At 40.7% G+C, this 576,716-nt stretch overlaps 4 protein-coding genes, 1 long non-coding RNA gene and 3 pseudogenes across 11 annotated transcripts; 4 read left to right on the top strand and 4 right to left on the bottom strand.

Annotated features, from left to right (window-relative positions):
• Positions 1-23,205: 23,205 nt before the first annotated feature.
• LOC309802920 (NADH dehydrogenase [ubiquinone] 1 beta subcomplex subunit 8, mitochondrial-like) lies at positions 23,206-30,664 on the top strand (annotated as a pseudogene). The gene is made up of 3 exons: positions 23,206-23,386; positions 28,988-29,127; positions 30,145-30,664. The product of its transcript is annotated as an NADH dehydrogenase [ubiquinone] 1 beta subcomplex subunit 8, mitochondrial-like (transcript).
• A 3,398-nt stretch (positions 30,665-34,062) lies between these two features.
• LOC309802918 (TLE family member 5-like) lies at positions 34,063-50,662 on the bottom strand (annotated as a pseudogene). The gene is made up of 4 exons: positions 50,458-50,662; positions 35,408-35,556; positions 35,146-35,324; positions 34,063-34,446 (listed from the first exon to the last, which is right to left on the bottom strand). The product of its transcript is annotated as a TLE family member 5-like (transcript).
• Positions 50,663-66,476: 15,814 nt separating this feature from the next.
• LOC309802917 (FUN14 domain-containing protein 1-like) lies at positions 66,477-66,955 on the top strand (annotated as a pseudogene). Its single transcript has one exon. The product of its transcript is annotated as an FUN14 domain-containing protein 1-like (transcript).
• Positions 66,956-159,324: 92,369 nt separating this feature from the next.
• Positions 159,325-237,020, top strand: NID2 (nidogen 2). Of its 2 annotated transcripts, XM_082617407.1 has the most exons (21): positions 159,326-159,649; positions 160,317-160,625; positions 169,884-170,116; positions 176,347-177,059; positions 187,548-187,697; positions 188,128-188,373; positions 189,849-190,049; positions 191,581-191,811; positions 215,419-215,562; positions 216,268-216,396; positions 217,366-217,509; positions 224,452-224,571; positions 225,405-225,635; positions 229,312-229,533; positions 230,142-230,311; positions 232,512-232,641; positions 233,049-233,220; positions 234,041-234,198; positions 235,371-235,494; positions 235,959-236,071; positions 236,344-237,020. In XM_082617407.1, exons 1-21 carry the CDS (start codon positions 159,419-159,421, stop codon positions 236,352-236,354), a joined length of 4,182 nt encoding a protein of 1,393 aa, XP_082473533.1. In that variant the 5' UTR covers positions 159,326-159,418; the 3' UTR covers positions 236,355-237,020. The 2 variants fall into 2 exon arrangements, with proteins under 2 accessions (XP_082473534.1, XP_082473533.1); XM_082617408.1 differs by lacking the exons at positions 215,419-215,562; positions 216,268-216,396 and having other exon boundaries at positions 159,325-159,649.
• A 125-nt stretch (positions 237,021-237,145) lies between these two features.
• RTRAF (RNA transcription, translation and transport factor) lies at positions 237,146-252,945 on the bottom strand. The gene is made up of 8 exons (XM_082617420.1): positions 252,773-252,945; positions 251,037-251,161; positions 247,712-247,811; positions 243,281-243,367; positions 242,294-242,382; positions 239,808-239,876; positions 237,597-237,645; positions 237,146-237,483 (listed from the first exon to the last, which is right to left on the bottom strand). The coding sequence occupies exons 1-8, from the start codon at positions 252,831-252,833 to the stop codon at positions 237,329-237,331; spliced, it is 735 nt and encodes a 244-aa protein (XP_082473546.1). The 5' UTR covers positions 252,834-252,945; the 3' UTR covers positions 237,146-237,328.
• Positions 252,946-255,084: 2,139 nt separating this feature from the next.
• LOC309802138 lies at positions 255,085-269,792 on the top strand. Its single transcript, XR_014293722.1, has 3 exons — positions 255,085-256,444; positions 256,884-256,943; positions 269,655-269,792. It is a non-coding gene; the product is annotated as an uncharacterized lncRNA (long non-coding RNA).
• A 7,987-nt stretch (positions 269,793-277,779) lies between these two features.
• Positions 277,780-408,543, bottom strand: GNG2 (G protein subunit gamma 2). Of its 2 annotated transcripts, XM_082617422.1 has the most exons (4): positions 408,362-408,490; positions 387,512-387,552; positions 303,502-303,617; positions 277,780-281,017 (listed from the first exon to the last, which is right to left on the bottom strand). In XM_082617422.1, exons 3-4 carry the CDS (start codon positions 303,586-303,588, stop codon positions 280,889-280,891), a joined length of 216 nt encoding a protein of 71 aa, XP_082473548.1. In that variant the 5' UTR covers positions 303,589-303,617; positions 387,512-387,552; positions 408,362-408,490; the 3' UTR covers positions 277,780-280,888. The 2 variants fall into 2 exon arrangements, with proteins under 2 accessions (XP_082473548.1, XP_082473549.1); XM_082617423.1 differs by lacking the exon at positions 387,512-387,552 and having other exon boundaries at positions 408,362-408,543.
• Positions 408,544-495,096: 86,553 nt separating this feature from the next.
• FRMD6 (FERM domain containing 6) lies at positions 495,097-576,387 on the bottom strand. Of its 2 annotated transcripts, none has more exons than XM_082617416.1 (14): positions 576,273-576,387; positions 530,935-531,179; positions 525,146-525,236; positions 522,138-522,241; positions 521,085-521,161; positions 518,681-518,867; positions 515,355-515,510; positions 511,840-511,905; positions 510,880-510,948; positions 507,929-508,103; positions 502,837-503,172; positions 501,948-502,079; positions 500,038-500,129; positions 495,097-498,046 (listed from the first exon to the last, which is right to left on the bottom strand). In XM_082617416.1, exons 2-14 carry the CDS (start codon positions 531,031-531,033, stop codon positions 497,762-497,764), a joined length of 1,869 nt encoding a protein of 622 aa, XP_082473542.1. In that variant the 5' UTR covers positions 531,034-531,179; positions 576,273-576,387; the 3' UTR covers positions 495,097-497,761. The 2 variants fall into 2 exon arrangements, with proteins under 2 accessions (XP_082473542.1, XP_082473543.1); XM_082617417.1 differs by having other exon boundaries at positions 522,162-522,241.
• Positions 576,388-576,716: the final 329 nt, after the last annotated feature.

Genomic DNA, 576,716 nt, shown 5'->3' with positions numbered 1-576,716 from the left:
ATTTTGAGTATTATGTGAGCAAGAAAGTACTATTGTCTAAGCTGATGAGAATTTAGAATTTATCTTTTACAGCAGCTGACATTAGCCTAATGAATTCAAGCATGTAAGCTTATGTTTCCTAAGGCCATGTCTACTACAAGAAAGGCTGGGAAATTTTGTCCTTTAGTTGGACATGTTACCACTTCAAATAAAATTGGAGTTGTGCTGGTAAGGAAAAGGGGAGAATGAGATATTTGGTGGTCAACCAACAGTCTCTGCCATGGTATGTAATAGTTCACATATTACAGAGTGAACGAGGAAAATGAAGACTAAGAAAAAATCATTGAGGGGCTTCCCTGGTGGCGCAGTGGTTGAGGGTCCGCTTGCCGATGCAAGGGACGCGGGTTCGTGCCCCAGTCCGGGAGGATCCCACATGCCGCGGAGCGGCTGGGTCCATGAGCCATGGCCACTGAGCCTGCGCGTCCGGAGCCTGTGCTTCGCAACGGGAGAGGCCACAACAGTGAGAGGCCCGCGAACCACACACAAAAAAAAAAAAAAAAAAAGAAAAGATCACTGAATTTGGCAAGTAGGAAGTCACTGATGACCTTCAAGAGCCCAGAGTAGAGCAATTATCAGATTGTAGAAGAGGAAGGAGTGCATCGGTCATGAGTCATTGGAGCCAGCAATTCGTTTTGGCTGTGAAAGCAAAGAAAGAAATTAAAAGAGCAGAGGGGAAAACAAAGCCTTTTTCAAGCTGGGGGGAAATTGTTCCTATTTTGAGAGCTGACAAAGGAGAGGGTAAAGCTGCTGGAGAAGAGATGATGATTGAGGGAGCAAGACTCAAAGATATTGGGATGGGAAATAGTGGTGAAGAAGTGAGCCCTAGAAAGATAAGATCTTCTCCCATGATGGGAGTTAAGAATCTGAAGGTGGTGTATACGGAGATAGAGATATTTTGAGATGAAAAGTAGGGTACAAGATAGAGCTGACCCCAGAGAGCCTCATTCATTCATTCACTAAATATCACTGGAAATAAAGCTGTGAACATGAAAGATATGGTCCCTGCCTATGTGGAATGAGGATAGATGACCATTGAACAAAAACTTACAATTAAATAAGAAGAGTGAGGTGAGGAGTTTGTCTGGAAAGTAAGGAATGTCAGGGGTATGAGGAATTTGGAGAAGGATGGAGGAGCCAATGTGGGGAAGGCCCTAAAGCACCACTAGGAAGTGATGGGGTGGTGGTCATGGTGATGGTGGTTGACAGACAAGAGTGAGAGCACAGCTGAAATTAGCATGAATTCGGAGTGCGTCCTTTAGCACAGTTCTTTACTTTCTCAGCATTCACATTCTGTGACGCCAAGGCAGGAAAGCAGAGGAAACACATGGGTCAGTCCAGGGAGTATTCTGTCTCCAATGTTAAGTGTAGTAAATTTTGGAATAATGGTCCAAATAAGTGAAAATTCTATACAAAAACCTAGTTAAAAGCCATTAGTTTTATTATTATTGTATAAGTTAGTTAAAGAGAAAAAATACACTAGTAAGGATAAATTACACTTTAGAATTTAGTGAACATTAATTTTTATCATATATGAGTTAATCTGAGCACAACTTAAAAGTCCATTAAAGAATTCTTAGCTCCTTGAGTTTGGTTTGGAAAAAGTTAATGATTTTAAAATGAATTCCCACTCATTACTGTAGTAGAGATGAACTGCTCACTATATCAGTTTCCTCTTTTCCCCAGGCACATAGCTAAACGACATTTCCCAGCCTCCCTTAAATTTGGATGTGGCTGGTGGCTGAGTTTGGGCCCATGAAGTGGAGGTGGAAGTGATGTATGCTACTTGCAGATTCAGCCTATGAAATCTTAGCCATCCATGATCCTCCAGTTACTTTCTTCTTTTGCCTACTGGCTGAATGCAGAACATCCAGTGGAGGACTCTGAGGCCCAGGGATTAAAGGAGCCAGGGTTCCTGAATTCCACATGGAAGGCTGCCCGCTGAAAACCCAACTGAACTGTAAATGTGCAAAGTAAACCACTGTGTCAGGCCTGTGAGATTCTGAGGCTTGTTTGTGATAGAACCTAGCTTCATCTAACTAATAAAATTATCAATCAGATGGGAAGTTGGATTACTTAATAATAATGCAGTTTCGTAGTCTGAAATAAAGTCATCCCTAGGTATCCATGGGGGATTGTTTCCAGGACCCCTGCAGATACCAAAATTTGAGGATGCTCAAGTCCCTCATATAAAATGGCACATTACTTGCATATAACCTATGTACACCCTCCTTCATATTTTAAATCATCTCTAGATATCTTATAATACTTGATACAAATGTAAATGCTATTAAATCATTGTAAATACAGTGTAAATGTTATCTAAATAGTTGTTTGTACATGACAAATTCAAGTTTTGCTTTTTGGAACTTTCTGGGAAAACATTTGTTTTTTCCAAATACTTTCTATCATGGTTGATTGAATTCACAGATGGGGAACCTGCAGATACAAAGGGCCAACTGTATAGCAAGCCCTTCCCAACCTCAAATTTCTTTACACGAAATTTTAGTACAATTTACTTAATATCTGTCCTAAAATTATGAAAATGTTGGATAATGTATATGTGGATTTCAAATCACTAATATTGAAGATGAATGGGAAAATTGCTAAGAATAAAGGGAGGTGAAGTATCTGGCAAAGGCTGGGAAGAGGCCTTTGCAATGCAGCCATGGAAAAGTAAAAGAATCTCAAGCAAAGCCCTCCTGGGTCTTGCACCTGCATTCCTGACACCACAGTGGATAGACAGCTGAGCTGCCTGAACAGCAGTGTGCTGATGCATGCTGGAAGGAAGTTTTCAGGGGAGTGCCATGTTTTTAAAATCCTAGGAACAGGGAAAGGAGTTTGAGAAATACTCCTGGGGGCCAACCTGGAATTCTATACCCAGTGAAAATATTCCTGAAATCAGAGACAAAACAAAGACATTTCTCAACAAAGAAAATCTAAGAGAATTCATTGCCAGAGGACTCACTCTAAAAGAAGTAATAAAGAGAATTCTTCAGGCATAAGGAAAGTGATCACAGACAGAAAAAACAGAAATGCAGGAAAGAAAGAGTAAACACTTGGGTAAATCTAAATAAATACACACTATACAAACAACAATCGTAATGCCTTGTGTAGTTTAAATATATATAGAACTGAATGCATGACAACAATAGCACAAAAGGCATGGGGATAAATGGAGTTAAAATGTTGTAAGGTTTTAGCATCGTCTGGGAAGTGGTGAAAATATTAATATACACTATACAATAATAAGTCAATAATGCATGTCATACTCTAGAGTAACAGCTAAATAATAGTAAAAGAATATATAATTAATAAAGAAGAAAATGCAATAACAAAATATTCATCTATTTCAAAATAAGGGAAAAAAGAAGAAAAAATATAAAATATGAAAACAACTAGTGAGATGGTGGATACAAATTCAAATATACCATCAATAATATTAAATGTAAGTGAACCAAAGTCATTACAGACTTTTAATTTTGAAAAAAATTAAGCTGCTTCTCACTGGATAGAAGCACACAGCACATAGTAGGTACAGTAGAACTAAGCAAATTAGGAATTTATTTGTGCATCATTTACAATGAATTTAAAAGTAAAAATTTTTTTGGAAACTACAGATAAATCAATCTTCTCTTCTGCCTCTTGTTTTTCCAAATTAGGTCTTTCATGTTTTGAAACATCAACTGGCAGTGAAGAGATAGAATGAATGAAAGGACACTACACCAAAAAAGGGAAAGGACTTACATACAGCTCTTTAAAAAATTGACTTCTATAGCTTTTGTGAAAGGCTGGTGCTTAAATATTGAATAAAAACCAGGTAACTAATATTTTCAAGATATTGAAAAAAAAGAAATTAGAAGTTAGCACATCAATTCACATCAGTTAAATGAACATTAGTAAGGCTTCTGAATGTAGGTTCTGGGACTCATAGCTAGACAGAGGCCATTTGGGAGCAATCTTCACTGCAAATTTCTCAAACTTGGACTCCTATTCATAAGCCCAAAGATTAACAAGCTTGTAAGAACTTTTAATTTTACATTTTTATTTAAATAATTTAAAACATTTATATAAATCTATTCTGGCTAGTCAGTGTGACCTAGTACTGTTCCCATATGTTTCTGTCCATAATCACATGGTCCCAAGGCCTTATGATGTCATGGCATAGCATAAAAGAAATGTTTCACACTTGTTCCAATAAAGAAAAGCTGTGGAAGCATCCCTCTACCACATGGCACATAGTGATATAGGCCCACAGAATCCAATAGAACCTTCAAGGCAATAGTCAATTCCATATTCATATTTTGAATAGATATTTTTTGTACAATAGATCTTGCATACCAACTTTGCAAATTCAATCAGCAGTAAATGCAGTAGTAAAAACCCAATGAAGACGTCTCTGTTAAATTTGTATTTTAGAGTACACAAAAAAATGAGCCATCAAAATAATAGATCTGTGGCTTAAAATGAGTTCACTGTAAAAGGGAAAAACAACAACAACAAAAAGTACTGAAATAAAAGGTAATTACCTTTAATTAAAAAACAAAACAAAACATAATGATGATAATGGTTCATCACCTTGAAAACAAAGTTGTAGGGAGCTATAGCTGGGCTCCCTTCTCTATGGTCCAAATGAGAGCTTGGCAACAACCGTAGGGACGTCTCAAGCAAACAACCACAAGCATTCATGCCTAGGGTATCTTTTATTTTTTTATTTTTTTAATTTTAATTTAATTTTATTTTATTTTTACATCTTTATTGGAGTATAATTGCTTAACAATGGTGTGTTAGTTTCTGCTTTATAACAAAATTAATCAGTTATACATATACATATGTTCCCATATCCCCTCCCTCTTGCGTCTCCCTCCCTCCCACCCTCCCTATCCCGCCCCTCCAGGCGGTCACAAAGCACCGAGCTGATCTATCTGTGCTATGCGGCTGCTTCCCACTAGCTATCTACCTTACGTTTGGTAGTGTATATATGTCCATGCCTCTCTTTCGCTTTGTCACAGCTTACGCTTCCCCCTTCCCATATCCTCAAGTCCATTCTCTAGTAAGTCTGTGTCTTTATTCCTGTCTTACCCCTATGTTCTTCAGGACATTTTTTTCTTACATTCCATATATATGTGTCAGCACACAGTATTTGTCTTTCTCCTTCTGACTTACTTCACTCTGTATGAAAGACTCTAGGTCCATCCACCTCATTACAAATAGCTCAATTTCATTTCTTTTTATGGCTGAGTAATATTCCATTGCATATATGTGCCACATCTTCTTTATCCATTCATCTGATGATGGACACTTAGGTTGTTTCCATCTCCAGGCTATTGTAAATAGGGCTGCTATGAACATTTTGGTACATGACTCTTTTTGAATTATGGTTTTCTCAGTGTATATGCCCAGTAGTGGGATTGCTGGGTCATATGGTAGTTCTATTTGTAGTTTTTTAAGGAACCTCCATACCGTTCTCCATAGTGGCTGTACCAGTTCACATTCCCACCAGCAGTGCAAGAGTGTTCCCTTTTTTCCACACCCTCTCCAGCATTTATTGTTTCTAGATTTTTTGATGATGGCCATTCTGACTGGTGTGAGATGATATCTCATTGTAGTTTTGATTTGCATTTCTCTAATGAGTAAAGATGTTGAGCATCCTTTCATGTGTTTGTTGGCAGTCTGTATATCTTCTGTGGAGAAATGTCTATTTAGGTCTTCTGCCCATTTTTGGATTGGGTTGTTTGTTATTTTGTTATTGAGCAGCATGAGCTGCTTATAAATTTTGGAGATTAATCCTTTGTCAGTTGCTTCATTTGCAACTATTTTCTCCCGTTCTAAGGGTTGTCTTTTGGTCTTGTTTATGGTTTCCTTTGCTGTGCAAAAGCTTTTAAGTTTCATTAGGTCCCATGTGTTTATTTTTGCCTTTATTTCCATTTCTCTAGGAGGTGGGTCAAAAAGGATCTTCCTATGATTTATGTCATAGAGTGTTCTGCCTATGTTTTCCTCTAAGAGTTTGATAGTGTCTGGCCTTACATTTAGGTCTTTAATCCATTTTGAGCTTATTTTTGTGTATGGTGTTAGGGAGTGATCTAATCTCATACTTTTACATGTCCCTGTCCAGTTTTCCCAGCACCATTTAGTGAAGAGACTGTCCTTTCTCCACTGTACATTCCTGCCTCCTTTATCAAAGATAAGGTGACCATATGTGCATGGGTTTACCTCTGGGCTTTCTATCCTGTTCCATTGATCTATCTTTCTGTTTTTGTGCCAGTACCATACTGTCTTGATTACTGTAGCTTTGTAGTATAGTCTGAAGTCAGGGAGCCTGATTCCTCCAGCTCCATTTTTCGTTCTCAAGATTGCTTTGGCTATTCGGGGTCTTTTGTGTTTCCATACAAATTGTGAAATTTTTTGTTCTAGTTCTGTGAAAAATGCCAGTGGTAGTTTGATAGGGATTGCATTGAATCTGTAGATGGCTTTGGGTAGTAGAGTCATTTTCACAATGTTGATTCTTCCAATCCAAGAACATGGTATATCTCTCCATCTATTTGTATCATGATTAATTTCTTTCAACAATGTCTTATAGTTTTCTGCATACAGGTCTTTTGTCTCCTTAGGTAGGTTTATTCCTAGATATTTTATTCTTTTTGTTGCAGTGGTAAATGGGAGTGTCTTCTTGATTTCACTTTCAGATTTTTCATCATTAGTATATAGGAATGTCAGTGATTGCTGTGCATTAATTTTGTATCCTGCTACTTTACCAAATTCATTGATTAGCTCTAGTAGTTTTCTGGTAGCATCTTTAGGATTCTCTATGTATAGTATCATGTCATCTGCAAACAGTGACAGCTTTACTTTTCTTTTCCGATTTGGATTCCTTTTATTTCCTTTTCTTCTGTGATTGCTGTGGTTAAAACTTCCAAAAGTATGTTGAATAAGAGTGGTGAGAGTGGGCAACCTTGTCTTGTTCCTGATCTTAGTGGAAATGGTTTCAGTTTTTCACCATTGAGGACGATGTTGGCTGTGGGTTTGTCATATATGGCCTTTATTATGTTGAGGAAAGTTCCCTCTATGCCTACTTTCTGCAGGGTTTTTATCATAAATGGGTGTTGAATTTTGTTGAAAGCTTTCTCTGCATCTATTGAGATTATCATATGGTTTTTCTCCTTCAATTTGTTAATATGGTGTATCACGTTGATTGATTTGCCTATATTGAAGAATCCTTGCATTCCTGGAATAAACCCAACTTGATCATGGTGTATGATCCTTTTAATGTGCTGTTGGATTCTGTTTGCTAGTATTTTGTTGAGGATTTTTGCATCTTTGTTCATCAGTGATATTGGCCTGTAGTTTTCTTTCTTTGTGACATCCTTGTCTGTTTTTGGTATCAAGGTGATGGTGGCCTCGTAGAATGAGTTTGGGAGTGTTCCTCCCTCTGCTATATTTTAGAAGAGTTTGAGAAGGATAGGTGTTAGCTCTTCTCTAAATGTTTGATAGAATTCGCCTGTGAAGCCATCTGGTCCTGGGCTTTTGTTTGTTGGAAGATTTTTTTATCCCAGTTTCAATTTCAGTGCTTGTGATTGGTCTGTTCATATTTTCTGTTTCTTCCTTATTCAGTCTTGGCAGGTTGTGCATTTCTAAGAATTTGTCCATTTCTTCCAGGTTGTCCATTTTATTGGAATAGAGTTGCTTGTAGTAATCTCTCATGATCTTTTGTATTTCTGCAGTGTCAGTTGTTACTTCTCCTTTTTCATTTCTAATTCTATTGATTTGAGTCTTCTCCCTTTTTTTCTTGATGAGTCTGGCTAATGGTTTATCAATTTTGTTTATCTTCTCAAAGAACAAGCTTTTAGTTTTATTGATCTTTGCTATCGTTTCCTTCATTTCTTTTTCATTTATTTCTGATCTGATTTTTATGATTTCTTTCCTTCTGCTAACTTTGGGATGTTTTTGTTCTTCTTTCTCTAATTGCTTTAGGTGCAAGGTTAGGTTGTTTATTCAAGATGTTTCCTGTTTCTTAAGGTAGGATTGTATTGCTATAAACTTCCCTCTTAGAACTGCTTTTGCTGCATCCCATAGATTTTGGGTCATCGTGTCTCCATTGTCATCTGTTTCTAGGTATTTTTTAATTTCCTCTTTGATTACTTCAGTGATCACTTCGTTATTAAGTAGTGTATTGTTTAGCCTCCATGTGTTTGTATTTTTTACAGATCTTTTCCTGTAATTGATATCTAGTCTCATGGCATTGTGGTCGGAAAAGATACTTGATACAATTTCAATTTTCTTAAATTTATCAAGGCTTGATTTGTGACCCAAGATACGATCTATCCTGGAGAATGTTCCATGAGCACTTGAGAAAAATGTGTATTCTGTTGTTTTTGGATGGAATGTCCTATAAATATCTATTAAGTCCATCTTGTTTAATGTATCATTTAAAGCTTGTGTTTCCTTATTTATTTTCATTTTGGATGATCTGTCCATTGGTGAAAGTGGGGTGTTAAAGTCCCCTACTATGAATGTGTTAGTGTCGATTTCCCCTTTTATGGCTGTTAGTATTTGCCTTATGTATTGAGGTGCTCCTATGTTGGGTGCATAAATATTTACAATTGTTATATCTTCTTCTTGGATCGATCCCTTGATCATTATGTAGTGTCCCTTTTTGTCTCTTCTAGTAGTCTTTATTTTAAAGTCTATTTTGTCTGATATGAGAATTGCTACTCCAGCTTTCTTTTGGTTTCCATTTGCATGGAATATCTTTTTCCATCCCCTTACTTTCAGTCTGTATGTGTCTCTAGGTATGAAGTGGGTCTTTTGTAGACAGCATGTATATGGGTCTTGTTTTTGTATCCATTCAGCCAATCTGTGTCTTTTGGTGGGAGCATTTAGTCCATTTACATTTAAGTTAATTATCGATATGTATGTTCCTATTCCCATTTTCTTAATTGTTTTGGGTTCGTTATTGTAGGTCTTTTCCTTCTGTTGTGTTTCTTGCCTAGAGAAGTTCCTTTAGCACTTGTTGTAAAGCTGGTTTGGTGGTGCTGAACTCTTTCAGCTTTTGCTTGTGTGTAAACGTTTTAATTTCTCCATCAAATCTGAATGAGATCCTTGCTGGGTAGAGTAATCTTGGTTGCAGGTTTTTTCCTTCATCACTTTAAATATGTCCTGCCACTCCCTTCTGGCTTGCAGAGTTTCTGCTGAAAGATCAGCTGTTAACCTGATGGGGATTCCCTTGTGTGTTATTTGTTGTTTTTCCCTTGCTGCTTTTAATATGTTTTCTTTGTGTTTAATTTTTGACAGTTTGATTAATATGTGTCTTGGCGTATTTCTCCTTGGATTTATCCTGTATGGGACTCTCTGTGCCTCCTGGACTTGATTAACTGTTTCCTTTCCCATATTAGGGAAGTTTTCAACTATAATCTCTTCAAATATTTTCTCAGTCCCTTTCTTTTTCTCTTCTTCTTCTGGAACCCCTATAATTCGAATGTTGGTGTGTTTATTGTTGTCCCAGAGGTCTCTGAGACTGTCCTCAGTTCTTTTCATTCTTTTTTCTTTCTTCTGGTCTGCAGTAGTTATTTTCACTGTTTTATCTTCCACCTCACTTATCCGTTCTTCTGCCTCAGTTATTCTGCTATTGATCCCATCTAGAGTATTTTTTATTTCATTTATTGTGTTTTGAATCGTTGCTTGATTCATCTTTATTTCTTCTAGGTCCTTGTTAACTATTTCTTGCATTTTGTCTATTCTATTTCCAAGATTTTGGATCATCTTTACTATCATTATTCTGAATTCTTTTTCAGGTAGACTGCCTATTACCTCTTCATTTGTTAGGTCTGGTGGGTTTTTATCTTGCTCCTTCTCCTGCTGTGTGTTTTTCTGTCTTCTCATTTTGCTTATGTTACTGTGTTTGGGGTCTCCTTTTTGCAGGCTGCAGGTTCGTAGTTCCCGTTGTTTTTGGTGTCTTTCCCCAGTGGCTAAGGTTGGTTCAGTGGTTTGTCTAGGCTTCCTGGTGGAGGGGACTAGTGCCTGTGTTCTGGTGGATGAGGCTGGATCTTGTCTTTCTGGTGGGCAGGTCCACGTCTGGTGGTGTGTTTTGGGGTGTCTGTGGACGTTTTATGATTTTAGGCAGCCTCTCTGCTAATGGGTGGCATTGTGTTCCTGTCTTGCTAGTTGTTTGGCATAGGATGTCCAGCACTGTAGCTTTCTGGTCGTTGAGTGGAGCTGGGTGCTGGTGTTGAGATGGAGATCTCTGGAAGATTTTCGCTGTTTGATATTATGTGGAGCTGGGAGGTCTCTTGTGGACCAGTGTCCTGAAGTTGGCTGTCCCACCTCAGAGGCACAGCACTGACTCCTGGCTGCAGTGCCAAGAACCTTTCATCCACACGGCTCCTCAATTTGGGATGATTTATTGTCTATTCATGTATTCCACAGATGCAGGGTACATCAAGTTGATTGTGGAGCTTTAACCTGCTGCTTCTGAGGCTGCTGGGAGAGATTTCCCTTTCTCTTCTTTGTTCTCACAGCTCCCGGGTCTCAGCTTTGGATTTGGCCCCGCCTCTCCATGTAGGTCGCCGGAGGGCATCTGTTCTTCGCTCAGACAGGACGGGTTTAAAGGAGCAGCCACTTCGGGGACTCTGGCTCACTCAGGCCAGGGGGGAGGGAGGGGCACGGAGTGCGGGGTGAGCCTGCAGCGGCAGAGGCCGGCGTGACGTTGCACCAGCCCGAGGTGCGCCGTGCGTTCTCCCAGGGAAGCCATTCCTGGATCCCGGGACCCCGGCAGTTACGGGCTGCACAGGCTCCCCGGAAGCGGGGCGTGGACAGTGACCTGCGCTCACACACAGTCCTTGTGGTGGCGGCAGCAGCCCCAGCGTCCCACGCCCATCTCGGGTCCGCGCTTTCAGCCGCGGCTCGTGCCCGTCTGTGGAGCTCCTTTAAGCAGCGCTCTTAATCCCCTCTCCTCGCTCACCAGGAAGAAAAGGGGGAAGAAAAAGTCTCTTGCCTCTTCGGCAGGTCCAGACTTTTTCCCGGACTCCCGGCTAGCTGTGGCTCATTAGCCCCTTCAGGCTGAGTTCTCGCCGCCAGCCCCAGTCGTCTCCCTGCGCTCCGACTGAAGCCCGAGCCTCAGCTCCCAGCACCGCCCGCCCTGGCGGGTAAGCAGACAAGCCTCTCGGGTTGGTGAGTGCCGGTTGGCACCGATCCTCTGTGTGGGAATCTCTCCGCTTTGCCCTACCCAGGTACGTGGGGAGTTTCTTGCCTTTTGGGAGGTCTGAGGTCTTCTGCCAGCGTTCAATAGGTGTTCCGTAGGAGTTGTTCCACGTGTAGCTGTATTTCTGGTGTATCTGTGGGGAGGAAGGTTATCTCTGCGTCTTAGTCTTCCGCCATCTTCCCCGGAAGTCCATGCCTAGGGTATCTTGATTCAAGGGAATCCTTGATGTTCTAGGGAAGATCAAGATCAGCTGACGGGAGCATGCCCAGACTCTTTGGGTCCTTAGGAGATTGAAGAAGGGTGAAACCTTGTTAACCCTGAGAGGTCAAGGAAACCAAGATACAAAAATGTTTCCTCTTGGGAGCTGCTTTCTATAGAACAGCAGCAAACTATTTAAGGCATGTAGGTAAACTGAGTCTCTGACCAACTCCAAGAAAAAGAACAATAAACCTAAAGAGCCAAGCTTTCATGGAGAGGAAGAGCAAGTAAAACAGGCTCTAACACACCAGAGGCACAGACGGGGAATGGTGATAACAACAAGGATAATAACAGCACTTAAGGAGATTTGGGTATAGCTCAGAAAAGATTTTCTGACATTAAAAACATGAGTGTCAAACAAACACAACTTAGTAGGTGAAATGAAAGAGAAGTTGCTTGCTTTTGAGACAGAGATGCTTTCTTTGCCTGTCTGGTTGTTTATTCAAAAGTTCAGATCCTTTTGTGTGTTATGGTTGGAATTGATCACAGCCTCTTTCTGGACCCCATCATGGCCTGAGAGATTTGGTTTTGGACTCTAACAGTTCTCTGTGTCGACTCAGGTATATGTTTCAAACTTCTTTTGCTGTTCCTAGGATTTAAAAAAAACTTGGCACTTCCCTGAAAACTTCCTTCCAGCATGCATCAGCACACTGCTGCTCAGGCAGCTCAGTTGTCTCTCCAATGTGGTGTCAGAAATGCAGGTGCAAGACCCAGGAGGCTTTGCTTGAGGTTCTTTTACTTTCCCGTGGCTGCATCCCAAAGGCCTCTTCCTATGCTCTGCCAGATACTTTACCTCCCTTTTCTCTTCACAACTTTTCCACTAATATTAATAGTCCTTAATATTGGTAATTTGCAATCTACATGTATTGACCTAAAATTTTAGAGTTCTAGAACTTATGTTTGTCGTTTTTCTACATTCCAGTCCTTTTGTGAAGTTCTCTATCCTATCATGTATTTTACTGAACATTTTAATCACAGTTACTTTAACGTCCATGGCAGATCATTCTAATACCTGAGTCATCTGTAAGTACATTTCTATGGTCCTCTTTTTCTCTTGGTCCTGACAATTTTTGATTAAATGCTGAGCATTGTGTAAAAATACTGTAGAAGCTTTAATGAAGTTATCTTTCTCCAGGGAGGGTTCACATATCGTTTAGAGGATAATTAGAATGAGGGCAAATTACCTTAATCCATCAGGGACTGAGCTGATTTGAGGCTGGGTTGCAGTCTTTTTGAAGCAACCTTGGCTGAGGGAGTGAATGGGGGCCGAAATCTAGCCTGTAACTCTTCTCCCTAAGCCATGATTCCTATTGTGCTCTACATCTGCCCCCCAAAAGCGTGATCTTTTCAATTCATACAAAAGTATGCATATGGGCTAAGTAGTTGCCCATTTTCAGCTCTTCTCATTACTGTCGCTTTTAGGGAAAATGGAAATGTAAACGAGTAGGTCTCTTAGGGCAACCTCAGTTATGGTTACGGTCTTCCAAAACTTGTAGTTCTGAAATTCCAAGAAACTTATAAGGCAAATTAACTGAAAAGAGCAGCACCAGTCCATTAAAAAAACATGAAAGTGGCATTGTGATGCATCAAGTCTGCACTTTTATAATAATTTTGTAAAACAAAACAAAAACATGGTCCCGAGATGTTTAGAGGTCTAATTAATTCAGAGCAGTACTGAGTGGCAAATATCAAGACAAAGGGCCAGGATACAGAATAGATGCTTTCTGAAGAGCGATAGGCAAATTTTCTCTAAAATCCCACAGGTATGTTCAGTGGACATTTATAAACCTTCTTGGTTTCAAGATGACGGGAGCAAAGAGAGTAGCAGACCTAGTAAATAGTTAGAACTTCTGCCAAAGCTAGACACCAGGTTGCCTCATCTAATATGGTGCTTTCAGCCTGGCCCACAATAGACATACGCTTGTTCAAATTACTTCTTTCCTTATTTAAATCACTTTATTTATGGACATTTGGGCCCCCAAATCAAAGATATTATTTAGAAGTAACTCTTGCAGTATGTTTTGACTAAAGGAAGCACCACGTGATTTCATCACAAACAACTTTGCAATTACATAATATTTTCCATGAGTTAGTAAATTAGGGTAAGTGACATGAAGCAGAAACAGAAAGGTGCTGTAGCCTCTATTGCGTTTTTCAATTGTTTATTTTTAGGAGATATTTATTGGTAGCTTCTAGCATGTATACTTGCACATTTATGAAAATTCATGCCAGTAATTTATGAATTTCCAATTAGACATACCTAAATATGAAAGAAAGAAGTCTGCAAAAAAAGTCTCTTTCATGATTTTTCCTTCTTCCTTAATGTGTGTGGCTGTACCCTATCCAGAGGTCTTGCCCTGTGCCCTGCTTCATTTCATCTGGATATTCCCCTGATAACTAAGTCACTGTAAGCGGGAATACTCCTTCGCATTAGGCCTCTTCTGTTCTTCTATTCTTTCCTGTTCCCAACTGTGACCTGTAGGTCTGGCATCTGAAATGGGAAAGGAAAAGCCCTAAGGGCAGCCAACATGACTCTCCAACTGTTCTATCTAAAGTATACTTTATGGTAAAAGCTACACCCTTAATCCTTTAGGGCCCAAGATTTTAGAAATTCAGAAGACATTTTTGCTCAGAACTATAAGCTCTAACATAATTTCAAAATGCTCAGTAGAAACCAAAAGCCAGGCCTTACTTTCTTTGTTTCCTGGCTGTTATTGTTACATCTCTTCCCTAAGGCAAAGATAGAAAGCCCTGACTGTTTGTTCTGGGGGACTGGCCAGAAGTACAAGACTTCAGAAGAGCTTTGATACCACATTGGTGTCATAACAATTACAGATATTTTTACAACTAATACCCTTCATAATCTGACCAGGCCTACTCTTTTTTTTAAACCTTATCACTTATTCCCTGCCTTCCCTTACCCTGCCATCCCCACCCCAGCCTGCCTGCTCACTCACCATGTACCCTCTGGTCCAGCTGTATAGGACAGCTTTTCATTTCCTGAGCATGCTATGCACCTTCATACCTGTATTCTTTGCTCATGCTGACTCTGCCTAGAGTGTTCTTTCACCCTGTTACTCTCTCCACTGCTGAAAGCTTACTTATTCTTTTTTTTTTTTTTTTTTTTTTGCTGTACGCGGGCCTCTCACCGCTGTGGCCTCTCCCGTTGCGGAGCACAGGCTCCGGACACACAGGCTCCGCGGCCATGGCTCGCGGGCCCAGCCGCCCCGCGGCACGTGGGATCTTCCGGGATCGGGGCACGAACCCGTGTCCCCCGCATCGGCAGGCGGACTCTCAACCACTGCGCCACCAGGGAAGCCCCTACTTATTCTTTAATGTTCAGCTGATATATGACTTCCTTGGAGAAGTCTTCTGGCCTGTGCCTCATCCTGGATTCTTCCTCTATACTTTGCCAGCAGGTAGTTCCTACTGTTAAAAAAAAAGGCATGTATCAGATTATTTATGGGCAGCCCAACAACTGTGGGATGAGTCTCCCCCATAGAAGTGAGCCCCTAGAGAGATGGAACATTGTTCTGGGCCTCTTTGAACCCCTAGTGCATGGCACAGTGCCCAGCACATGGAGAGCATTCTATAAACAGAGAATACTTAAATAAATTAAAGAATGAATGGGAAAAAAGGAACAAATTTAGATAAGGGGATGGTAACAATGGATTTGATTTTAGATACATTAAATTTGAGGATACCAAGTGGGACATCCAGGTAAAGATTCTCCATCATCTAAGTTATCGCTGATATCCCTCCAGGATTCATAGTGGCTGCTACATGTGTCTTAAAATGATGCTAATTGGACCCATTCAGGTTTGGAACTGTATCAGTTAGGCTGTGGCAAGAAAAAGACACCATCCTGACATGGACATACATACACTACCCAGTGGAAACTAGATAGCTAGTGGGAAGCAACTGCATAGCACAGGGAGTTTTGCTTGGTGATTTGTGACCACCTAGAGGGGGATAGGGAGGGTGGGAGGGAGGGAGATGCAAGAGGGAAGAGATATGGGAACATATGTATATGTATAACTGATTCACTTTGTTACACAGCAGAAACTAACACACCATTGTAAAGCAATTATACTCCAATAAAGATGTTAAAAAAAAAAAAAGAAAAAGACAGCATCCTTAAGTGGGAAAATTGAAGAGGGGTTAATGGACTGCTTTCAAAGACATTAGGGGAAAATAACAGGGACGTTGAAGCACATCCTACCAATACATTTCTTAGTCCTGAAAAGGCAAGCAGTGGTTACTGGAATTTACAAGAGTGGAGCTGGAGCTGTTGTTAGAGCTGTAGGAGAAGCTGCTGGAGAGAAGCTGTGGTCTTTGGTGGAAGGATGCAGCTGCTGCCAGCCTGCAAGCACACAGGAGGGAGCCGAAGGAATAAATATCTTGCCCTCTCTTTTCTACTTATTGCCAAACTGCTGCCAGTCCTTTCCATTGGCCTAACCCTACTGGAAATCAGTGGGCAAGGGCTCCTGTTTATTATCCATAGAGTGACTTCTGGATAGTAAACAGGATCACTTCTGGGGGCTGGGACAGGTAGAAAAGTGTGGAGAGGGGATCTGGAAGGCAACCTGAGATCATCTAGCACAGAGGCTCTCTAAATCAGGCCATCGTAGCTGTTTGCAGCCCTCCTACATGCTAGCCTTTATTGGAGCTTGCCTCTTGAGCATATGCTATTCAAGGTTCCAGGGCTCGGGCTGGACAGACAAGGTGATGAGCTACAAAGCAGGGATCTCAAAGGGAGGAGCTGTAATTGAGTATGGAAGCTGGAAGTCAGAGCTGGCTAGAGAAGCAATACCAAGCCAAATCTATGGAATGAGACCATTTGAGGACTGAGTGAAGGAGTTAGAAAGAGAGCCGGAATAAGCAGGATGTAGAGGGCTGGAGTGGTGGGAGTGTCTCATTCAGGAAGGGAGAACAAAGGAGGTGGGTGGTTATAGGTGAGCTCTTACCTGAGCAAGCATCACAGCAGGGTGAAGAGAGGTGCCAGCCTCCTCAGTGAATTATGCCAGGCCAGCCACAACACAACTTTTGTTGACATTCCACTGACTGTTTCCAATCACGACCACAATTCTTAAGTCTCTGTCTCCAGCCCAACCTACCTCTTTCAGCGCTGGACCTGGCTCCTACTTCACCAGGGTGATTGGGGTCATCAGAAGTAGGCTTGCTCAACCTCTCCTCACTACCTCCCTTCCTGTCTTCCCTTCCTCTTGCCTCAGAGAAAAAGTTTTCTTTCTTCATCTCTATGGCTCTCCGAGACTTCCCCTGCATCCTTGATCTCTTTATCCCCCCATTCCCCAAAAGGACTTTGGCATTTCAGTTGTCTTCTCTCTCTAACACTTTCCACTAATGTTCCTTCACATACATTATCCCGAAAAACAAAATCACAGACTGACCACTCTTTTCCAGATGCTGTCTCTTGCTCCTTGCCTCGGGCATCAAAACCCTAGAAAAAAATGGCTCATGGGGGCTTCCCTGGTGGCGCAGTGGTTGAGAGTCCGCCTGCTCAATGCAGGGGACACGGGTTCGTGCCCCGGTCCGGGAAGATCCCACATGCCACGGAGCGGCTGGGCCCGTGAGCCACGGCCGCTGAGCCTGCGCGTCCGGAGCCTGTGCTCCGCATCGGGAGAGGCCACAGCGGTGAGAGGCCCGCGTACCGCAAAAAAAAAAAAAAAAAAAAAAGGCTCATGGTCGCTGCCTCGCAATCCTACCACCTACTCCCTCTTTACTCCTCTGTGTTTTGGCTCCTTTGACATTGCTCCCGAAGTCTCCTGGGGCCAACTAATCAGCCCTTCAAAACCTTTTTCTCAGTCTGGGGTTATGAATTATCTGAGAGATTTATAATTATGAACAACCCTTGCCGCCTTCTTTTTTTTTTTTTTTTTTGTGGTACGCGGGCCTCTCACTGTTGTGGCCTCTCCCGTTGCGGAGCACAGGTTCCGGACGCGCAGGCTCAGCAGCCACGGCTCACGGGCCCAGCCACTCTGCGTCATGTGGGATCTTCCCGGACCGGGGCACGAACCCGTATCCCCTGCATCGGCAGGCGGACTCTCAACCACTGCGTCACCAGGGAAACCCAACCCTTGCGTTCTTGAAACTCCTCCCTTCACATCCATGACCCAGTGTTCTCCTGGACCTCTGCCCACTTCTCCTATAGTCCCTCTCCCTTCTCCAGCAATGTTGGGCCCAGGGTGCAGCTCTGGAATTAGACTTCCTGGGTTCAAATCCTGGCTCAGGCACTTCCTATTTGTCATTGGATCCTGCTGTACCTTGGTTTCCTTGTCTGATAAACAGAAGTGGGAATGGTAGCTCCCCTTTTGAGTTGTATGAGTATTCAATGGTATGATGAATGTAAAGCACTTTGCAGGCTGCCTGGCTTTAATAAGTACTGAGTTAGCTGTCAGCATTTATATCTCTCCTCTCTTGTCTCTGATATATTTTCTTCCACCAGGTGTACGTACATATCATTTCTTGGACTTTCTTTGTGCTTTGCTGATTTTGCTTACACCATTGCCCCTCCCAACTTCAACTATTGAAATCCCTCTGCTTCTTTAAGACCCACTTAAATGCCACCTTCTCTGTGAAACTCTTCCAGGTCACTCAAGCCAAAGCTAATTTTTCCTCCAATGAAATCTCATAGTCTCTTGCTCATTCTCCTGGCATTTTCTGCCTTGTATTATAATTCTATAATTTAGCTTCCTTACAATATTTTAAGTTCTTTGATTGCAAAAGGATACCTAGTATGTGTTGAGTAGTAGGTGGTCACAAAAATGTTAATATGGGGCCATGTATCCTAATCCAGTGAGGAAGGCATTATATTAGATTCAGTGGAAATATCTTTATAAACAATATAGATGATCTCAAGGGAATACTGAACAGAGTTTGCTTACGTGATTCTGAAATAAGACTGCATGGGAAAAGCAAAAGAATGAGCACATGGATTCTTCATATGTTTTTAATGAATATAAAACACTGGGGAAATATATAGAAAACTGGAGGTTGTAACCTCAGAAAAGCTATTTGATTTTAACACACATAAGAATGAAGTGCTGAGCTGAAGTTGTTTAGGAATTAATCAAGTAAAAAAGGAAAATTTATATATTGAGTCCATGCCTATTCTCAGAATCTCAGGAAACTACTGAGAGAGTTTGAATTTGGCTCAATATGAGAGAAGGAAAGAGAGATAATGGTACAAATCTTGCACACAGTGGGTCTTTGTTAAATATGAGTGAACAAATGAGTTAGGAAATGAATCTGTCAGCGTTAAATCTTATTACTTTAAGATCACCATATTCAACAAGAGTAGATTGAATTTAATTTATTTGCCTATGTGGCTTTGACAGTGAGCTCTTTTCACTCTGCAAATATTTGTCACTGATGCACATTTTCTCCTCCATGTTCCCTCTTCTCCTGGATCCTTTCAAGATACTGCCGTAATGAACCTAGAGATGATCATACTAAGTGAAGTAAGTCAGACAAAGACATATATGATATGATATCACTTATATATTGAATCTTAAAAAAAGATACAAATGAACTTACTTATAAAACAGAAATAGACTCACAGACATAGAAAACAAACTGATGGTTACCAAAGGGGAAAAGGCAGGGGGAGTTTGGGATTAACAGATACATGCTATTATATATATAAAAAAAACAAGGACCTACTGTATAGCAGGGAACTATATACAATATCCTTTAGTAACATATAATGGAAAAACATCTGGGAAAGAATATATATATTTATAAATATATATAGCTGAATCACTTTGCTGCACATCTGAAGCTAACACAACGTTGCAAATCAAATGTACTTCAATTAAAAAAAAAAGATACTGCCATAGTTTTCTTCCTACTTTTCTGGCTACATATTCTTAGTTTCTCTTCCTCAGCATTCCATTCTTGGAGTGTGGCTCTTCTCATTTTGCTCTCTATATCCTTTCTACATGATCCATCCATCCATGCCCATGGTTTCAACTCTCTTTCATATGCTGATAACTCTCAAATATGATAACTCTCAGATATGCATTTCCAGGCTCCAGACACACTTATCCAACCAACTATGTGAAGTTGTCACATTTCACTTGTCACATACTGAGCTGAACTCATCCACTTCCACCACCCAGCATGAGACTGAGATACATGAGCCTCTTAGGTAGTTATGAATTTGTCCCTCCATGTCACCCTTTCAATATTGATTGATTGATTGTATAATTTATAACATATAACATATTAGTTTTAGGTGCAACCTAATGATTCGTGTATATTGCAAAATGACCACCACAATAAGTCTAGCTAATATTCTCAACCTTTATTTAGAATAGAGGCTGAGAACTTTTGAGAAGGGCAGAGAAAGAATTGTCAGTGTTCCAAAGCCCCAGCTTCTCTTCTATTTTCCTGACCAAATCAGCTTGGTCCCAAACTTGTATATCCCTTTAAGAAAAGCAAAACCCATGGGGCTAATCAGAACCGCCCTCCTTAGGAGTCAGTCCAGTGAGTTGCCACTTTTACTAGAATGTTCCATTGCAGGGAGTGGAGTCTTACCCGCATCTCAAGTGGCTTATCAGAGTATTCTGTACAACTACATGCAGTAATCTCTTCAGTAGAGGTTCTGACGACACTTTCCTCCATCTTCTTGTATTTCCAGTGATCTTTAGGGCTATAGATAAGTTCTCCAGGAAGCTACCCACCTAGAATAACTCTGCCCTGACTCAAGGCTCACTTTCCTGTAGAATTAGCAATCTAAATAAATGGTACCACATGACGTATTTTCCCAAGCTGGAACACCAGATATCATCCTTATTTCTTCTTTCTCTTACTCAACCACCAAATCAGATCTGCTTCTTAATTTCTAAAATTAGCCCGCTTTCTTATTTCAAATAATGTATCCATTCAGTCTCTTGAATTCTTGTGCAGAGAGTGACCATCTGTGCGTAATGACAGTTCTGTTTCTTTCCTTCCAATAAATATGCCTTGTTATCTTTTCCTCAGACTGCCAATAAAATATTGTGACATAGTGATAGCCAGCATCTTGGTCTTATTTCCTTTTTCAAAGGAAATATTTCTAATGATTCATCATTAAGTATAATGTTTGCTCTAGGTTTTTGGTGGATACTCTTTATTAAGTTAAGGAAGTTCCCATGTATTTCTAGCCTGCTAAGAGATTTTTTAAAAGACTGTGCATCTTTTATCAAATGTTTTTCCTTATATCTTGAGGTGATCATATTTTTGGACCCACATAAATCAGAAAGAATCATTCTTCTCTATTCACTAGGAGGTCGGTCTAGATTTTTCTTTCCTCCTGTTGCTCTTGTCTAGGTTTAGTATCAAGCATTTACTTGCCTCATAACATGAGATGGGCAAGTTGACCCCCTTTTTGACTCATTGGAACAGTTTGAAATGTTGAGATTATGTATGTGTTTCCTAAAGTTTTACTAGAACTCACCTATAAAACTGACTAGATCTAAAGTTTGTTTGTTTGTTTCTTTTTTTTTTTTTGGAGGTAGATTTTAATTCTTGAAAAGCTCTAGGCTATTCAGGGTTTCTTCTTGAGTTTGCTTTGACTAGTTTTTATAGGAATTGCTCCCAAACCCAAGCTTTCAAATTTATAAACATAAAAGTTTTCTTAGTGGCTTTCTCTCTCTGAATGTGACATAATTTACTTCTTTAACTGCTCAGTACTCTTCAAGAGTGTCAAGATCATAAAAGACATGTAAAGGTTAAGGAAATGTCACAGACTGGAGCAGACTGAGGAAAAAAAACAACTAAATGTAATTTGGGGTCCTGGATAGTACCCTGGAACAGAAAAAGATCACTAGTGGAAGAATAGGTGAAATTTGAATAAGGTCTTCAGTTTAGTTAATAGTATTTTACCTATGTTAATTTCTTAGTTTTGGTAATTTTACTATGGTTATGTAACATGGGGAGAAGCTCGGTGGAGGAACTCTTCTATTTTCAGCAACTTTTCTGTAAGTCTAAAATTAGTTTAAAGTAAAAAGTTGAAAAAAGAGATGATTCTGGTAGCTATGTAGAAAGTAGACCAGGGGTGGGGACAGACTGGACACAGTGAAAATAAGTAGCAGTTCAAGAACGGTGGTTTGGAAGAGTAAAGATGGTGGCAGTAAAAATGAGACGCGGTTGATTAATTTTTTCAGCTACCATATCTGTACCTCTGTCTCATTGTTTGTTTCCTAACATTGTTTATTTTACTGTCTCCCTTTTTAAATTAATAAATGTTACTAAAGTTTTATTGACTTAGTAGTCTTTTCAAGGAACTAACTTTTGAAAAAAATCCTTTTAACTCTTTGTTCACTATTACATTCATTTCTGTTCTTTATTTCCTGAATAAATATTTGTTGAACTCTTACTATATCCCAGGCATTTTCTAGGTGCTATAAATAAATCAGTGAATAAAAGTGACCAAGATTCCTGTCATCAAACCCATCAAGTCTTAAATTCAGAGGAGCCCAGCAGCAGTGCATAGTGAGAGGACAATGGTACATCTGGGATCAAGTCCAGGTAGGACCAGAGGGCATGAATAAGCTGTATGAGCAGATAGTCCAGAGCCCCATGTCACCCCACAGTTGCACCAATGCTTCTGCCTCAGCTCATACTTGTGGCCATATGGAGAGATCCTTGTGAGCAGCTAAAGGTGGAGGCATAATCCCAAGCTTGTTTCACAAATGAGTTGGCTTGGAATATTGTGTAAGCTGAAAATTATAGCCACATCAAGAGTCACCTTGAAAGACATTAGAGAGTGAAAATCTTCCCAAGGATGGAATGTGAGAGGTGCACCTGGTCATCTACTTTGTGCTAGAATGGCCTGAGGTGAGGATGCACATAGATTCCTGTTCAGTGGCCAATGTGCTGGCTCTCTGGACAGGAAAGGTACCGGAAAATCTGGTGTAAGATGTATGGATGGACTGATGGGCATAGGCACAAAGTGTGATGATCTTTGTGTCACATGTAATGCCCACCAGAAAGCATCCCCCATGGAAGAGACTCTGAACAATCAAGTAGACAAATTGGCTCAGCCAGATGGCATTAGGCAGACTTCATAATCGGCCACCCCAGAACTGGCTGATGGGCACACGAATGGAGTGGCCACAGTAATCGAGATGAGGGCTACTGACCCGATTTAGCTACTGTGGCCTCTGAAAATCTGACCGGTTAGCAATAGAGACCAGTGCTGAGCACCTGGATATGGTATTCCCTGAGAAGACCAATCAGCCACCTGGTGGCAAGTTAATTACATTAGGCTCCTTTCATCCTGAAAGGATCAGTGATTGGTTTTCACAGGGTTAGATGCTTATTCTAGGCATGCTTTGCCTCGCCTGCCCATAGAGCAAGCCTCAGCCAGCATCCCTATTTGGGGCCTTATAGAATGTCCGATCCACAGGCATAGGATCCCACTCAGCATAGGGGAATCATTTCATAATAAAGAACATATGGGAGTGAACCCATGCCCATGGAATCCGTTGGTTGTATCACAAACCACATTTCCCAGAAGAAGCAGGCCTCAGAGAATTCTGAAACTGTCTTCCAAAGGCACAGCTGAAGAATCAGCTTAGACAGAATACTCTGAGAGGATGGGGCATTATCCTTTAGGATGCAGCATATGTGTTAAATCAGAGACCTCTGTATGGCACTGTGTCCCCATTTGAAATAATATATGGGTTGGGGAACCAAAGGGTGGAAGCATGAGTGAACCCCCCCACCCCATCACTCCCAATGATCCACTGGGAGGTATTGTCCTTCCTGATGCTGGAACTCTGGGATTTGCAGGGTTAGAGATCCTGGTCTCCCAAAGAGGCTCCCCCTTGCCAGGGACTATGGCCACCGTCAAAGCCCTTTGGATTTCTTGTATCCAGGGCCAAGCAGGCAAGGAGAGGTGTTGCTATCTTGGCAGGAAGTGGAGCTGCTGTTACACAGGGGGGCAGGAGGAATACATGTGGAGCTAGATGATCCACTGAGGAGCCTCTGGGTTCTCCCTGGCTCCTTGTTACTTGTGAATGGACACGTGCAGTTACCCCAACCTGAGAAGATGCCTCAGGAATGAAGGTTTGGGTCACACCACCAGGGAAGTCACCAAGACCTGCTAAGGTGATAGCTGAGGGCAAGGGAAATTTTGACTGGATAATGGAGGAAGGAGATGATGAGTACCAGTTATGCCCTGGAAACTACTCCAATAATTTCCTCTCCTCTAAGTTTTCCCTTAAGACTGGAGGCCATGGGAACCATGGAAGAGCTGCTCCCCAAACCTACCTGGAAAAGTAGACCTATGTAGGTTAAAGGGTGGACTGTGGCTGCCATGAGAACAGACCACTCAGATCTCCTGCTGTGGGGAATGTTCCTGACTGACAATTCCTCCGTATCCACCACCACGTTCACACAGAGGCTGTTCCAGCTGTGATGGAGCACAGCTGGGAACTAGTGCAGACCCATTCCTGTAGGGCATGGACTAACTCTAATGGGAAAGTCAAGGACTCCCTATCAGCCTGGTCAGATTTTCTTGGAACTGAGCTGCAGTTTGAGACTCTTCCTACCCAAACCGCCCTCCTTCCTCCTCTGTTTTCATAGGGGTGTCATCATGATCTGAAGCCTCTCTCAGCCTACTCCTGCTTCCTTTATGCTTCACAGCATACAAATCTCTTGCACATCTAATCCCATCTTGGTGTCTGCTTCTTGGTATTTAAGGCCATAAGACTCGGTGAGATGCTCAAGGTTGTGAGTGCAGATAGAAATGGGAAGGGAACTGAACTCTGGGGCTCTCCAGCACTGAGTGAAAGAGAGGGAACATGAACAACAGAGACCAAAAAGAGGTGGCTAGCAAAGTAGAAGAAAAACCAAGAGAATACGGTGTTCTGGAAACCAGGTAAAGAAAGTGTACCCGAGAAAAGGAATGATTGACTATGTCAAGGATGCTGCCAGATTGTGTAAACTAAGGATCAGGGGTTTAGCAAGATGAAGCTGTTGGTGACTTTGACAAGAGCAATTTTAGTGAAGGGTGTGGATGACGCCTGATTGGCCTGGGTTTAAGAGAGAATTGTTCCTGTTGCACAGAAAAACAGAAATGGGGCAGTGGCTGGCAGGAGAACTGAGGTCAAAGAAAGGATTCTTAAGATGTTCAAGATAACAGCATATTAGTGTGCTGATAGGAATGACCCAGTAAGGATAAAACATTGATGACATAAGCAGAAAGTGAAGCACTGCTGGAGTGCTGTTGAGTAGGTGAGAAAGGATGAGGTCACTGAAGGGGGAAGCTCTTCAAAGAGTCTTCGCTCCAACTCCCTGCTTCTCCCAGGCCCACGTCTCGCCTGGGGTCAGTTAAGCTCAAGTCCCTGAAATAGGCCAAAATTTCCCACCCTTTTAACTGAGTGTTGCAGCAGCTGAGGCACTCACCACTTGAATTTTCAGTTCCCTCTTTGTGTTTGTTTTCTAGCGATTTCACTTAGTCTTTTGTGACTTTTGACTATACTTTTAAACTAATTTTAAAACTTTAACCCATCTTATGTTTTTGTACCTGAAATTTTTTCTGGTTATCTCAGTCTGCTATCTTACTGGAAATGGGAATCTCCTGGAGTGAGTTTTTTCTCAAGTGCAGATCTTATTAGGGTACTACTTTGATGGTTTACAGTTACCATAGGAATAAGATCCTGGCTTTTTATGATGACATTTAAAACCTGTTTTTTTCCTCTCTGGTTCCTAGCTGTCCATGTCTTGCAGCCTCAGGAAACACTAAGAGGTCCTAAGACTCACCGTGCTCTCCAGTGTCCCCTTGTCTTTGCATATGTTGCTCTCTTCCCTGGAGAGGCATCCCCCATTCATATGTTTAAAGCTTGCTTACCCTTTAAGATCCATTTTGGGAGCTGATGCCTATGAGGAATGTTTCCAACTCCCCTTATCCCTGAGGCTAGTTTAAATGCCTGTCTCATGTGCTCCCATACCCATAGCTCTGGGAAAGCTTTTCACCCTGAGAATCCTTTTCTATTTATTTCTTGGTTTCCTCTGTCCACCCAGCTCCTGGCTGCCTCTAGTATTCCCAGTGCTTCCACATCCTTGGCATACAATACCTTGGTAAATGTTTGTGTTGGGTGCAATTAGGTTTTCTGTATGGGTCACATTAAGTCTCAAAATAGATTCAAATTGCTGGAGAGGGAAATATATCTTAATAATTTATTTGTATAAAATATATTTTATTGATTGCTAAAGCCTTTATACAGCATTGACATAACTCAGAGAAATAAAGACTGTTAGAATTTCAGATCTGGAAAGAATCTAGAGATTCTTAGAGATTACTTAACTCACCTCCTTTATTCTCTGGATAAAGAAATGTTTCTTTGTACCAGTTTCTGTGTCTATCCACGGTGTATGAGGATGCCTCTGTCTGCTCACACTTTCTCCCTAGAAGGGGTATTTTCAGTGTCTTATATCTTTGATAGTAAATTGAGTACATTTGTATATGTTTGTTGGCAATTTAGCTTTCTTCATTTTTGAAATGTCTGTTCATATCCTTCTCCCAGTTTTAATTGGGATGTTGATATTTTTCATATTTATTTGTAAGTGCATTTTATAACTAAAGATATTAACCCTTTGTTTCTCACATACATTGCAAGAGTTTTTCTAGATTTGTTTAACTTTCTTTAGAGTGTCTTCTTCTGTACCAGTGGTCAAATACATCAGTTATCCTTTTGGGTTTCCAACCTTGGTGCCATTCTATTAAGGACCTTCTTCACTCTAAGATTATAAGACTGTTCTACATTTAACATAGTACATTTTATTATTATTTTTTTTTACATTTCAGATTTTAATCCACCTATTGTTTTTAATGTGACAAAGTAATCTAACTTTACTTTTTCTCACATTGTTTAGTGAATTGGTCCAATGCCCTTCTTCCAATTTTAAATATTACTGATTCAAAATGAAGGCACTGGCAAAGCTTCATTAAGAGCACAGGGCTGGGGGGCAGAGAGGTCTGGATTTGCTTGCTGAGTGCTAGCCCTGCCTCTTTCCTGATGTTGTGAGGTTTTAATGGAGACAGTTTATGTGGGGCACTGGCACCCAAGGGGAGTTTACTAATGTCATCATGTTGGGCACCTTTATGGCTTAGTAGTAGTAGCAATAATGGATTTTTTTTCTTTTTTGGACTCTATTTTATTCTGTTGATCTGTTTGCCAGGATTGTACTGCTTTAATCGTTTGCAGTTTGATAGAGTATTTTATTATCTAATAGGCAAAATCCCTTGTGTGGACTTTAACTTTTTGTAAATAATTTTAAACATCTTTTTTATTGCACATATAACAGTGCTTTTCATTGCTCCCTTTTCTTGTCATTAGTTATTATAAAAGCATCTTAATGTGTTTTAGTATTTTGAGATTTACTACTTAGGATTTTAGTATTCAGAATGTAATTCTAATTCAGAATTTTAAGAAAATATTGCAGACAATGGATTTCAAAGAAAAAGTTGAATGGTTTAGGGTTATTTGGATTGGCTTGATGTATCATGAAGAAGACATTAACTTGTTATTTTCCATTGCTTCTGAGAACCAAATGAGGAAACAGGTTTAAATTGGAACATGGGTTTCAGTTAAACAAAAACAAAGAATTAAAAAAAAAAAAAGTAAGTCTGGCTAGGGAGTGAAGCATACTTCCAAAGAAAATGATGAACACTCTTCCTGGATTTTGGAACATCTGGTTCTCTCTTATTTCTCTCTAGAATCTCGTCCTGTGGAGAGGAAGGGAATGAATTCCTGCTGATTGCTTAAGGGGTTTTCTAACTTTAGGATTACATGAATGTTAACCTTTAATGCAAGCTATCCTGCATTTTGGGGACTTTCCATGCATGTCAGGAACCAAAATGCCACCATTCTCAGCAGAGAGTCTAGTTCAATCATAGTTTTGCACAATAATATACATATCTTAAAACACTTATTTTTCTTTGTTTTAATCAATTTCTCTTGACTTGTCATTAGTATTTCAAGCATACTACTGAATCATTATCTCTCTCTCTTTTTTTTTTTTTTTTTTTTTTTTTTTTTTTACGGTACGCGGGCCTCTCACTGTTGTGGTCTCTCCCGTTGTGGAGCACAGGCTCCGGACACACAGGCTCAGTGGCCATGGCTCACAGGCCCAGCCGCTCTGCGGCATGTGGGATCTTCCCGGACCGGGGCATGAACCCATGTTCCCTGCATCGGCAGGCAGACTTTCAACCACTGTGCCACCAGGGAAGCCCTCTCTCTCTCTCTCTTTTTTTTTTAAAGTCTTTATTGAATTTGTTACAATATTTCTTCTTCTTCTTTTTTTTTTTTTATGTTTTGGTTTTTTGGCCACAAGGCATGTGAGATCTTAGCTCCCCGAACAGGGATCGAACCCGCACTGCCTACATTGGAAGGTGAAGTCTTAACCACTGGACCTCCAGGGAAGTCCCCTGAGTCATTATCTCTTAAAACACGTCTCTTCCCTTGTTTATTTTCTGCACATGCGCTGTGGGACAGGAAGCAGCAGGGAACGATCCCTCAGTGACTACTGTCATTTAGTGCTCTGCAGCTTCTTCTGCTGCGTGGTTTCTTATTTTTTTAATTCACACACACACTCACTTTATTAATGCTCTGCCCAGTCTAAAGCACATTACTGATGCTGCTTTACATTTGAGGAAATAGCAAAATATCACCAGGGAGCTGGAAACAGAGAAATAATGGAGACTTAGGGCATTGCAGTTTCCAGAAATGTCTTAGTTTTCCAGTAACTTCATTGCTTTGGATTAACATCAATCAACCAAATATTTCTAGAGTTAGTCTTATAGTGGGTGCTGTGTGAGATTCAAAAGAAGTTTTTTTTTTTTTTTTGCGGTACGTGGGCCTCTCACTGTTGTCGCCTCTCCCGTTGTGGAGCACAGGCTCCGGATGCACAGACTCAGCGGCCACGGCTCACGGGCCCAGCCGCTCCGCGGTACGCGGGATCCTCCCAGACCGGGGCACGAACCCGTGTCCCCTGCATCAGCAGGCAGACCCTCAACCACTGTGCCACCAGGGAAGCCCCAGAAGTATTTATTTAGTTAGTTATTCATTCATCATTTAGCAAATGTTTATTGAGAGCCACCTGACAGGTGCTGGGGATCTACTGGAAAGAAATTACACATAAAGGTTTTAGTCTAGCCAGGTTGACAGATGTAAGTGTTATGAGTGCTATGAAAAAAAGAAGAGCAGTCAAATTTATTTATTCAGCATACGTTTCTTGACCCACCTCTGCTTCGAGCAAAGCATTAGTGTTACATAAATTGGGAAGTGGATCAGCAGAGGCTTCCTGTGAGAGGAGTTGAGTGCCAGCTGAAATGTAGGGACTTTCTGAAGTCGTAGGTGAATGAGCTGCCTTTGTAGTGTGTGAGCCAGATGTCACCAGGGAGGCACTGGCAGAAATTTCCCTCCTGTCTTCCTACTGCCTGCCACCCTGAGAGCCGCACTTCACATGGACTGCCATTTCAAGCGAAGCAGCAGGAGCAACTATGGAAGCCACCTGAAGCTGGCAGGTGGAGAGGTCATCAGAAGGACCTGCAGTGGCAGTGGAGGGAAAAGGAGGCAGAGAGAGAAATCCTCCCAGCCATGGAAGGTTCTGAACAGGCCCAGGTGAGGGGTAAATGTAGGTCTCTATAGCCATGTTCTTGCTCTGTGCTCTGAAAATGGGAATTTCGATATCTTTTCCAACTTAGGTCTAAACCCTAAATCACATCACGAACCATGCCTTCCATCCCCTCAACCAACCATTCATTCAATCAGCCATCAAACCAATCAGCCAAAACCTCACGTTTCTCACATTGGCTGGCCTTTCTCGTCGAGGTCTTCCTCCATTTCTTTCCCCTTCTGGATGGTTTCCAACCTTGGATGCACATTGGAATTATCTGGGGGGTACTTGAAAATACTGATGCTTGACTTCCATCCCAGAGATTCTGACTTAAATGGTCTGAAATATGGCCTGGGCATCATGATTTTTAAAAGCTCCTGAAGTAACTATAATGTACTAACAAAGTTGAGACTCGTTAGTCTAAAAAAGAATGTGATCAGTGCACCATCTAATTCACTAAAAGAAAGAGAGCACTGCTAATCATGTTCATGTGTTTGTTGGGGAAAAAAAATCACAAGCTTAAATTAGAACCATAGGTTTTTTTTTGTTTTTCTAAATTAATTAATTAATTAATTAATTAATTGAGTTTTGGCTACGTTGGGTCTTTGTTGCTGCACTCAGGCTTTCTCTAGTTGCGGCGAGTAGGGGCTACTGTTCATTGTGGTGTGCGGGCTTCTCGTTGTGGTGGCTTCTCTTGTTGCGAAGCACGGGTTCTAGGCATGCGGGCTTTAGTAGTTGTGTGGCTCACAGGCTCTAGAGTGCAGGCTCAGTAGTTGTGACACATGGGCTTAGTTGCTCTGCGGCATGTGGGATCTTCCTGGACCAGGGCTGGAACCTGTGTCCCCGGCATTGGTAGGCGGATTCTTAACCACTACACCACCAGGGAAGCCCCTGAACCATAGGGTCTTAAATAGACATTTGGTTTAGGACTGTTGTCTATAAAGAGTTTCCAGGGAAGAAGATGAAGATGGCACGGCTGGGGGTTGGTCCTGGGAGACTGAGGGCTGCAGAGGGCAGGCTGAAATGTGGTGTCGTTGGGAGCACAGATAGCCTCCATATTATAAAGGACATGCTCCCAGGGCCCTATCCCAAGACCTCAGAAGAACGGGCAGCTGCAGCCAAGAAGTATAATATGTGGGTGGAAGATTATGAGCCCTGGCTGATGATGGCATGGGGTATGGTGACTACCCAAAGCTCCCTGACAGTTCATGGCAGGAGAGGGATCCATGGTGTGTCTGGGACCACCCAGACTTGAGGTTGAACCAAGTCACTGGGACCTGGACGTGTGCATCAGGAACTGTGTGCACACGTCCCCCATGTCTGCTTCTTGGAATCTCGTGTGTAAGCAGCTCTTCAGCTTCGTGGCCTTCATGTGGTTCATGTTTTGGGTGGGGGAGAATTACCCCACCCACCAACCCGTGCGTGGAACCAAAGCAGCATCCTTATACTAATCTGCACCTGGAAGGGGTCCATGATCCCACCAAAGAGCCTGAGCTGGTGGTTTACTATGAGATCTGGGGAGGCTTTGTGCACCCTAAGTAACTCCCTCATCCTTAGAGACTGAACCTTAATGAAATCCCTAATGAAACAGTGGTGTGGAAAGAAAAAAGAAAAGAAAAAGAATAAAAGAGGTTCTAATCCAACTGTGGAGTTGTCTTGTAGAAACAAATCAAGAAGGAGGCAGTACAGTGTTAAGTCTGTGGTGGTGTCATCGACTGAGTGTTTTTGTCCCCCTTGAATTCATATGTTGAAATCCTAACTCCCAATGTAATGGTAAAAGGAGGTGGGGCCTTTGGGAGGTAACTAGGTCATGAGGGTGGGGGCCTCACGAATGGGATTAGTGCCATTATGAAAGAGACCCCAAAGAGCTCTCTCTCCCTCTTTCTGCTATATGAGGATACAATGAGAAGATGGCAGCCTGAAACCCAGAAGAGGACTCTCACCAGTATCCATTTGGTTTCAGTATCTGCTTATTGTTTAAGCCACCCGGTCTGTAACACTTTTATTTTAGCAGCCCAAGCTGACTAGGACATGTTGTGACAATTAATCAAGGAAGTTGGCATAAGGTAAGGCAAAGAGTTGTAAACAAGCATTATCATGTTGGATTTATCAGGAGAGGGCTTGCCCAGGGTTTTATGAGAAATTTTATGATTTAATCATTTCCTTCATTTGGGCATGTGAACAAAAGATAGCTTAATGCATTGAACAGTGACAGATAGTTCTATGAGGAGTTGATTGCCTTCTTCAGATAGCTGAAGCGTTGTGTGGTAGAATGAAAATTAAATTTATTGTTTGGAGCCAGAGGGAAGAATGAGGATCAAAAAGGAAATGCTACATGGAAGCATATTTACATTCAATATGAGGGGAGAGATGTTATCTTTTCAAAATGCTGCCAAGTAGTGAAATGGGCAGCCCCAAGAGGTAGAGACACTTTTGACTCACGAAATATTCAAAGATTGCAAAATCTTTTATTGGTTATTCTGTTTGTGAGAGATGTGTATATGTTAGAGAGATGGTAGGAAGAGTCATGACATCCACAAGTCAATGTGATGTGAATGCTCCTGTTTAAACATGTACATATGTGTAACACATATTTAACAGTGTAGAACTTAGATTTTTCTTTATTAAAAAAATAAAACCTGAAATGAGAAAAGAGAATGCAGCCAAGGTTGAGGCTTGGATCCTATGAAAGTCAGGACATGGGTAAGGGTCTTTCTTCACATCTCTATTCCTTACACTGCTCAGTGTCACTTGGGAAAAGTGGCCTAGGATAGGGTTGGCAATCTACCATGTACATACAGAGGAGGGGCTTGGGTCAGCCATCAAAAGACTGAGATAAAATGCAGTGTGAACTTGATGTTCTCTAATCTTTCTGTAGCTTTCTCCTGCCTTGCATGAAACCTATTCCTTGGCCCTCGAATCTCCAAACTATCATGCTGCCTTTCTACTGTCCAAACCTGACCCCTACCTTCAGGGTGTCTGCTGCAGAATGCCATCTGCCTCATGTCTGTTACTCAGTCCCTCTCCCTCCAACCTCCTCTCCAAACTTTCCTGTCTGTTGAATCTCCAAAGATAATGATCTGAGAAATTTATATCAATATTAGTGTTTTGAATGGCCACTGGCTCACCTATCCTTCAGAAGCAAGAATGTAAGTGGAGGTAATGTAAGTGGAGGGATATGTGTGGTGGATTTGGAGGGTAGAGGTTGTGCGTGGACCTGGGGAGAACCTTTTTCTTGTCCTCAGTCCTAGGACCAGGCAACCTGGAAGCCCATTTGCAAGACTGCCAAATTTTGATTTGATTTATGGATATAGAGATAAAAAAGTGCTACCCTTCTTAGACAAGGATTTCTTTCTTTTACAAAACCGGGCGAGTTATAGACATTGTTCCTGTGTTATATCAGGAATAATTTCTATGAATAATAACTATGAAAAAATTCCCATAAAAAGTTGTTTTAGCTTGGAAGAGAAAGTAAAAATGGCACATCTTCAGAGTAGCAGAAGAAATATTTGCATTCATAGGAAGGACATCATCTGTTTCCTATTATGAACACTACTCTTGCAACACCCATGGGGCTTAGGGCTTCTCTTAAGAATTTTATTTCAGTGGAATGCCATAAAAGGATGAAACTGGGAGCTTTTTAAAATTTTTTTTTAATTTTAAAATTTTATTTTGGCTGCATTGGGTCTTTGTTGCTGCGTGTGGGCTTTCTCTAGTTGCAGCGAGCGGGGCTACTCTTCATTGCGGTGCGCGGGCTTCTCATTGTGGTGGCTTCTCTTGTTGTGAAGCACAGGTTCTAGGCGTGCGGGCTTCAGTAGTCGTGACTCGTGGGCTCTAGAGCGCAGGCTCAGTAGTTGTGGCGCACGGGCTTAGTTGCTCTGCGGCATGCGGGATCTTCCCGGACCAGGGCTTGAAGCTGTGTCCCCTGCATTGGCAGGTGGATTCTTAACCACTGCACCACCAGGGAAGTCCCCGGGAGCTTTTTTCTTAAGAAAAAAATAGCAATAGATTTTCTTCTGTCTGGGAAGATTTTTTTTTTTTTTTTTTTTTTGCTGTACGCGGGCCTCTCACTGTTGTGGCCTCTCCCGCTGCGGAGCACAGGCTCCGGACGCACAGGCTCAGCGGCCATGGCTCACGGGCCCAGCCGCTCCGCGGCATATGGGATCCTCCCAGACCGGGGCACGAACCCGTATCCCCCGCATCGGCAGGCGGACTCTCAACCACTGCGCCACCAGGGAGGCCCTGGGAAGATTTTTTGAATCATTTTCCCCCTGGTTTTTATTTTTATTTTATTTACTTATTTATTTATTTAGAGTACCCTCATCTTTATTTGGGAGGGAATTCTGGGTTGTCATCCACCCCACCCTGCTCTTGGGGCTCAGCTTGCTGTCCCCAGCCCCTCTTTCTTTTGTGGGGGAGTGGAGAGGACCAGGTGGGCGTGGGCATCGGGAACTAGTGGAGGGTGAGTGGGCGGGAGGGGGAGATGTGGGATGCCCAGGGCGGGGAGGGGCAGCTAGCATTGTGTTTGCATGCAGTGCCAGCGTGGGAGGCCAGGTGTGCCCAGAGGGGGACGGCAGGAGGACTGTCAGATACACGTGTGTGAATCGGGGAAGTGCACGTGGTGTTGGACCTCTTGAGGTTCTGCTCCCTTCTGAACTGGCCTCCCACCTGCACCTCCAGGCCTCAGCTTGCCTAATCTGTGGTATGAGCAGGTATTCACCCTTTGAGGCTGCAGGGGAGGAAGAGGGAGGCCGGGAGTCGGGGGTAGGAGCAAAGCCAGCGGGTGGCACACAAGCAGGGTGAGGGCCCCAGCAGGCGGCTACCATAAATACTAGCAGAGTTTAGCCAATCCCGAGCTATAATGTGTCTTGAGCTGAACCTTCCTCTTTCTCTATGTCTGACTCCCCTTTGTACTCCACCCTCCACATCCCAGCCACCCACTAATCCAACTTCTCGCCATCATCCTCCTGGTGGGTGTCACCATCATGCCCGTTCTTGTCTTCCTTGGAGAGGTGGGCCGAGGAGCCCAGCACAGAGAGCGAGAGGAGGCCGGTGCCTGCGCTAGCTGCCAGCAGTGAAGGGGGCTGCAGCCTTCCAAGCAGTGGGGTCAGGGGCAGGGCCAGAGCCTGCAGCTGGGATAGCTGGTGGGCTTGGAGCTGCTGTCGGCTGATGGGGTTCAGCTCAGGAGCAGCGCCCTGCTTGGCCCTCTGCTCTTGGGGAATGTAGGGCCGGACCTAGGCACATATCCCATTCAGCCTCTTGAAGATTTCAGCCTGCTTGTGCGTCTTCGTGTTCAAGCCGTAGGACATTTCGTAGTATGTCACTGTCGACTTAAAAAAAAGGGGGGGGGCTTCCCTGGTGGCGCAGTGGTTGAGAGTCTGCCTGCCGATGCAGTGGACACAGGTTCGTGCCCCAGTCCGGGAAGATCCCACATGCCGCGGAGCGGCTAGGCCTGTGAGCCATGGCTGCTGAGCCTGCACGTCCGGAGCCTGTGCTCCGCAACGGGAGAGGCCACAACGGTGAGAGGCCTGCTGCACAGCGTGAGAGTTGCGAGTTAAGTTTTATCTGGAGCAAAATGAGGACTGCTGCCCGGAAGACAGCATCCCAGATAGCTCTGAGAAACTGCTTCAAAGAGGCAGGCGGAAAGGTCAGTATATATGTGATTTTGGTGAAGGGGGAATACAGGCAATCAAGCACATATTTTTGCAGAAGGTTGCTGCTAGTCTCGTGAAGGTTACTGCTATTCACAAGGAGCAGTTGTCACCGTGAAGTATTTTAGTGCTTTTCTAGATATGAGGAGATACAGGATCTGGGCCCATAAAATTGTCTCCTGAAAATATCTAACTATCTGAAGGACTGTTCTGCCAGTTTTTCCCAGAGCACCCAGTGCCTCATTTCTGCTCTCCACCTGAACTCCTTTCAGGAGGTGTTGAAAGTCAACAGTTGCAGCAGCGCATGATTTAATCCTTGTAGAGGTAGATGGCAAGTGCCAATGGAAAATGCCAATTTGTAGTTGACATCACATAATGACTCTGCATCTCCAGCTTCTCGCTGGCCTGCTTGTCACATTTGAATTTCAGACTGTGGTACTGAGCTTGCAGCAGCTGAAACTCGTCTTTGATATGGTGGCGGGACTCTGAGGTGGTGAATTTGAGTTGCTGGGTTAGGTGCGATGAGTCGGATGCCTGCTTTGTGGAAACACCTTGTTAGTCGTGGTGGGGGGTGCGGAATGCTTCCCAGCTGTGCGCCCAGGCTAGGACTGCTCATGGCGCCAGGTGGCTGGGCCTTTGTCAAGGCGGCGCCGATCCGCAGCTCCTGGGGCCGCCACCGCAGCCTCTGACACCCGGCCTCACCTGCTTCCTGCTTCCTGGTTTTTAAATTCTGTCTTTTACATGTCTTATCCAAATTTTGTAAATCAGACTTCTCTCCCTCCCCTAAGAGCAGAAATAGGTCTTTTCTGTGTGGAGGTGTTTTTTTTTCTTCCATTGGGGATCAACTCTCAAGACAGGATGTGGGTAAGAATAACAAACGTCTGAGAAAGTGAACTGCAATATATTTTATTTCCTCCTGCCATAATCAAAAGGACTAGCAAGCAGTCAAACACAAGTTAAAATTTCCTTCTCAACACTGTCAACCTCACTTCTAGAAATTTTTCTGGGAAATTTTATCTGGCTGGCTGACAACTGGAAGAAAAATGCAACACATGTTCACACACACACATATGTTCACACACACACACACAGCCTAGCTCTCCCTTTGGCCTCACTTTTTTTTTTTTTTTCGGTACGTGGGCCTCTCACTGTTGTGGCCTCTCCCATTGTGGAGCACAGGCTCCAGACGCACAGACTCAGCGGCCATGGCTCACGGGTCCAGCCGCTCCGTGGCATGCGGGATCTTCCCGGACCGGGGCACGAACTCGTGTCCCCTGCATTGGCAGGTGGACTCTCAACCGCTGTGCCACCAGGGAAGCCCTGGCCTCACTTTTGCTTTCACAGCCATTTATGACCAGTTTGAAAGGGAACTTATAGTGAGGTGGCAATGTCCTAAAATCTCATTCTTTGAGGAGCATGGCCCCCAGTAAGAGTTACCACCTGAAGTCGCATGTTTCCCTCGTGTTGTGTTCCTGGGTTGGCCAAGCCACAGAGACTGGGCAGGAAAATGACCCATTGGAATATAGGTAGGCAGGTTCACTGCTGATTATGTAGAATGGAGCAGGGCTATCTTTCATGTATTTATGAATTTATGAATCACTGGGAATCTTGTTAACGTATAGATTAGAATTCAGTGAACTTCTGGAATAGGGCCCAAGAGCCTGCATTTTGAAGTGTTTGCAGGGGGAGAGGTGAGCTCCTCTCCTTCTACTCCAGCCATCTTGAGCTCCTCCCCCTGGAGCCTGCATTTCTAACAAGCTCCCAGGTAATGCAGATGCTGCTGCTCTGTGGCACAGAAGAGCACCTCTCCCTGACCTTCTCTTCTCTGCCTTCCCATCAGAGAATTTTAGAACTGGAAGGGATCTTGAACATCTTGTTTAGTTACTCCTAAAATACTGGCCTATGGAGTGGTCTCATCTGAACCACTGGGGGAGCTTTAAAAACCTAGACTCCCAGAAGTTCTGATTCAGTCCCAGGCATCTGTATTCTTTCAAAGCTTCCCAGATCAACTGGAGGTGAAAAAAGGCTTTGAACTATTAACTGTCTCCTTTTATAAATAAGGAAACAGGTTGTGAGTGATTACGTGACTTGCCCAATAAGACCTAGTTAGTGACAGCAACAGGACCAGAACTTAGAGACCCTTTCCAGCTCACCGCCCTTCTACTTCCTCTTTGGCTGCCCAGGGCAGTAGCTTATGCTAAGAAAGGAAAGCAACTTCCCATCCCAATTCTTTAGGATGAATAAAATCCAAGTCCAGTGCTGTTTACTGGCATGCCATTTCACCCAGAACATTTTCCTCTGCTGGAAGCAAGCCCAAAGAGGTCTAATGGGCATGTGTTTCTGTCCTACTCTGCGAGAAAGTTGCATGGACAAGTGCACTATGGAACCGGAAATGGAAGTGTTTCACATTATATTCCCCTGGGAGATAATTTCATACTTTAAAATGTTTTTGTTCCTAGGTGTTTTGGACACCGAATGAAAATATCAGTGCTTTCCATGTAATCAACAATCCTAAAATTGACATGTTGTAATCCTTTCTTCCTAGAACCTGAAGCTTTCTTGTTTATTTTCATCTCAGCTGCCATAGCTCCTGGATTGGGTTGCCTTTATTTGGTCTCTTTAATTTTTGGTGAAACACTGAAACTTTGCACGAAGTCAACTTCTCCCTCCTTACTGAGCTGTGCTAATTCGGAGAATGGAACTGTGGTTTGGGTTATTCCTTCTGTCTGGGTAATTCCTGCTTTACCATTGTTGGTTCTTTGTCTTTGAGAAGAAGAAAATCTCTATTAATGTTGAAGAAAAGTATATGCTGGTCTTGTTCCACCTAAACAGCCCTGTTGTCCAGTTGAGGAAGTTTCCATGCTTTACAAGGGTTTTCTCTGCAGTATCTGCATCTCCAAGCTGGACCATCTCCTCTCCACTTACAGTGAGATGTCTCAGCCAGAGAACCTCTCCTCCCCATCCTGAAGCCACTCTGGGCTGCTCTGACAATTAGAGACTCCAGCCTCTGGTCACCCCCTGAAGGAGTTTCCTGGTAAACAGGACATCTTGTGACCCATCCTTTGGTTTCTCTGCTAGAGACAAATCTATTTTTGTCGTATGAATGCTGCCTCTAGAGAAAGAATCAACATAGAAAGAGCTTTCTTTGAGTGAATTTTCTTTCTAGAGCAGCTTTTAAGCAAGTGGCCTAAGATTAATTCTTGCTTAGGGACACTGCAGACATTTTCAGGGCACTGACTTTCAGCAGGTGCTTTCATTATACAGTGGGCTTAGCTTGGACTAAGAATGAGATGGCTGAGTGCCAGGCTCAGCTCCCCTCTGCATGGTCAGGTGTCCTAGAGAGCTTCAGGCTTCCCACTCTTATAATGGGGATAATGTCACCTGGACTATTTAAAATGAGAGCATGAAATGGAAGTCCATGGGACATCCAGATATTTGAGGATGTCCTCCAAATTCTAAGACAGAAAGCAAAATAATCAAGGAGAAACCTCCTAGAGGAAGCAGAGGCAATGCAGCAGCAGAATACTTTGGAATAAGAAGATATGCTATCCATAATAAAATTATTTAGATGCTATATCAAGATGGAATATTCAGAAACAGCAAAAAACGCTCTTTAGAAATTAAAAATAAGATAGCAAATAAAAATTTAAAGGGTTGGAATTTAAAATTGAAGATACCATCAACTTTAAATTGTAAGTGGAGCAAAAAAACTAGGAGATAGACAATAGGAGAGAAAACAAAACAAAATAAGAGATCAACCCAGGAGGTCCAACATCAGTCTAATAGGTGCCACAGCAAGCGAGAACAAGAGAAAATGGAGGGGAAGAAACTATCAGAGAAAGAATACAAGACAATTGTCCAGCACTGAAGGATGAAAGTTTTCAAATTTAAAGAGTTCACTGAGAACGCAGCAAAATGGTTGAAAAAAAGATTACATCAAGGCACATACTTGTGGCATTTTAGATCACTAAGGATAAAGCTAAAGCTTTTGACTTCTTGACTTCAACATTGGACATTAGATGAAAATGGAGTAATGTCTTCAACCTACAGAGGAGAAATGAATTTCATCCCCAAACTATCAATCAAGTATGAGTATAGAATAAAAACAGTTTTAGACATGCAATTTTTCAAAAACTTTACCTGTCACACACCTGAGGAGGCTCAAGCACAAAGGGAGTTCAAGGAAGATGCACAGAACTCAAAGCAGGAAGCACCCAGGCCTCATGGGAACTGGAAAGTCTTAAGGCCACAACCTTCTCCATCTTTTTCTGTTCCTTTCTGGAGTTGTGGTCTCTTACCTCTGCACATCTTCTTTCTCCTTTCAATGTAGACCATTTCTGTGGGTCTTTCAGTTTTTGTTCAGACTCTGGCTTGATTGGGATTCTGATTTTGCTGATGCTCATAGGGAGAAAATGAAGAGAGGGAGGTTCTTGAATACCTCTGACTAATAAGCAAAGACAATCACAGATTTAAGTTCCAGAATGATTCAGAGAAGCTATAAATCATTAAAGACCACAGTGCTAGCTGTGTATTACAACTTGAGGTGAGTGGCAGAGCCTAATAATTGTTCCCCAATATCCACTCTCTTCTTTCTTTTGATAATCAACCCCCCACTTTTTACTTAGGTACATGACTGCCCAGGTAGAGACATTCACAGGCCTCAGTTGGAACTAGATGGATGTGGCCATGTGACTAAGTTTTGGTCAATAGAATGTTAGCAGAAATGATGTGTCCACTTGTAAGTAACATCTTGCCTTTCACTGCTTCTTTATCCCTTCCCACAAACCAGAGCATGAATGGGGCTTCAAACACGAAGATCACACTCTGGGACAAGAGTCATCAAACTTTAACCCATGGGCCAGATGTGGCCTGCCATCTGTTTTTGTAAATAAAGGTTTATTGGAATAATGCCATACCCACTCATTTATATGTCTATGGCTGCTTTCATGCTACAATGCAAGACTTGAGAAGTTATGATGGAGAATGTATGGCCCACAAAGCCTAAAATAATTACCATCCAGCCCTTTGCAGAAAAAGTTTACTGATTCCTGTTCTACATGATTATGGAGCAACAAGAGAGAAGGAGCCTAGATACCCAAATGACCCCATGGAATGGAGTCTATTATTTGCCTAGATTATCTGCCTACCTCTGGACTATTACCAGAGAACAAAAATTTCTCTCATTTGAGTCACTACATATCTGGGTCACTTTCTTATAGCAGCTTATTTAAACTTAGTATGGTACAAAACAATATTTTAACAAATTTAGTTTCCTATAATGAACATATAATGAGTAAATTTAATGTTTCCATAACAAATAATTAAAGGTAGCTTAGCCACAAGATCAGGGTTATGTAAGACAACACTAATTACTTAAGACAGGATTTAAAGGGAACTCTTACAATCATAACTTGATAGAAAAAATGTGAAAACAACTTACAGAATATGTATATATCTGACAATATGGTGTCACTACTCTAATGTAGTTTAATATTTACATTCACAAGTTTTTCAAAGTAAAAGTCTTCTAAATATTCTCCAGTTTTTACTCTTATTGAATAAGACAAAATGACTGGTTCAGTCTTGTCTCTTCAGAGCAGCTATCTACAGGGTCTACTTTCTTGAAGTTCTCCAATAAACTGCAGATTGAGACATGTTCTTTGCCTTCAACTACAATTTCTAGCCAAGGCTGAATTTAAAAATATGTGTCTCAAAGTCGTGCAATCGTTATTACTATCTACTTCCAGAACATTTGCATCACCCCCCAAAGGAATTCCATATTCATTAGCAGACACTTCCCTTTCCCCCCTTCCTCCGGGTCCTGGCAACCACTAATATGCTTTCTGGCTCTATGAATTTGTCTTTTCTGGGTATTTCATATAAATGGAACATGTGGCCTTTTGTGACTAGCTCCTTTCACTTAACAATCTCTTCAAAGTTCATCCATGATGTAGCACATATCAGTACTTCATTCCTTTTAATGGCCAAATAACATTTTGTTATATGGATATGACACATCAGTTGATGGACATTTGGGTGTTTCCATTTTTTTGGCTATTAGGAATAAAGCTGCTGAGTACAAAAAAAAATATGTCTTATAGTTTTCTATTTCTAAAAGAGACAGGGGTGTTAAGCCTAAAGGAAATCAGAGGTCAATTATGGAGAGCTTTAAAAGGTTGCCACAGGACAGAGTGAAGGGGAAAATTAACAAATTTAATTAACTATCCTCACAGCTGTCCTCTTTATGTCTGAGCTTTCTGCATTTCACCTGATAAACTACAGGATAAAAATTTTAAAACAATGCAATTTTTTGAAAAATTACTAAAATTTACTCCAGAAATGAAAAAAATATATTCATATGAAAGCCTATATGTGAATATTTAGTGTAGCAAACTTGGAAACAAACCAGTCTTTCAACTGACGAATGGATAAACACTTTACTCAAGCAATAAAAGCAGGATAAACTACTCCTCTGCAATGAAGAGGAGTGATTATTGATACATACAAAACATGGATGCATCTCAAGTGCATTATACTAGGGAAGAAAGCCAGATTTAAAGGCTATCCACTGGCTTGTTCCATTTATATTACATTCTGGAACAGGCAATACTGCCAGAATAGAAAGATCAATCTTTGCCAGGGACTGAGAGGGAAGGGTTGACTAAAAAGTCCAACACAAGGGAATTTGGGGGGTAATGGAAGGGTTTGACTTGATTCAGTCTATGGTTACACAACTCTAGGCATTTGTCAAAGCTCAAAGAACTCAAAACTGAAAAAAATAAATTTAACTATATGTAAATTAAAACGTAAATTAAGAAAAAGTAAAAGGACACTAGAGGTGATAGAATTAAAATAGCAATGTTTGAATATTCTTAACCATGACATTATGCACATATAATAACAGGGGAAGAGTGAAATACACACAATCTTGTGAAATCTACTCTTTGATTTAGAGACACAACAGATGAAATTAAATTATTTATGTGGAACTAAGTTATCCCTCGCACTGTTTTTGTTTTTGGTTTTTCGTTTTCTTTTTTTTTGAATTTCATGTAACTTAATTTATTTTTATTTTTAATTTTTTTAACATCTTTATTGGAGTATATTTGCTTCACAATGTTGTGTTAGTTTCTGCTATATAACAAAGTGAATCAGCTATATGTATACATATATCCCATATCCCCTCCCTCTTGCGTCTCCCTCCCACCCTCCCTAGCCCAACCCTCTAGGTGGTCACAAAGCACTGAACTGATCTTGTGCTATGCGGCTGCTTCCCACTAGCTATTTTACATTTGGTAGTGTATATATGTCAATGCCATTCTCTCACTTTGTCCCATCTTACCCATCCCCCTCCCCATCTCCTCAAGTCCATTCTGTACATCTGCATCTTTAGTCCTGTCTTGCCCCTAGGTTCATCAGAACTTTTTTTTTTTTTTTTAGATTCCGTATATATGTGTTAGCATATGGTATTTGTTTTTCTCCTTCTGACTTACTTCACTGTGGATGACAGACTCTACGTCCATCCACCTCACTGCAAATAACTCAATTTAATTTCTTTTTATGGCTAATATTCCATGGTATATATGTGTCACATCTTCTCTATCCATTCATCTGTCAGTGGACACTTAGGTTGCTTCCATGTCCTAGCTATTGTAAATAGTGCTGCAATGAATATTGTGGTACGTGACTCTTTTTGAATTATGGTTTTCTCAGGGTATATGCCCAATAGTGGGATTGCTGGGTCATATGGTAGTTCTATTTGTAGTTTTTTAAGGAATCTCCATACTGTTCTCCATAGTGGCTGTATCAATTTACATTCCCACCAACAGTGCAAGAAGGTTCCGTTTTCTCCACACCCTCTCAAGCATTTATTGTTTGTAGATTTTTTAATGAGGGCCTTTCTGACTGGTGTGAGGTGATACCTCATTGCAGTTTTGATTTGCATTTCCCTAATGATTTGTGATGCTGAGCATCTTTTCATGTTTGTGGGCAATCTGTATATGTTCTTTGGAGAAATGTCTATTTAGGTCCTCTGCCCATTTTTGGATTGGGTTTTTTGGTTTTTTGATATTGAGCTGCATGAGCTGCTTGTATATTTTGGAGATTAATCCTTTGTCAATTGCTTCATTTGCAAATATTTTCTCCCATTCTGAGGGTTGTCTTTTTCTTTTGTTTATGGTTTCCTTTGTTTTGCAAAAGCTTTTAAGTTTCATTAGGTCCCATTTGTTTATTCTTGTTTTTATTTCCATTTCTGTAAGAGGTAGGTCAAAAAGGATCTTGCTGTGATTTATGTCATAGAGTGTTCTGCCTATGTTTTCCTCTAAGAGTTTGATAGTGTCTGGCCTTACATTTAGGTCTTTAATCCATTTTGAGTTTATTTTTGTATATGGCATTAGGGATTGTTGTAATTTCATTCTTTTACATGTAGCTGTCCAGTTTTCCCAGCACCACTTATTGAAGAGGTTGTTTTTTCTCCATTGTATATTCTTGCCTCCTTTATCAAAAATAAGGTGACCATATGTGCATGGGTTTATCTCTGGGCATTCTATCCTGTACCATTGATCTATATTTCGGTTTTTGTGCAAGTACCATATTGTTTTGATTACTGTAGCTTTGTAATATAGTCTGAAATCAGGGAGCCTGATTCCTCCAGCTCCGTTTTATTTTCTCAAGATTGCTTTGGCTATTTGGGGTCCTTTGTGTTTTGATACAAATTGTGAAACTTTTTGTTCTAATTGTGTGAAAAATGCCATTGGTAGTTTGATAGAGATTACATTGAATTTGTAGATTGCTTTGAGTAGTATAGTGATTTTCATAATGTTGACTCTGCCAATCCAAGAACATGGTATATCTCTCCATCTGTTTATATTGTGTTAATTTCTGTCATCAGTGTCTTATAGTTTTCTGCATACAGGTCTTTTGTCTCCTTAGGTAGGTTTATTCCTAAGTATTTTATTCTTTTTGTTGCAGTGGTAAATGGGAGTGTTTCCTTAATTTCTCTTTCAGGTATTTCATCTTTAGTATATAGGAATACAAGAGATTTCTGTACATTAATATTGTATCCTGCTACATTACCAAATTCATTGATTAGCTCTACAAATTTTCTGACAGCATCTTTAGGATTCTCTGTGTATAGTACCAGGTCATCTGAAAACAGAGACAGTTTTACCTCCTCTTTTCCAATTTGGATTCCTTGTTTTTCTTTTTCTTCTCTGATTTCAGTGCCTAAAACTTCCAAAACTATGTTGGATAATAGTGGTGAGAGTGGGCAACCTGGTCTTGTTCCTGATCTTAGAGAAATTGTTTCAGTTTTTTACCATTGAGAACAATGTTTGCTGTGGGTTTGTCATATATGGCCTTTATTATGTTGAGGTAGGTTCCCTCTATGCCTACTTTCTGGAGGGTTTTTTCTCATAAATAGGTGTTGAATTTTGTCAAAAGCTTTTTCTGCATCTATTGAGATTATCATACGGTTTTTATTCTTCAGTTTGTTAATATGGTGTATCACATTGATTGATTTGCCTATATTGAAGAATCCTTGAATTCCTGGGATAAACCCCACTTGGTCATGGTGTATGATCCTTTTAATGTGCTGTTGGATTCTGTTCGCTAGTATTTTATTGAGGATTTTTGCATCTATATTTATCAGATATTGGCCTGTAGTTTTCTTTCTTTGTGACATCCTTGTCTGTTTTTGGTATCAAGGTGATGGTGGCCTCGTAGAATGAGTTTGGGAGTGTTCCTCCCTCTGCTACATTTTAGAAGAGTTTGAGAAGGATAGGTGTTAGCTCTTCTCTAAATGTTTGATAGAATTCGCCAGTGAGGCCATCTGGTCCTGGGCTTTTGTTTGATGGACAAACAAATCACAAGCTCAATTTCAGTGCTTGTGATTGGTCTGTTAATATTTTCTATTTCTTCCTGGTTCAGTGTTGGAAGGTTGTGCTTTCCTAAGAATTTGTCTATTTCTTCCACGTTGTCCATTTTATTGTCATATAGTTGGTTGTACTAGTCTCTCATGATCCTTTGTATTTCTTCAGTGTCAGCTCTTACTTCTCCTTTTTCATTTCTAATTCTGTTGATTTGAGTCTTTTCCCTTTTTTCCTTGATGAGTGTGGCTAATGGTTTATCAATTTTGTTTATCTTCTCAAACAACCAGCTTTTAGTTTTATTGATCTTTGCTATTGTTTCCTTCATTTCTTTTTCATTTCTTTCTGATCTAAGTTTTATGACTTCTTTCCTTTGGCTAACTTTGGCTTTTTTTGTTGTTCTTCTTTCTCTAATTGCTTTAGGTGTAAGGTTAGGTTGTTTGTTTGAGATTTTTTTGTTTCTTGAGGTAGGATTGTATTGCTAAAAATGTGTTTCTTAGAACTGCTTTTGCTGCATCCCATAGGTTTGGGTTGTGATGTTTTCATTGTCATTTTTTTCTAGGTATTTTTTTATTTCCTCTGTGATTTCTTCAGTGAGCTCATGGTTATTTAGTAGTGTATTGTTTAGCCTCCATGTGTTTGTATTTTTTCCAGTTTTTTTTCCCCTGTAATTGGTATCTATTCTCAAAGCGTTGTGGTCAGAAAAAATGCTTGATACGATTTCAGTGTTCTTAAATTTACCAAGGCTTAATTTGTGACCCAAGATATGCTGTATCCTGGAGAGTGTTCCATGAGCACTTGAGAAGAAAGTGTATTCTGTTGTTTTTGGATGGAATGTCCTATAAATATCAATTAAGTACATCTTGTTTAATGTGTCATTTAAAGCTTGTGTTTCCTTATTTATTTTTATTTTGGATGATGTGTCCATTGGTGAAAGTGGGGTGTTAAAGTCTTCTACTATTATTGTGTTACTGTCGATTTCCCATTTTGGCTGTTAACATTTGCCTTATGTATTGAGGTGCTCCTATGTTGGGTGCATAAATATTTACAATTGTTATGTCTTCTTCTTGGATTGATCCCATGATCATTATGTAGAGTCCTTCTTTGTCTCTTGTAATAGTCTTTATTTTAAAGTTTATTTTGTCTGATATGAGAATTGCTACTCCAGGTTTCTTTTCATTTCCATTTTCATGGAGTATCTTTCTCCATCCTGTCACTTTCAGTCTGTATGTGTCCCTAGGTCTGAAGTGGGTCTCTTGTAGACAGCATATATATGGGTCTTGTTTTTGTATCCATTCAGCCAGTCTATGTCTTTTGGTTGGAGCATTTAATTCATTTACATTTAAAGTAATTATTGATATGTGTGTTCCTATCACCATTTTTAAAATTGTTTTGGGTTTGTTTTTGTAGGTCTTTTTCTTCTCTTGTGTTTCCTGCCTAGAGAAGTTCCTTTAGCATTTGTTGTAAAGCTGGTTTGGTGGTGCTGAATTCTCTTAGTTTTGCTTGTCTGTAAAAGTTTTAATTTCTCTGTCAAATCTGAATGAGAATCTTGCTGGGTAGAGTAATCTTGGTTGTAGGTTTTTCCCTTTCATCACTTTAAATATGTCCTGCCAGTCCCTTCTGGCTTGCAGAGTTTCTGCTGAAAGTGCAGGTGTTAACCTTATGGGGATTCCCTTGTATGTTTTTTGTTGCTTTTCCCTTGCTGCTTTTAATATTTTTTGTTTGTATTTAATTCTTGATAGTTTAATTAATACGTGTTGTGGCGTGTTTCTCCTTTGATTTATCCTGTATGGGACTCTCCGCACTTCCTGGACTTGATTGACTATTTTCTTTCCCATATTATGGAAGTTTTCACCTATAACCTCTTCAAATATTTTCTCAGACCCTTTCTTTTCCTCTTCTTCTCCTGGGAAGAAGAATTTAATATAATTTGAATTTTGCTTCATTTAATGTTGTCCCAGAGGTCCCTGAGACTGTCTTCAGTTCTTTTCATTCTTTTATCTTTATTCTGCTCTGTGGTAGTTATTTCCACTATTTTATCTTCCAGGTTACTTATCCGTTCTTCTGCCTCAGTTATTCTGCTATTGATTCTGTCTAGAGAATTTTTAATTTCATTTATTGTGTTGTTCATTGTTGTTTGTTTGCTCTTTATTTCTTCTAGTTCCCTGTTAAACATTTCTTGTATGGTCTTCATTCTATTTCCAAGATTTTGGATCATCTTTACTATCATTACTCTGAGTTCTTTTTCAGGTAGACTGCCTATTTCCTATTCATTTGTTAGCTCTGATGGGTTTTTACTTTGCTCCTTCATCTGTTGCATATTTCTCTGTCTTCTCATTTTGCTTAACTTACTGTGTTGGGGCCTCCTTTTCACAGGCTGAAGGTTTGTAGTTCCCTTTGTTTTTGGTGTCTGCCCCCAGTGGGTGAGGTTGGTTCAGTGGGTTGTGTAGGCTTTCTGGTGGAGGGGAGTGGTGCCTGTTTTCTTGTGGATGAGGCTCGATCTTGTCTTTCCGGTAGGCAGGACCATGTCCGGTGGTGTGTTTTGGGGTGTCTGTGAACTTATTATGATTTTAGGTAGCCTGTCTACTAATGGGTGGTGTTGTTTTCCTGTCTTGCTAGTTGTTTGGCATGGGGTGTCCAGCACTGCAGTTTTCTGGTCGTTGAGTGGAGCTGGGTCTTAGCGTTGAGACGGAGCTCTTGCTGATTGATATTACTGGGGCCGGGAAGTCTCTGGCAGTCCAATGTCCTGAACTTGGCTCTCCCACCTCAGAGGCTCAGGCCTGACACCCAGCCGGAGCACCAAGACCCTGTCAGCCATATGGCTCAGAAGAAAAGGGAGAAAAAAAGAAAGATAAATAAAGTTATTAAAATAAAAAATTAAAACGAATATTATTAAAACAAAAAAATTAAAGTGTAACAAAAAAAGAAGAGTACAACCAAACCAATAAACTAATCCATCAATGATAACAAGCTCTAAAAACAATTTTAAGATACACATAAAAATCAGAAACTAGTGAGTCTCATACAGCAAAACCCCAAGTCTACAGTTGCTCCCGAAGTCCACCGCCTCAATTTTTGGATGATTTGTTGTCTATTCCAGTATTTCACAGATGCAGGGTACATCACCCTGACTGTGGAGATTTAATCCGCTGCTTCTGGGAGAGATTTCCCTTTCTCTTCCTTGTTCGCACAGCTCCTGGGGTTCAGCTTTGGATTTGGCCCCGTCTCTCCGTGTAGATCGCCGGAGGGAGGGCGTCTGTTCTTCGCTCAGACAGGACGGGGTTAAAGGAGCAGCTGATTCGGGGGCTCTGGGTCACTCAGGCCGTGGGGAAGGAGGGGTACAGATGTAGGGCGAGTCTGTGGCAGCAGAGGCTGGTGTGACGTTGCACCAGCCTGAGGCGCGCCGTGTGTTCTCCCGGGGAAGTTGTCCCTGGATCACGGGACCCTGGCAGTGGCGGGCTGCACAGGCTCCCAGGAGGGGAGGCATGGATAGTGAACTGTGCTTGCACACAGGCTTCTTGGTGGCTGCAGCAGCAGCCTTAGAGTCTCATGCCCGTCTCTGGGGTCTGCGCTGATAGCCTTAGCTCGCACCCATCTCTGGAGCCCGTTTAGGCGGTTCTCTGAATCCCCTCTCCTCGGGCACCCTGAAACAGTGGTCTCTTGCTTCTTCAGCAGGTCCAGAGTTTTTTCCAGACTCCCTCCTGGCTAGCTGTGGCGCACTAGCCGCCTTCAGCCGCCTCCCAGTCCTCTCCCTGGGATCTGACCTCCGAAGCTGGAGCCTCAGCTCCCAGCCCCTGCCCGCCCTGACGGGTGAGCAGACAAGCCTCTCGGGCTGGTGAGTGCTGGTTGCCACCGATCCTCTGTGCGGGAATCTCTCTGATTTGCCCTCTGTACCCCTGTTGCTGCGATCTCCTCTGCGGCTCTGAAGCTTCCCCCCTCCGCCACCCGCAGTCTCCGCCCATGAAGGGGCTTCCTAGTGTGTGGAAACCTTTCCTCCTTCACAGCTCCCTCCCAGAGGTGCATGTCCCGTCCCTATACTTTTTTTTTTTTTTTTTTTTCAGTACGCGGGCCTCTCACTGTTGTGGAGCACAGGCTCTGGATGTGCAGGCTCAGCAGCCATGGCTCACGGGCCCAGCCGCTCCATGGCATGTGGGATCTTTCCAGACCGGGGCACAAACCCGTGTCTCCTGCATCGGCAGGTGGACTCTCAACCACTGCGCCACCAGGGCAGTCTCCGTCCCTATTCTTTTGTCTCTGCTTTTTCTTTTTTCTTTTGCCCTACCCCGGTACGTGGGGAGTTTCTTGCTTTTGGGGAGGTCTGAGGTCTTCTGCCAGTGTTCAGTAGGTGTTCTGTAGGAGGTGTTCCACATGTAGATGTATTTGTGGGGAGGAAGGTGATCTCCACGTCTTACTCCTCTGCTGTCTTGAAGGTCCTCCCCCTCACTGTTTTTGATTCAGCCTTAATATAAAGTTAAACTCAGGTCAAATATTTTTGAAGCAGGAACTTGTAGGAAAACTTTAAGATACCATTGATATGAATGCTTTTGTAAGTTGAAACCATTGAAAGCACTGGATTAACAATTAGCCTTTATTTAGATAGACAAGGTAGATGGTGAGTAAATATTTATAGTATGATTTGCCGTGAAATGTAGGTTAAATCTATAATTACTCTGCTTCTTATCATGAATTTGCAGTTTCATCTAAATCTGTTTACTAAGAGGGCAAAGAGCTTCCTTTAATATTGAAAGTTTGTGATGATAATTTCAAAGACTGTTGAGAGATGAATGTTTGATAACACACCTGTTGGAAGGCAGGCTCTAGCAAACTGGGTTTGTTCACATAAAGTTGTCAGCTATGTTTGCCATAGGAGGCTGTCCTCGCTCACCAACTTATTGTGACTAACTAACCAGTTGACTGTCACCTCACTGATCTGGTATTTTGCAAAGTAAAAAAAAAAAAAGACTCTAATATATAAATTTTAAATCATAACAAATTCTCTCTTTTCCAAAAAATGCTTTATATACCAATATATATAAATTAACTTTCAGATATCAAGTGCTGCCGTTCTAATTTAAATTTTATATTGGATATTTAAGTTTGGCTATAAAAATATAAAGGGTCAAACTATGTTATTGGCTAGTTAAGCTTATACAGATCTATCTTAAATTGCCTGGCTTGTCTTCCATTTTAAATAATTTTACACTATTTAATTTTTAAAAGTGTTAAATTGGTGGGTTGAAGATATTACCTTATAGATGTATATAGTATTTTCTACTCATTGCAAATATATGTAGCTCTAAAAACATAAGAAAGTGAGATTTTAATAAATAATAAATGGGAAAATAAAGATGAATCAATAATAAAATAGAAGACATGGAGGAAAAGCAGAAAAGCTTAAAAAGGAAATAATATTTAGTGAGTAATAAACTGAGCAAAACATATAGAATGAGAAGGTTTAAATGGTAAAAAAAAAAAAAAAGAAAGTTTAAACTAATAAGATAAAAAAGTGAGGGTTGTCTCAGGTATGATATTCATTTTTTCAGTTTGGGTGTGCAAAAAAAATAAAGTGGGGGTAGCTTTCCTTATATCTCCATAAGTAGGCTCAATTCAGTTTTTGCTAATGGTAGAAAACTTAAACTTGCCAATTCAGTTTAATTCAGTCCTTCCAGTTTAAAACAATCAGTTTTGTCTAATTGCTCTGTTCATTTAACATTCTCTATCTTCCTTCTTCCTGGGGGTAGCCTGAGACTCCAGGGGCTGCACAGTGTCCTGACCATGAGGGAGGGATGCCTGTGAGTGGGCCAGCCTCTGCCCTCACTGGTGTCCTCTCTCTGGGCTTGACCTTGTCCTGTGTCCACCCGGCTCCCTTGCTGATGTCTGCAACTCCTTCTTGGCTTGTAGTCAGCAAGTTCCACGTACATTGCTTCCTCTTTGTCACAGTTATGAGCCCTCCTCCTTCTCAGCTCTGTGTTCTTCAGGGCAAATGCCAATTCCAGAGGCTCTTCTGTGCCACCGGTGTGCATGGGCCTCTTTGGGGCTGCTGTCAGGGCTACTTACATGGACACCACACTCAACATTGCTAAGTCATTGCCTTGAGTCAGGCTGGACTTAGGGCTCCTCTAGGGCCCTTCTCTCAGTTTACCCAGGGAAGGGAAGTACAAAACTCTATTCTTGAGGCCCCCCAAACTCATCAGAAAGTTCTAATCAACCCTACAACATTGGGGCTCAGCCTGCAGGAGAAGCAGCCTGGATCCAGGCTCTTCTGAGAAACTGTGTATCTCAGGTTTTACATCTCCCTTTGTAGCCACTGGTTGAATTCTCATTTCCTTTTGGGATGGGAAACATCTTTGATAACATCATGTACCTCTTTCCACAGAGGGACATAAATAACTTCCTCTGAGGCCTCCAGGCCCCCCAAATTAGAACACAAACAAGGCACTTCTGGTTCTTGACAAGTAGGAGACTAGCTCAGGCTGCTGGCCTCCTCCAGACCTATCCCTGGAGGGGCCTCAGAGGGAGAGAGAGGTGTATGGAGCTGAAAAAAGTAAAAAAAATAAAGGGAAAATTTGAGTGAAACCCTCATGGGAAGCCATAAGGGGAATATAGCCTGGTAAGTGGGAGGTAAGGACGGAATGCTGGTCATATGCAGGCAGACATACAACTCCCTGAATGTCCCTCCTCTCCCTCCATTCCCAGAGGCCCAGGAGAGTATAACAAGGGGGAACTTTAAAATAGAACAGCCTCAGGGTAGGAGAGATAAGTAGGGATTCCTGAGGGGTCCAGTTGCCTGATGAAGAGAAAAAGCAGGAGCAGTAATTTCAGTCCGGGCACCACAGGCACTGAGGTCTGCCCTCATTCTTGCCCCTTAGACCTGCCGGGAAAGCACAAGCTAAGGTCCTGGCATCAGCCAGGAGCATGTTGCTAATCAAGGCAGCTGTGGAAATGACTGCAAATTGTCTACTAATATTTGTTTTTTCATAAGATGAAAAAAGAATACACAGTTTTTAGCTGGACACATGATTACCCAGAATAAAAACTGAATTTCCCAGCCTCCTTTGTAGCATTCATATGACAAAGAATATTTTTTAACAACTATATGCTAATAAATCTGAAATTTATAAAAGTGAATTTCTGAGAAAAATAGAAAGCTAATATTGTCACAAAAAATAACTTGAACAGGCCAATAATCATTAAAGTAACTACAATTATAGTCATCAGAGATCTCCCCCAGTCACCCTAAAAGCTCCAGGCTTAAACAGTTGCATAGGTATAGATATAGATAGAGGTATAGATAAACAGCAAGATAATGCTCTTTAGTGCAAGTTGTTTCAAAAAACATGCCCCAGCTCTTTTCATGAGGCTGGTTTACACTTGTTTTCAAAAATTGCATAAGGAAATGAAAAGCAAAGAAATTTACAGGCCCATTTTCACTTATTAACATAGAAATCATAAGTAAACTATTAGTTAATCAAACCCAACCGTATATTGAAATATATTAGGTTAAAGTAGTTTCTCCCAAGAATGCAGGAATGGTCTAACATCTGAGAAATCTATTAATGTAATTCATTACTTCAATGCAGTAAAAGAGAAAAAAATCACATGTTTATTTCAATAGTTATAGAAAAAACACTTGATAAAATTCAACACCTAAAATAAATAAAATAAATAAACTCTAAGGGAAGAAGGAGTAAATGAGAGCTTCCCTAATTTCATGAAGTCTATATACCATAAACTAATGGTAATCTTGTTTCTAAATGGAGAAAAGTTAGACACATTTTTTTAGCTCAATAAACAAAAAAACAGGGATTATCACATTACCATTATTTTGTTGTCATAGTAGCAGATATTCTGGCCACTGCAATAAGTCAATCAATCAGGGCCTCCCCGGTGGCGCAGTGGTTGAGAGTCCGCCTGCCAATGCAGGGGACACGGGTTCGTGCCCTGGTCCGGGAAGATTCCACATACCACGGAGCGGCTGGGCCCATGAGCTGTGGCTGCTGAGCCTGCGCGTCCGGAGCCTGTGCTCCGCAACGGGAGAGGCCACAACAGTGAGAGGCCTACGTACTGCAAAAAAAATAAAAATAAAAATAAAAATAAATTAAAAAAATAAGTCAATCAATCAATCAATTGATCAATTGATCAAATAAAATACATAAGAAATAAAAAGATAGAAAAAAAGCTGCGATTAATGGCAGATTAAACAATTCTGTACAAAGAGAATCCAGGAGAATTGACAGACACATTATTGGAATTCATCAAGATTACTTGATAAATGATACTTATACAAAAGTCAGTTACAGGGACTTCCCTAGTGGCGCAGTGGTTAAGAATCTGCCTGCCAATGCAGGGTACATGTGTTCAAGTCCTGGTCCAGGAAGATCTCGCATGCCACCGAGCAACTAAGCCTGTGTGCCACAACTACAGAGCCAGCGCTCTAGAACCCTCGAGCCACAACTACCGAGCCTGCATGCTACAGCTACTGAAGCCCACGCACCTAGACCCCATGCTCCACAACAAGAAAAGCCACTGCAATGAGAAGCCCTCACACGGCAACGAAGAGTAGCCCCCACTCAGCACAACTAGAGAAAGCCCGTGCACAGCAATGAAGACACAACGACCCGACACGGCCAAAAATAAATGAATAAATTTATTTTAAAAAAATCAGTTACATTACTTTACACCAATAAGTTAGGTCAATGTAATTTTTTAAAATAAAAATATCATTTTTAAGACCCGATAAGAAACAGAAAGCACTGAGAAGCAAATATCACAAAATATGTACCAGATCTTTGAGGTGAAGATGTTAAAGGAGTCCTAAATAAATGGAAAGGTTTATTATTATTTTGTAAATAGGTAGATTAAATAGAAAAAGTTTATTTTTACCAAGTTAATAATGTTAATACAACAAATCTTGAATTAATAAATGTTAATACAATAAAAATTCCATTTTTGTGGAATTTAATAAGCTGACTCTAAATTTTATACAAAAGAACAAACAGCCAAGAGAACTTAAGACAAATAAGCAGGGAGACATGCCTTATCAGATATCAAAATTATAATGACGTTAAGTAATTAAAACAGTGTGGTGTAAGTACAGAGATAGACAAATGGAATATGGAACAAATTAGAGAGTCCAGGAACAGACCCATGCAAATAATAAAACTTGCTAAATAAATAAAAGAGATGTCCATACAGATCAGCAGGAGAAAGATGGACTATGTGAGAAATGGTTCTGGGGAAAATAGTTAACCACAAGAGGAAAAATAGAACTAGAGCTCCACATCTCACCACATACAAGAGGTGACTCAAGCTGAATTAGACCTTGACATCCAAAGCAAAACTTTAACTCTTTTGGAGGAAAACTGAAGAAAATTTCTGTAAGGGCCTGAAAATATTTTTTAAAAAAGATAAAATAAGTTCAAACCATAAATGAAAGATTGGAATATTTGACTAGATTTTTTCAAAATTCCGTATTACAAAAGATAGCATGGAGGAAATGTTAAACTACAGACTGGGATAAGGTATTTACAGTGCAGACGATGGACAAAGAGTTGGTTCTTAATATGTAAATGATTCCTAAAAAGAAAAAAAAAGGTCACACAATATAGAAATGGCAAAGAATATAGATAGACAATTCATGGAGGAACGGGGGTTTAACCTTAAGAGTAATCAAGGAAATGCAAATGAAACCACAGTGAGGTACCATTTCACACTTGTCATATTGGTAAAAATTAAAAAGTCTGACCATCCCAGTGGGTGGAGACAATATGGATCAACACTGCTGGGGTGGGAGAGGAGAGAGTAAGTTAGAATGATCACTTGGAGCAATTTGGCAGAATTTAGTAAAGTTGAGAATGTGTATTCACTCTAATGCTGCAATTTCACTTCAAGGTGTCTACCCTAGAAACTCTTTAACAGGTACACAAGGAGGCGCATAGAGGATGCTCGCTGCAGCATCATTTGTAATGGCAAACAGGTGAAAATCACATTGATGTCCATCAGCAGGAGAATGAATAAATAAATGATGATGTCTTCATACTAATTTATTGGCCATGTGATCTAGAAGTAAAATCCATTAATAGCAACAACAGCAATAGAAGAAGTACTAGCAGTGACAGTAGGAATGTATAGCAGTACCGTAAATGCCTCCACATGGCTTAATTGCACAAATAAGGGAATGGGAGAAAGAAAGTCGCAGAGGACTGTATATGGTATAACACCATTTGTGTCAAATTTAAAACCGTTAAAGCCATACCATATAATGCCTACGGATACACACATATGTTACGGGATTGTAGAAACATGCCTGGGAATGATGAATACCAAATTCTGGATGGTGATTACTTTTGAAGGTGGAGAGAGGGAAATGGGATCAAAGAGCTGCAGTAGTATCTATTTTATTTTTGTATGCCTGAAAACAACAACTTTTTAAAAGGGTTACTTGGGTTGAGATCATACTTAACATTTCTCATCTACCCGTTGTTCATGCCCCTGTTCGTACACACTGGCTGCTTAGAAACATGATTAATATAAATCCAGGAAGACTTCATTTAAAATGCCCAAGGCAAGCAAGCAACCTCATTTCAAAAACACTTTTAAAAATTCTATTTTGTCCTTTTTTGACACAGAAATAAGTTTCCTGAGAATTGGGGCTGTGCTGTATGTTTTCCTGGTCATCTAGCGTAAGATAAAAGTTAAAAGTACATTATACAAATTAGTTGGTGATTCACATCTCTAGAAGTTGAAAATAAATTTTCCATGGAATACTTTAAACAGAGTGATTAACTCCCCACCCTAACCCACAAAATCCTATTTAATCCATGTAGTTGCTTAAATTGAAGACAATTATGACAAACATAAGAAACCATATGTATTTTTTTCTCAGTACTACAAAATAACATCAGCCTCAGTAGAGGTCTACTTTCATTGAAACAGGAAAATACTAAATTCGCTGGTGTTCTAAATTTCCCTTTCTCTCAGAGTATTTAATAACCTCATCTCTTTGCAAATATACAACTCAATCCAATTCCAAATATGCCATAATTATGTTCTTCTGAAATGGATTTTCCTCAATGATGAAAATTCTTAATTCAAAGCCAGCACCTCCCAACTGATTTGTGGGGACTTCAAAGGGGAGTGTCGGGAAAACCCTGCCCCAAGTCAGTCCCTCTTCCTGGGTGACTGCCTGGATCCCACTCCCTCTCAGAGCCAAAACAAGCCTGGTGGGAGAAGAGTGGATGCCCCACCTGGGTAGACAGAAGCTGCGGAAGGGGGACTGGGCAGAAGTAGCAGAGACAGCACTGCTGGGGAGGATAACAGGGCATCATCAGGAAGATCTAGGTTGAAACCAGGAAGATGACAAGCTCTAAGGGCAAAGCATCACAGAACAAGAATGAACAGGGTTGAAAAGCAGAGAGAAATTAAGTTGTTCAAATCCAAGTCTGTTGACCATGAGTTTGGGCTGGAGTTCCCGTAAGGTGGGAGCTGTGCACCTGAGCTGGGTGCAAGGGCTTGATGGAGTTTATAGACAGGACATCTGGGAGGAATTTCTTCTTGTCTTCTATCTGGAAATTGAGATCCATCTTTTCTCCCCCTTTTCATCCTTCTCCTTTTTCTCCTCTCTTCTTTCTTTCCTCCATCTTCTTTTCTTTGGAAAAAAAAACTTTATATACATTTCACAACTCCACAACTCCAACTTAATATTTTATCATATTTGCTTCAAATATTTTTAATCAAAATATAAAGCGTTACAAATAAAATTGTCCCTCTCTTCAGTCCTATTCATCTCTGCCCAAGTAGACGGTCCTAGATAAGATCGCTTATTTGACAGAATTCTCTAGTATGCAAGAATACAGGCTTGAGAACCAAATTGCCTGGGTTCAAATCTTGTCTCTGTCTCCAATTAACTGAGGCTCTAGTGTCAGCTGTGGAGTTGACTAGTGTCAGTCTTTGTTGGCCCTCAGTATCTTTGAATATTCCTCCAATGTTTGGGCAAAGGACACCTGCCAGCACCTGGTCAGATGACACCACAGAGAGGAATAGCACAGATGTGCTTGCCCCAGCATGGAGCTGGCAGAGGCCACAGCAGCTGTAGAGATGAGTGGGGCAGGGGGAGATAAGTAGATTTCCTACCATGTGGGAACAGACCCTGGCATAGGACTCCAGCCAAGAGGAGAAAGGAGTTGAAAGAGAGCCATAATCTTATGGCTTTTAAACCCTGTGAATGTACCCATTAGAAAACTTAGTCAAAACAGTGCCCTGACAACTGACTAAACCAGATCCATATTCATTCTCCCTGGAGTGCAAGAAAAAAGGGAGAGGAACTAGGAGAAGAGAGGAGGTTTGTGAGCTTCCCCCCGCCCAGGCCAGGTGCACAGAGAGGTGTTCCCAATCCCTGGGTCCTGGGAGTCTGGGTCCAAGCTTCTTGTCAAGCTAAGACACCTATTACAATGGTAGAGTTAAATCTTTTGCCCAGAAGTCTGCCCAGAAAAACTAGCTCAGAAATCTACAGATAGAGAAGATAGAATATGCTTATAGGGACATCAAGAGAAGAGGTAAAGAATGCCAGGAGTTTGGGTGTTAGTTAAAGTCTATTTATTTAAGAGGTGTGGGAAGTTGTTGAGCAATTCTTCTATTCTCTTATCCAAATGTTAGTGAAATGAATTAGCTGTAACATGTTAAACATGCTTACGTGTATAAAATACTCATCATAAAATCACATCAAGATAGCTAAAATCGGTCTTAAAATATTAAATAATTCCCCCTTCATGTCATCCCAGGATCATATTTTAAAGATGGAATAGTTCTGCTAGCTAATCTCTCAAGTCACCCAGGATTTAGACCACAAGATTCAAAATTCTAACTGATGACCTGGTATTAACTTATAATCCTGTCACTAGGATAATTAAGTTGTCATGAGGTAGATAAATGATATAAAATAGTATAAATGGTATAAATGAAATGATATAAATTCTTGGTTATTATAGAAATCTTAAAATGATTTAAAAGTAATCCATAAAGAAAATCTTTTTTTATCTGACATTTACTAGCACCAGCGGTCCTTTCTCACAATGTCAGAATGCTCCTTATGTTTGTTTTTATGTTTTTTCAGTTTTTTTTTAAATAGACTATTTTTAGAGCAATTCTAGGTTCACAGCAAAATTGAGTGGAAGGCATGGATTTCCCATGCACCCTTTTACCCCCACTTATCCAGAGTCTCATTAGCAACATCTGTCACAAGAATGGTACATTTATCCTTGTGTTTTTCTACTGCCAAGACTATGAGTCAACAAAGTTTGACCTTTTAAAACTTTTGTCATTTAGATAAACCTTCTTCATCCCAGCCTTGTTAATGATCATTGACAGGACTTCTTGTACTAAATGAACATCTTTTTAACTCAGCCAATTATGGCCCAGTTGACAATTGCAAGAGGGCAGTTGGAGAGAGAAACTCCAGACTAGGATTTCCCAAAAAGTAGGGAGTGAGGCAAAAAAAGGATGTGGTAACCGTTAAGAAAGTTTGAGCCATTGTCTCCCACTGCCAAAAAGTGTTTTGGGGTAATACTAGCATCATATGATTCTTCAGGAAAAAGAGTCATAATGTCAATTAAGTGTGTGAAAAACCACAGGCACTCTCTTGGAGACTTATGATGCACATGAGTGTATTAAAGACTGAGAAATTCTTTACTAAAAGAACCTTGATAATTTTTTTCTAACCTAGTATTACCTAGATTTATTTGACCACAGGGAAGTAATCCTATTCTATTAACATTTATGGAATTTGGGCTCCATGAAAATCATTTGGGAAAGTGCTGATCAGCATTTGGCATCAAGTTATCCAAGATGGAGGACAATAAAACAAAGAGAAGCATGAGACTAAAAAAATGTCTGAGGAAAGGAACCTAAACAGATAACGAGATTGAAGTCACAGGAAAGGGATCATTAGTAGAGTCCAGTAAGAACTCTTTAGAGACTTCCTTGGCGGTCCAGTGGTTAAGACTCCACGCTTCCACTACAGGGGGCACAGGTTTGATCCTGTGCATGCGGCGTGGCCAAAAAAGAGAAAACTCTTTAACATTCCTGGCAGCCAAATGACATAGGTATTATAAATGTACACATTTTGCAGATGAGAAAATAGAGTCTCCAAGAGGTTAAGTTGCCTAGGGTCATTATTAGCTGGTCTTCAAGATCAGGTGTGATTCCATAGACTGTGTTCTCTCCACTGTGCCATATTTTTCTCTAAGTTCTGGCAATTTAGTTTTCTAAATATTTCCCCCACTTTTCTCTTCTTTTCATCTTTCCACTGAAGTAGTAGTGGATGATGAATCAAGTTTTTGGACATTTTGAATTGAGGTTCACAGATTATGCTTCATTTCTTCCCTCCATTTCATCATACATATTTCCTTTTCTGCCCTGAATACTCTGAGATCTCTTTCCCAACTCCCTATCTGCCTCCATGCTTTTGCCAAATCTCCAGAGCAAATATTGTATTGAAAAAATTATAAATTGATGAAAATATTTTACTATGAAGACAATATTGGCTTAAAAATAAGCTCCAGTAGTGGATGGACACTTTTAGTACAGATAAATATAAAAATTTTAATAACATCTGTTTCCTGAGTCACATGCATGTTTTAAAGTACACTGAATAATGAAAACAGCGTTATTGTCAGAATATGCCTTCAAGGTTTAATTGAAAATGAGGCTACTTCCAGTGCATGAGAAATCTGGGGACTGACCTTTCCTCCAAAATCTCATTCTGTTCAAAGCAAAATGTTTTAGTATGGTTACAATTGTCAATAGTGAGCAAATCCACAAACAACCTCGATCCATTACTACCAGACATTAGGATCATGCCCTCCCTTTGCTTTCTTCACCTGTACTACTTTCTCTTCCACCAGACTCCTGTTTATTTATTTTTCCCTATTTATGTGTTGAGTTTTTAAAAATCTTTTAAAATATTTGAAAAAATTTAAAAATAAATCTGTTTACTGTAAAATAATAGAAAATATATATATTGGTCTCTGCTCCTGGTTCCTGGACCAGGGCTCCTAAAACCCTTGTAAGTTCCTAAGTGATAAGACCACTAGGAGCTTCTTTCGTTCTAATGATGTGACTCTGAGTGGGCTCCTAAATGGCTCCTGGATGAGGGCTTGCCATCAGAAAGGCAAAGCCATGATTAGAAGCCTGGAATTTTCAGCCCCACCCTCCAATATCTTGAGAAGAAAGAAGGGCTGAAAATAGAGTTAATGATCTATCATGCCTAAGTAATACAGTCTCCATACAATCCCCAAAGTATGGGGTGTGGAGAACTTCCAGGTTGGTGAACACATCTATAAGGGAGGCTGATGCACCCCAACTCCATGGGGACAGAAACTCCTGTACTTGGGACCCTCCCAGACCTCACCTTCTGTATCTCTTCCTCTGGCTGTTCATCTGTCCTTTATTATATCCTTTAAGAAATTGGTGAATGTCAGTAAGTGTTTCCCTGAGTTCTGTGAGCTCTAGCAAATTAATCAAACCTGACGAGGGGGTCACTGGAACCTCTGATTTGTAGGCAAACTCAGACAGAAGTTGTGGGTAACCTGGGGACCTACTAGTGATTGGCATCTGAAGTGTGGTAGGAGGGACAATCTTGTGGGACTGAGCCCTTAACCTGAGGGATCTGATGCTAAGTCCAGGTAGGCAGTGTCAGAACTGAGTTAGATTGTAGAACACCCAGCTGATATCGTGGAGAATTGCTTGATGTGGGGAAAAACCTCCACACAGTTGGTGACCAGAGTGAAGTGTTCTGTGGGACCTAGTAAGGGAGACACATAGGAAAGAAACACAGTAGGAAGAACTGGGTTATTCCCTACATAGGCAGATGGAAGACTAAGGTTTTTTCATTATACATACCATAAGAGAATTAAGGGGTAAACTTAAAGATTTCCATTCCTCTTTGTTAGCATCAGTTTATATATTGTCATTAACAAAGTTGTGTTGGTTTCTTTTTGTGATATTCACATATTCATAAATAAGCATGAGAGTGCAGTCAGTGGGATGTCTAGTTAGCAGAGTGGTCTTAAGTAAAGAATAGCATCTTTTATATACTAATAAGATTCTGATTCATATTAACTCTTAAGACTGGAAAAATAAAAGGATAATTTTATTTTCTGGTTAGAGTCCAAAACAGAAATATCTTTCTGATGGGTGTATGCTTAGATGAAACAAAGTACAATCAGTAAACACCAACCAGAGATTTGCAGCTCAAGTGCTTTGCCAGCTCTATGGGAGAAGATTACACCACATTTCCCTTTGCAAAATGTATGATCTGGTTGGGAAGACAGAACTAGCACACAAGGAATATGAGGGAATCATGCAAGGGAGTATGTAATTCAGTGTTAACTCTGTGGAATATACAGAACTGTCCTGACACGACATTTTGACATTTGCTTTTGGCATCTTACAATTCCTCATTTCTGTGCTCCTCTCCTTTTCCCTGGGTCCTGCTCTCTAACCTCCCAGGTAGCCAGAATATATACTCTCCTTGCCACCATATCTGACCTCAAGTGTGTATTTATTGAATTCAAGTTGCTATAGATTACAAAATATACGATTATTTTTGTACCACTATGAAAAAATCATGTCAATTAAATTATATTACACTGCTTTCATTTAATTTAAAATTTAAATAATTTAGAATTGGGCTTAGATAGAATTTTTACATATAATACTCTTTTGCATACACAAAAAGGAAAATAAACTTAATGGTTAAATAATTACAGTTTTCTCAAACCTTCACAACTTCCAATAAAATAATGTTATTAAACTAATTTTTATTGAGTTATAAATGACTAGCCCCAATTCAATTTCATTTTAAGTCAAGATGTATTTATTGAATATCACTATATATCCTACAGAGGATCCAAGAAGAAGTTCAAATAAAGTTCAGCAAAGAGGTTAAGATCTGAACTGGACCCTGTGGGATGGATGAGATTATACTTTTGGGAGATGAGATGCAAGAAAAGGGAGAAAGTTGAAAAAATAAACCTCTGTGATGTGAATGATTGTTCAGTTGCAAAGAGATATTGCAAGTACCAGTCTGATATCAGAAACAGACAATTCACACAAAAATAAATAAAACCAAAAACATATGAACACAGAGTTATCCATTAAAAGTATCCACTCTTCAACCAAAATGTCCGAACTAAAATAAAGTACTTAAAAAATGAATAAAAGAATAAAAGCTAAAGCATGGAATATTACACAGATATATAAAAATGGAAACTATTTACAGTATAGTATCAAGTAAAAAAGTGAGGTACAAAGTTATAGCATAATTACATCAATTAAAAAAATATATGCCTGTAACCCAAATTGCAGAAAGAGCTTAGGTAGAAATACATATGATTCTTCCTTCTAGATTTTTTTTTTGATGTACTATCTTGTATTAGTTTCTTTCTTAGAGGGTGTATTAGTTTCTTTCTTAGAGGATGTATTAGTTTCCTAGGGCTGCCATGACAAAGTACACAAACTGGATGGCTTAACAGACATTTGTTTTCTCACAATCCTGGAGACTACAAGCCCAAGATCAAGGTGTCAGCAGGGCTGATTTCTTCTGAGGCCTCTCTCCTTGGCCTGTAGATAGCACTCTTCTCCCAGTGTCTCACATGATTTTTTTCTCTGTGTGTCTCTATGTCCTAATTTTTTCTTTCAAGGACACCAGTCTTATTGCATTAAGCCCATCTATATGATCTTATTTTACCTTAATTAACTTTTTAAAAAATTTTTTATTGGAGTATAGTTGATTTACAGTGTTGTATTAGTTTCAGGTATACAGCAAAGTGAATCAGCTATACATATACATATAACCACTTTTTTATTTTTTTACATTCTTTTCCCATATAGGCCATCACAGAGTATTGGGTAGAGTTCCCTTTGCTATACAGCAGGTTCTTATTAGTTATCTATTTTATATACAGTAGTGTGTATATCAGTCCCAGTCTCCCAATTTATCTCTCCCCCACCCATCTCCCGGTAACCATAAGTTTGTTTTCTACATCTGTGACTCTACTTCTGTTTTGTAAATAAGTTCAATTGTACCTTTTTTGAGATTCCACATATAAGCAATATCACATGATATTTGTCTTTCTGTGTCTGACTTACTTCACTCAGTATGATAACTCTAGGTCCATCCATGTTGCTGCAAATGACATTACTTTGTTCTTTTTTTTTTTTTTTTTTTTTTTTTTTTGCGGTACGCGGGCCTCTCACTGCTGTGGCCTCTCCCGTTGAGGAGCACAGGCTCCGGACACACAGGCTCCGCGGCCATGGCTCGCGGGCCCAGCCGCTCCGCGGCATGTGGGATCTTCCGGGATCGGGGCACGAACCCGTGTCCCCTGCATCGGCAGGCGGACTCTCAACCACTGCGCCACCAGGGAAGCCCCTACTTTGTTCTTTTTTATGGCTGAGTAATATTCCATTGTATATGTGTACCACATCTTCTTTACCCATTCCTCTGTGATAGACATTTAGGTTGCTTCCATGTACTGGCCATTGTAAATAGTGCCGCACTTAACATTGGGGTGCATGTATCTTTTTGAATTATGGTTTTCTCTGGGTATATGCCCAGTAGTGGGATTGCTGGGTCATATGGTAGTTCTATTTTTAGTTTTTTAAGGCACCTCCATACTGTTCTCCATAGTGGCTGTACCAATTTACATTCCAACCAACAGTGCAAGAGGGTTCCCTTTTCTCCACACCCTCTCCAGCATATATTGTTTGTAGATTTTTTGGTGATGGCCATTCTGACTGGTGTGAGGTGATACCTCATTGTACTTTTGATTTGCATTTCTCTAATAATTAGTGATGTTGAGCATTTTTTCATGTGCTTTTTGGCCATCTGTATGTCTTCTCTGAAAAATACGGAATGCCTCACGAATTTTCATGTCATCCTTGGGCAGGGGCCATGCTAATCTTCTCTGTATCATTCCAGTTTTCATATATGTGCTGCCAAAGTGAGAACCTTCTAGATTTTTTTTGACACTGTTTTTATACCCTCTTTTTAATTATCAGTTTGAAAGTACATATGAGGAAAAGTGAACTCAGCAGGTTGGCTGGGGGTGGGGAAGAATGATATAGTAGGTAAATCAATAGATTATAAAAAGAGAAGAAATTATTATCAAAATATTATTTAAATGCTAACATAAACCTATTATACTTCTGCTTCATTTTAATATAATATTCTTTTTTTTTTTTTTTTTTTTTTTTGCGATACGCGGGCCTCTCACTGCTGTGGCCTCTCCCATTGAGGAGCACAGGCTTTGGGCCATGGCTCACAGGCCCAGCCGCTCTGTGGCATGTGGGATCTTCCCGGACCAGGGCACGAACGTGTGTCCCCTGCATCAGCAGGCGGACTCTCAACCACTGTGCCACCAGGGAAGCCCTCATTTTAATATAATATTCTAATAAGTTATCCAAAGGAATCAGAAAAAGAGAAGCATGGTATAACAGATATTGCACTAGTTAAATGCCATGTATTAATATTTCATGACCAGTTTTTTTCATACACAGTCTAATGAAAGCTGTAAATTTTTTTTTATTATAAACAACAGAAATTTATTTCTTACAGTTCTGCAGGCTGGACATACAAGATCAAAGTGATGGTCAATTCAGTGTCTAGTGAGAACCTGCTCCCTCAGAGACCACAATCTTCTCACTGTAATCTCACTTGGCAGAAGGACAATGCTGTAATTTTTTTTAAAGCACAAAATTGGAAAGCCACGGTGGCCATTGACATACTAACAGCCTAAAATATCTACATTTAGGTTTTTCAGATATGTGTTATGTTTTCAGACTCAAAAATAGATTTTTCTGTTTTATATATTACCATTTCATGTATTCTTTATTCCTTTGTATAAATCCAAGTTTCCTTCCTGATGCCATTTTCCTTCATCCTAAACTTCCTTCAACACTTCTTTTAGTGCAGTTTTCCTGGTAAGAAACTGTCTTTATTTCACCTTCATTTTTTAAAGGATATATTTGCTGGATATGCAATTACAGGTTAATAAATGTTGATGGGTCCCCTTTTCCTCCCCCTCTAGTAATATTTTAAAATGTCATTCCATTGTCTCCTGATTTGCATTGGTTTTGATGACAAGTCAGTCATAATTCTTATCATAGATCCCTGTATGTAATGCGTCTTGGGCTGTTTTAAATATTTTCTCTTATCATTAGTTTTCAACAATGTAATTACAATGAGTCTTGGTGTTATTTTCTTTGTGATTATCTTTCTTGTTGTTTGTTGTATTTCTTAGAGCTGTGCGCTGATATTTTCCAACAAATTTGAAGAAGAAAATCGGCATTATTCCTCCAAATAATAGAGCTATTAGGATAGTGTTGATAGTTAATAGGATAGAGTTCTTTCTCACTCTATCCTATAAACCCAATTACACATATGCTATATCACTTGATATTGATGGTATCCCAATATCAAATGGTTTTTTTTTTAGAACAGCTTACAGAAAAATTGAATGAAAAATACAGAGAGATCTTTTTCTACCTGATAATTTTAAATTTTATGCTGGATTGTGTATAGTATATTGTTAAGTGCCTAGATTTTATTGTCTTCTCTTAGATGGTGTTGAGTTTTGTTCTGATGGCAGTTAATTTACTTGTGAATTGACACAGTACTTTTGAATCTTGTTTTTAACTTGGTTAGGGCAGATCTAGTCTTTAGTTTAGAGCTAGAATATCCATTGTACTAAGGTGTGGCCTTTTCTGGCTATCAACTGAATACCAGGGGTCTCTCCTCTTGACTGGTTGGCACTCCATGTATCCCAGCCCTGTGTAAGCTGAAGGACCCCTGTGATGGTTTCCTGCTTGGCCTTCAGGAGTCTTGGACTGTGCAAGATCAGCTAAGAATTCAGTAGAAGTTATAAGGGGAACTTCATGCAGATTTCTAGAGTATCTTTGTGAAGCTCCCTCCTTTCTGAGAAAATTCCATTCATCTCAACACCTTTGAACTTTAAACTATGTTTCCTCAGCTCAGTGAGACTACCAGCTCTGTTTGGGTTCCCCATCCTTGCATCATGGTAATGAAAATTATCTCCGGTCAGAAAACAAGGGTGATGTGCAACTTACATCATTTGTTTCCCTTCCATCAGGGATCACAATCCTGCACTGCCTCTTGTCCAACATTTGAAATGATTGTTTCATATATTTTTCTAGTTTTATGCTTGTTTACCACAGGTACTATTTAGTCTATCATAGACAAAACCAAAATCCACTATAGAGATTTTTATTTTAAAAATTGTTTAATGATTGAAAATTTCAAACACATATAAAAGAAGATGGAGGAGTAAGATGAAATCGTAGACACATATCACTCAACTTCAGTAATTAGCAGCTCATGGTCAATCTTGTTTCATCTATACCTATTCATTCATTCACCTCACTTCTATCTTATTTTGAAGCATATATTAGCCATCATATCATTTCATCCACAAATATTTCAGTATTTATCTCCAATAAATAAGATTTTTTACTATAGCCACAATACCATTTTCATATTTTAATGAGTTAATAATTCCTTAATATAATCACATAAAGAGTAATTGTTCATAAAAGGTAAGAGGCAAATACTATTTATATGTTCTTGGGTAATTCAGTTAACTTCCTGGTGCCTCCATTTCCTAATCTATAAAATGGATCTGATGGAAGGGAGTAGTTGGTCTAGGTGTTGTCTCAGGCCCCTTATCCCCACCTTTGTTCTATAACTGGAAATCTTGTACTCTCATATTAAAGGTCATTATCTTGGGTTTGAGCAGCTTGCATTATTTAAAAAAAAAGTAGATCATGGAGACCCAGAACGCCCCTCCCCAAGAATATGAAAGTGATATGACTCTTACGAAGTGTTGGATTTAACTGAATATGCAAGAAGACACCACTGGTGGAATCGAGTGTTTGGCCACAGTTCCGGACCTATGGTAGAAAAATACTCAGTAGCCACCCAGATTGTAATGGGTGGAGTGAGTGGCTGGTGTGCGGGATTTTTGTTCCAGAAAGTTGGAAAACTTGCAGCAACTGCAGTAGGTGGTGGCTTTCTTCTCCTTCAGATTGCCAGTCACAGTGTCTATGTGCCAATTGGCTGGAAGAGAGTTGAAAAAGATGTAAACAAAGCAAAAAGACAGATTAAGAAACGAGCAAATAAGGCAGCACCTGAAATCAACAATATAATAGAAGAAGCAACAGAATTTGTTAAACAGAACATTGTGATATCCAGTGGATTTGTGGGAGGCTTTTTGCATCTTAAGGATATGAATGTTCTATCATAGTGGAGTCACCTCTGAGAAGAGAAATGGTGGTGACAAGATGGTCTCAACATTACCCGTTGACAGATTCTCCAGGATGACAAGTAACAACTAGCTGGATGGTACCAAACTCACTGCTTAGCATTTTGCCATCTGAAATTTGGCAGACTAGTATCTGCTATAAAACAATCTATATGATCTGTGTATAATAGTATTCCTGAGCAAAACATGGCTTTCATTATTTTTTAAAAACTTGCATTTGCTTAAAATTTGCCTATAAAACACCACCATCGGATGTAGATATGGAGAGAGAAAAAAAATCTGTTGGCTATATTCCCCAGTGAAGTATCATCCTCATTTTATTTAAATAAGATGTTCTCAATTGTGCTTTTTAGTATAGTGCCAATAATTTAAAAATTTGTATTATAGCCTCAACAGTAGGGCTGACTTTTTTTTAAAGATATGTTTGCAATAAACTGAAGAACTGTAATGCCCTTTTATGGAAGGATTTACAAATAATAGAATTATTAAAGATATTAAACAAATTTAATACCAATTTTTAGGTTGTTTTTTCCTGCAATTCTTACTTTGCTTGCTATGTAATAACTATAGTAAATGCTCTTCTAGGGAAATGCTCTTCTAGGGAAATACTACATGTCTAAAGATTTTTTTCTTTTTTTGATGTCTATAGTTGTAAAAATATCTTCTTGTATATAAGCTTCTAATTTTTTTATTCATTTGTTTATCTTGGCAGCCTGGGTAGAATTAATTATTTTGAGGGTACATATAGTTGGGTCACGGTTTCATTTTATTAACTTTGAGTGAACCTTGTTTTTCATTTTAAAAAGTCCTAATTATTATTTTGACCCTTTCTTTACAAAGAGGTAAAAATCACCTTAAAATACTTAGTAGTATAGTATGAATTTATTGTCTGAAGAACAGTGATTTTCTATATAATCATGAAATTGTAGTTTAAAGAGAATCATCTCTTTGATCTAGTCTGAGATGTAAATACTGAGGCTTTCAGCTTTTTAGGTAGCATTTTATGTTGGTCCCAACACTAGGCCAGTTGACTTGTTCCTCAGGGCCGATATCACACTCCCTCAGAGCGTCCTTGGCCTAGAAAAGCTTTTTGTATTGTTTGTTTTGTCCAGAGTTCTACGTTGGAATTGGGAAAAACAGCAGAACAACATGTGTTGGAATCTTCAGATTGGAAGGACTTTGCAGATACTCAAGACTATCTCCTTTTGATAGGAAGTCCCTATAGTATTTTTTGTGTAGTGTAAACATAAGGCATTTCGTACTTTCAAGATTGTTACAGTGTGTGTGCTTTCATTTTTGCAGGACTCCTTAAAATTGAATGTGGGATTGATCTTCATTTTCTTCCTTTACTCTCAGTGCCTCAGATAAAATGCTAAATAAAACTAAGACTTTCTTAATATGAAGAGATTTTGCTTATAAATACTTAATTTTTCTTCTTTGAGCTTTTCTCTGTTTCTGCTTTGCCTAGCTTTTCATGACTGTGGAATTAAAAGGGAAAAATATTCTACGTTAGGCAGAACCTGGGCTGCGCTTCTGTGTGCCGTATCTGCGTGATACCTTTTATCCGATATTGTGTGGTAGGCTACTGCGAGGGGCTGTAGGAGCCGGCTCAGTTTGTTCATTTTGGAAATATTTATAGTGCCTGTTCTGTGTCTGATACATTGGGAAAGTGGGGGGCACAAAAATGTCTGCCCCCAAATAAAGACAAAATATTCCTATATGAAAAGTTACATACTAATATAGGAGAACCTGGCATACGAGTTAGTGGCAAATGAGTTGTAGAGATAACTACTTTCAGAGTCCAAACATGAATGAAAAGTGAAAAAGAGCACTTCATCTTTTACCTATACATTTCCCAGTATTTGTTGATTTGTTTGAAAATATTTGTATACCAGTGTAAAATATTATCAGCTCTCTCCATAGGCTCTCCTCTCTGTTATGCTCCTTGTTCTGCCTCGTGTCCGTGCCGTTTCCCCACGAGGTTGTACGCTACTTGAGGCAGTTGTGTGTGGTGTTAATTAATCTATAACTTGTGACACACCCTGTGTAACGCTTTGCTCACCATAGGTATTCAGCTGATGTTGTGAATGAGTATGTGAAAAGCATATGACTGTGCTAGAGCTGGTGTCAACCTATAGGAAATCTTCTCCGTATGGCAGTCCTGTGAATCAGAAGCTCCATCAGAAATGACTTGGTGGGGCTTGGCCTGAATGAAAAGCCTATAGCTTGCCTTTGCCTAAAATGGGGACTTTTATGTTTGAGGGCATAAAGGTTGTTTGCAAGATTTGTTAAAACTTGAGTGTGTGGAATATAGCTATTTTGTGGCTTAGGCTTTGGAAGATTTGTAAGGACATTTTGACTGATTTTTATTTTTTATTCTTAGAGCCCTCCCCAATCTCCCTCACAAAAAAAGATGATTTTTAACATTTTCTTATTTCAAATGCAATATGAATGAAATATGTTTATTATAGAAAATACATCAGCATAAAGAATATATAGAATGTCGATAATGTGATGTACCTAGAGATAATCATTGTCCATATTTTGATACATAGCCTTTGGAATTTTTTCTACATATATATAAATACATAGTATGTGTATTTTGTATATATAAAAAAAGTAGTGTTCAGATTTTCAGTTGTCTCATGAATGTTGTAATTTTTTTCACAGTTGTTTTGAATCAGGACCCATGTATTTAATAAGCACAATAAAGATAGGAAAGAAATCAGGAGGAAGTTGAATCATGCAAGGCCCTGGAGGATGGAGTTTTAAAAAGGAGGTATTATTTAACAACGACAAATGCTGCAGGGAGGTCAAATAAGAAAAAGGCTACAAACAACAAGACTATTGGATTCAACAAGAAGAGTCTCAGTAAACTGCTTTGCTAGAGCAGCTTTGGTGGTAGTGGCTGGGGGCAGGAGGGAATGACTCGGTCCAGATCACAGGAGATTGAAGAGTAAATGAGACTTGAGGAAGTGAAAACAGGCATAAATAAAGAGGCTTGATATGAAGGGAAAGAGATGATGCTAAGTAGAGTGGAATGTAGGTCAAATTTGTTTTTTTCTTAAATATGAGAAGGTCAAAGCACATATTTAATGCTGACAGAAACACCAGCAGAAAAGACACATTAAAGACACAAAAGCAAGGTGCTGATGTCTAAAGGAAGGCTCCTGAGGAGACGGGAGGGAATGGAAATCAGAGCAGAGGTGAAAAAGCCAGGCTCGTAAAGGCAAATGCTTCCTCCATGCTGATGGGGTGGTGAAACCAGATACAATTGTGTAAACTTGATTGTTGGGGCTCAGAAATCTGGGATGCACCCCATTGGATGGTATACAGTGGAAGCTGAGTTCATCTGCTCTGAGTAACATGAGGGTGTTAGAAGACCAATGAGGTTAAAGAAAGGTTTCAAGGAGAGTAGCAGAGAGAGAGGGAAGAGGCTATAAGAAGGCTGGTCATGTAGTATTGAGGGCCCAGCAAGGGTTAGAGACAGATGTTTTGATGGGGCACCAATCTGTGCAGTGGGGTGATTTTCCTCAGCCACACTCAGGATACTGGATGTTTGTTACTGATGTATCTACAAAATAAATTTTTAAAAAAGCTCAAAGGACATGAGGAGAACTTTTTGCTTATTCCTTGTGCTCTATTGGTTTTGTGGTCTTCAGATTAGATAGCCACCTTTGGGGAATATGGAAGAGGAGCCTCCTGATTCAATGAGTGGTCTAATTAGGGAACTCTCCACTGTCCTCTGATTCAAAGATACTCTATGTTTTAGCCTTGATTAATACCAAATGCCTTACTTAATCGTATTTTCCCCATCCTTCTCTACAACATCTTGATCTATAATTACTGGTCTTGTACACTAATATTCTCAGCACTGCCAGGTTGGCTTTCAACCAGATTTGATGGCTGGGTCTTCCTTGCACCAACCCTGCTATTGAGTTCATGAGCTGCTTGTATATTTTGGAGATAAATCCTTTGTCAGTTGCTTCATTTGCAACTATTTTCTCCCATTCTGAGGGTTGCCTTTTTGTCTTGTTTATGGTTTCCTTTGCTGTGTAGAGCTTTTAAGTTTCATTAGGTCCCATTTGTTTATTTTTGTTTTTATTTCCATTTCTCTAGGAGGTGGTCAAAAAGGATCTTGCAGTGATTTATGTCATAGAGTGTTCTGCCTATGTTTTCCTCTAAGAGTTTTATAGTGTCTGGCCTTACATTTAGGTCTTTAATCCATTTTGAGTTTATTTTTATGTATGGTGTTAGGGAGTGTTCTAATTTCATTCCTTTACATGTAGCTGTCCAGTTTTCCCAGCACCAATTATTGAAGAGGCTGTCTTTTCTCCATTGTATATTCTTGCCCTCTTTATCAAAGATAAGGTGACCATATGTGCGTGGGTTTATCTCTGGGCTTTCTATCCTGTTCCGTTGATCTATATTTCTGTTTTTGTGCTAGTACCATGCTGTCTTGCTTACTGTAGCTGTAGTATAGTCTGAAGTCAGGGAGTCTGATTCCTCCAGCTTCATTTTTCTTTCTCAAGATTGCTTTGGCTTTTAGGGGTCTTTTGTGTTTCCACACAAATTGTGAAATTCTTTGTTCTAGTTCTGTGAAAAATGCCATTGGTAGTTTGATAGGGATTGCATTGAGTCTGTAGATTGCTTTCTGTAGTATAGTCATTTTCACAATGTTGATTCTTCCAATCCAAGAACATGGTGTATCTCTCCATCTGTTTGTATGGCATTTAATTTCTCTCATTAGTGTCATACATTTCTGCCTAGAAGTCTTTCATCGCCATAGGTAGGTTTATTCCTAGGTATTTTATTCTTTTTGTTGCAGTGGTAAATGGGAGTGTTTCCTTAATTTCTCTTTCACATTTTTCGTCATTAGTGTATAGGAATGAAAGAGATTACTGTGCATTAACTTTGCATCCTGCTAGTTTACGAAATTCATTGATTAGCTCTAGTACTTTTCTGGTAGCACAGGATTCTCTATGTATAGTATCTTGTCATCTGCAAACAATGACAGTTTTACTTCTTCTTTTTTGATGTGGATTCATTTTATTTCTTTTTTGTCTCTGATTGCAGTGGCTAAAACTTCCAAAACTATGTTGAATAATAGTGGTGAGAGTGGACAACCTTGTCTTGTTCCTGACCTTAGAGGAAATGGTTTTAGTTTTTCACCATTGAAAACGACGTTGGGGCTTCCCTGGTGGCGCAGTGGTTGAGAGTCTGCCTGCCGATGCAGGGGACACGGGTTCGTGCCCCGGTTCGGGAAAATCCCACATGCCGTGGAAAGGCTGGGCCCGTGAGCCATGGCCACTGAGGCTGTGCGTCCGGAGCCTGTGCTCCGCAACGGGAGAGGCCACAGCAGTGAGAGGCCCATGTACTGCAAAAAAAAAAAAAAAAGAAAAAGAAAAGAAAAGAAAACGATGTTGGCTGTGGGGTTGTCATATATAGCCTTTATTATGTTGAGGTAACTTCCCTCTATGCCTACTTTCTGGAGGGTTTTTATCATAAATCGGTGTTGAATTTTGTCAAAAGCTTTTTCTGCATCTATTGCAGATGATCATATGATTTTTCTCCTTCCGTTTGTTAATATGGTGTATCACATTGATTGATTGATTTGCGTTTATTGAAGAATCCTTGCATTCCTGGGTTAATCTCCACATGATCATGGTGTATGATCCTTTTAATATGCTGTTGCATTCTGTTTGCTAGTATTTTGTTGAGGACTTTTGCATGTATGTTCATTAGAGATATTGGCCTGTTGTTTTCTTTCTTTGTGACATCTTTGTCTGGTTTTGGTATCAGGGTGATTGTGGTCTTATAGAATGAGTTTGGGAGTGTTCCTCCCTCTGCTATATTTTGGAAGAGTTTGAGAAGGATAGGTGTTAGCTCATCTCTAAATGTTTGATAGAATTTGGCTGTGAAGCCATCTGGTCCTGGGCTTTTGTTTGTTGGAAGATTTTTAATCACAGTCTCAATTTCAGTGTTTGTGATTGGTCTATTTATATTTTCTATTTCTTCCTGGTTCTGTCTTGGAAGGTTGTGCTTTCCTAAGAATTTGTCCATTTCTTCCAGGTTTTCCATTTTATTGGCATAGAGTTGCTTGTACTAATCTCCCATGATTCTTTGTATTTCTGCAGGGTCAGATGTTACTTCTCCTTTTTCATTTCTAATTGTATTGATTTGAGTCTTTCCCTCTTTTTCTTGATGAGTCTGGCTAATGGTTTATCAATTTCGTTTATCTTCTCAAAGAACCAGCTTTTAGTTTCATTGATCTTTGCTGTTGTTTCCTTCATTTCTTTTTCATTTATTTCTGATCTGATTTTTATGATTTCTTTCCTTCGGTTAACTTTGGGGTTTTTTTGTTCTTCTTTCTCTAATTGCTTTAGGTGTAAGGTTAGGTTGTTTATTTGAGATGTTTCTTGAGGTAGGATTGTATTGCTATAAACTTCCCTCTTAGAACTGCTTCTGCTGCATCCCATAGGTTTTGGGTCATAGTGTATTCATTGTCATTTGTGTCTAGGTATTTTTTGATTTCCTCTTTGATTTCTTCAGTGATCTCTTGGTTATTTAGTAGCATATTGTTTAGCCTCCAAGTGTTTGTATTTTTTACAGTTTTTTTTTCCTCTAATTGATATCTAGTCTCACAGCATTGTGGTCAGAAAAGATACTTGCTTTGATTTCAATTTTCTTAAATTTACCAAGGCTTGATTTGTGACTCAAGATATGATCTATCCTGGAGGATGTTCCAAGAGCACTTGAGAAGAAAATGTATTCTGTTGTTTTTGGATGGAATGTCCTATAAATATGAATTAAGCCCATCTTGTGTAATATGTCATTTAAAGCTTGTGTTTCCTTATTTATTTTCATTTTGGATGGTCTGTCCATTGGTGAAAGTGGGGTGTAAAAGTCCCCTAGTATGATTGTGTTACTGTCGATTTCCCCTTTTATGGCTGTTAGCACTTGCCTTATGTATTGAGGCGCTCCTATGTTGGGTGCATAAATATTTACAATTGTTATATCTTCTTCTTGGATTGATCCCTTGATCATTATGTAGTGTCTTTCCTTTTCTCTTGGAACATTCCTTTTTTAAGGTCTATTTTATCTGATATGAGTATTGCTACTCCAGCTTTCTTTTGATTTCCATTTGCATGGAATATCTTTTTCCATCCCCTCACTTTCAGTCTGTATGTGTCCCTAGGTGTAAAGTAGGTCTCTTGTAGACAGCATATATATGGGTCTTGTTTTTGTATCCATTCAGCCAGTCTATGTATTTTGATTGGAGCATTTAATCCATTTACATTTAAGGTAATTATCTATATATATGTTCCTATTACCATTTTCTTAATTGTTTTGGGTTTGTTTTGTAGGTCTTTTCCTTCTCTTGTGTTTTCTGCCTAGAGAAGTTCCTTTAGCATTTCTTGTAAAGCTGGTTTGGTGGTGTTTTTAATTTCTCTGTCGAATCTGAATGAGATCCTTGCTGGGTAGAGTAATCTTGGTTGTAGGTTTTTCCCTTTCATCATTTTAAATATGTCCTGTCACTCCCTTCTGGCTTGCAGAGTTTCTACTGAAAGATCTGCTGTTAACCTTATGGGGATTCCCTTGTATGTTATTTGTTGCTTTTCCTTTGCTGCTTTCAATATTTTTTCTTTGTATTAATTTTTGATAGTTTGATAAATATGTATCTTGGCATATTTCTCCTTGGATTTATCCTGTATGGGACTCTCTGCACTTCCTGGACTTGATTGACTATTTCCTTTCCCATATTAGGGGAGTTTTCAACTATAATCTCTTCAAATATTTTCTCAGTCCCTTTCCTTTGCTCTTCTTCTTCTGGGACCCCTTCGTGCATTTAATGTTGTCCCAGTGGTCTCTGAGACTGTCCTCAATTCTTTTCTTTCTTTTTCTTTATTTTGCTCTGCAGTAGTTATTTCCACTATTTTATCTTCCAGGTCACTTATCCGTTCTTCTGCCACAGTTATTCTGCTCTTGATTCCTTCTAGAGAATTTTTAATTTCATTTATTGTGTTGTTCATTATTGTTTGTTTGCTCTTTAGTACTTCTAGGTCCTTGTTTCTTGTATTTTCTCCATTCTATTTCCAAGGTTTTAGATCATCTTAACTATCATTACTCTGAATTCTTTTTCAGGTAGACTGCCTATTTCCTCTTCATTTGTTAGGTCTGATGGGTTTTTACTTTGCTCCTTCATCTGTTGCATATTTCTCTGTCTTCTCATTTTGCTTAACTTACTGTGTTTGGGGTCTCCTTTTCACAGGCCGCAGGTTCGTAATTCCCATTGATTTTGGTGTCTTCCCCCAGTGGGTGAGGTTGGCTCAGTGGGTTGTGTAGGCTTCCTGGTGGAGGGGACTAGTGCCTGTGTTCTGGTGGATGAGGCTGGATCTTGTCTTTCTGGTGGGTAGGACCGCATCCGGTGGTGTGTTTTGGGGTTTCTGTGAGCTTAGTATGATTTTAGGCAGCCTCTCTGCTAATGGGTGGGGTTGTTTATTATTTGGCATGCTAGTTATTTGGCATGGGCCTTCCAGCACTTTGGCTTGCTGGCCATTGGTTGGAGCTGGGTCTTAGTGTTGAGATGGAGATCTCTGGGAGAGCTCTCACTGATTGATATTGCATGGGGCCGGGAGGTCTCTGGTGGTGCAGTTTCCTGAATTTGGCTCTCCCAACTTGGAGGCTCAGGCCTGACAGCAGCCTGGAGCACCAAGACCCTGTCAGCCACACGGCTCAGAAGAAAAGGGAGAAAAAAGAAAGAAAATAAAAAGTAAAAATTTTTTAAAACTTAAAAAAAATTATTAAAATAAACAAATCCACCAATGATAGCAAGTGCTATAAACTAAACTAAGCTAAACTTTAAAATCAGAAACAACTCAGTCACAGACCGCAGACCCCAAGTCTACAGCTGCTCCCAAAGTATACTACCTCAATTTTGGGACGACTTATTGTCTATTCAGGTATTCCACAGATGCAGGGTACATGACATTGATTTAATCCACAACTCCTGAGGCTGCATGGAGAAATTTCCCTTTCTCTTCTTTGTTCACACAGCTCCTGGAGTTCAGCTTTGGTTTTGGCCCTGCCTCTGTGTGTAGGTTGCCCTCAGGTGTCTGTTCCCCACCCAGACAGGACGAGGTTAAAGCAGCGGCTAATTAGGGCGCCCTTGCTCACTCAGGCCGGGGCGGGGAGGGAGGGGTATGGTAGTCATAATTGAAAGGTGGGGGGAGCCTGCGGCGGCAGAGGCCGACATGATGTTGCAACAGCCTGAGGGCATCGTGTTCTCCCAGAGAAGTTGTCCTGGATCACAGGACCCTGGTGGTGGCGGGCTGCACAGGCTCCCGGGGGCAGGGGTGTGGGTAGTGACCTGTGCTTGCACACAGACTTCTTGGTGGCAGCGACAGCAGCATTAGCGTTTCATGCCCGTCTCTGGGGTCGGAGCTGATAGCCGTGACTCGCGCCTGTCTCTGGAGCTCGCTTAAGTGGTGCTCTGCCTTCTGTGGGCACACAGGGAAGGAATCCCCTCTCCTCAGGCACCCCAAAACAATGGTCTCTTACTTCTTCAGCTGGTCCAGGCTTTTTTCCAGACTCCGTCCCGGCTAGCTGTGGCACACTAGCCCCCTCTGGCTGTCTTCCACCTTTGTTTTTTAAAACAAATGAGATGAACAAAATGTAACCATTGATTTCTCTCTCTCTTTTTTTTTTTTAAAGTAAGTCACACACAGACCTGTGTGCATCTTTCCTGGAAGACAAATTACACATATTTTAATGAGATGAGAAACCCAAATGCTTGGGAAATGCCCATGAGATGTGCTCATTTTTCCTGATATAAGGTACTTTAGAGAGAAGCTGACCATTGAGCCAGCCTCAAATGAGTTGATGGAGTTATGATTGGATGTGGCCATGGAAGGAAACAGGTGTCAGAAGTCCTCCCCACTTGGTATCACTCTTGGAGTTTGTGTTGCAGCAGAGTCATCTGTGCCTATCCCTTCTTTCCAGACAGTCAAAATATTCTCACCTTGCTAACAGAGGGCTTAAGATAGCTTTCTCTTGGGTAGAGTTAAAAGGCATAGTAAGGAAACCCTTTGATTTCTCTCTTGGTGTCTTGAAACTCTTACCTCCTTACTTAATCTAAAGCAGCCTTTCCCTGAGTGTAGTCCCTGACCAGCAGCATCAACATCACCTGTCAACTTGTTAAAGATGCATATTCTCAGCCCCACCCCAGACCTGGGTGGTGGGGCCCAGTAATGTTTCAACAAGTTCTCCAGGTGATTCTGGTGTATGCAAAAGTCTGAGAATCACCGATACAAAGACCAAAACGGCCTATCACAGAGGGAGTGGGCCATAGTAAAGGAGCTGGCAGAGAGCAGAGAGACTGACAGGAAGAAAAAGAGAAGTTAATATTGAGATCCCTAGAGATGGGAGCTGGGAAGGGCACAGGCCTTGGGAAGGAGAGATGTTGCCCTCTGTGAAAAAGATTTGGGGACCAAAAGAAAATTGTTTTTAAAGTTTGGAAGTATAAGGGAGGAAAGTTGTAGACTTCGTTCTTTACCACCTGTTCTATGTTCTTGGAGAATTAGGTGACTAGATGGGGAATGGAGCAGAGTTGGAGGCTTGTGAAATAGCTAGTGTAGATTTTTTGAAACTAGCGAGAGAAAAGTGATTATAGTAACAGTCTGCTTGGCTCAACAGCATTAATCCTTAGGGAAATGCAAATTAAAACCACGAAGAGATATCACTACCCACCTATCAGAATGGCAAAACCAAACAAAACTGCTATACCAAGAGCTGGCAAGGATGCAGAGCAACTCTCATACATAGATATTTAAGATGCACAGCCACTGTGGAAAACAGTTTGGCAGTTCCTTTTAAAGTTAAACATATACTTGCAATACAACCTAGCAATTTCACTTCTAGATATTTACCCAAGTAAAATGGAAACCTATATTCAAATAAAAACCTGTAAATGAATGTTTATAGCACTTTATTCACAATGGCCAAAAACTGGAAACAATCCAAATGCCCATCAATTGGAGAATGGACAAACCGTAGCACATCCATATAATATAATATTATTCAGCAATAAAAAGGAATGAATCATTGATATTCTCAACAATATCAAATGAATCTCAGTGCTAAGTGAAAGCAGCCAGACCCAAAAGGCTACACACTGGATGATTCCATTTGTATGACATTAAGAAAAAGACAAAACTATTGTGATATGAAGAGATCAGTGCTACTCAGTGATTAAATGTGGAGATGACTACAAAGGTGTAGCATGGAGGATTTTTTTTTTTTGAGGTGATAAAGCTATTCTGTATCTTGATTGTCATGGTGGTTGCATAATTTTATATATTTGTCAAATTCATAGAACTGACAGTAAAAAATGAATTTTATTATATGTAATTAAAAAAAACAGAAAGATAAAGAGAAACTCCCTGGAATGTCCCCTCGACTGTCTCAAGACAGGATTTAACTTTTCAAGTACTACTGCTCTTTCATGGCCCGGTTCAAATGTTATCTCTCGTATGAAACTTTTTCGAACCCACATAAGCCATTACTCATCATAATACTACTTACATGGTCTGTGTCCCTGTAGCACTTTATTTTTGTCTCTGTTTTTATCACCTTATTTAGTGATATTCTTCTCCCCCTACCAAAAATAAATGTGAGATACATAAGGGAAGGGAATATGCCCAGAGTCTTTATCTTGTTGGTATGCCCAGCACCAGCTTTGGAACCTTACACATGGGTCACGCTTAAGTATGTGTCAAAAGAAGAAGTGAATGGGATCAGTATTCTGTCTGTATTTTTTTTGGGCCGCATCGTTTGCGGGATCTTAGTTCCCTGACCAGGGATTGAACCTGGGCACTCGGCTGTGGAAGCACCGAGTCCTAACCAGTAGATCGCCGGGGAATTCTCTTGTCTGTCTTTAAAAGCTTTTATTATGGAAAATATCAAACATATTCAAAACAGAGAGAAAGCAGTATAATAAACCCACATGTTATGCAAAAACTGCCTTCACATTCTCTATACCCCGCTAGATTATTTTAAGCAAATCTCAGATATATCATTTCTTCTATTAATACATCAGTGTGTATCTCTGTGAAGACAAGGGCTCCCTTTTGTTTAATATAAGCACAATATTCATAGGCGGTGCTATATGTACTTCCTGTTGCATCACATCAGGAAGCAATTATGCCTGGTTGTCTTTCTCCTTGTGATGTTAAGATTGATCTGTGGGTTAGACTAATTCATCTATTATAATGTTCCTCATTGGCTTTCCACCTTATAACTTTAGCAGTGAGGATCCATTATTTCATTAGGGATTATTAGTGAGTGATAATTTAATTATATCACTCCTTCTACCTGTATTAGCTGGAATACCATTCATATAGGAAAGGCAGAATAAACGCTTCTATCCTTTTATTTACCTTTTTTTGTATTAATGAATTAGTGTTCTAGTAATCTCCAAAGGTGACCGTTGATTTTAAAAAATATGTATCATTATGGACACGTGGGATCTAACATGATGTATTTCAAACCTTGAATTATTTTTAATGCTTTAGTTGGTCCATCTTCAACCAGTAGGAAACTTTTCAATTTGTCTCTAACATTCTTTGATTGTTTCCTTTCTTCTGAAGTGACAGGATGTTCCAGATTTATCTTGTGTATTTCCTGCTTCAGAACTGGAATCCACCATTTAAGAGCCCAGGTTCCTTTTAGTGAGAAATGATACTGATAGTTCAGTTGTTCTCATTTCCATAGGTTGACCATTGCTTCTAGGCCTTTGCAGTGGACAGTGATGGGAAAAACATCATGACTTCATTTCCCATTTTTAAGTGAGGAAAAAAAAAAAGCTTGATTCAGCAAGCTTATTGTTCTGAGATGCTGCTGGATGGAATCAATGGTTAAAATGAAGTGCTTTGTGACCACCTAGAGGGGTGGGGTAGGGAGGGTGGGAGGGAGACGCAAAAGGGAGGAGATATGGGGATATATGTATACATATAGCTGATTCACTTTGTCATAAAGCAGAAACAAACACACCATTGTAAAGCAATTATACTCCAATAAAGATGTTAAAAATAATAATAATAAATAAGTAAATAAATAAAATGAAGTGCTCGCTAAAGTAAACATTTGGGACATTTGGAACAAAATCAGAGATCAGCAAAAATCACAGAATAAGTGGAGTGAGAGCTCATAAAATAAAGTATAGAAAACTTATTAGTACTGAATAAGCCATTGTTGAAACAAGAAGTAGAAAATTAGAAAAATTAAACAGACACTTAGCACAGGGCTCAGCCCATGATCTTTGCCCCCAGTAAATGTTATCTTTGTGAGCTGTTGTGGATTCCTTCCCTGTTTTTCTTGTTAACAAGATCTGAGTTGGAACTCTTTAACATCTTGATTCCCTATAAAGTTTTCAAGTGAAAAGTGAACTCTGCTTCATACAGGTGTTTGGTGTCTGAGTGTGCATAATGTGAGATGGAAAATCTTCTTAATACCCTAAGAAATGATAACTCTGGATAGTTTCAACCAAAATATCATACACATTTAATGAACGCATGCATGTATACAAATCTTATCTTTGATGATCTATATCATGTCTCATATTTTACATTAGACTTTTTCATTTAAAAATGCTATTTTTTCCCTTCCAAATGAGTAAAAGCTATAGTATCAAAACTAAAATTTACTGCTTAGTGGCTCAACATTCAATCTACTGTTTCATCAATCTAGAGATTACTCATGACATTAAAGGTTTGATCTCTTCTGACATTTGACACAAGAATTGAAACAGGATATTGAACCAATTTTAACAATTTTGAAACCATAATGTCTCTGCTAAAAAATTATTTTCCTTATATGGAGGTTGCCTGAAGAAAGATGAAACTCATGTTCAAGTTAGAAACTTTCCCCTTTTATGGCTGTTAGCATTTGCCTTATGTATTGAGGTGCTCCTATGTTGCGTGCATAAATATTTACAATTGTTATATCTTCTTCTTGGATTGATCCCTTGATCATTATGTAGTGTCCTTCTTTGTCTCTTGTAATAGTCTTTATTTGAAAGTCTATTTTGTCTGATATGAGAATTGCTACCCCAGCTTTATTTTGATTTCCATTTGCATGGAATATCTTTTTCCATCACCTCACTTTCAGCCTGTATGTGTCCCTAGGTCTGAAGGGGTCTCTTGTAGACAGCATATATATGGGTCTTATTTTTGTATCCATTCAGCCAGTCTATGTCTTTTGGTTGGAGCATTTAATCCATTTACATTTAAGGTAATTATCAATATATATGTTCCTATTACCATTTTCTTAATTGTTTTGGGTTTGTTTTTCTAGATCTTTTCCTTCTCTTGTGTTTCCTGCCTAGAGAAGTTCCTTTAGCATTTGTTGTAAAACTGGTTTGGTGGTGCTGAATCATCTTAGCTTTTGCTTGTCTATAAAGGTTTTAATTTCTCCGTGGAATCTGAGTGAGATCCTTGCTGTGTAGAGTAATCTTGGTTTTAGGTTTTTCCCTTTCATCACTTTAAATATGTCCTGCCACTCCCTTCTGGCTTGCAGAATTTCTGCTGAAAGATCAACTGTTAACCTTATGGGGATTCCCTGTATGTTATTTGTTGTTTTGCCCTTGCTACTTTTAATATGCTTTCTTTGTATTTAATTTTTGATAGTTTGATTAATATGTCTCTTGGCGTGTTTCTCCTTGGATTTATCCTGTATGGGACTCTCTGTGCCTCCTGGACTTGATTAACAATTTCCTTTCCCATATTTGGGAAGTTTTCAACTATAATCCCTTCAAATATTTTCTCAGTCCCTTTCTTTTTCTCTTTTTCTTCTGGGACCCATATAATTCGAATGTTGGTGTGTTTAACGTTGCCCCAGAGGTCTCTGAGACTGTCCTCAATGCTTTTCATTCTTTTTTCTTTATTCTGCTCTGTGGTAGTTAATTCCACTATTTTATCTTCCAGGTCACTTATCCGTTCTTCTGCGTCAGTTATTCTGCTATTGATTCCTTCTAGAGAATTTTTAATTTCATTTATTGTGTTGTTCATAATTGTTTGGTTGCTTTTTAGTTTTTCTAGGTCCTTGTTAAACGTTTCTTGTATTTTTTCCATCCTATTTCCAAGATTTTGGATCATCTTTACTATCGTTACTCTGAATTCTTTTTCAGGTAGACTCTTCATTTGTTTGGTCTGGTGGGTTTTTAACTTGCTCCTTCATCTGCTGTGTGTTTCTCTGTCTTCTCATTTGCTTAACTTACTGTTTTTGGGGTCTCCTTTTTGCAGGCTGCAGCTTCGTAGATCCCGTTGTTTTTGGTGTCTGTCCCCAGTGCCTAAGGTTGGTTCAATACATTGTGTAGGCTTCCTGGTGGAGGGGACTAGTGCTTGTGTTCTGGTGGATAAGGCTGGATCTTGTCTTTCTGGTGGGCAGGACTGCATCCTGTGGTGTGTTTTGGGGTGTCTGTGACCCTATTATGATTTTAGGCAGCCTCTCTGCTAATGGGTGGTGTTGTGTTCCTGTCTTGCTAGTTGTTTGGCATGGGGTGTCCAGCACTGTAGCTTGCTGGTCATTGAGTGGAGCTGGGTCTTAGTGTTGAGATGGAGATCTCTGGGAGAGCTTTCACCATTTGATATTATGTAGAACCGGGAGGTCTCTGGTGGACCAATGTCCTGAACGCGGCTCTCCCTCCTCAGAGGCACTGGCCTGACACCTGGCCAGAGCACCAAGACACTGTCAGCCACACAGCTCAGAGGAAAAGGGAGAAAAAAAGAAAGAAAGAAAAATAAATTTAAAAATAAAATAAAGTTATTAAAATAAAAAATACAAAATAGTTATTAAAGATAAAAAGATTAAAAAGAAATAAAAAAAGAAAAAAAAAAGAATGAAGAGCACAACCAAACCAAAAAACAAATCCACCAATGATAACAAGTGCTAAAAACTATACTTTAAAAAAAAAAAAAAGGACAGATAGAACCCTAGGACAAATGGTAAAAGCAAAGCTATACAGACAAAATCACACAAAGAAGCAGACATATACACACTCACAAAAAGAGAAAAAGGAAAAAAATATATATATATATTGTTGCTCCCCAAGTCCACTGCCTCAATTTTGGGATGATACGTTGTCTATTCAGGTATTCCACAGATGCAGGGTACATCAAATTGATTGTGGAGATTTAATCTGCTGCTCTTGAGGCTGCTGGGAGAGGTTTCCCTTTCTCTTCTTTGTTCACACAGCTCCCGGGTTCAGCTTTGGATCTGGCCCAGCCTCTGCGTGTAGGTCACCCGAGGGCGTCTGTTCTTGGCTCAGACAGGACGGGGTTAAAGGAGCAGCTGATTCGGGGGCTCTGGCTCACTCAGGCCAGGGGGAGGGAGGGGTACGGAATGCGGGGCGAGTCTGTGGCGGCAGAGGATGGCGGGATGTTGTACCAGCCTGAGGCGCGCCGTGTGTGTGTGTGTTCTCCTGGGGAAGTTGTTCCTGGATCCCGGGACCCTGGCAGTGGCGGGCTGCACAGGCTCCTGGGAGGGGAGGTGTGGATAGTGACCTGTGCTTGCACACAGGCTTCTTGGTGGTGGCAGCAGCAGCCTTAGCGTCTCATGCCCGTCTCTGGGGTCAACGCTGATAGCCGTGGGTCGCACCCGTGTCTGGAGCTCCTTTAAGTGGTGCTTTTAATCCCCTCTCCTCGCGCACCAGGAAACAAAGAGGGAAGAAAAAGTCTCTTGCCTCTTCGGCAGCTCCAGACTTTTTCCCGGACTCCCTCCCGGCTAGCTGTGGCGCATTAGCCCCCTTCAGGCTGTGTTCACGCCACCAACCCCAGTCCTCTCCCTGCGGTCTGACCGAAGCCCGAGCCTCAGCTCCCAGCCCCCGCCCACCCCGGTGGGTGAGCAGACAAGCCTCTCGGGCTGGTGAGTGCCGGTCGGCACCGATCCTCTGTGCGGGAATCTCTCCGCTTTGCCCTCCACATCCCTGTTGCTGTGCTCTCCTCCGTGGCTCCGAAGCTTCCCCCCTCTGCCACCGCAGTCTCCGCCTGTGAAGGGGCTTCCTAGTGTGTGGAAACCTTTCCGCCCTCACAGCTCCCTCCCACTGGTGCAGGTCCTGTCCCTATTCTTTCATCTCTGTTTTTTCTTTTTTCTTTTGCCCTACCCAGGTACCTGGGGAGTTTCTTGCCTTTTGGGACATCTGAGGTCTTCTGCCAGCATTCTATAGGTGATCTGTGGGAGGTATTCCACATATAGATGTATTTTTGATGTATTTTGTGGGGAGGAAGTTGATCTCCACGTCTTACTCTTCCACCATCTGGAAGGTCTCTGCTATAATATTTGTCTTTCTCTGTCTGACTTCACTTAGTATGATAATCTCTAGGTCCATCCATGTTGCTGAAAATTGCATTATTTCATTCTTTTATGGCTGAGTAATACTCCATTGTGTGTGTGTGTATGTGTGTGTGTGTGTGTGTGTGTGTATATATATACACCACATTTTCTTATCTTTTCATCTGTTGATGGACATTTAGTTTGCTTCCATATCTTCGCTATTGTAAATAGTGTTGCTGTGACCATTGGGGTGCGTGTATCTTTTCGAATTAGAGTTTTCATCTTTTCCAGATGTATTCCCAGGAGTGGGATTACTGGATCATATGGTAGCTCTATTTTTAGTTTTTTAAGGAAGCTCCTTCCTGTTTTCCTTAGTGGTTGCACCAAATTACATTCCCACCAACAGTTCAGGAGGGTTTCCTTTTTCGCACACCCTTCCAAAATTTATTATTTGTAGAATTTTTGGTGATAGCCATTCTGACAGGTGTGAGGTCATATCTCATTGTGGTTTTGATGTGCATTTCTCTAATAATTAGTGGTGTTGAGCTTTTCATATGCTGGTTGGCCCTCTCTATGTCTTCTTTGGAGAAGTGTCTATTTAGGTCTTCTGCCCATTTAATGATTGGGTTGTTTGGTTTTTTGATATTGAGTTGTATGTGCTGTTTGTATATGTTGGAAATTAATCTCTTATTAGTCACATCATTTGCAAATATTTTCTTCCAATCTGTCAGTTGTCTTTTCATTTTATTGATGGTTTCCTTTGCTGTGCAAAAGCATTTAAGTTTGAATAGGTCCCATTTGTTTATTTTTGCTTTTATTTCTTTTGCTTTGGGAGACTGATCTAAAAACTATTGGTATGATTTATGTTAGAGAATGTTTTGCCTATGTTCTCTTGTAGGAGTTTTATGGGGTCATGTCATATTTATATCTTTAGACCATTTTGAGTTTATTTTTATATATGATTTGAGGGAGTGTTCTAATTTCATTGATTCATATGAGGCTGTCCAGCTTTCCAACACTACTTGCTGAAGAGACTATCTTTTCTCCATTGTATATTCTGCCTCCTTTGTTGAAGAATAATTGACTGTAGGTGTATGGGTTTATTTCTGTGCTCTCTATTCTGTTCCTTTGATCTGTATGTCTGCTTTTGTGCCAATACCACACTGCTTTGATTACTGGCATGCTTTATTTTTTAAAGAAACTACTACACTGTTTTCCAGAGTAGTTGTACATTTTGCCTTCCTACCAGTAATGCAAAAATGATTTGGTTTCTCCACATTCTCTCCAGAATTTGGTGGTGTTACTATTTTTCATTTTAGCCTTTTGATAGGTGCTTAATGATAGCTCATTGTGGTTTTAATTTGCATTTCCCTCATGGCTAATGATGTTTAACATCTTTTCAAGTACTTACTTTCTATCTGTATATCTTCTTTTGTGAAATATCTTTTCATGTCTTTTGCCCATAGGTTGTTTGCTTTTTTCCTGTTGAGTTTTGAATTCTTTATGTATTCTTTATATATTCTTTGTTTGTAAATATTTTTTCCCACTATGTGGTTTGCCTTTTAATTCTCTTAACAGAGCTTTCTTAGAGTATGTTTTTAATTTTGATGAGGTTCAATTTATCAATTTTTCATTTTATGGATCTTGCTTTTGGTGTCAAATTAAGAAATCTTTGCCTACACCTAGATTTCAAGGATTTTCTCCTACTTTTTTTTTTCCTAAAAGTTTTATAGTTTCATGTTAACATTTAAGCCTATGACCCATTTTGAGTTAATTTTTGAATAAGGTGTGAAGTTTAGGTCATTGTTCTCTTTTTGCCTATCAATGTGCAATTTCTTCAAGCACTATTTGTTGAAAAGGCCATCTTTTCTCCATTGAATTGCTTTTTCATTTTTGTCAGAAATCATTTGGGCATTTTTTGTGGGTCTATTTCTGGGTTTTCTACTCTTTTTTTAAATTAGGGTATAGGTGTTTTACAATGTTGTGTTAGTTTCTACTGTACAGCAAAGTGGAGTTCCCTGTGCTATACAGCAGATTCTCATTAGTTATCTATTTTATACATATTCGTGTTTATATGTCAATCCCAATCTCCCAATTCATCCCACCCCCTCTTCCCTTCCCCGAGTGTCCATATGTTTGTTCTCTACATCTGTGTCTCTATTTCTGCCTTGTAAACAGGTTCATCTGTACCATTTCTCTAGATTCCACATATATGCATTAATATACGATATTTGTTTTCTCTTTCTGACTTACTTCACTTTGTATAACAGTCTCTAGGTCCATCCACGTCTCTACAAATGACCCAAAAAAATTCATTCCTTTTTATGGCTGAGTAATATCCCATTGTATATATGTATCACATCTTCTTGATCCATTTGTCTATCAATGGGCATTTAGGTTGTTTCCATGACCTGTTGTAAACAGAGCTGCAATGAACATTGGGGTGCATGTGTCTTTTTGAATTATGGTTTTCTCTGGGTATATGCTTAGTAGTGGGATTGCTGGGTCGTATGGTAATTCTATTTTTAGGTTTTAAGGAACATCCATACTGTTCTCCATAGTGGCTGTATCAATTTACATTCCCACCAACAGTGCAAGAGGGTTCCCTTTTCTCCACACCTTCTCCAGCACTTATTGTTTGTAGATTTTTTGATGATGGCCATTCTGACTGGTGTGAGATGATACCTCATTGTAGTTGATTTGCATTGCTCTAATAATTAGTGATGTTGAGCAGCTTTTAATGTGTTTGTTGGCCATCTGTATGTCTTCTTTGGAGAAATGTCTATTTAGGTCTTCTGCCCATTTTTGTATTGGGTTGTTTGTTTTTTTGATGTTGAGCTGCATGAGCTGTTTGTATATTTTGGAGATAAATCCTTTGTCAGTTGCTTCATTTGCAACTATTTTCTCCCATTCTGAGGGTTGTCTTTTCGTCTTGTTTATGGTTTCCTTTGCTGTGCAAAAGCTTTTAAGTTTCATTAGGTACCATTTGTTAATTTTTGTGTTTATTTTCATTTCTCTAGGAGGTGGGTCAAAAAAGATCTTGCTGTGATTTAAGGCAAAGAGTGTTCTGCCTATGTTTTCCTCTAAGAGTTTTACAGTGTCCAGTCTTACATTTAGGTCTTTAATCCATTTTGAGTTTATTTTAGTGTATGGTGTTAGGGAGTGTTCTAATTTCATTCTTTTACATGTAGTGGTCGAGTTTTCCCAGCACCACTTATTGAAGATACTGTGTTTTCTCCATTGTATATTCTTGCCTCCTTTTCATAGATTAGTTGACCATAGGTGCCTGGGTTTATCTCTGGGCTTTCTACCCTGTTCCATTGATCTATATTTCTGTTTTTGTGCCAGTATCATTCTATCTTGATTACTGTGGCTTTGCAGTATTGTCTGAAGCTGGAGAGCCTGATTCTTCCAGCTCTGTTTTTCTTTCTCAAGATTTCTTTGGCTATTCAGAGTCTTTTGTGTCTCCATACAGATTTTAAGATTTTTTGTTCTAGTTCTGTGAAAAATGCAATTGGTAATTTGATAGGGATTGTATTGAATCTGTAGATTACTTTGCATGGTATAGTCATTTTCACAATATTGATTCTTCCACTCCAAGAACATGGTATATCTCTCCATCTGTTTATATCATCTTTGATTTCTTTCATCAGTGTCTTACAGTTTTCTGAGTATAGGTCTTTTGCCTTCTTAGGTAGGTTTATTCCTAGGTATTTTATTCTTTTTGTTGCAATGGTAAATGGGAGTGTTTCCTTAATTATAAAATGGATAACTAATAAGAAAAATAATTAAATTTAAAAAAAGAACATTGTTTGCTGTGGATTTGTCATATAGGGCCTTTATTATTTTGGAGTAAGTTCCCTCTATGCCTACTTTCTGGAGGGTTTTTATCATAAATGGGTGTTGAATTTTGTCAAAAGCTTTTTCTGCATCTATTGAGATGATCATATGGTTTTTCTCCTTCAGTTTGTTAATATGGTGTATCACATTGATTGATTTGTGTATATTGAAGAATCCTTACATTCCTGGGATAAACCCCACTTGATCATGTTGTGTGATCCTTTTAATATGCTGTTGCATTCTGTTTGCTAGTATTTTGTTGAGGATTTTTGCATCTATGTTCATCAGTGATATTGGTCTGTAGTTTTCTTTCTTTGTGACATCTTTGTCTGGTTTTGGTATCAGGGTGATGGTGACCTCATAGAATGAGTATGTGAGTGTTCCTCCCTCTGCTATATTTTGGAAGACTTTGAGAAGGATATGTGTAGCTGTTCTCTAAATGTTTGATAGAATTCGCCTGTGAAGCCATCTGGTCCTGGGCTTTTGTTTGTTGGAATATTTTTCATCACAGTCTCAATTTCAGTGCTTGTGAGTTGTGTGTTCATATTTTCCATTTCTTCCTGGTTCAGTCTCAGAAGGTTGTGCTTTTCTAAGACTTTGTCCATTTCTTCCAGGTTTTCCATTTTATTGGCATACAGTTGCTTGTACTAATCTCTCATGATTCTTTGTATTTCTTCAGTGTCAGCTGTTACTGCTCCTTTTTCACTGCTAATCCTATTGATTTGAGTCTTCTCCCTTTTTTTCTTGATGAGTCTGGCTAGTGGTTTATCAATTTTGTTTATCTTCTCAAAGAACCAGCTTTTAGTTTTATTGATCTTTGCTATTGTTTTCTTTGTTTCTATTTCATTTATTTCTGCTCTGATCTTTATGATTTCTTTCCTTCTACTAACTTTGGGTTTTGTTTGTTCTTCTTTCTCTAGTTCCTTTAGGTGTAAGGTTAGAATGTTTAAGATGTTTGTTGTTTCTTGAGGTAGGATTGTATTGTTATAAACTTCCCTTTTAGAACCGCTTCTGCTGCATCCCATAGGTTTTGGGTCATAGTGTTTTCATTGTCACTTGTCTCTAGGTATTTTTTGTTTTCCTCTTTGATTTCTTCAGTGGTCTCTTGGTTATTTAGTAGCATATTGTCTAGCCACCATGTGTTTGTGTTTTTTACAGTTTTTTAACCTATAATTTATTTCTAATCTCATAGCATTGTGGTTGGAAAAGATGCTCGATACAATTTCAATTTTCGTCAATTTACCAAAGCTTGATTTGTGATCCAAGATGTGATTTATCCTGGAGAATATTCCCCGTGCACTTGAGAAGAAAGTGCATTCTGCTGTTTTCAGATGGAATGTCCTATAAATGTCAAATCTATCTGGTCTATTGTGTCATTTAAAACTTGTGTTTCCTTATTAATTTTCTGTCTGGATGATCTGTCCATTGGTGTAAGTGAGGTGTTAAAGTCCCCCACTATTATTGTGTTACTGTTGATTTCCCCTTTTATAGCTGTTAGCATTTGCCTTATGTATTGAAGTGCTCCTATGTTGGGTGCATATATATTTACAATGTTATATCTTCTTCTTGGATTGATCCCATGTTCATTATGTAGTGTCCTTCCTTGTCTCTTGTAGCAGTCTTTTTTTAAAAGTCTATTTTATCTGATACAAGTATTGTTACTCCAGCTTTCTTTTGTTTTCCATTTGCATGGAATATCTTTTTCCATCCCCTCACTTTCAGTCTGTATGTGTCCTTAGGTCTGAAGTGGGTCTCTTGTAGACAGCATATATACGGGTCTTGTTTTTGTATCCATTCAGCCAGTCTATGTCTTTTGGTTGGAGCATTTAATCCATTTACATTTAAGGTAATTATTGATATTTGTGTTCCTATTACCATTTTCTTAATTGTTTTGGGGTTGTTATTGTAGATCTTTTCCTTCTCTTGTGTTTCCTGCTTAGAGAAGTTCCTTTAGCATTTGTTGTAAAGCTGATTTGGTGATGCTGAATTCTCTTAACATTTGCTTGTCTATAAAGGTTTTTATTTCTCTGTCGAATCTGAATGAGATCCTTGCTGGATAGAGTAATCTTAGTTGTAGGTTTTTCCCTTTCATAATGTTAAATATGTCCTGCCACTCCCTTCTGTCCTGCAGAGTTTAGGCTGAAAAATCAGCTGATAACCTTATGAGGATTCTCTTGTATGTAGGATATTTGTTGTTTTGCCCTTGCTGCTTTTAATATGTTTTCTTTGTATTTAATTTTTGATAGTTTGATTAATACGTGTCTTCCCTGGTGGTGCAGTGGTTGAGAGTCCGCCTGCCGATGCAGGGGACACGGGTTCGTGCCCCGGTCTGGGAAGATCCCACATGCCATGGAGCGGCTGGGCCCGTGAGCCATGGCCACTGAACCTGCGCGTCCAGAGCCTGTGCTCCGCAACGGGAAAGGCCACAACAGTGAGAGGCCCGCGTACTGCAAAAAAAAAAAAAAAAAAGAATGACACATGCAAAAAATGCACAAAACAAAGAAGAATTATTACATAGAAAGCTTCCATATGCCCACCACCCTGGTCAAGTAACAGAACTTTAAAGCACCCTAGAGTTTTCTTCCCCTGCCAGTCCCCACCTCTCATTAGAGGCAGAGTTTGCTCTTCCTGTTGTTCTCTGCTGCATCAAAGATCTTGCATCTGACTGGAGGAAACTGGGTCACATTCATGTATTTTAGTCTCCCAGGGTTTTAAAAGACAGAAGTTTCCCCCAATATAGGAAGCGTTTACACAGGTTTCGGACAGCTTCCCAGCATGACAAATGGTTGCCATGTTCTCCAAAGGGTAAATAAACATCTCAGCCATGTTAGGTGGAACCAGGTGAAATTTCCATTTTTGTAGGTCAAGTGGTTGAATAATGGCAGACCCTTGTAGTTCAACCTAAGAAAAAGGACAGTGTCTGTCTAAGGGCAGGTAATGGAAAGTCATCTGAAGGAGATAAAACTAGAAGTGCCAGGAAAGCTGAGAAATGCTTCAAGCCAGCATCAGTTAGTGATATGAACCTGTAATTTACCTAGTTTGTTACCCGCACCTTCCCCCACTGCTATATTAGAAGTCTGTTGGCCTGAGACCCAGAGCTGTATGTGTGTATGCGTGCGCTGTTTAGTTGTGAGCCCCAAAGCGTGGAGCACCGTGGGTGATTTAAGGGGATGTGATATGAAACCTCAAGACAGGAAATTTAACACCTTGGTAGGTGTCAGCGCAGAAATGTCAAAGCAAGATGGAACTGCGGCCTTCTTTGAGGCCTGCCCTAAAGGTAGGAGGGTGAGTAGTGCTACATGTTCTAACAGTTCTAAGTGGCCATGGTGAAAATGCACATCCTTAATTCAAGGAAATCATCAGATGGCACAAAGATAGCCTATAAATAGATTCATCTCAACATTGCTTAATAGAGGAAAAATAGAAATAGTCTAGATGTCCACTTACAGGAGATATAGTAAATACATTTTTATTTATCCATGCAACAGAATGCTTAATAGTACCTAAAAATGGTGTTGCAGAAGAATGTGATAAGGAAAGTTGGTCAGGAAGCAGTATAGCCTAAAGCTTCAAAGCATAGGCTGCAGAGCCAAAATGTTTTGTCTGAGTCCTGGCTCTGCCACTTACTAGTTGAGTGAGAGTGGGCAAGTTCCTCATCTGAGAGTTTAAAAGAGTTACTACATGCAAAGCATGTGGAAGTGTTTCTGGGACATGTATGTGTTAACTGTTATTACGATCTTATTCTTAAGGAAATTGATGAGGCTTAAAAACAGGATGTATCCTAACAATAATGTATATTTATTTTTGCTCCCTTCAAAATCCCACTAAAATGACAGTAAAGGAATTTTAAAAAGTAAAAGTCCAGGGCTTCCCTGGGGGCACAGTGGTTGGGAGTCCACCTGCCAATGCAGGGGACACGGGTTCGTGCTCCGGTCCAGGAAGATCCCACATGCCGCGGAGCGGCTGGGCCCGTGAGCCATGGCCGCTGAGCCTGCGCGTCCGCAGCCTGTGCTCCGCAACGGGAGAGGCCACAGCGGTGAGAGGCCTGCATACCGCAAAAAAAAAAAAAAAAAGTAGAAGTCCATAAGGACAAAAGGAAAATGGATATGCAGCACATATAGAAGCCAAATGGCTGAATGTTAAAATCAGCATTCACCCAAAGCCAAGGCCAACACCAAATATTATCATCATTTATTGGATTTCTGAGATTAAAAAAAATGTGCAGCTTTATCAAATTTTCATTTTCATTTCAACTGTACTATAAAAATGTCAGCTGTCAAATATTAGAAGTTGGACACTATTTTGCAGAAACACATTTCTCAGCATTGTAGGCTGTAGATGGCCCCTGGGGGCACTATACTGCACACTGGCAATACTGAAGAGATTGATGTGGGGGAGGAGCATGACTAGTAGTAGTGGTAGCAGCAGCAGCAGCAGCAGTAGTAGAAGTAACAGAAGTAGTGGCAGTAGCAATAGTACTGGTAATAGTACTAGTACTCGTGGTAGTTTGACTAGTCTACCAGTGTACGCTATTGCTGACTGTGATGTTTTCACTAAGTCATCAAGTCCTTCTCACTTTCTGATAGTAACTGCCTAACGTAAAGAGTTATCTCCTCTTTGATTCCTGCGCATTAAAACTTGATTGATGGTGATGGTGCACTTTCATTGAAGCAAACCACTTCCTGAAAAGATGCAAGAACATTTTCAGAAACAGACTTAATATCACTGACTTTTAATTTGTTTTCTCCTTTCTTCCTTCCTCCCTCCCTCCCTCCCTCCCCCCTTCTTTCTTTCTTTCTGAGAGGCAGTCATTTAATGGTTTATCGCCAAAAAAAAAAATGTTCTTAAATCCTCATCTAGAAATGTGATGAGAGCAATGTAATTGCCTCTGAAAGTTAAAAAAAAATTCTTTGAATTGTCATCTGTATCTCAGCTTTCATTGCATGCCCTCTAATTTCAGCATCTTTCCTGGATTCAAGGGATAGAAAGCTCTTTATTACGGGTATCATATAAAGGATACCCTCTCAAGGCGTATCAGTTTGGTGTCCTCTTCAACATACTCCAGGAAGCTTGACTACTTTCTCTGCAAAAAACTAATGAATTTTGGTCCTGCTAGGCTACCAAAAAGAAGAAAAGTTCTTGAATTATATTCTGCTCTGTGTTATTTTACAGCGTGCTAATTCTGAGTTTTGTATCAGATACTCAGACATGTACTGCATGATCACTTGGTGGGTGAGTGCTAATTATTGTTGAACTCTGCTTTTACTTTACTTGACTGCCAGGAAAGCTCTGGGTCTCACATAACTAAAACCAGAGTGAATCTAAGAAGAAACATTTATACAATGGACAATTCGTGAATTAAAATGTCAGACAATTGTCATTGACAACGTGACAACCACGATGGAGGCTATTGATGATTTAGGAAGCACAAGCATGTGACGTTCAGTTCACAGCCTTCAGAAAGTAATTATAGCACAGAGTAAGGCATCAGACATCTTAGCTGTGAATAGGAAGAGAGTGGAATACTTCCGTCAGCCTTCTTCATCCAATCTACCATGCTATGTACTCATTCATCTTGTTGATTTAAGATGGAAATAGAAACCTGTTCACTGTTAAAGGAGCTATTTAAACAAATGCAAGTCTTCACACTACCTTTGCATGTAACATTTCCAGCCTAGCAGAGCCAAAATTCACCAAACTGATAGTTTTTCTAGAAGGAACTTTGTACCTAGCATTCATAGCTTAGGCAAGTCAAAAAAAACATCTTTTGTGTTCAACTATTGAAAATGTTGTCAGTACATAGCAATCATTTTGACAGGTTTCTATTAACATTTTTAGCCTCTATAGGCTCAAAATGACAATATAAAGTATTGCCTTCTTAAGGAAATCTTGAAAATTCTACCCTTATCTTGCCCTTCTCTCCTTCCCTCTCTCCACTGGTAACCTCTACTTTATTTTCTGTGTCTGTGAGCCTGTTTCTATTTTGCTATATACATTTGTATGCAGTGATGCTGAAAACAGAAAACTTAGAAAACCCCACCAATCTATAATTCATACCTTCAGAAAGATAAAATGTCCATGAAATAAGAAATAACTGCTATAAGAAGGAACAATTAGAGAATGGGAATATGCTGAATATTAAACATTCAATAGATTGGTTGGAAGATAAAGCTGAGGAATTTTTTTCAGAATAGAAAATAAACTGTTAAAGAAATGGACAATAGGGGGCTTCCCTGGTGGCGCAGTGGTTGAGGGTCTGCCTGCCAATGCAGGGGACACGGGTTCGTGCCCCGGTCCGGGAAGATCCCACATGCCGCGGAGCGGCTGGGCCCGTGAGCCATGGCCGCTGAGCCTGCGCGTCCGGAGCCTGTGCTCCGCAACGGGAGAGGCCACAACAGTGAGAGGCCCGCGTGCCGCAAAAAAAAAAAAAAAAAAAAAAAAAGAAATGGACAATAGGAAACAAAAATGCAAAAATAGAAGCTCAATCAAGGAATTTCAACATCCAAAGGAAAAAAAGGACAGAGAAGATGAAGGGGAGGAAATTATCCAGCAAAGAATATGAGAATGAAGGACATAAGCTTCCAGGTTCAGATGGCCTGTAAAATGTCCAACACACACACACAAACACACACAAAAGGCCTGCACCAAACTCCAATACCATGATACTGATAAAAAGAAGAGCCTCAAACAGATGTGGAAGACATCCACAAAAAACAACACATCACACACCAAGAGTTGGGAATCAAAATAGTAGCGACCTTCAAAATACCAGTGTTGACACATAAATGACAATGCAGTAATGCTTTCAAAATTCTGAGTGAAAAAGGATATTTAACTATCTAACATTAATCAAACATGAGGGCAAAATAAAGGTACTTCTTGTTTGCAAAAAGTCAAAAATATCACCTGTCATGTGCTTTTCCTCTGGAAGCTGTTAGAGGAAGTGGTCAGGGCAGAGGGTGTGGGGTTACAGGCTCTAGAATCCCCTCTGCACTTTGCCATGGAAGGGGCTGTGGTCTGGTAGGCACTGTTACTAGTCCATCCAGTCCACTATCCATTCATCTAGATTACTGCTTTCCAGTAGAAATATAAAGTGAGCAACACACATAATTTAAATTTTCTAGTAGCTCCATTTAAAAAGGTAAAAATAAATGGGTGAAATTAATTTCAATAATATACTTTATTTAAACCAACATACTCCCGGCATTATCATTTCAGCATTAGTCAATATATTCATAATGTGATATTGTACACTTTTTTTCATACAAAATTTCACAATTTGGTGTGCATTTTACACTTAGGACACACCTCAATTCAGACTAGCTACATTTCAAGTGCTCAAGAGCCACCTGCAGCCAGTAGCTACCATATTGCACAGCATGTACCAGGATACTTTATTTTTAGCTGCTTGACAGCATGTGGAGTATAGCAAATAAAGTCTTTGGGAGACTGGGACATGAGACAGGCGTTTTCACTAAGGAGTGGGGAGGAGGAGATAGTAACAGAAAAGTCTGAAAAATGGAGTGCCCAGATAGGGTGCCCTGTGTGGCAGCCTGGAAATGGGGATGGATTCAGATTGGTAGTGCCAATTGCTGAGGTGAATACTGGCTTTTTTTTTTTTTTTTTTTTTTTGCTGTACGCGGGCCTCTCACTGTTGTGGCCTCTCCCGTTGCGGAGCACAGGCTGCGGACGCGCAGGCTCAGCGGCCATGGCTCATGGGCCCAGCTGCTCTGTGGTATGTGGGATCTTCCCAGACCGGAGCACGAACCCATGTCCCCTGCATCGGCAGGCGGACTCACAACCACTGCGCCACCAGGGAAGCCCGTGAATACTTCCTTTAACACCACAGTTTCTAATGTCTGCATCTCCTCAGGAAACTTTTATACCAGTTTTTCTATCTCTTCTGTATCTTCAACCTCACCCTCCTTTTAATTCCTAAGTCTCAACTATTTCTTATTCATAACCATCCCTTCTCCAGCAGCTGCCTTTTCTTGCAGTGCCCTATTGCACATTGGGAACCACCCTTCTTTCTTCACATCCTGCAAAGTCCCAATCACAAGAGATTGTTGCCTGTTATAACCATTTTCAAAAATAATGAGGTAATGCAGGTTAATTGCAGCTCAAGGAAGGAAACAATTGAACATCAGACATTAGTATTGCAAGACATTTTTTACTGATTTACCTTCCCAGCTCCAGAAAATATCTCTTTGACGCAATCTACTCTCTTCTGCATGTCATTTGAATTGCTCCCTCCGTCTTTCTACCCAGTTATTTTAAGAACTACTTCCAAATGCATGTACAGCATTGTAGTTCTCTCCCACCATTCCAAATGCGGTTTTGTCCTGACTTTGCAAGCATAAGAATTCATTTTGGGGACTTCCCTGGTGGCGCAGTTGTTAAGAATCCGCCTGCCAGTGCAGGGGACATGGGTTCGAGCCCTTGTCTGGGAAGATCCCACATGCCACGGAGCGGCTAGGCCCGTGAGCCGTGGCCACTGAGCCTGCGCATCCGGAGCCTGCGCATCCGGAGCCTGCGTGTCCGGAGCCTGTGCTCCGCTACGGGAGAGGCCACAGCAGTGAGAGGCCCGTGTACCACAAAAAAAAAAAAAGAATTCATTTTGGGGTCAGCTAAATAAGGAATTATTTGCTCTATGACTTTATCATGAAAAAAATACAAAGAACTGGCAGAAGCTTTGAAACTACAGTTGTTCTTTTTAATATAATCCAGGGTCAAATTCTTAGGCTTAGATTCTACCCACAGAGACCCAAGGGGTGTGAGCTGTTTCCTTCTTATACATGATTATCGTACAAACTTTGGAAACGATTGTCATTATGTTTGCTCAGCTGTTCCCACTGCTTCCACCAGTGCACCACTGTTGGCAAAGCTGAGGGTAAGCTTTTCTTTGGGTCCCACAGCTCTTTTGGTGAACTGTAGACTCTTGTTTTCTAAGTGCTTATGGAGCTTCTATGCCCTCCAATAAAAGTGCTCTTCCAGCTTTACAGTCTCCTCCATTGGGAGACCTTCAGCCACAAAATCCCATCGTCCTTTAGCCAACGTCTGCCGGAGATCTGCCCGAATAGCTCCTGATTCCCAAGGTGGGTAAGGTGATGAGGCCTCCTGACCACGAGTTAAAGGGGTCTTAGAAATGACATAGGCCCACCTCTCATATCACTAATGAGAAACTGAGGCCTATGGAAACAGTTCATTGGTGGTAGATCCAGAGCTAGACCTCAGATGTCTGGCCTCTGTTTCATTATTCTTTCCACTCCATAAAATGACTGGGTGGGAGGAGAGTCAGGGAGGACGGAGACATGTCTAAAGGCTGCAGGTAGCACGGTTCTGGGTGGGAAGAGCAGCAAATCCAGAAGGACCCCTGAAGGGCTTTAAGGGTTTAAGGGTTGCCAGGCAGATTCCTGCTGTGAAAATAACAGAGATGCCACCAGGAGCCTGATAAATTGTCTGGGAACTGTCCCACGAGTCATAGTCTTTCCTGACCAGTCCTTTAAGGGTTTAAGGGTTGCCAGGCAGATTCCTGCTGTGAAAATAAGAGATGCCACCAGGAGCCTGATAACTTGTCTGGGGACTGTCCCACGAGCCATAGTCTTTCCTGACCGGTCCAGGCCACTGTCATTTCCCCAGGGCCAGACATAACTCCTGGGCAAGCAGGGTGATTCTGGAAGGGAGGCTACCTCCCTAGGGCCTATGAGCTTGTCCTTGGAGCTTTCTCTTTATCACTGTGGTTCCCTGCCAGGTGTCCCCTGAACAGAGCTATGGCTTCAGAGACACAGAGATCAAGAAAGAGAAGAAGTCAGGACTGAAATGGGCCATTCTGGCAGGTGGGCAGGAGAGGCAGGAGAAGCCTGCAGAGGGGATGTAGCAGATGTAAGGAAGGATTAGAAACCAGGACAGGGCCGAGTGTGGGAACCTAGGAGCCTCAAGAAATAGAGAGTCAAACATGCCAAATGCTGCAGAAATCAGAGGTGATGACTGTGGAAGATCGGAAAAGATTGTTCTTCAGGGAAGCAGTTTGTTGTGATGGAAGTAGAGGCGGATTGTGAGGAAAGAAGTAAGGGGGTTGTGAGGAGATGGAGGAAGCAGGAATTCACTATGTTAAGAACCTGATGTTAAGGAAGTAGAGAGAACTCTGAAAAGGGTTAACAGATAATCTTGGTGTTCACCAATACTAGTCCCATATATGATGTTTGAAACTTATATGATTGAAGAACTGGGAAAGCTTGTCCCTTCAAGGAAATGGCTTGGAGAAATACCTTTAAGATTAAAAGAGAAAGTCTCTGTTGGTCTAATTAGAAAAGGTGGGACAAAGAATGCATTCTTTTAAGTAGAAATCCTCCAGCAATATCCACATCTAAGGCTTAACACAAGGACCAAGGTATGAGCAGGACAGCTGGGTACTTCATCCTGGGTCCTGGAAACGCTGCCCAGTTCTCCCTCCCTTCCTTCTGGCCATATACTTTCAAGACCCAGAGGTTTAAAAGGCTCATTTCCTAGACTGCAGAGGACCTTGGAGAAAGTGGGGAATTTTCAGTGGCCCTGGTTATTATTTCAGGCTTATCTGCCCTTAGCAGGGGATTGGCACCCCCTTTCATTTCCACAAGGGGATAAATAAATTAAAACTTGGAACGACATTGCTAAAAGATTAACAACTCAAATAAATCATACAAGGAACAGTCAGCGATTGAATGCCCAGGGTATGAAGCAGAAGAGGTGAGGGGAGAACTCAGGGTTGGTCTGTCAGCTCTCATAAGGTCTTAGAAATGAAAGGAGACAGGAGATGACTGATGGGACCCATCGAACTCCCCACTGGCAGTGGCCACTGAATTCCCTGCCTTGGGAATCCCATGAAGAATGTGCTTTAGTTTCCATCACAGCCTACTAATAGCGTCTCAAAATGTGCCCAGCAAGGCATAGGAATGTTCCCTATGAAAACACTCTGCTGAGATTTGAGCTTTTATTTCAGCAGATGGAAACTAAAAGGCTCTGCCAGCAAAAGGCTCTGTGTTTTGCTAGCCATTCTGACAGAGGCCAGCAATGAGTACAGGCAGAACTGTAGTCTTCTGGGTGAAGACTCAGGCCTGTTTTTCTCTGAGGCAGGGCAAATGGGGTCAGGAATAGCTGGGCTACTTGCCTGATGATAGAAGGACAACTGTGGCCTGTGGGGGAGGTAGTGGTAGGAGACAGGGCCAGGTCAGCCGTAGAATAGGCTGTAAAACTGTCAGTCGATTTGGGGCTCCGTTTTATGACCCTCTGGTGGTACAGCACTGGGCTTAGGAATCAGGAGTCCTGGATGCAAAGCCTGGCTTTCACATTAGCTGTGTCTTGCACAATTTTCTCAATGTCCTGGAACACTGGTTTCCTTGGTAGTATCCTGGCCCTGATCCTGTCTCTGGTTAGTAGGGGAATGTGTGTGTGTGTCTGTGTGTGTATTTTTTTTATTGAGGTATAGTTGATGTATAATATTATATAAGTTTCAGGTGTACAACATAATGATTCACAACTTTTAAAGGTTCAACTACACTCCAATAAAAATTTTAAAAAATAAAAATTTTTTAAAGGTTATACTTGATTTATAGTTATTATAAAATATTGGCTATATTCCCTGTGCTGTACAATATATCCTTGTAGCTTATTTATTTTATACATAGTAGTTTTTACCTCTTAATCCTCTACCTCTGTCTTGCCCCTCCCCCCTTCCCTCTCCCCACTGGTAACCACTTGTTTGTTCTCTATATCTGTGAGTCTGTTTCTTTTTTGTCATATTCACTAGTTTGTTTTATTTTTTAGATTCCACATATAAGTGATACCGTATCTTTGCTATTGTAAATAATAAGTTGTTTTCATATCTTTGCTATTATAAATAATGCTGCTATGAACATAGGGGCGCATGGCTGTTTTCATATCTTTGCTATTATAAATAACACTGCTATGAACATTGGGATGCATGTATCTTTTTAAATTAGTGTTTTCATTTTTTCAGATATATAACGAGGGGAGGAATTGCTGGGCTAGTTTTTTTGAGAAACCTCCATACTGTTTCCACAGTGGCTACACCAATTTACATTCCCACCAACTGTGTATGAGGGTTCCCTTTTCTCTACATCTTTGCCAACACTTGTTATTTGTGGTCTTTTAGTTGATAGCCATTCTGACAGGTGTGAGGTGATATCTCATTGTAGTTTTGATTTGCATTTCTCTGATGATTAACAGTGTTGAGCATCTTTTCATGTGCCTGTTGGCCATCTGTGTATCTTCTTTGGAAAAATGTCTATTCAGGTCTTCTGCCCATTTTTAAATTAGGTTGTTTGTTTTTTTGATGTTGAATTGTATGAGCTGTTTATATATTTTTGATATTAACCTTGTGTTGATCATGTCATTTGCAAATATTTTCTCCCATTCAGTAGGTTGTCTTTTCATTTTGTCAATAATTTCCTTTGCTGTGCAAAAGCTTTTAAGCTTAATTAGGTCCCATTTGTTTATTTCTGCTTTTGTTTCCTTTGCTTTAGGAGACAGATCCAAAATGGTTTTGCTCTAATTTATGTCAAAGAATGTTCCACCTGTTTTCTTTTAGGAGTTTTATGATTTCTGGTCTTACATTTAGGTCCTTAATCCATTTTGAGTTTATTTTTATATATGGTGTTAGCAAACTTCTAATTTCATTTTTTACATGTAGCTGTCCAGTTTTTCCAGCACCACTTATTGAAGAAACTGTCTTTTCTCCATTGTATGTTCTTGCCTCCTTTGTCGTATATTAATTGACCATAAGTGCATGGGTTTGTTTCTAGGCTTTCTATTCTCTTCCATTGACCTAAGTGTCATTTTTTGTGCCAGTTCCATATTGTTTTGATGACTGCAGCTTTGCAGTATAGTCTGAAGTCAGGGAGAATGATTCCTCCAGCTCTGTTCTTCTTTCTCAAGTTTGTTATGGCTATTCAGGTCTTTGGTGTTTCTATATACATTTTAGAATTATTTGCTCTTGTTCTGTGAAAAATGCCATTTGGTATTTTGATAGGGATTGCACTGAATCTGTAGATTTCCTCGGGTAATATGGTCATTTTAACAATATTAATTCTTCCAATCCATGAACACGATATAACTTTCCATCTGTTTATGTTGTCTTCAATTTCTTTCATCAGTGTCTTATAGTTTTCCTTATAGAGTACAGGTCATTTATGTCCTTAGATAGGTTTATTCCTAAGTATTTTACTCTTTCTGATGCAATTGTAAATGTGATTATTTCCTTAATTTCTCTTCCTTAGAGTTCATTGTTAGTGTATAGAAGTGCAACAGATTTCTGTATATTAATTTTGTATCCTGCAACTTTAATGAATTCACTGATGAGCTCTAGTAGGTTTTTGGTGGCATCTTTAGGATTTTCTGTGTCTAGTATCATGTCATCTGCAAACAGTGACAGTTTTACTTCTTCCTTTCCAATTTGTATTCCTTTTATTTCTTTTTCTTGTCTGATTGTTGGGGCTAGAACTTCCAATACTATGTTGAATAAAAGTGGCAAGAGTGGGCATCCTTGTCTTGTTCCAGTAGGGGAGCATATTAATTAGAATCCCATGCTCTGGGGCCAGATAAACCTGGGTTTGATGCTAGTGGAACCATTTCCTAGCTAAGGGGCCCTGGGAGGAATCCCAGACGCCACCCTCAGGCCTGCTGAATCAGTCTCTGGAGGGAGAACCTGAATCATCAATAAGCTTTCCAGGTTTCTTTGACTTTCTAAAATGTAAGAACCACTGCCTGAGGGTTCTCCCTTTCTCTGTCGCTTTCCATCCAAGGTCCCATTTTCTTAACATCAGGCCCTTGAGGTAAATTCTTAATTTGAGATCTTAAAGCAAGGATCTTTTTGTTTGTTTGTTTTTAATCTAGGGAGCTGGACTCTTTGGAGAGAAAAATCTAAGAGTTCTTTGAACTTGGATAAGAAAATATTTACTTCTTTTCATTAACCTCAAACTGAAATCAAGCATTTCCTTCCATTTCGAGCATAGGCAACACACTCCAGTAGTCATAGCAGGACCTGTGATTCTTTACCCTAGAAAGCACAGATATTTTCATAGCACATTACAGTTGTTTCAGACATCTTGAAAGATCATAAACCCTTATCACTAATTTGAAATGATGGTAGCTATGAGCTAATAAAGAAGCACATATATTATATCAAAACTTACAAAATTATTTTTAACTATATTTCAATGTCATTGCTTTCTTTTGTAATCTCTGTTTTTAAAAAATGCATTTAAAAATAGTATTCTAAAAAAAAATAAATAAATAGTATTCTAAGAAAATTTCACCAGGCTGTCAGAGTTGCTAGGGCACAAAAAGCTTAAGGATCCTTGTATTAAGTAGATTGTCTAACTTAATGATGCCACTCCAAGATGTAACTAACTCCTGCTTCTCTAGAAGTCCTCCTCACTAACTCACATAAGCCACTAATGGACGGAATTTCAAACAGTGTGAGGGAGACAGAGGTGCGAGGGGCTGTGCTGGTAGAATTTTCCCCTCAAATCTCACCTGTGGCTTACTGCACTGACCAGGTATAGGAGAAAAAAATATTGCTCACCTGTTTCCTCGGGCAAGCCCTGATTCCCCAACCCTTGGGTTTGGCACTTCTGGAACACCCATCCAGCATCTCCTGGAGCACCCAGGCTGTGGTGAACCTTCTCTTGGAAAACAAAAAAGGAAAACCAGATGTTTGGGTGTCTCTCTTGTCATAGATCCAAGAGAGACTTGTTCTACACAGACACCCCTGCTTATCCAGGTCTCCCATCCCCAGGCTTCAGCATAACTGATTAGCTTGGTGATGATGATGATACTGCCACTAACAATAACAATAACTTCCTGTGTGTCAGGCCCTATCCCAACTACTTTACAAATATTGCCTTGTTTAATCCTTCCACAACACAACGTGATACCTGGCTTTATTATTGCCATTTTGCAGTCATAAAAGGGGAAGTGATAAAGTACTTCACCATCACTTACATTAAGTCTGTCTTAACTTATAATACCATCACAGCTGCCTTGCTCAGTGACTCTGCTACATGCTGGAGACTAGTGTGTAAAGAAGTACGTGCAATAAGTTCTAAATGGTATAATGTGCCTGGGGTTACATGAAGGCTTGGTAGTGGTTGAGAGGGCGAGCTCTTGCATGGGAAGCCCTGGTTAGAATCCTGACCCCACCCCCTTGGGCAATTGACTTCACCTTTCTGTGCTTCTCTGTCTTCATCTGAATCCAGGAGATAATAGTGACTTCCTCATAGGAGAGTGGGGAGGATGAAAGGAGATAATCTATGTAAAGCATTTAGGACAGCACTTGCACATAGTAAATTCAATACGTGTTTGTCATTATGACCATAATTCAAATGAACGGTGTATTTGTTAGGAAAGGCATCAAGGGGCTGGTGAGCTCCAAGATCTTGGGAGATAAAAAGGTAGAACATTCTGGGCATGCTTTATTCACTGACTTTCATCATAATGTCAAATAGAGTTTTTGAGCAAGGCAGATGCTATGATAGTATAAGTTAATATATAGTTACTGTGGGATAAATTGGAAGATTGGGATTAACCCATACACACTACTATATATAAAATAGATAACTAATAAGGACCTACTGTATAGCACAGGGAACTCTACTCAATACTCTGTAATGGCCTATATAGGAAAAGAATCCAAAAAATAGTAGATATATGTGTTTGTATAACAGATTCACTTTCGGGTGTATTTGTACACCTGAAACTAACACAACATTGTAAATCAATTATACCCCAATAAAATTTTTAAAATATATATATATGTAGTTAATATGAGTGATGGTGAACTACTTTTATCAATTCCCCTTATATGACTGTAAGATGGGAATAACACCACATACGTCATTGTGCTGTGGAAGGATTAAATGAGGCAATATTTATAAAGTAGTTGGGAACAACTGAAACCCAGTTAATTCAGACTGGTTGTAGTGTGCATCTCTTGCCTTTGCCTAGACAGCATTTGCTCTCTTCCTCTGGTAAAACCACCCAGCTTTGCTTTGGGAAATGGCCCTTCCCCATACCATGGGGTTCTGACCTGGTCCCTCCTCATCCCAGGCCACAGAGACTCATTTCTGTTTCCTTCTGGATTTGCTCAGCTAATAAGATGAGCAGCCGGGTTCCTGACAGTATTGTCACCCATGCTATGGAGAAAGCCTGCCCAAGGTGTGGAGAGCCAGTCAGAGCTCTGAGGAGGTCACTTGAACCTCTGGTCGGATGCGCCTGAAACTGGACACACACCTGGATGCCCCTGACTTGTGATTTAATAGTTCTCCCCTTTGCTTAACCTATTTGAATTCAGTTTTCATCTTTGTAATTGAAAGAGTACTCCAGGTATACTAGTTATAAATGCTATTTGAATATATCCCTAAGTTTGGGGTATACTCCAATTTTGTGTTTTATTACTTACAGAACATTTTTTGTCTGTTCACTGTTTACAAAAAATAATACTAACAATAATTCCACCTATGCCTGATCTCTCTGCCAGCCTGACAACAATTATTAGGTTAAGTGATTTGTTCAAGGAATAAGGAGCAGAGGTGGGATTCAAACTCAAGTTTGTCTGATTGTAAAATCTGTGAGTTTTCTACTACACCAAGCCTCCTCTTCAGCTTGAGGAAACAGTGTTTTCCATCTGAATGCGTCTTTGACATTATGATGAAAGTCAGTGAATAAATAGATTAATTTAGCAAAATCCACTTTAAACATCTTTTGTGGGTCAACTCCTTTTTGAAAATTACAACCCGAAGTGGTGCTTTATATGATATCGCTCAAGTTCAACCTGCCTAACGTCACACCAGTGTTCTTGTTTCTGAGAGAAAAACTTGGTTTTCTTTCCTGGGAAACATGGAATTAATGCATAATTTACAGTGACTTCTATGTGAGGTAGACGATGAAGGAATAGGTCTGGGAGTGGCATTGGCCTTCAAGGAGCTTGAACCCCAGTGGGGAAGATACACATACAGTGATCTAAATCTCTTCCAAGCCAGTTGGATATATGCTCCTATCAGCACCAACAATGGGGCTACAGCCACAGAGGAAGGGCCAAGTATTAGTAGGGATGGCACGTCAGGGAAGGAAGACTTCAAGGAGGGTGAAATGTTGAGCTACATCTTGAAGCAGGAGAAGAATTCCTCAGAAGAATGTATCCTCAGGTGATCTAAGAGTTCACGGTCAAAGCTGGAGCCTAGGTTTCACGGTTTGCCTGCTAGCTGCAGACACTGCTGGGAACCGGGAATACAACAGGGATGTAGACAGAGTCCTCGCCCACACAGTGCTTACAGTTTGGCATAGACAGACCAACAAGGGTATGCAAGGTAGAGTGAGTGACGCGCGTAAAACTCCAGTAAGTGCAGGGTGCCTGGGGAACGTAGGCGTGGCCCAGTCTTAGGTGGTCGGGAACCTCTCAGACGGGATCTGATGGGTGAGAGGCGGGAGCGCCACCAGGGGGCACTCTTGAGAGGCTGCGGAGCAGTGGAGGCCGGTCCTGGAGACTAGCGAGAAGATGACTGGTTGAGGGAGGGGCAGGTTGTCTGCTAGAGCATTTCCAGGCGGGCTGGAGCCAGGAGAGGCAGTAGGAGTTTACGTCGGGACCACCTGGAGACCGCACGGAAGAGCGCAGTAAGGAACTGGGGTGGCCCCTGACCCCACCCTCTGCCTTAGACGTTGGCGTATAATCCGGCAGAGATGAATTCAAGGCTCGCGACAAAAGACTCCGGGTGTCTCTCTCTTCTAGCTCGTTATTTAATCCCTCCTCCCTCAACTCAGCCTCACAGAGAGTTCTGGGTTTCCACGTCCTTCTACGTTCCTTGCCAATGGATAACCTCGCAGAAACGGCCTCCTGGAGACCGCCGAGCGAATCGCCCCACACCCAACCCCCGGGCTGTTCTTCCCTTGTCTCTCTTCGCTTTCTCGAAGCTGCATAGGCTGCAGCTCGCCTCTGCCCAGGAGGCTTGGTTGGCAGTAGCTCTCACCTCGCCACGGGGGAACTGGGCAAGAGGGGAAGGGAGAGGGGAGGGGAAGGGGGAGTAAAAACCTCTGGCTCTGCTTCTCTCTCTGCCGCCCGGGCCGCCAGCCCCGGGTCCTGTCCCCTGCCCTGTCCGTCAGCTCCGCTCAGGTCTCCACGTGCGCACCAGCTCTTGTGATACATGGACGCCTCTGGTAACCCTGGCCTTCGGGTTTCTCTCACGTATCCAGATCTGCCACTCCATCCCGAAGTTTGAAGAGGGCGGTGTTAGAACCTCTTTGTGGGGATTTTGTCCGTCTCTATGAGAGCCCAATGGAAACAGAATGAGGCACAGAGCACAGCCTTTGTAATCCCTGGCCCACCTCCCGATTCTTAGTATACAGGAAGACCCTTAGAACTCATTTTTTTTTTTAAGCTTGCTTTGGGGATAGAAGAGAGAAGAACTCTAGGATAATAATTTGTTCTTCAATGGTGGGTAGCAAAGATTTTCATTGACACAGGGAGCCAAGCCTTGGGGCCACTGGGAGGAAAGGGGTGGCAGGAGGACCCCTGAGAATTAAGTGGGTACCAGTTATTTTCACCAGAGAGCCTATCCTCAGCCTTTATCACGATAACAATTTATTCTCCTGGGTTTTAGTCACTAAAAGATTAAATACATTTAGATCTTTTTTTGATAAGTTTTTTAAAAAAATTATTTTATTGAAGTATAGTTGATTTACAATGTTGTGTTAATTTCTACTGTACAGCAAAGTGATTCAGTTATACATATATACGTTCTTTTTCATATTCTTTTCCATTTATCTGTGGTTTATCACAGAATATTGAACGTAGTTCCCTGTGCTATAGCGTAGGACTGTGTTGTCTATCCATCCTATATATAATAGTTTGCATCTACTAACCCCAAACTCCCAGTCATTCCCTCCCCTCCCTCCACCCCCTTGGCAACCACAAGTCTGTTCTCTAGTTTGTGAGTCTGTCTCTGTTTTGTAGATAAGTTCATTTGTGTCATATTTTAGAGTCCACATATGTGACATCATATGGTATTTGTCTTTCTCTTTCTGACTTACTTCACTCAGTATGATAATCTCTAGGTCCATCCATGTTGCTGCAAATGGCATTATTTCATTCTTTTTATGGCAGGGTAATCTTCCATTGTATATATGTACCACATCTTCTTTATCCATTCATCTGTCGATGGACATTTAGATTGTTTCCACATCTTGGCTATTCTAAATAGTGCTGCTATGAACATAGGGGTGCATGTATCTCTTCGAACTATAGTTTTGTCTGGGTATATGCCCAGGAGTTGGATTGCTGGATCATATGGCAACTCTATTTTTCGTTTTCTGAGGGACCTCCATACTGTTTTCCATAGTGGCTGCACCAATTTACATTCCCACCAACAGTGCAAGAGGGTTCCCTTTTCTCCACACCCTCTCCAACATTTGTTATTTGTAGAATTTTTTTTTTTTTTTTTTTTGCTATACGCGAGCCTCTCACTGTTGTGGCCTCTCCCGTTGCGGAGCACGGGCTCCGGATGTGCAGGCTCAGCGGCCATGGCTTACGGGCCTAGCCACTCCCCGGCATGTGGGATCCCCCCAGACCGGGGCACGAACCCGTGTCCCCTGCATCAGCAGCGGACTCTCAACCACTGCGCCACCAGGGAAGCCCTATTTGTTGACTTTTTAATGATAGCCATTCTGACTGGTGTGAGGTGGTATGTCATTGTAGTTTTGATTTGCATTTCTCTAATAATTAGCAATGTTGAGCATCTTTTCATGTCCATTGGGTTTTGTGCCAATACCATGCTATTTTGATTACTGTAGCTTTGTAATATTGTCTAAAGTCTGGGAGGGTTATGCCTCCTGCTTTGTTCTTTTTCCTCAGGATGGCTTTGGCTATTCTGGGTCTTTTATGGTTCCATATAGATTTTGGGATTATTCTAGTTCTGTGAAAAATGTCTTGGGTAATTTGATGGGAATCACATTAAATCTGTAGATTGCTTTGAGTAGTTTGGCCACTTTAACAATATTGATTCTTCCAATCCAAGAGCATGGGATATCTTTCCATTTCTTTGAATCATCTTCAGTTTCCTTTATTAATGTTTTATGGTTCTCAGCATGTAAGTCTTTCACCTCCTTGGTCAGGTTTATTCCGAAGTATTTTTTGATACGATTTTAAAAGGGATATTTTTTTCTTTTACATTCCCTTTCAAACACACTTAGATCTTGAATGTGAATGTAGGGAGTGTGGCTGTAAAATAATGCCACTGACACATCAACAAGGAAACCATGCTCCTCCTTTGTGTAATCTGTTGCATTATTGATGGTTTACCATGAGGGGGCAGAAGAGGATAAGCTTTCCTCAGAAGCCCCTTGGTCTACTGAAGTTATCAATACTACTAGGTCTCTGGTTCTTCTCTAGCTTTCTCTCTATATCTACTTCAGGCTAATTCTCTCAAGAGAAGTTTTAGAGGAAATTACAGTGCAATCTTTGAGGCAGGAAGGTTGTCTACCTCACTGATTCTCAAAGTGTGGTTCCCAGTTTCATGAGTGTCATTGAGACTCTTTCAGGCAGCCCATGAAGTAAACTGTTTTCAGATAAATACCAAGGCATTATTTGCCTTTTCCCCTGGGTTGATGTCAGAACCAACGGTGCAAAAATGATGGTTGTTAAAACTGCTGGCACCCTAGCAAGAATCAAGATAATGGCACCAAACTATTAGTAGTCAATGTATTCTTCACCATCACACATTTGCAATAATTTTTTTTTAAATTGCCAGTTTCACCTAAGAATGTCCTTGATCAAGCAGTAAAGTTCTTAATTTTATTAAATTTTGACCCTTGGATTCATGTCCTTTTACTATTCAGTGTGACAAAACGGGAATACCCATTAAGCAGTTCTACTGAATGCCAAAGTAGGAAGGTCACCTTGAAGGAAGGCACTTGCGTAACCTGAACGAGAGTCCCTTTTCTGTGGAACACCATTTTTACTTCAAAAAAAAAAAAAATCTGGCAAACAAATTATGGTTTTTCAGACTTCAGTATCTGGCAGATCCTTTCTCAAAAATAAGATGAACTTATCCCTTTAAGGAAATCAGTTATCAGTATTTGTGCCAAAGATAAAATTTGAGCATTCAAGTGAAAATTAGAAATCTGGAAAACTTGTATCTACCACAGTTAACTTCACAAATTCTCTATATTTGAAAACTTTTCTGATGAATTTGGTGGTGATGTTAATGAATTTTGGTATTACATAATGAAATGTGTGAAAATTTTGAAGTTCTGTGTAACTCAGTGAACCACCATTACCCTATGCGTGAGTAAAAGATTTATTCAAACCACAAGATTGATTAGTGGATTTTAGTGTAACAGAGTACAAAAAAGGTCATTGATATGGTTTCAGATTCCATATTGTTACTACTCTTTAAGAAACCATTGGGCTTCCCTGGTGGCGCAGTGGTTGAGAGTCCGCCTGCCGATGCGGAGGAGACGGGTTTGTACCCCGGTCCGGGAAGATCCCACGTGCCGCGGAGCGGCGGGGCCCGTGAGCCATGGCCCCGGAGCCTGCGCGTCCGGAGCCTGTGCTCCGCAACGGGAGAGGCCACAGCAGTGAGAGGCCTGCGTACCGCAAAAAAAAAAAAAAAAGAAACGATCATTTTGGCAGTTTGGTATAGTACAAAAATCAATAGCCACCAGCATATCTGAAAAGCTGCTGAAATACCTCTCTCATTTTCAGCTTCTTCTCTCTGTGAGGCTGGATTTTCTTCACATACTTCAGCCAAAACTATCTCACAACAGACTGAATGCAGAAGCAGATACGAGAAGACATGCAAGGAAATGGGTGTCTTGATTTTTTCCCTTGTCATTTAATTTCTGCAGATAAACATGGATTCCTTCTCTGTCTACAAACTGTCTTCTTTAGAAAACAACAGATCTTGACGAAGATGATTTTCCTTGGCTACTATGCTTTGCTAACAGCAGTGCGATAATATCACCTTCTGTTGTAAATCTTTTGTAGTTAACAAATACCAGACAGTCCACTCAAATACCCTGAGGAAAATGAGGTCAAGAGATGGAATTTACCCACAGCCATATAGTAAATAGCAGAGGCCTAACTAAAACTCTGGCTTTATGATTCAAGGTCATTAGCTGCCCTATTATACAGCTCCCTCTGGAAAGTAATTCCCACAGGTGGTTTGTTAGAGGAAGGAGGGGGAAAATTCAAGAAGGCAAGCAATTCTGCATTTGGAAAAGATCCAGTCTGTCTCGCTTAGGCAAAAATGAAGAGGGAGTCTTGTCTGTGCTAGGTGATGGAACAGAACTACGTGCAAACAATTCAGATTCTTTACTCGCGTGACAGGCAGTTGTGGAAATAGGGGGAAAACAGTATTTGCTCCACAATCAAATGCCATGCTCCTTCCAGTTGAACCCTCAAGAGGGCGCTAGAGGTTTTAATCTCTCTTTGCAGAAGCAAGTGAAGTAGCCAGATACTGGTCATGGGGTATTGGGCTCCCTTTTACATTGCTGTGTCTTCACTCTACCCATTTGGTATGCCTGTATTTCAAGTATAAACAGACAAGCAGGATAAAAATCAAGGGAGGAAAGCTATGTATACAATCAAAAGGATGATTTCTTCAGTAGCTGAGTAGTTTATATAATCTGTCATCCATGTCTCTCCCATTTATTCTGTTTTCCTCCTTCATACAACTCCCCCAGAGACTTGGCAGCTTTAGCAATATTTACATTTGTATGGTCCCTCTCAATTTTCAAGTTATTTTCACAATCATGTCCTCTGAGCCTCAGACAGAGCTTTACCTCTGTGAAGAAAGTTAGGATAAATGTTATTTTCCCATGGTGCCTTTGGTAAGCAGAATTGTTTAAACATGATGCACAAGATCATTCTAGACTGCCTGGACTATGAGCTGGTAGGATAGGGAGGAACTACCCCAAAGCAGCCTCCTATAAGGCCAGAACCACCTTCCACTTGGAGGAGAGGAATCATCAGAACCCAACGTTCCCTAGACCAAGGAACCATTTAGGGTGGGGCCCGAGAACGTGAATTGCTATGAAATTCCCAGTAGATGCTATGGTCTGGGGACTACAGTTTGAGAACCAGTGCTTTAACTCATACTCTGTGTTTGCAAAATTGGTCTACAACCTTGTTGCTAGATGGGTGGCGTCCATGTCCACGAAAGAACCCACCTTTTATAAGCAGCCCTTATACCGATGGGAAAGATGGGAAAGATGAATAGAGATTAACTGATTTGTCGAAGGTCACATTGATAGAAATTTGGTATAGTCTGAAGTAGACCCAGGGTCTTCTGATTCCTAATCAAAGGTAATTCCTTAAACTATTAGTCTATTGTAACTTTCTTTAATAGCAGACAGGGACAATTGGCAATTGTTACATGTTCAACAAATATATATTTAGTTGAACTTTTTTGCTGAGCATGATCTAAGTAAATAGCAAAGGAAAAATAATCCTCCCTATTTTTATCCAAGACACATTATAGGAGATAAAAATGCCCTTCAGGGCCTCCCTGGTGGCGCAGTGGTTGAGAGTCCGCCTGCCGATGCAGGGGATACGGGTTCGTGCCCCGGTCTGGGAGGATCCCATATACCGCGGAGCGGCTGGGCCCGTGAGCCATGGCCGCTGGGCCTGCGCATCCGGAGCCTGTGCTCCGCAACGGGAGAGGCCACAACAGTGAGAGGCCCGCATACCGCAAAAAAAAAAAAAAAAAAAAAAAAAATGCCCTTCAGCGTACCTAAGAACATCAAGAATAGAAATATATAAAATACTTAAATTCTGCTCTTTAGTATTGCATGTCTAAATGCTGTTTTGTTTCTAAAAATAATGGATTTCAATCCAATTTAATTTTTAAAAAATTTTAAATTTTTATTGAATTAGAGTTAATTTACAATATTAGTTTCAGGTGTACAACATAGTGATTCAATATTTTTAAAGATTATACTCCATTTTTTTTTTTTTTTTTTTTTTTTTTGCCGTACGCGGGCCTCTCACCGCTGTGGCCTCTCTCTTTGCGGAGCACAGGCTCCAGACGTGCAGGCTCAGCGGCCATGGCTCACGGGCCCAGCCGCTCCGCGGCATGTGGGATCCTCCTGGACCGGGGCATGAACCTGTGTTCCCTGCATCGGCAGGCAGACTCTCAACCACTGCGCCACCAGGGAAACCCTAGGTAATACTCCATTTGAAGTTGTTATAAAGTATTGGCTATATTTCCTGTGCTATACATGGTAGTTTGTACCTCTTAATCCCCTACCCCTATCTTGCCCCTTTCTCCTTTCCTTTCCCCACTGGTAACCACTAGCTTGTCTCTTTATCTGTGATTTTGTTTCTCTTTTGTTATATTCATTTTAATAAAAATGTTTTGATGTTTACTCTGAGCAAATAACTCTGCTGGGGCTGTAAATGAGATCTGGTCCTTGACTTACAGGAATTTATAAACTAGTGGTAGGAAGCCGAATGTTCATAACTAACTACAGAATTACATCAGATGCAATGTGATATCTACGAAAATCTCAAGGTCCACAGTAAACAGTGCAGGGAGACAAAGAGGGGAGAAATCGGTTTCATTTAGGAGAGTTAATGAAGGAGTTGTGGAGGAAGTAGCATCTGAACTGATCATCTGAAAGGGAGGAAGATTTTGCCTGGTAAAGATAGGAAGAATCTTCTGGGCAGAGAAAACTGCATTGGAAAAGATACAGGCAAGCACAGAGCTTGCTTGGGGAAGAGCTACTTTTACATGTGGTCTGGGAAGGGCACAGGAGTGCAATGTGATACAACTGCAAGTCACTGGGGACGGCCAAGAATAACAGTTCTGAGCCAGGAAAGACATGAGCGGAGGGGTGCTGTAGAAGGGAGGAGAAGAGACTAGTGAGGACGTGGAGCCCAGTAAGGAGGACCCTTCAGAAGTTGGCATGAGGGAGAGAGTGGGTTTGGGGTCTTTTGTAGTAAACCTGGTTTTGAACCCGTTTTCACTTACTACTTCTGTGACCTTAGGCAAAATATGACTCTTTTTGGACTTTAGTTTTCTCACCTGTAAAAGGAGAGGGTAGATGCTGGCTAACATCTGTCTACCCCTAACATTCTTTGATTCCAAGAACATTATTTACCTTCTGCTATAAATCTAATTCTGGATGGCTTGAGTCAATTTTGTATCCTTCACCTTTCTAAAATGGGTATGGCTCCTTTTGGGATCACAACGTGAAATAAAAGACAATTGAAAGTCCCATTGATCTGGCCACAGTTTGGGGTAGAAGTGAGAAAATGAAATTCTTGAATTAGAACTTATTCAAACCTGTCTTACTTATAACTTATTTCAACTGTACCAACTTTTCAAGCATGGTTGATTTGCAACAGAGAAAATTTTATCTTGCTGAGTTTACAACCTCATGGGATGGAAGCATGATTCCAGCTCTGAAAATGTGTGGGTTACTTGGGTTACTTCTTATATAAACACAAGGGTTTGCTTTAGGGGTAGAGGCCAGATTTCATGACTATAACTGGAAATCTTGAGGAGCAGATGAATCATATAATACATCACTTCAACCGGAAAGTGAATGTATCCTCTTGTTAGAGTTTATCTCAAAATGCTTTGTGAAATCTAAGAGCTGGAGGGACCCACAGCCCAAGCTATGTATGGGATGTGATGATCTAGCATAGTCTCCAGCCAGAAGACCAAATATTGCCCTTTGTTCTTTCCTGGGGGTGGGAAGGATATGGAAAACAATGCTCTGGCCACGGAGAAGATTCAAGGGAATAAAAATGAATCATCACCAGCCGCCAGGAAACACCAGGAGTTCTCTAAATGGAATGAAGTCCTCCTGTACCTTGGGTGGGAGCAGAGGGAGTGAGGGGAAATGACAGCTGGTGGGGGAGATGGAAGCTGGAGAAAGGGACACTGCAGCATGACTGAAGCTGACAACCATGGCAGAGGAACAAACCAAAAGGGATGTGAGTTTATGCAGGTTTCCTGTGATGTCCCTTAGGGAGATTGTTTTCCAGAGCTGCCCTCCATGATTTCCTAATCAGCTGCCTCAGTCTCTAGTCTCCACCCTGTGCAATGTCATCTGCATAAAAATGTGGAGAATGTAACCAACTATTCACTCAGTGTCCATAAGGCCTCTGCAAATTATGAGGCTGCACGTGCAGCCCACTATATAAAGGGCCTCCCACCAGCAGGCTGGGAAGGGGAACTGCTGCCCTAGGCCTGGGAGGCCCAAGGGTCAAGGGACATCTGGAGCCAAGTCCAGGCCATAAACTGAAGCTTTGGGGGAATTTCAGGCACATCCTGCTGCTTGCTAGACCCCGAGGCATGGGATTTGGGCTGGTTTCTCTCTTGCTTCCTGTGCTCCTTTAATTAACTTAATTAGTTTATTACTTTTTAAGCATCCTAATATCTCTCCATTTATTTGGGTCTTCTTCAGTGTTTCTAAATAAAGTCTTTTTTTTTTTAGTCTTTTTTTATTGTGGTCATTTTCAAACATACAAAAAATAGAAAGGAAAGTATGTCGAATCCACACAATCCAGCTTCATTATTTATCAGTATTTTGCCAAATTTCTTTCACTTATGTCTCCTCCACTTTTTTTTCCTACGGTGTATTAGAGCAAATCCCAAATACATCATTTCAACTGTAAAATCTTGAGAATATATTGCTAGCAGTAAGGTCTCTTTTTTTCCACATAATAATATTACTATCATATGTAATAAAATTAGTAATTTTTTAATATTATGTAACAATGGACAAAGACCATATATTTCTTACACCATAGGATTCAAACAAGATCCACACACAACACACATTATTTCCTCTCTCTCTTTTTTTTTTCATGCCATTTATTTGTAGGAGAATTTTGATCAAATGTTTCTATAGAGTTTTCCTAACCTAGATTTGGCTATTGCATCCTTGTGGTATTTTTCCAAGGATTCCTAGTTCCTTTTCATTGGGAAATGGTATTTAGAGACCACCATCTGGGCATGAGGGATATTCTTTGCTACTGAATTGTCATTGTTTTGTGGACTTTTCAGAGTAAACAATGAGAAAATATATACATTTGAAAATGAGAAAAGCTGAGTTCTTACTGATATTTACAATTTAAATTTAAGATTACAGGGTTTTTTCTTAACTTACGTGTTTTGTGTTTGCATCTCACTTCTCCCTTGCTGAACAGTTTGGTTTCTATGATATTAATATCATTACTAATTAGCTTTAGTTTACAACACATTTAGTGCAGGTTAAGATTTCTTTGTAATAATTCCATGGGGGCAATATTACCTCTTATGTCTCTGAGGATATTAATTAAAGGGTTTTTTTTGCATTGATATATTTTTAATTCCTTTTATTGTTTCTGTTTTCACTGTTCAGATTTTCTTAAAGATCTGGTGAACCATGGCCGTTGATTCAAAAATAAGAGATACTAAAACATCAGTATTACTAATAACAGTAAGATTACTGACATGAGTATAATATCAAAGAAGTTAAGTAAAAATCCCATAATCTTGTATTTGAATAGGAAATATCAGTATGAATTCATTTTTTGTCTCTTAAATTAAAAAGAACATATTTCATTGCTTTTTCTCTTAAAAAGGCCTAGAAGCAATGAATTTAGTAGTAATAAGCCCAACAAGCATTCAGATCATGGTCTCTAAATACCATTCCCACTAAGAGGAACCAGAACTCTTTGGGAAAATGCCTGATTCCAAGTCTAGGGCAGGAATTAAAAGGTGAGTCCGGGACATAGTTTTATGTCAAAGAAGAAACAAGGAAGTGTTTCAAAACAAACAGAGTCACATCAAAAGGATGCAAAAGCCATCCTTAAGAGGCTCTCACTGGCCAAAGAAGGGGCAGTTTGAACATGAAAAATAATTAGAACACATTAGATAACTAAAAATTCATGAGGTTATAGTGATTTTAAAAATATGTCATTGGTCATCTTTGGAGGTTGCTAGAGCACCAAATCATTACTAAAAAATGTATTAAAAAGGGAAATAGCAAGGATTTTATTCTGCCTTTCCTGTATGTACTGTATTTCACGGTAACCAAATTGTTGATGTGGAAAAGTTCTTTATAGAATAATTCAACCAGTGAATGCAGAAGGAATGATGGAATTATAAAATCATCAGTTTGCAACCCCTAATAAAATAATGGATCTAGGCAACAATTATCAATGTTTGCTAAAACAATTAGGTTAAACTCAGTGAAGAACTTCATAATGGAAATATTAGACTGCTATCACTTGAAGCCACTGATCAATCTTGGTATCATTAAAGGTAAAAACAACTGGACTGTATAATGATGTCCTACAATAAGAAAAACACACCACCCCCTAAGAAGTATTCTTGCCTAAAAAAATCACCTGAATCTTATCAAGCCAGTAGATTAGCTATCAGTTTACAGAAAACAAGACAAAAAAAAGAACATTTTAAACAAAACCACTAAGATGCAATAAATCAAATCCTGAATGAGATATTCTATAAGCCAAATGATCTAGTTTCTCCAAAAAATAATGGCATAAAAAATAGAGGGATTGATTTTTAGAGAATAAAAGATATTTAAAAGATAGAATAGCTAAATCCAATGTATGGACCTTGTTTGGATCCTGATTTACACAAACTTACTGTAAAATATATCTGAGATAATCAGGGAAATTTGAAGATGGACTTAGTATTCAGTTTTATAAAGGAATTATTTTAAGTTGTATTATTATCAAAATGGCATGGTTGCCATTTTTTAAACTTCTTTATAGTAAAAGTTAGTTGCATATCGACGTATTTCCAGGCGAGTAAGTATGAAGTTTGAGATTTGCTTTAAAATACTCCAGGAGAAAAAAAAAAAAAAAAAAAGATGGGGTGATAAAAAAAAGGAGAATAGGTTTTTAGAAACTGCTGATAAATTGGTGAAACTGGATAATAGGTACATGTGAGTTCATTATACTATTCTTTGTACTTCTAAGTTTGAAATTTTCTATCATTAAAGGTTTTAAAAATTAAGAAAAAGATGAATTGTTGGTGAATAAAATCTAAGATATCTCTAATAAGCATAGTCTGAAACTGGACATTTCTAAAAGAATATTTAAATGAACAAAATAACCTGATGAATTAACAATCTCCTCTATATAGTTCCATTCCTCCCTATATTGGCACCAACAAGTTTTCTAGAACCCAATCACCTCTCTTCCATATGATTCTAGTAATACACAGACAAATCCCAATTCCTCTCTTTTCTTAGAGCTATGTCCCTTCTGTTTATATTCGTAATGCCACCTAATCCAGGCCATGACAAAATTTCCCATGACTGATATGATTTACAGGACTTCAGTTTGTCTTACAAGGTTATGTCTTAGCTTTATTTTTCCAGAAGTCACTAAAGGAGGCACCTAAGTTACATAAGTAAGCCCTGTTTGAGTCACAGTACAAATCACAATACAACTCATTCCTCCTAAGCTAGGTTGGTTCTTCTCCACTGGTGAGTCCAGGCTTTGCCACTTCATCCCTGACACAAAAATAGGGGCCCATTTTTCTCCCAAGCCTGTTACCCATTGTCTACGTACTACAGTGACCATAAGCAGAAATGAATATTTCACTTTCTGAAAACTAGCTTTTTCACAACACAGCTAACAACTAGCCTGATTCAAAATTAAAACCCTCCCAGTACAGAATTCTCCTTCTCTTCAGAGGCAAGGGCTGGGGGGACAAATGCTCCTTGTGCTCTGACCTCGAGGTCAGCAGATTGAATGTGGCCTTGTGTGTGCTGTGAATGTACACTGAATGACATCATGCATATTCAGTGGACTTTCCAGCCACCAGAGTCTCACTAATGACCAAAATTTTTCTTTTTAGAAAGGCGCTCTTCTTTGACTTCTGAGATCGTTTTACTATCCTGGTACTTTTACCTTTTTTTCCTGTCTTAGCCATGATTCCTCCTCCTGACTTGCTCCTTTTCCTCTCCTTTTCTCTCCTTCCCTCACTTTTCCTCTCCCCTACCTTCCCCTGTTCTTTCCTCCCCTCCCTTTTCCTTCCTCTCCCTTCCCATCCTCTCTCCCTCTTTCTCTTTCCATTCTCCATACATAAAACTAATATCAACTATCAATTTTAAATGAATAAATGGAAACCTTCTGTATCACTTTCACCAGGTTCCAATCTTGCATCTCCAACAGACTACCAGATATTTATAATTGGGCATCCCATTATTAAATCCAAAATAAAACTCATAATCTCCCAAAGAGATTCTTCTTCCCATTTTCTTTAACTTTGTAAATGACACTTCCAGTCTCCAAGCTGCCCAGACTTGGAGCCTCGTAGCCATCTCTAGTTCTTTCCTTAACCACTATGGTGAGCCAGGCACTGAATTCTGCACTTTCAATCTTTGAAATGTATCCTAGCTCATCCCTCCTCTCCATTTCTACCATCACCAGGTGGTCTAGGCCCTTGTTGGGCTGAATTATAATACGGGGCCCTCTATGCTCCTCCACCCTCTATTCATTTTGTTTTCCTTGGGTCCACTGGGCCCACGCTCACCCCGGAGGATTTTCATTAAAACACTGCTTGACTCATACCACCCCTAAAACCTTGTATGATTATCTAATTAAAACTTCCCTGTAGAAACCCACATCCTCAGACCGGCATTTGAAACTTTTCATAATTATTTCCCCCCGATGTGTCCAACCTTCCATCCATCCAAAATCATTTCCTCCTGCCTCTGTACATACAATTTTCATCTCCTGTCCAAACCTTTCCTTGTACTTTCATTTCATTCCACACTCCTTCCTCTCTGCCTGTCTATGGGCTGTCCATTCTCCAAGTCCACATGAAAACCTCTTCCTTCAGAAGGGGTTTATGGATGAAATGACCAATAGATACCTGGCTTTGCTTTAAAATAATGGGCAGAGGAAATGAAGCAGGTATCCATAAATGCGGACCTTTCCTCACTCAAATGCAAGTTAGTTCCCCCAAATAGCTTTTATATGGGAAAATAAAGAAATATTTTTAAAATGCTCCTACTGAGGCTTCTTTGGTGGTGCAGTGGTTAAGAATCTGCCTGCCAGTGCAGGGGACACGGGTTCGAGCCCTGGTCCAGGAAGATCCCACATGCTGCGGAGCAACTGAGCCCATGCACCACAACTACTGAGCCCGTGTGCCACAACTACTGAAGCCCGTGCGGCTAGAGCTGGTACTCCACGACAAGAGAAGCCACCGCAATGAGAAGCCCGCTCACCGCAATGAACAGTAACCCCCGCTCGCCGCAACTAGAGAAAAGCCTGCGTGCAGCAGCAAAGATGCAACACAGCCAAAAATAAATTTAAAAAAATAATAAATTTATTTTTAAAAAATGCTCCTACTATATAGGGAGTGCCCTATTTTGGAATGGATTGCAGTTTGAAGAGGGAAAATATTGGTGGCCTGAGAATGAGGAAATAGGGTTCTAGTTTTTAAGTGCTGATTGTTAATAAGTTTTGTTTATTCCATTAACCTTGTTTCATCATATGTAAGTTCTTCCATTGCTTTAGTTCATTGTCTCACTCATGGAGGTTGATTTTCTTGAATACTTCATGTTTCTTGATTGTGAATTTAGCTTTGTGATTGAGATTCCCTGTTAAATTCTCTGCTGCATCTGTTTGCATGGTCTGCCTGGGAAAGAGGCAAGAGTTGCCCTTGTAGCTTGCATCCTGGCCTGCTTTCAGGAAGAGGAAGGACAGGGTGTGCCACCTGTCAGGGCACCTTCGTGGTTGGTCTGTTAGATGTTGGTACTCACCACTCCTTCCTGAGGTCATCAGTGGCTGCTGCGCTGTCTCTGACCTGATAGAGCCTGGGGACAGACACCCCATCATTGCTTCCTGGCCGCTCTTTCTATGGTATCTATGCCTTGTCTATTGCCCTGGAGCCCTTTCTGCTGCAAGTCTGTGTAGCCTCCAGGTATACCCTCCACCCCCAGTAGTCTGTGCCTGCCTTTCTCAGCAGTTTCAGATGAGTCTAGTCTACAGATTTCCTTTTCAATCCAACCGCCTCAACATTTATTCTTTAAATTCTTAATCTAGTTTTTAAGCAAAATTATTTCTAGGCACTCAGAGGAAACTTCAACTTGTACTTAGTACAACATTTTGAAATTAAAGTCTCAGTTTGGGCTAAACTAGCCAGGTATCCCAGAAGCCAACCCTTCAATGGCCATTGGGATTAGTGCTTATTCACCCACCTTTGCCAAAAGTGAGATAAGAAGAGGACATGAACTTTTGGTTGGGAAGCAGGGACAATTTATTTTTCTTAAAACTGATTTCCTGTTAATATCTGAGTGGGAAGTTAGAAGTTTGCATCCAAAGAATTTTTTTTGTCCTTTAGGAAATAGGCCGCTCAAAGTCAGAAACACAGAAAAATATCTCCACGTATTTGCCTGTTGGAGTTTGAAATTACATAATCCCCACATGAGTGGATGTCAAGCCCCTGCATCTGGCAGGGCTCCTCCTCTAGGCTGAGAAGCAGTTTGGGTCCACGCAGCTGGAGAATTTATGGACACCTGAGTCCAATCCAGCTGAGTAGGGGAGAGACTTGAGCGGGAGACAGCCAGGTGCAGGCCATGCTTAGGGCTACATCTGGGGAGAGGGGATTCCACGTGGGTGAGGGTCAGCCTGAGGGCTGAGTCAGAAGAGCAGAGAGGATTCGGAGGGCTCTGGAAGTCTCATTAGACCTTGGTGGTGAGATGAAATTTGGGTGTTGATCCTCTGAGCAGGGTCAGACCCTGTTGAGAGAGATTCTAATCAGAGGCTACTCTCTTATTTCATGGAAGGGGGAAAATTGCAAAGTCCTGAACAAGGAAAGAAACCTTTTAAAGCTCTCTCTCCTTTTTTTTTTTTTTAAAGGGGAAGTGTGTCGGTTTATTCAGGTATTAATACAGTGTAAATAGGATTTAATAATTTAGTTAAGAAAGCATTGCTTTGATTGCCTTCAGGAAGCTGTATAAAAAGATCCAGGACCCCTTGACCGTTTTCTAAAACTTAAATGTGTGTGACCTACACAGGGGTGGGGTTAGGGAAGTAGGGTGGTGACTGGGTGGGAAAGGATAGTTTTAGGCCCTGATGATGTGTTCACCTGGTAAAATTTGCAAGAGTAAAACCAGAGTCTCTTTCTATGCTGACTTCCCTCCAACACCATCCCTTCATATCACATGGCAGCCATGTGATATTTTGGGGTATTTTGGGGTCTGGCTAAAGGAGTGTTAAAGACACACATTGAGTTTGGGTTCAGTGTGATGCATAGTTTGCAGGTACTCTGGGTACAGTTATTTCTGGTGGCTTGAATATACGAGTAGCTCTCAGGAATTCTCTTCTTAAATGGTTTAAATTGAGCTATAACTCATATATCATAAACTTGACCCTTTTAAAGCATACAATTCAGTGATTTTAGTATATTCATAAGGTGGTGCAGCCATCACAACTAATTCTAGAACATTTTCATCACTTCCCGAAAGAAGCCACATCAGTTCACTACCTGTTCTCTCCCTTCCCCCCACCAGCTGACTTCTAATCTCTAAATCCCCTCCTAATCTACTTTCTGTCTCTGAATTTGCTTATTCGGCACATTTCATATAAATGGAATCATACAATATGTGTGCCTTTTGTGTCTGGCATTTTTCACTTAGTACAGTGTTTTCAAGGCTCATCCATGTTGTAGCATGAATCAGTATGTTATTCCTTTTCATGCCTGAATAATACTCCATTTTGTTCATTCATTCATCAGTTGATAGATATTTGGGTTGTTCCCAGGAATGCTCTTCCTAACCAGTGTGTTAACTTGTTCAGCATGAAGGTCCAGGGCCAGTGGTGGTATTATTCTTTGAACATGGCTCAGGGTCCCTGAGGCCAGAAGTGTGAGAGCTGTAGAGGAAAAACAGGTTTGGAATAGAGTCAGAAGCTTTCATGCTAGAGGAATGACTAAATCTATCTATTCTTTCCACAGAAGTGATATTACAAAATTGTTGTCAGAGACTATCGAAATATTTACAGCCAAAAAATCTAGGAAAACCTATTATAGTGGTATGTCAGGTAGTCAGTCAATTAAAAATCATTTTTCTGAATTTGGGGATTTTTTGGTAATTATCAATTTTTTTCAAAATGTGTGATTTGTGGTTTATTTTCTCATTTTAAATAAAAACTTTAAAATATAATTTTTTTTGTGTGTGTGCGGTACGCGGGCCTCTCACTGTTGTGGCCTCTCCCGTTGCAGAGCACAGGCTCCGGACACGCAGGCTCAGCGGCCATGGCTCACGGGCCTAGCCGCTCCGCGGCATGTGGGATCTTCCCGGACCGGGGCACGCACCCGTGTCCCAGGCATCAGCAGGCGGACTCTCAACCACTGCGCCACCAGGGAAGCCCTAAAATATAATTTTATATTTGTAATTTTGTATTTTTTTCTTAAAGGAAGTCCCCCAAGTTATATGTATAAGTTGCAACCCCTCAAAACCAGGATCCACCCTGCCCTAGGGCCACACTTTCAACCTACTTTCCTTGTCCTATACTTAGAGGTGGTCAGGAGCTTGTTGAGGGACTTCCTCCAGGGAATTATACAGCAAGCTGTTCATTTTGTGGTTTTCCCTCTCTTTTATTGTCCACTTTTTTCTTCTTGGGAGCACTTCCAGGGGAAGCTAGTTCATGCAACACCTTCATTAATGTACAGTACCTTCAAGAGTTGCTGTAATTGATTGTATTCCTCTCTATGCTCCCCTTCCCTGTTGCGCAGAGTCTACTTGCCCATAATTCAGACATGGGTTTGGCCATGTGACTTGCTTTGGCCAATGGGATGTGGACAGAGAAGTCCACGTGATATTTCCGAGCACCAACTTCAGGGGCTTCGCAAGTTAGATCCAGCTCTAGAAGCCCGTGGTCCTTCAGTGTGCATCCTGGAAGAAGGTGTGCAGGACAGACCTGCATCCTGAAACCTGTATTCAGTCTGAAGAGGAGCAGCTGCCGCTGACCTGCAGACCATGAGTGAGAAATAAATATCTGTTATTCTAAGCTACTGAGATGGGGGCTGTCAGAAACATAGTAGAATTGCAGCAGGAACTGACTTATTAGTTGCATATTCCCAATCTGAATAGCAGAGCTGATATCATTTATCTCTCAGGAAGAAGCTAAACTTAGTCCCAAAGCTCAAATTTCCAAGATCCCTGACAGTAGATCCCGATACCTCACCTTTCCAGGTTCCCATTTTAGCATGCTTCCACCTTTTAAGGAAATCCATTTCTGAGTTAAGGTCATGTCTCCTTTTCCTCTCCTCCCCTCGGGTATAATTTTAAGTACAAATTATTTCACTGTTTACACTTTCTGTAATAGTATTTTTGCCACTTCAATTAAACTCCAGATGCAGCCCACTACACTTCCCCTCTCAACAGTGGCTGCACCAATTTACATTCCCACCAACAGTGTATAAGGGTTCCCTTTTCTCCACATCCTTGCCAACATTTTTTATTTGTGTACTTTTTCATGATAGCCATTCTGATATGTGTGAGGTGATATCTCATTGTGGTTTGATTTGCATTTCCCTGTTGATTAGTGATGCTGAGCATCTTTTCATGTACCTGTTGGCCATCTGCATTTCCTCTTTGGGGAAATGTCTATTCAGTTCTTTTTGCCCATTTTTCAATCAGGTTGTTGTTGTTGTTGTTGTTTTGATGTTGAGTTGTAGGAGCTGTTTATATATGTTGGGTATTAATCCCTTATTGGTCATATCATTTGCAAATATGTTCTACCATTCAGTAGGTTGTATTTTCATTCTGTTGATGGTTTCCTCTGCTGTGCAAAAGCCTTTAAGTTTAATTAGGTCCCATTTGTTTATTTTTGCTTTTATCTCCTTTGCCTTAGGAGACAGATTTAAAAAGTTATTGCTGTAATTTATGTCAAACAGTGTTGTGCCTATGTTTTCCTCTAGGAGTTTTATAGTATCTGGTCTTACATTTATGTCTTTAATCCATTTTGAGATTACATTTGTATATGGTATTAGGGAATGTTCTAATTTCATTCTTTTACATGTAGCTGTCCAGTTTTCCCAGCACTACTTGTTGAAGAGACTGTCTTTTCTCTATATTATTGCCCCTTTGTTGTAGATTAATTGACCATAAGTGCATGGGTTTATTTCTGGGCTGTCTATCCTGTTCCATTGATCTACATGTCTGTTTTTGTGCCAGTACCATACTGTTTTGATGAATGTAGCTTTGTAGTATAGACTTAAGTCAAGGAACATGATTCCTCTAGCTGTGTTCTTCTTTCTCAAGATTGTTTTGGCTGTTCGGTATCTTTTGTGTTTCCATACAAATTTTACAATTATTTGTTCTAATTCTGTGAAAAAAGTCATCAGTATTTTGATAGGGACTGCAGTGTATCTGTAGATTGCCTTGGGTAGTATGGTCATTTTAACAGTATTGATTCTTCCAATCCAAGAACAAAATTTTGCCATTTGCAGCGACCTGGAAGGACTTGGAGGGCATTATGCTAAGTGAAATAAGTCAGACAGAGAAAGACAAATACTGTATGATATCATTTGTATGTGGAATCTAAAAAATACAATAAACTAGTGACTATAACAAAAAAGAAGCAGACTCACAGATAAAGAAAACAAACTAATGATTACTAGTGGGGAAGGAAATGGGGAGGGGCAGTATAGGGGGAGTGAATTCAGAAGTACAAACTATTAGGTATAAAATAAGTAAGCTACAAGGACATATACAAAATGGGGAATATGGCCAATATTTTATAATAGCCATAAATGGAATATAACCTTTAAATATTGTGAATCATACACCTGTAACTTATATAATATTGTACAGCAACTATACTTCAATTAAAAAATTAAAAATAACAAAAAAATTTAATAAATAAAAACAAAAAAGAAACAACTTAAGTACCAACTATAGGGGATTGGTTAAATAAGGTATATCAATAGAATGAAATACACTGTAATCATTAAAAGTGATGCAATAAAAATCTACTTAGTGACAGAAAGGAGAGGGTTAACAAACAGAATGAACAGTATAAACTCATTTTGTAAACACAAAATACATGTATATGTCTAGAAAGATATATGCCAGTTATTTACAGTGGTTATATCTGGTTGTTAGAATTATGGGTGATTTTTATTTATTTCATTTTGCTTATATTTTTTGTCTTCCTTTACTAACCATATTTCCTAATGTTTTAATTTTGCAGTAAAAATTAAGCAAATGTATTGTTATTTTGACCCTTACAACTGTTTTAGATGGATTGAGAGGACTTCTTTTCCTCTTTTTTTTCTCTTTAATTTTTTATTTCATTTTGTAGACACTCAGGGGTTGGGAATAAATGATGGGCTTTAACACAAAGGTGACAAGGATGATGATGGAGGTGGTTCCATTCATAAAGAAGACAGTAAAGGTCCAGGCATGCATATATAAAGGGCATGAAATGCAAGGTTACCAAAGTGATATAGGCAGCATAGGTAAGATGGATTTCCTCCTGTGCCCTTCCTATAAAAAGTTAAGCAGAGGACTTCCCTGGTGGCGCAGTGGTTGAGAGTCCGCCTGCCAATGCAGGGGACACGGGTTCGAGCCCCGGTCCGTGAAGATCCCACATGCTGCGGAGCGGCTGGGCCCGCGAGCCATGGCCGCTGAGCCTGTGCGTCCGGAGCCTGTGCTCTGCAACGGGAGAGGCCACAACAGTGAGAGGCCCGCGTACCGCAAAAAAAAAAAAAAAAAAAAAGTTAAGCAGATACCGATGAGCTTGGGATTTGCATTTCCTGATGGAGTCCAAATCAACACGATGCGATACCTTCCCATCCCCAAAGGCCTGTAGGTTATTTTACTATAGAGCCTTGGCTGGGGAGGAGGGGACAGATCCAACTGAGAGAATTTTCAATTCATTGTATTTTCCCCATGAGTCAGAATTGAGCAACCTTTTATTGCTTGAGGATCAGTGTAGGAAAAATAAAATTCCCAACAGGCTTAAGTGACATGCAGCAGGTCACACAGGAAGCTAGAGGTGAAGTCAGACTGATTTTCAGCACCATACATATTCCACCCATGTCATCTCAGTAATTTCTGAGGAGACTTATGATGGTGGCAGCGCTGACAAAGTTAACTCAAAACGGAGAAACAAGACATCCTCAGCCTAAGCATCTGTCTGAATCATTTGGCGCCATCATATAGATAGGTGGTTCCTAGAAAAAAAATATGGAATACGTCATGATTTTGTGTGTCATCCCTGGGCAAGGGCCATGCTAATCTCTGCATCGTTCCAATCTTAGTACCTGCTCTGCCAAAGTGAGTACAAGAGGACCTCTTATTGTCGACCCTGACATGAGCTCTCTGCCTTTTTCAGAGAAGGGGCAATTCCAGATTTCAGTGTTTCCCTTCTTAAATAGACGATGGCAAAGAAATAAAATCAATAAAGTGGAAAAGCTGAACTATAGGGAGAGAGAAATAACAGAAACATAAAATTGTTCAGCAATGTGATCAGCTAAAAAAGATCAGAGTAAGACTGTGTCTAAACAAAGGTGGTTAAAGCAGAGGCTAGAGCTGGGTTTCTTCATAACAGGCACTTCTTACAGGCTGAGCGTCCTCTCTGGCTTCATGATGATGCAGAAGGCAGACTTGTGGTGAGCTGGAGGAGCCCGTCGTGCATCTCTCTTCCTGGCTCTGCATTTAGTGAAATCAGCTATGGTGGGAGCATTTACACCACAAAATGAGCAAATGCTATAGATCAGGGCTCTTTTCCTCGGAGAACTAGTTGTTAAAGGTTTACCAGCGCATCACTGTGACAAACCACAGTAACCTTTCAAAGGAAAATCCAGAGAATATGAAGCAGTCCTGGCAGAAGTTCAAAAGTATACAAACCCTTCCCCAGCCACTTTGTCTCACTACCCCCTGCCCACTGCAGTCTCTGAAAACCCACCTCCCCAAACACTTTCTTGTTATGCCAAGCAGGAAGCTTCCCCGGGGCTCTTAGAGCAGGCCTGAAAACAGGGTACATTCTCAAGGAGAGGCAAAAGAATGAATGAAAATATGACTCCTGCCATGCACAGGGCATGCCACCTCTGAGCACAAAGTGAAACTTGAACTATCCCTTTGATCTTATAAGGAACATATAAAGGAAATTAAAAGGCCCTTAATGGCACTTGAATTTGTAGAAGAGCAAATCTCACTTCCTTTATACTTTTTCTCCAACATCTGCAGCTCTGTCTTGAATACAATTGCAGATGGTTTTTCATTACCTTTTTTTTAAATGTCTGGAGAAACAGCTCAACTTTCCAAGTAGAATTATTGAAAGAATTCAGGGCAGGATGTAAAATCTTTCACTTTTTCTAAGTCGTCAACTCTCCCTGCATTATCATAAGTTCTCTTAAGTGCAGTTACTTTCCTCCCATTTCCTCCCCTCCTGGGCTGTACTTTTGTAATAAAGTAGGCTCAAGGGACATGAGTCCTTCCTCTGATTGGGTTAGAGTAGGATGAAGGCAAGGGGGTGGGGAGAGAGAGTGACTAGGCAGCCACGTGGAAATGACATCGTCTCTTACTGGCAACTTTACATAGTTGTCATTTTTCATGCTGGTGTCTTTAAGTCTTGTATGTATGACTGGCGGTGCTATCTGTAACATCCTTATAAGAACAATTAAAAGCTTAATTTAATGGCTATAAAATGTAGAGAGAAATAAGAAAAAGAATCTCCAGATCCTGAGAAATCTTCAAAAACGATAAACTCTGTACTTTAGTGAAAAATAATGCTTTAATGTTTTCATGATAAAAGCATCCATGCATATTAAAGAAAATTTAGACTATATGGAAGCATATAGCTAAAGCCCAAAATAGCTAAATCCACAGGATACAGATTTTTTTGTTTTCTAACATGTCGTGTTTTCAGGTCCATTTTGGTTGGATTGTCTCTAACATCTATTGATGTGTGATGTTATTTATTTAGATATTTATTTATTCAGATATAGAGCAGAAGATGTAAATGGGCAGCTTTGGGGCCAAAAAAATATCTGGCATGTTTTATTTGGCCTGTGCAATATATTTATGATTTAAATTCAATTTTAACATGCAAAAATGAAGAGATTTCACATTAAATCCATATTTAGAATTTTTCTTGAAAAATTGAAATTCATTCCCAAATGTCAGGAGCTGAGAAGCAGCAGTCCCCCTCAGAAGGAGCAGGTGCTTGCCAATTTGAAAATTGTCCCAGTGCAGTTTCTTTTATTTCTTTATGCTGCCTGTTTGGCTCCTGTTGGTATTTAAATTTGATGCTCTTGATGTAGAAGTTTTTGATTTTTTAATCATCGCACTCATTTTTTCCACACAACTTTATGTTCAGTTCTTTTCTCTAAGCAGTATCTCACTAGCCTTTCCATATGTTTTCTGTCTGATTGTACTAGTGCACATGAAATAGTACATATCAAGTGCATAACAGTATAAAGAGCAAGGTAACTATTATTTGTAATATTTTCTTCCCATGTTTTCTATGCAAATATCCTTTTTAATAGTGGGAATCATACTGCACTTACAGTTTCATATCCAGCTTTTTTATGTGCAGCTAAGCTAACTTAGTCTTCCGCACATGGTTACCTATTTAGGTTTTTCTTTTTCTGTCATAATTATGTTATAATAAATATCTTTGTTGCTTGAAAGCTTTTTTCTCTATTGAGGATTCTTCTGCTAGGATATATTCCTAGAAATGGGCTATGCAAAAAAAAAAGGAAGTTTAGGCAACAGTCTATGATCCAGACCTCATAGCCAAAGCCCAAAATAGCTATATCTACAGAATACAGATTTTTCATTTTCTAGCGTGTAGTGTTTTCAGGTCCAAAGTCCTAATGAGGCTGGTAGTCTTGGAGGCCACTTTACATTTTCCGTCACAGGTAATTTCACCATTTCTTTTTCCTTCTCTCCAGTTCATCCTACCACCTTGAAATTCCTCTTGAAAAAGATTTGTCCAGAGCCTACTGTCTGGAATCTGAATCATTTTTTTAACTCACAGAGCCGGGTAACCAAACTAGAAAACAGGTACCACGAAACCTGGACTGTGAGGCTGAATTAAAATCACCTAAGACAGGGGAAGGAGAGGCCAAGGTGGCCGCTCAGACTTCCAAGCCAAGGGCACCATGGGGAGTGGCTGGCACTCACTGCCTGGAGCTGTTTACTGGGAACGTGAAGTCAAACAGCTTTTCATGTATTTCTTTCTCTGAACACTTCATGAAGCCAAAGTTTGGAGGGAAAGGGGAAATATGAAAATCTGAAACCTCATTTGAATAAATGAATATACTTAGCTAGAGCAATCTGTAATCACACTTGACAGGACCAGTTGTTTCTAGATTGAATTTGAAACTTATTTCATTTAAAGATATTTTTCTTAATTTCTACCTCTGGACCTTAGGATTTGATTCTAGTGATTTTACTGCCCAGGAAACTGAGAGGGGGGAGCATGAAAGTTATAGTTAGTTGTCCCTTGCTCACAGTATGTTAATATAAGTATTGATTTTTGCATCAGGGCTAGCAAAACTTGCCAAATCCTAGCCTTTTGTTCAATCTATGAGCTAAGAAGATTTATTTGTTTGTGTGTTTAATATTAGCTTCTTCCACCAAAATGTTAAGGATAGTGAGTGCATCTTTCTTTTTCATGTGTCCTTCATCTAAGTTCATAGCAAGCAGTTAATAAACTTTTCTTTCATAAGTGATTATCTATTTATGTAATATTTATCAATGTATATGTGATACTGTTTAGAGTAGGCTCAATTACCATGGGCATCTAAAATTTATGAAATATTTTTATTTACTTATATTTTAATGGCTTTTCATAAGAATATATCAAGTAGGCTATATACCTTTGTATAAAATTAATATAATATATGAGGAAGATAATGGACTTTTTTTTTCTTTTCACAGTTTTATTGAAATATGACTGGCATATAAATTGTATTAGTTTTAGATGTACCACATAATGATTTGATATGTGTGTATATTGTGAAATCATCACCACAATAAGTTTAGTTAACATCCAACACCTCACATAGTTACGAATTTTGTTTTCTTGTGATGAGAACTTCTAAGACCTACTCTCTTAGCACCTTTCATGTATGATACAGTATTGTTAACTTTAGTCACCATGCTGTACTTTACATCTCAGAATTTATTCATCTTATACCTGGAATTTTATATCTTTTGATCACCTTCACTCATTTCCCCCATCCTCAACCCACCACCAGCCCCTGGCAACCACCAGTTTATTCTCTGTTTCTATGAGTTTTGTTCTTTTAGATTCCATGTACAAGTAAGATCATACAGTATTTGTCTTTCTCTGAGTTGTTTCACTTAGCATAATGGCCTCAAGTTCCTCCATGTTGTTGCAAATGGCAGAATTTCCTTCTTTTTTATGGCTGAGTGATATTCTATTGTATATATACCATATTTTCTTTATCCGTTCATCTGTCAATGGACACTTACATTGTTCCCATGTCTTGGCTATTGTGAATGATGCTGCAGTGACCAACGGGGTGCAGATATCTCTTGGATATGGTGGTTTCATTTCCTTCAGATAAATACCCAAAAGTGGAATTGCTAGATCGTATGTAGCTCTATTTTTAATTTTTTTGAGGAACTTCCATACTGCTTTTCACAGTGGCTGCACAAATTTACATTCCCACCAACAGCGTACAAGGGTTCCCTTTTCTCCACATCCTTGACAATGCTTATTATCACTCGTGTTTTTGATGATAGCCATTCTAACAGGTGTAAGGTGATATCTCATCGTGGTTTTGGTTTGCATTTCCCTGATATTTAGTGATGTTGAGCACCTTTTCATATACCTGTTGGCCATCTGTTTGTCTTCTTTAGAAAAGTGTCTATTCACTTCCTTGGCCTATTTTTTAATTGGATTTTGTTGTTGTTGTTGTTACTGAATTGTATGAGTTCTTTATATATTTTGGGTATTAAACCTTTATCAGATATATATTTAGCTAACTCACAATATGTTAATATAAGTTTTGATCTCTATATTAGGGCTAGCAAACCTTGACAAATCCTAGCCTGCTTTTGTACAGTCTGTGAGCTAAGAAGAGTTTTTAGATGTTTACATGGTCAGGAAAAAAATCAAAATAAAATTTTGTGACATGTGAAAATTATATGAAATTCAGACTTTAGTGTCCATAAATCTAGCTGTATTGGAACACAGCCATGCCTATTTACTTATGTATTGTCAATGACTGCTTTTGTGCTATGAGGGCAGAGTTGAATAGTTGTGACAGAGATTATATGGCCTGCAAGACCTAAAATATTTCCTCTCTGGCCCTTTACAGAAAAAGTTTGCTGACTTGTGCTCTAGTGCATTTAGAGACATAGCCTGACACAATTTAACACCCTTACCGAGGGGTTCTGTCAACAGTAGAAGATCTAAGAGAGATGGCCCACATGACTTGAAATCAAGTGTTGGATCTATATTGGCTAAATTTGTAGGTGCCTCTAAATCAGGCAGGATGAAGAAAAAGTTGTTCATTGAATGTCAGAAAAAGAATTAAAAATGAATATGATAAAGGATTATGTTGAAGTGGGCATTTAGGATCTAAAATGAAATACCACAGGTACAAATTGAGGAAGGCCTGAGGGAAAGTATGGCATTAACATTCTGATGAATGTTGGCAAGTGGTAGTGTTAAACAGTAACTCACATTCTCAAGAGAAGCAAACACGGGCAAGCTTTAGTAACAGTGACATTCCTATCAGCTTGAAAACAATGCTTCCCTCAAGCCCAGGAGCTGAGCTTTCTGGTTCTTTGGATCCCCTCACCATGCACTCCATAAAGGCTGTTGACTCATGAGCTGATATATATGCTGGTATCTGGATTTTGGAGCTCCAAACTCTACAAAGACATGGGACTGAGGGTTCTACAAAGATAATTGTAAGTGGGGAGAAATAGATGGATGAAAAATGGCCCCCAAAGCTGGTGTGTTTAAACTGTAGAATGAAGAAGGAATAGCTTTGATGCTGTAGAGCACAGACTGGATGTGAAACAGAAGGCTTGGTCTTCAATGCCTGGCCGTGCCACTTATTAGCCAAGTACTTTAACCTATCTAAGCTTCTTTATCTAGGTTTCCTTATCTATGAAGTAGAACTATCTCCTTAAGTGATTCTTGAAGGAATTAAATGAGATAATGTTAAAAGAACTTTGTAAATTCTAAAGCACAAACAGATGTGGGACACTGTTATTGATAGAAAGCGGGGCTGTGACAGTGATTATCCTCAAGTCCTGAAGAATTATTCCATAAGGTGTTGGATTTGTGCACTGCACAAAGGGTTGCAGCTAAGAAGGCTAAGGGAGCTTGCCAAGCTGCTCTGGCTCAGGAGGACAAGAATGCTTTTCTCACAGTAAGCCATCTTCTGCTTGCCAGGACACACATCCACCCAGAAAAGGTATCTTTCCCCTTTCATTCTCATGAAGGTGCTGTGTAGATTTTGGACATTTATATGTAAATATATGACGGCATTGTATATGAAACAGTAGTCAAGGGGATAATGCTAGATAGATGTTTTCCATTTCCTCAGTGAAGATGCAATATTTGCTGAACTTGAAGCAAAGGAGAGCTCAGGCAAAGAGAAGCTCTCTGTTGATCTAAGAGAGCTCAAACATTATTAGACCACTTGAGGTGAGAATAGAATATTCATCTTTGCAAAATCTTTTAAGACAAGATAGAAAATCTTCTAAGTGTCTGCCATCTAAATATCTCCCTGACACTCTTTCTGGTTCTCTGATTCTCACATTATCCTGAGATTAAAAGACTTGAAGACTCCCACGTGGCTTCTCTCTGCTTCACTCACCAGGAAAAAGTATTGTTTCTTTTTCTTAGTTAGATTTGTATTTGTCAAACACCAAACTGTATTGCATGGTACTAATAAATTTTTAAAAACCAGACAGGAAGTATTTGAAACTTTTGGGAGTCTTTTTAAATGTTTTATGTCCCATGCATAGAACTTCTTTTTTCTAACATTTATTGCTTAATCCATTCAACTTTTTAACTTAGTCTGTAAGAAATGCTTCCCATGTAGTGATGCTTCCTCTGCATTAGCAAGAAGCTGAGGTTAGCAGTGCACAATATAGTCTGTAGGCATCAGCAGAGATAATACTGCCTGCTCTGAGCCAGGAGCAGCCCATTTCTGGGCTGAAATAATGGCTTCACCCTCAGGACCACTTTATGCAGAGGACTCTGCTTTCAATATATTTTTGCAAAGCAGTGACCTTTTTATCTTCATAAATTTGCCCCATGAGGACTATCTGTTTTTCTCAGTGATAGCAAACGGCCTACAGCATGAATACTGCTTAAAATGCATTCATTGACTGAAGAGTGCTCAAACACTTCTAATATAGAATAGTTTACATTATAAATGCTTTTATATGTTATACAAGCTTTTATAACAGCTCTGAGAGACACAGACAAATATGATCCTTGTTTAACAAGGATGAGGAAATACTGTTGGAAGAAAGTTAAATGTCAGAATCAGAATCACACAAGTCAGTAGCTAAATCAAGTTCACCCCATTAGTCTTGGTCAGGTTCTTTTGGGCTACTCTCTCTGAATAACAAGCAGAAAAAAAGAAGTTTATTTTTGGCTATTCTGAAAGATAATTAAGGAGACACCACCACCAGATCATACTGGATGTTAAATTATATTTATTCAGCTAACCTCCTTATTGCTGCATTTTATAATGTCACATGGTTTAAAAATTATTTTCAGGGACCTTCTGAGTAGAGCATAGTATAAGATAGGAAGGTCTTGACCTACTTTTTTTTTTTAACATCTTTATTGGAGTATAATTGCTTTACAATGGTGTGTTAGTTTCTGCTTTATAACAAAGTGAATCAGCTATACTTATACATATATCCCCATATCTCTTCCCTCTTGTGTCTCCCTCCCACCCTCCCTATCCCACCCTTCTAGGTGGTCACAAAGCACTGAGCTGATCCCCCTGTGCTATGCAGCTGCTTCCCACTAGCTATCTATTTTACATTTGGTAGTATATGTAAGTCCATGCCACTCTCTCACTTCGTCCCAGCTTACCCTTCCCCAAAACCTCTAGGGGTTATTCTCATTCCATCATCAACCAATAAAACTCCCCATTCATACTGAATACTTGCCCTTGAGAAATTTACAGTTGAGTCAGGGAGGCCGATTATACATATTCAAAATGGAAAATATAAGTGTAATCCCAGTGTCTAAAGCTGGTAAACACAAATGTGATTCCATGAACACACATATCCAAGTCTTCATGGCAATTGACTACAAATCCTATTTCTCCCAGTCTTTCTTCCCAAATAAATCTTGGGGTTCCCAGAGATGCACATTTGGGTCTAAGATCCAGTCTTGGTTATTGAAGCAACAGTGGGTGACAAAGCCAAGGTTCTGCGCTCCTGGTTTTGACAGCCCCTCAGAGGTCTCTCTCTGATAGTGGAACGTGGCTCACCCAGCATGGCAACCGTCAGAGCCATACATGTGGCCACCACCAAGAGGACAGCTGGATTGTCCCTTCCCAGGGTTGAGAATACTTCTATATTGTTCTCCATCTTTGCAGGGGAGGGAAACCTCTTTGCTCAACAAATTCTTGTTGAGCATCTATTACATGCCAGGCACTATTAAATCTAGGAACTTAGGGGGTAGTCCTCTTCTCATGAAACTTATGTTTCTAGTGGGGGAGAGAGACAATAAACAAGCACACAATTTTGTAAGAACAAACTCCTAGAGAAGCAGTTTACCATGAGGGCTTTAGTTGCCTTTTGATGCAGTGTCATCAGTAAAGGGCAGAGAAAGACAAACATGTATGAGAATAATAACAAATATTTTTAAAAATTAGAACTGATTTTGTATTCAATTTTTAGTCAGTCTAGATCCAATCTGGAGAATAAGTCTCAAAGGATTGGTTTGATCAGTTCTAATTAACCAAGTGACTTTTATCTCCTTTCTTGATTAATTGTTTTGTCCTTTTTGATGTATTTACCCAAGCACAGTAAAATACATTAAGTATTATCAGACTCCATCTTGGATGGCCAGGAAATAGTCTAGGGCAATTTTATTTTTTAGAACTATTTTAGGCAACAAATTTATACTAGTTTCTTGAGCAACTCAAGTTTGCATTTTTTTACTTGATAATAAGTCCATTGTCAAGATAAATTATGGAGCTTTTTATTATAGCTCAGGAATCCTTGTGTAAACTAATGAAATCCACTATATTGGACAATTTTTGGTAAGTTGTCATATAAAACTCTTGATAAAATATGAGCAAATGAAGGAATGGCTTTGAATACTTGGAAAGACTAGATTGTCCAAAGAATAGATCACATTTTGGTATGGTAAGGACAAAAAGGCTGTTTCATTAGTCAAGAGGAAGAGATTCAAGAATAGCCCTTGTGTTCTGTTTAATGGGATAGGTACTAATAACAGTTTGATCTTAATTGGTCTAATTGTGGAGGACAAAATCCCTGGGAGAGTTTTAAAAAATCATGCAATGATTCTGCATAGCTTTTTGGGAAAATAATTGGACCAGTTTGCATAATTAGTCATGTGTTTCCTTGTTTTCTGATGTCCTTGGATCCCTTTGAGTTTCTGAGAAATATCAGTAACAGCAGCTAATTGGTAGGTACCTAGAATCCTATTAAAAATATAGATGTGTCAGAGTTTATATATATATCATATATATATATGTATAAAATATATATTTTAGTGAGTTTTGAGGCTGTATATCAAAAGTAATATTTAGAAAGTTTGATGGTCACTCCAATTCTTTGAGAAAGGCAAGTTTAGTTCAGAGACATTCATGGGAAAGGAAGAAGTTAAGAGAGCAAAGGAGATTAACACAAAAGAATTGAAGTAAAGAAGAAAGAGACAAACAATAAATTTCAAGTTCAATGATAAGACCTTTGACCCAACCATAAATGTTCATCCAAATGTATTAAAAGGAAACTGTCTATACTTGATGTCACCTTTTTCATCCATCGAGGGTTGGGAAGGAAGCTGATAACTTGCAGAAATTGTCAGCTTCTGCAGGCCTTTTAGTGAGCCTAGGGTCAGATATACAGTGGTCTAGATTGGAAGATTCAGATGGAGATCCTAAGTATGTTTATGGGCAAACATGTCTATGATGTATGTGTTGGAACTTAAGAACACTATTTGTGGTTAAGAACACTTGAAATGGGCCTATTCTGTGTAGTTTGAAGGCTGGCTTTCATTGTAGTCTGTTTGAGTATATTTGGTCTCCTAAATCTGTAGCATGTGGTGGTGAATTCAGCCAAGTACCTTTTAGAATTGCAGCTCACATCTGTTAGACCTATGACTACATATCAACCTGATCATGTCTGACAAGACCAGAATGTTCCAAATGGAATCTTTTAGAGGGAGGGTCAAGTTGAGTCTCACAGGGCTTTATATAACAATTTTATACAATGAGAATTTATAGGCATTTTGACAGATACCATTAAAATGGAAAATTGGGATAGTTTTTATTATAAAATAACTCATTTTATGTTTCAGGAATGACATGTCAGTGACATGCTTCTTTAACTATTTCTTTAAATATTTTAACTGTAAAGTGACATTAAAAAAAAAATCATCCAGGGCTTCCCTGGTGGCGCAGTGGTTGAGGGTCCGCCTGACGATGCAGGGGACGCGGGTTTGTGCCCCGGTCCGCGGGGATCCCGCGTGCCGCGGAGCGGCCGGGCCCGTGGGCCGTGGCCGCTGAGCCTGCGCGTCCGGAGCCTGTGCTCCGCAGCGGGAGAGGCCGCAGCGGTGAGAGGCCCGCGTACCGCAAAAAAAAAAAAAAAAAAAAAAAAAAAAAAAATCATCCAGTTCTCCCTGGATTATGATAGTTATAGATAGGGCAAAATTTGATGACCTGTTGAGTCTCTCAGGTAAATTTTTTACCACCCATAATTTTGTAAAGTCTGAGCCAATTTGACCCTCCACTCCCACTTGGGTTTTTTTGTTTGTTTGGTTGGTTTTTTTTGGTGCATAAGTATAAAGGCCTGGAGATGTAGCTTGGAAAGGCATGAAAGGATGTGAGAAAATTTTGAAATAGTATCTTTTTTTTTCTAGTGGAGTAAATTGTTATATTTGAGTAAGTCCATTTTATTCAGAAATCAGATTGAACAACTGTCTTTTAATGGTAGTAACACCAATAAGGGCTATTTGTTTTGTAGAATAGTAGGCCAGTGTGTTTTCTTTTAGATGTGCTTCAGTCTGAGTTACTGATTTCCTTTAGATGTTAGATTGTTTACAATAAGTAGATAATTTATTTTTTTAATTTAATTTATTTTTAAAATTTAATTTATTTTTTAAATTTTTTGTTGGAGTGTCCAAAGAAGCTAGAAAAGCCCTTTTAAAAAAATGATATGTCAAAATCATGAGCAATGTAAACTTCACCCTGTCTTAATTGTGGCATACTCATGTCAGAGCTCTCTGGGGAGAATAAGCTACTGGTAACCAAATATTTAGAATCTATTATTCATACAGCACTAAATATGCATTGGTTATTCTTAAGATGTAGTGGTCACCAAATAATATCATGTTAGGGTTGTCATCAGGGTCAAACATGAGCCAGTCAGAACAGGGTATGCTTAGAGCAGATTTGCTTATATTAGGAAGGAAAGGTAGGGTTACTGGGTTTAGATCAGAGCAGCATTTAGCCGCGTGTAGGAAGCAGACAACACAAGAATTTTATAGGTGGTAATCAAATGGCCCAAAGTGTTGCTTATTGTTTGGCTGCCTCTAGCAGATAAACAAGGTGGATAAGCCTTAGATGAGGGGTTGAGAAAAACATAAGTAATGAGCTTATGATAAGCTCCTAGTTTTGAATAAGTACCCTTAAAATGTAACCTTGTCCTGAATGCACAATGCGTGAGAAGAGGTTGGCATAGGTTGAAAGGTTCAAAGTAGGGGTTTAGTCTAGTTTTTGCTTAAGAAAGGAAGAGGTTCATTTGGCATCTGGATTCAGAAAGTGAGCATTGACACAATGGTTTCAGTCACTTGTATAGTTGACAGAGCTAATTAAAATATGAAGAGCATGAACCATGCTTATTATTTTAGTGTTGCTCCTTTCATAAGGTGAAGGGGTAGATCTTTTTGGTTACCCAGGGACTATCTGGAAAACCTCAAAGATAATTTAGATGTAAAAAAATATTAACAGTTTTTTAGTAAAATTTGATTTGGGGGTTTAAATTTGGGAAAGACAAGAAAAGGAGTGTATATGTATCAGGTGGTGTGATAGGAATAATGATGCAGCATTTGTAGGATGATATGGAGTGGAGAGGGTCTGCGGCAGACATATGTTATGAACATATCGCGGTGGTCCAGTCATGAGGTGATGAGGGCACAAACAAGAATCTGTCATTGAGACTGGAAAGGAAGGAACAGACGTGCAGCGGCAAATGCAGTGAGAACTGGCAGAACTTAGTGACTGTCTGTGAGGGGAGGCACAAGAGCAGGTGAAGATGATGTCTAGCTTTTGATCCTGGGTCACTGGGAGAGAGAAGGGAACCCAGGACAGAAATGCATTTGTAGTATGGTGGAGCTGAGATTTAAAAGACAAGGAATTTTTTTTTCTGTTTCTTTAATTTTGTATCTATATGAGATGATGGATGTTCACTAAACGTACTGCGATAATCATTTCATGATGTATGTAAATCAAATCGTTATGCTGTATACTTTAAACTTATACAGTGCTGTCTGTCAATTATATCTCAATAAACCTGGAAGAATAAAAACCTTAGAATTTCCTAAGTGGAAAAAAATAAATTTAAATAAATAAATAAATAAATATAGCAGATTTCCTAATTTTAAAAAACCAGTCCAGGGAAAAGGCAACTGTAACCTTGTAAAGGAAGCAATAGAAGGAAAGATATGTGCTTTCTCATTCATTCATTCATTCTGTCACTTCATGCCACAGTGGATCTGAAACCGTTTGTAAAATTACATAGAATATGAGTAGATGAGGGAACTGGTAGATGAGAGAAACAAGCATAGGAACTATCAAACCCAGACGTGATATTAGCACATAAGTTTACATACTGTAGACACTACCCTGCATGTTACTAGGTTTATAATGTAAATTTGGCTCTAGACTTCTTAATAACCTGTGCAGGGACAGAAGCACTACAGTAGAAGATTCCCAGTATCCATGAAAATGAATCTACTGTTTAGTAGGAGCACAGCTTTTCATGATACTGACCTGTGACTGTTTTCCTGTTGTTCACAGAAAGAGGACACAGCAATGTAACAGATGATGTAGTCTCCTGCCTGATCCCTACAGGGATTTGTGATGGAGCAAATGCATTAATATATGAATGCTGCTGGCCTTTCCCTCTGCCCTGGTTTAGGGAGTATTTTGGCTTTGTTCGTTCAGTTTCTTTTCCTCATCCACCATGTAAAGACAGTTCTGCCTTTGCAGACTTCTTTTTTTTTTTCTGGATTTTGTGGATGACTAATTGAGAGGAAAGGGAGAGGGATGGGAAGCCAAGGCGTATATGTGAACTAAGGTTGGGAGAGGGACTCTTTAAGGAGTTTCTGGAGGAGAGGTCGGCTTGGAGGAGCCATGAGGCATGAAAGAAGCACAAGGAGAACAAAATGGTTTTAAGAAACATTACTGTTGATTATATATCTCCTTCAAAAGGTTTGAGAAATATTAATCAGGGATTGTTTCATTTTGAAATCACAGCTGGTTGTTGGCATTTCTTCCATGGATGCTGGCACTACTTGGAGACTGGAGGATGTGGATCCTTGTTTCATTATGGAGATATGAGGAGGCTACCAGGTGGGCTGGTGGACCTAAAGTGCTGCACTCCTGCCCTGGGCTAGACTGACCTCACTGCAGATCTGAGCTTAGAGCACAGTGTCTCTCTGACAGTTAGACCAACAGCACAGGTGGCCTTGAAACACTGAAACAGGGGCCAAACTTAAGACTTGATCCACTAAGAGTTGCAAACTAAGGGATAAGGTACTGGTGTGTGTTCACTAAATAAAGGTAGCCTCATCAGTAACAAAACAAGAAGGCTCAAGAAATGGCAACTTGTTGGTTTCCAGGTCAATACAGATGAATGCCTTTCTTAAGACAACTCCAAGAAGAGGTATAGGCCAGATCCACACTCTGCATGGTTAGGATTGTCCCAGTGGCACATATGATTATAGAACATTTCTTTGTGAGGACTGCAAAAAATTAGTATTCCTAGCCTCTCCTTCCTATACCTCCATCCCACCCCATAGAAAATTAGGGCTTTGGCTGATTAGTTTTTCCTCCTTCCCTGTTTTGTAAGCAGGGTCCTGCCTTTGGGAGACCACTTCCTCTGAGGTTTCATAATGAGAATTGATAGGGAAGGGAGTAGGATGGAGAAGGGCTAGGGGTAGGCTGGTCAGGACAAGTCAGGAGTTTTCTACGGATTTGGGAGTTGAGAGACTCTGTAGGAACTGTAGACATGACTGTCGAACATAGGTGGCATTTTTTTCTGGAAGCTTTATTTATTACTTTTTACAACTTTATTCAGGTAGAGTTGACATACAATAAACTGCACATATTTAAAGTGTACTATTTGATGTTTTGATATATGTAGACACCCATGAAATTATCACCACAATCAAGATAGTGAACTTACAGATGAAATTTTAAGAAATATCCTGTGAATTTTGTCTTGCCTTTGCTCTATTTAAGAAACAAATGTTAAGCGTTTTCATTATTTCAGAGTTACTGTTTAGTTGCCAAACTATGTTTCTGTGACCAGGACTCCACTCAGATTCTGGGCCATTGCTTCAGTAGGGTTATGTATAATACAGAATTTACATGGCTGTTTCTTTAACATTCTTCGATTGAAAATATAACTTCAAAAAGTAATTTTATGGCTGATGGGTGACTTGGGAGAGGGAAAGAGGCATAACAGTACAGCCATGGTTGCTGGACAGTCTGTTTGAGCCAAGGGCAAAGTTTCTAATCTCTAGTAGAATGATGGATTATGTGTCTTTTGGCAAGCTCCATTCTTGTAGCTGAGCTTTGGATAAGTCCTGGACCACAGAGAGTTGAAACTTACAATATTTAGCCAAAACTTGGAGTTGCGATATTCTGGGTTGCTCTTTAAAACCAAATCCAAATGCCTTGGCAATCAGTAGAGCCAAGGGTAAAATTATGATCTTCTTATTGAAATTAGGGAGACTGACCAGGAGAGTTGTCCGGACAGAACCACAGCAGAATCAAAATCATCCCCAGGAAACAAGTTTGAAGCTACTCTGACTTATAGATGAGCAAGAAAGACTCAGGACTCTGAATTTCTGTGGCATGGAACAGATCATTTTAGATTAGAACATTTTAAAAGAAGATAATATTCATTTCCCACCAAAGTCATAGAAAAATTTAAATAAAATTCTTGTACAACTTCTGATTCTAAGCATGTACCTTTCTGGTTTGCTCTCCGGTAAATTAATTGTACATTGAATTCCCAGCTAAACCACTTAATTTGACTTCTTGCATCAGGATACTTTCAACGGCGAGTAGCAGAGACCCTGACTCAACTGGCCCAAATAATAAAGTTATTATCTCATTTAACAAACCCACAGGTTGAGCAGCTCCAGAGTTGGTTAGTTTAGTGACTAAAAGACATCATCAAGAATCCAGGGTCTGGTAGGCGGCCATGTTGTACGGAAGGCACTGCCGTGGGCGACGCCTTCAGGGGCTGCCATGCTGTACGGAAGATCAGAATCGAGGCACGGGCGCGAGCTTCCTGGCGATGGATGTGGAAGCACCCAGGTCTGGGCGGGGGAGGGGAGTGGTGCGCTTTGCCGGCCTAAATGGAGCTATGAGTCTTTGGCGTCTTATTCCGGCCTTGGGACGCAAACGCGTCACGTTTAGAGTCCATGTCAAAATCTTTCTCTTTATTTGGTCTGTGATTGTTAGGGATGGTGCATGATACCGGATAGCCAGGAACACAGAGAGGGATGGGCAGAAAACTACACGAAAAAAAAAAAAAAAAAAAAAAGGAATCCAGGGTCTGCTGGGGGAGAGTTGGCTATTAAAACAAAATCAGGGTTCTGCTAACAAGGAAGAAGGGGGAACAACCACATCTGTCATTCAGAATTGTGGATAGACTCTGATTAAAATTGGAAACATACACCAACGTTGATCATTTTTATTAAAATTCATTCTTAAGCCATTATTTCTGGCAAAAATCTATTAGCAAGACTAATAGTCTATAAAGACCACTCCTAGTACATTGCACTAAAGCCATATCCTTTGTATAGAGAACATGTGTTTTAATTCTCAATAGCAGGCATTTAATCATTAAAATTAAAGTTAAAAAGAAGGAGACGTAGAACAGCTCTCTTTTGCAGTGTTACGATGTTTATCTGATCAATTAGAAGATGAGTCTTATCAACCCTGACCCTCAGGATCTATTAAGGTATGAGTTTTGTGTGAGTATGATTACCTGGACGCTTCGTACTGAGCTCATTCAACCTAGCCCTTTCAGGCTCGTGGCCATAGAACCATGGGCTAAAGAACAATCAAAAGCAACTGCAAGCAACTTTTGTCATTCCTGTTTTTATAAGGAAACAGAGAGCAGGATCAATGTCAATAGCCGTCATATCAGACACCTGCATCAGGCCTTACCTGGTCTTGTTCAAGCCCCCCTGTGGGGACCAGCACTGCTGTGGGCTCAGGCAAACTGCATGCAGGTGCCCCCTGCCAGGACTCCCCGTTCGGTATATGTTGTACCCCTCTTGTCTCCAGCCCCTTAGCTTCCCTACTGATGCTGAGGTGTGGGACAGGCCCTGTTGGGTACTCACACATGCAGACCTGAAAGTGCAGAAGGCAGTAATGCTCCATGGGGCAAACTTTTTTTTTTTTTTTTTTTGCGGTACGTGGGCCTCTCACTGTTGTGGCCTCTCCCATTGCGAAGCACAATGTGTCCGAGGCTCCGGACACGCAGGCTCAGCAGCCATGGCTCACGGGCCCAGCCGCTCCGCGACATGTGGGATCTTCCCAAACCGGGGCACGAACCCGCGTCCCCTGCATTGGCAGGTGGACTCTCAACCACTGCGCCACCAAGAAAGCCCGACATAATCTTTAATGGATCTACTCATTCTTAGTATGCTGTGATTCACTTCTCTAGGCTTTTCAGAGAGGGGGTCATGGAGAGGCAGGAGCACTGGACAGTGGGAAAAGCCTAGGTCAGTCTCAGTGGTGAATGTTGGAATAAGCAACCAAAGAAAGGGTTCTGAGTAGCAATTAGGACCCAGCTAATGTTGTATGAACACAGCCAGGCCCGGCAACCTGAGATTGTGAATGGAAAAGTCAAGGGCTGGAGAGATCCAGAGAAGGCTGATGATGCTGGGAGGCCTACAGAATCAGACCCTGGGGTCCAGCCTCTGCACGGGACGAAGTGAATCCAGAAGGAGGTCAGTGTTCCTAAAAAATGGAAGAGGAGGGGTATTGCCATGTGGGAATTTGGTTCAAGGTTAGCTTGAAGAAGCAGAATTCCAACAGTCAATTCAGAGGAGGAGACACGAAGTTTAAGGTCTTGGACTTGAAAAGTTGCAGACTGGGAAAATCGCACTTGGACGGAAGTGAAAAAAATCTGAGCTCTAGACACAGTCAGTTAATAAGCTATGCAACCGTAGAAAAAGGATTTCACCCCTTGGAGTCCTGTCCGTAGAACAAAGTGCAATTTTAAGGTTCTCTTTGTCTTTCATCTTCCATGGTAATGGGACAGTGGTGGTACAGCTCGTAGTACTGTTGTGCCGGGGAAATTCTATATAGGAATAAAGAGGCAGCTGTCCACAGAAAATCTTGATTTTACCCTGCTAGAGGGGACATGTGTGGGCGTCTGGGCTCTTCCTTCAGCATGGCAAGGAGGACCTCAGGCCCAGGCCCTTCATCCACATGCCCTTGAACCTCAGATTTTTATATTTTGAATATTCCTTTCTCTGGACTCTCTGCATTTGAATATTTGGAAGCCTGCTGCATCTCAAGTTTTTAGCTTTTTTTTTTTTTTTTTAAACAAGAAGGATGAAAGACTTACGATAGTCTAAGGAGGAAGATCCTCTTGCTGGTGTTGCATCAGATTCTTTTCTCTGGGGGAGGCCTGCTGTTGAGGCAGCCTGGGGTGGGTTGAAAAGGTTGTAAAGTGTTCTGGCTTGGGGCCTAACGTTGTTGAAAAATGCTCAGAGGAGACTCAGAGTGCTTAGATTTTTGGCTTTAAAACTGCCTTTGTTTAGATGTTCAAATTTGTTTAAACATTTTCTCAAACAGAGACAACAAAAGAACTTGAATAGAAATTTTTTCCATGAAACAAAGCCTTTCCTAACCTAGGCCGACAGACTCTTTACAACAATAATAACAACCAGTCTCATCTATTTTTTGATGTATAATGTTTGCTAGGTCTTAGGTCCTGTTCTAAGTGTTTCACATACTTTATCTCATTTAATTTTTTCAACAGTCTCCAAACTTAGTACTATTATCCCCATCTCAAAGGTGAGGAAGCAGAGACTCAGATGGCTTGAGTCTACTATATACTAGGGTGAACTAGTAAACTTCAGAGTTTAGGTTTGGCTACAAAGTCAATTTGTTTGACTTAAAGGCCTGGTCTCTATCTGTGGTAGGCTGGCGAATGTCCAACAGCCGGCTCCCTGGGAGGGGAGGAGAGGTCTGCTTTCTAGTGCTTGCCAGTGTCCTGGAGTGTAAATACCCCCAACCATGGCTGATTTCAAGCTACCTACTTGACCTCATCAAACATGGAGTTGGGAAGAAATACATAAAATCGACTCTTGCTGGTATCAGCCGCCTCCAGCACACCACAGCTTACTTTGTATGTTATATTGTCATCAAACACATTTTGGAGCCTGGAGCAAACTTGTATCACCCACGAATTAGTGACAAGGTCCCCAGTCTCTCTACTCTTCATGTACCCCTACATTTATTCTTGGAGGGGGCCTTCTTGGGACATTGAGACAGAGTACTTACCCTGGCCAGACACTGCCCGAAAGACTTTTCTCACCTAATTTTCCCTACAGCTATTTTGAGGAGACTGCTGTTGCCTTCCTTATTTCACAAAATGAGGAAACAGATGCTCAGAGTGCTCAAGGAATTTAGTGAAGGTCACACAGCTCACAAGTGAGTGAGGTGTGGCTAGACTAAGGCTAGACCTGAGTCTATGAATCCTGATGAACTTTTAGGGAGGAACGGGGAAATAAATAAGAGGCTGGAGAGAGTAATGTTTGCCAAACAAGGTTGGACATAGATGAAGTTTTATCTATATGATGGAAAAAAAAAAAAGCTGTCATTCACTGGTATCTGGGTGATAGCAAACATCAGAATGATTGGCTGTATTTTCATTTTTATGATCTGGATAATCTGGGAAAAAGCAATTGTGGTACAGTAAACATATGGAGGAATTGAAGGGTGTTGACTGAGTCCACCTTCAGCCACATCAGCTACATGATCTTGGATGTGTCCCTTGACCCTTCTTAGCTTTGACTGTCTCATTTCTAAAACAGTTGAACGGGCATCAACAGAGACAATGTAAGTGAATGGCATTTATTATCCAAATGTTTACATAATATTAAGTATGGGGGTTGAACAGACACAGCTGGACAGAAGGAACTTCCTTTTATTCACAGCCTTTGAGCTTTTAGGAAAAATGTTAAAAGTTGAGAATTAGCTAAATTATTGTATAATTTGGGGTTCAGTGATAAAAAGATGATATATAATTTCCTTAATCTTTAAGGGCTTTAAAAAATAGGTCCAAGATAAGTGTATTTTTCATGGAATTAAAAAGTTGTGAACTTATGAATGAATATCCAGAACCAGTCTTCTCCAGGAGAACTGGGTCTAGTTGTGTTATTCTGTTTCTTAGACTGTTTGGTTCTTGCTGATTTTAAGTTTAGGTTAGAAAACCACCTGAATCCAAATGGACTAAACGGTTATTCCTGGTCCCTTCTTAGAGCTGTCACCCTAAATTCAAATTGCATGGTAATAGTAGGTATATCTAGCGAAAGGCTTATGAGAATTTTCTCATACATTGATACGTGCAAGTCACAAGCAGTCTTAGGTTAAGACTGATGCTTAAGGAATTGAATCCTGTACATTCTCCTTTGACCAGAAGGAATGTTGAGAAAGAAAAGTATGGCTCTGTTTCCCCACGTATGCGATAAAGTCTGAGACTTGCAAAAGAGCTTAAGTAGTACAACTTGTGTAAGAAGAATTCTTTGGGTGTAGTTAGTATAAACAGAGGGTCCTTGGCACGAACAGAGCCTAGGCAGCTGCAAAAGATTTGCTTAGAAAACCAAAAGATTAAATACTCTTAGAAGAGAGAGAGGAAATACCCACTAAGGTCTCTGATATTTCCTTTTTCTTTCCTACTTCTCAATAGCTTTCTAAGATTAAATATGCCTATCTATGGCTATTAAAAAAAAAACCCAAAAAACCAAAACAAGAAAACCTCTTCTACTTAAGAATAATCATATTGTCAGCATTTCCCCCTAATTTCCTTAAATTTAAACAAGCATGGGGGTCTAAGTTTTAGTCACAAGAAATAAGTCATTTACATTCCCTTGCCTTCATATCTATTCTTTATGAAATCATTCATAAAAGGACACTGATAGTAATTTAACCCCCGTGAAAATATTATGAGTTAATAGGAGTGATTGATGCAGAAAGGAAGTGCCTTTAAGTGAAATAATTAGAAGTACATACCAAAATCTGTTTGTTTAATATGGAAAACCGTGGTAAGCAATAATACAGTATAATAAATTTCTTTGTAGTCTTGCTATTCCCTATGATAGAGCAGCTACCCATATGCCAAGTTTCTTAAAACACAAACATGAAATTAACTGGACCTTGTTTTATATTTCCACATAATTTTTTTCAACTGGTTATATCTTCCTAAAATAGTCCTTATTGCTGCAACAAAGTTCTCAGTTCAAAGCTGGGAAAAGTGTATAATTTCATCAGGAAGTTGGTACAACTTTAAAATTTTACTACAATATAGTAGAAACACTAATTGCTATTATGTTTAAAAATATGGGATTGTCAAAATGTGACTTTTTGGACTTAAAATCAGAAAAAATTTCTATTTTATTAGAAAATATAACACAAGACAATTGAACACCACAATGTGGAAAGCTATCCAGGATTATTATTAAGTTATTAAAAGCAAGTTTTCAAACAGTACATATAAAATGCCACCATTTTTGCACTTCTATAAATACTGTACATGTTAGTATATACATGGAGGAATATACACTAAGGTGTTAACAGTAGCTATGACTAGAAAGTAAAATTATTAAAGGAAACTTTTGTATTCAATATAACATATTTCTGTAACATTTAAATTTTTTATAACAAGCATGTATCACATTTGAAACCAGGTAAAGACTGTTTTTAAAATCTGTATATACAGATGGCAAATAAGCATATGAAAAGATGTTCAACATTGTTAATAATTAGAGAAATACAAATTAAAACCACAGTGAGCTACCACAGCACATCTATCACAGTGGCTAAAGTAAACAATAGTGGCAACATCAAATGCTGGGAAGGATGAGGAAAACCTGTATCATTTAGACATTGCTGATGGGAATGTAAAATGGTACCACAACTCTGGAAAACAGTTTTGACAGTTTGGTATGAAGTTAAATAGACACTTAGCATATGACCCAGAAATGGCACTCCTAGGACAAAAGAATGAAACTTATTTTCACACAAACACCTGTACATGAATGTTTATAGCTGCTTTATTCATAATCAGCAACATCTGGGAACAGCTCAGTGTCCTTCAGCTAGTGAGTGGATAAAGAAACTGCAGTACACCCATAAAATGGACTACTCAGCAGTAAAAACGAATAATGTACAGGTACATGTACCAACATAAATGAATCTGAAATGCATTATGCTAAGGGAAAGAAGTCCAGCTCAAATAGCTCTGTGATTTCATTTATATGACATTTGGAGAACAGATTAGTGGTGTCTAGGGCTGAGAGGTGGGGGGAGGGAAGTGGATGCACTGGGCAATGTTTTAGTGTGATGGAACTTTCTGTCTCTTGATTGTGGTAGTGATCATACAGCTCTAAGCTTTTGTCGAAACTCGTAGAACTGTACACCAAAAAAGCGAAATTTACTGTACGTCCGTTTTAAATTTATTTATTTATTTATTTATTTATTTATTTATTTTTGGTTGTGTTGGGTCTTCATTTCTGTGCGAGGGCTTTCTCCACTTGCGGCGAGCGGGGGCCACTCTTCATCGCGGTGCGCGGGCCTCTCACTGTTGCGGCCTCTCCCGTTGCGGAGCACAGCCTCCAGACGCCCAGGCTCATTGTGGCTCACGGGCCTAGTTGCTCCGCGGCACGTGGGATCTTCCCGGACTGGGTCACAAACCCGTGTCCCCTGCATCGGCAGGCGGATTCTTAACCATTGCGCCACCAGGGAGGCCCCTGTATGTACGTTTTTTGTTTGTTTGTTTGTTTTGCGGTACGCGGGCCTCTCACTGTTGTGGCCTCTCCCATTGCAGAGCACAGGCTCCGGACGCGCAGGCTCAGCGGCCATGGCTCACAGGCCCAGCTGCTCCACGGCATGTGGGATCCTCCCGGACCAGGGCACGAACCCGTGTCCCCTGCATCGGCAGGCAGACTCTCAACCACTGAGCCACCAGGGAAGCCCTGTATGTACGTTTTAAAATAACTTTTAAAACAGAAAAATGTTATTGAAAGAAAAGATCTAATTAGTGTTTTATGAGAAAAATATATATTTCTTTACAAGTCTCTATTCATCCTGTAAATTTTCTGGGTAGAGTTAAGAGAGACTGCTTTTAAATTGACAAAGGCAGTTGCCAAATGTGAATGAACTGCGATTCTCTTGCTACTTGAGGAGAGATTGGGAGTTCAGAGCCATCACTTGCAAACTCTCTTTATAAATGAAAACTGTGTGAAGTGTAGGTCAGTGCTCAGTTCTTCAGGAGTGAATGATACAGATGTGGAAGACGTACGTCCTTTAAGGCTTTAACCCCCTTCACGCCTGAGGGTTGCCTTTCCCCCACCCACCAATTAGATGCAAAATGTTGTTTCATCCTACTTGTCTTAAATTCCTATGCTCCTTCTTCCTTTTATTAAAACCATGAGTATAGAAGTCCCTTAAGGGACACAGTAAGCAAGGTTCTCTCTCCTGTGACAGTTTCATGGACCCTAACTGTGTATATCTGCCTGGGCTCCAAAACGTACAATGGAATGCTTTGGTGGGCGGCGCGAGAATAATCTCTTTAGCAGTTAGCATGGTATTTGCCAAATATAAAGCAATGTTTTCAATTATATTTTTCCTTTAAGTTTGTGTGTATTATGGAAGGGCAATTTTTTAAAAAATAGGAAAAGAAGGAGGAGGAGAAGGAGAAAACAACACGAGAAAATCTGCTGGCCTGAGGCCGGAAGGCTGAATTTTTCTTGGTTGCGTTCATTTCCCAGCTCAGCGTAGAGATGAAGCCTGTCCTATTCACATGGCTTATTAATGAGTCAGGCTTTGGGTTGTAAACAGAAGGGCCAAAACAGATCATTCTATGTAAGTAAGTCTTTAAAATGGCACCGTAAGTAATGGTTAGGATGCACCAGATGTTTTTAGTGAAGTCACCACTTCACAGAACAGCTTACCCAGGAGTCTCAACTGAAGGAAGCACCCTCCCCCAAATGCCTATCATTTTATTTCCCTTCTTGGAATAGAACACCTTTCCCCCCCCACCCCACCCCACCCCCCCGCCCCACGGTGGAAAATAACATTGGGAAGCTACCATTCTGCTTATGTGATTCTGTTATTCTGTTTACTGTGGCTGCCAGATGCTTCAATTAAGGGCTAAAAGGTGGTCTTTTCAGCCGAAACTACCAAATGAATGCTTCCACATTGAAGTCAAGGGAACAGGGGTCTATTAAGTCCTTCCCGTATACCTTGTCTTTGAAGAGATCATAGCCAGAGAGTTCAGCAGAGTACATCACCAGCGCTTTGGACTGATCTGAGAGAGGGTGCTTCTTCCCATCATCTCTGTTTATTGCCGGCATTGCATGGGGCAGAAAGGGCTGGAGCTTTGGCTCCATGGTTGCTAGCCTGGGAACTTGAAACTTGATTCTCTTCCTGCTACGATGTGTGAACAAGAGACTGAAATTTTCCGAGTCAGAGTTTTGTCACACTAAAGCAAGGGGATTCGAGTACAGGATTTCTTGGGCCTCTTCCAGTTCTAAAAGGCTATGAGTCTATGAAATAAGAGGGGAAAAACATATGAAACCCAATGAGATCAAATCAGTAATGGAGTTCAAGGATACATAATGCTCAGGACTGTTCCTGAATCATGAACTCACCTGTTTATCAGGATACTGCTCATTGAATATATAGAATAAAAATTAAAGAAGTGGTAAAGGGGTGATGAAGGACCCTATTAAAGGACAATTTAGAAGGATGGAGATGTTTAAAATTCTAGGACACATGGTATACTGATGTTAAATACTCAAGCTTTTGAGGTAGCCTGCCCAGGTTTGAATTTTAGCCTCGGTACCTGGTAGCTGTGTATCCTTAGCTGAATTGCCTTTCTGGGCCTCATCAGAATGTAAACAATTCATCAGATGTAAAAAGAAAGAATAATATTTTCCTCAAAGAGTTGCCATGAGGATTAAATGAAGTAACGCATGCTTGCCTGGATCGTGAAACATTTGCAGTAGATTGCCGGTACCACTGCTGCTACTACAGCAGAGAGCACAGAGTGAATGATAACACTCCAGAACTACGCAGAGCAGTGGAGGGTGGTAGCGGGATGGCACTGGTGGAGGGGCTGAGGTACCAGCCTTGGCATACAAAGTCTAGGGTTTCAGTTCAAGATAACACAGAAGCAAAGAACGCGCCCACAAACCAATTCCACAGTGTCAGTGACATTGGGCATGTACTACCATTTACTAGCTAGGCAACTTTTGGCCATGTCTCCCGACCTCTCCAAGCCTCGGTCTCCCCTGAAGATACTAATGCTTGCCTCTCAGGATGTTGGAATGAACTGCATGAGATAATGCATGTGAAATCGTGCCCTGTAAACCACAAACTCCTCTGCTAATGTAAGGATTGTTATGACCTAGTAAGATAATGAATGAAAACCTATGACAGAAGTCTTTCTAAAATGATACATCCATTTCTCTGCCATGTCTTTGCTTTTTTTTTTTTTGATGACATCTACAGGAACATGTATTACTGATAGATAAAACATTAACTGTCTGTGGCGCTTTATCATTTTTCCCTGCTTTGCATAACCTCCTTTCATTCCCACAACCTGAAAGGTGCGTAAGCTATCTGTCTTCATCCTGACCCTGTGCTTAGTTCTACTCAGCCTCTTCCTCCCCAGCTGCCGTGGTCTGGCCTCTGCTCCCCCCACCTTTTCACTCATGCCATGTAGTTATTATTGCAAGCAGATGTAAGAATAATATCCAACGCTCCTCTTGAATGGTAGGTCAAGGGAAGCCTTTGAACAAAGAAGGCACATATTCAGGTATTTTAGGAAGCTTACTTAACAGCAGCTGAACTCTGATAGACTGGAACTTGTGGGCTAAGACTGGGTGGATTAGAGTGTTGTTTAACGACAAGGAGAGGTGGTAAGTGCCTGGACTTGAGTGACGGCAGGGAGGATTGGAAGGGGGTAAAAGACTGGAGAACAGCAGGCAGGAAATAAATCTACAGAATTTTATTTGTTCAGTAAATATTTACGAAACATTTACCGTGTGTCAGGTATTACATTAGAGGCAGGGAATATACCAGTGAGCAAAAAAGACAAAATCTTGATCTCTGTGAATCTGTGGTCTGTGGCATTTGTCAAGTAATTGGATGTACATGGAAAGGGAAAGCGAGAAGTCAAATAGAGGTGGCTGAGGTTTCGGCTTGAGTGTCTGGGGACATGGCGTCACAGTTGACAGCAATGGGAGGCAGGAGAAGGACTGGGTTGGTGTGAAAGGTGACACATTCGTTTTCAGCACAATGAACTTGGAGAATTGCTATAGAATTAAAATGCTTTCCTGAAAGGAAATGAGCTCAGGATTAACTCTTGGGTTCTGTGACTGGCACCATGTGATCTATGTGGAGTTGTACAGTTTAATCAATGTTTGATTCCCAGAGACACCCAGATTAGACTGGAGATACTTACTTATTCCTGGTCCTGAATTTTAGGAGGCATTTTTCTTGTAAACCTTATTTGAGAAAATTCATTAAAATAGTATCATTAAATGTAGCTTTATAAAAAGATACTGAAATGTTTATCAAGTTGATTTTTCTCATAAAGACCTTCCATAAAAGTTGAAAGCATAAAATTAAATCTTAACTCAGTCAAGGTATTTTTTGGAAGCAGTAAGATAACATAACCCTACTGCATTGTTTTCTGATGACATAACTTAGTATAGGGAAGGAATGTAGAGAATATATGTCTTGTAGGCTGTGTTTCAAATATCAGATGTATCTGGGAAACTACTGCTGAGGGTGGATTTTGGTTAATTTCGGATCAGATTCTCTGCCTGGTACCTGACACAGCAATGTTCAGTGTGGCAAATCAAAAAAAGCTCTGGAGGCCACAGATATACACTAACAGAGTTGGACTGCCTGGGTTTGAATGCTGGTTTCAACCCTTGCTGGCTAAGTTTTTGGTCAAGTTGCTTAATCCCTCTCGCCTCAGTTTCTTTATCTGCAAAATGGACGTGTACAATGGATTAATGAAATCATTCTTATTCAGTCCTTAACTAGAACCTGGTACATTATCAAGGTTCAATTAAGGCTTGCCATGATTATCTTTGGCTTTATTAGCATTGTTCTGACTCATGCACTAACTTCTAGAGGAAGTGACAATGGCCAGCAGGTCACATGCGGCAGAAACAAGGTGATTCAATTCGGTAAGAAGCACAGGGTGTCTAGGAAAGCAGCACAGATGAAGCCAAGGACAACAGCCTCTGGAAACACGGCCACAGCCACTACCCAATGAGACAGCGCACACTGAGATCACTCCCGGGCAGTCACTCAACTCATTAGAGGTTGACTAGCCCTTATTTATTCAGCATTGTGTTAGACAGCTGTGGGAGTCTTAAAGGAAGTGAAAAGCAGGACCTTTGAGGAACTTACCGTCTGGGTAGGGAGAGAAGTCTTTGTGAAGGAGCTGCATGTTGATGTTATAGTAATTAAATGCTATTGTACTTGGGGTAGTCACAGGAGGAAAGGGAGCAGTACTGGCTTTTCTGCACTATTCTTTCTATAGGCATCTAATGCCATCAACCGGAATACCTTCAAATATAATCAGCAGTGGGAATCTTGTCTACCAACATAAAAGCCATACCTTTTAATTTCTACTTTCCCCGCAACAATCCAGAATATAATTATATGTGAAGAAGCAGGGAGTGAGTTGTTCGGGAAAAAGTACAGGAGTTAAGAAAGATTTATTTACAACAATTTTTCCCCCTTCAAATCAACAGCCCAGAGGGTTGTAGCAGGTACTGTGCTAGACCCATGAGATTTAGAATATGGGAAGATCCGATCCTGCCCTCGAGCGCTGGTTCACATTCTAGTGGCCAGGTGGGACTGTCAAGGCCTATCTTTCTTTCCGTGCTCAGGCTTGTGGTATAAACAGTCTGAAATAAACATTCGAGTGCATAAGAAAAAAGAACACTGAAGAGTGCCATTACAGGAAAACTACAACGGAGGCCCTTTCAACCAGATGAAGGGACGGACATAAAAAGGCCATTTCAGTATTTTCGGTGAGGAGCTAAGACAGGAGTGTGCCCAGGTGTCACAGCCACGCAGAGGAGAGGTTCTCTGCCAGAATTTGGGGAGGCTGCCCATGTGATGTGATGTCTGCACTGAATCTTGAAGGGAAGGAGAGACCATAGGAGATGGGCAGGGTGTTCCAGTCCAGGAACAGCATGACCAGAGGAACACCAGAAGCAAAATACTTGTCTGCACGGGGAACTAGAAACAGTTGGGTGTTGCTAAAGGTGTCAGCAGGAGGGGGCAGGAGATGACAGATGAGGCCAAGCTGCGAGGGCCCTTCCAGATTAAGATTCACCCTAAAGGTGAGGGAGAGCCACCAGAGGGTCTTAGACAGGAACATGTGATGGTCAGATTTGTGTTTTAGATACACATAGAGGAAAGATTTAGCAAAGCATCTGTTAGGATTAGGTACTGCTGTGTGGAACAGTGCTTAAGCCAACAGGGTTTGTTTTCTAAGTCTGGAGGTAGGCAGTTCCTCACTGGCTAAGACACTCACATCCGTGTTGTCTTTTTGCTTTGCTATCCTTTTGTCCTCACAGTTGTCACCTCATGGCCAGAAGATGGCCGTCTGAGCTCAAAACAACACATCTGTGTTTAAGGAAGCAAGAATAGGGAAAGATGCTACTCTTCCCTTTAATCACCAGTGTAGAAGCCCTCCCAGGGACCACCACTTTGAGGAAACTACTGATGGTCAGGTCAGGACTACACTAGCTGGCCACCTCTAGCTGTAAGAGAAGCTGGGAAATCAGTGACCTTCTTATTTATGTAGTAGATTTGGGCAAGGGAGGAGGTTGGGAATAAGTGGTTAGTTATTAGGTATGGTATGTAGCTAACCTGTAGTTTTCGCCACAAAAGCTAGCCGGTGGGAAATAATGAGGACCCAAAACAGGGCAATGGTAATAGAGAGGGAGTGGATACTGTTGCCATTAATTGAAACTGAAAACTCAGAAATTCTGAGTAGTGGATCTCATTCTCTTAGGTGTCGGTCTGAAGTATCATCCCAAGAGGATATTCAGCAGGGAGTTGGATATAAATGAAAGACTCAAGTGAAGACTTAGGGCTTGGGATATATTTGGAGGTCATTCAAATGTAGGGCATCCCACCTACATTGTAATGACTTTCAAATATATCCCAAGCACTAGGAATTTTTAAGTAGTGAATGGTTTTTCATAGGCCTAACATAATTTTCAATCAATCCTGAGTCTGTGGAGATGTTCGAATTTGCACAACTCTATTTTCTCTACCTGCTAGAACACCCAGGCTGGAATTTAATGGAGAGTAAAGTCATGTAGAGAATCACTGTGTGCAACAAGAACCAGAACATTTTCTGCCAAGGCCACCTCCAATACAAACATGTACACACACCAGTCCGTGCTATACATAGAACTTGGCCTTGAATACTAAAATCTATTTGCCATACCGTGGAGCAAATGTGTTTTCATTCTCTTGATTAAAATCACAGGAAATGTCATCATTCTTGAAGTCATGGTATTTATAACAGAAATATAACCACAAGTGTATATAAATATAAAACTTTTCCGAAGTCTATTGGCAAGGCATCTGGTACCATCCCTGGCTTGGGATAAAAACTCCTGCACTTGAGAATCTTACCTCTCAAGCAATTACTCTGAAGATCCAATCCAAGAGGACTAAAAATGTCTAGAGAAGTCCTCTATAACTTCCAGCCTGGAAGGGCCTCTGCCTCTTTAGCTAGTCTGGCAGGTCATGGAAATTCTACTCTGGAGCTGGGGATACAAGAGAAATATTTTTTTCAGTATTTACTTTGACCAGTGAAATAGCTATGACAGATTTTTTTCTTTTCACCAAGACCCAAAGTGACATTTTAAAGGAGAAACCACTCTTTGGGTACCATAGAGTCTTTTAAAAACAATATTAGAATAAGAGTTCAAAGGAGTGTCTGCTCAAGCACAGCTGTCCAAAGCTTCATATTTCAAAAAGAATTCGGCCTCTTTAATGCAGACAGGACTCAGGACTGCTCATTTCAGCCTCTTCCCTGTTGGATCTACTTTTTCCTATTCAGATAACATCAGATCCAAACCTAGTGACAGCCTCTCAGTTCAAGGGCATTTTTTGCCCGTTTTGCTGTTAAATGCATGCTAAATTGCAGGATTGCTCCTTTTTCCCCCATATTTATGCTTTGTTTTTGCAACTGCTTATGAGATCCATAAGGTCAAGGGTCACATCTTGTGCTCTGTTATTTCTTACAGAGTTGTGTTTGTCGTGGTAAACTCCCAGGAAATAGTTGCTGAATGGACAAATGAATGAAAGAATGACAAAAACTGGAGAGCAGTGGTAGGTGAGTCGCTAGGCAGCCTGGTAAAGAGGATTACAAAACTCAGGTCAGATTAGCAGGAAAGGTGGTGTAGGGACAAGAATGTTTCTTGTGAGCTGTAGACATGGATCCTAGGCCTAGGTTGCCTTGCTTGGCTTCACTCATTCAACAAATATTTCTTTAAGGGTCTTCCAACAAGCCAGGCTGGAGTTGTAGCAGGCCCTGAATGAGATCAAGTCCCCTTCCTCCAAGTGTTGTAGTGGTAGGGAGGGGGCTATGAGGAGACTAGGGATGGCAGGAGATATGATAATGACAAGCGCTGGGCACATGGAGCAGAGAAGGGGCTTCTATGTTAGACTGGTTTCCAGGAAAGCTTCCTGAAGAGAAGGGTTTTGATTCAAATCTTGAATAAGTTTTTGGCTAGATGAGATTGATTGGAAAAAACATTATAGGTAGAGGGACTAGCATGTGGGGATGTTCCAAACCATATAATAGGAGGTTGCATTTGAGAACTAAAGTCTCAGCTGAAAGGCCAGTGGTGGCCAGAGCTGAAGTTAGAGAGGTAGTCTTGAGGTGCCTTGCAGAGGGCCTTGTGGCAGTGTGGTTTAGAACTAAAGAGCAGAGGTTTAGAAATCAGACGGATCTGAGTTCAAGTCACAGCTCTTGTACTTACTAGCCATGTAGCAGTAACTGTTCTTTTTTTTTTACCCAGAAATCGTCTTGATTTCGTTTTTTTTTTTTTTTGCGGTACGCTGGCCTCTCACTGCTGTGGCCTCTCCCGCTGCAGAGCACAGGCTCCGGATGCGCAGGCTCAGTGGCCATGGCTCACGGGCCCAGCCGCTCCGCGGCACATGGGATCCTTCCGGAACGGGGCACGAACCCGTGTACCCTGAATCGGCAGGCGGACTCTCAACCACTGCGCCACCAGGGAAGCCCAGGTCTTGATTTCTTTAGCACAGTGTCTGTCTAGCTCTATCACTTATCTGTTGCTGCATAACAAATCATTCCAAACCATAACAGCTTAAAACAAAATGGCTTTATTAAATTCTCAAGTATCTGTGGGTCCGGAATCTGAGCCCTGCTTAGTGAGGGTCCTCTGCTTCAGGGTCTCTCACAAGGCTGCAGTCAGAGTGTCAGCCAGAGCTAATGTGCCATCTCAAGACATGATTGGGGAAGGATCCACTTCCAAGCTCACTTACATGATTGTTGGCAGTGCCTTGTGGATGTTGGCCAGAGCCTGCCCTCAGTTCCTTGCTATGTGGGCCTTCCCAGCATAATGGCTTGCTTCATCAAAGCCAGGGAGAGAGAGTCTGCTAGCTAGCAAGACAGATTTAGCCTAATCATTGAAATGATTTCTTATCCCTATTGCCACATTCTTTGGTTTAGAAGTTACTAGGCCAGCCTACTACTCCAGGGGAAGAGATTATGCAAGGGAGTGAACATCAGGAACTGGGGATCATTGGGGGCCATCTTAGGGTCTGCCTGACCCACTAACTTATGGCTTATCACCACTAAATAAATGTTAACTATTATTATTCTCACTTGAGAGATTTGCAAAAGCTACAGAAAGCCAGTGAAGGATTTCATATCAAGGAGTAACTTTAGGTGACCTTGGGCAAGTCAAGTCACCTCATGTCTTTGAGCTTCTAATTCCTCCTCAGTACAATGAAAGTATCTGTCTCCAAAAGAAAGAACATGTATGCAAACACAAATACATTTTTGTAACACCAAATATACAAAATCTCCACAGTCTGAGGAAGCAAACTGCTTTGGGGCAATTTTCCATTTTGTGTTGATTCTGTGAGTCTCACAGTCTGATCTTTTCAAAGTTTTCAGGGCTTGTCCCTGTGGGCCAGTAAGGATTTGTATAACTGGAATAAACACCCACAAAAAGAAATCTGTTTTTTGAGCATCCCTTAAGGCATTTCCAAAGGTTTGCTTTTCCCTTCTTTTTAAATACCTTTGCTTCCAAGGACCCCATGGGGGTCCCGAGAGAGAAAACAGTGTATCTGGGAAATATCAAGCTCTTGATAATAAAATTGGTAATAAAATCTCGTCCGGCTCCTGGAGCTTCGCAGCGGGGATGTTTATGGTAGATGGGGTTCCCGAACACCCTCGCAGCTGGTTTGGAGGTTGTGCGATTTCCAGTCCCGCGGAGAGCTCGGGTTACCACCTCCGTGGACGCTGTCAAGGGCAGCTTCCATGCCCGCGGGGAGCGGGCGAGAGACCCGGGGTCCCTCCACCGTGGCCCCTGACCCATTTCTGCTTGGTGTCCAAACCGAATGCCTCATTCCATGCCCCAAACAGAGCCGATCACACACTGTCGCGTTTCATGGTGCGGTTTTCCCCGGGGAAGGTAAACAACGCTCTTGACCCGAACTGGCAGGCATTTCGGCCCGGTGGCCCAGTCCTCCCCGGGCGGTCCAGCTCTCCCGGGAGGCGGCCTTCGGGAGGGGGACGGAATTTAGGAGTCAGTCCCCCGGCTTCATACAAAGGCGCGCTTCTCCGCAGCGTCTCTGGGTGGAGCGATGAGGCCGAGGAAGCTGTGGCTGCGACAGTGCCTTTTGCTTCTCGTCCCGAGAGCCTGACCTCGAGGGCGAGGGGCGCCCGGCACCCCAGGGCAGGGCACCATCCTCGCCTTGCCAGCCTGGCGGGGCACTTCGCGCTAGCCAGCAGCTGCACAAAGCTGCCGCGAGGTCCCCCTTGGCGCTGAGGTCATCTCCTGCAGCGCTGCTCCTTCGGACCGTGCGGGCCATTTGGTCCCGGAGGCGGGAGTCGCCGGCACCCCTGGGCAGCCCCGAGAGGAGGGTGAGGGTGACCCCGAGAGGAGGGTGAGGGTGACCCCGCGAGCTCTCGGGGAGCGGAGGCGGAGGCGGAGGAGAAGTGGTTCAGACCACCCCTGGCCGGGATGTTTCACCCCGCCAGCCCCGCCGGTCCGGTGACCACTGCCTTAGAAAACTTAAACGAGAACCAGATGTGGTGGCCGCTGTCGAACTTTCTCAGAACCGGCGATTGGTCCCGGGACCAGGGCCGCAGCCAATCAGCGCTCTGGGAGGGCCCGGAGTCCCGCCCCGCCCGGGACCCCGCCGGGATCCAGGTTGGAGGCCAGCGCGGCTGGGCTAGTGGGCTGGCTGGCGGGGCCGCGACGCGCTCTGCCGCGGGGCAGTCCAGGGCCGAGAGAGCATGCGGGGGGACCGGGCGGACGGGCGGCCCGCGCTGCCGCCGCCGCCGCCGCTGCTGCTGCTGCTGCTGCTGCTGCTGTCCCGGGCCACGGCGCTGCACCCGGGCGAGCTCTTCCCCTACGGGCAGTCGCTAGGGGACCAGCTCCTGCAGGAAGGCGACGACGAAAGCTCGGCTGCCGTGAAGCTGGCGCTTCCCCTGCGCTTCTATGAAGCCCAATTCAGCGAACTCTACGTAAGTTTAGCTTCTTCCTGGTGCGGGATTCTGCAGGTTTCTTGCAGCTTCTGAACAGGCGCCAGTGTAGTGCGGCTCTCAGCGAACCCCTGCCTTCCGAAGGGAGGAAATAGTCCGCACAGTCGGCTGTCCCCGAGCGCCCTCGGGGTGGGACCTGGCTTTGCAGCGATGCTGTTGCGGGACCCGCTGCTTTTCCCTGCTTCAGGGGGGCGGGGGGAAGGGGTAAGAATTGTTCGCAGCCGCATAAGAGTCCCAGGCAGAAAAGAAGGTGGGATTGCTAAGCCGGCCAGTGGGGTTTCCAGTTAGGACAGCGAGGAGGCTGTGCACGTCTGCAAAGCTGGGTGTTCCCTCCTCCGACCCGTAGCTTTTTCCAGGGTTGTGCGAGAAGTGAGAAGATAACGTGAACGAGTTTTAGGGCTCCTGGACCTATTGCACCGCCCTTGTGGGGTAGGGGTGACGGGTGGGACGCCGGCTGAAGTTGCGCTGGTCGCCCTGAACCAGGAATCGGGCTCCCAGCCGATGGGGAAGGGAGAGCTTCATGCCCGGGGCGGTTCCCTTCCCTCTTCACGGAGCCAGGGTGGGCGCTCGCGTCCGGACCTGTGGTGGCCCTCCTTGGGCTTCCTGCAACGTACGCGACCGTCACACTTTTGTCCCCCTCGTCCCCCAGGTGGTCACCAACGGCATCATCTCCACCCAGGACTTCCCCAGGGAAACCCAGTATGTGGACGATGATTTCCCCACAGACTTCCCGGCCATCGCCCCTTTCCTGGCCGACATCGACACGAGTCACGGCAGGGGCCGGGTCCTTTACCGCGAGGACACCTCCCCGGCGGTGCTTGGCCTGGCCGCCCGCTACGTGCGCGCAGGCTTCCCGCGCTCCGGCGCGCACTTCACCCCCACCCACGCCTTCCTGGCTACCTGGGAGCAGGTGGGCGCCTACGAGGAGGCCACGCGCTGGGCCCCGCCCTCGGGAGAGGTAAGCGACCAGGGATGCTTGCTTGGCCTCTGTGCCAACCGAGGGATGGGCTTGGATTCTGGGCTGGAACCCAGGGACTGGCTTGAAATTTTTCCGGAGTCTGCTCTCCCGCTAACTCTGATGTATAGTTTGGCGGCACCAGGGCTGAAGTGGCTCGGAAGTGAAGAAGGCTGTTTTCTCCAAGCTTTCTCTGAGGGTCTGAGAGGTCACTCTTGCAAGAACTGCTTAAGGGATGTGAGTGCCCCACTGCACATGCAGAAGGGGTTTATGGTTTGATTGTTTTTAGAATCACCTCATATATAGAAGAATGATTTCTAATTATATGTTCATTGAAGGAAAAACATCAGAAAATGCTGGCAATTTTAAAAAGAACAACCACTCATTTTCCTGCCACTCAAAGATAACCACTGTTAAACAGTTTCGTGTGCATCTGCCAGAGCTTTTTCCTATCCATATCTGTATCTATCACTGTCTATTAATGATGAGTTCACATTGCACATACGGTTTTGTAATTTTTTTCACTAATTAGTAAATTGTGAATATGTTTAGCTGTCAGTAAATACACTTCTACAACATCACTGTTAATGTTTGCATATATTCCATCCAGTGGATTTCTCATTGTGCCCAGTGGTCAGCAAGGTTATTTCCAATTTTTCATCATTATAAATTTGTGAAGCACTTTTTCTTTCTTAAGCTAAATCTTTGTACCATGTCACTAGTTGACATTCCAGGAAGCGGAATTGGTAGGCCAGAGTGATGCATTTTTTAATAAGGTTTTAATAGCCTTTGCCATATTGCCCTCCAGGTACCAGTTCACATGCTCCGTACTTTACAGGAGACTGCCCTTGATTCCTTGTATAGTCCCTACCTGAGAAAGTGAAACAGCGTAAGCGCCCAGTCATTAGGCTTGGCAGCAACATTTAAGGTACTCCAAATGGACATCAGGTGGCGCCAGGGTGGCTTGGCAAAAGGTGAGCTGCCTCACTCCTGGGGTAGGTAAGGGCTTCCTCTTATGAAATTAGACCTGAATCTAAAATGTCAACTCTAAAGGCTGAAACTCTTTGAGTTTATCTCTATTTTAACTCATCAAAGTGATTCTTAGCTATAGAAAGATGACACATATCCTCCGTAGGTTCAGAGAGATTAACTAGCTTGCCCACTCTCAATGAGTGATTCAAGATGGTGGCCATTCTTATTCTGTGCTCCCTGAGTAAGAGGAATATTTCCTACAGGCTTTACTAAGCAAAGAAGATCTAGAAATAAAAATCATTTGAATTGATTTTTGCCATTCATTTTATTTTGGGTCAGGCAACATCTAGTTTTGTTTATTGCATAATTTTTTAATGCATAGGTTTGACATTTCAGTTATTCAATTCAACAGAGTACATTCAATTCAAACAAATACACTGAGCACCTTTTTTAAAAAATTTTAAATTTTATATTGGAGTATAGCCGATTAACAATGTTGTGATAGTTTCAGGTGCACAGCAAAGCAACTCAGCCATACATATAGATGTGCCCATTCTCCCCCAAACTCTCCTCCCATCCAGGCTGCCACATAACATTGAGCAGAGTTCCCTGTGCTGTCCTAGTTGGTTATCCATTTTAAATATAGCAGTGTGTACATGTCAGACTCAAACTCCCTAACTATCCCTTCCCCCCTGGTAACCATAAGCTTGTTCTCTAAGTCATTTATACAATGGAGTATTACTCAGCCATTAAAAAGAATGAAATAATGCCATTTGCGGCAACATGGATGGACCTAGAGATTGTCATACTGAGTGAAGTAAGTCAGAAAGAGAAAGAGAAATATCGTATGCTATCGCTTATATGTGGAATCTAAAAAAAAAAGATACAAATGAACTTATTTACAAAACAGGAACAGACTACAGACTTTGAGCACCTTCTTTGTTCAGGGCATTGGTCTAGGTGGAGGGTTGGAGAAATGAATAAGGTATGTTGCATTCATTAATTCACTTTTGTCCATAAGTTTAAAAAGCATTTAAAGTTTAACATACTTATAATACAAAGTTTAGAAAATAATGTTTATAATTATACTAACCAGAGGTCACCACTGCTAGTATTTTATTGTTTTCTTCCAGTCTTCTTTTCTAAACATATATCTTATATGTGACATATTCATATATGTATATGTATGTAAGTAATTTATATTTAAACATAGTTGAGATTTATTCATCCAGCAAACGTTTTTGCACTTACTGTATGTCAGGACATGTAGAGACTGTGAAAGGACACATTCTTTACTCCTAAGGATGTCATAGTTTAATAGGGATATTGATTATTATTCAGTATGATAAGTGAAATAGCATCTTGACTTAAGGAGACTAACTCTATCCCTCCCTTGTTAGGGGACCTGATCTGGGAAAGTTTCGGTGAGCAATTGTCTTTGCATCTGAGTTGAGTAGAGTAGAACATTCCCAATAGAAGAGGTAGCATATGACATATCACCCATAGACTATATTGTATAATGTGTTTGGGGCATTCCATGTGGTATCTTAGTACTGAAGAGGAAGGGTGGTGGGACATGAGGCTGGGAAGGCCATGGAGCAGGGGCAGATCATGCTATGCTAGGAGTTTGGACTTGGTTCTTTGGCATTGGGCAGCTTTTGAAGGATTTTAAGCAGAAGTTTTTTGTTATTTTATTTTATTTATTTATTTATTTATTTATTTATTTATTTTTGCGGTACGCGGGCCTCTCACTGTTGTGGCCTCTCCCGTTGCGGAGCACAGGCTCCGGACGCGCAGGTTCAGCGGCCATGGCTCACGGGCCCAGCTGCTCCGTGGCATATGGGATCTTCTTGGACTGGGGCACGAACCCGTGTTCCCTGCATCGACAGGCAGACTCTCAACCACTGCGCCACCAGGGAAGCCCTGTTATTTTATTTTTTAAAGAGAGCTCTTTTTGACTGTATTGAGAAGGTAAAGGTTCAATGGAAAGACTGACTACTTAGACAATTATTATATATGTTGTTTATTCAGGATATCTTGTTAATTCTTATAACAACATTTTATCATGCTGTCTTCCCACAACAATGCTGCATGTTTAAGATAAGTACAGCAAGACTTATTGTTTGCCATTACCTAGTAAGTTAAGGCAATTGTCTAGAATTCTGTACGTAGTGAGGCAAAGGCAGGTTTAGAATACAGATTTCTTTTTTTTTTTTTTTTTGAATACAGATTTCTTGATTCTTAGGTTTTTGTTATTGTTGCTTTTACCCAGACTTTTCATGCAGGACCCATTTCCTTGGCACAAATGATGTAGGTAGACACAACAATAGTTGTACCTTTTCCAAAGACTTCCAATAAATGAGGTTTTTTTTATTGTCTCGATGTGATCTTTGTACCAGAAGAGTCCTTGGAACCATATTTCATTCAAAGGAAGAATTAATTTGGAATGAACTTTTCCAAGGACACTACCGACTCCTTATTACTTCCAAATTACTATTCCAGTGCTCTTAAGTGAATTCAGCTGCATCTATCTTATTTTTTCAACAGAGAAAGACAATGTTGAGCTGAGTGAGAGGAATCGGAGAGATGAGCAGTTGCACAGAATCTCTGGGGTGATGAGGTCACACTAGAGCTTTAGGATTCCAATTTTATCAGGGCTTATTTGAAACTGAAAATTATAATACAGACAAGGTGACTTTAATTACTTTTCTCAGTTTCATCTGCAGCATGGGAATAATGCTTCTGATGTGAAGATAATGACAATAAAAAACATTTTGAAAGAAGTGGTTTATGAAAGGTTATCCAGTAACTTTGGAAGCAATGATCCAGCCTCAGTCTTAGTTTCCTAATCTGTAAAATGAAGTAGCAATGCCTACCTTACAGGACTGTTGTGAGAATTCACTAAAGTGACATTTTAAAGTAGCAATTCCTACCTTACAGTACTGTTGTGAGAATTCACTAAGGTGACATTTTAAAGTAGCCATTATGGTCCCTTAGACTTAGCAAGTGCATATGCTCAGCCAATCTGTGTTCCTGTACATTGGGTTGATGGGACCAGATTCTGGTTCTTTTATTTCTCTATTTCTCTGTCTTGTAAGGATGCTGTGATGTAAGTCCTCTACTTAAGGACTCTTTAAATACAAGCTTTTCTAAATTGCAACTTCTGTCTAGGCCTTTTTATGGTGGGGGCAGAGTGGGGGAAGATTTGTAGAATCCATCATCTCTTACTTTTCTAATTAAAATCAATCTTCAGACATTGCCATATGCTGAGTTGGCTTCAGAATTTGTTTCATTTAGAAAGGAGATATTCTGTTTGGAGAGAGGATGTTTCTTTAATTACCCACATTGAAGTTTCTTCTGAATACTTTGAAGAGCTCTGTGACATGAGTTCTCGTTTTAATAGTTCTTTGGAGATAGATTTTGGCAAGTAATAATCTACTTTGCTTGAAGGACTGTGTGAATTCTACATGGCCTTCTTAAACCTTGGCGTACTAACTTCATGTTGCAGAGTTACTGGAAACTTGAAGATATCAGAGGAATGGCATCTTTACCATTTAAAACTATTTCAGATGTTGCCCTTTCTCGCCATGGATGTTTGTGGTGGGTGTGACAGGATGTGGTACCTGATATTGCAGGAATGTCAAGGTGTTACTGCATCTAAAAACATATCACCAAATGGTGTTTATCAACTCACTCAATCTGAGACTCCTTGAACTGTCATAGGTACTTCACAGAGCAAAGTCACAGTATTGACCTTCAAAGAACTTACGGGCAGGAGACATACTGCCCATATGTTTCCTTTAGCTGTGTTTTTTTTGGGGGGGGCGGGGTAGGTGAGACTGTTGTTTTGTTGTTGTTTGAAGGATGAAGGGGGATAGGGAACTGGGCTACATAGATCTGCGTGGTACAGGGAATGCATTGTTGACCTGTATTAAGTTGGGCTGAAAGAATGGATATTGAGAATGGGGCAGCAGGAGATTGTTCTGGCCTAGGGTGTGTCCTGGGAGAAGGCCAAGACAGCTGAGGCTGGAGAAATGGGTGAAGGCAGGTGTGGGGCAGTAACATAAGATGAGCAGAAGACTTCCCAATGGAGGCTTCACCATGGGGAGTGAGGCATGCTGACTTGTTTCAAGGAATGATAGTCATTGACAGAGAGGGGTGGATCCAGGGAGAAAATGAGAGGTAAAAGCAGGACATTGTTGTAGCTCTTTGAGCTCTGAAGCGGAGGTCCAGAAGAGGGGAGGTCTACAGTCTACCTGAAAGAGTTTAGCCTCTGTCTGAGATATAGCTATGCAGACATAGAGAACAGAGACATATATGGAAATTGGTTAAAGAAATGCTGAAGTTTTGCTAAAGACTAAGTGTCAGGAAGGTTATAATATTAGTGACGTGCTAGTACTGAGCATTTATTTTTGACTTTTTGGCAGGATCTGTAGGATTTAGGGAAGAAAAAAATGAACGCGGGAAAATCTTGCATATGACAGTGACCTATAGGTAACGGGAGATGGAGAAATATACTAAGGAATGGAGATTACTGTTCACACCAAACACTGGAGGCCAGAAGTCAACGATGCTATGACTGTAGACAGCATGTGACCCTAGAGAAGACAGGGAAGAGAACTTTGTGACATGTGTAGGAGACACCCTACTTCTTAATTTTCATTGTAGTTTTTGTAAACCACCCTAGGCAAGCCCCTTTGGGACATGGATGGCACTGTTGTGATTTTTTGGCCAGATGGCTGAAATTAATTAAATCAGTTGCAAAAAATCAGGAGCTCCTTGAGGGGCATGTTTCCTATTTATCAGCCTGCCTCTGCCAAGCATCACGTCAACACTGATTAGCAATGTCCCACACCTGGGAGGGAGAGCCCAGCACTGCCTGATTTCTGCCGAGGGCTCTGGCTTTTCTCTCTTTCTGATAACAGGATGGCAGATCTTGAAGCTCTGCAGCACTGGCCCTGTTCCCCTTCCCATGGTGCCCCCTCTCTCCTCCCTGGGATACTGAGGGAGTTGGGAACTGGTGACCCTTTTGTGGGGTTTGGCAGCCCATCTGAGGCTTTCCCTTCAGGGACAGAGCATGTGGGGTTCTTGCGAAGACTTTTCTCCAGGAATGTGAAGACCTTTCCGGTCTGGAAGCCTGTCAAGCAAGGCATGCTCCTGGGGGAGGAGCCCTGCAGGACATCACGAAGAGGGCACTTTAGCGATTAGATGTAGAATTTTGTGGAACGGAGAGAACTTTAAAAGTGATCATTTGGTATGCGGGTGGTTTTTAAACAGCCAAACTTTTTTGGCCGGTCTCTGGGATCCTATATTCTATTTAAAATGCCTGTATTTGCCTATTTCGGTGGAGACAAGTAGATTAAATAAATGCTTGCCACCTGTAATAAGTGCTTGTCTCAGGATGGCATATAAAAGACATTGAATAAATTTTCATTGAAATGAACTTGTTGACTGGCTGAAAGAATGAATAAAATCAAGTGCTATATACCCAGACCCCACAGTAAAAAGCCAGACTCTCCCCTGCACAGCTCTGTTTACTTTTTCCCTCCCCTCCCATCCCCTTCAATTCCTTCGCAATCTATGGGACCTCCTTATCTTATAGAATTTCTCTTGACTTAGACCCAGGATTCCTCCTATCTGACGTTTATTGTGGGCAATCAATGCCAGGAACTTTGAAAGCTTTGCTTTTTAAAACAGAATCTGCCTTCTTCCTTAAGTACCTTTCTTTCTCTAGTTGAACTTTATTTGGACTAAAGTAAAATTGAAGTTATTGAATCTCCATTCATCGATGATGTAGTGAATAGCATATACTCTGTATAGACATGATACAGGACAGCCTTTGTTTACATTTGGCAGAAGTTATGGCTTCCGAGCTTTGGGAAATTCTAGAAAACATCCCTTGCCATTTGTTTTTGGAAAAGTCAGGCTTTCCGGATGAAGCGATCAACAACGACAACAGTAACAAATATATGAACACTGCCCCTGCCCCCCATCATTAAGTTTCTGAACTTAAAGAAAGAAAGAAAAGCAAAAACCCAAGCCAAGCAAGGTGACCTTTTCTGTGTTGGAGATCTAAAAGAAAGTTTGGATAGTATTTTGGTTTTTTTCTGGAAAAGCATTTTAACACCTGAATTTCTTTGTCTTGTAAGCAAACCCTCAAAACTGTACTTTGAAATTAAACATAGGAAAGAAGAATCAACACTAGGAAAGAGCTTGACCACCGTATGGGGAAGGACCCAGGACAGAACAAAATGCAGACCCATGCCTCTTGTTTGCTATTTCATTTAGTAAAATGTGATGTGCTTCTCTCTGCCTAATTTTGTCTGTCTAGCAAAATGGGGAAACCGTGCTACTTATCAGTAAATAACGTTTCTAGGAGCCCCATTATTTAGGAAGTGATGGTATTTATAAATACCTCCCCTGCTGCCTGCTAAATTGTAAAAGGAGTGGGATTTAGTGAGAGGTGTTCTCAGAGACCTTAATACAACATCTTTTTTAAGATACTCAAGCACCATTAACTGATCATTTGGGTGGGGGGAGATAGCTGGATGTAGGTAAAGGCAAAAATGTGTCTTGTTGAAAATACGAGAGTATGTCAAACCTTAAGGAGTGGTTCTATAAGGACCTGGGTGCTGAGTCTGTGGCTAACTCACGCTCCTGGCCTCTCTTTCTGGTCTGCTTTGGCTTCTGCAGTGTTTATTAATGTTCACAGGCAGCCCCTGCAACGCCTCCCCACCCCAGCCCTTAAGGTGTTGGGCCCACGCCCTCCTTTCTGGCCTCCACTACCTCCTCCAGCAATTCTCCTAGAATTCCAGCCGTGGCTGCTTCTCTGTCCTAAGCTCTGAGACTGTCCTGGGCAGCGGCTGTGTCCTTTGTTCCTTGGCCTCTTTGCGCCAAGCATACTGTCGAGTGCTTAATAGGCACCTGGCTGTTTGAAGTAATGTACAAATGAATTAACGAACTGAGTTTACAAACATGTAAGCAGCTAACCAGGCAAAATGAGGTGAGTGCTAACTTGAAACACTAAGATACTGCAGAGGGTCAGAGAACAGCAATAAATCTACAGGGAATCGCCAAACTCCTCAGAGGGGCAGCATTAGAAGGTCAGGAGTGTTCCCATGCACGGGAAAACGTGAGCAAATGTGCAGAAGCATCAAAGTACATGGGACAAATGGGCAATATTAAATAATCTGGTGGAGATGCAGGGGATCTGAGCCTGAGAAGAGAGTTTGCAGCTTATAAATCACCTGAGATGGCCGGCCAAGGAGTGGTTGGCACAGCCTGGTGGTGCAGGGCAGGGACCCTGGCTGGCCTGCCACTGCATACTAGTAGCCTGACCTTAGGCAGATCTCTTAGCCCCTATGTCTTTGTTTCCTCATCTGAGAAATAAGGGAAGGGTAACTCTGGTGCTGGTGTCAAAAGGTAGATCGGGGCTTCCCTGGTGGTGCAGTGGTTAAGAATCTGCCTACCAATGCAGGGGACATGGGTTCGAGCCCTGGTCCAGGAAGATCCCACATGCCACGGAGCAACTAAGCCCGTGCACCACAACTACTGAGCCCACGTGCCACAACTACTGAAGCCCATGTGCCTACAGTCCATGCTCTGCATGCAACAAGAGGAGCCACTGCAATGAGAAGCCCGCACACTCCAACAAAGAGTAGCCCCCGCTCGCCGCAACTAGAGAAAGCCTGTGTGCAGCAACGAAGACCCAACACAGCCAAAAATAAATAAATAAAATAAATTTATATATTAAAAAAAAAGGTGGATGGAAGAGAATAGAGAGTAAGGCTTTGGGAACAGTAAGGAGACCTTTTGATCAGCCAGTGCCTCATACCACCCCTGCCCATAGTGGGCATTCAGTAAATAAGTGAATGATTGAATGAATGAGTGAATGAATGATCCAGATGAGTGCCCAGGGCAGAAAACTAGGGCAGTGGCTGTGGGAATGTACAAGTTAATTTTGCTACTTGCTCTCAGCTCTGAAAGAAGTTTGGATGAAAGAAGTTTGAAACCTTAAAAAATAGTTTGATTTTTTTAACCAGTGTTTTTTTTACCTATGCATATTTCAACTATTAATCTAAATTGATAAAAGATGATTATAACAATAATATAGCTGATGTAATTATGTTTATAACTTGGAGAGGAAATTTAAAAGAATATTATGTGTAAAAACAATTTAGAGAACTCCTGAGAAGGGGGACAACCCTTTGCATTTTATAATGCTTTGGGTTTTTGTTTTTTGTTTTTTGTTTGTTTTATTAAGAATATTTTCTTTTTTTTTTTTCACAGCTGAATACTTTCCAAGCAGTTTTGGCATCTGATAAGTCTGACACCTACGCCCTCTTTCTTTATCCTGCCAATGGCCTTCAGTTCTTTGGAACCCGCCCCAAAGAATCTTACAATGTCCAGCTCGAGCTTCCAGCCAGGGTGGGCTTCTGCAGAGGGGAGGTCGATGACCTGAAGAGAGAGGGACCATATTTCAGCTTGACTAGCACTGAACAGTCTGTGAAAAATCTCTACCAGTAAGTAACATAGGGCTTATGCCCTTTCCTGTTGGAATGTAAAGACCCTTAGGAGCTACCTAAACTTGAGTGGCCCTACCCATTAAATATCATCTCCATGGTTTCTAAGCAAGGGATCAGATCAAAACCAGGAACTAGGCTAGACCCTGGGAGGAGCACATTGACCAAAATATAAACGGTCCTTTATTTTTCCCGCCCTATTGGCTATAGATACCAGAAACAGAACTCTGTGTGTGTGTGTGTGTCTGTGTGTGTGTGTGTGTGTGTGTGTGTGTGTGTGTGTGTGTGAGCACAGCCACTGAGGCTTGCCATGGAAAACATTGCCCTTGGAACCACATAAAACTACCCAGTAATACAACTGCCCAGGTTGAGGTTTTTCCAGGTTAATCCTTTCACAGCTGGAGACATTGTGAGTTAGTCTTTTGGACAGATAGGAAGGGGAAGGGTAAGCTGTGACAAAGCGAGAGAGTGGCATGGACATATATACAGTACCAAACGTAAAATAGATAGCTAGTGGGAAGCAGCCGCATGGCACAGGGAGATCAGCTCGGTGCTTTGTGACCACCTAGAGGGGTGGAACAGGGAGGGTGGGAGGGAGGGAGACGCCAGAGGGAAGAGATATGGGAACATATGTATATGTATAACTGATTCACTTTGTTATAAAGCAGAAACTAACACACCATTGTAAAGCAATTATACTCCAATAAAGATGTAAAAAAAAAAAAAGTCAAGAGTAGTGTAATTTGGGGAAAAAAAAGGAAAACCAAACAAACAGATTGGTAGATTTTTGGAAGCCTTAGGATTTCTCAGTAGCTTCATTATCTGAAATCGTCCTGAGGGTTTTCCATGCAATGCCTGGGACCAAGCACATTCCTTAGTCCCATCACATAAGCTCACTCTGCTCATCCACATCGTGCCCAGTAGCTGGGTTGGCACCTGTTGATATTTAATAATTTCCAGGCTCTAAAAAAAAATCTCTGCTTTTATCCCTTCCCTGAATACTGGTCTAGAAGGCAGACAGAATACATTGGTTACCTGGCCTCCTTTGACGCCTCTAAGTTTCGTTACATGAGTCCTGGGTACTGGAACATCTTACACTTTTGCATGCCATCTGCTTTACTGAGAGACCAGAGAGCAGGCCCTACAACCAAATAGGGTTACTCAGAGCTGACATCTATTGAGAGCTTACTGTATGCCAACATTGTGCTATACACTTTCCAGAAGTTCTCTTAATTAAAACTCAACAAGAATCTCAGGGGGTAAGTTCTTCTCTTTTCTCAATGTGACACATGAGCTTAGGGAAGTTAAATTGCCTATAATCTCAAAGTTATGAAGTGGCAAAGCCAAAATTCAACCACAAGTCTGGAGCTCTGAACTACTTATTTTATGCTGAATCCTGGCCTGCTTTCCCCTTCTCATGACTCATGTCGGACATCTTCTGAGCTCCAGCAAGGTTGCCTTTTAGTCTTGACTCTGGAGAAAACTTAGCTCCTTGTTCCCTCTCCCCTGGTTCCACCCTCCTCTTCTACTCTGGAGCCCACAGGTTCTCTGCCTCTCAGACATTATCGAGAGCTCACCATGGGCCAAGAGCTGGAAAGAGAAAGATGTCTAAGGCCCAGGCCCTGCACGCAAGCAACCTGCACTCTCCTAGAGTAGATGGACAAACAACAGTTCCAGAGCATGGGAGTAAGTGCTAACACCTCCTCAGGGTACAGGAGGCAGCGAGGGCCGAAAAGCCGGAGGGAAAAAGCAGACGTGTTCCCCCCACCATAGCCATAACGGCCTCTAAGAACTCATACAGACACACGCACGCACACACAGACACACACGTACACACAAACACCACTTCCATTTACCTCCCTCCATGCCTACCTCATCTTTATCTTTCATGCTTCATAGAAACCTCTGAGTTGCTTGATTGAAAGTGGAAGATATGGGGCCAAAATGACCGTCAGAGGAATTTTTCTTTAGTAGAATCTGTACTTAGTATAAAAACTAAAATAAAGTACAAACAATGCCGAGAAACGTGAAATAAAAGTAAAAATTACCCATTCTCACTACTTCAAGTGATAACCATTATTAACAGTCATTCCAGAATTTTAGGTTTATGCAAAACCTTTTTCAAAACCAAAATGGTTCTTTTGTTATACATATGGCATCTTCCCATTTACTGTCTATGGGTGTCTTTCAGTAAGATATCTGTTATATTATTACTTGAATGCTATCAAACATGGCATCATATATAGCCTGTATTATTAAGACAATAACTTATTGATGAACATTTAACTTATATTTCTCGTTTTTCCTTTTATAATTATTGTTTCAGTAAACAAAATAATACACATTGCTCAGATGCTCATTTGTCTTAAAGATAAATTCTTGAAAGTAGAATTGCTGAGAAGGGATATATGCAGTGTAACATTTTAATGTATGCTAACCAACTGCCTTTCAGAAACCCTGCACCAACTTACATTCTCACCAGTAAGGAGGGCTGTGATCAACAGTGTCTGTTTCCTACAAGCTTCTAGTCTTTCTAGTATTTGTGAATCTGATAGGTGTAAAATGTTCATATTTTCACTCTAATTTCTTTAGAAGATTACTAGTAAAACTGCACACCTTTTCCTATGGTTAATAGCCATTTCTGTGCTATTTTCTATTGAGGTGTTTACAAAGACCTTTAACAAATAAGAAAAAACCTAGTAAAGATATTTCCTCTCAAATGCTGTGAATATTTTTATCTAGTTGTTCATCTTTAAAGTTAGTTATGATCTAGAAGGTATAAGTTTAGGGTTGTCAAAATTATTGTCCTTTTCCTTTATGATTTCAGGTCTTGGTATTATTCTTAGAAAGGCCTTCTCTACCTCCAAATTATAGAAATGTTCCTCAATTTAATCTTCTATTTTACATTTATTTATATATTTATTTATTTATTTATCTGGTGAGTGTGTGTGTGTTTTATTGAAGTATAGTTGATTTACAGTGTTGTATTAGTTTCAGGTGTACAGCAAAGTGATTCAGATATTTTTTTTTCCAAATTCTTTGCCATTATAGGGTATTACAAGATACTGAATATAGTTCCCTGTGCCATTCCGTAGGTCCTTATTGGTTATCTATTTTATATATAGTAGTGTGTATATGTTAATCTCAAACTCCTAATTTATCCCTCCCCGCCTTTCCCCTTTGGTAACCATAAGTTTGTTTTCTATGTCTGTGGGTCTGTTTCTGTTTTGTAAATAAGTTTAGTTGTATCTTTTTTTTAAAAAGATTCCATATATAAGCGATACCATGTGATATTTGTCTTTCTCTGCCTGGCTTACTTCACTTAGTATGATAATCTCTAGGTCCATCCATGTTGCTGCAAATGGCATTATTTCATTCTTTTTTATGGTTGAGTAGTATTCCATTGTATATATGTACCACATCTTCTTTATCCATTCATCTGTCAGTGGACATTTATGTTGGTTCAATGTCTTGGCTATTGTAAACAGTGCTGCAATGAACATTGGGGTGCATGTATCTTTTTGAATTATAGTTTTCTCCGAATATATGCCCAGGAGTGAGTGGGATTGCAGGATCATATGGTAACTCTATTTTTAGTTTTTTAAGGAACCTCTATGCTGTTTTCCATAGTGGCTGTTATCAATTTACATTCCCACCAACAGTATAGGAGGGTTCCTTTTTCTCCACACCCTCTCCAGCATTCATTAGTTAAAATTTCAAAAATATGCAGAAAAGTGGAGGGAATCATCTAGATTTACAAGCTGTTGACATTTTGCCATCTTCATCATTTTTTTTCTTTTTTGCATAAGTAATTTAAAGTAAGTGACACACAGCATGCCATTCACTCCTCAATGCTTCAGTATGCATCTCTAAAAAATGAAGTTATTCTCCTAGTCAGTGGAATTGTTGTCTTCCTCAAATTTGTCTCATAATTTTAAGCTCAGAGGTCATAAATTATATAATTCATAGTGTGTTTGTCATAACTCTTCTTCTGCACATTTAAACATGAATGTACACATTTGTATTTTTTGAGATTATACTTTTCTATCTCCTGGAAGACAGTAGTTACTAAGTACTTATTACATGCAGGGCCCCATGCTGAACATTTTATGTGATTTTCTAACTTAATCCTCCTAACAACCCAGGGAGGAAGGCACCGTCATCTCATTTTGTAGCCTTGTTTTCCTTTCTAGGAAATAAAGTTCTTTCTGTCACTAAGCTTTCCAAATGACCTTGGATTTTAGGATAAACTCAAACTGGCTACTTTCTCATCATGCACAATGACAAAAGCCAGGGTAGTGATTTATATTTAATTAGAAGATTATTTTATTTAGCTTTTATCTGTCATAATTTGTATTTTCCTACTGTTTTAAGCTTTTATAGTTTTCTGTTTCTGACTTCAAGAGGAAATTTCACAGCTGCAACACCTTTGATGCGATAATAAACTCAACATCCTCAGATGTTCAGAGTTCTCTCTTACCTCCTTTAGCGCTCCTTGCTTGCTTGCCAAAAAGCACCGGCATTAATTCTTAGAACCTACCAAGTCTACATAGCATACTGCACAAAGGGTCACAGTTTTGCTTTCTATGCTCCTGTTTCCCTGAACTAACTACAACAGCAGCAGTGGCAACAACAGCAATATGCAAGGGGGTGGGGATTGACTGACTGATTCTTGGAATTGTGTTAAACACATTAGTGCTGTAGAAATCCGCATGAATATGATGAGTACCAACCCAAATGAGCAAAAGTCTCTCGTCCTTACATGACTCAATGAATTTCCTGTTGTTTTATTAGTCATTAACTGACTTCTCATGGACTGACTTTTGGGGAAATCCCACAGCATGAGAGACTTAGAGCCTGGTGTTTGGGCCATATGCCAGAGAGTACAGAAATGGGTGTATTCAAGCCAGCCAGACCCTTTGCTCCTTCAGGTGTTTTCTTATTTTTTTGAAATTGTGTATGGGGTTATCCTCTTTGGAATGTATCACTGACTAAAATAATGGATCGCTGGGATATTTGGAAGGCTGAATGGAGCCCGTGTTCTTTTCTAGTGGGGGAAACGCGTGAGCTCCCTGGCTCCAGATTTCTGGATACCTCTCACCTGTGACCTGTTGGCAGTTTGATTAACTTGCTTTCTTATTTTCCCCTTAACTTTGTTCTACATTTGCTCAACAGTTTTGAGACTTAGGCATTTCTGTTTCTTTGAATTTTTTGACATGGGTTCACCAGTCTCTGTGAATTAGTTGATTGATTAATCCATGTGACTAAACCGCAAATTGTCTCTAACATTCTGTAATGTGGAGTAAGATAATTAGGATGTGGACTGACTAGTGTATTAGTTTTCTGACGTAATGTGGATGTTCAGAACATGGGCTTTGGTGCTACGTAGTGCTAAGTTCAAGTCCAAGCTCTGTCAGTTATTAATTGTGCAACCTTAAGACGATTAATCTCTCTAAACCTGTTTTCTCCTCTGAAAAATTGGTCATGATCACTGCCCCTACCTTGCAAGTTGTGTTGAAGAATGTTAAACACTGGGCATGTAACTAACTCTCAAATAAAAAATGTTGTTTAAGGGTTTGGCAAAAATGTTTAAGCATATGTGTTCTTGAGTTTGTTAAAAGTAGAGGAAGGGGACTTCCCTGGTGGCGCAGTGGTTGAGAGTCCACCTGCTGATGCAGGGGACACGGGTTCGTGCCCCGGTCTGGGAAGATCCCACATGCCGCGGAGCGGCTGGGCCCGTGAGCCATGGCCGCTGAGCCTGCGCGTCCAGAGCCTGTGCTCCGCAACGAGAGAGACCACAACAGTGAGAGGCCCACGTACCGCAAAAAAAAAAAAAAAAAGTAGAGGAAGGATAAAATACTCCCACATTCCCTATTTGTTTTCAAATAGCCATTTAGATAAAACGTAGAGCAGAATTCTGATTTGAGGGTCTGGCAATTCTGATTTGAGGGTCTGGCATAAAACATGTAGAGCAGAATTCTGATTTGAGGGTCTGGCATTCGGTAGACACATGGCCTTTGAAACCCATTGTTGAATAAGAGGTAGTTTACATCAAAATTCCAGTATAATCTTTAGTTACCGTGTAAGTTTGGTTTTATTTGGGTTTCCTGCCAGTGAAAACTCTGAATCTGATCTTAATAGTCTTTCAGTTTTAAAATAAATCGCTCGCCTTTGTGGGAAGGTGGTGGATGGACACTTCTGTGACAAAGTCCTGTTTCCTTTTTGTTTAGACACAGCAACCTGGGGATTCCTGGAGTGTGGGCTTTTCATATTGGCAGCACCTCCCCATTGGACAATGTCAGGCCAGCAACAGTTGGAGGAGACCTTTCCAAAGCCAACCCTTCAGCTCCCCTGGGACATTCCTTTAGCCGTGCTGCGGCCCTGGAGGGTGACTACACTGAGGACAACTTGGATTATTATGATGAGAACGAGGAGGACGTCGAATACCCCCACGCTGCTGAGCCAGAGGAAGCATCGAATGGCCACAGCACAGTCGATGTCTCCTTCCACTCAAAAGCTGATTCGAGGCCGTTAGGAGGTGCGATCTCTCCGCCAGATTCTGACCTGGCTTCCCCTTTGCCACGTCCAACATCTAGGGATGGGCCTGAAACAGACTCTGCCACCTTGAACCCTCAAACCAAAGAGGGGAGACCTCAGGGGGAGATAGATGCCCCAGATTTTAAAGGCCGAGTTGAGTCTTCTGAACAGCCAGGGACCACAGTCCCTGCCCCACCAGAGACTGGAGATTCACTGGATCCTTCCCAGCAAGCCCCGCCTCCCTACCCAGATGGACGGGCACAGCCTGCAGACAGGGATGTTCCTCCAGCCCATCCAGGAGGAGAGGCCGTTCTTGCAAATTACCCCGGGCCGGATCACGCTCCACCCCTGGGTCGCAGGAGGCAAGTGGTCGGAGTGGAGGACGACATCAGTTCCAACACTGAGGGTAAGTGGGTTTGAACCCTGGGTACTAAGAATTCATTGAAAAAAATGCTGATCTTCCAGAGAGTCGTGAATTTTCTCTCAAGCGAGTTGAGGAAGCGTTTCGCAAAAAGAAGCTTGGGACTGATTTCTAAAACCCATTGTTTCAGGAGATAGAGTATCTTTCCTTTGCCAAAGAAATCTTGGCAGGCAAATTCTGTTTGGAATCTCTTGACCATTACTAATGTTTTATTTATTTATTTATTTATTTTTAAAATGGGCCCCATGAATCCCGTGGGGAAGAACCGGGGTTGCTCGTGCCAGCTGTGCTCTCACGTGGAATGAAGTTATTTCAGTTTGAAAGTTCAGCAAAGGTAAAGCGTTTTGAGGCTTCGCACACATTACGATAATGGAGGGCTTCAGGCTTTAGTTTCAAGCAGCGAGTTGTGCTGGCTCGGATGAACATTCCAGATTCTTCCTCTGTGATGGGATGACCCCGGTGCTCCCCTCGCTTAGAGACACGGCGGTGGGCTGTGGGAGAGGGGAGCCCTGGGGAGAGAAAACTGCAAACCACCTGTGTCTTGTCATTTCTGGTTCACGGCTGTGCAGCTGTGCTAGTCAGCTCCCCCGAGCCTTGCCCTCATTTCATGACTCACTGACCAGAGCGAGGGGCCAGCAGAGAAATGCCCAGGGGAGGTGACGGTTAATTAATACAGACACGGAGCCCATGTCACCTTCTATTGAAGGTGAGACTTGTCATGTCAGCTCTTTCTTCCCAGTCAGAGATGTAAACACCTGAATGGGAAACTGGCCACGGATTCATCCCATTTGTTCCAGGGACTGCTCATCTGACCTCTGACAGGAGGAGAGAGGTCAGAGGTGAAAGCGTTCTTTAGGACCTTTGTTTTTTTCCTTCACCTTTTCTGTTTCCCATACTTTTTATGGTAAAACAGGTTGACCTAGCAGAGGGTCTTCCAGGTGGTTCTGCTGTGGTCCTGATCTGCAAGAATTTGCTTGAAGAAGCCCTTCTTTCAGGAGAGGTGAAACTGTTTTGTGACTGAGGCAGCACTGTGTAATGATTACAGGGAGAACGTTGGTGTAGGTTGAATCCTGGCTGTCACGCTGTCTGGGTGACACTTTATGTAGCGCCCAAGCCTCCAGTTTCTCCTAAATTTGTCGAGAGGATTAAAAGAGATCACGAAGTTCTTAGGCTAACGTCTGTACTAGTTGGATCTTAATAAATGCTGGCTGCTGTTACTAATTATAGAGGCTTTAAAGCAGTGGGAATGGGGGTGGGGTAGTAGAGAATGAAGAGCGGGCTTGTTAAATACTTGTGCCTTAATTTGGGCCTAAGGACCACGTTTCTCTCATGTTGAAGATGTGAAGTTTATTGGAAGGCTTCAGAACCTTCACACCCTTCTGATAGTCTCCTGAATTTTCAGCATAAGTGCCATATATCTAAACAAAATGTAAAGCCAAGTATCAAAGACACTTTGATCACAGAGATTTTGAGGTAAAGATGTGCTCCTATGTGGTCTTTTCATTTGTGGGTTGTGATTCCCTGCTCCGGGAAGAGCTTGGAATATTAGAAAGCAGATCCCTGGAGTGAGTTGTTAAAGGGTTAAGAAGAAGGGGCTGCACATCCTGCTTTGAACTGTGAGGGGCTGGATAAGCTCGAATAGCTGTAGGGGTCTAGGGAACTGGCCATAGAGAAAAACAGGCAGCAGCCAGAACCCTCACGGGGCACGAACTATGATATTTATCAGCTTCTGGATGACGTCTACCACTGACATCTTAGAAATGGCAAAATGCCTTCGAAACAGCTGATTAATACAATGAAACATTTAGGAAAATAAATCTAACTAGAAGTTTTTGAAACTCGAAGAAAAAAAATCAACCACCATATTAGCAGACAGGGAAAGCTTTAAAACTTGAAAGCAGAAAGGGAAAAATAGGTGAACCTTTGGTTTCACCTCAGGCTTTAGGAAGACTCGGTATCCATGGGGAATTTGTTCCAGGATCCCCCCACAGATACCAAAATCTTTGGATGCTCAAGCCCCTTAGTCAGCCCTCCGTATCCATGGTTCTGCATCCTCAGGCCCCTCAACTGCAGGTTCCCCTAACTGCAGATCCTTAACATTGCACAGGATCTGCCGTTCCTTGAATCTGCGGAGATACCGGGGAGCTGACTGTATAGAACCATGCAATTGTTAATTACTTGGTATTTCTTGGCAGTGAACTTTGTTTTTTCAAGCAAAACATTGGCATCCCAGAGGTCCATTAGGCAAAAGTGGACTCCCTCTGGGAAAGCCAGTGGGCAGGGTGGCAGAGACTCACACCAAAGAGAGCCTGCTAACTGTCCAGCCTCAAGCCATCTTGCTCAGCTTTTCCTACTGATGCAGTGAAGGAGTGTGGATTTTGGTGTTTGATGGACTTGAGCTTGATTCCCAGCTCTGCCATGTGGTTTGGGATAAGACAATTTCTCTGTTTGACTCTCATTTTCTTCAGCTATAAAATGGAGATAACGTAGACCTCATCAAAGAGTTGTGAGAATTAAAATTGGGCATGGAAGCACCGTGCCCAATAAATTTTAGTTTCCCCTTGAAGCTTCATAGTAGTCAGTAAACCAGGAAATTAAAATTTAAAGCCCTCCCCCAAATATCTCTCCCTTCTCTTTAAAAAAAAATTTTTCCCTCTTAGGGACTCTTTTTATAGACTTTTTATTGAGAAATCTAGACTCTTTTTAGATCATGTCCACACCAGGCAAGAATGTCCCAGTTTCACTCTAGTTCTAGCCTCGAGCATATTATTTGCTTTGTTCTGTTTTCATAGACCACAGAACTGGCAGTAAATTGGATGCACAAGCTTTCTCTGTCTCAGGGGTCTTACTTCTCCAAGCAGCTCTGGAAGATTGTCGTCAAACCAAAAGTTACCTGAGCACCTGCCATGTGCCCTTCTCTGACCGGGGCACTAGTGGAAGTTTTCACTGGTATTTATCAAATGTCCACTCAGACTCTGAGAGGAAACTTTGCTTGGATTGCACTAGAACGGTTAATCCTCAGAATTGCCCTGTGGGGTAGGTACTATTATCCTTCTCACAGTACAAAGAAGGAAATTGAAGGCTGAAAATACTGAGTGATTTGTCTGCATAAGAGGCAGACCAGTACTGCAGCGAAGCCACGGAAGACTAGAGCAAGCTGTCAGGTAGCACAGCGCAGGGCAGATTCACCTGTGGTGCCATCAGGGAAGTCTTCGTGGAGGAGGGGGGCTTGAGCCAGGCCGTGGGGTCAGAGTCTCAGTTTAGAGAGGGAGAAAGTGGGGCACATTCTGGACAGAGGAGTGACAGGAGTGGAGGTGGTGAGGTGGAAATGGAGAGGGAGTGAGTGAGTGAGTTGGGGGCAGGGGATGTGAGAGGCAGCTGCCATTGAGGCTCCAGACGCCTAGGACCAGAGACTGCCAGTGTTGTGGGCAGCAGGACAAGCTTGATTCACAGGGGTCGTAGAGATTTTTAAACCTGCCCAGGTGATGTAATGGGAAGCTTAATGTGACCTCAGTCTGCATGATGAATTAGAAAGGGGGAGGGACACCTGCCTTTCAGAGACCTCAGATGTTCTCACTCCACCGTGGGATCCTGTTGATTCTACTTAGACAGCATTCACGCAGGGCAGGCCCAGGGTGTGAACAGGGATTTCCCTGTAGCTTCTGGTCCAACTCTACTTCTGGCCTTGGGAGAGGCTTCAGGAATGTGTTGCTCAAGCAGCTTCTACCCTGGGATGAATTCGAACAGGCTCTGCTGCCCAGCCCAGCCTTCCAGGCACAAAAGCCCCTCTCCTAGGTGCACCCCCAGGTTGCTGAGGGACTGTGAACAAGAGGACCCCCATACCTGTGAAGACACCTGCACGGGAGAGCCTGCTAGTCTCACGATGGTGGATGTAACCCTCCCCCCACAGAAAAACAGGGTCCTAATAACTGTTTGCCCAACGAGCTTCACTATGTACCACACACCCCCAAAACAGACGAAAACTGGAGGGAAAAGCATACCACTGTTTTTCATTATAAAGTTGGATGTGGTTTTTCTTATTCGCCTATCATTCTGTGAGGTGGGAAACCTAAGAAAAATCTGTCCTGCGGTGAAAATGTAGGTCCTTTTTCTTGAGGTAACAGGAAGAGCTGTTAAAAGTAAAAGACAGCTCAGCTGCCAGGGGCAGCCCTGCGCAGGAAGCCCTCCGTCCCTGTTTGCATGATGAACCCGGTTTGCTCCGTGGAGCCTGCTGGCCTTCCACATGGCCGGGCCAGGGCAGAAGACGAGTGCTTAAGTGTTTCTGGAGAAATGAAGACTGAAGGGTGGGTCAGAACAAGTGCACAGGAGTTCTCCATTTGTGTGAAAAACTCCCAATTAGGACAAGTCTCAAGTACCCTGGCAGCACCTTTGCTTCTTTTCCCTTACATAGCCCCCTAACCCTACCCCATTTTTCTTTCTGTTAAGGATAGGAGAAGAGTGAAAAGCATTAACTGGAAAAAAGAAATGAGATTTTTAAAATCCTCATGTGAAGTTTCCTTTAGCAACAGTCTAACCTCAGTTAACAAAGCTGCTGCAAACTGAGCTTATTCAAACCTGGCTGGCCTCCCCCCTCCTGCTGGGCCCGAGCTGCCAGCAGACTTGTCCCTATCGTTTTTGACTCTCTGTGACAGGAGGTGCCAGGCAGAGCATGGGTCCCCGGAGGGTCTGGAAGACAGCCTGCCCCAGTGGGTAAAATTCAGGAGAGAGGAATCTGTGGAATGAAAACTATATTTCTCAAAGTTTGGCTCTAGTCCACTTGTGGCTATTTCTCCCGTGGCCGTGGTTTAAAATGCTGATTCCACACCCTTCCTCCACCTTCTGACCCAGAATCTGCCTTTTTATTTATTTTTTTAACATTTATTTATTTAGGCTGCGCCGGGTCTTAGTTGGGGCACACGGGATCTTCAGTTGCGGCATGTAAACTCTTAGCTGCGGCATGCATGCGGGATCTAGTTCCCTGAGTGGGGATGGAGCCCAAGCTCCCTGCATTGGGAGGGCGGAGTCCTACCCACTGAGCCGCCAGGGAAGTCCCCAGAACCTGCCTTTTTAAACCAGGTCCCTGGTGATTCTGAAGCCCATCACACTTGAGTACTGCTGGTGTAATGGAAGGAACGTGGGATTTAGAGCCAGAAGATCATACAATCTTTGTGGGCCTCATTGGTGTCATCTGTAAAGAGGGGATACCACCTCCTCACCAGAATAGGAAGAAGTGTGTGAAAACACATTCAAAACTGTGAGGTACAGAGGCATAGAAATGACCACAGAAAAAGAAAAAGTGCCACTTTGTTTTTTGCATCTGCTCACTGCACATCTCATCCAGCTGGGATTTAGACACGGATTCCCCACCTTCACGGAATTCAGCATCTTTGAATCTACCTGCAGTTCCCATAGAAATTTGAGAGGTCACGTTGGCCAGAAGTCTGGCTTTTCTTCCCTGCTTAGAGAGCCACACGTGGGGTCCCATTTTTAGGTCCTGTTCTCCCCCTTCATCAGGGAAGGGAAATGGCTCCTGGGCTCCCAGCTGCCTCCACTAAGGATCTTCACGTGCCCCGCTTGGGGGTTTGGCCTAAGTGGGCCATAAGCACAGCGTTCCGCTTCTCAGCCAGGCCAGGAATGAATGCTAGAGCATTCCCCGAAATCCCAGCCACCCCAGGAGCTAATTGGTCAGGTGAAATTCATTCACTACATTAATCAGCATTCTCTGGCTCAGAAATGGAAAGTTTGCAAATATCCTGAACACTGTCTCCTCTGGACGTAAGAGTCACCCCAGGAGTGGCTAAGATACAGACTCTGGGATCCGCCCATCGAGAGTCTGCATTGGTAGGTCTAAGGTGTGCCCTGGGAATTTGCATTTTTAACTGGCATCCCAGGTGATTCTGATGCAGTGGTTCCCAGAATCCATAGGAAGGAACGCAGCTGTCCCTCTGAATGGTTGAGTAGTGCCGTGCTGAGGGTATAAGTCCCTGTCAGGGGGCGGGGTGAGGCTTCCCAGATGCCTCAAAGGCGTTGCCAGAACTCCTCTGCCACAAACCTGCTCCGGTAACTGGCGCCTCCAGCCTTCCATTCCCACTCCAGGAAACGAACATCCCTGTGGACCCCTCTCTTTCTCCTCTCGTCCTCCCCACCCTGCTCTCCTTCCCTCTCTCTACCCTCCCCCGACTCCTTCTCCGCTTCTCTCCCTCCATCCGATTCATCAGCAAACCCTGGCAGCTCCACCGTCAAAGTACGCCAAATTTGGTCCCTTCTCATCCTCTCCACCAGGACCTCCTCCTCTCAAGGCACCGGCTCATTCCTGAGGTTCCCGTAAGTCAGACCGTGTCACTCTTCTGCTCCCCAGCAGCGTCCCCCCCTCCCTCAGACTAAAGCCCAAATCCTTCCCTTGACCTGTGAGGCCCGACGGGTGAGAATGGGCCAGGAGTACCTCTCCCGCCTTCTCCTGTCTCCCTGCTCCGGTCCTTCCCACGTACCCCGCCAGCCTGACGGGAGCTCTTGCCCCCACTTATCCTCTCCTCCTCCAGGCCTCTGCCCAAAGCTCATCTTCTCCCCAGGCTCTCCGTGGCTGTGTCATTTAGAAGAAGCAAAGTCACCTTCCGTCTCCAGGCCTCTTGTTCCACCCCGATTTAAGCTTCTGCATGGTTCTTGACACCATCTGCCGTACTGAATAATTGACCTGTCTGTTGACTGCTGCCTAAAGGGGGGAATGTAAGCTCCAGGACAGGAGTTTTTGTCTCTTCTCAGCTGTATCCCTAATTCCTAGTCCAGTGCCGGGCCCACAGGGAGTGCTTGATAAGTATTTGTTTGAATTACTGAAAGAATGAAAGAAAATTGTAGCAGGCATTTATTTACCTTTCATCTAAGCTGACATTGTCAGTGTTACATGTGCGTGCACGTCTGCATGTGAAGGCAGGCACGGAAAAGGGATCCCTCTGTGTGTTCCTCTGTCTAGGAGTGCACCCATCTTTCCCCAGTGTGACTGGTGTGGGCTGGAAGGCTGAGCTTGTGTTCTTGGCTCAGTAAGTCCCATCCTGGGCATGCAGCTTTCCACACACACACACACACACACAGCTGAAAAAGATCCCCAAGCCAGCTTACCAATAGTTAATTTAACCCATCGTAATTATAGTTTGTCTCATAATAGCCTTTCATGGGGCCCTGTTATTTTTTGTTAGAAATGTGCGGTCTGTGTGTCCATGAACTTATAAACTTTGTCACAGTTGCATTTGTAAGTTGCTGGCTGCACTGCTGAGCCTCTTTCTACCCATAGAAAAGCTATGCCTCCTCCTAGTATTTTAGTTCAATTAACCCAACTCAACACATCTGTAGTCCTCCAGCTCACCTCTCCCTGTTTCATAATCCTCTCTTAGAAGAGGGATCGGGCGGAAGAACAAGCCTTCACAAAACAACAAATAGAGGGAACACAATACAAACCCATCATTTCTTTAATCTGAGGACAGAACAGTGTTAATGTGGTTTTATTTTTACCTGAATTTCCTGAAAATGACTACCTTTTAGTCCTGCATCAGATTGCCTTTTTACCTTGGTGCTCAGAAGTACACTAAGAAATAACGTGATTTCTGGCAATGAGGTGTGAGGAGGGGTGTCATCCTGATTTTGGAGAGGAGGAAACAGACATGGTGCAATTCTGTGGTTTCTGCAGAGACACCTGAGTCAGGCTGCTGTCGGACGTCAGAGCTTGGGACCCTCTGCTGCCCCTGCTTGTGTTTCTCGAGGGAGAGTCCTGATGGCAGCCGATGCCATGAACACACTCACAACTGTGCCAGTCCCTCCAGGGGCCACTTCTTTTTTTTTTTTTTTTTTTTTCTTTTTTGCGGTATGCGGGCCTCTCACTGTTGTGGCCTCTCCTGTTGCGGAGCACAGGCTCCGGACGCACAGGCTCAGCGGCCATGGCTCACGGGCCCAGCCGTTCCGCGGCATGTGGGATCTTCCCGGACCGGGGCACGACCCCATGTCCCCTGCGTCGGCAGGCAGACTCTCAACCACTGCGCCACCAGGGAAGCCCCAGGGGCCACTTCTTAATACGTGTGACTTTTCAGAGCTGGAGAAACCCAAGATTTTGACAAGTTACATTCATTTATTTTTACTCAGACTGGAATTTTTCCCCCCTTATCAAACCAATGGTATAGATAATGATACATCGTTTTCTCACAGCAACCTCTTATAATCTTCTTTATTATCCATTCTGTTTTTGTGCCTTGAGTTTTGTGTCACTTTCCTGTTTTAAAAAGTGTTCATGGGGGCTTCCCTGGTGGCGCAGTGGTTGAGAGTCCGCCTGCCAATGCAGGGGACACGGGTTCGTGCCCCCGTCCGGGAAGATCCCACATGCCGTGGAGCAGCTGGGCCCGTGAGCCATGGCCGCTGAGCCTGTGCGTCCGGAGCCTGTGCTCCGCAACGGGAGAGGCCACAACAGTGAGAGGCACGCGTACCGAAAAAAAAAAAAAAAAAAAAGGGAAAAAAGTGTTCATGGTGATGCCTAATTTTCTATTTTTATCAAGCTGGAATTTCTCAGCCGTGTAGGCCTGGTACCAAATCTTGAGTCACCGACTTCGCTCTCACTCTGTTCCCAGTCAGATATTCCACTTGAGTCAAGATCGTCTGTCCTGCCAACCCTCAGCTCACTTCTTTCTCAAGAATCTGTAAGCAGCAGTCAAATACTGTCCAGAAGTTAATGCTACTGCTGCTACTCAATTCTCCTACCTGTGCTTTTCTGTCAGCTGTGACAGCCATCTGGACAATCTCTGCTATCTTCTCCCACTAAGCCTGATTTATAAAGTAGGACTCAAACCTGACTGTCCGAAGCCTGTGTTGATTAACCGCAGTCAGCTGAGCAGATCCTTTGCCTGGCTCTCATGATCGATGTCCTTGGGCTCTGCTGGAGGGTGGTTGAGTGCAGCTGTTAAGAATCTGGAGCCAGACTTCGTAGGTTCAGATCCCAACTCCACCACCTACTGCCTGTGTGACTTCAGGAGAGTCACCTTAATCTGTGCCCAGCTTGTTTACCTGCAAAACAGGGATTAAAAAAGTCCCTGCTCTTGTGCAAATTAAAAGAGTTAATAAAGTTCGTAGAATAGTACCTGGCATATGTTAGGCACTCTTTCAAGGTTCACTTTGTTATAGTCTCACTTGCTGATACAAGTCGACGCTGGCTCCGTTGTTACTTCTATGGTGCTACATTCCCATCCTGCCCCAACGTTGGTTTGTTTTCTGTTCTCCCCGGAGTACTGGGTAAGTACTGATCTTCCCATTTCTTCTTTCCCTTCCCATTTCCTCCTTTTCAGACCTAGATGTGGAACACAACTGCCACCCAGGTTTTCCCAAGGGCAGTTTATCTGTCTCCCTCGGGAGCCGGCACCTCACAACAGCACTGGAGTCTAGCACTAGAGTTTTGTGCCATCTTTGCTCAGTCAGCTCCTGGAGTCTCCACCCAACTCCTGCTCCGGGGGATGCAGAGGTGTGCACAGCCACTTTGCCTCCTGGTGGCCGTGCTTGGGATTGGGATCATCCCCCGTGTCCCGGACAAAGCTTTCTCTTATCTGTCAGCAAGCCCCAATTCCTTGTCCATTCCGTTCAAGGACAATAGCATCTGCTCCAGTTCCTTTGTTTCTTGGTAGCACAAATGATTCTCTTTCTTTTTTTAATGGGCAGAATAAGCGAGAGCTGGAAGGAACAGCTACTGGAGCACTGAGCTTACCCAGGTCCACGTGGCTTCCTAGAGAATGGTGACTATGGCCAGGCTCTCCGCTGCTGCCCTGACATCTGGCTCGGGCCACACCCACCACGAGAAACCCTGCAAAGGCACAGAGCCTTTCGCAGCTGGGCTCCCTGTTTCCTTCCCCTCCATCTCCACCTGCCTCCTATACACTTTCTTTAGGGTGTGTGTGTGTATGTGTGTTCTTTCTTCAATGCCCTTCTTCTCTTTCAGAAAAAAATTTTTTTTTCTGGGAAGTAAGACAAGCTATAGGTTATATTCTCTTCAAGTTCAGGGTTACCAAAAGTAAAAGAATGGTTGGACATAAGACCGTGTTCGTTAGTTTCTCTCTTTGGTATTCCTCTCGGGAGCTCATTAATATTAGTTTGAACCGTATAAAATTGCTGACCTTTGGCCATTTTTGACCCAGAAAATGGCAGTTCAACCTAACACGTACTTCCTGGTTGGCTTTCCTGTCACTGCACCGAGGGGCGCAGTCTCAGCCTCGCTCACCAGCTCTGCAGAGAGACCAGATGGGAGCAGTCGGCAGTACTTCTTGCCAGAAGACAAAGCAAGTTAATTCCCCTGAGTTGAATGTCATTTCCGTCTCTTAATCATCAAACCCCCATTTGTTTATTACAATCTAAGTGGATTTTATGGAGCAGATGCTGTGTCCGTGATGAGCCTTGGCAACCATGATACTGGAATCACTTAGTCCTTTACATGCAAGTTTGTTTTACTTTCAGTCTTCATGTACAACGCTGCCAACAAGGAGACCTGCGAACACAACCACGAGCGCTGTTCCCGGCACGCCTTCTGCACTGACTATGCCACGGGCTTCTGCTGCCACTGCCAGTCCAGCTTTTACGGGAACGGGAAGCACTGTCTGCCCAAAGGTGAGGAGTGCTGGCTTGATTGGGGCGGGGGCTGCTCTGGGTCTGTGTCTGTCGCTTGCTGTTTCCAGCTGCCACCGTGAGCTCTGTTTATGGACCTGTCTCTCTACTGCTTGAATCAAAGCCCAAGCAACTTGCAGGTGCTCCGTAAACGTTTGAGGAATGAACACGTTTGGGCTGATTTCCCAACTTGAGGATGAAACAGAAATGTTTCCTCCCTTTTGGCTAGCTCCTTAGGGTGCAAGTGGACAGGAGAGAGGGAGGATGGGAGAAGTGAGATCAAAGGCAGGTCTGTTTCGTACCTCGATGGGTAGCGGGTGGGTTAGGGAGTCGTGAAAAGGGCTGAAAGTGGAGTGTGGGGAGTTGTCAGTGGGATAGTTTTATCTGTGCATGTGGATGACGGTCAAGGCTGACAGGGTTTGCTGTCTCTCAGGGACACCTCATCGAGTCAATGGGAAGGTGAGTGGGCACCTCCGCGTGGGCCACACGCCCGTGCACTTCACCGACGCGGACCTGCACGCTTATGTGGTGGGCGACGACGGCAGAGCCTACCTGGCCATCGGCCACATCCCGCAGCCCGCCGCCCAGGCCCTTCTCCCACTCACGCCGATCGGAGGCCTGTTTGGCTGGCTCTTTGCTTTAGAAAAACCAGGCTGGGAGAACGGCTTCAGCCTCACAGGTGAGGAGGGCCACAGGTCACCGTGGCTTTGGCGGCGTGGAGCCTTGGGTTTTCATTCAGTAGTCAGTTGTCCAATGTTTCGGATCCAGACAGGTGTAGTTTTTCTGCCCCGAGGTAGTTGGGGATGGTTTGGCCTTGCAGGACTGTTTTTAAAAGACAGTGATTTCTTCTAAAGGTTCTCCAGGTGGTTCTGAGAAATAGGATGATCCCATTTGGAGCATTTGTGCCCTCTTACCCCAGTTTGTTGAAGCTTCTTTGTCAGACTCCATGTAATTCAGTTGTCACTCACAGATGTGCCAAAGAGGGATGCAGGTGGTAGTTCCAGGGCATCTGGAGATGATTTTACTTCATGGGGGAGGGGTGCCTTTCCTCTTTGTCCCCTGATGACTCTGAGCTATAATAGTTTAGACAGTGCTTCTCAGACTTTAACCCACCTGCACGTCACCTGGGGCCTCGGGAAAGTGCAGGTTCTGATTCAGTAGGTCGGGGGTGGCAGGCCTGGGGTGTCTGTGATCCTGTTTTCCTAGCAAGCTTCCAGGAGATGATAATGCTGGTCTAAGGACCACCCTTTGATAGCAAGGGTGTAGAGAATACTTCCTGGCTTCTCACCTCACTACCCCTTGTTTCCTAGTGGATTTATGTTTATTGCACATAAAGTGTGAGAGAAAAGTTCTTGGCCCACCTCCAGCCGTAGAACTCAATAGGCATTTGTAGGATCTTGCTCTTAATCAAGTTTTGATAAAACCTTGAGTCAAAAGTAGATAAATAAAATACAGTATACCTAGTTACATTTGAATTTCAGATAAACAATTAATAATTGAATAATTTAGGGCTTCCCTGGTGGCGCAGTGGTTGACAGTCCGCCTGCCGATGCAAGGGACACAGGTTCGTGCCCCGGTCCGGGAGGATCCCACATGCCGCGGAGTGGCTGGGCCCGTGAGCCATGGCCGCTGAGCCTGTGCGTCCAGAGCCTGTGCTCCGCAACGGGAGAGGCCACAACAGTGAGAGTCCTGCGTAATGCAAAAAAAAAAAAAAAAAAAAAAAAAATTGAATAATTTAGTATAAGTATGCCCCAAATATTGTATGGGACATACTTATACTAAAAGTGTTTTTTATTCATCTGATATTCAAATGTAAATGGGTGTCCTGGGGATTTTTTATTGTTTTTGTTAAGTCTGACAGCCATAGAAAGAGAAAGGTCAAGGATGTTCCTAGGGGGTTATTTTTCACAGAAAACAAGTTCCTACAAAGAGAAGCAGTGTGAGATGGGATAGAATGGAACCATGCTCTTTAACAGAAAGTTCGGGGAACTGGTGAGATCAACAGCTGAGAGTACTTAACCTTCGTTATCAGAGCTCCTTAGGCACCATGCCCAGCAGTAGGAGAAACTGGGAAGTGGAAGTATGCACTGGTGATAATTGCTGGAAGATGCAAGGCCTCCTTTCATCCCTGTGCTGGATTGTTTTCCTCTCCAGGTGCTACCTTTATCCATGACATGGAAGTTACTTTCTACCCAGGAGAGGAAAGGGTTCGAATCACTCAAACTGCTGAGGGGCTGGACCCAGAGAACTATCTGAGCATTCAAACCAACATTCAAGGCCAGGTGCCTTACATCCCAGCAAACTTCACAGCCCACATCGCTCCCTACAAGGAGCTCTACCACTACTCGGACTCAGGTACGTGCAACCAGTTCTCACTCCGTAAAATGGGGATGGTGCGCATCTCACAAGATAGTTGTGGGGATTATGTGAGTGACTACGTGGCATGTCCTTATAGAACAGTGTGTGACACATGAAATGAGCTCAGTGTTGTTTTTATTATTCATTATTTTATTAGTGTGAGGAAAGTGATGGCTGTTGTACACAAGAATATCAACATCCCTACCCAATACTTGCAGATAATAATAACATAATAACAACCTTGTCTGTGGGGTGGGGAGGGATGGTATAATTTTGTACAGTTTTTAACCATCCTGTTCTCTGGGCTGTGGAAAAATATTGATTATTGGAATTTATACTTGTTCTGTAACCTTGTTTCAGCCTGCTTTGAAATCAGAGATGCCGTACAGTGTTGTAAAACTACCACTAGATTTGGAGTCAGAAGACAGGAATTCTTATCATGGATGTGTTTAAAATATGTGGGGAATAAGATCACTTACTGAGAGCTTATTTCTCATCTTTAGAATGAGAATAATCACCCCTTTTCTGTCTCTCTTACATGGTTGATATGTGTAAGGTGTGATGTGTTCTGTAAGACACCCCCTGATTTTGAGATGCTGCCCCAATCTCAGTTGCTGTCCTGCAGCACAGGGGTTTGTTTTGAGTTGTGCCTTTGCTTCTCGTGCGGTGTGAGAGCTGGAAGCCAGGCAAGAGGCACAGGGAAGAGGATGGGCAGCAGAGATCTGGCCTGGGCACAGGGTAGCTGATGGCTAGAAAACTGCCTGGCCTCCCAACTCTGCACTCAGGTGGAGATAAAAGACCCCCGCCCCTTTCCCCAGAAGCCTCCAGACTTAAGTGCAAGGTGTTGGAAGTCTTCTGTGCACTGATGGATGGATTGGTTGAAAACTTGGGAGGAGTGGGGTAGAGTCAGGCCAACTTGAGTTCCAGTTCCGGCTCTGCATACCAGCTTTGCTTCTTATTTTAGTTTTTTGCGGTACGTGGGCCTCTCACTGTTGTGGCCTCTCCCGTTGCGGAGCACAGGCTCCGGACGTGCAGGCTCAGCAGCCATGTGTGACATGTGGGATCTTCCCGGACCAGGACACGAACCCGTGTCCCCTGCATCAGCAGGCGGACTCTCAACCACTGTGCCACCAGGGAAGCCCCCAGTTTTGCTTCTTAGACTACTTAATTAACTCTCTAACCTCTGTGAGACTCTCCACACAAGATGGCAGGGCCCACCTCACTGGCTGTTGTGAGGAATAAATGAGGCACTGCTTATAGAGTGCTGGGTATGGCTGGTATATAGTAAAGTTTATTCTTTGAGAATATTGACAGCAGTGATTATACCTCTTCCCTCTCAGTGCTTTGGTTTTACATCTACGTGGGTTCTTGGGACTGCCTTGCAGGTTTCCCATATAAACTCAAACTTCCCAAGGGGACATGCTCCAGCAACTACATGAAAAACTGCAGAGAAACTCACCTCACATAAAAAACCTCTGTATTTAATATTTGTACATTTCCTCATTTGACTGAATAATGTCTATTGCAGCTGTGACCTCCACAAGTTCCAGAGCCTACTCTCTCACGTTGGGTGCCATCAACCAAACACGGTCCTACCGCATCCACCAGAACATCACTTACCAGGCATGCAGACATGGCCCCAGACACTGGACCATCCCCACCACCCAGCAGCTGAATGTGGACCGGGTCTTTGCCTTGTACACGGATGAAGAAAAAGTGCTCAGATTCGCTGTGACCAATCAAATTGGCCCTGTTGAAGGTATGGTTTCCCTTTTTTGTTATTGCTGGGCAAAAATTCCATCCAACCTTCTTTCTTTCATGCCTTTTGAGTGGCCTCAGAAAGATTCACATAGGTTACTAAGGGTAACTGAGTGCCAGGCTCTGTTAGGTGCTGGGTGTGAGGATGAATAAAGCAGGGTCCTGTCCTTGAGAGGTAGAAATGGAACTTTTAGAGTAGTGTTCCTGCCAAGATCAGGAATAGAGCATATACATTAGGCTGGTTTGCTGCAACACCCAATTGTGTGTGTTGTCTGTGTTGGGGATACACCTGTGAACAAGGTGTGGCCAAGTTAGGGGGGAGATTGATGTATAAGTATTTGTTATGATTGTGATAAGTGCAGGGTGCTGTGAGCCTAGTTTTCACCATCCATTAACCTAAATTTAATACTATCTTTATCCATACTATCTATTATAACTGGAGAGTTATGACATTCTAAAAATCTATTCATTAATTGACGGGCATTTGGGTTGTTTCCACCTTTTGGCTATTATGAAGTTTTCATAAGCTTTTCTTTCTCTTGGTATATAACTAGGAGTAGAGTTACTCAGTCAAATAGTAACTTCGTGTTTAACTTTTTTGAGAAACTGCTGTTTTCCACAGTTACACCATTTTACACACATACCAGCAACATGTGAGGGTTTCAGTTTCTCCACATGCCCATCAACATGTGCTATTATCCATTTTTTGACTACAGCCACCCACATGCATATAAAGTAGTATTTCATTATGGTTTTGATTTTTGCATTTTCCTGATGATTAATGATGTTGAACATTTTTTCGTGGGCTCATTGGATGTCTTCTTTAGAGAAATACCTATCCAATTTTTTTGCCTATCTTTTAATTAGATTATTTGTCTCATTGAGTTGTAAAAGTTCTTCATCTATTCTAGATACAAGTCTCTTATTAAATATATGATCTGCAAATATCTTCTCCCATTCTGTAGGTTGTATTTCACTTTGTTGATAATGCCCTCTGAAGCACAAAAGTTTTTAATTTTTTTTTTGGCCATGCTGCTTGGCTTGCAGGATCTTAGTTCCCCAACCAGGGACTGAACCTGGGCCACAGCAGCACTGAATCCTAACAACTGGACCACCAGGGAATTCCCAAAAGTTTTTAATTTTGATGACACCCCATTTATCTATTTTTTTCTTTTGTTGCTTGTACTTTTAGCATAATATCGAAGAAACCATTGCCTAATTCAGGGTCACAAAAGTTCACCCCTAAGTTTATTCTAAAATTTTAATTTAAGTACATTAAGGCCTTTGACCCATTTTCAGTTAATTTTTGTATATGGTGTGAAGTAGAGGTCCATCTTCATTCTTTTTCTAATGAGTATTATTCAATTTTACTGCAATTCTTATTTGTCTAGAAATAGATTTAACAATACTTCAATATTTTATAATGCTTTACAATTAGGCAAAATGCTTTCAGGTTTGCACATGCAACATCTACATATGCAATTTCATTTTTTAATTGAAGTATAGTTGATTTACATTATATAAGTTTCAGCTGTATAACATAGTGATTCAATATTTTTATAAATCCTACTCCATTTAAAGTTATTATAAACTATTGGCTATATTCCCTGTGCTGTATGGTATATCCTTGTAGGTTATTTTATATATAGTAGTTTGTACCTCTTAATCCCCTACCCTATCTTGTCCCTCCCTCCGTCCCTCTTCCCACTGGTAACCACTAATTTGTTCTCCATATCTGTCTATTTGTTTTGTTATATTCATTTCATTCATGTTTGTTTTTTGGAGTCCACATATAAGTTACAGTATACCGTATTTGTCTTTCCCTGTCTGACTTATCTTACTAAGCATAAAACCCTCCAAGTCCATCGTGTTGTTGCAAATGGAATTTTTCATGGCCAAATAGTATTCCTGTGTGTGTGTGTGTGTGTGTGTGTGTGTGTGTGTGTGTACCAAGTGTTCTTTATCCATTCATCTGTTGATTGGCACTTGGGTTCTCTTACATGTCTTAGCCATTGTAAATAATTGTGCTATTAACATTGGGGTGCATGTATCTTCTCGAATTTTTTTTCATTTTCAGATACATACCCAGGAATGGAACTGCTGGATCATATGGTAGTTCTATTTTTAGTTTTTTGAGGAACCTCCAAACTGTTTTCCACAGTGGCTGCACAGATTTACATTCCCACCAACAGTGTACAAGGGTTCCCTTTTCTCCACATCCTTGCCAACACATTTATTTGCGTTCTTTTTGATGACAGCACCTCACATCTGTCAGAATAGCTATCTCATTGTGGTTTTTTTTTTAATATTTTTTTTCTGCTTTATAACAAATTTAATCAGTTATACATATACATATGTTCCCATATCCCCTCCCTTTTGCATCTCCCTCCCACCCTCCCTATCCTACCCCTCCAGGTGGTCACAAAGCACCGAGCTGATCTCCCTGTGCTATGCGGCTGCTTCCCACTATCTACCTTACGTTTGGTAGTGTATATATGTCCATGCCGCTCTTTTGCTTTGTCACAGCTTACCCTTCCCCCTCCCCATATCCTCAAGTCCATTCTCTAGTAGGTCTGTGTCTTTATTCCTGTCTTACCCCTATGTTCTTCATGACATTTTTTTCTTAAATTCCATATATATGTGTCAGCATACAGTATTTGTCTTTCTCTTTCTGACTTACTTCACTCTGTATGACAGACTCTAGGTCCATCCACCTCATTACAAATAGCTCAATTTCGTTTCTTTTTATGGCTGAGTAATATTCCATTGTATATATGTGCCACATCTTCTTTATCCATTCATCCGATAATGGACACTTAGGTTGTTTCCATCTCCGGGCTATTGTAAATAGGGCTGCTATCATTGTGGTTTTGATTTGCATTTCCCTGATGATTAGCGAGGTTGAGCATCTTTTCATGTACCTATTGGCCATCTGCATTTCCTCTTTGGAAAAATTTCTATTCAGTTCTTCTGCCTATTTTGCAATGAGTTGTTTGGGGTTTTTTTTTTATGTTGAATTGTATGAGCTATTTTTATATGTTGGATATATATGTTGGATATGTTAGCATCTTTTCACGTGCCTGTTGGCCATCTGTATGTCTATTTTGGAAAAATGTCTATTCAGGTCTTCTGTCCAATTTTTAATTGGGTTAGTTTTTGATATTGAGTTTTATAGCTCTTTATAAATGTGTAGGTTTATTACTGGGATCTCTATTCTGTTCCATTGATTTATTGGTATGTTTTTATAAGAGTACCATACTGTTTTGATTACTGTAGTTTTGTAGTATAGTCTGAAGTCCTGGCACATGATACTTCCAGCTTTCTTCTTTCTTCTCAAGAGTGCTGTGGCTATTTGGGGTCTTCTGTGGTTCCATATAAATTTTCAGATTATTTGTTCTAATTCAGATTATCTGTTTTCATTCCTGTGAAAAAAAATGTCCTGGGTATTTTGATAGGGATTGCATTAAATTTGTAGTTTGTTTTTGCTACTATGGACATTTTAACAATATTAATTCTTCCAGTCCGTGAACATGCATATCTTTCCATTTCTTTGTATCATCTTCAATTTTCTTCATAAAGGTCTTATACTTTTCAGAGTATGGGTCTTTCACCTCCTTGGCTAAGTTTACCTTGAGGGTAGGATGCTCAAAATCATAGGGAAGAAATTGTTAATAATAGTGTTTTTATAATAAAGTTGGTTGTATATAGTTCTAGTATGGGGGGGTTGTGGAATGCTCCTAGAAAGAGGATTGTTGTGAAAATATTTATTATAATGGCATATTCTAAGAAAAATATAATGAATGGGCCTGCTGCATATTCTACGTTGAATCCCGATATGAGTTCAGATTCTCCTTCTCTTGTTAGGTCAAAGGGGGCTCGGTTAGTTTCTGCTAGAGAGGAGATAAATCACAGCTAGGGGTCATGATGGGAAGATTATTCATAAATGTTCTTGTGATGAGGGTTGAGAAAGTAAAAGTTCCATTTACTTAAAGGGCTGCTAGAAGAATAATTGCTAGTATTACTTCATATGAAATTGTTTGTGCTACTGCTCGTGGGGCTGCAATTAATACATATTTTGAGTTGGAGGCCCATCTGGATCAGAAGATGGAATATACGGTGAGGCTTGACATAGCTATTGTAAATAACACCCTTAGATTTATACTAATTAGGGGATAAGGTATAGGTAGAGGAATTGATATGATTAGGGCTAGGGTTAGGGCTAGGATTGGTGCAATAATAAATATGGAAATGGAGGATGTAGCTGGTCGTAATGGTGCTTTAATGAATAATTTGTGTCAGCAATAGGTTGTAATAGGCCATATGGTCCAACGATATTTGGTCCTTTTCAAAGTTGCATATAACCTGGGATTTTTCATTCAATTAATGTGAGGAATGCAATGGCTAGGAGAATGGGGATAATGAGTATTAAGATGTTAATTATAAACATTTTGTTAGGGAGAGGATTTGAACCTCCAGTTACAAAGGTTTAAGTTTTACGCAATTAGTGGGCTCTGCCACCTTAACAAACACTGTTCTTGGGTAATATTTTGTATATATTAATTAAATTAAGATTATATCATTAACTGGTTTATCAGGTGCTTTTTTAAAGTGGGCCTGATTTCTCTTGTCCTTTTGAACTGAGGGAAATATATAATAGATAGGAACCGACCTGTATTACTCCGGTCTGAACTTAGATCACGTAGGACTTTAATCATTGAACAAATGAACCTTTAATAGAGGTTACACCATTGGGGTGTCTGGATCCAACATTGAGATCGTAAACCCTATTGTTGATATGAACTCTAGAAGACGATTGAGCTGTTACCCCTAGGCTAACTTGTTCCACTGATAAATTTTTGGATCAAGAAATGATAATATGTTTTGACTAGTAAGTCTAGACTTCAGTCATTCAGAGCCTTTTTTGTTCTCTGAGCTCACTCCAACCAAAATTGTCAACCCATATAAAAATTTGTTATCCCTTAGTGGTTTAGTTTTTTGGGGGGTTAACTAAAGCTGCATAGTGTCTTCTCGTCTTATTTTAATATTCCCGCCTCCTCATGGGAAGGTCAGTTTCACTGATTGAAAGTAAGAGACAGTAAAACCCTCATGAGGCCATTCATACGAGTCCTTATTTAGAGAACAAATGATTATGCTACCTTTGCATGGCCAGGTTACCATGGCCGTTTAACAGTTGTCACTGGGCCAGCAGTGCCTCTACTGCTAGTTATGCAAGAGGTGATGTTTTTGGTAAACAGGCAGGGTTTATGTTTGCCGAGTTCCTTTTACTTTTTAAAATCTTTTCACGAGTGCATGCCTGTGTTGGATTAACAGCTTACTAAATAAATAATTTAATGTTGCATTGTGCTCATTTGCTGTTAATTATCAGTATAGTATTAGTTACTGATGTAAGCTTATGCAAGGAGAAATATTTCTTGTTACTCATTATTGTTAACATTATTGCCTCTGTTGGTCAATAGATTAGTCCAGTATAAAGCTAGGAGTTGATTTGCTTATTATTGGTATTAAGATAAAGTTATTGTTGGACTTGAACTCTTCATTAATTGGTGGCTGCTTTTAAGCCAACTATGGTATTGTTTTTACTCTCTAGATAAGGTTGTATCATTTCTGAAAAGCTGTACCTTTTAAGATTAACATTTAAAAATACATTAAAATTTATAATTTTTTTGGTAATTTTTAAAGTCGAACTAAGATTCTTTTCCTGGACAACCAGCTATCACTAGGCACGTTAGGCTTGTCAACTCTACTTATAAATCTTCTTATAAATCTTCTTATAATAAATCTACTTATTTTACTACATAGATGAGTTTGTTCTAATAAACTGTTCATAAGTAGCTCATCTGGTTTCAGGATGTTTAAGTTCTCTTTGTTAAGTGTTTACTAGTTAAATCATTATGCAAAATGTACAAGGGGTTAACTGCTTTTTGTTACTTTTAATGTTTCATCATTCCCTTAGGGTAGGTTCTCTGTAGTGCCAGAGGATATTTTAAATTTCTATCCCCTATACTTTAAATGTTGAGTAAATGTTTTACTTAATTTGCTTATATTAGTAAAACTTGTGGGGGGTTGGCTAGATTTAGTTCAAAGTGTTCATAAATTATGAAATCTCCTAGGGGTGAACTAGGTGCTTTTATGTAAGCTATGCTTTGATTTATCCAAGCACACTTTCCAGTGTGCTTACCTTGTTACGATTTGTCTCCTCTCATATAATTAGTGTTTAGTAATAGATTGTAGGAAGCGATTGTAATACTTGAAGAAGGTGATGGGCAGTGTGTGCTTACTTCATGGCCTTATTCAGTTAAGCACTCTATTCTTAATTTGCTACTAAATCCTCCTTTGGTTTTTAGTTTTCATAAAAACCTGCGTGTAGTGAGAAATACATTCTTGAGATAGAAAATGTAGCCCGTTTCTTCCCACTCCATAGGTTACCCCTTGACCTAATGTTTTTATGTATAAGTATGCTTACTTTTATTCCTTTTTAGGGCTTGCTGAAGACAGCATATAGACTGAATTAGCCAGGGTTGGTGAGGTTTATCGGGGTTTATCGATTATAGAACAGGCTCCTGTAGAAGGGTGTGAAGCACTGCCAAGACCTTTGAGTTTTAAGCTTCTGCTGGTAGTACTCTGGCAAATAATTTTGTTATAATAATTATTTGCGTTTAGGACTAAGCATAGTGGGGTGTCTAATCCCAGTTTGGGTCTTAGCTGTCGTGTAATTAGGAAATACTAAAGTCACTTTCGTAGTCTATTTTTATTTTAGCCATGGCTTTTTACAGCTTAATTAAAATTTAACTTTATGTTACTCTTTAACACGCCTTCCACTGAACTTCTATTAATTTGGGTTAATCGTTTGATCGTGGTGGCTGGCTCGAAATTTACCAGCCCTAGTTAATATAACTTAGTTGAACTTCTGTTTATGGCTTCATTTTAATCACTGCTGTTTCCTGTGGATGTGTGGTTAAGCAAGGTGTTCTGAGCTACTACTATTAGTATACTTGATTGCCAGGTCCTTTGAATGATTTAGAGGGCGTTCCCACTGGGGCTCCGATGCTTGCATGTGTAATTTGATTGAAAACGAATGGAAAGCCTGGGACCAAACCTCTGTGTTTATCAACTCCATAAACTCATCTAGGCACTTTCAGGGTCTTGCTTTAGGTTTTAAGCTACATTAACAAGTTGTGTTTATATTGTGAAGTAACATGTATATAGTTGTTTTGTGTGATTTATGCTAGATTTAGTATTAAAATTTTGATAAAAATGATCCATAGATCTAGGGAGATGCCTGTCTATATAAATGGTAAATATCTAAGTAATTCATTGGTGCGATTAGGGTTTATTTTCTAGGTATATCCTATTTTGAGCATTGTTTATGTTTGTTGGATAGATTAACTAAATTCTATGTATTCATATGTTTTTGCCTTGTTTGGGGGGTTTGGCAGGGCATTATAGGCATGTAGAATATGGGATTTAGTGCGGCGTAAGGAGGGCTTGTTAAACAGGTTATTTACCTGTTCAATATGTACGTGTGTGTAATTTCCTTATGTCCTGTAGCCATTGACTGAATAACACCTTATGGTTGATGTTGGTAAATAATATTCAATTAAAGTCCAGCTACAGTTTATTTGACTGTGTTAAGACCTCACATGGCCATAGCTGAGTCCCAGCATCCCTATAAAAATTAAAAAATACCAAATGCATAAAACCACAGTTATGTGTGAGCATGGGCTGATTAGTCATTAGTCCATCGAGATGTCTTATTTAAGAGGAAAGAGTGGGTGATTTTAGGTGAGATGGTCCTGAAGTAAGAACCAGATGTCTGATAAAGTTCACTAATAGAAACCCTCACAAGTTATGGGCCCAGAGCAAGAAGAGGGACACCTGCTAAGTGGGGTTGATAGTTTCACACAGCTTGCTGATTGAGCTTGTGATCTAGTGGATATGATATGTATGTTGACTAGAATTGGTTTGACTTAATGTACTGTGTACAATCAATAATATGTACTATGTAATGTACATGCTTATAAGCATGGGGTAATAATTACGATTATACACAGCATGTATGATGTATATGTACTTATTAATGTAATACACATTATGCATGAAGTACATGGTAATTTATGGTAAAAAGAGGTTATTTTAATACTAAGATTGTACTTAGTAATCTTGTAAATGTCCCATAACAAATCTTCAGGGAATAGTTTAAATAGAATTTCAGCTTTGGGTGCTGATGGTGGAGCTGGAGCTTCTACCTTGAGTCTTAGGGAGATGTGTTATTCTCCTTTTCTGGTTTACGAGACCAGGGTAATAGATATATTGATACTACAAAGACTCTTCATTTTAGGAGATTATTTTCAATGATGCTAGTTACTGGCATTAGTACTAGAATTAAAAAGAAATATAGGGCTTCCCTGGTGGCGCCGTGGTTGAGAGTCCGCCTGCCGATGCAGGGGACGCCGGTTCGTGCCCCGGTCCGGGAGGGTCCCATATGCCGCGGAGCGGCTGGGCCTGTGAGCCATGGCCGCTGGGCCTGCGCGTCCGGAGCCTGTGCTCCACAACGGGAAGGCCACAACAGTGAGAGGCCAGCGTACAGCAAAAAAAAAAAAAAAAAAAAAAAAAAGATAATTAACTTCTTTAAAAAAAAAAAAAAGAAAGAAATATAGAATAGATGCTAGTTGTCAGATAATAACGAAGGGGTGCTGTATGGGTTGTCCTCCAATTCACGTTAGTGTTAATAGGTCTGCTACTAGTACTCAAAATACGCATTGACTGAGAGGTTGAAATGTTATGCTTCGTCGTTTGGATGTGTGAAGCATTGGGATAAATGCTAGAATTAAGATTGAAAAGAATAAGGCCATCACTCCTCCTAATTTATTAGGAATTGATCGTAGAATTGCATATGCAAATAGAAAATTATCACTCTGGCTTGATATGAGGTGGTGTGTTGAGAAGGTTTGCTGGGGTGTAGTTGTCTGGGTTCCTGGTAAGTCGGATGAAAATAGCACTAATATTATTGGTATTAGAATTAGCAGTAAGGCATCTAGGATATCTTTGATTGTACAGTAGGGGTGAAATGGGATTTTGTCTATATCAGTTGAGGTTCCAGCGGGGTTATTAGATCCTGTTTTGTGAAGGAATAGTAAGTGGACAGCTGCTAGTGCTGCAGTGATAAATGGGAGAATAAAATGGAAGGCGAAGAATCGTGTAAGAGTTGCTTTATCTACTGAAAATCCACCCCAGATTCATTCGACAGGACTTGTGCCAATATATGGAATTGCTGAAAGGAGATTAGTAATAACTGTTGCCCCTCAGAACGATATTTGTCCTCAGGGTAAGACATAGCCTATGAATGCTGTAGCTATGACTGTAAATAATGATTCCAATGTTTCATGTTTCTAAAAAGGTATAGGATCCATAATATAAGCCTTGTCCTGCATGAATAGATAAGCAAATAAAAAATATGGAGGCTGCATTTGCATGTAGATATCAGATAATTCATCCATAGTTCACATCTCGGCAGAGATGTGTTACTTACGAAAAAGTAGTTATTGTGTCTGATGTATAATGTATTGCTAGGAATAAACCTGTCAAGATTTGTAGAACTGAACAAAGGCCCAGAAGAGAACCAAAATTTCAACATGATGAAATGTTTGATGGAGCTGGGAGGTCAATAATTGTGTTGTTACTAATTTTTATTAATGGTTGTGATTTTCGGTTGGTCATTAGTGTTCTTATAGTTGAATTAAATGATGATTTTTCATTTCATTGGCCATGGTTAGATTCCATGTAAGAATAATGATAATATACATTGTATCTATTTTAAGTACTATTTTTGTAATTAGTTTTGTGGGCTTTTCTTCAAAACCTTCACCTATTTATGGTGGACTTGAATTGATTGTAGGTGTTGGTGTTGGTTGTGGGATTGTGTTGAATTTTGGTGGTTCACTTGGGGGTTTAATAGTATTTTTTATTTATTTAGGGGGAATATTAGTAGTATTTGGTTATATGACAGCTATGGCTACTGAGAAGTATCCTGAAGTTTAAGTCTCTAATAAGACTGTTCTAGGTATATTTCTTTCAGGGTTGATGATAGAATTTTCAATAGTATTCTTTGTTTTAAAGGATGAGGAAGTGGAGATTGTATTTAAATTTAATGGACTAGGGGACTGGGTAATTTATGATACAGGTGATTTTGGGTTTTTTGTGAAGAGCCTATAGGAATTGCAGTGTTGTATAGCTATGGTTCTTAATTGGTAATTGTTACTGGTTGATCATTACTTATTGGTGTTGTGGTTATTATAGAAGTTACTCATGGTAATTAAATAGAATTATGCTTAGGGCAAGGGTAATGAGGAATGAAAGAAAATATAGTTTGATTAGGCCTTTTTGGTCTGACACTAGTATAGAAAATTTTATTTGAATAAGGGAAGTAGTTTTTGGTAAGATACTTTCTAGTCAGATTAAATCTAGGAGACATGATGCTGATTTTTGACTTGTTGATAAATTTAAGTATGGTGGGAAGCGGTGTATAATAATGGGGAAATACCTAAGAGGTTGGAAAATTTGAAGAAATTTGAGGGATATTTAAATTTTAAGTTTTGTGTAGTGAGGTTGATTTCAAATGCCAGAATAAAACCTAGGATGGTCACAGCAAAGGCAGTTAGTTTCAAGTAATCAGGTATTGTTATTTGTGGGATTGTCATTGGGGGAATTTTGCTGGAGGTAATGAATCCAGCAAAGATACTTACAGCTAATAAACGTTTAACAGAATTGATTAGCAGTGGGTTGTTTTCATTAAAGTAGAAAAGCGAGGTTGTCCTAATGGTGCGAAGAAAATAATGCGAGTGCCATAGACAGCTGTGAGGGATGTGGTGATGAGAGTTATTTGCTGGGCTCAGGCGTTGGTGTACAACGTGTTAGCAGTGTCGATAATTAGTTCTTTAGAGTAGAAACCTGTGAGGAAAGGTATTCCTGTCAGTGAGAGACTTCCAATAATGAGGGCCGCTGTGGTAAAAGGTATTGCTTTAAATAAACCTCCTATCTTTTGAATGTCTTGTTCATCATCTAGGCTATGAATAATGGAGCCAGAGCATATAAACAGGATGGCCTTGAAAAAGGCATGTGTGCAAACATGGAGAAATGCTAGATAAGGTTGGTTAATACCGATTGTTACTATTATAAGGCCTAATTGGCTTGAAGTAAGAGAAGGCAACAATTTTTTTGATGTCATTTTGGGTGAGAGCACATATTGCTGTAAATAATGTAGTTATGTTTATCCAGATATAATGTTATTGTTTGGGTAAATTTATTCTCTGTTAAAGGGTAAAAGCACATAAGTAGGAAAATACCTGCTATAACTCTTGTGCTTGAGTGAATAGAGCTGAAACGGGAGGAGGGCCTTCTATTGCTGAGGGAATGGCTGGAGGCCAAATTGGATGGATTTTCCAGCTGCAGGCAACACAAGTCCTATTAGATGTAGGTTTGAGTGATTTTGGTTAAGTATAAAGATTTGTTGTGTGTCTCATGGGTTTAAATTAAATAGAAATCATGCTGTTGATATAATAAGTCCAATGTCTCCAATGCGATTGTATAAAATTGCTTGGAGAGCGGCTGTATTTGCATCTGCTTGTCCATATCATCACCTGATAAGTAGAAAAGATATAATTCCGACTCCTTCTCATCCAATGAAAAGTTGTAAAAGATTGTTAACAGTGATAAGAATTAGTATTGTGATAAGAAAAAGGAGTAAGTATTTAAAGAATTGATTAATGTTAGGATCTGAGTGCATGTATCACATTGAAAATTCTATAATAGATCATGTGACAAATAATGCTACTGGCACAAATATTGAGAAATAGTCTGTTTTGAAGCTAAGTGATAATTTAAGGGTTTGGATAGTAATTCAATGTCAGTTTAAGATAATTATCTCTTGACCTGTATGAATGAATATTATTGTTGGAATTAAGCTGGTGATAAAAGCATATGAGATAGTGTTTTTTTTTTTTTTTTTTTACAAAGGATGGATATGTGTTACTTTTGTAAATGTTGGTGTTTGTTATTATAATTGGTATCATTAGTATAAATAGTGTAACTAGTGTGAAAGAGGTAAATAAGTTTACTACTTTTATTTGGAGTTGCACCAATTTTTTTGTTCCTAAGACCAATGGATAGCTATCCTTTAAAAGTTTGAAAAAGTCATACTGTTAGATATGGAAGCATGAATTAGCAATTCTTGCATACTTTCTCAGTAAATAAAAATATTTAGTCTTCTGTTACTAGATTCACAATCTAGTGTTTTTTTGAAGCTACATTTACAGTACAAGGGCCCTAAAATGATTTTGGGGTTTAATGATAGGAGTAAGAGATGTAAAATGTGAAGGGGTTATGAGGGCATTTTCTCATGTGAATGATGGTGGGTATATGTGCCTCATTGTGTTATGATTAATATGTATAGTGAGGGCTTCCCTGGTGGCGCAGTGGTTGAGAGTCCGCCTGCCGATGCAGGGGACACGGGTTTGTGCCCCGGTCCGGGAAGATCCCACATGCCGCGGAGCGGCTGGGCCCGTGAGCCATGGCCGCTGAGCCTGCACGTCCGGAGCCTGTGCTCCGCGATGGGAGAGGCCACAACAGTGAGAGGCCCGCGTACCCACCCCCCAAAAAATGTATAGTGAGTATAAGGTGGTAATTACTATGTTAATTCCTATGAGGATAATGGTGATATTTGATCATGAAAAGGATGTTACTACTACAAAGAGTCCTCCAATTAGATTGATAGTTAGGGGATAGAGCTAGGTTTGTTAGGCTTGGTAGTAGTCATCATGTTGGTATTAATGGGAGGAATGTTTGTAGACCTCGGGCTACAATTATTGTTCTGCTGTAAATTCGTTTGTAATTTGAATTTGCTAGGCAGAATAATATGGATGATGTGAGGCACTGGGCAATTATTAGAGCAGTGGCTCCAATATAACTTCAAGGTGTTTGGATAAGAATGACTGGAATAACAAGTGCTATGTGACGGAAGAATACGCGATAGGTGATCTTAGATCTGTTTGGCATAAACAAATTGAACTAGTTATGATTATTCCTCATAAGGAGAGTACGAGAAAAGGGTATGTTATGAAATATATTAGTGGGTTTAGTATTGTTGTAATTCGCAATATACCACAGCCTCTGAGTTTTAGTAGTACGGCTGCAAGGACTATGGATCCTGCAGTGGGGGCTTCTACATGTGCTTCAGGTAATCAATGGTGAAGGCCGTTGAGGAGTATTTTTACTATAAAGACTATCATACATGCTAGTCATATGAAAATGTTGGATCAGGAGTTGGCTATTGCTTGTGTTCGATATCGAAGTATTAGAAATTTAGTGAGCCTGTGACATTTTGAATATGTATTAGTGCTACTAAGAGTGGAAGTGATCCTACTAGTGTATAAAATAAGAAATAAAGTCCTGTGTTAAGACATTCTGTTTGCTTACCCCATCGGGCAATGATAATAAGTGTTGGAACTCGTATTGCTTCAAATAAAATATAAAGTAAGATTAATTCTGTGGCAGTGAATTTTATAATTAGGAATATTTGTAATGTAATTAGCATGGTAATATATCATTTTTTTCGAGTTAATGAGTCTTTGAGTAGGTGAAATTGGCTGGCTATTAATTATGGTAAGAGTCATGTTGTTAACATTAATAATGGTGCTAATGAGCTGGGGAAAAGAATTAGTGAAAAGTTGAGGCTATTGTCATTAAATTGATTAAGAAGAAAAAGGCTATGAGACTAATAAGCCATGGACTGTGGTATTAATTCAGATTATGTTCTTTGATAATTATGTTAGTAGTATTAGTATAATTGTAGGACTAATAACTTTTAACATTGGAGGAGATTAAGACTTTGTACATAATCAGTGCCATATGTGTTCGATACTATTACTCGTAGAGATAGTCCGAGTGTGGTTTCTCACGCTGAGAATACTAGCAGGACCATTGGTATTACGCTGGTTAGGGCAAAATGTGCGTTTAGGACTATTAGCGTTGCCATAATGAATAGTGATAATATTATGCCTTCAAGTCATGATAGTGAAGATACGAGGCGAGATCAACATATTAATAGTTCTATAAGAGATACTGTAAATGTTATAATAATTATATACACTAAAAGCACTTGGTAATTATGAGCTTAATCATAATCTAATGAGTTGAAATCATTTAGTTTAATGACCATATTCAGTTCATTCTAGTCCTTTTTGGGTTCATTCATTAGGCTAGACTTATTGCTAGTAATAAAATTAGGAATAAAGCGATAATGAGTATTGTTTTTAGATTATTTGTCTGAGATGCTCAGGGTAGGGGGTAAAAGAGCAATTTCTAAATCAAAAAGGAGGAATATAATGGCTACCAGGAAGAATTTTATGGAAAAAGGTAGATGTGCTGATCCTATAAGGTCAAATCCGCACTCATAAGGATTTGTTTCTTCTGTGTGAATATTTCATTGGGGAAGTCAGAATGTGATAAATACGAGTAGTGAGGCTAGTGCTATGTTTGTAATTAATGGCAATATTAGAGTTATTCTTTTTCGGATTCTACTGAAGCCAATTGATTGTAAGTCAATTGTACTTTTTAATACTAAAATAATAAGATCCTCATCAATAAATGGGTACGTAAAGGAATAGTCATACTCCATTTACAGAATGTCAGTATCAGGCAGTGGCTTTGAAGCCGAAATGGTGGTTAGATGTGAAGTGATTTTTTTTTTCTTTTTTTTGCGGTACGCGGGCCTCTCACTGTTGTGGCCTCTCCCGTTGCGGAGCACAGGCTCCGGACGCGCAGGCTCAGCGACCATGGCTCATGGGCCCAGCCGCTCTGCGGCATGTGGGATCTTCCCGGACCAGGGCACGAACCCGTGTCCCCTGCATCGGCAGGCGGACTCTCAACCACTGCGCCACCAGGGAAGCCCCGTGAAGTGATATTTTAATTGATGTAAGAAGCAGACGATAGGGAAGAGCTAATAGTTACACGCAGTCTGTGGAATCCTGTAGCTATGAAGAAAGTTGACCTGTATACCCAATCTGAAATTGTAAAGGATGTTTCATAATATTCTGAGGCCTGTAGAAATGTAAAATAAACGCCTGGGGCGACTTTGATGAAAAAGACCTTGGAGTGGGCTTCCCTGGTGGCGCAGTGGTTGAGAGTCCGCCTGCCGATGCAGGGGACACGGGTTCGTGCCCTGGTCCAGGAAGATCCCACACGCCGCGGAGTGGCTGGGCCCGTGAGCCATGGCCGCTGAGCCTGCGCGTCCGGAGCCTGTGCTCCGCAACGGGAGAGGCCACAACAGTGAGAGGCCTGTGTACCACACACACAAAAAAAAGACCTTGGAGTATGTTTTTTCAGTTTCCTTCTATGAGGCTGTGGTGAGGTCAGATAGTGGATACCACAGAGGCTAATAATACGGAGGTATTAAGAAGTAGTATTTCTAATGGATTTAGAGGACGGATGCCTATTGGTGGTCAGCATCCCCCTAGTTCAGGTGTAGGGGCAAGGCTTGAGTGGTAGAAGGCTCAAAAAGAAACTGGTAAAAAAAAAAAAAAGAGGACTTCTGAAATAATAAATAGGATTATTCCATATCAAAGTCCTTTTTGAACACTTGGTGTATGATGGCCTTGAAAAGTGCTTTCTCAGATGATGTCATGTCATCACTGATCTATTGATAAGGTATTAGTAGACCTAGTGCTAATAATAATGTTGAAGTGAATCATATAATTAGGTCTGCTGTTATTAGAAGGGGTGAGAGAGCTCCTGTAAGGGGTCAGGGACTGGGATTTACTATGTGATGTGCATGAGTTTGGTGGGACGTTATGTATTGTCACGTAGGTAAAGATTTGCTAGTAAGGTAAATGCATAAACTAGAATGATTACAATGGTGAATTTGAGGATAGTAAGACAAGGATAGGAAATGTAATGAGAGCTGTGGTGGTGCTAATACTCAGCAATGCTAGAGTCACTCTTCCAACTAAATGAATCAATAGGGGTCCTGCTGTGATGTTAGCTGTTAATAGTATGGCTAAAGCTGTTGGTTGAATGAATAAGCTAATAGTTTTGATGACTGCTAGCATAGGAATAAGAGGAGCCAGTGTTCCTTGTGGTAGAAAGTGAGCTAAGCATGCTTTTGTTTTGTGATGAAAGCCTGTAACTACAGTTCCTGCCCATAGAGAAACTGCTGTTCCTAATATTATTATTATAATATTCCTAATATTATAAATTGCTATTAATATTATTGAGAGTTGTGTAGTAGGTATAAATGAATGTGGTAATAGTCCTAATAGATTTGTTGATCGAATAAATAAGTGATGTTAAGTATTAGCGCTCAGGTCTATCCTTTGTGACTGTGAATAGCTATTATTTGTTTCAATGTGAGTTGAACTAATCATTGTTGAATAGAAATTATACAATAGTTAATTAGTTGATTAGGTGTTGGGAATAAAATACCTGGGAATATAATGATTAAGATAACAATAGGAAGTCCTATTATTGTTGGGGCAATGAAAGAGGCAAATAGATTTTCGTTCATTTTGTTTCTCAAGGGGTAGATTGTTTTTGTATTTTGGTAGACATCAACTCTGGATTTGAATAATAAGTATATTTTGAAATTTTTAGTTGGAATATAATAAATAGGACTAGAATTATTATAGAATAGTAATAAATCATGTTGATGTGTTAAATTGTGGCATATCATGAAAGGGAGTTTTAACTCCCAGTCTTTAACTTAAAAAGGTGAATGCTATTTAGCTTCTTAAGGAATTTATAATATTGATGAGGATCATTTTTCAAAGTATTTTAGTGGTACTAGTTCAAGGACAATGGGTATAAAGCTGTGATTTGATCCACGAATTTCTGAGCATTGTCTGTAATATAGACGTGGTCGTGGTGATATGAGAGTTGTTTGGTTTAGGCATCCTGGAATGGCCTCTGTTTTTATGCCTAGTAAAGGCACAGCTCATGAGTGTAAAATGTCTTCTGAGGAGGTTAGTATTCAGATTGTTATTTCTGTAGGTAAAACTACTCCATTGTCTACTTCTACTAGTTGTAATTCTCCTGTTTTTAGGTCTGATGTTGGAATTATATAGGAGTCAAGATTTAATTCTTCATAGTCTGTATATCATAGCTTCAGTATCATTGGTGTCCTATAGTCTTTACGGTAAGGGAAGGGTTATTTAGTCCAGCATGTAAAGCATTTGTAATGATGGCAGGGCAATTAGAATTAGGATAATGGCTGGTAAGATTGTCCAGACAGTTTCTACTTCTTGTGCATCTATTGTACTTGTATGTGTTAGTTTAGTTGCTAATATGAGTAAAATAATATAGAGGACCAAGGAGCTGATTAAAAATATGATTATTAACATATGATCATGAAAGTGTAGTAGTTCTTCTATAATGGGTGATGCTGCATCTTGAAAACCTAGGTGGAGAGGATACACCATGGAGACATAAACATAAAACATAAGAAGGAATGAAGCACTGTTACATGGTACAATATGGATGAGCTTTGAAAGCATTATGCTAAGTGAAGGTAATGAGTCATGAAGGATAACATATTACAAGGTTCTATTTATGCGAAATATCCAGATAGGCAAATCTACGGAGGCAGAAAGTAGATTAGTGGTTGCCTAGGTTGGAGGCATAATAGTGGGATAGGGAGTTGATTGCTAAAAGGTACAAGGTTGCTTTGGGGGGGGGATTAAAATTAAAATATTCTAAAATTAATTGTGGTTGATGGTTACACAACTCTATGAATATATTAAAAGCTAATTGCGCAGTTGATGTTTTTTCATTTTTTTTCATTTCCATTTGCATGGAATGTGTACTTTAGATGGGTGAATTACATGGTATGTGAACTATATCTCAACTTGAAAAAACAGTTGTGGGGAAAAAACCAAAACTCTAAAGCAGTGGTTCTTATACTTCAATCATCATTAGCCTCACCTGTGAAGCTTGATTAAAAATCTGGATATGGGCTTCCCTGGTGGCGCAGTGGTTGAGAGTCCACCTGCCGATGCAGGGGACACGGGTTCGTGCCCCGGTCCGGGAAGATCCCACATGCCGCGGGGCAGCTAGGCCCGTGAGCCATGGCCGCTGAGCCTGCGCGTCCGGAGCCTGTGCTCCGCAACGGGAGAGGCCACACAGTGAGAGGCCCACGTACCGCAAAAAAAAAAAAAAAAAAATCTGGATACAAATGTTCTAGATCTATCAAGGAACTACAGGACATGAGGAACTTTAAGTGCATATTATTAAGTGAAAGAAGCCAGTCTGAAAAGGCTTTGTACTGTGTGATTCTAGACTTTCTAGAAAAGGTAAAACTGTAGAGACAGTAAGTAGATCAGTGGTTGCCAGGGGCTCGGGGGGAGGGAGAGAGGGATGAATAGGTGGAGCACAGGGGATTTTTAGGGCAGTGAAGCTATTCTGTATGATACTATAATGGTGGATACACAGCATTATACATTTGTCAAAACCTGTAGAACTGGACCACACAAGGAGTGTATGCCAATGTAAACTATGGATTTTAGTTAATAACAATATATCAATATTGGTTTATCAGTTATAACAAATGTACCACACTAATACACGATATTAATAACAGGGGAAACTGTGCAAATTGGTAGGAGGTAGCTATGGAAACTGTACTTTCTGCTCAATTTTTTGGTAAACGTAAACCTGTTTAAAAAAAATTAAGTATGTTAATTTTTAAAAAATGTTCTAGGCAAGCCAGAGGATGAGCCTGGGAAGTCAGGGAACTCTACAGATGTGAAATGACCTTGTCAGATCAAGGGAGCATTTTAATTCTGAAAACCAGTAGGCAGTCTTCCCCTAGAAGAGGCACATGAGGAGAAAGAATGTTTCCCTTGTTCAGTTCCGTATTGATACTGCTGAGCCCAGAATCCATACCTCAGAGAGGTGAGTCTGTAACTGGAGAGTCTGCTTCACCACTGGAGCTGAGGGCCCCCTAAGCCTCCTTGGGCTCGATGTGCAGCGGTCACTTCAGCAGTATGATAACAGGAGATTAAGGTAAGAGGACAGGGCTCCTCCCTAGGATGTAGACGTGATTTGAAACGGGAATCCTGAGCTTGTTGGTGTGGTTGGTTGGCTTGGTTTTAAGAAACTGGGTTGGGGGGCGCAGCCATTGAGTGTCTGAAGAAGGAATTATACGGTAGTGAATTAATAGTATAAAAATGTCAGCTGACTTTACAGGAACACGTACCTCAGAAGGAAGGAAAAGATCTCAAGGAGAGATTTCAACAGAAACACCAGGGGAAAAGGACCTTCACCTTTGATGTCCAGTTCAGCCCTTCGCTGGGTGTAGGCGTCTCATCTGTAAGAAGAGTAGTTTATAAGGAGAGCCTCCCAGCCCTCAAGGTCTCATTCAGACTCTGGAATCAAGTAAGGAAAAGACAGATCTCTGGGTGTATCTTTCCTAGAGACATGCCCGAAGGGAGAAGTAGTAAAGGGTCAGAACGCCAGCAAACTGGCAGGTACCAAGTTGCTAATTTGCCTTTAGAATTGCGTGATTTCCCTTCTACCCACGTCAAATAATAAGAAGCGGTAGCAGTAGTGCTAGGGTAGTAGCAAAGGACAGTCTTCCTGACGCCAAGCACTGTTCTAAGTACCTTGCATGAATGAACTCATTTAATCCCCGCCACAGCCCTACCCAGTGATGGAATTGTTACTCATTTGACAGAGACTGCGGTGTAGACATGAAGTAATCTGCCTGGTCACAGCTAGAAGTGTTGAGCTGGGACTTGAACCCAACGCCAGCTCCAGAGCCCACTGTTTCCCCCTCACGGCACTGCGGCTCCACGTCGACTCCGCAGACCCCGGGACTGCCTCGTAATATAGACCGAACTTTAAAAGAAGGAACGTGGGGATTTACCCTTTGGGTTTCAACCCTGCTCATCCACCCCTACAGAAAATAGCAATACTGTTCATTCTACCCGAATAGGAGAAAAATGGGGAAGAAAGAAGAAAATTTATTTATTTATTTATTTAGTTTTGCGGTACGTGGGCCTCTCACTGTTGTGGCCTCTCCCGTTGCGGAGCACAGGCTCTGGACGCGCAGCCTCAGCGGCCACGGCTCACGGGCCCAGCCGCTCCGCGGCATGTGGGATCTTCCCAGACCGGGGCACGAACCCGCGTCCCTTGCATCGGCAGGCGGACTCTCAACCACTGTGCCACCAGGGAAGCCCAAGAAAATTTATTAAAAGGAAAACAAAACACAACCTTTTTTTTTCTTTCCCCTCGCAGTGCATGGCAGTATCGTCTCAAGAGCCTTTGCCTTTTCCTGGAGGGAGCGGTTATCTGGCTGGCATGTGCGCGAAACAGCACAGCTGCCCCACCTGACGTGGGAGCTCCGGGTTCAGCGTCCCGGGTTCTAGAAGCAGTGTCCAGAACCTCCACAACCCTCCAGTCAGCCCCCTGCCCTCCCCGAGGGTTTGAGCTTCCCATGCGGCTTGGCTGGTACTGGTGGGTTCGCAGGGCAGGATCCAGGAATGCTTCCTGCCTTTGCTCTCCCGCTCAGCTCTCCAGCTGAGGAGGCTTTGGGCTCCTTTGCGTTGAAGCTGAACGGACTGTTCCTTTAAGGAAAACCACTCTTCCCCTCTTGATTAAATGGGTAAATTAGTTCCAGATCCTCTGTCAGAGAGTCAAGCTGTTCAAGAGGGTAAGGGTGAGATAGAAAATGTCTTAAGAAGGATACAGCTCTTCTTTATTTACTATAATAGGAGAAAAGCTAACTAGCCATAGAGAACGGATAACCAAACAGTTTTAGAAATGGGTTTTTAATATAGTGTGTTTGGAAACCAAATTCTGAGCACAGGGCCTCAGGCTCAGAGAGGGTTGACACTTGGCTTAAAGCTGTGCTGTCACCACCTTGAAACTTAATAATTTTTGAACAAAGAGTCCCACATTTTCGTTTTGCGCTGGGCTCAGCAAATGACGTGGCCGTGCTGTCAGTGAAGTCTATTTTAAGTCAGCATGATGTTTAATTATGCACACTTTCTCCTCAATTTCAGGTACGCTAGTGTGTCCTGTCCAAGTTTGCCAATCAACTTCTGTGCTGCATGTTTTTTCTTTTAATGCCTCACCGGGTGGTAAACTCCTGACATTACGTATACTCACTAATCTCTGCTGGAGTGTGCCACGGTGACGTTTTGATACTGGAAAGTACTGAACATGAGGGCTAAGCCACTAGTGTTTGTAAACGAAAACATTTCAAAGCTCACTTCTTCCTTTGACTGGGTACGTCAGGAATTGGTACAAAACCCTCTCCTAAAATGGAGAGAGAATAATGGGGGGCAATCAGGTTCTTGTCTCACGTGGGGCCTTCAGTGAGGATGCAACCCTGTCTTTCTCAACTGCAACACACAGGGGACTGACTCAGTACGTTGGGCAATACAATCAAGTCAACCCAAGTCAACCCCGCAACTACAACCCCAGTGCTGTGCTCCCGGGCCCGTCTGGCAAGAGAACCAGAGGGGAGGGATGAGGGACGTCCATGGATGTCCGCGTGATCTGGGGAGCGAGGCCTCTGCTGGCGTACTTCAGCGCCTCAGGTTTAAACATGCTAGAGCCACTGTTGGTCCTGTTTTCTTGCAGAGATTCCGTTACTCCAGCCAATGTCACTGAGGTGAACTGAGGGTAAACCCATGGCCCTCCTTATTTTCAGGCCATAATGTGGGAATCCATGATAGGAGAATATTCCGCCGCGAGACCACACATGGTATTTCTTATAAAGCGATGATGGGAGTTTACCAGAGAGTGAAGGTGTCCCATCAGGGACTCGGCCAAGGCATCCCCATTCACAGCAGACCCATAGAGGAAACTGGAAGAGTCGTAACGTGGGCGGTGGGCTAGCACTGGGGAAGTGGCCAGGCATCCTAAGGACTGGAGGGAAGTCCATCTGTGAGGCAGGCGACAGCAGCAAGCACTTGGATCTGGACTGGGAATTATGTGGGTGAGGCCCACCCACATGAGGTCAGGGGGTGGGGAGAGGTGTGTGAGCTAGAGTGAAAGCAAAGGGAGTCCAGGAGGAAGTGGTACTGCCAAAGTCTAGGGATGCCAAGCTGCTGGTTTCTAGGGCAGTGAGACAGCTGTGGAGGGCAAGGTAGGCTTGTGCGCCAAGCTGGCTGTCGAGACAGACAGAAACCCGGGGACAGAAGTCTAGTTATCGTGACTTAGATGGAGCCCCATTAGGAGCAGGGATGGCTTGAGGTAGAGCCCGGGAGGTTTGGGTGGGGCTCGTGCAATCTTTTGAATCTAAGGTCAGAATTAATTCTCAGGACTGAGACGAAGCTAAAACTTCAAGCGAGAATGAACTCTGTCAGGCTGATGAGGAAGAAGGAACGCAGTCACTGGGGGCTGTGTGCGCTGGCCTGTGGCGGAGTTTCCTTTCACATACATTGAGTTGGGTTTTCTTTATTTTCTTCAGCAGTTCTAGCAGATATAAGCATTATTTTTATTCTCATTTTACACCTGAGGAATCGGAGAAGTAAATGGAAGTGCCCAAAGTTAATGGATTCATCCAGTCTGGGCAACTGGGGCTGTCTCCAGCGCCACCATCTCTGTGCTCTTGGCCTCGATTAGATGATTTCATGAAGTTCCTTTGGTGGTAGTTGTAGCAAAATGATGGAAAGCATGGGTGGGCTCTGCAGCAAGACTGCCCAGCTTTTTGATGCATCCACCTCTTCTGGCTGTGTGACCTTGGGCAGGTTACTTGATCTCTCTGTGCTGCGGTAAAATGAAGATGATGACGATACCTTCCTCACGTTATAGACATGAGTATTTAATGGAATGGTATATGTATGGGTTTAGAACAGCGCTAGGCACATAAGTGCTTAATACACATTTCTGTTACACTCGATCTAGAAGTAAAGGTCTTTAGGGAAGATTTCAGATGTTAACAGTCATCACTACCCAGTGGATGGATGGAGTCATGGCAAGGTTAATCCTAAAGAGTAAATACTGTGAAAGCCATTCCTATTTATTTGGTCTTATAAATCTTTTTTTTTTTAAAGCAAGATTTTCTCATTAATTGAATTTTGACCCATGGAATAGTGCACTTAGTGAGAGACTGCTCAATTAGGAGGCAGAAATTTGGGGTATAAGTCCTTGATGTACCACTTCCTGGCTTTGTGAGCTTGGGCAATTTTTCTAATGTGTCTCGCTTATTTTCCTTATCGGTGAAAATTACCAATAAAAGGAATGACAGCCTGCCTCACAGAATTATCCTGAGAAGATAGAATGAAAGCACTTTTAAATAAAAGGATGCCATGTGTTGGATATTTTTATTCCCTGACACAAACCTGCTGTAAACAAGAAAAGGTTAGTTGTCTGTAGAGTAGGCAAGGGGAAGCCATTCTGGAATCGAAAACTGCGACGCAGATGATCCGCCCTCGCTTTGGATATTAATAATTTAGTAAGGTCGCCAGGCGGGCCCCAGACAGACAGGTCCACAGCCAGTTCCAAGGACTTGCCGATATTCTTCCTTCTGTGCCATTCTCTTTATGACAGCCAGATTGTGCTTTTGTTTTTTATTTTCTCTCTACCCATGCAGGGGACTCAGATCCCACCCCAGTGAATCCTTGCTATGACGGGAGTCACACATGTGCCACCACGGCTCGGTGCCATCCGACGACAGGTGTAGACTACACCTGCGAGTGTGCATCTGGGTACCAGGGAGATGGACGGAGTTGCGTGGGTAAGAGCCGTACGCTCTGTGTTCCCTCATGGAGTCCTCCAACATTATGTCCATAGAAGACAAGTGTCTGCTTTGTCATCTCCATGGATCAATGAGTTTAGCAGCTGTTCATCTAAATACAGCTATTTAAAAACTAAGCATATTCTGGTTAGGTTTAAGAGGGTAGTTTGGAGGTGGGTATTTTTGGCTTGGACTCTGAAAATGGCTATTGTAACTCCTGGATATTTTACATTCTCAAATGTTGTCATTTTAAGACAGAATCAAGTATTTTTTACATTCATTAAAGAGTACATTTTCTGGTTACCTTCAGATTTCAGACATTCACCTATTTCTTTCACTTACTGTATCTCAAAAGCAGTAGTGGAAATTTCTTTACATTTTAAAAGAAAAATCGTTACTTTGTGTGTTTCTCTTCTAAATGTTCAGAATTGTTTAAATGTTTAAAGAATTTGCAGAATATTTGTTCAAAACATATCCCCCTGGGGCTCATACTTGAATGACTTGAAATAAATGTTTATTTTTATGACGATCTGCAACATGCAACGACATCTAGTGCTCAGACAGCGTACATTTCAACCCCTGTTGAGTCTACCAACCATTAGTCCCATTGAAACCTCTTAGGGGTGAGAGAACATTGAGCTTGCAGACCTTCCACTTGTGGGGACTTTGGTTTAAGCAGCCTTTTCTGTTCTTATTCCTTCTTAGATGTAAATGAATGTGCAACTGGCTTCCATCGCTGTGGCCCCAACTCTGTGTGTGTCAACTTGCTGGGAAGCTACAGGTGTGAGTGCCGGAGTGGTTATGAGTTTGCAGACGACCGGCACACCTGCGTCTGTGAGTGCCAAAACTGTGCCTCTTTTTGGCCAAAATCATGCCGAACCTTGCTCTTGGACTCATTACTGTTTCCACTTCCGTTATACAGAAGTTTTGTTGGATGGTTTTCTAGAAAACAGACAATTTACATGGAAATAACCCAAAGCTATGGCTCAGTTCCGCCCTGTTTGTTGGGGTTTTGTTTTTGTTTGGGTGTTTTTGTGTTGTTGTGTTGTTGTTTTTCTCTAAATAGATATTTTTGGTGTAAGTTATGGAAGGATGCTCACCTCTGTCGGGACTGCTGTGTATCTTGGTGTTTGGCCCAATCGTGTAACAAGACTATGAACTTCTCTAATACCAACAGGTCTAGATAGAGGTCAAATGTTTCTCAAATTAGAATGAAATGGATTTGTAATTCAAAGAGGCGTGTCCCACTTGACTGGTCAAAGAGCTCCATCTGTAATAAATATAGCCTTTCTAGAATTCCAGAAAAATACTTGACCAAAGAGTGGATCCAAAAGAACTAGAATTGCAAATTCATCCCACTGTTAGAGCAAGATGATATTAGAGACAACCCACTTTTTAATCCAGTGAGATGAAAAAGTAGCGATCACAGAGACTCTGTGTGTGTGTGTGTGTGTATGTGTGTGTGTGAGAGAGAGAGAGTGTGTACGTACGTACGTATGCAGGCATGCAAAGCAGCAGTGCTCTGGGGAGTTATAAACTTTAATCAAGGACAGTTTTTGATGACTGATCTTCATGCCTAGTGTTATAGCCACAAACCATGATCAGCACTTCTCAAATTTTAATATGCATACAAACCATCTAGGGATCTTGTTAAAATTCCTATTCTGATTCACTGGCTCTGCTCTGGGGCCTGAGAACCTGCATTCCTTATAAGCCCCTAGATGTCCTGATGCTGTTGGTGTGCAGGGTTCACCCATTCGCAGGCCTGGGCTCTTGGACATCCTTGCCTTCTTCTCTTTTCAGTGATCGCCCCACCTCCCAACCCCTGTGAGGATGGCCGTCACAACTGTGCTCCCGCCAGCCAGGCCCAGTGCATTCACCACGGAGGCAGCTCGTTCAGCTGCGCCTGCCTGCCTGGTTATGCCGGCGACGGGCACCAGTGCACCGGTGAGTAACTGTGGGCGGCCTCAGCGACCCTGAACATTGCTTTGGATGCACATCCCCAGGCCCTCTCAGAAGCCTCTCCCTTCCTTTGACTCACACCGCTGTGGAACTGCCGAAAGAGAAAGAAAAGGTGTCCTTTGAGTCAGAAAGAGAGGCCGAGGGTGTTTGCCCTGGGACCAGATTGTTGAGCATGTATGGTTGTCCTTGGAAGAGCCATGCCTGGAGCAGCGGGGAGACCCTGCCAGCTTGTAACCTTCTGTTCCCTGGAGCTAGTGTAGCCAGGAGAGATGTGGGGAAAGGCATATATCCTCCTGGGAGGAAGTCTCCATCCTTCAGTCTCTCTGGCTAATGGCTTAATTCAGCACTTCCAGTCCTGCCTAATTTTTAGTTGCTATTCCCTTGCGTGAAGTGGTAATTTAAGCAATCTCTAAACATACATACAGTTCTGTGTAATTTATTCCTTCTTCTCTCTCTCTGGAAGGGGAGAGGGAGAGAGAGAGAGAAGAAATAAATCCACAGATATAAAAGGATATTAATGCATACCTAAGTACTCAAAGCTTTTCTCCCAGAAATCTAACTATCTTTAAGACTTCATACTGAACTTTATAAAATCACTAAACCAGAAAGCAGGACTAACTGTTGAAATTTAACTTAGAAATGTATGAGGTTGTTACTGAAAAACTAGGCATAATACTGATTATAAATGTTCATGAAACTGGGATTAGTAGTACCTTAATATAGAGATCATTCAGTAAATCTACATAATCACTAAAGATCTTCAAAACATCTGGCAGTAATGCACACAAATAATGGTTAAATGAGACACTGGGAATGAGAGGATGGTGGGAAAAGGGTTGGTTTTAGGAATATAAACCTAAAATGCAGGCTTTCCCTGTCTCATCAAATTGCTTCTTGCCTCTGCCCCCGTATACCTGGGCCCACTGAGCTGATTTGCTAAGAACAGCCTTGTAACTCCTGGGAGCTTCTTAACTGATCGAATAGCTTGGCCCTGACCTCCTCGCTAGATGTTTGATTCTCCTCCTCCTTCCTTTTCCCTTTGGTTTCAGCAGGACAGGCTGAGTGGACCAGCAGCCTGAAGTCATATGTTATTGACAGAACAGACATGTCAGGGCAGCACAGCCCCTCTACTGCTTTCCAGATGTGGGGTTTTTAGGGATTGTCTGAACCTGGCTCTTTAATGTTTCCACTTCTGCTGTACAGAAGCTCAGCTGTATGGTTTACTTCTGAAAACATAGTTTATATTGAAATGACCCAAAGCTGTGGCTCAGTTCAACCCTGAGGTTTTTTTTTCTCCCTAAAAACACCCCCAGGTTTGTTTGTTTGTTTATTTATTTATTATTATTATTTTTTAAAGAATCAATTTTATTTATTTATTTTTGGTTGCGTTGGGTCTTCGTTGCTGCACATGGGCTTTCTGTAGTTGTGGCGAGCGGGGGCTACTCTTCGTCACAGTGCACGGGCTTCTCATTGTGGTGGCTTCTCTTGTTGCGGAGCACGGGCTCTAGGCACACAGGCTTCAGTAGTTGTGGCACACAAGCTCAGTAGTTGTGGCTCACGGGCTCTAGAGTGCAGGCTCAGTAGTTGTGGCACACGGGCTTAGTTGCTTCATGGCATGTGGGATCTTCCCGGACCAGGGATCGAACCTGTGTCCCTTGCATTGGCAGGCGGATTCTTAACCACTAAGCCACCAGGGAAGTCCCACCCCCAGGTTTAGACAGAGCTCATATGCTTTTCAAGTTAGGATGAGGCAGATTTGTAAGTCACAGATGCTTGTCCCAGTTGACCGGCCAGAGAGCTCCATGTGTAATAGATACTCTGTACAGACAGAGGTACCCTCTAGGTCTGGAGGGAGGGGTGTCAGGTGACGCACATAAACTTCTCATGTTTCTGCTAAGCCCCACAGTGGAAATACTGCTCTTTCTACCTCGTGGGACTCATCATTCAGTTCGATTTCACACACTACTGGCTCTCAGAAACGAGAATGCACAAAGGAAAAAATCTTGTCAGTAGAATTTCATATTTAAACATCTGGCTGCTCAGGTCAGCAGAGATGGTGTTTTGAAAGTATTTCATTCCTTAGGGCTTTGGTTTAAAACAAAGAAGTTGAAATTATTGCAGCTTAGATGTGATGAGTGTTAAAATCAGAATGTTAATGTAGGTGAGCTGCTTCTTGTCCTAACCCCTTCTAGAATCACTCTCTTTCCCTTCTTTTAACTTCTGCTTGTCCTGTAGGACTTGGGTTACATTTGGGGGTCATATTAGGATCCTGAAATTAGCTACTTTTCCATGCTGGGAGTTTTTATAGGGTTGTCATTCTTTGTTATTGTTGTCTTCTTGCTGATTTCTGCCATTTTCAGTTGTCCCTGTTTCATCTCTGGTTCTCTATTTTTGAGATTCTATCTGGAACCCACAAACTTAAAAATAGGCCAATCCCATCCATTGCTTCCCCAGTGTATTAGTGATCTACTGCAGCATAACCAATTCCCCCGAAACATAGCAGCTTAAAACAATACACATTATTATTCTCTATATGGTCTAGTCAGGGGGTCTCTGTCAGACCTGGGGCCTCATCTGAAGGCCCAGGTGGGGAAAGAGCCTCACATGGTTATTGGCAGGATTCAGTTCCCCAAGGACTATCAGACTGAGAGCCACGGGTCCCCGCTGGCTGTTGCCTGGAGGTGACCTTCAGCTTCTTGCCACGCGGACCTCTCCTACAAAGTAGCTTCCTTCATCAAAGCCTTCAGCAGGGGGTCTGCCAGCAGGTTGGCAGTGATCACAAAAATGACATCCCCTCAATACTGCTTTAGTGTCTTGGTTGGAAGCAAGTTACTCAAAGGAAGGGGATTACATAAGACACTGACTATCAGGAGGAAGGGATCTTTGGGGACCACCTGAGAGGCTGCCTGCCATAGTTACCCTATGGTTGCCGTCCAAGCTTCCAGACTGTGGGGTAGTAGAGAATGAATAGTCATTTTCCTAAATACCTGTGCTGTGCCTAAATCAGGCTGGGCTAATCATGAAGGAGGCTTGCAGGATAAGTATATAAATGTGTGTGTGTGTGTGTGCATTTTTAAAGGCATGTCCCAGTGTGCATGTGTCCCAGTGACCATAGGGATAGAGAAAAAAGAGAAAAATAGAGATGAAGGCTCTATTTTGTGGAAGGTGTGCACACTTGAAACACACATTTGTTTTCACTCCATCAAACTAGCATTAAAAGGGTGTGTGGGTTTTTCTCCAGCCAGTTTGTTAAAAACCAGGTTCCCCGGGGAGGCTGCACTTGGCTTTGGGTTCTTGACCTAGTCTGAGTCACGAAGAGGAATTACTTTTGTGCAACTAGAATGAAATCTTTCCAGCTCCCCTCAGTGGGGATTGATTTCAGCCCTGCATTGGTGTGAGCTGGATATTTCTCAGGCATGTTTGTCCCTGCAGATCTTGATGATGCTGCCGGGTGGAAAAGCAGAATGTTTTGAGCTGGGACCTTTCCTCACGTGTGAGTCGAGGTACTGGGTTACAGATGGCCCATTACCCAGAGAAGGGCTGTGAGGAGAGGTACTTACACTGTCTTCTCTCGTGGTTTCTATTGGAAGCATGTAGATGCTGGGTAAGGTATAGTAAAGTTGGCGTGGCCACAGCAGAAGCAGAGAAGAAGCTGATTATACTCATAGGTCCCAGAGAGCGGGTCACTGCATGCCACGCAGGATCCAAAGGGCACAGCCAGCAGCAGGGTTCTTGCCGAGTAGGTGGGGAGCAAGAACTCATGGGCCGAAGCCTTTGTTGGGGTCTGGAGGAGGGTCGATTTGAGTTGACGCCAGGAAATTTCACTGGGTGGTTCAAAAGCAAAGCAGGGGAGGTAGAGAGGGGGACGCTCGAGTCCAGGGGTTGGGTTTGTTTTGAAGGGATTTCAGCTGGTTTTGGGTGTGGGCTCAGAAGTAAGGCAGGGAGAAGAATGTTGAAGCACCAAAGTATGAACTCAAAAGAGAGAATTTTTAATACAGTTTCCAGACAGGTTTTCTTAGCAGCTTGGCAGAGGACAGAATGGAGAATTACCCTGAGAATCAGCCACCTTGCGTCATCTGACGGGTAAGGGGCTCCACTCTGCCTTGGACCTCGCTGCCTTGACCTCAGTGCTCTACCAGTCCTTGAAGAGCCCAACAGCGATGGTTAAGCAGCCCCCGTCCCCAGTGGTGTAACAGGAAGCTCCTCCCTTGCCAAGGGGTTGAAAATCTCTCTGCACTTTCTCTTGACACCTGACCACCTGTGAAATTGGGAAGACTTCTCCTTTACACAAAAGCTCTGGTTTCCCCCGCCTAAGGAGGGGTGTAGCCTGCTCTGTACCCAGGCCCTGGAGTAGCTGGCGAGGCTCCAGTGTCCTGTCACGGTGCAAGGTTCTCCAAAGAGGTGTTGGACACTGTGCTTCAGGGGGTCTTAAACTTCTCCAGCTTTGGGGGACAGGTGTTGCTCACTTGTGATGCTTTCAGTCTCTTCAGAGACTTTCTCCCTGTTGGTCGTTCATCAGTTATTGTCTCCCCATGACTTTGGTATCTGTGGGAGGATGGCTGCTCTTTCGGGTCTGATCAGAATTCCTAGGCCATAGGCTTTAAGAACATGACTCGGGGGGCTTCCCTGGCAGCGCAGTGGTTGAGAGTCCGCCTGCCGATGCAGGGGACACGGGTTCGTGCCCCGGTCTGGGAAGATCCCACATGCCGCGGAGCGGCTGGGCCCCTGAGCCATGGCCGCTGAGTCTGCGCATCCGGAGCCTGTGCTCCGCAACGGGAGAGGCCCCAACAGTGGGAGGCCCATGTACCGCAAAAAAAAAAAAAAAAAAAAAAAAAAAAAAAAAAAAGATCATGACTCGGTACCTCTGGGGAGTCCTCTTTCTCTTAGTTCAAAAATAATCACAAGCAACTGATCCGTGGTTTCTAGAAATAGGCCCTGTATCTCAGGAATTCCTGCTTCCTGCCATTGCCTGGGGTTCCTGTTACCATGAGAAGTACTTTTAGCATATGCATTATGAATAGCTTTAATTTCCTGCATTTGGCTGGACGTTAATTTTTACAGCTTTGGTTTTATAGCATCTTCCAGTCCCAAGGATCTGGATGGGCACCAGCTTCATCCAGCTGGGCATGTGAGTTGTCCTTATGAAGAGACAGTGGGCCAACCTCAAAGATAATTAAATATGACAATATAGAAGCCATGATGATTGGATTGGAGATAAGCTTTTTGTTGTTGTAATTATTTTTATTTGGTTTATTTTTGGTTAACTGAGGAGCTAACCAGCAAACCTTGTTTGATTCTAACCTTGCAAATGAATTTATAACCACTTTGCAGCCTTTGTCAGTGAAAGGAAGGTGACTAGACAGGCCCACTGCTCATCTAGGCAGAGCCTCTCTGGGTGGCATTAAACTTGGTTGTGTCGGGCATTCAAGGGTTTTGGACTTCAGAGTAAACTGATTTACGTGCAGTAAACTCCCTGAGCCTGAGGATAAGCAGTATAAGTAATCACATTGCTAATTACGATGTTAGAGACTCATCTCCCCTGAACAGAAGGCCTGTGTTGTGTATCCAGCACATCCACTTACTGGTACCTGGGAAAGGCCCTTAGTCATGGGAAGGTGGCTCAGTGAAAGCATGGTCACAGCAAGGGTGGCACTGATCGCCCTAGAAGAGATTTCACCTGGGTCCCGGAGGCTGGGCAAGGAGCCACATCTGATTGCATTACATTCAGGGCTGTAAGTCTCTGGCTTCCAGGGTGCGATGTGTCTCTGCACGAGCTGTACGGAATTGATGCAGTTCTCTCCTTCTGGGCCTCCTCTTCTCTAGGTTTTACACCGATCACCCCGTCCCACATTTTTCCCTGTTCACACATTTTAAAAACATTTCTTGGATGTTACCTCAGATGTGACTACTCTGTTTTATTTTCAGTTGAGCCTTGATCAGATCTACACCCTTTATCCTTCTTTTACTCAGGAAGACTTCCTGTCCCTGAAGATGGCTTATCTCAACCACTGGCCATTGGTTTCAACAGTTATATTTTCAGACTTTTATTTATTTATTTTTTGGCAGCAGGGTGGAGCGGGGGTGGTGTCTTGCTATCGTCAGCCTGTGCTGATTTCAGTAAATAAAAGGAATGTAAGTCAGCCTTTGTTTGAAGTTCCAGGATGTTGCAGTTTTGAGAAATGTGATAATTAATCCTCATGGTACCATATGGAGAATGTTGGGACCTGAATTGTTTGTACTGATAAGTCAGACAAATTTAGATTTTCTTTTCTATGTGTTGTTTCAAAATCTCTGATAATATTTTTCTCTATTTACTTCTATTTCTTTACTTCTCTATTTCTTCTAAAGGTGGAAAATAAAGAAAATTTCTGATTAATTGGGCATTCTAGGTAGTATGACTCTCTGACTATGTAAGACTGAATGTGCTTCTAACTTAGTTGAAGAAGTATTTGGAGCCTCAATGGGTTCTTTGCATCTGTAAATCAGTGCTACAGGGAGATGGTGCCAATAAGGAAAGGAAAAAAAAAAAAACTATTGTTACATATATTTATTATATGGAATACAACGGAAGGGAATGAATGGTTTATGGACTAAAGGCTAGTTCAAAGGTAAAAACTTCCTGGAATTCACTGTAGATGAAAGGTGCCAGGATATATTTCTCTGTGAAGTATATGTTTGATTTCTACACTGAACGTGTCGCTCGACTTTGGACTGTTGAGCTTGCCTTTAAGGTGCCGACGTGTTTCTGCTCATGCCCAGGGTCTTCTGAAGTGGAGCCCTCATGGTTGATCCACGTGCACGAAAGCCACGTGGTGGCATAGATTGTGTGCAGTGAAGTCATGCTCCTTCCTTCCTTCCTTCCTTCCCTCCCTCCCTCCCTCCCTCCCTCCCTCTCCCTCCCTCCCTCTCCCTCCCTGACCACTGCAGATGTTGATGAATGCTCGGAAAACAGATGTCACCCCTCAGCCACCTGCTCCAATACTCCTGGCTCCTTCTCCTGCCGTTGCCAACCTGGATATCATGGGGATGGATTTCAGTGCACACCTGGTAAGGTCTGGGGGGCCAGATCAGGCACAGAAAACTCCCTGATCCTTCAATGCTGTTTTTCTACAGCACCTCAGCCCACTCTTGACTTATCCGGGTCTGAGGCCTGAGTTGGTGGATTTTCCAGGCTCTGAATTTTTTCCTGCATTATTTCTGGCTGCCTAGTTTATTGATAGTTCACTCACTGGTTATTAGCATCCTGGGAGGCCTGATGTATGACCCATCCATGGTCCTACCTAGTAGCAGTTCTGGTTAACTCTCTTGGTGATCTGCTTTGCCTTGATAAGTGCAATTTAGATGAAGCCTTGAGATCAAGCTGACCGACCAGGAGGCACATGCTGTAGCGAGCGGGGAGTTAGCCCCCATGGTGACTGTTCTAGTAGAACGTGGCCAACATGGTGCAGTCTAGCAACTGCCCTTGACCTGGAGTTTCTCAGACTTCAGCTCTGGACCTCAGGGGATGGACACACTTTTAATTGTTTTCTCTGGAGTCTCTTAGGATGTTTGGACAGAAGTCATGGGTTGCTCTTCATTTTACCCAAATAGCAATAGGACCCTGAGTGCTGAGGGGAGAGGCCTGTTTCACTGTATAATCAGCCAGGACTTACAGGGTAAACTGTGGGAATTAGGGAGAAATTAGGGAGATAGTGGCAGAGCTAAAATAAGAACCCAGGACTCCAAAATTCCGGCGCCTTGCTATTTTTCCCATGTTATCCTGTCTTCCAGTTATAGAAAAAAAGAAACCCTCAGGAGACTTTGAGGCTGGCTGGTAAAAGTGGATGGGTTGCAATGCCTTTTACTCCTCCTTTGTATCTCCTCTGCTCTGGTCCTGGAAGACCCCACCTCTGGACTGAGACCCTGTGAGCACCAGCAGCGTGATGCCCAGGCCCAGCGCACTCATCCTGTTGCCCAGCTCCACATCCCGCAGTGCGATGAGCAGGGCCACTTCCTGCCACTGCAGTGTCACAGCAGCACTGGCTTCTGCTGGTGCGTGGACCCCGATGGTCAGGAAGTCCCTGGCACCCGGACCCCACCCGGCTCCGTCCCGCCTCGCTGCGGACCACAAGGTAAGCCAGTCAGGACAGACACCCGGTCCCAGCACAGGCCTGGGGCAGAGCAGCAGAATGGTGCTTACTGGGGGGTAGATTGTAACCCCTGCCCAGGCCACGCAGACTCAGGGCTGATCATCATCCTTGCATGTAGCCTCCTTCCTCCTAGGAACACTTGAATGGTGGGCACACACCTATGTGCACGTTCATCTTACAGGGACACAGAGACCTGTGCGTGACATGCATGTTGGACTCCAGCCTCTTAGACAAGTACAAGATTAGAAGTTGAGACTGAGTGTGGAGGTCAGGCTGAGGTCACTGCCCATATCTGTTACTGCAGCTTAGGGAGATCTTAGAGCTTGATGACCTTGCCAGACCAGCCTCTTGTCCAAAAGGAAAACGGCCTTCCCATGTAACTTTGTATCACTTAACTCTGACTTCTGGAGTGCAGGAAACAGTCTGAAGGCTGTTTTAGCATCAGTGGGAAAAATAAGTATGACACGGGTAGGTGGATGCAGCTAGTTTGCTCTAAGCAAGTAACCCCAGCCCTCTCTAGCCAGGCTCGCATGTCGATGGGGAATCGCTCTTGCTCCTGTCACCTTTAGAAGAGATGCAGGAACCTGTTTTGTTAGCCTGCGTGATCTGAGATGCAGCACATGAACCTGTCTGTTACCGTCTGAGCACTCCCCACCTGTGTGAGGCGTGGTTCCCAAGCGCTCACAGTTCATGCCAACTGCAGGTTGCCAAGGCAGGTTTCTACGCCTCGCTGAGTTGTTCAAAGATGGGAAGACCTTTTTCTTTTAATACAGAAGAACTTTATTATGAAGAACATAGAATTGGTTTGATATTGTTTTAGCCAAAATAATTCCTGTACATATCCATGAGCTTGCTATTCAAAGATCCTTTTTTTTTTTTTTTTGCGGTACCTGGGCCTCTCACTGTTGTAGCCTCTCCCGTTGCGGAACACAGGCTCTGGACACGCAGGCTCAGCGGCCATGGCTCACAGGCCCAGCCGCTCCGCGGCATGTGGGATCTTCCCAGACTGGGGCACAAACCCGTGTCCCCTGCATCGGCAGGCGGACTCTCAACCACTGCGCCACCAGGGAAGCCCCTGAAGATCCATTTTTACTATTGAAAAGGGTTCCATAAGTACTAGTCTTGGCTTTTAATGTATGAGAGTAAGAACTGGAGAATTACTACCAGTTTTGATCCTTTCAATAATATGAATTGTGATGGCCAGGACATTAGTGGTTCTAAGATTCATATAAGTAAAAAGTGTTAATGCTTGATCTAGATGTATATATACCCTTGCTTCCTCAGTGACACTCCTAGTTCCTCTCTGTCCCTATTTTTAGGAAAATATTTTGCAGGTCCAAAAAAAAAAAAAAAAAAGGAATACAGAGAAATTCTGTTTCACTCATGCCTAGTCCTTAAAAAGTCTTGGTTCTAACTCCAGCTGTGGTTTGAAGAAATCAGATGGTTGGGAGGCATCTTAAGGGAATGGTTCAGAATTCTATGAAATTTATTAAGACAGGCATGTGTTAAGAACAGTAATCCAGAAGGGAGCCAAGAGAATGAAAAGTTAATTACTAAAAGAAGAACATGTTCCTTTGTGCAGACTCTTTCCCATGGCCAAGCTTCTCTCTTGGTGCTGGTTTGGCTTCGGTTGCCATTCCTGACCAGTCTCATCTGCATAATGGGGTTAGCTTTGAAGGGAGAGAGAACACTCTGTGCCCAAAATTTAAAAATATTTAAAACCCTGCCAACCAGAAATAGAAATAAATCCATGGTTGGATCAAGAAGTAGCTTGAAATAGTAAGGAATGATTGGGATGCCCACGTGTAGGTGACGTGAGGTGCTGCTTTCCCAGAAGCTGACTGTGCTGTGTGTCGCATTCCAAACAAAGAGATGGGCCTCGTTGGGTGGTCCCCTGAGAATCGATCCTCTGAGTTTGTTATGTGGATCTGGGGCAGTGCTGGGAACTTCTCCAGGGAATCCCACCTTGTGATGGATGGTGAGTGGCTGAGGAAGTGGCATTTCCTTCTCTGGTTCCTTTGAGACACATCTGGGTGAGGAAGTCAGTCTCTCCTTCTCCAAGATGTTTTAAAAAGAGCTTTGCTTCTTGTGGGTCATAAGCTATAGAGACAGCCTGAAGGGCATCCGTTTCCCCCAAATGTCGTGAGTCTTGGAGTTGTGCTCATTGGGTTTGAGCTCTGAAGATTTTATTCACCATCCTTTCCTAGGGGAAGTGTAGGTGCTGGAACCCAAATGTAATGTTTCCAACTGTTCTTTGAAGCCATTGGAGGTTTTGACCAAAGGAGTGACATGAAATGAGTTTTTTTAAAGGGACTCTTTCTGGCTGCTAGTTGAGTTTACAGTGGGGTGGTGGAAAGGGTGGGCAGGAAAGATGATGGAAGCAGGGAAACCAGTAAGAAGGCTGTCGTAGTAATCCTGGCATAAGGTGACAGGGGTGGGTGTGGTGAGATGTGAAGATATACAGCTGACATTTTTTTGACATATCAGACGTGGACAGTGAGAGAAGGGAGTCAGGGATGACTGGACCTGAGCAATGGAAAGAATGGAGGTGCTGTCTACTGACATGGAAAAGTCTAGGGAAGAGCAGCTTTGATGGGGGAAAGCCCAGTTTTTGTTCTCCTCCGAGATCTCTGTTACACATCCACATGGTGGTATAAGTAGGTACTTGGCTGTATGATTCTACAAACCATAGGCATGAATTGCAGGAATTAATGAAGAAATACCTTCTACTTAAGTTCCTTTAGGTAATCCTATCTTAGGAGGCTGTACAAGTTAAACTGCCTGGAGCAGTCCTCTCAGAGAACCGCCGTGTTTGGGACAGAGCCTTGGCAGCCCTGTGGAAGCAGTCTGGGAAAAAATTGCAGGCAGAGAAACTGCTCTGCAAGGGCAGCTAACAGGAGTTTAAGCATGGTGGTGAGGAAGCGGGGTATGGGCATGGGGGGCAGGGGGAAGGATGAGGAAGGAAGCTGGAGAAAGGAGGAGATAGAGCAACATGGTGGGAAGCTGGAGCCTCTAGAAGGTTCAGCTTTGAGATAAGCCCAGAGCAGGGCGGCCAAAGGACTTCACGGAGCTGGAGTGTCTCACAGTCAGTATCAAGTTGTTTGCCACCAACTTTCCTACGCTCACACATACTAATTACAGTAGGTTTTACTTTTACTCAATATAGTTTTCCAATGGACAGATACTCAGGGCCACGTAAGTAGGGCATTCAGTAATACTTTCTAAGACACGCTGGCCAGTGTCAGCCCTCTCAGACACAAGTCCTGGAGTTTGAAACAAGAAAGAATAAATATTGGCTTTAAGCATCATGTAGGCCCTGAGTCCCCAAGGACTGTTAGACGCCCCTTCCCAGGCTGAGCGAGCCTTGCACCCCAGGAGCCTTACCTCCTCTTGTTCTTTCCTGATGTGGCTGGGCCTTGATGACAATCCTTCTGGCCTAGGGAGACAGGAGCATCAGGACGACCCCTCCTCCTGATTCCTGTGGAGAACTTCTTAGAGCACTTCGCTACTCAGGGCCAGCATCCAGGGGCTTGGCTGAGGCATCGTTAATGGACACGAGGAGGAAGGCGGCCAGGAGGCCAGGAGCGGGGATCTTGAGCCACATGCTACATTCCGTCCTTGGTTCACAATCAAAGGCTTTTTGTCCCCACCTGCTCAGAGCCCACCCAGAGGCCCCGGACCGTCTGTGAGCGCTGGAGGGAAAGCCTGCTGGAGCACTACGGTGGCACACCAAGGGACGACCAGTACGTGCCCCAGTGCGATGACCTGGGCTACTTCGTGCCCATGCAGTGCCACGGGAAGAGTGACTTCTGCTGGTGTGTGGACCAGGACGGCAGAGAGGTGCCGGGCACCCGCTCCCAGCCAGGCATCACCCCTGCATGTAAGCACCCAGGGGCAGCATCTGAGGTGTCCCTGAAGGAAAGCTGCCAGCTGCGGGTGCAGGTGGGGGAATGAGGGGTGAACAGGTCCAAGAGAAGAAGTCGCTGATAAGCCGTGTTGATTTATAACCTGGTCTGCCCCAGATCCCGATTCAGATTTAACATTTGGTTTTGTCATTAACAGTTTCTGTAATTAGAACATCTGGAACTAAATTCGATATGCAGTTTCTCCTCCCTTCCCCTACTCTGAGCCCAGGGTGAAAGGGGACACGTGTCACCCTGGGGCCCCAGAGAGAAGCTGACACAACACTGGCTCTGGAGTTTTTCCCTTAAAAAAAGAAAAAGAAAACTTTCTCCTTTGTTCTGAGGGGAATGTTTTGTTGTCTTCCTCCCCAGTAATTGGCAGTGATTTACATAATTGATCTTTGGGAAAAAAACCTAGAAATTAGAATTTCTTTTAAGGAACATCTGGAGCACATCTGCCCAGGGTGAAAACTTTTGATGTTTCTGGAGGCTCTGGTATGCGGGAAAGTAACTTCTCTTCCCCTCCCCCCACCCACCCCGTTTCCTTCCCTCTCTGCTACTCATACCCTCCTCTTCCCCACGGCAGGTATACCCACGCTTGCTCCGCCCACAGCCCGGCCCACGCCCCGACCCGACGTGACCCCTCCACCTGTGGGCACCTTCCTGCTCTATGCCCAGGGCCAGCAGATCGGCCACTTGCCCCTCAATGGTACCAGGCTTCAGAAGGACACAGCCAAGACCCTGCTGTCGCTGCATGTAAAGTGGATTTCTCCCCAGGGGGGCGGGTCTGCATCGGGTTTCCAGATCTGGGCAAGGCCTGAGGTGGAGGGGGATTCTGGAAGGTTTCTGGGCTTCTGTCTTCGGGAGCCTGACACACAGAAGAGGAGGGGGCTCTCTGTGGCTGGGAGTCACGTCTGACTCACCAAGGCCGCTTTCTCCAGTTGGCTCATGGGGTTTCGGATGTGGTAAGGGAATTTCAGAGTTGTCAGCATATTGAGGGGGCATGTGGGGATCCAAGGGAAAATGACAGAAGGTAAACCCAAGTCCCCAGCATTCTCTTTAAGCCATAGACATCTCTGCAGAGATCCTGGAAGCCAACTAATGACGGCCTCATCGCTGCAGCCCTCTGCCCTCCCATTCGGTTCTGTCGACCAGCCTCTTATCTTCTCTGACTCCGCCATAGATGAAACTTTGGGGAGCGTGTGATCATGGAAAGGAACGGACAGGGCTTTCCCCAGGGGATGCTGGCTGCTTCCTGAGACAGCAGCCTCCCTATGGTCAAGGCACTCCATTTTGGAGAAGGGATTTCTTCTCTAAAATGTTGAAAAGAGAAGGGAGTTCACCAGAAAGGCACTGACACTTACAATGGAAAATCGCCTAATTCCATTTCTAAACTTCAACGCTCTAGGTATTTGCTCATCTATGAGAAAGAATAATACAGCGTCCACGTTTACATTTACTTCTGTTAATGAATAACCTCTTATCTGGTCCAAAAAAGTTTAGAAGTAGCCGGTGTTCAGAAAACAATGTGGGTTTTTTTTTTTCAAGATGTGAGTTGTGTATGCGTTTCCAAACACTCGCTGCTGTTTTGTAAAGTTTCTCTAAAAGGGAAAATTGTCATCACCTCAAGCTAACTGTCCATTTATTCTAGCAAAGTCAGGTGGCTTCACTGCATTTCTGAACTTGCCTCTGATGAGGGCAGGGTTGTTGATGGTAATGGTGGTGGAACTGAAAGAGCAATGGAATATGGGTTCTAAGCACATCTTGTGGAAACTTAAACTGGGACTTTTTCCTCCAAGAAACCTTGAAATCATTTACATGAGTTAATGGATCCCATGATTCCCTGGGTTAATGGAGGCCCGTGCACCCGTGCCTGAGACAGATGACTTTAAATTTTAAAATTGTACTTGACCTTCAGATCCTCCCATATAAACTGCCCACTCTTAATCCTGCCTTGTAGTTTCCTGTACTGACTCCTCTCCCAGAGGCATAAGTTCAGGACAGCCCCAGGAGGCTGTGAGGCAAGCAGGGAGCTTGCATGACCTCAGGGACAGCTGGGTGGCCCCTGCATGTTGCCTCTGCACATCTGCCAGGCTTCTCAGAGCAGGACTCTGGGTTGGAAATTGAATGAAGCAACTTCTGTGCAGAGTTTTGGAAAGGAATATCACAGACTCGGCATTTAAAAGAAGACTGCATCATTTATTTAGTAATAAAGAAGGAGGGGAGAGCTCCCTAGCCAGAGGTCAGGTGACCACTATTCCCCAGTTCCTTAACCCATCAAGTTGTATATCTTCTTTTACACAAGAGTACAACTAAATGATTGCCTTGGAGTAAGAGGCAGAGATGGGGGTAAGGGTGACTGCACCTCAGATAGCAGAAAGATCTCACAGGGGAGGGGAGGGGAGGGTAGATTTTGTTATATATTGGCAAATTTTAGAAAGGCTTTTTGAAAAAGTGCTGATAACGTTTGAAAGAGTCACAGTTTTTGTCCAGTGAAATATTAAAAGACTGACTTCGCTGAGACTAGCATTTGTCCTCTAATCACTGAAGGGGCTAATCTTTTCATGAAGTCCCTTCTGTTTTTACCACTAATAGTGCTTATTGAGAGCTTACAGTATATTAATTACTGATTGGGATATTTTATAAGCAATTATGGTATTAATGTTTATAGCAGCCACGTGAAGTACGTATTGTTATCTTCATTTGGCAAATGAGGAGACAAAGGCATATAGAAGTTCAGTACCAAAGTCACACAGCTAGCAAGTGGCTAAGCCTGGCTCTGCCCCGGGAAGTTGGCCTCCATCACCAACACATCTAACCACTGTGCTTGGCTGCCATAAAACCATGTGATGCAGGGTTGTTCGCTGCAGCCATGCATGAGTGAGGCAGCCGAGCATGAAGTCGGGGGAAATGCAAGGAATCCTAATTCTTCCAATTCTGTGTCTTGGTCACAAAGGGCTCCATAGTCGTGGGAATTGATTACGACTGCCAGGAGAGGATGGTGTACTGGACAGACGTTGCTGGACGGACAATTAGCCGTGCCCGTCTGGAATCGGGAGCAGAGCCCGAGACCATCATTAACTCAGGTCAGCAGCTTCACCCAGAAGACAATTCCCATTCCATTTCGTTCTACCAAGTCCAAGTTATTTGTCTCTTTTATGCCAAAGTCTCCCCTCTACCTTCTTGATAGGACTCTGAATAGAAAGGGCTTGCAGTAAGAATTCAAGGTGTGGCTACAGCTGATGCTGCCTGGCCCCAGCCCTGGGGACGCCTGGTGCCATCAGGCTGGGAGGTCTTGTTAGGCTAGAGGGTACTAGAGGTGGCAGAAAAACTAACGCAGGATCTGTTCCTCTATTGACTCTGTGTGTTTTGACTTAGAAACTCTCAAGACTTTTTTTTCTCCAACTATTCAAACACGGTAAGCAGAGCTCTCTGCTTCAGGTTCACCTTTCATAGCTGCAGTTGCTCCAGCGCTGCCTTTGTTTTATTCCAGGTCTGATAAGCCCCGAAGGACTTGCCATCGACCACTTTCGTAGAACGATGTACTGGACAGACAGCGGCCTGGATAAGATAGAGAGGGCCAGGCTGGACGGCTCTGAGCGCAGGGCCCTCTTCCACACGGACCTGGTGAACCCCCGTGCCATCGCTGTGGATCCAATCCGAGGGTCAGCCGGGCTTCCCTATTTCTCCTCTGTTACCTGTAGATCCTCATTTGAAGCCCTTGGGCTCTAAGTATAGTTGTAGGGGAGGGTCTAGAACATGGGCATAAAAGTTCAAAATATATTAAGTTAATAGTACTCACTGAGGATCTACTAGGTGTCAGGTACTGTTTAGGCAAAGACAAGGTCTGTCCTTTCATGGAGTTTATGTTCTACTAGGAGGAAGTAAGACAGTAAACTAATGGATAACAAGGAAATTATTAGGCCTGTGATGTGATACATAGAGAATTCAGAGTATGTGAGTGAGACTGGGGGCTACTTTGGATCAGACGATCAGGCCAAGCCTGAGACAGCACTTCAACTGGAATGAAGTCGGTCTCCTCCAGCAACACATTAGGAAATCCCAGTGTTAAACCTGCAGTGAGGTTACCTGCATTAGTTGGTGAGTAAGCAAAACTCAGACACCAGGCATGTTATTTCTCTGGCCTCATTTTCACAGTGGCAACAGTCAAAAGAACAATGTTTCCTGTCTATGATAATTGCTAAGGTCATCAACTGGGACGTATAACTTGGTCCGTGTTTCAGTAGGACTTGTTACAATCAGGGAGGATTTCTATAGCTTGAGAAACTCTTGCCATATTTAATGGGGCTTCTACCAAATGAAATTCCAGAGAAACCTTCAAATCAGTAAAGAACCTTCAGCTTTTATTTTCAGCGAAGTGTTTTTGACTCAGAAATGCTTAGTGAAAAGCCTCAAAGATGGTTCTGAAATTTGGGTTCTATACACTGGGGAAGGTTTATCTTTCTCCATTTAATTTATCCACAGCAACCTGTACTGGACAGATTGGAATCGAGAAGCTCCGAAAATTGAATCGTCATCTTTAGATGGAGAAAATAGAAGAATTCTAGTGAATAAAGACATCGGACTACCCAATGGTTTAACCTTTGACCCCTTCTCCAAATTGCTCTGCTGGGCAGATGCAGGTACTACTACTCATGGAATGCAAATACAGAACACTACAATGTTCAGTAAGCGTGAGCACTCTAACAGGTTTTACAGTAAAACCAAATCCCACCATTTAGGACTTCGGGCTTACATTTATAAGAGTACAGCAAACGATCTACTCCTTTTAGAGGACACTTTGTGATGCCTCCTGTGATGCATTTCCTGAGGTCCTGGATGTATGTGTTTGAATCAGGTGGTAAGTCTGAGGGCTAGTACTATGTCCAACCTACTTTTGTACTGCTTGCCCTTCCTCCACATGGGCACTTGGCACACTTTTTAGGTTAAAAATAAATATTACCTACTGTTGGAATCGACAGGCTTAGATAAATGAACAGGAGTTATTTTCCTTTTTTGCCAGTATTATAACATTTATAAACATCTGTTACTTTAACAGTCAGTATGCTATCGTGCTGAGGACATTCTGTGAAAAGCGATGTGGCAGGATGGCTTCCTTCAGTAATAAATCTGGGTTGCCTATTCCCAGGTTCTCTCTTTCTGTTGTGTGATTTCATTATTAGCACAACTGAAAAGATGCTGTTTCATTATACTGCATTTATATTTTTAATAAGTATTTGAAATTTAAATCAGGGTTCCATGAGAAATGTGAAACTTGGAGATTCTTGCCTCATTTAGCTATTTAAAAATTTACATTGAAAAATGGCACTTTTTATTCCTAACTAGAAAATAATACAGTCTTTAAAAAAAAAAAATTAAGGGTTTTAGTTAAAAGGCAGCCTTGGCTATTATTGTACATTGCTTACAAAGGGCAAGTATTAATAGTTGTCCAAATGTTATGTTTGTAACAATTTAAGAGCTAATACAAACTTTAACACTGATATAATTTCATCTCCAATGTCCTACTTTGGGAGAAACTTAGCCAGATTTCTGTCAATGCAATCCTTTCTTCCAAAAAAGGATTAAGAGTTTAAATTCCACTAAAAACTAGAATGCTCTTAAACAAACTGAGGACTGGTAATAGAATAGGAAAATTTTACAGTTTTTAATTTGTATTATTGCAATGGGGATAGAATACTCTAGTTCTACCTTTGTTTCCTTTGAGAATGAATTTACCTGCCGCTATTTTTGGTAAAGGATTTTTTTTTCCCATCGCATGAAAGGATCTCTTTTCCCCTCTTTGATGTTTTAAAAGGAACTAAAAAACTAGAGTGTACACTACCTGATGGAACTGGACGGCGTGTTATTCAAAACAACCTCAACTACCCCTTCAGCATTGTGAGCTATGCAGATCACTTCTACCACACCGACTGGAGAAGGTGAGCCTGACACACTCTGGACAAGCCTGAAAAGGCAAACTGTTTTGGAGGACACACCACTTGTACCAAATGTTAGTAAGCAACTTTAGTTATTAAGCCCTCCTGCTGAAGTTTTCATTTCATTCTCTCTCCATTAGCAGACATCACTCAAGTGTTACTGCTTTTAAAAGCATACTTTTACATCACCCAGAAATTTAATGGTATTGCTCACATGTAGCTTAAAAATGGCAGAGCTATTTGGTAAAAAACTATCCAAAAAGGAAGCACATTACTCTGAAACTGATCTTCAGAGAATAAAAGACTACCTTTAAATGGTACCATGAGGTATCTTACTTAGTTATGTGATTTAAATTGACTTTTAAAAATGTATTCTAGAAGTCTGGCAGAGATTTCTCTTCCTGATAAACTGGCTTTTTCTATCCAACCTTAAATCCTCTGAATTCACTCTTCCTTTCTGTTACCAGGGATGGTGTTATATCAGTAAATAGAGACAGTGGCCAGTTTACTGATGAGTATCTCCCAGAGCAGCGATCTCATCTCTACGGGATAACTGCAGTCTACCCCTACTGCCCAACAGGTAAACGGACATGCTCAGGTGGCTCCTTTGGATCGGCCAGGTAGAGAAAGATCTGGTAACTGACCACACTGGGCCTGCTGCTGCCACCGGTGAGAGCCACTCTGACCTAGAAACGCTAATGGCCAACACATAGGGGTGACCATTCTACTACCTTAAGTCTACCTAGCTTAACTATACACAAAGAAAAGGTCTATTAGGATATTTCCTCTTTAAAAGGCTTGCTGTGGCAAACTGGATATAAAATACTCACATGCTGTCCCCTCCCTCCACAGGAAGAAAGTAAATATGGTATTATAAAGGACTTGAGAGTTTACAATCGGAATCAGGACCCTGAAGAACATTTACTGCAAACAAAGGTGAAGAAAGTGAAAAAGCAATTGGCCATTAGAAGTTCTGGATATATAAGATGAACATTTTCAGTACAAAAAGACTAAGTATATTTTGTGAAAAGTTTATACCTCAATCTTTACTACTGTATTTTTAAAAACAAAAGTTATTTCAAGTTTAAAAAGGTAACAATTTTGTTGGTTATTAAAGCAACTTTTAATGAACACTTATGTCATATTTAAAAGATCAAATTAATTGAACTAAGAACCAATTAGAGCACGTTAAGACCCTAAACATGACTATTGCTACAGATTCTTCCTGGCCAAGATATTAAAGTACATGTGATCAGTATGAAAATACGATCCTAAAGATCATAAACCTTGACGTAGAGAAGGCTATGCAGAACTGATGGGAAAGAGCCAACTTTTTTTTTTTTTTTACCTCTGCATAAGTGCATTTCTATTTATATTAAAAGGTGCTACAATGTTTCAGTTTGTATTTTCTGATCCTGTAAGTCCCTCTATAGAATTACCCACAGAAATTACTACATTTATATATAAATATCAAAGATGTAACAGTTCTCAAATTTTCTAGATTACTCCAATAAAATATTTTAAGTTTTCTTATGACTTACTTAAGGATCTGTATTGTCTATATGTATAATGAAGTCGGGGGGTGGCATGTACCTAAACCACCAGGGAGGAAGCAGATTAATTAATTATACAAATACATAAACATAACTCATGGTCAAAAAACAAAAAATCACCTTCCCAACTTTATTAAAGAAAATGCAGTGATGGTAAATATCTCTAGAACATAGTCAATTTTCTGGAATTCTTCCCTTGAAGACATGACATTTCCAAACACATGCCAAAGCGTACATGGTTCCCAACTGTACTAAGTAGGTGAGAAGCTGAAATCCTAAAATGTTCATCTTCCAACTTTCCCCAGTCTGTGGTCTGTCTTTGGATCAGCAATAATCGCCTGAACAGCTACTATGGCTTCATTAATCTTTGTCTGTAGCTCTCTGAGCTCCTCTATATGCAGCAGTCGCAGAATTTGAGCAGCTTCATTAAGAACTGCATCTGTTTCATGAGAAACACTGCATTGATCAATAACGTTTGCATATATTCACTCATTTCCCCCAAATATTCACTACTGCTCTAAAAACAGTTTGAATTAAAACAAAATCACTTACCTCCTGTGTCAAAACCAAGAATATGCTTGTCTAAAGCAACAGGCAAGCCCTTTAGGAAAAAAAAGGACAAAAATCAGACTGTATAGTTACACGTTCACATTTTCTCACCTCAAATTGAAAAGCAGCTAGCCATTGTTATTTTAACCCTTTCAGCTGCAGTGGCAAGGTGCCTGAGAATTTTCTCTTTAAATTTGCCTTGTTATGAGTGAGTTTTTTCCTACTACAACTAGTTAGGAAAGAATGGCCTTTACACGTAGTGGGCAGCTAGTCCCGCAACACGTCCAACCCTTAAGGCCAGGCATATACAAGGACGGCTCTTTTCTGCAGAAGTGCTGCCACTACTGCTATGGAAGCAAGGTTGAGCAGGGCTGCTACCGTCACCGTTTTAGTTGCAGTGAGCAGCAGTGTACCGGGCAAACAGGACTACTTTTAAGATGATTTTCCTCAAGCAAGTTTACTTTGGAGCACATTAATTTGTCTTTAGGAATTGCACAAATCTAAAATATATATAACTTTTTTCTGCAAGCACGATGTTTACCAGATTATATATTAATTTTCAACAGTTCATTTAAAAGTTACTTTGAAGTCATCTAGGAAAATGAACAGAATCTAAACCATTTAGCTAACCAGTCAGCACCTGCATACAGATATACCAGAGATGGTGACTATGGTGGCGCCAACCTGTATAAAGTTCACAATAACTATCAAATAAAAACGAGGACAGGCAGTCTAGACTTTCTGATTATATTGTATAAAATCATTACCAGTTTTTAAAAAAAGTCACTATACTTGCAACGTTACAAATGCTAAGCTGTCACTACTCACTTCTTGCCTAATTATTAATGCAAATCTACCCAGGCTCAAAATGCTTTAAAATCACTAGTAATACATTATACACATGAAGAAACAAATGGGTATGAAAATTCTGTGAGCAAAAAACTAGAGTAGAATTGTACTTGAGTAGCTTTCTATGTCAGTCTGGTACCAGAGTTTCTGTTCTCCCTTCATCTGCCAACAGACCACCTAGGAACAGGCACCCCTGAAGATGACCACACACCCCAAATGCTAGTTATGAACGACTGCAAACAAGAACACACAACTATAGAACTCTTCCACTGTATTATTATAGCATAGTATCTTTTGAGATGACATTAAAGTTCAGATTTATTTGGAGCATTGAAAATAAACTGAATTTAACTTTGCAAACAAGAGCAAAGAGATTTGGCTATGGCTTTATTTGCACTGCCTTCCAAACCAAAGGCATAATTTTGCTGAATGATGAATGATTTTATTATGCCAGAACAATTTACTGTCTGTTCTATAGTGTGGGTGAAATAAGCTGATCTTTAATCCAATTTCCAGTGGCCTGATTCATACATAATTAATAAGCCAATAAGAACCTTTAAAAGAAACTGAGTGTCTTTCAGAGGAGACTACACTGCCCCGGCATTAATAACCTTAATACTGTTGGGCTTCGATAAAGATGGGATCAGAGGACAAAAGACATTGGGGAATTGGAGGGTGAGGGAGGCACAATAGAAGGACCAGGGTCCAGAATGTGGACTGTACCCAAGGCATTCATCTGTGTAGCAGGAAGGGGCATTATCAGACACCTGCAGCTGCTAACCCCTGAGGACATTCTCTGTACTGACTCATAGTCGAGGACTTCAGGGGCATTTGGGTTTCTTGGAGAGTTCATCTAAAAATATCCTAGATTTATTAACAAGTTACTTTTTTATGATTTATGCTAGGAAATAGAATAAACTGAGATTTCTCTGAAGAAACAAAAGGGTGAAGATAAAGACTTAGATAGAAAAGAAAATGAATTACTAAAAAAGAGAAGGTGTGTCCTGTTTTCTAGCAGTTAGTCAAAATAACCCAGTAAATTTCACAAGTGTAAGTTCTTTTAAATAAACTTTAACTGGGCACATGTGGTGGTTTTGAACTGATAGACTGTGGATATGCTATTGGAGGCTTCTTAAAAGTAATGAAGTGAGATAAACATGAAGTTCACTTTTCACTCAAAAATGACTAGATACAGTTTGCTTCAGAATCAAATTCAATCCCACTGAAGTAAGCTATTCTTTCTCTGGGCAGTTCTAACACAGAATATCTTAAGCATTCTCAGGCAAAGTTCAAACTCATGACAACCAAAAGAAACTTTCAGTAATAATTAATTTAGAAGTTATTTAAATTAAAAAAACAGCATACCTCTTTTGTTTGATTTGCTTTAGCAACTGCATCCTGTGTCAGGCGCTCCTGGACCAAAATGCGAATTGCCTAAGAAATCCCAAAATAGTATTTTTACTTTTTATCGGCTGTTTGTTATCTTTTCTTCTCTGAGACTACAGAATAAGGATGCCCAATTTGATGAAATTAGAAATATCTAAATTCATTAACAAATTCCCCAGCAAATTAAAAATAAAAAAATAGCTACTGTAATCAAAGTTTTCACTTCTAATATTTAATAATGTGGAATGATGTTCATAACAATTACATTTTTTGAATAGGTAATTTGTGTGTGCTAAAAAATTTTTTTAAATAAAGAAGGATACATGGCGAAAAAGTATGTCTCCTTTCTACCCAAGCTTCAGCCATACTTTCAGAAAACAATTATTGCTACCAGATCCTTGTGTATACTCACAAGGCCTCTATCAAATTACAAGCACGCTCAGGGATATATGCAAGTGCATGCGCGCCCGCGCGCGCGCACACACACACACACACAAACATGCACCTTTGATACAAAGGGTAGCATATCATGCACACTGTCCCTGCTTTCTTCACTTTATTACAGTAAAATGTTTTCAGATCTTTCAAAGGACACATTGTTTTTTTCATTAGCAAGGCATTTTACCACTGCAGACACATGCATGCACGCACCTGCACACACTTAAAAAGTAAGATTTTTTAATGGAATTTTAATTAGTGGATGACAGTTGCAACCCCAAGATAAGTGTGAAAATTTGAAAAATTATTTTTAATAAAAACCAAATGCTACATTTGAAAAAGAATTAAACCAATCTAACAGTGGTTGCAAATATATTTACACAGTCCAGTTGCCAAACAGTTAATGTATTGATTCTCGCAGCTGCAATATGGATGTTTTCCATATTGTCATGTATTGTTTGAATGCTTCTTAAAATAACTCAAAAGGACAAACATGCTAGGATTAGAATTTTATAAAGCTTTTGATTATAACTGACTTATATTGTACTTTAGCACCCCAAATATGCTAGCATTGTCTGTTCTCCTCTCACTCAGTTTACGATTAAAGCTGACATAACCACTGTAGAACTGTTCCAAAGCAATTTCTATAATTGCCTGAGTAAGGAACAAGCCTTTGAAAGAGCTAAATTTCACTAAAAACAACTTTTGTCTCTTGGCGTCCAATCTGAGTTGAGAAAATCTGAGTTAACCCTCAGATTCAGAATTATAATCTAGGAATAGAACAGTATTCCCATATTACAACTGTCATTTAATAAATACAATTCTAAAAAGGAGAATAAATTATGATCTCTTGTGGGTAGAGTGAAATTATTCAATTTTCTGCAAAGCAGTTTAAAGTAATTTAAAGCTCTTTAATTTCTCATAAAATCAATAATAATTTCTAAAATAACTTCCAAGTCTGGTATCTTAAGTACCACTCCCCTGCCCCTCCCCTTCCCCCCACTAGACTATCATAATTACTTGACATAAATCTTCTGAAGCATGAGTATATTTTCCCACTCAGAAATAAGAGGCCTCTTTTAGGCCATCAGATTCCCTGCTGTAAGGTATGAACTGAGTGGCCTATCTAGGATGGGGGCTTGGAGGACAGAAACATTCATTCCTCAAAGAGATTTGGGGGTATGTTTTTGACCAAATTCACCATTACAAGTTTGGCATTTTCCACAATCTTAATGAATACAGACCATAAATATTTAAAAGGACTGATTAAACAGAAGTGGGGTGATATAGGAAAAAAAATGGACCAGGACGTCCTTGGTAGTCCAGTGGTTAGGACTCTGTGCTTCCAATGCAGGGGGTGTGGGTTCGATCTCTGGTCTGGGAACTAAGATCCCAGATGCCATGCGGCCAAAAAAAAAAAAAAGGAAGAAAAGAATGGACCATAAGGTCGAGTGCCTAGATTAAAATCCTGACTATCGTTTTCTATGTCAGCTTGAACATTATTTATCTATTATCTTTAAGTTTCAGTTTCTTCATATACATATTTTAAAAAGACACTAGCATCCACCTCTAGGATTGTTGGGAGGACTGAATGAGTCATCTGTGCACAGGATTTAGCACAGTGGCAGGCACACAGTAAACACTTTTTTTTTTTTTCCCTGTATGCGGGCCTCTCACTGTTGTGGCCTCTCCGGTTGCGGAGCACAGGCTCTGGACGCGCAGGCTCAGCGGCCATGGCTCACGGGCCCAGTGGGATCTTCCCGGAACGGGGCACAAACCCGTGTCCCCTGCATCGGCAGGCGGACTCTCAACCACTGCGCCACCAGGGAAGCCCAGTAAACACTCTTGATATTAGTTAGGTAAGCTAAAACCAATGAATTCAAGAAATCTGCTTTATGTCCCACATTCCTCCAACATTTTCCTCATTCTACCATAGATTTAAATATCAAACACAGTTACTTTTAGAAAACGAAGTTTTTAAAATTATATACAGAGTTTTTGTCAAGAATCAAGAATATGAAGCTGACCTTAAGCATTACCAGGTAATCATCATGACGCTGAATCTGAAGAAGGTTAGCCAAAGCCATTACACCAGCCTTAAAATCAGGATTATTTACTATAAAAGATTAAAAATGGAAACTTACAGCTCTGCAAGCATGTAATTACAAACGTATATGTAAACATATAAACTTAAAAAAATATTTTTATTTTCTAGTAACAACAAATCTCTTTAATTTCTAAAATTGCTGACAAAAGCAGTATGGGGTAAATTAGGTAAATTGATGAGATCAATAGTTTTCCTACTAATCAACCAAAGTGAACAATCCAATAAATGACTAAATTAACTCACATGAGGTTTGTTCTGTAACTTTCTCTGCAAGGCCCATTTATGTAACACTATTAATTAACCTTTCTTCCCAAAGCTATTAATTTTAATACACAGATTCCCTTCAATGGACAGTTTTCCCAAAACCTTTTCTCCAAGCAGCAGCTCTAGAGCATCCAAGAAGCTTATTAATTCATAAGGGTAAATCATAAATTACAGGTCACAATCAGTCAGTGAAAGAATATTTAACATTTTATAATCTAAGTAATTAGAATCTTAATACTTTTAAAAGGAGAAAGAATTACTTAAAGACATCTGGGACTTAAAACAATGAAAAATTTTAACACTTGTCTCATACTGCCATTAGATCAGAAAAAATATTTTCTGCACCCAGGAAGGCAAACAATCACCACCATGATTAAATAAAATCAAAACCCCCAAGTTACTATGAGCAGATGAAAGAAGAGCATTTTCAGTTTCAGATATTCAGCTACAAGAGGAGGGAGAAAGCACACTATAACTGACAGTAAAAAACAGCATAGAGAATAAAATATCAACACAAATGTTGTCTGCATGAAACATTCTTAATCTACTAAAACCAAATAAACCCAGACTTCATTCTAGGAAGTAAAAACCATTTAAGAAACCAAAAATGTTGATGATCATTTTTATGCATTTATAAACTTACCATCCAAATTGATCAAGGGCTCTGCATTTTTACCTGCATTGTCAGCATTTTTTATATTATCAGGTACCAAGTCCTTGTATTTTTCAGCTGTAAAAATAGGCAAAAATACAATTTGTAGAGCTTCAACTTAAGGTAAAACAAACGTTGCTTATTTACTGAATTTAACTGAGCCAAACTGGTTATAAGCATAAGACAACTCAAGCATTCAAAAAAAAAATGCTATAATAAAAAATCTACTAGAAGACAATGTGACTAGCTTTTTAATTAAGCTGAAATGATTATCAGACACAAATATCTTTTCATTAACATTTCTTAGAGTAAAACATTTCAAACACTATCTAAATTTTAGAGGAGAAAGCCTGCTTTTCAGCTTCCTGTCAAACTTGGTAGAATGGGAGAAGGGTAAGTATAGGTCACATGAGGTTAAATACAAACACACTAAGAAGTTTCTTCGCAAATCTTGTGAATGCTGTATACAAAACCAAAAACCTTGCTTTCTAAAAAAAATCACTTCAGGGCTTCCCTGGTGGCGCAGTGGTTGAGAGTCCGCCTGCCGATGCGGGTGACGCAGGTTTGTACCCCAGTCCGGGAAGATCCCACATGCCACGGAGCGGCTGGGCCCGTGAGCCGTGGCCGCTGAGCCTGCGCGTCCGGAGCCTGTGCTCCACAACGGGAGAGGCCACAACAGTGAGAGGCCCGCGTACCGCAAAAAAAAAAAAAAAAAAAAAAAAAAATCACTTCAAATACACCATCATATACAAACTTAAACTTATTTTATGGAGACTTAAAATGTAGAATTCCAAAAGGAGATTTTATTACTCTTATCTGAAAAAATACTAAATAATAATATCTTAAAAGACTTTACAAATAAAAATATTTAATAGTAATTCACCAAACTTAATGCCCAAAATGCCATCTTTGGTTATAGTGCTTATATGATTTGCTACTAAAAAAGAAAAGGGAAAATAAAAGGATTAAAATTTAAATCAGACAGGAGTTAGCTTAAAGGAGCTACTGGCCAAACCTGGAACAATGTAAACATCAAAATACAAGATGACAAAAAAGGATTAAGACCCACTGAGTAAAATAAGAATCCACATATCTACACTGATCTCAATAAACAAACAAACATAAACTGGTGAGAAGGGAAAGCTCTTCCTTATAGTAGAAAATGTAAAGGAATGATGGAATTAGAAAAACACCTTCTAGTCATCATAATCAACATAATAATTGACTCAGGCAAAAATCATCAAATGTGTACTACAGCTAAGGTTTGAAGAGGAGAAGCATATAGAAATCATCTCGTATCTCTCCACAAGATACATAATTTTTACACTGAAGAAAGCTTAACCAAGTGATCAGAATAACATGACCAGTATTCAGGCATATCACCAACACATGCCTCCTGATATCATGCACTTAAAAGAACACAACATCACTTCTGTGTTACTCTTAACAAAACTACAAACCCTGAATCTAATCATGAGGAAACATCAAACTCACTCAAACTGAAGGACATTCTACAAAATAAATGTCAGTGTCCTGAAGCATGACGACTGAGTAACTATTCCAGACTGTAGGACACTAAAGAGACTAAGGAGAATGAATGTAACACATGATCCAGGACTGCTTTGGAGGTTTTTGTTTGCTTGTTTTTGCCATAAGGAACATTGAGACAAATGGTGAAATGTGAATCTCATCTACAGATAACAGTAAAGAATCAAAGTTAATTTCCTGATTTTGATAAATGTACTGTAGCTATGTAAGACAATGACTTTTTTTAGGAAATGCACATAAGGGTAAAAGAGAAATCATTTACAACTTAGTGTCAAATGGTTTAGAAAAAATTAGGAGTATGTATATATATATAGAGAGAGAGAAGGATAAGGCAAATGAAGTAAAATGTTAATAATATCTGCAGAATCTGAGTATGGAAAAATTCTTTTTACTATTCTTGCAATCTTTCTGTAAATCTAAAATTATGTCAAAAGAGTTAAAAGAATTTAAGTCAGATTTTAATCACCTTAATTGACAAGCTAGCAAAAGGCTTTAAAAAACATTAAGGCACAAACAATAAAAATTCACAATGGTTTTATCAAATAAGAATAAAAATTTTAAATAACTTAAAAGTCAAGAAGAATACAACTTATTAACGTAAAACCATAAAAGCACAGCAGTGCCTCCTACCGATAAGGGGCAGTGTTTCTCATGCAAACCCAGTTTTTTAATACATTAAAAAAGACCATGCTATCACTGAGAAGTAACTGTACTTAACAGTTACAGTCAACTACAAGGATACACAATCATATGGCATCTACTGTTCTTGGTACAACCTAGGCAACCTAAGTTCAAGTATTATAAAAAATGGGAAAAATGGACTAAATAAGGGTAAAATAGAAATAAATTGAGACGCAACTATAATTTTATGTGGGAATAGCTGAAAAACACTTGAAAAGCTGGAGAATACTTTGTTGCAAACTAACTAACAGAGTTCCTACCAACTCAGACCAGAACAGGGAGATTTTGCTAAAGGCTCCATAGTAAAGAAAAAGTCTTTGAGCTTTCCTTAAGATTTCTGCCATAAGGCATCTGCAACTTAAGTTTGAAGAACCAGCAAAAAAAACAGCTGGCTGGTGCTCCACACCAGTATGTATAAACATTCATATACTGAATTTACCAAGCATTTATAGTTGATAAGCACATCTACTGTACACAAGAAACTATGTCAGGTACTGTGGCAGAAAGAATCATGACTGCTCCTTCCCCCGCAAAAAAAATGTCCGTATTCCAATCCCTGGAACTTATGAATATGGTATCTTACATGGCAAAAGGGACTTTGTGGATGTGATTAAATTAAGGACCTTGAAATTGGGGGTATGGGGGTTATCCTGGATTACCTAGGTGGGCCCAATGTAATCAAAGCATCCTTATAAGAGGGAGGCAGGAAGGTCAGAGTCAGAGAAGGTGTGACAATGAAAGCAGAATCACAGAGAGCTTAGAAGATGATATGCTGCTAGATTTGAAGATAAAGGGGCCAGAGTCACAGAATGCAGGCAGCCTCTAGAAGATGGAAAAGACAAAGAAATGGATCTTCCCCTAGAACCTCCAAAAGGAACCAACCCAGTCGACAAATTGACTTCAGTCCTAATACAGATGTTGGACTTCTGACCTCCAAAACTGTAAGATAATAAACAGTCTTTTAAGTCACTGAGTTTGTGGTAATTTGTTACAGCAGCAACAGGAAACTAACAGAGGTACCATGTAGGAAACAAAGCTGAGTATCAGCTTACAATTTAGTGGTGCAAGTAAGGCATAAGCAAAATGGAAAGTGGCGAATGACTTAAAAAGCTATAGGGTTAAATAGGAAAGCAATGGTTTCTGAATATATAAAAGGAACTATCGTTTGGAAACAAAGTACAGCATTCTAAAACATTTATGTTTCAAAAATTTAGCTTAGTGGGCCATGTGGATGAGACTAGAGGGTGACATAGATGGGAGACTAGTATGAAAGACATTCCAATAATCTCAGGAAAAAGTGGCAAGAGCTTGAATTAGGGCGACAGCAGTGAGGACGGAGAAGGAAAGGTATGACAAGGGAAAAACGGATGGAACAGAATGAGAGGAAAAGGGAGAGGCCAAAGACATTAAAAAGGCTTCAAACGTAAATGATTAAGAGGACTGGAACTGACAGTCCCATGAAAGAGAACAACATAAATGCAGAGGATGGAGGTAAAGTAAGATAATCAGATATTACATTCAGATGTTAGCAGGCCTTTCAAAATGAAATGGCCTGAGAGAAAACAGTTTATTGGAAAACTATTTTTACTATAGGTACTAACATTCAAAACCTTCCAATGATACAAGTAACTGTAATAAAATAACATTAAACATTAATAATAAATATATTTTGGCCTATAGTGCACATTTGCATTAGATGTATATTTCAGTCTCTTGTGAAATTACCTGCTGCAACCAACACGTGAAATCCTATCAATTCTGGGACAGCAGCAACAAGTGAACTTGAAAGGCTAAGGTACAGACTGAAAGATGGCAAATTCACCAAAGTAATGTGACATTGTGAGAAGACATTCAATTAACCTTCTTCTTCAGAAGACATCACCTTCAAACTCTAAAAGAAAAATCTAAATACCAATGGAAACCAGTACTTTTAATATCTTATGATAGTAAGGAGACTCTAATTTTAGAAAAGAAAATTCTTTCTTAGACAATTTGGGAGCTGGATACAGAAGAATAATTACAAAAAGTAAATTTTTAAACAGATGCTGTAAAGTGAGATGAGGATGTACAAAACTTAAAATGAACCAAAGGTAAAACAATGTAAGACAAACTGGCAAGTTCCCTACATTTTTACACTCCTTTCCCACCTTTCCTCTCTCTCTCTTTAAAACACACATTCCCCACAAAACATACCATTATCTCCATATTCAAGTCTAACAGCTAAACCAAGAAGCCAGTCGATTGCTTCTGGTCGATCTTGAATCTTGAAAGGACAGTTAACATCTCTGAGATACTGTGAGGGGAATAAAAAGTCTGGTTTCATTATTACTATAAAGTTACAAAATAAAAAAATGGTAGAGTTGAAAGAGACCTTAGTTTGGATCTCTGAATTTCTTATAACATTTACATTACTAAACCTTTGATGCAATTATATAACCCAAAGGAAGGAAACACTTAAGTGTACCACTCAGGGAAAAAAAATGAAGTAGGCCCATCATGCTTTTTGAAATTTTTACTTTTGCAGATTCCAGATAGGGCACCACTGATGTAGAATAACTTCATTTTGTAGATGAGAAAACTGAAGCCTAGAGGTCAACACTTGCTGACAGTTATATGACTTAAATTGGGAAGCTGAATCTAAACTTTCTGATTCCAGGTCTCAATACACATAGAGCAGGTAAATAAAAAGGACTTTAAAAAGGAGGATATACCAAAAACCCCAAACAAAACAAAACAAAACCAATTATTATCTAAACCTTAGCTTTCATATCGTGGAAATGCTTCTGAATAGAGTAAGCCATGTGACAAACAAGCGTTTGAATAAATGTCAGAAGCTGCATATTCAAATGAGTATGTCCTTAAAATAAGTCTCTCAGGAACTTAAAATCTAATTCCACCAACAATGACGTTACTCAAAACTTCTGGAACTCCTTTTTGGAAATCCTTTGGGGGATAATTAATTAATCAGCACTTTTTAGCCGTAACATATTTTCTAACCAAAAATTTTATCCCCCTGCTTTAAAAAAAAGCACCTCATTCACAAGATTTAGTCATGATGCAAAAAGCAAATCCATGTTCAAAGTATAAAAAAACTGTCAATATTAAGGATATTCAAAAGATGTCTCCTGATTCAAAAGTAATTCCAAAAGAAGTTCCAAATATGCTTTAGGCAATGACATCATCATTCCAAAGAAACCACCTTGAAAGATAATATCAGTGTAAGTTCCAATATATTTATCTTTAGGTTATACTACTTTACTGTCATTTCTGGGCGTTTTTCATCAGAAAGTTTTTTATATTCTTCAATACCCTTCCACATGTGGAACTCTGTATTGTCTTGTACACGTGAGCGGGCCATCATAAGATGTAATATAAGAAATATAAAATCCTAATAATATATTTCAAAGTCTTAAGAAGCCTATCAAAGTTTTCAAAAATACTCTTGAAGGGCAAAGGAAAATAATCCAGTAGTAGCAATAATAGTAGTAGAGGCAGGGAAATTAATAAACATATAACACTTGCTACGGGCCAGGCACCTCTGTGAAAAGGTACATAGGTATACTTCAATAACAACACATACCACTGTTATCCCCATTTATTGATAACAATATTGAGCCACAGAATGGTTAATAAACTTGCCCATTGTCAGAGGCAGTATGTAACTTACACAATCCTCTAATTCATAAAACTAGAAACTTAGGTACCTAAACACCAGTAAATGAAAATTTAGTCACTTTTCATATTCTTTTTTTATTTAACATTTTTATTGGACTAAATACAATGCTTTACAATGTTGTGTTAGTTTCTGCTATACAACAAAGTGAATCAGCTCTACGTATACATATACCCCCATATCCCCTCCCTCTTGCATCTCCCTCCCACCCTCCCTATCCCACCCCTCTAGGTGGTCAGAGCACTGAGCTGATCTCCCTGTGCTATGTGGCTGCTTCCCACTAGCTATCTATTTTACATGTGGTAGTGTATATATGTCCATGCCACTCTCTCACTTCGTCCCAGCTTCCCCTTCCCCCTCCCCGTGTCCTCAAGTCCATTCTCTACGTCTGTGTCTTTATTCCTGTCCTGCCCCTAGGTTCATCAGAACCTCTTTTTTTTTTTTTAGATTCCATATATATGTGTTAGCATATGGTATTTGTTTTTCCCTTTCTGACCTACCGCACTCTGTATGACAGTCTCTAGGTCCATCCACCTCACTACAAATAACTCAATTAAAAATATGGAACACTTCACGAATTTGCGTGTCATCCTTGCACAGTGGTCATGCTAATCCTCTCTATATCGTTGTTCCAATTTTAGTATATGTGCTGCCGAAGTGACCATTACTTTTCATATTCTTAAAGGAAGAGATCTCATCAAAGTAATAGAGCCAACAAAAATGTTTAATGTAAATAATGATACTGTAAAATGTAATTTTTATTCTAATTTGAAAACAACTCTGTTTTCTGCAAAAACATTACTAAAATTAAACTAGGTCAACAGGAAAGTTATTCCAGCCACAAAAATAAGATAATACACACAGATTTTTTTAGGATTATTTCTATTGTACATAACTACGGACAACTGTGTATGTTAAAAATAAGCAAAAACAAGACATAATCTTAGTTTTCAAGCGTGTCAATAATGTCTTATTTTAATATAACACTCTGTTTCTCTGCTATATTTTTAATGTAATGTAAAAATTCTGATTTTTGCCATTTTTAGTATTTAGAGAATATGTGTCATTGTTTATTTAAGAAGTCTCAGTGTTTCTGGACAAAACTATTTCTTCCTTTTTTTTGAGTGTCTACTTGTGCCATTACCTTTATTAGTTAATAGTCTATAAAGTTAGTTTTCAATGGGCAGCGGGCTAGTCAGGTATAGGGCCCTAAAGGATGTGAATACAGAGTAAGTTTTGCTATAGAGAAAATGCAGAAATGAATATTCATGTATCATTCATTTACATACATACACATATATGTATACAAATAAACACACACAAATATATAAATTCATGAAACAAACAGGTCTCTCTATTGTATGTCAGGCACACATCTAAGTACTGGGGATAAGCGCCTCCTCTCCAGCTACATAAGCTTAAAGCTGACAGTTTCGAGAACCCAGGGATTGGTTGGGAAAGGTGAGGAGTGGGAAGACTAGTCCAGTCATATCACCTAAAACTGTGATACCTCCCCAGTTGGGTCAAGTTCAAACTCTTTATGGCACATGAGCTTTCCTCTCTCCTCAGCCTACCCTATACTCCCCTCCACCCTCATGCCTAATGATTCACCATACTATTTCTATCTAATACTGAATGCTTGGTAGGAAGAGATAATATAATCTGCTTTAAAAACAAAAAAGTATGGTAAGAAAAAAGTAAAATCCCTGAAGTCTAGCTTTTCTAACACTGATCATTATTAGTTTTATTTATTTTAAAAGAACACAGTAATTTTAAACCTGCCTGTCTTTATATAATTTTTAGACAAGTTCTCTGTACGTTTTATTTTACTTTCTAATTCATTACCTTTTCAAAGAACTTGGGCCAGTCACTGCTGTGGATGTTTCTTAAATTACCTCTGTCTTCAATCTTGTAGTGTCTGATTTTCTGGTCTTCGAGCCAAACAATAAAGTTTCTAAATTCTGTTTCATCTGCAATAAAAACACCATATAAATCACGAGAAGCACTAGGTAACAGGTAAAACACTTCCTTCACAAACAGTCTTGTGGAATTTTCTTTTTTAACTCCAAAATTATAAGTTACTTGAGCTGCTTGAAGTAGGAGTTGAAAGTGCAGACTTCGGATTAACTTATGTTCATATCCTGGCCTGAATTCAAATTGATTCCAGACATTTAGTGGTTGTGTGAACTTGGGCTAATTACCTAAATTTTCCAGGCCTCAGATTCTTGAGTTACAAAATGGGGAGTAATAGTAAGACTTACCTCATAGGGTTGTTATGAAGATTAAATAAAATATTTAAGGATCAAAATAGTGTCTAGCACATAGTTTTGCTATTTAAGTGTCAGTTATTATTCCAGTTCCTATGGGGAAGAGGAGGAGGAAGGACTGGGCCAGGTTAAATTTACAGCAATCATAATGTACAAGAAACTAAATGGCAAACAGAAAGAAGATACTGACTACCACTGTCATTTACTGTTATGGCACATTAAAGGCATTCATGAAAAAGAACAGATGTTGTTTCATTTAATCCTCCCACACCGTTTCGAGGTAGGTAATATCCCGATTTTACCAGTGAAAAAACCTGAGGCTCAAAGATTCAAATTCAGATCTAAGCTCTACTACCACTGAACCTTTTTTGTTACATAAAAGGCAAAGCAGAAAAACAAGATTCTATAAATTGACATGCTTCTACAGGAGATCAACAAAACACTGCTATCCTGCTTGGAAATTATTTTCAATTACAAAATTCAAGCTTGAATTCAAATTCAGGCCTCCCTTATGAAGTCTTGAGACTTATACAATGGTCTGAACATCCCAGGCTGTGCTTCATCACTTTCAAACTTATTAGTCTACCACAGGCCAAGAACTCTGGAAGAAAATGAATAGTGGGTAGTAGGTGAGTAGCAGTGGGTAGCAATGTTAATACTTTTTACAATTTTAATGCTGTGAAATCCCAAATACCTTTGTATTTACAATTCAACCGCCCCGCTCATCTGCTATTAACTTTTTTTGCACGACTCGCACACTGTCATTAGTTCGTTCCTATACGCGCTTGCCCCGACACTGTCAGTCCTGGACTTCGTTCTATCTCGAGCTCAAACTGCCGGATGGGCTCCCACTGCCCCCTCCCCGCCCCTTAGTTCCCAAGAGGCAGTGAACGAGTCTTCAAGTTACTCAGCATCTTCCTCGGATTCCAGCACTGTGCTGGCCCACAGCAGGTGCTCACGGTATCGCCCAATCACCCGGGAACCACGGGGCTGAAGGGCTACGTCAAAAAGCGAAGACTTTCCCTCTAGAGCGCTGAGGGTGCGGGCGAGGGGGGTGGGCGTGGGGTCTGGAGTTCAGCAAGTGCAGAAAGTGCTGATGCCGAGGCAAGAGCGGGTGACGGGGCTCCGAAGCCGGGGAAGGAAGGCAGAAAGCAGAGGTGCTTGGCGGCCGGGAGGAGAGGAGTCCGGGGGAGACAAGGCCGCGGACGGTCCGGGTGGGGAGCCCAGGTGCCGGCGCTGAGAGAACGGCGGCCGGGCGGCGGGGAAGGGGGGGGGGGTCACTGACGCGCGGCGGGCCCGGGACCGCCTCCTCACCTTTGCAGTTGAAGCCGGCAGGGTTGTGGTAGTCGAGGGCCGTCAGCTTGCGTCGGAACATGGTGCCCGCTGCTCGCTCCGGTCCCCCGGGCTGCGGCCGGGAGAGGAGAGGCGAAGACGAGCGGGCGGCCCAGACACCGGCGACGCGGCGAGAGGGCGGGCGGGCGCCGGGCGCTCCGAAATGACGGCGGCCTTAGCCAATCGTGGCTTAGGAACGGCCGCCGCTGGCCAATGCCCACCAATCGCGGCTCCGGCTGGGAAGGCGGGGCCACGTCGGGGCACGTTGACGCTCAAATAAACTTTATTGTCAGCCTCCTAGTTGTACAATAGGCAAAAAGCAACTGAGAAGCCAGTTACCTCTTGCTTTCCTCGCCGTCTTGATCATACAAACTGTTTAGTATTTTCAGTGTATTCATTCATTCATTTAATTATTATACGCCTCCTACATAATAGGTGCTCTTCTAACACTGCTAATGCAAAGACTTTTAGCAAGGTTCCTTTACGACTCTGGGAGTGATCCACAGGTAAACATACAACGGTAATACTGTGTGATAGTTCCAGACCTCACCAGCAGCCACGGAATCTTGAAGCCAGAAACCTGGACTTATCCTTTACTCCCTCTCACTGAAGTTACAACATCCAGTAGTTCATTGATTCCTGCTGTTCTCTCTCATGTCTCTCTCAAATCCCTCATCTTCTCCCAACCCCGCTGACGCTGCCTCCAATCAGGCCCTCATCATTTTTGCTTACTCTAATTGTCTGATTTCTTAGGTCCAGTCTTGCCTTCTCCAATCCATTCCCCCACACAGCAATAATACTGATTTTCTAAAACAAAAACCTGTCCATAACAGTTCAATGCTTAGAATCTTTTAGTGGGTCCTCGTTGCCTTCTAGTAATAATCAAAACTTTTATTTTAACACCCTCTCGGATCCAGTCCCATCTGCTTTCAGACACTGGAGAGACAACAGTGAGCAAGACAGACTAAGCTTCTACTTCATGAAGTTTAAAAGGCCCTTGAGGGAAAACAAGCAATAAACAGACACACAGACACACCCTTTTGAAGTCAAAAAGGTAACTTGTTTTGAGGGAAGAGGATGTACAAAGGCAAGGAGTGAGCAGCAGCACGGCCCAGAGGGGCTAGAGCTTATGGGAGCTGGAGGGTAGGAGAGAATGACAGCTGATGAGACTTGGACAGAGGCAAGGACCTGATCAAGAAAGACCTTTCATGCCACACTAAGGTAAAAAGTGGGGGAAAGCAGCTTTTCAATTTTCTTTTCTGGAATTGACTCTTTAGTGCAAAAAACTAAGTTGTTTGCTCCTAACCATGTCTCTCTGTTTCAGGCCCAAAGTTATCAGCCACTTGAAACTCTGGTCATCACCGCCAGGTGTGAGAAGATTGGAAGAGGATTCAGACACAGAGAAGGCTGCAGGGACCCCCAGACTCGAGCAGGGGTTAAAGCTAATTTTGGAAAAGACGTATAGCAGATTATAAGCATTCAACTTCTTTTTTATTTATAAACCATTTTGTCTTTTTTTTTCCTGCATTTGAAGGAGTCCTTTGGCTTATCTTGAATGAAGTGTCCAACAAGAAGTGAATCTTAGACAATTCCATTTCTGAAGACTGAGCCCTCTATGTATTTACATCAAGAAGGGGAAGTCGACTTTTATTATCAGATGACCTGAACTCCAATCTAATAGTTGACCAGGGGGTTGATAGGTCATTAATCCATCTGTTTAATTATTCAACAAAGTTATTCAATATTGTCTGTGTGCCAGGCAGTCTTCTAGGCATTTTGGATGCACCTGTGACTTTTACACAGAAACCTCTGCCCTTGGAGAGCTTGCCATCTGGCAAGGGAAGATGAGCAATATAATTATAAGTAAGTAAATTATTTCATATTTTAGAAGGCAGTAAGTCCTATGGGAAAGTCATAAGATAAGAGGAATAGGAGGGGAAGTAGGGACAGTGGAGGCAGTGGGCAACAATGCAGCTTGCAGTTTTCAACAGGATGGTCAGGTTAGGCCTCACTGAGAAGGTAAATGTAGAGATGTAAGGAGGTAAGGGAGTTAGCCGCATGAATAAAAGGGGGAAGACGGTTCTAGTAGAGTACTCAGTGCAAACGAGAGATGGGGAAGGTTTATATATTTTTACATAATTGAAAAATCAAAAGAATATTTCAGGACACATGACAATTATATGAAAATCAAATTTTGTGTCCCTAAATAAAGTGGTATTGGAACACAGCCACACCCATTTGCTTACTGGCTGCTCTGGTGCTATAAACGTAGAGCTGAATGGTTATGACAGAGACACATGGCTCACAGAGCCTAGAATATTTGCAAGAGTTCATAGGGTTTCAGAAATGTAGAAGTGGCAATGTCAACATTATAACCAGGCCAATGCATTATCAAGTCAGACAACAAATCAGAGATACAGGTTGCTCTTTGAGGTTATTTTCACAACTTGCAACATTTTTTTAAAGTCTTAGCAGTTTTTACTAGACCCCTTTGTTCAAATTATTCTTCCAAAGACAACAGAACAAGTTGGTAACACATAGGTATATCTACAGAAGTCTCTATCGCATAGAAAGACAAGCTTGATATTCTAATGAATGCTATCAATTTAATGCCATTAAATCAGATCTTTTTTAACAAGTTGTAAGTGCAGAGAGGTCATTATTCTTCCTTGGGAGAGAACACCTCCTTCATCTCTTTCTGAGACTCTTCTGTTAATTATGAAGACTTGCGCCTTTTTTTTTTTTTTTTTTTTTAGGTCAGGCTCTGGAATTTCATGATTTCACATTAAAAGCATATGTGAGCCCATAAATTCCTTTGGGTGCTTGATCCAGGTTGGGTTAGGGTTTTGTCACTTATGCTTGAAATAGTCTTAACATGAGGACAGAGGCCAGAGAGAGTTAAAAGAAACAATCCAGAGCTGGTGGGACTCAGCATGGGATAAGCCGGGGATGGCTTAAAGGTGACCTCGGGAATGTCACATGTCAGAGAATTGAAGAATGGTGGATGCAGGCATAGAAACAGGAGCACTGGTACAAATGACCCAGCGGGGGAACATGAGAAATCAGGTTCTGGACCTACTGAGTTTGAGGTGATGGTTGATGTAAATGTGAAGGAAACCAGAATATGTCACCGCAAAATAAGTGTACCTCTTTGACATAAAAATTATTTTGAGCTGAAGGCAATTGAGAAGCAGCAAACCCAGAAAAAGCTCCCCTTTTTTGCCTAATGGCAGGTTATAAACTCTCCTTTTACTAGAGGTAGACTCTCATCAGCCCAGAGATGCAACAGAGAAATCTGCAAACAAACCTTACTCCATTAGTTTCCTCCCATGTATTTATCTTCCCTCCTTAGTTGGCCACCCTTGGAAGACTAAAACTGTCCTGTTATTTCTCTACAAATGTACTGTTCTCTGTCAAAAATGCTCTGTAAGCTGGAATTCTAAGCCGCCATTTTGAGTTACTTTTGGTTTAGGTTCTCCTCCATGATGCATGCTGCATGTGTTAATAACTGGATTGGTTTTCTCTGGTTAATCTGTTTTTTTTTGTTGTTGTTGTTACAGGGGTTTCAGCCAAGAACTCAGAGGGTAGAGGGAGAATTATGATGTTTCTTCGCTTACACCTGTGAACGCTCCTGAGATTCAGGAGTGAGCTTGAGTGAGTGGTCCAGGCTAGAGATGTCAGCTGAGGAGCCGTCAGTATAAAGCTGTAGTTGAACCGTGAGGATGGGCTCCCTGAGAAACCATGGAAAGAAAAGAGGGTGCTGGTGACTGCATCCTAGGAAAACCCGGTATTCATAGTTAAGTGGGAGTAAGAGGAAAAGTCATGGAAAAGTGACTTTCATGAGAAAAATGGTTGGAAGGAGAAAGAAAACCAGGAATATGTCACATCCCAAAAGGCAGCGAGGAAAGGGTTTGGAGAGGCAACGTTGGGAGCAGGGCAATGGATATCAACATTTGTGTTGACAGAATTTTGACGAAGCTTCCCCTAAACATTATAGAAGAGCCAATTCTGAATGCTTGAAAGCAGGTAATGAATAAGGCAGAGCTTATGATCTCATATATTAACATATAAATTTAAATAATTTGCTTTCCAGATCTCCTGTGGATACTGTTATTCCCTCTTTCCTCTCCTCGACACCCCAGTGAACCGTCAGGTAAATTTGCTAACTCTCTGAATCACCCACAAAGTCTTAGTCATTTCCCTTTTTTCTAATTTTTTTTTTTTTTTTTTTTTTTTTTTTTTTGTGGTATGCGGGCCTCTCACTGCTGTGGCCTCTCCCGTTGCGGAGCACAGGTTTCGGATGCACAGGCTCAGAGACCATGGTTAACGGGCCCAGCCACTCCGCGGCATGTGGGATCCTCCCGGACCGGGGCACAAACCCGTGTCCCCTGCATCAGCAGGCGGACTCTCAACCACTGCGTCACCAGGGAAGCCTCCTCTAATATTTTTAATTATTATTATTTTATTGAGGTGTAGTTGAACTACAATATTATATGTTTCAGATGTACAACATAGTAATTCACAATTTTGAAAGATTATACTCCATTTATAGCTATTATTTAATATAGGCTATATTCTCTGTGATGTACACTATATCCTTGTAGCTTATTTATTTTATACATAGTAGTTTGTACCTTTTAGTCCCCTACCCCTATCTTGCCTTTCCCTTCTTCCCTCTCCCCACTGGTAACCACTGGTTTATTCTCTATGAGTCTGTTTCTGTTTTGTTATATTCACTAGTTTGTTTTATTTTTTTAGATTCCACACCTAAGTGATATCATACAATATTTGTCTGTCTCTGTCTGACTTATTTCACTAAGCATAGTACTGGCTAAATCGTCCTTTTTTCAAATTTCTGAGAACTGGTCTTTCTCCAGGATACTAGGAGTTGGGCAGGGGCTGCCACTACAGGGCTCCCTATAGTGTTGGGAAGTCAGGTTTCTCAAAGGCCCTTTGATCATCTTGTAAAGGGCATTGTCCTGACAAGTGGGCTCCAAATGCAGGCTTCACGTTGGAGCCAGACTTCCCAGGGTTCCTCTCTGCAAACCACAGCACTGGAGCTCAGCCTGCAGGCTGTAAAGAAGGGAGGAGATGGGGAACTCCTCCAGACTTGCCCTAATCCTACACTGGCTCTCAGATATGAGGACATTTTATGTAAAATTTCATTTTGATGCGGGAACACAAGATTCTCTACCTTGTACTTCAAAGTCTCACAGAACTATTCTGTGCTCAAATGACATGTAAAAACCCCAAGTAACTCACAGTGGGTCAATCTAGGAGGAAGTCAGTCCTGGGTGAGGGTGGAGAGCATTCATTCATTCATTCATTCAGCAGATATTTATTGAGCATCTGTTCTGTACCATGCTAGATACTTGAGATATACTGATGATAAAGACAGATCTGATCTTTATCTTCACGGAACTTATAGCCCAACAGGGAGACAGAAAACAGCAACAAGGCAAAGGAGATAGAGACAAACAGAAAGGGTAGTCAGAAGAGGCCTCTTGAAGGTGGTGACCTTCGGGCTGAGTCACAAAGTATGAGCTATTACTGAATGTCCAAATGAGAAAAAAGGCAGAGAAAATAGCATGAGCCAAAAATCTCTTTGGCAGGAAGGACATGATAACTGTGGAACCGAAGACAGAGCAGGGCGGAGGAGGGCATGAGCAAGGTGGGTGGTGGTATGTTTGTGTTAAGTGGGAAGGGAGTGATGGTAGGGAAAGGGCAGGTGATAAAGATTCTCTTCTCAGCCTACCTTGAGCCAGGCTCCTCGGAGCCCTCTCCTCGACTAGGTCTTAAGCTTGATCTATAAAGACTTGAACAAACACTAACATATTTTCTAACAGCTCAAGGCCACATCCCTAAGATAACCCTAGCCCCCCCCCGTTAAAGTACCTACCTAAGAAAACTCAAGGCTGTCAAAAAATTTGCTGTCTGTTCTGGCCATGACCTGAGGATAAGCCCTCTGTCTCTCAGTCTCTATTGGAAGATAGTATCCTAACTTCCATAGTGGCCAGCCAGCAGACACAGCTAGTCTAATTGCACTTATACTGACTAGCGCTTTGTAATCTTGCACTTCCTTGGCAAATCCAGGTTGAGTTCTGTTCATGGTGGACTCTTTCTTGCTGCAAAATGTATTGCTGATTAATATCTGTCCTTACCACTTTAACTAGCGTCTGGCTGTGTTTATCTTTGACACAGGTCAGCAGGGCCTTGGAAGCCAAGAAATCTGGATTTTCTTCTAAGTGCAAAAGAAAGCCATTGATGGTATTAAATAGAGGGTGACAAGCTGCGACTTGGGCTTTATGATCCTCCTGACTGCTGGGTGGGTGGAGAACAGAGTGTAGCTGGTAAAGCATAAGAAACTGGGAGGCCTGTTAGGAGGCTGCTGCAGTGATTAGGGAACAGGGGCAAATTTCAGGGCAGGCTGTCTGGTATATTTTCATGTATATGAGAGGGGATTAGCTATTGCAAATTACCCTTTCCCCTCTTTTCAGCCATGTTTATGGATGATGGAGTGTCATCCCTATAAACTGTTCACCCTCATACCTCCTGTTCATTACTCAGCATTGCTGGAAAAGCTGGAGAGCCATTTGGATAATTTTTCCTTTATAGTAAAATACATTCTAAAGAGCAAGAGCACATTAGATAGAAAAGGAGAAATACAGCCCCTGTCAGTCAAGACATATTTCTCAGCTCTCCCATTTTGACGCTTAATTCAAACAGATTTTCCTATTTTCCAGTGAGACGCAGGCCCCAATTCCTCTCCTCGGCTCAGGAAAAGCTTTTATTTTAAAAAAGCTCCCTGGAAAATATGGTAAATGTGCTACTACATTTGGGGTTTAATAATAAAGAGGAAAATTTTTGCTCTTCACTCTCATCCCCACTTAAACACTGTTTCTCTTTATTTTTCATGTTTGCTGCATCATTCTTACTTAGCTTTGGCCAGTGAGAGCAGCGGCAGCAGCCTCCTGGGAATACCATGTTAGGTGCCTAACATCCCATGCTGGGCACGGGTGTTAGCCTCCGGGACGGGCATTCTCTCTCATCCTCTCCTCTCCAGCTGTCATCACGAAATCTCCCCCATGGTGGTGTTGGAACCTGAGACCTGACCTCACTGGTCCCACTAATGACTATGCAGGAATAAATAATTTAGATTGATAATGACGGTTTGAGCTATTTCCCCAATGAACCCAACTTTCTGGCAGCCCTAGTCTTCAGAGTTCAGCAGAGTGTGTGTCTTTAAAAGTGCTGCCTTTTTCACACTCTTTCCTCACAGGCAGGAAGTATTTGGAATTTTCGTTTGTTTTTATAAATTTTATTTATTTATTTTTGGCTCCGTTGGGTCTTCGTTGCTGTGCGCAGGCTTTCTCTAGTTGCGGCGAGCAGGGGCTACTCTTAGCGGCAGTGTGCAGGCTTCTAACTGCGGTGGCTTCTCTTGTTGCAGAGCATGGGCTCTAGAGTGCAGGCTCAGTAGTTGTGGTGCATGGGCTTAGTTGCTCTGCGGCATGTGGGATCTTCCTGGATCAGGGCCCGAACCTGTGTCCCCTGAATTGGCAGGTGGATTCTTAACCACTGCACCACCATAGAAGCCCTGGAATTTTTTTTTTTTTTTTAAGTACAGATCTGCTCCCGACAATCGGCCTCTTTGATAGCGCTCATGGGAAATAAAGTAGGTGCCAGCCTGTCCAATCCAAGCATTGCTGGAGAAAGTGAAATAAAACGGTTCACAAATGTGAGCCGAATTTCTGCTTGAACCTCCTTTCCACTTGTGGTAGAAGCTCAATCACAGTCAACTTACGATATGATGAGTCCATTATGATCTCGTTTCCAAGGGTTGTGCCTGAATTTGGGGGACATTCAGAAACGCCAAGGAATGGGTGGTGGATCAGTGTCCTCACAGACCACCACCTGCACCCCCGGTACCCCAGGATGTTCTCATTTCTGCCCAGTGTTTGGTTGTTGGTGCACAAGTCACTGCTGGCCCGCTTCATGCCCACAGCCGAGTCTCTAGGTTCTCTGTGCTGTGCTGCCCTCAGTTGTTCTGGAACATCTCACTGCTCTTGCACCATCTAAGTGACAGAACTCCACTTCCATGGCCTCTGGGACCCAGGGGACTGCAGCGCTGATCCTCTGCTGGTGCCTGTTTAACTGAGTAACTCAGCCCCATCTGCCTATGTCAGACCGCAAACCAGTGGCCCACACGTGGTCCTCAGATATGTTTTGTTTCATCTGAACTACTAAAAAATTAAAATTAGATCCAACACTTAGAAGTCAGAAGATTTCACATATTTCAGATCCTCCTCCCATGCTTTCCTGTCTCCTTGCCTTCTCTGAGCCCACCAATAGACTTATATCACCTTTAAAAAGCCATCCCCTGCAATATGCCTCAAAATACCACTTCAAGCTTACTTTTTCCAGTTCTGCTTTACATTCGACACTGTATGGAGCTAGAGACTTGACATTCCCTGAACCCCAGTGCTTCTTAAACTATTTGTGGCAAAGGACCAATTAAAAAATTTCCAATTGATTGCAATAGTAAAAAACAAAAGAGTTTAACAGTAAATAAAAAATGAAATAAAAGGACATAAACACAAGCTCAATTTTTAAAAAAGTATTAGTTTGAACAGAAAATTACTCCTTCAAATTACTATATAAAATTTTTAAATGCTTACTACCAGTTTCTCTACTTAACTCATTGTGGATCAGTAGCAGTTGTAAGTACGGCCCTGAACAACTCCCAGATTTCTCTGCTTCTGTGCCTTTGCTTATGCTGTTCCTCCACCTTGAATGCTGTGCCCATTGCTGTCCACCCTCCCTGCCTTCCCTGGCCTTCAGTACCATGCTCATCTTCTCAAGACCTCCTGATCTTACAAGGTCCTTTCAAATGCCACCTCTGCTAGGAGGCCTCTTTCCTGCTCTTTGAGGCCCCATGGAACGCAGATTGACTGTCATCCTTTGGGCATTGTATTATGATCATGGTGTACTGGTGTCATTATACCCTCGCCTGATATTCCACTTCCTGAGCTTGAGGACTTTCTTTCCCATGGTACTAACACAGAGCCTTGTATCTAGTAAGCTGTCAACACATACTTGCTGATTTGATACTTCAGTTAAAAAAATAAAGATACCAGGACTTCCCTGGTGGATCAGTGGTTAAAAATCTGCCTGCCAAAGCAGGGGACATGGGTTCGATCCCTGGTCCAGGAAGATCCCACATGCCGTGGAGCAACTAAGCCCATGTGCCAAAACTACTGAGCCTGCGCTCTAGAGCCTCCGAGCCACAACTACTGAGCCCATGCACCTAGAGCCCGTGCTCCGCAACAAGAGAAGCCACTGCAATGAGAAGCCCGCGCACCGCAACAAAGAGTAGCCCCCGCTCGCCGCAACTAGAGAAAGCCCATGCGCAGCAACGAAGACCCAATGCAGCCAAAAATAAATAAAATAAAATTAATTAATTAAAAAACAAAAGACAACAAAAAAAACAAAAAACAAAGATGCCACTGGGTTGCTCACATAGCATTAGTGGCAGAGGTGGGAACAAAACTCAGGCTCTTAGTTTCATTCTCAAGAATTCTCAAAAATATAGCCTTAAAACTTGAGATCTCTATTATAGAGCATCACAGAAAAATCTGATTAACAGAAGAAAACCATAGGTCTATTTATTTATTTATTTATTTATTTATTTATTTATTTATTTATTTTGCGGTACGTGGGCTTCTCACTGCTGTGGCCCCTCCCGCTGCGGAGCACAGGCTCCGGACGCACAGGCTCAGCGGCCATGGCTCACGGGCCCAGCTGCTCCGCGGCATGTGGGATCTTCCCGGACTGGGGCACGAACCTGTGTCCCCTGCATCGGCAGGCGGACTCCCAACCACTGCGCCACCAGGGAAGCCCCATAGGTCTATTTATTATTGCCAAGTGAAATTTGACAATCTGAATGTCTTACTGAATTTGAATGAAGGCTCAGGCACCTTGAGGAAGCACATGAAAAGGCCCTGGAATTAGAATCCACATGTTCTTTGACCTTGGTTCACGTTCACCCAAGATTTGGTCATTCCTGATTCTCTTTCCAGCTTAAAAAAAGGGGCGGGGAAGGGACTCCAGAGAACTGAGAAATCCAAAAGGGACATTACTAAGGGGGCTGCTGGCAGGAGTTCATCCAGCCTCAGAGAGACTGTTCTTGGAAAAGAACACCCTGGAGAGCTGCAACAATGAAGGAACCAGGCACCTTGGGAGGGATAGCGAGGTCCTGGAAAACCCTGCCTACGCTTTCAGGGCCTCTTTGAAGCTGAGGGAGGTCAGACTATTTCTAGTTTCTGAGGTTTTAGGTATGTTTTTAAAATCAAGGACCACCAAACCTTGTAAAAATTGTGGTATACATTAAATGTTTAATGTACAGCAAATTAACACTTTTTGCATGCACACACACACACACACACATACACACTCTCTCTCTCACACAGATAAGAAGACTGCATATGTAGCCTCATGTGGAAATTTAGCTCAAAGTCTGTATGTAAGGCTGTTTGTGAGTATGAGGCCTGGGATGGGGGTTGAGGTTGGTGGTAGGAAGACCCAGTGCTGATGGTTTATGGCTGATTTCCCCTCCTTTCTGCCCCAGAGAGTTCAGATATTTGCTTCCTATTCTACCTTGGGAACCATTTGCAGCCATTTTCTCTCTCTATTCAAACATTCCCTGACCATCTCATTCATTCTTGGGGTTCTAATTGCCATGTTTGCCGACTGTCAGATCTATACCCTCAGGTCTGGCCTCTCTCCTGAAGCCCAGATCCTTGTATCCAGTCTTTGTACCCAATGCCCACTGGACATTTCCATCCCTCTTGACACCTCAAACTCAATGTTTCTAAAAATAAAGCCCACTCTCTCTTCCTTTTCCTTTCGTATTCCTCAATCTCTGATTCTGTGCTCCAGATCCAGTTGACCATGACAAGGCCCAGCCTGGAACTCCCTCTCACCTTTCCCCGCCATTTCCCTTTGCCCAGTTCCTGCCTACGCAGCCCTAAGATGGCATTTCCCTTACTCCAGAAAGCTGCCGCTAACTCCTTGGAACAGGCTGGGCCCCTGGCCACACACTTTCATCCAACTGACCTGCTATTCTGTTTACTTACCACCATGGTCAGAAGTTAATTAATTGTGGACTTTTTCTTTTTATGACTGTTCCCACTGCTAGCAGATAAGCCCCCTGACTGTATGGATCGTTTCTACCTTGTTCGCTGCTCTATTGCCAGGGTCTGGTATATGGTACCCAGAATGCTGTAGGCACTTAATAATTATGTATTGACCGACTGACTAAATAAATGAATCCTGTCTCTCCTCTGCTTAAAACACTTCAAGCTGGCAGTCTTAAAGTCCCATCCGTTCAGCATGGGGTCTGAGGTCCTATATGTCTGAAGCCTGTCTACATTCCCTCCCACCCTCATTCTATTGGTCCTGTATAGTCTAGTGGGTAAGAGTTCAAGTTTTATAATCTGATGGCCTGAGTTCAGGGATCCCAGCTGTGCCACTTACTAATAATTTTCCTTGGAATATTACTAATAATTTTACTACTAATATTTTTTCTACTTACTAATAATTTTCCCAGGGAAAATTATTAAAGCTTTCTGTGCCTCATTCTCCTGTCTTTTTAAAATTATTAATTAATTAATTAATTTGTTGAAAAGTGTAAACAATCAAAATGACTTATAGGCAGGACTTGTATATACATATGTACACATGGGCCAGTGACCCCTGTGGAGGGCCTGGGTCATCCATAGGAGAGGAAGGAGGGCCCAGTGTAGGGCCATGGCACGAAGGAAGAAGCCCCTCTATTTCTGGGGGTGGAGGTTGTGTGGAAGGAACAGCATTAACAGAAGAGTATGTCCAGCTTTGCACGTGAATATCCTGGGCACATTCTGCTGTTCTTACTTCTGCAATGCTCTATATGCTCTGGTTGTAGCTTTGCTCCTAATTTGGCTGTGATCTTGGGAAACAAATTCTTGAAACTTCAGTTCTCTTGTCTATAAAACAGAGACCCAATCAACTGCCCTGACTGGGTTGATATTTATCTGCATTCCCTTCTACGGCAGAACTGACTGATTTGACCATGTCTGTTCTGACTGTGCAGTGTCCATGCCTTTCTATTTGTTAATTTTTGAATATCCACCCTGACCCGTAACTACACAGTATGTATAAATGTATGGTCACTGCCTTTTGATGTTCATATTTACTAAATATTAGTCTTTTTTTTTTTTTTTTTTTTGCGGTACAACGGGCTTCTCACTGTTGTGGCCTCTCCCGTTGCGGAGTACAGGCTCCGGACGCGCAGGCTCAGCGGCCATGGCTCACGGGCCCAGCCGCTCCGTGGCATGTGGGATCTTCCCGGACCGGGGCAGGAACCCGTGTCCCCTGCATCGGCAGGCGGACTCTCAACCACTGCGCCACCAGGGAAGCCCCTAAATATTAGTCATTTGCATACCACTTTCTGATTTACCCTGTATTCTCATTTTACCTACACTACTTTTTTGGCTAAGTATTTTTGTTTAAATTTGACTCACTTTTTGCTTATACCCACTTTAGCCTTGTTCTAAACCAGAATACTCTTAAAATCATGAATTTTATAGGCATGTAGTACTTTTTAAATACACACGAAAATATATACACAACTGTTTCAGTGTGTAACATTCCCCTATATACTGTCTACCATCATCTTGGGTAAAGGTATGCACACTACCCTTTGGGGATCTCATAGACCAGTAGTTCTCAAAGAGTGGTCCCTGGACCAGTAGCATCAGCATCCCCTGGGAACTCATTAGAAATGCACATTCTCCAGCCCCACCCCAGACATACTGAATCCGAGTCTCTGAGGGCGAGGCTAGCAATCTGTGTTTTGACAAGCCCTCCAGGTGATGTGCTCAAGATTGAGAACAGCTGTTGGCGACCTTTCTGGGCTGTCATGAGCTGACTGCTTCTGCACAGGAGTCCCTAACTCAGACCCTTTCCTAAGCCTTGGCTCAGCCCTGCCTCCTTCAGGGCTATTCATCGGTCCTTGTTCAACCACTGAGACTGGAACAACCATGAGAGCACACACCTGCTCTTCCTGCAGCTCACAGCTGGATCCCCACAGAGGCAGCTTCTTTTGGTACAATTTCCTTCCCACTTCTATTGTTTCCCAACCTTTCAAGCATTGAGCTGATCAACTTCAGAGGAAGAAATAGGTCAAATCCTCTTTTCCATAAAAGCTAATTACCTTCTCTGTCCTCCTCGTTCTGTCCTGTGAGATGTGGGAGTCCTTGTTCCTCTTTGACCCAGTTTGGTCCTCCATGTGGTTGATGGCCTTCTCACCACTGGGCAGGCGGCAGGAGGCCCCCAGTTGTCCACAGATGCTCTAAGACACTTTCTTGTCCTTTGACAAGAGACTCTGTCCCTGGAGGGAGAAGTATAGGACCTTGTAAGGATCTGGCTTTGCTCAGCTCCTGACACTACGGCAGAGGTACCACTGTTTCCTTCAGGGTTTTTTCACTTCTGTTCTCCACTTGCACTCTCTTCTTTGCTGACTTCAGCTATTTTGTAGCTTCAGCTGTGAAGCCTAAACCTGTCTGTCCAATCACCTCTCAGAGAAGCTCTAATTCTGCATTTCCCAGGCTAGCCCCATCCTCTGTACCTCATAGACAGCAACTACAAAGCTGAACATATCACCTTTGTGGGGAAGGAGAAAACCTCTTGCCTCTAGCCTTCTAAATTCTCAGCTGGGGCCCCGTTACAAAAGAGATTGATTAATGAGAGAAACACAAACAAATTTATTAACAGGTATACCTCGTGTATACGTATATGGGAGACACCCAGGAAAAAATGAGTAACTCTCCAAGAGGTGGCTTAGAATTCAGGCTGAAATACCATCTTCACTAAAAACAAAAAACCGGTGTGGGGAAGACCAGTCATGGGGGCAATAACCAGGAAAAGCACGGTGGTTTGTTACACAGATTTAAGTCCCTGCCTTTTCCCATGGATGAGTGTCTTGTGATTTAGGGTCACCCTTCTCTTCCTGGTACAGAGAGGGAGACACCCTTACAGATGGAGAGTTCCTTTATAAATATAAATTTCCCATATTAAAGGGCAACTTGTACTCTACTTTCAGAGCTTATCTGCTGTCTGCTGTTTTAAAAGACAATCAGCTCAAAATAATCCTTATACCAAAGGGGCACACTGTCTGTGATGAATCCACCTGTTCTCTTGCATTTCCCATCCCAGCTTACGGAACCAAAGTCTACTGTATCATCCAAGCTAGAAAACCTTCTCTCTTCCTCACTCCCACATTTAAGGGGTCTTCAAGGCACCGTGATTCTACTTCTTCATCCTGAATCTTTCCTCCTCTCCATCCTGAAGCCACTTTCTTAGTGAAGGCCCTCAATATGTTATTGTTATTACAGCTTCCGGGCTGGAGTGGAATTCTAAATAACAAGTAAAATCATTAGCATATTTAGCACTTTGCTGCTAAAGCTTTTTCAGGGTCTCCGTACCACCTCCAGGATCAAGTTCAACACCTTTGAAAATGAGGCCCTCAAGCACCCGGCCCCAGACTTCTTTTCCTGCCTTGATCCCAAAGCACACTGGACATGCTGGGAGCTTTCTGGCCTCCTGGTCTGGGAGACCTTCCCGAAGCCTCTCCTTTCCCACCATCCCTGGAATCCCAGCTCTCATGTCAACCCTGTGCAGGTTCCTTGACTTTTCCCTGCATCCAGCCAAGCCTGGGCCCTGTTCTCGGCACCATCAAGATCTCTTCAGTGAGGGCAGGGCTTCTGCAGAGGGGTGGTCTCTCACTCACCCTGGCCCCCACAGGGCCCAATGCATATACTCCTGTGAAAGCAGCACTCAGCAGCCTACAGAGATCAACCCTCTTCCTGACAGGTGCTGGGAAGGAGAAAGCTTTCCTTGACCCTCTTAGGATCCCTGAATGGGTCTAAAAATTAAACTGACAAAGGCAGATTAACAGGAGAAAAGCATATGAATTAAAAAATTTTTTTTACATGTACGTGAGATTACTCACAAGAGAATGAAGACTCAAAGAAGTGACCAGAGCAGGAAGATTTTATATTTCTTAGACAAAGACACAATACATTTGTGAAGAATTGACAAGACAAAGGAGTTTGGGCTAGGGATGGTTCAACTAGGCCAAGGCAGTCCTTATCTTCCTCAACCCTTATCTTCCTTAACAAGGATAAGTGTTAGTTTAATGAGGTTTGTTTACAGATTCCTCTGGTGCCATCTCTGGGCTGATAAGAGTCTATCTCCAGTAAAAGGAGAATTTATTTCCTGCCTTTAGGCAAAAAAAGGGAGAGCTTTTCCTGGGTTTGCTGCTTCTTAATTGCCTTCAGCTCAAAATAATTTTTATGTCAGAGAGGCATATTTTGGGGTGACATAGTCTGGTTTCTCTCACCAACTCCCCTATAGCTGCAGAGTGCCCACATCCAAACACAAAGAGTTATTAACACAGTTCCATTCACCCCAAACAAATCTGGAAGTCCAGAGCAGGCCCAACATTTTGTCTGAAGTCACCAGGGCACTAAGCAAGCATGCCCACCTCGCATCCACGCTAGACCTCTTAGACAACACTGACCATCTTAAGAAGTGTGAATGAAAAATGCCACCCGCCATATCAGTAAATGAAGGATGTTGCAGCCATCAAGCCAATATAGCCGCCCCAAAAGTGATCCCTGAGGGGACTCAGGGTGGGAAAGAACAGGATAGTGGCCCTACATAGCTAAGGTGCATATCAAAGGAATGATTTCAATGAGCCCAGGCTCTCACACATTCCCATACATAGAAAAGTGCTAAATTCATTAACTTGAGGTATCTGTTTTGTTTTGTTTCGTTTGCGGTACGCAGGCCTCTCACTGTTGTGGCATCTCCCGTTGCGGAGCACAGGCTCCGGACGCGCAGGCTCAGCGGCCATGGCTCACGGGCCCAGCCGCTCCGCGGCATGTGGGATCTTCCCGGACCAGGGCATGAACCCGTGTCCCCTGCGTCGGCAGGCAGACTCTCAGCCACTGCACCACCAGGGAAGCCCCTGGTTGTTTTTATATTAACAGTAATCTTTTGAAGTTCCAACTGCCTGGTCTTTGTTGCAAAAAATTATCCTGGTTTCTCCCTTACCTCTTTGGAGCAGTCCCTCAGAGCTATCTGAGAGGCTGCGTCCTGGGCTTAAGTCCTCAGTTTTGTCCGCCAAATAAAACATAATTCTTAACTTTTAGGTTATTCATTTTTTTCAGTCGACAGAACCTAGAACCCAAACTAGCGTCCCTCCTAACCTCCACAGCTTCCTGTCTACATTATGTCACTTTAATTAGCATAACTTTACTAGTCCAGAGACTTTTACCTTGGAAAAGCAGGTTGCAAATCTTTGTTTCATTGTAGAAATTTCTGGCAGGTCTCAAGTCATCAGTAGACAGTCTGCATTCCTCGACTCTCCTTACCCTGTTGTATCCGCCAATCCTAATCTATTATACCACAATCCTCTCCCAGTCCTAATCAAGCCTCTCTGATCTGCCTTAAACTAGACCCCAAAGTCTTAATAAACCAGACCTTGCCCTTCCCTTATCAAGACACTATCAGCCTTCCTTAGGGAGGCAAACAATGAACACAGCTTTGCCATAGTAACGGGTGATTTGAAAGCCAGCATTCATTCAACAAGGCTGTGTGTACTCTCCTGACTAACTAGGGATTGTTAGTTTGCATTCAACGAGAGTTTTGTTCCCTCATCAAGTTCAACGATGAATAAGTTCTATATCTTCAGATGCTAACGCCCATGTACTGTGAAAAACTTGGCCAGGCATGGAGACAGTAACCAAAATGCTTTTGTCTCTAGATCAAAACCCGCCTCTGGCTTCTTCCTGGCATCAAAACCCACCTGCAGCTGTAAACGTGATGATAAGGTGCCTTCTGAGAACTGACCAGCAGAGGGTGCTCTTGAGAAAGAAGAATCCTTTGGAAGCTTCTTCCTGTCAGGGACTGGAAAATTCCCACACAGGAGGCACCACTTAATTTTAATTATTGTAATTCATGGTGAATGCAAGCAGAGCTTCCTCAGGACATAAACCAGAACAGCCACGGAGTGATAGAGGTGCCAAAGGTGGGAAACCCAGCAGAAGAGCCTACCCAAAGTGGTACTCAGATGAGAATTTGAAGCCTCCAGTAGGGTTTTGCCTTCTTAAAGATTCCTGCAATAACAGGATTTCGTCCCAAGTAATTCTGAAACCTGCCACATTTAGGTCATGCCACGCTGAAGTCCTTTGGAACTACTTACTCTGGGTTCCTGAGAAATTATTCTCAAGATTCAAGCAGAAAGTCACTCGGAGACAAGAGTTGGCAAACTTTTTCTGGTACTAATAAGGATTTTCACTTTTGTAGGCCATATAGTTTCTGTCACAACTTCTCAAATCTGCTGTTGTAGCTCAAAAGCCGGTACAGAAAATACAAAATGAGTCGGCATGGCTGTATTCTAATTAAACCTAATTTAGGGACCCTGAAATTTGGATTTTATATAATTTTCACAGGTCACAGTTTTTCTTTTGTTTTTTTCAACCGTTTAAAAATGCAAAAATTATTTTTAGCTTATAGGCCATACAAAACCCAGCCGGGTTTATCCCATGGACTGCGGTTTGCCAACTCCCACTCTAAGCCATCTCTCGACACAAACTTTTAACTCCATCTGTAATTTCTATATCTCTTTGAGAGAATATCCTTGTAAATTTTTCTCTCTGGGACCATCTAGAAATATTCAGCCTCTAAGAAAGATGAAGGAACCAAACATCTCTTTGAGGTCCTGCTATGTCTATTACTGAGCAAAGAGCTGTTGAAAATTCAGAAGTTATTAAAAACACATGATTCTCAAGGATCACCACAACTACTTTTTCTGGTGTGAAATGGATTGTAAGAGCCTTTTGAGAGCAGGGTACACACCAAGTTCATCTTTTTCTTACTCAGTTTAGCTCAGTGCTTGGCATCCAAGGGGATCTCAGTTGTAGGGAAAAACCTGTGCTTCAGGGGAAAGTACACTCCTCTGAGTTATTCAGTTCTGGTTCCTGGGGGGCTCTATCCCTTTCCTTGCCTTTGAGCTACTGTATGACTCTGTGAGTTGTAGATAACTGATAGCACTGTGAAATAGCTCTTGGTTAGACAAGCAACTACGTTCTGTCTAGTGAAGTTTCAATTTGCTTCTCTTCGACTTTGTGAAAGAGGCTAGTTTTACATCCATTTGCAAATCCACTTCAGTATTCCTCATCTGTAAATGTCTCTGCTGTTTGACATTTGCTTTGTACCTATTGTAACACTTGCCTGGTTTCCTTATCAACAATGAGTTAAATCAAATCTTTGACATGTGTTTATTTTACACCTGTGGGAGAGTCATGATTCTACTTTTTTTTTTTTTTTTTTGGTGGAAAATTATCTCCTAACACGCTGTTTAATTGTGAAATTGAATTCAGGAATGTTTTCCTAGAAGACATTTGAACAGCATCCAAGGGGACAACCTAAAACACTTCTATCTCCCCCTTTTGAATCAAATCATCTTCTCTCCTCAAATTCTACTCACGCCTCTGCCACAAAATAGCTGCATGATTTTAAATGAGCTTAAATTTTCCCACCTGCCAAAGAAGGGGTTGGACTAGAAAACTATTGATAAGGCAGCATTTCTCAAACTTTATGGTCTAAGGACTCATTTTCACTTTTAAAAATTATTGATAACCTCCTTGAATTATGAAGACTTTTGTTTAGGTGGATTGTATCTATTCTATTTACCATATTAGTAATTAAAACTGAATATTTTTCTTAACATATGCATCTATTAATTCATTGAAAATAACAATAACAACCCCATTACACGTTAACATATATAACTATGTTGTCCAAAACAAAAAATGTATATAATGAGAAGAGTGGCTTTGTTTTACAATTTTGCAAATCTTTTTAGTGATCAGCTTAATAGAAGACTGCTGAATTCTCACGTGTGTTTGCATTCAATCTGTTGTGACATCGATATCATTGTAGCCTCTCAAATCTCCACTCTACACACTCATGAATGAAAGTAGAAGAGGCAACTAACATCCTAGTATTATTATAAAAATAATTTTGACCTAGCAGACCCCCTGAAAGGATCTCAGGGACCCTTAGGAATTCCCGGAACACTCTTTGAGACCTGCTGTTGTAAAGTAAATTGGAGATAACCTGCAGGTGGGAGTAGTGATTTTTTTGGTGATGGGATGTACCAGTACCTCATGCTGACCCCTTTCTTAGGGTGCCAGTTTGCTTTTGCAGGCGTTCTGGAGCAGTAAGCTTTTCCTCCTGTGTGCGTGCGGATGCCAGTGCAGCAACATCTGTTGATCTGTGCTGGGATTCTGCATTCCGAGGTTGAGTGGGATACTGCATATTCTTGGAGTAGGGACAGGAAATGGGTTGGGGGTGGGGGAAGGAAATGAGCACCATTCTCATCCTTTCCCAAAGATGGACTGGGTGAGACCTTGAAGCTACATTTGCAAGAGCCTTTTTCCTGGGCTTCTTCCCTGACCCTTTTCTCCAGTGAAACCCCTGGAAGCCTCCACTGCCACTCGGACCCTGCTTCTGACCCTTGGAGGGTTACTGGGCTCTGAGATCACAGGAGAGCAGTTGCTAGAATGGGAAGGGATTTTCCCCTCCTGAAAGTCCTGAAGGAAAAGAAACACCCCCACCGTCCCTGTTAAAATCACCCTTCTTGGTTTTCCTTGCGCAGGCTTCTCGATACCAGGATATATTTTCTGTGCCAGGTGAATACTTTCTAGGTACAAAATGACTACAGTGAAGAAAAGCTAAATATTGACAAGAAAGAATTCACTGATTTCTTCATTCCAGAGAAGTGATTCAGAGGCTTGAAGTTTACAAACAATCTGCTTATTCTATAGATAAGAGCAGATTCAGAATTTTTTTAATCACCTCCCTCTGATGCACTTGCATTCTAATTTATATTATAAGAGTAACTGGGAGTTAAGTTTTTAGAATCAAGGCAGATTTAGGTACATGTCCTCGATTTTCCACTTAATAGCAGTGGGAACTTGGGGAAATGTCAGACGTTCTAAGTTTCAAACTCCTCGTCTATAAAATGGGGGTGAATTCATTTGAGTCCCCTGATGCAGAGCCTGAATCAAGGACTTGGATGCAGGTAATTCATTGGGGCTGCTGGTGAGGGTGATCTCAGAAAGCAGAAATGTAGGAGGAAAGAAAATGAAACAGATAAGGAGGAAAAAACCAATATGATATATTATTGGCCTGGTTTCTATTCTGGTCAATTAAGACTCAGGGCTGCCAGAGACCATCCGAGAAATCCTACAAAACGCACCCCTAAATCAGACTCTGCAAGGTGGGCGCCTCATCCCTCATTGGCTGAGGACTGTCCCTGAGGGTATTCATTCTCCCCTCCCTGCCCCGCTCTGGGCAAGAATGAGTCTCTGCTGCAGCTATGGCTGAAATCAGAAGTGGGTCACCAGATGTGACATGAGGCAACAAAGATGTTTGCTACACGACAGCACTAACATCCATGTCATAGAGTTATTGTGAGAATTAAATGCAATGACGTCTATGCAATGTTTAGCATCATGCTTGGCACACGGTTAAGTGCTTAATAAGTGTTCACTTTACTGTTGCTGCTGCCGCTGTTATTATTATCATCATCATGATTATTATCACTGCACTTTCTTGAATGAGAGAGACAGGGGTAAGTTTATGGTTTAGAGGACTCTAGGAATGATCATAATCTACAGCCTATCTCTTTCCTACCGTGATTTACCATGACCTATGGCCAGTTGTTATGATTATTGTGGATGATTACAGTATTTTTACTTTCTCCCTCGGTGTGTGTATGTGTGTGTGTTGTCCAAATTTGGGTACAAGGAGAAGGCATATTCTGTCAGTTGTGTGGGGTGGAAAAAAGTTGCTAACCATTGCTCTGGAGCAGCACTTGCCAATAGAACTTCCTGAGTGAGGGGAATGCCCTATGTCTCTGCCGTCCAATACACTAGTCACTGGCTGCACATGGCTACTGGACACTTGAACTATGGTTAGTGTGGCAGAGGGATGGAAGTTTTAATTTTATTCAGTACTAGTTAGTTTGAATCTAAATTTTAAAAGCCACGTGGAAACAACAAGGGCCTACTGTGTATCACAGGGAACCATACTCAGTATCTTGTAATAACCTACAGTGGAAAAGAAACTGAAAAAGAATATATATATATATATATATATATATATATATATATATATACACATATATGTATAACCAAATCACTTTGCTCTACACTTGAAACTAACACAACGTTGTAAATCAACTATACTTCAATTTTTTTAAAAAGCCACATGTAGACACAGTGGAGGGCAATTAGAGAAAGTGTTCTCAGTGCAGAGTGGAATGGACCCCTCCCTGGGGCTAAAATTAAGGTGATGCAGTTAGCAGTGTTTCCTCTGGCCCCTGGGCCCAGAGGGGCCCCCAAATCTCACTTTCCAGGTTGGAAAGTGGTGGTATCTTCTAGACCAAGGGGCTGCTAGCTAAAGAGAATGAAGTCATGGGGGCATGGAGCTGGCACCAGTTAGAGAGGAGAGGCCACAGGCACCCTGCGACTTGGTCCATCATTCTGTGCACAGAGCCGACTGCTGACCATCGGGGGTGGGACCTACTGTGGGACCAACGGTTGGGGGTGGAGCTTCATTCTCAGGCTCACAAGACGGCTTTTATAGTTATGCCTCTTCCTTGTCTCATTTCTCTGCAGGCATTTGCCCTGTGCTCAATCCATCAATGATCATTGCTGAGTACCTCCTGTGTCCTCAAGTGCTGTGCTACACACAGAGGAGGATTAAAGAAAGGCCTGCTCACCTGGTGTTCTCTGCTCCCTAGAAAATGACAGTTTACCCTGGGAGACAAGATTCTCATATAAGAAGCCATTAACTCCAACGTCACCTCCTCTGGCTGGCGATCCACCTCTGCCCTCCTCCCCTCGGCTTCCTGTGTCCTAGAACTTCTCACCGTGACTGATAATTACTGTTTACTTGCATACTTCCTCCCCTAAACCAGGAGCTCCACAAAGACAGGGCCCATGGTGTCTACCTTAGCACAATGCCTCAGACTCAGTCAAATACTAGATTTTTTGGTGCCGATGACAAGGGCAACAGCAGTTGAGCGAGGAAAGAGATGAGTATTCCCTGAAGTCATTCACAGACAGCATGGAATTCAGACTGGGCTTGAAACCGAGTGAGGTTTGTTTACTTGAGGAGCTGCGTAATGGCATTCCCGAGGGGGTAACATCATAGGCAAAGGCATGGAGGTAGGGTTGAAGATCTTACATTTACAGGAGACAGGATGAATCAGAGGAGAGTTTAGAAAACAAAGTAGGAATAATCAGGTGGATTTGACTCACCAGGGCCTTGCCAGCCAGTCAGCTGCATGTGGACCTGATGGGTTGATAAGAGCTCTGTGAGCCAGATTACTCTGGGTGGCTGCATGTGGGGAGGTCTGAGTTACATCAGTGAGTCAGGCAGGATGTGGTTGGCACCAGTTATTTTTGCCTTTAACCTTCAATCTCTGATCCTCTAGTACAAGTACTTCAATTTCCTTGGAACCACTGTTCTGCCTGTGTGGCAGAGTGATCTCTATGCCCAGGTTCAGGGATGGGTGGGCACATGAACCAGATCCAGCCAATAAGAGTCTTAGGAAGTGTTTTGGGGATACAGCCAGGGACTTTTGCTGGAGCTGCCATTATCTTTCTTCTGTGATGACTAAACTGGTGGGATGTAAGCCTGGAGCTACAGATACCATCCTGATGCTGCAGGGGAAGAGTCTGAGAATTAAACCAGCACAAAAGAAAGTAGAGCCAAGGAAATGAGAGAGACATCTGGTAACATCATCTGAGCACCTGGATCCAGCTGAGGCTGAATTGGGATCTGTTTCTGAGCTCTTCGGTTATTAGCCAGTTTCAGCTAGATTTCTGCCACTTACACCCAGAGGACTCCTGATTAATGAATGCTTAGGGGTAAGTGGCATGACTCAGAGTGGGAGGAGATGAGAGAGTGGCTACACCAGTGGGTGGACATGAGGCATTGAGGGTCTGAACCACAAGAGCCCTGGGGTAGAGAGAAAAGGCAGTGAGCCAAAAGGCAAGAAGGAATGATCTAGATTCTTCCTCTGTTCGAAAGTTTTGTGAGCAGGGTCTAGTGATTCTTTATCACCTCTTCCTTCACGATGCACTTTACCTACTCTCTTTCATTTGGCTTAGACAACTGTGTGAGGCAAGTGAATCAGGTACACTGTCCCCATTTTATAGCATGGAGAAGTTAAAGGACTTGGCCAAGGTCACATGGAACTCTGGGGCCTTGTTCCTGTTCTCCAGCTCATGCTGGCTGGGCTCTTGCTTGCCTACAGTATGAACTGAGGTCACCGGGCACCATCTTTCTGTCACCTTGGTGTGGAGGTACACCCCGTCTCTGGGCTTCTTTTATTATGGACATGGAGAAGCAGTAGGAGTTCTTACTGAGGAAGGCCCGGGAGCCCGTGACCCCCTTCATTAAAAATAAATTCTGCCTGAGTCTCCTGGTTCTAAATAGAAGAGAATGTAGATTTGGGGCAGAACCGAAGGGAAAGGGATTTCCCTTGGCAAATTATTTGCAATTTGTGGATTGGAGCTGACCCAGCTCCAATTCCCACGTCATTGTGCTGTGTAAAATGTGAGCAGCTTATTAAAGAACCAGAGCTGGAAGCTATCCTCCCCCGGGGGCTCAACAGAACAGGAGCAGAGTTAAAACCCACCAGGTTCCTCCTCTCTGCGTCTCACGTCTGGGAGCTGCCAAGATTCTCAGTCGCGGGTCACGTGTTCACTCCAGGGCAGCCACTTCCTGCAGCTGTGGGAATAAGAGCCAGCATGTTGACAATTAGTTTGTGCCTTTCGTGAGGCGTTATGAAAAGCCAGCTGTCGTAAGTACTTAAATTAGTGGTCCTCAATAGCATGCAATGGAGTGCACGGTCTTAAGTACCATTGCTAGCAATTCTGAGTTAGTGGGGGGCCCAATGTCTGCCGTTTTCATGGGCATTCCAGGTGATTCTGAAACAGGTGATCCAGGGATCACAGTCTGAGAAAAAATGATGTAAGTGGACAAATGCACAAACTCCAAGTGGCCCCTTCACTGGAAATTTAAAGATGCTTTTGTCGCAGGCACGAATCCTGGGAGATCCAGCATCTCCTTACTAACAGGCTCTGTTACTGGCATAATTTGAAGGACATACAGAAGGGTATCTTGACTGAGAAATCTCCAAGAAGCTGTGAATCTAGAGTTCTAAGCCTTTATCTTCTCTAGTACTCCTTTTTTTTTTTTTTTTTTTTTTTTTTTTTTGCTGTACGCGGGCCTCTCACTGCTGTGGCCTCTCCCGTTGCGGAGCACAGGCTCCGGACACACAGGCTCCGCGGCCATGGCTCGCGGGCCCAGCCGCTCCGCGGCATGTGGGATCTTCCGGGATCGGGGCACGAACCCGTGTCCCCTGCATCGGCAGGCGGACTCTCAACCACTGCGCCACCAGGGAAGCCCTCTAGTACTCCTTTTAAATCATGAGCAGCTTATGGAGAACAGCATGTTTTCCGTTCAATTTTTTCTTTTTGTAGAGGAGGAATCCCCATGTGGCATACCCATAACATGTTCAAGTGTAAATTCATCTCATGTATCTTCACGGTCCAGCCTGCCAGAGCCTGGACTCTTCCGCATCACCTTTCTCTGTCCCCAGGCACTGTACCCAGGGAGAAAGGCTTTTCAAGAGCCTCATGTGAGTTTTTCCCTCTTTAGGTGCCTCTATTAACAAACCCCTAAAGAAAATTCATGAATTCCTATTTCCTCATCCATCTTGTTATGTGTCATCATCCTTCTCAAATTAACCATAGAATCGATGGGCGAGGTGGTCCATGGGCTTTCACAATAAAATCGACTGCATATGAAATGAATCTGAAAATTCCATTTATTAAAACAAATACATTGTCCATGGGGGGATGAAAATGTACACATCACATTCAGGTTTTTCTGCTTTAACATTTCTGTATTTCCCTCTCTTTGAAAGATACACTCCATAGATCTTATGTAGGAAAAATGTGAACAGTTCTAGGGCTGGGAAAACAATGTATATGTAACAATTCACCATTGCCAAGAGCAGCTAGAAGCAAATATTAAAAAAAAAAAAAAGTACAACAATCCCTTAAGACAGCATGCTTCTCAAAATTCCTTTTGTAAATATGAGTATATGGAGAAATGGTTTAAAACTTTTCCTTGGTGAGCAATCTCTTTCAAATATTATTAGCAAAATTAGCCTCAGTTCAAAGTACTAATTCACACACTCTGACTTAAATAGCACTTGGTTTAAAATGGAAAGAAAAAAAAGAAAACAGATTTAATATTGAGGATGAGGCAAGATTGGTTTTTTCTTAATAGAGTTTGCATTCTAAATATGAGCTTTATTATTACTGTTTAAAGAATTCCATGGCAGATTTTCATTACTACCCAATATATTATATATGTAAATTAGGGCCTTGAATAATTAAGCTAAGTTTTCCTATTAGTTACCCCTTAAGATAAAATTATGCTGGTGAAAATTATTGTTAAATTTCTAAAAGAATTAAAACTCTTTAGAGGCATAAATAATCAAAAGATTATTTCCCCCTTAACAAGTAAAAATACCAATGAATCAAAACTCATAGAAAAACTCTGGGACTATAAATCCCTTCTGTAGCACATGAAATTATGAAAAAGTCAAAGATTTTTCTTAAATTTAATTTCAGATGGGCTGTGTATTTTCTGCTTTCTTTCTCCTTTGATAAACAAGGTCACATGAAGTTTGGAACTTCCTTAACTTTTAATTACCAGAGCTGTATTCCTAAAAGTTTTAATTCCATTTTAATTGCTCCAAAGACCTAGCTTTACATGAAAATATAGAGTCCTTCTGAGAAAAGTAAATGGTGTGGATTATGAAAAGCATCAGGGTCTTATAATGACGCCTTAATCACCACCAAAGAGTGCTTATTCACAGTTGTTTTTATGTGACCACATATTCAATTCATATTTCCACTCATTTTTAAAATGTGGTTGGGTTTTAGCTGATTCCACAGTATTACTAAGCCAATGGTACAATACTGTAGTTTAATAAATACTCTGACAGGTTTTTTCCCCTCTAAATCTTCTTCAGTGTCCCACTGACTGTAGCAAAATCCCAAGGTTTGAACAGAAGTATCTGGTTATAGGAGTGCATTCATACATTTCAACATGTCTTAATATTCTCTTCCCCCTCCCCAGGCATGAGTTTTCATTGGATGTATTTATTCTTTTACCATCATGCCCATACAAGGAGCTAAGGAGAATGTTTATCAAGTCTGTTTCAAGATCTGTCCTTGGCATACTACATCTTTTTATCTTCCTTTTTTCCTTCCTTTCCATCTTTTTTTTTTTAGTGGGAGGAAGAGAATGGAAAGAGAATAAAATTAATTCAGAAATGGTCTTTCGAGATTTCAAAGCAAACAAGGAATTGTAAGAGAGCCCACACCTGCCTGGGAATCACACAGAAAAAAATGAGACAGACTTCCAGGCCTCCCATTACTGGTGGAACCACAAAGAAAAATCACTTTCAATGTAATTTCTTGGGAAGAGAGAGCTCAAGCTGCAAGGAAGTTTGTAAATAAGACTCTAACAAACAAAGCAGAGAACAAAAACAAATAAAAGATTCTATTGAAAATTTTGGTGGGTAAAAAACAAAGGTCATTTCAGAGGCAAAAAGAGACAGAACCCTTTCTGGTGGAGCTGCTGGGGGCAGCAGCTGCCCCCTTCTCCCTAGCCCGTGAGCAGCCAGGTTCTGAGAGTGGGTCTGGTCTGGAGTTGTGGGTTTATTTCTCCTGATACTTAAACAAACAAGGGCCACCTTTTTTCTTGTTAAGAACAGCACAGAAAGGCTTCTTTCAATCTAGAATTTCTGTGATTCAGGGAAAAAGGGAATTTGCTCAGACTCTTCGATAAAAGCACTTCCCAACTCAGGGTGAATCTTTGCCTCTGTCGCTTGGCACTCCCTGTGCTGCCCTGGGTCCTGGATCAAACCAAAATGCTTTGGATTCTGGAAAATATGTTGAAGATGTGTTGACGCCACTGTTAACTAGGAGGTATTTTAGGCATGGCTAAGGCTCTGAAGTAATCTCAATTTTCAAGATACTGAGTTTTTTCCTCCCCAGCTTCCTTTCTCTTTCATTCCTTTTCTAAACTTTATAGTAAAACTTTTTCTTTACTTTATAGCAAAACTGAATGGATGTAACATGGGGACATTTTCATGCAGTATTACTCAAAAATTGTCACAAATATATGAAAGCACCAATCACAACACATGATTTACTTTTACTTGCAGAATCAAAGCTACCATGTACAAATGTTAGGAACAGTGATAAAAGAATACAGACAACCGGCATTTGTTGTTGTTTTTACCATGAGGATAAACCACGGGGAACATCTCCTTAAACCTTTTGGGTGCTCATCCTTCGAGTTCAATCTTACAGACAAATCAAGCCTTATCTCTTTACTACACTAATGGGGAGGGGTGGAAGGAGGGGTAGGGGAGAAGGGAAAAAGAAAGGCACAAAGACGAAACATCAACGCCATTAAACCGAACCGCACCTACACTGGACGACTCAGCTTGTCAAAGGGTATTCTAAAGGCAATATTCATTCCAAGAAGGTCATACATATCTGAGCTCAGTACAGCTGTCTTATTTTTTAAATATGAAGCAGAAACATAAGGTTTGGGAGGGATAGCAGGGAAGAAATGACACCGATTTTATCTTTACATACTCCCCTCCTCCAGGCAATTCTGCGGACATCAGATCTCTTAACTCGGGGTGTGGATCAGCTCTCATTCTCATAAAGGGGACCAGTTCTTTAAACATGCATAGCCTGGAGTCTCCAGGATGGTTCTCCTCCCTCTCTTTAAATGCTGTGGACTAGAAAGGTGCCCACTTTGCTAAAAACTCTACATCAGTGTCCCTGGAGCCCCGAGGCTCCTCAGGTTCCTCTTGAAGACTTAAAGGATAGCACAGAAAAACTTCTTCTCCCTAAATGGGTTCTCTGAAGCCGGAACAGGCGTCAGGAGGGGATCTTCCTTGGCATGCGCTTCACAGTAGGCCATCAAGTCTGCAGCTGCCTTGGACACCTGGAAAAGACGACAAAAACAACCAAAACTTGAGATGGGGCGTCGACGAAGGCATTGATGCAGGCGCAACGAGTCAAGGCTCAGGCCTGGGTGTCCAAACTGCCTGGGTTCAAGTGAAGCAAGATACTCGTGACCCATAAACCTCTGTTTCCTCATCTGCGAAGAAAGGAGCTGATGATCTTGACCTTACAGGACTGTTGCAAGCAGGTCCGGGATTAGGGTGAGGTGAGGCTCTGAGGGTACAACACTGAAGGAGGTGTTCAGGGTCATGCAAATATCAACCTTGTATTTGTCCAGCCCTGAGAGTGGGTGTCTCCTCAAATTCTGTGCCCCAGGTAGGTTGCTTCCCTTGTCCTAGTCCCAGCCCTGGCTGCAAGGATTAAGTGAGGTAATTCACATAAATCATTTAGTGCCTGGAACATAGGAAGATTTCCACATAGGCTGGCCATCATTATCATTCTGTAGTTGTGTCTCTCTGCTTCAGAAATTGTGCTAGGGATGCCTAAAGCCATGTTGATTTCCTTTTTTAACAAACACATCAGAGATATTATATACTTATACATACACACATAACCTTATATGTTATGCATTTTTATATTTTATATATATTATGTATGATAAGATATTAGTATGTTATAATTTATTACACATTATATATATTCCTTCAATCAAGCATTGCACCCTTTAGGGAGTCCCACTGGGAGGCTGGTCAGTGATCTCAGTGATGCTGTTGTTTCGTAACACTTCTCACAACACTTCTGTAGCTCCTTGTTGGTGGTCTTCTGGAGTACCTTCCTTTGATCAGCTTTGACAGTGGCAAATTTTCACTACTTGAGAGGGGATTTAATTTGGGGTAGTAAACTAAAAGTTATTTGTAACCACATCTGGGGACTAGGTGGATGATGATCCATCTGGGGAATGCCACTGGGGGTCAAAAATCATAAAGTCAAGAGTCAATTTCTTATGTGACCTCATACGTTTGCTCTGGAAATCACTCCAAACATTTTCCACATCACTGTACTACTAAAATAGCCTCTCAAAGTGACTACTGAAAGGATAATCCTCTGTAAGAGTGGAGAGATTATAGTATTTCTGAAAAGATTCACTGCCCCTCCTATATGTGGGTTATACATACCCATACAATGGCATCAGACTTGCTCTGGCCAATGAGACATGAGTAGTAGTGATGTGAGTCACTTTGGGGCAGAAGCTTCAAGAACCAATGCATAGTTTGCCTCTGCCATTTTGTCTAACTGAAATAATTTACTGTAAACCACCTTAATTGATTCAGAGGTTTTAGTAAAACATGGTGGCCATACTCTTGATTTGTTCCTTGTCCCAGGATTGAGTTGATTAGAACTTTGTCACTTAAAGGCTTTTCAATGTTATAGTGTACAGGTTGGAAATGAGAATCAATTTCATCTTCTGATCCCATAAATCTTTGAATGTTTGGACTCTATCTTCCGTTTTTCTCAAACCAGATAGAGGCAATATTCCAGGTAGAGGTTGCTTGAAGGTAACATGGTGTGGAGTGGCAGCTATCTGTGATGACATGTGGGTGAGAAGAAGAATGAAAAGTATATCTTTGCTATTGTAGCCTCTAAGAATCAGAGGAGAGAGCCTTTTGTTACTGCAACAAAACCGAGTCTATGCTGACTGATATAAAGAGGTATAGGTACTGATATGTATGTTAGTTTCCTCTTTCTGGCTAAACAAAACCCAATCTAGGTGGCTTAAAATAACAGCAATTTATTCCCTCAGTCAGTGCTAGAGGCTAGAAGGTTGAGGTCAAAGTGTCAGCAGGGTTGGTCCCTACTGGAGGCTCTGATGGAGAAGCATCTGTTCCATGCTTCTCAATCAGTGTCTGGTGGTCGCTGGCACTTGGTGTACCTTGGCTTGTAGATGCATCATTCCACTTTCTGCCTCCACCTTCACATGGTATTCTCTCCTGTGGGTCTCTGTCCTTGCATGGCATTCTCCTCTTTGCCTATGTCCAAATATCCTACACACCAGTCATCAGATTAGGCTCACCCTAATCCAGTATGACCTCAACTTAACTTGATTACATCTATAAACACCCTACTTCCAAATAAAATCACATTCTAAGGTTCTAGGTGGGCATCAATTTTAGGGGATGCTCTTCAACCCAGTATAGCATATTTGTGTAAAAGTCAGTCTCACTATTTTTAAATTGTAAATCATTTTTTATTTATCTTTATTCTAGCTCCACTGAGATATAATTCACATATAATGTTGTGTGAGTTTAAGGTATACAGTGTAATCATTCGATACACTTCTATATTGTGAAATGATTACCACAGTATGGTTAGTTAACACCCCAACACCTCACATAATTACCTTTTTCTTTAATTGTGGTGAGAACATTTAAGAGTTACTTTCTTAGCAACTTCAAGTATGTAATTCAGTATTGTTAACTACAGTCACCACATTGTACATTAGCTCCCCAGAAGTTATTCTTCTTATAACTGGAAGTTTGTATCCTTTGACTGACATCTCCCCATATCCCTCACCACCCCCAGCCCCTGACAACCACCATTCTACTCTGTTTCTCTGAGTTCAGGTTTTTTAGATTCTACATATAAGTGACGGTATTCATCTTTCTCTGTCTGACGTGTCTCACTAACATAATGCCCTCCGAGTCCACCCAAATGGCAGAATATCCTTCTTTCTCATGGCTGAATAATACTCCACTGTAAATATATAATACATAATACATCTTCTTTCTTCATTCATCCGCAGATGGACTTAGGTTGTTTCCATGTCTTGGCTATTGTGAATAGGGCTGCCATGAATATGCAAGTGCAGATACCTCTTTGAGATCTTGATTGGCCATATATATATATATCAGAAGTAGGATTGCTAGATCCTATGATAGTTCTATTTTTAATTTTTTGAGGAACCTCTGTACTATTTTCCATAGTGGCTGTACCAATTTATGTTCCCATCAATAGTACACAAGGGTTCCCTTTTCTCCACATCCTTGCCAACACTTTTTATTGCTCGTCTTTTTTGGTAATAGCCATTCTAACAAGTGTAAAGTGATATCTCATTGTGGTTTTAATTTGCGTTTCCCTGATTAGTGGTATTGAACATCATTTCACACACTCATTGGACATTTATATCTTCTTTGGAATAAAGTCTATTCAGTTCCTCTGCCCATTTTTAAATCAGATTGTTTGTTTGCTATTAAGTTGTATGAATTCTTTACATTAACCCTTTATCAGATACAAGGTTTGACATTTTTCTCCCATTCCACAGTTTGCTTTTTCATTTTGTTGACTCTTTCTTTTAATGTGTGGAAGCTTTTTAGTTTCATGTAGTTGCACTTATTTATTTTTGTTTTTCTTGCATGTACTTTTGGTGTCATATCCAAGAAATCATTGCCAAGATCAATGTCAAGGAGCTTACCCTGTATGTTTTCTTCTAGGAGTTTTACAGTTTTAGATCTTATATTGAAGTCTTTGATCCATTTTGAGTTAACTTTTGTGAGTAGGATAAGGCAGGGGTCCAGTTTCACTTTGCTGCCTGTGATTATCCATTTTTCCCAACACCACTTATTGAAGAGACTATCATTTTCCCATCAAGCACTCTGGTTCCTTTGTCAAATATTAGTTGATGGTATATGCTAGGGTTTATTTCTAGGTTCTTGATTCTGTTTCATTGTTTCATTTGTCTATTTTTTATGCCATACTCTTTTTTATTACTATAGCTTTGTAATATAGTTTGAAATCAGGGAGTGTAATGCCTCCAGCTTTGTTCCTCTTTCTCAGAATTGCTTTGGCTATTTGGAGTCTTTTGTGGTTCCATATGAATTTTATGATTTATTTTTTTATTTCTGTGAAAACATCCATTGGAATTTTGATAGAGATTGCATTGAATCTATAGATGGCTTTGGGTAGTATGGACATTTTACAGATGTAGAGAAGAAACGTATGGACACCAAGGGGGTAAAGCCACGGGTGGTGGTGGTGGTGGTGTGATGAGTTGGGCAATTGGGATTGACATGTATACACTGATGTGTATAAAACTGATGACTAATAAGAACCTGCTGTATAAAAAAATAAATTAAATTAAATTAAAAATTTTTTAAAAATTAATTCTTCTGATCCATGAACATAGGATATCTTTCCATTTATTTATGTCTTAATTTCTTTCATCAGAGTCATAATTTTTAGTGTACAGATCTTTCAACTCCTTGAGTAAATTTATTCCTAAGTATTTTATTTTTGAAGCTATTGTGAATGGGATTTTCTTTATTTCTTTTTCAGTTATTTCATTGTTAGTGTACAGAAACACAATTGATTTTTGTATGTTGATTTTTTATCTGGCTACTTTACTGAGTTCATTGATTAGCTCTAACAGGTTTTTTTGTTTTATTTTTTGGTGAAATTTTTAGGGTTTTCTCTATATAAGATCATCATCTACAGAGACAATTATACTTTTTTTGTTTCTATTTAAATATCTTTTATTTTTTCTTCCCTGACTGTTCTGGCTAGGACTTCCAGTACTATGTTAAATAGAGTCATGAGAGTGGGTAACCTTGTCCTATTTCTGATCTTACAGGAAAAGCTTTTAATCTTTTACCATTGAGTATGATGTCAGCTGTGGGCTTGATATATATATGGATTTTATTATGTTGAGGTACATTCCTTCTATACCCAATTTGTTGAGAGTTTTTTATCAAGAAAGGGTGTTGTATTTTGTTAAATTTTCTTTCTGCATCTAAATGAGATGATCATATGATTTTTATCTTTCATTCTATTAATGTGATGTATCACATTTATTGACATGCATACATTGCACTATCCTTGTATCACAGGAATAAATCCCACTCGTTTGTGGTATATGATCCTTTTAATGTGCTGTTGAATTTGGTTTGCTAATATTTTGTTGAGAATTTTAGCATTCATATTCATCAGGGATATTGGTTTACAGTTTTCTTTTCTTGTAATGTCCTTATCTGGCTTTGGTATCAGGGTAATTCTGGCCTGTAAAATAGTTTGGAAGTATTCCCTACTCTTCAATTTTTTGGAAGAATTTGAGAAGAACTGGCATTAATTTTCTAAATGTTTGGTAGAATTCACCAGGAAAGCCATCTGGTCCTGAGATTTTCTTTATTGGGAAATTTTTGATTACTGATTCAATCTCCTTACTAGTAACTAGTCTGTTCAGATTTTCTATTTCTTTCTTTTTTTAAAAAATAATTTTAGTTATTTATTTTTTAATTTTGGCTGCGTTGGGTCTTCATTGCTGTGTGTGGGCTTCCTCAAGTTGTGGAGAGTGGGAGCTACTCTTCATTGTGGTGCACGGACTTCTCACTGTGGTGGCTTCTCTTTGTTGCAGAGCATGGGCTCTAGGCACGCGGGCTTCAATAGTTGTGGCTCATGGGCTCTAGAGCACAGGCTCAGCAGTTGTGGCGCACAGGATTAGTTGTTCCGTGGCATATGGGATCTTCCTGGATCAGGGCTTGAACCCATGTCTCCTGCATTAGCAGGCGGATTCTTAACCACTGTGCCACCAGGGAAGTTCCCAGATTTTCTATTTCTTAATGATTCAGTCTTGGTAGGTTTTGTGTTTCTAAAAACTTATCCATGTCTTTTAGGTTATCCAATTTGTTGCATATGATTGTTCATAAGTAGTCTCAGGATCTTTTGTATTTCTGTGATATCAGTTGTAATGTCTCTTCTTTCATTTCCAGTTTTACTTATTTGAGTCTTTTCTTTTTTTCTTAGTCTAGCTAAAGGTTTTTCAATTTTGTTCCATCTTTTCTAAAAACACAGCCCTTATGTTTGCTGATTTTTTCTGTTGTTTTTCTGGTCTCTATTTCATTTATTTCTGCTCTTTGTGTTTGCTTCCTTCTGGTAATTTTGTGCTTAAGCTATTTTTTTCTTGTTCCTTGAAGTATACAGTTAGGTTGTTTATTTGAAATCATTTTTAGTTTTTTCTTAATGTAGGTGTTAATCACTATAAACTTCCCTCTTAGAACTGCTTTTGCTGCATCCCATATATTTTGGTATGTTTTGTTTCCTCTTTTTGTTTGTTTCAAGATTAAAAAAAATTTTTTTTTGTATTTCTTCTTTGATTCATTGCTGGTTATTCACAAGTGTGTTGTTTAATTTCTGCACATTGGTGAACTTCTCAGTTTTACTCCTGTTATTGATTTCTAGTTTCATACAGTTGTGATTGGAAAAGATTCTTGGTATGATTTCAAGCTTCTTAAATTTGCCAAGACTTGTTTTATGACCTATTATTTGACCTATCCTAGAGAATGTTCCGTGTGCACTTAAGAAGAACGTATATTCTGTGGCTGTTGGATGTGACGTTCTGTATATGTTTGTTAGGTTAACTTGGTCTAAAGTATAGTTCAAGTTCAACATTTCCTTATTGATTTTCTGTCTGGATGATCTATCCATTGTTGAAAGTGAGGTATTAAAGTTCCCAGCTATGACTGTATTGTCTATTTCTCCCTTTAGGTCTGTTAATATTTGCTTAATGGTACTAATGGTTAATATTTGCTAAATAGGTACTCTGATTTTGGGTGTGTATATATTTATGATTACTGTATCCTTTTAATAAATTAACCTGGTTATCATTATATAATGACTTTCTTTGTCTCTTGTTACAAGTTTTGACTTAAATTCTCACTCTTTAATAGGTATTACATTGCTTATAAAAATATTTTTATTGTGTTTCTATTTTGTTCCAGACATTAAGTTTTCTCTATTGATCTACAAAATAATCCTGAGGTAGGAACTATTATCCTCCTTTTATAGATGAATAATTTAGGCTCAGTACATTGCATGAGTCGTTCAATGTCATATAGCAAAGTACACAGCAGAAGAACTTGAACGTTAATGTTTTGCCATTAAGCCACAGCCATCTACATACAAACTACTCAAATGCAGGGGTAGTTCCAAAGGTTGATTGAAATTCTTTGTGCATCTTTATGAAATGCTATTATGACAGAACAAAAGGAAACAGCCTGTTCTTGTCTTAGCTCCTGTAAATGAAAGCAAAGAACAGACTTTCAGAATCTTAATGACCTCTTTTTGGTTTTGCTTTTTTAATTGTTTGAGCTGTAGTCATTATTATGCCAAATGGGAGCTTAGCTGCAAGCAGCAGAGACTGGAAAATAGTAATATGTAAAACTTACTTGTTAACAAGAGATCTAACAGTATCCCTACTCATCTGCAATGCTCACATACAAATATGTGGCAGGAACTGTCAAAATCTTTTTATGGTACAGGAAGTACTATACTGGGCAAAATTTAATAGCTTAGAGTTGCTCATATCTTGTATTTGAACACTTGACTCTGAACAATTTCCTTCTAAAAATATATCATGTGTTTTATCATGTTTCCTCAACTAGATTGCAATCTCCTGTGGGTGATGGTCCAATACAATGTCAGAATCCTAGCAGTAATTAGAACAATTGCTAATATTTGTCTGCCCTTGCTACATGTCAGAACTGTGCTAACCACTTTACATACAGTATTTTATTTAATCCTTACAACAACATTATGGGTCACAAGCTATTATTATTATCCTCATTTTTAATATGTGAAGCTGGGGCTTCATTAGGTAAACATTTGCCCTAGTTCTCACAGCTCGTGAGTACCTGAGTCATGAATCTCAGTGTTCTTGACTTAATCTTTATGAATGCTCTTTCTTTCGAACCCATAGCTTCATCCTTGTTCCTTACTTTTCAGTGAGTCACAGCAACAGTCTGCCTAGCAAATCTTCTTGCTTTCTAACTATCCTTGCTAACAATGTGCATACAGATTCTTTTACGTTTCACATTCCTAGGCCTAGTTCTTCCATGAAGACTTCACCAGTAACTTTAGGTAATCTCTCCCTTTTCCATCCTGTTGATTCTTCCTACAAAAATATCTCAAATTTGGGAGGTGATCAAGATGGCAGAGTAGGAGGACCTGGAACTTACCTACCCCCACAAATACAACAAAAAAACACCTAAATGTGGAACACTTCTCACTGAAAACTAACCAGAAACTGGCAGAAAACTCCTGAACAACCAAGGCTGAAAGAAAGATCTACACAGAATTGGGTTGGAAGGGAAGAGAAGAAATCAGGTCAGGACCGTGGCCCAGGGAGGGGACTCAGAAGAAAAGGGAGATTATAGGGGTAGAGATCCTCCCTGGGGAGTGAGTGGTTCGAGCTACATATTGTAGGCTCCAGTCCTGGGGTCTGGCACAAGGAAGACAAGCTCCCTTAGCTGATTGGAGGGCTGGGGGGACTAACACAAGGGCTGTGGGAAGCCCGGACTCTGTCTACTTGTGAGGAGTGCACATACGTGCTTGATTTCTCCTGAGGCAGAGTGGAGAGGGCTGACTGAAACTGCATGGGTGGCTGACTGGTTTCCCATGACTGCCTGGTGCTCTGCAGCTTGAGGAGTGAATACTCCAGCCCTGTTTACATCATGTCATAGCTCCACACTGGAGTGAACGCTGCCATGACAGAAAGAACTCAGCTAAGAGACACAGAGGTGGCTCAGACCTGAAGCACTGTGTGAGCAGGGTGGGGGCAGCCATTACTGGCACTCACACAGGCAGTGCATCAGAAGCAGCCTGGAACTCTGTGGCTGGACCACTGCAGCTTGTACCCTGTCAGACGCTGAGAGCCCAAGTGGGCCCCTCTTGCTCCAGCACTGCTCCCAAGGGTGCTGGTGCTGGGAGAGGGGAGAGTTCACACTTAAAGGGAACAGAGCCAGCTCAAACCTGACCCTCAGAGCTTCTGCTCCAGCAACTTGGGACCTGCCCGAATCCCAATTAGGGCAGTAACAGCCACTGAGCAAACAGGAAGCCCTGGCTCACACCTGGCTCTGGCCCTAGCCTCTCCACCTCCAGCCCCACCTCCTACCAAGGTGATAGATGCCAGCACACCCTGAGGAAAGACATGACTTGTGTTCACGTCAAATCCAGCTCTCCTACCAAAGCCATTGAGTACATGCTGACTGTATAGGGATGCTCCCAGAAAAATATCTCAAACTTGTCCCCTTATTGTCACCTCTCTTGCAACTACCCTGGTCCAAGCCTCCACCTTCTTTTCCCACAATTACTGAAATAACCTCTTAAATAAAAAATTCCAAGGGATATTTTATAGGCTGAATGTTTGTGTCCCCCCCCCACCCCCAATTCATATGTTGAAATCTAATCCCCAGTGTGATGGTGTTTGGAGTTGGGGCCTTTGTGGGGTGACTAGGTCATAAGAGTAGAGCCCTCATGAATGGAATTAGTACTCTTATAAAAGAGACCCCGGAGAGGTCCCTTGCCCCTTTAACCATGTGAGGTCACAGAGAGAAGGTAGCCTTCTACAAATCAGGAAGCAGGCCCTTACTAGACACCATATCTACTGACACCTTGATCTTGGACTTATAGTCTCAGAACTGTGAGAAATAAATATCTGTTGTTCATAAGCCACCTAGTGTATGGCATTCTGTTATAGTAGCTCAAATGGACTAAGACAGGATCCATGAATAGAATGCAGGGTGTGCTCTGTTAAGTTCAATGATTTAAAAAAATAACATCTTTATTTTCACTAATCTGAAATGGAAATCTAACATTTCTTTCCATTATAGATGTAGACAACACAATTAGCATTAACAGTTTCTGTGACTTAGTCACCAATAAAAATCAGATATTTTCCATCACATTACAGTTACTGCAGATATCTCAACATTTATTTACGTTCTTTTGCTTTATAAGTATAGACCCACTATTACATCCTATATAATCAGTTAATAAAGAAGTATATATATTTAGCTGTACCACAAATGTTTTCTGATAAACTATATTTTAATATAATTGGCTTCCTTTGTAATTTAAAAACATTATTCTGAGAAGGAGACCATATGCTTCGGCAGACAGCCAAACAGGTCTAGGGGCACAAAAGATTTTAAGAATCTCAATTGTAAATAACTTCTCTACTTTTACAATTGTGCCAGGAGTAGTACTCTCCATACTACAGCTAGAAAGATATTTTTAAAATATAAATTGACTCATATCACTCCCCTAATTAAAACTTTCAAGAGCTTCCCATTGTACTTTGTGGAAAGCCAAGACATCATAAAAACAGCCTGTGGGTCCTGCTTACTTTGGGCCTGTCATCTCTCCAATTTCATGTTGTAGCATTTTTTCCTCCCACACAGGTCTCCTCTCTCTAAGTTCGTGAAAGCTCCAAGTTCTTTTCTGCCTCAGAGCTTCACATATACAATTCCCTGGAACGGTCTTCTCCCCATCTCCTCACCAGGCTGGCTCCTTCTCTTCCTTCAGGGGTGAAATACCATTCTTTGCAGAGTCTTTATTGACTACCTCATCCAATAATGACTTTCCTCATTAGCCTCTTTCAGAGCAACCCATCCTTTTCCTTCACAGAAAAACATTTATTACAATTTATAATTACAACCATTGTTTGTTTATTTGATGTTTGATGTTTCCCTTTTGGCATTCTGCTCTATGAAGGCAGCAATCATATCTATTTTATTCACGACTGTGTCATCAGTGCCGGCACATAGGAAACACTCAAATAATTGCTGAAGAAGTTCTCAAATACAATCTTAATCAACAAATACTCCATTCACCTAATATTTACTGAGTACCTAATTGCCAGTCACAGTTCTGGGGGATTGGCATAATCAGGGAACAAAATAAACAAAGCTTCCTGTCCTTGTGGAACTTATGCAGTATTCTAGACTTCCAATTCTGATGATGATGGAGGAACAGCAAACAATTAAACCCTCCTGCTTTAACTTAAAAACTGAAAAAAAAAAAGTGAACAAATGTTTTTTAAGTAGTAGAGAACAGGCAGCAGAGGACAGTGATCCCTGAGAGAAGGGAGGCAAGAAAAGCCCCAAGAATGTTTCAGCAGTACTGCTTGAAAATGGTTTCTAGGCCACAGCACAGGGAGGGGCTACCCAAACAGATTTCATGAACCTCCTTGAGTTGAGGAGAGAGTGACAGAGAAGAAAGAGCTACACACATATACAAACAAAGAGAGAGAGAGAGAGAGAGAGTGAGAGAGTGTGAGAGAGCAATCTGGAGGCCTCCAGAGGATTCCTTTTGAGTCTTTAGCTAATTACTGATCAGCACATATGTGGGAGAAAACTGCTTGAGGCTGTGCAAAGAATTTCAGAAAGGATCAAGTAAAACAATCCCTGGTGATCACACAGGGCTGGAATAGTTTGTGTTTCTACTGGCTAGAGTACATAGATCTCTTAACACATAGGGGATTAAGCAGAGTCTTAAAAAGGGTATGTTCAGTAGTGGTGCCAAGTAGGCCTTGGTTAAAGGCTATTGTGGACCCACCTATCAAAGTTTAAAAGTAAGCCTTGAACAGATCAAAATGTTTCCAAGTAACTTAATTGGACCTCAGAACAAACCCCCCAAATATTTAAAGAAACAAGAAATTTCATTATGCCACAAAATAAAATTCACAATGTCTGGAATCCAAAAAAAAAATAAATCCAGACATACAAGTAAGTAGGGGGAATAAATCTATCCCATAATGAGGAGAAAAATTAATCCAAATTGATTAATCTCATAATGAGGAGAAAAAGACCCAGAACTGACATAGATGATAAAATTAATAGATAAGGATGCTGTTAAAACAGCTATTGTAAATATTTTCTATATAATCAAGAAAATAAAGGAAAGCAAAATAGGAATAAAAGAGACATGGAAGATATTAAAAAGACCCAAATCAAATTTCTAGAGATACAAAACACACTGAATGGAATTAGCACCTGATTAGACATTGCAGAAGAAAAGATTGGTGAACTTGAAGACAATAATGGGAACTCTCCAAAGTGAAGCACAGAGAGAAAACAGACTGAAAAAACAAACAAACAAAAAACCCCAAATACAGAAAACAACACCCTGCAAAAAAATCCCAGAACACACTGAGCTAGGAGACAACTTCAAGTGGCCTAATATACATATAATTGGAGTCTCTGAGGAGAGGAGAAAGATGGTGTGTGGAAGAGAGGAAAGAAAAAATATTTGAAGACATAATAACTGAAAATTTCCGAATTTGATAAAAACTACAAACCCACAGGTTTAAGTAACTCAACAAAATCCAAATGAAAAAATATGAATCAAACTACACCAATGCACAGCATAATCAAATTGCTTATATAGTATTTGAGTAGGAGGATGGAGAGAAGAAAATGAAACATAATAAATAGCTATAGAGAATGTGAGATGGTAGTAAGTTTTATAAGAAAATGAAAAGTAGAGAAGGGTAAAAGGGGTTAAGAGTGTATATATGGGTGGGGGGCATGGAAGACAGGTTGCAATAGTTAGGCTTAATTGAGAAGGTAATCAATCTTTGAGTAAAAACTTATACAATAAAGTTTATGGTAAGAGAAATGGGGAGCCACTGATGTATTTTAAAGAAGCATTCTGGATGCTGGGTTGAGAATAGGACTCTATGGGAGTAAGGGTAGAAGTGGAGGTTCCTGGAGACTACTGCTGTAATCTAAGTGAGAGGTGACAGTGGTTCAGAACAGAGAAATAGCAGCAGAGGTGGTGATGAGAAGTATAATTCTGGATAAACAGCATTTCAATCTAGAATCACAGGATTTTATGATGGATTAGAGATAGTGTGTGAATAAAAAATAAGAACTAAGGATAACTCTAAGTTTTTGGACTGATCTAATGGAAAGATGGAGTTGCCATCATTTCAGCTGCAGGGAGAAAAGATTTGGGGAGGAAGACTGGGAATTCAGTTTTAGAAAGGTTGACATTGAAACATTTGTTAATGAGATATACAATGCTGGAGTTAGAAGCAAGATTTAGATTAGAGACATAAATTTGGGACTTGAGGCCATATAGATGGTACATAAAGCCTTGGGAATGAGTAAGATCACCAAAGGAGTACATTTAGATAGAAAAGAGAGGAACAAGGGTTGAACCCTGGAACAACTTCAATGTAAGAAGTTGGGGAGCCTGAGAGGAACAGCAAAGGAAATTTAAAAGGAGTAGCTTGTGACAGTGGGGAGTACTGAGAGCCAAATGAAGAAAGTGCTTCAAGACATAAGGAATCATCAACCATGTCAATAGGTCAAGTAAGATGAAAACTGAGAATTGACTACTAGATTTAGTAATTTGAAGTCATTGGTGACCTTGATGAGACAAGCTTCAGTGGAATGGTGGAGTGAAATGGGTGTAGAGCAAATGGGGCCTCCTCCTCCTTCTTCTTTATGAACAATTCAATCTTAAAGGCTTAGGGTAGGACCAAGCAAGGTATTATAGTTTCCACAGTAGGTCAGGGGCCCGTGGTGGGATGTCAGAGCTGGAGCAATGTGAGGAGAGCATCTGTGCAGGGGGCAGCCTGGTGAGGCTTATGGCAGCCCAAGCGGGATGTGAAGGTATCTGCATCAGGCAGAGAGGTTATGGAGTGGGAGCTTGGTTCCATACATGGGAGTTGATCAAATAAGGATAAGAGGAGCCAGGTTTCTCACCAACAGTGAGGGGAGTTACAAATATGGAAAGTAGAAAGCTGGAATGAACCCTGTGGTGTAGGATAGGACCCGGTGGTGTTGATGTGAACTCATGGTTACATATACACATATGTACAGATAAAGAAATATAGATGTAAAAGTGTGTGTGTGCGTGCACACATGCCCTTGTGTGCATGCGTGTGTGAATTCTCTAGCTCTGTCCACTGAGAGGACCCAGGAGCAGCAACTCTTCAGCAATGAGCACACTTAGCATCGAGATCTAGATTTCTAAATACCATTCTCAAGGGAACTAGTGCTCTTGGAGAAAAGAATGGTTCCAGGGCTGGGCCAGGGAAATAACAAGAGGACCCTAGAGAATCTTTTTGTGCCGAACACTAAGGAAGTACTCAAAGAATGAGGGAGACATTTCAAAGGACACAGTAGCCAATGATTTAGCCTGTGCCAATTTAAACATAAAAAAATTAATGATGACAGTATCAGATTATAAATCATTCAATAAAAGAGGAAACCACAAGTGCATAATAAATTTTAAAAAATAGAATGTTTGATGAGGAATGGGATAGTTATATAGCCTCAAGATCCTTCCCTCAAATTCCAAATATTTCTTAATTACAAAGGAACAAAGAATACCTTTACATGGAGAAACCTGAAAGACACCACCTTAATCAAGTAATTAAGGTTAATATCACCAGTGACAATTTGAAATCATGTGCCACTGATAGAATGCAGTGAGATGGACACCCCATCAGCTCTCTGCTATTAATGTTTTGTTACTTTAATTAAATCATAAAGAAACAGCAGACAAACCTAAATTGAGTGACATTCTATAAAATAATGGCCTATAATCTTAAAAAATGTCAAGGTCATAAGAGTCAAGGAAGTCTATGGAACTGTGCCTGACAGGACAGCTAAATGCAACCCATGATTCTGAACTGGGTTCTTTTGCTCAAAGGGACATTATTGGGATGATTTGCAATACTTAAATGGGGTCTGAGGAGTAGAAGGTAGTGATGTATCAATGTTAATTATGCATGATGATTATATTATGATTATGTAGAAGAATGTTTTTACTTGTAGGAAATATTAAAGTATCCAGAGGTGATAGGGCACCTGTTGACAACTTTTCTCAAATGGTTCAGGGAAAAACAAAATTCTTTGCCTTGTATTTGAAACTCTTCTGTACCTTTGAGGTTATTTCTGGAGTAAAAGTATTTTTTCTAAAGAAAGGGAAAAGAGATATTAGACACAGTGAATATGGACAACTTTCTCAAGAAGTTATGTTGCAAAGCAGAGCAAACAAATGAGGCAGTTGCTGGAGGAGGAAATGGGGGGTTCAAGAGAAGAAATTTAAATTTTATTTAAGATGGAGAAGTAACACTATGTTTGAATAGTTGTTGGAAAGGATGAAATAGAGAACCAAAATTGGTGATTCAGAATGGGCAGTGAACTGCTGGAGCACGTTCCTGATGAGGGAGATGAGATCTGATGTGCAGTGAAGGAATTTACTTTTGATAAGAGCAAGGATCTCCCTGGATTGACAACTGCTGAAACCCAGCTACCCAGCAACCTCACCAAACTAGACTGGGGCTGAGAACCAGGGAGTAAGGGGTGGGGGACTCTAGACAGTCCCAATAAAAGCCACCAGATTGTGATTTTAGGCTCTGAAAAAATAGGAACCCATTCTAGGCAAATGCCCTGACAGCTTTAAGAAGAAGCAGTTGCCAGTAAGGATAAAAACCAGACCCAAGAATTTAAATGGTGAGTAAGTCTATAGCTCTGTCTTCATTACATCCTGAAATGGAAACACATTTTAAAATTAATGTTGCATAATGCTTGCAAGCCACCAGGCCAACAAGCACTGATAGGTCGTCACTGCCTATGTACGTGGGAAGTTGCCTGTGTGTTAAGGGTATCAATCACTCCTTCAGTTGAATTGCCTGCACTAATGGAGCCATCAAGGATTGACAACTTTAAATCGATGCTTAAAAGGACTTGAAAGATCACGCTGGGATGGAGGCTTAGAATGAGAAGTTATTGTGAACATCGAACATTGCCTGTCACAAGCCTGGCAAGATAGCTGAAGGCAAAAGAAACTGCCACACCTCTGGGAAGAGATCATAAGATTTTCACACTAGGAGAGATTGACTTGATATTTGTCTAGAAAGATCTTTTTACTCAGGTCAAAAGCTGCTGGCTACTTTAAAGTCTTTATTGTTCTTTGAATCATTAATATGTAATTCAAGTAAGGGAAAATTAAAAAATCTAGTTTGATCCTTAGTAAATGCAGAAGAAACATCTGTATTCTATGCTATGCCTTGGAATTATACTGAAAATACAACAGTTGGAATGGTCAGCAAGATTAGGAATGCCAGAAATGGAAAGCACCATATCACCATGATGTCCCATGTCACCAGGTGCCCGTATCACTGCTGGTGGCCAAAGGTGAGCCTAAAGGATCTCTCCACTATGATTGTGAAAAGCACCCAGGATCAAACTTTGGCTGTGATATAGAGAAAGTATAATTGTATGGATAAATATCTACTATTTTAAATTTGTAAAATAAAGTGAATATTTTAAATTATCTTGCCCTCCCTGTTCCTCCAAGGAGATATTAAACTGATGATACACATCAATAGGATTTTTTTTTTAAAGGAAATAGAAGAATTAATTTTCAAAACAAGCATCAAGAAAAGTACATGATATTTAATTGATATATCTCAATAAATAAAGAAAAGACATTCAAAATTATCATCCAAAATAGTTATATTTTTTAAGAAGGGAGAACTTCATCTGGCCTGAAAACTAGGTTATTCAGAAAATGACATTTCCTAGGGATTTTGAATTATCAAGGTTTAATAGTACTGCTTCTCTAGCTCCTAGGTATAATGCACAAGGTAAGAATATACTTGGTGCTTAACAAATATCTACTGAATTTTAAAAATTGTATCAACCCTCATAAAAATGAAGTTTTATGCTCAATTATTAATGTATGCCTGGGTTCAAATTAAATTTTTTGCTCCACTTTCAGCAAATCAAATGAATTAGGACTGGATATCTTTGAACACAGCCTTTTCCTCTATAAGTCCTAGACATACTATACCTATATTATTAACCCTGAAAATACTCTCAATTGGCCTATAAGGAAGGTTGAATCTTACTGTTCCTAATAAGTTGAATGCAAGCATTTTAGGGAAGAGATGTTAAAACTTTCAATTCAGATGCTGGAAAAGTATTTGAAAAGACCCAAACCTAAGATGTCTGTCCACTCTCTAGAATGAAGCATGATGTCTACCTGGCTTGTTTCTCACTACAGCTTTCCCTGAAGTTCAGTTCCAATGTATTATGAGTCAATTGTCAGAAAGATGGATTACTTATTAGAAATGTTTATATTTGGTTCCATAATTACACATATTTGTCAGTTATGAAAATCAGTCTGTTCTTTTCATGTTGAACTGTTTTCAAAAGAAGGTATACTATAAATGCTGGCTACTTATAATCATACATTTGACATGAAACAATTTACCTGTTTTAAAATGATCAATTATGCCCTTCTTTTTGGTATTTCACTGAATTTTATCCTGTTACAATGAGTTTTATTTGGCCAGTGACATCATGCTTGGAATTTCCCAAACTATAAATGTAATTGGAAATGTCATGCAAAATATAGTTCCTAATGTCTTGTTATATGACACTCTTAGTCCATGAACTTAAAGCTATCCACTAACAAAAATGTTTTCTGACTGCCTGCATATCTCATGACCAAGAAGTAGACATCAAGGTCTTTCACACTGAGGACTGTGTAGTCTAGTTTGAAAAATTATCTGATGAAGGTAAAATTATTTAGTAAATTGACTAGTAAGAATGAAAAAGGAGATTCATGAACAAGTGGGGATTTAAGCTGACCTGTAAGAAAGGAGTAAGATTTGGATAATGCCCTAGTCTAGTTGGGCTGCTGTAATAAAATACCAAAAATGGGTGGATTGTAAACAACAGAAACTGATTTCTCAGAGTTCTGGAGGATGTACAGTCTAAGATCAAGGTGCCAGCAGATTTAGTGTCTGTTGAGGGTCTTGTTTCCTGGTTCATAGATGCCCGTGTTCTTGCTATAACCTCACATGGTAGAAGGGGCAAGGAAGTTCTCTGAGTCTTTATAAGTGCACTGATTCCATTCCGGAGGGCTCTGTCTTCATGACCTAATCACTTCCCAAAGGCCCCACCTCCAAATACTATTACATTGGGTGTTAGGATTTTACCATATGAATTTTGGGAGGGACACAAACATTAGGTCTATAGGACATAGGAAAAGAATAAGAGGAAGGGTGTTCTCAGTGAGGGATCCAGAATAACCAGAGAGATGGGAATCTGCATAGCATATTCTTGAGATAGTGAGAAGAGCCAGTTGGAAAGGTCTATTGGAACCATTTGGGAGAAATGAGAAATAAGCTTGACATTTTTATGTGCAATTTAAAGAGCATCCAACTAGATAAGAAGCAATCATTTCACCAGGCTCCTGGCCTTGGCTTTCTTTTGCACTTACATGTACATTATTCATGATGTCAACAACACCCTCTGTTAAAGGGCATCCTTCTAGCTTACAATGATTCTCACCCCTCCTTAACTATCTGTCCCCTTCCCAACCATATGGGTGGGTTAGTTCCTAGGAGCCATGTTTGTGTAACGTGTTTCAATTCTAGTGTCAGTTGATTGAAGCTGCATGGCTTGTCCTTGGTAGAACAAACATACCAGTCTAGGAATATGGGAGTGAGACTAAAAGGGATGATATGAATCTATCTCTTTCTTCATGGAGCTGAAAGTATGACATGTGATCCTCAGAGCCATGGGCAGCCACCTTGTGTCTGCCATATGGAACAGGCAGCTGAGAAATCTATTCCTCCCAGGAAAAGAAAGAGGCAGATATACAGGAAGAAACAGAGGCATATCACAGAGCACTTGCAGTTCCCGCCGGCCTTCTAGCTCTCACTCCCCCTGCTTAATCAACTACATTTCTGCTCTTAGATTCTGAGACTCCCTGTATCTTTCATAATCGATCCCTTCTTTCTGCTTAAGTCAGCTTGGGTTAGGTTTCTATTATTAGAAACCCAGAGTCCTAACATAGTGATGAATAAATAGATTTTACTGAAGTCCTACTGTCCTTTGCTTTTACACATGCTCTCTCGACTTGCGCTCTCAGGACAAACTTTCTTTCACTGGCCTTTGCTCAACAGCAGCGTATCTTGTTGTTTTGTACATCTGAGTGTCACAGTTTCCACAACCTCTCTCTGCCCCTTTCCCCAGAGCCCTTCCCAGCTTTCTTTGGTTTCTCTTTCCTTTCTCTCCTTGAATGAAATGCTAACAAAGAAACACAGAGAGGCTGGGAGTATCATTTATATATGCCTGAGGCTTATGAACAGATAATGGGTTCATTAGCCCAAATCTCTCAGGATCTGTGATGCAATGGGATAGGAAACAAGGTTTAAAAATGAATATGCTGTTCAGACCCTCTCAAGGTACGCCTCTCCAGGTTATTCTGGAGGCCACAGGGGGGATAAAGCCACCCCCTGCTTAAGGGACCCTTGACAGCTCCAGTGTCAGCTGTGTCCCCTTTACCTTGTTCCTTTTTTTTTTTTTTAATTTATTTATTTTGGCTGCACCGAGTCTTAATTGTGGCACATGGGATTCTTAGCTGCGGACTTCTTAGTTGCGGCATGCATGCAGGATCTAGTTCCCCAACCAGGGATAGACCCTGGGCCCCCTGCATTGGGAGCACAGAGTCTTACCCACTGGACTACCAGGGAAGGCCCTCCTTTTCCTTGTTCCTTGTTGCCTCAGCTGTACTAGGCTCTGCCAGATGGACGTAAAGCCACTGCCACCTTTATAGCTTGAAGAGGTCACTACTCTAATTGGAAAATCAGAAACCTGAGATCTTCAGAGAGAAGCCCCTTCTTGCTGACGGGATCATATACCAAAAGTAGGTGGAGAAGCCTGACCACTCAGAAGCCTGAGAGGGACTCCAAAAGGCAGATAACCAAGCCCTAAACCAGCTAGCTGCCAACAGTGTCAACACAGTCGCAGTTTTACCCAAGAGCTAAACTAAAAATAATCTGACACTTCACCACAGCATGCCTGCCTGGCTCTGATGTGCAGAACAAATGCTGAGATACAGGCTGCCACTGCATTTCCAACAATTTCAGGTCTAATGACCTCAAGAGGAATTCAGAGATATGAAAGTGACGATCATGTAGGAAGGCAGTCACTCATTGTTCAGCTCATTAGGCTAATGCTTTGTCGCTCTAAAACAGATAGTGATTTATTTGGTGTCTTCAGAAGCAGTATTCAAAGGGAATCAGGGTGTGGTGTTGACTTCTTTCTCATGGTATTTGGTAATTATGCTTTTTGGATATCTTATTTGTGTTAATAATAGGTCTTGTTCATTTTTTTGGTAACTTCTTACCAGACTAGGAGATCCTTGAGAGCAAGAATCATGTCTTCTTTTTCATGTAGCTCTATATCTCTATAGAGATATAGAGATCTAACAAGGCCTGGCAATTTAGAAAGCTCTCAATAAAATATTTATTGGTTAAAGGAATAAATGAATAACCGAAAAATAGCAAAAATCCAACCTAATGATGAAGGTTTGGGAAAGTGTCTTAAAGGATATAATGATTGAGTCGTCAAGGAGTCACTGGAGTTGGTAAAGCAGAAATGTAGAGAGGAGGAGAGTGAATGTTAAAGGCATTTGAAATTGCCATCAAGGGGATTAAAAATGGTTCAATATAGCATGTGGGTGAGAGGAAGGGGATGAAGCTGAAAAGTGGGGCAGGGGCCAGAAGGACCTTGTATGCTTTGCTATAGAGTTTGAATTTCATTTTCAAGGTGATGCGAATCATGAAAAGATCTTCAGTAAGAGAGGAACCTAATGAGGTTTTCCTGTAAAAAGTTGTCTGTGGCCACATGGAGAGTAAGCGATGGCAGGGATGGAGATGGGGTTGAGATGGGATTGCAAAGATCAGCTAAGAGCACCTTTCAATCAGTAATTCAGGTGAGAGGTGATGAAGGTCTGACCTATGGCTGAAAAGGTTTGTTTCTGTCCTGTTCTTCACACTGTCAGCTTTTCATCACCACCAACACCATCACACCCTCCTTCAGGATGTGGGCCTGGGGATGCTGAGTAGTAACAGAAAATGCCAACCACAGTAGTGCTTTTCAAACACTTTTTTCTTCGTTGGGCCACGCCAAAAAGCAAGGTGGCATTTTCCAGAAGGTCCATGGGCAGAACCAAAAAAAAAAAAAAAAAAAAGAACCAAATGACTCTTTTTGGTGCCACAATCTTTGGGCCACCTCACTTCTCTCAGCAGGTACTGTGCACACTTGCCATATTATACTTTTTTTTAAGAAAGGAAATACAAAAAAGAAGAGGCAAAAAAGGAGAAGAGGAAGGTAAAAAAAGTACAAGACAGATGGTGAAGACCCTTTATCTTATTCATAAATAAAGAATTAAAGTTATTGCAAGAAAGAAGAAGCTGTTTACATTTTGTGGTCCATTACCAGGACTTGCATTTTACAAAGGAGATTCAGGATAGATGGAAATTTGCTCAGTTTACTTATGGAGGAAGGCCAGCTCTCCCTTCATGCTCTAGCCCAGACCTGATGGGAGTTATAAGGAGCAAACCCCTTCCTATAGGACCATGGTTCCCAACCTTAGCTATATATTGAAAATAACTGATAATTAAAAGAAATACTGCTGCCTGAATCATACCCTAATAGACTCTAATTTAATTGGTCTACAGTGTGGTCTTAGAATTGGTCCTTTTATAAAATTCCCTGGGTGATATGAATATACAGTTGGGCTGAGAACCACTGCTATACTTCAGTGTTCAGCAAAGTTTTTCTCTAAAAGGCCAGAGAGTAAAAATTTTAGGCTTTGTGGGCCACAGGGTCTCTGCTGCAACTATTCTACCCTGCTGTTGTAGTGTGAAAGTAGCCACAGACAGTATGTAAATGAATGGGTGGGGCTGTGTTCTAATAAAGCTTTATTGAGAAAAACAGTCAGTGGGCTGGACTTGGCTCATGAGCCATAATTTATTGACTCTTGTTTTAGAAGCGCATTCCAAAGGATGGCTGGATTGTTCAGAATGCTAAGTCAGGTATGGACAAATCTTCCAGTTCAAAAAAAGGCATCTGAAAGAATGTTCTAATTTTAGTAAAATGAGATATGTTGCTGAGTTCCATTTCATAAAATGCTCAGGTCTTCTGGGAAAGTGAAGCTTTGATAGTTGACATAAATTTACTTTACTACCCTGCAGTAGCTATCTGTGTGGGTTAATTTACATTGAAAATCTGCCAACAAAAGGTTTGGATTTAAAGTCCTGGCTTAATATGTTAGGTCCAACTTAAGGCAAAGCTGTCACGTTAGATCTGGGGAGTGAGAGAAAGAAAGAAGTGGAGTATTAAGTTCCATGAAACCTTTATGCTGTTTGACTTCTCAGGGAGACCACATGTGGTTTTTGCGTTCTGAAGAAAAAAACTCCAGTAAGGTATAAAGAAGAAAAAAAATAACATGCAGTGGTGGATAGAAGGATTAGACATGAAGATAGGCACTAAAAATTAGAACCGACATAAGGACAGAAAATATTAAACCCAAGTGAGAAGGGGGTCTTTACAAGGTCAGAGAAATGAACTGGTAGATTTCTACGTTTTATGGGTTTTCCAAATCCCTTGACTAGAAGGGATCAGCCATGAGCCTAAGTTTTGTTTTGACGTCCACATAGAGAACCAGTTTTAATTTATACTACCATTTTATTCTGGAGAAATCCAGAGGAGGCAAAGACACATTAGAAAAATGAACTTCTGCCTAACCATTAAGTTTCTCTTCCACCATCACTGGTTTCATCACTCTCCATAGAAAAGTAGCCAAATGACACATGGCTGCAAGTCATGCTCCTGACAATCAAGGCTAGCTGAGCTGTGTGGGTTATGCCATCCTTACCTTTATCCTATCGATGTTGGCTTCCATCTTCAGCTGTTCTACCAGTTTCCTGGCTTGAGCTATGCTGGCGGTGTTGTTGCTGGCCATTGGAATGCTGGGTAGGTTTTTCAGACACACTGGGAAAGAAAACAAGGAGGAAAAATGCATCAGAGAATTTTCCAGCTGCCAAATGTGCAGATTCATCATAGCTGGGGGACCCCCCCAAAATGGCTATAGTCAGGCCAGGCTCCTCCAGCCATCTACATCCCCAATCCAGCACTGAGTCTGAGTGGCAGGCAGGCCAGAAGATGAGGTTTGCTTTTCCAACTCCCTACCTCTGCCCTTCCATCCTTCTTTGGGGGGGAAAAAAAAAAAAAAGAAGAATGTTCATCAAATCAGATAAGGTATGCTGCCACATTAAGAAAGCAAATTATTAAATTTATGTCAATTTATGAAATAAGTTCAAAATGGTAAGGGTGACAGTATGCATAATTACTGTTGTTATTTATTGGGTACTGCTATTGTTAGATACTGTGTTAAGTGCCCTCAGAGGATGAGGAATGAAAGGTGAGCAGAGGCAGGAATGGTAAATTACATAATCCCTAAGGACTAAAAACACTATGTTTACAATGTTCTCTTGATGGGCTCAAATGCTGACTCTCTGGTTAACTGTAAGCACCTCAGTCTATTATACTGCAGAGACACTGCAATAGGACTTGTGGCTTTTTTGTGTTGTTTATCCAGCACAGTCTATTTGAAATATGGCTTGATTCACAACTAATTACTTTACTCATAATTCTTCAGGAAAAATCTATAATGTCAAGGGGTAGGCGTTGCTATGTCTAAATTGTTACTTGCATCGATGAGTAGACCAGTGGTATTCTAAATTAAGTACAACAGACTTAATACTTTTATGAATATGGAATAGAACATAAATGTTTAGAGAGTGGAGTTCTGTACCTATGTAGATGGTGAGATGGTTTCTTTGTCTCTGGCTCTACCAGACCCACTCCCATCCTTGTCCCCCAATCCCTTCAAGTCCTATCCCAATTTCATTTCTCTTCTAATTATTTCTTGACCCACCATCTCACTTTATTCTTGTTGTTCATCTCAGAAAGTATCCTATTTATTTTCAGTGCCCACTTCCCCCACATTCTCATCAGGTCTTGCTCCATGTCAAGGTGCCATATACTATTTCAGGACCGTCAATGTAAATTTGCCCCTTGAGGTCACTGACACCCAATAGTGAAGGAATGTCTGAGAGCTGCAATTTAACTAGAGTGTATGACCCAAGAAATGAGAAACATTAAACACTGCTTCAGTCACCACCAGTCATACCTTGTTCTGAAGATATTATATCAAAAACCGTGAATTCTACTAGCTTTGGGGAATATTTTTATCTAGGGATAAAGTAGGATCAGGCTACTATCTCAAAAAGGAAGGAGGACACATAGAAAACCTACAGAAAGAAAAATAACCCATAATAAGTTCAGTACATAGGTTTTTACATATCCATGAAAATCAAGAAACAATTTTTATTTTAATTACCAAAAAAGCAAAAGTCTATAAATTATCTTCTTTGGTTCTTATTTCTTGACATTTAACTCTCTGTAAACAAAGATGTCCCTTCATGGATAGTGTTATTTTATAAAGAATACTGCAAAAGCCAGCCCAACAACATTTATAGTATAAATTAGAGGATAGTAAACTGTTCCCTCAATTTATTTTCAAAGGGTTTGGAGACAATAAAATGGGAAGGAAGACTGAAAGAATTTTGAAGCTACAAAGATCTCTGAACTCTACTTTCAAATGCTTGAAGATCAAGGGAGGGATCCTGCATGCAAAAACAAACAAAAAAAAGGAGGCTTTGACAACTGCGATTTCATCAGCATGGTTAGGGACCTAATCATCTTAGCCCCACAGGGAAATTATGTGCCCCAAATCAAATGGACATCTACCAGCCTTGCAAAACTTCACAGGGCCAAGATGGAGTATTGACTTATCCAGTAGAGTAGCCTAATTCTTCCAGTGATCCAACATGGAAGGAGCCCTGGTCTACAGACCCCTGGACACTGTTCTGTAAAGTTCATGTTTCCTCCAAACTAGAATTTATCACACTAGAATTTATCACACTAGAATACAGACTATCACAGAATTTCCAAATCCTCATTGGGCCTGAGGGAGCTCTGAGAGTCTGGTCAGCTATTCTTCTGCCCTTTAATCTAAACCAGATAACATAGTAACCTGTGGAAGAAACCACTGCTTGCTTCCAATACCCCTTTTCCTCTTCTTCATTAGTGATAACAATTTTTTTTTTCTTTTTAACAGAGACCACAAGAACCTTGAATTTTAGTTGGGGACATTTTGCTGAAAGATGTATTCTCAGGCTCCTTTGCAGCTTGGTGTGGTGATATGACTAAGTTTGGCCAATGAGACATAAGCAGAAGTATCCTGAAGGGAAGGGATGTGCCCTTTGCCTCCTCTTCTTCCTGTTACTGGCCTAGAAGGTAGTCATATTGACCACAGAGCTCCATCTTGAACATCTGGGCGACACTCCAGGAGGAGCAGGAAGGATCTGGGTCCTTACTGATACTGTAGAGCCACCATGCCAGCTGTGAACTGGCTGCCATCTATGTGAAGAGAAATAAGCACCTATCTTGTTTACACCACTATTATTAAGGGTTTCTCTACCGTTGGCTCACAGATCTGCCATTAACTGATTAAATAACCCATTATTTTTATTTGAGTATCCAGGAAAGTCTATGTCCTAATGCCTGTTAATGTTCCCTGGAAAAAGCTGTAGCTGTTCTGAGGAGGCTGAGATGGAAAGTGTATGAGTTTTCTATTGCTGCTGTAACACCTTACTACAAATTTAGTAGCTTAAAGAATATAAATGTATCTTAATAGTTCTGGAGGTTAGAAGTCTGAAATAGATCCCACTGGGCTAAAGTCAAGATATTGGCAGGGCTTCATTCCTTCTGGAGGTCTAAAGGAAAATGTCTCCTTTCCTTACATAGCTTCTAAAGGTTGCCAGCATTCCTTGGCTCTTGGCTTTTTTCTTCATTTTCAAAACCAACAAATGTGAGTTGACTCCTTCTCACTCTACATCACTCTAACCTCTTCAGTAGTCACCTCTCTCTCTGACTCTCCTCTGCCTCCTTCTTCCACTTTTAGGAACCATTGTAACCACACTGGGTCCACTCTGATAATACAGGATAATCTCTGTATCTTTGGGTCAACTGATTAGCAACCTTAATTCCATTTGCAACCTTAATTCCCTTTGCCATGTAACATAACAATCTGCAGGTTCCAGGTATGGGGACATGGACATCTTTGGGGGCCTTTATTCTACCTACGATGGAAGGAGACCTCTGTGCAGGTAGAGAAGGAAAGTGGAAACGTGGGATGTTGAGGTGGGAAAGAAGAGGGATGGGGCAGGACGTAAGTTTAGAAATGCTGGGGAGAGAAGAAATAAAACCTAAATGGACTTAAGAAAAAGAAGTAGACAAAGGCTTTGGTTTGTGCTTCTAGCTTTAGGAAGATCCTGTATGTTTTTCTTTTACCATATGACCCAACAAAACCTAGGGCCACTTTCAGAATCACTTAGTGCATTTTCCTCTTTTTCACATCCGGCTGCTTTCTCGTAAAAGCAATGAAGAAATCCCCCTCCTGAAAACTGAAAGAACTGTAGAGTCCTAGACCAGTGTTCCAAAGAAGTATGTGATATTGAGATTTATAAGAAATATATATTTGGTCTTTGACCTATTCTTGGCACAGAGCTCCTAAAACCCTTAGAATCTCCTGTGGTAAGACCAATAAAGGCCTTTTGTTATGTCAATGAGGCGACTTTTGGAAAGCCCTTAGGCAACCTGAGGATGGGGGAGCTGTTTGCCGGGAGAACCAACCATGTGATTAGAGGTTTGAAACTTTCAGAACTCACCCCCAACTCCAACCTCCTGGAAGGAAAAAAGGGCTGAAGTTTGAATCAATTGCCAGTGGTCAATGATTTAATTAATCACGACTATGTAAAGAAGGCTCCATAAAAACCCAAAAGGACAGGGTTTGGAGAGCTTCCAGGTTGGTGGAACACGTGGAGATGCTGGAAGAGTGGCCCACCTAGAGAGGGTATGGGAGCTCTGCACCCTTTCTCCATACCTTGCCCTTTGCATCTCTTCCATCTGGCTGTTCCTGAGTTACATTCCTTTATAATAAACTGGTAACCTAGTATGTAAAATGTTTCTCTGAGTTCTGTAATAGTAAATTAATCAAAACCAAGGAAGAGGTCATGGGAATCTCTGATTTATAGCCAGTCAGTCAGAAGTACAGGTAACAACCTGGGCTTGCAATGGGGGGCCTGAATTGTGTTTGTGGGTAGGGGGAGGAGAAGGCAGTCTTGTAAGATCAACCCTTAACCTGTGGAACCTGATGCTATCCCTGGGTAGGCAGTGTCAGAATTAAAGAATTAAGTTAAATTGTAGGACACTCAACTGGTGTCAGAGGATTGTTTATTGGTATGAAGGGAACTGCCCCCCTCCACACACTGGGATTGGGTTCTGGAGCCCTACGGAAGTATGTATTTTCCTAAAAAGTGACTATGGTAAATAAGAAAAAGTTAGCTTATCTTCTAAGCTTGAAGCATTTGGACAATGCATCACACACACTCACACACACACACACACACACACCTCTTTTCATCTTACAAATCTGAAACTCTGTACCCATTAAACAATAACACCCATTCCTTTCTCCCCCAGCCTGGGAAACCACCATTCTACTTTCTGTCTCTATGATTTTAATTACTCTAGGTACCTCACAGAAGTGGAGTCATATAGTATTTGTCTTTACATGACTGTCCTGTTTCACTTAGCATAATGTCCTCAAGGTTCATTCATGTTGTACCATGTGTCAGAATTTCCTTCCTTTTTAAGGCTGAATAATATTACATTCTATGTATACACCATATTTTATCAATTCATTTGTTGATGGACACTTGAGATGCTTCCACGTTTTACCTACTGTGAGTAATGCTGCTGTGAATATGGGAGTACACATATCTCTTCAAGGCTCTGCTTTCAGTTCTTTTGAGTATATACCCAGAAATGGAGTTGTTGGATCATATAGGGTAAGTCTATTTTTAATTTTTTGAGGGACAGCAATACTGTTTCCCGTAGTAGCTGTACCATTTTACATTATCACTAAACGTGCACAAGGGTTCCAGTTTCTCCTCATCCTCATGAACACATTATTTTTTTTCTTTATTTAAAATAGTAGCCATCCTAATGGGTGTGAGGTGGTACCTCATTGCAGTTTGATTTGCATTTCCCAAATGGGTAGTGATGTTGAGCACCTTTTCATGTATTCATTGGCCATTTGGATATCTTTTTTTGGAGAAATGTTTATTCAAGCCTTTTGCCCATTTTAAAATCAGGTTTGGGGCTTCCCTGGTGGTGCAGTGGTTGAGACTCTGCCTGCCAGTGCAGGAGACATGGTTTCGAGCCCTGGTCTGGGAAGATCCCACATGCCACGGAGCAACTGGTCCCGTGAGCCACAACTACTGAGCCTGCACGTCTGGAGCCTGTGCTCCGCAACAAGAGAGGCCGCGACAGTGAGAGGCCAGCGCACCGCGATGAAGAGTGGCCCCCCCTCGCCACAACTAGAGAAAGCCCTCGCACAGAAACGAAGACCCAACACAGCCCCAAAAAATTAAATAAATAAATAAATTTATTTATTTTTTTAAAAAAATAAAAAATAATAAAATAAAATCAGGTTTGTTGTTGTTGAGTTTTAGGAATTTTCTATATATTCTGGACACAAACCTCTAATCAGATATATGGTTTGAAAATATTTTCTCCCATTCCATGGATTGCCTTTTCACTCTGTTGATAGTGTACTTTGATGCACAAAAGTTTTTAATTTTCATGAAGTCCAATTTTTCTATTTTTTTCTTTTGTTGCCTATGCCTTTGGTGTTAGAGCCGGGAAATCACTGCCAAATCTAAAGTTGCGAATGTTATGCTCCATTATTTTGAAGGAGAAAAGAATATGCCACTCCAAGATATTGCACTATGTCATACTGGTTATTTTGAATTGAAGTTAGTTAAGAAAATAGCCAGTGCAAGAAGAATACTCTCACTCTCTTTGTCCCCCTGAAAGCAGGAAATAAATCTCCTGTGTGAAGGCATCTTCCCTCTACCAGGAAGGTAGAAGGCATCCTTACTGCCAGAGACAGGAAATTCAGGGCTGAGAAGGCTGTATCAACGAACCTTGTTACTTCTTCAGTAATTTGCTATCCCAAGCCCAGGTCCATTCGTCTTGTTGATTCTTCACAAACACATTGTTTCCTGTCTAAAAGGTATAAAAGCTGCCTGCTTTGGTCACTTCTTTGAGTCTCATTTCTTTATGGGCTCATGTATATGTACAAAATTAAATTTGTTTTTCTCCTGTTAATCTTATGTCAATTTAATTATTAGACCAGCCAACTGTTAATCTTATGTCAATTTAATTATTAAACCAGCCAAAGAATCAAGAATGGAAGAAGAGGAAAGTTTTCCTCCTCTCCAGTTTTGGTGCCAAAAGTAGGGCTCTGCCCTGCCTGTACACTGTTTACTCTCGGGCTGCAGCACCTGAGAGACCCTGGGACCTCTGGTGGGTGCTGGCAGGAGGAAAGAATTCGTACCAAATCAGTCTCCCAGATCTCTGCCTGCAAGTTCTCTTAGAAGTGAGAATGGTAAGAATCCTTTTCTTTTTCTAAATTCAGATTAGTAGGAGAAAATATTTTTATGAATTAGTTCCTTGGATATGGTGACTTGTAAAGATATGTTGTGAGTACTCTTGTTACCTATTTATTCCTTTTCTCCCAGAGATGGTCATTGTTTTCCTTTTTCTCTGACTTTTATGTCATTTCTCATAAGGAGAAAAACCATAGGGCAGAACACAGGCATAGGTTCTAGAAGCCTGTTCTCTGATCGGCTTCACACACTGGTGAGTTCACGGTTCTCAACAGACTGGCATCTATTTAGACAAACTTTGCTCTGGGTCCTTTAATGTAAAAACTGGGTGAAGTTTTCCTTTCATCTTGTTCTATGTCCTGAAAGCATAACTCTATGACCAGTAAGAATATTCTCTGGTTTCTGCTAGCCGGAGCATGCAAGTAATAGCTTGCACTTGGTGGGCAGTTGAATAGACTGGATTCCAAGACATGAAGTCACAAGCAATGTTCTCTTTGTCCAACTGTGCCAGCTTTCAGGGAAGTTTGTCATAAGGGGTCTTTATCATCTCAGCCTTCGTTGTCTTGCTAGTGCTGGAAAAGTCTCATTCTATTAATGCCTGCCTGGTGTCATAGATTAGTAGGTCTGTGACTAGAGTGGCCTCATGCTCTTGTGAGAGACCAGAGACACTGTTCGCACTATACCGTTCTTACTACCTATGACAAAACAGTCTTTGCTTTCTTAGGCTAAATCTGGAATGAAGTTTCTGGATCTTCTGAGGACTATGTCTTTTGTATTGTCCTTTGGGATGCCTCTTGCACCCATGGTTAAACTGTAAAAAGACTTACTGGTTTGAGTCTCTATTGAGATTAATGTAAGTTCCTACTCATCAATGGCCAAAGGATCATTTGAACGGGCAATATTTGAAAGAAAGAGATTTTTTAAGGGCGTGCTCATTCTAAATGACTGTCTTACTGGTACCTATGGGAAGACCAAATTAAAAAGAGAACACAAAGGAATATAATGCCTAGCCTTAGGGACCCTCTTAACAAGATGAAAGAACAGACATTAGACTTCGAAAAAAAATTAAAAACCACATCCAACATAAATTCCCCCTTTAAAAAATCTGGCCCCATCTCCTCAGTAAATTCCCTTAGCTCCCCAAACCCCTCCACCTTCCCCTTAAACACCCAGCTGCCTGTTTTAACTTCCCTTTCCCTAAAAGATTTATAGACAGCACTCTGATCTCTAGGCCTCAAGTATACAGGTTACTCATGCAAATGCTGAAAGCCAGGAAGTAAATTTAACAGACGTATCCAGGATGGAGAGTAAGGCTTTCTTTGCTATTCCTTACAACTCCTCCTACTTGCCAGGGCTCCATAATCAGGCTCTGCCAGCTTCAGGTCCTTCTATACAATGTCCTTTGTAGATGTATCCTGGACCCCTCCACCCAACACCACAAAGAATTCATATCCCCTGGAAAGCAACAAACCTTTTAAATTACAAAGCCCTTTACCTCCACTTTCAGAAGATCCTACCAAATTTAAAGATGTATTTAAAAGATTATTGGCCATTTACAACCCTTCTCCCAGAGGAAACAGATGACCAGAATTTCTACCAGGCCCTCCTATAAAATGGTCAGGAAATGGGTCAGCTGGAGGCTGATGTTTAGCAAATATTACATTATATTATATATTAAATATTATATATTATATGCAAAGGTAGAGGATTTCCCACCCAAGGTGAATTGGTCTAAGGTTAAATTGTACACTCAGAAAAAGGAGAACGTCCAAAGGCCTTTATAAAATGCTTTGTACAGACTTTTCAAAGGCATACTGCATTAAGCCCTGAAGCTCCAGAATATAGAAATCTTTTAATTTCCTCCTTAATATGAAAATTTCTCCTAAATTTAAAAAGGCAAATTCAAAATAGTGTGCTTGGGTGGACTAGTCAACCTCTAAGCATTATGATGGAAGCAGCTACCCAATTCTTTGAAGATAGATTGCAGGAGAAAAAAAGGAATTATAATCAACAATACTTGATTTGCAACTTGAATCTTCAGAAAAACAAAAGCATAGCTCTGAGAGCAGCTCAAAGTCCACTCAGACTCTTTCCCATTTGCCTTCAGGTATTTGCAGATATAATTAAAAAATCAAGACATTGGAAGTACAATTGTCCTGACTTAAGAAAAAGAAGGAAAAAATTAAATAGTAATTACCTTAGACTTCTGATAATAGATATACTCCCAAATTCCTACATTATTTCCCTGTCCCTTGAAGATGCAAATCTTATCATGTATTTATAAAGCAAACAGCTCAAGAGGTAAATAGAACACTGCTCACAATTGCCTGAGACACAAGATAAAAAAAAGGAGGGGGGAGGCTTTTAAAAATACAAACTACTATAAACTCACTTGCCTAAATCTAGACCACAGCGTTCATAAGATTACTTGTCAAGGACAAACACAAATCTTAAAAGTCTCCTGCACAAACATTAGTAAAAAGCTTTAGCCATTTAAGAGAGTAAGCTTAACTTCTTCTGTCCTACAGAGATATAATTTGAATTCAACTGTTATTTATAAACTAGTGAGTGTTATTTTACTGTACCTGATTCATGGCTAAAGTTTTAGAACAAAAGCTATAAAGTCTCTGTGTCTGTATGTTTACATATGTCTATAAATCTATGTTATATATATGTGATATTTTTCTACCTCTGTATGGTATTGCCAAAATCATTTTGTAAATGAGCTCTATTTAACTGGCTTAAACTGAAGCTCTTATGAATTAAGCATTCCTAAAACTCAGAAACATAGAAACTAACTCAAATGTTTTTCAAGATCATGTGATGTGGGATACCCTTTGCTAAATAAATGCTAGCTTAAGTTCGTTGGTTTAATTAAAATAGACATGTCTTCAGAATTATCGGCATTAAATATAATGCAGACATGCAACTTTTACTCTACCTGGGTTTACTAGTCAAGTAAGCTCATGTTATCACTGTTGCAAAATTTGTAAACAAGAAAAATAAAATGATGGCTGGCCACTTTGATGTCTTAGGAAATTTTCATGAGTGATCTAGATATGACTGTTGGGGACAAGTGAATTAAATAAATGTAAGTGGGATAAAAATATTTAAGTGAACTTTTTAATAATAATTATGTTTTATGATGTATACTTAAATAATTTCCCAACTCCCTTTGGTAACTTATACCCTTAGAGTTTTGCTAAGTTAAATTAAATGATAGAAATTTATGGAATATCTAGATAATTTCCAAATAAGATAAGACACAGAAACATTAATTATTGAACATGGATTTATCCACTTTTGGTTTCTGATTACAGAGAAACTAAAGATATTTGGGTCTATTAGTAAATATTATGTACCACATTGAAAGGTTACAATACAAAGAAACATGTTTTTAGAAATTATAAAATGTATTCATAAATTTGCCAATTCAAGAATGCTGGTATAATGTACAATTCACAACTGCTTACTTCTTGTTTTTTACTAGAAATTAAGGTTTCTACAAATTAAAAATTCTAATTAATAAATGCAATTGGAACTACTAAAAATAATAAGAAAAACATTTCTGTGCAAGAAAAGTAGGTTGTGTTTAGGGTTAAAAAAGGTATGAGGGGGATTCAGGAGAAGATGGCAGAAGAGTAAGACGCAGAGAAAGACGCGGATATCACTTTTCTCCCCACAGATACATCAGAAATACATCTACACATGTAACAACTCCTACAGAACAGCTACTGAACGCTGGCAGAAGACCTCAGACCTCCCAAAAGGCAAGAAACTCCCCCACGTACCTGGGTAGGGCAAAAGAAAAAAGAATAAACAGAGACAAAAGGATAGGGACGGGACCTGCACCAGTGGGAGGGAGCCGTGAAGGAGGAAAGGTTTCCACACACTAGGAAGCCCCTTCGTGGGCAGAGACTGTGGGTGGTGGAGGGGGGAAGCTTCGGAGTCTCAGAGAAGATCGCAGCAACAGGGGTGGGGAGGGCAAAGCGGAGAGATTCCCGCACAGAGGACCAGTGACGACCGGCACTCACCAGCCGGAGAGGCTTGTCTGCTCACCCGCCGGGGCGAGAGGGGCTGGGAGCTGAGGCCCGGGCTTTGGTCGGAGCGCAGGGAGAGGACTGGGGTTGGTGGCGTGAACACAGCCTGCAGGTGGCTAGTGCGCCACAGCTGGCCGGGAGGGAGTCCGGGGAAGAGTCTGGAGCTGCCGAAGAGGCAAGAGACTTTTTCTACCCTCTCTGTTTCCTGGTGCGCGAGGAGAGGGGATTAAGAGCGCTGCTTAAAGGAGCTCCAGAGACTGCGCGAGCCGCGGCTATCAGCGCGGACCCCAGAGACGGGCATGAGAGGTTAAGGCTGCTGCTGCCGCCACCAAGAAGCCTGTGTGCGAGCACAGGTCACGCTCCACACCTCCCCTCCCGGGAGCCTGGGCAGCCCGCCACTGCCAGGGTCCCGGGATCCAGGGACAACTTCCCCGGGAGAACACATGGTGCGCCTCAGGCTGGTGCAACGTCACGCCGCCCTCTGCCTCCGCAGGCTCGCCCCGCACTCCGTACCCCTCCCTCCCCTCCGGCCTGAGTGAGCCAGAGCCCACGAATCAGCAGTTCCTTTAACCCTGTACTGTCTGAGCAAAGAACAGATGCCCTCAGGTGACCTACACGCAGAGGCGGGTCCAAATCCAAAGCTGAACCCCAGGAGCTGTGCGAACGAAGAAGAGAAAGGGAAATTTCTCCCAGCAGCGTCAGCAGCAGCGGATTAAAGCTCCACAATCAACTTGATGTACCCTGCATCTGTGGAATACCTGAATAGATAACGAATCATCCCAAATTGAGGAGGTGGACTTTGGGAGCAAGATAGATTATTTTTTCCCCTTTTCCTCTTTTTGTGAGTGTGTATGTGTATGCTTCTGTGTGAGATTCTGTCTGTATAGCTTTGCTGTCACCATTTGCCCTAGGGTTCTGTCCGTCCATTTTTTGTTTGTTTTTACTTTTTAAAAATTTTTTCTTAATAATTATTTTTTATTTATATTTTAATAACTTTATTTTATTTTATCTTTATTTTATTTTATCTTTTCTTTCTTTCTTTCTTTCTTTCTTTCTATTTTTTCTCCCTTTTATTCTGAGCTGTGTGGAGGACAGTCTCTTGGTGCTCCAGCCAGGCGTCAGGGCTGTGCCACTGAGGTAGGAGAGCCAACTTCAGGACACTGGTCCACAAGAGACCTCCCAGCTCCACGTAATATCAAACGGCGAAAATCTCCCAGAGATCTCCATCTCAACACCAACACCCAGCTTCACTCAACGACCAGCAAGCTACAGTGCTGGACACCCTATGCCAAACAACTAGCAAAACAGGAACACAGACCCATCCATTAGCAGAGAGGCTGCCTAAAATCATAATAAGGCACAGACACCCCGAAACACACCACCAGACGTGGACCTGCCCACCAGAAAGACAAGATCCAGCCTCATCCACCAGAACACAGGCACTAGTCCCCTCCACCAGGAAACCTACACAACCCACTGAATGAACCTTAGCCACTGGGGACAGACACCAAAAACAACGGGAACTACGAACCTGCAGCCTGCAAAAAGGAGACCCCAAACACAGTAAGATAAGCAAAATGAAAAGACAGAAAAACACACAGCAGCTGAAGGAGCAAGTTAAACCCACCAGATCTAACAAATGAAGAGGAAATAGGCAGTCTACCTGGAAAAGAATTCAGAATAACGATAGTAAAGATGATCCAAAATCTTGGAAACAGAATAGACAAAATGCAAGAAACATTGAACAAGTACCTAGAAGAACTAAAGATGAAACAAGCAATGATGAACAACACAATAAATGAAATTAAAAATACTCTAGAAGGGATCAATAGCAGAATAACTGAGGCAGAAGAACGGATAAGTGACCTGGAAGATAAAATAGTGGAAATAACTACTGCAGAGCAGAATAAAGAAAAAAGAATGAAAAGAACTGAGGACAGTCTCAGAGACATCTGGGACAACATTAAATGCACCAACATTCAAATTTTAGGGGTCCCAGAAGAAGAAGAGAAAAAGAAAGGGACTGAGAAAATATTTGAAGACATTATAGTTGAAAACTTCCCTAATATGGGAAGGAAATAGTTAATCAAATCCAGGAAGCACAGAGAGTCCCATACAGGATAAATCCAAGGAGAAACATGCCAAGATACATATTAATCAAACTATCAAAAATTAAATACAAAGAAAACATATTAAAAGCAGCAAGGGAAAAACAACAAACAACACACAAGGGAATCCACATAAGGTTAACAGTTGATCTTTCAGCAGAAACCCTGCAAGCCAGAGGGAGTGGAAGAACATATTTAAAGTGATGAAGGAGAAAAACCTACAAACAAGGTTACTCTACCCAGCAAGGATCTCATTCAGATTTGATGGAGAATTTAAAACCTTTACAGTCAAGGAAAAGCTTAGAAGTTCAGCACCACCAAACCAGCTTTACAACAAATGCTAAAGGAACTTCTCTTGGCAAGAAACAAAGGAGGAGGAAAAGACCTACAATAACAAACCCAAAACAACTAAGAAAATGGTCATAGGAACATACATATCGATAATTGCCTTAAACATGAATGGATTAAATGCTCCAACCTAAAGAACCAGGCTTCCTGAATGGATACAAAACAAGACTCATGTATATGCTGTCTACAAGAGTCCCACTTCAGACCTAGGGACACATACAGACTGAAAGTGAGGGGATGGATAAAGATATTCCATGCAAATGGAAATCAAAAGAAAGCTGGAGTAGCAATTCACATATCAGACAAAATAGACTTTAAAATAAAGACTATTACAAAAGACAAAGAAGGACACTACATAATGATGAAGAGGTCGATCCAAGAAGAAGATATAACAATTGTAAATATTTATGCACCCAACATAGGAGCACCTCAATACATAAGGCAAATACTAACAGCAATAAAAGGGGAAATCGACAGTAACACACTCATAGTAGGGGACTTTAACACCCCACTTTCACCAATGGACAGATCATCCAAAATGAAAATAAATAAGGAAACACAAGCTTTAAATGATACATTAAACAAGATGGACTTAATTGATATTTATAGAGCATTCCATCCAAAAACAACAGAATACGTATTTTTCTCAAGTGCTCATGGAAAATTCTCCAGGATAGATCATATCGTGGGTCACAAATCAAGCCTTGATAAATTTAAGAAAATTGAAATCATATCAAGTATCTTTTCCAACCACAATGCTATGAGACTATATATCAATTACAGGAAAAGATCTGTAAAAAATACAAACACATGGAGGCTAAACAATACACTACTTAATAATGAAGTGATCACTGAAGAAATCAAAGAGGAAATCAAAAAATACCTAGAAACAAATGACAATGGAGACACGATGACCCAAAACCTATGGGATGCAGCAAAAGCAGTTCTAAGAGGGAAGTTTATAGCAATACAATCCCACCTTAAGAAACAGGAAACATCTCAAATAAAGAACCTAACCTTGCACCTAAAGCAATTAGAGAAAGAAGAACAAAAAAACCCTAAGATTAGCAGACAGAAAGAAATCATAAAGTTCAGATCAGAAATAAATGAAAAAGAAATGAAGGAAATGATAGCAAAGATCAATTAAACTAAAAGTTGGTTCTTTCAGAAGATAAACAAAATTGATAAACCATTAGCCAGACTCATCAAGAAAAAAAGGGAGAAGACTCAAATCAATAGAATTAGAAATGAAAAAGGAGAAGTAACAACTGACACTGCAGAAATACAAAGGATCATGAGAGATTACTACAAGCAACTCTATGCCAATAAAATGGACAACCGGGAAGAAATGGACAAATTCTTAGAAATGCACAACCTGCTGAGAGTGAACCAGTAAGAAATAGAAAATATGAGCAGACCAATCACAACCACTGAAATTGAAACTGTGATTAAAAATCTTCCAACAAACAAAAGCCCAGGAGGAGATGGCTTCACAGGCGAATTCTATCAAACATTTAGAGAAGAGCTAACACCTCCCCTTCTCAAGCTCTTCCAAAATATAGCAGACAGAGGAACACTCCCAAACTCATTCTACCATCACTCTGATATCAAAACCAGACAAAGATGTCACAAAGAAAGAAAACTACAGGCCAATATCACTGATGAACAAAGATGCAAAAATCCTCAACAAAATACTAGCAAACAGAATCCAATAGCACATTAAAAGGATCATACACCATAATCAAGTGGGGTTTATTCCAGGAATGCAAGGATTCTTCAATATATGCAAATCAATCAACGTGATACACTATATTAACAAATTGAAGGAGAAAAACCATATGATCATGTCAATAGATGCAGAGAAGACTTTCGACAAAATTCGACACCCATTTTTGATAAAAACCCTGCAGAAGGTAGGCATAGAGGGAACTTTCCTCAACATAATAAAGGCCATATATGTCAAACTACAGCCAACATCGTCCTCAATGGTGAAAAACTGAAACCATTTCCACTAAGATCAGGAACAAGACAAGGTTGCCCACTCTCACCACTCTTATTCAACATACTTTTGGAAGTTTTAGCCACAGCAATCAGAGAAGAAAAGGAAATAAAAGGAATCCAAATCAGAAAAGAAGAAGTAAAGCTGTCACTGCAGATGACATGATACCCTACATAGAGAATCCTAAAGATGCTACCAGAAAACTACTAGAGCTAATCAATGAATTTGGTAAAGTAGCAGGATACAAAATTAATACACAGAAATCTCTGGCATTCTTATACACCAGTGATGAAAAATCTGAAAGTGAAATTAAGAAAACACTCCCATTTACCATTGCAACAAAAAGAATAAAATATCTAGGAATAAACCTACCTAAGGAGACAAAAGACCTGTATGCAGAAAATTATAAGACACTGATGAAAGAAATTAAAGATAACACAAATAGATGGAGAGATATATCATGTTCTTGGATTGGAAGAATCAACATTGTGAAAATGACTCTACTACCCAAAGCAATCTACAGGTTCAATGCAATCCCTATCAAACTACCACTGGCATTTTTCACAGAACTAGAACAAAAATTTTCACAATTTGTATGGAAACACAAAAGACCCCGAATAGCCAAAGCAATCCTGAGAATGAAAAACGGAGCTGGAGGAATCAGGCTCCCTGACTTCAGACTATACTACAAAGCTACAGTAATCAAGACAGTATGGTACTGGCACAAAAACAGAAATATAGATCAATGGAACAGGATAGAAAGCCCAGAGATAAACCCATGCACATATGGTTACCTTATCTTTGATAAAGGAGGCAAGAATATACAGTGGAGAAAAGACAGCCTGTTCAATAAGTGGTGCTGGGAAAACTGGACAGGTACATGTAAAAGTATGAAATTAGGACACTCCCTAACACTATACACAAAAATATACTCAAAATGGATTAAAGACCTAAATGTAAGGCCAGACACTATCAAACTCTTAGAGGAAAACATAGGCAGAACACTCTATGACATAAATCACAGCAAGATCCTTTTTTTTTTTTTTTAATTTTTTTATTTTTATTTTTTGCGGTACACGGGCCTCTCACTGTTGTGGCCTCTCCTGTTGCGGGGCACAGGCTCCGGACGCACAGGCTCAGCAGCCATGGCTCACGGGCCCAGCTGCTCCGCGGCATGTGGGATCTTCCCAGACCGGGGCACGAACCCGTGTCCCCTGCATTGGCAGGCGGACTCTCAACCACTGCGCCACCGGGGAAGCCCCACAGCAAGATCCTTTTTGACCCACCTCCTAGAGAAATTGAAATAAAAACAAAAATAAACAAATGGGACCTAATGAAACTTAAAAGCTTTTGCACAGCAAAGGAAACCATAAACAAGACCAAAAGATAACCCTCAGAATGGGAGAAAATATTTGCAAATGAAGCAACTGACAGAGGATTAATCTCCAAAACTTACAAGCAGCTCATGAAGCTTAATAACAAAAACAAACAAACAACCCAATCCAATAATGGGCAGAAGACCTAAACAGACATTCCTCCAAAGAAGATATACAGATTGCCAACAAACACATGAAAGAATGCTCAACATCATTAATCGTTAGAGAAATGCAAATCAAAACTACAATGAGATATTGTCTCACACCGGTCAGAATGGCCATCATCAAAAAATCTAGAAACAATAAATGCTGGAGAGGGTGTGGAGAAAAGGGAACACTCCTGCACTGTTGGTGGGAATGTAAATTGATACAGTCACTATAGAGAACGGTACGGAGGTTCCTTAAAAAACTACAAATAGAACTACCATACAACACAGCAATCCCACTACTGGGCATATACCCTGAGAAAACCATAATTCAAAAAGAGTCATGTACCAAAATGTTCATTGCAGCTCTATTTACAATAGCCAGGACATGGAAGCAACCTAAGTGTCCATTAACAGATGAATGGATAAAGATGTGGCACATATATACAATGGAATATTACTCAGCCATATAAAGAAATGAAATTGAGTTATTTGTAGTGAGGTGGATGGACCTAGAGTCTGTTATACAGAGTGAAGTAAGTCAGAAAGAGAAAAACAAATACCGTATGCTAACACATATATATGGAATCTAAGAGAAAAAAAAATGTCATGAAGAGCCTAGGGTTAAGATGGGAATAAAGACACAGACCTACTAGAGCATGGAGTTGAGGATATGGGGAGGGGGAAGGGTAAGTTGTGACAAAGTGAGAGAGTGGCATGGACATATATACACTACCAAACGTGAAATAGATAGCTAGTGGGAAGTAGCTGCAGAGCACAGGGAGATCAGCTAAGTGGTTTGTGACCACCTAGAGGGGTGGGATAGGGAGGGTGGGATAGGGAGGGTGGGAGGGAGGGAGACGCAAGAGGGAAGAGATATGGGAACATATGTATATGTGTAACTGATTCACTTTGTTATAAAGCAGAAACTAACATGCCGTTTTAAAGTAATTATATTCCAATAAAGATGTTAAAAAAAAAAGTATGAGGTATGAAGATGCATTTTTCTTAAGGGAAATGAAGGTAACTTTATCTTACAGTAAGCCTGGTTATTTCACAATGGGAAAAAGAGAAACAAAGGACAAACTAAGTGAAAATAGAAAGTTGGGATGTGAGAGAGAAAGACAGAATTTTACCTTGGGTAATGGAGCTGGCTAAAATGAATTGTTAATATAAGGGTTTAAAAATAAGCTTTAATATCAACAGTATGCTTATGTAAAACTAAAGTTTAATTTTCTGCTTAAAAGAGCAAGTTTTATTGAACTCTTGGTCTGCTCCTGATAAGAGATTGTGAAAGGTTTTTCTTTACCTTGTAAGTAATATGCCTAGGAAGCAAAGATTTTATGTTTTACTAAAATAATTTTCTGTATTTCATGTTGTCTTTATCAGGTCTTTGATTACCTAAGTGAGTCTTAATAATAGGAGCTAACTTTTGCTTAAAACTATGTAACCTTCTGTATTTGCCTTTAAAATCTTTTATCATTTTAATTAAATAATTATATATTGTTTCATAATTATCTGTGATCTTATTTAGTCAAGTGCCCAAACCCTTTGATATTTTTGACAAATTTCCCCAAATCAAATTCTAAATGAAATCTTTTGATCTGGAAGTAACTTGAGATTTTCCAGAGGTTCCCTGGAATATCTCAAAAGATTTGCTCTCTCTATTTATTAAAAAAAAGGGAGATGTTTAACTAATTAGGCTTATTTGACATGTTAAATTACATGGGAAGCATTGTCAAATTATAAGTAAATACAAGCATGCTTTATGTTATATTTGTATAGGTATATAAGTGTTCCAGAAATTATATGAAATTCTTAGAAATCTGATATGTCCAGGTATAATGTTATCACTAGTTATTATCTTAGAATGTATGTCACAGAAATAATCAACTTTCCTTGTTAATAGCATTGTAATGAGCTTTCATTAGATCTTTAACCCTGGACATTTTAAAGTCTTTTGTCATTTATACTTATTGTTTTACTTTGATGACTTTTGCAAATGTGTTTCATCTTTGGAGAAATTCATGGAAAGGACTCTGAGAAGTACTGTGGAATACAAACTTCTGATAACTTTTAGATCATACCACTGAACTGGGTAAGGATTTATAGAACTCTAAGGAAAACTGGATTCACAAAACTGCTAACAAAAGACCAAGATCAACAAGAATTAATTATTATACATGGAACTGAATGAACTGAAGAGGATGATTATAATTTTTATGACTTTTCATTTGAAACTCTGCTGGTTCTTTAATGTTTTGTTTTTCCAGATTTAAGGGAAAATTTTTCCCTTTTCTCTTAAGCTACCCATGACTTAGAGCAATTTGGTAAATTATACCTCTGTGGACAAATATGAAACATTTACTTTTTCTCTCTACTTTGTCCCTCAGGAATTAAGAAACTCTCAATGAGTATTCTTATTTTCATGGCAATATAATTATTTGCATAAGTTCAATAAGAATCTGTTTTCCTTGTAACAGGACACAATTGGAAACATTGGTCCAGGGCTTTGACTGGAATGTCGTATTTGAGAGAGACATACATAGACTCAAATATGACCAGAAAGCTTTAAGGAACTAAAGCTGACTTTAAGGAGCCAATAAAACACCTTGGAAAAATCAGCCAACCCTGTTTACAGGGTTCCTGGCAGCCTTACCAGGTGAGTAAGGAACATCACCTCCTGGCAGGTCTGGGAACCTTAGGATATTTTGCTGATTTCAAAAAGAGAAAAATGCATCCAAATCTATAGGTACTGCAAGCAAAGTCTGACAGCAAATTCTCTACTTCCCTTCCTAGCCTAGAGAGGCTTTTAAGAGTTTAATCTGAGACTTCTTATAAAAAGTTCCAGCAAAGCAAACTTTGAAAGAGTCTCTATGGTTAATCACTAAATAATCAGGCCAAGTTTATTGAAATTAGACTTAATTTGTGAACAAGTTAGTCTTATTGTGGTTATCTTTGTTAGAAATGGAGGTAATTATAGCAAAAAGTTTTCCTCCCCTACATTTTCTTCTAAGAGTTTTATAGTTTTAGCTCTTATGTTTATGTCTTTGATCCATTTTGAGTTAATTTTTGTGTATGGTGCGAGGTAAGGGTCCAACTCTAATATTATTATTATTATTATTGCATGTGGATATCTAGTTTTCCCAGCACCATTTGTTGAAACGATTGTTCATTCTCTATTGAATGGTCTTATCACTGTTGTTGAAAATCATTTGACTATATAAGCGAGGGTTTATTTCTGGGCTCTCTATTCCATTGGTCTACGTCTATCTTTATGCCTGTATCATAATTTTTTATTACTGTAGCTTTGTAGTGAGGTGTTTTTTTTTTTATGGATGTGTTGGGTCTTCGTTTCTGTGCGAGGGCTTTCTCTAGTTGTGGCAAGTGGGGGCCACTCCTCATTGCGGTGCGCGGGCCTCTCACTATCGCGGCCTCTCCTGTTGCGGAGCACAGGCTCCAGATGCGCAGGCTCAGTAATTGTGGCTCACGGGGCCAGCTGTTCCGTGGCATGTGGGATCTTCCCAGACCAGGGCTTGAACCTGTGTGTCCTGCATTGGCAGGTGGACTCTCAACCACTGCGCCACCAGGGAAGCCCTGTAGTGAGTTTTGAAATTATGAAGAGTGAGTCCTCCAACTTGTTCTTTTTCAAGATTCTTTTTGGCTATTCAGGGCCCTTGACCTTCCACACAAATTTTAAGATGGATTTTTCTATTTCTGCAAAAATTGTTGCTGGAATTTTAATACAGATTACATTGAATCTGTAGATTGCTTTGAGTAATACTGATATTTTAACAATATTAATTCTTCCAATCTATGAACATGGGCTGTCTTTCTATTTACTTATGTCTTCTTAAATTTCTTTCAGCAATGTTTTGAAGTTTTTATTGTACAATTCTTTTACCTCCTTAGTTAATTCCTAAGTATTTTATTCTTTTTCATGATATCAGAAATGGAACTGTGTTCTTAATTTCCTTTCCAGCTAGTTTATCATTAGTGCATAGAAATGCTACACCACTGATTATTAATGGGGAAGAGGAAACCTTTTGCCTTCCACCCCTACCTGAGTTGCCTGAGTTGAGAGTAATTGCATGCAATGAGAAGTGTTGTTGAGGAGAGAGGGCATTGTACCTTGTGAACATAATGGGGCCAAGATAAAGTGTTGACAGAATCCTGTTAGATGCACAGGCTGTTTCAACAGGCAAGCACAGATACTCTTTGCTAATGTTTCTGTTTCATTTTACATGTAACCCAAATTGGGCTGAAATTATTTTTCTGAGAGGGAAGGAAATGGTTTAAATACACTGACAACTGAAATAGCTACAAGAAAAAGTAAAATTCTCCTGAAAAGATCATGTAGACAAAACTTTAAAATATACACACATACAGATACAACCCTCTTAAAAATAAACAAACAAAAAAACCCCTTTTAGTTAATAAGAAAGGGTGATTAATTTCTGGACACCACTCCCCCTCACCCCATCAGCCTAGTCTTTAGCCTGCTTTGTGATGCACTGAAGTTTACCTTTGCAGTGGCCCAGACTGGCAACCAAGTTATGGCACAGACTATGAGTGGTTATACATCTCTGAATTTGAATCAGGAGCTATAATGCTGCAGATTAATTCTTTCAGAATCCTACAGCCAATATCTCATCTTAAAATTCTAAAGTCTACTCTCTGGAAATTCCAAATGGGGTTCAATTTATTCTCCAAGCCCCACACTAGAACCACGGCAGTAGTTCTCAGCCAGGGGAGATATCACCCAATAGGAGCCATTTGGAAATGTGCGGGGGTGGACTGGGTTATGACAATAACTGGGGGGCTACTGACATTTAGCGAGCAGAGGCAGGAACTCTAATGCCCTGCAGAATGCCAGGCAACAATGAATCACGCTGTTCAAAAGGTCCACAGTACCCTCAATGAGAAAGGACACTGAAAAAATAGCCATAGAGCCATGAATGAAAAATCTGCTCAAAGAAAGTACTCCATAAGAAAAGGTTCAACTCACTGGGCTTTTATACTTATGTCTTATGATCCCTATTACCTTCCCAGTGATGAATAAGTGTAAGTGCTCATAATTCTTATTAGCATTATTACGCTTTATGGATGTTTAGTCCATGTTCATTTAAAAAAAGAGCATAGTCTCTTTCTTGCAATGTGCTGGTGGAATAAGATTATGCTGAGTTATATCTGCCAGTGAGGGAATAAAAAAATTACAAACAACAAAAACCCCTAAAATAATTACAGAGTTTTTGTGTTAGAGATTGATGGAAGAATGTCCTAATTATCCCACCAATTCCAGCCCATGAATAATAACAGAAGACATTTTATTCTTTTCAACTGATGAGACTTGTTCCCCATCCCCGAAAATGAGGGACAGGCCTGTTATAACCATCAGATGAGTTTTCTTTTTCTAAAAACACATCTGGTATTTTAATTTCTTTCAGGAGGAACTTTTCTGTTAAGAAACCATACATTTTCTTGTCATTTAGTGTTGGGAATCAACACACAACCCCTTATTTCTGTGGCACAAAGATAAAGAAATGTTTTGATTGAGGGACCTTTGCCTCAGAGACTGTAGGTTAATTGTGGAGGATTCCATTCTTTTCATACTTTAATGGTGTTTTTAAAGTGTGGATCCAGGCAGGTTTCCCTATGGCCCTTCATTTTAATTACAACCATGTGTTTCTCGGAACTACATTTTGATATTTGCAGTAGGTGCTGAGGGGGTTTGATTTATTTGTTTTGTATATTTCCAGGTTAGGATTACATTGGCAATACAACAAACAATTTCTAGGTCTAGAAAACAAATTAGAGGTTTAGTCTCCCAGTCACTTGATATCTTTATTATTCTCATTTGTCAGTTAGCCCTAGCATAGGTGATTGGTCAGTAGTTGCTTTTAAATTAGAGGACTCATTCCAAACTATTCCAATTTAGAATTCTTCAGAGTTTCTACAATTAGTCACCTGGAAAAATGTCTTTGTTAACTGTTCAGACACACAACCCAAGTTTGAGCTTGGTCATTCTGCCACTCATTTTTTGATCCCCACTCTAATTTATTCTGCAACAAGTAAGTACATCATCATCAAATGGATTAGATTCTATATAGGGAGGACATTTAATATCCTCTCCTGTGAAGGGCTTTCAGAGTCAGAACACTAGTAAATGTATGAACAGTGGCTACACTGTGAATCAGATAGGAATTGTAAAATAGCCTGCCAGCTTTCAGGGTTGTTTTTTGTCAGGCATTATCCTCTCATACCAGTTGGCCATTTTGACTTGAAAATACCAAAATAGCACATTGCAATCTCTACTCCTCAGCAAACATGAATTTCCTTTTGGTTCTCCAGCCACTAGGGACGTTTAAAATCCATAAGGGATTTATTTGTGAAGCTCGTTGCTTTCCCCTCAACACTTTCAAGGCCCAGGACATCAGGGGTGGAATTCATCTTGTTTGCTCATTTTTTTCCCAATCATGTGTTTCAACACCTGGAGACGTCACAAAGATTTCTTTTGGGTGTCACAATGTCGTGGTTTCCTCACTTGCCTTTGCTCATTTTTGAGGAGCAGTGTAGAGGTTAGAGATGGAGAATAAAATGGAGAGATGGGAATAAAATGGAGACATGGAGAGCAAGTTGGGGGAATAGGCAGGGTGTAGGCTAGGGTATGTGCACATAGGCTTAGGAATGGAAGGGCTTGCATAGGATGGAGGCTGTGGAATGATCCCGGAGTCCAGGAAGCACTGGTGAGCATAGCAAGAGGGAGGGGAGCAAGGAAGGAAGCACGGGAAGGTATCCTCCCCAGGGAGCCTCAGGGAGCTCATGGGGGTCGAGAGATTGCAGACAGCCAGACACCACCACCATGCTGGCTAAGCTGATGAATTTGTAAACAAAACCAAACAGGAGCCTTCCAAGTGACTTTCCCCTCCTCCTGTCTCCCCTCCACATCTTTTGAGTGTCTCCCATTTCCCAGAACTCGATTTTCCAGGCCTAAAGCTCTGTTCTTTCAGCAGAGGACCAGGAACTCAGACTAAAAATCAAATATCAGCTTATAAATCAAGGGCTTGCCATGTGTCAGGAACTGGGCCAAGCACTTTAAAGAATTATCCTATTTAATCCTCACAACAATTCTAGGGAAGTAAGCACCGCATCCCTGGTTGGAAGAGACTTAGATTAAGTCAGAATGTGAGCAAGAAGGCTGTTTCTGAAGCAAGGTCCCCAGGGAAAGATTTTTTCCTTTAGCCCATCTCAGTGCATGTTTTTAGAGGCAGCAGACTGACCTAACCTGGAGACTATGGTATAGGTTGGCCATTTTCACAAACATAAAAGCAATTTTTACTGTCTGTGTAGCTACAGGGAGAGCTAAGGCGAACGAGGGCTGACGTGGAAGCTGTACCAACCAAAAGTGCTCTGGGGCCAAGAGGGAACAGAATGAACCAAGGGAGCAATCAATCCATTCTGTACTATTTCCATGTGGTTTGCTGGGATGGTGCCACTTACCAAATGGGAGAAAGACAAGATGATGTCTGACTTCCTCAAATCAGCATGGGAGCCGTCTAGGCTGTGTAGGTGGAGAGTAAGACACAACAAGCTTCCCTGTCTCACTTGCTGCCAGAAACCATTCGTTGAAATGACAGCTCTCCGCTTTCCAGCAAACCGTTGTTTTCAAAACAACACGTCTCCACAGATACAGCTTCCTCTTGGAAGGGGGATCATCAGTTAGCCGCTTTTAAAGACCTTGACAAACACATAACCCTGGGAGAATGTTGACTCAAAGTCATGGATTTCACGGATTTTGTAAAATGCCACAGGAGTGAATAGGCCGTGTTGCAGCTTAAGAAATGACATGTAAGCTTTTAGTTCTTATCTGAGCCTTGGACAAGGAAATGGCTTGTGTCCACAAATGGGAGCTGGCATTTTTAGATGTTAGATGGGCTTTGTTCACTCCAAGGAAACAAGGTTATTATTTTATATGGCATATGTTGGGTTTTCTTTTTTTCAATATGGAAGCCCAGACCACAAATCAGTAGGGTTCCAACAAAAGAAAAATAATGAGCCTGTTTCCACAGAAATGGCTCTGTGAACCTACTGATGTCTAATACTCCACAACAAGAGGCAAGGCAGATCTGACAGGCAGCAGCCCTCTGCCTCTCTGTAGGAAATTACCTATCGGTTAATTAATTTCTTTAAAAAAACCCCACAGCTTTAATCCTAAATCCTTGGTGGATCTCAAGCCTTAGGCAGCCCCTGGAGTCCAGGAAGACTCACCTGCCCGAGCTGCCTCGCCAATGCTCAGATGGCTCCTTAGGTTTACAAAATGGTAACACCAGAAGTCCCTTGGCTGAGCTTCCCAATACAGTCCCCCCAGTAAGAATCGGACCTCCTCCATTCAGGTTAGTTTTTAATCACTGTATTGTGATTGTGTATTGTGTTTTTAATCACTGTATTGTGCAACTGAGAGATAGTACAAAAGTGGAAAAACAGGTACTAGGAGAAGACCTGGATTCTAGTCTGGGCTGATACTCCCAGCTGTTTACAGCAGGGAAATCATTTAATCGTTCTGGGACTCAGTGGCTCAGCTGTCGAGTGGGGATGACAACTCCCAGACTGCACATGTGTGTCTAACATTTGTGACAGTGTTTTGTAAATTCTGGAGTGCTATACAAGGAGCAGGCATGAATAGAGAGAATGACCACCACCATTTATTGAGCAACTACTAAGCACTGCGACCTGGAAGGAACATGGAAAGGGAATCAGGACTAAGAAAGGCAAAGGGGAAAATCTACGATCATGACTAACTGTGACTATTAATTAAGACCTTAATAATAAGCAAGAACTCAATAAACAATCCAAAGAGCGGGGGAACCTTTTTTTTGGGAGGAGGGAGGATGGGTAATCTTTACCCATCTTTACATCCAATTTTGAAATTTCCAATTTGTGTTGACAAGCTTAAAGAGATTTGATTTTTTGAAAATCAACTGTGATACAAAATTAGTTAACAAGGATTTATTGAACGTTTAGTGTGTGTGGCCCAGAAGCAAGTGCACTTGTTACACATAGTAAGTTTCTAAGGAAACCGGCCACTGGGCAGATGTGAGCATGCTGTGGGCCACCTCAATAATTCTAGGACGGCACTTTGTTTCATTGGGATCTTCCGGAAGGAAAGGCTCACATCCACATACAGTGTTTGAAAGGTTCTCTGTGGTCACAGAATTAAACTTGCAAGCCTAGTATCTGAGGCCGACGGGCTTCTGCCTCCGCCTCAGGCTGATTTAATTTCCTGTAGGCAAAGCCAGCAGGTGTCCGTGCACACATAGCAACAATTTCCATCAAAATCTCCACTTCCTGCTGCTGCTCCACATCACCCGCCCTAATCTTCAGCCAAATCAGCCTGTTCTCTGTTCTCCAAACACAGCTCATCCCTCAGCAGCCGTGGCTTTGCCATCTCTCTCGTCCCTCACACACATCTATATTGTATAGCCCAGCCCAAGCCTCTTTTCTGCCAAGGAATGTTCCTCGGCGACTACAGTACCCTCCTCAGCCCCTCAAGGGCACACCAGCCTACGAGCCTGTGCTATAATAATGCAAGCCAGGGCTTCCCTGGTGGCGCAGTGGTTGAGAGTCCGCCTGCCGATGCAGGGGACACGGGTTCATGCCCCGGTCCGGGAAGATCCCACGTGCCGTGGAGCGGCTGGGCCCATGAGCCATGGAGCCTGTGCTCCGCAACGGGAGAGGCCACAGCAGTGAGAGGCCCACGTACCGCAAAAAAAAAAAATAATAATAATAATGCAAGCCATTTCTCTAGCTTTAGAAAGTACAGCATGCTGACTGGTGTTATTAATTATCTTTATATTATCCAGCCATTGTTCTCATAAATATTTATTAAACCTGCTATTCTAGCTCCAAAATTGCTCTAAATCTGTCTGTCTTTACTGGTTAAACAGACTCAGCTAGGTTTCATCAAGGGGCCCTTGTACTTGCTGTCTCCCCTGTTTGCAATGCTGCAAGGCCCCCGGGTGGTACGACCCATAGCTGTTACTTTCTCCTTCTGGCCTATATTCAAACACCAAGTCTCCTCTTGATCACACTATCTAAAGGACCCCTGTCCAGCCCCTGTCATTCTCCTGCACATCACCCTGCTTATTTTCTTCAATGTATTATAATAATCTGGAATTATCGAATTAATGTATTGATGATCAGCCTCTCTCCTCCTCTATACGTAAGCTCAGAGCAAAGACCTTGTCTGTCGTGTTCATAGTAGGTGCTCAACAAATAACTGTTAAAAGAATGAAAGTCCTCCATAGCAACCCCCAGCACCCCCTAGATCCTCAGTAAACGTTTTCTGCTTCTGCGGATGAGTACCTGGCACACAGCATCATCCATGCCCCTCACCACAGCCCCACCAAACAGATGCTCCTGGATACAGATTGCTTACACTGGCTTTCGTTTGGTAGCGAATGGGCTTACAAAGCATGTTCCCTGAAAGGGCGCCTCCCAGACTCTTAGCTATATCTCATCTGATCTTCAAGTATCCCCACATTCTTGGGCCAAAAAAGAAGCTTGAGACCGGTGCACGTCCTTCCCTCTCACCATTTTTTGGTTGTTTTGGGCAACATCTAAATCATCAATAAATTTTCCCAGGTGCAAAGTTACACACAAACGCAGTTTGAAAGCGTAAACATCAGTCTGATACTGAGCACTCCTTTGTAGCACTGGCCCCTTGACCAATCTGTGACCACTCATCTCAGACAGAATCCCACAGTCCTGAGAACATAAACCAGAAGGGCTCATCTCCTTTTTATTAGTTGAGTTTCAGGGACGGCAGGGAGCAATCCACTTTTTAAAATGTATTTTTTTCTTATAAAAGAAATACATAGCCATTATTGGAAAGCTGAAAAAAACAGAGATTCAGAAAACAAAAATTTACTATAATCCTACCACCGAAAGACAACCAAGTTCACCTTCACAGTAATTTTCAAGTGCCTTTCTCCCACTTGAAATGTTTATTTTTGGTGTGTAATATCATGCTGGGAAGATATTAACTAATATACATAATCATTTGCTGGGTCCTGCATAAATGCTGACCTTCTGAGATGTTTTCTCATTATCCATTCTGCAAGATGTATCCTTTCCCTCTGCCCCCCACATTCTTAAGAAAATGAAGTTATTTTAATGTTTCCCCATTACTCAAGTGTCAAATTTTATATCACATCTTTTAAGGCTATTACACAGCTCTGATACATAGTACAGAGTCATTTTTTCTTCTTTTAAACAATATTGTTTTTAGAACTACTGCCCTACATGCATAAAATAAATTGCCATACCAATATCCCTTTGATTATATGGAGTGAATAGAAGAAAAATATAAGAAATTAAAGAGAAAGGGACAAGTTTTCCTTTACTTTGTCATGAAGTAAGGGTAACTATTGCCCACACTGGTTCAGAAATACCCTGGGCTGGTGGGGGGTAGAATCAAGAAAGGGACTCTTCTGCCCAGGACAGCTATTTATTTGCCATCTCCAAAGGGTGAAAGGAACTGTCTGAAATGTTGACTTGGGAACTAGTCGTCTTATAGATACTATTTTTTTAAGTCAGATTTATCAAGGTATAATTTATACACATTAAAATTCACCCTTTTTTCATGTGCTGGTAAAAGGGTTTGACAATTATGTATATATAGTCCTGAAACCACTTCAACTGTAGATACCATTTTTAGGAGCTATTTAACTACCTTGGCCGCTCACTTTATTCCTTTTCTAGCCTGCCCTCAGAATGAACACTTTTGAGACCAGTCCCCAGGTACTAAGAGCAGTTCTGAGAAAGGAAAGGCTGTGAACTTAACTGGCCTTAGTTAATATACCATGGAGTTTATGGTGTTATTAAATCTCAGAGTTTAGCAGGACCCAGAAGCTACCTTGCAGAACCCTCTACCCAAAACAGAAATCTGTTTTATAACCACTAAATTAATACACTTTAATCACTGGTGACACATGTTAAGAAAATATCTATAAACATGTGGAACCCGAGTGGCCTTATGTTTTATTTAACAAGTTTGGTCCAGCTTTGGCAGCCCCTGGGGGCTCATAAAAAGGAAGGCCTCTTCAGAATTAGGGTTGAGGATTTTTCTAGGAATGAGCAAGTTAGAAAATGGCCCCTCTGCAAATTTGTTCCACTAACCCTTAAAGACAAGCTAAATATGACACATTTGAAACCCTCTAAACCAAGACCCTAACTTCAAATTTGTTCCACTAACCCTTAAAGACAAGCTAAATATGACACATTTGAAACCCTCTAAACCAAGACCCTAACTTCACAGATAGAAACAAAACAAAACTTAAGGGCTAGAGTGATGAAATGAATTGCCTTAGAAAAGGTAGCTATAATCCAGTGTCAGAATCAAGGACTTAAAATCTGGGTTTAAGATACCTGGTTAGATGCACTTTTCACTGTTTCTTGAGTATTTCTAACATTTTGTTACCCCCTAAATTGGAAGCATTATTAAGGTTCAGATTTCTTACTAAATTCCGCACCTAGCCCACCTACCCTCCCAGGTGTGGTCACCATTAGAGAAACCCTATTAGGAGAATGTGGGAGGGGTCAATGAAATAAAAATAATATCCTACTCTCTCTCCTGACCCCTCAATACCCTATGGTGATCACTACCCAGCAGTGAGACATTTTAATTTATTTAGACTAGAGGAACTCGGCTTGATTTTTCCACCTTAGTTATTTTTTGTACTATTTTTGCAAAGAATGTAAATAGCCAGCAAATGTGATACAAGGGTTCCTTGATTAGTGAGTGAATAGTATTTGCTAAGCAGATCTCTACATTTTAATAAAATAGATTTAATGTTATGTGGAAGGAGAAAGAGATAATTGTGTCGATTTCCAAGGAATTTTTTAGAAGCTATCTTGTTTTAGTAAATGTGTGGTGTCTTTTGATGAAAATGTGAAGGGAAAGACAAAGGGGCATGGAGGTAGCAGAGCCACCAGGATGCTTAATGAGCTGCCAGTCATAGCTCTCCAAGGTACTGAACTGATGTGCATGAAGAAAATGTGAGAATCAGTGGAGGGTATTAAAGAGAGCTGTCAGTTCTGAGGCTGGAGGTCTGGATTCGAGTTTCAACTTGGCTGAGTAATCATAAACAAGTCCTTTCACCCTTCTGGGCCTCAGTCTCCTTTTCTGTAAAATGAGAGGATTGAGGTGGATGACTGCTTGATTCCTTTCTAGTTCTTTTTGCTTGTTGCTCAAGAGATAATAATGTAGTTTCACCCTTGTGAAACTCTACCATTAAATCCCACAGCTCTGGGACTCTCTCAATGTAGTTAAGTTTCAGCCCAAATTCCAAAATTAAATGTCCAAGGGAAGCAGATAAATATGAAGAAAAGCCCTGTGACCAAGTGGACACCAGCTGGTTGAGAGAAGGGTTTCAAGCTTCCCATTCTCTCATGTTCATTTCCTGTCTTTCCAGATTACTCCCACTGCACCCTGATGCTAAGAATTCAGGACACCAATCCATTGAGTCTGCTGCCTTTTCACTGTCTCTCAAGACCCTCATGTCCTCATGTGCCACCTTACCTGGCTTATCTCCCACAGTCCATCATGTGGCCACTCCCTTTAAACAAACGGCAACTCTGCCTCTTTCTCCCTCCATCACACCAGCTGCTAAAATCCCCAACCTTGGTTGAATCCAACTGGCAAGCTACCCTTGAGCAGCTAAGAGTGTTGAGTAAACATATAAGCACAAATTCACAGATATTAACTTCAAGTGGGTCCTTAGTGCTGTCCAGCTTTTCTTCCACATTTCCTTAGTCAACTTCCACTGACTTTTCTCACATCTTCTCCTTTCTCCTTGAGCCTCTAATACCTCTTCTCTCCATCATCATTCTTAGCTGGTGACCTTACTTCTTATTTCACTGAAAAGTTAGCAGCATCCAGAAGAGAACGCCCATATTCTACCATGACCAATCCCATCAACTTATGTGCATGTGCACTTCTATGCTCATAAACTCTGCCTTCTCTTCTCTTGTGATGATGAACTGCTTGTGCCCTGTTGTTTTCTCTGTCCTGGTGAGGAGTCCCTTCACTTCAGCCTGGGATCCCATATTTTCTTATCTATTAAAGGACTTGATCCTTGCCCTTTTTTTCTCATTTTCTCCTGCATCACCAATTTTCCTCTCCTCTTTATTGGAACAATCCCATCAGCATACAAACTTGCTAAAATATCTTCCATCTTAAGAAAAACAACAACAACAAAACCTGTCCCTTGACTCCACACACCCTCCCCAGCAAGAAACCCATTTCTTGGCTTTCAGGCCAACAGATGGCCTGGAAAGCTTGTCTGGCCTCGCTGTATCCATTTCTCTTCCTGCATTTCCTTCCTGTGCTCACTCCAACTTGCCTTTCCCCCACCACTCTATAGAAACTACATTTGTCTTGGTCACCAGCAGGTCCAGCTCCCAGCTTGCTGAGTCCCATGGGCATTTCTCAGTCCTCATCTTACTTGACCTTGGTCTTAGTTTGCTATGGTTACTGTAACAAATTAGTTTGCTATGGTTGCTGTAACAAATTACTACCAAATTCATGGCTTAAAACAGCAGAAATTTACTCTCTCCCAGTTCTGGAAGCTAGAAGTTCAAAATCAGTGCCACTCAGTGGAAATCAGGGCCATGATTTACCCTGGACTTTCCAGGAAAGAATCCATTTCTTGCCTCTTGCAGCTTCTGGTGGCTGCTGGCATTCCTTGACTTGTGGCCAAATCACCCCAATGTCTGCCTCTGTGGTCGCAATGCCTCCTCCTCTTCTGTGAGTCACCTCCCTCTGCCTCTCTCTTGTAAAGATACTTATCATTGAATTTAGGACCCACTAGGATAATCTAGGATGATGACTTCATGTCAAGAACCTTAACTTAATCACATCTGCAAAGACTCTTTACCCTTATAAGGTAATATTTGCAGATTCCAGGGATTAGGACTTGATATCTTTGGGGGCCATTATTCAGCAACTATAACATTCTAGCAGCGTTTAACACAGTGCTTTGCTTCCTTTTCCTTAAACACTTTCTTCATTTGACTTCAGGGATGCTGCCCTTTCTTTCTTGATTGATTCATTCAGAATGGTGGTAAAGGGCACATAACAAAATCTACCATCGTAACCATCTTTAAGTGTACAGTTTAGTAGTGTTAGCTATATTCACATTGTTGTACAACAGATCCCTAGAACTTTTTCATCTTGCAAAACTGCAACTCTATGCCCACTGAACAACTCATTTCCCCCGCCCACTATCCCTTGGCAACCAAAATTTTACTTTCTGTTTCTATGAGTTTGACTACTTTAGACACCCCATGTAAGTGAAATCATACAGTATTTGTCTTTTTGTAACCAGCTTATTTCATTTAGCATAATGTCCTCAAGGTTCATCTATATTGCAGCATGTGGTGGAATTTCTACCTGTTTTAAGGCTAAGTAATATATCATTGTATGTTTATATCGCATTTTGTTTATCCATTCATCCACTGATGAACACTGGGGTTGCTTCCAACTCTTGGCTATTGTGAATAATGCCGTTATGAACATGGAAGTACAAATATCTCTTCAAGATCCTGCTTTCAATATGCCCAGAAGTGGGACTGCTGGATCATATGTTCATCCTATTTTTTAAATTTTTTTAAGGGACAATACTTTATTTTTTAATTTTTATTTATCTATTTGTTTTTAAACATCTTTATTGGAGTATAATTGCTTTACAATGGTGTGCTAGTTTCTGCTTTATAACAAAGTGAATCAGTTATACATATACATATGTCCCCATATCTCTTCCCTCTTGCATCTCCCTCCCTCCCACCCTCCCTATCCCACCCCTCTAGGTGGTCACAGAGCACTGAGCTGATCTCCCTGTGCTATGAGGCTGCTTCTCCATACTGTTTTCCATAGCAGATGTACTATTTTACATTCCCACCACCAGTGCAGTGCACAAGGGTTTCAATTTCTCCACGTCCTTGCCAACACTTGTTATTATTTTTTTTAATTTTAAAGTCTTTTTTGAACTTGTTACAATATTGCCTCTGTTTTATGTTCTTTTTGGGTTTTTGGCTGTGAGGCATGTGGGATCTTAGCTCCCAGACCAGGGATCAAACCCACATCCCCTGCATTAGAAGGTGAAATCTTAACCACTGGACTGCCAGGCAAGTCCCATTTTCTGTCTTTCTTGATTCTTATTTTACTTTACTGTCAGTTCCATCTCAGTCTCCCTTCTTGGTTTTATTCATCTCCTCAATCCCCAGGTCTCAGTATGTTTGCACTTTCTATGTTTACATTCAATAGCCATCGCCACCCTGCCCTGCTAATCTCATTCAGACCCATGGCCGTAAGTATCACTGTTTTGCTTACACCTCTCAAATCTGTATCTCAATTACTAGTTTTGCTCCTGAACTATAGACTCATATATCCAACTACCTACTCAGTCTTTCTACTTGAATGGGCATCTCAGACTTGATATGTCCCAAACCAAATTCTTAATTTTTCTCCCCCAAGACCTGCTCCTCCAACAGTGTTCCTCATGCAGTCAATGGTAGTTCCATTCTTCTGGTTGCTCAGATTAAAAACTTCGAGGACATTCTTGTTGCTTCTTTGTTTCACATCTGACCTCCAATCTCCCAGCAAATCCCTGAACTGTTCCTTCAAAATATATTCAGAATCACCCCTCTCTCCTCCCTTCCACTTCTGCCATACTGGCTTAGCCACCTTTATTTCCTACTTGAACATTTCAATATCATCCTGATTTTGCCCTTACTCCTTTCAGTCTTCTCTTCATGTAGCAATCAGAGTGTTTTTTAATAAAAGGTATGTCAGAATGATGTCAGTCCTCTGCCTGTAACTCTCCAATGGCTTCCCACCTCACTCAGAGTAAAAAAGCTCAGTCCTTTACCTGGTCTACAAGAGCTGAATAATAAGCTCCATGGGCATCTCTCTGATTTCATCTTTCATCTTTTCACTCTAATACAGCTACAGTGTCTCCTTGCTGTTTCTTGAATATGGCGAGCCTACTCCTGTCCCAGGGCCTTTGCACCTCCTGACCCCTCTGGAATTCTCTTCTTATAGTTCACCTCTTCACTTTATTCAGGTGTCTGCTCAAATACCAACTTATCAGAGGCCTTCCCTGGCCTTCCTGTCTAAAAAAATCACCCCTCCTTCTTACACCTCTCATCCCCCTTACCCAGTTTTATGTTCTTTCTTAGCACTTATCACCATCTGACATATTTTATCTTTATTTATTTCTATGGCTTGTATTGCCTACTAAAATATAAGCTCCTTGAGCACAGGGAATTCATCTGTTTTGATCATTGCTGAATCACTGGTGCCTAGAACAGTGCCTGGCTCACAGGAGGCTTTAAATAACTATTTGTAGAATGAAGGAATGAATGAGGCAACTATAATACCTTTGTCCAAAAAGTCATTTCCCAGAAAGGGGTTTGCTTTTACTGATCATTTATAGATGGGCTTTGAGAGCTTTGGTATTTTGGAATTAAAAAAAAATTACAGGAAGTTAGCTTTAAAACAGGTTTCCTGATGGACACTCTAAACGTTGCCCTTACCTGAAGGTTAGGGTATTTTATACTAACTTCTAGGTGATATTCCTGAGTCTTATTTGTTCCATTTAATTTTAGGACATCAATATAGAATGATAAATAAAATAGTGGAAGCTTACCTTCAAGAACTCATATTGTATTTTCCACTGTTTTGGGGAAACACCTCTGAGGCAAACCAGAACCAGATTTGCAGATGAAGAAATAAAGAGATCAGGTGACCTGATGAAGGTCACAGATGGTGACTACAAGCCAATTCTTATGTCTCTGAGAACTAGTACTTTCACTAGAAAACCCCAGAAAATAGAATCCCTTTTCTTATTAGGTCTTTCCTATGAAAATGACTAGTTTCTTCCATGAAGCAGGGCCAAGGATGGAGCTCACGTCCAGAACATTTTGTTTATGGTGGTGATGGATGAGTCAGGCTCATGGCTACTGTGTCCCCCCATCACCAAGGAACAGACAGGACAGGGCTGATCAAGCAGTTTGTGGTCCTGAAATAAAGCAAAGCTGATTCTGCTGCAGAGGAATGAAAGTGTTCAGACCGTATTTGTACAGTGTGCTAACCAAACACATCAAAGGAAGTACGCACAGAAGAGTCAGAAGAGCAATGCACGCCCAGTAGAGCATTATTCTCTTGGCTGAGGGTTATTTACACTGTCATGCAGGTTGAGGCTAAGATAAATGGGCCACTTCACAGACAGGGGTGGTGATTAGTCATCTGTATAGAAACATATTCTGGAATTTCTAGAGATAAATGCTTTCATTACTGGTGAGTTTAAAACTAGGATGACACATTTACTTCTGGCTGGAGAGAACAGATAATATCATCCTAGCAAATAGTTTTCCAGAGGCACTGAAAATCTGCTATGAACACTTTCATTTATCTGTCAAATTGGCATCAGAGCAACCTACTTCACTTACTACTGCCAGCCTCATCTCTCAAAACCAGCCTCATATACATGGAATGTAAGAAAAAAAAAAAGGTCATGAAGAACCTAGGGGTAAGATGGGAATAAAGGCACAGACCTACTAGAGAATGGACTTGAGGATACGGGGAGGGGGAAGGGTAAGCTGGGACAAAGCAAGAGAGAGGCATGGACATATACACACTACCAAACGTAAGGTAGATAGCTAGTGGGAAGCAGCCGTATAGCACAGGGAGATCAGCTCGGTGCTCTGTGACCACCAGGAGGGGTGGGATAGGGAGGGTGGGAGGGAGGGAGACGCAAGAGGGAAGAGATATGGGGACATATGTATATGTATAACTGATTCACTTTGTTATAAAGCAGAAACTAACACACCATTGTAAAGCAATTATTCTCCAATAAAGATGTTAAAAACAAAAAACAAAAAAACCCAGCCTCACCTCCTCCTTGTGTTTTCCACCCTACCAAGCATAGAAAGATCAAGGGGTTTGGTCTTCTCTCATCCTAAAGAATATTTCCATGAAAATCACACCAAAACTGAGAGAAAAGAGAGGTAGACGTACTTTTAGTTGCAACATGTGGATGTTCATTAACCTCACCCACACTCAATTACTTTGGGCTGTAGCACACAAGCCTTATATTTATGACTAATGCCTGTGTATTCTTTCTTTACCTTTTGTCTTGCTTGGAGAAACAAATTCTGCCAGAGCTCCTAGAGAATTCTGTGGTTTATGGATACTCATTTTCAGAAAGCCTGTGTGTCCTGAAAGGCTGCTTAGTGAGTGACTCTGGGTTCTTAGCATCCTCACACCTTTTCATGTCTTCGGCAAATGTTAAATGGGTCCTGCGGATGTGTGCTGCATCCACCATTGGGGTGTAGACAGGAATGGGATGAACAGAAGCGGTCAATGGCCCCATTAGAGCAGCTATTTCAAATAGCTGGAAAAGAAACAACTAGCCCTGTATCTACGCCAGTTTGCTTGCTGGGCCGTCATTCAGGTGAACCCTGATTAGGCAAATGAACCCAATTCATTTTACAGAGGTCTAATTAATACTCTGGCATTACAGATTCATTTGAAATTCCTGGGATTTGGTCCAGAAAACCCTAATATCAGTAATCCCACTTGCTTGTAAAATGCTTCTTATTGTAAATAAAAGTCTGTAAACGTGACTAAAGTTATGGTCTGGTAAGAACAAAGAGAGTACATAAATTATATGAGACTGTGGTTCAGTTCCTACCGTTAACTGTGATGGTACAATGGCTGGCAAAAGCCAAACACCCAGCAGGGACTTCAGAGGAGACTTGGTATTTCCATGAAGTGTTTTGGTGTCATGACAAAACCTTATGAATCCAGTTACACAAGGGGATCGGTTCATTATTTGCTAAGAACGCCGGAAGGTGTAGTTTCAAAATGTCTTCCTTTAAGTAACAGATCATTCTTTCTCAACATCTGGGTGGCCTTATTTAACATAACTGGGCAACTAAACAGAAATCTTGCCAGCCTTCTGGCACTACTTTCCTTTCAAATCTCAGTATAATCAAGAGATTTCGAGCTTGCCTACTTAACGTGTCAGGCAGTGCTGGGAGCCAGGGGTAGAACAGAGAACCAGACGCAACCCCAGTTTCCAAGAAGCCCACACTCTATAGGTAAAACAGACCCATAAGTAGGTAGTTTCAACATGGTGTCTTGTGTGCTAAGCTAGGAGGAAGCCCAGGGTATAATGGAAGCACCTAGGAAGGGTACCTAACCCATTTCTTTTCCAGAGAGAGAAAGAAAAAAATTAGAGTTTACAGTACTATTGTGAAATATAGTGATGTGTTAAGTAAGAATTTCTCTCTAAGAAGTAAGATGGCATTTGCCAGGGGTTGGGAGTGAGGGATATGGGGAGATGCCAGTCAAAGGGTACAAACGTCCAGCTACAAGATGAATAAGTTCTGGGAATCTAATGTACAGCATGGTGAATATAGTTCTATAGTTAACAATGCTGTATTATATACTTGAAAGTTGCTAAGAGAGCAGAACTTACACATCCTTAGTGCATACATACACACAAAAAGTAAGTATGTGAGGCAATGGATATGTTAACTAACATTATTGTGGTAATACCTTCTAAATATATTGCATCGCACATCTTGAACTTATACAATGTTACATGCTAATTATATCTCAATCAAGCTGGAAAAAAAAAGAGACTCTGATACATAAAGGGTCCCCCTGGAAACAAAATAAGTACTAATATAAACTTGTTTTGTAATACCTGTGTAAGGAACATTATGATTCAATCTTGAATAATAAAACATTGAAGTACAAAAAATAATAATTTTTCTCTAGCTAATAAATGCAAAGCACTTGAGGGCATGCTCAGTATAGAAGTATATAATTGGTCCAAGTCATATACTTAAAGGTAAACAGAACGGTCCAAGTGACAGTGAGAAAGGCAAGGAACTTAATTTAAGTATGTGACAGAAGCTGACAACAGAAGCAGAAAAGAAAGATGCCAACAGTCTTCTCCAGCTTTGGACAAAAATTGATATTTGATCCTTGGCCACATACATGATCAAGACAAACTGAACCAGTGGAATTGCAATTTGAGCCAATGACACAAAGAATTCAACCCGCCTGACTTCAGAGGCCTGATACTGTTCACTGTTATTTATCCTATGGCAGCTGGGTCTTAATTGAACTAGAGACCCTGACTTACAAAAGAAAATCTGAATATGAGGAATTTTAATGCTATTAAATTGGGAAAAGGGATCAGAGGAAAGAAGAGTGGTGATTATAATTCAACATGACCTCAGCTCCAGATAAGCAATAGACATTTGATCCCAGACAAAATTATTTCCCATGTTGCTGGACTGACTATTCACTCAGATAGAATTATCTTACCAAATGGAACCGCTAATGGTCAGGGGGGACAAAAAATGAGAAGGTCAGCACAGCCCAGGCAGGAGGGAAGCCTCTTCTCTTCATTAAAAGCTCAAGAAAAGGAATCATTGAAGTACGTTTGGCAACCTGCCCCAATTCAGACAGCCGTTATCTGCCCCAACTGGCTGCCTCTTTCTGATTGGAGAAGAGCTTATGAAAGGTGGCCACACACTGAGTTACTGATTGGGCCATGAGTGAAATGAATGAGCCTGAAAATAAAGAAATATAAACATCTGGCACCTATATCCAAGTGTTTTCTCAAACGGATTACTGTCTTTTGGTGACTTTAATACCTAGACTATTATAAATGTTAGTCCATTTCTTATTGACTTAAAAAAATAATAGTTGGTGAAGGATAACAAAAGTAATCTTTCAAAAAATTAGAAATCTCTGACAGGGAGCAGCATTGGAGCCACCATGCTCCTGTGTCAATGGTCATTTTGGGTCAGTCATGTGCTAGAACATGAAACGTTGGCCTACATTTCTGCCCACTGCACCCCCCTCCCCCAAATTAGTCCAAAGCTCACTCTAGAGTCAGATATAAACCCTCTGTTGTTTTCCTAACATAAGGATCTACTCTTGCCTATAATTTCCATGATTTGTTTAGAAGGGAAGAGATGGGATATTGTTAAAAGTTAAGATCTAAAATCCACTATTTTGCTTTGCTCTTCATGACTTTTCTCTAAATAAACTTAAATGCGTCTCGGTGAAGCAGGGAGTTAGAAGCAAACATAATGTCAAATTGAGGATTTCAGAAGATTTGGAAGACAGCAAAACAAGCCAGTGCCAAGAGCAGATTTGAGAGCTCACTAAATACTAACAGATCACTTTTTAAAAAATGGACATTTTCATTCCCTAAATCTCTGTTCTTCTCAAATCCTTATTCAACTTTGAAAACAGAAGCACAACTGGTCACTTCCTTGGAGACTTTCCCTTTCTGGCTCTACTCTGTCCTCACCTCTCTAAGTATATTTAAGGCTTCAATGTCAAGTCTTGCAGAAGAGAACTTGAGCACCAGGCCCTCAATAAGGGCACGTCCTCTGGTTTTCAGAGGAGCAGACTGTAAGAGCTTCCTGTCTTCTGCACTTGGTCTGCAATGGTTATGCCATCAGTTGGGAGGAAGTACAGGGAGACACAGAATCTATCCAGTTCTATAGACATACTACCACCATTCAGTGGGACCTTCTGCCCTATACGAACTGGTCAAGTTTCTTAACTTGGCCTCAGTTTTGTCAACTGTAAAATGGTAATATTAAAGTATCTAGTTCTTCAGGTTGCTGTGAGGTTAAAATAAGATGAGTCATGTATGCACAGTGCTGGAATAGTGCCCCATACATAGTACATGCTTAGAAACCCCTGGCTGTTATGAGGAGGATGACCACCAGGGAGGAGACACAGGCTACACCAGACAAGAGCATTGCTTATTTTGAAAGCTAAGTGGGACCAGTGTTGACCTTCAAATATTTGCACTTTGGGCAGATCCTCGCTTTGAGAAATACTATACTTAGAACTCCACAGTCTGTGTCTTGGGGGTTGCCTAACAACTAAAGATAAATGTCATCTATGGATTTTTTCCTTTATAGCAACTTGGGTCATCAGGGGCTGTTTTGACCTCAAGTTCCCTGTGCTGAACCACACAGCAGAACTTTGTTCTGGCATTTACTCACCTCTTTCTTCTTCCTTCTCTCCCCTGACCTGTGATACTTTCAAATACTGAAATCCTTCACTGAAGTAACGCTGTTGGTCTGACCTTCCTAGATGTCTATTGGGAGGGCCAAAAAATTCGTTCCGGTTTTTCCTGTTACAGAAAAATCCCGAACGAACTTTTTGGCCAACCCAATATTTCAAAATTACCTTTCCCAACACCATTCTTCTTCATCTGTTGACTAATACATTAGTAAAATGCATTACTAAGCATGATAACGTGCCACTAATCTCAACTAAAATTATTCAGAGGGATGACATATTTACTTTATCATTTACTAGAGGTCTTCCATGTACATTATGTCATTTTTGACTCCATAGCTGTTTTCTGATGGCAAAGCAGGTGCTATCATGCCTATTTTCATTTAGGAAACTGGGGCTCAAGTGAATGAACTGATTTGCTCTAGTCCACAAAATTGTTAAGTGACCGTATATTAGGAACTCACAGCTTCTGATTTGGTCTGTGAAGCTAATCAGAACAGAAAGCCAGCTGTTTAAAGTAATTCAACTTAGTAAAACTAAGATGTGAAGGACCAACAGCGTAAATCAAGAGACATGCTTTTAAAAAGAGAGACGTGAAAAGGCTACTGAATTTACAATTACAGAATAAAGGTGGGGGTGGGGGATTTAACTATCTTTGATCGAAATCTTTCTGATTTTTGCTGCCCAGTGTCTCAGGGTATCTGCTGAGGCTGAGAGAGGAGAGGAAGTCTGTGCCCCTAGGGAATCTGAGCCTTTCTTTCCACAAGCAACGGTTACATTCCATTTTTGTCTTAAATCCATATCCATTTTGCATTCTATTCCATGTTTAACGTAAAATTTTTAAAAATAAGAAAGAGTGAAACTTATACCATATTAATCCTGGTACATGGTGCATTCTCCATTTATAAAGATGCTCTGAAATTCATTTAGAGTCCCACATACAAATGTCTTTTCATTTAAATCTAAATCATATATATAATATATAAATATATATTTTAAATATTTACATATTTATATATTATAAAATTTATATAAAAATATAAAATATATTTATATAGTTTAAATATGTATACAAAATATATATATTTACCAATGCAGAATGGAAAAATGAAAATGTGTATACATATGTATTATATATGCATGGGGAAAAGTGAAACTAACCATTTGATTTCACAGCTTCAAAAAAAAGTTGTGCATCACTAAACCGACCCTCTCTTTAACTCCACAGTTCCAATTCAAGGTGCGGACTGTGTGATGACCTCTATGTAATTCTAAACTAAGACCGGAGACCGAGAGGGAACTCTCAGAATAGCTCCACCTCTCCGTGGGCACCACCCTGATGGTTGCAACAGGAAACGCCGCAGGCTGGCTTACCAGGGTACCACTTTGCAGGCCTGCCACAGAAAGAAACCTTAGGTTCCAACCATCTTCTACTTAATGCCTATTATTTTCTCTGCTCAGTTGTTATTTTTAAGTAAGGGCATTTGTGAAAAATAAAACCACCCTGTACATGGCAAACCATAAAGAAAGTTACTTGGTAGAAAGGACCGCTCTGCTCAGGAAATGTGCTTTGGTCTGTTTAAAGGCAGAGCTGGTGGCTCTGGGTGACCTGGGAGAGCGTCTGCAGGGCCACGAGCACCCTTTCCTCCCCCTCCCCCTCCCCCTCTCCTCCCCCGCACAGCCTTGGATGGAAATCGGCAGTTGCAGCCTGTGACTGGGCTCCATTGAGCCGTCCCACCCGCGGCTGCTCAGGAAGCACAGACCAGCAAACAGAATGAAAGGGGCCTTTATAAACAGGAGTTGGTTATTTCTTAAGCAGACTCCCACATAAAGACATTTTTGTTTCTTACTCTTTAGGAAAAACTGAGCTCCTTCTGAACAGTCTTTGGAGAGGGAGGAGAAACCAAAGATGGGGAGGAGGCTCAACAGAGATGCTACACGACTGGGGACAACAGAGGGGCAGTGGGAAGCAGCAAAGACTTTTCTGAGTAAAGGGTCCCGGGTTTGGTGGATGATTGGGAGTGGGGTCTGGCTGTGTGGTCAGGGCTAAGAGGTGTTGGCTCTCACAACCACTTGGGGTCTTCTCCCCCAGAAAGGGATCGATCTACGCAAGGACCATTTAGAAGGAATCCTAGTGCCCTGGTCTCCAGAAAAATGTCAGGGAACTATGTTTTCTCTAAGTAGACTTAATTTCTTTTCTCTTTTTTCTCCTTTTCATCTAAAAAGCTATATATATTTTTTTCTTGCCACGCCACGCGGCATACACGATCTTAGTTCCCAACCAGGGATGGAACCTGTGCCCCCTACAGTGGAAGCGTGCAATCTTAACCACTGGACCTCCTCGGAAGTGTCTAAAAAGCTACATTTTATATTTTGCAAGATTCACAAACAATTTTCTTCCCATCATACTATCCTAGTTTGTCTCTCTTTTACTAAAGAAGCATAATCTTCTAAACTATTTCAGATATTCCCCAATCTAAGGAGTATGTAGGAAGAGGCTAGAGTTTTACGGTTTGACTTATTTGGCTGTCACATGATTATACACACAAGCACACAGGAAAAAAAAAAGAAGAAGATATATAGTAAAGTCTCAATTTATTCTTTATTAATTAAACATTTAATAAAAATTCAGGTACCAACCGAATCCAGGGAGTACCATTTATGAAGAAAGTGCTGGGCTTCCCTGGTGGCGCAGTGGTTGAGAGTCTGCCAGCTGATGCAGGGGACACGGGATCGTGCCCTGGTCTGGGAGGATCCCACATGCCGCGGAGCGGCTGGGCCCGTGAGCCATGGCCGCTGAGCCTGTGCGTCCGGAGCCTGTGCTCCGCAACGGGAGAGACCACAACAGTGAGAGGCCCACGTACCGCAAAAAAAAAAAAAAAAAAAAAAGAAAGTGCTAAGGAAACTAATACAAAGAAAAAATGACAGGGTTTTAGAGATTTGGATGCATGAAGAAATGAAGAGAAAATGATGCTGCTTATTACAATTCTTCATTAGCTTCATTAAAACAGAGTCCCTGCAATAGACAGAAGTTAATGCTTATAATATATATATATATTTTTTAATTTATTATTTATTTATTTTTTTGCGGTATACGGGCCTCTCACTGTTGTGGCCTCTCCCGTTGTGGAGCACAGGCTCCGGACATGCAGGCTCATCAGCCATTGCTCACGGGCCCAGCCGCTCCGCCGCACGTGGGATCCTCCTGGACCGGGGCACGAACCCGTGTCCCCTGCATTGGCTGGCAGACTCTCAACAACTGCACCACCAGGGAAGCCCAATGCTTATAATATTTTAATAAATTTTTTCATGATTTCAGAACTGCTTCCCAAGTTTAATTTATGAGGTCTCATTATGTTGCTTAAAAAGAACAAAAACTCGGGCTTTGTGGTCCTGGCTGCAGATGTGAAAGCATTGAAGTAAGCACTAGTTTCATATCCTGTACATACCTCATACCCAGAGGCTTAATTACTTGCCTGTGTCCTAAGGAAGAAGAGAGTCCCTGTGGGTATCCAACAGAGCACTCTATGGTTATAGCTCCTCTTCCAGCAATAAGAAGTTGCCCCTTTAAACCATGCTGAAACAAAGGGAAGTGTGATAGGAATGGTGAAAATGTAAAACTTGGTTCCTACACACTGTTCTGTTTATATGTTCGCTCTAGTGTCTTGAGCATTCTGCCTCTGTGGGAGTCCCATCATTTAAGGAGGTAACTTCCTTTCAGAGGATATTAATAATAGTAACACTTAAGTACTTACTATGAGGCAGTGTTTTAAGTTCTTTAATTCATTGAATTCTCACAACACTATGAGGTGGGTACTAATATTATCCTCCATTTTACATTTTTGGAAATGAATGCACAGAGAAGTTAAGAAGCTTACTCTAGGTCATGCAGCCAGTAGGTGATGGAGCTTACAATCTGGTTTCAGAGTCTGTACTTCAGGACTTTGGATCTAAAAGAACCTCAGAAATTATCTCATTTCAATTCTCTCATTTTATAGAAGAAAGAATGAGATTCAATGAAGTTAGAAGACTTGGGACATACAGCAATTTCTTGGCAAAGTCCAGAGTAGAACCAACATCACTCTAATCCTAATGAAATATGTAAATATTGTCCTCTTCTCTCCCCACCCACCTCCATGACCCTTAGAAGAATTCAGGTCTTCCTGAGGAGATCGGTACCCTTTTCAAGATTCCACATTGCCTTCCATGTTTCCATGACCCCAACGATTGCAATTTATCAAGCCTCTGTAAATTCATTATATCTTGGTTAAGAAAGATCAATATTGGCAGTAACACAGGAAAAATTCATGGTTGGGGCATTCTTGTTATCTTCCACTGTCTAAAAAGGATGAAAGGGAAGAAGAGACTAAGAACCATTCAATGGAGACTATTCTAAGAGCTCAAAATCCCTAATGTTCACCTGGACCCTTCCATTTATAAGTTCTATCCAAAGTAAGTCTTCCTATTGTATCTCATGGCAGCCTGTTCCTATCCTTCCGAATACTCCTGTATCATAATTTGTAAATATATATATAGTTGTGTGTTTACTTCCTGTCTCCCCAGCTAGACTGTAAGCTCCATATCTTTTTTATTTGCCTATAAATATCTAGAACCTGGTACATAATAGGTGCTCAATTAATATTTGTTAAATGAACTCACATCAAAAACTCAACAACACAGTGTTAAAAGATAATCTTAGGCTGCTCCATATTTTGCCTAATGGATATCTACGCTTCAGTGCCCATTACCTTTACACAGTCAATGGACCATATCCATTACCAGGGCAGAACATGTTCTAACAGCCAAAGTCTCAAGCAGCAGAAGCCTAGTTGGCTTACAAATCTACCTTTCATTCAGGGTCCAGGAACCCACTGAGTGGGGCTGGCTATACTGTTAAACCTCAATTATCAAACTAAGTAGAAGGAAAAAACAGTCTAAAACATCTAAATTATGGGATATATTGGGAGGAAATGTATAGCTGACCCTTGAACAACTCGGGGGTGGGGGCACCACCCCTCCTCGCAGTTGAAAAATCCAAGTATAACTTATGGTCACCCCTCCATATACATGGTATCCGCTGCTCCGAATCCGAGGATTCAACCAACTACGGATTGTGTAGTATCGTATTATTTACTATTGAAAAAAATCTGCTTATAAGTGGACCCATGCAGTTTCAACCCGCATTGTTCAAGGGTCAACTGTATTACTTTTAAGTTCCAGGGTAACTTAAAGTACTTGAGCAGAGTTTTCTGCTAGATGCTTCTCTGAAGACCTGCTTAAAAGACCACATAAAATAATTTGTGTTTGGTATGTTCATCCTTTATATGTAAAGAGCTATTTCAAAAGACCTTAAGGATCTTCAAAAACAAATTATTTTTTTAATATTTTAAACATTACTCTTACAAGCTTGTTTACACATTACTGCATTATAATCACTTGGATTATTATCCACAAAGAAGAGGTTTGCTAAGTAAAATTAAATGTCAATCCAGTCACTACCTGAAAAAAAACAAACTGGAAATTAAAAGAATTTAAAATAACAAAGCTTTTACTCTAGCTGAATTATAAAAAGTTTTCTATTTTCTTAATGATGGTATATAAAAATGTCTCCAAAAAATAACATCTTGTCTTTTAACACTTTCAAAATGAAGAAAACAGATTCAAACCAGTAGCATTAATTTTGTGCCTAAGTAACTAATCTGCTTTAGTTTCTATTCTATACCTGAATACAAGTAAAAGCTGTCTTATTTTTGTGCTATATATGTTAGTGCATTTATTTATTTATTTACTTATCTTGAAAAGCATAAATTATTGGAAAGAGAGCCTGCAAAATGCAAGGTGAAGTGCTGTCTCATGGTGACCCTGCCAAAGATGAAGAGTTGCTCTTTTATTTTTAGAAAATACCTCTGATTTGCTGTACAGAAGAAACTAACACAACATTGTAAAGCAACTATACTCCAATAAAAATTAATTTAAAAAAATTTTTAAAAATTAAAAAAAAATACCTTTCAGTAAGTTGAGATTAGTTATTTTAAAAATTTAGATTCAACCCTTAGCCTTATCTCATCCAGGTGAAACTGAAAAATCTGCTCTCTTTTTAAAATGAAGATAAAAGTCAACTTTGTATTTTTAAAAGTGCTCTCTCTTGGGACTAATGTCTACAAAGGAACCATTAAGCAGTAGAACTGGCCGAAAACTGCTCTGTGCAGTGCAGAGATGGTGCAGCTCTTTACCAACGTGCATGACTACATCTCGATGATGTGGCTAAATCTTATTAGGTCTCAACCTTGGCAGCTGCCTTTGACGCTGTCAAATAAATAAGCTTTGGGGATCGTTCCTATCCCACTGTCTCCCGCTGTTTTCCCCCATCACTTCTGGTTCATTACCCTGTAGCTTCAGTCTTTTTCCCTTTTCTGGAGAGAAAAGTGGGGCTCGTTTGTTCATTTTTAATATAATATAGCGTGTGTGATGATTAATAAATGATCAAAGAGGGTTCCCTTTTCTCTCTACAGCATTTGTACCACAATGTTAATTGCAGCACTATTTACAATAGCCAGGACATGGAAGCAACCTAAGTGTCCATCGACAGATGAATGGATAAAGAAGATGTTGCACATATATACAATGGAATATTACTCAGCCATAAAAAGAAACGAAATTGAGTTATTTGTAGTGAGGTAGATGGACCTAGAGTCTGTCATACAGAATGAAGTAAGTCAGAAAGAGAAAAACAGATATGCCGCATGCTAACACGTATATGTGGAATCTAAAAAAAGAAAAAAATGATTCTGATGAACCTAGGGGCAGGACAGGAATAAAGACGCAGACGTAGAGAATGGACTTGAGGACACAGGGAGGGGGAAGGGGAAGCTGGGACGAAGTGAGAGAGTAGCATTGACATATATATACTACCAAATGTAAAATAGCCAGTGTGAAGCAGCTGAATAACACAGAGAGATCAGCTCTGTGCTTTGTGGCCACCTATAGGGGTGGGATAGGGAAGGTGGGAGGGAGACAGAAGAGGGAGGGGATATAGGGATATATGTATACATATAGCTGATTCACTTTGTTATACAGCAGAAACTAACACAACATTGTAAAGCAACTATACTCCAATAAAAATTAATTTAAAAAAATTTTTTAAATTAAGAAAAAATACCTGTCAGTAAGTTGGGATGGATAGATGTTTTAAAAATTTATTTTCAACCCATAGCCTCATCTCATCCAGGTGAAACTGAAAAATCCGCAATTATACTCCAATAAAGATGTTAAATAAATAAATAAATAATCAAAGAGATTTACTTTTGTGATTGAAATAAACATGGCTAAATAGCTCAATGGTATGGTTTTTATTTTTGTTTTAAAGCCTGATTTTTACTTTCAGGGAACAAGAAAACACCCTTGATTAATCCTAGCTACCTTTAATTAGAGGACATCAGGATGTGCAGGATTTATACCATTTGCCGGATATTAAGTAATAAAAAGACATGGCTCTAATAAACTCGGCACCAGGTTAAGTTTCTGGCTCTAACCGCCTAGAGGACGTTGAATCCTGCAGGAAGATTCCAGAGGAGATTGCAGTACGAAAGAAACCAATCACATTATTACCGTCTGACAAATGGGATGCAATTTTCTTGTGTTTTCCTCCTGGGACTTAGCAAGTACATCTATGGAAAAATCACCCCTTCTCCGTCACTCTTCTTGGTAGTGGCTGGGTTTTGCTGGGAAGTGTTGTTACTGCTAGTATTTTGACTCCAGAGCATTTGGGGACTGTTTTCACTTTTTTTTTTTTTTTTTCCTTTTCACCGTGCCTCACGGCATGTGGGATCTTAGTCCCCCTACCAGGGATCAAACCCGTGCCCCCTTCAGTCTTAACCACTGGACCACCAGGAAGGTCCCGGGACTGTTTTCAGTTTGGATGGAAGAAATTTCAGAAAGGCGATATCATTTTGAAAGGGAGAGGGATCTGCTGAAGTTGCACTCACATGCCTAAGCACTACCAGAGGTTTAGGGAAAGTCTGTTAGGCCAAGTCTTCCCTAGCCCGTCCCTCCTCCTTTCCAGTTACCAGCTGCTTTTTGATTTTTAGAAAATACCTTTGTATAAGTTGGGATGGATAGATATTTTTAAAATCTGCCTTACTTTTGGCAGACTCTGCCCACCTGGTACCCAAGCAGCCCTGGACAAACCTAGGAGTGTATATAAAATCAGATCTCCAGCAGTGGGTAAGGTCTGAAATAGATTTTGCTTCTTAAGTCTTATGGCCAGGGAACTGGGGAACACCTGGGCACCCCGGTAATGTTCCCTGCATCCTGCCCATTTAGTTGGGCATTCTGCCAGGCCTCAACCCCCAATGGCCAGACCTTCCTTCCTGAATCTTAATAAATGCTATTAGAAGGCAGCATCAAAGCTGGCAGATGAAACCCTGACTCTATTCACCACCTGACATCCTCTGTCCATCATACGGCACCTGGGATACCTACACCAACCCGAGTGTGATCCCAGGCACCCTGCGTTGTCCCCACTGCACTGCAGGCAGCTGGGTCTCCCTGGGTCGCACTCTTCTGCTCCTGGCTGCCTCCCGTCTTACTGACCACCGCTGACGCTGCACCAGCTACAAATTCTGTTCTCCCAGGAGAATGTGTTTAATTTCATTAATTTCCATTTCTTTTTTTTTTCAGAATTATTTTGGTGGTGAAATTTAAGTACTTTAAGATGTTATAACATTGGTATCCTAGAGACTGAAATATGAAATAACAGCACAAAATAGGTCCTTGTGGGAAGCCAATGTGCAAATTTTCCCACCATGTTCTGCCATCAGTGCAGTATTCTCAACTACTCCATACATCTTCATGGGGCAATTAATGGAAATGTTCCAGCACCCACTCAATCTCTGTATTTTCTTCTGGCTAAAATAACACTAGATCTAAAACATGGCTTTCTATCTAAAATTAGCCCTTGGTTAGACACTATCAGCTACCACTCAACACAAGGAACTTTCATACAGAAATAAAATGATTATGTAGATAGAACGATGCCTGATTTTGTTAATTGAATCAATCATTCTTTACTCATTTGGTGCCTACTCTATGTAGTATGTTGTAAAGTAGGGAACAAAGAAACAAGAAGAGGTCCTGTTCTCAAGGAATTTATCTTTGAGGTCGACTTTTATAACAGTCCCACTGTATCCTTTGTATTTCTAATGCCTCCCTCTCTGAAAAATGACAGTAATTATAGGTTATTCTTACAATAAATATTGTTGTCACTTGTCACCTACTGTCACACTCCCAGGAGAATGAAAAAGCCCAAAGGTGGTATTCTGCAGTATATTTCTACCTGAGAAAAGAGTATACTATTTATTTCCAAAGTTCTAAGCACATGACCTTTAATTTACATATGTAGGCAAAAATGATTATTCCATGCTAAGTACGTGCACCTTTCAAAGAACTAATTCAGAGCAATGCTACTTTTTTAAAAAAAATAGCATTCTGTCACAAAACATTTTAGAAAAACATTTTTTTTGTTCAGGAGAAATTATTTTAAGGGCCTAACATTCATAGAGGAAGTTTTTTTTTTTTTCAGTAGAAGGTCACTTTAATCTGACTGGGGGAAGGTGTTGGCAAGGATTGGGGTTTGCTTGAAGGGTGGTGTGAGCCTTACAGCATACTGACAAGTCTACTACAGAAGAGAACAGGCAGCTGTTAATATATCATATTTACCCATTTCCCCCTAATTTTCCATTTATCCCAAGTTTAATTCATTTTCCTGCTGCTTCTCTAAATCTTCCCATATCCTGAGAGCAGCTTAGGTGTCTTTTATGAATTAATGTATGCTCTTTGTTCTTTTCATTTTATTTGAGGCAGTAACAGTTTACAAGGAACAAAACACATTATATTATAAATCAGTCATAATTATCACACTCAAACGCTTCCTTTTCTCTCATTAATGGAACAAAGGCACATTAAAATAAAACATACATTTCTCAACCAAAATTTGCCATTCTTATCCATAAGCTAGTTAATGGCCTTGATAGGGCTCTTTTCCTGTAAGGATGATGCCTTTATTCTAAGAAAAGAACAAAGGTGAAAGGAAGCATAGGGAACAGATAATTGAACTGATTAATATACTCAATTTCTAAACATGGCCAAAGTTTCTGAATAGCAGAGGCACAACGGTTGAGTACTTTGGGTTACATAATTTTCTGACAAGGTAAAAGCAAAGCAAACTCACAAGTAGAAAGAAATGCCCCTGAAGTTAAACCCAAGGGGGAAATCATGAAGTGACAGGCTCTTTGGCCCTTCTTGATGGCAGAGGGCAAGGCAGTAAGCCACAACAAGAAGCCATGTGTATCTTTCCTCCATTTCCCCTGTCTTATTGAAAGAGCTCCTAATCATATTATCTTCAGGTTTCTTCCAAGACTATGAATATGTGAGTGACTCAGGTCAATATTAAAGACCAATTCGAACCTGTATTACACTTAAAAAAAAAACCACATTGTTCAAATAAAGTGTGATCGAGCTAACTAGCCCATGGGAATCTGTCCAACAAGTTTCATCTGCCAAGAGTAACATCTCTCTCTGTTACTGGACCCACCAGATCATGGTTGCAAAGGAGCTCCCTTAAACTCCCTCAGTGAGGTATTTCACTTACAAATGAATGAATGAATTAGTGATAAGCACCCGAAGTACATTATGCACATGGTCTCCTTAAAGCTTTAACTAGATAAAAACTGAGGCCATCTCATTACTCTCAGATAGTGTTACATGGGGCTTAGCACCCAAGATGATTCACCAAACTTCCTGTCAAAACAGTTTCCATTTATTCTAATTTCTTCTTCACTCTGCACCCTTAGCAGGAAGGATTTTTCAAGAAGATTCAGGGAGAAAGGATTAAGCAGGAGTTATGGTCACTGTGGTCAGTGTTTCTTTGGGTCTACCAAAGCTGCCCAAGATGGCAGTCCTCTTCCATTTTACCCTGGTCTGATATCTATTTCTTGTTGCCCAGTGACCCCTATGCAATGATGCTGCCATGTCTGGCAGCCTCTAGCTGGAATAAAAGTGGAGACAGACACAAAGAAGAGCGAAAATGGAACCGCTACATCCTCAAGAAACAGAAGATGATCACAACTTAAGTACCTTCTGCAAAAGTATATAAAAAAGCAAACAAGCAAGCAAACAAAAAACCTTGAACTTTATACTCGATACAGTGACTCCCAGTATTAAGCACGTATTTGGAAATTCTTACCTAAACATGGTTCAAATAGACCTACTAAATATGGCAAATTGGGTAAAAATTTGAAATAAGGCCAGAAAGAATTTTGTGAGTCCTTTATAAAATTCATTCATGCAAATTAAAAAAAAAAATCATTTGGTTATTTGTAGACATAATATGGGCCTAGGGATGAAAATATGTTTGTCAAGAAACTAAATTAATTATTGGCATTGGTCTTTATTGAGGAAACCACTGGGGAGATTCTGATCTGAAAATAATCTTGGGAAAGAGAAATGTCTGAGCAATTAAGTCAAACAGTGGTCAATGCACATAACATTCTCAACCAGACTAACTGCCATCTAGAGAAGTTACCAGGCCAAGATGTTTTTGCTCAAGAGTTTTAAAGAAAGTAAGGTTGAAATTGTGGAGGTACTGGCCAAAGCACTGTTAAAAATCAGTAAATGTGAAAAACTCCTCAAAATTGGGCAAATTACTAAGGTGGTCAAGACTCATAATATTAAAAGTATGAAGAAAGCCATCAAACGTTTATTTATTAACTCCTGTTAAGATATAGGGCAGACTCTCTGGAAATTTCTCACTTTAATTTCTAAATAAAAGAAATACATCCCATTCAATGTGGTAGTTAATAGTGATAAGTATAGAAAACAAGTTACATAGAGATACTACCTATATGACATTTATTTTTCGTATAATACTGACTTTTTCCTGATTATAAAATAATATGTGTCACTTGAAAAAAATCTGGAAAATTCAGAGAGGTAATATGAAAAATATAAAAAGCCTCTGTAATCCCACCATGTAGAGATAAATTTTTAATGAGGTTCTTTTCATTATTTTTCATATATATGAAATGAAACACATCAAGAAAAAAATATTTCATATATATGTGCAACATTTTTGTTGATGTTGCTGGATCAGTTTCAAGGGAAAATAGGGAGGACCTTGATCTTAACATTAGAGTTAAAAATATAACTTAAAGTTTGTAAACTTCACTCCCACAGTAACTTAGAGTTCTGAAGCAGTATTAACAGCCATGGGATTTCTTTATTTGGAGCACCCCTTTTCCTCTGTTGCCCCTGCCACACACAACCTCTCCAGGTCTCTGCTGGCCCTGTGGATGATGACATGGGAGAAAAGGCCACCAACCCTTCCACTGTACAGACCCCACCAATAGTAACTGTGTTTTTTAACTCTTCCCCATAAACCTTATTTTTTAAATATGTTTATTTTTCCCCAACTTATTGTTTTTAAATTGAAGTATATTTGCTTTACAATTTTGTGTTAGTTTCAGGTATACAGCAGAGTGATTCAGTTATATCTTTTTTTTCCAGATTCTTTTCCCTTATAGATTATTAAAAAATATTGAGTATAGTTCCCTTTGCTATACAGCAGGTCCTTTTTCATTATCTATTTTATATATGGTAGTGTGCATACCATATGTTAATCCCCAAATCCTATTTATCCCTCCCCGCCTTTCCCCTTTGGTAAGCATAAGTTTGTTTTCTATGTCTGTGAGTCTATTTCTGTTTTGTGTGTAAGTTCATTTGTATCATTTTTTTTAAGATTCCACATATAAGCAATATCATATGATATCCCCAACTTATTTTTAAAAATTGGAAACATACAGAAAAGTTGAAAGAATAAAACCATATACCATCCACCTGGATTTAACAGCTGTCACTTCTGCTTTCTCTGTGTCCCCACCCACCGTTCAAAACTAGATAGCAGACATCAGTAGGCTCCATGTCTGAACATTTCAGCAGTAGCATCCCTTTGAAAGCAAAACTATAAGATTACAGGTTAAGCTAACTCCCAGCAGAGTTAATGAACTTTAGCAGTTTTACCTAAATATTTTAGCCTTTCCTAGTCAATCTCCCACCTCAAGGAAATGAAACAAAACCAAGCCAGGCAACTGAGATACGGATTGCAGCATAATATCTGGAGTAAGGATTTTAGAAAGGACTGCTCATATGATGTTCCCCTGTGTGGTGACTTTGGTCTTATATTAGAATTATTGACATATTCGAAGAAAGAATCTAGGCTGGTAACCCTGCAAGGAATAACTCTTCTCTAGAATGTCAGATTTGGTCAATCATACAATTCTGTCCTGAGAATTTCACCCCTGGGGAACTTCTTCTGGTCTGAAGAAGCCCATCAGTAATGAAAGTGGACAGGACTCAACCCACAAGAGGGGCTCTGCCCTGGCCATGGTTGCAGGTATCCCTGGACAGACCCTTGGCAGCCTTCACTAACCTGGGCAGCTGTAGCAACAGCAGGAAGTGACAGTCTCTCCCTCACCTAAGCGGGCTCAGGAGGTTTCAGTGAGGGTGTAACACTCTCAGGTCACACTCTGTATTTAGTCTGACTCACTGGAATTAAGGGATTGGGGGGTAGAGGGTGAAAAGGGCAAGAGGTGGTGAGGGGGTGGAGGGCAGAGAGGCTCACAGTCCTGCCCAAGGTACAGGGAATTCAGCACTCTCATCTTCCTCTCCTGGCCATTTCTACCATATTTCCCTCACCAGTTCTTCCCTCTCTCCCAATAATAACGAAAGCTAACATTAATACATGGCTGAGACGCAGTGTAGGAAAGCGGTTAAGAGCTTGGACCCTGAGCAGTGGTGCCAGGCTCTGAGCTCAGATGGTGGATCTCCCAGGCCACTTTCTTAGCCTTTCAGCTCTGTGGCTTCCCAGGTCAGGACACAGGGACACCAAGGTAATGCTCAGGGACTATTCCATTCTCCAGGGCTGGGGAGCATTCCCTTCCCTGCCCCATAACAGAATTTGCTCATTCACTGTCCCCATCCCAAATACACACACACGCACAGTTTTTATAAAGCCTGACATTAAAGGCATGACACCATGAAAGCAGCACACCAAGCCATAGGATACTTTTTGTTTTGCATGCTTGCAAAAGCTGAAGCTAAGCAGCTTGGTAAGCAGCACGGACAGGCCCCTGGCCCAGTTCCCAAGCGCCTGACCACATTCCCTTCTCACCCCTCAACCGCACCGCTGGACCAACCCTGAAGCTAGGAGCTCTCAACTCTACGTCTCTTTGTTAGATAATGACTCAGAACTGACTTCAGCGGCAGCAACGCATTTCAGAAGTTCAAAAACTAGAGGCCAAAGGGAGGGAAAGTAGGTTGTTCTGGAAGCTCTGCCAGCTAATTCCATGCAGACAGGTGACCCATATTATGTCAATTAAGTGCCGCTTTAGAGGCACGCTGAGCTGGGCTTTTTAAAACATGGAATGTTCTAAGGTAATGTGGAGTTGGATTAAGGTTTGCTGAATGCACTAGGGCCTTTCCTCTGTAATTCAATTAATAAAATCAGAGATGGACTTTTGTTGGAATCCCCCCAGGCTGCTGAAAGGCAAAGTGGGGCACGGACTTTTAAGTCCATGAGGGTAGGAAGGTGGGCCCTGGCAAGGCTGCTCCATCCCTAGAGTGAGTGCCAAATGTAGAACAGGTCCCAACCCGACACTGCTCTGCCCACGAAACCCAGGTAGACAATGAGGGGAAGGACAGATGTGGCTAAGGGAGCTGCTGGGGCCTTCTTACCCAGCCGACATCTCTCCCTTCCAGCCCAATGTCCATCACTTCCCCCTCCCCTCCCTATCTGCCCCTTTGAACATTTCCAGATATGTAGGCCCTGTATGACCTGACCCCAGGCCCCTTCTCCAGCATCCCCCTGACTATGCCTTCTGCTGGCCACACTGGCTTTCTACAGTTTCTCAGAACAGCCCAATGCCTTCCCACCTCAAAGCCTTTGTAAGCATGCTGTTTGTTGCTTTGTTTTCTGCCTAGCAGAGTCTCCCCTACTGATCTCAACTCATCCTTTAGATTTCCAGTGTCCTGGCTCATTCCTAGACAGAATTAGTTTGTAATTATTTTGGGAATTATTTGATCACTGTCCATCTCCTCCACTAGACTGACGACTCCATGTTGATGCCTGTTTTGGGTGACGATTATATACCCAAGGCCTATGATAGCATCTGGCCCTCAGTGGGTACCCAATCGGTATTTGTTGAATGAACCCATGAACAAGTGAATGAATGGCCTCTTCAACTAATGTGAAATATTAACCTCAGCTTACACATTAGTGGCTGATATCAATACATTACTTTTCTCAGACAGTTTGCGTGCTGTTTAAAGGATCTTGAGTCCAAGGTGTCAGGCAAAGCAACAGTGAGGTTTTCAGCAGGAATAGTGCCAGGCCGTCAGGGAGAACTGGCGAAGCTGCTTTCTACAACCCCCTTATCTTCTCGTCTATTCTATTACTGCCTTCACCGATGCACGGACAGACACCTGAAGACATCAGAGTTATCTCGTTAAGGGATACACATCCCCAGTGTTCATACTCAAAGCGGAGAAGCCAAATTTGGGCTCTGGATCTATGTGCAGAAGGGCTTCTGCTACCTGGGGACCAGCCACTCAACGGGCTCCTTTTCACTCTCCCTGATGGTTGCCCTGATCTCACTGCAGACCTTTTCTCCCCTTCTTTTTGTCAGGTTTCTCTGCCAAGTGCAACACCATATGTCTTCCTCAAAATCACAGCAAGCTGTAGCAAAGGGAAATAATGCTGACATTAGAAAGCAGGTGTTTTCAGTGCTTTTGTCATCACTGGAAAGAGTGTAAGTACACTATTTTTAGCAGACAACTCAGTGATATCTAGTAAATTTTTAATGCGCACACCTTTTTTACTCAAGAATTCACTTTGAAAATTTACCCTGAAGAATTCTCAAACAGCATGCAAAGATATGTGTACAAACACGACCCTTATTTTGTCAAAAAATGGGGAAAAACTCAACTGTCTGACGGTAGAAACTGGTTAGATAATCCTGATACAGTTATCCTATTTGGTACAATCATTCAATAGAATATTATGCAGCTAGTAAAAAGAATGAATTTATATCCTGACATTGAAAGAGATCTACAATATACTATTTAGCGAAAAAAGTTTAAATAATTTTTATAGTGATATTTAAATATATTTTATTAACTGTGGTTTAGAGTGTTGTATAAATATATATTGTTAACTGTAGTAGTTTTTAGAATAAATATGTTTTTGTTTTGTTTTTGTTTTTGTTTTTGTTTTGCAGTATGTGGGCCTCTCACTGTTGTGGCCTCTCCCGTTGCGGAGCACAGGCTCCAGACGCGCAGGCTCAGTGGCCATGGCTCACGGGCCCAGCCGCTCCGTGGCATGTGGGATCTTCCTGGACCGGGACACGAACCCGTGTCCTCTGCATCAGCAGGCGGACTCTCAACCACTGTGCCACCAGGGAAGCCCATAGAATAAATATGTTTTTATAGTGATATATAAATATATATTATTCACTGTGGTTATAAGGAGTTTAAATGAAACTTTAAACTTCTATATTATACACTATTATCTATTATTTACAGGCTTTATAACCATATTTTACTTAACTATAATAAAAATCAAGTTTACATTTTAAGCTTAGATATAAAATTTGTTTTCAAAATATGATAGATCATTATTATTAACTTGATCAAGCAGCTTTCCTTAGACTTACAAAGAATGCAGCTATCCAATCACGGTTTCTAGAAAAGCTGGTCATTTGGACCTGTGGTAGCCAGCCTCCATGAGGACCTGCCTGCAATAATTCCTGCCTCCTGGTATTCACACCCTTGTGAGACCAACAGAGTGTGGCAGAAATTATGATATGTTACTTCTAAAGTCAGGTTCTAAAAGACTATAGCTTAAGTCTTGGGCTTTCTTTCTCCCAGACCTCTTGCTCCAGGGGAAACCATGTCACGAGCAATTGTACAGAGAGGTCCCTGGGGTGAGGAACTGAGGCCTCCTGCCAACAGCTACATGAATGATCCTGGAACCAGATGCTCCCGTCCAGTCAAGACTCAGATGACTGCAGCCCCAGCTGACACCTTAATTGCAGCTTCCTGAGAGCACCTGAGCCACACACATCCAGCTAAGCCACTCCCAGATGCTTGACTCACAGAAACTGTTAGACAATAAACGTTTGTTTTTTGAAGACACTGTGTTTGGGTTAATTTGTTACGTAGTCATAGATAACTAATACAGGACCTGACCAACTATGTAATTTTTAGTGCCTGTTTCTCAATCTACACATACAGCCTTTCAAATTACCATCTTTATGCTCTAAACTTAGTCTCACATTGGTTCCCACTTTGCACCAACCTCAGATTGGTAACAACTGACAACTGAAGTCAGTATCAGGCATTTTGCTCTGTCCTTGGGAGGTCTCCACAATGATGAGGGGAGGGGGACTAAATCCAAGAGAGGTCACCGGAGCCTGGAACTGACTTGGTCTCAAAACTTCAAGTTAAAATCCTGTGCTTTTAAAAAGATTTCTGCCTTTTCAAACCATTACTTTATTGACTCAGGCAGTAATTCAAATGAAATGTCACAAGGGGACACTCCCAACAAAGAGAAAAGGACAGAACAGCTGAAAGAGCTGTCCATTATTTCCTTGTAAGTGAGGGTCTCTGATGAAAGAAATGAACTCCTTTCATACGTGAGTTTAATTCTGCTCAATGTCCAGTGCAGTGAGGGAAATGAGCTTTCACTGCTCTAGTCTTTTCTGCTTTTATTGTTGGTGTGTTTCCACTCAAGACTCTTATTTTCAATGGTTTTTAATCCAGTCATAAGCATCTGTTTAAGTTGTTCTAGGAATGGCTTTTATTTTCTGTTTTTAAATGGTTTGCACTTGTGTATTTCTGCATAACTGAAAAAAAGCATGTGTATGAACCACCACCTCAAAAATCAATGAGAGGTTGGGAAGCATGGCCAGCATGTTCAGGGGGAACCAATCTCTCCCAAGGCACCATCAATTTGCTGCCAGCTTGGGCCAAGGAGACTTGGCAGTGGACACCAGCCTGAGTACAATCCAGGAACTGTCATGCCTGTGCCTCTAGTGTGGCTTAGTAACAAAGTCATGGAGTCCTGCAAGGGGTTCTCCGACAGGCTGCACGTAAAATAGATTCTACACGTATGTGCTCTTCCGTTTTCACAAATATACGTAGATGACAGTGTGATACATCAAATGCAAATTCATTTAAAAGCACTCTTCAATTAAGAGCTTTCTTAATGGACATTAAAAGTATACCTTCTATTATATAATATACTGAGATTTGTAAAATTTTATTTAAAAGAAGACTTTTCCAATTGACATGTTGAGAATCATTGTTCTAGAAATGCTACAAAGAGATAAAAAAATTATTGTTCTCCACTGAAATGTAACTGCATTCTAATCGTTTCACCCACTGCCTGAATGTGAAAATCTGGTACACTGATTGAAGCAAATCATGCTCCATGCATAAATTTACATTTACAGAATGCACATTTTAGAAAAGAAGAAGAGCAGTTTCATTATAAAGGATGGTATATAAAATGTACCATCATAATGTCATGATTCCTACTGGGTAAAAAAATTTTGTATGAAATCGTAAAATAAAGAAGGAAAGAGGAGGAAAGAAGAAACAGAGCAAGGCCTTTGAGGGCCACGTGTAGGAAAGGCAGGGAGTAGAAACTTCTGCCTCATATGGAAGATTCTAGAAACTTCAGTGGACCAGTGACAGCAATAATCCCTTTGCGTGTACTGGCTTAGAAGGTGAAGGAAAATGTGTCTGTATCAGGTCTCTGTCGTATTTGATGGCACCCCCTCTGTAGTTATGGGTGACCCATTTCCATGGCAAGTTCAGCTTCCATTCTTTCTGAGCTTGTCTATAGTTCAAAGTAATTTAAGTGAATCTAATTTCTCTAAATTTATTTTTATTTTATACTTTTAATCTAAAGGTGTGTTCAGAAAAACTCAGCTAAACCATGTAGACGAGGAATTTAGGGTGAAAATTTGATTGCAATTTTAACCCAGATAACTAACATTTTTATTTTCAAGCTACCTACCCACTATTGTTTTCAATTATATGGTAAATACCCAGAAATGACAACCACAGCTGTGTTAGTAAAAATTCAAAATAGTTAAAAATTGTTCTGCCAAGAAAACTCTTTAAAATGAAATATTATTGAATCTCTAATCTCTAGAAAACAATACCAGAGTTTCCTAAAGATGGGGCCACAGCAAAAAGTAAATAATTATTTTGGACCAACTACTTCCAGTTCCTGGATGATGGAGTGCCAGAAATCACAGAGAGCACAGGCTGCCTACCCCTGCACCCCTTCACACTCATGTAACAAGGAATTTATAGTGAAAGATAGTAAATAGGATGGCAAAAGAAAAACATATAGATGCAGATGTATTTGCTGGCAAGGTCTATCCAAACCATGGTGTTCTGTATGTCCCCAGCTATCTGGGCAATCAGGCAGATGTAGAAACTGTTTGAAGATGTCTTCTATTATCAATGGGCACAAACTGCCTTCTGAAGAATAACTTTTTAAAGAAATAGAGATGATCAAAAACTTGCCAAGACACAAATATGGCCCTGAAAATCGTATTTGAATCTCACAATGGATGCAGAGGTAGAGCCTTTTAGAGCCTGGATTTTGGGCATCATTTGGGAACAGGCATGAGTCAAAAGGCTTGAGATTTGTTTGGTTGTTCTTTAAAAGCGATTTTTTTTAATCCTCCTCTCTCTCCTAACAGTAGAGTGAAAGGGGGGTGTACACAGAGCAGTTGCAGCAGTCCGGCAGCCCAGGCACCCACATGGATCATGCTGGAATAGACCTGTGGACCAGACAGTAGATAGAGGTGGGAACAGAACACAGTTCTCTGAGCTCTGAGTCTTCATTGTATCCAGCATGGGCCATCTGATTAGGAGTCAGGTCACAGACACCCTGTCACTATCTGAGTTCTTCCCAACCATAGAACTGGTTGTAGTTGTCAGGTTCTGATCTCATGGGGACATAAAGAGAAATATTGGATACATCTTCTAAGGTTCTTGCCATCTCCTTAGGATTTGTTGTGCAGGTCTGTGCTACTCAAATAAGAATATTCTTGTTGGTCTTAGAGGGAAAAAAAAGGAATAAGAAAAGCTCTACAGGGCTTCCCTGGTGGCACAGTGGTTGAGAATCCACCTGCCAATTCAGGGGACACGGGTTCAGGCCCTGGTCCGGGAAGATCCCACATGCCGTGGAGCAACTAAGCCCGTGCACCACAACTACTGAGCCTGCGCTCTAGAGCCCGTGAGCCACAACTACTGAGCCCGTGTGCTGCAACTACTGGAGCCCGCTCACCCTAGAGTCTGTGGTCCACGGCAAGAGAGGCCACCGCAATGAGAAGCCCACACACCACAACAAAGAGTAGCCCACGCTCTCCACAACTAGAGAAAGTCCGTGCGCAGAAGCGAAGACCCAACACAGCCAAAAATAAATAAATAAAATAAATAAATTCAAAACAAAAAACAAAACAAAAAAACCCCCATAAACATTGGTGGTGTTAAGCTCCTTTTAAAAAAAAGAAAAGAAAAACTCTACAAACGACTAAAAGCCATGGAGGTCTGGAAAGGTGTGTGCCCACTGCCATGGGGCAGTAAAGATTACAATAACCTAAAAACAGATGTCTTTTTCCATCTTGCCCAAGATTTTGAATATCACTGATGATATCTGACCAGATGTGAACATGTAAGTCTATGCTCCCACTAGAACCACATACAGTCAATTCTTATTATTCATGGCAGTGTGTTCTCTAAGTTGCCACAAACAATAAATGAGCAAACACTGAAGCACTGCATCCAGGGGAAATATAGGGTTAGGTTCCTGGGAGCCTCCAGTTACAACTAGTGGTCAATCGATCAACACGTAACCTTGTTTTATGTGTGTTTCTGTTTATTAAGATGCCTTATCTAATATATATTGTTGATTCATTAACATTGAACTCAGGGGCAACAAAACTGCAATTCATGACTGAAGGAAGCTTATCTAACACATGTATTTTCTCCATAAGTCACATCACAGACGTCTTCCTCTTAGGAATGCCAGACAGCACGTCAGCACTATGCTTTGGGGAACATTTTAAATAGCATAATCACCACCAACAAAAAAAAGGGCACAATAATGTGAAAAACATGGCACTAAATAGACCATGAAAAGAACACTTTGTTTAAAGTATGAGAGCTGAAACAAAAAGGCAGAGTGTTGCTTTGGTTTGGCCTAAGCTGGGATCATATTATACACGCTGAGCAACTCAAATTTTTCCCTCCTCTGCTTATGTCTGTGAATGACTGTGAAAGTGCCGTTGAGTTTCGATTGGGGGGTTACAAATAAATTTTAGTAAGTAGGCCAATTCACAAATATGGAATTTGCAAATAGAGGAACAACTGTATACTTTGTTCACAGAAATATTCCTGTGTACCATGAAAGTGCTTTTGAACACTGCTATTACACACCATCCTTTCAAATTTATCTGTCATGAATCTGTGAGGAGCAATATAAATTGCAAAGAGAAAACAATCTTCAGTTTTGAGAAAATTAATTTGGGGTTAAACTTTAATGTGCTAAGAAAGATCTGTAGTGATTTCTACATTAGCAATCTATAAGGGAGGTAACTGGTTCTTTAAAATTTCTTGTTCATTCATTAGCAAAGCAGCTTAATAAAAATTACATCCCAACAGCTTTCCATCTAGATGCTCTCCACTGCCCCTCAAATTTTCATTCAATAGATGTTGTTTTGTTTTTAAACATGGCTGCAAACAGAATATGCATATTAGTTAACTTTTCTTCTAAACTTCTATATGTAATATTCACGTGTATCATTTCAAATGAGTGCACAATATTCCACCAAGCTGTTGGATGTTTTGATTGCTTCCAAGTTTTGCTATTTTAAACAGCTCTACAATAAACATTTTTAAAGAAAATTTTCATTTTTTTAAAAAATATTTTCTGAGGATAGCTCCCTAAAATGGGTGAAGAAAGTGAGCATCTCTGATTACTAGTAACTATAAATGAACTAAGTCCTTTCAGAAAGTGGTGACAAGCTTTCCTGTTTCCCCAGTGGTTCTTCCGTATTGGTTTTATTCCTTTAATTTGCTAAATTAATTGCTGTGAAATTGTATCTCATGATTGTTTTAGTTTGTATTTACTTAATCACTGGTGAGGATGAAGAGCTTTTTCATATACTGATTCAGTTATTCACTTAGTCAATTAACATTTATCAAGTCCCTACCAGACACAAGGCTTATGTCAGATACTATCCCTGTCCTTGGGGAACCTCCCCTCTGCCTGTCTTTACTTTTATACAAAGTTCCTACTAAAATTCAGCCATCTGACTATTGGAGGCTGTGTCATCTTTTAAGCTTTGAATAAACACTTTACTTATTTAAATTCAGACAATAAATCTTTACCTATTATAATGCCAATATCCTCTCAATTAATTTTTTCCTTAGTTTTGATGGTTGAGTTGAATAATTTTGATTTTTAAATAGCCAGAAATGAGTCATATTCGAAATATTTAACAACTGGCAAGATAAAATATTAATACATAAAATAACTCAAAAATATTTAACCAAAACATATTTAACATTCCTTTTAGTTGCTGAATTAACTACATCCTAAAATATTCATAAATGATATGCTGTAGAGAAAATGATTCACCAAAATATTCTAGAAATTTCCAAATCAATTGTTGATTTTTACAAATTGTTGTGGTGATCTTAAGTTGATGTAGCTGTCACCTAGATAAGTGATGCCCCTGTTCAAACCACAGAAGAACCACATCAATGACTTCACCATGATACTGACAGTCACACAACCTCTGGTATCTTTGTTGCAGCTGAACATACTGCAGGCTCTTCACAACAGGCATAGACCAGGATGCCAATGTCTCCCAGAGGGCCTGTGCCAGCTCTGACACCTCTGCAACTCTAGGCAGCCCTGGCCCAGAGGGAGGACACCGTGCACACCTCCACTATTGCCTTCCAGACCACTCAGTGGCTTCTGGAGCCACAAGTCTCTAGCTGGCACTCCTCCCAGGTCCATTACCACCTCCATGGCCACTGGTGGGTAACATCATTACATACCTTATAATCTCAATCAAGAGATAATTTCTCTGTACTGATATGAAAACATTGTAGTATATTAACACTCAATGCAGCTCTACCACAATGTACCAGCTGCTGGTTAGCCCTGACTACCCCATAAGAAATGTTTTACATGAAATTATTATTCAGAAATATAATTCCTGCAGATTTGACACCTGCTTAGATAACAGATCCTAAACGTTCCCAAATACTCTAGACGGTCAACTTGGCAGGATGTAGGAACACATTGGAATCGCCTTAAACGCTCCACATTTGAACTCTGCATGCACTGGCTGACTATCTAACCCAAATGAACCAAACCCAAAGTCAGCTGACAAGAGCATTTAAATGCCAGGAGGTACATTTACACCATCACTTTTATTCAACTGTGAGTAATGAGTTCCTCTTTCTGGCATTCAGACAACCAATAGGTCCAAATCTCTTTAAGGCCAAGTCCCTCTGGCTGGGAAGAACTTACAACAGTGAAAGTTAAGTGACTAAGAAGTTTCTCTCTGTTCTCCCCTAGACCATCTCCACACTCTTCCAGAGAACCTGGAAAGAAGGAAACAGGATTGCTCTCTGAGACTAAAACTATTAAGTCTGTTAAGAAAAATCTTCTAAAACTCAGAAATAAGGCAGAATGATTACTGTGTACCCTTCAATGTCACACAAGAGCACTGACTAACAAGCTCATCCAGCTTCATCTGACACTGCAGGAGAAGGACAGTTTTTTGACTCACTATTGATTAGGGCCTGACTCTGTAAAGCTAGACATTCACGTGTAGAAGCTTGATAAATTACAAATGATTTTTTTCTGGTAGACATGTAAATTAGTTGATTGAAAAAATAACCCCAAAGGTTATTTCTTTATTGCCCTATAGGACATTAACCAGTTTCATATATAACTTGGTAACATTATTTCAGCATTCTTTCTCTCATTGACTATATATACTTCTTTAATCAGTTTTTTCATTTGCTATTTCCTTTAATAAGTTAATTAAATCTTTGACATGTGATCACTATATATTTGGATGAGACTCATGTTTTTAACTTTTTCAAAATTGACTTTGACAATCATAACTTAATGGGTTGCAATGGAGATTTGCAAAGACATCATCAAAGAGACAGAATTATGTACTTCCAGACAGATCTGACTAGATTGATGGCAGTGACTCGACTGAATTAATTTCATCACCTGTCAGTTAGGAAGGGGAAATGGGTGGACCAGCAGTGGAAGCTTCATAAGTAAATGTCCACCCATCTAAGCACTGCCCAAGGGAATGTGGGCCACTTGGCCGGTACATCCCTATGTCTTCAGTAGGTAACCAGCCTGATGCCACTAACATACAAACCATATATCGAGCTCCCTTCTTTCCATTTTCATGCTCACTGAGTAACCTATTATAGGATGGTTCCTCAGGCAGGGAAATGACTCACTGGTCAGGCCAGCATGAGTAACCCAGCCAGACTGTAGTTTCATTTTTCACTGTAAATTAATAAATTGTCATTGGCATGTGGTTTTAGATTCCAGTTCTTTGTGGAACCTGACAGCGTGTATCTGTGTTGTGACTTCAGTCAACTCTGGTTTGTCAACTAGATCGAGTTTCTAGGCCTGCAAGCTGTGGCCTACCCCAGACCACGTGATTCCACCAAGGGAAATGCCAGTTGGTCAGAACTCTTGTGACAGTGCTTCACAAACTATCTGTGGTTCTGGAGACGTTTTTCGTTCATTTGTTTGTTTTTGATTTCCAGTCCCTGCGGACCAATACTTTTATAAAATTTAATAAAAATACATTACCAGGAAGATGCAATTTTTAAAAAGCCATAGAAAATGAAGGCCCAATTTTTTTAATCACTAGATTCAATAAAATCCAAATTACTCTTCAATATAAAAGTTCCTTTTAAAAGTAGAAAAGTTTCTCAATGTGTGTATTTATCTCAGGTCCAGGGATTTTACTTCATTTGGGAATTCGTTAGAAATGCAAATTCTTGGGCCTCATCCCAGATTTGCTGAAGCAAAAACTCTGGGGTGGTGCCCAGCCATCTGTGTTTTAACGAGACCTGAGGTGACTGTGATGCCTGCTCATTTTTACGAGACTCTCTCACCTAGAATGAATACACATCAGAAACCACAAGCCTAAATGGCAAAGCAGCCAGGCAGGGACAAAAATGAAATTTTGACAAGATGAGGATTATAAGGAAATATAGAGTCTCTGGCAAACTGTAGCCCCGATGTCCCACATAGAAGCATTCAAATTCAGACACACAGACACACACAGATACAGATACATACATATACACACACACACACACACACCCCGCCCTGGTCAAACGAAACTTCTACTGGTAAGTGTCAGACCCCTGTCTATTACCTTTTCTACATGTGGATTTATAGTAATCTCAGTCTTGATAAAATGATGAGTCGCTTTTTCCCAATAACTGTTTACACTCAGAGTATTCGATAGTAAATCCTACATATATGAAGCCTTGTTCTTGAGGTCTTTTCTGTCACAATAAACTACGTTTCCATTTTTAATTCTATATCACACCATTTTGAATTGTGAGACATTATAATATGTTTTAAATCATCCTTGACTATTTTTCTTTGATAGTTTGAAAATTAATTCTCACCAATTGGTTTTAAAATAATTTTGTTATAGTCCATAAAGTGTCCTGTCAACATTTCAACTGGAAGTGTTAACTTGGTTAACTATTAGTTAATTATTAGTTCACTTGGTGATGAGTTAGAAAAAAACAGGCTTTGGGTTCCTATCCCAGCTCTGCTGCTCTGTAACTCTGTGGCTTTAGGCAAGATACTGAGCCTTAGCCTATGAAATGGCAACAGCAATGCCTCCCTCAAAGTCTGCTATAAGAAATTAATAAAACAACATATGCAAATCACCTGCCAATTTGCAGATGCTCCAGAATGTCACTGCCTTTTCCCTTCATCCTATTCTCAAATATGGTAGCCCCCTTCTCTTTCCTATCCGATTAACAGTTTTCTTTATTCCACAGAAGAAACAAAGAATAAACAATCCTGAAAGTGACAGATTTCTCCCTTTGTATTGCCTATGACCTAATTATTTTATACATAGTATTTTTACTACAAATATATTTGGGTGAGTTGTACTATGGTCATAAAATATGACATATAAGTTCTAATTTTTTGTTCTTATTGAAAGTTTCTATGTGTTCAAGTAAATAATACATTTTTATAACTCCCCATATATCTGAGAGAAAAAATATGTATTTTCCATGGCCAACAAAAATAAAAATAGATAAATTGGATTACATCAAAATTTAAAACTTCTGTGCAGCAAAAGACACAATCAACAGAGCAAACAGGCAACACCTAAAATGGAAGAAGACATTTGCAAATCATATAAGGGGTTAATATCCAGAATACATAAAGAACTCCTATAACTCAATAATAACTAACAACCCAACTAAGAAATGGGCAAATGACTTAATATACCTTTCTCCAAAGAAGATATAGAAATTGTCAACAAGTACATGAAAGGATGCTCAGTGTCACTAATATTTGCTTTTGCTTGTGTACTTTTACAGAGAATATAAAATGGTACAGCTGCTGTGGAAAACAGTATGGCTGTTTCACAAAAAATTTAAAATAGATATACCATATGATCTGGCAATTCCACTTCTAAGTATATATCCAAAAGAATTGAAAGTAGAGTCTTGAAGAGATATTTGTACACCCATGCTCATATCAGCCTTATTTACAATAGCCAAGAGGTAGAAGCAAACCAAGTGCCCGTCAGTATATGAATGGATAAACAAATTGTGATACACACACACACACACACACAATGGAATATTATTCAGACTTAAAAAGAAATTCTGACATGCCACAACATGGATAAACTTTGAGGACATTATGCTAAGTGAAATAAGGCAGTCACAAAGAGACAAATACTGTATATAAATACACTGTATATAAATTCTTATATGAGGTACCTAGGATAGTCAAGTTCATAGAGAAAGAAAGTAGAATGGTGGTTGCCAGGGGCTGGGAGGCATGGAACATTACTGTTTAATGGGTACAGAGCTTCAGTTTTGCAAGATGAAAAGAGTTCTGGAGGTGGATGGTGGTGATGATTGCACAATGAGAATGTGCTTAATATCACTGAACTGTACACTTAAAAATGGTTAAGATGGTAAGTTTTATGTTATGTGTATTTTACCACAATTTCAAAATGAGAAACCTCAAAAAAAACCCAAGATGTGTATTTTCCTTTCTCTACTCTTAATTTTGTCATAAATCATAATAATTCTGCCTTACTGTTGGTACCATTCTTGCTTTAGTTCCAGCTGAGGCCTGGGCTGAGCATGGCCCAAGCCCCAGGGAAGGGGCTGGTTCAGAGTCTGTGGGTTCAGCCAGAGAATGGCTGGACCTTGGCTGAGGCAAGGCCAAGCAAGAGCTGATGGGCAGAAACGTGCTGGGAGAGAGAAAGACAGTGAGTTCCCCCCAAAGAGCCTAGAAGCAAACTCTTATTTGTCAGCAAGGTGTCAGGGTCAGAAGTATGCTACAAGACAGAGGAAAGTTTCATAAACAACCTAGTCCTTGAAGATCAGTTCTAGAGTAGAGACAGGTTTCCAAAAAGCTGACAAGGCACTGACAGAGATGGAGATTTTATCACAGCTACCCTTCCTCCTCTTTCATTTCCATCTTTCCTCACAGCTGCTGAAGAATCTTAAGGTCTTTCTTAATTAGTAGTCTGGATCACCCTACCTATTTTATTTTCACCAAATCCTCATGATATCGCAGCTAGAACCTAGAAGGCAGAGTTGACAATGTCTAAGTGCTGTAGTGGACTACCAAAGAAGGTAGGAGGAGGGTCCTCAAAAAATTAAAAATAGAAGTACCATATGATCCAGCAATTCCACTTGTGGATATTTACCTGAAGGAAACAAAATACCAACTTGAAAAGATATCTGCACCCGGGCTTCCCTGGTGGCGCAGTGGTTGAGAGTCTGCCTGCCGATGCAGGGGACACGGGTTTATGCCCCGGTCTGGGAAGATCCCATATGCCGCGGAGCGGCTGGGCCCGTGAGCCATGGCCGCTGAACCTGCGCGTCCGGAGTCTGTGCTTCGCAACGGGAGAGGCCACAACAGTGAGAGGCCCGTGTACAGCACAAAAAAAAAAAAAAAAAAAAGATATCTGCACCCCCATGGTCATAGCAGCATTACTTACAATAGCAAAGACGTGCAAACAACCTAAATGACCATCAGTGAAGAGATAAAGAAAATGTGATACACATACACACACACACAAAAGCACGTGTATAAAATGGAATATTACTCAGCCATAAAGAAGAAGGAAATCTTGCTATTTACGCCATCATGAATGGACCCCAAGGGCATAAGTGAAACAAGTCAGACAGAGAAGACAAATACCATATGCTCTGGCTTATATGTGGAATCTTAAGACAAAAAAACCCAAAACAACCCCACCACCACCACCAAATTCATAGATGGAACAGACTGGTGATTGCCAGAGGCGGTGGGGTGGGGGGACACTGCTAATGGAAGCCTGAACTGGTACATTTTTGGAAAGGAATCTGACAACATACTTTAAAATTTGAGATGCATGTGTCCTTTGACTCAACCCCTTGTCCCCTCCCCTTCCCCACTTTTGGGATTCAACCAGAGTGAAGCACTGGTATATAAGGAGAGGTTAGTTACGGGAAATGCAAGCACAACCAAGGGAGACAATGTTAATTTCTCTCCACAGGGGTCAGTGGAGTGAACACAATGCAATCATTAACATGAGCCAGTTAGAGCCACACCTATGAGCTGGGTGAATGTCTGTAAAATTTATCATGAAAACACAGCTGCATGGGAACGCGTACATTTGAAAAATCCTCAAAGATAGGATATGTGTGATTGAACTGTACAAAATTGCTGATATTCAACTCTTTTTGATCTAATAAAATGGCAGTCTCATAAATCACAATATAACATAAACTTTTACATATTTATGAGCATGAAAAAAATGTAGAATGATACACCCCCAGCATTAACACTGGTAACCTGCTGGGGGGGTGGGTAAGGGAGGAAAGGAGAAATGAACAACTTCTTCATACATCTTTGCGCTGTTTTACTTGTTAAAAATTTTGTGAATTAAACATATCTAATAAATTAAAATGTAAAGAAAAAATAGAAAAGAAACAAGACTCTCAGGCTGGCTATTACCTGAAAATATATCTAGGGGCAGCATCTATAGTAATGGTCCATTTAACTTTATCGAATGTAGTGAACAAAACCCAATTTATTTCCTTGTCTCTTTCAACAAGATGGTTCAAAATACAAACCCAACCAATTACTTGTTACCTAAAACAAATTTCAGAATTTGCAGTAAGACTAGGAAAAACAAAAATTCAGAGAACATTAATTATTGACAGGTGCAGCAAAAGGACCACTTTTACACAGCTAATGAAGAGTAAATTGATGTAATCACTTTCAAACAACTTGGCATTGCCTAATGAAGTTGAGCATTGCATATTCTATGACCTAGCAACTGAATGCCAAAGTATATGTCCTAGAAAAACTCCTGGATGAGGACGAGGGCACATGTACAGAGTGTACTGTGCAGCATTTTCATGAGAGCAAAAAGCTCGAAGCAACCCAAATGCCCCAAATGGGTAGAATGGATAAATAAAGTATGGTATATTTCACACAGAGGAAGAAGAATACTGATGTACTAGTTAATACTAGACAGCAGTGAAAATGAGTGAACTTTAGCTGCACACATCCACCTAGATAATCTCAAAATAAAATATTGGGTAAAAATCTAAGCCAGAGATAAAGTATGATTCCATTTCCAAAAGAGGTGATACTAAACAATTTAAGAAAAAGCAGGGAAATAACAAATAAAAAGTCCAGATTACAGCTTTCTAGGAAGAGGCAGAAAGGAGGAAGGGGTCTGGGAAAAGCAAACAGGAGTCTTTAAAAGTGGTACTCGGGCCTCCCTGGTGGCGCAGTGGTTGAGAGTCCGCCTGCCGATGCAGGGGATACGGGTTCGTGCCCCGGTCTGGGAGGATCCCATATGCCGCGGAGCGGCTGGGCCCGTGAGCCATGGCCGCTGGGCCTGCGCGTCCGGAGCCTGTGCTCCGCAACGGGAGAGGCCACAACAGTGAGAGGCCCGCATACCGCAAAAAAAAGAAAAAAAAAAAAGTGGTACTCATCAAGGGGCTTCCCTGGGGCTTCCCTGGGGCTTCCCCGGGGCTTCCCCGGTGGTCCAGTGGTAAGGAATCTGCCCGCCTTCTAGTGCAGGGGATGCAGGTTCGATCCCTGGTCGGGGAACTAAGATTTCACATGCTGCTGGGCACCTAAGCCCATGCACCTCAACTAGAGAGAGAAAGCCAGCATGCCACAACTAGAGAGAAGTCCACGTGCTGCAACGAAGATCCCAAGTGCCGGAACTAAGGCCCATCACGGCCAAAAATTAAAAAAAATTTTTTTAATTAATAAATAAATAAATAAATATTTTTTAAAAGTGGTACTCATCAATAAAGCTAGAGGGAAAAAAGACAGGGAACGTATGTATGTTTGTTTTACTAACAGTCTTTAGTGTGTATACATGCATATATTCTATGGATGTATGATATGTTTCACTCACGTACACGTGTGCACACACAGAAAGAATCTAGGGCGATGCCTGCTCGTGCCTACAAAGCCTATCCTAGTACTAGAGAAGTCACTTAACCATCTTACAGGTATGCTTTGCATTGTAAGTGCTTAATATATAAATGAATGGATATATTTTAGAGTAATACTCAAAGGAACAACCCTGGAAGCCATGTTCTTCCAGGGCCAGGGTAAAGTGGAAATTTCTCCCATGCAATTTTTTTGTAGTGTACCAGAAGCCGGAGAGAGTATAACAGAAAAATTCAAGATGAACACACACTGACATAAAATTTTTCAAGTCACCTTGGGAAAACTGTATTTGTTAAGTTGCAGCACAAAACAAAGGTAACATTTCTGGGTAGAGTTACATGGGTTTTACTTTCACCCTGGGTTATCCTTTTTATCCACTTTATGATTTAAACTAAATAACACCAAAACTCAAACCTTGGCTGGTAAGATTTTCAAAAGCAGGGGGAAAAAATGCTTTTTCTCGGCTACAAATTTTGAGTACCTAGGAAATACTGATTTATTGGGAGTAGACCAGATGGAGCTCTGTTTCCAGATATTACAATGTTGGTCCTGATTCACTGCAGTGGAGCAGCTAAAAGCCTTCTATATAAGGCGGTGTTTCACCAGGTGAAGGAAGACAATTAGAAAGGGAGGAAGTCTGTCCTTACTCTCATCCTCCACAGCTGTTGGAAACCAAAGTTGTTCCTCTAATTGAATCACTACGAATTCTAAGCTACGGGCTTCTTTCCTTTCCCAAGGATTATTTTGAATATTTGGACGTCTACTTAACTCACTCTGTTCTGTCTACTGCTGTTAGGAGTTTGGTAAATAATCTGATTTAGCTAGGATGCTTTACTGACAGGATATCCTGTATCTGGTTAACTAAGGCTAGAGGAAAGAGTGATTAGACAATGTGAATGCACATTATTTTTAAAAGGAAAGGAAAAGACAAAAGAGTCAAAGTGGCTACAGGCCCTTCATCGTCTCAAGTAAACCAAAACAATATGATGCCAAACTACCTCCCCAAATATGACTTATTTACAGATGCGACATTTTTACTTCCTCATGCTAGAAAGTTCCATTTTGTGCTCATGACCTGGAAATTCAGGTGCAGCATAATCAACGAGGTAAACAGAGCTAAGTTTTCTCTTTAGCAAATGAAAAATGGGAAATTAAATTAATTGCTGTTCTTGAATGCTTTTCCCTAAGCAAAGTTGCACAGATTGCTTTTTTTAATATGAGCTTTATTGAAATATAATGCACATAAAATTTTACCCTTTTAAAGTATACACAATTCAGTGATTTTTAGAAAATTCAAAATTGTGCATCCATCACCATTATTGAATTCCAGAGCATTTTCATCACCCCAAAAAGAAAATCCATAGTTTTTAGCAGTCACTCCCCATTTTCCCTTCCCCACTCTGCCCAGTTCCTGCAACCATAAATCTACTCCCTGTTTCTATGGATTTTCCTGTTCTGGACATTTCAATAAATGGAACCATATGTCACATAGCCTGTTGTGCCTGGTTTCTTTCACTTAGCATAATGTTTTCAAGGTTCATCCATATTATAGTATGGAATCAGTACTTCCTTTTTATGGCAAATAATATTCCATTGTATAGATATACCATAATTTTATCCATTCATCAGTCGATGGGCATTTGGCTTGATAATTAATGATAAAGAACAAAAGAAAGTCTAGAAAGCAGAAGGAAATGGTCTTCAGCTCAGAAACTCAACCTAAGCCCCGGACTAAGAGACAATTACTGTGATACCTGCACTTATACCCCATTCTTGTAAACCACGCTATTCCTAGAGATTGTTACTAGAAATATCAGCTGTGGTAACACAGATAAGAAATTTTTTTTCTTATACTACTAGTGAGGGAAGAAGAAGGGAAACAGAACTAAAACATAATTGAGTAATATCCTTCAATAGGTGAGCAGATAAACAAATTGTGGCATACCAATATTCTAGAATACTACTCAGTAATAAAAGGAATAACATATTGATACATACAACATGGATGCATCTCCATGTAATTCTGCTGAGCAAAAGAGGCCAGACAAAAGTGAATACATAATGTATAACTGCATTTACATAAAACCATAGAAAATGCAAACTCTTCTAGAGGGACAGAAAGCAGATCAGTGGTTGCCTGAAGATGGGAAAGGGGAAGAAGAGATTGTTATTGGGCATGAGGAAACTTTTGGATGGGTTTGTTCATTATTTTGATTGTGGCTATGCTTTCATGGATGTATGCAGCCAATATTCATCAACTTCATACACATATCATTTATTGTATGTCCATTATATTTTATGTCAATTATATCTCAATAGAGCTGTAAAGAAACACTGTTTTTTAAAAAGTAAGTATACCTCCCCCCAAAAAGTGTTTGAATATGTGGAAAACACTGCCTTTATTTTGCATATATGGTTTCAATTAATTTTGTAACAAGTTAAATTACTCTTATTTTACACACAAGGAAATTTGAGATTGAGAAAGCACAGAAATTTGCCAAGATGGTCACAGTCAGTACCAGGCTGAGATCTCAAAGTCCATGCCCTTTTCACTACACCACACTGCCTCTCAGTGTTTCTGTTATAGACCCAACTCTTTGTTCTAGAATCCTTGGGTCCCAGCATTTCCCAAGTCAGGGAATTTTCTGGTCCACAGAAGTTTATGCTTTAGGGTGGTATTCCAAGTTTGTTTTCTTTTGCCTATCATTTTATGTTGCCACAAATACCTCTCTAATTAGGGGGATTTATCCGATTCAGTTCATTGATTCATTCTCAGTGGATCACAGTAGTTAATCTGGATTAGATCAAGGCAAGTAATCCTGGTCCTTAGGTCAAAGGAGTGAAAATAATTCATCTGAGATTAAAAGCAAGCTGGACAAATCTAAAAACTTGTTACTCAACCCACCAGAAGTGGACATTGTACTTCTCTGGGACAATAGTCACTCCTCTGATTATGGGAGGCCCACAAATGTGGACTATTCAGAGTTGCTCTGAGGTATCTAATTACTTTTTACCACCCCTTCCCCTAAACTTGAACTTCAAGTCGAGGTTGCCATACAAGTCTGAGCAGGACAAGCACTAAGGTGGTTTCATCACCTCTGTACCTCCTCCAGATCGTGCTTCATCACACAAACAAGGGAATGTTCTCCAAATGCTACCAATCGCATTTGGGTCCATTTGAATATGGACCATGAACTTGATTAAATACAATTAATGAAAAAGTGAAAGTTGGTTAAAACAAATTTTTTTTTTTATAAGACAGCTAGATTTGGGAGAGAAAGGGGTACTATTTCTTTCATGCAAGACTTTCACAATGAAGGTTAACTGTACCGGATACCTTTCATTTGTACCTCCAAACCCATTCTCCATCCTGTTCTACCCGGCTCTACACCCTAGGAGACTGAACTACAGACTCAGAGGCAGGCTTCCTTGTTGTCTTCCAGTTAGGTTTGGTCAATGGGGAGCATAAGCAGATAGAAGGAAAGAGGAGAAGCATTTCAGGGTACTTGTTTCCTGGCATCCCTGCCTTCAGGGTCATTATAAGCTGGCTACAGCCCTTTCCTGGAGGTCACAGCTCCACTCAGGAGGGTTCTCTACTCCCAGCCCTCATCCCTTCCAGTCTACAGGTGGTAAAGGAGCCCTGAAAAAGTACACTCTCCCTTTCAGTTTCCCTATACTCTGCTCATGTCCTTGTAAATATTCTCTTTATTAAGCTCTCCTAAAATTAATTGATTTGAGAATGCCAACTGTTTTCAGTACAGTTGACATTTTCTGAGGGTTAAGAGCATGCTTATTCAGAAAATGAACTTATTCCAAGTCCTCAATTTATATGAAAACACTGACATTCATGGAGTTGATATCAAGCCCAGACAAAGATAAACAATGGCTAGGTGAGGTGTGGAGTGGGGTGGTCAAACAGCACTGATTCAACCTTCCTGTCTCGGTGATTTTGTAAGGCAAAGGTTTAGATTTGCAAGAACAGTGAAAGTGGTGGATATATTTCTCAGATTTTAAAATGTGAGAGATGTAAGATGTTCAGGTTGCTACATCATGCTTCTTTATGCTTACAGATCATGTTTCCATGGTGACTTTGACCTTTTTGCACATGCTATTCTACTTAGATTGAGACTTCAAACCACTTTTTTAGTTTTAATGATCAAATTTAAAGAAAGATATGTTTGCTACAATAAAAACTGCCTAAATGGCAAATCTAAGAAAGAGAACAAATTTCTGTTCTGTGCCATCTGTTTTCTCTCACTGAGAGATATTATCATATATAGTGAAAAATGCTGTAGAAGTGAAGTGATGCTTCCTGTGTCATGCGTAAGATGTAATTTCAAGTAGATTTTGATTACTTAGAGTTTATATATCAAAGATGTAAGTCCCTTAAGGTAAAAGATGGATTTTGATCCTATTTAAGCCCAAAATAGCTAACCTCCCATCCCAAGAATCACCTCAACTATATCATTCCCAAATGAAGTACTAAAAATAGAATAGCCACTTTAAGGTTGATTTTCTTTGATGATGTCAAAATGTCATTTATAAATCTGTAAAATTCTTTTAAGTGAAAAAGCTAAAATGTTGAAATATTAATATGATGTGTTTATTTTTGTTTGGTTTGCGTTATCGTGTGTATGTTTACCACAGATTAGGACAGGAGATCGAAAAAAGAAACTCTTTGAATTAACCTGAGCCAGTGAGGTAAGATCTATCCCTGTATTTATGATGGGTATCTATTAGAACTTAAGAGTATATGAAAGGGGATACCCAAAGAAAATCTGGGAACTCTGGCACCTTTCATTTACTTCAGCACAATAGTTGATGGCACTTATAAAGCTCTCACTTCCTATTTTCCAAATGAGTGGTAATTTCATTCTTTCAAATTTTCCTAGTTCAATGCAACATATTAATGAATAATACCATCTTGCATTTGTACAGCATTTTACAATGTACAAAGTACTTTCCTATTCATTATCTCAACTCATCTTTACAGTAGTTCAGATATACAGTACTTCAGGGAAAATATTAAAACCCCCATTTTACAGATGAGGAAACTAAGGCCCAAAGATATCACACAAGATTCCTTTAGTAGCAACTTGACTTAGGTTAGGTAAAAAATGGGAATATATTGGCTCACATCAACTGGATTGATGGACTCCAATTCTCACCGTGCTATCTCTTTCCTTCCCTTTATCGCTCTGTCTCTCTCTCTCTTTTGCTCCCCCTTTGTGTGTCAGACTTTACTCTCTCAACAGACTGAAACATGGCCTTACATGATTCTTACTACCTTGAGACTAGAAAGGATGGGACCTCTCCTCCCTCAACTTGAGTTGGAAAACTCCAGAGAAAGAATCTATTGGTCCTTGCTGGGTTGCATGCCCACCCTTGAAACCAACTCCTGTAGCATGGTGATGAGATACTATGGCATCCCCAGCTTGAGTCAAGTCCCCATCCCTCTGGCCAGTACCACCCAAACAAACAGAACAGGAATAGACGTAGCCAGTGAGGAAACTGTGAGGAGGGCATACAGACTGCATTAAACAACTTGCCCAAGGAGCAGAGTCAGAACAACTTCTAACTGGATCTTCAGACTGCAACCCCTTCACTTCCAGCCTCCCACTACAGGGACCACAATGGTGTCACCAAGCTCCTCTCTTCCTCATGGTTGCCAGTGTGGTCTGGTTCAAGGCTAAAACTTGGAAAAGACTTGATTCTCCTCCCAATTCTGTCACTCGTTAGCTGTGTTTATGGGCAAGTTACCTAACCTCTGGGAACCACAGCTTCCTCCTTTGTAAAATAAAGTAAACAATTTCTGTGTCACAGGGTCATCAAAAGGATGAAGGGAGATAATGTACTCCAGATGACTCTGAAAATGATGAAGAACTACCTTAAGGTTTATTACTTACATTCTGTATGTAAATCTTACAGAGGCTAGAATTCACAGTAACAGTCTTCAGTTGTCACCCTCCCTACCGCCAGCCCTCTGTTGGCATCACTTTGGTTCTGACATTTTTACTCTTTCAGTTTTAAAAAAGCACATTCCAAAAAAAAGCATCAAATGATGTCTCAAAATGAAGAGATTTGGTCCAGAAGAGAAATTTATGAACAGACGGTTTAATGGCACTTATCATACTCACATTTCAATACAGATTAACCAGGAGATGGAAAATTTCTAGAGGGCACACAAGATACTATTAACAGTGGTTATCTCTAGGGAGTGGGCTAGGAGTTGATGTTTGGAAAGAAACTTCTCTTTTTCATTTCTTCCTGTGTCTACTACTTGAATTTTTAAAAATCTCACATATACATTCCTTTCATAATTAAAAAAACTAATTAAAAGCTTAGTTATCACAGAAAAGGAATATAGTATATACCTAGAATAGTGTCTGACACTTAAAAAGCTTTCAGTAGGGCTTCCCTGGTGGCGCAGTGGTTGAGAGTCCGCCTGCCGATGCAGGGGACGCGGGTTCGTGCCCTGGTCCGGGAGGATCCCATGTGCCGTGGAGCGGCTGGGCCCGTGAGCCATGGCCGCTGAGCCTGCGCGTCCGGAGCCTGTGCTCCGCAACGGGAGAGGCCACAACAGTGAGAGGCCCACGTAACGCAAAAAAAAAAAAAAAAAAGCTTTCAATATATTCTGGCTTATTAATCAAACTAGGTATTTCTAGTTACCACTTATCCAGCAAAGTAAAATCAGCTTCACTAGAATAAAGGTCACCTCTCATCTCTGTGAATGTACATTTTCCATTAATCACATTGTGAGAAATGCTCATTACCACCTGCTGAGGATATGGTTTTAAACTCTTACACCTTCACACACCAAAACTGAAACCTACCTTCTTAACGCCCAATTATAAAACATGGTACATTTGGCTACCTCTCGACTCTATTATCGCTGTTCTTGTAAGCACATTGATTAACATCAGACAGAGTATGCTGGGGTTCTAGGAACCATTCTCTCTTACAGCTGGGGCTTTGCACGATATTTTCTAAGAAATTAAAGGTTACAAGGCAGCATATGCCAAAGCTAAAAGACAGATTTAAACAGCATTTAAAAAATGATGCAATGGCTATGAAGTTTGGATGCTGTGCACCAGTTAAGTGCTATACTGGTTGCCTAGTTACATCTCTGCAAAAGGCCAAAAAAGTTGTCTCTAAATCTAGAAGTAATTAAAAAACCTTAAAGTTTCACCATTAAACCAATGATTATGTGTGGAACCCTATGCAGTCATCCCTTAAAATAAGTGCCCGTCAGACTTTGATCAGGTGGTAGCCCTTGGGAATGTCCAAGGAGATATTTTAATAAAAGACATTTCTATATATGAAATTTTTTACCATGCTCACATTTCATTAAAGTTACCACATCTGGACTCTTCCTGTTTTGTCATACCCAATTGCAGTTCGCTACTATAGGATATTAAAAAACTTTCTAACCTAGTTGATATAACTTCTATCCCATGAGAGGTGGAAAAAAGTCCAGGGTTTTAAATTGCTAAACTCAAAAAAAATTTTTTATTGCAATCAGCTTTGCAAATTATAGGCCAGTTTATAATCCAGTAACAAAAACTATGCATCTTAATACTAACAGCTAGTGTCTTAACTCTATGAATTTCCTGATTGGTTCTGCCTGGCAGACACTTCTAAGTCCAAATATCTTCTCCCAGTAATGGGACAGGATAAACAACAATTTTGGTCTAGAAATTTAAAAACATGAGTGTATTAAAATGGATGAGACTTCCTCCAGAATCTGAAGATAGGGAGAAACAGTCTTTTTTTTCTTCCTCTTGAAGTTCAACATTTTTTTTTTTGAGGTAAAATTCACAAAACATGAAATTAATCATTAACCACTTTAAAGTGTACAATTCAACAGCATTTAGTACATTTACGATGTCATGTAGCCATCATCCCTATTTAGTTCCAAGACATTTCTATTACCCCCAAAGAAACCCTGCACCAGAGTAGCTTGGATCATTTGGATCTCCTATTTACATTTACTCTGTAATTTCTCTTTGGAAAGGAATAAAAGAATCTGAGTTTAAACAACAGCATAAGGATTTCATCTCCTTTCATTTCTTCTGGAGCTTGTTTGACTTACAAAAAACCCAGCTGAGGTTCAAAGCTGAAAGGAGGCTAGTCTTAACAAAATGAAACCAGGCAGGATTGAGAGTCTTAGAAGGAAGGAACCCCAAAAAGGGATTGACAAGAATATCAGAATAACTCACAATCTATCCAAGCCCTATCCTCATCAGAAACCCAGACCTTACCTCTAAGACTGATAGTGCTCAATCTTTTTTTTGGAAGAAAAAAAAAAAGAATTGAAAGAGAATTCCTTGTACCTACCAACTAGAACTGTTTAGAAGATAGTAAATAAACATTATATATATATATATATATATATATATATATATATATATATATATATATATATATATATATATATATATATATATAATATATATATATTGCCAGCTCCTAAAAGTCAAAGCCTATTCTAGGGAAGCTAATGTACTGCCCTTCCAAGTACACTTACAACCTCTTTGTCCCAGTGGCTTAGAGAATAAAAATCTCCAAATGAAGGTCACAGAAATGTAAGAAATGAGGCTCCTTCTGTATTGCTGTTTTCCTAGTCTGGCTTTGCTGTGGGTGAGGGCAGGGCAGAGCGTTATGGAAGCATGGAGGAAGGGCTGAGTAAGAATCTTCACCCAGATGCAGCCACTTACTTACATCAGGGTAAGTAGGAGTCACTACCACTGGGAGTCAGAGAGCACCAACCTCTTAGAGCTGGATAAGACTCCAAGACATGATCCTCTCCAATCCCCTCCCCTTGGGCATCAAGATAGTCTTCCTAATACTTATCTATTCTTGAACATTCTGTGCTGTCTCTTAGGGGGGAAAAGTTCAATTCTGTTATACAAAAGCCAGGATTCAAACTAAGAGAGCACCATGCTGCTTTGGCAAACTTATAATTTCCATACATGCTGACATGCTGAAAAAGATTCAATGAGGTTCTGTGGTCACCTCAGTAAGAAAGCTATTAAAGCTGTGATCATCAGAGATGCCAGTAACACTGGGGAATTAAAAGAATGGGCCATGAAATCTAATAACACTTTATAAATGTTGCTGGTTCTTCTGAGTTGGTTTCGGGCAAACATGTATATGTAGATACAGATTTTTCCAGAGTTAGATTCACCCTTATCCTCAGCCCAAACCCTGGAGGTTACTGTCATTATTTCATTCAATCAGATTTTCTATTTTCACAATTCATCGGCATGACAGTCACTCTCCACTAGAGCTGTTTTTAGACATCTAGGCGCCCAACTGTCCCAAATTACCCAGAACTCCAGGAGTTTAGCACTGAAGCTCCCAAGTCCCAGGTAACCCCCCAGTCTTGGACAAATCAGGATGGTTCGTTACTCTACAGCTAGCCCTAAGTTTGGCCTTCAGATCTGTATTGCTGACCTGTCTTGAAGTGGATAAAAAGGGGACTCGCTACAAAATAGCTGCAACATTTAAAATCTTCATCAAAAATTTCTGGCTAGGGACCTCCCTGGTGGCACAGTGGTTGAGAATCCGCCTGCCAATGCAGGGGACACGGGTTCGAGCCCTGGTCTGGGAAGATCCCACATGCTGCGGAGCAACTAAGCCCGTGCGCCACAACTACTGAGCTTGCGTTCTAGAGCCCATGAGCCACAACTACTGAGCCCATGTGCCACAACTACTGAAGCCCGTGCACCTAAAGCCTGTGCTCCACCACAAGAGAAGCCACCACAATGAGAAGCCCGTGCACCGCAACAAAGAGTAGCCCCTGCTCGCCGCAACTAGAGAAAGCCCGCGGGCAGCAATGAAGACCCAACACAGCCAAAAATAAATAAATGAAATATAAATAAAAATTTAAAAAATTCTGGCTATATTCTACCCTGGAGATGGTTTTTAAAAAATAACCCAGTGATCCATTTCATTCACTAGATGAGCAATGGTTTCTTACTTTGTGGGGATGACTTACCTAATGTATAGTGGAAATTAAACCATATTTAGAAATTAGCTTTAATAAATACCACTACAGTAAGGTTCTAAAATATTATGTTATTTTTCTCTCCAACTTCCACATGTTAGAGCCTAATAAATAAAGCACAATGTGACAGGCAGACATAACAGCATAAAATAAAAATCTCACATTTCTTTGGTGCCATTGAAAGACCTTGGAACCTGCACACTGTAAGCAAACTCTCTAGAGTTGGAGAAATGCCAAAAGCAGCATGCTCTCCAGAGGCCACACCCATAGTACCAGAAAGTCTGGCCAAGGAAGGAACCATTGGACTTCAACCTGTCCACCTGATCCAATGCCAAATACTCCAAGAAAACTAAAAGCCTTCAGTGCCTGTATTTACAAACAGGTTTTGCAGAGTCAAGACAAGAACTTGCTCCATCAACTCGGGAACCCTAAACCTTCTCAACCCTATACAATGAAATGTAAGATAATCCTATCTCTGCTACCTGAGGCATTTCTACCTTTCTGAACAATTAATCTCTTTTACTTTGTAGTAGGCAGAATAATAGCCCCCAAATAGGTCCATGCCCTAATCCTTGGAACCTGTGAATATATAAACTTATGTGGAAAAAGGGACTTTGAAGATATGATTAAATTAAGGACCTTGGGATGGGGAGAGTATCTTGTATTATCTAGGTGTGCCAAATCTTATCACATGGATCCTTAAAGTCAATGAACATTTCCTGGTTCAGTTCAGATGAATGAATATGGTGGAAAGACACACGGAGATGGAAGGCTGTTGGCTTTGAAAATGGAGGAAAGGGGACTCTAAAATTCTTCCCTAGAGCCTCCAGAAAGGAACACAGCTCTGTCAATACTTTGCCTTTAGACCAGTGAGATCTCTACAGAACCTAACTTGCAGAACTGTAAGATAACATATTTGTATTTGGTGGATTTGTTTTAATCCACCAAGTCTGTTACAATTTGTTACAGCAGAAAACAAGAAAGGAATACATCCTTCATCACTGCTGTTCAATTTGCATAATGCCTTAGTAGTATTTTGCTTTAAGTCTCAATATTTGACCATTTCTTGCCTAGTGTTTAATTTGCTTCTCTGTACAGACATAAAAAATAGATTTGGTACTAGAACAAATATGCTCAAAATCCTTCCAACAGTGCAAAACAATATTTCCTTTTACATGTCTATTTTGTTTAGTTTCTTTCTTTAGTTTGTTAGCACAGGGACCACTTACATAAGGAACTACTTTGCATAACTGAAACCAGTAATTTTGCATGAAGCAAAAATGCTTGTAGGTAAGAGTAAAATGACAAACAACCTCTTTAAAGGTGTGTAACGACACAGTAGTTCTCAATGTCTCCTTAGGGCACTCTGGATACCACAATGGCTGGAAGATGCCATTGGCCTTTTGCGAGCCAAGGACAGGGATACCAAAGAATACAAGGAAGAATTGCCCCATTCAACATGTCAGCAACCTGCACCCAGAAACTCTGCTTGGATTGATTTGAAACATTTAAATACAGTGATTAGTATGAAAGAAATCAACACCAACATCAGACAGAGAACATGAAAAACTTATTTTAAAAGCTTTCATTATTAATAATATTTGGTAGAGTGTAGGGATGGCTTAGCCCTCATCTGAAAGATATTAAGTACTTAACTCCAAAAGAACCTCATATGGGGTCGCAAAAGCTATACATGGCATTAAAAGCACACATACACAGAGGCCTTCCTTCTAATAAGCTCTAGACCAGAGATTCTCAATCGTGACTACACATTGTAATCATCTGCGGAGCTCTTATAAACTACAGATATTCAGACCCCTCGCCAAGGGATTCTGACTCAAGTGGTCTGGGTAGGGTTTACATATCAGTGCTTTCAAACACTTCCCTGGAGATTCTGATGTGCACCCAGGACCAAGAATCACTGCTCTGTACCATCCATGAGCAGTCTATTGGACATATCCATCTGGACGTGGCCACTCCACAGATTTGAATCTGTTCCTCTCTTCCTGTATCTGTAGCCCAGTTATCATCACCCACTGAATTTCCCGAAAGAGAAATTGGGGAGTTTTTCTAAATATCCTCCTCTTCTTCATCTTCAGTCAGCAATTTCATCAGTTCTCCCATATCCAGCCCACCATTTGCAAATCCAAGACATCTACTGGTCTCCCTTCCATTAGTTTTTCTCTATTTTTTCTCCTAAGAAGGTTTTGATACTAGTAAATACTAAATATTGGCTGAATGAGTACATGGATAAATGGCTAGCTTCAGCAAAGTAACTTAGGTTAAAAGCAGGGTTTTTTTATTTGCATTTTGCTGTAGCCACTAAATAGTTGTATAAACAATTAAAAATCCAACAGCCAATTCAAGCCATCATCATATAATCCAATGCTCCAATGGGAAAAGAAGAGAAGGGGTGGAGGTATAGATGAAACAAAACTGGTCATGAGTTATAATTGTTAAAACTGAGTGATAGGGATATAGAAGTTCATTGTATTATCCTCTCTATTTGGTATATGATTGAAATTTATCAGAATTAAGTTAATTTTAAAATGGAGGAGGAGGACTAGAGAAAGCTCATGCGCAACAACGAAGACCCAACGCAGCCAAAAAATACATAAATAAATAAATAAAATAAAATAAAATGGGGGGAAGTCCACATCAGGACTAAAGGAAACTGCATCTCGGCTGGGGAGAGAAAACACATTATCACCTGTCTCAGCAATATGGTGACCTTTCAAGTCTACAGCTAGATTTAAATGGCTTTACTCAGTTTCAAAAGCCAAGTCAGTTTCTTCAAGAAGAAACCCCACCAGTATTAAATTGACCTTTTATTGTGAATGTTGTTGCTGCTGAAAAAGCCCTTATAATGTCTACAACCAATCTGTTAAGAACAGGGTTTACACTTCTCTGGTCTAATCTACTCTGACATCTGTCTTTCACTATCCTCAATGGCTGCCACCAATTAATCATGTTCGGTGCCACAGAGATACATTTTGTTAAGGCAGTGACCTCAAAGGCTTCCAAACTCAGGTTTTTAGAAGAAAATGGGTGAAATCTGAGTGAGAAATCTGATTTTTAACTATCATTAAGGAGAGCCATTGTTTTTTCCTTTAAAACCTAAAGTCATGTCAATATTGCTAAAGACTATGAATGTTTCTTTTTAATCAACATCACATGTTAAATGATTTCATCTCTAGGCTTAAGATTTTTCTCTAACTCTTGAAGTTCTGATTAGATTTAAGATCCTAGAAGAAAATATTTCAGAATTCTTACCTCTTCAGTTCCCAAAGCCTGAGGCTCACTGGCAGATCTGGCTGTTGAGAAAGCAGAGAGGAGAATGTAGTGTTTTTGTTTTTGTTTTTAAAAAGAGAAATAACATGATACATAAAAGCTGAACAAGCAAATAAATGTTTCTGTAAATAGGGTTTGGTGGTGATGGCTGAATAGCTCAAGGGGCAGAGGCGCTCACAGGTTTACCTTTCTGAGCCAAGAAACAAACAGTTTGTTAACTCTTTTTCTTTGAAGAAACAGATTTGTGAAAATAGGAGTCCCTTTCTTTGTGAACTTCCCTAACCTGAAAGAAAACATGAAAATACCAAGTTGGCTTGGGAACCTAGGGCAAGCACAGTTCTTGGTGACAGAGGCTGTGTACCGGTGAGATGAATAAGAACAAACTTTCCTCCTGACCTAACTTGATTAGCTCCCAGCAGGACCAAAGTGCCAGATACACTCTTTCTCCAGGTGTTAGGACAGAGGTGGGGCTCCATTCGTGTATATCTAACCCTTTAAGAGGGTAGATTGGACAAGTTAATGGTTAAAAAACATCGTTAGCATCCAAAGCTGAAGGCTGTTTAGAAGTAGAAACACCTATACCCTTAGCCACTAATGACCTTTAGGATGCTGGGCAGAGTTGGCCTAATTCCGCCTAGTGTGAGTGTGGTTCATATCTAAGAAAGTTCCTGTCTTTACTTCTGAAAAGATATCCAGCAGCCAGCTCAAAGGGAGCTGCCTAAGCCTCAGGGAACGCTTTACTATTCATATTTTGCTGTGTCTCAGAACTAAGAGTTACTTAGCATCTAGAGCATTATGACTGACAGTGGAAATCAAATTCACATTGGGTCCTGAGACCAAATGAACATCAGTGTCTCTAGAGATCTCCCATTGCTTAAGACTGGCACGTGTGCTAAAATCTCAGCCCAACTGATTATATTCCCAGATGACTATACGGGACCATATGTTTTAAAATGAGCCAACATTATTAGAAAACTATTATCTCATGATTAATGACAGCAAAGGAAGCAAAAACAAGCCAAGGGCAGAAAACAACCTATTTTCAGAGAATAAACCCTAGGGATAACAATGATTAGTGGGACTTGCAAAATAAGCCTTGAAGGGAGCTCTGAGTCCAGCACTCTCATACATTCTTGGGAGAGCATAAATCAACACAATCTCTCTGGAAAGCAGTTGGGCAATATTTATCAAGACCCCAAATATGTTCTCACCCATTGTCTTGGTGATGCAAAAAATGCAAAGTATAGACAAAGAAGTATTATCAAGGTGTTAGAAATAGACTAAATATTAATAACATAACCCATTAAGTAAAACAGAAAAATTTCACACGATGGAACTTGGAAACAATAAATACAAAAAATTTAAATGATGAGGAAAAATACACATGGAATAAAGTTATGCAAAAAGAGAATATAAATTATATATAGAGTATGACCTCAGCTAATTTTCTAATATCTATATATTATATATATGCATTTTTGAATACATTTTCATATTTTTCATACTTAATATTCTAATATATCACATGCAATATTTTCTAGTAAATATTATACATATCTTTCTGATACATATTTTTCTAGAAAAAAGATTGGAAGAAGGTATGTCAAAATGTTAGCAGTGTATTATCTCTTTTGTATAGAAAATGGAAGTACCAGAAATTGCTAGATATGCCCCAGTATCTGCTTTCCTCTTCTTCCATGCTTGTGATAGAATCTAAGCTAGGCACATACATATCAAGAATAACTGCTTTTCCCAGCCTCCCTTGTTGCTAGGTGTATGGCCATGTGACAAAGTTCAAGGGGATTGCTGCAGCAGTGATGGGTGCAACTTCTGGGTCATGCCGTCCCCTTTCCAACTTTCTCCCTTCCTACTGGTTATAGTGAGGTCCTTATGGTAGGAAGCCACTTAAGACCATAAAGCAAGGAAAATATGCTTGGAATGATGTAACAGTATGATAGAAGGAGGCTGGATACCTGGATGATCTTGTGGAGGAGGGTTACCTTACCAGCCCTGGACCACACACCTCTGGATTGTTATGTGAGAGAGAAATAACTTCTAACTTCTGTAAGCCACTGTGAAATCAGGTCTCTGTTATATGTGGCTCAACCAAAAATCTAATTAATGGAAGGGGTCAGTCTTAATTTTTTTTTTACACTTTAAGTATTTTCCAAATTTTCAATGATCACCATAAATTACTTTCACCATCAGAAAAACATTTAAGTTAAGCATTGTTTACTAATCTTAAAAAGATTAAGACAGCATAGAATGAAGTTTGGGTAACATGTGCCTTCTTCCCACATATGAGAGGAAAAATGAAATCCACAGTTTTGAGAAATAGTTTTTACACCATATGCCAGGGCAAAATCGCACACAAACTCCCTGCATTTGCCTGATCCTTTAATCAAACTCCACGGCACTTTATTTCAAGCCTTTTGAAAAATAGTTTTAATAAGGAAAAGTTGTAGAAATAAAATCTGCATGAGGAATACTCTAAAAAAAACCTCTAGTCAATGTATTATCCATTTAAAAGGATACCTAGGCTTCTTAAAGTAAATCTTAAATCATTCTTAAAAACCAGTTTTGTAGGTGCACTAACTCATACCTTTAATTTAAGGGTGTTGTTTGTTCTCCATACAGAATCATAATGAATCACTCCTCAGTAATCCCACTTTGTTGACTGTCCATCAAAAAAGCATGTATGTTGGGATTTCCCTGGTGGTGCAGTGGTTAAGAATCTGTCTGCTAATGCAGGGGACACAGGTTTGAGCCCTGGTCCAGGAAGATCCCAAGTGCTGCGGAGCAACTAAGCCCGTACGCCACTATGTCACTATGCCACAGTAGCCCATAGGCTACTGAGCCTGTGCTCTAGAGCCCACGAGCCACAACTGCTGAGCCCACGCACCACAACTACTGAAGCCCACACACCTGGAGCCCGTGCTCCACCACAAGAGAAGCCACCGCAATGAGAGGCCTGCACACAGCAATGAAGAGTAGCCCCTGTTCACCACAACTAGAGAAAGCCCACGTGCAGCAACGAAGACCCAATGCAGCCAAAAAATAAATAAGTAAATGGGGGGGAAAAAAAGCACGTATGTTGACTTTACTTTCCCCTGGAGTGATGACAGATTTGGCAGAGCTCACATAACCTCCTTGGTCTCCTCTGTGATCCAGGGGCCTATATTATAAGATGACTGTCCAAGATAAAGGAGTCATATCTACTCCGTAAGACAGAGAAAAGAGACCTGGTCTACTTGGGGATCAGATCTGAAACAATGGCCTCACTAAAACCCATCTCTAACTGTGTTAGAATAATGCACTGAGGAGCGTTTAAATCTGTAATAATATTATGCCAGTGGCATTTTGGCACCTTTTAGAGGCTCACTAAAGCCCTGTGCACCTGCACACCAGACACTTACCGGGTAGATCTGAGAGACTTATATGTAATTATATAGCAGATAAAGGACCAATTTTCCCCCCTTCTTCCTGAGAGAATGCCAAATGGCCCTTTTCTCTCCTGTGAATCACAACACCCAACACTAAAACGGCTAACTTATATTCAGTAACAAAGGGAGGATGCCAGAGTGTCTTCACTTCCCTCTCAGGACAACTGTGCCAGTACGTTCTCAAGAAACCCTACACTCTCTCTTGTGATAGTCAAATTGAAGCTCATAGTCAACGCTCTGAATTCTCAGTTTCTCTCCCCCTCTTCCCTTTACAGGAACATAAGCAACCCAACTCCACAGGCCTAATTACCATGGTAACACCATGCACCGTGATTATGAGTGTGTTTGTTTTTTTAAAATGACTCACAGATTGTTCTCCCAGAAGCCCCAGACACACAGGTTTCTGGCTGGTTTATACAATCTATCCAAAGTTCTCTTGCAAATGTTTTGCTCTTCATAGCACAACCGGTGTGATGGCGAGAGAGTCATCAAATCAATATGGCCATCTCCTTAAGGATGAAAAAACCCCACTTGGTTCCTTAAACACTCCAACATTAATCAATTTAAAACTCGGGTTAATAATGAAATTAATTTGAGTTTGTACACTGGAGAAAATTAATCTGTTTCTAATTTAAATAATTAAGATAGTTCATAATGCAGTTTTAGGGACCCAAATAAAATTATCAGGTGAAATAAAATCAGCAGTAAAAATTATCAAATAAAATAGCCTACATTGGTGCATACATGGGCGATCATATGTAAAGTGTTTTAAAAGAATAAATGTAAGTCCTTTTTTTAAATTAAAAATGCATTTTCTTTTCCTTAACACTGATCGTAACAATATTACTTGATTCTAGAGTAAATGTAAGTCTTAACTCTGAGATGTTTTTAAACTAAGGTCTACAATAAAGAGATTTATTTTTAAAAAGCAAACATGAAAGAGTCCAGATATTTGGAAGAACTGTGGACTATTTCCATCTATTTATCAATACGTATTATTTAAGACCCTCTATGTACTAAGCACCACTGTTTATAACTGAACATTGTAATAGGACTTAGGGAAGACTATTTTCTTACTGGAGACAAAGGTCATGGGCATGGCTTAGTCCCTCATCTTCTCTCAGAAGACCCTTTGTGTCACAAGGCACCATTCTGGATGAGCTTTTAGTGAGAGGGACCATGACCCAGTGATCACATCAGGTCTAGAATTCAGAGTCCTGACTTGGGCATCATGGGTGGCTCTCTCCAAAAAAAACAGATGTTGGTAATTTTGGTATATTGATTTTCCTCTGTATGAAATGGAAATAAACCCTATTTTAAAAGAAATTTAAATGAAAAATTTTATATAAATCTATATAAATTAAAAAGCGAAGTACCCTGATGGTTACTTATGGTACAACATATGATAAGCAGACACACACACATACAAAATTCATTAAAAATGACTATCTCCAGGACTCCGGGAGGGCTCATGACAAGGAGTACTTCCCAGAACTTCTGCTGCCAGTGTCCTTGTCCTCACGGTGAGACACAGCCACACCCTGCCTCTGCAGGAGACCCTCCAACACTAGCAGGGCTGAGGGCAGACAGCAGAAGCAAGAAGAACTACAATCCTGCAGCCTGTGGAACAAAAATCACATTCACAGAAAGACAGACAAGATGAAAAGGCAGAGGGCTATTTACCAGATGAAGGAACAAGACAAAACCCCAGAAAAACAACTAAATGAAGTGGAGATAGGCAACCTTCCAGAAAAAGAATTCAGAATAATGATAGTGAAGATGAGCCAGGACCTCAGAAAAAGAATGGAGGCAAAGATAGAGGAGATGCAAAAAATGTTTAACAAATACCTAGAAGAATTAAAGAACAAACACCTAGAAGAATTAAAGAACAAACAAACAGAGATGAACAGTACAATAACTGAAATGAAAACTACGCTAGAAGGAATCAATAGCAGAATTACTGAGGCAGAAGAAAGGATAAGTAACCTGGAAGACAGAATGGTGGAATTCACTGCTGCAGAACAGAACAAAGAAAAAAGAATGAAAAGAAATGAAGACAACCTAAGAGACCTCTGGGACAACATTAAATGCAACAACATTCGCATTATAGGGGTCCCAGAAGGAGAAGAGAGACAGAAAGGACCAGAGAAAATATTTGAAGAGATTATAGTTGAAAACTTCCCTAACATGGGAAGTAGCCACCCAAGTCCAGGAAGCACAGCGAGTCCCATACAGGAGAAACCCAAGGGGAAACACATTGAGACACATAGTAATCAAACTGGCAAAAATTAAAGACAAAGAAAAATTATTGAAAGCAGCAAGGGAAAAATGACAAATAATATACAAGGGAACTCCCATAAGGTTAACAGCTGATTTCTCAGCAGAAACTCTACAAGCCAGAAGGGAGTGGCATGATATATTTAAAGTGATGAAAGCAAAGAACGTACAACCAAGATTACTCTACCCAGCAAGGATCTCATTCAGATTCGATGGAGAAATCAAAAGCTTAACAGACAAGCAAAAGCTAAGAGAATTCAGCACCACCAAAGCAGCTCTACAACAAATGCTAAAGGAACTTCTCAAAGTGGGAAACACAAGAAAAGGACCTACAAAAACAAACCCAAAACAATTAACAAAATGGTCATAGGAACATACATATATATAACTGCCTTAAACGTGAATGGATTAGATGCTCCAACCAAAAGAACCAGGCTTCCTGAATGGATACAAAACAAGACCCATGTATATGCTATCTACAAGAGACCCACTTCAGACCTAGGGACACATACAGACTGAAAGTGAGGGGATGGAAAAAGATATTCCATGCATATGGAAATCAAAAGAAAGCTGGAGTAGAAATACTGATATCAGATAAAGTAGACTTTAAAATAAAGAATGTTACAAGAGACAAGGAAGGACACTACATAATGATCAAGGGATCAATCCAAGAAGAAGATATAACAATGATAAATATATATGCACCCAACATAGGACCACCTCAATACGTAAGGCAACTGCTAAGACCTATAAAACAGGAAATAGACAGTAACACAATAATAGTGGGGGACTTTAACATCTCACTTACACCAATGGACAGATGATCCAAAATGAAAATAAATAAGGAAACAGAAGCTTTAAATGACACTATAGACCAGACAGATTTAATTCATATTTATAGGACATTCCGTCCCAAAACAGCAGATTACGCTTTCTTCTCAAGTGCGCACGGAACATTCTCCAGGATAGATCACATCTTGGGTCACAAATCAAGCCTCAGTAAATTTAAGAAAATTGAAATCATATCAAGCATCTTTTCTGACCACAACATTATGAGATTAGAAATCAATTACATGGAAAAAACTGTAAAAAACACAAACACATGGAGGCTAAACAATATGTTACTAAACAACCAAGAGATCACTGAAGAAATCAAAGAGGAAATCAAAAAATACCTAGAGACAAATGCCAATGAAAACAGGATGATCCAAAACCTATGGGATGCAGCAAAAGCAGTTCTAAGAGGGAAGTTTATAGCTATAGAAGCCTACCTCAAGAAACAAGAAAAATCTCAAATAAACTATCTAACCTTACACCTAAAAGAACTAGAGAAAGAAGAACAAACAAAACACAAAGTTAGCAGAAGGAAAGAAATCATAAAGATCAGAGAAGAAATAAATGAAATAGAAACAAAGAAAACAATAGCAAAGATCAATAAAACTAAAAGGTGGTTCTTTGAGAAGATAAACAAAATTGATAAACCATTAGCCAGACTTATCCCAAAAAAAGAGGGAGAGGACTCAAATCAATAAAATTAGAGATGAAAAAGGAGAAGTTGCAACGGACACCGCAGAAATACAAAGCATCCTAAGAGACCACTACAAGCAACTCTATGCCAATAAAATGGACAACCTGGAAGAAATGGACAAATTCTTAGAAAGGCATAACCTTCCAAGACTGAACCAGGAAGACATAGAAAATATGAACAGACCAATCACAACTAATGAAATTGAGACTGCGATTAAAAATCTTCCAACAAGCAAAAGTCCAGGACCAGATGGCTTCACAGGTGAATTCTACCAAACATTTAGAGAAGAGCTAACACCAATCCTTCTCAAACTCTTCCAAAAAATTACAGAGGAAGAAACACTCCCAAACTCATTTTATGAGGCCACCATCACTCTGATACCAAAACCAAAGATACTACACGAAAAGAAAATTACAGACCAATATCAGCAAAAATCCTCAACAAAATACTAGCAAACAGAATCCAACAACACATTAAAAGGATCATACACTATGATCAAGTGGGATTTATCCCAGGAATGCAAGGATTCTTCAATATACGAAAATCAATAAATGTGATACATCATATTAACCAATTGAAGAATAAAAACCATATGATCATCTCAATAGATGCAGAAAAAGCTTTTGACAAAATTCAACACCAGTTTATGATAAAAACTCTCCAGAAAGTGGGCATAGAGGGAAACTACCTCAACATAATAAAGGCCATATATGACAAACCCACAGCAAACATCATTCTCAATGGTGAAAAACTGAAAGCATTTCCTCTAAGATCAGGAACAAGACAAGGATGTGCACTCTCACCACTATTATTCAACATAGTTTTGGAAGTCCTAGCAACATCAATCAGAGAAGAAAAAGAAATAAAAGGAATACAAATTGCAAAAGAAGATGTAAAACTGTCACTGTTTGCAGATGACATGATACTATACATAGAGAATCCTAAAGATGTCACCAGAAAACTACTAGAGCTAATCAATGAATTTGGTAAAGTAGCAGGATACAAAATTAATGCACAGAAATCTCTTGCATTCCTATACACTAATGATGAAAAATCTGAAAGAGAAATTAAGGAAACACTCCCATTTACCATTGCAAGAATAAGAATAAAATACCTAGGAATAAACCTACCTAGGGAGACAAAAGACCTGTATGCAGAAAACTATAAGACACTGATGAAAGAAATTAAAGATGATACCAACAGATGGAGAGATATACCATGATCTTGGATTGGAAGAATCAATATTGCGAAAATGACTATGCTACCCAAAGCAATCTACAGAGTCAATGCAATCCCTACCAAATTACCAATGGCATTTTTTATGGAACTAGAACAAAAAATCTTAAAATTTGTATGGAGACACAAAAGACCCCGAATAGCCAAAGCAGTCTTGAGGGAAAAAAATGGAGCTGGAGGAATCAGACTCCCTGACTTCAGACTATACTACAAAGCTACAGTAATCAAGACAATATGGTGCTGGCACAAAAAAAGAAACATAGATCAATGGAACAAGATAGAAAGCCCAGAGATAAACCCATGCACCTATGGTCAACTAATCTATAACAAAGGTGGTAAGGATATACAATGGAGAAAAGACAGTCTCTTCAATAAGTGGTGCTGGGAAAACTGGACAGCTATATGTAAAAGAATGAAATTAGAACACTCCCTAACACCATACACAAAAATAAACTCCAAATGGATTAGAGACCTGCTCTAGATCTCCTAGAGTAATGGAAATAAAAACAAAAATAAACAAATGGGACCTAATGAAACTTCAAAGCTTTTACACAGCAAAGGAAATCATAAACAAGATGAAAAGACAACCCTCACAATGGGAGAAAATATTTGCAAATGAATCAATGGACAGAGGTTGAATCTCCAAAATATATAAACAGCTCATGAAGCTCAGCATTAAAAAAACAAACAACCCAGTCCAAAAATGGGCAGAAGACCTAAGTAAACCTTTCTCCAAAGAAGACTTACAGATGGCCAAGAAGCACACGAAAAGTTGCTCAACATCACTAATTATTAGAGAAATGCACATCAAAACTACTATGAGGTATCACCTCACACCAGTTAGAATGGGCATCATCAGGATATCTACAAACAACAAATGCTGGAGAGGGTGTGGAGAAAAGGGAACCCTCTTTCACTGTTGGTGGGAATCTAAACTGATACAGCCACTGTGGAGAACAGTATGGAGGTTCCTTAAAAAACTAAAAATAGAATTACCATATGATCCAGCAATCCCACTACTGGGCATATACCCAGAGAAAACCATAATTCAAAAAAACACATACACCATAATGTTCATTGCAACACTATTTACAATAGCCAGGTCATGGAAGCAAGCTAAATGCCCATCGACAGACGAATGGATAAAGAAGATGTGGTACATATATACAATGGAATATTACTCAGCCATAAAAAGGAACGATATTGGGTCATTTGTTGAGACGTGGATGGATCTAGAGACTGTCATACAGAGTGCAGTAAGTCAGAAAGAGAAAAACAAATATTGTATATTAACACATATATGTGGAACCTAGAAAAATGGTACAGATGAACCAGTTTTCAGGGCAGAAATTGAGACACAGATGTAGAGAACAAACATATGGACACCAAGGGGGGAAAGCGGCGGGGTGGTGGTGGTGGTGGTGTGATGAATTGGGTGATTGGGATTGACATGTATACACTGATGTGTATAAAATTGATGACTAATAAGAATCTGCTGTATAAAAAAATAAAATTAAATTAAATTTTAAAAAAATTTTACAAACGACTATCTCTAAATTGCTACATTTTTTATGTATTGTTACCAATAATATTTTTTTCTCTAGAGTTTGAAGGGATAACCAGAGCCTATCAGTCAGGATAGGCTAAGGTTATACTGTGGAAACAACCTCCAAATCTTTTAAGACAGAAAAACTCATTTTTCACTCTCACTATGTATCCATTGCAGGTCAGTGGAGAGACCATCTCTGTGTTGTCTTTATTCTAAGACCCAGGCTTAAGAGCTCAGCCACTGTTCCTGTGTTTCCACCACTGTCAATTGCCAAGGAATGTGCTCATATTCTGGTCATTATAAGCTTCCTCTTAGAGGCGACAAACATCACTTCTGCTTTCACTTCACTGGTCAATGCAAGACACGGCTACACCTATCTAAAGCAGATGAAGACCTGTAAGCCTATCATGAGTTGGGAAGGAAAACCAGAAATATTTTTGCCTAATCACATGCATTGGTGAACACATAGTGCAAGCCTGAGACTGTCACTTAACCAAGTCAGAACCCTGATGTCTGACTATGCCGAGGAAGCAGCCTTCCTCAGGTGATTCCTTACTCCAAGTTCTGAGCACCTGTGGTTCATGTTGGGCCATAATCATTTCTGCTAAAACTGGCTAAGAACCCCATGGCTAGAACTAAAGATCCTCTACTCCATCTTTGTGGTAACAATAATAATTATACTAATAATAGCTACAATTCTGAATAGTTAGTTACTATATGTCAGGCACTATGTTAAATAAACATTTTACATACATTATATAATTTTCCCCTGACAATTTTGTGAAGTAGGTATTGTCATTATATCCCAATCTATAGATAAGGAAACAGAGGCACAGATAGTTTAAGCAACTTGTCCAGGACATTCTGATTCCAAACCAATGTTCTTTAACTACTATGCTCTCCCGTGTATTAAGCCTTAGAATATTATTTTTCTATACTGTAGTATTTTCAGATTATTTTAAAACATTAAAAAAAAATCAATTTTTTTTTTTTTTTTTTTTTTGCTCAGAAATTTTCACTTTTTTTAACTTAAGTTTTTTATTAGTTTAATTTAAAAAAAAATTTGGGACTGTTTGATATCAAGTTTTCTTTTCCCCCAATGGAAAAAAAATAATAAAACTGTCAGCAAAATTACTTTAATGCCTATATACAGTAATGTTCTCTAAACACAACCATCATTCATGAAGTTTAAAAAATAAGGGCAGGGACTCCCTGGTGGCGCAGTGGTTGGGAGTCCGCCTGCCGATGCAGGGGATACGGGTTCGTGCCCCGGTCTGGGAGGATCCCATGTGCCGCGGAGCGGCTGGGCCCGTGGGCCATGGCCGCTGGGCCTGTGCGTCCGGAGCCTGTGCTCCGCAACGGGAGGGGCCACAACGGTGAGAGGCCCGTGTACAGCAAAAAAAAAAAAAAAAAAAAATAAGGGCAAAGGATCCATTCAATTCTCCAAAGAAAGACTAAAATGACTGTTAATTTTTTTTTCTGTGTAAATTTTTTCAAAACTTTTCTCATATGGTTCTGTGCAGATCAGATAAATACCCTTCTTAAACACAGCTCTGTTGGCAAAGCTTAGAAATGAACTTTTACTTTCCTGTTTAAAAATGCAAATATAAGAGTAGGAAGCATTCGATCATTTATTACAGAGAAGGTATCCCTACCATTAGCACTTAATCTGTTACGATGAGAATGCACAGAAATACACCTAGAGGCAAGCAGTCAAAACACTGAAATGACGGCAGCTTCCCTGCAATTTCCCTTTTTCAGTACTGCTGCCTCACAAGCCCAGCCTCTGAAAGGAAACCTCAGAATGAAAAGTAGGAACCACGAGGACAATGCAACAATAATAGAACTGCATGTTGCCTCTGCAGTTGGAAAGTGGAAAACTATTTTCAAAATAACTCATAATCAGAAATTTCAGAGAGTATTCTTGCTTCTCCTACGTATGCTGTAATCAACAAAATGCATACCTCTCTAGAGAAAACGGTGTTTTCCTTTAAGTCTGATAGACATCATACACAGAACTCTTGGCCTCTCTTGCTCATTTCTTGGCCCCGGGTGGATTTTATTTAGATCAAATTGATTTAAATGACGAGTCAGGAAGACTCAATTTAATTATATATATATATATATATTTTACAATGCAGAAATGCAGGGCTAGTTGTCTAAATTAAATGCCATTCTTATCACTTACTAGGACCTGATGTAATTTCTTCTGGAATCATTTGTTTAGAAGGTGATTCTTTGCTTCATCTCACAGGAGCCATTTTGTATTTTCTTCCAGGACTCTTTCTCTAGTCTACCTAGATCATCACCATCAACTAAAGCAAGCTTTTCATTTGTGTGTATTTGTGTATGTTTGTTTTCCTGAAAGGAGAATGCATGGAAACACTGTTCAACTCAAAGTTGTATGATCTTGGTAAGTTTAACCTTTTGGGCCTTGATATCTTCATATATCGGAATGGAAACAATAATAGTGGCAGACTCCGTTGAACAACCAATAACCATTCACCCCTTCTTCCTTGCTAATAGAGCTAGACCTTTTTTCTGGAGTCTGGTGACCATGTTCTTCAGAGAGGCAGGGCTGTGCCATGGCCTCACAGGACACTTGAACTAGCCAATCACAGCAGCTCTGTCTGCCTCACTACTAATAGGGAAGGCACATGAGTTGTGAATGTCATCTCAGAGAGGCCTTCAGGGATTACCCAACAAAGGTAAAATCCCAATGACCCCACCATCATACACACAATCTCTATCATTCAATCTGTTTCTATTTTAATCCACCTCAGCACTTATCATTACCTGATATTTTCTTGTATTGTAATTTGTTTCCGTCAATGGGGTCCAATCCTGGCTGATTCTGATCTAATTAGTCTGGGTTGAGGTTGGGCCATAGGTGTTTTTTCAAAGTACCCCTCAGTGATTTCTAATGTGCAGCTAGATCTGTAAACCATTGGTTTATGTGTTGACCAGGTCTCTCTCAATAGAATGTAATTTCCAAGAAAACAAAGAACTGGCCTGTTTTGTTCATCCAAGTGTCCCTGGCCCCTCGAAGGACACATGGCACATTGCAGACATTCCATTAAGACTTGTGGACAGACTGACTGTATTGTAATTCTGTCAGTATTTGTCTGTTTTCCCAGTAGTTTATAAGCTCCTAGAATATCTAGTCCACTCTGCATAAAAAAAATAAGTCACTCAAGAAAGTTCATTAAACGAATGATAAACAAAGTGCATTTGTGAACCCAAATGTTCTCACCAAAAACAAACAAACAAACAAAACAAAAACAAAAATCCCACAAATATATGGGAGGTGATGTATGTGTTAATTAACTAAATGGGAGGAATCCTTTCACAGTATATATGTATATCCAATCACCATGATGAACCCTTTAAATATCTTATAATTTTATTTGCCAATTACACTTCAATAAAACTGAAATTAGAAACAAACAAAAACCCAAGCTGTATTTGTGTGCTGTAAGGAAGACAAAGATGAAACCGGGTGTGGCTGCTGTCCTCAAAGAGCTTGCAAAAGAAAAAAAAAAAAAGCAGATTGCCGTTATACACATGAGAATGCACTATTTGCTGTGATGAAAGAACAAAAAACTTCAGGGGAAGTAAAGATTGCTTTTTATTGGGAAAGGAAGAAACCAAGGAAGACTTCATGGAAGAGACAGCATTTGAACTGAGCCTTACAGGATGAATGGAATTTGGGTACGCAGAGAAGCAAGACTACAGGGGTGAAGTGTGGAAGGAGAAGCGGGAAAGTTCTTCCAGGGAGAGGCAAGAACACAAACAACATATCAGCCCAGCTGGAGGTCAGGAGGGCTAGAACGAAGACACTGGCTATCAACATGGGAAAGATTAGACGGTGTCAAGAAATGTTTCCAGTGACAATGCAAAGGTCTGAGCAACTGACTCCAGCTTGGTTGTTTGGTGAGGAAAATAATGAAATTGAGTTTTCCTAATTGAGGGACTGAGAGAATGGGGTGTCATTAATAGTCGTGGAATCAGGTGAGGAGCTGGTTTTGAGTGGGGAAAGGCAATGGCAAGCACTGATTTGGAGTCTCAGTTTCAGTGGGCTGGATGTTCTGGCAAGTTTGCAGGGTGCTCGATGTGCAAGTTTAGAGTAGGTGAGAGATCAGGATGGAGAATCAGATTTGGAACTGCCCCCCACCCCAGTGACAATGACAGAAATCATACAAAAGGGTTTGATAAAGGAAGAGGGAGAAAGTTAGTGGCAGAAGAATCAAATCTTGAGAACACTCATTTGGGGAGCAGAACTTGGAGTTAATGGAGAAGTTGGGAGCCTTCAGAGAGACATGACGGGTGGCAGAATATGCCACTCCAAAATATGCCTCTTTGGCATAAGGATTATTTCAGGCAGATTATCGTGGGAAACAGGAGACACTGGAGAAATTATGAAAACATGCTAGAAGTTACATTTTTATAAGGGAAATTTACATTATAAAGGAAATCTCGATTTGTAAGAGTACCTCCCTCTCTGTTCCAGGAAAAGAAGGAGTGGAACCAACTTAAATATGTATATCAAATCTTATTCTTATTTACCACACTTTTCCCGGCCGCCTCCCCATAACTGCTCTCCTCCACTCCTTCTTCTCACTTTTGTCTTTAGCTCAAGATGGTATTTAAGCCTGAGTTCTAAACCACTTCTGAGAGCTCCTCATTTTTCCCTGGTATCTCCCATGTACACATGAGATATACAAGTTAATAAATGTCCATTTGTTTTTCTCTTATCAATCTGTCTTTTGTTACAGGCTTCTCAGAACTGAGAAAGGTGGAGGTAAAACTATTTTTCCTCTGCTACAGGTAGGAAGAAAACAAAGTTAGTAGAGGTTACCAAAGTCAAGGGGAAGCTTTGTTGGCAACCGGTTTCTTTAAATTTATATGTGTAAACTAAGTATGTTTGCAGGCAAAGAGGAAAGGGCCAATAAAAAGAAGAAACCAAATGTGTAAGAAGGAGATAGAATTATTGTCAGAACATAGTCCCCTAGAAAGTAAAAGGAAATAAGAGTCCAAGTCCAGGCTTGAAAGAAAAGCTGTGCTAATTTGACCCAGGAAGGGAGGAGAAGAAAATGAATGAAGACATGAGAAATTGCGAAGTGGTAAAGAATGAGGTCGAGGAATTCCATAATATATACCTTCTCCAAATAACAGGAGGTGAGGTCACCTGTAATGAATAAAGGGAGTGGAGGCTTGGGTTTAATGGTTTTCATTGAAAATGCAGAGGGGATAGTAAAAAGTGAAATTTAAAAAAAAAAAAAAAGGATTTCCTAAGAACAGCAATGGCCCTGCTGATGTTGCAAGGAATCTGGAGTAGGGCCCATCACTCCAGTTTCCAGACCCTCTCCTTCAGCTCTATTGCCAGGCGCCTGGGGCAGAGGATCATGGGAAGGTCTGACCCTGACAACCAGACTGGCAGGGGGACAAGGGAAGGCCAAAGAAATAGGGAGGAAGGGTCAAGTGACTGGTTTTACTAAGTCTTTCCATTAAGAACTTGACTGTATAACAAGAGATAAAAGGGCTGACCCTGTCTTATATCTTCACTTCTAAGAAACATGTTATCTCTAGAGTTTGAGAATTGAGCTCTCTCTTTTCTAATGTTTAAGGAAGTCCTCTAGAGATTCTGAACATTGTCTGAACATTGACTCCCATTAAATATAATTGATTTTCTTTAATGTAAGAGTTTTAAGGAACCACATATATCTCTAACGCTCTTACCTGAAAATCTGAATCTCAATTCCACACTGGCATCTTTACATTTGAACACATTTGAACACAGTAACATAGCATATTAACTTTAAACATTACCCTCTTCTTTTTAAACAAAAGAATATGGTCTTCCAAACAATTTTTAAAGTGACAAAGTATAATGACTTTCTCTATCCATTTGCCCTACTGTGGAGAGAAGTAAAATGGAAATTGAATTGGGAGGTAAGGTTAATCAACTGTGCAGCTCTAGAAAGGTAACAAATTCTGGGCCTATTTTATTATCCGTCATGGAGGGGTTGATACAGGCCAGGTTTGTTCCCAGGTCATTTTTAGCTCTGCAATTCTATGATGTCATAGGCTGGGACAAAGTCTTAACCCAGCTCTGTAATTCCCCTCTCCCACCTGGGTCTAGTAAAGCCAGTCATGGGTCCTCCCAGTAACCACAGAATCAACAGATTTGCAAATTTTAAAAAGTTGGAGGTCATTATCCAATCTCCTAGTATACACACAGAGTGCATTACAAAAAATTAAAATACAGTCTTTTAGGAGCTCTTCAAACCATTCAGGGTCAACATCTGCACCCACACCATAAACCTCAGGTATCACTGCTGTTCAACAGAGTCTTCCCTAACCTTTCTGCCCAGATCACCTCAGCCCCATCCATACCCTGCCTCACTGGTTTTGGAATGGAGAGTGAAATCTGTGGTGGAAAATGAAACACAGGATTCTTACTTTCAAAAGTGAAATTTAGATTAGAATCACATTGCGTTAGTAGAAAATTCTCTCAGAGTCTATTGTTGTTTAACTACTATAGCCCCTTTCCAAGGTTAATCCTCTCCATTGTAAAGAGTTTGAGAACAATTTAGTAGGTAGTTTCTCCTCCCTTTTTCTGAACTTGCTACCTATTGGGCACTTTTTCTACTGCAGCTAATGAGTAGAAACTAGAAAGACACTGAAGTGATGGCCCCCTCCTGGGGGCCTGGCCTGCACCTGACCAGCAGGATCACTGGTCTACAATTAGGGTTTGAATTTCACTATCAGGTTCTTGATATCACTAATTATCAGGATCTATGCAGATTTTCTTTCTCCTCTTGTGTTTAAAAGTTACTTTTGAGAGATGTATTTCACTTGGGCAGGGATAATACTGGTGTATGCAAGAGACTGAATACAAATATTATAATCATGATCTTTCTGACACACTATGTTAAGAGATGCTGCCATTTCAAAACGTCTCCTCGAAAACAATCCAATTAAAAAATGGGTAAAGGACTTGAATAGACATTTCTCTAAAGGAGACCTACAAATCGCCAACAGGCACGTGAAAAGACATTCAACATCACTAATCCTCAGGGAAATGCAAATTGAAACCACAAAGAGATACCAATTCACACCCACTGGGATAGTTACTGTCAAAAACAAACAAACAAAAAACCCCAGGAAATAACAAATGTTGGTGAGGATGTGGAGAAATTGGGACCCTCGTGTCCTGCTGTGGGAATAGAAAATGGTGTAGCGGCTATGGAAAACAGTATGGCCATTCTTCAAAAAATTAAACACAGTTACCATATAATACAGCTATTACACTTCTGGGTACCCCAAAAGAAGTGAAAGCAGGGATATTTGTACACCCATGATCTATTCACAATAGCTAAAACGTGGAAGCGACCCAAGTGTCCATCAACAGATTAATGGATAAAAAACTATAGTACATACATACAATGGAATATTATTCAGCCTAAAAAAGGAAGGAAATTCCAACATATGCCGTAACATGGATGAACCTTGAAGACATTTTGGTAAGTGAAATAAGCCAGTCACAAAAGGACAAATACTGGGCTTCCCTGGTGGCGCAGTGGTTGAGAGTCCGCCTGCCGATGCAGGGGACACGGGTTCGTGCCCTGGTCCAGGAAGATCCCACATGCCGCAAAGCAGCTGGGCCCGTGAGCCATGGCCGCTGAGCCTGCGCGTCCGGAGCCTGTGCTCCACAACGTGAGAGGCCACAACAGTGAGAGGCCCGCGTACCGCAAAAAAAAAAAAGAAAGAAAAGAAAAGAAAAGGACAAATACTGTATGATTCCACTTACACGCAGTACCTAGAGTAGTCATAGACAGAAGGTAGAATGGTGGTGCCAGGGGCTGGGGGGAGGAGGGAGTGGGGAGTTACTGTTTAATGGGAACAGATTTTCAGTTTGAGAAGATGAAAAAGCTCTGGAGACGGAGGGTAGTGGCAGTTGCACAACAATGTCAGTAAACTTAATGCCACAGAATGGCACATTTACAAATAGCTAAAATGGGAAATTTTATGTTATATATATTTCACTACACTTAAAAAAAAATGTCTCCTGAATCTTTGAGACAGTGGCAAAGATCAAGAATACGCTAACTTTTCCCGATGCAGAAGAAAAAACGACATCTGAGTACCTACTATGTACCAGGCAGGCACTCACAAATCACACACAAAAGCAAAAACCAAATAAAACACAACAAACAAACAAACAACAAAATAAATACCCTGATTATGTACTATTAACCCTTCTTTACAGTGAAGAAAGCAAGATTCCTAACACCGTACCAGCTGAAGGAGTAAGAAAACCAGTGGTAGGATTCAAAGGCAGATCTGCCTGACTCTCGAAGCCTGCATTCTTTTCACTCCACCATGCTGTTTTCTGCTACCCACAGTTGTCTCTGAAGAGGCTTTGTGCTTTGACTATAGAGCTTTTATACTTAAAAGTTGAGCCTGCCTTCTGAAGTAGGCTAAAAAAGTCAGTCAACCAAATGCATTCACTACAAGCCCTCCATGAGGCCCGGGACCAACCAGGAGTCGTGTTTCCACTCTGCCGTCGGCCATATGGCAGAAAACACACACACACACACACACACACACACAATTAAAATTTCAGCGTTGGTTGACTCCCTCAAAAGCCTCCGAACACTCTGGACAAAAGCAGTATGTCTTTTAATATTCCATATGGCCAGAAGAAGAGGAAATAGTCCCATTTTACAGGACAGGAGCTTTTTCATCTTTTTCCTAAACCTCCTGCCATCGTAGTTACTGATCTGCTGTTACTCATTCATGTTGTGCTTCAAGCTGGAATTTAATAATTAAGGGAATGTTTGGGGCTGTGCAGAAAATAGGCATCTCTTGTTTGATGTTTTCTGAAAGAGAGCAGGGGGCCTCTGGACTCCCCTCTGCCTATGAGCCAAGGTTTCATTTTCTGACTCTTTTGTGAAACACACAGTGAGGAGTAAAACAGATTTCTACACATCCTCACACAAAGCAGGGTGTTGGCATCATCTAGTGAATCCAGCCCGTAGCTGAGTAAGTACCAGAGTGTGAGCTCCATCCTCGTTCATACAGCCCAGACTCCCAACTTTCCATTTCATTTAATGACAGGCAGCTTGATCACAGAGCTCCAGTTAGGGGCATTCAGGATCCAAGATGCACCCGAGATCTCCTCTCTGGGAAGATGATCTTTACATAAGGTTCCAGTTCCCTTATGTCTCCTAGACATAAGGGAACTGGAACCATGGAATATGTGGTGTGACTTGTTTTGCCCGCAGGTTTGATTAAATTCAATGGATTTGTCAGGGGAGCTCCATGGTTTCAACACCAGCACTATTTCGCCTCTTAGTCATCACACAGGTTTAGTTTCATAAGTATGCTCAGGAAATTTGACCTTTTTTTCTTTAACCTAAAGATTCTTATCTCTGAGAATGCGCTGCTACCCCACAAATTTTGAGAAGACAAATCAATTTCATAAGGTGACATTAAAAAAAAAAAAAACTAGAGCTCTTCACAGTTGAGAATAATGATAAATGAGGAAGCATATACACTTTCCATGGCATATTTAGTGTTTAAAACCTACACTTTAAGAATGAGTGTCTAAATATGACCTTTTAATTATTTTTACTCCTCTATAAGCAGTTCTTTCTTTTGAAAATTACCTCCTTTCATTGTAAAAATGCAAGACAAAACCTTTTATCAACGATCACTTATTGCTTAACAGCATTTTCTGTTGGAGACACAGCTTAATTTTTAAATCAGGCTATGCTAGGATATTAAACCCTCCTACATATCCTGCCAAAGAAATCTCACAATCTCATTTCTAATCCGTTGGACCTATTTACTGCACTTGTATGTGTCATTCACAAATATGAACAAGCCATGGCCATAGACTCTAATAAGAGGACCCATTGCTCAAGGAAATCAAAGAATAAAAATCAAGTTCTGATTTCACTGTTTCGCCCATCCACAGCATAGGCAGGTAAGGAAACAACCTGGCAACACTTTTACATGTTGTCCGTCACTGAGGCTAATATGCACCTTGACCTATAGATGAATAAAATCTATATAAACATAAAACCCATATATACACTGGTATCCGAGTCTAGACAAGTTAAACCCGCCACACTCTTTTGAGAAAGAATGCAACTTTAGGATAAGACCCACTGGTAAATGATAGCTGTTTCTGAGGTTATCCTGAAAGCAGCTGCACAGGGCAGAGGGAGGAAGACACCTTTTTTTTTTAAATGGTAAATACTGCCCCTCACATACGCAATTCCAGCCTTTGTTGGCAAATTCTGAGTACAAAAGGATTTAACGCCCCAAGCAAACAAACAAACAAAAAGCCAAATCACAGTCCTTATGCTGCAAGATAGAAGCTACCCCAGTGCAATGTGTAAGAAAGATAATGCAATTAACATTTTACACCCCTCAAACAAGACTGCAACGTTCAGATGATCGATCAGCCCACAGCTTCACAGCCCCAATTGATTTCAACTGGGCTCTGCTTTCCTTCCAAGAGAACTATGCAAACAGCTTCTTAACATTTAGCGTGTTTTCCTGATGAGTCACCGAAGCTAAGCACTAATGAGGATTATTTTTTTCAAATCAAGGTGTCACGAATTTGGTCCTTCTCAAAATCCCTGCTAACACAACCCATCCTGACCATTTCCCCCCATCCCCGGAACAATGTGTCTTTCTTCCCCCTCGAAATCTGCCCTTACAACCGCAGGCGAGGGTCATTTTTCTCACTTAGCGAGGAGCAACACGAAAAGTGTTTCCTTTACCTTGGCTCCCGAGGCTGGTCCGAGACGAGTGGCTTTCCTCCTCCCTCCGAGCCGCTGTGTGCAGGCGAGCTCCGGCGCAGCCCGCCCAGCCCAGCCCAGCCCCGCAGTAGTAGGAGCTGCCCACGGCGCGGCAGCCGCTGTGTGTATGTGTAGCAGCAGCTCCTGCAGCCCAGGGACTAGTCCCCACCCAGCTTTGTCTTCAGTCATCGGTCTTTCTACAGGAAGCAGTGCATCTCCCACTTCCTCCTCTTGCTAGCTGTGAGCTGCTTACTGCTTTCCCTCTCCTTCCATTTCAGGGCTCACGGGAGCCCTTTCCTCTTCTCTTGGGCTACTGACACCAATGTGACTACAATCCCCTTTTCCCCTTTGTTCCAAGACCCTCTGGGGCCGTGTGTTCCTTCCTTCCCCTTATTCCCTCATTCTCTCGGCCCCCTTCCCCACAGAGTCTGCCTTCTCGGCCTGAACTTGGTCTGTTGTTGCTGCTGTTGTTTTGGGGGGTCCACAGCCCCTGGCCAGGTTCTGCCCCTGAGATCCAGCACCAGGCTCCATGGCACCTCCTCATTTACTGTGGTCCCCATCAAGGCAGCGAGCTGGGCGCTTGCAGCTTCTTGCTGCAGCATTTTTCTCTGTGGCCAACATTCCCGATGCTTCATTTCTCCAAGGTTCCACTACCACTGAGATCTCACTTAATCCACGTGCTCAGAAAAGAATGGCCCTGATAAGTATTCTTGTGGGGCATAGGAGCTAAACCAAGTCCTGCAGTGCTACCCGTGGCCTAATAATGAAGACATATTCCCTGAAAGATTCTCAGTGGTGGGGAGTAGCAAGGTAGAGCTGAACGCTGGATCTTCTCACCCCAGAAACAGAGCCCTCTTCCTCTCCACCCCACACTAGCAGGGCTAAAAGAACCCTCGTCATCCTCTTGTCCTTTCCCTTCACTTTAGGGGGTGGTGCAGTGTTAGGAATAAGGGTAGAGACTGCAGGCCAATCTGCCCACCAGTATTTGAGTCCAAGCGGTCTTTACTGATTTATGAACTTGGGCAAAATAACTTCTACATGCCTCTATTTCCTCATCTGCAAAATGCAGGTGATTATAGTCATACCCCATAGCAGAAATCTGAGGATTAAATGAAATGGTGCACAAAATGATAATAATCATTCCTGAAACATAGGATTCGTTCAATACATATTAGCTCCTACTATTTTTAGAGGACATGGATGCTCAGAGATGGTGAGTGACTTTGGCAGTCAGCAGCCAAACCAGGACCAATACTTGGTTTCCCGATTCCCCACAGTAGGATATTCACCACTAAACCTCAATGCTCTCGGGACTCTGAATTTATTCAGCCTGAGTCATTCTTCCCCACTATGAACACAAGGTGCTTTGGGGAAGCTACAGATTAAACCCAGGCTGAGGGTGGGTCTCGGGGGAATCCTTCTAGTGACCAGGCAACACCATTAAGAAACCTCTCCTCAAGAATCAGTGCCTGGAAAGCTAATCTTCCTGGGCAACGGTTAATTCCCAGCTCTGTTTTTTAATCCAGGCTTGCCTTACCCCTCCAGCAAGTAAACTAACAAGAAATGTTGGAAATCTAAGGCGGGTGCAGGATAACTCTATAATCAGGGAAGTCATCAGGTGAGCCTTGCTAACCCACCTTGAGGACTACATCACATTAACCTGGAAGGTACAGAATTTAATTTCTATGGAATGTTCTGAGACAGTCCCTAGGATACTCCTTGTTTCGATTTGATGTTCCATAAACAGAGTTTGCTTATTTCTTCCTAGAAGTCTTTTATCAAAAAGGACCCTGGGGGCTTCCCTGGTGGCGCAGTGGTTAAGAATCTGCCTGCCAATGCAGGGGACATGGGTTCGAGCCCTGGCCTGGGAAGATTCCACATGCCGTGGAGCAACTAAGCCAGTGCACCACAACTACTGAGTGTGCACTCTAGAGCCCATGAGCCACAACTACTAAGCCCGCATGCCACAACTACTGAAGCCTGCACGCCTAGAGCCCGTGCTCCACAACGAGAGAAGCCACCGCAATGAGAAGCCTGTGCACCGTAACCAAGAGTAGCCCCCGCTCACCACAACTAGAGAAAGCCCGCGCGCAGCAAAGACCCAACGCAGACAAAAATAAATAAATAAAATAAATTTTTTAAAAAAAGGACCCTGATGTTAACTCACTAACATCAAAAAATTACAAAGTGGATTGATTCAAGATTTAAAATGAGGAACTACTTTTGAACCACCAGTAAATAGAATTGTAGTTGTGAAAGAGGATTGGATAACATTCCCACAACCTCCTACAACCCAATGAAGATCAGACATGGATTACCTCCAAATCAGGAATCTTGGTGCCAAAGGTTACTGGAAGCTTTTAAATGAAAATTTAAATATATATGATATCAAGTCTAAGAAAAATGAGAAGCACAATTATGAATGGTTGGAAAGATTTTGGAAACAAATCTTTGGTTAATTTTAAACTAGTGGCAGATTCTGGCATGAACTCTGGATTCAAACAGGTCCTTTCTGTTGTTTAAATCCTTTCTCCCTCCCTTCTCTCTCCCTCAACCATCAGAGAGTGGCTGGTACTTATCTTTATGTCTACATAGGGAAATCTCTTTCAGACACTAAAATCTCTAGGAATTTGGCCTGCTGCCTTCTGATCTGTTCTTCCATCTCTGGCCCTTATAAAACTCTCAGTAGGTTAACCTGCCCATTGCTGGGAAGTATCAACCAACCTCTCTTCAGAGCTAAAAGCTAGATTTTAAAGTGTCCATTTCTTAGGAGATATAATTACATCTCACCATGAACCATTCATGCCATGAGTAACTAAACATGAGTCTATACATAAAACAGAAGCCTGTAAAATTCTTCAACAGTCATCAGTGGCCCTGTTTGTAGGCATTGATACCTGTACTTCTTACATGTATCTGGCAGAGGAGGTCGATGGTAATAGGGAAGCCATCATTTGGGTCTGTTATCTCTCCTGCGTTATTGAGCATTCTAGCTGGATGTTCCTTGGAGTTCTTTGATATCAACAGTCCCCAAATTATACATATTGACTTATCCAAAGCTTGTTCTCCTTTCTGTATTCTGAATTTTATTGAGTGAGGAATACAACAAACCAGTTGCCTAGAGCAGGAATATAAGAATAATATCAGAATCATCTGCCTTTGTTACCCCATGTCTGATTTAAAGTTCCTCATCCTTCATATCCGCCATGAAATTAGCTCTTCCACCAAACTCTTCCTCTCCATTACCGTGGCCATGGTCTTATTCCAACAATATTTTGGTTTTCCCTAGATGACTGCAATACTTTCTACTTTGTCCTCCTACCTCAGTCTCTCTTCTAAGCTATGCCCACTAGAAGTCCATCTCTAAAATGAAGAGGTGAGCAAGTCGCTGCTCTGCTATAATTTTTCAGAATCTCCCTTCCTCATTGCTTGCAGGATACAAGTCTTAATTCCTTTGCATGGCATACAAGGCCTTCTGTAACACCACCCACCTACATCCTAAACTTCTTAGCTAACCTGTTGCAACCCTACATCCACCCGTTCTACACCCACCTTCATGGTTTCTCCTGGGGCCATGCTCTTTTCTCCTCTGCATCTTGGCATATGCTCTTCCTTTTGCCAGAAACACCCTTATTCTTTCCTCCATTTTTCTGCTGGTGACCCCCACTTATCCCTTCAGACCCAGCTTCTCTCAAAAACCTCCCCTGACCACGGAAACAGAGGCGAGTCTTCCTTGCCCCATGAGTGCACAGTGCCTTGCCTCTGTCTCCATAGAGGCACTAACTGCAGTGTTTTAACAAGTTGTTAATATGTCCACCTCGCTCATCAGTATCAGCCCTTAAGGCTGGGCCAGGTTCCATTCATCTTTACTTGTCACATAGCAGGCGCTTAACAGAAGTTTGTGTAATGAAAAAGCATCATTGGCAGAAATTCCAAAACTGCTGTTGTTTTCCTTTGGGTGCCTGGGGAAGGGGAAAAAAGGAAATTTCTGATATGAGAAGTTGGTCATGGGGTAAGGAACAATGATCCCTCTATTTTTTTTTTTTTCAAATCATCTGCAGAAAGCCATGGTACATACATACCAAATTCTGAATATTTGTTCTCTAGGTAACCCTAAACAATCCTGGGGCAACTCCTGGTTTCATTTCTGCAGTGAATTGCTTATAAAGAAGCACAGTCTGGCAACAAAAAGTTATTTAGAAAATAAATTTTTAAACGAAACAGAAAAAAAAAAGGAAAGAAAGCTATTCTTTACTTGCATTTCCAGATGCAAGGAGACTTAAAGTACACTAATTTATAAGCCAGAGACTAATTTATAAGCCAGAAACTAATTTATAAGCCAGAGACTAATTAATAAGCCAGAAACCCTTTTCACATTCCCTCCTGAATTCTCTGGTTTTTGCCACCTCACAGCTGTCCCAGAGCCTCTCATGCCAAATCCCCAGACTCTTCCTCTAATCTTGTTAAATACTGTTCCTCCCTCTGTCCTCCCCCCCTTGCCTTGCTCAGCTATTTCTTTACTGTTTTGATTGACTTGCCTTCTCTGGCTAAGCCCTCCCTGCTTTTCCGCCCACGTCTCAGTATGGAGTATGGGTCTCCCTCTCCCCTTCCTTATTCTATTGTCTCCGGAAGGAACCAGCCACCAACCAGCACTGCGGCTCCTTGAGGGCATGTGTGGGCTGCGCTGGAGACGGAATGGTGAAATGAGAATAAGAAGGTAAATTCGTATATTAATAAATCCTGTCCACTCATATGCATGAATGATACATTTAATGGCTTGCTTAATTGTTGTGCCAAATAGTCATTAAGAATAAATAAATGGAGGCTTCCCTGGTGGCACAGTGGTTAAGAATCCACCTGCCAATGCAAGGGACATGGGTTCGAGCCCTGGTCCGGGAACATCCCACATGCCATGGAGCAACTAAGCCTGTGCTCCACAACTACCGAGCCTGCGCTCTAGAGCCCGTGTGCCACGACTACTGAAGCCCACGTGACACAACTACTGAAGCCCATGTGCCTAGGGCCCGTGCTCTGCAACAAGAGAAGCCACCTCAATGAAAAGCCCATGCACTGCAACGAAGAGCAGCCCCCGCTCACCGCAACTAGAGAAAGCCCGTGCAGTAACAAAGACCCAACACAGCCAAAAATAAAATTTAATAAATTTTTTTAAAAAGGAATAAATAAATGAATCATTGAGCTGTTATCTTATCACAGAAAATCCAGAATTCCAGGCATTTCTTGGATCAACTAAAAGGAATAGAAGTCTCTCTAAAGACTTCTTTTGAAAAAGAGGCATAGTCATGATCTGATCTCTGTGTCAGCACAATCATTCCCTCCCCTGAGACATCTGAGCCTACCCCCAGCTGTTAGGGAGCCAAAGAGACTGAATCATATTTGGTTTAAAGAGAGTCAGGGGTCAGGGTGGGTAGAACTAATCTTTCTTGAGAGAGAGAGAGAGAGAGAGAGAGAGAGAGAGAGAGAGAGCGCCGCTGACCCTCACAAATGGGAAATGTCAGTCTCTGCTGCATAGCCCAGCACAAAAGTTAATAGGACAAGGGGTTTGCCAAGCCATGGCCACCTCTTCCTCCAGAGAAGCATGAGTTTTCCTTTCCCTTTGCCCTGGGCAGGGCTAACTAGGGGGCTAACTGGATAGTGTGAAGTACCCCAGATTCTTCCCTCACATTGCCTGAAATATCACCACGATTGAACTCATTTGGGTTGTTAACCCAAGTGTATATATATTTGTACTACATACGTAAAGCCCTGGGGAGGTTGCCAATGATCAATGAGTTCAAGAAATTTGCTTTCCTAACAAATACAAGAGTTGATGGGAAGGGAAGGAGGGAGGGTGTGGGCTCAGAGACATAGGGTAGATGGAAGCCGAGGGGTGCTGGAGGAGGGCTAATCATGAAGCGGGAGGTCTTGGTGAAGACACACCGGGTATGGAGGGACACAGAAAGGACGCACACAGGAGCTGGGGAAGGCAATCGAATCAGAGCTGGAGACAGGCGAGAAAGAGCCATAGAGGCCTGGCTGTGGATCCAAACAGCTGTGCACAGGGAGGGTTTGGCCAGCTTAAGTAGGAACAAAGGCCAGACACTCCCTGAGTGGACACTGCCTGCTTCATGTCTGAAGTTCTGGTCTTCCCAGAAAATGTTTCAAACCCTCCACCAGTGGAAGGTAGGGCTGGACTGTCCACTAGGGTAATGAAAGAGTTTAAACCAAGTGCATTCTTACGATAAAAACAAAGAGCAATTCTGCAAAATACAACGTGTCCCCTCAAAAAGTCTCCGAAGATGCATACAGAAAAGCAGGGACAACAGGAAACAAGAAACAAGATCAAGAAGAGGGAGTCAGCAATGAAGTTTGGCAGAGGTTAGAGAACATTGTACACAAGCAAAGCCTGGGAAAAACAATCCTTTGAAAAGAATGTCAGAATTAAAGGATACGAATCAGTGAGATTAACATCACAGGAGTAAATCATTCTGAAGTGTCTTGAAAGAAAAGCTATACGGTAATAACTCCGGTAATTTGCAGGCAAGCCAGAAAGGCAAGATTTTATTTTCTCTGCCAAATACATTGCCAGAAAGGATGACCTATTTTGATGGTAAATAAGATGGCAAAAGGCTGGGCAATAAAAGATGTTTGGGGACCTTCTGTCTTCATGTCTTTGGTGATTTCCCTACTGTAAAGAATATTCGTAGGTTTGCTTATGACCTTGATCTCCCCAGCTCTACTTTTCTCATAAGTCTTAAGTTTCTCACTTTGGATTTTCCTGTGATAGAATTTCAGAAACAGAACCATAGGAGCTGGGGAGGGAATTGTGATGTTGAGTGTTGGGTGGTGAATCTGTCTCTACTCCCAAGTCCGCTGGAGTCTAACTAGACTGAGTGCTGTCTGAGGGCAGGGCTGTATCTCTGGTCTCTATATGCTGTGCGTGCTCAGTACATGTTTGTTGACTTTAGGGGAATCTGAACCATTAGGTCCTGTGGAAGAAAGTTATGAGTACTACTGACCCTTTGAAGATACAAGAGCATACATTTTACAGAATTTTAAGAGAAGGAGCAAACAAACCACCAAGGCTGCTTAAAATATGACCCAAAATGTTTTAGGAATCAGAAAATGAGAAGAGAAGGAAAATGTGCTATTGATGCTGAAACAGGAAAAACCTTGAAATGCCAACCAAGTAAGAATATTAAACCAAGAGGCAAAATCTATTATTTACTTAGATGGTAAGGAAGGACCAGTATATGTAGAAAGCTCTTGTGAAGGTTTGTCAGTTGATGGCTCTCCTCACAATCTGTAAACTTGGAAAGTGCATTTTCAGTAATGTGAAATATTTGCTATAACTTCCCATGAAGTGTTACAAAAATGATTCAAGTTACTTTTGTAAGAAGTTATTCAACATTCTTTAAGTATTACTTGCATGATTACACAGGGTAATTTCAGCAGAGAAGATTTGCTGGTGTATAGTAAATGTGAAAATCTCAAATGACTGATTTGGCAAACGTCATCAATAAATAAGATTTCTTAGCAAATTACTACTTTTACTTGTACAGTTTTCTCAAAGGAAATGGCTGGGTTAGTTGTTACCCCCGCTCCTCCACAAATCACCTATTGCTTATCCTGATTACAGCTCTTATCACATTGTATTGTTTTTGTGTGTTTCCCTTTCTCCATCCTCTACCACCTGTGGAATTCTAGAACACATAGGTCATGTCCTACTCAATGCTGTATCTCTGGTACAGTGTGCAGTGCACAGCACATAGTAGGTGTGCAATAAATATTTGTTGCATATATGAATGAAGGCAAAAGCATTTCAAGTGAGGTACAGAGATTAATTTTAGGAGGAAGATTATAAGCCAAACATCTGTAGATTTATTTATAATTAAAAAAATTACATCCCACAGTATGTTAGGAAGCAAATCTGTCATTAGTTTATACATTGTCATTAATGGCTTTGTTTTCAAATGAAAAGAGTGGGTTACTTGCTCAAGACCAGTGATTGTCACTGATTCTTTCCCAGCTCAAAATACTGAAATTCACCCAGACCACAGCCAAGCCATTTGTTTGCTATTAAATATTAACAGACATTCCCCCTAACTCCCCACCACCAAATTTTTGCATCTAGAAAGTAGAGTTATACTAGCTGAAAACTGACAGCATAAATATGACTTTAAAAAAATCCCTTTAAACACACGTGGTGCTCTGATATAAGCATGGGAAACTACATGACCTGAATCCTTACTTAAGGATTACATACATCAATGGTTTTATACCTGAAGAAGGTGGCAACAATAACCTCAAATAATGCAGTCAAGAGGGAAAAACGTTGTACTTGCCCATAACTGAGAGGACTCCACTAGAGAAAAAATAAGATTTCAAGGAAGAAACTAAAGTGTTCAGAATGACTGGATTTGCTTAATCGTTAGCGAGACAGACTCCCATTTTATTCTGGAACAATAGTCTAGGGAAATTCTTCAAAGACCCGCCACTTACAACAATCATCAGATGGGAAAATAAAAACACCTTTCTACCCCTAAATTTCTAGGAAGATAACCGTGTGCTCACCTTGATTAGCCAGGGTCTTGATGGTTCCTGATACATAGTAAGCATTCACTAACTCTTTGTTAAATGAATGAACTTTACAAGAATTACTCATTATTCACATTTATAATACATGTAAATGATGAGGGTTATGAAGTAGCACCACACTCTAACCAACTGAGCTGATAGCCAGGATTAGGTTAGTATTAACAAAAGATAAAAGCTGCTGGCTCTGGTACAGATGGTGAAACTAGGTGTACCACATTACAAAAAGCAGTTACAATGAACGCTACTGTGCAGATGTTGTGTGGAATGATAAGCATGCACACGGGGCATCAAGTCATGTCGTCTCACTACTTTGACAACCAGCTTGTCTCCTCCACTCCGAGGGAAGCTGCTTCATAACATAAGGGATCAGTTTCTCCCACTTCATATCTGCAAAGGTGTTAATGATGCACCCTCTAGGGCTGCTGGAGGAGAAAAAGCATCCTCCACCCACTCTAGATTTGGGTACAGATGTTCCTGGGGCTGCCTTCTTCTTCTCATGGTCAGTCAATAGGGAGAACATCGTGAACGTGGGCTCCACAAGCAATGTTCTCTGCTTGCAATCTGTTCTCTTCTGACCCTCAGTAACCAGAGGTCAGCAATCGCTTTAGCCTCACAGGTGCCACAGAAGTCCCCACAGTTGCCCTTGGCAGGTTTTAGGAAAAAATAGAAGAGGGGAAATAAGAGGGAAGATTAAGAGGGAAGGGTTCATTTTTCTCAGGAGAGCCATTTTGTTAAATAAGACCTCTGGGGACTTCCCTGGTGGTGCAGTGGTTAAGAATCCGCCTGCCAATGCAGGTTCGAGCCCTGGTCGGGGGAGATACCACATGCCGCGGAGCAACTAAGCCTGTGAGCCAGAACTACTGAGCCTGCGCTCTACAACCCGTGAGCCACAACTACTGAGCCCGCGTGCCACAACTACTGAAGCCCACATGCCTAGAGCCTGTGCTCCGCAACAAGAGAGGCCACCATAGTGAGAAGCCTGCGCACGGCAGCAAAGAGTAGCCCCCGCTCACCACAACTAGAGAAAGCCCGCGCACAGCGACAAAGACCCAACGCAGCCAAAAATAAATAAATTAAATAAATAAATTTATAAAAAATAAATAAGACCTCTGAAAACAGAACTCAACTGAGAGTCAAATAAACAAGAGGCAATGTAACTTACTTTATTTTAAGAGGATAAAAATGAGAACTTGACCTTAAAATGAAGGGAAAAATACCACCACCACCAGATGAAGAGGAAGAAAAGACCAAGAGAAAACTGTGTTGCTTATAAAACTCCCAGAGGCAAATTCTAATTCACTGAGTAGTAGTATTCTTTTGGGGGCAAAATAAATTTTCACTGGATGGTCACTGGATTGGTCATTTAAAAGCATTTACTTTTCATCTAAAATTGGGTATAATTTATACATTCAGCTACACACTTATTTATTGGAAGCTTATTAGGTGCCAGCAGAAAACAAAATAGTTGAAGTCTCTTATCTGAAGGAGTTTATATGATGGTAGGGGAATCAAAAATAAAATAGTTAACAAATAGATACTTGTTATGTCAAGTAGCATTGTCTTGAGAAGAAAAACAAAGTGGAACAGAGTGGCATACAATATTTTAAGTAGGATGGTCAGGAAGGCTACTGGTTACTCCCTGATTTCCACCTTTTGCCCACTCTTTTCAATTAATTCTCCACCCTCTTTGGTTTGCTCTGGGCCTGATGGTATCTCCAAGATGGCCTCCAATTATTCTTGGCTCCTGCTATTCACAGCTTGTGTGGTCTCATCCCCTAGATGGATCTATATGACTAGTAGAATGCAGCCGAGGTGACAGTGTGTGATTTCCAAGGCTGGTTCATAAAAGACCCTATAGCTTCCACTTGGGCTCTTGGATCACTCACTCTGGGGGGAGGCTGGGTACCATGTTGTATGGACACTCACGTAGCCCTGTGGAGGCCCACCTGGGAGCAGGATTTTAGGCCTCCTACCAAAAACCAGCAACAGCTTGCCAACCATGTTAAGTGAGCCACCTTGGAAATGAATTTTCCACCCCCTCAAAAAATGACATATTGACTGCTATCTCATGTGAGACCTGGGGCCGGAAACCTCAAGATAAGCTGCTTCCGAATTCCTGACCCACAGAAACTGTAAGAGATAATAAATGTTTATTGTTTCAAGCCGCTGTGTTTTGGGGTAATTTGTGATGCAACAATAGAGAACATGTACAGTACTCAACTGCCTCGGACTCAGGTTTCCAGCTGTGTTTGGCCAACACACCAAAAGTGAAGTCAGTGTGTTTATTCCTACACATTCTGCTCTGGCCCTGGTCTCCTCCCCGCAGCTACCACAGTTCCCTCTGGGCAGCCCCATGGGTCTCCAGGACTGCAGCTTTCTTAGCGCTCCTGCAACGCTATTTCTTCCTTTTGCCCCTTCAAGCCTAGACGTGGCATCAAATCTTGCTGTTGGTTTCCTTAACCGTGCACACACCTCTAACAAGTCCCTTCATTCTTGTAAGAAATGTGTGTCTTCTATTTCCTACCAAGACTCGGGCTGATACAAAGACCTCCTTGTAAGAGCCAACATTTGGAGGCTTGAAGGAAGTGATGTCAGGAAGAACATTCCCACAAGTGCAAAGACCCTGGGATGAGGGAATGCTTGATGTATTCAAAGAACAGCAAAGAGGTCAGCATGGGTAGAGTAGAATGCATGAACAGACAAGTGAAGGGGAGAGGCAGTCAGGGGCCATGTCAGGCAGCATTCTGTGGGTCATGGTTGTGTTCTGAGTGTTAGGTACAGCTGTGGGTGGATGGAGAGTGGTCTGAACAGGGGCGTGGCATGATCTGACTTTCATTATGAGACCAGGATGTAAGTAGATATAATAGAAACTCAGAGACCAGTCAGGAGACTCTTTTAGAATTTACAAAGATAAGGAGGCTTGGGTAGGATGAATAAAGGTTGTGAGAAGAGATTGAATTCAGGATATATTTTGAAACCAGACCTGTAAGAATTTGCTTCTAAATTGAATGTGGGAGAAGGAAGAGTAAGGAAGACTCTAAAGTGAATGATGAAGGCTGGAGCTATTTATTGAGATGAACACAAGGGAGAGTGAGAGAGTGAGAGTGTGAGAGTGTGTGTGTATGTGTGTGTGTGTGTGTGTGTAGTGGGGGAGGGGCAATTTGGAGGAAGGAGGGGTGGAAATCAAGAGTCTGCTCATTTCATCTTCAAAAGAGGAAAATAGTAACATTCTGCTGTTAAAAAAAAAAAAAAGGAAGATGAGAGATTTTTTTCCTCACTTTGCAAAGAAAAGGATCTACATTCATAGAGTAACCTTCTTATCTCCTGGCGTATTAGGTTATTGCCCTTAGAAGACTTTTAAGATCAAGTAGTGCATTCTCAACTTTAGTTATAAATGTGATTGGTTATAGGTCATTTCTGGCTCCCAAAGATCAGACTAGATAAATATAGGAACCAAGTCTGTTCCTGGACTCCAGGGACCCTGTTGTCTATTATAAAACATAATCTGCCTATCGATTAAGGATCTAGTTATCACGCTTGTAAAAGATAATCTTATTGGTTAGCGTCACGTGACATTTTTTAAAAATTTGAAATATGACGACCTTCAGCTCCAGAAGCAGATGTGGCAGGAAACGACTTGACAGACACTTCCGTTTTTCTTGGGACAGCACCTCCTGCCCCACTTCCTCAGTTTGGGGCTCCTTTTACCATAAAAGCAGAGCTGTGTTTCCCACCCACACCGAGATACTCACTGTCCTGCACAACATTGGTTACCTGCGTTTACTTTGCAGACCTGAAGCTTTAAAGAGAAGCTTGGGCAATTCAGTGTGGAGCTGGTGCTCACAGACCTCCCTCTACAGATTTACTAGGCGACCAGGGCAGCACCCTGAGCTCTGAGGGGAGAAGGCAATGTCCTTGGCCTCCTTGTGATGTCTGCCTCATGCTCACCCACACCCTCCTATACAGGATGTTTTGTGATGCCAGGACACAGCTGTCTTGATGCCAAAAAGTATTTTTTTGTTGTTGTTGTGTTCATAATGACCTCTGTCTAAAAATTCTGTAGGCTTCCAGGAAGGGACACAGCCGACTGTGATCAAATGCACTTCTCCTCCCTGCCCCCCTCTGGTTACCATGGCAACTGTGAATGACTGATTTCCTGGTTGCCATGTAAATGCAATGGGATCCCAGCCACTGCACCACACAAAGACGTCAGTAAGAATAGTGAGAAAACAAAAATCATATCTAAAAAGACAAAGGATTTCATCTCAAGCCTTTCTCTCACACAAAGTAGAGGAAAGGAACCAATTGTAATGAGAAATGGTGCTCTTCCTGAGGTAGGAGTGTGTCTCTCCCTCATTGGAGGGAAGACCGGAAAAAAAAAGGGGAAATCCCTCATTTGTCGCCCAAGGAGTTGGCACGGTGACAGGAAGACAGATGCCATTCTCAGGTGCTAGAACCCCTCAGTAATCAGCCTGAATCCCACTGCGAGGAAATCTGAAATATTTAACTGGGGTGGAAGAATTAACTTAGATTGAAAACAAAACAGAAAAAAACAGGTTTCATGGACATTTTTTAGAACCACTCTTATTTGCATAGTTTCATAATTTTAAAATTAAGATTCTAAATGCTTTAATTTATAATATTTGTTGGATTAATTTTTATTTCTATCTAATAACTTTGGAGAAATACAAAATACAGTTATTTTTTCTCTCTCTTTTTTAATTTGTAACACCCTGATAAAACCACATTCCAAAAACTGATTAATCCAGATTTCTATGGTTTTCATAGCCTGGGTGTTATCTGTGTTTAGTAATATCTAAAAAGAGCACTAGCATATTAAAAAACACATAAAATATATTTTATACAAAAATTAAAATTGTTTACAAAACTAAAATTGTTGATAACTTATTTCCTTGACTTTTATCGCATCTTAGATTCAAATGGTTTAAAAATTAATCTATTCTTTTTAAAAAAAATTTTTTTCTGCTTTTGACAAATGCTTCATATAAAGGTTTTAAAAACCTAATCAGGCAGAATTTTCATGGGTTTGCTGAACACACACAGAGAGCTACTGGTGCTTTACTATTAGTTTTCGGCAGCTGAACCATTGAAATCTTCTTTTTTTTCTATTTTTAGCCATAAAAAAGCATGAAATCATTTCTGAATGCCTATCTTTCCGAAGGTTAGAGCTGCAATGAGCTGAAGCATGCCATGTTTTACGGATGCCAGAGAAGTAACACCGAGGGGGTTCCAGGGTACAAAGCAGATGGATCCAGGCCCAGTAACTGCCATTTCTTAATACTCTTTCTGGCATTCAACTCTGCCTCATCACAAAAGCCTGTATGTTCCAAACTGGGTCAATAGGTGTCACACAGGTTAAAAAGTTGAGGCAGGAAATTCAGAGCACAAATAATTTTGCAAAATCTTAGGTTCAGTAATGTTAAACAGGTTCATTTATTGCAGAATTTCTCAGAGCTTTTGATATGCCAATATTGACGGTGACTCTGGAGAAAATAAATAGAATATAGAATATAGAATAGAATAGGAGGGGGCTCTAGAGAATATGATGTTTCCCAAATGTATTTGACCACTGAGCCATGTCTTCACAGAACATCTCTGAGTTCTTCAGAGCATACTTTGAGAAATGCTGGGCCTACCTTCTCTAATTGTACTTTAAGGATATATGGATTTTTAGGATTTAAAATTACAAGATTTAAAAAAGTGATTGGCTCCATATGATTCTAATGTAGCCTGTAGCCAGATTCCTAAGAGAGCAAAGAGAAAGAAAAAGAAAAAAAAAAAAAGAAGAATTGAAAAAGGATCTACAATAAATTAGGTGACCTTTAGAATATTTACTTTAAACTTGAGCACAAGAGCACATATTTTCCTTCTCAAGATTTTATTGTAGCTTCCATAGGTCTAACAGGTGAAATTCTCTAACAATAAACCCCACAAGAGCTCCCAATTGTTTCAGCAAATTTGTGTCAAAAGACAAAGAGGAATGGACCTCAGGGGGACGTGAGTGATACCTCTAGGGGTGGGGAGTGGAGGGGGGATGGGGGTACAGCAGGGTCAGCTGGAAGTTGCTGTTGATTCACCTGGGAAGGAACTGCCAATGCTTAGGGTAACTTTTGGGAACTCAGTCCTCTTCAGTGGGATTTTTGGGCTTCCATCTGACCACACTGACTATACAATGATTCCCACCCACCAGCTGTGAGAAACAACGGAGTTGCCCGCAACCTCACCACTGAAGCTAAGTGACAAAGGGAACCTTTTCCTGCTTCCCCTCACTCTGATACCCTATGTAAAAGGGGGACTGTGTCAGAGAGTAGATGTGCCCCCTGCCCTGGTCCAGCCTGTCCAGGGGAGATGGAGAAGTGACTGAAGGATTATAGGATAGAATGAAGTATCATTAAGGGAGCTTGCTGCCCAGAGGAAAGGAGAGCCGGCTGCAACAAAGTAGGTAGAAGCCGTCTGAAAGATAAAACAGATCCATGTTTGTACCTCACCAACTTGAGTGTCTTCAGACTGGTTGAGTAGCTGGGACAGCCTTGTAAACACTGTTGGAACACTGATGGGGGAACCCGAGAAGAGGAAGCGTAGGGAGGAGTTGGATTTATTTTGTCTGGGTTTCCAGGAGAGTCTTTAGAACAGATGTAGCAATGGAGACGGTGCTGAGGGCTGAGTAAGAGAAAGGGAACTTTTCAGGCTGAGGTACCTGCCTGTTCAGAGGCGTGAGGGTGGGACCGAGCCCTGAGGGTTTGGTATCTGGGAGCAGATGGCCAAAGTGTGCTGGTGAAGCCCACTGTGGATTGCAGCAGTGGGCTGGGGTCGGTTTGGGAAGTACACCCATGACATTTCAACCACTCTGGGAAAAGGAGGAAGCATAGAAGAGTCTGGTCAGAGGACTGATAAGATCAGGTTAGAATTTTGGTAAAACCATCCTGTGACAGTGCGGGGCAGGCTTTGAAAAGGGGTAGCGTGAGGGGCTTCCCTGGTGACGCAGTGGTTGAGAGTCCGCCTGCCGATGCAGGGGACACGGGTTCGTGCCCCGGTCCGAGAAGATCCCACATGCTGTGGAGCGGCTGGGCCCGTGAGCCATGGCCACTGAGCCTGCGCATCCGGAGCCTGTGCTCCACAATGGGAGAGGCCACAACAGTGAGAGGCCCAAGTACCGCAAAAAAAAAAGAAAAGAAAAGAAAAGGGGTAGCATGGAAGGCTAGAGTAGACACACAACACGTTTGAGTGGTTTCCATAGCACTAAATGGTCAACTGTCTAGTAAGCCTGGGAGGAGATAAGAGGGAGAGAAAGGCAAGAAAGAGGAGGTGGGGAGAACTCTCAAGTACTCTCAGGGGTAAACAACCAGAGTAGATGGATGTGCCTTCGTCTATCCATTCAACAATTATTTGTTTGCATGAATATAAAAGCAGCATCTCCTCTCTCTTTGCCCTGAAGACCTTCCCTATGATTTGCGGTAAGAATTGTGTTGATTGCAGCACCTGATATAGTTCAGCTAATTATAACTTACTTGGGTTGTTGGCCTCTTCTGCTTTATAACAACATGGGTGGGCCTTTTACTGTAACATCTCAGTTTGCTACTTCAGCAGCACCAAGATTAGCAGCAGAGATCTCCAGAGGAAGAGGAATTTTTTTTTTTCTGTCTTCAATTCTGGCAAATACCTGTGCTCTGTGAAAAAGGGTCACACGTGGGCCATCCCTCTGGCAACACAGGCCAAACTGCCACCTCGTTAAATTAATTTTGGACCCTGAAAAGGTCCATGACTCTTCAGGTGGGAACTCAGGAAATGCCACTCCTGTGCTGGGATGGTGAGGGGCTGGCTTCTCAGCATTTCGTTTAGGTGCACAGTACCCCAGGGGTTGCTGCCAGAAAAAAAACCTGCCTGCCAATCACAGGGTCAGTTACTGACTTTGACAGCGCTAGAGGATGTAGAGAGAAGAAACACAATTAACTGCTCTGGTGAAGACTGAGCAAGATGTTTGCTCTCTTACAATCTCTACAAAATTAACGCATATTAAAATCAGATTTTTAGAAAACCTGAAGACTTCATCTCCAGACTAAAAACTGTAATTGTACCTTCTTTTGTGAGCCCCTATGTCTAGACTAGATATTATCAATTCAACTGTCTCATATCTGAATAAGCTTTTAGTGTCGTGGCTCTGGAGAGTTTTTTTTTTTTTTTTTTTTTTTTTTTTTTTTTTTTACAAGGACCTCAATTTCATTACTGTTTAGGTCAGAAGAGGGCAAATAAGCATGACATCATAGATTAGACAAAAAAGGAGGGCTTTTAGGCAATGGGAAAATAACATACAGTGGAATAAAAATTTCCTTAAGCAGAATGTTCAGAAATCAGCATGTATCCCTTGATGGGACCTTCTGGGTGCTATGTGTGAAGACTTAATTCATGTTCAACATCATTCTTAAATATATTTGTCACTATTTCATGTATAGTCTACTAGAAATAGTCTACTCTTTTTTTCGTGACAGAATTTGAATGATCTGGGGGCTGTCATTGAGACCACTGTTGTCCTTGTACTGCCCTGAAGAAAAGCATTTCACCAAATTTGTCCCTAGTTCTGCATGTTGGAAGGTGTGTCTGTTTTTCACAATCATTTCCTAATTCCTATAGAATGATTTTCTCATTTGCCTCTCACTTCTTCCTATTCTTTTTCTTCCATGGGCCTTAATGTTTTGCTTGCTCCTTGTATTTCCTTTGAATAGTTCTGTTGAAATATTATCATGGTCTCTGAAGCCAGATTACCCAGGTTCAAATCCAGGCTCCACTGCTTATGAGCTGTGCCTCAGTGTTCTCATCTGTAAAATAGGGATAATAATAGTGCCTTCCTTATAGGAACCTTGTGAGACTTATATGAATTCGTAGGGAACTTTGAGGGGCTCTTTCCTGGTGGAGTCTCTTAACATGGGGTTCCCAGACCTGGGCAAATGTCAGATTTCCCTGGGGAAATAGTTTAAAGTACAGATTCCTGGGCCCACCGCCACTGACTCCAGTTTAGTCCGTCTGGAGAGGGTCCTGCCGCAGCTGATTCATATGCCGGCCTTTCAGAACCACCTACTTAATCACACTTTTGGCTCCTGTGGTGCTGTTCTGGTCCTTCCCTCCTTTTCTCTTGAGCTTCCCCCATCTCACACTGTCTGCCGTAGCAAATCTCCGAGTTTGTAGAGTTTGGTTGATTTGCCCACCAGTGGTGACCCTCTAGAGCAGGGGTCCCCAACCCCTGGGCCACGGACCGGTACCGGTCTATGGCCTGTTAGGAACCGGACCGCACAGCAGGAGGTGAGCAGCGGGTGAGTGAGCGAAGCTTCATCCATATTTACAGCCGCTCCCATCGCTGGCATTACCGCCTGAGCTCCACGTCCTGTCAGATGAGCAGAGGCGTTAGATTCTCATAGGAGTGGGAACCCTACTGTGAACTGCGCATGTGAGGGATCTAGGTTGTGCGCTCGTTATGAGAATCTAATGCCTGATGATCTGCGGTGGAGCTGAGGCAGTGATGCTAGCGCTGGGGAGCGGCTGCAAATACAGATGATCATCAGCAGAGAGGTTTGACTGCACAGCGACCACAATAACTCAACTGCTTGCAGGCTCATATCAAAGCCCTATCAGTGAGTGGCAAGTGAAAACAAGCTCAGGGCTCCCACTGATTCTGCATTATGGTGAGTTGTATAATTAGTTCATTATATATTACAATGTAAGAATAATAGAAATAAAGTACACAATAAAGGTAATGTGCTTGAATCATCCCGAAACCATCCCCGGTCTGTGGAAAAATTGTCTTCCACAAAACCGGTCCCTGGTGCCAAAAAGGTTGGGGACCGCTGCTCTAGAGAACCACCCATCTTCTACTTCTTAAACTGGTTTCATATTATACATTTGCGATCCCTCCTCCCAGTCTGTCTGTGACCTCTAGGGGAAAAAAAAAATGATACATGAGGGCTCCAATTAATCTACATTTGCTGCGGTGGGAGGTGATATGTTCTAGGAGTTATACACGTGTGTGACTGAACCTGGTCTCGGGGCTCCAAATACTGCAACATGGGAAAATCCTCAGCGACTTGTTTATATGATGTAACTTCTATAGAAGAAAGGGAGGTCTCACTTCTAGCTATAAGCATAGGAGTTGTGCTAAAAGGCAGTCATTTATAGTGTGTGGAAAATCAGACTGTTCTCCTGGATGCTTGACCTGGGGCAGAAGGGCTAACACGGCTTTCTTCTCTCTGCATCTACTCACTGGATCCAGGAAAACTCCCGGAATATGAGACAACCCAGGAACAAGGCTGAGGAGAAAAACGAAAGATGCAGAGTGTTTCAAGAGATTGGGACACAAGTGGAAGGGGGAGGACAGAAGAGGGACATCCACGGAGGGGAAAAGTCCCTCAAGAGATTGGGAACTGGGCAGCTCCAGGGGCTGCATCCAGAGTGGGGAACCGAGACTGTGTCCAGTAAGGAGGGGCCACTGAACAGGCTCAAGGGGCTACTAATGAAGGTAGGTTTAGCGTTGAAGGTAGACTTATTGTTAAAGGCGGACTTCGTGTTGAAGGCAGATTTTGTGTGGCACATTTATAGGTGTCATAGGGGACATGACAGGTGGAAAGATGCCAACACACAGTGCAGGAACTTGAAGTTTCTTAATGATAAAATAATAAAAGATAAAGAAAGTCTGGAGTCAGGTTAGGCTGAAAACAACGTGGCATGCTCTCAGACTCAGCACCGCCTTCCAAGTTCCTGGGTGACTTACCTATCAAATTTATTTTAACATGATTTTCCCGGTCCAGCATCTCATCCTGAAAATTTCAAGGCTGGACGTTAATTCTTCCTTTAAGCACCCATCAGCAGCAAGACTAATAGTTACAAAGTGGTAGGAAAAAGAAAAATACAGTATTCTAGCTAAGATTTTCTACTTTGGTAAGCGTTTACATTTATTTCCAATTCTGAAAGGAAGACACTTTGGAACCATCATAAATTGGGGTCTTTCCCTTATTGGGAAGTTGCAGGTAAGGAGCAGGGGTGGATAATCCTATTTGTTTGCCTGAAAATAGTCCCCCCACCCCAGCCCATTCTCCAAAATGTTTTTGTGTTTAGGTACCTCTGCTTAAGTGTTTGCAGAGAAGCATGGAGCCTGGGGAAGATGACCGGGTTGATATGCCTGAATCATCCTATCTCAAACCGGTGGTGGGTGATGCTCCAGAGCTGTGGGCAGTGAAGAGTACAGCATAAAAACCCCTCTCATTTACCTATATAGCCTTGGACCTCTGAAATATTACACATAAAGAGAGCCAGGAGATACGGAGGTCTGAATATAAAAGTAATTTTCCTCCTTCTCAAGATAAAAGAAATGAGGTCAAAAGTTAGGTTTGGAGAGAATAAAAAACCTGAATGCCTAGTCTTCACTTCATATTTTCTGGGGCTTTACAACTCTTATCTGATATATTAGTTCAGTGTTCCTTCCTGCTTCCCATAAGTAATTACTGAATCTCGGCCTCAACTCTTCCCCTCAGCTGAGCCCCAGGGCCATTAATAAACATCAGGTTAGCCTAGAAGCTTTCTCTTGTCTCTTTTGCTCCTGAGTCTTGCTAATAATTCCAGGAGCGAAAGCCTAAATCTACAGAGTTGACCTTCTGTTAATTTGTATTCCACTACTTTGGTGAAGACCTTGCCGACCATCAGAGTTCCCAGCTCTTTTTAGCATGGAATGTATCCTTCCCTGCTTATATACAGTAGCAGGGTGGGCATTTAGGGTATCTTTAAACCAGGCATATAATAAAGAGTTGTATAAAAGGGTTGTATACTCAGAGCATACAGGGAAATGGTTCTCTTTGGACATAGCAGAAAAAAATGGAATGCCCTAAAGGGAATGAAAAAGAAAATCTATTTCCAGAACATTTGCATTCTATTAATGATCACTTCAGGCCATGTACCCAATAACTGCATTCATTACAGCCCTAGTTGTGTTCCCAGAACCCACTTAGGTGACATCCCTTATGCTTTTCTTCTTTCCCATGAAAAGGATGCTCCCAGAAAATTAAAGTGGCTTTAGCAACATCAGTGTTGAGCAGCATGTGTTTTTCCTTACGCACCACCCAGCGGCACTGGCATCTACACAGCACACGAGCACAAAGCCTTCTGCACAAGGCAGGGAAAGCTTTCTTCTGACTTGCTACCCTCTGGAGGGAGTCACATTAGCACCAAGCCAGCCTTTCATCTGCCACCTTTCCTCAGCAATTGACTTTTGTCTCCCAGCTGGTTGACAAGCTCTGTTGTCAGTCACCAGGGAAGGCCTGGCTTCCACATGGCTGTGACCTCAGCAGGGAGCCCAGGGCAGGCAGAAGCCAGGCAAGCCCTGGGATGGAGACCATTACATTGCTGGCAGTCCTGCACTGTTGTGCAAAATCTATATGCTGATTCCGGGCAGGCTCTGGAGGATTTTCTATATATAGAAAAATACATATTTGCATCCTTCCAGCTAATAGAAAGACAAGAATCCTCTGAGCTAATTCCTGCTTTCCTTTCTCCTGTCAGCCCTTAAAACACCTTTCTTCTACCTTCTCCAAAAGCCTCAGTGTGTTATTTATTTAATACACTTTCTGGATGAAGTCAGCATTCTACAGATCTTTGTATCTGACAGTTTTTTTGGTCTCTTCCCATAATTGTCCAGAAAGCAAGGCCATGTTTCTCAGTTGGTATTGCATGATGAGGGGGTCTTAAAGGCATTCTGACACTCACGTTGAGTGGGACTCAAGCCAGCTACTGTAAGCCACTGAAACAGTGTATCCCATACTACCTACACAGCCACCAATATCATTATTAAAAAGGGAAACAATGGTGGGGAAGTAGTGGCAGTACTGATGTGATGGCAAGGAAGGAAACTAAATCACTATGTCAAAGAGATATCTGCACCGCTGAGTTCATAGCAGCGTTATTTATAATAACCAAGACATGGAAACAACCAAAGTGTCCATCAACGGATAAGGAAAATGCAGTATGTACACACACACACACATATACACACACACAGAGAGAAAAAGGAAATCTTGCCATTTGTACAACATGAATAGATCTTGAGGACATTATGCTAAGTAAAATGTCAGAGAAAGACAAATACTGTATAATCTCACTTATATGTGGAATCTTAAGAAAAAACAAACTCATAGACATGGAGAACAGATTTGTGGTTACCAGAAGTGGGGTTGGGGGAGGGTGAATTGTATGAAGGTGGTCAAAAGGGACACACTTCCAGTAATAAGATAAATAAATACTGGGGATGTAATGTACAACATGCTGACTAGTTAACACCACTGTATGGTTTATTAGAAAGTTACTAAGAAAGTAGATCCTAAAAGTTCTCATCACAAAGAAAAAAAATTTTTTGGAACTATATGAGGTGATGGATGTTAACTGATCTTATTGTGATGATCCTTTTGCAATGTACACATATGTCAAACCATTGTGCTGTACACCTTACACAGTGTTGTATGTCAATTATATCTCAACAAAACTGGAAGAAAAAATTAATTACTTTTTGGATGTTAGATTGTGATTTCTTATGTATGTAGCACTATGTTGGCTTTGGCCATGAAGTAATTCAATTATATTAAGGCTTCTCCAGATTTTGTTAAATCTGAGTTTAGGGTAATGTTTGAAGTCCACCTCCCTACAGACCATGAGATGAGAAGGAAAAAGCACCAGGTAATATCTGACTGCTAGCAGGAAATTAGTTTCTCCTTTCCTTCTCTTAGGATTATTTGTTCATGCAACATATTACTCTTTTGTGACCATTTTTACTGCAATACTTCTCCCTGTGGACTGTGGTTTCTGATACTGATAATCTATGTTTTATGGATCAAGGCTGCCCTTGCTGTCCTTATCATCCATATTCATCCATTCACTCAGAGAATATTTATTAGGCACATAATATGTGTTAGAGACTGTTCTAAGGACAACATAGCAATCCAAACAGGTAACAATTCCTATCTAGTCCTCATGGAGATTATACTGGGGAACACATGCAATAAATAAACAAATAAATACAGTATGTTGGATGGTGATTAGGTGCTGGGGGAAAAAAATTTTAAAGCAAAGAGGGATGGGAAGTGCCAGAAAAGAGGATGAGGGGGTAAGCTGAGATATTAAGTACAGTGGTTCCTGGGAATGTGACATTAAAACTGTTGGAGTGAAACAATTTTTGGAGCTGGGGAACTAGCAAAGCAGAGGAAGAGCATTCCAGGCAGAGGAAATAGCAAGTGCAAAGGCCTTGGGGCTGGAACATGCCTGGCACACTTGAGGACGAGCAAGGAGGCCACCGTGTGGCATGAACACAGGGGAGAGTAGTAAGACATGGGTCAGAGGAGAAAAGGGGCAGAGAAACAGAAGGTGTTGTGGAGCCTTGCCAGCATTAAAATTTTTAGTTTTTGCTTTTAATGAAATGGATACTTTGGGGAAGTTTTTTAGAAGGGAGCTTTGCCATCTAATGTTTGAAAAAAATCACTGCTATATTGAAACGACTGGAGGAGGGGCAAAAATGAAAGCAGGGAAACCAATTAAGAAGCTATTGCAATAATTCAGGTAAGAAACATTGTCAGCTTGTACCATAGTAGAAGTAACTGGAGTGATGAGAAGTGGTTAGCTTCTAGATATAAATTGAAGTTTGCTGATGGATTAGACGTAGGGTCTGAGAGTGAAAGGAAGACATAGAGATGGCTCTATGATTTCTGTCTTGAGTAAATGGAAGGATAGAGTTGCTATTTACTGAGCTGGAAGAACTGTAGGAGGAACCACTAGAAGGTAAAAACAGGAGTTCCATTATGAGCATCTTAAATATGAGATGCCTATTATCTATCAAGTGGAGATTTCCAATAGGCAGTTGGCATATGAGAGTGGAATACAGGTGAGACGTCTTTGCTAGAAATATAAAATTGGGAATCATCGAGGCAAAGGTGGTATTTAAAGCCATGAGAAGAGATGAGCTCAGTCAGGGAGTGAGCGTAGATGGAGAAGAGAAGAGGTCCAACCCCTGAGCCCTGAAGCATCTCACTACTTAGAAGTCAGTAAGATGAAAAAGAACCAGCAAAGGAATCTGAGAAGGAATGGCTCATGACAGAGGAGGGAAACCAGGAAAGTGTGAAATCCTGAAAGTCAAAAGAAGAAAATGCTTCAAGAAGAAGGGAGTGATCAGCTATGAAATGCTACCTATCCATCCAGTAAGATGAACGTTGAGAAATGACCACTGGATTTTACAGTGGATGTCTCTGGTGGTCCTGATGAGAGCAGAGTTATTGGAATGGTGGAGGGGAAATCCTGATAGGTGTGAGTTTAACAGAGAATGGGAGGAGAGATTGGAGACAGTGAAGATAGCTCTTTCAAGGGATTTTACTATAAAGGGAAGGAGAGGAATGGGTCAGCGGTTAGAAGGTTGTGTGGGATCAAGGTAGGGTTTTGTTTTTAAGATGGTAGGAAACAGCAGCTATGCAAACATGAGTGTGCACTATGCAACGAGCTGGATTTAACTAGGATGCCCCATGAGTACACTGGAATAAGAGAGAGGCAAGGGGTATGAGAGTGTGAGGGAGTAATAATAATGATGAGTTATGGAATCTGAGCTAGATAAGAAGGAGGGAGGACTAGAGGGTTGGAGGGATAGAGAAAAAATGGTTGGATCAACAGCATGTAGGTGTGTCAAAGAGCTGTTGGAATTAAATTGTTTTTGGATTAGGGGAGTTAGCTGAAAGGTTAGCAGAGAATGATTGAGTCAGAGAGGAGAAGGGGTCATTGTTGATGGTAATGACCAGCCCAGGATATACACACGGGATGGACAGCTGAGGCGGGAGAGGCCAAGGCCACTGCAGGGCTGAGAGGCTGGGCGGGCAGGATGCAGCTCCGGGGCCAGCACGTACCTTGCTGCTTTACTGAGGTATTTACAGCTGGTGTCTATTCCGACTCATCAACCAGTGCCTTTGCCCTGTGAGTCATTACATATTCTGAGTATTAGTTCTGTGTCCAAGGAATTGCCTGGGGACTGTGATATTCCCAAGAACCGGACAGGGGTACTTGGGGAGCGCAGCAGTGGGCTATGAGTCTCCGGGGAGGGAGAGTCTGTAATGACTGCCCATCAAAACATTAGGTAGAAGAAGGAGGCTGAAGCTCCACGCTGTCCCTTGCCCTGAGCCCCTGGGGATGTTCCCGAAGGGTGAGCACAGGAGTACAGGGAGAGAAAAATCTGAGGAGAAGGATTTCCAGAGAAGGAAAACAGGCCCCAAAACGGAGTACAATCAGAAACAAATTACACCAGCTTCACAATTTAGCCTTGGACCAGCCCAAGCAATTGTATTGATCTGTAAACTAAGCTACATCTTGTGGCCATTACAATGCCTGATTCATACCTGGATATAATTCATTCCAGAATCCCCAGTGTGGCTGTGAGTCAGACAGAAATCATAAGCCAAACTACTTAGCCCAGCAAAAAGGACCTGTTCTCTTCCGCTTTTGTTAACATCTCCTTGATTGATTCCTTCCTCCTTTCTCCTCCTGCCTCACTTTATCAGTCAGAGCCAGGATAAGTACTATCTAAAAGTTTTCAAGGTTCTCCTCGTCCTGCTTTCCTTTATGATAACAGTTGGGCCCTGGAACCATTTTCAGGCAGGCACATCCTGCTGGGGTGAACATCCAGAGCTCTGGGGAGGGGGAACGTTGCCCAGGTGAAAGAGCTCATCCCATACCAGGCCCCTCTACCCCCATCCACCTGGAGGCGGCTTCCCGAGGCCTATGGCTGCTCCGCCTGACACAAAGCAGCCTTGTGAAAGATTGCGGCTTTCACAAGGTGACTGAGCTCCCTGAGAGATGGGGATAGGACTGCCTGGGGCCATCAACCACAAAGGCACCAAATAATTCATTGAGAAAGCCAGTCATTTCTCCCAAGTACTTTCATACCAATGATCCATGGCCACTGCCCCAAAGGCAAGTGGTACCTGCCCTCCTCCCCAGCGGTTTTTTTGTTGTTGTTGTTGTTGTTTTGCGGTACGCGGGCCTCTCACTGTTGTGGCCTCTCCCGTTGCGGAGCACAGGCTCCGGACGCGCAGGCTCAGCAGCCATGGCTCACGGGCCCAGCCGCTCCGCGGCAAGTGGGATCCTCCCGGACCGGGGCAGGAACCCGCGTTCCCTGCATCTGCAGGCGGACTCTCAACCACTGCGCCACCAGGGAAGCCCCCTCTCCCCAGCGTTTTATGCCCAAACATCAAGCTTGTATTTACCTTTGGCAGCTTTATGCTCCCTTCTGCCCCTCCCACTCTCAGTCCCTCTCTCCAAACCCTTCACCCATTTCCATCACGCCCTCTGAAGCCACCATTTCAGACAATAAGTGTTTCAATATTTTCTTCTCTACAGTGTTTTTCCACCATCATCAATTGAAGCCTACCTTCTCCCAAAGGTGCGCATTTCCTTCCTTCCATCTCCAGTGGAGGCTGCCGTTTCTCCCACACACCCTGAGACAGGAGGCAGGGCTTGGGGTCAGGATTCACCCGTCTTCCTGGTGCCGCTTTTCCATGCTGTGTAAACCCCATCAAAGCTTACGCCACTTGAGGGTACCATTTTCTCTCCTCTATAAACACTGAAGATCCAGACGTGGGTTGTAGATCATAAGTTTTCTCACCATGCCAAATCCTGACATAATTCTGAGCTGTTTAAACCTATCTGTGGATGACCATCCAACAGAGTAGTGTTTAGTTCCTTGAACGTTTCAAGTCTCAAAGCTGAGCTAGTTATGGTCTGGAAATGTTTAACATCAAAGGAGACCAGACCTTCAAGCTCCCTCACTATGCCTGCTCTTCAAGAGAAAACCAAGACCAAGATTACTCTCTTTTCTGCTAATTCAGTGCTTGTTAAGTTTTAACAAGCATCAGAATCACCTGGAAGGCTTGTTAAGCCACCGCCTGCTGAACTCCAACCCCAGATTTTCTGATTCGGTGGGTATGGGGGAGGGCTCAGGAATCTGCCTCTCTAACAAGTACCAGGGTGATGCCGATGTTGCTGGTTTGGGGACCACGCTTTGAGAACCACTGTCCTAACGTATATGCCCAGTGGTTCCCAAATTATCTTCATGTTAGAATTACCTCGAGGAGCTTCAAAAAGTATGGATGCCTGTGCTTGCATCCCACGCACCAGGATTGTGATGTAATTCACCTGGAATGTGGCTTGGGCTTTGGAGTTTCTAAGAGATCCTCAGGTGATTCTAGGTACAGATAATTTGGAAATTACTGGTATCAACATCTTCTAGCCTCCCTACCACTCCTACCCATCCTGGAAGATATGGTTAATCATCTAAACTATACTTCCCACCTGGATATTCCCTCTGTATCCTTGTGTCAGCCTTCTCCCCCAAGGAACCTCAAACGTGTGTCAGTGCATTTTCCCGCTCCTCCTAAATACCAGCCATCATGTGTGGCTGGTGAAAACCACATAGCCCTCTCGTTCTCTGGCTTATCCTAACTGTCCTCATTCACTGATCTTTTAACTTAACCTTGGTTCTCTCTAGTCTCCATCTCCCTCACCTGATAATCCCAAAATTTCACATGCTAATGCCCCTACTTGAACACTTCAGATGACTTCATCTCCTACTTCATCAAGTAAAATTGCTTTCATCAGGCACATTCTCTTTCCATTGTATACTCCACCCAAATGACACATTTATCTGTAGCCATTTTCTTTTTATCCCTTCATCTCAGAGGAGGATGCATTCCTACTCCAGTTCAAGGTCAATGCCTCCACCCTCCCACACAAATCGCCACATTTTGCTGGCATGTAGCATGATTAACAAGGTGCTCTTTCCATATACATTCAACCATCCCCTTCTCTGCTGGCTCTGGACCCTCTGCTTCAACTCTGACTCTCCCCAGGCTCCGACTCTCCCTCTTTTCTTTGCTGCTCTCTCATACACAATCCCAGCTCCCATTCATCAGCTCTTTGCTTCCCAGTAATGGCTGACTCAGGAAGAGGAGTAAATTCTTCCAGATGCCTCCTGTAAAGGGTTTTGAATTTCGTATTCAGAATTCTTTATTTTTCTTTTTTTCCTCCTGCCTTGCCATGTGAAAAGGGGGATCTGCTTGCACAGTCAAGACCACACTTCTCTTTATTTCTGTAACTTAACTTCTTTGCTAAGTATTCTAGACACTAATGAGAAAGCTGCCTCGGAAGCATAAAGCATTATATTAATGATATTTTTGCTTCCAGTATGTATTTAATGTTCAACAAAAGGCAGGCACATAGCTCCTGTTAGCACAAGGAAGAAACAAACCCAGCAACCCTTTGGGAATCCAATTCACATGGTGACAACTCCAGCAGAGGCAGGGGGCAGAAAATGAAGGAAAATGACAAAAACACACAAAGGAAGCACAGTCCAGGAAATCAACAAGGCAACAGAAGAGTGTCTGTATGTTTTGTTTGCTCGACTATTACAGTTAAGTCAAGCTGGGTTTAGGAAGTGTTCTTGCATTGGCACTGTGGCCCAGGTGACAGATTGGGTATCCAGGTCTGGGTGATACACAGTGGATATCTCTCATTGTGGCTTTGAAAAACCTTAACACTAATTTATAACGGAGTACTATTGTTGCTTCTATTCTAAATACAAAGCAGGTCAGGAGGGATAACAGAGAAATCTTTGGTACTAATTTCCCTCTTAACATATATTTGAAATAATGTTAAACATTATATTTACATAAAATTACATATTTTGCATATAATGTTAAATATATTTATACAAAAATTTTAATTTTAACATAATATAAAAATGGTTGACATCAAAAGTATGATACTTAAAGAAAAAAATTGCTAAATTAGACCTTATCAAAATTAAATACTTTTGTGCTTCAAAAGACACCATTTAGAAAATGAAAAGATAGGCCATGGACTGGGAAAAAATATTTACAGGGCTTCCCTGGTGGCACAGTGGCTGAGAGTCTGTCTGCCGATGCAGGGGACACAGGTTCGTGTCCCGGTCCAGGAAGATCCCACATGCTGCGGAGCGGCTGGGCCCATGAGCCATGGCCGCTGAGCCTGCGCGTCCGGAGCCTGTGCTCCACAACAGGAGAGGCCACAACAGTGAGAGGCCCATGTACCCCCCCACAAAATCATAGATATGTAAAGGACTTGTGACCAGAATATGTAAAGAACTCTTATAATTCAATGTAAAGAACACAATCCAATTTCTTTAATGGGCAAAAGATTTAAATAGACATTTTATCAAAGAAGATGAATGAATGGAAATCAGAACATGAAAAGATGTTCACCATCATTGATCACAAGGGTAATGCAAATTTAAGCCAGAAAGAGATACAATTACAAACCCACTAGAATGACTAGAATCAAAAAGACAGACAATACCATGTGTTAGTATGGATGTGGAGAAATTGAAACTTTTATGCATTGCTGGTTGGAATGTAAAATGATACAGCCACTTTGGAAAACAGTTTGGCAGTTCCTTAAAAAGTTAAACATAAACTTGCCATACAATCTAGCAATCCACTCCTGGGAATCTTTACAAGAGAAATGAAAACATGTGTCCACATAAAGACACAGATGTGAATGTTCATAGGTGCATTATTCATAACCACCCAAACTGGAAACTTAAAATATCCATCAACGGGTGACTATGGTAAATATTCACGAACAAAATATGGTAAATCCATAAAATGGAATAATATTCAACAATTAAAATGAAAGAACTACTGATTCATGCTACAACATGGATGAACTTCTAAAACATTATTCTAAGTGATAGAGGCCAGACACAGAAGACTGTATATTATACCAGCACAGAAGACTGTGTATTATATGTCTGATTCCATTTATATGAAGTGTTTAGAAAAGGCAAATTTATAGAAACAGAAACAGCTCTGTGGTTGCCTAGGGCTAGAGTTGGGAGCTGTGATGCCTGTAAATGGTCATGAGGAAACTTTTTGAGGTGATAGAAATACTCAAAAACTAGATTATTTTAATTATACATTGATAAAGCTAACTTTCAAAAAAGCTAACAATATATAATTCTTTAAATTACCAGTGAACCAAATTTTTATTTTTAATTCCTAGAAATAAAACATGAGTAAAGACTTTCAAAGATGGTATAAGAAACAATCACCCCTTCCCCCAACCCTTGACTGTCATTTACTACGCACAGAGAAAAGGCTTCCAAGAGCTGCGTTGGACCAGACTGATACGAGCAACTGGCATCTACACCCAGACTGAAAAGTCTTCATCCCTCTATCCTCATTTCTCCTTAGAGAGGAGAGGAGAGCCAGAGGCCCAGACAATCCACAACTTGGATCATCATTCTTGAATAATAAGGTAGCTAACTCATTTTTTGCCAGATGCCAGTTATTTTTGCCATCATCATATATTAACTATGGTTAAAACTTGTCTTGTTCATCCTTAAAGGCCATCAAACAACATGAGCTAGATGTACCAGAGGTATTTTCTTGTCTGGGATTGTACCGAAAGGTGTAGGTGAAGCACCAGGATCATCTTCCACACTCCCTGAGCATCCTTCATGCACAAGACACTGGCGAGCCACACAACAAAGTGCAGCCTCTGCACTCAAAAAATCTGGAAGCTGGCTGGGAAAGAGAGCTAAGAAATAGTTATTAGTTAACAATTAGTAAATGATAAAGAGAATATTTTAAAACCAAGTTGAAAACCTCAAAATGTAAGACAAGGAAGTTGCACTCCTTCCTCGTTGCAACTTGAACATTCGACCACTTTTTTAGAGAAAAAGCTGGATAGCTGGTATATAGGCTGTGGCTGGGTGACTTAAGGAGTTGCTGTGCTTCTGTGACAACTACTTATTTAATGATGGTTTGGGGTCTGTTTTTAAATTGTGTGAATGACAAAATTGTTTCATTTCCAAGCCAAGATCTCATCAGTAAAGCTGAACCAGATGTGTGTGTGTGTGTGTGTGTGTGTGCAGCTGCAAAATTTTCTCCTTTTTGCTGATGCACTCAGTTCTGCAAAATGACAATGCTGATATTATAAAGTCTTTCTGTTATGATGACAAAAAGGGGCACAAGCCAAATTTCCCAGTACTGTGCATGGGCACATTAGCTTACCTTGCCCTACTAAACCAACCAGAGGCCCTTGGTGCTAGGTGCTGAACTTGAGTTTCTAACCAAAACCCGGATCTATAAACTGAAGGCAGACCACCATCATGTGTACTGACCCTCTTGATCCACACTGTGGTGGAAGGAATGGCTTCATGAGTGATTCGTTTCTTATTGGAAAGTCACCCTGACTTTTGAATAAATATATGAATTGTACACATTAATGACGGCAGCCTAGGTTTCTGCAGACCAGTTTGCATTCAGCTTATATAGTGTTCCTATGGTCTTTAAAATATTTGGCAACTTGTGGAGATATGAGTCATTGTTTAACACGGGGTCAGGACTGAGGTTTGTATGAAGTGATGCAAATTAAAAAGAATATCTTCTCCATCTGCTCTCTCTTCCTCCCATCTTATTGTATTCATAGACCTCTATAGAAATGGAAGTGGCAACATCATACCTAGGCATTACTAAACCAATCCTTTGTGCATGTGAATGCTCCTGGTGTTAAGGGGTCCTTAAGCATATTCCTGCTTTTTCTATTTGCACATGCACCAGTCTAAAAGATACCCCCAGAAATGGGAGTCTTCCTTGTTTCCAAGACCTAACTCATACTTGGCCCTATCCTGCCTCTACCTCCTGGAATGTCATACACTTAACTCATGTTCCAAATTACATGATGAGGTTTATTTCATCTGAAACATTATCCAGACTTCCTTTTAGCAATCTTGTCCTGAAATACAATACAATGTAAAATATAATCTTATTAAAAATTATGCTTACCCAACTGCTTAACTCTGAGGAGAAAAAGAGCAAGTTAGACCTTTATTTTATATGACATGCGAAAATAAATTCAAGTGGATAAAAGCATTAGACATAACAGTCCATCAAAACATAAAAATCCTAGGAGGAAAGATGGCTAAATATTTGTCTGAATTATGGATAGGAAAGCCCTTTCTAAGGTTGTAATCAGTTGAAGAAATCACAAAGGAAAATAGTGGATTGACTACATAGACAGCAAAATCTCTATATAAGTAAAATTATTAATAAAATTAAAGAGTAAACAATATATATATATATATATATATAATGGAATATTATTCAGTCATAAAAAAGAAAAATCCTGCCATTTGCAACAACATAGATGGATCTTGAGGGCATTATACTTAGTGAAATAAGTCAGACAGAGAAAGACAAATACCATTATGATCTCATCTATATGTAGAATCTGAAAGAGCCAAACTCATAAAAACAAAGCAGAATGGTGATTACCAGGGGCTGGGGGAGTAGGGGAAGTGGTGAGATGTTGGTCAAAGGGTACAAACTTACAGTTAGAAGATGAGTAAGTTCTGGAGATCTAATGTACAAAGACTTTAGTTAATAATACTGTATTGTACACTTGGAAGTTGCTAAGAGCTTCTTAAATATTCTCACCACACACACAAAAAGACAATTATAAGATGACAGAGGTGTTAACTATTATTGTGGTAATCGTTTCACAATACGTATGTATATTAAATCATCATGTTGTATACCTTAAATTTACACAATGTCATATGTCAATTATATCTCAATAAAGCTGGAAAAAATATTTAACAATATGAAAAATATATATTTGTAGTAGAAAAGCAGGATTCAAAATTACAAGTGCAGTATGATTATACTTAGGTAAAAATAAATCTTACCCATAGAAGTAAAGATAAGAAAATATACCCAGGTGTGACTATAGTTCAGTTGGGTGATGGGACTGTCAGTGGCTTTTTTCTCTTCTTTTCTATGTGGACCAAAATGTATCAGTGAACTTTTATAGTATAAAACTATACTATAGTTTTGTCAGTCTTTTGTTGAATAATTCATGCAACAAACACTGATTTTGTAACTACTGTGTGCCAGGCCCTATGTATGCTGTCTGTTGGAGATTTCAAAACTGTTATGATAGAGTCGTCCTGGAGGAAATCACAGCCTAGTATAGGAGAGGAAGAAGGAAACACATGATTAAAATATTTATTCATAAGTTCTACAGTAGAAGAAGGGGCTGAGGGCTATTGGTGCTATTGGGTCCCAGAGGCAGGGCAACTCACTCAGGCTAGCTTGGAGGGGAAGAGGCATGAGGGGTACCGAACAATGACACACTGTGATGGAAGGTTTGAAGAAAGGGTTAAGTATGTCACATATTCAGATGGCAACATCTTCATAATGGTGACTGTCACATAAGATGTATACCCAGAGGATTCTAGGATGACTTGCAGGTTTCTGGCTTATAGATGCTGGTGTTCTTTAGAAAGAGAGGAATCCCATTTGGAGCTTGTCCCCAGTCTTGGCCCCGTTGAGTTCAGTGTACCTGTGGGCTGGGCTGGTGGAGTTATATAATATGTGGAGTTTGGGAGAGAGAGCTGGGCTGGAGACAGAAGCAGAGGTTGTAGTTGTAAATTTGGATGAAGGATCCAGGCAGGACATGGAGAGTAAGAAATAAAGCAGAGAGCCCTGGACAGGGCTCGGAGGGAAACAGACATTTAAAGAGTCATCTGAGAAGAATCTCTCAAGGAACCAAGCCCAGGAGAGAGTGAGTTCCAGAAGCCAAGGGAGAGAGAGCTGCAGTTCATGGTGCTGAGTGCTGTGGAAAGGGCTGGAGAATAAGATCTGAAGGGCCACTTCAGGAGTCAGAACTTCTATCCAATCTGTGTATGGAGGGGAAGCAAGGCAGGAAGAGAAGCTGGAGATGGGGAAGAAGATGAAATTCGGGGAGGGTGAGGGGGTAGTGGTGACATTAGGGTATTGTAAGATCCTGGAGTGTGTTCCTAAAGGCAAGAGGAAGCCACATTACCCTAACCTCTGTTAGGGTAATGGCATAAAGACAAGCAAGACATAGATTCCCTGGGCTTCCCCAATTTAAGATGTTATGGGGACACAGGCAACACCCAAGTGACTGACTAAAGTATAACTGCTTTTCTTAACCTTCTTCCAAACTTACCTCATGGTTACAGAATGTAATCTGTCAACTGGCTGGCTGCCAGCCAGAGGTGCCTGGCCATCTGAAACTTGAGCTGAGAGCCCACCCAAGCTCAGATAATGTCATCGCCAAAGAAGTCCTCGTCCCCTGTTACATTCAGCCACACCTCGACTGCTCTGCTGCCAGACCCATTAAATGCTCTCTCTTCCCAGCCACCCTGGACCCCTGCCAGGACAATATTATCATCCAAGAGCCTCTGATACATTTATCTGTCTTCCCAACAGAAAAAGCAGTGTCCATTTAAAGGACAAGTAGACAGAGATCTGCTCACTTCAGGTGTGCAGGCCATGATTTCTGGAAGCTTGCCTGGAGCTGAAGCAAGGCCCGTAATACAGCAGGACTGTGACACGGTGGGTGGGGGCAACCAGATGTTGGGGGTGGGGCTGGCAGCCCTGATGCCCACTCAGTTACTCCTGAAGAGTTGTTTGCAACCTTCTCTTGGTACTGACATTGTGTTGTGGTTCCTAAGGTGTGTTTTGTCTCCGTGTGTAAATTGTAGACCCTTGTAAGACAGGGCGATTAAATCTACTTTTTCATAAATTCCAGGACACAGTACTTCTTACAGCCCATACCCTTTCCCCCTTTCTCCCTGTATTGCATCCAGACTTGATGTATGGAACTTGAGTGGCCATCTTGGGGTCAAAAAGTTATAAACATGGGGGGAGGAAAAGGTCAAGAGCATCACCCAGTTTCTATCCATGACATCACCAAGCTGCTGAATCAATGCCAGCAGCCAACTAATGCAGTCCTTTAAGTTATGAAAGAAAAATAATTTTTTGGCCTAAGTCCCTTGTAAGTTAGGTTTTCTGAAACTAAATGTAATTTACCCAGCATCCATTCCCCCACTTCCTCACTCAGAGACTCCCAACTTTGTTCAGATATCCATCCTTCCTCCACACAGCTAGGTGCCCCAGGTGATGCTGATTCCATCTCCAGTTCCAAGGATGGCATTCATTGGCCAAGTGTAATTCCATTTCCCTTGCCAGTGTTGAGTTAAGGAGCCAATGAGACATAGGGGCTGAAATCTGTTGGGACTTCTGGGGAAACGTTCCCATGATACAGCAGCAAGAAGATCTGTCTCTCTCTCCTTCTTGTGAATATTGCTATTGCTATGTCCAGGTTTTGTACCTGAACTGTTGTAATCAGCTTGCCTCTCCCCTGAGGATGATGCCAACACAGAATATGGTGAGTGAAGAGACAAAAATAACCTGGATCCTCATAGACATTGTAGCTCTGCTGAATCAACCGGCCTTGAAGGCTGCCTGGCCCTTGCACTCCCTGTGCTGCCACAGTGTAATTCTTTATTCTTTAATGCAGTTTGAATTGGGGGTTTTGTTGCTTTCTCCTGAAAGCATCTTTACAGATAATGAGGGTATTTTTTAAAGTTTTGTTTGTGATTATCTAACTCAAGCTTTTTATAAGAAAAGGTAGATGAAGCATCAGCCTGTTTATTGAGCATTTTTCCAATGTTGAATATGATGATATTTCTTCCATCTTAAAGGTTTAGATACAGAGAATGGTTTAGATCAAAACGTATCCTGAAGCAAATGTTAATTTTATCCTGGTCAACCTGACCCAGCCAGAAGTATGCTCAGATTTATTAAACTTGTGTCCCTAACGAAGATAGAGAAATTGAGCCAATAATGATAGATTATCTTCTCACTGGTGGGGCCTTAGGGAACAATGAGCCAGTGAGAAATAACATGCTCACTTCTGTTGAGACTTGAGGAAGAGAGAACAGTGATTCGTTCCTCATAGGAGCTGGAACTGCTGCAGTTGGTATTTCCCTGATCCCCAATCCTCTCCCAGTCCCCTCTGGGACCATAAACATGGGGACCCCTGCGAATGATCTGTGGTTGGTACAATTAATACTAATCAATTAATACTAATAATTAATTCTGGATCTCAGAGTCATTTCATCCCAAGGAGAGGAATGTCTTGAAACCTGCCAGGTTAATATACTTCGCACAGTGCCTGGCACAGAAAAGGCACTCAAAACTGTGTGTTTATTGGATGAGTGAGGGAGGCCAGGCAAGTGGTACCACTTCTATATCCTCCTCTCCCCCACCTGTTAATCCAATAAATTGTCTTCTCTTTGTTTAAATGTTCATTGCTAAATATAGTCGAACAATGCAGGTGGTTTAGGGAGACTTGGCGTGGCCTGTCTGAGGTCACTGAATTATTCCAGAAACATTCTGCAGCATAACGCCTCAACCCCTGAGCCAAAACTTGAAGCCAAGGACATTTTTAGAAGCTGTGAGCTAGAGCTATTGCTTCGGGACCCAGAATTTAAACACACAATGTTTAGCCTCTAGCCTCTAATTCTGTCATGCTCTCAGAGACAACTGCATGAGTCTCTCACCTTTGCCCTGACAAATCCTTCCAAAAGGACCTGGAAACATTTCAGGGACATAGCCATGTCCCTCCTACTCGTGGTGAGATAGTCTGGAGAGTGTGGTCCCAGATAAAGCTATCAAATGCCCACCTTGCCTTTGAGGCTCTCTGCAAGATGTGTCTTCTTAAAGGGCTTAAATCTTTCACTTATTCTAATTTGACACTTGCTTAATAAGCAGCATTTCCAGACATGTATTCCCACTTTCAACCCTGAACATCATCACTTGAATACTTTCTCCTTTTCTCAGATACGTTCACCTTCGATGGATGCCCAGGATCCAGCACAGTGAAGCATAATAAAGTGCTCAATACATGTTTGTGAAATTAATGAATAAATTGCATGGATAACTAGAGTGGGAGTAGACATAGGAGACTCCTAATATATAATTACCTCACACTTAATGCAATGTATCTGACAGAGATTCTAACTTACAAATTTGATTAAAAAACTGCAATGCGAGGGAGGATCTGAAAGCTGAAACTGGGATGGTGTTTAATCTTCAATATATGATCATAAATATAAATACTGCTATTTGTTGTTTATTCTACGTACTTGAATTGCTGGCATGGTATTAGGTGCTATATATATGGCATTGCATTTCATTCTTACAATGACCTTATATAGTAAATATTATTGTTGTAATTCCTGTTCTAAAGATGAGGAAATTTAGGACCCAGAGGATTAAGTAATTTTCCTCTGGTCATGCAGCTAGAAGTGGTCTATGCATGCGCTTGACTTCTTTATAACCCTGTTAGGGTGACCAGGGGTCACCTGTTAGGGTAACTCTAAGACCCTTATCAGATCTGAAAGAGGAAATAAGAGTAGAGGAAACTTGGAATCAGGTAGACGCTGAGAAGACTTCAAAGCTGTAAAAATCTCTTTAGGCACTATGAAATCCACATGAGCATGGGTTTGGCTAACATTTTGTCCACTTTCCAATGAGAAGTTTTCAACTCTTTCCCTATTAAAAATACCTCTAATGCTTTGAGCCAAGTCAACATAAATGATAGATCTGTGTATGACAAAGAAGAAGGACGGAAGGTAACTGCTTCCCCTGCACTACAGTGCTATCATGAGAGCAAGCTTGTTTAATCTTCACACAAAAATACTCAACAGCTCAGCAGCTTCACTCAATAGAACTTGTGTGTTCCAAATTTTGTGCTAGCATTTTGCCTTGCTCCCAGAATGTCCCTTAATCCCACCACCATCGGCCTAAATCCTGCTCTTCCATTAATGTTAGCTCAAATCCAATTCACCATTCTAGCTTGCAGTGATAATTCTAAGAGTTGGCATTTATTGAGCCCTTACTATATTCCAGATCCTGTGCTAAACACTTTAATTATAACTGAATTGCCACAATAGTGCTGTGTAGGAGGAACTACTACTAATCTATAGACAAGAAAACTAAGTCACAAAGCAATTAAATAACATTCCCACCAGCATATAACAAGGAATAAGTAGAAGAAGAGTCATCTCTTTTTATTTGTTGGTCAATCATATTTTTAAAAAATTGATTCAAATTTGGGTGCACTTAAAATAGATCCCTTGGTGTTTCATTTATCAGGTGGTCGTCTTAAAGACATGAAAAGTACCTAGATTCAAGGAAATTTATCCACTCACAGTAACTAGTACAGAAAAACTCACATGAATATATTGCCTTTTGGAAATTTCTGTTTTCAAGGGATGTCTTCATTTCATGGCATTATTACTTTTTTCATACTCAGCTAATGCCCTAATTCCTCAGTGAAGCTTTACGATGCAGCTTAGCAGCCATGGAATGGTTTTAGTTTTATCACAATAGGTAGGTGTGATGCCTGGGAAAGATTCAAACACTTTAAGACATAGTTTCTGGTACAAAAAGATTAAAATCATGATTTTGAAGACTATCTAATGACATGGATATAGTTGATTAAAAAAAAGTACAGTACAAAATATACAGTATCAAGCCATAATTTAAATTTAAAATATCCACTTTAGATATATATTTTAAAAACCATGGAAATAAGTACAATAAATGTTAAGAGTGGTTAGTTCTAAATAGTAGAGTAATATGTGGTTTTCATTTTCTTTTTTTATACTTTCTTTTATTTTCTAATTTTTCTACAATGAGCATGTAGTGCTTTTATAACCAGAAAACAACAAAAAATTGCTCCCCAGTAAAAAGAACTAAGGTTCTTTGGGGGAAATGGCTGAGCCCATGTCTAAGGCAGGAAAAGTACAAGGTGAGCCTTGACACATTGTTGTTTCAGAAAGTAAGGAAACACTCAAAGACTAATGGGATTGTGTCAGAAGGTTCTAGAAACTGGCTCAGAGGGCTCCCACTGGCTAAATTTAGAACAATGAGAGTATCAAAAATAATGATGGGTGTAACTAAATGGCAACACACTAAATTACTATGATAGAGGAAAAAAGGAAAGAAAACATGCTGGATAAGAAATGTTGATATAATGATAGTTAGAAAACTAACCATTTTGCAACTCCTAATGTAATATTTGATTAAAGCAAGAACAATCAATGGATGATAAAACTATCAGGTGAAAGGTTGCTGAGAGACTAGATAATATCATTGTACAGACAGAGTATTTATTGCAAAGAAAAAAGATGCTCCTTTAACGAGACATTTGGCAGACCTTACCTTAGCCAAGTAATCAAACTTAACATCAGTAAGAGTGTGGCAGTCTGACAGCATGTTCTCCTGATATGATGCAACACAAAGTTCACAACATCTCTGAAGTATTCTTGTCAAAAATATTTAACCTGAATCCAATCAAGCCTTGAGACCTAGCTTTGTCTAGATCACAGGGAATTGAGGAGAAAGGGAAGTTAATAACATCATGAGCAAACAATAAGACAAATTCAGAATGCAATATACTCTATAAGGTAATTAATTTTCTCAGATTCTTCAAAAAGTCAAAGTAGGGCTTCCCTGGTGGCGCAGTGGTTGAGAGTCTGCCTGCCTATGCAGGGGACATGGGTTCGTGCCCCAGTCCGGGAAGATCCCACATGCCGCGGAGCAGCTGGGACCGTGAGCCATGGCCGCTGAGCCTACGCGTCCAGAGCCTGTGTTCCGCAACGGGAGAGGCCACAACAGTGAGAGGCCCGTGTACCACAAGAAAAAATAAAAAATAAAAAAAAATTTTAAAAAGTCAAAGTAATAAAAAGAGCAGAAGTATTCTTTTTTTAATTTAGTATACTTTATTTTATAGAGAAGTTTTAGGTTTGCAGAAAATTTGAACAGAAAGCACAGAATTCCCACATACCATCTTCCAATCCCTGTAATTTCTCCTATTATTAACATCTTGCATTAATTTTATATTTGTTACAATTGATGAACCCATACTAATACATTATTATTAACTAAAGGCTATAGTTTACATTAGGGTTTACTATTTTCATATTTGCATTGTACATTCTATGGGTTTTGACAAGTGTATAATATCATGTATCCACCATTACAGAATCATACTGAATAGTTTCACTGCCCCCCCAAAATCCTCTGTGTTCCACCTATTCATCCTTCCATCCACTCCCTAAACCCATGGCAACCACTGATCTTTTTACTGTCTCCATTGTTTTGCCTTTTCCAGAATGTCATAGAGTTGGAATCATACAGTATGTAGCCTTTTCAGATTGATTATTTTACTTAGCAATATGCACTTAAGGTGGATTACTCTTAAAAGTGACCAAATATAGTAATGCATGAACTTAGATTTGATCATGATTTTTTAAATGGATATAAAAGACATTCTGGGGACAACTTGGGGAATTTGAATATGAACAGGATATTAGAAAATATAAGAGAATTAGTAATAATTTCTCAGACATGATCATGGTGTTTTGGTTAGGTAGAAAAATGTCCTTAGTCTTAGGAGAGGCTGCTGAAGTATTTAACATTAAGTATCATGATGTCTGCACTTACCTTCAAGTGCTACAACAAATATATGTGTGTTTGTATGTGGGGCAGGGCGGGGGAGGCTGAGAGAGAAAATATGGCAAAATATTACAATTACTGAAACTAGAAGGATATGCAGGTACTCAATGTAATATTACTTTGACTTTTGTATTTGTTTGAAATTTACCCCTTAAATATTATACTAAAGACTCTGCTTGTCTTTGGTAAAGTCCCTTTTGGGTCAGTTCTACCAGAATCATTAACTGTGTTCCTCAATGTGACTCTAAGTTAAGGAGAGCTCCTCACTTAGTAAGGGTTCGATGCTCAGATAGGACAATTAGAAGGAACACACTGATAGTAGCCCCATGGATTTCACAGATGTTACATTTTAGCATACTATATAAATCAATCAATGAAAATGTTGAATGAAACTGAGAATTTCCTTGTACTTAAATTAAGTTCCCCAATAAAATCTCCTACCTGTACAATTGCTAACCAGTTAGATTTCAAAAGCATCACATAAATGCCCCAAGTCACAATCTGACCCTTTGTTTTTCTTCACAGAATTAACCTCACCTGCCATATTATATACTTATTTGCTTACTGTCTCTCTCTTCCCATTAGAATGTAAGCTTCCTGAGGTGTCAATAATCTTAATTCCTAAATTTAACTTTTCAGCAACCACTTTTGATATATCAACCACTATATTACCAATATTTGGGATGGTACCTAGTACATAAATAGCATTCAATAAGTATATTCGTGGATATTCAGTTGTTTCCAATTTCTCACTATTATAAAATAAGGTAGCAATAATAATTCTTGTACATATGTTCTTAGGCATTTGTGTAAGAGTTTCTCTAACATATATTCCTAAGAGTTGCATTGCTGGATGAAAGTTATGTACATCTTCAAACTTACTGGATATTGCCAAAGAGTTCTCTAGAGAAAGCTAATTTTCATCTCCTATTTCTTTTCCATCATTCATTCTTTCATGCATTTATTCATTCAACAAGCCTTTATTGGGTACCTACTATATACCAGATACTATCACAGGTACTGAAGATAGAGTAGCAAACAAAACACAGCCTTCAATGAGCTTATGTTTTAAGAGTGGTAGTTCATCTTCTTTGGAGAAATGTCCATTTAGGTCTTCTGCCCACTTTTGGATTGGGTTGTTTGTTTTTTTGATATTGAGCTGCATGAGCTGCTTGTATATTTTGGAGATTAATCCTTTGTCAGTTGCTTTGTTTGCAAATATTTTCTCCCATTCTGATAGACATTTCTCCAAAGAAGATATACAGATTGACAACAAACACATGAAGGGATGCTCAACATCACTAATCATTAGAGAAATGAAAATCAAAACTACAATGAGGTATCACCTCACACCGGTCAGAATGGCCAGCATCAAAAAATCTAGAAACAATAAATGCTGGAGAGGGTGTGGAGAAAAGGGAACCCTCTTGCACTGTTGGTGGGAATGTGAACTGGTACAGCCACTATGAAGGACAGTATGGAGGTTCCTTAAAAAACTAAAAATAGAACTACCATATGACCCAGCAATCCCACTACTGGGCATATACCCTGAGAAAACCATAATTCAAAAGGAGCCATGTACCATAATGTTCACTGCAGAACTATTTACAATAGCCAGGACAGGGAAGCAACCTAAGTGTCTATCGACAGATGAATGGATAAAGAAGATGTGGCACATATACAATGGAATATTACTCAACCATAAAAAGAAACAAAATTGAGTTATTTGTAATGAGGTGGATGGACCTAGAGTCTGTCATACAGAGTGAACTAAGTCAGAAAGAGAAAAACAAATACCATATGCTAACACATATATATGGAATCTAAAAAAAAATGGTTCTGAAGAAGCTAGGGGCAGGACAGGAATAAAGACACAGACATAGAGAATGGACTTGAGGACACGGGGATGGGGAACAGTAAGCTGTGACGAAGTGAGAGAGTGACATGGACATATATACACTACCAAATGTAAAATAGATAGCTAGTGGGAAGCAGCCGCATAGCACAGGGAGATCAACTCAGTGCTTTGTGACCGCCTAGAGGGGTGGGATAGGGAGGGTGGGAGGGAGGCGCAAGAGGGAAGAGATATGGGGATATATGTATTCATAGAGCTGAATCATTTTGTGAAATTTATAAAAATTCACTTTGTTATACAGCAGAAACACACCATTGTAAAGCAATTATACTCCAATAAAGATGTTAAAAAAAAATAGCGGTAGTTAAGGGAGGAGGAAGACAGACAATAAACAAATAAATATGTATGTCAGGTGGTTACAAGTATTACCAAGGAAGAGAAGGCAGGGTGAGACAGAAAGGGACTAGGAGTGCTAGTTTAGGTAGGCTGGTGTAATAATCTTGGCCCCAGGGCCAGAGCCACAGGCTCAAGTTGAGCCACAGATGATTATTCCCAGGCCTTGAAAGCTAATGGAATGTGCTTTCCTGGATTTTATTATTGCTTAGGACATGTGATTCCTTTCTACCTTCTGTTTTCTCTGTTTTGTAGTAAATGTCTATAACCACTACCCTATGCCTGTCCCACCACTGGATTTTGGAAGCAGTTAACTATTCTTGTTTCACCAGTCTACATGGAGAGGAATTTTGGGCCAGGAATGATCGTCCCAGAGTCTCTCCCATACCTTTAGATGATTTAGATGATGAGATATAGGACTTCTGAGCTGATACAATTTAGATGAGATTTTGGTCTTGAACTGATGATTTAATGGGTTGAGACTTTTGTGAATATTGGAATGAGGTGAATGCAAGTTATCAACATAGTGATAGTATTGAACACCTTGGAACTGATTGAGATCAGCTAAGCAGTGGGTGAAGGTAAAGAGGAAAAGATGTCTATAAACTCAGCCCTGAGATATGCCAACACTAGAGGTCATTAAGAAGAAGAGGAACTGGCAAAAAAAAAAAAAAAGAAAAGAAAAGAAAAGCCAGTGAAGCAGGAAGAGAAGGAAGAGAAGTATTCTGAAGTAAAAGACAAGGGACCAGTGCCTGAATACGTCTCAGGAAAATGATTTTCAAACTGGAATTCTCCCTCTAGCTAATTGATGCATCAAATTTGAGGATAGATAAATCCTCAAAGATTTGCCTGTCTTCCACCCTTTCTCAGGAAGCTACTGGAAAATCTGCAAGGGAGTTAACCATGAAAGAGGACAATAGGAAACCCAGAAAAAGGAGATTCATCACAGGAGAGAAGCAGAGGAAGTTCCTAAGATAACAGTGAAGGGAGAAGATGGAAATCTCTGGGAGAAAGCTGTTTTCCATAGGGGAAAATGGAATTGACAGTTATCAGATACACTCGATCAGATTTAATTAGGGAAGTGAAAATGCGTGTGTGTATGTGTTTGTGCGTGAGCATTTGGTGTAGGGGAGACGGGGGCATGAGCCAAGTTTTCATCCTCTCTATTCTGCTGAGAAGTCAGGAGATAATATTAATTTAATATCAATTTAAAATTGATAAGTCAAACAATAGCAATTTAAGAATATTATTCACTTAAATATTGGAAGAAAGAGCTAAAGAGTTAAAAGTGGTTGCCACTGAGAAACAGGAATCAGGAGAGGTGAAGAATGGGACAATGGGCCTTAGTGTTTTATTTATAAGCCTTTAAGTGCTTATATATATACGTTATATATATATTAGTAGATCTATATTCCTTTTCAGATTCTTTTCCATTAGAGGTTATTACAAGATATTGAATATGGTTCCCTGTGCTATACAGTAGGTCCTAGTTGTTTATCTATTTTATATATAGTAGTGTGTATATGTTAATCCCAAACTCTTAATTTATCTCTTTTAAAAAGCTAATTTAAAAAAGAACGAGATAAGTATTCTGTAGATCAAGTGAACAAAATTTCTTGACAATAGTAAAATCAAGTTAGCTGAGGCCCAAGCATTGAACAGTGGGTTCCTCAAAGGGCAGGTTATCAGACATTGGTAAGCGTCGGTTTGGAAGAATAGGAGGAGGGGAAGCCTGAATAAAGTTCAAGAAAGAATGGGAGAAGAGGAAATGGACATGGCTTGTGCTTTTACAGTTTTAATGGGCTTTGATGCACAGAAGTTTTCATTCCAGTTCAGTCAAACTTACCCATTTCCTTTGTGGTTTGTACTTATTTTGTGTCCTTTTAAAGAAAGCATTCCTACATTTTCTTCCAAAAGTTATTGTCTGCGCTTTCCTATTACTTTAAAGACATAAATTTATTAAAGTGAGAAACTTTATTTTAAAATAAAAAATGATGACACGAACTTTCTTTTCCCACAGTTTTCTAACTTCCTTGGACAAAAGGTCAAATCATTTTTCCTCAAAAAGAGGATAGCAACTAAATGTTCCTCTTTGGGGGATGTCTCATGGCATAATTTGAAACAGCCCTCTAGCAAGTTTAAGATATGGAAGTGTTGGTTGTGTTTTTATGGGGAGATGGTCCCCTTGAAGGAAAAACCAAGAAAGTATATCAGTATAGATTATCAAAAATCTTTACCCATGGAACTACTGAATTGTAACGTAGTGTTGCAGAACTCAGTATGGTTGCTTTACCCCTTGCTACTTGAATTGTGGTCCATGAACCAGTAGGTCAGCCTTGCCTGGGAATTTGTTAGAAACACAGAATCTCAGGCCCCACCTCCAACCTGCTGAATTAGAGTCTGCATTTTTTTTAATAAATGTATTTATCTTTTTATTTTTGGCTGCGTTGGGTCTTCGTTGCTGCACACAGGCTTTCTCTAGTTGCGGTGAGCGGGGGCTGGTGGCTTCTCTTGTTGCAGAGCACGGGCTCTAGGTGCATGGGCTTCAGTAGTTGTGGCACATGGGCTCAGTAGTTGTGGCTCGCGGGCTCTAGAGCACAGGCTCAGTAGTTGTGGCACACAGGCTTGGTTGCTCCGCGGCATGTGGGATCTTCCCAGACCAGGGCTCAAACCCATGTCCTCTGCATTGTCAGGCGGATTCTTAATCACTGCACCACCAGAGAAGTCCAAGAGTCTACATTTTAACAAGGACTCCAAGTGACTCCTATGCTCGTGGAAGCTTGAGAAGTGTAGTCTTAAACCATGAGACATAGAAGTGTGCAAAGATATATCTCCAATAATTTTCCTCTTCTGAGTGTGGTGGTTCTCAAACTTTCCTGCACGTTGAAATCACCTGGAGAGCTTTAAACACTACTGGTGCCTGAGTCCCACTCCCAGAAATTCTGATGTGATTGGTCTGGAGTAGAGTCTGGACATTGACTTTATTTTTTTTTTTTTTTTTTTTTTTGTGGTACGCAGGCCTCTCACTGTTGTGGCCTCTCCCATTGCGGAGCACAGGCTCCAGACGCGCAGGCTCAGCGGCCATGGCTCACGGGCCCAGCCGCTCTGCGGCACATGGGATCTTCCTGGACCAGGGCATGAACCTGTGTCCCCTGCATCAGCAGGCGAACTCCCAACCACTGCGCCACCAGGGAAGCCCTGGACATTGAAATTTTTAAAGCTCCCCAGGTGAGTCTAGCATGCACACAAAGTTGAGAAGCATAGCCCCAGAGAACCGGTAATTTAGAAAAGCTTTTGGCTGCAAGTAATAGCAAGCCTGAGCAGTGGTGGCTTAAGCCAGTGGTTCTCAGACTTTGTTGCACGTTAGAGTCACTTGAGGAGATATAAAAGTCCTGATGCCCAGGCTGCACCCCAAAAGATGCTGACTTAATTGTCCTGGGTGCAGTCTGGTGGTAGATATTGTCAGGATGGTTGGGTAGCTCGGTCAGGTTAACTAGTTACCCAGCTCTCTCTCCCCTCTCTCTTCCATTGAATAGAATTATAGATGGGACTTGCCAGCCCTCTTTGTAGCCTGGGTAGCCACATACCTGTGTTCTTGCCAATGGAATGTGAGTAGAAGCATGTGTCACTTCTGGGCTGGCACCATACAACTTCCTATATGTGCCCCTCCATACTCATCCCCCTCCCTCCTGGTTGGAAAGGTCATGCCCAGAATAACCTTGGAAGGCATGTGTTGAAAATGGCTCTTACCAAGAGTTCCTACATGGAGATAGGAAGAGCCACCCACCCACCTGACACTCCCAACAGGGGCTGTTCTGTGAAAGAGACACAATCATCAGAGTCTTTGCATTATGTAGGCATTTTAGCTATTTACCAAAATCAGACATCATCTTTTCTTATCTTTGTAATACCCAAGTGAGGCAAGTATAACTATGCCCATTTTACATATGAGAAAGCTAAGACATAGTCACACAGCTAGAAGGTGGCAGAAAATAGGCTTCAAACCAAGTTTTTGTTAAACAAAACCCAGGCTCTCAATCCTATACCATATATTTTCCCATGGATTTCTAAAAGCAAGAACATTTAGAGTTGGAAAAAATGTAGTCAATAGAGTCTGTAGTTAAAGCAGAAAACATCTGTGCTTTAAAAACTGAATGATTGATTCTGCATTTGGTGACTTGTTGTTCAGTAATTTTTAACTGCGTATTTTTGGCTCAGCTATCCCGTCCCGCTGACTGCTTCTTTTTCACATGTGTTCTATATGTTCACATGTCTGTTCTATATGCTGCCACTATGTTAGTCTCCCTAAAAAATGACCTTCTCATGTCACCTCCTTTTACTTCCATCTTCAGAAACTACCAGCGAAAGTTCAAATTCCTCATCCAGTCCTAACCATACTCCTCCTACATAGGCACTCTGCTCCAGCCACATTTGCCTATCTCACTTTACCAATTCACAAACTTTCATGGGAAGAAGGAACTTTAAGATCAGGTAATTCAACGACCATCTGCATCAGCTAACTATTGCTGTGTAACAAATCTAAAACTTACTGCCTTAAAACAATGATTTCTTATTTCTCACCATTCAGTGAGTTGACCGTGTGGTTTTTCTGTTGGTCTCACTTGTGTTCACTCACATGATTCCATTTGGCTGGCAGGGAAGTTGGACTGGAAGTTCCTTAAGGCCTCTCTCACATGACTAGGGGCTGTGTGCTGTCAGCTAGGGCACCTCCAGGCTCCTCCATGTGGCCTCTACAACAGGATACTCTGGACTTCCTTATATCTGGCTTCCAACGGGAGAAAGGCAGAAACTACTGGACCTTTCCAAACTTAGGCCTGTATCCTACACAATGTCACTTCTGCTACATTCTATTGGTCAAAACAAGTCATGGGGCAGCCCAGATGGACTCCATCTCCTGAAGGGAAGAGTGGCAAAGAATCTGCGGCTATCTTTAATTCACTGTGCAGCCTCATTCCTTCTACATACCTCCTCCCCTCCTCTACCCAATATTCCTTCTCAGCAAAGCCACATTACAGTGTTTCAGGAGTGGGCCCCAGGGCTGGACTTGCCTATGTTTGAATCCCAACTCTACGACCTACCTACTCTGTGAACTTGAGCAAGTTACCACACCTCTCTGTGCCTCAATTTGTTCAACCATAAATTTGGGAGGTAGGGTTGGGTGTGGATATAAATCCTACATTTAGGGCAGTTGTGAGAATTAAATGAGTGAAGGCAAAGTGCTAGAACAGTGCCTGGCTTTGGTAAGTGCTTCATAAACGTTATCTATTGCTAGTAGTTCGTTGATGTAGTTTTTCTTAGTTGGTGCAGGACACAAAGGGGTCAGGCTGGGCCTGGGGTTTAGGCTCCAGGGCAGAGGGTGCTAGAGGAAGGGATATATACAATCCCTGAGACACCATCCTTGCACCAAAATGCCTTGACTTAGTTGATTATGTGAGGAGTATTTTAGGCAGAGGAGGCCGTCTATGTGCTTCTTTCTCAGCTTCTGAAAGTGTTCCCCTAAGATAGAACCCCTATGTCTGTAAAGCTGAATCACACATCTAATGCCCTAAAAAGTAACCTCAAAATCATCTAAAGTTCAGCTTTCCTGGTTTAATAGTGCTTCAACTTCATCCTAGCAAACTTTGGACACCCCCAGTACTTAAATAACTTGTTTTTCACAAGGGCACTTTTCAGATCCAAAGGAGAAGCCTACAGCAGAAGCTTGTCTGCAGGATTTGGGATACTGGCAATTCCGATCTTGGCACACAGCACACTCGGCCCTGAGTAGCCATGATATATAGCAGCAGAGTCTGGGCAGGAAATCCAGCAGCTCCCACTAAACATGACAGAAAACAGAGCCCAAAGCACACAGACCATGTGGCGAGGGGAGTGGGGCAGAGCTAGGGGAAGGAACTGGGAGCCCAGGGCAGATCTCTGTGGGCATTGCTAGCCCCTCTCTCTGACCATCAGTCGTATTCTGTGCCTGTGAGTCTTAATTTTCCATTCCCATTCTTTCGCAAACGGGTTAATCATTGCTCTTACTAAGAGAGAGAGGAGGGGAAAAAATGATTTAAATTCACTCAGAGGCTGAGGGTAATCATACTAATGCATTAGTTCAGATGTTATTTCAGGACAAGATTGCTATTAGTCTGCCGTAATTCATCTGAAAGTTCTGTAATAAGCCTTCCTGCCATTATTTGTTTTACAGCACAAAATATGCAAAGTGTAGTCTGAGAGATGAAAATCATATATAGAGCTTAGGCCTAAAATTCTGAAATAAATTTATTTTGCATGCTTATTGTCTTTAAGCTATATTTTTGAAGCGTCAAGTATGGACATAGCACCGTGCTAGGCACTGGGAGGGGTGGGACACAGGAAAAGAGAATTAGCTGTTTATTGAGTCCATAACTCTGGTCAGGCACCCTGACAATATTGGATTTCTAATGGGCCCTGGAAATTATAGGCTGTCCTCAATAGCTTATAATGTAGAAGTGGAGATGGCATGCACACACATGAATGGTAACATATTCATGTTACTCGTATTTCTTTCCAGCTTTATAGAAACATAATTAAGAAATGAAAAATTATATGTATTTAAGGTCTACAACATGATGTTTTGACATATGTATACATTTCAAAATGTTTACTACAATCAAGCTAATTGACATATCCATCACTTCATAGTTACTGTTTTGTTTTTTTTTTTTGGTAAGAATGATTAAAATCTACTCTCAGCAAATTTCCAGTATACAATACACTATTGTTAACTATAGTCATGATGCTGTACATTAGCTTTCTATAACTCTTTCATCCTGCATATCTGAAACTTTCTATCCTTTGACCAACATTTTCCCATATTCTCCATCCCTCAGTCCCTGGAAACCACCATTCTACTCTGCTTCTAAGAGTTTGACTTCTTTAGATTCTACATATAAGTGACATCATACAGTATTTGTCTTTCTGTGTCTGGCCTATTTCACTTAGCATCATGTCCACCAGGTTCATCCATGTTGTCACAAATGACACGTTTTCCTTCTTTTTAAAGGCTGAATAATAGTAGAGCATATATATATACACACACAACATTTTCTTTATCCATTCTTCCGTTGATAGTTACATAGGTTGTTCCCATATCTTGGCATACTGAATAATGCTGCAATGAAATGGAAGTGCAGATATCTCTTCAAAATACTGATTTCATTTCCTTTGGATATATACCCAGAAGTGAAATTGGTGAATCTATGGCAGTTCTATTTTTAACTTTTTTTTTTTTTTTTTTTTTTTTGCGGTACGCGGGCCTCTCACCGTTGTGGCCTCTCCCATTGCGGAGCACAGGCTCCAGACGCGCAGGCTCAGCGGCCATGGCTCACAGGCCCAGCCGCTCCATGGCATGTGGGATCCTCCCAGACCAGGGCACGAACCCGTGTCCCTTGCATCGGCAGGTGGACTCTCAACCAGTGCGCCACCAGGGTAAGCCCTATTTTTAACTTTTTGAGGAACCTCCACACTGTTTTCCATAATGGCTGTACAAATGTACATTCCTACCAACAGTGCACAAAGGTTCCCTTTTCACAACATCCTCAATACTTATCTTTTGCCTTGTTGATAATAGCTATCCTAACGTGTGTGGTGACGTCTCATAATTTTAATTTGCATATCCCTGTTGATTAGCTATGTTGAGTAGTTTTCATGTACCTGTTGTCCATTTGCATGTCTTCTTTTGAGAAATGTCTATCCAGGTCATTTAACCATTTTAAAATCAGGTTATCTATTTTCTTGCTTTGAGTTGAGTTCCTTATATATTTTGGATATTAACTCCTTAGGTACAGTAGGTACAGTTTTCAAATATTTTCTTCCATTTCATAGGTTTTCTCTTCACTCTGTTGATTATTTCCTTTGCTGTGTAGCTTTTTAGTTTGATGCACTCCTATTTGTCTATTTTTGCTTTTGTTGCCTTTGCTTTTGGGATAATATCCAAAAAAATAATTGGTCAGACCAATGTCAAGAAGCTTTTTCCCTATGCTTTCTCCTAGTAGTCTTAGGTCTTGTGTTTAGGTCTTTAATCCATTTTGAGTTGACTTTTGCATATGGTGTAAGATAAGGGTACAGTTTCATTCTTCTCTATGTGGATACCCAGTTTTCCCAACACCATTTGTTGAAGAGATCATCCTTTCCCAATTGTGTATTCTTGGCACCTTTGTCAAAAATCAGTCAATGGTATATTCATGGCTTTATTTCTGCGCTCCCTATTCTGTTTCAGGGGTCTAAATATCTGCTGTTATGCCTGTACCATACCCTTTTGATTACTATAAATTTGTAGTATGTTTTGAAACCAGGGCATAGGATGCCTCCAGCTTTGTTCTTCCTGCTCAGGATTGCTTTGGTTTAAGGCAAGAGATTAACATAAAGAAATACTTTGAGACTAACTGAATATGGATTGTAAGTGTGAGCTCCTGTGGTAATGGGAGACTTTCTCAAGGAGCAGCACCATGTCCTTCAATCTCTAGATTATTAATCTAGAGGTTGAAGAGCATGAACTCAGAGTCCTGATTCAGGGTCTGCCTTTCCCATGTACCAGCCGTGTGAATCAGGCCAAGCTACTTGGCTCCTCTGTGTTTTGGTTTCTTCATCCATAAAATGACATGAGTTACATCTACCTCACAAAGTGGTTGTGAAAATTAAATGAAGATAAAATACTGAGACTAACCATATCATTAGTATCATCCAAGTGCTGGTTATTAGTAATTTTTTAAAATTGTTTTGATGGGCAGAGGAGAAGGAGGTGCAATAATGTCAGTCTCATGGTAGAGGATGACATAAGCCATCTGCTATAGGACAAGAGTAATTAGCACAGTGTTGGCACGGCCTCTTTCACTCTCCGTCCTTTCGCTTGCTTGGCTCTTAGAGTCAGAGAGTGTGGGAAATAGAAATGGAGGGGACACGGGATTTACTCTAGTCAATCTCGTGTATTCTCTTTGACATTTTTCAAGAGGTTGCATAGGGCTTGCATGGCTTTTCAGCTACTCTTGCCCTCTGACTGCTCTTTGTTTAGATGTACCATGAGACAGAGACTGGCAAGAGGGGCTTCTGGTCATTTCCTCCTAATCTGAAGTGATCCAGCCACATCTGAACCCTCGGGGCACTTTGTCTGAACTACTATTTTTGTGTTTTAACCCGTGCCTAGTCTGTACCATAGTGTGTTTACTTTTGCACATGTCACACGACCCTGATGAACCCCATGAGGGTTAAGGCTGGGCCTTACTTGTTTTGTATTCTGACCACAGTGCTTTAAACAGAATAGCTGCTATAAGTATTGCTGAAATAAGGAAAGGGTATTTTCTAGGGTGTGTGATAAGCCCACTACTTGAAAAAAAGATTCCAACCTTAAATAGTGGAGGTTTTAAGAATTTCATAATCCCGATCTTGAACAAGATTTCTGTTCATTCCAGGAACTGGAAGGGCATCTTCAATTTGAAGGTAAAATGTGACCACTTGTTTTCATGTCAGATACTGTCATCAGAGTGAAAAGCCTTGGCCAGCCTTGGGCATGGAACAACAGCACTATGCTGGTTCCCTCCTGAAGTACAGCACTTTATCAATAATGTGCCAGGGCTGGGGCTGTAATGCTATGAATGAAATTTGCATCCTAGTCAGATAGCTGTGAGCATAATTTGAAGGCAGAAACAGATATTTTAAGATCAATTGCACTTTCAGCCAATGATGCTAAGAAACCTCTTCACTGTATAATATTTAAAAGGAAACTCATCATCCATATTGCAGTTTAGAAAATAATCACAGGAGAGGAAAATATCCAGATAAATTTTGGTTTTCAGCTATCTCTTCCAGTGGTATCACTGTATAAGAAATCTTATAATTCAAAATAGAAGTTTAGAGAAGTAGTTGGATATTTACAGCATTTAATTCACTCCTTCCCACTAACCCCAGGCCAGTGGGGATTAATACATGAGAAGGCAAGTTTCAGTGGGGTCAATTGAAATGATTTCAGAGAAATAAGAGGTACAAGGTAAATATCATCAACAAAGCAGAGTGTGACCTATTTGTTAAATGCTGTTTTGAGGCTGGAGGTTTTCAATCCTGGCTGTACATTAGAGTCATTATTTTTTTTCCTGTTTGTTTTTATTTTTACTTTTTATTGAAATATGTTCTGTGAAGTGTACTAATCTTAAGTGGAAAGCTTAATGAATTTTTACAAGGGCACCTACCTGTGTACACTGTCAGGTAGGATATAGAACGTTTCTAACACCCTAGAAGCCTCCCTAGGAGTAATCGCTCTCCTGACTTCTATCACCATGGACAAATTTTGCCCATTCTCAAACTTCATATAAATAAGATCATACAATATACATTCTTATGCACTTTTTTTTACTGAATATAATGTCTATGTGATTCATCAATGGTATGTGTACTTATATGTTGTATGTATATTATATATGCTGTTTAGTGTTCTAATATATGAATATATCACAGTTTATTTATTCTACTGTTTGACTTCTTTTCAGGGTAAAGCGAATGGATCTGTTTATACATGAATGGAATATCTCTGGAAAAATTTAACAGTTCCTCTGGGAAGGGAAACTGAGTGACTACAGGGCAAGAATGAGACAGAAATTCACTGTCTACATACAACTCTTGTAGCTCTTGATTTTGTACAATGTATTTGCTATATATAATACATCTAAATTAAACATTTATTTAAAATTAAGCCCTTCGGGACTTCCTTGGTGGCACAGTGGTTAAGAATCCACCTGCCAATGTAGGGGATACAGGTTTGAGCCCTGGTCCAGAAAGATCCTACATGCTGAAGAGCAACTAAGCCCATGTGCCACAACTACTGAGCCTGCACACTAGAGCCGTGAGTCACAACTACTGAGCCCACATGCCACAACTACTGAAGCCCACGCACCTAGAACCCATGCTCCACAGCAAGAGAAGCCACCATAATGAGAAGCCTGCACACCACAACGAAGAGTAGCCCCCGCTCGCCCCAACTAGAGAAAGCCTGCATGCAGTAACGAAGACCCAACGCAGCCAAAAATAAATAAATAAATGAATAAATGAATAACTAAATAAATATTTTTTTAAAATAACAATAAAAAATAAAATTAAATTAAGTCTTTCTTACTTAAATATAAAACATGATACTATAAAACTCCTAGAAGAGAACATAAGCAAAACATTCTCTGACATAAATCATACCAATGTTTTCTTAGGTCAGTCTACCAAGGCAATAGAAATAAAAGCAAAAATAAACAAATGGGACCTAATCAAACTTACAAAGCTTTTGCACAGCAAAGGAAACCATAAACAAGACAAAAAGACAACCTATGGACTGGGAGAAAATATTTGGAAATGATGAGACCAACAAGGGTTTAATTTCCAAAATATACAGACAGCTCATACAACTCAATAACAACAACAACAAAAAACCCCAAAAAACAAACAACCCAATCAAAAATTGGACATAAGACCTAGATAGACATTTATCCAAAGAAGACATACAGATGGCCAATAGGCAAATGAAAAGATGCTCAACGTCACAAATTATTAGAGAAATGCAAATCAAAACTACAATGAGGTACCACCTCACACAGGTCAGAATGGCCATCATTAAAAAGTCTACAAATAACAAATGCTGGAGAAGGTATGGAGAAAAAGGAACACTATTGGTGTTCTACACTATTGGTGAGAATGTAAATTGGTGTAGCCACTATGAAGAACAGTATGGAGGTTCCTCAAAAAACTAAAAATAGAGTTGCCAGATGATCCAGCAATCCCACTCCTGGGCATATATCTAGAGAAAACTATAATTCAAAAAGATACACGTACCCCTATGTTCACAGCAGCACTACTTACAATAGCCAAGACATGGAAACAACCTAAATGTCCATCGACAGATGAATGGATAAAGAAGATGTGGTATATATATACAATGGAATATTACTCAGCCATAAAAAAGAATTAAAGAATGTCATTTGCCACCACATGGAAGGACCCAGAGATTATCATACTAAACGAAGTAAGTTAGAAAGAGAAAGACAAACACCACATGATATCGCTTATATGTAGAATCTAAAATATGACACAAATGGATTTATCTATGAAACAGAAACAGACTCACAGAGAGAACAGATTTGTGGTTGCCAAGGGGGAAGGGGGGTGGGGGAGGGTTGGATCGGGAGTTTGGGACTAGCAGATGCAAATTATTGTATATAGAATGGATAAACAACAAGGTCCTATGGTATAGCACAGGGAACTATATTAAATATCCTGTAATAAACCATAATGGAAAAGAATATGAAAAAGAATATCTATGTCTATACCTGAATCACTTTGCTGTACATGAGAAGCTAACACACATTGTAAGTCAAGTATACTTTAAAAAAAAAAACTAAAAAAATTTAAGTGTTTCTTGTGTCTTGACTCTGGAAATTCATTCATCTATTGACGAACACTTGGATTGCTTCCAGTTTTTGCCTATTATGAAAAAAGCTTCTGTGAATAACCTCGTACATGTCTTTTGGTGCCAAATTCTCTTGGGCACATACCTAAGCATGGAATTGCTGGATCATAAGGAAAGTATATATTTAGCTTTAGTAGATACTGTCCAACATTTTCCAAGATGGCTATATTAATTTATATTCCTACCAGCAGTGTATGAGAGTTCCAGTTGCTCTATGTCTTCTCCAGCAGTTGGTATTATCCAATTTAAAAAATTATAGCTTAGGGAGCACTATAAGGTACCATCCCCAGAGAGCCTTGTGTGATTCTTCTGGGGCAGGACTCATGCATTGGTACTTTTGGAAGTTCTCCCAGCTTATTCCAATGTTCAGCCAGGGCTGAGAACCACGCACTAGAATGATGTCCTAAGGTGTCTGGATTTCAGAATCAGCTAGAGAAATTGAAAAGGTGTAGGTTCTTGGGTCTTACCCCAGACCTACTGAATCAGATTTTCCAGAGGAGAACCTATGATTTTAACTAGTTCCTGGAGGTGATTTGGATGCAACTAGCCTTAAGTTAGGAAACCAAAGATTTAAGACATGTTTAGTAAAAATTTTAGCAACCATTTTTTCCAATTGAAAAAGTAAAAAGCAAACAAAAAATAAAAACAGTTCATTTATATAGCAATGGAAAGTAGGTCTTTCTTTCCTAACTTAGACTCCCAGTGATTCTCCATAGAGGCAACTGTATTGTTGAGTTTCATGTTTTGTGCATATCATTCTAAAAATTTTCTGAACATATTGTATTTGTTAGGACCATTTATGTTGCAAGTGGTCAAAAACTCTTTGCGTACTGGCTTAAATTTTAAAAGGAAAACTTGGAGAGAATTGCCGTGTATAACTGAATAGTCCAAATTTAGCCCTGGCTTCAGGTACAGTGAGATCCAGAGACTCAAACTCACAGTCTTGGTTTTTCACACGTTTTGGCTTTTTCTTTATCATTATGCCCATTCCCTTCATGGCAGCAAAATGGCTACAGCAGTTTTTGACCTCAGAACTTCACTTCTATTCTGAATGGTCAACATACATACTAGTAATCCCCCACTTAAGACTAACGAACAACTCTAAAATTGGAAGATTTGTATAAGCAATCCTAAAAATGGTTTCCTTCCTATTTCTGTTTACCATTTGTGGCTGGTAAAATAGATATTGTCTAAAACGAAAGCAGAAGTTTTACTAGTTTAAATGGATTAGTAACAGTTTTTGGAGGGTGGTAACAATATTGGAAACTCGTGTATACCCCATTTTCCTTATATACACTTTATATTACCTGCCCATTTTTGTATCATAATGCTTTTGACAGACATAACTTATTCCAGCTGACTCTACCACTACAATTATTACTATTATTATAAAGTTGTTTAGTTTTTTTCTACCTTAACAGTGGGAATCCTCTTCTTTTTCTTTTCAAACACTAATCTAGAGCTTTCCAAAAGTATTCTTGCTTTCTGATAGTTTCAAAATGTTTTCAGCCTATCTTGCTTTCCTTTTTAGACAGGTTCCAACATCCTCCAAGGAACTCTGGCTCCTTTTAGTGGAAAAAAAATGAGATGGGTCAGAAGGTAGAGTCAGTGCTGCACTCTGGATGTGACTTTGACTTTGGCTGCAGGAGTGACAGCACCAAAGCAGCAACATACCATAGAGCATGGTTCTCAACGTGGGTGAAGTTGTCCCGCAGGAGGCTTTTATCCAGGGACATTTTTACTTGTCATGACTTGACTGGCGCTGGGGGTGTTTACTACTGGCATCTAATGCATAGAGGCCAGGGTTGCTACCAAATATCCTCCAATACAGAGAACAGCCACCTCCACAGAGAATTATCTGGCTCCAAATGTCAATAGCGTTGAGGCTGAGAAACTTTGCCTAGAGCATTAGCTCATGTTGATGCTTTCAATGTACCTGCTCTTGTTCCTTCCCTTTGTTTTTATAATATTTTGTTACATACATAGGTAACTTTCCAACCCTTTTGTATATACTTATATGTACATATACATGATTTGTATATATTCCTATCAAATTTGACATTTTATGTTACATGGTATCACACCAAATCCTATATTTGAATTACAGTGCTGATGGCTTCATGTTAGGTTTTAGGGTGACTAATATGATTTACAAACAGAATACATAGTGGAAACTTCATGGGAAAGTGTGGTGGTCATGTTTTTCTTTTTCCTTCTTTCGCCCTTCCTTCTTGACCCTCAGTTCAGATGTCCAGAAATTAAATCCAAACAGTGCAGAGTCTATGACCTACTGGTTGGTATTATCCAAGAGTAGCACCAGCTATCAGAAAAGGAAAACAAAACCCAACCTCTACCGCCCACCCTCCCGGGGCACCACGGTAATCTTTAGGGCTGGCAGCCCTAGAATGACAAGAAGAGCCCCTGTTATGGAACCCATTTTTATACTTTCCTGTTAATAGTGCTATTTTTTCATTCCCTCCTTATTTTTCAAATATTTTTGAAATATACTATACATACAGGAGAGTACACATAAGTGTGTAACTCGATGAACTTTAAAAACCTGATTACATCTATGCAGCTAGCGTCTAGACTGAGACCATGACTAACAACCAGAAATCCCCTTGCATTCCCTTTCAGTCTCTACCCCACACCCCCAAGCAAGAGTCTAGTAACTTCTAACAGCATAGATAAGTTTTACCAATTTTTATAGTTTCAATAAATGCAATCATACAGGATGTACTCCTTTGTGTCTGGTTTCTGGCACCCAACATTATATTTGTGAATTCATTCACATTGCTGCTTGTTAGCTGATAGATCCCTCACTCTTGGTGCTGTACGAATATACCACACTATCTGTCCCATTAATGAACATCTGTGCAGTTTCCACTTGGGGGCTACTTCAAATAGTGCTGTTATAAACATTTTTTTGGTTGTTGTTATAAATATTTTTGTAAATGTCTTTTGGTGAACATGTGTAACACATGTATGCATTGCTGTTGGCTCCTAGGAGTGGAATTTCTGCGTCACAAATAAGCATATGCTTCACTTCAGTATATAATGCCAAACAGGTTTCCAAAGCAGTTGTGCCAACTTACACACCCCTCATTAATGTCAAAGAGTTCCATTTGCTCTCTATTATCACCAACACTTGATATTTTCCATCTTTTTCTTTTTAGCCATCATGGTGGGGTTATCATGGTATTGCCACATGGTTTCGATTTGTATTTTCCTTATGATGAATGCAACTGAACATTTTTTCATATAGTGCTTGGCCACTTAGGTATCATCTTTTGTAAGACGTCAATTCCCTATCTTTTATTTTAAAAATCTTACGGTGTTTTCTCCTTCATTCTTTTATATTTTCCTTGCTGTGTAAAGACTTCCTCTTTCTTCCTGCTATGACCCCTAGGGAGTCTTTATAACATCTGAATTTTTAGGGTAACATTCTTTCATTTTATTTTTGAGCCTGTACTAATTCACCCTTGGTTCCTTTTTTTTTTTAATGAGGAGTATTTTATTTTAATGATCAGTTGCTAGGGCACTAAAGATATAAGATAAAGGACTTCTTTTTTTCTTCAGAAACTTAAAATGTAGAAGTATGACCTACTAGGCAAAGCAAATCCTGCTCACAAGGTTTTCTTTTTGGCAGATAGATTAATTTGAAATGTGATAAAATGCATATAAAGATTTTTTAGTGAGTGCATACGAGATTATGGAATACAAGGCTACTTTCTTACTCAGAAAGCTTACATAGAATGATAGACTCATAGAGCAGATTAGTAGTGCTAGAGGTGTGGGGTAGGGAGGAGAAATAGATGAAAGGGGTTAAAAGCTACAAACCTCCAGTTAAAAGACAAATAACTTGGGCTTCCCTGGTGGCGCAGTGGTTGAAAGTCTGCCTGCCTATGCAGGGGACATGGGTTCGTGCCCGGGTCCAGGAAGATCCCACGTGCCGCGGAGCGGCTGGGCCCGTGAGCCATGGCCGCTGAGCCTGCGTGTCCGGAGCCTGTGCTCCGCGACGGGAGAGGCCACAACAGTGAGAGGCCCGCGTACCGCAAAAAAAAAAAAAAAAAAAAAAAAAAAAAGACAACTTCTGGGAAATAAAGTACAAACATGGTGACTATAGTTAAAAACACTGAACTGTATACAGTATTTGAAAGTTGCTAAGGAAGTAGATCTTAAAAGTCCTCATCACAAGAAAAAAACAAGTTGTAACTGTGTGTAGCTATGGATGTTAATTAAACTTGTCTGTGGTAAACTAATACAATGTTACATGTCAATTACATCGCGGCTTAAAAAGAAAAAAGAAAATCTCTCAACTGAAATATGACAGATTTTTAAATTGTTAGAATACTTGTTTTACTGACTTTTAATTTTTAAGTCAATAAAAGCTTCAAAATTAGTGAATACGTTCATTAAAAAAAGAGAAACAAACAAAAAAAACCACACACACAAAAAATAAAAATAAAAAAAAGAGAAACAAACTGTTACTCTTCCCCTGCCCACATTATAGCCCAACAGGAAAAAGCACTGAGTTCAGGCCAAAATCATAAAAACTTTCAATTAAACTAATAATTGCTGGCATGTTTCCGTTTAAATTTCCTTGCCTCATTATCTCTGATTGCTTTTCACACCGTTAGGTCACTAAAGCCTGCTTTTGAGACAAAAACTATTCCTTCCCCAAAAGTCAGGGGAACAATTAATGATAAGGATGTAAGTTAATTAACACAATCATTTTGGCTTAATTATTTAAAGTCCAGTTTTATTCCTCCAGCACACCTGTCCCCTAGCTTTCAGAACCATACTGAGAGCTGTAATTTTTCATTGATGAATTTATAACTTTCACATACACAAAGAGAAGAAATAGAATCTTAAAGGCAATGCACACAAAAATTATTGTGTCAACACATACACGCCAACTTTTACACACACACACCCCTACATATTTTTAAAAGATGTCTTCTTTAATATTAGCAATGGGATTTTTGTTTCCAACTAAGCAATTTTAGTAATTCTTTTGAGACACCTTTACTAATCATTTTTTTAACTTTATACTCTTTGAATACTGTAATTTTGTTTTTACCATTTTAACCATTTTTAAGTGTACGACTCAGTGACATTAAGTACATTCACACTGCTGTGTGACCATTACCACCATCCATCTCCAGAATTCTTTCATCTTCCTAAACTAAAACTCTGTTCCCATTAAACAGTGACCTCCTAATACCTCCTTCTCCCACCATTCTATTCTACTTCTGTTTCTGTGTGTTTGACTACTCTAGGTACCTCATATAAGTGGAATCATACAGTATTTGTCCTTTTGTAGCTGGCTAAATTCACTGAGCATAATGTCTTCAAGTTTCATCCCTGTTGTAGCGTGTGTCAGAATTTCCTTCCTTCTTTTAGCTAATATTCCATTGGAGGTATATACCACATTTTTTAATCCATTCATCTGTTGATGGACATTTAGATTGCCTCTACCTTTTGGCTATTGTGAATATTGTTGCTATGCACATGGATGTACAAATATATGTTTGAATCCCCGCTTTCATTTCTTTTGAAAGAAGTGAAAAGAATCCCAGAAGTGGAATTGCTGAATCCTATAGTAATACTATGTTTAATTTTTTTGAGGAACTGCCATGGTGTTTTCCACAGGGGCTAAACACTTTACATTCCCACCAGTAATGCACAAGGTAAACACTGTATTTTATTTGTATTTTAAATCTATGAACTCTGAATAGCTTTTGTACACATCCTATGACCCGAAGACCAGCATTTGTCTGTCTGTCTGTCGATCTATCTACATAGATATTTAGAATGGAAACATTAATTTGCAACTGGTGGAAGCACCCTGAGTCAAGAAGCAGTTTTGATTGGTGTACCTAACTGGGCCCTCTCTTGCTGGGGGTCTCTTATTCTTCTGGGTATCTGAGGGAGGTTGGGATGGGCAGATAGATCCCCCTACCCAGCTCTGTAGCCAGAGGGGCAAGTCCTGGTGACACACTTAATTGCCCTGGGTGACAGAGATCTGGTCTCTCCCAGAGGGCTTTTTTATGGGTTTATAACAGTATTCTAGAGGTGGTCTCCAAACAGCACTGCCGGGAATGGCTCTTTATTTGCAATTTACTTCATCTTTGACAATCTAGTTGAATTCTCCTGTTTTTCCCCGTTTAGCCTTCTAATTAATTCAATCATTTGTCTTTTAGTATTTTTGCCAATACTAGTCTGGGAATTTGCCCACTGGGTTTCCTTGTACCCAGACCTTTTACACCCTAGGCAGGAAGCTGCTTTCTGAAAAACTTCCAGAAGGTGACCTGCATTTTGATGAGTATTTGTTAGTTACAATTGTTTTGCCCATGGGAAAGGCAAGAGGGTTTTTTATACCTGAAATATCTGGGCTGACAGACTTGCTTATGTTTGGTGTGTAGAACTGACTTTTGTCACTTAGGGTTGGGGAGAGGTGCAGGTAGCACAGGGGTTTATCTCACTGGAGGGAGTGGTTCTTTGGAGTGGAGCCCTCGTATTTCTTTGAATGGTTACAGCCTGAGGATTCTCCTGTGGATGTTTCTCTAGCTTCCCTATACCTTCTGATAAGACCTTCTTCCAAACAGGACTGTGGCTTCTGTGAGGGATCTCCTTCTTCACAGCCTCTACATGGTTGGGGTCCCCTGGCACTCTTAGACCTCTTCTCTGGTCCATTTACATTCATTCCCTAGGTGATTTCTACCAGGCCCATGCATTAAATAAATCTGTAGGCTAATAACGTCCAGATATATATCTCCAGTCTTGCCCTTTCCCCAAAACTCTATATTTGTTTATCCAACTGCCTATATAGCATCTCAGATTAGTTGTCTGAGAAGAATGTTGCATTGAACATACCTAAAACCAAACTCTTTATTTTTTCCACCCGAGTAAATGTTCACCTTCTTTCTTTTCTAGTTCAGTAAATGGTTCCATCTTTTATCCAGTCGCTCAGGCCAAAAGTCTCGTTGTAATCTTTCACTCTCAACTGTTAGGTCGAATTCAATCTGCAAATCCTGCCACTTTTACTTTCAAAATACATCCTAAAGCCTACCACTTCCCCTTCTCACCACCTTCACTGTTCACAACCTTCCCCTGTGGCCATCGGCTCCTTCCTGGATTCCTGCAATGGCCTTCTAACTGGTCACTTTGCTTCCATGCTTGCCCTTCTATAGGCTAATCTCCATAGGGTTCCCAAGATGGATCTTTAAAAAATAGTATTCAGATCATACCACCTCTGCTCTCATACTTCTAAGGGCTTCTCATTTTATTCCCAGAATACAACTCAAAGTCTTTGTCACGACGTGTAGGTCATGTAAGACCCTATGTGAATTGTCTCTGTCCCTGGCTGTCTCTGACATCTTACCTCTTACTGTTCTTTGCCTCCACACCTCTATTGGATCCACACTGGGCCTCTGGATGTTCCTGACACAGACCCAGCATCCCTCAAAATCTTATAACTTGCTTTTCCCTTATAACTTCCCTTATAACCTCAAAATCTTGTAACTTGCTTTCCCCTTATAACTTTCTGGAACACTCTTCCCACGGTTTTTACATGGCTTGTTCCCTCACTGTGTCCAGGTTTCTACTCATATGTCAGCTTCTCTGAAAGGCCTTTTCTCACAACCTTACATAGAATCTCACCCTCCCAACAGTACTGCAGATGGCACTATATGAAACTGCCTTTCTTGTAGGTCAAAAATGGTAGAATATTGTCAATTTCAATAGCTTTAGTGCATACATATAACATTATTGGACTTACCTGTCATCCTTTGTATATTTACAGGTTTATTGTTTATTTATTGGCTTGTTTATTTATTACACTTCCTCCCCAGAAGTGTAAGTATACAGAAGGCAGTGACTTGGGTTGCTCCTCTCTAGACAGTACCTGGAACAAAGAGGCGTTCGCAGATCATCAGCTGTACACTTCTTCCATCTTTTGCCCTTTGATATGTTAAGCTCAACAAACTGCTCTCTGTGCAGGCACACTGGTGTTTTTGGAGGCCAATCCCTTTCACTCCTCATCAAGAGCCACACTCTTACATCCTTAGAATTTTATTTTTGAGATCCTGTCATCCTCTTATACAGTTTTCTCTTTCTGATTGTCTGGTTATGGGACTAGACTACACTTTCCTCTGAGCTTCTAAGAGCTGTATACTGACATTTAGGATTCATGTCAGAGCCTCTCCAGAATTGCTTTTCTTGGGCATTTTAATCTCCCATGTGAAAGACACTCCCTGATTCCCAGCCCTTGAGGTTCCTGTATTCCTGCTTCAATAACCAGTTCTTCCTGGGAGGTCAGAATTAAATCTAGGAGGAAAGTTCTTTTTGTTTCTTCCTCTTCCTCTGCAAAATGCAATTATCACCAAGACAAGGTCAAAAATACATCATATGTTCTGCTTTTATAGAAATGAGATTTCCAGTCAAAACTCAGAGCTGGGGGCTTCCCTGGTGACACAGTGGTTGAGCGTCCACCTGCCGATGCAGGGGACATGGGTTTGTGCCCTGGTCCTGGAGGATCCCACATGCCACGGAGTGGCTGGGCCCATGAGCCATGGCCGCTGAGCCTGTGCGTCCGGAGCCTGTGCTCCACAACAGGAGAGGCCACAACAGTGAGGGGCCCGTGTACCGCAGAAAAAAGGAAAGAAAAAAAAAAAAACCCTCAGAGCTGGTAAATTCCCATTTTGCTATGACTTGCAATGTGTCAATTCTGTGATCTTTTTAGGAATATATTAATCAGTGCTCCATCTTACTTAGCTGAGGCTATCATATTCACTTATGGTAGGGCAGGTGCTTTCCAAACCACTTATCAGTGAGTGGAATCTTCAATAATCAATTCAGTAATGTTTAGGACTTTCCCCAAAAAATGTACTGAAAGACTGTAACTTGAGTTCCTAGTGACACTTGATTCAAACTGATTTTCAAGTGTCCATGTTAATGAGAATAATATTTAATGACACTTGTTAAAGATGGTAAGGTTGACTTTATTCAGGACCATCGTGAGGGTACAGGGACCACAGCAATGGGATTTTACAGTGGGAGAGAGAGACTGGGCTCAAGGCAAACGGGATTTGTAGCCAAGGAGCAGGAAGCAGGGGGTCAGTGGATGGAAAATTATCTCTAAGAGGAAGTATTAGGGATAAAGGGGGTTCTGGCTAAACTGACCTAAAAGGATTCTTGCTGAAAGCAAGCCAGGGTGATCAGACATCGCTTGGCGGGACATCACTGATCAGATATCCAGGGTGATCAGATAACAAGGGGAGTGGAGGAATCTGGTTAAACTAACTCAGCAGGGTTCTTGGTAAAACCAGGCAGCGCACTGATGGCCTAGGAGAAGTTTCAGGAGCTTGAATAAAGTTTGATCAAGCAAAGAATATTTGTCACCAGCTTGCAAATGGGGGTGGACATGGAGGGGAATAGCACAGAACAAAAATCAAGGGCCTGCATTTGGACTCAGACATACTTGTTTCTGAATCTTATTGCTCCTATGTGTCGTAGTCAGAAACCAAACCAATAATTTTAACAGAAAAGAATTTAATAGTGGGAATGGGTTAAAAGGGTATCAGGGACCTGAAAAGGTAAAAGGAGATATTGGGGCACCATAAAGATAGTAACTTTAGGAAGCAGTTCCTGCCCCCAAGGCTAGTGGCAGAAAGAGAAGAGGATAAGGTTATTAGAACCCCGAAGCTCGGAGTAGAGGCCTTTATAACTGCAACCCAGACCTCTGGGAAGGGCGTGCCAGTTAACTGATGTTGGTATTTCTTTTTTTTTTTTTTTTTTTGCGGTACGCAGGCCTCTCACTGTTGTGGCCTCTCCCGTTGTGGAGCACAGGCTCCAGACGTGCAGGCTCAGCGGCCATGGCTCACGGGCCCAGCCGCTCCACAGCATGTGGGACCCTCCCAGACGGGGGCACGAACCCGTGTCCCCTGCATCGGCAGGCAGACACTCAACCACTGTGTCACCGGGGAAGCCCCGATGTTGGTATTTCTGAGGGGCTGGTTCTAGGAATGTGGAAAATTACTGCTGCTGAGGTGAAAAACCATTACTGGGCTGATGCTGACAGTACCAGGAAGCAAGCAGGGAGAAGAAAGTCCCTTCTTCCTCATCTAGCCTTAGACTGTCCTTCTCACATGCCAAGAAAGAGCCACAGGCAAAGCAGAAATGTGATTTGCAGAGCCCTAACCTCAGCATCACAGAACAGAGCAGAGAAGAGAGGTTTTGAAACAGAAAGAAATTGCATAATCACGAGTTTAATGGTTTTAAAGAAATGACATAACCTCTTTAAGTCACAATTCCTCTACCTATGTAATGGGGAGATATGCCTCCTCTTAAGGTTCTTGTAAGGATTAAATGAGTGATGGATACAGATGACTCAAGTGCATTGCCAGTAGCTTCAGATCTGGCTATGTCCCTGACACCTCATCTTCAACCTCACTCCAGCATCCATAGGGTGACAAGGAAAAGGAGAAGGAAAGATGGAAAGAGGAGAGAAGAAAGAAGATGAGAAAAGAAGAAGGGGGAGGGGAGGATGGCAGAAATGTGACCAGTATGCTGGGCATGTGTAGCCACTTGTACAAGTGGTTTACCACCACCAGAGAGAAGGGCCAAAGCCCTGTGGACTATCCCTGGGCTGCTTGGGAAAGCTTTTCCCACTTTGAACAAATGACATGCTCCAGAGCTTTTAATGATTCCTAGGGGTGGGCGTTATGATTTCTGCAAAATCATGGAAACTAATAACAGTAGCTGGAGGCATGTGATCATTTTCTAAAAAGTGAAGCCTCAGCGGCTTGGCAAAGGATGACAGCAGGAGGTCTTAATGAGTTAGACCACAAATTAATCCTGCCTTATTTTTCCTTTAACTGTTTTTTTTCCCCCCGCTGTGTCTTTGGCTAGCTCCAGCAGCTGTTCTAACTGTGTAATCAAGTCATTTCTAGGAAAGCTGAGCAGCTGGGTCAGTACTATATGTTCTAGTGATCACTGGCTGTCAGGTTGAAGCTTAAATTAATATTCTGAACAGTTATCGAATTTCGGCTGCCCCATCTTCACAGAAGCCAGCAACTGGAAATGTTACTGGTACTCAGGTTTCTACTTTCATCAACACATTCAAGGAGGGATAAAATCCAGAGCCAGCCTGATACCGCCAATAATATTTCTTAGAGTTGCTGTTGATGTGAAAAATAGATAATACTAAATTGGGTCCAAGGAACTGAAAATGTTACCATTCACTATGTCTGCCTGAGCTGAGCAGGACGACTGTCATCCCACCATGCTGAGCTGTCTCCCTTGCCTTTAGGTCTCATTTCCTTCCTGGATAATAAATATAAAATCCCTATAATGAGACCTAAATAGACATTTCTCCAAAGAAGATATACAGACTGCCAACAAACGCATGAAAGAATGCTCAACATCACTAATCATTAGAGAAATCCAAATCCAAACTACAATGAGGTATCACCTCACACCGGTCAGAAGGGCCATCATCAAAAAATCTACAAACAGTAAATGCTGGAGAGGGTGTGGAGAAAAGTGAACCCTCTTGCACTGTTGGTGGGAATGTAAATTGATACAGCCACTATGGAGAACAGTATGGAGGTTCCTTAAAAAGCTAAAAATAGGGTCTTCCCTGGTGGCACACTGGTTGAGAATCTGCCTGCCGATGCAGGGGACATGGGTTCGAGCCCTGGTCTGGGAAGATCCCACATGCCGCAGAGCAACTAGGCCCATGAGCCACAACTACTGAGCCTGCGCATCTGGAGCCTGTGCTCCACGACAAGAGAGGCCATGATAGTGAGAGGCCTGCGCACCACGATGAAGGGTGGCCCCTGCTTGCCACAACTGGAGAAAGCCCTCGCACAGAAACGAAGACCCAACACAGCCAAAAATAAATAATTAATTAATTAAAATAAAACTAAAAATAGAACTACCATATGACCCAGCAAGCCCACTACTGGGCATATACCCTGAGAAAACCATAATTCAAAAAGAGTCATGTACCACAATGTTCATTGCAGCTCTATTTACAATAGCCAAGACATGGAAGCAACCTAAGTGTCCATCGACAGATGAATGGATAAAGAAGATGTGGCACATAAGGGACCTAGAGTCTGTCATACAGAGTGAAGTAAGTCAGAAAGAGAAAAACAAATACCGTATGTTAACATATATATATATGGAATCTAAAAAAAAAAAGGTTATGAAGAACCTGGGGGCAGGGCAGGAATAAAGACACAGACACAGAGAATGGACCTGAGGACATGGGGAGGGGGAAGGGTAAGCTGGGATGAAGTGAGAGTGGAATGGACTTATATATATTACCAAATGTAAAATAGGTAGCTAGTGGGAAGCAGCCACATAGCACAGGGAGATCAGCTCAGTACTTTGTGACCACCTAGAGGGGTGGGATAGGGAAGGTGGGAGGGAGACACAAGAGGGAGGAGATATGGGGATATATGTATAGCTGATTCACTTTGTTATAAAGCAGAAACTAACACACCATTGCAAAGCAATTATACTCCAATAAAGATTTTTTTTTTAATCCCTATAATGGGGACTTCCCTGGTGGTACAGTGGTTAAGAATCTGCCTGCCAATGCAGGGGACACAGGTTCGAGCCCTGGTCCGGGAAGATCCCACATGCTGCAGAGCAACTAAGCCCGTGCGCCACAACTACAGAGCCTGTGCCCTAAAGCCCATGAGCCACAACTACTGAGCCCACATGCCACAACTACTGAAGCCCGTGCACCTAGAGCCCATGCTCTGCAACAAGAGAAGCCACCGCAATGAGAAGCCCGTGCACTACAACGGAGAGTTGCTGCCAGCACGCAGCAACAAAGACCCAATGCAGCCAAATAAATAAATTTATTTTTTAAAAAGAAAAAAATCCCTATAATGCAAAAGCACCACTTTCGAGAAGTGTAAATGGAAATATGTTGGCTGTATAAACTTGTGAAATTAGTTTTGCTGGTGTAAGAAATCTTAATTAAAGGGCTGTTTTGAAATAAGGAAGAGTAATAAAGTATTTTTCATTGTGTTCGCCTTGGCACCAGCCACATTCACTTTAATGATCTAATTTCCATTTTTCTTATTTAATGGATGACATTAGATTAGCTTTCCCAGCACATTCATTTCCAAAAAGTTAATGAAGTGAAGCTAAGTATATATGGTAAATCATTAGTGTTTCTGTTTAGAGCCACCAATATCCCACAGTCCTGGATTCTACTTTCTGTTTGGGGACAAGATAAGATTTATCAGAAAAATTTGTACTTTTCACACTAAATGGCTAATGTCCTCTATATTAGGAAATCAATGAAATATCAGAACTACAGAGGAAACAGTACCTTTTCCATCACCTCCAAATGAGTAAACTTGGCATGAGATTAATTTTTGTGACTTTCCATAATAAAGAACTGAACCGAAGTAATAGATTTAATGTATGAGAATCAAAACTTGGGAATTTAAAATTTGATGTATAGGAACCACTCAACAAGGAGTGAGGGACGGGGTTTTAAGCATTTATTGAAACAATTTTTCATGAAATCTTTTTTTTTAATGTGAGATTTTACCTACTCTCTCTTACATCAGGCTTCTTAAGGAAACAGCACAGCTTTGGGGGTCAAAGACCTTGGTTAGTTAATCTGCCATTTCCAGTCAAGATGAAATAACAGAGACTAGATTTACAATTCCTGCCTAAAGCAACCAAAAAACTAGAAAAAAAAAAAACAACAGTGGTTTTCAAAATATGAGCATTAGGAAACAAAGGGCTGTGACACTTGAGAGACAAACAACCCAATTTTTAAAATGGGCAAAAGATTTGAATAGACACCTCACTAAAGAAGATATATGAACGGCTAGTAAGCACATGAAAAGATATTTATCATCATTAGTCATCAAGGAAATGCAAGTTAAAACCACAATGAGATATTACTACATACTTATCAGAATGTATAAAATGGGAGAGACCGACCATACCAAGTGTTGTCAAGGATGTGGAGAAACTGGAACTCTCATATGATGTTGATCTGTAAAATGTACAACCACTGTGGGAAGCAGTTTCCCTGCTTCTTAAAAACTTAAACATATACCTATCACAGAACCCAGATATTCCATTTCTGGGTATTTACCTAAAAGAAATGAAAGGCTATGTCCACTACAAGGACTGGCACGTCAATGTTCTCAGCGGCTTTATTCATAATAGCCCCCAAATAGAAATAATCCAAATTTCCATCACCAAGGGAATAAATAGATTGTGGTATATCCATATAAGGGACTATTCTTCAACAATAAAAAAAGAATGAACTAGTTAGTTTCAGACGTACAGCAAAGTGATTCAGTTATACATATATATACTCTTTTTCAGATTTTTTTCCATTATAGATTATAGGATATTGATTATAGTTCCCTGTGCTATACAGTAGGTCCTTGTTATTTATCTATTTTATATATAGTATCAAACACATTTCTTAATCTCTCTGAACCCAAATTCCCTCAGGGGTCAAATGGAGACTCTGACAACAAGCCCCTCGCAAGCACAGGGAGTTGTATCAGGTGAGACCCTGTAGTGACAGCCCTTAGAGAAGCAGTAAGTACATCAGGCAGGGAGAGCATCTTGTCCTCTCCATAGAAGACTTCATTTTCCTATTAATCCCGCAGACAGTGTTCTCTCTTGAGGTTGTATCTTTTATCTTCAGTAATCAAAGGATATGCTTTTTGAAGCTAAGGTGGCTCAATCTCTTAAAACGCCTTTAGAAACAAAGTCAGATGGGGAGAAGTGAGAATACATGGGGGATTAAAAAGTAACAGCCCAGCATCTGTAGCTTTGTCGAACACTCAGGTGGAAACTGGGCTTGCCCTGTTATCAAGGGACACAATATATTCAAGCTATCGGGCCTACGTGTGACCCTCCAACCCCGCCTCACATTCACATAACAAAAATTATAAAAAGAAAATACATTTAAAATGTAAAGACCATATGCTTTGGACTCACACCTGACTCATCGCTCCCTGGGTCTGTGACTCCCTCTTGCCGAGCCTCACTTTCCTCACGTGTAGACCCACTATCCCACAGGATGACCATGAGGAAGAAATAGGAAAAGCACCTTGGCAGCACTTGACACAGGGGAGGTGCTCAGTACAACAGTTTCCCCAGGGTAACACATTGCATTGTGGTAGCGCTTGAGTAGGAAGCTCCTGGCCCTCATTCCATTCCCTTTTCACCGTTCTCTTTTGCTAGCTCGCCTGGCTGGTCTGTGATGGGAGGCGATTAGACACCAGGGGGCTTAGCTCAGCCTGGGTTCTTGCCACTGTGCAAGAACACCATCATGGATCAGAATTCATTTATCAATTAGGGAAAATGGCACCAAAAGATAAAATCATATTGGTTGGCAGATCAGGAAAAATCTCTTTGGACCCTACTCCAATGCTATTTATGACCAGCTCAGCCCCCAGCGTCTCTCCACGGGTACATTCTCTGACTGCTATGGGCCCTGACCCAGAACCCTTTCCAGAGCTGTACATCTGGTAACCCCGGTGCCAGACTGGGCAGGATGCTGTGGGTGCATTGTTGTTGCTGTGGCAGCCCTCCACCACGAGATGGCACACAACTCTCTTCTTTCAGAAGAGAAAGGCTAGCAAAGCAGTGGGAGTCTGAAACCAGGCATATTTCAAATCAGACGAAAATGCATTCATTTAAAAAAGTTGCCTCCCTCACCCTTAAAATGGTAAGGACAAACCAAAGAGCATGAAAGGAGTTCTGATAAGGCATTAAAGATGATGGGAGAAGGGGAGACTGCAGTGGGAGTGCTTAGAAGCTGAAGGACTTGCCTTCTTGGTGTCTGTACTTGGTCTTGTCACCTCCCTTTTTGTCCATATTCTCGTCGAGCTCATAACTCCAAAATGGGCTATACTTGGGGTCTCCATCCTTGATCGAGGGTCTATTTGAGCCTTGACTAGACTTTAAAAATCCTGGATTCCTCTTCTACTCATACGAAGATGCAAGTGTGTTTCTTATTTCTTTTCCCATAATGACAAGGGCATGTTTTTCACAGTTGCCCCCATGTTCTCTGCTACTGCATACCTTTCACTTAAGACATTGTGCATTGTCGTTGTTATACCGATACAGGGTTATGGGAGCCGATTTTAATCTCCAGCTCACCTTGGATACACCTGGCCTGGGCTGCAGCGGTCCCTCCTATCCTCCAAGCCACGGCTCTATGTCGCCCTCTGCTGGTAGGGCGATCATCTTCTTTCCACGTCCTTCCAGCTCTCACGGCTTGTGAAAGGCATGTATGGAACCTAAAGCGTTGCCCTACCTCCTCAGTAGCTCATAAATCTCACTTAGCAAGCAAGAGAGTATTTTGATTGCTTAAAGTAATTCAAAGACCTGAACTTAAATCTGGTATCATCATCCCTTCTATTACATTTTGAGGAAACGTGCTATAGGCACATAGACAAATAATTGCAGTGTAAACAGGAGGGGTGGAGAGGGTAGGTGAAAGATGGTTCCCAAAGACCGAGCAGGAGTAGCTAAGTCTAGATGGGTGGGGGAATGGGGCTGGGATGAGGAAAGACACTCTCCTTGGACAGCACTGCCTGACAGGCGGGAGGGAGGAACAGCAAAGCACAAGCAACACCCACAGGCAGTCCTGTCATGCTGGAGAGTGAAATGCATTGAAAAATAGCCCCTGCAATAGGCAGCTGCTAGATAGAGGGGCCTGTGTGCCATGTTAAAAGGCTGGGGTTCTGCCTCTAAGTGATGGACTGAACCACTACAGAGTTTGATGAAGGAAGTTCATATTTTAAATAGATTGCTCCACCCTTAAGGTGGAGGACAGATTTAGGAAGGATTTCCCTGTGTGGAGGGAAACCAGTTCAGATGCTATGGCAGTAATTTAGGTGGAGATTATGGTGCCCTGAACCAGGACAGTGGTGAAAGGTATAGACATGAGCATTTAGGCCCACTCAAGAGGACCCCATCAACCAACTGAATGTGTGTGATCAAGGGGGATTCCTAAGTTTCTAGCTTATAGGAGGAAGAGTTGATCTAGAAGGAAGGTGATAAAGGTTTCGTGCACATTGATTCTGAAGTGCTCAGAGGACATTTGGGTGAGATGACCGCAGGCTGGTGGATAGACGTAGCCAAAGCTTGAGGGAGGGCCTAGGCTAGCGATACTGATTTGGGAGACAGCAACAGGTAAGTGCAGTAAAAACCAAGAGAGTGGATGAGATTGTTTTGGAATAGAGTGAAGAGGAAGAAAAGCAGCGGGTCAAGGAGTGGGTCAGTGTCAATCCCTTAACATTGATATTTAAGGGATAAGGGGCAGAAGACAAGCTACTGGAAAGAGAAGTCCACAAAGGAGACGGAGAAGGAATATTGGTCAGAGAGGCGTAAGGACGAGCAGAAAAGTGCATTGCCATAGACACCAAATGATTAGAGACCACCCCCCGCCCCCAAGGAGGGAAGATACAATGGTTTCAGAAGCAGAAGAAAGGCCCAAGCATAAAGACTGCAAACTCTCCACAGTATCTGGCAATGGGGAGGTTGCAGAAGTCACATGGCAGAGGACTGGAGAGTGAATGGAAGGTGAGGATGTGGAGGCAGTGAGGGCAGTTTACCTTCTGGATGGTCCTGGGTGAGAAGAGGAGGAGAGGGATGGGGTGATGGCCCATGGGCTGGGGACCCAGCAGGGCTGAACTGGATATAGGGTAAAGGAAGCTTTGGGATTTTGTTTGTTTGTGTTTTAAGTACATGTACTTTAAAAAAGTTTTTGTAGATTTAAAGAAAGTTGCAAAAACTTTCAAGTACAGAGAGGTCCCATGTATCCATCACTCAGCTTCCCCCAGTAGTAACGTCTTACATTTCTGTAGTATATATTTTCAAAGCCAGGACATTGACATTGCTACAAGCTACAGACCTTATTCAAATTTCAACAGTTTTTGCATGCACTTATACGTGTGTATGAATAGTTCTACACAACTTTATCATCTGCATGGATTTGTGTAACCACCATCACAGTTAAATACAGAACTGTTCCATCACCAGAAAGAGCTCCCTCATGCCCCAACCCTTGGCGACATGCGTCTGTTCACCATCCCTGTAATTCTGTCATTTTGAAAACATTATACAAATGGTACCATATAGTGTGTAACATTTAAGCCTGGCTTTTTTTCATTCCATTTTTTCCCCACGACATCAGCATCACTAGAAGTATCAAGAGCTTGTTTCTCTTTATTACTGAGGAATATTTCATCATATGAATATACCACAGTTAGTTTAGCCATTCACTCCCTGAAACACACTAGGGTTATTTCCAGTTTGGAGGTATTAGAAATAAAGCTTCAATGAACATCATGTAGACATTTTTGTGACATGAGTTCACATTTCTCTGGCATATATGCCTAGGAATGCAACTGCTATATCACCTGGTAAGCATATGTTTCATTTTATAAGAAACTACCAAACTATTTTCCAGAAGACTGTACCATTTTGCTTTTCCAACAGCAATTTACAAGAGATCCAGTTTTTCCATATTCTCACCAGCATTTGGTATTGTCACTATTTTTTATTTGAGCTGTTCTAATAGGTGTATGATATAGGAAGCTTTTGTTGTGGTGTGTTTTATTTGTTTGTGGGTTTGTTTAGTGAAGGAGAGCCTTTGACACGTTCATGGGCTGAGGGGAAGGAACGAGCGGAGATGATGAATTGAGGGTGCAGGAGAAAGGAGGTGAGTGGACAGAGTCTAAGGGCTGGAGGAGAAGGAGTAGAGTGATGAATGGGCTTCCAGGGCTGCGTGCCTTATCCTTGGAGACGGGAGGAAAGGATGTTAGGGTGGGTGAGTGCGGAGAGAGAAGTGTAAGTGAGATGTGAGAAGTGGACTCTAGCAAGAGAGCGGCAGAAACACGATTAGAGGAGGAGGCCCGGGAGGACACTGTCACCTGCTGGGTGACAACGGGTTCTGGAGTCAGGCTGATGCCAGCTCCCACAGTTTCCAGCTATTTGACCTTGGGCACGTTATCTAATCTAAGGACTCAGTTTCCTCAATTATAAAATGGGGATAATAATAAATACGGGTAGGATTATGGTGAGAATTAAATAAAATTCTATGCGCTCGGTGAATGAGTGACAGCAATGATGATCACGTAGCGAATCAAAGAGCTAAACATGCCAGATACATTCATAGTCCAAATAGTTTGATCAGTTTTGGCTTATGCGTCTTTCCACTGCCTTCTGCAAGACTGAAAATAACTTGAGGGTAGGAGCCAGATGCCTTACTTTTTTCTGTCTTCCTAGCATCCAGCTCAGTGCTTTCCTCATAGAGGGCTCTCAGTCATGTGTATTAAACCCCTGAATAACCCGACGGCACGTGGTCAACCCCGCAGCAGCTCAGGGTGCTGCCTCTCAGGCCACTTTCCTTCCACTGACTCTCTCGGTTGAAATTTCTCCTCTCTGCGTTTGCTCCCCTTGTTACACTCACTCATCTTGCTTTGAGGTCACTGGCCGAAAGAATCATAGCTCCCTGATTTGGGCTCTATATTTCTGTTCTGGTAACGCAAAGGACGTTATTATTTATCACTAAAGTCAGGTGATCTCTTTCTGTTGGTTATAAATGCCCAAGAATTAAAAAGGAAAAGGAGAGGGCAATATATCACTGGAGAGACTTCTTTAAATTACCTCTTTTTATGACCACTTGCATCCTGGGCCTGAGCTTCAGCAAGTTGACGGGATCAGTGTCCGGACGCTGAGCGAGCCACTCCTAGACCCCGAGGGACAGAGGAAGGGCTGCCGCAGCGGTGCAGCCATTTTGCTGTCTCGCTCCATCCTCAGTGGGTTCAGGTGCGCCTGCCAGGTGAGAGGCAGAGTGGGGCCTGGGCTAATGAGGAAAAGGCAGCGGCACGCATAACCGCAGCCACAGGCACACCTGTGTCTGGTTGTCAGTTTGCTAACCTTGGCCACGCCCCCAACCTTAAAAAGAAGAATGTATTGTGAAAACACCCAAGTTCTTGTCCTTTTCTCTCCCTCTCTCCTCCCTCCAAGGAGATGCAGAAATGCAGCTAAAATGCCGCCTAGAGATGTCTTGGGAGGGACGCTGACAAGATGAGTCAACGATGGAGGCAAAACAAGGAATTTAGAAAATCCATAACTTGCGCATCACCCCTCCTCAAATCATCCCAGTCTTGGCAATCCCACCTCCTGCAAGCAGAGGTGGAGTTTGTTATAACTTTTCCTGGCATTGCAAATAGCCAAATGCTCCGGGTCCCTCCTACCAAACCTCTAGCTCTGACCACCAGGGGTCAGGCTGCAGCCAGGAACACACAGCGAACACCCCAGAGCCGAGCTCCATTCAGTTCCCCTCAGGCCCTGCCCTGCCTGCCCGCCTAGGAGCTCACCAGACGCATCCAACAGTGGCCTGTGGGATTCCGTTCCCATTTGTAATCGAAGCTGCCTGGAGTTGGGATAGGTCCCCAGGTGAATCAGATCATTCCCTCATTTGCATTTGTTAAGTTTGAGAACCACTCACCTAAAGAATCATGTTGGGGGGTGGGGGGCAGTCGGAGGGTCGGGGGGAGCTTATGAAAAAGCGGATTCTGGGGCCTGCTTCTGGAGGCCCATTCTGGGGTGGAGGGGTTGCCTCCTGAGCATCTGCCTATTATGCAAACTCTTTGATTGGTTCTGACACAGACGCTGCAGAACCACACTTTGGCAGGATGCTTGAAGCCGTTGTTCCAAGCCAAGAAGTCCCTAAGCGGAGCCTTCACCTTTGTGCCATGCCCAGGACTCCAGCAGGCAGAGGACTGCCCACGTGCCCTGCCACCCCAGTGCTGTAGGCCATCACATGTATGGTCTCTGGCACATCTGAGGCGACACAGCTACTCCTGGCACATTAATAAACACCCAAGGTGGGATGAAGGCGGCAGGAGAGGAAGGACAGTTCATACTGCCCAGCACCTGAGGAAGACCACTGCCAGCCCACCCTGCCCTCTCCCGATGCCCTTTGTGCTCTTCATTCCTTCCAGCTATTTCTCAGCACTGGTTTCCTTATTTTATGCCCTTTGATGTGCCTCCCTCCTCCTCATTGCTCAGCAAAAGCATGCTAGATTTAGAGGCAGCTAAGCTAGAGAGCTCAGGATAATGCTTGGTGTCCTTCATTGATGCTAAGACATGGTTTATAACATGAGCACCCTGATGTGCTAACAGCTTTTCAGGAAGGATGGGAGTAAACGGAAACATCACATACGTACATCGGTTGTAAGATGCAGCACAGGTCCAGAATCAATAAAACGTGTGTCGTAGAACGGAGAAAAGTGTCTCTCTTGTTCTCATAATGTAATACTGCTTTGTTCATTCGACTCGAATTCGTGGAGTGCCTGCCTACTGGGCCAAGAACCTGTTCCAGGTGCTGTGGGTGGAGAGTTCAGCCGTGCTGATATTATGGTGTAGGAAGCAGGTAATCAAATAAGAATAATAAACGAGTTAGGGAATCAGAGAGTTGGAGATCGTGACGTTTGTTATTAGAGAACTAAATAGGGTCACGGGGTAGAGATGTGATGGAAAGGCCAACTTCAGACAGGGTGTTCAGGGACCATTTCTGAGGAGGGGTCATGGAGCTGAGGTTGGAATGAAGAGAAAGACCAGAGGAAGACCTTTCCAGGTGGAGAGGAAAGACCAGAATTTCATGTGGTTCTGCCAAGCCCACCTGGCACTCTGGCCCGTGGCTGCAGACCTTCCACTCATTGCTGAACTTGGCATTTATCAAGCACCTTTTCTAGGCCAGGTGATGCTGGTCCTTCAGGCTGCAGTTGTGAGCAAGAAAGACGTGGTTTCCACTCTCAAGAAGCTTATAACTTGGTGCAGTTTATAAAGATAAGGTTCAGCTGACCCTGAATTTCTACATTTACCATTTATCTTCTTCATCATAGAAAATCTGTTTTAGATTTGGGATTAGGATGGCCTTGATGGGGAGGGCTTTGTGACCACAAACACTAAAATCCAATGGGGAAACCATCAAGAGCCTGAACACAGCATCTGGTGGCTCAGATAAAAAAATAAATCCAGCCACCATTCCCAGTTTTGGCGCTTTGCTCTCAGTATTCTCCTCATATTATCCCAGGACTGTGTGATCTGGGTGAGGAGAAGACACGGGTTCCAAAAGCAGAGCTCACATCTTCCAGAACTGAAGTTAGCCCATTCCTGTACCATCTTTGTTTCCCGAGCACTGCTTGGTGCCGAGCACTACTTAGACCTTGGAGGCTGTCAAAGGGGAAAGAAATACTTGTCTTTGAACCTCTCAGTTGCCTTTCAGAGGTTCTCACTGAAGATGAAGGATGGGAATAAAAATGGCAACAGTCTAAAGGAGAGCTTTGCTCCTGCGTCTCCCAGGAAGCACCTGCTTCTCCTAGAGCACAAATTCATAACTGACAGATGCTGTCAAACCCCTGCAAAAAGCAGATTCCCCCCCACTGCCCCCCTGGGTTTCGGAGAGTTTCTTTTGCATCTGAACAGCTAGTAAAGAAGAAAGAAGAGAAACAGCTCAAATAGAGCGAGGACTGCCTTGGAGTCATGGGCAGGAGTGGTCTGGAACCAGCTTGCACGTGGGCTCCCAGGGGTGGTGAGAAGAATGCATGTGTGCATAAAAATCCTGGGCCTTACCCCTGGAGGTTCTGATGAGCAGGTGTGATGTGAGGCCTGGAAATATATCTATCTTTCAAAAATGTCTCTTTGAGTCTTTCTGAGTATCACTGAGGTTCGTGAACCCTTGAACTAGGGAACAGATGGATCAACAACAGTCTCCTCGTTAGCTCTCCTCCCATCCTCATATACTCTGTGTCTTCCCCCCTCCCTCAAAACCAGGCCTCAGGTTCGATCTTCTGCCCCGCTTTCGGACATTAGCCCCCAGGGGCCTGTGGCTGAAACCTGAGTCAGCCCCAGCCCCCGGCCAGGGGGAGCAATTGACTTGGGCCTGTTCAGTAGAGGCTTTGGGTTACCAGACACCCATCTGCTGGCTGTTCTCACTAAGGAAATGGGAGCCAGATCACTTTCACTGGGCATCAACCCCACGCCTCCCAGTCTGCAGGGAGGAAGGGAGACCCACCCGCCTTCTGGTGTCTTCACTACAAACGGCTCAGCTCCCATGTGACTCCCCCAAACCATTTTCATTTACATCTCAACACCTCCCAGAATAGCCTGCATGCATTATCAGGAAGAGCCCGTGTCTGAGAACAACGGTCCCCTCTCCCATTCCACCTCCTGGGCTTGGCACCCAGGTCTCTGTTCATTCGAGACAAACTCATAGCCCAGTCCTCAAAACAAAGATTGACCTCCACGCCACTGGTGTCCATTTGACAGTCCTGTACTCTTTAGGGTCTCTGGGAACCCAGGGTTCTATGCTAGTGACTGAAATTAGTTTTATCTCCTTAAAAAGAATTAAAAAGGAATTTTAAAATAATACTTTTACATAATTTGACAGTCTAATGTACTATAAAGCCTCTAACAAAAAATAGCCCCTGGGCTTCCCTGGTGGCGCAGTGGTTGAGAATCCACCTGCCAATGCAGGGGACATGGGTTCGAGCCCTGGTCTGGGAGGATCCCACATGTCTCGGAGCAACTAGGCACATGAGCCACAACTACTGAGCCTGCGCATCTAGAGCCTGTGCTCCGCAACAAGAGAGGCTGCAATAGTGAGAGGCCCGCGCACCGCGATGAAGAGTGGCTCCTGCTTGCCACAACTAGAGAAAACCCTCGCACAGAAATGAAGACCCAACACAGCCATAAATAAATAATAAATTAAAATTTGCAGCCTCCCTAAAAAATAAATAAATAAATAAATAAATAGCCCCTCCTTCGCTCCCTAAATGCTAATACTTCCAACTCTTGAGGTGGTTTTAGAAGAAAAATATTTACCTTCATATTTCTAAGTAACATTCTTATAATACATGTATGCTGCTTTTCCAATTTGGAATATTATCTGTCAACTTCCTATCATGGAAGATAGGAGAAAGCACTTTTTCACACATTCACTCTGTCCCACCACCCCACCTAGAATCTCCCTCTCCTCCCAATAGTTATGTCACATTTTTGGTTAAATCAGTATTATACAATGTTTACTTTATGCTTATGCAAGGGTTCATTGTTAAGCCAGTTGTAGAATATTATGATGATATATTTTTCTTCAATATTTTTTTCTCAGAGTTAATTTCCTCTTTTTGTTTGCTCAGTTATTCTATATGTGTATCAAATTTTCCCACATTCCTCACAGAACTATGAAGCCCCTCTCAATATCCTGTTCTACTTGGTCAAATACATTGAGTGAGCTGTCAGTTTTATTTTCCCTCTGGAGACGCCTCTCCTAGAACCCTCCATTTTCCTGTTTCTACATGGACTGGCTGCTCCCTGAGTCTGCTGTATGGCTGACAACCTATGCCTTCCCTTTGCTTCTCTCCTGTGCTGGGTCCCATGTTTCCTGGATCTCACATCTATCTTCCTCTTAATTGACTCACTACCCCATCCTGTGGGAGCACATCCTTCAGTAGCTTTCCGAGTATGAAGATATGGGAGATAATCTTTAAAAGACATTAATGTCTTTATTGTACTTTCATACTTGATTAATTTATTCTACAATCCTAGGTTGAAAAACATTTCCCTCAATTTTTAAAGTATTGTTCATTGTCTTCCAGTTTCCTGTGTTACTGTTGAAAACACTAATTCCATTCTGTGCCCTGCTTCTTATATATGACTATTTTCTTTTTCTCTCTCTTGTTCTCTCCTTCCCCCTTTCTCCCTCCCTCCCTTCCTTCCTTCCATCCATCTTTCTTTCCATCCTTTTTCTAAAAAAATCTATAATGTGTGGGGGCAGAGGGTATATGGGAAATCTCTGTACCTTCCCCGTAATTTTTCTGTTAACCTAAAACTGCCCCTCCCCACTCCCCAAATAAAGTCTTAAAAAAAATTCAACCAGGGGTTAGGGAGGGAATATACGGACGCTTTTAGGATCTTTTCTTTATCCCTAGTTTTTAAAATGTTATGATGATATGTTCCTGGATTGGTCTTTATTACTTATTTTATGGGCATTCTTTGCATTTTTTCCAGTTTGGAAATGCATATCTTTCAGTTCTGAAAATTTTTCTTGTAAGATTTTCCCTTCATTTCATGTATGTACATAAGCTATCTATTGGTATGTATGCATGTATGTTAACATCTACCATTGCTGTTTTCGTTCTGCATTCTGAGAAATTTACTTTATCTTCCAACTTCCCCACTGGAACATTTATTTTGGCTATCATATTTTGAAGAGCTCTTGTAATTCTCTACATCTCTATCCATATAGCAGTCTTCTCCAATTGTCTGAGTGCACTATTTTCTATCTCTCTGAGAATATTAACAATAGGTTGTTTTTTCCAAAGTTTTTTTTTTTACTCCCTGCGATATCTCTGTTTGTTTTTTCTAAGAAGAATATGGACTTAAAACAAACAAAAGAAGGTAAGTCCCCTTTCCTACCTTGCCTTTAATCACTCTCCTCTTCAGAGTTACCCATAGTTTAGTTTGTTGGATGTCCTTCAAGGTCATTTTTCATGCACTTACTTACATTTAAACGTACACATATAATTACATACCTTGTTTTTTTGGTGCTACACTAATGTGCTGCATTGTGCCTTTGTTTTCATACTTAACAGCATATGCTGAAGATCTTTTAATGTCAGTACATCTAAACTACTTATTATTTTAACCTGCTGCATACTATGCCAAAATAAGACTGTGCCAGTATTTACTTGACATTTAGATCATATTACATACTTCTCTTTACAAATCAATACTTAAGTCTTATTTTAAAATATGTTTTTATTTCTGTAGGATAAGCATCTAGAAATAAATGGCTGGGTTGTAAGTCAGTTTATTCAAAATTGTCCTATAATGCTAGTTTATACTCCTGTAAAAAATTATGAAAATCTATTTCTTTACAGTTGTACAAACACTGGATATTATCAATTGTTTTATTTTTTGATTTGGTTGGCCAATTTGCCAATAGGCAAAAAAAAAATTTTAATGGTATATTAATGTTGGTTTACTTTGTTACTGGTGAAGTTGAACAGCTTTTCATGTATTTATTAGCTATTTTTAAAAATTTCTCCTTCTGTGAATTGCCCAATAATATTTTCCCCCATATTTCTACTGTGTTGTTTGTTTTTTTCTTATTGATTTATAGAAGCTCTTATATACTATAGATGCCAATTATTTGTTTGTTTTAGAAGTTTCAGATATTTTCTCCCTGTGTGTCTCCTACCTTTAGGTGACATCTACTTTTAGACAGTATACAGGAAAGTTTAAAAAATTTTTTTGTACTCAAATTTATCAACTTTTTTTTTGTGACTTGCAACTATAGTGTTTACTTTAGGAAATGCTTCCCCCCACCCCAAGTTTATAAATACATTTTTCTCCACCGCCCTCTACTTTTATAGTTAAATTTTTTAATGTTTAGCTCCTTAACTTATTTTTGTGAATGATACAAAGTTGATTCTAATTTTATTTTTCAAAAGAAACAAGCTAATTTTTCTTGCACTAACTGCTGAATAATCCACTCTTCCTCCTATGATTTGAAATGCCACCTATTTCATATACTATGTTCCTTTTTATATGTTGGTCCACTTCTGGCCTCTTTGTCTATTACACTGTTCTAGATCAGGATTGGCAAACCACAGCCTGTGGGCTAAATCCAGCCTGCTGCCTGTTTTGTAAATGAAGTTTTACTGGAACTCAGCCATGTTCATTTGTTACATATTGTCCGTGGCTGCTTTCACACTACAATGGCAGAGTTGAGAAGTTGCAACACAGACCATATGGCCCACAAAGCCTAAAGTATTTATTTGGCTCCTTACAGAAAAAAGTTGCCAATCCTTGCATCAGCATTATCAATAGTGTGTTTTGCAGCTGGAAAAGTAAATATGTTCTTGCTGGATCTATATTTCAAAAAATTCTTCACTATTCCTTGTAAATGTCTTTGGGTGAATTTTACATTTAATTGATTGTTGATATGGTTGGGTTGAAATGTACCAGCTTTCTATTTGTTTTTTACTTGTCCTAGTACTTCTTTGTCCCTTTTTTCCTATTTATCTGCCTTCTTTTGGGTTTAGTAATTTTTATTATTCTATTTTACCTCTCATGCTTTTATTTTAGTGGTTGCTTTAGAGTTTATAGGATATGCCTTTAGGCTATCATAATCCATCTTTAAATAATATTATACCACTTCAAATATAGTATAAGAAACTTACAACGGTATACTTTCATTCTTCTTTCCTGGTCTTTTTGCTATTATGGTCATACAATTTACCTTTTACATATGTTATAAACCCCATAACACATTGTTTTTAACTTTGCCTTAAATGGTCAATTATTTTCAAAATTTTCAATTAGCAATTATTTTCAATTATCTTTTTAGGTCTAAAATATGAAAAAAAATTGTGTTTAATATTTACCCATATACTTTTCTGGGGCTCTTCAGTGCCTGAAAGACTTCTGATAACGTTTCTTATGCAGATCTGCTGGTGTTGAATTCTTTCAGCTTCTGTAAGCCTGAAAAAATTTTAATTTCATCTTTGTTTTTGAAAGAGACTTTTGCTGGGTACAGAATTCTAACTTGACCACACTTTTCTTTCAAAATTGAAAAAGGCTTACTTTTTACACTTTGTTAGGCAGGACCAGAACAAACTTTAGTCTTGGAAAATACCCTTCTGAGTACTTTACGAGATGCCCCATGTATCACAAGGTTTTTTCACTCTCACTGGTGGGAACACAAACTATTTCTGGCCCTACATAAGCTCCGGGGATGGTTTTGCCCCTTTCTCGTGGTTCTCTTCCCAACCCCAGGTGCTTTCCTCAGATGTACATGCTGATTAAGTGCTCAGCTGAAAACTTGAGGGGAACCTTCTGCAGATCTCCAGAGAACGCTCTCTCCTCCCCGCTCCCTGCTCTGTGCAGCTCTCTCTTCTCTGGTACTCTGTCCCTTGAACTCTAGTTACCTTGGCATCCCCAAATTCTCCACTTTGCCTTCTCAGGGAGACCATTCCCCCCTCCTTTGGGCCTGGAAACACTCTCCAGGCAGTAAGCTGGGGCAGTGATAAGTCTCATCTATTTCTCTCCTTTTGGGGCTTACACTACTGCATTACCTGTTGTTGAATGTATAAAAAACATTTTCATGCATATTTTTGGGTTTTTAGCTGTTTAAGGTGAGAGGGTAAAACTGGTTCTGATTACCCCCTCATGGTTAAAATGTTTCATTTGGGATTTTGATTGGAACTAATGGGAAAAATTGACACATTATTGAGTCTTTCCTTTTAGGAACATGGTATATTTATTTAGGCTATTTAATTTCTCCAGTGGATTTTATGGTCTTCCACATTTATATTGACATTGCATTTAAAGGCCCCAGTATAGGTTCCTTATATTCTCTCTTATAGCACCTTATTTATACCCTGTAGCAAATCAGGGATAGAATCTAAGACCCTGGGGCTTCTGTTTGCCGGGAAGCTCTTACACCGATCCACTTCCTCCCATCCCTGTAGATCAGAAGGAGAGGGCCTCTGACTTGATCTTAGGTGTTGGCTTCATTCCAGCTGACTCTTTCATGATGGCAGAGCGGGTTGAGCAGCTCTGAACTAGGGCCTGGGGTGTGCCTGAGAAAACACTAAAAGCACCCTTCGTGGAACCCCAAGGTAGAAACTGGCTTAGAGCTGCTTCATTTTGGCATGGTTTGCCTGAAGCTTTGTTTCCACGTTTATGTATAGCTGGGCATGAATGTACTCTGAGAAGAACCTGAAGACTGAACTATTGGTCTACTGGGGGGCGCTATCATCTCCATGTGTTTGTGGGGTCACTCCATCTACCTTATTTATACACTGGGCCTCTTCCTTGATAGATAATTACTAATGCACAGAAAAAAATCATCTCTAATAATCTCTGTGGGATAAACAGGCATTTGTGGGCTAGTTAGGGAAGTTTGGGATGTGTATTTTAAATATTAAACAACCAATTTAGGAGCAAACTTGGAACATAATTCCTTCCTAAGCTGGCAGAATTCCACCTCTTGCCATAATGACAGTAATAAATTGAAGAGACCTTAACTGACTACAATTGACACCAGATGGGTAAACACCCATCCTAAGTAATGAGTTGGTTAATTATACCAGTGCCATGTTTATAGACCTTCAATTATTATTATTATTTTTTTTTTCGGTACGCGGGCCTCTCACTGTTGTGGCTTCTCCCGTTGCGGAGCACAAGCTCCGGACACGTAGGCCCAGCGGCCATGGCTCACGGGCTCAGCCACTCCGCGGCATGTGGGATCCTCCCGGACTGGGGCACGAACCCGTGTCCCCTGCATCGGCAGGAGGACTCTCAACCACTGCGCCACCAGGGAAGCCCTAGATCTTCAATTAATCTCTTGAGAGTATATGACTCCATCACCTACAATGGCTCATACCATCTAAGCAGGACTTTTCAGAGCTCAGGCTCCTCCATTAAGTCAAAATGTATGTCTTAAGAATCAAAGGGTTGGGTGGAATTTAGCTTACTATTTTCATTACACCTCTGTGTAGGGATCAACTTGTATAAAGCATCAGAGAAATGATGAGGCTGAGGCAAATCAAACAGTGACAGGGAGGAGATTTTAAAATATTTTACTGGTACTCACATAACCTCCACCCTCATACTTAGCCAGACTTGGTCATATTTATGTAACACCCAGGTCTCTAGTATGTGGGTGCATTCAGACTTTCTGAAACAGTGAGTTCAGTGCCTCACTCTCTGACAGCTATGTTGGCGAAAAGAAAACAATGCCACTCTCACAAAGCAATGCACCTGGACACGCTGGAGACCCAACCCATCCCATGTGTGGATCACTCTAGTTCAGGAGCAGATAACTGGTTGGTCCATATTGCTTGGGCTCACCTATAGACCACTAGGTTATAACCCTGATGCACGTAAGCATCACTTGCAGAACTTTTACTGGCACCATGGCCACCGCAGACAAAATAGATCAGCAGCTCTGGTCTGGGCCCCAGGCATTTTTCTCTAGGTCATTCTAATGTGCAGCCAGGGTTGAGAAACACTGCTGGAGACTAGAGTAGTTGAAGCCATTGTGCCAATTTTCAAAGTATTCATGCAGAGTATATTTTAATTCATAATATAAAGCAGTAATGAACTCTCTAGTTCTCTCAAGATTATTGCCAAGTATGGCAAAATTGCCTATTTCTCCAGTTTTTAGCTTTGGAGGTGACAACGGTGTGTGTGTGTGTACGTCTGTGAGACAATCCTGCTATTCTGCTTCCTATATAGCTTTGGCATCTGCTGCCACATCCTTAGTTCAAATCGTCATCTCTCTTGCTGCTCCCTACCCACCCCTACCTGCACTGTTCCCATTATTTCTCTCGAACTCCAAACACATCTCTCCTCTTATAACCCTCTTCAATGGCTCCCTGCTGTCCAGACACTCAGTGTCTTCACCTGGGCATCCAAAGCCTCTCGTGAGTAGGCTGGGGGGATCATTACTTGAACCAAAGGGTCCCTCGCAGGTCCTGAATGAGCACTGTTGTCCCCAGCTTCTAAGCCCCTGCCTGGACAGCTTGTACCTCACCCATCCTGCCAGAAGTCCCCATTCAAGGCTCTTCTGAATAAAACCTTCTCTGATCTTGCCACCTCCCACTCCCAGCTCCTAGGTCTTCACTGCCTATGTCAAAGCAACATCTAATTACGCCTTGTGTCTGGCAGATAGTGGGTGCTCCAAAAAAAATAGTGTGTGAACAAATAAACTCCATTTATCACAGTATCAAAACTGTAAGTTTGTCTTTCCTATTAGATACTGAGCTTTCTCTGAGAACACTGGGTAACATGGTGTATATAGTAGAAAAAGCAAAGCTTTTGGAGACGAGTTTATGTTGAAAACTCTGCTCTATCACTTACTAGTGACAGGATCTTGGGCAAGTTGAACTGCTTCCTCAGCTGCAAAATGAGGGTGACGACACCTTGAAGGGCTGTGAGGATTAGCCGTGACTTGTATGGTACCAGACACATAGTAGGTGCCCATATATTTCCTCCCCTTGCCTCCAACTGACACAACTTACCAGATACTCTGCAAAATTCATGAACAACACCCTGCTAGAAAGCTTCTGCTTTGTATCTTATGCTTCCAAATGACTCAATTCTATAAAAGTTAAATGTTTGTTAGAAGACTTGAGAACCCTCTTCTCTCCCACCCTAGTCATCAGGGGCATATTATACCAATGACCTTATTTAATCCCCAACAGTCCTTTGAATTATTCCTGTTTTACAGCTGAGAAAGCTGGAGCAAAGACAAGACAATGGATTCTCCTTTAGGAGCAGGGCTCTATACTTTATGCCATGTTGCTCTCACATTTGGTCTTGTGAATGCATGCTTTTAAATGCAATCACTCATTTTTCTGAAATTAGAACCAATATTCCAATAATGTCTGTTGAATGGGTAAAAGTTAAAGTAGCTATTTTAATTTAAAAAATGAAAAGTATTATTATATTTTAAGAAGGAGAGTCCTTTCAGCCCCACACTTTGGGACTGAATAGTGGCTGACTGCCACACCCTCTCAGACTGCGCCTCTTGGAGCCTTGATTCCTTCATCCCTAACTTGAGAAGAATAATAGTACCTGCCTTATGGGAATACAAGGATTCAATGAGTTAACACATGAGCTTCTAACACACGTGGAGCAGGATGTGGCACATGGCAGGGCTCAGCATCAGCTATTAGCATCATCTCCACAAGGGCCATTTTGCTCAGAATTCTACCAGGTTGTCCTTTAATGTGCTCTATTATAGGAAAGAAGAACGAAAAGAGAACATTCACTGTTGCATAACTGAGAACTCAATTTAAAAAAGGCACTTTAAAGACAAATAAAAAGTAACTTTATTGACTGCTAATCTTACCATGAAATTCCTATAAGAATAATTACAAAATAATGCATTTTTTTTCACACACTTTTGGTATCATCTTGATATGATGATCCTTTCACAGAAAGGATTATTTAGTTTATGTAGATATAAAGTTCATTGTTGCAAATACAAATGTAGATGTATAGAGGCAATATATACCAAATTGGTATACTGACTAGCAATGGATATTAACAAATGCAGAATAAATAACAGCTTTATACTTCTCCTTTTTTATTTTTAAAACAATTTCCAAATACAAAAATGTAGATATTCAAAATGGATTTTCACATACATATATATAATTCTGCTGCAAACAGTGGATCAAAAAGCAAAAATGTCCTTAGCATGTTTCATTTTTGAAAACCCACAAGACTATTCATAAATGCAATTAGAAAGAGGGTGTGCAAAACCACCAACGATGCTGGAAAAACCCTAAAGACCTGATTCTGTTTGAAGTAGAGAGAAAATAAAGTATAAAGCACTATGTACTTAATTAAATATATTTTTTCCTAATGTTTAAACAAGAAACACTAGGAGCTAAGGAAATGTACCACATTATGAGCTGGGCTCTTTAGAGTCAAACTTCATTAGGATTTGTCTCTTAAGCATCTGTAAGAAATGGTGGATTATTTAATGACATAAGTAAAATAGTCATTAGATGATCCTTTCATACTTTCATCTTTTTATACACAGATTGAGATACTTTTATACATTCTGATACCTGAAACTTTGGTTCTTTCAAACATTTCATAAAAGCAAAATCATTTCATGACTATAGAATGTCATAGAATTTTTTTCCTTTTAAAGTGTCAAGTTAAGCCAATTTGACCAGGCTTGTGTGTACACACTGCCCTGTTACGTCCACGGCAGGAGCGTGCTAGGGACAGTATAGGTGGAGTTTGTTCTCATTCTCCATGTGTTTATAATACTGACTCCCATCCATGGGGAACACTGCAGGTGCTGCCGTACCCTAAGTCTACTTCTTTGTTACCTGAAAACTTAATTTTGTATAAAAATATGACTGTTTCTTTAGAAAATAATATAGTTTTTTTAATAAAACCTGGTAGATAGAAAAAATGGTATATCAAAATATGGTAAACAAATGTTGTAAAATATGAAATCATTAAAAACATCTCATAGAAAGACATTGTGCTAAAGTACTTTCCTGAAGTGTGAGCAACACTGTTACTGTACATCTAAAGGTTACTAAATTCAATCTCCTGACTTGGTTTCATTATATATCCTAACAGCAGTGGCAGTAACTGTCTTAAAAATAGTTCTTTCTCAAACACTAACATTTTCTGTATACTTCAAAATTAATGAAAAAGATATCCTCTGGATCGGTGGTTTTCAATCCTGTTACATACTAGCTCCATCTGGAAACTTTAAAAGAAAAGGCAATTCAATTCCACCTGGGTCTCACCGCAAGAGACTGATTTAATTCATCCAAGGTGGGACCCAGAAATTGTTATTTTTTTAAAGCTCCCCAGATAATTCTATGATGCAACCAGGGCTGAGAACTATGGCAAAAGACACATGAGAAAACAGTCGTTCTTAACTCTGTATCTATCAACTGATTGTCTGTAGGCATCATTCATTTGATGACGTATCCTCTGTACCAAACAAGAAAGACCATGTATATGAGATAGTCATGGGAGCCAAAATGAAAAGTTAGTAAGCTTTAAATACATATAAACACACACAGTCTCATATATTTACATATGTATAACATGTACGTATAGTTAGGGTATTTTGGTTAAGCAGAAACCAGCATGATCATACGTTGCTGTTGATTAAAAAAAGAAAAAATCCACCCAGTACAGACATATTTTAAGACATTTCCATAGTTTTAACAGAAACAGGTTTTGGAAACTCCACAAAATTCATTATGGCATGAACACAACCGATCCGTTACTTGGACAAGGGGCTCAGCTGAGTCCTAGAGCTTTCTGGAAGAGCAGGAGGATGACGTGGCACTGACCAGGTGTAAAGGAGTCACAAAGCATCATGGCATGCACGGTCTTTTGGTTATTGCTTGACTCACATCTTCTTGGCCCTGGGCTGCCCTTCTGGTGGAGGCATCTTTGGCATGCTGGATTTTGACTGCTTCATTTGTGTTCACTTTGGTACAGCCCCAGTGGGGTGGCAATGGCTATGAGTAGGTGATGGTCTCTCTATTAAAAAATGAGAGCCTCTTCTCTCTCTCTTCCCTCCAACCACCGGCATTTCATGAGGGAGTGGTAAGAAAAAAAAAATGTACAAGCAAACAAAGGAACCCAACAACATCTTTCACATGATAAAAAAAAAAGTGTTACACATAACTGAACTGGGAAACAAAACAATGAACAAACACACCACAGTTGGATATTCTGAAGGCTTGGTAACCAGTAAAGCACATTTCCTTCCAAAGGATCAGTGAACTTCTGGGCACTTGTCTTGGTGTACATTCTCTATAGTCCTTTTACTTCTATGTAATACTTAAAGTGCAACTGTCCCTCAGCTTTTATTTCTGTCGCAAATATTATAAAGAAAGAGCTATGTTTGGGGTGAAGAAAATATGGCACAGTAATAGGTAAAGAAAGAACCCATGGCTTTCACAGCCTCTAGCGAACAGCAGGCTGTCTGTACAGCTGCACATAGACGTCCTTTATACAACAAACTCTGGAACTTCATCGTGGGTGAGATCCAGAGAAAAGTATTTGCTGGTTCTTTTGACTGGAAAAGCATCTTGGATGTTGACACACTGCTGAGCCAAGCAGCTGCTGCAATAGAGGCCTTCCTCATCCAGTTCATGGCCGCACCCAAAGGTATAACTCTGAGCAGTGTCCTGACACAGCCCTGCAATGCGCAAAAAGTCTTTCTGATACAGTCTGATGTCATCGAGGCTCAGGCTATGTCGATCGGTGGAGGTCTTTGGTTTTCGACATATAGTCTATAAGACAAGAGAAGGTTGAAACAACTTTAAGAGCATAGACTAAAGCTAAAGTTTAGCACTATTTGCCTTGTACAGAGAGAAGCTGCAAAATTATAAAAGATTAAGGAATCCTTATATGTTAGGAAGTGGTTTCCAACCTGTGGTCTGTGGGCCCTGAGGCCCTGTGGGGCAAAACGTCACTACCACCACCACCAATAATAGCAGCTAGCATTTACTGAGCCCTTATTATGTGCTAGACCCTAGAATTCATTCAATCTTCCCATCAGTCTGTGAGCCAGGTGCTATTATTCTCCCTCCTCTACAGATGAATAACCCAAGGCACAGGGAAGTCAGTGCAATGTGAATCCAATTGTCTCTAGCATATCAGAAACCAAGCAGTTATCTTAAAATCAGGTTGCAGAGGTAAAGATACTGTTTCTCGGTTTTTCCATGAGGACATGGCAATTCAGCACGGCAACACTCTCATGCTGAGGTCTGTTATTCTTTTAATAAGAAATGGGAAAACAAACCAATTATTACTCAAGAAACACAGTTTAAAAAACTATTTTTTCAAAAGCCAGAATTCTTGGGTAGAAAAATAACACGAAGTGCTCTTGGTATAGCAAATGTTGCGAGACAGCCCCAGGATAAAGAGGTGGGCTCCCGAACACGGCAAGAGGTCACACTCTGACAAATGCTCCACACAGCAGGTAGCAGACTTTTAGAACTCATTATCCCAAGAGGTGGTTCCAGCTGAAAATATAAGTAGGTTAAAAAATGGTTCCAATAATTACATGAATGGAAGATCCTTAATGGTTACTTAATGAAACGAGGCATTACAGTTCTAATCCACTTTTGCGGCTGAAACCACAAAGGCCAGCCTTGTTAGAATAAGATATCACTTTTGCTGGAGGCAAAAGTACCAGGAAGAAAGAACAGAGCCTGAGCTCAACAACATTTTACTTGGAAGGGTCAGGTCTGAGAGCCTCCTGCAGATGACGATCCTTGTACTGACGTCTTCTGAGGCTCCACCGAAACTTCACATAGAATTCATCAGGTCATCACCACAAAGCATCAAGGCAGGCACGCGAATGCTCTTCCCATCTGGTAGATGTGGAAGCTGATCCTTCGCTGTGCCCCACAAACGTTCATGTACAGTAAGAGCTAACGCTGACTGGCAGGGCTGGGGTGCAAACCCAGTCAGTTTGACCCTGGAACTTGTAGCCCTAATCATCATGCTACATGTACTGCAATAAATATCACTCACTGGAGTTCCCAGAAGAATACTTAATAAAATGTCATGTTCACATTATGGTTACTTAAATGGAAAAGAAAAAGAGGACAAATGAGAAAAAAGGGAAGAAAGAAAGAAAAATATAGGAGGCAAAGATTGCCAGAATACAAGAGAAAGAAAGAAAAGAGGAACACATGTAGAAGGAAAAAAACAAAAGAGACAGAGAGCACCCAAGTGCTTCCCTGGAGACAGAGGTGAATATCAGCAGTAGATTATATCGAAATGCTGCAATGGTGTATTTTAATTTATCTACATCTTCTGATAGTTTAATAGTCTAACCAGTGATCATGGGTTATCAAATGCTCTAGCTTAGCATAGTTTGAAAATTCAATCTGAATGGAATAATTAGAGTGTGGAAACATTTCTACCACAACACACCTGATGAGAAAATTACCCTCCCAGTTGTTGAGATCAACACACACACACATACACACACCAGAAATAACCTGAAGCCTGAAGACTAGAGGCTTCCCACCCACATAAAGTATGAAACAAAGTACATAGTTTATCCAAATAAAAACCCAACTCAAAGATAAACAGAACTAGAAAATAAATGGACATAAATTCAGACTAAAACTAGAATGTATGTATCTACTAGGAATCATTTCATTAAGGTTTTAAATTTCTGCTCATTTATGTAATTATAAATGTAAGTTCCTATTCAAAATTTTCTATACCTTCAGCTGCTGATTTAAAATTTCAATCCTTTCCATACCTGTGGGAGAGAATCAGTGCTCTGGCCTCGAAGTTTGACCACCGTCTCGGAGGAGCTGGAGGTGGAAGAACCAATTTCTTTCACAATCAACCCTAAAGTGAAATGCAGAGGAAAACCAGTGAAGACTTCAAACTATTCATCCCTCTTGCCACTCATCTGACATATACTGCTACCAAGAAGGAAGGGGCAACTATTAACCACTGCCCACACATCTCACTGTGGCCCTTTGGCAGCAGACGACCGGGGCGGGGATCACATTCTCTCCTTGTGCTGCAGTGAACAGGAGGAGTGAGATATATGCGGGGTTAGAGCACAGGACGGAGGTTAGAAACTGCATTTCCTAAAATAAACTTTTAATTAAGCTATTTATGATGCAGTTAGGAATGAACACAAACGCTGAAGGTGCAAAGCAATCTCTTTACTGTATCTCCTAAAGCTCCCCCCACTCTCCACACAACACTGACTTTGAATTTAACCTGGACACAGCCTCTAGGTCTGGTTCTACTTAGATGAGCAGTGGCTAAGTGCGGGGCTCGGGCCTCCTCTGGAGTCACACAGATCTGGGTGGGAACTGGGTTCAGGTAAGTTAAGGAGCTGTGTGTCCTGGTCAGTGTCTGTGTGTCCTTGTGTCTGTCTGCTCCTTAAATTGGCGCTGAGCCTAGCACCCATCCAACTAAAGAGCAAACACTCACAAAGGGCTAGGTCCAGGACCAGCATATGGAACACACTGTGTTCCGGAGGCTCCTCTTGGCCAGCGGGAACACCGTGGCACAGGCCTCCTGCAGCAGATCCCACCATGAGACACCAAAATGGGAGGCCACAGTGAGAAGTCAGTTCTGGGGCTCTGAGGTCAACGGAGCTCATCACCCCAGTGCTCGGGGAAACTGATAATTCAGAAACAGAAATCCAGGGGCTGACATTTCCCTAAGTGACTGTGGCATGGGAATAAAGCACCCAGGAAAAATGTTTCGAAGGTAAAATTGTCAATGAGAACTGGAGATGTAAGTGAAGACCACTCATATTTTTCTTGCAAACAGATGGAGCAAGTGAATAGGTCAGGGCCCAGAGCCCTAAGGCTAAATGGCTTAAGCACATTTCCACCTGATAAAAAAAGAACCTTGAGTAAGTAAGGTGATTTTTATTCAGCCACTGCTAGGAACCTACAGAAATGACTTTTCGTATTCTATCTCTTTAGAAGGGTCTCATAATAATTCAGTGTCTAGAGTGTATTGTTTGATGATTAGTTCAATTAAAAAATGATATATGTACATTCTTGGTTTACATGTAGACAGTTTATTCTCAGATGACACTCATGTTTTGGGGGTTGGTACAAAGTGCTTGAGTAGAAGATCTTTCTGTAGAAAGCTCCTTATCTTCTAAAAAGCCTTAAACTTTTGAGTCAATCTTCATAGGAAGAAGATGTGGACTAGTGCACTGGTTGGCACTGGGTATGGTTCCTTTTGAATTTCCTTGTAAATGTGCCCTTTTCTGCCTGTAAATAATTTGCTCCAAAACCCAGAACCAGCCCTAGAAAACTCAGTATCAAGCCTGGTGCTCAGAACACTGAACAGACTCCTGCCAAACTTCCACAAGAATGAAGGATAGAGCAGTACACTACGTCACTACTCAATCTTAGCTCCATGGTTTTAAAACAATGGGCTCAAACTGTAGAGATTTTGGCAAACTAGGATGATGCAAAGAAGAAAATAAAAACATCCATAACCCCATCATCCGGAGAAAAGGCTATTAATATTTTTATGTATATTTTGTCATATACATGTAAACATTTTTATAATTTGAGATCATACTATCTAAACAATTTGTACTGTTTTTCTTACCTAGGTTTCTTACATTATTAAGTATCCTCTGAACCCACTAGCTAAGGAAAGGACCTTCCCGAGGGAGCTCACCAGAGTGTCCATTCAGCTTCTGAGACAGGAGCATGTCCTCTGTGATGTAGATGCACATGTCTGGGCTGACTTCCAGGGGCTCTTCGTTCATCCTCTCCAGGTCCCTGGGGTCGTCAACCAACATCTCTATTTCTGACACAGAAGAAAGAAAAGACATTTAGTGACATAAGGGGAAATGGCCACTGTAATTCATAGCCACTCCTTGAGGGAGGTTATTTAATTATTCATATTTAAAAATAAATCTGCTAATGAGACTCCACAACAGGAAACCCTAGCGACAACTCTCAACTAGATGCTGCTTCTCTTCTTCACAGGACTGCTGTGTTATCTTCATGTCTGCTAATGCCATGATTTGACTGTCAATTATTCTTTCTCTCTAAGAAAAGAGAAAAGCTGTACCAGCATGCTGTAATAACGAAGGGCCCAAGGAGACTGATGGGTCGTTTGCCTCATGCCAAAGCAGACTGTCGACGAGGACAGAATGAGTAGTGCGGGAAGCTCCCCATCACCCACAGCTGACTTCTCTCAGAGCATTTAGCGACTTGACTTGATATCCACGTGAATTCTAGAGTAAGCATACGTATGTTCTGCAGTTTTCCTTAAATGGAATCAGTGTATCTTCTCCCCAAACCTGAATGCTATAGTGATTATGTGAAACAGAAAAATTAAAAAAGATGCACACAAGTACTAAGTTTGGCTGATACAGGCTATAGGTCTGATCGTATCTCCTTAACACAGGGTTAAGCAGCCAAATGCTGTGTTCCTTTCTTCTCTATTACTACATCAATTCTACAGAAACAATAATGCGAAAAAACTGGAAGAGAAGAAGCAGAGCATCCCAGGTGACAGGTCAGCACTGTTAGCTCGGAGGGCCTCGGGGGCAGGTTACCATCGTCCTGCAAATCCTCCTCCAGCCGGTCCTTGCCGCCACTCTCCACCCCGGAGGTGTGGGAGCTGCCGTGGCTGGTCATGGAGCTGCAGGTTTTCAGCTTGCGGTGGATGGCGCTGCCAGGGTAGGCATCTTCGGGGCCCGCGTCCCGGGCCTTGGTGTCGGCCTCGATGCCCGAGGTGTGAGAGCTGCTGTGGCTGGCGGTGGAGTGACGGGACAGGCGCTTATGCTTCATGCTGCCCGCGCTGCTCCCGCTGGCCCGGGACCGCTTCTCCAGCTGGTCCATGTCGAGGTCCAGGTTGTCGCTGATATAAGATTCCCGGTACTGCTTCTTCTCTGTGTGGTGAGGAAGACAGCTCATCATTATATTCAACCAAGGCAGAAGGAACAGCTGATTAGTTGGGGTCAAGCCAGGAACAAGTACAATTTCACATTCAGAAGTGAGTGGAAAGTGCTCATAATTCTGATAGGAGCTCAATTTAAGAAGACTGCAAAATGAATAAAAACCAGTACCATAGATATGAGGCAAGTATTTAACTACTCAAAGTTTTAAAGCTTCAAACACCATAGAAGAATGCTACTCAAAGTGTAAGATGGCAGATCACTTCTTGTCTGCAAACTGTTATTGGTCCACAGTGGAATAAGTTCAGGAATTGAGAATAAACATTTAGAAACTTTCAAAGTGATCTGACATTGCCAGGACATCCACGAATGTGATTTTGAACTTTGCAAAAGTATCGGTCCACAGTGGATTAGAAGTTTTTAAAAATCTGGTCCTTCCCCACAGATAATTTCAAAATGACTGCTACAGAAATGGTTCAATAAATATACTTATGCTAATTGCCTTTCATTTGATTTGTTCATCTGTTCAATTTGGGCCACTGTTAGCTTAGCTCTAACTGTTGAAGACAATTTAAAATAAAATTATTCTGAGAATTCCTTTCAAAAAATTCTAGAATTTAGATTTTCATGGATGAAGATTGCTTTTCTCCATTTAGGCTGAGTCAGTGAGGTTTTACCATCTATTAAGAACACATAGTAATCACTACTGGTTTGATAATTTATACTCATGTAGCCTCTGATTGATAAAACTGTTCTTTGATTTAACGTGTCAGTACACCTCTTTAAGGTAGCAAAGATACAATATTGGAAAGTCCCTTTTATCCACTGCTAAAATAACCATTACATAAAGGCACAAAGTTACAACTGAGCTACAGGTGTACAACTGATACAATCATACTATTTTTGTGCTTCAGGTCAGAAATTTAAAACAAAGAAATAGTTAAACTGCCTTGTATCTTTAATACTGATGAGAAATAACACAATAGAACAATGTTAAAAATGGAGAGTGCATTTGGGGAACGTTAAATTGATATTATTTCAGAAACTGCAGACTACTAGACTAATTGGGTTCTCAAGGGCCTGTTAATGGATTTAATTGTACTGTGTCTTCGTTAAGTAAAAATACTTGCACTCTTGATGTTTGAATCCAGCTCTGAAGTATAATCACCACAGGCTTCCCCAGAGAGGGAATGAACATCAGCAGGAAGAAAAAATATGCATTCCAGGATGCAAAATGGAAAAAATGCTTGGAGAAGGCTGTGTGTACATTTCTGGGCTTCAGCCCTTTCATGTCAATTCTAAGGAATCGAGCTGAAACACACAAAGGTGAGTGTGTGTAGCCACACAGAGGCAGACTGGAACCAGACATCAGAGCCTAACACACACCTCACTGCAACCAAAGTACATCCATCTACAGCCCATATTTTAGGGTTAGACTGGGTTCTAATGATTCCTATTTTCTGAAGGCAACAGGAGTTAAGATGAAGATGAAGAACTAAAGGGGTCTGCAAAATTCTCTTACTTTCTATTCACTTTAGTTTCAATACAATAGCCATGTGGCCCTTGGAAGGGTGGAAAGTGAAGAGAAAAAGTAAAAAAAAAAGTCCTATATGGTGTTCGAGTTCTAAGACAATTGAGAATTGTGGATCTAATAATTTAAAAGCTTTTCTATCTCTTTACAAATAGCCCCTTTACTCCCAAATTTCTGGTAGATTTGGAATCAACTACAGTTATTCTATACTCACAAGCATAGTCACTAGAAGACAAGCACTTTGCCAACTTGTTTTCTATCTAATAGGAGCCTAGCATGAATTAGTTCCTGTCAATGTGTCAGCGCAGCCTTGGTGTTCCATGTGCTGTCTTCTATTCCTGTCATCGTGCTTTATCTCTTAGACCCTCTGCAAACATTTAAGAAGCTTCACACCAATCAGTTACAAAATGAAGAAAACAAGGGCTTCCCTGGTGTCGCAGTGGTTGAGAGTCTGCCTGCCGATGCAGGGGACACGGGTTCGTGCCCCGGTCCGGGAAGATCCCACATGCCGCGGAGCGGCTGGGCTTGTGAGCCATGGCCGCTGAGCCTGCGTGTCCGGAGCCTGTGCTCCGCAACGGGAGAGGCCACAACAGTGAGAGGCCTGTGTACCGCAAAAAAAAAAAAAAAAAAAAAAAAAAAAAAGAAGAAGGAAACGCTGAAATAATTCTGAAATTTATTCTAAGAGATGCAAAATGCAACCTCTCACCCCCTAGTAATCACTGGTGTCAACAGGGCAAATCATCAATGTGTCAGTGTTCTATTTATTCCCTCTACTGTAAAAGCCCACAGACCACCAAGTTTTTCATATGTTATTTTATAATATAATGCAGTCAATGTGCCCTCTTGACACAGACCTAAGAATAAGCCCTAGCTATTGAATAAAGCTGAGGTGAAAAAAAATTTTAATGACAGAAAGCATTTTTTATCCATCTGTTCTAAATACCGTAAGATTCTTGTGAACATTTTTACTATAAAATGAGAAAACAGTGTTTCAGACAAGGTGACTCTAGATGAAATTTAATTAATAAAATATAAATTCTTCTCATGCTGTGATTTTGGCTAATGTTAATAGCTTTTTTTGTTTAAAATGATGGAGTCCTTAAGTGTGGGTGAGATAACTGGATTCAGGCCAAGGTAAGTCCAAAGAAACTGTTTCAGGTTTTCTTCAGATCTGGAGGGATTTCTAAGCAGAGAAAACTAAAGATGTAAAGGAAAAAAAGCCATCCCTGCAAAATCTATCTATATGTATCCATGTAAAAGATCCAATCTGTACCTTTATCATTCCCTCACTGCCCCTACTCACATAAGCTCCCAAATGCACTTGGTGCTATGCCTGATAACAGACAAAGCCCTCCCCTCTTAACTCCACATTCTATGTAATTTTGCTTTAGAACCTGTAGGCGACGTTCGTTAATTCTTTCAAGCTCTAAGGGGCTCCCATTAAGGTCACCTAAACAAGAATTTACTAAAATGCTGCTGGCAGCTGCTGGAATAAGTGAATTTCTCAAGGTGCCAAGTTGGCCATTTAGGAATGAAGCCAACTTGGCAAAATGATGGGCTCCGCACCTAAGTTACCTATTCTCACACGCTTTCTTGGCGCTTCTGTCCTGTTTAAATTCCTAATCTTCACATCAGCGTCAGAGAGGTATATGCATTTATTATACTGATGAGTCATCATGGGAAAGAACTGGCAGTCTAGCAGCAGGGGAAGCCAATACACTTGACAGTGAGACCAATTCTCTCCGAAGACAGATGCAGTTTGGTGGCAGACAGTGGAAAATGATTCACATTCCAACTACTACTTAAATTACAATGGCTTCTCCAAACTGGGTCTCATTTAAATTGACAGACAGCTTTTGAGAGAAATCAATCAGATGCAAACCTCTATAAGGTTTTTGTTTGTTAAGAGAGAAAATGTACAGATGAACCTGTCTGCAAGGCACAAATAGAGACACAGATGTAGAGAACAAACCTATGGACCCCAAGGGGGGGAAAAGGGGGGTGGGATGAACTGGGAGATTAGGATTGACATATATACACTAATATGTATAAAACAGATAACTAATGAGAACCTGCTGTATAGCACAGGGAACTCTACTCAATGCTCTGTGGTGACCTAAATGGGAAGGAAATCCAAAAAAGAGGGGATATGTGTATCCACATAGCTGATTCACTTCGCTGTACAGCAGAAACTAACACAACATTGTTAAGCAACTATACGCCAATTAGGAAAAAAAAAAAAGGAGGACAGGTACTTGTCTCACTTCTATAAGAAAAGTGAGGTCTGAGAGGTCGAAATCTGTTTCCGATATGGACCTAAGATATGAATCTGCCTCCTAATGTTCATGCAAATACCCCAAATAGAATCAGATCGAATTACCAAGAATTACTACAAAATGAGTTTGCAAAAAACTCGAAGACATTAAAAAACCAAATACGCAAAGTAGCATTTTTGGGGATTAGAAGCTGGAGTGTGCCAAACAGGGTAATCACAGGAGATAAAGAGTTAACCATTAGGTTAATACTGTGAAGTTGAAGTCTGCTGCTAGAAGTCCCTATCCCTGTCTTCCTCTCTTCACCATGACTTGACCCCACTTTCAGGGCCTGGAACTCTGAAGCCCCAAAGGCACTGCTCTATTCTGTGTCTCAGCAAAGCTCCCACAGGACTGGCTGACAAGATCCTCAATTGTAAACTTCTCTCTCCTTTGTTTGTCTTTCTTGCTCAGCCAGACATGGGGCCTCCTAGCAGTCAACAAGAGGCTGGAGACATTCTGTGACCCACCTTTATTGCCACTCTAACCTAAGGAATAATCACACTGGAAGGAATTCCAGATAGCCTGTGGATAACAGCACCAAGGTGGATCAGTGTATAAACAAAGCTCTGAGATGCAGATAAAAGCTGATATGCACATAAACCCTGGCCTGCACCTTCATGTGGTGGCTTTCTGTAAGAATTCTCAAGCCAAGTGTGGGGAAACCTTACAGAGACTGTTCTCGAAGGTAGCTAAATGGCAGGGATAATCTCGGATATGCTGACTAGCACTGTGGGCCTTCCGGGACAGTGCTGAGATGAAACAGGAATGCTGCTGGGGATCTGGAGACACCGGTCCCCAGGTCCCACTCTTCAGAAGACTAAAGCCCCAGTTCTTGGCAGCTGTAGGGTAGGGGGCCCCCGGTGGCAAAAGCACCATCTGCTTCCCGCCCGAGACCCTGCAGGACCTTCGTTTTCCTCCAGCTTCCGGATGTGGCGCAGGACAGGCTGCAGGTTCATGTAGAGGCGGTGGCTGTTACTCAGGAGCTGCAGAAGGTGTCTGGAGCGCATGGGGCACCCCGTGTAGTAGATGAGCTTCCTGGCTGAGGGCAAGCCATCTGGCAAAATCTCAAACTTCTTCCCCTGTGGAGGGAAGGCATGAATCAGATCAGGAAGAAAAGTGTCCGATGTGCCAAGCTCCCCTTCATTTTCTAGTTAGTAAGGAAAACTACAGACTCAGAAATAGATGTATAAAGCTCCATCCAAAATTCCCAGAGCATAAATTACTGTTTTCCCTTTCAAAAACGTCACAGGACAGAGGATTACCAAAAATTCAGGGAAGTGCCTAGCCAGGGTCTTGTGGTTCCATCTTTGGTTTCTCTGGCTGGCCAGGCCATTTACATAATGGAGAAGAGAAGGGCCCATCACAAAAGCATCCTTAAATGTAATCCCAACACCCTATCTCAGTAAACAAGACAACAAATTCTAGAAGGGTAATGCATTCAACTATCTGTTGAACACTTACAATGTACCAAACACTTTGCTAGGCCCTGAGAAAATAACAGCGCAGAGGACAAAGTCCCTACCCCTATGTCACTACATTCTGGTGGGAGAGATGGTAAATAAACACATAAAATAATTGCAGCTTATGATAAATTCTGGGAAGGAAATAAACAAGGAGTTATGATAGTGAACAATAAAGGATATCTATTTAGGGTTTAGGAAAAATGAAAAACTCTCTAGTTGGATGAAAGAGGGAGCTGGAAGCCAGAAGGACAGTTAGAGGGATGAGACAGGAAGGAGAAATAAGAGATGGAAGTAGCCTAAGTATCTTTCTGTCAGTAGAGGAATCTCATTCATTAGGTTTGGGATCATTAACATAAAGTTCTAAGTTGAGGGTGAGGGTTTGGCAAAGTTCCTTACAGTTATGGAATGTTATTAACTCCTTTAACTTTCCTGACAATGAACAGGGCAGCAGGACTACAGAAAGGAATATTCCAGGCACAGTGATTCTCAGCTGGAGAGGAGAGATAAAGCAAAAAGTCACTTTGCACTTAAAGTCAGGGCAAAGCAATATGGGTTTGTGTAACTCAGACATGGATGGAATTTTTTACCTCTCGACTTTCCATTTTAAAAGGAACCAACATTGGATCTCAATGCTAGAATGCTTATAACTTACACTTAATGAGCACTAAGCATGTATTAACTCACTTAATCCTCACAAGTCTATGGGGTAGGGGGGTACAGTCAATTATCCCCATTTTGGAATGAAGAAACCAAGGCACAGAGATGTTAAGTGATTTGCCCAGGGTCACACAACCAGGCAGGGCTGGGCTGGCTGCAAGAAGAATCATCTGGGAAGTTTGCCAAAATAGATTCCTGGTCTCCACCCCAGACCAACTGAATCAAAAATCTCTTAGGTGAGGATGATGAGGCCCGGAAATCTAAATAAGCCCTCAGATGCGAGTGATACACAACTAGATTCAGGAACCACTGGGTGCAGGGCCCTTAAGGAATTCAATTTCTATAAATGTATTTTATTACTTCTTAATTGGGGACATGAAGGGGGCAAGTGGGGTAATAATTTGCTCATTTACAAATAGCTCCACTCCTTTCCCAAAGAGCTTGAATGAGAAATAGAGCCAGTGAGTAGGAGGCAGGTCAGGCCCCATTTAATGTATGAGTGAAGTGAAATCAGATTGGACTGTGCCCAATGTAAAGTCAGAAACAGGTCTTTTAACTCCCAGGGCAATGTGGAGTCAGTGCCCAAATGCTATTTGGCAACAGAGCCCTTTATTTATATAGGCCATCTTCCTGATGGAAAGAAAGAAGCACATGTGTCCTAATCCTTATCTTCCTCCTTTCTTTGTGTATTTTTTCCAATAATTTCTGAACAAAGTGAAATTATGAATTTTAACGACCACTAGAAATACATATAATTAACTGTAATTCTTTGAACCCTCCCCCAAATGGATACAGCTGACAAAACAGTGAAACAGCTGGGAAAAATCAAGAATTTGCTCCAACAAAAGAAAGTGTATCATTCTCAATAATCTAAAAGTAAAAGTACTTTTCCCGTTAAGAATTGCAGTCCTTTCTTTATAATGATGAGTTTCAACAGACCGATATTAATAGAAACATCTTTTTATATCACTCTTTATTCTTTGCTCAAGAGAAGTTAGCTTCCACAAGAACTGGCCAACCCCCATGCTAAGAGTAATTTACCCTCTGATTACAGCTTTCTGTTTTCTAATCCCTCTGCTGTACATTTGCTAAGAGTAATTTACCCTCTGATTACAGCTTTCTGTTTTCTAATCCCTCTGCTGTACATTTTTTTTTTTTTTTTTTTTTTTTTTTTTTTTTGCTGTACGCGGGCCTCTCACTGCTGTGGCCTCTCCCGTTGCGGAGCACAGGCTCCGGACACACAGGCTCCGCGGCCATGGCTCGCGGGCCCAGCCGCTCCACGGCATGCGGGATCCTCCGGGATCGGGGCACGAACCCGTGTCCCCTGCATCGGCAGGCGGACTCTCAACCACTGCGCCACCAGGGAAGCCCCTGCTGTACATTTTTAAAAACAATTCTGTTTGATGAATTCATCTTGAATTTTTCCCATCACATTTCTTCTGAAACTAGAATAACTTAGGGTAGGGTGGTGGGGACCAGATACACAAATTAAAATTGGGAATTTCTTTTGCTATAAGACTCTGTGTTTTAGGTTCACTACTGAAAAGTGGCAAGGATTATAATTATAGCATATGCATAAGAATATAAGACAGCTAACTATTTTCATCTTCAATTTTGAGAAAATATCAAGTTTTGTGCCTGAAACAATATTTTGTTTAAGAAAACAAAACAAAAAACAATACAAGTCCACAAAAACAAAAAACTGAGTACTTTAAGTCAGTTATTTTAAACTCACCACAAACACCAACTTTCCAACATTGGTCCAAGGGAAATCATAAAGTAATTGTTTCTCTTCATCTAAATTCTGTGGAAAGAATTATAAGAGTTACTTATAACTCTTACAAGTAATGCAGAGAGAGTTACTGAGGAAACTGACAGCTATTCTAAAACAGCTCTAACTTCTTTCCCAGAAAACTAAAATACAATAATTAAAATCTGAAAGAGGTCCCCAACTCTCTTTGGAGATATGCAGACAGTAATTAAAAGAGGAGTGATACAATTCTGTCGCTTTTGGCTCCTGAGTGACTGTGTTAACCTGCCCTTTTAAGGCAATCTTTTCCCTTCTGGCCTATCCCTAAATTTAAATAAAAAGTCCAGAAGACTCAGGCATTCAAGAGATGAGATAAGGCACTCAGACTTTCATAACTGGATATTTTGCCTATATCGAAGATAAGGCATCCTTATATTCTCCCAGGTCTCACAGAGGGAGGCATCTCTCTCCCTTGTTGATGGCTGTAGCATAAAACCATCCCACCTGCAAAAGGATGATGGTAACTACTTACTCAAGGGACAGGTTTTATCAGAAAATTGTAACGGAAATTGAAATGTCTGGTCAGTCACTGTATTAAAAAGTCATTTTTCTTTCCACAGTTATAGATGCACCAGATGATAAAAAATAATAATAAAAATTAATGACACACAAAGAAAAATGTCTGGATATTAATGATCTGTGAGTGATGAACTGCAGCCAATCTTTGGTTTGTTGTTTTCTGTTCTAGAGGACTTATTAGTGTCAAGGATCAGACTGCTTTACTTTGTCTATCCCACATTATCTACATCTGTACTAGACAAATAGGAAGTAATGACCAATCAATGACTGGAAATGGACCAGTGAACCTATCGCAGGACCAGGCAGGCACACTGCCAGAGTAAGACATAGTGGATGCCATTTGACACTTACTTCTCATTAACTAACCTGAAAAATCTGTATTCCCCGCATGGTCAATCCAAGGGTCAGAGAAGCTTCAATTTCCCTTTTATCCTATAGGGATAAAATTGTATGAAAAAGTATATTTTTCTTCTATAATGAACAATTCAGCACCAAAGAAAAGAACCAAAGATAAATTTCAGGATTAGAAAGCTTTTGACTTAAAATAACTTTGCCTTTCTGCATCCCTTGTTTTCTATAAGATTTAAGAAAATCATGGGTACATATTAAATCAGTAATGATATTTTCTACTTTCTAAATCCCTGCGATTTCAAAGTTTTAGTGTTTTTACTATATTATATACACTTTCATATCTGACAATATTCTAAATATTTGTGTTACTGAAAACTCTAGTAAGACTATTTTGCTGCTTTTACATCATTTTTTAAATCTTCTCTCTTATGCTTAATCTTTTTTCAGAGGTTAGAATCTTGAATATAAGGTTGTAGTTATATTCTGAGGTGTACTAGACTTTATGTGTCTAAAACTGGTTAAATCTCCCAACTCTGAAAACAAAGTCAGAGGCAAGCCTGAATAGTTAATGCTCTTTCATGAAGATAGCTAATAAAGCTATAAAAGCTTTACATTCAGTTAGTCTTGAAAGAAAATACTTATGTTTAAAAAGTTCAATTATCACTTGCCAATATGATATACATTCTACCAGCTAAACCATAAACTAAAAAAAAAAAAAAAAACTACAACAAGTATAAGAGAAAAAATTGTACAATTAAGAATGTATTCTGAACTTGGCCACATCTTCTAAGTGCTCATCTGTAACAAGTGGATATAAGGTATGAAGTTCAAAATAGAAAACAAAATTGCTGAGTAACTAAAATATTTTCATTATGAGATTTCTCAATAAAAACAATAAATGAGTACATGCAGATCTTTATTACATTTACTGCCAGTTTTTGCATGATCATGGAAAGGAATATTTTTAGAAAATGCATCCTTACCTGGCATAGTAAAGAGAAGCCACAGCCTATTTTCACCATTGGGGCTGTTTTTTCCCACTAATACTCTTTTTTTTTTGCGATAAGCGGGCCTCTCACTGTTGTGGGCTCTCCCGTTGCGGAGCACAGGCTCCAGACGCGCAGGCTCAGCGGCCATGGCTCACGGGCCCAGCCGCTCCGCGGCATGTGGGATCTTCCCGGACCGGGGCACGAACCCGTGTCCCCTGCATCGGCAGGCGGTCTCTCAACCACTGCGCCACCAGGGAAGCCCCCCCACTAATACTCTTTACGTCAAGAAAGGCACTCACAGTACAGGTTTAACAGGAGAAACCAATCCATCACTATGCGCTTAGGCCAATTTCCCTTTCAAGGCTGTTCTGCTTGCTTCCTGAAATAAGATTGTGCGCATAAAAATGCTGGTAGTGCGGGTATGAGGTGCGTATTACTGGGAAAGAGGCACAGAGGGTTTTTTTGTTGTTGTTGTTCTTGTTGTTTTAAGTTTCCTGTCTTCTATCTCCATTTTATTAACAGGCCTTAAATGAAGCAGTTTTAATGGCGGCCACGTGATTTCTTTAAAGAATGAAAATTCTGCCTATAAGGAAAACATATCTACTTCCCCACCTCATTCAGTTCATTAGTATTAGTTATCTTGTTTTAAGCAGATCAGAGTGATTTTCTATGACACATAAAAGTAGTGCACTTTAAGCAAGCTGAAAGATTAATTTTTACATGAAAGATAAATTGGAGATATCTACTTCACTAAAGGATTCCTAATAGGATCTTAATAGGATTCTTTAAAATACCAAAGCTTCCCTACAAAATAAAAAGCAACCAATATTTACTGAGCATTCACTAATGTGCCAGGCACTCCATCTGGTTATTTCAGATTCACCATCTTGTTGAATCTTCCCAACCTGTGATATGTATAGGATCTTTCCCACTTAACAGATGCCCAGGATTGTAGCAACAGTTGCCTAGGATCCCAGCAAGAGTGAATGCTGACGGAGGGTTTATAAAGCCACAGTCTTTCTGATATATCATTCATACTTCTAATACATTTAAAAATATAAATTTATTGTCAAAAAATGTCATTTATTTGCATTTTCTCATATAAATTGAGGTGTCACAATGAACCCCCTTAAAAGAAAAAAAAGAAGTCAGTCTTCCAGGAATTTAGCTGAAGAGATCTTGTGGAACTCTATGCCTTTGAAAGATGACAGGGCATTAACAATGCATCTCTTGCGCATGAAAGGAAAAATAACATCCTTTGCTCTCTTTTTAAGTCTTTTGAACCAGCCAGGAAAATTACCCAGCAATATATCCAAACTACGGTCTAGTCTCCAATTGTCTAGTTATGTTAATCTTACCACAAAGGATGTAGGAGAGATAAAAAACCTAACAATAACAATGATAATGGTAAAGGCAACACGTTTAATTTCATGCCTAACACGTGCTGGGTACTGTTTTAAGCATTTTTCACCCACTAACTCCTTTAGTCTCCAATAAACCTCAGAGTTTATTGGGTATGTTACCATCCCCATTTATCTATGGGGAAACTAAAGCACAGAGAGGATAAGTAACATGCCTAAGGTTACACAGTAAGGGGTGAAGCTGGGATTTAATCCCAGCAAGGTAGGCCCAACAGACCACACTCTGAACCACTGCATCCTATTTGGTTGGAGAATAAATATACCTTTGAATACTTAAGTGGGAATTCAAGGGTTCTTGCCATGGAAGTGATACTTGTGAAATAGGGAGAGGAGTGGGAAGGAGAAGCAGAAGAGAAGACAGAACGTGATAAATAGTATTGCCAGTGATTCCCTGCAGAGCCCGCCCCAGTTATTATTTGGGTCTGTGACCTCTGACCCAGGATGGAAAAATGAGGCTAGAGACACAAGAACACAAAACACAAGGACACAGGAGAAAGGCAGTAACAAACTTTAGAGTGACAGCACAGAGTCAGTGGTTTAAGCACACAGGCTCTTGTCAAGTAGACCTGGGTTGAATCCTGGCTCTTACTAGTTTTGTGATCTTTGGTGTGTATCCTGATCTGTAAAATGAAGATTACAGTCCTATCTTATAGTTATGAGGATTTTTAAAAGAGGATAAATATAAAGTGGCCCCATAAACACAATATTCAATAAACATTAGCTATTGTGGTGATGTTCTTATTACTAATGGATACATGCAGGTACGACTTCACTTCAAGGAGTATTAAAAATTACTGATCGAACAAGTTGCAAATGTTACTCCCCAAGGCAGAAATGCAGATTTGGGAAGGAGAAAAATAACTATTTCATAATCACTGAAAAGCCAGATGCACAATTTACAGCCACTTGTTATCTCAATACTAGGACCATTAAAAAGACTCCATTCTGCTCCCAGGACTGAGGAAAAGCATCACTGACTCCAAGACTGACCAATGATGACAAACAGCAGTTGAAATGAAACTCTTTTAAAAGCCCATTAAAAAAAATTAAAATGACAACTTTAAATAAAAGCTTCTCCTGATCAAGGAGGTATGGCTGCAGACCTACTGCAGTTTTGTACCTTATACAATCTGTAGTAATGAACGGCAACATCATCCAGTCGGACGGCCTCTTTGATATATTTAAGATGAGCCTCAGAAGCTGTCAGTGCGAACTGATCTTTGTGCATGTTTGGAATATGCTTCAGGATGTAGTCCTTCCCTCTCTTGGAAACAACCTGTTGGAATACAATGGGAGCGCAATGCAACATTTGTTGGAGGGATGCAAATACTACCCTCATCCCCCAAATGATGAAAGGATGAGAACCGAAAATAGGCCATGTAAATTGGCTGATTTCCATTAGAAAATTCCCACGCTTATTCTTTTTTGATCATCTGTTATGTGACCTGGCTGAATCAGCTAATACTAGAAGCTACAGAGTCAATTTAGCTGTAGTACTCCATATCTAAGAAGAAAAATCACAAGAAATGGGAAAAATATGTTCTCTTGGTTTTAAAATCACCAACAAAGAAAAACCATGCAAACTTGCACAATTTTGTCCACCTCACTGCTTATACTTGCAGAATTATTGGTACCATGAAATGCAGCCACTGTCAGCACATCTTCAGGTTCCGGATCCTACTTAACTCTTCTAAAATTACAGCCACAGAGTGGGAGGTTCTAAATGTTAATCCGAAGAAAGCAGGGGACTGCGAGGAATTCTCAGAAACATTTCTGGTTTTTGCATAAGAGGCTGATATGAACACTCTACTCAAATGCTTATGAGAAAACAGTTTCACTCAAATATTCATTACAATTCACTGCGACTTCAGTTTTCATCAGACAGTAGTCAAAGCTTTTAGATATCAAAAATATATAGTATCCAGTAGCTGCAGGTTCAAAGAAAGGTGTTGATAAGTTAAAAGTCTCAGCTGATTTCACGAAGATTATAAAATATGGAAAGAATTATGCAAAGTAAACAAAAAGCATTTTAGTGCTTAAAATGACCAGGATTTGAAAATTAGAGAATTTTTAGTTTTATCATTGTTTTATAGTTACTGATGTTTTGTTTCTTCCTATGAATATTTTAAGGAGAATTAAACATGATGAGTTATTGGCCAATAATCAAGTTTTGCTGAGAACTCAAGTTACAGATTTTTCTTTCTAGGTTTCTTTTACATGGAGATCACCTAAATCAGTACTTGTCAACCTTTTTCAGGTCAAAGAACCCCTAGAAAATAATATCTGTAAGGGCAATGAAGTAGATGATTTTGGTGATCGCAAGGGTTGAGGAAGCTGGTATCTCGGCACCCTGGGTGCCATAGCACACTAATGGGAAGCTCTGCTTTAAAGACCAAGGGTCATTGAGTACCTGATGATAACTAGAGAATGTAAATACAGGTTAATTTTGGCCCAACAGACATTGCTATGCAATAGCCTGACATCTTTTGTGGGTTTTCTTGAACAACTGAAGCACTGTCAGCCAGTGAACAAAAGCTTATATTGAGCACCGTGATGTGAAATGCTGAAGAAACAGAAAAGGTTAAGTTTATGCCTGTCCTTTAGAATATGCTAAGAAACACTTAGATCACTGGGTGCAAGAGACAGAGCATTTGAAAATAAAATACTTATGTTCAGGGTCTTATTGAGCCCAGAGGAGGGGCACTGGGCACCTAGACAGTCTGCCCAGGGAACCACACCTGAGCTGATGAGCAGGAGTAGCCAGGTAAAACAGGGAGGGGGCCTCACCAGCTAAAGGAGCTTCAGACAGAAAGGCCCAACGTGTGAAACACCACAGTAGGTGTGGAGACACAGAAATTACTGGGTGTTGCTACAACACAACACACAAGGTGCAGGACAATCAGAAAGGAAGCTAGAAAGGCTGGCAGGGACCACATGCTGGGAAGTTCCTAGGTCATGCTTGGGAGCCTGGGCTTCACTCCGCAGATGAAGGTTTAAATCAGAAGCAAAATCAACTCCTCTGCAAGCTGTGAGTAAAGCCTGAAGCAGGGACAAGCATCTGCAGGAGTGCTGATGAGAGCTGGAGCCTGGGAAACATGAAGAACCACGACGGGGAGGACACGTGGTAATGTTTAGGAAGTTAAGAGCAACAAAAATACAAGCGAATCTTATTTCTTAAGCTGGGTGATGCAGAATCAAGGGTTTATGTTAGAGGATGTTTTCGTTGACTGGATGGCACAGGGAGAAAGAAGGGTGATAAGAAAGAGCGCCGAGTGACTCAAGTTTCTAAGTGATCAGGTGGATGGCAGTGCCACTGGCTGAGGTTAGGAACACAGGGGTAGGAACACAGGGAATTGAGGTGGTAAGAAGAAGAATTTGATTTGGGACATTCTGAGTGTGAGGTGCCTATGGGTAACCAGCTGTCTTATAGATATAGGGGAGAGAAACAGATTCAGGAGGTGCCAGCACATAGGTGGTTGTAAAAAGCATTAATTTGGAGGAGATCTCCTGGGATGTGAGTGACTAAGTGTCAAATGCAGCAGAGAAATTCAGGAAAAGAAGTGACAAGTGTCCACCGGATTTGGCAATTTAAAGGTCACTGCTGGCTTTAAGGACAGCACCATGAGTGGAGGGGGTGGTGAGGAAAGAAGGCAGATGGATGTGGGTTGAGGATTACACGTCGAAGTAAAGAAGCTAAAAAATCAAATATACGTAGTCACTTTTTCAAGAAGCTTTACTGAGAAGGGAAGGCGAGATTGGTAGGTCTTCTTTCCCTCCCTCCTTTCTTCCCTGAGGATGGGGAGGTGTGAAGCAAACAAAGTATGTTCTGACTTAAGAAGAGTTAATTGGGGTAGAGGCTGAAGATACGGGAGAGAGAGACGTCTCAGCAGAGACCTAGAGGAAGAATGGGAAGCGATATCAACAGGGTGGGGATGGAGAAAGGACCTCTGAGACAGTCAGTGCTCAAATAACCTAAGTTTTCTTGCTGAAGTAAGGGGGTTGCTCCTCTTTTGTGAGTGAAGGAGATGGTGGTCAGATCAAGCAGTTTACTTATATTTGTTTCCTCAACACACGAGAAGCTGTGAATGATCTCACCTTTTAAAGAGTAATGTTTTTCTCCCTTCGAAGGGAAAAAATGTTGCTTGACTTAAGAGTAAATAAGAAGGTCAAGGCTATATAAATGCCAAAAGAAGGCTGGCAAATTCCAAGTTCCACCATCTTTAGGATGGATAGCAATCCTCTTCCTCATAAGCCATAAGCAGATTGAGTCCATCGAGAGACTGTATGTGCCACGCTCTCAAGTATGAAATGTGTATCTGGGTGTCATGGAGGGTGTACTGGCCATCAAACATCTGGGTTCCCAGTTCTTGTAGCAGCATGACTACCCACACAATGAACTAGAAATGTGCTAGAGAAAACACTTTAGAATTTGAAAACAGTGCCTACCCAAGATGGGAAGTAAGCCTCGGGCTCAAAGTATTTTCCATAGTGCTTATTCCTTTTGAAGTTCCCAAGATCAGCCTGCAGAGCGAAGGCTGCCAGCAGGAAGTAGGCCTCCTCTCGGAGCACACACTGGGAATGAAGAACTTGTTTTCTCAGGTGCCAGTAATAATAGTATCTTGCTGCTCTGTCACTAGGAAAATAAAACAGAACTCACATTTTGATGGAACAATCTAAAGGCATGTAAACAACCCGAATCCTGCTATCCATCTGGTGACAAGAGCTCTTCTGTTCCTGCTCCCTCCTCCCCCCTCCCTCCTCACTCACTGAAAAGGGGGAGGTTGTAGCTAATACTGGATTGCTGCCTAACTGCTGCTTCACCAAGGTTGCAGGGTGTCAGGACCCCAAGTCAGACTACCCAGACTGCAAAAATAACACTTCCTATGGCCAACAGCATTTGATTCATTCAGAGAATGGAAAACAGATCTGAATCATTCCACTCCAATGTGGGATATACTACATTGAACAAGTATTAGAATAGAAGCCTAGGCATCTGTTGTCTGTATTAAAATAATTTTGCTACAGTGATGCTGCACACATGACACAAATAAGGACAAATCTGAGGAGACGATCCTGGCTTGAATGTTATGCTGTCCTTTTTTGTTTTGTTTTTCATCTGAGCACATTACAAATACACTAAGGCCCTTTTCAAAATATTTCTGTTTATATGCCCTACTAGAAAAGAATTTGCCTAACTATGAATAGTCTTTTTTTCCTCTAAGAATGAATAAACTGAAAACTCTCCTTAAGTCTTTTTTTTTTTTAATTAAGTGGCTGTTACTTTATGGGTGTGATTTTATAGGCACATGTTGTAAGAATCATGATAGTCGTCACAAATGGAAATACTAATAGGGCACTCATTACAATCCATTGAGGTCAGAAATAAATACAGTCCCCATTAAATACACTGAGTAAGAAGTGCTGATTGGGGAAAAATATGGTCAAGCTCCAAAAAATGTCACAGGCAAACAGGACGCCTCTGTGATCAAAGTAAAAATGCAAGAAAAATGTGTGTGTGTGTGTGTGTGTGTGTGTGTGTGTATGTATTTGATGAGTATTTGTCTCCCTATTACTTTAGGTTGAATGTTCACCTGAGATTAATAGCTCATTAGTTGACGATAATAAAAACATACGGGTTTACTTTAACCAAGACTGTGTTTAAAAATGAAAAGTTTAAAATTTAAAAATAAAGCATTTATGTAATTTTTTTTTCCCTTATGACTTTTCCGAGCACTTCTTTTTATAATGTTGAGTACACAGTGTTTGGACTAGCTCATCACTGGGGAAAAGGGCAGAAGTATGGGGATCAATTAAACATTCATTAGTCCCAGGGGGCTAATTAGTGGCTAAATAATATATTTTCCTTCTTTCCAGCACATTCCATTCCAATTAAGTAAACTGAGTAAAAGTTTATATAAACTGAGAATAACTAGAAAAGTTTCTCTGCTTTAAAAACATTCTTTACGGGCTAATACTTTTTACTTTTTAATTTGCATGTGGCAGTAACATAAATATTAAGAGCAAATCTCAGATACAACTCATTAGCCACAGGTATCTTTGTCCCTTTTACGTGGGTTTTCTCAAAATTTAAAAATAAATAAGTAAAACACAGAGTTCACATTTCTAGTATTTTCTATCAGCCAACAAAATCACCTCTGAAAGTCTTCCAGCACTGAATCCTCCTATACAAATAATAAACTGAGCTTCTAAACTGGGGAATTCTGAGTCTGTATCATGAGCACAGTATTATTCATGCACCTGCCTCCAGAAAAAGAATCAATTACCTGCCCTTGCCAAACTGCATCTAAGATTCTCACAGGATACCTCCACTGGGCGTAATCTTAGCTTTAAAGCTACTGCCAAGAAGAGAAGCAAGACCCCAAAAGTGAAAAGAAAACCAGGCTATATAAACACCCATGCATTTTTATAGGACAGAGCTCCTGCTGCTGTTCCACTCCCCACACCACCACCAGAAAAGAATATAATCCATTAACCAACTTTCCACTTTACATGAGTGCTAGTTCTTTCTTAAAGGAAGTATCTTTTTGGTGACTGATTTGTTATTGAAAATGTGGAGTAGAGAAAATGTGAGCTGATGAGATGGTTAACATTTTCAATGAGAGTCTAACATTATCACTCATTCATTCAACAAATGTTTATTGAGTGTCTACTGTACCTCTGTTTTAGGGACTGAAGATACATGCGTGTGTAAAAAAATTTTTTTTAAATCCCTGCTCTTTTATATTCTAGCAGGTGGAGACAAACAATAAACACAAGTACTTTATCTGATATGTTAGAGGATGAGTACTGTAGAAAAATAACGGTTCAGAATTTCTCCCTGTCCTCATACCTGATCAATCGGCCATTTTCCACATAGTACTGCACGCGGAAGTGGATGATCATAGGGGGTCCAAACTGGTCAATACCCTAAACAAAGACATGCGTACAAATCAGGCTGTTTCTAGTTACTTCAAAAGTGGGTTTCAAAAACAACAAATACCATTATTTACAAGTTACTTTGTAAACACTGAAAGGTTTGATCTACTTCTAATGAGTAGGGGCTTGCAGCGGATAGACAGTTGTCTCAGTTGTCCTAGATGGATACCAGGTTTATGCGAAAACGGGAAGTTTTATAACTATATCTGATACTCGTTCACTGTAATGCCCATGACAACATACGGGAAGATAAAAATAAATGCCAGTGGAAATTTCTAGCTGAGATCCAGCTCCTCTCTCAGCTCTGTCCCCTGTGGTGACCATTTGCTCCTCATTACAATGTTCTGTTCGTCTGACATTCCACATACCAAATGCTAACATGCTGTTTGTTTATTTAGACATTCATGTTCCTTACTTTGTAGTTGGCTTTGAAGTAGCCTTCCAGTTTACTCCAAGAATTCTTAAATACAAATTGGAGGATCAAGGATTAGACACTGGGGATTATTACTGATTTGCGAGGGGGTGATCTTGAAAACACTAGGTAAATTCCCAGTGAATGCTCCCCTATGCAAATGGAAGGCACCGGTTCAATAAAGTAACAAAATATCAAATGTAAGGATAGTAAAAGTGGATTTTAAAATGACTAATAATTTCTAGACCATCAGTTTTGACAACTAACGTGGCCAAAGAACAGGAACAAGTACTTTTTCCATGCTTTTCATTTCAAAACATTATCCCAAGATTACTAAAAAGTTATTATCCAATATTATTTTAGCAGATGTTCAAAATATATTGCTACATGCTATAAGCTATTAATACTTCACTAATGTGATATTTTAGAACTTATAATTCATTTCCCTTTCCCAATCTTTACTGTATAAAGTGTTAAGATATTTTTCTAATGTATAATAATTAAAATAAACCTTTTAAAAAATCAAAAGAATTTTGCTCATAAATGTAATCTCACCCAAGTGACTTCGTATTGTCGTACCTTGCTGGCCTCTTTCTTCCATTCTTTTGGACAATACTTATAAAGTTTTTGTGACAACTCCATATACACATGTTCATTATCTGCACATTAAAAAAAAAGGAGACAAGGTGATAAAGGATAGATTTTTTTAAAAGAAAAGAAATGGGTTTTTCAAAAAAGCCTCAAGATTTGTGAATGTACTCTGAATTCACATATTACCAAGAAAACTCAACAGGATATTAAAAGATAAAAGGTTCTGTGGGATAGACATTAATGACAATCTTTATGAATTATTTTACTTTTGCAATAGAGAACACGTCTCATTAAAAATATGTTAACATTTAGAAGAAATATTAGATTCCAACCCTTACTTTTACTTAGTTTCTGGGGTCGTTATAACTTACAGTTTAACTTCCAACACTGTGGGTGTTACTCGGTTTTAGAAAAACATGCTCTTGTTTGGCTGACAGAGGACTCATCTCATAAGTGCAAAGTAATGAAACAGGGCAGAAACACCGCCTTAATTGTTATGTAAGAAATTAGAAAACATTGATGAGAACCAACTCATTTCCAACCCATGTGTTTTGTGAAGAATAGTCTTTAAGACCCATGTGCTTTGTGAAGAGAAGTCTTTTAGACTATTCCTTCTCTGTCTCCTCCACATAAAACAGCATGAAGAAATGATAAAGCATTACTCGCACTGCCTTTGGGATTGACCTTGTGGGAAGAGGAGAAGAATCTTATGCAAAACAAGAATGAATGTCAAAATATTTCTTCAAGGGAATGATGTTCTTAAGATGAACAGAACATAAGACTGCTAAAAAACCCATGTAAAAATGATCTAAACATGTGAAAACAAGCTGGTAAAAAATGTAAAAATTTTCCGATTTCCCAATGGACTCTTTTAAAGAGAGAGATATTTCATATGAAAAGCCTTCCTATCTTGTACAGTTTTCAATCTTTTTAAAAAAGCTCCTTCCTTTTCCCCTAACCATCACTATGGGGGCATGCTCTTGGAAAGCCCTGGATACAAATGTACTCATTCTGGAAGAGAAGTGTGTCTCTTTGACTACTTCAAGGATAACACACTTGACCACACTGTCACTCATGACTGAATGTTGGAGTTTGACTGGAAAAGCATCATAAGAGAACAGGAAGGGTAAAGCTACTTTTTGTCTATGAATGGCATATTAAGTCAACCAGTTTGGACAAAACGGGTAAGGAAGAGGTCCCCAAAACAAGAGGACGCTACTAAAATCCACTTATCACGACAACTAAAACTATCTCCCATCTCTCTTATGTTACCAATTAAACATGAAATGGACAAGATCAGACAACCTTCCTGTTGAATCTGATTTGTATTTGGCTTGCGTTCCTGTCTGAAGAAGCAACATAATGAATAGAACAGACTGTTCACCATAATGGCACATACATATTTTTTTAAACTATCACTGTGTCTCTACCATCTGACAGTTTGACCAGAGTTCTGTACTTCAGGAATTCTCAAGCACACATCAATTCTGAAAACAGGTGGAACAGTGATTTCCATTTGACCTGAGAGAAAGCTGCAATGGAGAGAAGGCAAGGGATATGTCTAAAGCCACACGGCTAGCTAGTGGTAGAACCAAAATCAGAACCAGGTCATCTGATTCCTGTTCCAATGTTTTTTTGCCATCCTGCAGTCTCCCTTTTAAAAAGGACATCTGAAAAACTCTTATTTTGAAACCTAAGGAAGCTGTAAACTGGTTTTATGAGATTGACTTGTTCAACAACAAAGATCAACAGTGGGGCTGTAGCTGTAGTAAGAAGAATTAACTCTGAGTACAAAATAAAAGTAAGGTTATTTAGAATCTGTAGGGCATCTTATACCCCCAGACCGTTCCTTGAAAGAATGACTGAGATGTGTACTAATACAAGGATAGAGCTGAGCATTTGTGTTTTTATTGCTTTCACTACCACAGGAAGAAACTGAAGAGCAAATGGTTGGTTCCTCACTTCCTGCTCCATGCTCTCTGGCCTCTCCAGAGCTGTCTTTTTAGACAACTGAAAACAGCTCACATTTTGGAGCCGAACTTGTTGATCAGTTGATCATGATATACTTTCCAACACGGCAGACCTAAGCATTTTATGGTACTAACCAGATTCTCAAGGTATCATAAGCCTTTAAATTGAAACCAATTCTAGTAGTAGAAAATAATTCATATCCAAATATAAAATATAGATAAATTTCACAAAAAAAGGTCTCCTTGGAAAACTGAGCAAAGATTTGAAAGGTTTTTGGCATCTAGAAGACTAACTTAGAGAAATCTTAAAATATGATTTGAAAGAACGTTTTAAGGAATGGCTGCACTTAAACCCTGGGAACTTAACTCTGACTAAGGTGTTATTGGCAGAGAAAGCTTATATGGAGCCCTTTGCTTGAAAATCTTTTCCACATAAAGTATACAGAAGAAACTGATCCCATATCTCCAAGTCATGTGTTCTGACTGGAAAAAAGAGAAGGGGTAAGGAAGGAAAAACAGAAAATAAAGAGTAAATTAATAGATCACTTTGTTATATTATATATTCAACAGCAAGAGAACCTGAATAGAGGAAAGTCAGTTTTATTATGTCTAAATGTCTTTTAATGTTAAAAATTATAAAACAATTTAAATTAAATTAAATTCCTACTAGCGCCAGCTGCTCCCTGAGTGCAAAGAAACAAAAATCAAGCTTAGTTCATTAAAACATAAAAGAGCAAGCACAGAAAACCCAGACCCCTAAAGAGGAACAAATTTTTAAGTTCAAACCATAATAAACTCATGACCTAAAATTCTAAACTTGTAAGAAATACAGAACAGTACTCATATTAAAATATGAGTACTAGATTAAAAATCATGATCAGTTTATGGGTATTTTGACAATCATAATTACATAACAATATGCTCAATTTAAGTTACAGCTATAAAATGTCATTTCCTCAGGGACAGTTGGCTAACTCCATCAGAGATGGGATTGAGACTTACTTTGTATAACACTGAGTCCAAAGAGGTGACAGTCCTTTAGCCTGAGTAGGTCACACACCTGGACCAGCAACTGGTGACACAGAATTTTAACCTATAGGAAAAAAGACAAAAACAAACACACATTTAAGATAACAATTCAGCCAAGTCCAGACAGTGAGCCACAATCAGGCAATGTAATGCATCCCAAATACATGCCTTGAAGGGACAAGCTGACACTAGCCAAACAACAGTTGGTTTATGGAAATCACTTTAATCTGCAGCTGTGTTTCAATAATAATGATCACAATTCAAATTTCTACAACCTGGTAATAAAGTACCACTGCAATCTTGTACAAGACTCATAAATCTTAGGATACATGGACAAGGCCTTACTCTATAGCCGTGGTGCATGATAAATATGTATTTCAGAGGGAACCCCAAATAGCCTAATCAGATTATCAAAATTATTAATTTGGCAAGTATCTTTACAAGGAAAGTTTTCCTCTTGATGGTCTAAACAAAATGCTCACATACTGCACAATGAGTGAATACCTACCTTTTATTTACTTTAATAATTGACACATCTTGTAAGTACCTTAACCAGGTTCTTTTTCTGAGTCCTAGTATAATTCAAACATAATAAAACCATATTAATTTGGAACTCTGGGGTTAAGTTATTCTGAAAAGTCACATGTTGAACGATAACAGTCTTTAAAAGATACAGTTCTAATGACTTTTCAAATGTTTAATGAAGTGTTTTGGGAGACAATAATTCTAATGGGTCTGCCTTGTTGAATTCAGAACCACTAAAGCTTATTAGTGTTGGGATTGACACTAAGAGACCACGTGGGTCAATTTCTTCATCTGATAGAAGTAGAAAAGAAAACCCAGACAGCTTGCAGTCATGTAGCTAGTAGTGGCAGAGGCAGCAACTCACACCTTTGCTCATTTGTGTATTACAATATTTCTGTATGTGTATATTAATTAAATATGTGCAACATGACAGTTTATCATTCTAGGTACATATATTATGTGGCATTTCCCCTCGTATTTGTAATATTAACTTGCAACTTCTTTCTTCAACAATGATGACAGTTACAGTTTTAATGATTACAAATTCTAAATTAGTTAACTCTGAATTAATGACTTCTTATCATACCTTAATACGTAACTCAGACTCAGAAAATAAAAACATGTTGAGATCTCTTGACAATTGAAAGCCAAATAATTCAAAATGGTGACAATGTCAACTGGAGTAAGAAAAATAGGTTTACAGCTCTTTTCCACATTCACTGTTAAATGGCAAATAATCTGAAGCACCTTATCCACTAGAAAGTGCAAAAAGTATTTATGTAAGGCCAGAGAGTACCACTTAGGCTGTTTTAGAAGTTACAGGAACTCACTGAAGCTGGGACAGTGTCTTATTTTATATTCAGGATATACAGCAGGCACTCAGTAAATGTCTGATGAATGAAAGCCAGGGATCTGATTTTCCTGTGGGCTCCTCACCTTCCTTCTGTTCCATGACTACAGACTACTCTTTGACCCACTGAGCAGATCATTTAGTAATGTGCCACGTAAGAATTTAGGGAAAATGTATCAATACACATCCACCAACACCACTGGGGGAATACATTTGCCAATAGGAAATCAGTATCATCTTCGTTCACTAAAAAGACTTCGGATTTGAGTTCTATATTACTGTGATTCCACTTTACAAATAAGCTTAAATAAAGAAAATGATAAAGGTAATGGAAAAAGTGTCTAATGTTAAATAAAATTGAATTAGATACTACAAATTTGAGACTTCAGATGTCATATAGTCTAGGACTTCTTTAATCTTTAGTTTTGACTGTATTTTAAAATGTCATGGGACTTCCCTGGTGGCGCAGTGGTTAAGAATCTGCCTGCCAATGCAGGGGACATGGGTTCGAGCCCTGGTCTGGGAAGATTCCACATGCCGCAGAGCAACTAAGCCCGTGTGCCACAACTACTGAGCCTGCGCTCTAGAGGCTGTGAACCACAACTACTGAGCCCACGTGCCACAACTACTGAAGCCCGCGTGCCTAGAGCCTGTGCTCCACAAGAGAAGCCACCGCAATGAGAAGCCCGCACTCGGCAATGAAGAGTAGCCCCCGCTCGATGCAACTAGAAAAAGCCCGCACGCAGCAACGAAGACCCAATGCAGCCAAAAATAAATAAATTAACTAATTAATTAAAAAAATAAAATAAAAAAATAAAATGTCATATACAAAGCACTCTGGGTAAAATGTGATAAAACGTTAAAAGAAAAATTCCAAACCACATGGTGTATGCAAAATGAACTATGTTGTAACTTTGTGTAACTGCTGTTCAAATAATGCTGTGCATTTCCTCCACACATTCTATATAATTATTATTGTTCCGCTAGTTTAAATCAAGTATTTGGAGCCTAACTGATAAAGCTCTTTAACAACTATTAAGGAAATAACAATGTTCTTGTTTAAAAACTGTAATTAAGTAAGGCTGTGGCTCTGAAGTCTTACCTGCTGTGAAAACAAGCTTGAGTTTTTCGCATTTGCATATTATGAGTCTTTAAGGCTACATTTTGGCTGATTGTGAAATTTTTCAAGTTCTTTAATCTTCAGGAGCAATGGGAACTTTAAAAAGTGCCATAGAGTATGAGGTATTAAGAATAAGAATGAAAGCATTATCTAAAAATATACTTTATATGAAACTTTCTAATAAAAACAGCATTTGATTCTCAATGTCAATGGTTTGATATTGAGCAAGAATGTTTAACATATGCTCCAGAAAAAGAACGGTTCACTCACTTCTCAGTGAAGAGGTGTAACCTCTTACCCATAATTTATATCACTCAAAAATTTTGTGGCTCCTACATTTACCATCATTTGATTTCCAAAAATTTCCAAGTTCCCATATTTATTAACTGATGATGAAAATCATTTAGAACAGTCCCTATTAGTTCAACTCATGGAGAATTAAAAATGACCAAAACACTAAATTTACCCCACATGCAGAAAGGCAACATTCTATCAACTACATTTGTCAGGGAACAAACTTTCTTTGTTCAAAAAAATGTTTAGAAATGATTTAAAAAATGAGACCATTAATGAAATAGTTTTGTTACAGTTAATTTGTTCTACCACAACTCTACAAATATCAGCTGCTATTTTCCAAAGACAAAAATAACACTTTGTAGAACACGACAGGCCTTTGGCAGCCCTGAGTTTGCTTTCTAGCGAGGAGGGGCCTCCATACTACTTAACCCAGTTCCTCCTCCTCCCTCCTTTGGTCCAACAGCTTGCTTGCTAATGAGGAGTCGGGACATGGCAGGGCCGTCTACAGACCCTGGAATAAGAACAGGTCTACATGGGATTCAGACTCCACAGCTGAGTTTCATTAACAGTGAGACCACAGCTCAAAGAAATGAAAACAAGTGCTACTCTATTAAGTGCTCATTCACTGAGCAATTCCCAGGTACCAGGCACTGCAATAAGCATTTATGCATGTTATGTCTTTATATCCTCACAATGTACCTGTGAGGAGAGTAAGATTATCTCCACTTTATAGAAGAGGAAACCGAAGCAAAAAAACTAACTTGCCCAGGGTTGCAGAGTAAATTGTGAAGTACAGATTTCCACCTACATCCCCGCGTCCTACCCTAGACTTACTAGATCAGCATCTCCAAGGAGTGGAGTCCAATAGTCTGGGTATTTAACAAGCTCTCCAGGTAATTCTGATGGACATCAAGTTGTAAAATCACTGATCTACAGGAACGAATGGACTGGCTATCTGCCAGTCTGTTCTCTGTAATTATCTTCCTCAGCTAAGATTTTAGTACAAATTAATTTCTTAGAAAATTATAGTCAGCTCCTAGTATTCCTCATGAAGTCAGATTAGTCTTCCTTCTAACTTACCTGAGATCAGTAAGGTTTTGTCCCATATCCTGTATATGTGCATACACACACATGAACATATGTATACACATTCCACCAGGTGAAAAGACAGAAATGGAACAGAGAGAAGTTTAAGTGCTTATGCTTATATTTATGTATATTTAAAATTTTTAATTGATATCTTTTTATATAACTGCATAAAAGAACTCAAACAGCATATTCATGTATACATGTAAATTACATTTTGATATATTCTGACAGTGCCCATACTGACAAAGAATGATAATGTTGCCAAAAATAACAGCCTATCACTTCACAAAACCAAAACAACTTCAGGTACCCTGAGTAGAAATATAGCTAATCAATAGAAATTTATATCAAACGGATTGATAAAGTTCATTCAACAGGCAGGTTTGATGCTCAGACAATTCCTGTGAGCAAAAACAAGGTTACATTAGTAAATCAAGAAACTGTGGTGACTGACAGAATAAAACCAAAATAATTATGGTAATAAGCAGAACCTTTTCCTATTTAAACTTTTAATGGAGCTATTTAAATGTCATATAGCTTCATTATAACATTTAGAAATATTCTTTTATACAGCAATTGGGTTAAATATAGTCACATATAGCAAAGAAAACTAATTCAAGGCATGCACTAAGGCAATTTTTCCCTTAATTCCATCAGAATACAATCAGTGAAAGAATATGAAAGTTGATAATAGGGAGAGGGGTTGAAAAATGCTAGGCATGATTGTGGTTACATAAAACTGTTTGGCAGTCTCTACCGAAGCTAAACATATGTGTACTTCATGATTCACAATACACTGTTGGGTATAAGCTCAGAAATGTATACATATGTGCATATACATTAAATGTTCCAAATAGTTTCATTTGTAACAGCCCCAAACTTAAAATAACCCAATATCCATCAATAATAGTTGGAAAAGAAACTGGGCATATTCATACAATGAAATATTATACAATAATGAAAAAGGAATTACTGTCACATGTGATAGAATGGATGACTTTCACAGGCCAAATGTTGAGTACATAAAATATACCCAGATATAAAAGTGAGCATATCACATAATTTTAGCTGCATGAAGTTCAGAAACAAGAAAATTACTCCATGGTGATAGAGGTGGGAATAGTTATTACCCTTGAGTGGAGATTACTGACTAGGAGGGATCACAAAAGGTTTTTCTGGGGTACTAGAAATCTACTATATCTCAAGCTGGATGATGATTACATGGATGTATACACTTGTAAAAATTCACTGAGCTGCACACTTAAGATTCCTATACTTCGCTGTAAGTAAACTATAAGCCAACTTTAAAAGTAAAAAATAAAAAAAAGTATCATATTCCTCAATGTCCATGTTAACTGAAAGAGTTAGCTCCGACTCATGAACCGTAAGCAACAGTTTAGTACTCAAATACACAGCCTATTCTTGAAATTGGCTAGACTTAGGCTACAGGTTACTATTAAAACAATGATCAAGCGCATGTTAAAAAGCTAGCAATTATGTATTACCATTTCACGTGTGTAGGTGACAACTCAAAAGTATTTAAAAAGCAAACTCAGATATCCATAAAAATTATATTTCAATAAAGGTTTAAAAATAGCAAAGTGTTCATGTTTCTATAATATAATAACCAAAATTCTCTTATTTTACCAGACAAGAGAATGCTGAAAGCAGCATTAAGCCATAATTCAAAGTTTGAACAAAGTTGAACTTAAGCCACAATTCAAAGTTTATACCTATGTAGATCACTTTAATACCCCAATTCTCCCACATTATTAATGGTCTCATTCTGTAATGATTTCATCCTTAGCCAAGTCATAATTTGAATGTGGTCACTCTTGGGAACATCATCATTTAAACATTTCTAAAGTGGGATCTACTCACATTTATGATGATGTTCAGAGATTCATCATTGGGAAGGAAAATGCACACACTCCGGCGGTCTTGCATGACTCTGTTGTTATGGAAGTTCAATTTGTTCATTGTGTTGTGGGCTCTCTAGTGATCAGGGCTGGGCTCCGAGTCCTCGGCAATTCCTCTGGTTCCGAGCACTCTAAAGCCAAACTCTGCTCCTCATCACACGCCCTACAGAAGAAGCATCATGACGTTCTACTACGTGGGTTTCATAGCTGTAAAAAAAGCCCAAAAGGAGGCTGTGAATAAAGGCGGTAAGGTTGGTGAGGAGAGAGACGAGGAGAGGAGCAGCAGCACGACTAGTCTCGTTGGCGCAGGTACAGCATGTCTCACAGTGAGGGCTCCCTCACTTAATCAATGAGAATGCACAGAAACGTACTCTGTGCTTTGCCCACGATCAAGTGTTTTAAAACATTCAGGGACTTCCCTGGGGGTCCAGTGGTAAAGAATCCGCCTTCCAATGCAGGGGATGCAGGTTCGATCCCTGGTCAGGGAACTAAGGTCCCATATGCCACAGGGCAACTAAGCTCGCGCGCCCCAACTACTGAGCTCACATGCCTCAACAAGAGAGCCCGCGTACTGCAAACTACAGAGCCCACGTGCCCTGGAGCCGGCGTGCCTCAACTACAGAGCCCACGCACCCTGGAGCTGGCATGCCACAGCTAGAGAGAGAAAACCAACAGGACACAACTAGAGAGAAGGCTGAGCGCCATAATGAAAGACCCCAAATGTCTCAGTGAAGATCCCATGTGCTGCAACTAAGACCCAATGCAACCAAAAAAAAAGGAAAATAAATAAATAACTATTAAAAAAATTTCATTCAGTCATGAATTAAACATAAACCCTCTACATTTAAGGCAGTACTGTGTACTACAGGGCTCACAGAAGCAGAAGCCTGCCTTTGAGAAGTTTCCAGTCTCACATGGGAGAAAATGAAGGGTTCTGGAATAAACAAACAAAATGACAAAATTGCAACAACAACAAAATTATCAATCTCTTTCTTTTTTTCTTCCATTACAATCGAACTCAAATAAATGTCCATATTCCTTCTTCAACCACTGAGGTCTGGCTTCCACTTCCTTCTCTTCACCAGCATGGCTTTGCTACAGGAAGCCAGTGATCTCTAGACCATCAAGAGAATCCATAGGATTCTTTTTTTTTTTTTTTTTTTCGGTACACGGGCCTCTCACTGTTGCAGCCTCTCCTGTTGCGGAGCACAGGCTCTGGACTTGCAGGCTCAGTGGCCATGGCTCACGGACCTAGCCACTCCGCGGCATGTGGGATCTTCCTGGACCAGGGCACAAACCCGTGTCCCCTACATCAGCAGGTGGACTCTCAACCACTGCGCCACCTGGGAAGCCCCACAGGATTCATTTTGATTGATCTCTCTATGTACAACACTTACTGAGGTTGTTAAGCCCTCCTTACAACTTTTTTCTTCCTGAGTATTTATGGTGCTGCTCTCTTCTGATTCTCTAACCTGACAATGCAAACTTAATTTTTCTATATGTTATTTCACCAACCAGTTAATACATAGAAATAACATGACTGTATAAACTATATTTGTATACCGTGGATTTTGGATACCTCTCATATGTAATCAGTTTATTAAACCATGTCATTTTATTTTTTAACTTCTCTCAGATTTTCAGTGTATAGAATTTTGTTTGCAAGTAATGAAGACTTTATCTCCAATTTTCAATAATCACACTTTTATTTCTGTTTCATGTCTCACTGCATTGGCAAGACCTTGAAGAATAATTTTAAAACAATGGTAGATATTTCCTATTTTTAATAAATGTGCCTAGTGTTTCATATATTATTGCTAATATAACACTATTCAACCAAGGTATGTTAAAACTATTTGTCTGTCAAACCATTAGTAATTATTTATATTGTTCCTTTCCAGCTATATTTGTAGGATATGTAGGAATCTCCAGGCAGAAAGTATAATCATACAGTTTTAATAGAATAGCTATTATCACTGCTGACATAAATCAAAGCATACATGAGGCTTATTTGCTTGAGGTTCAAAGTCCATCTGTTATCAGCATGAAGACGGGACAGAATATATTCTTAGATGGCACCGTGAGTAAATATAAACTAGTATTTCTTTTTAAAGTATGAATGAAATACCATCCACAAGGGAGCTACTCAAACTAAGTAAAAACATATACAGTAAGTATTTCCTTATTAGGAAGGTGACCAAAAGCTCCTTAGTATTCTGCTTTTCTATTTTTTTTACAACTTTATTGGAGTATAATTGCTTCACAATGGTGTATTAGTTTCTGCTTTATAACAAAGTGAATCAGTTATACATATACATCTGTTCCCATATCCCTTCCCTCTTGCGTCTCCCTCCCTCCCACCCTCCCTATCCCACCCCTCCTCCCTATCCCACCCCTCCAGGCGGTCACCGATCTGATCTCCCTGTGCTATGCAGCTGCTTCCCACTAGCTATCCACCTTATGCTTGGTAGTGTATATATGTCCATGCCTCTCTCTCGCTTTGTCACAGCTTACCCTTCCCCCTCCCCATATCCTCAAGTCCATTCTCAAGTAGGTCTGTGTCTTTATTCCTGTTTTACCCCTAGGTTCTTCATGACATTTTTTTTTCTTAAATTCCATATATATGTGTTAGCATACAGTATTTGTCTTCCTCTTTCTGACTTACTTCACTCTGTATGACAGACTCTAGGTCTATCCACCTCATTACAAATAGCTCAATTTCGTTAAAGCATAATAGCAATTGTCTCACATTAGGTTGTAGCCAGTACATCACCCTATAGGGTCACCAGAGGTCAGTGCTATAGTTCTCTCCAGTATGGAATGGTTAGCCCACGTGTTCTATGACCACAAACTAACTGCACTCCAAATCCAATCGTCCATCTGCAGAATGCACACTTTTAGTTTAACAGTTCCAACGCACCAATTGGAGGACCAGTGTCGGCTGTATCACAATCACCTAGGTGTTTGTAATAAATACAGAATCCTGAGCACAGTGACATTGCTACTGACTCATAATCTCCAGGGTCAGGGCCCAGGAATCTTCATTTTTTAAAAAAGCTCCCCAAGTATTTCTGATATGCAGTCACATATGGAAACAACACTTTAGCTAACAGAAAGAAGTTGCTGAGCAGAGGGTTGGATATAACACCTTCATAGAAGACACTGGGAAAATATCTTGAGGTACAGAATTAGGGATAAGCAACTATGTGAAATATAGCACACATCATCACTATAACTAAAAAAAAAAGTGCTCAACATTTTCAAAGGTATGAATTCCTAAATCAGGTCAAATTTGTGTACTCAGAATGTTCTCCTAAAAAATGTAACTAGGTGAGGAAACAGGATATCCTGTATACCCTCTCTTAGCAATTCAGAAAGCACTGAAGGCTCTGAGAAGTCCTACGGGCAACTTCTTAAATTTAACTTAATAATTCTCAAACTTACTTGGGCACAGAATATTTCCCCCTCCCCGCAAGAAAAATCTATTAAGGTCCTGTAGAATAATATTCTCAGGCATACCACCTGAGAAATACAGTTCTGAAACAATTTCATTGTCAAATATTATATTTCATGGCAAAATTTTTCCCTATGAATTGATATATTCCAACATTTGGCCTCCTCTCTGACATTAAAATCTTTTCAAGAAATTATAAGCTATGATTAAATGTAACTTGTTTAAATTCAAACCCTTAAATGATATTAATCTCAGTATAATTATTCAAATCTATACTTCAAATTGAGTTACTCATATAATTTTCCATTTCTAATTAAAGGGGGATAACTCTACTGACCTAATTTCTAGAATTTAAAAAATAAACTAGGGAAAAATATCTTCTGAGTTTTGGGATGTTTCCAGAGCCTCATTAAAATAATTTAAAAATTTCATGGATATGATTTTTATTTACTAGTTTGTTTATGGTTCAGATAGTGCAGTATTAAAAAAAAAAGACTAGAAGAGGATTATTGAAGAAAATTTAATAAAAGCAGAGTCTTTAAGAAGCGGTGCTGCTTCATTGCTGCTTTTTCTGCTTTGAGGATAGCAAACTAGAAAAGCCCTGAAAGAGAGATAGTATTAAGATTTTACTTTACCCAGGCCTGCATTAAAGCTGGTTAAAAGGTTCCACTGAAATAGCAAAATACCCGTATCTCTAATGTGCTTCAGTATAAGATTTAATCTTAAGTTGGAGAGTCCTGGGGGAAAGAATTCGACTAAATGTAAACTAATTTTAATCATAGAATTTAGCCTCTGAGCCATTGGCTACTTATTCTGTATCCTAAGCTAAATCCCAACTCAGTCCCAGGAGGGCACATTTCCTACTCCAGGGCAGCCCTTGTCTGTTCAATCATCTTGGGATAGATTATCTATGAAGAACAAACCATGTTATAGTACCATATTTCCCAGACAACAACAAAACAGCTTAGATACTGATCAAACCCCATCCCGCCATCTTTACAAACACCCAACTTACAAATAAAATGTTACGCTCTAAGATTTCCCCACTTGAATTTTAAACCCACATTATTGTAAATTCCTTACTTTCTGATAAGCCCCATTGGTTACAAAGTTACTTCATTTCTTTTAAGAATCAGGAAGCTACCACCTAGTATGGACATTCAATATTGATTTTCATTTTTTAGAAATTATTGGATGTAGCCTTTAAAACTGGGTCACCCTGGAATAAAAGTATGGGCTTTAGTTCATTATAATGTATCAATGCTGGTTCACTACAAATGTTCCACACTTATGTAAGAGGTTAACAACAGGGAAAGTGGGTACCTGTGGGGTATAGAGGAACTCTGTGCTATCTTTGTAACTCCTGTATATCTAAACGTATTCTAAAGTTAAAAAGTTTATTTAAAAAATCCCTAGGTCACCAGAAACTTCCTACCCATACAATATGTATAGTCTCACTTTGAATGGAGGCAAAGGAGGATTCTCAATTCTGAGATTGTCGCCCTAAAAAACGTGAACAGGTGGTTAATTTGATAAGACAATTACTATAATGCAAGCATGGCTAATAGGCATATTTCAACAGTCAATAAGGTATCTCTATTACCTAACAAAAATAAGGCAAACATCTTGAAAAACTGGATTGCAGAGAGCCTTATCTTTTAATTTAATCACTACACATTAATGAAACTCAAGTTATACACACAGCACTGTAGTATTTACTTGGTGAAAAGCAGAACACAAAAGCAATAGAAGATGTGCCCCAATACCCATGAATTCACCATCTAGTTAGGGATATAACAGGGCCAAGATGCTTAAGATGATGACATTGTCCCTGCTTCCCAAGAGCACACAGACTCCAATGGGCATTTCTTATGAAAAGACATAACAGATGACAGCATTAGGTATATGAATACTGTAGCTAAGATCATTTTGGAAAAAAAGGACATGGTCTCTTAATGAATGGTATCCTAAAAGTGACACCAAAATGCCTTTGGTAAAATTAGTTGGATTGTTGTTGTTCACTTATTCATTCATTCATTCAGCATATATGCATTAAACACCTACTATGTGTCACGTGTTTTTGTAAGTGCTGAGTACACAGCAATGAACAAAACAAATATTCCACTCTAATGGAGACAGACAATATAACGTAGATGGTGACATGTACTATGAAGAAAAATAAACCCAGAGTAGGTGACAGAGTTGATGAAGATAATGTGGTAGTGTGGACTGCTATTTCATACACGGTAACCAGGGGAAGCATCTCTGACAAGTTGATGTTTTAGCAGATACCAGAACTAAGAGAGGGATGTAATTTATTCCCTCCCTCCCTTCCTCCTTTCCTTCCTTATTTCCTTTCATCCATCCATCCATCCCAGGGAAGAGTTTTCCAAGTAGAGGGACAGTAAATGCCAAGGCTCACTTACTCTTCAGAAAAGGTAAAATAATAGCACTAATTATAGCTAACATTTACTTACCATGTGCCAAGTGCTGATGTTTAGTACTTACGGTATATGAAAGAAAACGGAAAACTCTTTGTCATGCTTCCCATGGAGAGGCGGGATCTGTTTCCCCTTCTCTTGAATCTGAGCTGACCCTGGACTAGTTCATGTTCCGTTAAAGTTCTGCCTCATGGATGACTCAGTAACTTGTAGTTGTTATTTTTCTTGTCTATCTCCTCTATTCAGATCTTCTTAGAGCAGGGTCACTAGCTATGTGTGTATGTGTGTGTGAGAGTGTGTGTGTGTATTTTTAATCTCCAATGGCAGGCATATAGTACATGCTCATTAAAAGTGGGTTATTTGGCTTACTACATACATGTCCTTGGACAAGGAATATTATACAGCAGGGTTTCTTAACCTTGGCACTATTGACATTATGGGGCCAAATACTCATTGTAGTGAGGGGCTGTCCTGTGCATATTACAGGATGCTCAGCAGCATCTCTAGTCCCTACTCACTAAATGTAGGGAGAATCCCCCCACCCGCCGTTGTGACAACACAAAATATCACCAGACATTGCCAAATGTCAACTCGTAGGCAAAATCACCCATTGTTGAGAACTAATTGTTGAGAACAAGTTTCCTTATTGAGTCACTATGGGCTACTTTTACCATCCAGCTATTTTTTAAGCAGTAGTATAATTCTTACCAAATAAACATTTTCCAACTAAAGGTCAGCAACTAAGTTCCAAACTCAGAAATCTGGATTGAACCTTGAAGTCAAATTTTTCAACGTCTTGAATGTCTAATGGCCTCTAGCTTCAGAACCACTTTGAAGTTTAGCCTTCTTGAAACTTCAATTTTTTTTTTTTTTTTTTTTTTTTTTGCGGTACGCGGGCCTCTCACTGTTGTGGCCTCCCCCATTGCGGAGCACAGGCTCCGGACGCGCAGGCTCAGCGGCCATGGCTCACGGGCCCAGCCGCTCCGCGGCATGTGGGATCTTCCCGGACCGGGGCACGAACCCGTGTCCCCTGCATCGGCAGGCGGACTCTCAACCACTGTGCCACCAGGGAAGCCCGAAACTTCAATTTTTAATGGAGTATATTGCCAAGCTTCTCATGTAAGTAGACTTCCATTATTACTTGTTGCTGGCGAGTCCTATATATATATATGTATATATATATATATATATTTTTTTTTTTTTTTGCAGTATGCGGGCCTCTCACTGTTGTGGCCTCTCCCGTTGCAGAGCACAGGCTCCGGACACGCAGGCTCAGCGGCCATGACTCATGGACCCAGCTTCCCGGACCGGGGCATGAAACCGTATCCCCTGCATCGGCAGGCGGACTCTCAACCACTGTGCCACCAGGGAAGCCCGAGTCTTATATTTTGATCCCAGTATCTAGAAATATAAAAACTGACCTGGAAACAAGTGATACCTGATTTTCAATTTGTCTGTATGCTCTCTGTATTACAAGAATATTTTCTTTCTTAAGTTAGAGTCATTTGCTTACAAGGGTCATTTTGGATCCACAGAATTATTTTCCTCATATAATTTTAAGAGTAAGTAGGGCTTCCCTGGTGGCACAGTGGTTAAAAATCCGCCTGCCAGTGCAGGGGACATGGGTTCAATCCCTGGCCCAGGAAAATCCCACATGCCGTGGAGCAACTAAGCCCGTGCATCACAACTACTGAGCTTGCACTCTAGAGCCTATGAGCCACAACTACTGAGCCCGCGTTCTACAACTACTGAATCCTGCACGCCTAGAGCCCACGCTCCGTAACAAGAGAAGCCATGACAATGAGAATCCCGCGCACCGCAACAAAGAGCGGCCCCCCACTTGCCGCAACTAGAGAAAGCCTGCACGCAGCAACGAAGACCCAACACAGCCAAAAATAAAAAATAATTTTTTTTTAAAAGAGAGTAAGTAAATTGTACATTTTATGGCCTCTTTTGCAGTTACTGTTTTATCTAAAAAACAAAGTAGCTGACATCTATCAGCTATCTGGAGCCAAACCCTCTGGAAAGAACATCAGACTCTTTTGTTGCTGTCTCTTTCCCACCTCTAACCATTGTTCTAGTAGATAAAGGAGGGACTGAAAAGCTGAAGATCACCTCCCATACGGTTGAACATCAGGTGTTTAGAGACAATATGGACAGAATACTGATTAAGAAGACAGACTTAACCTCCCCAGTCAGACAAACCTGAATCCTACCTAGATTCTACAATAAGAGCTGTATGAACTCGGGCAAGGAACCTAATCTGTGAGCCTGACTCTTCATCTGTAAAATATGTACTACTGGCCTACTAGGATTATTGGTCAGATTAAATGAGACAATGGACATAAAGTACTAGATATCAGGTTGTTGGGGGGATGCTCGTAAAAATAACCGTCATGAGTTGCCAGCTCACATGAGAAGACACATCTACAACTGATTGACAAAAATACGTATCATCTAGAGATCTAGAGTTCAGAGCCAGAGGCAGCATCAGGGCTAAACTTTGGGGTGTCTATTTGGGGTGGGGAAGTTAAGTCTACTGTTGGTTGTAAATGGGACAGCTGTGTTATATAAGGTGGTAATTCCTCTGAAATTTTATGTATTGAAGAAGAGAAAGTATGTATGAATGTATAGGTTCAAATGTGTGTGCTTGTTGACTGAAGGATGGAATGTAAAAAAACATGTTTTCATCTGCTTGGTACCATCTCTCCACTGGGGAGTGTCCCTCTCCCATCCCAGATATTTCCAGTGGAGCTATCAATCACAGTGTATACTCTACTCTGGAAGGGTAGGGATGTGACTCAAGGCTGGCCAAACTGGGTACGTCATCTTCAGTCACAGTGCTTGGTCTAAAGGAAGAACATATAACTCAAGCAAGGCCAGAATTCCTCCATATAAAAGTATACAAATGGAGAAGGCTGCTCCTCTCTTCGGATTGTTATTTGTGAGAATGATATAAGCCTGGAGCTGCTGGCAATCATCTTTACATGGTAAGAACTTTCCTGAAGAAGGAAGACATCACAGATGAAAGAGAAGCTCAGAAAGCATCCTCGTTACATCATTTGAGCTGCTACAACCAGCTGTGTCTGAAGCCAGAAACTACCCCTAGGAATTTCCATATGTGAGTGAATAAATTATTTGTTCTCTTCAGCTAATTCTGCCACTTGCAACTGAATGAGTCTTTTTGAATACAGCCCATCCAAACAAGCTGATATACTGCTTGATACATTCATTCATTAATTCACTGAATGCCTACTATCACTGGCTACCCACATCAATGTTTACTTGAAAAAAACATTGCCCTAAGTTTTAAAGTTTTTCTTGATTCTAAAACAAAGGAGAATATTCTCTAAGATGAATATTCACCATTAGCAGAGAAGACCTGGGAGGCAGGAAAAAAATCTGAGTAGATGAAAAGTTTAGGTGGTTGAGTTGCTGGTCAGATACCATCATTCTCTAAGATCATTACATACAGCAAGTGATTTATGGGTATAATGCATAAATTCATTCAAGGCAAACAAAGTCTACAGGGCAATTAATTCATAACAGTAATTTTCAGCAACAAGAGAATATCTTATCTGGAATACTAATTTGTGGGTGAATAATCCTCTCTTATTAAAGACCACTATGTGTTTTTACAGAATTGTGCTGAATATGCTTTTATTATGTTTTTCACTTATAATAAATTACAGTAGCTGCAGAAAATGCTTTTTCTGCAAACAAAATAGCTAGAAAGCATCGTTGATATATAATTTCGGAATTGGTCAGTTTATAGTACAGTTGTAGCAATTTTTCAAAAATTGGTAAAGGGAAAATCATTAAGCTAATTACCAAATGCAATCAAGTAGGGACTATAACCTGACTGTAACATTATTACACTATACACGCTATATAAGTAGCTGTGTATGTCACTTGAAATGCAGTTATTATAATATAGTTATTGTATGAAAAGTTTGTAGATATGTAAATATATGTATTTATTTTAAATATGTAAGTATACGTATATATTTTTACATAAATAGCATATGTATGTAAATATGTACATATAATACAAGTGATAACTACACGTGAAATGTAGCTATTGAATCAATAGAAAGTTTAAGTTAGGAAAAAGGCAATATAATGTGCTGCTTAAGCTTGGACTCTGGAGCCTGACTGCTCCGATTTGGATGCCAGCTCTGACACCTGCCACTTGGATGCCCTTGGGCAAGTCTCTTCACTTCCTTGTGTCCATTTTTCTCACCTCTGAAATGGAATTGTTGGGAAGATTATTAATTGGGTTACTCATTTACTACTAGGTAATGTTACTGACTTCCTAACATGGAAAGCAAGTGGAGGAATTGCTTTTTGGTAATATGTGTTGGTTCTAATCTATCTATTCTGTCATTAATCATATCTTGAATTTTGCAAGACATAGTATTTTTCTCCTATTAGTAGCTAATAAATTATTTCATTTTTGTATTTAACCAATGAGATTTGCTGTACCTTGAGGCTGGGAATGGAAAAGAACCTTCCAATTAAAGTGGAACTGAATTGGTGCCAAGTAATGCTTATCATACTCTAATGAATAAAATTATATGGCTAGTCCTTGGCTATAAACAAGGGAGAATATAAGAAAGATAGGCAAGGAAGCTTTGTATTGCAATAAGGAGAAAAATGAGTGAAATGGATGTACTCATAAGCTGTAGTTAGCATTGTAAATCACTGTGACCAACATGACTCTAGTAGGAAGCATAAAAATGTTCATACCTTTCGACCCAGTAAGCCAACCTTGGGAAATGTATAAGAAAGAAATAATTCAAACAGAGCACCACACTTTTGATCAAACGTACTTAAGGAACCATTATCCATCAGAGTAAAAACTGGAAAAAAAAATCTAAATAGTCTAACAACAGCAATGGATTAGTAAACTATTTTATATCAAAAATAACATCAATAATAAAAAACACCAGGCTTCCCTGGTGGCGCAGTGGTTGAGAGTCCGCCTGCCAATGCAGGGGACACGGGTTCGTGCCGCGGTCCGGGAAGATCCCACATGCCGCGGAGCGGCTGGGCCCATGAGCCATGGCCACTGAGCCTGCGCGTCCAGAGCCTGTGCTCCGCAACAGGAGAGGCCACAACAGTGAGAGGCCCACGTACCGCAAAAACAAACAAACAAACAAACAAAAAACACCATTTACTGAGTACATTCCCCCCAAATCACAAATACCCACTACAGCCAAAAATTACCCTGTTTCACTATATGTTTTTAGAACAGAACTTGCAGGAATAAAGAAGTAAAGAAAGCCTCTTAAATCTAAGAGGTAGGGAGAAAAAAAAAGAAAGAAAAAGACTGCATGTATTCTGTTAGTCCATGAACAATCATAAGCCAACTAGCATTTGAGTCCTATAACAGTTTGTTAAAGTTTACTACTTTTTGTCTCTCATACCATTTCTAAGTTCTGGCTCTTAGAGACCTTATAATCTCTCTGAAATTAACAGTAGAAACAATAGAAAGTAATACAATTGTATTTTAAGTTAAATGTTAAACTGCACGATAACATAATGGCTGCGGGATTTGAGAAAAGACTAAGACCTGAGCGGAGTGCAGCATTCAGGCCAATTTCATGGAGGGAAAGGAATGACTTGTATGCGGTTGGGAGAAGAAGGAAGAACTGCAAGGGTGGAAAGCAACATAGTTAAGGCCCCGGGAGGGGAGGCAGGAGAGAGGCCTGCCCACCTACCACCCCAGCAAAGGCCAGATGGATGACATCAGGTCTTGGAGCTCCCCTGCATCTTAAGGCACTTTCTTCAGTACCCTGAGAGGCTTCTGGCTCATTAGGACATCATACAGTTGGTCGTTTTCTTCAAAGTTGTGTTCTAAGTTAACGCAACCAATCACCTCCTCTAGCTCTGGCAATGGTTTTGCACACTGTGGTATTCTGACTCCCAGACCTTTGAATTTTCCCCTTCTTTGACATTATTTTCTATGACCATACTCACTTTATTCACTCAGTTATAGAGGCAAAGCAAAGGGTAATGATAACAGTGATACCTGGGGAAATAAAACCACCACTTTTTTTTTTTTAAACGCTTGAGATTAAAAACATTTCTGCAAAGCACCATTCTGGTATACTCTCCCTAAACAGAACAGTTACAAGCATAATTCTTTTAATCAACAATTACAATGGCTTCCCTCCTGGAGTTCATAAAAGAAGTAATGGGAATCTTTAGAGTTATTTTAAATATTTCAAAAAGTCTAATAAAATTGGCATATGTACCCATGGCGATATCTCAAGGGAAGTTAAAAGAGCATTCACTTAAGTAACTTTAATATCATTTTTAAGTGCTTATTTTCATAGCACAATTAGTTTTACCTGCCAGATTAAAAAAGTGAAAACAAATGACTTAAATTTATTTTGATAGACAATTCTTCCAAATCTAAAGCCAAGGAAGGTGGGAGAGAAGGATAACAAGTGGTCCTCAATGGTTGAAAGGTTGGGATAGATTTAGTTGCTATACATACATTTAAAAAATAACCTTAGTAAGGAAAAAAAAAACCCTTCCTTCTGTCTAGTCTATCATTCTAGTGGCTTTCTCCCCTGCCATACCTCCTCATTGTGTTCTCACTTGGATTTCTAAATGTTCTGTCTTGTCTCATTCTTTAAATCTACCACCCCCGCAATGCTGCCAGGGTGACCTCATTAAACTGTACATCCGATCTTGCATATCACACCCCAGCTCACATTCTTCAGGGCCACAGCACCTCCACAGGATAGCATCTGAACTCTGAGGCACAGCAATCTTTCACCATCAGGTCCCCTCCTTCCTCAGTGTGGCCATTCTCCAACTCACGTTTTATATTATTGAAATTCTTTTCCTTATGGTTCCCTGAAAAAGTCTTGCTCTCATATTTCCATGCTTTTGACCATGGTGTTTCCTCTGCCTATAATATCCTCCCTTGCCTATTATTCCACCCACCTCCAAAAGAACAAAAGCAAAGAATCTTCATTCTCCCTGGAAAACTCAAGACACTGGTCTGTGAAGCACGTCTCCACATCAGTAGGCAGCTGAGGGGTGTTTCTCCTGCACTTTTATCACCTTTGTACTTGTTGGCAAGTCTGTCTCCCCAAATAGCACTGGAACCTCCTCAAGGATAGCCTCTGTCAGCATCTCTATGTTTCTAATGCCTGGAGTAGTACTGGGTCTGTAACAGGCACCCAGTAAGGTATGTTGACTAAATTATTTAGAAAGTCACCAGAAATGTGAATGAATTTCCTAGCAATTAAGATTAAAATTAGGTTCTTCAAGAAGCACTCCCCTCACCCCAGCAATGGGAGTCAGTATTGGTCACAGCTTCCTGAATATTTTTTGTATGTTAATTATAGGTGAAAGAGGGCACCTTTTTTCTTGTCTTTAAATTGACAAATGTAATGTCAATACTGTCAACAAAGTACAGTTTTTAGGAAAGTCTCCATGTGTATCAGGTTAAGCCAACTTTCTCCATGTGTATCAGGTTAAGCAAACATATATAAAGATACGTTGGTTGGGATGCACTAAGTTGCAAGTACCCAAGATATCCAAATTGAACTTGGACTCTGAAGCCACATTGCCTGGGTTGGACTCTTTGACTATTTACTAGCTGTATGACCTTGGACAAGTCCCTTCACCTCGCTACATCTCAGCTTCCATATCTTTAGAATGGAAATAATAACTGTATCTACTTTAAAGGGAGTTATAAGGCATATGGTAGACACTATATAAGTGTTAACTACTGATAGTTAAACTAGTTAAATGATATAAGGGGAATTTATAAAAATTAAAGTAACTGGAAGCCTAGAAGTAGGATGGGTAAGCTTGTGGCTGGTTTGATGCAGTAGTTTAACATGTCATCCAGGACCTAGTTTCTTCCTGGCGCCTTGGAATCACTCCACTTCAGGGCTGGCATCTCTCAGAGTAGCCAAATCAACCAGAATGTAGAGGCAAACAAGAGTACTGATACTCACTCTGACTGGATGTCTTAGGCTACAAGCCCCCTATCACTGGGCAGGGGCATGGAATAGTTAGATTAGCTGAAGCCTCCCAGGGCCCACCTCCAGAGCTAGAGGTGGGATCAACTTCCCCTGAAGTACATGGACATCAAAACAAAAACATGGAAAGTTGGGAGATGAAGGTAGATGCTAGATAAGCAACCAACAAGAAGAACAAAGGCAATGGTAAAAATTCATAAATTTTAAACCACTGAAACTTCATTTTTTCATAGCCATCTGTATTCAAAAGTCATATCGGTTTAGCAACTAGGACAAAAATTCCTTTCAACCAAGATGAATTTCTAGCATGACATCGCCAACAAAAAGTGCTGTTCTCAGGGAAAATCCTCCAACTTAGAAGCATCTGCTTCTAATTTCCACAATGAAATCTCTGAGTCCTTCATTCATGGGAGTTGCATTCAATTCTCTCTGACACAGAACTGCAGCTTTCTAGATAATAATTTTGCTGTAAAATTCTCATTATCTGGTGGTAATATATGGAGCCCTTTAAAGACTGAATTAAGCATTTGGGAAGCTGCTAGCTTTCTTATAACACTGCAAAAGGATTTTACATGTCATGAAATGGTTCTTAATAACAAGAATGAAATAAACATACAAACTGGAAATGCAAAAGTCCACTGGCAGTGGATAGGTAAATAAAGTACGGTACATTAACACAATTCAGCACCGAACATTAATGAACTACAGCTACACATTAACAAGTATGAATCTCAAAAAACAGTGTTGAACAAAAAAAGCCAAGTTGCCGAAGACTATATATGCTATGATTCTTTTCTATGAATAGCAAGTTCAAAAACGGGCAACCAAACAATGATTCATTTAGGGATACATACATATGCGGTGAGACTATAAAGAAAGGCAAATGAACAATTAACCTCAAAATTGTAATAGTGGTACTAAGGGGTGGGGGAGGCTGAGGTAGGGAATGTCTTCAGGAAAGGGTCAGGGACTTCAAAGGTGCTACAGAAATCGTCTTTTTCTTAAGCTTCGTGGTAAATACAATGGTGTTCTTTTATAACTATTACTGTTTAAAATGCACATAGACATTATAAACACTCCTCTATGTGTGTATTTCGCAATTTAGAAAAGTTAAAGTCGGAGGTACTGATGTTAAAATGCTGTGAATAATCACATACCACTGATTAAACTTTAAAAAGATATGTAACAACCAGTTATACAAGGGTTAAGTCACAACCCACGTAGTCACTAACCAACATGCATCTTGAAAGGAATTCAGGATGAATTGCTTTAGATAAACAAGCTCCTAAATAGTTAGATGCAAATCTCAGGAAGAATTTCAAAGACCCCAGCTTCTTGCATCTTCCCATGAATAGAAAAGCACTAGAATCATTAACCTGTGATATCTGTTCTTTGTGATTGTAGTAATCTTTTACCAAGATGTATGCTTGACTATCTGTATTTCCTAGCCCCCAAATTCATATACATACTGGCTCCTCGCCTACCTCTTCAGAGCAGTTAACTCAGAGCTACTGAGTGGCTGTTTCCTGGGCTATATATAGTCCCCAGTGAGAATAAAACTTAACTGAATAAAACTTAAACTCACAACTCTCATGTTGTGTGTTTTCCTTTAAGTCGACAGTGGATTAGGCATGGGTTTCTATCTACTACTAAGTGAAAAAGTAATGCAATAAAGTACAATCAAATGAAAACCTTACCACTGAATCAGATGTTCAAGATGGTTTAGTCCAAATCCTTAATTTTATAGGTTAAGAAACTGACACTTAGAGAGAAATGACTGGGCCAAGATGATACCAGGTAGTTTTAGGCAGCTGGTGTGTTTTCCTTCCAGAATTTTTCTTCTCTAAGTTCTATTTAAAAATTCCCATGGGTAGAAAACAATTTAGTTTAAACTAGTCTCTTTTCAGAGTTCATATTTCATATATTTAAATAGAAAGTTAAGAAACATGTTAAAATGATTCACTAAAGTAAACATACCCAAATGCTAGTAAAACCTGCCTTTTATCCTAATAGTTGTAGAATTATATGTAAAAATAAAAAAGTTTATGAAGCCAGAAAAAGATTTTGAAATGCTAAGAATCCAATTTTTACACTTATACATATAAATTATGGGCTGAAATTGTTTTAACCAGACACACCCAAATGAGCAGCATTACCTGGACACACCCTCATACACACACACATACTGTGCATGTGTCAAACGTGCAGAATGGTGTGAAGTGAGACTCACAGAGCCAGGCACCCTCTACAGTAAAAGATCAAAAGCACAATCTACAGACTTTCGAGTAAAAGATTCCTCTGGACATTCTAACACGGCTTTATAGTGCACAAAAGTCTTATTTAACATTCCTTTAGGGGTTTTGCTGTGAATGTATAAGTTAGAAACAAAACTGTCACATAAATATAAAAGACATCTGAAAATATCAATTCAAAAAGTCAGAGAAAAACAATGATTATTTTAATCATTAAAAACCCTCCTTAGGGGCTTCCCTGGTGGCGCAGTGGTTGAGAGTCCGCCTGCCAATGCAGGGAACACGGGTTCGTGCCCCGGTCCGGGAGGATCCCACATGCCGCGGAGCGGCTGGGCCCGTGAGCCATGGCCGCTGGGCCTGCGCGTCCAGAGCCTGTGCTCCGCAACGGGAGAGGCCACAACAGTGAGAGGCCCACGTAACGCCAAAAAAAAAAAAAAAAAAAAAAAAAAAACCCTCCTTAGAACTCTGATATACAGTTTGAAAAATCCTTAAGGGAAATGATAAATGTTTGTTTTATATATGGCTTCTTTTTTTTAAACGGAAGTATGTATAGTTGATTTACCATTTTGTGATAGTTGCAGGTATACAGCAAAGTGATTCAGTTATTTTTATATATATATTCTTTTTCAGATTCTTCTCCAGTATAGGTTATTACAAGATATTGAATATACTTCCCATTGCTGTATAGTAAATCCTTGTTGTTTATCTATTTTATATATAGTAGTGTGTATCTATTAATCCCAAACTCCTAATTTATCCCTCCCCTTTCCCCTTCGGTAACCATGGTTTCATTTTCTATGTCTGTGAATCTGTTTCTGCTTTGTAAATAAGTTATTTGTACCATTTTTTTTTAGATTCCACATATAGTTGATATTATATCATATTTGTCTTTCTCTGTCTAACTTACTTCACTTAGTATGATAATCTCTAGGTCCATCCATTTTGCTGGAAAAGGCATTATCTCATTCTTTTTTATGGCTGAGTAATATTCCATTGTGTGTGCATGTACGTGTGTGTGTGTGTGTATACCACATCTTCTTTACCCAGTCATCTGTTAATGGATGCTTATAGGTTGCTTCCATGGCTTGACTACTGTAAATAGTGCTGCTATGAACATTGGGGTGCATGTATCTTTTTGAATTAGTTTTTGTCTTTTTTAGATATATGTATGACTTCTTTATTATAGCTTTACAAAATATTTACCATTGCTATTGTCATGCAGGGATACATCTCCAACACATTAAAAGACACTCATTCCTAACAAAGCTTTCAGTTACCATTAACCGAGACTAACAGTCTAAACTTTAAAAACATCTCGCCACCCACTTCCACCCCCCCAACCCCAATCCTCTGGGGCATCATCGAATCATTAGCCAATCTACTCTAAGGAGAGAGAAGTGGCTTGTGTCATTCTGGAGAAACATGAATCCAAGACTGTTAAGATTGCTATGGGGAACTTCACTGGGAGCCAGGGCTGCGGCCTTAGGTTTTTCCCAAGAGAATCGTCAATCAGAAGCTGGCTCTCCTTTACCTGCCATCCAGTGTTTAATTCCCTTAGCTTCTGGAAGACAACTACCATGAATTGGCCAGTTCTATCAAGTGTGAAATCTGATTTTCCAGTGGTATTTACCTATGTACTAACATTCTATTTCCCATATACCAATACACAGGCCTTATTTCTGGAACTCTTCTCAACTAGCATTTGAAATAAGATAAAAACCAAGCTCTACTCAATTATTACCCACATATTTCAAAGGGAATAGAAATAAAAGCCACTTAACAGTGAACCTCTGGGCTCCTTGGTGTGTAAAGTCAACAAAACCCAATAGTAAGTCACTAAATAGCCCATTTGACTTACCTGTTCATTGGATTTTCTGGTTCTGTGCTGTGCATTCCCCCTGCACATTGCCAAAAGAGAGCACTCCTTCTTACAGTAATCAAAATCTAATGCTGTGAGAAAGACTTCAAGTATGGTTTTTAAAGGGTGTGGAGGAAGGAAATCAGAATTACACCTTGCCCTACACTAACAGGGTTAATCCTCCATGAAAAATGGAACCACAGCTCAGCCTTGAAGGTTAGAGTTAAAAACAAACAAGCAAACCAATCAAACAAACAAAAAACAGAAACCACCCTACCTCTGCTCAGGACTGATTTTTTTTATATGGCTCTAATCATGCTAGAAAGGCAACTAGCTCTGAGGCTGACCTATAGACTTCTGTCCTGGAGAAACCAGATGAGCAGCCTATTCCAAGGTCTCAGCCATCACTCCTGACGAGACAGCTGTGTAAAACCAGTAGTGCATCACTGCCATTTTACTCCCTTAACCCTACCAAAAGAAGGCTATATTTTGCCAACAATTGCCTTGGAATCATCTCATCTTAGATACAGAGGCAAAACTATTCAAGTGTTCAAAAAGTCATTAGGAGAGAAGTGCCTCTTTCCCTTCATGACTTCCTCATTTGGAAGAGTGAATTAAGAAAACATGGTGGGTGGCGGCCACAGGGCGCAGGGAGATCAGTGCTTTGTGACCGCCTGGAGGGGTGGGATGGGGAGGGTGGGAGGGAGGGAGATGCATGAGGGAAGGGATGTGGGAACAGATGTATATGTATGACTGATTCACTTTGTTATAAAGCAGAAACTAATAAAAAAAAAAAGAAAGAAAGAAAACATGGTGTTGGTCCTAGTCATGGGCTTTCTATGGAAAGCTGGATAAGAATTCTTTTTCAGATATAAGATTTGGAAAGTTGTAAGTTATCTACTGGCTTTGTAACTTCAGTAAAAGTCTCAGGGAATTCAGGAGATAAAATCCTGAAATTCCCTCTAAAGAGTCTTTCAAAAACATCTTCCAATTGAATTAATCTGTCTACAATGTGGAAATTATTTGCTCCAAGAGTGTAAGAAGTCATGACAGTTTATGAAAAGTCTACAGCTAATATTATACTTAATGGTGAAAGACTGAATGGTTTTCCCCTAATATTGGAAACAAGGAAAGGATGTCTGCTCTCACTACTCACATTCAAAGTTGGAGGACTTACTAGCTGACTGTCAGCCTTATTATAAGGCATATGAACAGTAATCAAAACAGTATAATATTGGCCTAGAGACAGACATATAAATCAATGGAATAGGACATATAGATCAATGGAATAGGACAAATAGTCCAGAAATTGAGCCATACATAAAAAGTCATTTGATTTTTGACAAAGGCACCAAGGCAATTCAGTGAGAGAATGAATTCTCAATAAGTGGTGCTGGAATAATTAGATATCCTTAAGGAAAAAAAACAACCTCAACGCATATGTAAAAATTACTTTGAAAGGATCACAGATCCAAATGTAAAAGCTAAAACTATAAAACTTACAGAAACTTCTAGAAGAAGATCTCTGTGATCTTGGGTTTCTTAGGGCACAAAAAACCATGACACATTAAAAAATAAATTGAACTTCTTTGTAATTAAAAATTCTCCTCTTTGAAAATCATGTAAAAATGACAAGGCGACCCTCAGACTGAGAAAACTATTTTTAAAACACTTATCTGATTAAAAACATAAATCCAGAATACATAAGTAGCTCTTATAACTAACAGAAGACAACTCTCTTAAAAATATGGTCGAAAGATTTAAATAGCCACTTCTCCAAAGAAGATATACAAAGGGCAAATGAGCATTTGAAATGATACTCCACATTATTAGTCATTAGGAAAGTGTAAACAAAAACCACAGTGAGATACCACTACACACTCACAAGAATGGTTAAAATTAAAAAGACTGAATACCAAGTCTTGCTGAGAATTTGGAGCAACTAGAACTCTTAGACACTGCTGGTGGGAATGTTAAATGATACAGTCACCTTGGAGAACAGTTTGACAATTTCTCATAAAATTAAGTTGATTTACCACGCAACTCAGGTATCTCACTCTTAGATATTTGCCCTAGAGAAATGAAAAGATAGTCACCAAAGACTTACACATGAATGTTCATAGTAACTTCATTCATAACAGGTCCAAACTGGAAACAATCCAAATATCCATTAATAACAGATGAATGAATAAACATATTGTAACAACTGAATAATATCCAACAATAAAAAGGGACTACTGATACAGGCAACAAAATGGATGAATCCAAAAAGCATTTTGCTAAGTGAAAGAAGTCAGATATAAAAGCAAGGCAGAAAAAACTAGATGCCATATGATTCCATTTATATGAAATTATATAAAAGGCAAAACTAAAGATGAGTAGCTGTCAGGGATGGGGAGGTAAGGGGAAAAGGCAGAGAAGAGAGGAAGTGGTGGAGGGGGAGAGGCTAAAAGATGGCTGTAAAAAACTTTTTGGCAGGACAAAAATGATCTTTATCTTGATCGTGACACTGGTAACATGATTATATACATTTGTCAAAAGTCATCAAATTATCTACTTAAAATTTGTGAACTTCATTTTTATTATATGTAATTTATATCATTAAAAAATGCTCGGCTTCCCTGGTGGCGCAGTGGTTGAGAGTCCGCCTGCCAATGCAGGGGACACGGGTTCGTGCCCCAGTCCGGGAAGATCCCACATGCTGCGGAGCGGCTGGGCCTGTGAGCCATGGCTGCTGAGCCTGCGCGGCCGGAGCCTGTGCTCCGCAACGGGAGAGGCCACAACAGTGAGAGGCCCGTGTATCACAAAAAAAAAAAAAAAAAAAAAAAAAAAAAAAAATGCTTATTTAAAAAATTTTAATGAATCTACACGTTCATTAAAGTGCCTTACATGTTAAGTAATACATCACCTCAAACCCTTCACTGCATGACGCAGAGCATAAACAATAGTGAAACAATACATTAGGTAAACTGGCTAAATCCATGGCTTCAAAAAGTCTAAACCAGACCTTAGAATTAAAATGTAGGAAGTCACGGTGATTTGGAAATAGACTATAATTTTAAAGGATACTAAGTAAAAACAAAGGTTGACCTTTTATGTTTATCAAAGGTTACCATCCAGCAAGGATTCTGGAGAGGCAAAAGAAAATTTCTTGTTAAAAATTGCAATAGCAGAGTTTTTAATAGGTAGTATTTCACTTATCACATGGTATAACTGTTCATTTGTTTGTCTGTCTCCCCTCATCAACCAGGCTCTAACTTCTAGAGGACAGGTCCATGCATTGTTCATCACTGAATTTCTAGCAAACTGCTTGGCACATAAATGATTATTGAATGAAAGAATGAACTGCAGATATTCTCATGCTAAATTAGGTTTCTTCTCCAAAGTCCACATGTAAGTAAAACTTCCTGCAGGAGGGCATATGGTAGATGCACTTCCATAAAACATTAGCACTATTTTATTCAAGCTTCAGAGCATTCTTTATTGCAATTTAAAAATTACGAAATTCTAAAGAGAAATCAGGCAACCGATGTCTCACCTTTAAATATATGATGTGCAATCATTTAAAAAAATCTTTAATGTACCTATACTAGAACAGGTTCAAGATGGCAGAGTAGAAGGACGTGCCCTCATTTCCTCCTGCGAGAGCACTGGAATCACAACTAACTGATGAACAATCATCAACCGGAAGACACTGGAACTCACCAAAAAAGATACCCCACATGCAAAGACAAAGGAGAAGCCACAATGAGATGGTAGGAGGGGCGCAATCACAATAAAATCAAATCCCATAACTGCTGGGTGCGTGACTCACAAACTGGAGAACAATTAAACCACAGAAGTCTACCCAACGGAGTGAAGGTTCTGAGCCCCACGTCAGGCTTCACAACCTGGGGGTCCGGTAACATGAGGAAGAATTCCTAGAGAATCAGACTCTGAAGGGAAGCGGGATTTGACTGCAGGACTTTGACAGGATTGGGGGAAACAGAGACTTCACTCTTGGAGGGCACACACAAAGTAGTGTGTGCACCGGGACCCAAGGGAAGGAGCAGTGACCCCTTAGGAGACTGAACCAGACGTACCTGCTAGTGTTGTAGGGTCTCCTGCAGAGGTTGGGGGTGGCTCTGTCTCACTATGAGGACAAGGACACTAGCAGCAGAAATTCTAGGAAGTACTCCTTGGCGTCAGCCCTCCCAGAGTCCATCATTAGCTCCACCAAAGAGCTCGAGTAGGCTCCAGTGTTGGGTAGCCTCAGGCCAAACAACCAACAGGGTGGGAACCCAGCCCCACCCATCAGCAGACAAGTGGATTAAAGTTTTACTGACCTCTGCCTACCAGAGCAACAAACAGCCAGCTCTACCCACCACCAGTCCCTCCCATCAGGAAACAAGCCTCTTAGATAGCCTCATCCACCACAGGGCAGAGAGCACAAGCAAGAAGAACTACAATCCTTTGTGGATCAAAAACAATGTTCACAGAAAGACAAGATGAAAAGGCAGAGGGTTGTGTACCAGATGAAGAAACAAGATAAAACCCCAGAAAAACAACTAAATGAAGTGGAGATAGGCAACTTTCCAGAAAAAGAGCTCAGAATAACGATAGTGAAGTTCAGCTAGGACCTCGGAAAAAGAATGGAGGCAAAGATCAAGAAGATGAAAGAAATGTTTAACAAAGACCTAGGAGAATTAAAGAACAAACACCTAGAAGAATTAAAGAACAAATAGAGATGAACAATACAGTAAGTGAAATGAAAAATACACTAGAAGGAATCAATAGCAGAATAACTGAGGCAGAAGAATGGATAAGTGACCTGGAAGACAGAATGGTGGAATTCACTGCTGCGGAACAGAATAAAGAGAAAAGAATGAAAAGAATTGAAGACAGCCTAAGAGACCTCTGGGACAACATTAAATGCAACAACATTCGCATTATAGGGGTCCCAGAAGAAGAAGAAGAAGAAGAGAGAGAAAGGAGTTGAGAAAGTATTTGAAGAGATTATAGTCGAAAACTTCCCTAACATGGGAAAGGAAATAGACACCCAAGTCAAGGAAGCGCAGAGTCCCAGGCAGGATAAACCCAAGGAGAAACACGCTGAGACACATAGTAATCAAACTGGCAAAAATTAAAGACAAAGAAAAATTACTGAAAGCAACAGGGAAAAATGACAAATAACATACAAGGGAACTCCCATAAGGTTAACAACTGATTTCTCAGCAGAAACTTTAGAAGCCAGAAGGGAGTGGCATGACATATTTAAAGTGATGAAGGGGAAGAAGCTACAACCAAGATTCCTCTACCCAGCAACGATCTCATTTGGATTGATGGAGAAATCAAAAGCTTTACAGACAAGCAAAAACTAAGAGAATTCAGCACCACAAAACCAGCTCTACAACAAATGCTAAAGGAACTTCTCTAAGTGGGAAACACAAGAGAAGAAAGGGACCTACAAAAACAAACCCAAAACAATTAAGAAAATGGTATTAGGAACATATATATCGATAATTACCTTAAACGTGAATGGATTAAATGCTCCAACCAAAAGACACAGGCTTGCTGAATGGCTACAAAAACAAGACCCATATAGATGCTATCTACAAGAGACCCACTTCAGACCTAGGGACACATAACAAACTGAAAGTGAGGGGATGGAAAAAGATATTCCATGCAAATAGAAATCAAAAGAAAGCTGGAGTAACAATACTCATATCAGACAAAATAGACTTTAAAATAAAGAATATTACAAGAGACAAGGAAAGACGCTACATAATAGTCAAGGGATCAATCCAAGAAGATATAAAAATTATAAATATATATGCACCCAACATAGGAGCACCTCAATACATAAGGCAACTGCTAACAGCTACAAAAGAGGAAATTGACAGTAATACAAAAATAGTAGGGGACTGTAACACCTCACTTACACCAGTGGACAGATCATCCAAACAGAAAATTAATAAGGAAACACAAGCTTTAAATGACACAATAGACCAGAAAGATTTAATTGCTATTTCCAGGACATTCCATCCAAAAACAGCACATTACACTTTCTTCTCAAGTGCGCACAGAACATTCCCCAGGATAGATCACATTTTGGGTCACAAATCAAGCCTCAGCAAATTAAGAAAACTGAAATCATATCAAGCATCTTTTCTGACCACAATGCTAGGAGATTAGAAATCAATTACAGGGAAAAAACCATAAAAAACACAAACATATGGAGGCTAAACAATATGATACTAAATAACCAAGAGATCACTGAAGAAATCACAGAGGAAATCATAAAGTACCTAGAGACAAATGACAATGAAAACACGACGATCCAAAACCTATGGGATGCAGCAAAAGCAATTCTAAGAGACAAGTTTATAGCAATACAACCCTACCTGAAGAAACAACAAAAATCTCAAATAAACAATCTAACCTTACACCTAAAGGAACTAGAGAAAGAAGAAAAAACAAAACCCGAAGTTAGCAGAAGGAAAGAAATCATAAAGATCAGAGTAGAAATAAATGAAATAGAAACAAAGAAAATAGCAAAGATCAATAAAACTAAAAGCTGGTTCTTTGAGAAGATAAACAAACTTGATAAACCATTAGCCAGACTCATCAACAAAAAGAGGGAGAGGACTCAAATCAATAAAATCAGAGATGAAAGAGGAGAAGTTACAACAGACACCGCAGAAATACAAAGCATCCTAAGAGACTACTACAATCAACTCTATGCCAATAAAATGGACAACCTGGAGAAATGGACAAATTCTTACAAAGGTATAACCTTCCAAGACTGAACGAGGAAGAAATAGAAAATATGAACAGACCAATCACAAGTAATGAAATTGAAACTGTGATTAAAAATCTTCCAAGACAGCTTCCCTGGTGGCGCAGTGGTTGACAGTCCGCCTGCCGATTCAGGGGACACGGGTTCGTGCCCTGGTCTGGGAAGATCCCACATGCCGCGGAGCGGCTAGGCCCGTGAGCCATGGCCGCTGAGCCTGCGCGTCCAGAGCCTGTGCTCTGCAACGGGAGAGGCCACAACAGTGAGAGGCCCACGTACCACAAAAAAAAAAAAAAATCTTCCAACAAACAAAAGTCCAGGACCAGATGCCTTCACAGGTGAATTCTATCAAACATTTAGAGAAGAGCTAACACCCATCCTTCTCAAACTCTTCCAAAAAACTGCAGAGGAAGGAACACTCCCAAACTCATTCTATGAGGCCACCATCACCCTGATACCAAAGCCAGACAAAGATACTACAAAAAAAGAAAATTACAGACCAATATCACTGATGATTATAGATGCAAAAATCCTCAACAAAACACTAGCAAACAGGATCCAACAACACATTAAAAGGATCATACACTATGATCAAGTGGGGTTTATCCCAGAGATGCAAGGATTCTTCAATATACGTAAATCAATCAATGCGATACACCATATTAACAAATTGAGGAATAAAAACCATACGATCATCTCAATAGATGCAGAAAAAGCTTTTGACAAAACTCAACACCTGTTTTTGATAGAAACCCTCCAGAAAGTAGGCATAGAGGGAACTTACCTCAACATAATAAAGGCCATATACGACCAACCTACAGCAAACATCATTCTCAATGGTGAAAAACTGAAAGCATTTCCACTAAGATCAGGAACAAAACAAGGATGTCCACTCTCACTACTATTATTCAACATAGTTTTGGAAGTCCTAGCCACGGCAATCAGAGAAGAAAAAGAAATAAAAGGAATACAAATTGAAAAAGAAGAAGTAAAACTGTCACTGTTTGCAGATGACATAATACTATACATAGAGAATCCTAAAGATGCCACCAGAAAACTACTAGAGCTAATCAATGAATCCGGTAAAGCTGCAGGATACAAAATTAATGCATAGAAATCTCTCACATTCCTATGCACCAATGATGAAAAATCTGAAAGAGAAATTAAGGAAACACTCCCATTTACCACTGCAACAAAAAGAATAAAATACCTAGGAATAAACCTACCTAGGGAGACAAAAGACCTGTATGCAGAAAACTATAAGACACTGATGAAAGAAATTAAAGACGATACAAACAGATGGAGAGATATACCATGTTCTTGGATTAGAAGAATCAATACTGGGAAAATGACTATACTACCCAAAGCAATCTACAGAGTCAATGCAATCCCTATCAAATTACCAATGTCATTTTTTACAGAACTAGAACAAAAAAATCTTAAAATCTGTATGGAGACACAAAAGACCCCGAATAGCCAGAGCAGTCTTGGGGGAAAAAAATGGAGCTGGAGGAATCAGACTCCCTGACTTCGGACTATACTTCAAAGCTACAGTAATCAAGACAATATGGTACTGGCACCCAAACAGAAATATAGATCAATGCGACACGACAGAAAGTCCAGAGATAAACCCACACACCCATGGTCAACTAATCTATGACAAAGGAGGCAAGGACATACAATGGAGAAAAGACAGTCTCCTCAATAAGTGGTGCTGGGAAAACTGGACAGCTACATGTAAAACAATGAAATTAGAACACTCCCTAACACCATACACAAAAATAAACTCAAAATGAATTACAGACCTAAATGTAAAGACTGGACACTATAAAACTCTTAGAGGAAAACATAGGAAGAACACTCTTCAACATAAATCAAGATCTTTTTTGATCCACCTCCGAGAGTAACTGAAATAAAAACAAAAATAAACAAATGGGACCTAATGAAACTTAAAAACTTTTGCAAAGCAAAAGAAACTACAAACAAGACAACCCTCAGAATGGGAGAAAATATTTGCAAACGAATCAACGGACAAAGGATTAATCTCCAAAATATATAAACAGTTCATGCAGCTCAAAATTTAAAAAACAAACAACTCAATCCAAAAATGCGCAGAAGACTTAAACAGACATTTCTCCAAAGAAGACATACAGATGGCCAAGAAGCACATGAAAAGCTGCTCAACATCACTAATTATTAGAGAAATGCAAATCAAAACTACAATGAGGTATCACCTCACACCAGTTAGAATGGGCATCATCAGAAAATCTACAAACAACAAATGCTGGAGAGGGTGTGGAGAAAAGGGAACCCTCTTGCATTGTTGGTGGGAATGTAAATTGATACAGCCACTATGGAGAACAGTAGGGAGGTTCCTTAAAAAACTAAAAATAGAATTACCATATGACCCAGCAATCCCACTACTGGGCATATACCCAGAGAAAACCATAATTCAAAAAGACACATGAACCCCAATATTCATTGCAGCACTGTTTACAACAGCCAGGGCATGGAAGCAACTTAAGTCCCCCTCGACAGACAAATGGATAAAGAAGATGTGGTACATATATACAATGGAATATTACTCAGCCATAAAAAGGAACAAAATTGGGTCATTTGTAGAAATGTGGATGGATCTAGAGACTGTCATACAGAGTGAAGTAAGTCAGAAAGAGAAAAACAAATATCATATATTAACACATGTATGTGGAACCTAGAAAAATGGTACAGATGAACTGGTTTGCAGGGCAGAAACAGAGACACAGATGTAAAGAACAAACGTATGGACACCAAGGGGGGAAAGCAGCGGGGGGGTGGGGCGAGTGGTGGTGGGATGAATTGGGAGATTGGGATTGACATGTATACACTAATATGTATAAAATGGATAACTAATAAGAACCTGCTGTATAAAAAATTAAATTAAATTAAAGAAAAAAGAGTGAACACATCAAATAACCATTGGACAAAATAGTAAAAAAAAAAAAAAATTATCTTTACTAACCAACCCTACAAATTAATAGAGATTTTTTTCAAGGTAACAAAAGGATTGATAGTCTGAAATTTTATGCATATCATGTTTTCTTCAGACAAAATCCAATGATCTGGAATTTTGTGCCAAGTTAAATGCATTATCATGGGAAGTAGAATGTTTGAAAAGATTATCCTATCTAGTTCAGAATGACACAAAAATTCTCTATGGCAAAATCAACGTAAGCTAATTAAGGGCCACACTGTTTAGTATCTGGCAGAAACTAAACTCATTTAAATAGGCAGTTAAAAGAAAAAAGAAAAAAAGAAATCAAAATGTTGCACCATATTTTATAAACACTCTAGAAATGTTTTATCAACAGGGCAATTGTGACTGAGGTGGCAAGAAACAAGCACAGGTCCCAGAGTTAGAAGAAGAGTGTCATGTTCTGGTTTTGTCACAAACTGAATCAGGTAAAGGTGTCAAATCATACAAGTCATTTAACCTCCTTATCTGTAAAATGGAGAGACTATTACTTTGAGGACCAAATAAAGTAACCAAGTAAAAGTTCCATTTATTAGTAAAATAAAAAATGTCCTACAGATATACATTACTATGATGCTAGAAAATCTAGTTAAAGGAAATAAATGTTTACCTTCCATTAATTTTTTTTTTTTTTTGGCCATGCTGCACTGCTTCCGGGATCACAGTTCCCTGACCAGGGATCAAACCCTGGGAGTGAAAGCGCTGAGTCCTAACCACTGGACCGCCAGGGAATTCCCACCTTCCTTTAATGTTTAAGTAAAAATTACCATACAGTGTATGAATCATGGTTCTTATATAATCTGATAAATAGTATGCATCCTTGCCCTACAAACGTGTCCATGCACATATACAGGACATCTGTGTTTAATTTTAGAATTAGAGTCTCTCTCTCATGACCTACCGTCTAGGTTAAGCACCCTGCTGTAGGCTGGCCCAGGTACACTATGATAATTTCTACACTCTTCTTTCTCCTACAGTATCAGTAGTAAATGACTATCCAGATAACTGTGATAAGACTTCGAGGTGTGTCTATACAGTATATCACATTTACAAAGCACTTTCAAATACATTATTTCATCTTAGTAGTATATTCCAGTTGCTAATAATTCTTTAAGATCCATGGCCTCACTCAAATATCAGATATAATTTAACTTCCGAACTGTAATTTATTATAATACCAAACTATAATGGTAGTTAGAATTCTTGATCATACTGTATGGCTCTGTTTCTGTCTACATTTAGGCAGAAAAATCTCACTAATTAAGGTGCATAAACATTTATGAAAATTTTATTTTACATTTTAGCATCTCAGAGAATTGAAAAAACACCATTTGTAATTATTCTTATGATTATATATAATTATTCTCATAATCAAACATTTAAAATATATAATATGATTTTTTAAATTACCATAGGAACCTCATCAATGACATCTCAATTTCTTTGAGGAAAATATTCTATTTTATAGCTACAATCTATTGGTACTCTTCAAAATTCAATATTTATTTATAGTTTTTGAAAATTTAAACAAAATATTTTTCAATTCTACATTAAATTTAACTACATGTTACTTTTATTCATATTTTACTCATATGTCAGACTTGGAAGGTACATACTTGGCTTTCATAAATACATTTTTAAGTTTGCTTTATGGGTCAAACTGTTCCCCCTGGCTTGTGGAAGGTTTAAATTCATAGAAGTACTCACAAAGTAACTTTATTAATATCCTCAGGGGGACACACACACACACACACACAGTAAAATAAACTAGGAAGGGGTGGAATCTCTATACATGATTTTAGTTAATTTCTCCTTAACCCAATATAAAACATACCATATGCAGAGATTTTGTTTTCTGTAAGAATAGAGAACACACAGGTGGACACATGAAGCAGGAACAGAACACAGAAGAGGGATGAAGAACTAGAGGTCAGGGGAAGCTAAAACTCCTATTTCCAAGGAAGTCAAGGCAACAGCAGAGAAGATGGGTGGCCCAGCAACACAAAAGTTTTATATTAAATAATCCCAACTTTTTGTGTTTTTTGCCCCTAATCTTAAAGAAAGGTAAGACCAATATAAACTCTTTAATAATAAAATATGACCTCCATTATCATCTCATTCCTAGGCCACAGGGCCAAGCATATCAACCCAAATGGTCAGAGGTCCATGTCAAGTTAAAATTACCTCCTCACGGACAACTTGATCACCACAACATGAGTGGACACCACCACCTGTCAAGCCAAGGAGAAAAAACTGCAGGAATGGTCAAGTGGACATTTTCAATGGATTAAGCTTATGCCTTGGCCACCCCCAGAAAAGCAGAGGAAATCTGTGCACACTCTACCTTCCTTATGCTCACAGAAAACTCATGGCATGAGGAAAAAGAAACCCTGTTCTTTCGCGGGCCAGGAAGAAACCCCATATTAAGGCATTTCAAAAGAGACCTTGCCTTTCTGCATTGAGAAATCACAGATAATTTCTATCACTGCATTCTATTGTTAATGTTAAAAACCCAATCTTATGCTCTTTTGAAAGTTTAAGAAACAAAATTTGTATTTTCACAGGCTTTTGAAAATTTAAGCAACACTGTATATTTTTGAATGCCAACATTAAATCTGAATACACATGACTGTTATGGGAAAAGTTACATTTTACTTATATGTCAGACTTGGGAAATAGGCATATGGGTTTTCATAAACACATTTGTTACTTTTTTTAATGGGTCAAATGCCTCCCTGACTTGCTGAAGGTTCAAATCTACATGATGGTTCTCTAACCTTATAGAGATCAGAAAGAATAAAGCTGTAATCCTGTTGGGTTTAAGTCAAGAGCCAGCACTTTTCTAGGAGCTATGGAAGAATTCAGGAGAGGGAGAAATGCAGCATCTTGGCTGTCCTCAAACAGCTTACTGCCTACACGGAAGATGTGACTAACCTTAGTAATGCAGAAAATAACATCATACCAGAAAAAGATACACAAACAGGAGTCCCACTACAACATGTCTGGTCAGGATTCAAAGCACTAGAAAATGGAATTCAGATGACCACTAACCAGCCTACCCAAGCCCCCAAATAAAATTTTATATCCTTTCCCATCCCCTTGCCAATTGAGTATATATTTCAAAGTCTCCTCAGTAGAAAATAGATTATACATTAAAATGCATTAATTAAACTCCTGTATCTATAATATACTGATTACAAATTTCCTGAAAACGTATTGGTCAGAAACATGAGTCTAGTTCAAGAATCCATAAGCCAATTATTAAAGGAAGTTTTGTTCTGGGACTTCCCTGGTGGTGCAGTGGTTAAGAATCTGCCTTCCAATGCAGGGGACGCAGGTTCGATCCCTGATCAGGGAACTCGATCCCACATGCATGCCACAACTAAGAGTTCGCATACCACAGCTAAGGAGCCCATAAGCCACAATTAAGACCTAGCACAACCAAAAATAAATAAATAAAATAAAATAAAAAATAAATAAAGGAAGTTTCGTTCTATGTTATGAATAAAATAACTTCCATTAGCTTTTCCTGCTAGGTTTTATTTGACAACTGAAATTTACAAAAATTTATCTTTACATTTCTCCAGGCACCAGTAACAGCAAATAATTTAGTAAATGACAGATTATCAGTTCAACTTCCTTTCTACAGATTTAAAATGAATGTGGGCTCAGTTAATGAATATTTGAAGTTAAAAAGATTTTATTTTAAACAGATTTATTTGGAATTTATTTTAAATTGTACATGACACTTGACATTTCTTAAAAACTATGCCCTGATCTGATTTCCTTGCATTTCCTTAAGATCACATTTAAAAATCTTGGGTTTATTTGAACTAAACCTTCCTTAAGTATGGTGATTTTTCTGAATCTCCTTTTATAATTAGCAAGTGACATGAGTTTCTTAACAAAGATTTCAGAAGTGGCACCACTGCGGCTGACCTTTGTTTCAGTGTGACAATAAACCCTGCAAAAAATTAACTTTACCACTATATTTAGTTGGGTTAAGTATAAAATTCTATTTTCCTTAGGAAAAAACACTTAAAGCATGTCTGACTGTTGTGATAAAATATATGCAACCACACAAAATTCCACTCTATTTTTTGGCTCACACTTGTCACTAACTTTACTGCTGAGGTTTTTCACGACACCACATTACCTCACTCCAAGATCAGACTGATAAACTATTAATTTTTCTCAGTCATGGGCTTAGAAGTATAAAATTAAGGTACTATCCACTGGTTACTCTTGAAGGAATAAATCAGTTTATTTTTTATATCCTATTTTTGAAAGTCATAAGAAAAGTTCTTACTACAAATGCCTTTGAAATAATTAGTTTCATAAAACAAAAGTTGTTTTGCAAGTTAGCTACATCGGAAATTTCTAGCTCAATTTCCCTTTTTCCTTTTGTTTACTTAAACAGAGTTCAACTCAAGTATTAAACAAAGACTATAGTGCTATAAATTATAATTTTTATCATTAATGCAATGTCTACAGCCAATGGTAAATTCTTTGGAAAAGTTTTTTTTTTAAGCTCATATTTTGTTACATAAATTACCCCTTAATTTATTTGTTTCTAAGGTTAAATTTTTACCTTCAGAATATTTTACAAACTGCTATGGAATTATGAGAAAGTCAAGGAGTTTAGAATTCAGTCGTGTTATACGCCATACTGCAGCCCCTGCCCCCAGACCACAGTGCTCTGTTATAAGGTCTCAGAACACGCCCTACTTCTTAATACTTATCAAAATTGAACAATTATATACTCCATTATTTAATATCTGCCTTTCCAGCTAAAAGTTTCTGAAGAGCAGGTACCATCATGCTTGTCAAGTTCACACATCTCCAGGGCCTTCCGTATAGTGTACACACTATTTGTCAAATGAATGAGAAAATAAGCCATGTAAAACAATAATAGCCATTAGAAAGAAGCATATCTGAAATAAATAAAATGGTATGTTGTAATGACCCATTTATTTGGAAACTTCGTTCATCTACCTAACAGAATCAGAGAATTGGCAATAAATGAGGTGTTTAGTGAATTAATACTCAATTAGATTACATAAATGTGATTACAAAGCTAAAGGAATGGACATAGTAAATTAAAGTCCTATTTGAGGAAGCAGACTTTATACAAGATTTTGATACTTTCTAATCTTTTTACAGCATCATAATAATCATATATTACCATACACTGGAAGCTAAATCTAAACAATAGTTAATCTATTAAATCTAAAATAAATTTGATAGGCACTAGTAAATTCTAGGATATAGTTGTTGCCCTCAAGAGAATTCTAATACCGTTGAGAAGCTAGGAAATATATATAAAAGGATGACTTATACCAAGTAGCATGTGCTCTGTTTCCATCAAGTGGTACAGGCAACAAGCAGCTCAGTTCAGTGGAAGGGATAGAAGAAGCATGACCCAGACTAACTGTGTATGTGTTTGACGGGACAAAGGGCAGAACAATTTGGCTAGACTTAAGGAGCTTCGAGATGACACTGGAAAATAAGTATTTACAACAGGAGGACAGCAAACTCACATGCCTACGGGGACAGTTAACATCGGAGTGAAGCCTGCAGGATGAAAAATGTCAACAGACACTTGGTCTCAATGTTGGAAGCAAGAGGATCTCTGTTGGGGACAACGGGGGATTGCAGAGCACACACCCGTATAAAAAGGGAAGCTGCTATGTTGCTCCAACAGATCATTGCCATGCCTTCTAGTTTTTTAAGAAAATGTGTAAAATTCAATTTTTTTAAATTTAAAGTTTCTCAATTTTTAAATGCTGGAAAATAGATGTTTTCAACACTGTGTTAAAACCAAAACATGTCTGTAGCCAATCTTGCTGGTGCGCCACAGGCTTGCAACTCTGGTTTGGCATGTCGAACTCCACACTAAGAGATCTGGAGTTCATCCTGTAGTCAATGACTTAAGAGACTTAGCATTTATTTCATAATTTTCTTAGTTTTATACCTCTGCACGCTCCAGTATTTAACCATGTAAAACACTCAGCACTGCCAAATTATTTCACATTGGCCTTGTGTTAAGTATTTCACTGTTACAGGCCAATTTGATTCATTTAATTAACTGTAGAGTGACTTATAAGTTTCAGCTGGAACAACATTCAAAATGATACTAATAAAACAGTGTTGACAGAGCAGTACCTCAGAGAATGCTGACATTATATGAGTATACCACAACCCACTAGAAACACACATATAATCACTGGAGCTCCACTTCTCAAAAAACATGTGCCATAATCCACTACAAATGAAAAGTCCTTACCCTTTCCAGCATTTTCCCATAATCAGCAACTTTCTAAAGACTATTACTATACAGTACTTTCATTACCAAGTGGCACTCAAATATATGTAACGATGTTTTAATTCTACCTATCACTATAAGCTTTTAACTACCCCAAAACGATATTTAAGCATTAAAGACCTATGTTTTAGCATTTTAATAAGCTTAGAGAAAGAAAAGATAATTAGTATCAGAGAGCTGTTGATTCTTTCTGATGATAGTATTACAGAAAGTTAGAATTATAATTCAAGGGTAATTCCCAGATGAGAAAATTCTTAGTGCATAATTATGATATAAAATACAGAACTATGAAAATTGCTTAATCACATGCCTTGAAATAATATTCACAATGAAAGTCATCAAAGCATAAAAGAAATATTAAACAAGCAAAGTTTCTATTACTCAGTTTGCTCTGGCCCCTGGGAACCCCTAAGCTGAGCCATCCACTCCATGAATGAAGGTTTTCAGGCTGGTGGAGTACCATGATGTATAGACTGGTCAGCTCAAACCTATCAGTGTTACTGAAAAAGAAGCCAACTCAAAACACATGTCTCACTGGGGCTCTGTTTTATCCTTTTCATATGAAATGATTAATGGGTTGAATTAAAGAACATGTCATCACTAGAAACAAAACAACACAATCCTACCATACACTCTACTAGTGAGAAACGCAAAGGCTCCCCATCCCTGTCAGAACCTGTTGAAGACCCTCATGGCCCTCAGCATTCTGAAGTCCCACCCCACATTTTATCAGACATATTAAAATGTACTCACATACAATATTGAATATTTATAGTATAAGAAACTGAACTGAAAATAAGAATTATCTTTCAGAAGCTTTTCATTCTTGAGCCCACTCCAGCCAGGTTTTTGTCCCCACCTTGCCACTAATACAGCTCTTGTCAAGGTCACCAGTGACCTCAAGGTTGTTAAATCCAATGAGCAACTCTCAGTCTTCAAGCTACTTGACTTGACACGACACCACTGAATCACTCTCTCCTCCCTGAGATGCCTTCCTTACTGGATTTCAGGTATATGCTTTTAATTTCCCTCCTGTCCTTCTGACTGCTCCTTCTCAGTCTTCTCTACTGGTTCCTCCTTATCAACTCACTCTCTAAAGCCTGAAGTGCCTCAGGCTCAGCCCAAGCCCCTCATCACAGAAAAAGTAACTCATAGTTCCTTCTTCCCATGGTGTGGGTCAGTAGAATTAATATCTACTAATAATAACACTGTTACTTGGGGAATGGAAACAATTAGGTCCACTATGTCAGAAATATGTGCATAATTCCTTTGGCTTAAGATACATTCTTATGAGACTTCTCTTTTCCACAAACTATAAATATGGATATGACCCAAGGCTTGGCCCATGGACTGCTTTCCCTGTCTACATACATTCCCTATATGATTTCATCCAAAGCCTGCTGGCGACTTCCAAATTTCTATCTCTAGCCTGGACGTCTTCCTTAACTCCAGATTCCTAAATCCAACAAGCTGCTCAACTTCTCCACTTGGAAGTTGAATATAACATGTCCAAAATGGCTCTTGGTTATCTTTCCCAAACCGGCTCCTCCATCAGATCCCCATCTCAGTTCATGGCAACTCCATAATTATGCAAAAAGCCCTGGTGTTATCCTTCCTCTGATCGCTATTTCTCATACTCCTCAAACCAGGAAATCTTATTGGTTCGACCTATAAAATAAATCTCGGTCATTTCTCACCACCTCCTCCACTGCTACTGGCATCTCTCAACTGGATCATTGCCAACAGCGGCTAACTTGTATCCCTGCTTCCCGGGACCACCCCACTCCATTTTTCAATCTCAACACAGCCGCCAGTGATTCTATTAAAATGCAAGTCAAATCACCTTACTCTCAGGCTCAAAACTCTCCAGTGACTCCCCACTTCACTCAGAGTAAAAGCCGAAGTTCTTAAAATGGTCCACCAGGCAGACCCTACGTGATAAGCTCCCCAAACCTCTATAACTTCATCTACTGCTACTTTGTGGCCTTCTCACTGGTCCTGGGACAGACCAGGCACACTTCTGCCCAAGGCCTTCGCTGGTCCCTCTGCTGGAACACTCTTCCCCCAGGTGTCTCTGTGTGGCCAACTTCTTCCCTCATATCATCTTCTCAATGAGTCCTACCTTGACCATATTATTTGAAATTGCCAAAGGCCTTGCTTCCCTCCGCCAGCGCTCCTAATGTCCCTTACCTTGCTCTGTTTTTTCTTTTTCCAAACACACTACTTTCTAAAATACTATAGCTTTGTTATGTCTAGTGTTTGTCTCCTAATAGGATATAAGCTCCATAAAAGCCAGATTATTTTCTTTATTTTGTTCACTGACATAGCTATGGGGCCTAGAACAGTGTCTAGCACACAGTAGGCATGTATTATGTTGAATGAATGAATGAATTTAATTAAACATTTAATAGTTTCAATTTCATAAGTTTCTTTTAATTTTTGAGAGTTTTACCAAATCCTGAACATTTCTGTTGCTCCTAGAAAAGGTCCTTTGTACTTGAGGAATACGAAGATCCCAGCCTGACCTCCTGACCCAACCCAAATCCAGCAGCCCCAGGGAAGCTAGGGCCATCCTACCTTTGGCCATCATTGGTTCTGCTCCAGGAGTCCACTTGGCACTTACTGGGAAATATCTAATACCTCTCCAAACACATATATTTTGTTCCCCCACCAAGACAAGAAACCCTTTGGCAGGACTTGCAGTAAGTATCCAACACAGTCCTGGATACTTCATACAGAAGCAAAACCTGTTTTTTGAGGGACCTGGTGAACATTTTTAAAGTATTAAGTTTATTAAGTTTAAGATATTATACAACACCTAACAGGGCACAGAGTTATCTGGGGTAGGCCCCCCTTTTAATGAACAGAGCAGAATGACACCATGATTATTCTGGACCATCCTGTGTCTATTTTGACTGGGTTTGTAATTATGCTATTTAGATGTAAATGTGTCTTTCTAATGTGCTTAAGTTTGTTTTTCTTAAAAACTCCTTCGAAACTTTCAGACTATTAATTTTCTTTTAATGAATGGTTTAAAAATCTTAAGTTTTGGGCCTAACAGAAAATCGTAAAGGGGTCTGGCCCACATTTTATAAACTGTGCCAATGGTGGGGCGTGGGGCTGGGAGGAATAAACAATTGCTTTATCCCAATAATTGTGGCTTTCTTAAAAAGGACTCACATGAAATCTGCAGAGTACAAGAGAAAAAGACATGGGCCACTGGTACTCTAAGTTTAAAAGTACTTTGTACAACATTATTCATCACAAAGAGAATTGTTTTAATCTGTAAATTTACTTTTTGGCAGCTGGAAAGAAATAATTAGCAAGCAGGCAGAAGCTGAGGGAATGAGACTGCTGGAAATAGGAGAATTAGGAAAAATAACTCAATTAGTGATCAGTGGGACATGCCAGCTATTCTTAGTGCAGCAGTATAGATTGCCCAATATCTATAACTGAGAAATACTATAATTTGTTGCCTACTTAATGCGATCAAAACACAAAATAAAATCTTGTGAACAACTACTTGTAAACAAAAGCTTAGGGATTTCCAAGGGCTAGAAATCTTTGTATACATCATTTCTTTTTGTCTTAAGTAATAAAAGCCAACTTTTCTTGACTGTTTACTATGTGTCACACCATGGTACTTGCTTTACATGTGCTATTTCACTTAATCAAAACAACCCGGTGAGATAGTTGCTATTATTATCTTCATTTTACAGATGAGGAAAAAAGAGGTCCAGAGAGTGAAGTAACTTCCCCAAGGTTACACACTAGAAAACAGTGGAGCCTAGATTTGGACCCCAGAGAACTAATCTCAAAAATCTTGTTCTTAACGTTTATATTTTACTGCCTTTCTTCCATTTTGTCTTCAAAACTTATTACTCTTTTCTGTAGTAATTTCAGTGAGCAATTTGTCAGGCCCTATGGTGAGCACTCTTCCCCCAGGTATCTCTTATTTATCTCTTATTTGCTAAGACTATACATGCTAAGTTTTGCTGTTATAAGCTGTATCTCATTTGAGCAGGATATGTTATTTACTACCCATTTATGAAACTTCAGATTTTGCTTTTTTTAATTTGTTTGTTTGTCTTACCTTTCTTTCACCTTCCTAATGAGCCTAAGTTGAAATTCTGAGTCTTTTCTTGAACCACGAAAATGTCCTTTTTCTCTTTAGGGAAACATGAAAGAAAATATCTATACCAACAGTCTTCCTTCACAAGCACTTTGTTTTACCTATCAGACTTCTCATAATCCTATGTTTTATTACAATAAGTGCTTCCTGGGAGCACTTATTACAATAAATGTCACAGATTTCAGCATCAGAATTTCACTGTTGTTTTTGGTAGACAGAGACCAGAAACTGGATGTTTCCAGGGATATTTAAGAAAAGATAACTTAAAGGGGGTGGGGGTGAGCAGAATGGAGGAGAAAAGTGTATAGAAAGGGGGTGACATAATGGCAGGAAGAGGCAAAATATATATATTTAGATATATTCTTATTCTTAAGAATAAACTGTTCTGAAAATATTTAGAGAGCAGTCCTTTGAAATTGGGGTCAATCCTAGATTGTTTACGGATGAATAAAACAATGAGCCAGGGCTTCCCTGGTGGCGCAGTGGTTGAGAGTCCGCCTGCCGATGCAGGGGACATGAGTTCGTGCCCTGGTCCGGGAAGATCCCACATGCTGCAGAGCGGCTGGGCCCGTGAGCCATGGCCGCTGAGCCTGCACGTCCGGAGCCTGTGCTCCGCAACGGGAGAGGCCACAACAGTGAGAGGCCCGCGTACCGCAAAAACAAAAATAAAACAAAAAAAACAATGAGCCAAGAGGGACCTCAAGATATCACCTACTTGGCGCTTATAACCCAAAGTCTCACTGGAGAGCCCTAGCAGAGAGGAGAGAAGGAGAAAGGGGTTAAACAGAAATTCCGAGGGCTCTGTACTGGGGGCAGAGGCCAAGCAGCCTTGAGGAAGTGTAATTCTGCCTCACTGGGCCACAGCTCCATTTTCTCTGGGCAGGTCTGCTTCTATCTGAACCGAGCCATAGGATATCTTTGTGTGGATCAGGAAAGGGCACCCCATACTGCAGGCCAGTGGACTCACTGCCTGGACAACAGAGTAGTAGTGAGCTGGGTTTCAGCCCTCAGATGGCACTAGTCTAGACTAGACTGGAAGTCAGAAGCAGCTTCTACTCTTGGCACTGTCATTAGCTGTGAGACTCTGAGTCATGCAGTCTTTTGGATCTTTAGTCCCCTCACCTTTAAATAATGAAGGGGCTAGCTGTCACCTAAGGTCCTTTCCCTCTTCCCAATTCTCAAGTCAAATCCGGCAATATCCAGTTGGTATATTGCTAAATGTGTCCCTGAAACACTAGGATTTTGTGGACTGAGTTGAGCCGTTATTGTTTGTGTGATATTGTATTTTTTTCTCTCACGTTTCTGATGTATTTTTTTCTTTTAATCTTAAGATTACTCTTCTTTCAATTCCAAACTGCTTGATTTTTCTTGAGCCATCAAAAGGTCAAGCCCCACACATCAGCCCCAAACTACCCAAATGTCTATCAACAGAATGGTTAAATAAACTAGGTATATTTATTCACAGAAATAAAAGAAAAAACAAGTACTGCTACCTGAATCAATCTGGACATGACACCACGTTGAGTTAAAAAAGACACGAAAAAGAACTTATACTTGATTGCATTCAAATGCAGCCCAAGAGGGGCTTCCCTGGTGGTGTAGTGGTTAAGAATCTGCCTGCCAATTCAGGGGACACGGGTTCAAGCCCTGGTCCGGGAAAATCCCACATGCCGTGGAGCAACTAAGCCCACGTGCCACAACTACTGAGCCTGCACACCTAGAGCTTGTGCTCCGCAACAAGAGAAGCCACTGCAATGAGAAGCCCGCGAACCACAAGAGTAGCCCCCGCTCACCGCAACTAGAGAAAGCCTGTGTGCAACAATGAAGACCCAACACAGCCAAAAATAAATAAGTAAAATAAATAAATGCAACCCCAAAACAGGTTAAAACTATCCTACGGCAACAAAAGTCAGAATAGTGGTCATCCTTGGTGCAAGGATTATGACTGCAAGAAACTTGGAGCTGGGGCGGGGCGGGTGTGCCTGGTAAGGTTCTGTTTCTTGATTTGGATGCTGACTGCCTAGATATGATCACTTAGTGCTGTACACTTCTGATCTGTGCATTTTTCTGGTTGTATGTAATTATTCAGGAACAAGTTCAAAGAAATAAAGCTACAGGGACACCCACTCCCTCCAAACAAAAGCCATCTACTAAAACTGGACAGCATAAGTACTGCTACCTGTAGGGAGAGAATTAATTACATTTCATTTAATGTGAATCAGACAAAGAACCACCTGAGAAGCTAAGTGAGAAACGACATTAATTTCCTAAAATCTTCATCCAGAATCCCCTTGATTTTTATAATGATTTCCTCCCTCACATGAAACTGTGGCTATAAGGTAGTATAACATATTGCTTTTCCCTCTATCTTCATATACCAGTAAAACATTTCTGCTCAAAGTTCTATAACATATATGTACAAAGGCAAAGTTATTAGAAAACATCTGAAAATATCCCAGGATAATCTAATAGGAATATGGAGGCTCTAATTCTAATTTTGATCAGAATTATCCCAATTACCACATTAATGAAATGACTTGGTTAATGACCAAATCTCTACCTAGATTCTTGCTGTATAGATTAAACTCTGCTAGGTAAGGCCACATAGGTGGGGAGAGGCATTCCAGAAAAGGCTGTGCTACAGACAACTCCAAGGAAGCTCCAGGAAACACTGCCTTCTCCTTTGCTCTATGTTTGGTTCATCTGTGAATGTTTCGGCACCACACTTTCCTCCTTACGTTATACCAGCTGTCAGATCAGTGATTTCTTTCCCCTCCTCAATGTTCTACTATCCCTCTTTGATCAATATGGTATACTGCATGACTGCTCCATTTGATACATATGAAAAGTGATAGTACACAAAGTTGCATCAGAAGTAATTACACCACTAAATCATATAAGGTAACTAGAAACACAGATTGCTTGTTTTCACTCAAAACTTTATGATAACTTCAGCCAATACTGCTGTAGAGTCCCTCTGGTCCCACAGCATGGGGGGTGGGCATCAGCATTTCTCCCAAATGCTGGAGGACTAATTTAATATTTCTTGTATCATTAGAACTTAGACAAAAAATGTTTCCAGCCTATGAAATGGGAAGTGGGGGGGGGTATAAGGGGGCAAGGGGGAGCAGAGGACAGTAATAAGCAACCAGTCCCTGAATGCAATATTTAACACCAAACTAGTGATTCAACACAAATGCAGGAAAGGTTTCCAGCATAAATATCACTCCGCAGCACTATTTCATGTTGTATACAGACCTTATAGGGCACCTTAATTCTAATCCTTTTTTTTTTTTTCTCAGCTAAAAAGATCTTCTTCTTTAATTTACTTTTAAGTAGAAACCTTTCCCTACTTCAGCCTTGTTCTCAATACTCATCCTTCTAAGTTTAGATTCTCCTTGCAGTTCAATGCCCAGTATTCTACTTCTTCCTTTCTCTCAAATTATCCCTTTAACTTATTTCTACTTATTTTTATAGGCCCCCAAAGTCTCTTCCGCAGAAGAATGTGCAATTCAAAAAGCCCTTGCAACTACTCCCTATATCAAAGTTAACTACAGAGACCAACAATACCATTTTTCCTGTTTGGGTTTCAGGAAAGATACATTTTAACTAAAATTTCACCACTCATAAATTCCTTCACTAAATCTTTCCTTTCCCCCCCTCCTACACTGGATTGTTTTATATACAATCACAATGTACTCAAACACCCAAAATGTGTAATTATATAATCATACAAAGACTTCCTAAAAAATTATAATTTTAAATATATAACACACATCCTTTATAACTCTGGTTTTGGGAGTACAAGCTAAAAAAATACTGGAGTCTTCTTATTAGTTGTGTTTGCTGTTTCTTGTTGAGAAGAACGGTAGAGGCTCATACAATTGCTATATCAGAGACCACAAAGTGTTACAACAGGATTCTACTGAAGACTGTAAACACATTTAAAACTTTTTTCTTTAAAAGAAGAAAGTTGGAATTCCATAAGTGAAAACCAAAGCTTCTATGCTTTGCCCATAAGGATACACAATTCTTACAACTGGAGTTTTGTACCTCTTAATTAAAAAAAGAAGAAGAAGAAGAAGAAGAATACACACTACTGAATACCTCCAGTTTCCCCATAGGCTTCATCTACCAAATCAGGGCATTTAAAAGGTTAGTATTAATGAGTAGTATGAAAAATCCATCTCTCTATAAATGCAGAAAACTTTCTATCCTTCAGAAAACTTGAAAAAATATTAATATGACTTTAGAGAAGGCTGGTGAAATTTAGTTCTGAACTCAGAAAACCACCTAAGGGATAATTTGTGAATGCCATCTGGGATCCAGGCAGCCTCATCAACAAAAGGGAAAACTAGTTGAGATCATCCAAATCTAAAATTCACATACATTTTTACATCTGGACTGAATTAATCTTTTCTTGGTACCGGCTTTCATGTATTAAAATAATTGTTTGCAGGTTTCAGTTTTTTTAAAAAAAACCCCACAGACTCAGAAATCAAAATCTGCAACATTCAAGTTGAAAACTACAAAGAATTCCTTTATCAAAAAACTTAGTTGTGAGACAGGACTCATTTACACTAAACTCTGAACTTGACAGCTCAGTCAAAAACAATTCTGTTTGAAACTTTCATTTCAAGCATCTGCAGCAAAAGGCTACATGGTCTATTATGACATAAGTTCTGAAAGCCAAAAGCTTTGTAAGTGTAGTTAAAAGTGGAAACAAAGTTCAGAAATCAGAAAAGCTCTACAACCCGTTCCCCCTCCCCCAATTCAACTAGACCAGCTGAATGAGTTTCTAAAGAACTTGTAGCTAAAAATTATTACCTAGCACATTGACATTTCGCTTTCAAAAGCAGCCGTCTTCATCCTGGCCCATTCAGTTTTCCTGTAGAGCCAGGAGCATCTTAAAATCTGCAAGTTCACATTATGTATTTGAAGCTGGTAGCTTACCCTTGTTGCCCCACCAAAAAGGAGGGGGTAGAAACAGAGAAAGATTTCCTGTCCCTTAAAATGTTTGGGGCCCTGCAAGAACTGCTGATTACTGTGGTCCATCAGTGTCAGATCTCAGGCACTCTTACAAGCAATTCAAAGGGGGGGGGGCGGAGAATTAGTTCATATTACAGGCAGTCTGCTTTCTGGAAAAGATATCCTGCAGATAACTTGATACTAGATATCCCCTGGGGGACCCTTCTCATCTAATAATCCCAGAAGTCCATTTTAATATGAAATGTAAATCCAATATGTTTACAAACATACTGAAAGAGCATTCAAATGTCAGCTGTCTCATACTGTGGAGTATTTTCATTTTTAACATAATATTTTTATTTCTCAAAACCACACCCAAGGAAAAATGATTAAGTGCTAGAAGTTTTATACGACAAAGGACAACAGCACAGGCATCTGTTTTCCTGCCTCTCTCTTCTGGTCTTCTCCCCTCCCCCACTCTCTATCCTGCAGGCAGTTTGCAGGTCTTGGTGCTTGTTAAAATTACCTTCTACAATAGTTTCAGAATGCTGTAGATTCTGAAAAACTTCTGATACTTTAACACTGCTGAGCCTAAATTTATGCTCTGCTCTAAGAAGAGAAATCCAAAAGTCAAAAGCCTTTTTAATGACAGATGTATTACGGAAAATTTTCCCCACAAAGTTGTGATGCTGTGAAATATCAACTCCCTGAAATCACAGAAAGGAAATGACTTACATTCTTGCAAAATGAAGCCACTAGCAGTTTTATCCAACAGTATTCTCTAATCCCTAAACTACACCCTGTGGCAACGGGGAGTATTTCGTTCAAGGACTAAATTTAAATAGATGCTTATAAAACCAATAAACAAAAACAAACATCGACGGGTCCCAGAGAAGAAGAGACGGAATTCTACATGAGAAATCCAGCAAGAGATACTTTTTCTGCACACTCAAAAAGGCTGGAGAGCACAGGCAAGTTAAAAGCAACCCGAGAACGCTTGCTTAAGTTTTCCTTCCCCGCTGCGGGCAACGCACAACTCCTGAGGGAAATACTAGCAAAACATATTTTTGCTAAGAAATCCAAACGAAAAGGGTGTCAAGGAGCTAATATTTCTTTGGACACTAGCTACACAACTGCACGGCCTGAAAATCCTCCAACTTTCATTTCAACTTTAAAATGGGCTTATTTTGACAGCTTTCCATTTTTTCCTGCCTTCAAGAAAACGCCCTCACCATTAGGTTATGCTGTCCCGGCACTGGAGGTGCTGCTATAATCCCTGTGGACCTCACCCGGTGGCTCCCAGCTGTCCATCCCTGACAGGTCCTGGCTCTCCCCGGACAGCAGCTGGAGGTCTCCTCTGCCCCGGGCCAGGCCTGCGCTCCGACAGCTCCTCCAAGAACCCAAATTCTGCAGGCCGCGCCCCCCACTCGCATCCCACCAAGGCCCCCTTCTGGCGTCGCCGAGCCCGAGCTCAGTCTCCGGCTCCCCCGACTAGGGGACGATGGGGCAGACCTCGCGCCTCAGGTCCCCTCCCACAGTCGGGCTGCCCGGGCCGGCGCGCGCACAACAGGCGGTACCCAGGAATTCGGGGCTCAGGGGCTGGCCCCGCCGCCGGGTCACAGCGACGGGGCGCGAAGGGCAGGCGCCCCCAGCCCAGGGCGCCGGCGACCACCGGGAAGCCGAGCGTGCGCACCGAGCCCGGGGGCGCAGCCCGCAGCCCCGGCCGGCCTCCCGCCCTCGCTGCAGACGCGGCCCCGGAGCTCCGCTCCTCCCCCGCCGCCCGGCTCGGCTGCCCCGGGGCCCCGTCCTCCCTTCCCGGCGTGGGCGAGCTCCGACTCGCGGAAAAGCGACCTTCCAGCCCGGTGCCCGACGCCCAGAGCCGAGGCAGCGACGAGAAGGCGAAGAAAGACGCAGAGAAGGGGACAGCGCCTGGTCTGGGGCTCGCGACTTCAGAAGCCCTCCTGAAGTCCAGTCCAGCCACCGCCACCCGGCCAGCAAGGGGCACAGTGAACGGCCGGGGCGCGGTGGCCGGGCTGGGGGGGGCGTCCTGGGGAGCCGGGTTCCTGGTCTTACCTCAGAGAAAGCTCGCAGCACCAGGAGTCGGACTCCCGTCAGCTCTCACTACCTTCCTGCGGCCGCCACGCCTGCCCCACTGCTCTCAGCCCCTTGGCCTGGGCAGCCGGACGAGCGCTCCGCGTCCGCCCCGCCCCTCGCCCACGCCTCCCGCCCCGCCCCCTGAGGCTCCACCCCCCCGCCGACTCAGAAGCGGCGGGGGCGGTGGCAGAGCCGCGGGAGCGGAGCTTGCAGCCGCACGTGGAATGCCTGCAGGCCCCGCCCCGGGTCCAACCAAGCGTCCTGCGGAGGGGTGCCGCGAGTCGGGGGCGGGAGAAAGCTGTGGGCGCCACGCCTCCGGGGGTGGGGAGGGAGGCGAGCCGCAGACGGATGCTGTGTTAGGACCGCGGCGATCTAGGCCTTTCCCCGCGAGACGGAGACGGAGGCGCGAGGGGACACTGTCAG

Source organism: Mesoplodon mirus (genome assembly GCF_964341445.2).
Source record: "Mesoplodon mirus genome assembly, chromosome: 4".
In the NCBI taxonomy this organism is placed as follows: Eukaryota; Metazoa; Chordata; class Mammalia; order Artiodactyla; family Ziphiidae; genus Mesoplodon; species Mesoplodon mirus.
Note: the sequence above shows the minus strand (reverse complement) of the source record. Positions and strands in the feature narration are given on the sequence as shown.

Bases quoted from the DNA above. Each gene is read 5' to 3' on its own strand.
- RTRAF (XM_082617420.1), bottom strand. From the start codon at position 252,833: ATGTTCCGACGCAAGCTGACGGCCCTCGACTACCACAACCCTGCCGGC. The intron at 251,162-252,772 runs GTGAGGAGGCGG...TTTTTATTGCAG, and splicing joins TGCCGGCTTCAACTGCAAAG to ATGAAACAGAATTTAGAAAC. The intron at 242,383-243,280 runs GTAAGTTTATAA...AATCTTTTATAG, and splicing joins GCCCTTGATCAATTTGGATG to TAAATAATCCTGATTTTAAG.
- GNG2 (XM_082617423.1), bottom strand. From the start codon at position 303,588: ATGGCCAGCAACAACACCGCCAGCATAGCTCAAGCCAGGAAACTGGTA. The intron at 281,018-303,501 runs GTAAGGATGGCA...CGTCTTTTCCAG, and splicing joins CCAACATCGATAGGATAAAG to GTGTCCAAGGCAGCTGCAGA.
- NID2 (XM_082617407.1), top strand. From the start codon at position 159,419: ATGCGGGGGGACCGGGCGGACGGGCGGCCCGCGCTGCCGCCGCCGCCG. The intron at 224,572-225,404 runs GTAAGGTCTGGG...TGGTCCTGGAAG, and splicing joins TGGATTTCAGTGCACACCTG to ACCCCACCTCTGGACTGAGA. The intron at 235,495-235,958 runs GTGAGCCTGACA...TTCTGTTACCAG, and splicing joins TACCACACCGACTGGAGAAG to GGATGGTGTTATATCAGTAA.
- FRMD6 (XM_082617416.1), bottom strand. From the start codon at position 531,033: ATGAACAAATTGAACTTCCATAACAACAGAGTCATGCAAGACCGCCGG. The intron at 510,949-511,839 runs GTTAGTTAATGA...TTCTTTCCACAG, and splicing joins GGGGAATACAGATTTTTCAG to AATTTAGATGAAGAGAAACA. The intron at 508,104-510,879 runs GTGAGTTTAAAA...TTCCCTCCACAG, and splicing joins TTGGAAAGTTGGTGTTTGTG to GGGAAGAAGTTTGAGATTTT.